Source organism: Mirounga angustirostris, unplaced genomic scaffold (genome assembly GCF_029215605.1).
Source record: "Mirounga angustirostris isolate CCGP_5_RB_7025 unplaced genomic scaffold, mMirAng1.0.hap1 SCAF_9, whole genome shotgun sequence".
NCBI classification, from domain to species: Eukaryota; Metazoa; Chordata; class Mammalia; order Carnivora; family Phocidae; genus Mirounga; species Mirounga angustirostris.
This window is the reverse complement of record NW_026991717.1, coordinates 102,981,931-103,443,579: the sequence shown is the minus strand read 5'-3', so window position 1 is coordinate 103,443,579 and position 461,649 is coordinate 102,981,931. Positions and strand designations below refer to the sequence as shown.

Genomic DNA, 461,649 nt, shown 5'->3' with positions numbered 1-461,649 from the left:
ACCCAGTTGTAATCATGAACAGAAGAGAGGACAGCATCAGCGTCCAGTGTTACTGTGATCTGGGAATGGTTTTTGGTTCAGAATCTTGATAATGAGTTTAGTCCAGCTCCAAAGGATCTTTTTCTAGGCTGGTTGGTCTTCTGATAAAAGCACGCTACCAGGGCGCCTGGGTGGCTCAGTTGGTTAAGCGACTGCCTTCGGCTCAGGTCATGATCCTGGAGTCCCGGGATCGAGTCCCGCATCGCGCTCCCTGCTCGGCAGGGAGTCTGCTTCTCCCTCTGACCCTCCCCCCTCTCATGTGCTCCCTCTCTCATTCTCTCTCTCTCAAATAAATAAATAAAATCTTAAAAAAAAAACAAAACACGCTACCAGCCCCTTCCCATCCTTCACTTCCACTGAACTCAGAGTTAATCCCTGAGGTACATGGAAAGGGTTGGGGCCAGGAAAACTGTGGAGACTAGCTGGGTGTTCAAGGACACAGTAAACAGCAACATAGAAAGGAAGGAGAATTATTACAGCAGTTAGAAATAAACAGATTACTGTAGTTGAAATTGTCACAGAGACCATGTTGGAAAATAATTGAAAAATTTTCAAGCAAATTTCTATGGTGAAGGTAGATATTTCTTAAATGTAGACACCATTCTTGCTAAATGGGGGATCAGAATTCCTACAATGCTTTGGTCATTTTCCACATTGAGATAGCATTAATAATTGTCCCAAAACCATGGTTCTATGCTGGATGTTAGCTCTCTCTTCCAGACAGCTTTATGGAGGTATAATTGGTATACAGTAAGTTGCATATATTTAAAGTGTAGCATTTGATACATTTTGACATGTATACATCCATAAAACCATCGCCAAAGTCAAGAGAGTAATAATATCCATCATCCCAAAAGTTTCCTCGGGTCATATGGTAGGAGTATGTTTAATTTTTTAAGAAACTGCCAAACATTTTTCCAAAATGGCTATACCATTTTGCATTCCCACCAATGGTATATGAGACTTCCAATTTCTTCATATAGTCACCCAACCACATTTGGTTGGCCAGCCTTGTTAATTTTAGCATTCTAGTAAGCAAGTAGTAGATTTTCGCTGTAGTTTTAATTGCATTTATTTCCCTAATGCCTAATGAAACCAAACACCTTTTAAAAAAACTGTTTTTTAGAGAAGTTTTAGATTCGCAGCAAAATTGAGTGGAAAGTACAGAGGGTTCCCATATACTCCCTGATCCAACAAATGCACACCCTACCCTAGCATCAACATCCCACACCAGAGTGTCACGTTTGTTATAATTGATGAACCTACATTCACACATCATTATCACCCAAAGTTTATAGTTTACATGAGGGTATGGCTTGATGTACAAATGCGTAATGTTTTGGCAGATGTGTAATATCGATCATTACAGTAACATGCAGAATAGTTTCACTGCCCTAAAAACCCTCTGTGTTCTCCCTATCCATCCTTCCCCTTCTCTCCCCAAACGGTGGCAACAAACTGTCTCTATAGTTTTACCTTTTCCAGAATGTCATATACATGGAATCATACAATATGCAGCCTTTGACAGTTTGATTTCTGTCACTTAGTAATATGCATTTAAAGTTCTTTCATGTCTTTTCATGGCTTGATAGCTAATTTCCATTAGTGCTAAATAATTGCCCACTGTCTGGATATACGACGTTTATCCACTCACCTGCTGAAGGGCATCTTGGTGGCTTCCAAGTTTTGGCAGTTATGAATAAAGCTATCAACGTACGTGTGCAGATTTCTGTGAGGACATAAGTTTTCAACTCATTTCAATTTATATACTAAGGAGCATGATTGACGGATTTTATGGTAAGACTATGTGTAGTAAACTAAAGGCAGCCAAATGGTCTTCCAATGTGGCTGTACCATTTTGGCATTCCCACCAGCAACAAATGAGAGTTCCTGTTGTTTCACATTCTTGCCAGCATTTGGTGGTGGTGGGGTTTTGATATTTGTATTCTAATAGAGATGTCTAATTGTTTTAATTTGCCTTTCCCTGATGATATATGATGTGGAGCATCTTTTCATATGCTTATTAGCCATCTGTACATCTTTTTTGAAGTGTCTGTTAAGGTCTTTGGCCCACTTAAATCTGGTTGGTTGTTTTCTTATTGTTGAATTTTGAGTTGTTTATTTTAGAAAAGAGTCTGCTTTGTTCTGAATGTTTGTGTACCCCCAAAATTCATATTGTTGAAATCCTAATCTCTATTGATGGTATTGGGAGGTGGGGGTTTGAGGAGGTGATTAAGTCATGAGACTGGAACCCTCACGATTGAGATTAGTGCAGCCTTTGACAGATGGATTTCTGTCACTTAGTAATATGCACTTAAATTTCCTTCATGTCTTTTCATGGCTTGATAGCTAATTTCCAGAAGCAGCCACACAGAGCTCCCTAGCTGTGCTAGCACCTTTCTTGGACTTCCCAGCCTCCAGAAATGTGAGAAATAAATGTTTGTTTATAAGCCACCGAATTTATGGTGCTTTTGTAATAGCCGCCTGAATTTTTTTTTTTTTTTAAGATTTTATTTATTTGACAGAGAGAGAGACAGCGAGAGCAGGAACACAAGCAGGGGGAGTGGGAGAGGGAGAAGCAGGCTTCCTGCTGAGCAAGGAGCCTGATGTGGGACTCGATCCCAGGACCCTGGGATCATGACCTGAGCCGAAGGCAGACGCTTAACGACTGAGCCACCCAGGCGCCGCTCGCCTGAATGTTCTAAAACAGTCCTTTATCAGATACGTCCTTTATAAATATTTTCTACTTTGTGGTTTGTCTCATTCTCTTGATGAACACCGTTTACGTCTGCTTATTGGCCATTCATGTTATCTTCTTTGATGAAGTGTATGTTCAAATCTTTAGTCTATTTCTTTTCCTTGCATTTTTTTCTAATTGTTGAGTTTGAGAGTTCTTTATATATGCTCTGGATACAAGTCCTTTATCTGACATATGCTTTGCAAATATTTTCTCCCAGGTTGTTTCTTGCCTTTATTCTTTTAATAATGTCTTTTAAAGAGCCAAAGTTTTTCATTTTGATGAAGTACAATTTATCAATTTGTTCCTTTATGGATTGTGCTTTTGATATGGTATCTAAGAAGTCTTTGCGGGGTCACCTGCATGGCTAAGTCGGTTAAGCATCTGCTTTCAGCTCAGGTCATGATCGAGGGTCCTGGGACCTGGGATCTTGGATACTGGGATCGAGCACCACATTGGGCTCACTGCTTTGCAAGGAGTCTGCTTTACCCTCACCCTTTGCCCCTCCCCTGCTTGTGCTCGCTCTCAAATAAATAAAATCTTAAAAAAAAAAAAAAAAATCTTTGCCTAACCCAATTAGGCATAAGGTGACAAACATCTCCTATTTTCTTTTAAAAGTTTATGGTTTTAAGTTTCGTGATCATTTTTAATTTTTGTATATGGTGTAAGGTATGGTTCCAAGTTTTTTGTTGTTGTTGTTTTACATTATGGTGGTCCAGTTGTTCCAGCATTTCTTTAGAAGGCTATCCTTTTGCATTATATTGTCTTTGTGCTTTTATCAAAAACCAATTATCCACATATGTGTGGGCTTATTTCTGGACTCTGTTCTCTTTTATTGCTCTATTTGTACAAAATGCTGTTCTCATTGCTGTTAGCCTCATAATAATTCTTGAAACCAGGTAGAGTTAGGCCTCCAATTTTGTTCTTATTCAGAGTTGTTTTGGCTATTCTGGGTCCTTTACCTATGAATTTTATAATTAGTTTCTCAATTTCTACAAAAAAAAACCTTGCTGGGATTTTATGATTGCATGAAATTTGAGAAGCAAAGAAAATCTTCACAATATTAAGTTTTATGATGCATGAACAAGGTGTATCTCCTTATTTGCTTAGACTGTCTTTATTTGGTCTTAGCAATATTTTGTAGTTTTCAGTGTTACAGGTCTTTCCCATCCTTTGTCAGATTTATCCCAACATATTTCATATATGTTTTTAAAGATTTTATTTATTTGACAGAGACACAGCGAGAGAGGGAACACAAGAAGGGGGAGTGGGAGAGGGAGAAGCAGGCTTCCTGCAGAGCAGGGAGCCCAATGCAGGGCTCGATCCCAGGACCCTGGGATCATGACCTGAGCCGAAGGCAGACGCTTAACGACTGAGCCACCCAGGCACCCCATATTTTATATTTTTGATGCAATTGTAAATGGCATTTTTAAAATTTCAATTTCTCATTATGTATGCTAGTACATAGAAATAGAATTGATTTTTGTATAATGATCTTGAATCCTGCATTCTTTTTTTAAGATTTTATTTTTAAGTAATCTCTATACCCAACATGGGACTTAAACTTACAACCCTGAGATCTAGAGTTGCCAGCTCTACAGACTGAGTCAGGCAGGTGCCCTTGAATCCTGCGTTCTTGCTAAACTCACCAGTATAGATGTCCATGATCTTTTCTTTCTTTTTTTTTTTTTTTTCCTTTTGCCTGAATGTTCTGGCTAGAACCTTCAATACAATGTTGAATAGAAGCAGTAAGAGTGGATATCCCTGTCTTAATCTTAGGGAATTCCGTCTTTCCTCTTTAAGTATGATGTTAACTGTAGGTATTTCCTGCATCAGATTGAGGAAATTTCCTTCTTTTTGCTGAGAGTGTTTTTTAGGAATGCATGTTGAATTTTGTCAGATGCTTTTTCTTTTTCAACTTGTTAATATGATGAATTACATTGATTTTTGAATATTAAACCAACCCTGCTTTCCTGGGATAAACTCCACTTGACCCATGATGTGTTTTCCCTTTAATATGTTGTTGGATTTCAGTTGCCGAAATTTTGAGAATTTTTGCATATATGTTCATGTATGATACTGGTTTGGTGTCAGAGTCCTACTGACTTCATTGCGTGGGTTGGAGGATTACCTTCTCTTCAATTTTTAGAGGAGTTTAAGTAGAATTAGTATTATTTCTTCCTTAAACATTTAGTAGTATTATGTCTTCTCTTAAACTTAAAAGTGAAGGTAGCTGGACCTGGAGTTTTCTTTGGGGGAAGGTTTATAACTTCAATTCCATTTCTTTAATAGATACAGGGTTATTCGAGTTATATATTTTTTCTTTAGTGAGTTTTGTTACTGTGTCTTTTAGTGCATTTTCCCATTTCATCTAAGCTGTTAAATTCACTGGCATAAAGATGTTCGTGATATTCCCTTTTTATCCCTTTAATAGGTATAGATGCAATCTGTAGTGTTGTCACCTCTCTCATTCCTGATATTGGTAATTTGTGTCTTTTCTAGATCTTAATCAGTCTGGCTAGAGGCTTGTCAATTTTATTGATCTTCTCCAAGAACCAGATAGTTCTTTATTTTTGAAGACTCTGTCAAATTGCATGTATTGTGCTACAGCCCTGCTCCAGTAGAACAGTACATCTACTGAAAGCACGCTGTTGATAATTGTTGAGTGAACCAATGCATGAAAAAAAGAAGAACCACTGATTTCTGCATGTAGTCATTTTAATATTACCACTCTTTTAGATAACAGCCATTTCCTTATCTCTTATGTCAGTACTTTAGTACTGATAATATATAATTGAGGAGAATCTCCAGTGGCCAGATTAAATGCTTGAGGATATGACCCCAGTGAAGGCTGGTAAAGGGAGGTGAGGCAGGCAGCTAGCATTGAGGAGGGAGGGAATCATGAGACGAGAAGGAAAATAGATAGAGGCCGAAGACATAGTGAGTCAAAGGAAGTGTAATAAAACTGTAAGTCAGGAATCATGGGATACTAAACTAGCGATTTGGGATGAAAGAATATAAATTCTGACAATAAGAAATGAAGGTCAAATAAAGTGTAATCCAAGAGTGATTATCCAAAGTCATTACAGTAAAAATTTCAACTTAATAGCTCAGTGTTTCAAAAGGGTATTTGAGAAATACTCAGATGTTAGAGGAAAAAGGGTACATAAATCGGCTTATGTAAATCATGAAAAAGTGTTTCTATTTATACTCCCCTCTTAAAAATAATAACATTGGGCTTATTATATCTACATTAGCAGGAAGATCTTAAGATTTCTGGTCAAAGGAGCCACAAAAAGGTCATGACATACCTTGGTGGGAAAAAGCAGCAATCTCATTGCTTTTACCAGGCTGAAAAAACAACACTGACCTCACTAAACTTGAGTTCTAGTCTCTGTACTAGCTGACCACAGTGACCTTGGGTTTGCATGTTCTATGCTTTTCTTGTTTTAGACATTTGGGTTTTTTTTAATGTTCAAACTGTGCACATTTAAAATGTACACTTTTGTGTTTATATTTAATACACACACACACAAAACCATCACTACAACCAAATTAATGAACACATCTAAAACCACCAAAAGTTTACTTGGGCTCCTTTGTAATCTCTCACTCCCACCCTATACCCTACATACCCTCACCAAGTTTCCAGGAAACCACTGATTTGCTGTCACTATACATTGTAACATTATTTTCTAGAATTTTATATAAATGGAATCATAACGTGTGGGTATTTTGTCTTGCTTCTTTCACTCAGCACAATTATTTTGAAATTCATCTGTTTTGTTGCCCGTATCATCAGTTTGTTCTTTTTATTGCTGGGCTGTATTCCATTCTGTGGCTGTGGAACAATTTATCCATTTACCAGTTGATGGACATTTGGGTTGTTGGAAGTTGTTGCTGCTGCTACGTGTGGAACATGTTTTCATTTCTCTTGGCTAAGAATCAATGGGTGGAATGACTGGGTCATGTAAGTTTAACTTTTTAAGAAATTGCCAAATTTTTCTAAAGTAGTTGTACCATTTTGTATTCTCACTAGTACAGTGTGAGAGTTCTAGTTCCTCCACACTCTCTCCAACACTTTCATGGAGGACAATTTGGCAATCTCACCTGTTGAGATTAAAAATGCCTGTGTACTTTGATCCAGTAATTCCATTTCTAGGAATTTATCCTACAGGTATCCTCACACATGTGTGAAAGGACATATGTATAAGGCTATTAGTTGCAGCATTGTTTGTAATAAAAATTAGAACTAACCAAAATGTCCATCATTATGGGACTAGATAAACAAATTGTGGTACATTGGTATAGTAGAATACTATGTAGCTGCAAAAATAATCAGGAAGCATAGATGTTTTGGGAAGGATCATCCTAACCCTAACATTGGTTTTCTCTGGGAAGGGGAAAGTAAGGCACAGAGGTGGGAAATTGTCATGTAGTCTTGTGTCCTTTCTGTTTTGAACCATATGGATGTATTACCCACTCAAAGGATAGATTTAAAACTTTTTAAAAAATGTCTCTGAAATCAAAACAATCATTAAAAGCAGAATTTTAGAATCTAAACCTTTCACTTTATAGGTAAAAAACCTAACACTTAGAAAAGTCAAGTGATTTGCCACATTCAAATGGTTAGCTGTTATAAATGAGTGCTTATAAGTTTTAAAAGGAGAATCCCAGACCCTAAGCTCTCCTTGTAGTTATTTAAAATGAGGTCTTTGTTAAAAATGCAACCATTATTCTCAGGGAACAGAAGCTTCTTAAGACAGCACTATGTAATGAAACAAATACTGGACTTGGAAGCCAGAGGAAATGGGCTGTCATCCTAATTCTAATTCTGCTACTTATTATTCCCTTGTTCATTTGGAACTGGTTTCCTTGTGTGTCAAAACAAAATAGCAATGCTTTTCTCATAGGGTTGAGATCACACTCATGGACCTTGACTCACTGGTAACGGTACTCAGTTCCATCAGTTATCTTCACCTTCCTGTGCAATAGTTCATTTGCTGTTTTTTCCCCAATTATAAAATATGTCAAATGGGGCACCTGGGTGGCTCAGTCACTAAGCGTCTGCCTTCAGCTCAGGTCATGATCTCAGGGTCCTGGGATCGAGCCCTGCATCGAGCCCTGCATCGAGCCCTGCATCGGGCTCCCTGCTCTGTGGGAAGCCTGCTTCTCCTCCTCTCACTCCCCCTGCTTGTGTTCCCTTTCTCGCTGTGTCTCTCTCTGTCAAATAAATAAAATCTTTTAAAAAAATAAAATACATCAAATATAGTAAAGGATTCAAAATAATATGATAAACACTCAGATTATCAAATCTTAGCATATTGTCATTTTTTGGGAGGAGGGAATAAATGCCCCCGTATACCCTCCTCTATTCCTTTCCCTCTTCTCCAGAGAAAACCATTCCTGAATTTGGGTATTCATCATTCACACTCAGGGTTTTATACTTATAGCTACATAAACAAAACTAATGTTTTGTATCCTTAAATTTTGTAGAGATATATGTATTGTTTGGCAACTTGCTTTTTTCACTCATTTGTTTTTGATATTCATGTTGATATATTTAGCTTTAGTCCATCTATTTTAACTGCTCTGTAGTACTGCAGTTAATTAGTTAGCCATAATTTATTTATCCATTGTTCTGTTCATGGGCATTTAAGATGTTTAGTCAACACAAACCATGCTGCAAAGAATAGTCTAATACAGATCTCCTCGAGCATATGCAGTAGATTTCTCTAGGATATATGGAACTGTTGGGTCAAAGGGAGTGTTCCCCTTCATCTTTATTAGATAATGTCAAATCCAAATAGACATATTAATTTACACTTGCACACAGTACATGAGAGTCCCCATTTCTTTACATACTTTCTGATGCATTAAGGAAATGCAAATTAAAAGCACAATGAAATACCACTACACACCTATTAGAATGGTTAAAAAAAAAACAACCCCGACTGAATATATCTAGTGCTGACAAGGATGTAGTGCAACTTAATTCTTGTGTATCACTGCTGGGAATGCAAAATCGTATGGCATATAATCCAGCAATCTTACTCCTATGTTAACCCAGGGGAAATGAAAACGTTATGTCTACACAAAAGCCTTTATGTTTATATTTATAGTGGCTTTATTCATAATAAATGCCTAGAAAGTTTTTAATTTCAAGGGAGTTAAATTTGGTTTAGGTTGTTTTTAAAGATTTTATTTATTTATTTGACAGAGAGAGAGTGCACAAGCAGAGGGAGAGGGAGAAGCAGGCTCCCCACTGAGCAGGGAGCCCAACGTGGGGCTCAGTCCCAGGACCCCAGGATCATGACCTGAGCCGAAGGCAGATGCTTAACCAACTGAGCCACCCAGGCACCCCAAGTTTAGGTTTTTGAGAACAGGTTTGGATAGGGATCCAAGAGAATTTCAGAGAGCAGTTACCACTTGATGGGGGAAAAGTGCCCCATCAAAGGAAAGCCACCAGTGAAGTCTGAGTGCATTCACAACTATTTTGTGAAAGCTTAGTTATTATAGGGCCAGTCTGGGAGATAATGACTACATCAAGGAAATGGTTAATTCTAAAAATCACTTACGGACTGCCAAGGCGCATTCATCCTTGGAAACCAGGAGAAACTTCAGCAGTTTCTTATCCTTCATAAAAAGGTTTGGGGACTGAGAAAAGCTTCTCTGGAGGATAATATTATCTCTTGGAATATAGTGGAAAAGAAATTAGTTGTAGGATTTGCAGGTAAAGTACAGGATGTCTAGTTAAATTTCAATTTCAGGTAAATAACATTTTTATATAGGACATACTTATACTAAAAAATTATGTCTGAAATTCAAATTTAGCTGGGTGTCCTCCATTTTTTTTTCTTTGCTAAATCTGGCAAATTGAAGTGGTGAGAATCTTGAATCAGACTGTCTTGTTTAATATAACAGTCTTGAGAAGAAATTCAATTGTGTAGAATAATCCTTTATTATATTTACATGGAAGTTTTAAGTTTTTCACAATAGAACTTTTCAAAATGAATTTTAGTGATACAAATTACAAAATGAAGATAGCTTCATAATTATGTTAACTGTAAATTCTAAAATTATAAACACTGCCCTTCTAATTATTTAAAAAGATATAATGGGTCTAGTATGAATATATGAAAAGGTTTTTTTGTGCTTAACAAGAAAAACATCATTTGGTTTTGTAATAAAATGTAAATAACTTAAAAAAAATTCTGTGTGAAAACACTAAGCATATATTAGAAATTCTCCATTAGCACAGACTCCATCTTAAGAGTCCTTCAACCTTCACTAATGATGAATGCCATCATATACTGTAGTCTTCCTGTAACAGGATAAAAAATCTGGGTGTAATCATGTGGAGTAATGGAAGAATGAAGAAGAAACGAGGAGGGGAAAAAAAGTCATCAGTTTAAGAATACTCTGAGTTGGGGATTAGATAGCTGAACAGGTCTACTTTACACTTTTTAAATGATATTTTATCATTATCACCTTGTGAAAAGAACCACAAAGACAACTTATAAATGACTGGCTTGTACATAAGAATCACAGGTAAAAAAACAAACAATAGCAATTCACAAGTAATTTTTCTCAACTTAGTTTTTCAAGCATAGTTTTTGACTATCTTTCTGTGTATTACTAGATGATGGATCAGGCACTTTGTGGGATGCAAGTATGACTAAGTACTTAAGAACTAACATCTAGTAGGGTAGAAAGACACATGCATAAGTAAACATAATACAAGGTAAGTTGTCAAGTAAAAGAATAGATTGAAAATGCCGTGACAGCATAAAAGGAGGTGGCAAAAGCTTCATGGAAAGTGGCTGCGGAGATGGCTGTGGACAAGTAGGGACAGAGTGATGGGAAAACAGAGGAATAAGAGGCAGAGGTGGACAGATGCAGTGTTTGGGTTTAAAGCAGCAAAACTGCTTTGAATACATGATTTGGTAAGAACTATTTCCAAATGAACGGCTCTGCATGACCTGGCTCCTACCTCCTACCGCAAGTCTATTCCTACCCTGGCTCAGTAGATCCAGGCTCCATGCGCCTGGAGCGCTTTATTCTCCTCTCCCATCTTTTTCCCATTTGCTTGTAGCTTATTCATTATCCTCACTGGGGCTCAGTTTTATTGCTTTCTCTGCAAAGCCGTCCTTGACCACCCTTGCCTTCCCAGCTCATAGCTGGGCTCCTATATTGTATCTCATGGCACCTGTGTATAGTCTACCTCATTAGATTATGCACTGCTTGAAGACAGGGACCTTTTTCTGTCTTGTTCACTGTTGTAACTTGTGGGCCTAGCATAGTACCTGGCACTTAACAGGTAACTGATAAATTGTTGATGAATGAATTCTGATAATATTTTTTATGTGTGGTTTAATATAGCTTCAAATGCTTTCACAGTGTTGACAGTTATGTCAAATTACAGGGTTTATAAGAAAAGTGTATTTTAGGGGCACCTGGGTGGCCCAGCCGTTAAGCGTCTGCCTTCGGCTCAGGTCATGATCCCCCTGGGTCCTGGGATCAAGCCCCGCATCGGGCTCCCTGCTCTGCAGGAAGCCTGCTTCTCCCTCTCCCACTCCCCCTGCTTGTGTTCCCTCTCTCGCTATATCCCTCTGTCAAATAAATAAATAAAATCTTTGAAAAAAAAAAAAGTGTATTTTAGGACTTATAAGAATGATATATAAACAAATTAATAGTTTAACCTATATGGATTTCCGTAATTTAAAGCAATTTCATAGAAGACATAGTATGTATGTGCTAAGTACAAACATGTTTCTTAGTGAAGGACAGGAAAACTAGAAACACAATAAACAATAAAAGCACACAAGTGAAACAAATCTCCATAATCTTCAAGGTCCCAATACTTCCTTACCAGATTTATACTGATTAGAAGGGATGATATTCAAGCTGATAACTAGTTCTCTCATTTATTGAATCGCTACTGAAGGAAGTCATTAAAATATTTAACATATGAATCTAAGGTTGCCTCCTAGTTTCAACTGGTTGTGAATGACAGTTTTCACTTTTATAATTAAGTACTAGAAATATTTTATTACAAAGACTGACAAATATATCGAATATGCTCTGTTTTGCAAAGTCTGATTTTCCAACTGTTAAGGGTACTGGCACTTGCGGAAAAAACAATCACTTAAATGAAAACTAAAAATATAAAGCCTATGTTTAAAACATGGCCTTTATTAATACTGCCCACTGAGCTCCATTTTTATTTTACATTGAAATACTTCTGCTTTGCAAAGAAAAGACAGAAAAGTGCATTTTACAAGAGTACTTTTTTCTTTTTAATTCTCTGCGAAAATGGAAGGAATCTGAATCACAAGTTCACAATGTGGTAAAATGAAATTAAGAAACAATAATTTCGGTAATGCTTTGCCATCACTAGTGTTTGGCTCTGACTTTGTTCTTGTCAATCAGATCCTGATACACAGTCTAGAGCATCTAGGTTATTACTCTACAGCATATTAAACACAGAAAAGGAGGTTTAAAAAAAACCCCTTTCAATGTACAAACATGAATTTAAAAACTGATTTTAAAAAATCACCTTTTTACATAATGTATATGGCAAAAATGCTTTAAATACATGATTTTGGAATTATTTACAAAATGTATCAGTCTGTGGAACAATTCACAGACAAAGCATACATAGTTGCTTTACTTAGTTGTTGCATCTCAACTTTGGGAGATAGAAATTTATTCGGCAGTATAGCAAACATAAAAACTATGACAAAGTATCTTAAGGGCAACCAAAAATTTGATCCTCAAAACAGTTTAAATACTAGGACTGCCAAAGTTTCTAAACGAGGACGTACTTTAATGATCCAGATGCCCATTTATAGTTCTATACTGTTTGAAGGACTGAGACAGACTCCCTTCAATACAGGCAAAGCTACTGGATGCAACCTCCTGTAAAAGGGACAGCTGAGAGCTATTGTCATCCAAAGAGTGAATTAACCTAGAATTTTCTTTTTTTCAATTTTATTAATATTTTAAAAAATACATAAAAATACAACATCCAATGTCTGAATAAATATATTTAACAAGTTGCAAGATAATACCTTATTTTACACAAAATTTTCAGCTTTAGAAATCTTGTTAAATAACTTCATTGTTGTTATATATTTCATTTTTGTCTTTTTGTAACAAAATAAAAACTCTGAAATTACATAGAAAAAAGACAAAATATTTTTGTCAAGGGATAAGATAGTCCACTGAAAACTTATTCACAATTCCACTGTAAACATTAATAAACATTAAAATATTTGCATAATTGTGTGCTCAAAAATCCTATAAAAAGTGGAAGACTTATTACAACTGTAGTTTTCAGTCAACTACACTTCCTTTCACAATTTATTTTGTCCCATTTACACCTTTAAACCTGGGCACACTGCTGAACATATACTTTGGCAGTTCTAAATAGCAAGTGCTTCCACAAAAATAAAAAAACAACAATAAAAAAAAACACAACATAAACCCCCTACTCACCAAGTGTTCAAATACATCTTAGTGAAAGTGCAGCAGTCACTATTCAGCTGGATAATATTTTGATGTTTATCGTGCACTTGCTTGTCTATGATTTCTATAACATTTGAAAGCTTTATTATACAAATTGAATTTGCTAAGTGCCCTTTTTCTATCTTCACAAAAAATGAAAAATTAAAGAGGAAAAATTATGACAAATATGGCAGGCTGCCTAACCTTCAGTTATTAATCAGCTTATTTTTGCAACAGAAAAAAAGAAAAGAGAGGGAATAGATACAATCCAGCCTGGAAAGGTATACAGGATATACTTAGCAATGTCAAACCAGTTGAGTGCTTTCTGTGGTTGTATTTCAGGATTTTGGGATTTATGTCCATGGCAGCAAACTGCTGGGAAGGCAAAGAAAATGTTTATCACCTGCATTCTACAGCAAGTACATTTTGTGGGGGAGATGAGGATGAGGGACTCATTCCAGTGTCTGACGAAGCAGATGACATGGAGGCTCCTGCATGAGACACTGTGGAATCAAAATAACTACATTAGACCCAAAAACTATCACAAAGATACCTAGCCTCTGGCAAACCAGAAATTAGTCCCCTAACTCTCTGCCACAGGCAGAACACTCCTCTTAATATAGGCAAGCCTATCACGTAATTTACCTTTTTTTTTTTTTAAAGAGACAGACCTCCTGGAGCCCTTCCCTCCTTGTCCATCCTATTCCTGGAATAGTTGGCTCTCTAGGCCTGCTATGCAGTGGTCACCCTATCGCTTTCATTCACCACCTTGACATTTTCTTTACTGTTTTCCTAAGTGGGATTCCTTGTTTGCTGGATCCTATGTTGTCTTCTTAGCTTTCTAGTTTCTAGTTTGGCTTCTAGTTTCCAGTGCACTGAGAAATCTGACATGAGAAACTTGATGCTCTTCTGAGACCCATTTTTTAGATATACCTTTATATGGTAAACCAAAGGGTTCTGAAATTTCACAATGGGCTTTGGTGTAATTTTTCTCTCCCATTCTTTATAGATGTTACAGTGAGTCCTTTAAACCTTCTAATTCATATCCTTTGTTTCTGGAAATTTTTCTTTTTTTTTTAAAGATTTTATTTATTTTTCTTATAATACTTCTTTGATGACAGCTTCCTCCTGCGTTTATTCAGTGCTCTTTTTCTAGAAATGCTGTGATTCAGAAGTTGTTATCTCTTGGCCAGATCCTATACTTCTCTTAGTTCTTTTCTCCTACTGTCTTTTTAACCACCTACTAGGATTTCTTTAGCTTTGCTATCTCTTCTATTACATTTTTTAAATTCCTGCTATCATATTTTTAATTTCTGAGAGAGCCGTCTTGGTCTCTGAATTGTATTAATACTATCATGTTTTGGGGATGCCTGGGTGGCTCAGTTGATTAAGTGTCTGCCTTTGGCTCAGGTCATGATCCTAGGATCCTGGGATCAAGCCCCGCATCGGGCTGCTTGGCAGGGAGCCTGCTTCTCCGTCTCCCCTGCCTCCTGCTCCACCTGCTTGTGCTCTCTCTCTCTCTGTCAAGTAAATAAATAAAATCTTAAAAAAAAAACAACATATTTTTGTTTCAAGACTACAATATCTTTCCTGTATCTCTGTATAGTGATTATAGTTTGGTGTTTTGTATGGTAACACTGTTTTTTACAAGTTCCTTTTTATTCTCATTTTCTACTTTGGTTTCTACCTTTATGTAGAAGCTTTCCTATCTGGTCTTGTGGCTCCCATATTTAAGAGGGGGCATTAGGAGCGCCTGGGTGGCTCAGTCGTTAAGCGTCTGCCTTCGGCTCAGGTCATGATCCGGGGGTCCTGGGATCGAGCCCCACATCAGGCTCCCTGCTCAGCGGGAAGCCTGCTTCTCCCACTACCCCTGCTTGTATTCTCTCTCTCGCTGTGCCTCTGTCAAATAAATAAATAAAAATCTTAAAAAAAAAAAAAAAAGGGAGGCATTAAAAAGCTAACTGGAAGCTGTGTGCGAGTATGCAGAGCTTTTCAATCATGGGCAGTGCATATGTAGTGACTGGCAAGGATCTTGCTTTTTGGTTCAGGAACCTCTAAATGTTGGTATCTGTGTTAGTTCCTTCCTCTTGGGTTGACCAGCTTCTCCAGAAGAATCCTTCAGTTTCCTCCCATGAGTGAGCATAAGCTTAGTTGCCAGCTTTCAGGAAGCCAAGAGGATAAGAGTTTCAGTTGGAAAAGGGATAGGGGTCTCATCATTCATTATTGTAAACTTTTGCTCAGGCTCATTATTTCTGATTTTGCACTTAACCCTCATCTTCAGCTATGGCTGGTGTCCCTGAGTCTACAGGGACTTCTTTTCCCTCTCCATACAGTACATTAATTTTCTGTTTTCTGCTACAGCTGCAGAAGAAGGTAGTTTGTATCACAGTATGGGACGAAAGAATCCAATTTCTTCCATTTTCAACCAATCTCCATTTTTAGCCTCACCTATATCCCTGCTTTCAGAGCTGGGGTGATGTGGTATGGGCTGGCTCGCTTCTTGTTTTGCCCCACTGGAAGGATAAACAAGCTTAGGTTTTAGCATTCTGCTAAAGCAGTCCATCTGCTTCTCAGCTTCCAAGAGAGAAGCTGTTGACATTTCTTGTCTACTGTGGTCTGCTATCCCATTATCTTTTTTTTTTTTTTTTTTGCTATCCCATTATCTTGTTCTTGTGGGTACAGGGCTTTTCATTTTCTTTACTGTTATTTTAGTGGGGCTTCAGGACGGGGTAGATGTGAACCTATCAATGTTTAACTGTAAGTCAGTCCTACACAGTTTTAAGGTCTGAATCAGACACTACTCTCTCTCCATGATTAATCCAAAGTAATTTCTCCTTCCACCAACTCCTGTACTTAGTAATACCACTCTTGGGGTCCTCATCGAACACACCCTTCCTGCTAGAAGTTAAGATCTTTAAGATCAAAGTCTGTATCTCATTCATCTCTGTACTTCTACCACCTGGAAGAGGGCCTGGCACATAGTGTGAACATATTAACGTTGAGCTGAACGATTTCAACAAATCATTTATGATCGCAAAAAAGATAATCTCTTTGAGGATAAGCCATATGCCCACTAATTTTGGTGAACCTCATAATAACAAATATAGTGCCTATTAATAGGTAACCAGTAAATATTTGTTGAGCAAAGTGAATTTCAGAGGGAGTAACTAATTCTTCCTGAGAACCCACCACATTTAATAAAATCACATTTTGTAAAACAGTTCATAGTCCTTTTTAAGAGTCTCCTCCTGATTAATCAATTCAGTTGTTGACCCACTCATTTCAATAATATCACAAAGAAGATAAAACTAGGAATCTAAAAACAACAATTAATAAATGTGTACTATATTCAAAGAATAATGTATATCTTCTAAAATGACACGATATATTTGAAAAACAAGGGAAGAAAAATTATAATCAAATTACCTTCTCTGTCTTTCTTTTTTAATCTTTTCCTCCTCCTGTCTATGGTTGCAACTTCAGACTTCAAAGACATGTAATATTTTCTGATTTCTTGTAATTTTTCTTGGAGAAAAGAGATTCGCTCTGTACTGTTCATATTCTCTAATTCATCTGAAAGGGGGAGAAAGGTTAATTTGGTTTTAAAAATAATTAAGAAAAGAAGGCAGTTCTATCAAAACTCAACTTCTAAATCAAAAGCTTTAGTTTATTAAGTTTCCATAATAATAGCTAAATAAGGCTCTACAAACAAGGATGACATTAATTAAATTCATGAATAAGATTTCTGTATATATCCCAAATTTTTTATACCAAATATGTATTACTTAAGTGATCAGATAAACACAAGAAAACATCAACACACAGCAACCCTAATCTATAATTGTAGTTATTCATCCAAATAGTTTCTTTGTATTGATGATTTTTCATTCATTGGATATTTCCAGTTATCAATTAGAAAGGGTATTTCAGTTTCACTGATACATACAAACACACATCTTATTTCATTACTGGAGATCTTTCTCTAGTTAATATTTATCAGGGTATTATTATGAAAAGGCATGGATTTGTATTTAAGATGATAAGTGGTGATTGGTAAGAGTATGTGGAAACCTACATAAATGAATATGGTAACCACTATTCTTATTTTGACATTTTAAGATAAATACCACTTATACAAAATACATTCAGGTTTTCTAAAGCTTCTTACTGAGTTGAAAGCTCCATTTATATGTTCTAGGGGATGAATTCGGATGTTTTTCCCTGTGTTTATCTTTTTCTCCATCTTTGATGTGAGGAGAAATTCTTGCAGGAGATCGTGCAAGCTTCTGTGGCTTAGACACACTAAGATGCTTTACTGGTGTACATTTACTTGAATTGTCCAGGACAGGAAGATCTTCACTATCACTGCTTTGTCCTATAATAAAAAATTGATTCAGAGATTATAAATGACAAAAATATCAAATTATCAAAATGCAGCAGACCCAGCAATTACACTTTTTGGTATCCTACAGAAATAAGTATACAAACGCACAAATTTCTTAACAGTAAAGAAATGGAAATCTAAATGCCCACCGATAGGAAAAAGGTTAAAAATTACATACAGTTGATTCTTGGACAATGTTGGGGTTAGGGGCACTGACCCCCATGCAGTCAAAAATCTGCATTTACTTTTGACTCCCCAAAAACTTAATTACTAATAGCCTACTGTTGACCAGAAGCCTTACTGATACATAAAGCTGATTAAAACATATTGTGTATGTTATCTACAACATTGCATAGTATATTCTTACAATAAAGTAAGCTACAGAAAAGAAAATGTTAGAAAATCATAAGAGAAAATACATTTGCAGAACTCTAAAAAATCTGTGTATAAATCGATCTGTACAATTTAAACCCATGTTGTTCAAGGGTCAAATATACTACTGAATAATTTGCTAAAATTGTTAAAAAGAATGAGCTAAAGTTTACAAGAACAAAAATGGCAAAATATCCAACATACACTGTTAAATAAAAAAGCAAAGTTATAAAACAATATGTATAGTATTGCCCCATTTATGTTTAAAAAACAAGACATAAAACCACCCAAACTGCACAAATGAAAAAGCACAAAAATACTTGATGTATACACATCCTTTAACATGTGTATAATAAAATGTGAGCAGAAAATTGTTTGCAACTCTGTCCCTCCTCACCAAATTTGTAATTAAACATGTTTTTGCTTTTCACTTCATAACAAATTAGAATTCTGTTTTGTTTTTTTTTTCCCAATCTCTTACACCCTTCCACCCTACTCTCAAACGCCAACATTGCCTTCTACTGAAAAAGCAAAGTTAGAATGTTACATACTCAATTTCCCAGCCCTTCTTCTACCTGTATCTGTCTTTATTAACTTTTGGGGGTGCTCAGAAAGAGAATGTTTTTGAAGACTAATCTCTTCAGCTATACGCTTAAAACCATCCACTCACAGCTCCTCTGGAATATCCCAACATCAATTATCCATCTTCTTTTATCTTCAACTTCTTTTCCTAGTCTACCAACATGCTTACATCTTTCCCACTCTGAGAGTGGGAGGGAAAAGAAGGAAAATTTCCCTTTTTAGCTGGCACCTCTTTCCTTCTCTTTAAAGTCAAATTTCTTTTTTTTAAGATTTATTTATTTGACAGAGAGAGACAGTGAGAGAGGGAACACAAGCAGGGGGAGTGGGAGAAGCAGGCTTCCTGCTGAGCAGGGAGCCCAACTCGATCCCAGGGCCCTGGGACCATGACCTGAGCCGAAGGCAGACACTTAACGACTGAGCCACCCAGGCGCCCCTAAAGTCAAATTTCTTGAAAGAAATTCTTTGTTATCCTGATTTCCACACCTTCTAATCACATTCTCATGCTCCTGTTAGGGTCCCAACATTTACAATTCACCAAATTCAATGAATGCATTTTAATCCTATTGCATATCCTATAGCATTCAAAACTTCTTTCTTATTCAAACCCACTAGTGTTTAGTGATTTGCATTTGTCTCTGATCAGTGCCCATATAAAGAGATAGCCCATTGAATTCTATTCTTGGTTCTTTTTATTTTCATTTTACAACTCTCCCATAGCAATCTCATCATCTTGCAATCCTTCACATATCCATCTTCTAAAAACAGACTATTCTAAGCTCTAGACCCCTACTCCCCTAATACTGGGTACCTCTAACTCACCTTTCCCGAAATTACTCTTCCAACAACCTGCTGCTACTCCTGTATTCCATGTTCATTAACCAGTCCCTCATATGTAACTACTAGTGAGTCCTAATGATTTCACGTCCCATCACTTTAATTCATTTTTCTCGCCAAATATTAAGTCCCCAAAGTAAAACTGATATCTCCTTTCTTCCTTTCTTTTTAATCTTTTTAACTTTTTAGATAGTCTTCAAACTTACAAAAAAATTGTTAAGAACAGTTACCAAAAAATGTTTTTCTGACCCATTTGAAGGTTAAGTTGCCCAGCCATACTTGAGTACTTCAGTGTTTGTTTCTTATAAACAAGAACATTCTCCTTGTGTTAGTTATCTACAAACTGGCCCCAAACTTAGCAGTTTAAAACTACAAATGGTTAATATCTCACAATGTCTGAGAACTGGGGTCTGGGAGCAGCTTGGCTGTGTGGTCTGACTCGGGAATCTTGTGATGTTGCAGTCAAGCTTTTAGCTGAAGCTGTGGTCTCTGAAGACTTGACTGGAGCTGAAGAATATATTTCCAAGATGGTTCACTCACGTAGCTTTTGGCAAGAGGCCTCAGTTCCTCGCTTGCTATTGGCAGGATGTGCTCAGTTTACCATGTGGACCTCCCCACAGACTGCTGTGTCCTCAGGACTTGGCAACTAACTTTCCCCAGACCAAGTGATCCAAGGGAGAGCAAGGAGGAATCTGCAGTGCCTTTTATGACCTATTCTCTGAAGTCATAGTCTATCACTTCATCCAGCCCACACTCAAGGGAAGGGAATTAGGCTTTGTCTCTTGCAGGGGAAGAGTATCAACAGATTTGTAGATATGTTTTTAAAACCACCACACACTTAGAGAACCATAATACAACAATCAAAATCAGGAAATAAACACAAACATATTATCACCTAATCCTCAGATCCCCTACAAGTTTCTCTACTTGATCCAATAATGTCTTTTGTTAGCAATAGGATCCAGGTGAGAATCATGCTGCTTTTGTCATGGCTCATAAGTCTCCTTTAAATCTGCAACAGTTCCTCTTTCTTTGACTTTTATGATCTTTGCAATTTCTTAAATTACAGACCAGTTATTTTATAGAAGATCCTTCAGTTGGAATTTGTTGATGGTTCCTCCTGATTATATTCAAGTTATGCATCTTTGACAGGAATGTTACAGATGTGCTGCTGTGTTCCTGTTGCATTCTGCCAGGTAGTACGTAATTCCCATCTGTCCCATTACCAGTCGTGTTCACTTTGATCGTTTGACAAACGTATCTGCCAGGCACCATGACGTTATTCAGTTGCCCTTTGTAATTCCTGCTGCCTCTCTATTCTCATTTCCCATCACTCCTCCTCTATACTCTACATCTGTACTGTCCAGCCACTAGCCACATGTGGCTCTGAGAACTTCAAATATGGTTCAAAAGTTTTCCTTTGAAATGCCTTTTATCTTGTATAAATTATATGCTCCCTCCATGGGATATGTATCTACTATAACCTAGAATTTTCCTTTCAGACTTGTATGAAGGCATGGTTTGGAGATAAAACTTTAATTTGTCAAAATCAACCATGTTTATTTCTACTATATTCTACAACTTAGTTTTATTCCATATTGTACAGAAGTCTTTCTCATGTATTTTATTCATACTGATTTACTAATTTCCTTGTTTCCATAAGAATCTTATCTTGTTCTAAAAATACCATGATACTATTTAGAAATCAGCTTTTCTAGATTAAAGTAAACCATTCCATTCAGAAATGTAAACTTAGGGCGCCTGGGTGGCTCAGTTGGTTGGGTGACTGCCTTCGGCTCAGGTCATGATCCTGGAGTCCCGGGATCGAGTTCCGCATTAGGCTCCCTGCTCGGCAGGGAGTCTGCTTCTCCCTCTGACCCTCCCCCCTCGCATGCTCTCTCATTCTCTCTCTCACATAAACAAAATCTTTAAAAAAAAAAAAATTAAAAAAAAAAAAGAAATGTAAACTTAATCTGCTTTTACCACTAAAGCAAATATTACTTTCCTATTATTCAAGATCCTCAAATACATTCCTCAATATTAAACCACTTTACATAAGAAATACAAATGAAATATGCATAAAAAATAAATCACAGCTATCCCAGCTCTAAATAAAATTGACAGGCCCCTTCAGATTAAAAATGAGAAAACTGTTATTCCCAGAACATAATAAACCAAACATTAAATTTTTTTTCCTTTTTATTAAGTAAATTCTACCCCCATCGTGGGGCTTGAACTCACAACTCTGAGATCAAGAGTCGCATGCTCTACCAAGTGAGCCAGCCAGGTACCCCTAAAGCAAATTTATTTTTAAACTGACACAAATGATCAAACCAACAAAATGCTGAAAATATTAACACTATGGTAAAGGCAGCATTGGAAAGCACCAACCTGTTCCATTCTTTTCACTTTTGGCTACAGCACTTGTTCGCTTTGGGGTACGCTTTTGCTTTTTTGCCAATAATCCACTATTTCCATCACTTGGCCTTTTCTGACCTGAAATAAGGGGAAAGAGACAATTGAAAAAAATATATACCTATTTTGGATACCATTCGTTTATTATAAAAGAGAGACATGGAAATTATTTACAGGATGAAAGATTTCACAATTTCAGTGGAATGGGCAGCTTCCCATGATGCCATTTCAATGATTTATTCAGTCTACATGCTTTCCGAGAATGTCACCATCTCTAAATAAAAAATAATTCTTGTCATCTAGAACGACTATGGTGCCTCCATATTCTGGGAGAAGAACTTTATCTCCAACTTTCACGCTAACTGGTTGAATCTCTCCACCCTTATCCTTTAGAGCCCGATCCAACAGCTACTTCTGTTGTTTGCAATACTTCTCCATGAGATTTCTCTGGAAGCATAATGCCTCCTTTGGTTACAGTTTCAGCTGCACTCCTTTCAGCTAAAACTCAGAGAGGGGAAGAAACTTTCTAAATGCCTGTGTTGCCAAAACTCCGGCCGCCGCAGTTCGTACCCCGCTCTCAAGCCAATGCCACAGCAAGAGCAGCTGTAATTACTCACTTGTCTACTCAACATAAATTTCTAGATATACTTCTTTTTTAAAGGCAGGGGAAAGGAGAGGGGGAAGTAGGAAGGAAAGAATGAACAGGAGGGAGGGAGGGAACTTTACTGCTCAAACATTCCTAAAACTCTGAACTTACTAATTTTGGGGTTGAAAAGAAAGGCTGATATTCTCCCTAGAAAGTCCTTACCCTTCTCTCTGTTTTCTCTTTCTTGAACAATTATACTACAGGTACCAGAGGCAACACTGGCTTCAAACCCATTTGCTGATTCCCTCTCACAGAGACCTTCTTGAGATTCTTCAGCAATGCTATCAACTTCAATGGTTATGTCACTCTCACTTTTTATACTTCGAGACTCATCTTGACTGAGAGTAAGTGGTGAAGCTACTGAAAAGTTATGCTGTACTACAGGAGGTAGGGCAGGTGGAATAGAAACAAGAGAGTTAGACTCAGAGCTTTCAACTACTACATCTTCAATACTGGTCTTATCCTTCTCATCCAAATCATCCAAATCGACTTCATGGCAAACCAAAGTCTCAGGCCCAATCAGAGGCATTGCATCCTCGTCTTCTTTCAGGGGAGTATTTACAGTTTCTTCAGCTGGACTGTCAGATTTTTCACTAGTCAGTTCTTGAATGCGTTGGTTTGACTCTGCAATTAATGACGGCATTCCTTCATTTTCTATTTCAAAATGTTGTTCAGAATTTAAGTTTTTCGTTCCCTCAGATGCAGCACAGTCACTGGTCTTTTCTTGAGATATGCTGTTTGTCATTTCCATTCCATTCTCAATTCTTATTTTTTTCTCTGGTGATGACTGTCCCAGTATTTTCCGTTTCAACTTTTTTTCTTTTGCACATTGGTCAGTTTCATCTTCGGTAGTAGAAGAAAAGGTTTTACTGTCTAATGAAGAAAATTCTAGACTCTGAGCTTCTATATGAGGTTCACTTCCTGCTTCATCCTGGCTAAATGATGAAATCTTTATAATTTCTAAAGAAAGATCTTTTGTCTTGCTTCGTCTTCCCTTTCCCTTAGGAGATTTTTCGGCCTCTTTCTTAACTTCTTCTGCGTGTTCTACTTTATTTCCAAAAATCTGTACTATTTGTTCATTCTCTCCAACTTCTAACTTCAGTGTTTCTAAAGGCTGCATTTGCGTCCTTTCGTTTTCTTTTAATATATGTGCAGCGATCTTTGGGTTTTCTTCATCTAGTTTATCATCATTTAAATTTTCATTTTTTTCTAGTTCTTTAATATCAGGAGAAAGTTCTTCATTCATCAAATTCTTTTCTAAAAGGTCTTCTGTTTCACTATCAGATGAGCAAGAGTCTGCAAAAGGAAATATATTACAAAGGTTTCTATGTTAATTACCAGTGTAACTTTAGAATAAAAATTCTACCAAACAAAACTCTTAACCATTTATCTCTGAATGCCTCCCTGTAGAAATTTCTGATAAATCATACATTTGTGCCAAAAATGGGGGTACTTCAAATTAAACTCCATGTAAAAATACAATACATTGAAAATATTACTATCTCAATTCTATAAAAGAACTATTTTGCATTTTTCACTAGTATCATGTTTAGGCTATGTTAATCCTTAGAAAAATCAAAGGACTAGGGGCACCTGAGTGGCTTAGTCGCTTGAGCATTCCACTCTTGGTTTTGGCTCGGATAATGATCTTGGGGTCGTGAGAGTGAGCCCCACGTCGGGCTCCACACTCAGCAGAAGTCCACTTGGGATTCTCTCTCCCTCTGCCCCTTACCCCTGCACGCATTCTCTAAAATAAATAAATAAATCTTAGAAGAAAAAAGAAAAATTAAAGGACTAGTACTGAGATTATATTAATGCATTAGGTGGTTTGATCAGAGATCTAATAGGTACTGATTAGTAAATGTGATGGCATTTTGTGTCCCTAGAAAGAACTATTTAAAATAATTCTGGAAAGAGATGTACAAAATGAGCAATCTGAATTCCCAAAACTTTAAATGTTCTTCTGATTAAAAGACATAAAAGTATAGGCAAGCTTTTTTTTTTTTTTTTAAGATTTTATTTATTTATTAGAGAGACAGAGACAAGCAGTGGGGAGCAGCAGGCAGAGGGAGAAATAGGCTCCCTGCTGAGTAGAAAGCACAACACAGGGCTGGATCCCAGGATCCTGGGATCATGACCTGAGCCGAAGGCAGACCCTTAACCAGCTGAGCCACCCAGGCACCCCTAGTCAAGCTACCTTCTTACAAAAGAAATCATTCTCATTAAGTTAAAGAATTTTTAAAATAATAAAGTTGGATCTATAAAATATAAAAATTCTGGGGGCGCCTGGGTGGTTCAGTCGTTAAGAGTCTGCCTTCGGCTCAGTCATGATCCCAGAGCCCTGGGATCAAGTCCCTTATCAGGCTCCCTGCTCTGCGGGAAGCCTGCTTCTCCCTCTCGTACTCCCCCCCTGCTTGTGTTCCCTCTCACTGTGTCTGTCAAATAAATAAAATCTTAAAAAAAAAAAAATTCTGCCCACATGGCGATCATATTGTAAGCAAGTTCAAAAAGGCAAACTTAAATGTATTTTAAGTGAAAAGGTATATGGCTTTGTGGTTTTATCATATTCAAAATTTAGAATCCATTTGTTCTTATGTTAAAAAAGAACTTTTATCTGGGAGGTGAGCAAGACTGAGACTACTGTACTGTGTAGTTTCATAGGTTGTACACTGCACAAGAGCATGCTATCTAAGGACACCTTTCACTTGGTGGACATCTTGCATTTATGTATTATGACAACTTTCCAGCAGATGGCAGTAATGAGGTAGGAGCAGGCCCTTTTCTAATTTACACACTGACACCATATGGACAAATGGCAATCTTGTAGTTCAGAAGAGCTTTTTTCTTGAAGAGAGGGAAAATTTTATTTAAGACCACTATGTGACATTTTAAATTACATGGGAAAGCACATGAAGGTAGAAAAGGGGAAAGAGTTAAAAGCAAAATAGAGTATGTTCACCTGTACTCATCACAAAATGCCTATACCACATTACTTTGTGCTTTTGGAGATTTTGGTCTCAGCTTTGTTGAAATATCCTATGTGAACAGCACTGAATTACAAGAAACACTGGTGCATGTTTTGAAAGACAGTGTAGCACAGAGTAGGATGCATGACTTGTCAACCCATCTTCTTTAAAATAGAATATTCCTACAATACTGACAAGAAATTCCCAAATTAAAGTAAAACATCACTAAATTTTAAGTAAACATGATCTAAAATATTTTCTTCAAACCCAATTTTGTAGTTTATAGGAGATTAAAAAGTTTAGATGACTTTCTATAAGTCTCTCCACAAGTGAAGTTTTATTATTTATATTATTGATTTTTAAAAAATCAATGATCCTCAAAATTGAGCACCTTCCATTCCATTTGACAGAGGTGAGCTGTCTGGCATATTGCTTCGAGCACTTCTGGTACCTGATTTTCCTTCACTGTTTGGAGTCTTAGACAAACCATATGGCATGTTTGATGAAAGTGTAGATTTTAAAGGAGGTCGTCCTCGTTTTGACTTCTGCCTCTCCTCATCCTTCTTTTCATCCTTTTCACTGTCGTCTTTATTCTGGGTAACAACAACAAAATGTATGAGAAGGGCCAGTGCCTTAGAAAAAATAAACGTTCTACTTCTCCAAGGAGAGCCGTAACTCAAAAAGGTTATGTATTTTATATGTCAACTCTTAATTTGTGCTTATAGAAACATTAAAAGTAAGTAGTTTTCCAACACAGTGTGTTTCTATGAATATGATAGTGTACAGTTTGCAACACTGCAATTACATTGTGAAAGCCAGAGTCCATGCATTAGAGAGATGTACAACTACTCTGTACTTTCCCCCTCGTTCCTTACTACTCCCTGAGCACCATTAAACAGGCAAAACACTAGGTGAATCTCTATAGCAAAGGCTGAAAATCAAGGGTGTGGCTGTGGGTACAACTAGCCAGCGGGTATGTGTATTAAAATCTAGTGTAAGCTTTAAAGACAGTTGACTTAAAAAAATCCTAAAATCTGGCAACCCTGAGTCTGCATCCCACAGGAGACTGGTGAGTTCCACCCCCGCTTGATGAGGCATGTGTCCTTTTTGTCACTATCAATCCTGCTTTACCTTTTTTCTCTAGAGCCGCTATAGACATTTGAGTTTGAAGCCTATATCCTAAGGGGTCCCTGGTTTTTATCTTTCCTGAAACAGTGTGATAATGTGTTTACATTTTTTATGTTTTTAGCTTCTGGGTTGTAAGAGAGAAAATCACAACTACCTTAAAAGAATCAAGATGATTATTACAATGAGAAAACAAAATTTATAAAAAACAGTACAATATAAATAATACCTATACTTATCATAAAGGATATGCCTCTATATACGTACTTTTGCTTTTTTCTTTTGTTTTTTCTTTGGTCCACCTTTGTCCAAAGGCCAGATTATCCTGTCAGCCTTCACCCATTCATCATACCTTAAAACAAAGAAAAAAATTAAAACTTCACAATACCTTATTTGAATGTACGCACCAAATAAAACAACAGTGACAAAACTAGAGTTTGGTTCTAGTGTTGGCAGAAACGTGATGAGCACAGGGGCCGGCTTGCTGGTGAGGTGCTTTGTAGACCTGCCACCAGCAGGAGGAGGCAAGAGAATTTCTTGGGGTAAACAAAGTTAGATAGAAGAAGAGCTAGGTGAGCAAACTCTATGCAGATTCACGACTGAACCACTTTTGGTTTCCACAACTGCACTTTTGTTTCCCATAGATCTGAGCTTACTGAAATACGCTTATGCTACACTGCCATTCGCTCTGTTGACCGAATAATGCAAAGAGAAGTCAGGTGAATTCATATTTGTAATAGGATCAGGTTCCAGGTTTATTTATAAAGTCCCTGTCAACTCTCTTTTCCTCCCAGAACTCTACAGCCTCCAGTATTTCTAATAAAATTTTATTCTGAACTATGTCATCTCTAAAACTCAGAAATTTTTTAGAGATATTTCATTTCCTTTATCCACGTTTATTCTGTTTACCTCAAATTGAAAATTCATTTCCCCTATACCTTCTTCCAAAATATTAACATCACTTTTAAATTGCAGCATAGTCCAAGTTACTAATCTGGGGCAAATAAACTTTCTAGAACTAAATACCAGTTCTTATGTAAACATATAGGTATTTATAGAGCTCAATCAAAATCTAAAATCTAACCATTTAAGCAAAAAACACTACAGGCAGTTCTTGTTTTGAACTGCACCATGTTAATGAAAAGCACCCTCACACTTTGTAACCCAGTTACCATGGTGCCATGCAAAGTAAAGACATAGTTCCAATATCCACATTTTGGTTGACACAGGACCATGACTATCTATACTACGGTTTGAAAACTCTTCCTGGACTAACCCAATACTTTCATTTTGCCAGGCTTTTAAGTATCTGTACATTCGTACCTCATTTAGAAATATTCATTCATTTGGACATTTACTGAGGGCTTACTAGCATGCCAGGCACTGTATGAGGAAATATGTAGAGAATAATAGAGAAGAAGAGGAAGATCCTTCCTCTCTGCACTTGCAGTGTGGTGTGAAAGACAGTTAAATAAGTACAGTCTGGTAAACGCAGTAAGAGGGTTATTTAGGGCTATTTATGTATCTGGTCCAGGGCTAACAAAGGAGTAACTGCCCAATTCCAAAATTCCACAGGACATACCAGACAACCAAGAAGCACAGGTCTAATCTAGAGTACACTCGGTCCAGGCCACACTGGCCTGGTCACCACAGTTATGTCATGTAGGTGGCTCCAGCATTAATACTGCCAACCGGGGGTGATCCCAGAATTTCTCAACTACAGACCAGAACTCCCCTCACAGTTGCACATGCTACCCTGTTGTAGAAATCCAACTGGATTCTCTAGGAACTAGTGATTCTGTTTCAATAAGCAGACCAGAATTATACTAGCTTTTAAGAGTATGGAAGGACAATGAAAAACCACAAACCATGTGAGTAACTTGTTGGGAAGATAACCAACTAGGAAGAACATGAGCATATAATAAAATGACTGTTGAGAGAAGTCAAATAGTAAAACACTAAAAAGATGAGCACAAAGGATGATAGGAAGGGGACATTCTAGAAAGCGGAACAGAAGAACAGCCTCACACAGAGATAAGTAAGAATGGACGGCAAGGAACTGAACAGAAGCAGAGGAAAAATGACGGTTATCGTGTGCTGTAACTGCAAAGGCAGTGACTCAGGGCTGACAAAATAGCCCCCATCCTGACCCAATTCAACAATACATGCATACAAAACAACAGACCTCAGAGATGGACTAAAGAATTTGCAGAGAATGGTCGAATCATGTTGTGTGCCTGAAACTAGTATGTCGTTGTATGTCAACTATAAACATTCAAGAAATATTTTTTTATATTACAGAAGTTCCGGGGCACCTGGGTGGCTCAGTCGGCTGAGTGTCCGACTCTTGATTTCGGCTCAGGTCATGATCTCAGGGTTGTGAGATCAAGGCCCACTCCCCACCCCCGACCAGGCTCCAGGCCTAGCAGGAGTCTGCTTGAGATTCTCTCTCCCTCTGTCCTCCCCTTGCTCGTGCTCTCGATCTCTCTCTAAAATAAGTAAATAAACTCTTTAAAAAAATTTAAAAGCTTCTAGTGTTGTCAGAACTTTGTGAAGGGCTTAGGGACTGGTTTGAGAAATTTTAAAGTTTTATATGCTATTCATTAAACCCATACTCTTAAAATGATGCAAAATGAAAGAAACCTAACTCTCCGTCACTAAAGAAAACAGTCAACAGGGGCGCCTAGGTGGCTCAGTCAGTTGAGCATCTGCCTTCGACTCAGGTCATGATCTCAAGGTCCTGAGATCAATCCCCACGTCGGGTTCCCTGCTCAGCGGGAGCCTGCTTCTCCCTCTCCCTCTGCTGCTCCCCCTGCTTGTGCTATCTCGCTCTTCCTCAGTCAAATAAATAGAATCTTAAAAAAAACAGTCAACATTTATTGAGCACATACTACATGCCAAGCACTATTCTAAACACTTTGTATATTAATACAGGTATTAAGCATTATTTCTCACAACATCTCTATAAAGCAGGTACTTTATCTTCCCCAATTTAGAGGTCAGGGAATTGACACATAACAAAGCATACTTCCAGTGCGTAGGGAAACCCTGAAGCACATTGGCTCCAAGCAAACACAGGGCAAGCAGAGAGATTAAACACACAAGACCTTCCAAAAGAAAGAGAAAAGTAGTCCCTGACATTCAGGAACTTGCCTAGTACTGTCAGCGACAGAGCTGATCCGGCACTCATAGCTAGGTCCTGTTGTTCTCCTGTTGGACATCAACAATTTCAGAGAACACGAGACAAGTCTGCTCCATGACCAGGATGGATCAAGACAAAAACAAGACCACTTCGTAATAGTGCCTAAATACAGGAAAAAAGGGGCACCTGGGTGGCTCAGTCAGTGAAGCGTCTGCCTTCAGCTCGGGTCATGATCCCAGGGTCCTGGGACCGAGCCCCGCTTTGGGCTCCCTGCTCAGTGGGAAGCCTGCTTCTCCCTTGGCCTCTGTCCCTCCCCCTGCTTCTGCTCTCTCTCTCTCTCTCTCAAATAAAATCTTAAAAAAAAAAAAAATAATACAGGAAAAAAAGAAACATTGTCCAAGCCACAAAAATGACCTACATCCTTTTTATCTTGAATGACTTGCTGCTTCTTTACCAATTACAACAGTAACCTTGGTCTAGTCTCTCCTTCTAGATAAGATTTATTAAGATAACCAATCATAGAATTATCACCACTTCATGACCATGTCCAATCCAGAGCAAAGCCCACTTCCTTAAACCCTCCCCCAAATCACCTAACAAGCTCAAATCTGAGTCTTTTCTAATCTTTTTAAATTAACCAATTTAGAATTATTACAATGCTTGATACAAGCTTGATTTTGAATAAATGTAATTAAACAAACCACTTGCACCACTGAGGGCTGCAGGCCTGCCTCCCTGCCCATGTCCTGCAGGATGTTCCCACAAAATCCTGGGCTATTGCTGTTCCCAGAGGCAATGCCCTGGACTTTCATTAATTCATCTAACACCCTCTGAGATGCCCCATGGTATCCCATACTCTGTGTTCTCCCTCACTGCAAATGAGTTATCCAACCTATTCAACTATAGATAGGATCTTGGTGGGGTGGGAGTACTGACATAGCTAGTAAAACAGTGGGGATGTTGAAAGTTTTGGAGGCTTCACATAAAAGGTGTGCTTTAAAAATACCTATATACCATTTGCTTTAGTCCACAACATTAAACTGATCTTTCTGAACCATGTTAAAGAAATTGTAATAGTAAGAAAATAGATTTCTTGCTTACCTGACATTCCATCCATAGTAATGTACCAAGTATAAAACTTCTCCATCATCAATTTCAGTGCTCTTAATACTAGCTTCATAGATTTTCTGCGTTTTCCCTCGACCATATTTTACTTTCACTTTGGTTCCTGTTAGGCAGGGTTCCATGTCTTCCTCATCTTCCTCCCCTTCAGAGTCACATTTGCTTTCAGTTTCTTCCCTGCGGCAAGTTATAACATTGATAATGCTACTAATTTAAATGGAGAACAAACTAATATATGCTAAAAGAATCCAACATGTAGAATAGTCAAAACCTAAGTATTACCTTAATAACGTGTCAGTGGAGGAGGAGAAGAAGGAGGAGAAGGAGAAGATTTTTATGGACTACCTACTAAGGAATTTATTTATTGTGTAAAGGTGCACTGTACCACAAGTAAATCTATTATTTCTTAAAGGCCAATCAATAATCACAGTTAATGATGATGTAGAGTCTGATTAATCACTTTTGATAAAACAAAGGTCCACATGCTTTGAAAAAGTCTTTAGGATTCATACTCCAGTGCCACCTTATTATGTGAAAATTATCTAGCTTGTAACTTCCTGCAACTAAATTGTCTTAAAGCTGCTACTACTCAATTTTGGAATGGTTCTTCAAAACTGTTCTAGTGGGCACAATAATGAACAGGGGCTATCTACCTTAGTAAATACCTTTTAAACTAGTTTATATTTTAAAGGTTACTCTACCCTAACAAAGAAACAATAGATATTTGAATATCAGGTTACTTGTTGAAACTGTGAGATAGCACCAGGGGAACAAAGCTTTGTGTATCTTGTATTGATTTCTTGTGTTTTTACTCCTCTCCCATCAACTTTTCTTTGTTTCAAATAATCAGGTATAAAAGAGATTGACATAGGGAGGTCCACAATATTTTTAATATTTTTACAAACAAAACATTCTGTATTAACCCTGGTAAGGATTCAGAAGAGATCTGCACCAAAGATCATTCTAGTGTCCTAAGAGTTTTAAATGCTTTAGAGGAGGCATTGTGCTTTAATAAACACAGGGCATTAATTTGGGGACCACTAGGGGAACCGACATGAAGAAGCTTTTTCAACCCCATCTGCCCTGGGAATGTTTTATCTTGAAGGACACCTTCCAACATCTCCTGTTTCCATGATTCCTGTTATAGAATGAGAATACAGACTATGTTTTTCTATACATTCAATCTTTCATAAAAGGGAATATTGTTCTTCATATTCAAGTCTGTGAAACTTTGTCTAAAATTAGTATGTTTCTTCTACTTATCAACTATAAAGGCTTTTTAAACCACACATTTTATATATATGTGTGTTATGTGTTTTATGTATTATGTACATATAACACGTATTTTGATACTTATTTTTAACAAAACTTCAAACTATAATTAAGCCCTACTTTTTTAAAGTGGTTCACCTTTGCTTAAATTTATTGTCCAAATTTTGAAATACTACACTCACATCATTATATTCAACTCCAATTATCTCCTCCCAGCTTTCCTAATACTAATCCTACTTCACTACAGAACTTTCTTTACTCACTAATCTAACTCACATGTAATTGTGATAGCTCTTATACCTATTTTTACTGATTCATAAAATTACCTCTTCCACTCACCAATCATTCCTAATTTTCCAAGTATTTTCTCAATGGTTAATTTTTGGATGGGTGTCAGCCACTAGTTGGATGCAGCAGGCAGTACTCTTCCCCAATTTTCCTTAACAACTCAAATTTCTAGAAAATTTATCATCATATAATGTAATAATTGAAAAGTAACTATGGAGAAGAGCTTATGTTACAAGAACATGTGTTATGCTGTTGTTGCTGAATTAAAATTCATTTTTTAGTAGCATATAAAAATTAGTAAATCCATCTGACAACACAGAAATGGCCAACTAAACACAGTCGGACATTACTTTGATCTAGCTGGACTGCCTCATCTTTGGTTATTTTTAAGTCAGTTCAGTCCATACATGTAGAATACATGGAAAAAAAATACCAACACTCAACAGCAAACAGGATGAACATTAAAAAAAACTGAAATTTATTGGTGTGATGTGGGGCAAGAATGTATTTTCCAAACTAGAATCAGGGGTGCATGCCACTTATTCCAATACAATAACTTGAAAAAGAAAAATGTCTCAGATCAAGCTAACACACAGAAACATCTGCTAGTACTGTGCACCCATGTGTTTGTTAGCTTTCCCACATTGTACCTTTTTTAAAATGGAATTTTTGCTGTCGCTGTTTCCTCTTGTCCACTTCCTCCATTTTTCTCCAGCTCCCTTCCCTGCTGTCAACTGCAGGACCTTTCTTTTGACTGGGTGGCGCAGCCTTCTTTGAGGCCACTGTTTAGGGCACAAGTGCTATTAAAATGGTGCGACCAGTATATTCTCCAATTCCGAAAGGCAATACACATCATCTTCACAATGTGTCTCACCTTCATCAGACAAGAGGAATGGAAGTCCCAATAAGAAAACATTCCCTCAAACCTGAATCTCTAAGCAGGAACAGAGCGCTGCTGTACCCCAGACAGGTGCTTCTGGAGAACAAATATAAGATAATGTACCTCTCTTGGCTTTTCTCTTCCTCTTCATCTGAGTCTTTATCAGAATCCTCCTGCTTTTTAATTTTCTTCTCCTTTTGCTTTGGTGTGTTTTTTCTCCCCAGTAGTAGCTCATTTTCTTTTTTCTCTGCGGTCTCATAATCATCAACTACATCCTTATTTTCTGTATCATCTTTTAATTTGTCTTCTGTTTTCTCTTCTTCAATTTCCTTTTTAATAGAATGTGCATCTCGAGCTATTCTCCTTCGTCCCTAGTAGAAGGGGTAAAAGCTTTAAAATAGCTATCACTACAAACACAGGGGGGAAAAAGGCAGAAGATGCTTCTTTTTCTTATACCTTCACAGCAATGAGTAGTCATCTCTCTGGCTTGAGACATGACAATGACAACCCATCAACCCTTGTGTACTTCTCCTTTCAACCCATGCAAATTACTTAATTATGTCCATGCCTACCATGATCCTTGGCTACATACTACAGAAAAAATAAAAATTTCCTCCTTTGTTCACTACATTATTTTATGTCACTTTTAATATTTCTTGACTACAATAAAGTTTTTTAATTGTAGTTGACATACAATGTTATATTAATTTCAGGTGTACAGCACAGTGATTTGACAATTATATACATTATGCAGTGCTCACCATGATAAGTGTAGTTACCATTTGTCACCAGACAGTCATCACAATATTATTGACTATATTCCCTATGCTGTACTCTTCATCCCTGTGATTTATTTTATAACTGTTAGTTTGTGCCTCTTAATCCCCTTTACTTATTTTGCCTATCTCCACACCCCTTTCCCTCTGGCAACCACCAGTTTGTTCTCTGTATTCATGAGTCTGTTTCTGTTTGTTCATTTGTTTTTAGATTCGACATATATGTGAAATCATACAGTATTTATCTTTGTAGACTTATTTCACTTGGCACTATTTTATCCCACTTTTAATATTTCATGAATATACTGAAAGTTCTAAAGTAATTAACTAAATATCAATGACACAAGTCAATAATAATTAAATAATAAATCAGCCCCCCTAAATTATGGACTCTTTAAAAGCTCTGTGATCTCTAATTCTCCCATTTTTAAGATAAAATTTACATTATCACTTCTACGTGACTACATTTTAAAAGGACTGAACTGGGGCACCTGGGTGGCTCAGTTGGTTGGGTGTCCGACTCTTGATTTTAGCTCAGGTCATGATCTCAGGGTTGTGAGACTAAACCTCCGCATCGGACTCTGCACTGGGTGTGGAGCCTGCCTAACATTCTCTCTCCCTTTCCCTCTGCCTACCCCCCCAAACCCTGCACTCTTGCTCTCTAAAGAAAATAAAAATAAGTTTAAAAAATAAAAAATGAAAGGAGTGAATTGCATCAATGGCCAACAAGTGAGCTGATTTCTTTGAGTATCTGGAGAGCTCACTGGGCCGGCAGTGAACTTGTTTTCCCCCAAGAAGCTTTAATCTAGGGGTGCCTGGGTGACTCAGTCGCTAAGTGTCTGCCTTCGGCGCAGGTCATGGTCCCAGGGTCCTGGGATCGAGCCCCACATTGGGCTCCCTGCTCCGCGGGAAGCCTGCTTCTCCCTCTCCCACTTCCCCTGCTTGTGTTCCCTCTCTCACGGTCTCTTCTCTGTCAAATAAATAGATAAAATCTTTAAAAAAAAAAAAAAAAAAAAAGAAGCTTTCATCTAGCCTCCTGCATGCTCAACTGACCATGAAACTGGTGAGCCATTTCATTCTCTCCTAAATTCTCCCTCAAGTCCACCTTCTCACACTGACAGAGTTCCCCTCTACTTGGAATAAAATGAGGATAGAAAAGGGGTCAACAACTTAGGGAGCACTAAAATACATTACAATTAATATCTCAATAAAACAGATGTTTTCCCTAGATCCTAACTATGTGCTATTTAAACTTCAGAATTGGAAAAAACGTGTATTTTTCTTATCACAAAGAACTAGAATGTAGGTCCCATGAGGGCAGAGACTGGGTCTTATTCATTTCTATATCCTATGCACAGAGCAGCTGTTCTTTAAATACTTGTAGGTAAATGAATGAAAACAACTGCTATCTATCAGACTTTAGGCTTATATACCTTTGTCCCAGAAACCCACTTTGATTTTATTTTTATTTTTTTAAGTTTGTTTATTCAAGTAATCTCAAAACAGGGGGATTGAACTCACAACCCCAAAATCAAGAGTCGCATTCTCTTCCAACTGAGACAGCCAGGCACTCTAGAAATCCCATTCGTAGAAGTCTGCCTTCTATATTCAGACAAATGAGGAATTTTTACAAGGATATTTATTGCAGCATTTTTTTCATCGTAAAAAATTGGAGAAAATCTTAAGGAAGGTAAATCTATGGTACATCCATACTATGCAGTACTCTGCAGATATTTTCCATAAGATGAGGAACATCTTTAATAATAAGAAAGTATGGGGGCGCCTGGGTGGCTCAGTCAGTTAAGCGTCTGCCTTCGGCTCAGGTCATGATCCCAGGGTCCTGGGATCGAGCCCCACATCGGGCTCCTGGCTCAGTGAGGAGCCTGCTTCTCCCTCTCCCTCTGCCTCTCTCCCTGCTCATGCTCTCTCTGTCTCTGTATCTCTGTGTCTCAAATGAATAAATAAAATCTTTAAAAAAATAAGAAGAAGAAGAAGAAAGGATGTCCAAAATACATATAATGGGGGATATTATTCAGTCTTGAAGGAAATTGTGACACATACAAGGACTGAACCTGGAAGACATTATACTGAGTGAAATAAGCCAGTCAAAAAGGACAAAACTATAAGATTCCACCTATATGAGATGAGGTCCCTAGAGTAGTCAAAATCCTAGAGACAGAAAGTAGAATGGTGGTTGCCACAAGCTAGGGAGGAGAGGAATGGGAAGTTACTGCTTAATGGCTAATTTCAGTTTTGCAAGATGAAAGAGGTAACTAGAGAGGGACAATGGTGATGAGCGCACAAAATGTGAATGAACTGTACATTTAAAAATGGTTAAGATGAGGGGCGCCTGGGTGGCTCAGTCATTAAGCGTCTGCCTTCGGCTCAGGTCTTGATCCCAAGGTCATGGGAGTGAGCCCCAATTGGGCTTCCTGCTCCGCAGGAAGTCTGCTTCTCCCTCTCCCATTCCCCCTGCTTGTGTTCCCTCTCTCACTGTGTCTCCCTCTGTCAAATAAATAAATAAAATCTTTAAAAAAAAGTGGTTAAGATGATACCTATTATGTGTATTTACCATAATATTTTGAATTAAAAATAAAAATTAAAAAAGAAATGAAACAAACCAATTTGAATGTTTCATGATGTTTCACTTACTGAATGGTGGTTAAAATGGAGTTTTAAAAAACGGTTTCTGAGCAACTAAAAGAGGTAATTTCATCTCCTCTTTCACTAAATATGATTTCACTCAAAAATAAGATCTAAGAGTAACTGAACTCCTTTGATAGTGTGATAAATTTTTTCCTCCTAAAATCTGATAAATCCTACCATGTAAACACCATTCACAATGATCAAAATAGTGGATAACAATCTCTACAAGGGACTTATATACCAGTGGAGCAGAGTTAGAAGATAAAAGCAGTGTGCACGTGGTAAGGCGAAGCATAAAAAACTGCCACAAGAAATGTATGTGCAGTGTGCTGTAGGGTAACAGAGAAAAAAGATCCCACCCAGTTGGAGGCACAAGTATTATGAAGAGGAGATTCATTCACTCAACAACTATTTAATAAGTCCTTACTTGTAGATCAAGCACTAATAGATCAAGCACTATTCTCAATGCCTGGGATCTGTCAATGAACAGAATAAAGACTAATCCCTGCCCTTCTGGAGTGTGATGTGATTCTAGTGCAGACTGGGGTAAAAGAAACAAATATAATTAAGAGAATATAAAGTAAATTACAGATAAAAAGAGCAACATTAGAGGGATTGCAAATACCAAAGAGAGGAGGTAGATTACAATTTTAGATAAGATGACCAGGATAAGCTTCAGTGAGGGGACTATTTAGCAAGACTTGAAGGAAGTAGGGGCGCTTGGGTGGCTCAGATCGTTAAGCGTCTGCCTTTGGCTCAGGTCATGCCCCACATCGGGCTCCTGGCTCAGCGGGGAGCCTGCTTCTCCCTCTCCCCCTGCCTCTCCCCCTGTTCATGCTCTCTCTTTCTCTGTATCTGTGTGTCTCAAATGAAAAAATAAAATCTTTTAAAAAAAACAAAAATTAAAAAAAAAGACTTGAAGAAGGTAAATATGTGAGACTGACCCCAGATGAGAATGACTTGAACAGACATAAATAGAAAACAACAGGAGGAATGGTTTTTCAGCTAGAAGAAATAATATTTACTATATTTAGAAAAAAACAGCCAGACTAGTCTACCTAAAGCACAGCTCAATACTGGAAAATAAACTAGGTTCACCGGACTATTTTTGTGTATATCTGAAAATGTCCATAATAAAAAATTATAAGTAATGTTTAAAATAAAGCAGATAAAACTAATATTAACTACTTACTCTTGGAGATTTTAATTCTATTTCTTCTCTTTCACTTTCACTGTTTGAATCAATATTTTCCTCAGGTTCACTCTTCACTTCTACTAAAGGCATTTCTTGATCTACTTTTAGAGCCTCTTCCATTGATTCTTCTAAGTCTTTTTTTTCCTCTTTTACTTTTGGTTCATGGTGGTGAACAGTTCTGAACTGAATATTTGCAGAGCGGCAGTATTCCTCAAAACCATAGAGATACCTAAACAAACAATATTTCATTTTAGGAAATCTTAGTCTTTACATTTAACTTGAATATTATTAAATAAACACAGATTTTTAAAAAGTAAAGACTTTTTTTAAAGTACTTTTTCTGTTACTAATTTCTCAGTGTTTTATACAGGATTATCAACAGAAATATTGATCATAAAATTTCTTCCTGAAAAATCTGCAACTGTGATAACTGAACATAGCTATCATAGTTTTGATATGAAGGCTATTCACCATAAGCGCTATAACTCTATAACATGTATCATCATTTCAGACTATTAACACTGCTGGATCCCCGACTTTGAAAAGGAAATCAGGACAACATGAAAAGGAGTAAAGCCGACCTGGTGCAATGAAATATCATTCAGTCACACGTCTCTATTAACCTAAACCTTTTTATACACTTTCTCTAACTTCAATGTTCTTTGATGTGTTGTTTGTTAAAAAATTAAATGGAAAATATTCCTGTAATATGTATTCTTTGATGAATGAACTATACTACTTACTTTCTATAAGCAGTTTTTACATTGTAGGAAGCAGCTGAATTCAAAATAGGAATGCCAAGGTCCATATAAATTTGCTTCCATACAGCACCACTATCAATCTGGAAAATTAAGTTTTTATTTGTTAACATTTACAAAGGGAAATAATCTTTACACTAATATTCTAGGTTCATTAAGAAAATGTGTTTATTACCTACAGTGCATATAACAGTGCAACATTAGATAATTTAACTTTTCATTACATCCTTACTTACATTGTCACATCCGCCTTGATGATAAACCAGTCTAAAGAGTTTGAAGAGATTGAGATCTTTATAGCCCAAAACAGGTGGTTTGTTGATTGGAGTACCTTTTTAACATGAAGGAATGGAAAATGCTGTTACAAGGCTATCAGTATAAACCTTTCCAATTTCTAATTTCCCAAGTTTTATTAATCAGAAGCATATATTTAAAGGCCTTTAAATTATGTAAGGCAACACAAAATATTCTCTATATTCTTTATACAGCATTGTGGTGGTCTCTAGATTTACCTCTATGACTAATAAAATCACCTGTCATTGAATAGGGTAGAACTAAAACCTACAACTGCAAGGCACAGCCAGCAATGTTGCTGGTTCAAGAAGCTTGGGCAAGAACATACACAATGGAAAGGGTACAATTTAGGGCATAGATCCATTTTCACTGCTTGAACACAAGTGTTAAGACTTAGCAGTAACCTGAAGGATGATTTCTCAAAGTCACAGAATTCCTAGGACCAATTTACTGGAGGATTTTCCAGGACTTATGTAAAGTCAAAAAGTAGAATAATTTATAAAGGCCATATTTCTTTTAACTCCATTAGAAATCCTATTCTAGGAGTGCCTGGGTGGCTCAGTTGGTTAAGCGTCTGCCTTTGCCTCAGGTCATGATCCCAGGGTCCTGGGATAGAGCCCTGAGTCAGGCTCCCTGCTCAGCGAGGAGTACGCTTCTCCCTCTCCCTCTGCCGCTCTTCCTGCTCATTCTCTCTCACTCTCTCCCTCTCTCTCAAATAAATAAAATCTTTAAAAAAAAAAAAAATCCTATTTCTATTTAGATAGGAATTGATATCCTACTTTGTTTCATTTGTTGAGACCAAGGATCAGGCTAGTTTACTCCCTGCAAAGATAGCATTAGTAACTAATGGGCATGTAGATTAATATGACAACCGTTCCCTTTCCATTACTGAAATATTATTATAACATTTTTTGGTTTTATAAGTCCCAAATAGACTAAGTATAATTATACCCATACAATTTTCCTATATATTTCTGCTCAAAATAAGTATTAATAGTTGTTTTTATTCCAAATACTTATTTTCAACTGTAACTGATTCTTAGGCTTTACTTAAAATCCAAATTTATATACCCATGATTCTAATAAAAATAATGCATAAACCTACAATGTAAAACTGTAAAAGAAATAACTACTTTTAAATAATGAGCATGAAATACCTCTGTCTTCCATAAACTTATAAAGCTGTTGGAGGAAGTTGTCCCTCTCTTCAGGATCAAGTTCCTCCTCAGGCTGTAAAGTATATAAATACATAGAACAATGAATAGGGTGAGATACAGTCTTCTTTTTAAATTTTTTGTCATTGTTGTTTTATGAACCCAACATAAATTTTAATAAAACTGGAAAATATGAATTTCCTCCAAACTCTACAATGCTAGACTTTGGGTCATATTTTTATGCAACTGTCAAAATACATAATCTCTACCCGTCATCCATCTATCAAGCCAACCCTACCCTTGATTATCAATATAGGGATTAAGACTAGCCATGAGGGGGGTGCCTGGGTGGCTCAGTCATTAAGTGTCTGCCTTCGGCTCAGGTCATGATCCCAGGGTCCTGGGATCAAGCCCCACATCGGGCTCCCTGCTCCGCGGGAAGCCTGCTTCTCCCTCTCCCATTCCCCCTGCTTGTGTTCCCTCTCTCGCTGTGTCTCTGTTAAATAAATAAAATCTTTAAAAAAAAAAAAAAAGACTAGCCATGAGGAAAAGGTTCAGGAATCAGGTAAGAGTGTTTTTACCTCATTTGGTTTAGTTTTTTAAAAAATCCATCAAAATAGCATGTGGTCCACACAAATGTATTTATCGATAGATAAGCACAATAATTACAAACATTATTTAAAAATAACCCACATACAAATGTTAAAATTTGTTATTGAATGAATATAAACTAGAGGTTGCAAAGTCACATGGCAAAGGTTTTTTTGTTTTATTTTGATAGCACAGCGGTTTAAAATAATTTATATATATTTAGGGGCGCCTGGGTGGCTCAGTCGTTAAGCATCTGCCTTCGGCTCAGGTCATGATCCCAGGGTCCTGGGATCGAGCCCCGCATCCGGCTCCCTGCTCAGTGGGAAGCCTGCTTCTCCCTCTCCCACTCCCCCTGCTTGTGTTCCCTCTTTCGCTGTCTCTCTCTCTGTGTCAAATAAATAAATAAAATCTTTATTAAAAAAATAAAGAAATTTATATATATTTAAATGATTCATAAAATTTCACTTTGTCTCAGGCCCCACCATCCCTTCTTGTATCACATTAGCCTGCTTTTCTCATTTGCCCTTCTTGCACAGTTTCTGTAAATAAGATTTTGCAACCCCTGAAAAGAAAATGAAAATTATTTAAGGAAAGGAACTAGATACCTAACCACAAATTAGTTCCTGGGGGATGGGGAATCAATGGAAACATCATGTAAAAAAAAAAAAAAAAAAAAAAAATCTCCTACACGTACCTATTTAAGTGTTAATTTTACTAATTATGTAAATCTAACGATTTCTTCTTACAATGTCAAAGTCTTGGCTCTAGTCAAACAGATTATGGGTTTTAATAAAATATTCCCTTTCCTGATAGACTACTTATAAACTAATACTTGGGAAAATTCTTATTTAAAATTTAACAATACTGTGGAGAAACAAACAAAACACTAATATCTTTCATCCACATAAATTATAATTTCAGAGTACTGCTTTTCTACGTTCTAAAAGAAGAATTTAGATTTTTGTCTTTCAAAGCCATAATCAAAGCAAAAGCAACTATCAGCCAATAGCGTATTCACTGTCCAGAGGGGAAGAGGTCTTTTAAAATTATGTAGTCTTGAAGAATTTTAATCGCTAAAATATAGCAGCCAGAATCAATGAACATGCAGTTGATTAAAATATATAATAATAATAAAAAAACCATGAGGCAATCAACAGAAAGAGAATAAAATCTTTCAGTACATTCACTCAGAATGATTTATAGCACTGGAGTACTTTGAGTTTTAACAAATACAAAGAAACTAAGTCGAAGTTCTAAGCCTCACAAATTAGCAATACTGAATTAACAATCAGTACAGAGTTAATAGGGGTCATTACTAAATGTTCCAATCAAAAGATAGCAGTTTTTTCCCCATGTGAATTTAAAAAGTTTTGCTTTTACAAGGTAATTAGAACAACTACCAATGAGTTAACTCAAAAAAGAAAAATAAAGTAATCCACTAGCCCAAGAACCATTTCAAATATTATTTTTAAAGACTTCTGGTATGGGGGGAGGAAAAAAACCTTATGCCAGATTGCCCCTATGCTTTGCTTCTGCCTCATAATTACAATATTTTCCCCTCAGACCAATACCTCATTTCCAGTAGTTTTGATCTGGCAGAATTCAAATAAGACCACTGTATCCAATATACATAAAAAGTATTTTTTTCAAAAGGCACTGACTTGAAATCAAAATTTTTTCCAAAAACAAGTAAAAAAAAAAGAACCCATCAACTGCAAATTAGGTATTTATTAAGGTTGTACCAAACATTTCATAAATTCTTACTAAGTTTTATAGATAAAAATTGGTGTTTTAAATACATTTGATTTAAAAGTTAGTGGATATCCAGGGCACCTGGGTGGCTCAGTTGACTAAGCATCCAACTCTTGATTTCGGCTCAGGTCATGACCTCAGGGTCCTGGGATCAAGCCCCATTTCAGGCTCTACACTCTGGGGAGTCTGCTGAAGATATCCCCTCCCCCCGGCCCACTCATGCACTCGCACGCTAGTAAATAAATACATCTTTAAAAATAAAATAAAAGTTAGTGGATGTCCAAGAGTGTATGAAGTTCCATGAGAAATTATGGCCATAAAATTCTAAGTTCAGGTGCAGTTAACAAGTGTAAAAACAAGACATAAATGAATAAAGAATTCTGTTCTAAATCCCTGCTTGAGAAGAAATTTATTTTCCACAAGAAAAAAAGATGAGGCTAGAAACACAGTTTAAAATTTACGTGATGGTCTCTGCAAAAATTAAAACTGCTTAATTTCTTAAAATAAGTAATTCTTCACAATCTTTTTTTTGCAAACAGCTATGTTATTAGTCACCTTGGACTAAAACTGCATATGCTAGAAAACGCCTCCAACTGGAAGAATCTGCCTTTACGGCCTTTGTATGGGGGCTCATATTTCCTCTCATGGTGTGCTTTCTCTGTTCGTATTTTTTAATGCAGTTTTTTTTTTTTTTTAAAGATTTATTTATTTAAGTAATCTCTGTGTCCAACGTGGGGCTCAAACTCCCAATCCCAAGATCAAGAGTTTCATGCTCTACTGACTGAGCCAGCCAGGTGCCCCTGTTCATGGTACCTTCATACCTGTAGTATCTCTCTCCTGGTCAATAACCAGAAGGTGTTGCATTCTTAAAGGGTTTTAGAGTAATATAAGCTTGTAATAATGGTACGTAAAGTCCACTACACTGCTGATACGCCTTCTTTCCTTCATTCAGTCAAGCATGTGAAGAGGAATTATGTACCCAGTAAAATGTCAGGATGGAGAACAGGGTTAAGGATATGGAAGAAGGATGAACGTGATCTAATTTCAAGAAATTTATAATTTTATTTAGCATCAATATATACTACCCAGTGTTATATATGTAGTTGTGCATCTATCTAGTAAAATGTGAGTTTTTCTGACTTTGGAAACTGTATCTTCAAATTCAGTTCAGACATTTATTGATGTCTACCATAAGTCAGGGAGGGATATGCAAAAGTACTGTGATTAAAATGAGAAGACATGGTACTTTCTACTTTTGACCCTCTGAGTCTAGCAGAGGGTGTAGCAATGAAAAACAAGCCAATGTAATACATTAAAACTGTTGCAAAATACATAAAAAAATACAGGAGGGGGTCAGTGGTTCTGCTGGGGATGGAGTAATAGTGGTTATATTAGGGAAAGCCTCAAAATGTGAAGATTGGAGAGCCCAGGAGCTAAAGCAAACAGCATAACCATGATCACGGCAGGCTGTGATTAAGAAAGCACTTTTTGGGGCGCCTGGGTGGCTCAGATGGTTAAGCGTCTGCCTTCGGCTCAGGTCATGATCCCGGGGTCCTGGGATCGAGCCCCACATCGGGCTCCTGGCTCGGCGGGAGCCTGCTTCTCCCTCTCCCTCTGCCTCTCTCTCTGCTCATGCTCTCTCTCTATCTCTCTCAAATGAATAAATAAAAAATCTTAAAAAAAAAAAAAGCACTTTTTAATGATATGCTAGAGAATCAGAACTGGAATCTGAGAGAGCTGGAGAGGAATTGTATCAGATTTGTGTTTTTAAAAGCTCTCTGCCAAGAATGAGTTTGATGGATTGGAAGTGAAAGGGCAGTTATTACAACAGTCCACAAGGAGGAGGACCAATGCTTGAATTAGTCTTGCTCTCCGATGATGGAAAGATGACCCCCTACTCCAGGAGAAAGAGAGAGGAATAAACGCTGAGACTCTTTTCAGTTTAAGTTATTCATGTTTATAATCCTAAAGGTTCCCACACATTGTAAGGGCTCGAAAGGTTAAAGACATGCCTATTTTACCCACAATTTTATCACCAGGGACTGGCATTTAGCTAAGACACTCTGTTATTATGTGAATGAAAACAATGTCTGTGAAAATAAACTGGGGAGATTTTCTTCGATTATTTCACATTCACTGAGTTTCAGAGCTAGCATTAATGATAATATAAATGCAACAGGAGTCAAATAAAAGAAAAAATAAGAATGGTTGAGAATGGGGGCACCTGACTGGTTCAGTCGGTTAAGTATCTGCATTGGGCTCAGGTCGTGATCCCAGGGTTCCGGGATAGAGCCCCGCATTGGGTTCCCTGCTCAGTGGGGAGCCTGCTTCTCCCTCTCCCTCTGCCCCTCCCCCACTCATACTCTCTGTCTCTCTCTCAAATAAGTAAATCTTTAAAAAAAAGAAAAAAAGAATGGCTGAGGATGTTCTAAAGTCACGGGTCGCTGTGGCACAATCACTTGTTAGCATTCACTTCATTCTTTTCCTAAATACATGGTTCAGAAAATGATTATTCATTCAGAAATGGTGTGAATTCTAGTGAAAGATGGGACTTTCTGCATTTTACTGGGATAAGAGATAAATAAAATACCTGTTTTTGCTGAGCTATTAACTTACCTAGCTAGCAAATCACCTCCCCAGAACACAAATTAGGACAATATACAGCAAGTGTCCAAATTGCGAAAATATGTCAGTAAAAGATGATGCACTTTACACAAAGCTCCTCACACCCATGTATCTTATACATGGTTCTAAGGAGTAGGTCAGAATAGTTTCTTAGCACAGAACAGATTAGAGCCACAAAAACCAACATTTTGAGAGTGCCAAAGGGTATAACTAAACTTGAAAACTAAACTAAACTTGATTTTTGTGCTTTCACTTCACTGTACTGTATTGTATGTGAAGTACACGTCTTTTGTTGATGGGTATCTCACTGCTCATGAGACCCTACAGGTATCCTTAATAAATTATTAATGATTATATGACACCTTCTTCCTTTCTTAAAAAAATACATTCCAGGATACTGTGTTTATTTTTCATGACCTGAGCCGAAGGCAGTCGCTTAACCAACTGAGCCACCCAGGCGCCCAAGAGAAAAATTTTTTAAAAGTCTGTGAAAACTTCTGTAATATCTCTACACCTCTGTTTCCTCACTCATAAAAAATTCTGTTGTGAGGATTCAATAAACAATCTTTAAAACTCACTAACTCTCCAAAACTAAGCTGAGAACATAACTCAGTTTTGGCATCTTTGCCTGTTTCTATCTCCTACAAAAGCTAAATGTTTTAACTCTAGTACAAGGAAAGCTACATCTTACTGATGATGTATGCTCTGGTATAATTGATATATTTTGTTGTCATAACACCTCAGTGAAATATAACAAATGAAAAGCTAAATTTAAAAAGAAAACTTAGGGTTGCCTGGGTGGCTCAGTCTGTTAACTGTCTGCCTTCAGCTCAGGTCATGGTCTCAGGGTCCTGAGATCGAGCCCCGCGTAGGGCTCCCTGCTCAGTGGGGAGCCTGCTTCTACCTCTCCCTCTTCCCTTAGTTGTGCTCACGCTCTCTCTCTGTCAAATAAATTTTAAAAATTAAAAAAAAAGAAAAAGAAAATGTAGTTAAAAAAAGAAAAAGGGGAGCCTGGGTGGCTCAGTTGGTTAAGTGACTGCCTTCGGCTCAGGTCATGATCCTGGAGTCCCGGGATCGAGTCCCGCGTCGGGCTCCCTACTCGGCGAGGAGTCTGCTTCTCCCTCTCCCGCTCCTCCCTCTTGTGCTCTCTCTCTCACTCTCTCTCTCAAATAAATAAATTAAATCTTAAAAAAAAAAAAAAAAAAAGAAAAAGAAAAAACCCAAAAACATTAAGTCTAGTAACTGGTGATCCATTAGTCAAAACGACTCCCCCTAGGCTACCAGTAAAGCCCATGCGCCACAAGTAGAATTCTAAACTGTCCAGAAAGTTATCATATGTAAAAACTATCAGTTGACAATATAGATTTTAGAAGAAAGGAAACAGAGAAAATTCACAACCTTAATAGGCACTAATCATTTAGGATAAGGGCTAAAAGCCATGACAGGACTGTATTAAAAGAATACAGGGATGCCTGGGTGGCTCAGTCGGCTAAACATCTGCCTTCAGCTCAGGTCATGATCCCAGGGTCCTGGGATTAAAACCCACATCAGGCTCCCTGCTGAGCAGGGAGCCTGCTTCTCCTTCTGCCTGCCACTCTCCCTGCTTGTGCTCACTGGCTCACTCTCTCTGACAAATAAATAAAATCTTAAAAAAAAAAAAAAAAAAAAAAAGAACACAATAATTAAATCTTGAGTAAATACGAAGGTAAGTAATGTCCAATATACTACTTTTAGGAAGAGGTGACATTATACAATATGTTTTAGAAGTATTTCAATATAAAAGAATAAATACAACTACTTCTGTGCCCTAAAATCAATTTTTTCCAAGAGGAATCACATTGAGATTTCTCATTTAAAAAAATCTGCTAGATTCAGTGCAGGGAATAGACTGGAGAAGGCCAGCAGGCAAGCAGGGACATAGGAAGGTTACTACTGCATTCGTGTAAGTAAAGGAGAATAGTGGCTTAGACTATGGTGGCAGAGAGTAGAAACGGGGAAGTAGGCAAACCTGAAAGCTATCAAGTAGGCAGAAGAAAGAAAATTTGGTGTCTCATTGGTTAGAAGGGCAAGAGTGGGAGGATTAAGGTGACTGCCATGTATCTGGTTTGGATAATTGGTGGATCATGCTTCTATTCAAATAAACTAGGGACAACCATGAAAAGGGCCAGTGTGGGGGAAAAAATGAAAACAGTTCTTGTACATATTGAGTTTGAGTACTTACAAAATAAGCCTCGTTGGCAGTTTACTATAAATGTCTGGGGCTAAGAAGAGACATCTTTGATGTACATATAGATTTGGAGTCATTATATCATTTAGTTAGGAAGTAAACTAGAAATAAAAAGTAATGTCATGGATGTCAGGTAACTGAAGAGGGTAGGCATGTCAAAAATGCTGAATACTGCTAAGGAGTCAAATGAGATCATGACAAATATTTTTTGGATTTAGTACAGAAAATTTGTTGAAGGTCACTGGTTGTTTTAGCTGTGGTGGGAGTACAAGACACACTACAGTGAATTAAGAGTGAACAGGAGGTCAGGAAATAGAACAGTGGATGTAACTGAGTAATCTAGTCATAAGGGTGAGGAAAGAGGACAGCAGGTGGAGGGGTTGTCAGAAGGTTAAGAGAGATGGAAGCATGTGTTTAAAAACTGATGAGAAAGAAACAATAGAACGGAATAGGTTAAAGATCCTGGAAAGAAGTAGTCATTCAAAATTTAAGATAAGAAAAAAGGGAATGAGATCCAGAGCATAAATTGAGAGATTCATCATATAGAAGAGAGCAACATATTATCAACTGTACTTAAGGGAAGGAGAGCAGGCAAGTGAAGTGTAGCACATGCTCCCAATCTGATATTCCTAGTTTCTTTCTCAAGTTGGAGTGGAGTGGGGCAGGGTTAGCGGACACAGTGATTTGACTATAGAAACTGGAAACTGACTAATGGTGTTGAAGGCCCAGCAAAAACTGGTGGTCATAAAATTTAGAATGGTATCATTCTTCCCTGTTGTATACACTGAAACAGAAACTTTCAGGGAACACATAAGATGTCATGATATATTATTCATTACGTGGTAAGGCACTTTCATAATTTCAGAAAACAGTTCGACAACAATCTGCCTAAATAACAAATTATTATATGACTCTTGTATTCTATCAGACTTGACGAGACTAATCATTTTCCCCCCTACTTGAAAAGGTACACACATTCTACTTTTCATCATCAAGCTGTGGTTTGCATACAATCACATCTAAGGCTTTATATTCAGTCAACCCTCTTTCATGCTCCCACAACTATGAAATAATTTGATCTGAGAAGTGACTTTTTGTAAATACATAAAAATGCAGCTATAATTGTGTGTACAAATATGCAATCCTCATTAATCTGATTAGGTGAACCTAATTTGGTTAGTCTTACACTAATTCTGTGAGGAAAGGTCTTGCTGAACACATTAGGACATTTTTGTTTGCTTGTTCAACAAGCTAAACTTCAAGACTTTTGCAAATAAGTTATTATATTTGAATGCAAGTTAAAGTCTCAATTATTCATTGAAAACTGACTTTATAGAATCTGCTTAGAAACACTTGACAGCTTGAGTTACTAGATATACCTAAAATGCTAATATTACCTTTAAATTTTTCTTTAAATTTTATTGACTTAGCATAATTTTCCTGAGTTATCAAGCATTTACTATAGGTTTATACCCAAAGTGATTCAAGATCACTAACGAATGCCTTTACAAGACAACATAAATACAAATAACACTTGATTTAACCATAAGAAAAAAATTCCAGTCTCCATAAATAAAAAAACACAAGCACTTTGATTTTTATAATAGTGGAATATAATCCTAGGCAATAGATACAACAGTGATCCCTAGGAAATTCAAAGATTGGAGAAATGGGTGTCAGTCCTTCTAAGCAAAAAAAGAGCATCTCTTGTAAAAACTCACTAAATTCTTATTTTCATTACTAAATATGAAATTAGAAGGGATTTTTGTAAGGGCCCAACACATAAGACTACATATAGCAAACTAAAAGGATATGCAACTAGTCAAATCCCCCTTAACGTCTTCACCTATTCACTTTATCCTTAGACAACTTTCCTACATTCATCCAAAGTGAATATAAGGAATAACTTATGAATAAACACCATTACGTATGTTTACATGGACTTTTCAATCAATTTCAAAGCTCAAAAGGAAATCAGTGTATCTTTTCTATTATAAAATTTTCTTAACAAAAGACATTTAAGTAATACCTACAAAAATATTCTCCAGGGCTCTTTTTCAATATAATTATCAACAAGTTAAAATTTACAGTCATCAATATAGATTGGACCTACTTCCTGTCAGACTCTCAAGTCTTTTCCTACCCAGTAACAGTATGAAACATATTTCTTGTATTCCAATCCTGAACTACAAATGCTTAGGAATTCGAAATAATAATTAGTAAAAAAAAGATGCTCCTCCGTGGTAAAGCCATGAATCTCAAATCTTATTTAGGCTATTTTAGGGTACTCAAAGCATCAAATATGAAAACAATGTCCACTCCTCTTAATACTGCAGAAGTATCTAACACTTGTATGATTCTACTGCATAAAATTTACATTAAATGACAAGCTAAAGTACTGTTATAGTGGCTTACAGAATGTTAAAGATCTTTTTTATCATTATAAAGCAACATTACATTTTCATGAGAAGCATAGCATTACTACGTTTCAGGAAGAATATGATCTACAATGTAATACAACAGCTTAGCCTCACCTATGTAGTAAAGGCCTATAATGACTAAGCCAGGTAGGCCCTGGCTTATCAGACTTTAATTAATTTTATACCATACCGACTTTTTTTTCCTTTGTTACATATAGACTAAACTGTTTTTCAGTTTATCAATACATTAAATTTTTAAAAATTACTGTTCAAGACAAATTAGAATGATTCAGCAACTAAATCTTAAATCCAAGAGCAAGAAATGCAGCTTTTTTTTTTTTCTAAAGCAACCAAAATCTCACTCAAGAAATCTACCTCTACGGCCAGAAAAAAAGAGGAATTAGTTCCTGTCAAGTAATTCAATAAAGTATATGCTATGAAACTGACCATCTGGAAAATAATTTAAATTAACAGACAACTCAGTGCCTAAATGTTGTAATTTTGCTTTTATTTTTCAGTAAATGAAAAGCATTCTTTTTCACTTAATTTTAACAGGTTCATAATTTAAGTAACACATTTTAAGAAGATACTATCCCTTACAAATGTCCTTACATTTTAAAATTTCTTTACCTACTACCTGCAAACAATAGGTAACAGAGCTTGCCTCTGCTCTTCATTCCTTTTTACTAACATTTACTAACAGCTTGAATAAAACGCTGTGATTTTTATGAAATTAGTAGCTGTAATAAGAACACTATTTACTATTTACTATTTTATAGCCATCTTTTCCAACCTTACTACAAAGCTCTTTTTTCTCTCTTTGTTTAAAATTTCAGGGTTTGCTTTTGGGGGGGGTGGGGAGTAAAGAAAATGCATTCTAAAAGGGACAGCAATTAAAAGTATTAGCAAAAATAAACTAATCTTTTTTCAATATTTGGCAATATCAGATCCTAACTAATGCTAATTCTTTAAAAAAAAAGGCAAAATCAGACTGCAACAGTTCACACCCTGAAAATGTGGCCTATTTACCCTGAAAACATATAATCTCTAAATAAATACAGATAAAATATAAAAATCACATTTAATAGACTTTAAATTCTGAATTCTGCCCAACTGTCTCATTATCATTTTCATTTCAAAATCTATCTTGTTTCAGAAAAATAGCCTTCATCCTCTGATAGTCTAAAAATAGACTCCTACTGTCTCTTTTACAAGAAACAATTACGCTTGGTTATGAGCCCTACCATTATTAGCCACATCATCAACACCTAAAATTCTCATTTAACCCCGTTTTTGGCAATCAAAATGGTAACTAAATATATTTTAGAAAAAAAATCTTACCTATATGCTGCATTTTCTTTCAAATGCAAAATGGTTAGATTCCCCTTCTACTTAATCAGTACAGTGTCTGAACATTTTTCAGTCTGACTTGCAAATATTTGCTTTCCCTCTTAGGGCATAGCATCCGCAGGGTTATCCAGCACTACTTACATTCTCTTCCACATGAAAATCAGACATTACATGAAAGGAAAAGAAAGACAGCCCATTTCAAAGCATCTGGCAAACCTCCATTGGCAACCTGCCAAGCCTCTGCTAAACCTTCCTGTCTTTCCGAGCATGCTCACTTAAAACCAACAGCACGTTACTATGGCAACTCTGTAGGCAGCCTGTAAGTATGAACCGCCATTCTGATTTCAGAGTGCAAAAAACCAAATACTGCAGGGGAAGTAAAAGGAAAGAAATATCACATACCCTTCATCACATACAAGTATACTCATTTTATTTCATAAATTCATATTTGTACATGTAAAACAGAAACAAGCATTCCACGTTTTCCAAGCAAATATTTTTCATGCTCAAATAGGTCTTCTTTTTGGTAAACTCATTCTCTTTGTCTGCCCCTAGGTCTCTTTACCTCATAACAACCAAAAATATACTACCAGTTTATCCCACTTGACAAAACATTGCTGAATAAATAGACAACAATATTCATATAAGCTATTATGTGGTAGCCCATGAATAATTTCCTACATTTATAGATATATATCCTAAATGACATATTACCCAAAAAACCATTAGCACTTATAAAAACAATCTCTTTTCTCTGATTTATAAAACTGCCAAATGAAATATTCTTTCAGTTCGGATAGGTTTTTTAATCCCCACCATTCTTGAGATACTGTAAAATAACTGAAAGAGGTAAAGTTTCTAAATTCAGACATATCAGATCAGGGTTCAAATCCCCATTCTCCACATTTGAGCTGTGCAACTTTGGGAAAGTTACTTAACCTTTGTGACCTTCACCTTCCCCACCTTTAAAGTAGGATAATACTAGTTATTCCACGTGGTAACAATTTAAATGAATTAACACATGTAATACACCTAAAAGTTACATTTCTTTTCTCCATGGTTGTTTGCAAAGTTTGTACTTGATTATTTAACCTGAAAAGTTCTTTGTATGCTAAAAAAATTAGTTCTGATTTACCCAATAAGTTAGAATCCAAAAAAATCACAAAATCAATTTGAGCTAGAAAAAGGCAGAAACAAATAATATAGCACATCTAAATGAGGGAAAATATACAAAGGCAGTAATTTTTACTTTAAAATATTAAAATGTCTTTATGTTACAAACATAAAATTTCACCTACCACCTCTTCTTCTTCCTTTTTGGCCTCCTTTTCCTTCTCTTCATCATTTTCTTCAGCTGGACCATCTTCATCATCACTACTGGATGATTCAAGGATTTCACTTATATCCATTTTCCAATTATCAGGAACAATTCTAGTTTTTAAGAAGATGCTTGCTTTCTGTAGCCCTAAGAATAAACAGTTGTTATGGAATTAGCAACATAGAATAATAGAATAACAGTCAGAGTCAGAAGATCTGGACTCAAATTCAGCTGTCCCTTGTAAATACAGTAAACTTCAATATATCTGAGTCATAATGTTATATTAATGTTCATTATTACTCTAGAAAATACTGTTAAAAGTATTAATGGTAAAACATGGAAAAGTTAAGCTTACTTAAAAATTACAAATAAAATATCTTATCTAGCCCTTAAAAAAATAGCCATCAAATAAAAGTAAATATTAACTCTAAACAATTAAAATGGCACCAGAGAATATTCAGTCTTGGTTTAGTCACTATTTACCATTTAGAGCCACATCATGAAATAATGGACTGATTCATTCCTATTTTACCTGGTTTAGCAGAGAGCTCTGATTCAGGTAGATTGAGAATATCTACTTCCTTGATATCCTTTCTTGCTATAGAATAACTAATTACAAAGAATAAAGGGAAGGGAAACCATTATTAGATAAAAATTATCACTTAAATAATATAAACACATAGAAAAATGTAAATCTCAAAATCAAAATTATTTTGCCTGTGTTTTAAAAAGACCATGTATGTCCTAATCCTTAATAAAGGGCAAGAGATAATATAGGCAAAGCTAGTATCTTAATTCTTAAGATTCACATACTCAAAATACACTAATCTGAAAGCCTCACATTTGTTAATAGTTTATGCAATCTTCCTATACACAGTATAGGGTAGTTTAGATCAGCATGATATTTTCCTTATAGAAGACACAATGTCTATTTTTCTTGATCTTTATTATTTCTTAAATTTACTACTCAACTTAGTAAAAAAAATTTAATATAAGGTAATATTAAAATATTTTTATCACTGTAAGATATATTAAAATTTCCAGAGAATTACATCTCTCTCTCTCCACACACATAAACACATATAATTTTTTCTTTTTTATATCCTTTTTGGGAAACAAAGCAAAGCTGAGATTAAAGTTTCTAAAAATGTGACTTAATCAGAAAAAAAGTCAAAATGATTATTTTAGTAATATTCTAATTCTGTGAAAAGTAACTTTCATAGTTCATAGTATGAAACAGTATACATAATAAAAATACCAAATTTTTACAACTGAAGAGAAAACCAATACCATGCTTTATAAAACTTTTTAAATATTATTCTCACATACTGTTGTTCAGTTTTTATATAAAATTTTTCAGAAAAAGTAACTTACAAAAAGTAAAGCATATTATGTAATGACTTCTCAGTTCATGAAATGATCAGACTTTTAAAAATAAAGCTTGGACTGTGGAAGAGTTTATCACTGTGATTTCATTTTCTTTCTCCCAATGTAACACTATTAAGTGACTCACAATTTAGAATCGAGAAATGATCGAACTAAACACTGGTCTTTTTTCACCATGATGTCATCATTACAGCTGGGAGATACTACCTGAAATATAAAATAAGAACAGATTGGTTCCTAATCTCCCTTGCTCAAAAAACGTGTAATTTTTTGAAAAGAATAATTCTGGATCCCCCTCACTTCTCAGGTGGATTATATTTTGTAAGAAATAGTTTCACTGTCAGTAATGAATTACTTAAAAAAGAAGGCTGTCTTGTGATTTTTATTTAGCACATTGGTTTTCTAGATACTAAATTTATTCAGTCATTAGATTATACAATGAATAGCTAATACAATATAAATTACAATGTGACCACCACTTTAAAAAGTTAGGATTTATTCTAAGCTACATATTTATTGTCCAAAAAGTAAAACATATGATCCATGATGAAAATTGGACATATTATAATTTTTTTTAAGATTTTATTTATTTAGAGAGAGAAGGAAAGAGAGAGAGAGAGAATGTGTGTGTGTGTGAGTGGGGGAGAGGATCACGGGGGGGGGGGGGAGAGAGAGAGAGAGAATCTCAGGCAGACTCCATGCTGAGTGCAAAGCCCAACTTGGGGCTCAATCTCAGGACCCTAAGATCATGACCTGAGCCAAAATCAAGAGTCTAACTGAGCCACCCAGGTACCCCGACATATTATAATGTGTTAAAAATACACTTCAATCAAGATCTATTTTGAAATCTGCTATTTGTTCAAAATAAACACGTAGGTTCTAAAACACCTAAGTTCCCTTTCTTACCAGAGCATTACAATTTTTAGTAATGAAAACAAATCAGGGTGCCTGGGTGGCTCAGTCGGTTAAGCGTCTGCCTTCGGCTCAGGTCATGATCCCAGGGTCCTGGGATCGAGTCCCGCATCGGGCTCCCTGCTCTGTGGGGAGCCTGCTTCTCCCTCTCCTCCCCACTTGTGCTCTCTATCTCACTATCTCTGTCTCTCTCAAATAAATAAAATCTAAAAAAAAAAAAAAAGAAAACAAATCAAAGAAAATCTGAGTAAGAACTTTTTATTTCTTAACTTTTAAAAATAACAAATGCCTTAACATTAGTAAATAGCTAATCTTTATATATTCTTTATAGCACTTAATATTTAAAAAAAAATTAAAGTCTACTAATAAACTGCTGAAATTTATCTGCTCATTATCATCCCTAACACCAGCCCCTCTGCTACAACCTAGCACCATCCACAGAACTTTATGCGATGATGGAAATGTTCTGCAGCTGCTAAGCACTTGAAATGTGGCTAGTGCAACTGAGAGACTGATTATTTAATTTCTATTTAATTTTAATTAAGTTACATTTATTTTTTTAATTTTATTTTATTATGTTATATAAGTCACCATACAATGCATCATTAGTTTTTGATGTAGTGATCCACGATTCACTGTTTTCCTATAATACCCAGTGCTCCATGCAGTACATGCCCTCCTTAATACCCATCACCCGGCTAATCCATCCCCCCACCCCCTCCCCTCTAAAACCCTGAGTTTGTTTCTCAGAGTCCATAGTCTCTCATGGTTCATCTCTCATATTTAAATGTAAACAGTCACTTAGGACTCATGGCTATCGTATTAAACAGTATATATCCAGATAATTAAAAATGCTTGGCAGTCATATCAGCTGTCTTAACATCAGATGGCAGTAAATGTTTGTCTGTTGGGTGCTGGTCATTATTAAACTAATAATAAAGTTGTGTCTGTCCTCAAGGAGCTAACAGCATAATGGAGAGGTAAACACAAAAAGAACACCATGGAGGGTAAGTACGGAGATATGAAAACATCTAGGAGGAAGACTTAACTCAACCCAGGGAAGGAAGAGGTATGGCAGCAAAGGCTTAAGTTAAGTTTTAAAGGATGAGTAGACACAGCCCAGGGCTTAATTACCTCACCTGTGAACCACTAAATTGGCCTCCAAATTGATTCGTGCCATTTCTAGTCTTTCCAACAATCTATTCAACATACTACTGTCTCATTAACATTCCAAAATATGCAGCTCAAATAATGTTACTCTTCCACAAAATTCTATGCAGAATTATGGCCGCCCTTCTGCCCTAGATCCAAATTATCTTCCCAGTCTTATTTCCTGTGATTCTCTCATTCGTGTCTAAAATTTAGCCAAAATGGATTCCCAGAGCAAACAGTTCCATGAACAAACACCTTGCTTCTCTGCTTTTACTTATCTTGTTTCGTCTAAGAAAGTCCTCTAGAGAAGCTTTAACTAACTTTAAATCCATCAAGGCTCGGTTCAAAAGCAATAGCTTCATGAAGGCTTTCTGGATCTCCTTTATACAAATGTAATCTCTCAGGGAAGAAGTCCTAATGTTGAACATATACTACTATATATATAGTTACTTGAATTATTGTCTGCATTAAATTATAAAATTATCAAACGTGCGATTGGTGTCTTATATTTTCTACATCACCTGGCAAACAATAAGTCTGTTGAGTAAATGAAGGAATTAAAAAAAAAAAATCTCTTGGCAAATTATGACCTAAATATTCTGAATCCAAACCTATTTACTTGTCTGCCTGTACAACTGAAAGGCTCAAAGGATTTTCAGACTTTTCTTATATAAAATAAATCTATTATAAATAGTAACTGAATAATGTATTTATATGCACATAAAAACCTTAAAAAAATGGCCTCAGTTCTTTAAAGGATCTAATTTGGGACATGTTTTGTGCCAACACTGTTGTTGGGAGATATATGTGATACCAAATTCAAAATTCAAAATATAAAATTCAGAGAAGGGGCATAGTTATGTTAGAGTGGTTAGGGGAGACTCTGTAGAAAAGGTAGGACTTGAGCTGAACCTTAAGACATTTCAGAAGAGAGGAGCAGGAAAAGGAGAAAATGGAGACAGGTATTACTAAGTATTATTGATTCCTCACATGAAATAATTCTCTTGCCCATCCTTTCTTCTCATTCCTTCCCTGAGTAAGCAAAGATTAGATTTCCCAACCAACCCATCAGACTTGCCATTTCCAAAGCCTAGGTGTACCCTTCCTTTCCCTAATACTCCGCTTTACTCCAGTGTCTGCACCAAGTTTTAAAAATCATGATAGAGGGGGACGCCTGGGTGGCTCAGTCAGTTAAGCATCTGCCTTCAGCTCAGGTCATGATCCCAGGGTCCTGGGATCGAGTCCCGCATCAGGCTCCTTGCTCAGCAGGGAGCCTGCCACTCCCCCTGCTTGTGCTCTCTCTCTCTCTGGCAAATAAATAAATAAAATCTTAAAAAAAAAAAAATGATGATGATAGAGGGGTGCCTGGGTGCTCAGTCTGTTAAGTGTCCAACTCTTAAGCCCAGCTAGGTCTTGATCTTAGGATCGTGAGTTCAAGCCCTGCGTTAGGCTTCATACTTCAAAAAAAAAAAGGACTATATAATCTTTAATTGCTATGTAATCTCTTAGATGTATATAATAAGATTCTTGAGAGCAAGGTGTTACAAGATTCATACTTCTCTCTCTTCTAAGGAATTTAGAGCTGAACTCACTGCATATCCTCAGTAAATACTAATTGATTTAAGGCAAGGGTAAAGGTTTAGAAGAGTGAAGTGTCTGACACGGGGAGCAGTTAAGAAAGAATGTGAGTACAGAGCTTACACTGGAAATGGGAAACGAACTAAGAGCTGGGATGGCCTCCAGACATCCATCTAAAGAACGCAGAATTCATCCATTAGGCAGTCAGTGAAAGTTTTGTGGGGTTTTTTGGAGAATGGGACAATCATGATTAAATCAGTATTTTAAAACTATTTCTCTGTAAAAATTAAAAATTGCTTCTAGAAAAACAGTCAATTTAGCAAAAAGCTCAGGGATCAAGTTAAGGGAACTTGGAGGTAATTACCATAAATCGAGGGTAAAGTGGCAAAAGGAATAAAAAGAGACCCTGGACACATTTTGAAGGAAGAGGTGAAAAATCCCAATAAATGATTGGTTATAGAAAATTAAAGAAAGAAAATAACGAGAAGACAGTGAAGTATGTGGGACCTGAGTAGGATTGCTCAACTCTGCAATAAAGTCCAAATTAAATTTATGTAATACTTTCAAAATATCCTAAATGCTTTTTAAAAATCCATGTTAAACATTCGCTTGTTTGTTTATTTATTTAAATTTTAACTAGGCTCCACACCCAATGTGGGGCTTGAACTCAACCCTGAGATCAAGAGGTGCATGCTCTACCGACTGAGACAGCCAGACACCCCCTTAAACAGATATTTTAAATGGTTGATTAATTATGCAAAGAAATCTGACTTACCAAGGCAGGATACCAATCAGTCTTCTCAGATGTAGATGCCACACTTACAACTTTTCCTAATAATTCATCATTGAGACGTCGCTTGTCTTCATCTTCCTCCTCACTACTTTCTTCTTCCTTTTCATCTTCATTACTAAAAGCCAGAATAACTTTATCAGGATCTTCACATAAGCCGTTGTTGAGACAGAGTGGTGTGAATTTAACATGTACAATTCAATTTCTAATGTGGATTACTCCAGAGTAGTAGTTTCTTCATTCTTACTGAAATTGAAGATAGATACTTCCCTAGTCCCAAAGTAGTCCTTAGCTATCCATGGTAACTCTGAGTCCACGTCACTAGATGAATGAGGATTTGGACTTAGCTCTTATGCCAACCACCAGCTGGGACAGAAAAGCCTAATTATGTCACCATGAAGTACTTGCTGTGCCAGTTACATTTTTTTAAAAAAGACCGTCCTTCTACTTTTTATGTATGCCAGATAATGTAACTCTAATTTCCTAACAGGTTATGAAAAGATCTCATTAAGAAACATGTGAGGGGAAAAAAAAAAAAAAAACATGTGAGGGTTTAAGTTCACTTACCTAGACAATAAAATAAGCAGACAAACCCATAGACAGGAAAAGCCTACAAAACTGGCCTGTACTCTTCAAAAATATCAAGGTCATGAAAAGACCAAAAAAAAAAAAAGCTGAAGAACTCTTCCAGATAAAAGGAGATTTAAGAACCATATAAACTAGGGATGCCTGGGGTGCCTGGGTGGCTCAGCTGGTTAAGCGACTGCCTTTGGCTCAGGTCATGATCCTGGAGTCTTGGGATCGAGTCCCGCATCGGGCTTCCTGCTCAGCAGGGAGTCTGCTTCTCCTTCTGACCCTCCCCCCTCTCATGTGCTCTCTCTTTCTCATTCTCTCTCTCAAATAAATAAATAAAATCTTTAAAAAAAAAAAAAAAAACTAGAGATGCCTGGGTGGCTCAGTTGGTTAAGCATCTGCCTTTGGCTCAGGTCATAATCTCAGTGTCCTGGAATTGAGCCCCACATCAGGCTCTGTGCCTGGTGAGGAGTCTGCTTCTCCCTCTCCCTCTGCCCCTCACTCCTGCTCGTGCTCACTCCCTCTTGCTCTCTCTCTCTCTCAAATAAATAAATAAATAAAATCTTAAAAAAAAAAAAAAAGAACCATATAAATTAAATGTAATGCATGGTCTTGGATTGGATCCTGGATTCAGGGGATGCTTATAAAGGCTATTATTGGGCCAAGTGGCAAAATTTGAAATACAAATTATATGTTATTAGACAATAGCATTCTATGAATATTAAATTTTCTGAATTTGATAATCATACTTTGACTATGTAAGAGAATTTCCTTATTCTTAAAATGTTTAAAGGTAGGTCTGATGCTTGCAATATCCTCTCAGATGGTGTGACCAATTAAAATTATCATTAAATAAAACATAATTATAAAGACTATACTTTCAGGGATCATTTCTAAACTGAGGGTTCTAGAGGGGAGGGGGGTGGGAGGATGGGTTAGCCTGGTGGTGGGTATTGAGGAGGGCACATTCTGCATGGAGCACTGGGTGTTGTGCACAAACAATGAAGCATGGAACACTTCATCTAAAACTAATGATGTAATGTATGGGGATTAACATAAGAATAAAATTAAAAAAAAAAAACATAATTATAATAGGTACCTATAGAGTGAATGATAAAGTAAATGTGCCAAAAAAATTTAACAGTTAGTGAATCTAGATGATGAGTACATGAAAGTTTATTATATAATTTTTTTAAAAGATTTATTTATTTTTAGACAGAGTGAAAGAGAGAGAGAGAGTACGTAAATGGAGGGAGGGGAGGGGAATAGGAAGAGAATCTCAAGGAGACACTCTGCTGAACGCAGAGGCCAAAAGGGGGCTCAATCTCACAACCTTGAGATCCTGACCTGAGCTGAAACCAAGAGTCAGACGCTCAACTGACTGAGCCACCCAGGAGCCCCGAAAGTTTACGTATCATTTTTAAATTCAAAATGTTTTTGAGATAAAAAGGCTAAAAAATATATATGCTCACTTAAAATAGAGAATACATTACATCAACTAAGGAATTTGACAAAGTAACTCAAGACAAAAATAGTCTTTTTGAAAAAGGCGTTGTGATAATTCTTGGACAAAGTAATGGGAATAATTAAGAACAAGATCTGCTCAAGGTAAAATATCTAACATAAGGATAAAAGATACTATGGAAAAGTTACCTAAACAATTTTAGCCATCCTAGAAAAATCATTTGTTTAATGTTATAATATTTACATTACTGGTTGTAATACTGTACTGTAATATTTACAACATTACGTTACTGTATATGAAAAAACACTCACACAGGAAGAGAGGACCTCCTTCCTCTGTTTGTCTTCTTTGCAATTACTGGAGTTCCAAAATGCTCTGGATTTGTTAAGGGAAGCTGGTCAAGTGTCTAGGTAAGAAACAACAGACAAATCACACTTTGCCTCGACGTTAGAAGTTATTCAACCCAAAAAGCCCATCCATGGCACCCTACCTCGCTCTCAGCAAAATGTCTCTCTCCTTTTAGGCAAAGTGAAGTGCGTCTCAGTGTCCTCTCATCACCATCATCAAACACTACAATAAGCAAGAGATACCAGAGAATTTATGCACACTAAGTAAAAATTTCACTGCAGAGAATGCTCTTATTCCTATTTATCTAGGGCTTAATATTTGTAAGAACCATTATTTGTTAGTTATTATTCAAAACCTTTTAAAATGTACATACTGCATTTTTCATTCTGTAGCTGCCAAACATACGCAAGTTAAATGGCTGCCCCCAACTGCTTAGGTATCTCCATTCACTTGTTCAATTTCTATCACTACAGAACCACCTTCTTGAAACCACTAGCAACCCAGTCAAAGCATGGATTATTAAATTATCTTTAATCCTAGAATGAGCAAAAACCTGGTTTATGGGGCGCCTGGGTGGCTCAGTCGTTAAGCGTCTGCCTTCGGCTCAGGTCATGATCCCAGGGTCCTGGGATCGAGCCTGCATCGGGCTCCCTGCTCGGCAGGAAGCCTGCTTCTCCCTCTCCCACTCCCCCTGCTTGTGTTCCCTCTCTCGCTGTCTCTCTCTGTCAAATAAATAAAATCTTTAAAAAAAAAAAACAAAACACCTGGTTTAAAAAAAAAAAAGGTATTGGGCACCTGGGTGGCTCAGTCGTTAAGCGTCTGCCTTCGGCTCAGGTCATGATCCCAGGGTCCTGGGATCGAGTCCCACATCGGGCTCCCTGCTCAGTAGGAAGCCTGCTTCTCGCTCTCCCACTCCCCCTGCTTGTGTTCCTGCTCTCGCTATCTCTCTCTCTGTCAAATAAATAAATAAAATCTTTAAAAAAAAAAGGTATTATGGGTTTGTTCCCAACAGTTACCAGAAGTATCTCTAACTTCCAGGAACTGTTTGCCTTCTGGTAATGCTTCTTGGATTATTTTTTTTTTTTTTAAAGATTTTATTTATTTATTTGACAGAGAGAGACACGAGAGAGGGAACACAAGCAGTGGGAGTGGGAGAGGGAGAAGCAGGCTTCCCACCGAGCAGGGAGCCCGATGCGGGGCTCGATCCCAGGACCCTGGGATCATGACCTGAGCCGAAGGCAGCCGCTTAACAACTGAGCCACCCAGGCGCCCCTGCTTCTTGGATTATTGGACTCTTCTACTTATTTGCATGATAACTTACTATAGGAGAAGTACTGGCTGCCAAATTCTAAAGTTGTAAGATTCAACTTTTTTCTTTTGCTAGAGGATGTAAGAAGTTTAGAAATAAGGCGCCCGGGTGGCTCAGACAGTTAAGTATCTGCCATCAGATCGGGTCATGACCCCAGAGTCCAGGGATCGAGCCGGGCATTGGGCTCCCTGCTTAGCGGGGGTCTGCCTCTCCCTCTTCCTCTGCTGCTTGCTCACTCACTCTCTCTCAAGTAAATAAAATCTTTAAAAAAAAAAAAGTTTAGAAATAAACACTGAAACAAGGAAACATCAGAAAGATGAAATTCTTTTTTAATTCAAAAAGTTAGTCATAATTGCACAGAAGCTTCCTCAAAAGCTTTTACTACATTTTTTAAAAATCATACTGTGTGGAAACTATGTTTAAATATTTCAGGGAAATGGGGGTAAGGAATTTAACATTTTATCACTTTTATTCTCCATATAACTAGCTGTATTATTTTTATAGGTTTAATTTTTCAGAAATGCACTCTTATTTACAAAGTTTATTAAAAAGAAAATGCGCTCTCAGAAGACATCTGATTGCCCAGCATTATGAAGAAATAAAAAAGATGGAATCCTTACCTCAGATACTTATAATGAAAACATCAATAAATGTTTGTATATCTTATGAAAGTAACATATACACAAAAATAATTACTTTAAGATTTAATCCTAATGTAATTCTAGAGGTTTTTCCGTTCTAACAGAATTAAGTTAGTGTTAATAAAGGGAAATTCTACATTACTTTGCTTTCATAATATTTAATCATAAACTTATTTTTTCATGCTAAGAACTTATGTAAGAACACTCAACTTCTTCAATATTTGTCTACCTCAGTCAGTTCTTCTCTTAGACTAAAGACATCTAGTTTAAATTCTCTTACATGCAAGAGACAATGCAGAGAAAATGAAAAGTTCCTGAAGCACATATTCAAAGAACCGTAATGTTTCCACAAAAGGAGCTGTGTTATACACTGTCAATGATGCAGAAATTAATGACCACCTACAGACACAATGACAGGATAAAACACAACATCCTCCAACAATTACATTACTAATCTGCAACTTGATTAGCAGTGCTCTAAACATTTGCAACAAAACTATGATTCATATGGTGTCAAGTCTAATAAATAAACCACTGTTCCTTTAAAAATTCAAGATCATGAATTTATTGTACCAAACTTAAAATAATTCATGTATTAATATCCCTAAGTATACTAAAGAATAAAACCTTAAAAGTTCCAATTTTCCTTAATGCCTAGAATATGAAAGATGGTGACAATGGACACACACATACATGCTCATATGCACACACATTTAAGTGGAGGTATGAGGAAGGAAAATGAGACTGTAAGACCAATCAATAATATCAAATTTATGCAACAAAATGTTTTCCACACTGTTTCATCATTAATCAAGGGCAGCCCCAAATCAAATGTTCTGATGAAAAATTCCCAAAATTTTTAAATATTTTATTTATTTGAGAGAGAGAGCATGCAGGAGCAGAGGAAGAGGGAGAAGCAGGCTCCTCACTGAGCAGGGAACCCAACATGGGGCTTGATCCCAGGGTCCTGGGATCATGACCTGAACCAAAGGCAGACACTTAACTGACTGAGTCACCCATGTACCCCTCTGATGAAAAATTTCAACAGTATCTGTAGTTCTTGCTTTTGAAAAATAATCACTTTGAAATAAATCAGGTTTTTTTTTTTTAAAGATTTTATTTATTTTTGTGAGAGAGTGAGTGTGCCTGAGCACAAGCAGCAGGGAGGGGCAGAGGGTGAAGCAGACTCCCCACTGGGCAGGGAGCCCGATGCAGGACTCCATCCCAGGACCCTGAGATCATGACCTGAGCCAAAGGCAGACACTTAACCAACTGAGCCATCCAGGCACCCTAAATCAGATTTTTGAAGGAAAAAATGCATTACACTTCAACATACTTTATCATGGGTAGAAATAATGTAAGAACAAAAAAAAACTTCTCTAAAGGGAATTGTGGTACCAATAACAATTTTACAGTTTTACACAGGAACACTTACAACTTCGAGTAAACAAAGAGAAAGAGTTTAAATTTATTTTGAACTCCTAAAACTATACAAAGGCATGTATTTAAGTACTTCATACAAGTTTGAAAATCTATATAACTATTCAAGATTTTCTAAAAGATAGAAAACCCAACAACACAGCGAACCTATTAGTCATGACATCCCTGATTATCCAGATCATGAGGAAGTTCCATCTATAAAAAGCTTCCTCTATAACTTTCACGTTAGAAGTATCATCTAAAGAACACCAAATTTGTAGGCATTGAAGAGTGACTCTGGCATTTTGGTAAGAGTGAAATAATTAAATAGTAATAGTAAATTTAGCTCTTTTTAGTTCAAGATGTATACTATAGTATGCCAAGAGGAAAAAGTCAGACTATAAGGATTTATAAATCTATGAAATGTTTTGTACTTGCCAAAACTGGCATCTCAATAGACCACTGAGTGCAGAAGAGTATAAAAGCAGTATCTCTGGGGGCACCTGGGTGGCTCAGTCAGTTAGGTGTCTGCCTTCGGCTCAGGTCATGACCTCGGGGTCCTGGGATCGCCCCAAGTGGGGCTCCCTGCTCAGCAGGGAGTCTGGCTCTCCCTCTCCGTCTGCCCCCCCCCACCGCTCGTGCTCTCTCAATTTTTTTTAAAAAAGTGATATCTCTATTACTATGTTACATATAAATACTAAAACATAATTTGACAAAAATGACAAAGCTAAGTCTCTTTCAGTAATGTTAATCATACTAGACAAAACAATGCCTATGTAAACAAATAGACAAAGCCTAACTCCAAACTGTTAAAATTAAAAGAAACAAAAGCAACAGGGATCTATCTACTAAATACAAAAGCTCTACCTGTGATCATAGCGCCGTTAGATGCTGGAGGATTGTAAGATAACAGTATATTAACTTTATCTCTCCAAAGATATAATTAGCTATCACTTATTAAGCTTCTATCATGTACTAATCCTCACAACAGCCTCTGTAAGGTAGGAATCACTATCCTCCTTTTATGATGAAATTGAGAATCAGAAAGCTACAGTTTTATTAAGGGGGATCAAAATGAGTAATAAATAGGCCTGAAGCACAGGCATAAAATGAACACAGGAGAGAAAGTCAAGAATTCTGACTTTACAAAAAGAAAATCTTATTATTGTATCTGTGTAGCCGTCACAATTAATAGTATATTTATATATACACATTTATATATTAAGAAAGTATTTCGCATAATGGAATTAAAAACTTTAAAATTACATACCTTGGGTATAACCAATAGTTCTGTTACATAAAATCATCTGTGATACAGAAGTCCCTCTGCAGCCAAGCTCAAAAACTTCAGAAACCAAGAAACTTAAGAAATTAGCACTCAAATGTATAATGAAATTGACAAACTATCATGGGAATGCTAATTCTTATGGAAGGCCATCTAAACAATAGGTTAAAGCGTATCACAGGAATGCATAGGTTTTCTTTTTTAGTACTTTTTTTCTTAATGATTTTCTAGTCAGTGGAATAACCATCTGGTTTTGAAAACATTTGTGGTCGATTCTGGTTATAAAAAAACTTGTCATAAGAGGTTCTAACTAAATTAAAAAGCCTTATAAGCCTGCAGCACATTCCACAACAGTCCATTCACCAGTTTAATCTAAACCTCCTCTACTCCATTAACTAGAACTTCCATGAGATCTGATCCAATTGATGTGCAAAACAGTTAATTACAAGGCCTGAAAAAATCCTGAGTCTTAAAAAGCATGTCACAAAAATATATAATCAAAGAGAGTTTGGGTTTTTTTTTTAAGTTTTTATTTATTTGAGAGAGAGAGAGCACACTGAAGCGCATGAAGGGGGAAGAAGAGAGAGAATCTCAAGCAGGCTCCGCGCTGAGTGCAGAGCCCAACATGGAACTCGATCTCAGGACCCTGAAATCATGACCTGAGCTGAAACCAAGAGTCAGATGCTTAACCAACTGACCCACCCAGGCGCCCACAATCAAATAGATTTTAGTGTAAAATCTGATAGATTACATATGTGTGTATATGCATTTTATATGTAAATTACTAAAATTAGTAACCATTATGTCCTTTACATTTTCCTATTTTTCAGGTACAATGTGTTATTCTTATATTCCAAAAAGGTGAAAGAAGAGTAGTTTTAGAGTGTCTTATTGACAGCTGTATTTACCAGGAGTTAATGGCAACATTCAAATGAAGATACAAATTCCAATCCTAATTTTGATACCTTTTGAATGACTAAAAGGATAATGATACATTTCCATATATTACACATTCCTTGTCTTTCATGAAAAAATAAGAACTGCCAAATAAATAAATTATGCTAGGAAGCCCTGTTTTATTATAAGAAGAGGAACCATTTCCAAGGCTCAAAGAAACAAACAAACAAAAAATCCATAAACTGGAGCTATTTATTATTCAACATTAGAGAGCAAGGTGTTACTAGATTTTTAGAAGTTAGGTTATATTAGATCTGTAATCTCTTTCAAAATTGGCTATTCAGCTATCACAGAAAAAATACTTACATTATGTAAGTCATTACCAGACTCATTAGATAATTTTTTTTAATTTTTTTTTTTTTTTTTAAGATTTTATTTATTTATTCATGAGAGACAGAGAGAAACAGAGGGAGAAGCAGGCTCCCAAGGAGCGGGAAGCCCGATGCGGGACTCGATCCCAGGACCCTGGGATCATGACCCGAGCCGAAGGCAGACGCTTAACCATCTGAGCCACCCAGGCGCCCTCATTAGATAATTTTTGATCACCAATGATCATAACTCTTATTTGATCCAAACCAGTGGTATGGTATCCTCTTTTATTTTTAATAGTCAAATTTTGAAATCATTTAAAGTAAAAAAAATGATATGGAGATCATTAATACTTTGTGTAACTTTCTGATTCTACTTATATAATACTTCACTAGGAATTAGAAATCAAGAAAAATTTCAGAAAAAAAGGAATTAAACCCAACAGGTAGTAGTCACTCAATTAAAGAAAAACATAAAACATTCATGACCTGTGAGAGATGACACATTTTATTTTGCCATCTTTTAGGCTCATTATACTCTAATCATTCTTTAAATGGGCTACATCCTTCAGTACCTAAATATTCTTTATAGCAGAGTGTTATATTAAATATACTTAAGTGAATAGTGCTTTTTAACATCTTAAATTTTTTAGGTCACTTGCTGTCATTATGCAGATGCAAAAAACTTAAATATTTGGAATTTTTCTCCTGAGTAAGTCTCTGTTTCTCCAAGTATTGACTATTTTACTAAATGTGTACTACCTGCATTAAGTTCACCCAATGTAATTATAAAAAGAAAGATTCTTGCGTTGCCATCCCCAGACCTAGTAAATTGAAGAGATTTGAAGTCCTCAAATCGTCATTTTTTAAAACAAGCGATTCTTATGTACACTAATGCTTGATACATGAATTACATGCAATTAAGATTCTAAGCTCTTTCAGAACAAGAATTATACAATTTCTTCTGTAATTACCCATCATAGAAAATCACCATAGAGAATGCTCAGTAGCAACTAGCTTTTAGAAATGCTAAAATGCCATTCATAGAGGATAAAGATCGGCTATTCTGGAGTGCAGAAGCCCAAAATGTGAAAACCTGAAAAGTATCGCTTCTGCAGAAGCATAAGCATTATATCAGTAAAACTTCACAAGTCCTGTCAATGCAACCTTGATATTAAGTACCAAATAGGAGGCAATATTAGTATTTGAATATGAATCACATAACCTTGCATGATTTTGCATATATGAATGCCTGTAATTTTTACCACTGGTTTAATATACTAAAATTATATTTACTTGATTTCTAAGAGTTAATATTAAACTTGGTTTCTAAATCTCTAACAACTATCAACAGCCACAACCAAGCTTCCTAAAAATATGTAGTTCAGAATAACAGCACTGTTGTGAACCAACACCAATTTCTAGGAGATCCAAGAAGAATAAAAACAGTTAGAAAATAGTAGTTACATAAAACAAATTGGTACTACTAATAGCAGCTGCGAAGTTAAGACACAGAAGTACAATTTTTAACCAAATGTTCACAGCTTTGAGCATCACCTGAAGATGAATGATTTTTACCCAAAGCAACAAACCAAGTAAACTAAAAGTAAACCTATGGGATCATTTCTTTTCCTTCTTTAAGGAAACCACACCATGATTACATCACTTATACCAAGACATAAATATAAAAACCAACAATGGTATAGATGTTCAGTGTAAAAAGATTGGATGTTATCCACAGGACTGTATAGTATGAATGTACTGAGAAGAGATTTGGAAATGTTAATCATTGCTATTTTCATCAACATAATGACAGCAACTCTATAACTACTACATTTAGGTTTTAGTTTACATATATTAAGACACTTGTTGCTACTCACGACAATAAAGTTTTTTAAAGCCAGTATAAGCTTATGCATAGAATGTTAAGTATGCATTCACATTAGTAGCACATATATCTTTCCTGAAAGGTGTTATGGAAACTTGACTGGGTCAAAAAATCAAAAATTAAGCTATGATCATCTAGACTGGAATCTACTCTAGTCAGAATTTTTTTAGTCTTTAAATTCTGTGGTAACATCTGTATTAGCCTTATGTAAGACAGGCAGCAATACAATAAAAGATTACAACTGTACAATCTTAATTGTCATTACAGGAAAAGTAAAAAAGTCTGATGACTTACAATACCAACTTGTATGAACTTTCTAATGGAAGAAAATAACCATATAATTTAACTTTCTTGAAAAGAAATAATCTAGGTATTCTAAAAAAGAAGTACATTCTTGGATGAAATAGCCACAAGGGACCAAAGAAGTAATTATTTTTGTTACCAGCAGGTGTCATTAAAATTTTAGCCAACTATATCAAGTAAATTGACAGTAAAGAATACATATTTCTCCGCCAACGTAATTCAGTGTATTTACAAAATAGAGGTATGCAATCCCAAATTAAATCCTATGTATTAAATTAACTACTTACCCACAGTATACCAACTAGCATCTGTCAACTTGCTGATAATAGCCTCCTGAAAGGATCCATCAGATGTCCTTGTTTCAACAATAGCTCCAACCTAAAACCCAGTATCAAAATTTCATTACCAAATTTAAACAAACCAAATCACTCCCACCAACTATGACCTGGGTTGAAAAGAAAAAAACACCTATGATTATTCTACTTTACCTTGACTTAGATCTTTATCATTTATAGTGCTCATATATTTATCATGCAATTTGAACTCCAAAACGCTTTGGCACAAGTAAGGTTATTACTACCCTTACTTTACACATTGAATACTGTGGCTCAGATGAGACGATGAGAACCCAGTCTCTTTAGTCTTACTTCAGAGCTTTTGTACTATATCACATTGCCTTCAAGGAAATTGTGGAAATATAAGAACCAGACACCATAAGATAGCAAAAGTAGCTTCAATTTTCTTTCACAGAAACATCGAATATTTGGATTCAGCATTCGTATTTAAGGGACCTTTTAGATAAAGGTTCACCTGAGAGAGGGATGGACCAGTTGACCTTCTTTCAGCTTCCAGACCTTTGTATATCAGATATTAACCGAAGTGGTATTCTGACATAACAAAGATTTATTACATAAACAAATGGCCATAAATGGATGGAAAACACAATATAGGTACCCACTAAATTGAATTATGAAGTCAACATACTTTACTTGTTAAGTTAGAACAACATAAGATTCAAATTTATGATACCAGTATATTCCTTAGCAGGCTTAATACCTCTGATGACAATGTAAAAAAAAAAAGAGGTATTTAATCCAAGAGTTCAAAACAAAAGGTGGCTGAAAACTCATGTTTATATGTACTAACTTACCCTCTGTAAGATGACTTATCTTTCTAAACTAAGGATACAGCCAGTGTAATATAGTTTATACTAACTCTGTAACACTTCATTTGTATTTTTGTTTTCTGATTAACATTCTTATAAATTTTAAAACTACCTACAAACGTAAAATTCAGTAATTTACCATATGTATTTGTGACTTATCATTACAGATTTTAAACTGCAAAACATACGTACTCTTAAAGGACCCTTTACTTGGTCATCTTGCACCAACTGTGTAGTATTATCCTGTTTCAGGAGCACCTGCAAAACATTTTTTGCACAATAATTTGCACATTACTTTAAAACAGCATGTTTATGAAGTCTTTAATCTATGTGTTCTTAGCATCCTGTGCTTACTTCTGTTTTAATACTTATTACACTGTCTTATATTTATGTTTACTCTCTCTCCCATTAACTGTGAGCTCCTTGAGGGCTAGAATCCTCCATCATTACACCAGCAGTCAGCAAATGTCAATGCATATTACAGGCACTTCATAAATGTTTGCTGAATTAATGAACTATACAAGATTTATAATTTGTAGTGATTATTGCAAAAGTTTAAAACTGCCTTCATTGTTTCTTATCAACAAGTTATAAAAGGTTCTGTCACAAAGTATATAAAAAAAACAGTATCAAACTTTTATTGCCCACATACAAGGTAAACAAATTAAAACCAGAACACTGTTGGTCCTTTATAAAGTGAACCTAAATAATCATGATATGTAGTTCAGTTACAAATAAGTACTCCTTTTTACTACAAATCTTCCCAAATACACAGTGTAATCATTCACATAGAGCAAGTACCCAAATATGAAAATTGAAATTCCATATAATGTATAAGACCTCCCCAATCACTGTACTGATTTTAAATAAATATATCAAGAGCCACAATATTAACAGAAAGTTTAAATTCTCAAAGAAATCCAAGTAAATATTTAGTAATCAAATCCCATATAGCTGACATAGTAAAAAGGCCAAATGAAACAAAGAAATGTCAAATGATACTGTAACAATACCTGAAGAAAAATTTCATCAGATCAAAATTTAAACAGAAATCTTATAATAATCACAGATAAATCTATTTATCTGCCACACAAATCATACTCTCCTAGTTCAATGGTTCTCATATTTCAACATGTAGCAGAAACACTTGAAGGGCTTGTTAAAATAAAATCACTGGACCCTACTCACAGATTTTCTGACTCAGTAAGTCTGGGGTCTGGGCCTGAGAATTTGCACTTCCAACAAGTTCCCAGATAAGGCTGATGCTGCTGGTCCAGGGCACACTTTGAGAATAACTGCTCCAGGTCACTTACTCATTCAACATATTCTGAGTGCCTACTATGTATTGAGCACTACTCTAGGTGTTGGGGATAGAACAAGTCTAACATTTCCTCCTTTTATGGTGCTTAATTCTTGTAGGAAAAGATCAGATAATGGAAGTGAAAAGCAAATTGCAAAACTGAAAGTACAACACGATCCAATAACAACAACAACAATACTGTTATGGTAGGCACTGCATAGTATCTGACAGACCATATCGAATCTTTCTGGAGTGGTATCACAAAGAGGACATTCATGAACTTTATTATACAGCTCTGTAATGTTAAAGATGTTTATAATAAAATACGGATTACACTTGTAATTTTAGTAAGATTACTAAAAATATTTATATAGGAAAACTACTGGACGGAAACACAAAAATGTTAATAGTAGTTTCTGAGAGGTAAGCTATGGGTATTAATCCTTTGGTACTTTTCTGTATTTCCAAATATTGTACAGGAATAATGTGGTGACCTTTTTTCTGGTCATAAAAGCATCTTAAAAATAAAATTCTTGGGTGCCTAGGTGGCTCAGTCGGTAAGCGTCTGCCTTCAGTTCAGGTCATGATCTCAGGGTCATGGGAGCAAGCCCTGCATCGGGCTCCCTCCTCCGCGGGAAGCCTGCTTCTCCCTCTCCCACTCCCCCTGCTTGTGTTCCCTCTCTCGCTGTGTCTCTTTCTGTCAAATAAATAAAATCTTTAAATAAATAAATAAAATTCTTAAATCATTTTTTAACACGGTCTTAAAAACAATTTCCACTATATTATTTTTAATAATCACTTGAAATCATCTCTACCTGAACATTATGAAAGGGAAGAAAATAGATCATAGCCTAAGTAAGCATGCCACAACAGCAGAGAGCCAAATAAAAGGAAGTCTCATAAACATGGTGTTTTCAGAGAAGCATTTGGAATAACTTCTCATTTTGAGTTCTTTATTTCTTAATTCTTAATGTGCTTTTCCAACAGTTTTGTACAAAACAGTGCTTTCACATAATAATGATTCAATAAAATGTTGATTTGCAGTGTTCCCCTCCCCAATTCTCTTCAATCCAGGTTGCATTAAAAAAAAAAAATTACCTTTACTTTTACCAGCCTTTTCACAGTCTTAATTTTTGCCTCACAGAAGGCACCTCGGTACTTGGCACTGACATCAGTTCCCACTGTCAGATAGGCAGGCTCATCCGCCGCCTGATGAAAAAACATAAAATGCGAATGTCACTACTATTCTCCAACCTCAAGCCTCATTAAAAGTTTCTGTATTTAAAGTAGTAAGAACATTAATATTATTTTTTACTAATGTCATTAATAATTTGGAAAATACCCCTAAAGCAAGCAATTACATTCCTTTACTACATAAACTATATCCTGACAACAGAAAACATTTTAAGTTTTAACTGAGAAGTATCAGTAAGGACATATGATAATGTTTTTTCCTCCAGATACAAAATGTTTCAACAATTCTATAATTTATTTAAGAAATGAACACATTTAAAAACAAAACAAAACAGGGGCACCTGGCTGGCTCAGTCGGTAGAACATGCGACTCTTGATTTCTGGGTGGTGAGTTCAAGCCCCATGGTGGGCATAGAGCTTACTTTAAAAATAATAATAAATTACAAAAAAAAAAAACAAAAAAAAAAAACAAAACCTCCAAAATCAGAAAAGGTATATTCATAGTAAGTGTCTCATAAGACTTTAAGTTATTTAATTATGGTCTGAAAATTTTGTCTTCAAATTAGAAGAAATATTGCTATTAAGATTAATGCTAATAATACATAGTTAAATGTTTAATATAGCTACATTAAAGCAATATCTTTTTGGATACAGAATAACTGCATAGATAAGAAATGAAGCCAATCATTGAAGCTTTCCATAAGGAAAGTATTATTTGGGGGAACCAATGGCTAAAAGCTACATTTAAAAAAAATCTAAGTCTTAGGGCGCCTGGGTGGCTCAGTTGGTTAAGCGGCTGCCTTCAGCTGAGGTCATGATCCCAGGGTCCAGGAATCGAGCCCCACATCAGGCTCCCTACTCAATGGAGAGCCTGCCGCTCCCCCTGCTTGTGCTCTCTGTCAGATAAATAAATAAAATCTTTAATAAGAAAGAATAAAAAATTAAAAAATCTAAGTCTAGGGACGCCTGGGTGGCTCAGTTGGTTGAGCGACTGCCTTCGGCTCGGGTCATGATCCTGGAGTCCCGGGATCGAGTCCCGCGTCGGGCTCCCTGCTCAGCGGGGAGTCTGCTTCTCCCTCTGACCCTCCTCCCTCTCATGCTCTATCTCATTCTCTCTCTCAAATAAATAAATAAAAAGAAAAAAAAAAATCTAAGTCTAAATTCAGCTGATAAATGCAGAGATACGAACTCTGGCTCAAATGGCTCAAAACTTGGTGCTGTACCTAGTTTATCACACTAATCTTCCTGGTATATTAAAAAAATAAGCTTTACTAAAAAACATCTACTTTTAACAAATGGCCATAATCAGAATGATACATTGAAAGATGTGGGAAATTTCATTCTACCATTCATTTTAACCTTGAAGTAACAGAATGATTGTTATTCTGTCATTTTACCTACTTCTTTTCTAAAGTTAAATGTATTCATATAGGCTTGATTCAATATTGCTAAGTGCAAAGGTAACAGTGTACACTTCAGAAATAACACTTTTAAGTAGAAAATGATTTTTCCTTTTCCAGTAAGTTGTCCCAAGTAACATTAAAGAAGGCAATGTGTCATTTCCAGGAGAAAGAAAGAGAAAGTTTGGGGAAATGCTATATTTCAGAGTTTAATACACCCAAACAGTAAATGAGTAAGGAATCAAGTACCTTTTAAAGTTAGTGCATTTACAATAATGCAAATTGAAGATACATATCTGACTTGAAATATTCAATACCACTGCAGTACACAATGCTATAACTTCCTTTCCCTTTAAGTATCACATACGATGTGTGCACTATTAGCTATCTTCAGAAGAATATATCTTTTTAGGTTATATGTAGGTTTTAAAATATTTACTGTAATGACAACTAAAACAAAACATTAGTATCAGTTCACCTTCAAATATTTTAGCTACAGAATTTTTCGCAAAAGAAATGATCTCTCCCTTACACAATGCACATAGTCCTTCCTTAGAAAATCATACCGGCACTGAGGAAGAAAAAAAATTTCAAAAAATCCCCCAAAGAACCAAAACAGGACAAAAGCTTTACTTCTGCAAAGGTTGCTGCCAACACAGGAAGTGTTAAAAATACTAGCCTAAAGGACAACAATGGAAAGGCTGCACCAGCCTTTCCAAAGTGCTAACTGCTTCAGAGAGGGGCCGGACTGACTGCATTAGACACAATGATCATTTCTCACCGTTTCAACACGTCCTCATTTTCAGAAAGCGCTGCTTAGTAGAGGAATCAATTTTGAGTAGAAAAAAAATATGACATTCCACAGCACCAGCCTCACGACAAGCAGTGTCCAGGGCACGAGGTTCAGAGCAGCGCTGACTCCACTTACCTTCATTTTTATTGGTGATCTGTGGGGTTCCAGCTCAACGAGCTATCTTCTCCGTCGCTAGAACCATGGGGAGGGGAAAGACAGGCACAGAATCAGTCAACAGAGGGGAGCGACCCAAGGAAAGAAAGTAAACAAACGCCAGAGGGGAGAGGCTAAACCCTCACCAGCGAAGGGATAAGATCCCCCGGAGGGCAGCCAGGACGCAGGAGCTGCGGAAGCAGCGAGAACCCCTCGGGCGCCAAAGGGCAGCCCGTTCCTCCCCGGAGTTCGCCAGCGGCCCACCGCGCCCCCGCCTTGCTCGCCACTTTGACCCGAAATGCTCAACTCGGGAGCCCCAGGACCGAGCGCTCTGGAAAAGGGCACGGCGCCGTTTGGGCTTCCCCAGGTCCCCCGCAGGCGGGGTCGCCGAGCTTTCGCTCAGCCGCCCCCCAGATACCCCGACTTCGGCCCGCGCCCCGCCTCCGCCGCTCGGCCCCCTCGGCCCGCCCCGGGCCCGCGGTGGCGGCAGCGGAGTGTCACGGCGCCATTGCTCTCCTTCCTCCGCTCTGCACCATGTCAGAAAGGAGAAGCGCTTCTTCACCGATGGGGCAGGGGCCGCGGCCTTCAGCCGGGAGGCGCGAGAGTGAGGGGAGACCCGCGCGAGGGAGGGGGCTGGGGGGGGCGGAGAGGAGGAGGGGAGGTGGCCCGGAGAGGGTGTGGGAGGGGAGGGGAGCCGCACAGCGGCAGCCGCCGCCTCCTCCCCGCGCCCGCCTCAACTTTTTGTACAGCCCAGAGAGGTACCTGCCCCCGGACCCTCGGGTCCTGCCACGGACTCCACAGGGAAGGACGCGCCGCGGAGTTGGGGACCGGCTCCCCCAAGCAGCCCGCTCCTCACCGCGCGGAAGCAAACTTAGCGGCGCGGCCAGCACCACAGCCATTTTCCCGGGGAAGCCGCCGAGGAGGCGGCTGCGGCGGCGGTTCCTGCAGTTGCTGCCGCTGCTCCACGACTTGCCCCTTTGCCTGCGCTCGCCGCACCGCTTGCCCAGCACCCCCTCCCCACCTCCGAAGCTTCCAACTGCACCGGGACCCCGGGCAGCAGCACGAGCTGCTACTGCCGCTTCGTCCACTCAGTATCCCCCACTTCCCTTCTCCCCACCTACCAACTGCGGGTGAAGTGCGCGCTGTCAGCCTCCGAGTCCTCCGCCCCACTGACCCCCGTGGGCCCCCGTCCGGGCAGCACCACTCCCGGCCGCGGCGGCAGTTCCTGCGCCCGGTTCCCCACTCGCCCGATTTACTGCCACAATCCACCAAATAACAAGCTGTTGAGCAGACTCGCTTCTACACGAACTCCTATTGGCTGCTCATGACGCCGAGGAGCTTCGGATTGGAGCTCGCTACCTGCCGTCCTCATTGGATGTAGCGATGAAACTTCACGGATTGGTGCGAAAAACAGCAGGTAGGACATCTTCCACTTATGATTGGCTGTCTCCGAAGGCTAACGTTACTGGAGAATCGGGTATTGAGTAATCAGGTCCTGAAAAATGATTGGTTGAGGCGACTCCGGATGTGCTTGACTGAACACTGATTGGTAAATTGAGGGGTCAGGAAGAGCAGTTCGGCACGAGGATTGGCGGCGAAGTGTCCCATGGAAACCGAACCCGGAGCTGCAGCCAGGATTTGCACGGGGGCGGGGCAGGGTCTTTCCAAGGCGCCTGCGCTAAACCGGCTTCTCGGCGCCATTTTGTCTGAGCGGTGGTGGTCGCAGCTCTATCGCATTTTTATGTTTCTGGCGAGAGGAGAGCCGAGGCTTCATCCCATAGATTCATTTTAGTGCGGCACCTATCCGCCGTTCACTCCAGGACAGCACCTAGTGAAGGTCGGAGGAGTCGCGGACTTGTCAAAAAGGTCGGTTGGAAGCTGTGGTTGTCCGAGTGACTGGGGGATGGCGCAGCTTTAGCGGCACCGGCACCGGAAGTGGACGGGCCGCGCGGCGGCCATGGCAAAGTAAGGTCTCCCTGCGGCGGGGTGGGGAGTGGGGGGGGGCGGGATGAAAGGGGCGAGGCTTCCTCTCCCGCCGCGAGAGAGAAAGGGGCGGAGATGTGCAGGTCTCTTTCTCCGGGCGGGTCCTTTGCATGCCTCTCCAGAGATTTTCTGGAGTCTCCTCTCCGATCAGTTCTTCCTCCCTTTGGAAGTGCGTTTCGGGAACTTGTCATATCGTCCAGCCAAGTGCCACCCGCTGTGGGCGCCTCCTTAATTAACGCGGGGAAAGGCAAGGTGCTTAGACCCATCTGCGTGGGGAGAGAGATTTCCGCGTGCTCCTCAACACGATTAAGCGTTGAGGAACCTGCAGAAAGCTGCAGGGTGGGGAGTTCGCTGGCTAGCCCAGACTCTGCTGCTCTAACCTTAGATAGGCGGCACGGGGCTGATGCTACTCTGAAAGGAAATAGTAGTGGTTTTGTAGGGACTGAAAACACCTTAAATAAGAGGACCTCCCCGATAGGAGCTTTGCTCGGGGCAGCCATTGATTTTGTACCTTTAGCAGAATCTTTGTGTTCTGTTTTAAAAAACACATTTGAAATGGTGGGAATGGAGTTTGAATTGGCAAGTTGTTTTAAAGAATGAAATAAAAAAATGTGAAATATCGTCGAAAATCCACGTTGATTAAATTTACTCAAAAAGAATAACTACCTAAAATTTTCATTCATAGCAGTGATTTTTTTCAAAATTACTTAAGAAAGTGGACTGTAGGTATTTTTGAGTGACCTAGGCACACTGGTCTGGATAGCTGCTTAAAATTATGCTCCTAATGCCTCTCTTTTGAACCCTATTGCTGTATTGATGGGTATCCAGACTAGAAACGATTGTGTGATTTAATAACTTCTTGGGGTTTTTTTGGCAGTTGGTCTGAAGAAAACAAGACTTTCAGTGACATATCCTAAGTATCACTGAGGTGAGTTATAATTTCTGTAAAAATCTTTAGAATTGGGTAGACTGGAAAAGTTTTTATGGACCAGTGCTGTGTACCAGTAGAGCCATAAATAGCGAAAATGGAAGAACAGTCATTGAAAGAAGCTTGGTTTGGTCAGGGGTTCAAATGAATCTGTATAATTAGCTTCCTGATGTGATCTTGTAGAATGAAATCTCAAATTTAGCACATACTTACGAATTTATCCATTCAGGTAGTTCCCATTTCTAAATTTTTAAATATTTAATATTTTTATCACAGAATAATATGAACATTTTCAGGATTTCTTTTTTCCTTACTGAAAAATTTTAGTGTGTAGAAAAGATAGGTCATTAAAAGTTTAAAAGAGAAGTGATTTATTTTTTCTTAGTAAAATAGTAAAACAATACAATACTGCTGAACTGTCCAGGGGGTAATCACCTATAATTCCACTACCCAACTTAAAAGTACTATCTGATCCAAATAATGCATGTCAGTGAGCACTGGGAAATTACTAAAAAGCCAAAAGAAGAAAACAAAAATCTCTTGTATTCCTTCCACCAAAAGGTAATTACAGTTTATACTGTAGTTACATATAATGCAGAGGGGTTTCTCATTTTCATCAGCTTTGCTTTATAAAATAAAGGTCATTCTAGCTGTGCTCATTTTGTCACTCATGTTTTCTTCTTTATGGAAAATACTTGGAACATGGGAAACATTTTGTCCATAAAGCATTTTTCATGGTTGCATAGTGCTCTATAGGATAGATGTACCATACTTTATATAATCTGATACCTTAATTTTTCTATAATAGCAATGTAATGTTTGGTATCCTTGTGCGTGTTTTACAAGAGATTTTGCCTGAGAACTGTCGTCTGTGGCTAAAATACCTAGGCATTCTGTACATTCCTGATTATTTGGAATAAAGTCCTAGAAATGGAAATAAAAGGCCAAAAGGATTATACATTTAAGGCTTTAGTCTTTGTACAATTGTCCATCAGAAAGCGTTGTTCTTACTGCACTTATATTTTTTGCTGTCCTTTTTCCTTTTCCCCCCTATTTTTTTTTTTTTTCTTTATTTTTTAGTTTTCTCTCCTGGGTCTCTTTATTCAAGTAGAATTATAATTTTTAAGTCACACATAGAGTAAAATAATTCTGAGAATTTTTATTGGACCTTACAAGTGATTTCTTAAATTTAATATATTTTTGACTCTAGTTAGGTATTTGTATAGTGGAATATTTTGCTACACAGAAGTGACATTTAGAGGATACTAAAAACAAACACTGTTTTTATGATATAGTTAGTGAGTTTATTTTATGTTTCCTCGTAGCTTTCCTTAAAGTTTTCCATCTTTATGTGCATTCTCATGGTGCTTTTGTACCCTCATAGTACCCTTTATATTGTCTCTCATCACGTTTGTTTTGCAGTTGCTAGGCTCTTTATTTGAGACTCCACTCCCAGAGGGCAGCAACTGAAATTTTTATCACTGTTATGTTTCCCTACCTGATTACATGATAGGTGCTTTGTCAGTGTTTGTTATGAACCTGTATGCACTCTTGTAAAATATGTGAAATAAACCAACTTAATGTTTTCTTTAACCGTAATACTTTTCTAAGAACTTGTAATGTTCCACAGATGGTGCTATCTTAGCCTTCAAAATTCTTATAATGATCCAAATACTTGTTTTAATATTGATTTGTAATTGTTAATGTAATACAGATTTAGAGAGCCCATTGAGAATTCTTGAGGATTTTAGATATATTAATGGAAGGTGACTATAGATGAATATTAACAGTCACTAGACCATCTTTTAGGTATTAATGAGAGAAAATTCATTATGATAGATTTGTTTTTCGTAACCTATTTCAATGAGCCCAAACTAATAGAATAATGTTCCCTACAAAATCAAAATCATCAAAATTTTTAATGGTGTGTCAATGATGAAAAGCTATTTTGAAAGCAGAATGCTTTATTTGGTCAGGGCTTCAAATGAAGCTATGTAATTAGCTTCTTAAGGTAGTATTTTACACTGAAATCTCAAAATTAGAACATTCCTATGGATTAGTTTATCCATTCATGTGGTTCCCATTTCTGGATTTTTAATCACGGAACATTGAACATTTTCCTGATTTTTTTTGAGCCCATGTTAAAATAGTTGACATACAGGGATCTCATCAGTAAAAGTGTTTAGAACGGAAGTATTTGTTTCTTTGTTTTTTAAGGAGATTATAAAATAGTCTATGTTCTGAGGATTCAAACTCAAACTCATACTCAAAACTAAAGGAAGTCTTTGTCTTTTAGAATAAACCTCATTTTGTGGGAAAATGAAGGAATATGTTCCAGTTTTAGAAGACCTGGATCTGCTATTGAAAATTGTATTTCTGGTATGTAGTTTTACTTTACCTTTTATTTAGTAATTAAGATCGGCTGTTGCTATTTTATGTATGTATGTCACGTATACCTGTATCTTGAAAAATGATCAAATTTGTTCCGCCGTACAGTTTCTGTAAATGTCTATGTTGAGAAATAGAACAGATTGCTGTGTTGAATGTACCTGCTCTCCTAATGGTTTCGTTATTTTTTGGAAAGTTACATAATTTGCTTATTTGTTAACAAAGCAATCTTTGCAATCCCTGTATAGTCTTTTTGCCCTATTAGGTGTCACTGCTGATTTTTATGGCCACCTGGAGGCATAGATGCCTGGGGTTTTTCCACATATAATTCAAACTAGAGTGACGTATTGTAGGATTTGGATTCAAGCTGATCTAGGTATCTGGTGGTGTTTCTACATGGCAAGGATCTATGTTCAAGGAGCTTATTGTTAAACAGAAAACATAATTAAACACGGAAAGTTAATATAGTTATTTCAAAAGATTCAATTTAGGTAGGTTTTTAAAGATTTAAATCATGGCTTACGAGAATAATAGATTTGTCGAAGTTCAGTATACAATCAGATCTAATTGTTTTTTAAAAGCCAAATTGTAGTTTTGGTTTTTTTTCTTATTTGTTTGGGTTCTTTTTGAGGAAGGATTAGAGGCAGAGGAAGAGAGAGAATCTTAAGCAGGCAAGCAAGCTCCATGCCCAGCACAGAGCCGGATATAGGGCTCTATCTCACAACCCTGAGATCATGACCTGAACCAAAATATGAGTCAGACGCTTAACTGACTGAGCCACCCAGGCGCCCCAAGCCACATTGTTTTATAATGCAGAACAAGAAGAAATTTACTTAGTGATCATTGAAGGATTTTCAAGGTTAGTGAGATATAATTTGTAAAATTAGAAGAAGGGACAATCTTAGACTTTCTTAGTGGATGGAAAGTTGTGATCAAGAATTCATTTATATGAAGAAAGCTTTGTTTGGGGTAGTAAATAAACCAGTTTGGAGAAGATGGGTGACTAAAGATTACAAGGGGAAAATTGTGTGAGGCCAGTTTATCAACATTTCTAGAATTAGCTGCACATCAGGAATTATATGGGGTGCTTGTCCTCTATACAGGTTTGGGAACCTTGAGAGGGCCTTGAAAGCTGGGATTGAGCAGGAAATGAAAATTATTTTTGTTCTATTCTCAAATTTTACAAACCAAAATGGAACTAAAAAAAAAATCACTTTTAATCCCACTCTAACTTCAGATTTTTAAAATTTCCGTCTTCCTTGTTCGTATGCATATTTTTCCTTTATAATTAGATGAACTTTTATTTTTCGTTGTTCCTTTAACATTGTAATAAGCATTCAATGTGACCAACAGTCCCTGTTATAATTTTAATGTCTGAAGATACTTAATCAGACTGTTTCAACTTCATTCTTCTGTTGCTTGACCTTTTGGGTTTCTGGTTTCTCAGTATTGTGTTATAATTATCATCTGTGTGCATACAGTATCTTCTGTCTTTTGGACCGTTCTTTTAGGATTAATTGTCACTCCCTAAGTTTAGCTGTAAGCATTGGGTAGCCTATAATTATAATCATTTTTGCTAATTTAATAGGTGCATAATATGTTGAGCTCTCCTTTTCTTTGTAGTATTTTTGTTGTTAACTAGTGAAGTGGGACCTTTTTCTGTAATTTCACTTACTGATTCATAGTAATAGACAAGTTCTGTCTTCAAGATCTCTATCCATTTATGTAGCAGTCTTGATATTTTATTTCTTAATTCTTTGAGTTTGTTATATATTTAGTAGTAATTTGCTGCAGATATGTTTCCATACAGTCTTCCTTTTTAATTTTAGTTATTTTTCTTGAGGGTTTTTGAATAGACACAGAGAGGTACAGTGTACCCAAGATGTATTATTGGAAAATCATTTGGAAACAGTGTCCAGTGTGACTGAAGAAATGACACAGGAATTAGAGGTAGAGAGACAGTTAGGATACTGTTGCAGTGGGGGCACTGCAGTTGATTAAGTATTCCGTTAAGTGTTCTGAGCCCTGCTGAGTGTTCTGAGCCCTGCGGTGGGCTCTGTGTGGAGTCTGCTTGGGTTTCTCTCCCCCCCCCCCTCCTGCTCTAGTGCCCTCTCTCTAAATCTTAAAAAGATAAATAAATAAAGATACTGTTGCAGTGCATCAGCATGCTTGAAACTAAAGTAGGACCTGGAGAAAGAGGAAGGAATAGGTGAGCAAGAGATTGTGGGGATGGGGGGGAGGGAGAAAAAGAGTTGGCAGCATGTGATCTCTACTTGATTACAGAGGTAAAGAAGAAAACAAAACACTCTAGATTTTAAAGAGGGGGGAATAGTTCATACCTTTAACAAATTTGGAAGGTCAGGAAAGGCCACTGATTAGTAAGGAAAATGAAATCAGTTTTAAACATGCTAGTTAGAGCTTGAAATGTCTGGTAAGCATTTATTCTTTATCAAAGTGCCTTTGAGGTCCCTAACTGGGACAAGGCAAATGCTCTACCTTACATTGTTTTCTGTATTTTGAATTCTTTTTTTTTTTTAAGATTTTATTTATTCATTTATTTGAGAGAGTGAGAGAGAGAGAGAGAGCACATGAGAGGGGGGAAGGTCACAGGGAGAAGCAGACTCCCTGCCGAGCAGGGAGCCCGATGCAGGACTCGATCCCGGGACTTCAGGATCATGACCTGAGCCGAAGGCAGTTGCTTAACCAACTGAGCCACCCAGGCGCCCTTGTATTTTGAATTCTAATTCCATCCTTCCATTAGATTTTAGTGTTTTTATCAAGGCTTTCTTATTTCTGATCTTTAGAGTACAACCTGGCTGCCTCAGTCAGAAGAGCATGCGACTCTTGATCTCAGGATGGTGAGTTTGAGCCCCACGTTGGGTTTAGAGATTACTTAATAAATAAACAAAAAAATAAATAAATAAAGTACAACTTAAATTGAAAAGTTAAAGTGGATTAGTAAGTAAAATAAGTGCAGGGAAGCCAGATGATTCTCAGACTAAAGGGGAGAGGTCAGTTCTTCGTTATTTAAAAAAATACAGTTTTAAGATAACATCTTACAAAATATATGTATGCTTTTAAAGTGTTCAGATATGTGGGGTGAAATATCTTCCCCTCTTTTTCCCAGTGGACTAAATTTTGTGTGTTTTCTTTTAATTTTAACAAAATACAGAGAGGTAACAGATGTGTGTGGAACATGAATGTTTAGCTAAGAGTCTTTAAATATCTAAAATCTAAGTAAAAATGTTAATTGTCTTGTTTTTGGAAACCACTTTTATTTTATCACTTATACTGATAAGGAAGGGCTTGAACAATTAGAAATATTAAAAAAAAAAACCAATTAGAAATAAAACATGGATGGGGCGCCTGGGTGGCTCAGTCGTTAAGCGTCTGCCTTCGGCTCAGGTCATGATCCCAGGGTCTTGGGATCGAGCCCCACATCAGGCTCCCTGCTTTGCGGGGAAGCCTGCTTCTCCCTCTCCCACTCCCCCTGCTTGTGTTCCCTCTCTCGCTGTCTCTCTCTCTGTTAAATAAATAAATAAATAAATAAATAAAATCTTAAAAAAGAAAACATGGATTAGGCTAATTTTTGAGTATTCTTCAAGAAGAAGAGCTTACTTTTACTAGTTAACTCTCTCGGTCCCTTTTTTCTTAGGGCTTTAGAAAATCTTATGTTTTCTGCTCTTTAGCAAGGGAAGAGTTATGATTTTGTTTTAGAAAAAACAAGCTTTTTAAATATCAGTTTATCAATCAATATTAATTTTTTTCCCTTTTTCTTTTTGGTTTGCCTTTTTAATCCATTTTTATAAAACTTAACCCATTTGGGATATGAGCTTATGAAATTTGAGCCACTTTGTTACATATATCAAAATTGTCTTTGATCTCATTTAAATAAGCATTTAAAAATTTTTCCCATCATAGTGCTGGCTTTGAGTTACAAAACAATCTGTTTACAGATTGAGGAAAAAGTAATTAATACATTCAGAAACATTTATGCATTATAACATTTTCAGCATTTTTTGTTTGCAGTGAGAATGTGGTTATTTGTATGTTTCCATTGCTTTCCTTTTATTAATCCCTTAACTTTGATACCTTTTACTTTTCAAAGATTGAGTAAGATTGGAGCTACTTACAGGATTTAGGTCTTCTCTGGGCCCCAATTAGAATGATAGCTTTTAGGGGCGCCTGGGTGGCTCAGTCATTAAGTGTCTGCCTTCGGCTCAGGTCATGATCCCAGAGTCCTGGGATCGAGCCCCGCATCGGGCTCTCTGCTCAGCGGGAAGCCTGCTTCTCCCTCTCCCACTCCCCCTACTTGTGTTCCCTCTCTCACTGTGTGTCTCTCTGTCAAATAAATAAATAAAATCTTAAAAAAAAAAAAAAAGAATGATAGCTTTTAAAAATAGTTCAGGGATAGCAAAGAAGATACTTCCAGCTTTAGAATGTGTAGGTGTGGCCAGGCTTTTTGTGAGAAGGGTGGTTTACAACAAATTTCTTAACTTCTCTGCCGTATCTGTAAAATGGGGATGATATATGTAGAACTGCCCTGACAATGTTGGAATTACTATTAAATGAGTTAATACATGTAAAGTGCTTAGAATGATGCCAAGTGTTTAGGAAGCAATCAGATATTAGGTGGTGTTAGTGTGTCTGATGCTGTTACGTACTGTCACTCTGGCAGCTTTTAAAAGAATATGTTATATACAGAAATAAAGCTTCTAGACTCTGCCTCCCATTCTAGACCTCCCAGTCTAGACCTAGCATTCTAGACCTCTCTCTCCAAACTAATTTGCAGTCACACTAAAACTATCATGGCTCCCCTGTACAAACTCTGTGTTTTCCCTGGTCTTTGTTTTTATTTACACTTTTCCCACAATCTAGGATGTTCCTGTATCACCACACAGTCAAAACTTTTTTTTTTTTTAAGATTTTTATTTATTTATTCATGAGAGACAGACAGAGAGAGGCAGAGGGAGAAGCAGGCTCCCAAGGAGCAGGGAGCCCGATGTGGGGCTCGATCCCAGGACCCTGGGATCATGACCTGAGCCGAAGGCAGACGCTTAACCATCTGAGCCATCAGGTGCCCCAAAGACTGCTTTTTAAGTGAAACTTTTGTTGATAACCTCTATAGCTATAGGTCATCTGTCCATATGAATTTCATATATTCTTAACATGATTCCTGTCACTTTCTGTCTTACATTGTAGCTTTTTATTCACTTAGATATCCCTTCACTAAATTCAGACATCCTTATAGACAGAGAACTGTACCTTATACACCTTTGTAAGTTTAGAACCTGTCGCAAACCTTGGCACTTAGGCACTCACTTGTGGAGTGAAAGCTTACAAGATGTATAGTAATCTAAAAGGTGATATTTAATAGATAAATGCATGTTAGTAAAAATATGCTTTGTCAGTGTTTGTACACTAGGAACATCTTGCCTGTTCAGTTACTTAAAATGACTCACTTGAGGTTTTAGAATTAAGTCAGATTCAGGAACATAATAGGGAGTAGAGCACTAGGGGGACTGTCCACAGGTCAAGGGTTTCCATTAGAATGTTTTTGTGCTGTTTTTTAAAAGGTGGTATATCTAATTAACGACCAGAGGTATTGGAGGTTTGGTTTTGTTTTGTTTTTTTAAGTAACTGATTTTTCACAGATCCACCCGCCCACCAATCTTCCTTATCAACAGTAGTCCAAATTTGTGAAAAGTTTGGCCAGGGCTTAGAATACATCTGCTGCCAATGACAGAACATATAAGCCACCTGGCTCAATCAGTAATCTCACTTTACAAGTAACAGTTTTCTTACCACCATAATGCCTCTAGGCATGGAAAGTAGAGGTAATCAGAAGAGGAACTGGGTGAGATATTTCATGAGGACACTTACTTGATCCTCAGTTACTGAAATGTTGAGAGGGTCTTGACCTCTAGATTTAGATGAAATGGGAATGGTGGGAAATGGGATAAGTTAAAATATCAGGCTCACGTTAGGCATTCATAAAGCTAAAGTGGCAAGTATGTACTCTTAGCTCAAAAATTCTCCGAATTTCTACAATAGTTCAGTGGGATGTTGGATTGAATAAGCATCTTAACATAGGAACACTGGATTCGAAAACCATATGTTCTGTGTTCTAATCATAAGCCTGTTCTCCTTGGTTGTGACCTGGGATACATTACTCTGCTTGAGTATCTGCTTTTAGAGATAAAGGGCACGGGGCTAGATACTTACAACTCTTAATATACTTGAGAGTTCCAGTCCAGCACCATATTTTTCAAATAAGAATTACCAAGCATGCTTCTAATACCTTTATGTCCCTGAAAGGTTAACTGATTTTTAACAGCCTGTGAGAATCTGAATCAGATGTATCAGGTATTGACCCAATAATTTTATCACTTAAGGAAGTTGCTGCTATTCCTGTCCCATGGGATTCCTATCACATAGAATCAAATTCTGACAGAAGCTTTAATGTCCTACCTACCTCACTGTTTTAGTTAATAGGCATTCTAATTGCTTTCATTGTTTGGTAAGACAGGTAGCTGAAATAATAGCTAAGGAAAATCACTAATTTCATTACAGTGAAGTTTCTATTTTGTGTATGTGTGTGTACTGACCACATACAACAAATGAAAGTACAGTGTTCTCCAGTATTTTCTCTGGTAGTTCACTTTTTTTTTTTTAAGCCTATTATGACTGACAGAATTGATTTCATGACTTAACTGTGGCCTGCTTTTTGGGTGGGAAAAATGGACTAGATAATAATGCCTTACATCATTTGTTAGTCTAACATTTACGAGGCACTTTGATATACTGCTATACTCATAAGTGTGATAGCTTAAAAGTTAAGATAGAACAAGATAGAAATTGTTACCTGGAAATACTTCTAGTTTCAACAGCAATGGAATTGGGCTGGGGGGGTTGGGGGAGGATGGAGGGAGCAGCTGAAAGAAGGCATGGAGGGGGGGTTCATTTTCTTTTTTTCTTTTCAGTGGCTTATGGTATGTTTCATGGTGTGTTATTGAGTCTGTTCATCCTAATGGCCCACTTACGGATTTATATTTATTTGTGTTTGGGGCTACCCAATCCTGTTGAAGCATAAACAAAATCTTTTCTCCCAAGTTGATTCCCTCAAACCAAACCAAAAATCTTATTTTTTTTTCCTTTTAATATTTGTTTCTTAGTTTTATGTGTAGTCCTAAAATTGCTTCCAGGGTTTGTATAATTTTGGTGGCTTAGATCTTGGTCAGACAGGATTGGGGGGGTGGATTTGAAAGAATATAACAGAAATAAAAGCCATCTTCCCGTTTCTTATTCCTCAGTGAACTGTGTGATAATTGTCCTTAAGACCTTTAAATTGCCAAGGGAACCTTGGTAATCAAGGCAAATTTTTTGTTTTCCTCTTACATGTGAAGTTCTGCATTTTATTACACAGTCACGAAAAAATAGTTTGTTAACCAGTAAATACGTAAGCTACAGAACTTGCTCCTATATGCTGCCAAGTACTTCCTGTTTTGTCAGATTTCCATTTAGGGGAAAGAATGGATTTAGAGTAGACGAGCCTGAGTTTCATGTTTAAAGCATCTCTCCTGAATTTCAGTTTGGAAGATGTCCAGATATCTAGATGGGGTGGGGATGAGAAGATGGCACATCGTGTTTACAAGTGATTTGTCAGAAAGCTTCATTTGGCTTTATATCCTGGAAGAGAGGATTGCCAGGAAGGAAAAGAAACTTTTTGTTGTCAGAAATAATTAGTGCATGACTTGCCAACTTTGTGGCTTGCCTTTAGGCTTTCCATGTCAAATGTATTTCAGTTAGTGAATGAATCATTATATTGCCTGCAAAGGAAGGATCTGTGTTCATTTCTAGTAGACTTTTTCTCTAGAAATATCAAAAAAACTTCCATTCAACCACACATTTACTCCTTTTTCAGTAGGGACAGGTAAAAGGTCAATGGTGATTCAAATAGAAATTGGCTACATTGTGAATATTGAATATCTTTGGAGGAAGAGTTTGCAGTAAAATGATTTTAAGAATTCTTTTGCAACTGAAATAGTAAATAGAACATTTAGTTATATGGGACTAATTATCTGTTACTTTTTTTTTTTTTTTAATTTATTTAAGTAATCTACACCCAACCTGGGGCTGGAACTCAGGACCCTGAGATCAAAAGTTACATGCTCTTCCAACTGAGCCAGCCAGGCACCTCTGTCTGTTACTTTTTTCTCCTGTGAAATGAACTTCTAATTAGGTGTTAATAGAATGTGTTAGTGGAACATATTTTCTTTTTCTTTTTTTTTTTTTCTTTCTTAAAGCCTTTACTTTTGAGACATAATGGAAAAATACGACAGATACACATGGAAAAGACATGATCACATGGAACATATTTTCAATGTAAACCGGAATCCCCTCATATTGCTGGTAAGGGAATCTTGTATTAAGGTTCTTTTGCCGTGTGGAACCAAGTTCTATAAAATTTTCTTTGACCAAATTGACCTGATCTTCCTTAAGTCAGAGCTTTGTTTCTCTTTCTTGACCTGTCAGTAAAATAAGAAAATGCTGTTTAATCCCTGTGCATTTATGCTTTTTGTCCACCCTCATGTTGGAAATGTTCAGGAAACTGATACCAAATCATGAGATATTTGAAACCATCTACTATAAAGTTTCTACCAGAAACTTTCCTTTTCATCGTCTAGGTATGTGTTCCTATTTCTAAGACCTGTGTTTCTCTAAAATCCAGGGAAAAAAAGTTTTCATCAATAACCATCATGCCCTACAGCTTCATTCTCCATTTTGCTTTATAACAGAAATCTCATCTCTTGAAACCCTTTAACTGTCTCTGTTATGTTCTCTTTTACTAAATCCAAATAAGTGATTCTCAAATTTTAGTGTATTCACAAGCATCACACCAGATACTTGTTCAAAATCCAAATCCTGGGCCTCACGTCAGACCTTGTAAATTCAGATCTGTGGAGAATTCTTAGTTCTTTGAATCGGATGGAAAAACCGTTAGGCATTCCCACTGTCATCTAGATTCTCTTCCTCATAGTCTTATATAGATTAGCCTTTTTACTTTGTTTCAATTATTAGCATCTCAGAAGTTTTTTTCTGCTAATTATTGACATCTATAGTTTTTCTCCTAAATTCACTGATTGGAGATCTTATCCACCAGATCTCTAGGAAACTGTCCTAGATTCCCTTCCTTGTTTATCAGAATTTATCTTCCTCCCCCTTCCCAAAGTACACATTTGAAGTTCAGGGTGTGTGTGTGTGTATTACACACAGTATATGTATTCATATTAAAGCATGCACACATGGGGCACCTGCCTGTCTCAGTTGGTAGAGCATACATCTCTTGATCTCACGGTTGTAAGTTCGAGCCCCCCATTGGGTGTAGAGATTACTTAAAAATAAAATCTTTTTTTTTTTTGTTAAAGATTTTATTTATTTGACAGAGAGAGACACAGCAGGAGAGGGAACACAAGCAGGGGGAGTGGGAGAGGGAGAAGCAGGCTCTCTGCTGAGCAGGAAACCCGATGTGGGGCTCGATTCCAGGACATGACCTGAGCCGAAGGCAGACACTTAACGACTGAGCCACCCAGGCACCCCCAAAAATAAAATCTTTAAAAAACAAACCCCACTTGGGGCGCCTGGGTGGCTCAGTTGGTTAAGCGACTGCCTTCAGCTCAGGTCATGATCCCAGGGTCCTGGGATCGAGTCCCGCGTCGGGCTCTCTGCTCCGTGGGGAGCCTGCTTCTCCCTCTCCCACTCCCCCTGCTTGTGTTCCCTCTCGCTGTGTCTCTCTGTCAAATAAATAAATAAAATCTTTAAAAAAAAAAAAAAACCCACAAAAGTTCATTATGCTACTTCTTTTTTTTTAAGATTTTATTGAGCCTGAGCTGGGGGGCTGGGAGAGGAAGAATCAGGCTCCCTGCTAAGCAGTCTCAGCCAGTCTGTCTCAGGACCAGCCAGTCTCAGGACCAGCCAGTCTCAGGACCCCGGTATCATGACCTGAGCCAAGGGCAGACCCTTAACCAGTTGAGCCGCCCAGGCACCCCGTACTTCTTTTTTACCAAAAGACCTACATTGGTACCTGTTAATGCTACCAAAGAAGCCTGAAGAAGATTTTCACTTTTACCAAAAAAGGGCAAAAAGCAAAAATTGTTCAGTGTGTTTTGCAGCAAGCTGTTAGCATGTACCCTGACAGGGAGAGTGGCAGTGCAAGGCTCCTTCCCTGAGAACTACACTCTGCATCAAGCCGCCATACCTTTGAATGTGTCTGTGAGCTTCTGCCTTTTATCTCCATATATTTTGTGCATCTGTTAGCAAGATGCATGCTAAAGTATCAGAAAGGATTAAGAAAGGTTATTTTTGGGGCTTGGGAATGGTCAAAAATTTTTCAATATAAATTGTAATTTCTTCACTTTATGCCATTTTGGCTTATGAAAGGTTTCATAGGAACCTTCTACTTCTACTTTTCTAGATGGCAGGGGAAAGCTGTACCTTGCTAATGATTTTTAAATGTTTTCCCCACTGGGTAAAGAATGTATCTTATTTAACTTGTTTATATATATATATATTTTTTTAAAGATTTTATTTATTTGAGAGAGAGAGAATGAGAGAGAGAGAGCACATGTGAGTGGGGAGGGTCAGAGGGAGAAGCAGACTCCCTGCCGAGCAGGGAGCCCGATGCGGGACTCCATGCAGGGACTCCAGGATCATGACCTGAGCCGAAGGCAGTCGCTTAACCAACTGAGCCACCCAGGCGCCCTAACTTGTTTATATTTAATCTTTCCTGGCAATATGATACGTTATAGGCATCCAGATGTTTGTATTCAATCTTGTTATCACTTGGTTGCTACTGACTCAAACCAGCCAGTCTACTAAAGGTGATAGGTTATTGTCTTTATGCCTCCAGTTCTTGTATACCATTTCACTTTCTCTAAATTATTAGTATTTCCTTGATGCTTTTTTTTTTTTTAAAGATCTTATTTGTTGGAGAGGGAGGAAGAGGGAGAAAGAATCTGAAGCAGACTCTGTGCCCTGAGCACAGAACCCTGGGGCTCCACTCCACGACCACGAGATCATGACCTGAGCTGTGACCAAGAGTGGGACACTTAGCCGACTGAGCCATCCAAGAGCCTGTTCTTGGTGGTGTCTTAAGAATAATCCTCTCAGCATACATGGGTCTTGAAGCCTTGTTGGCTTTTCCTGGTTAAAAGTTTTTAATAATTCCCTTTCCCATATGGATTATTAGTTGAACTCCCTACTTAAATGAATCTTCCTAAAATTCTGTTTCCACATAATGAAAATCAAAGTTCAAATCATACACTTCATACACTTCAAAAACTCAAGATGTGTAAGGACCCTTGCTATTCAACAACTTTTATGTATTAACCACAGTACACCGGCTTTTACTTTTTAAAAGAGTTGGGTGTTTGGGGCGCCTGGGTGGCTCAGATGGTTAAGCATCTGCCTTCGGCTCAGGTCATGATCCCAGGGTCCTGGGAATGAGCCCTGCATCAGGAGCCTGCTTCTCCCTCTCCTTCTACTGCTCCCCCTGCTTGTGCTCTCATTCTCTCTGTAAAATAAATACAATCTATAAAAAGTTAAAAAAATAAGAGAGTTGGGTGTTTATGGAGTGGAAGGATACATAGAAATATGGTGGTTACCTCTTGAAAGGGGTGGTATAGTTTAAGAAGATACTTAGTTTTGTTTATTTGAATTGTCTGTTCAAATATTTGCCCATTTTTGTTTTGTTTTTAGAGGGAGAGGGAGAATCTTAAGTGCTGGAGCCCACAGGGGGCTCAGTCTCACAATCCCAAGATCATGACCTGAGTGGAAATCAAGAGTGGGACACTTTGAGCCACCCAGTTGCCCCCAATATTTGCCCATTTTTGGATTGTTTTCTTATTGTTGGAATTTTGAGAGTTCTTTATACATTCTGGACACATGTCCTGTGTCAGGTGATTTGCAAATATTTTCCCCTTATAGTTTGTCTTTGTTTTTTTTCATTGTTTTGAGGAGAGCAGCAGCTTTCAATTGTGGTGAAATTGAGTATTTATGTATCATGTTTTTGGTATGGTATCTGAGAACCCTTTTTTAAAACAGTCTCAGAGATCTTGTTTTCTTCCTAGAAAGTTCTAGTTGAGGTACGTTTTGGTGTATGATCACTTTGACTTATGTATTTGGTACAACTTATGATTTGGTTTTTGGTGTTTATTTTTGCATGTGGATGTCTAGTTGTCCTGGCACCATTTGTGAAAAAGCACTATCCTTCTCCACTGATTTACCTTTTCACTTTTGTTAATTGACCATTATTGTGAGTCTCTTTTTAGACTTCCTCTGTTCCATTAATATCTATTACATGAACTTTATAGTAAGTGTTCAGACCAGGTGGTGTGGGCCTTGTCTTCTTACTCAAAATTGTTTGGGCTATTCTAATTCCTTTTCCCGTATAAATTTTAGAAAGAGCTTGTTGATTTCCTATCTCCCCCCCCCCCCCAAAAAAAAAGAGCCTCTTGTAAACTGGGTTTTACATCATATCTAGAGATCAGGTTAGGGAAAATTGACAGTACTGAGACTTCTAATAAGTTTATGTAGTTCATTGTTGGTATCACCTGTATTTTATAATTTTCCACATTGAGTCTTACACAAATTTAAATTTCTACCTAAGTATTCCTGTTTTTGATGCCATTTTAAATGGTACATAATCCTTACTTTATAGATGAGGAAATTAATTTACCAAAGGTGACACTATTATATGACAAAGCTCATTTGAAACTGACATGGGCTTTAAACTGCTATCCTGGTTTTAATTAGGATGTTAATTTTCTTATTCTGAAGCTGTTGTGATTAGTGGTAGCAGAGAAGCCCTTCTTTTATTAAGAAAACTATTACAATAGTGCTTCTGTTAAAAAAAATTAGTCCCCCAGAGTTTATATATTTTCGGAGTTTGGGATTTCCAGAGCTGTCCCAAATCATAAACCATGTTCATCATTAGAAGCCCACAATGAATACAGTTGTGATCCAGTGTTTGAGAGAGAGGGTCAGAGGGAGAAAGAGGATCTTAAACAAGCTCCACCCTCAGCAGGGGGCCCAGTGCAGAACTTGATCTCAAGACCCAGAGGATCATGACCTGAGCCAAAATCAAGAGTTGGTGTTTAACTGACTGAGCCACCTAAGCTCCCCTCAGTGTTTTTAAATAGTATGCCTTATCTTCCAGTTAACTAGGATTATTTTAATTTCAATTATTTATTATAAATTCATTTTTTAAAAATTTGTACCTTTAAGCGTTTGAATGCCTACTGTGTGGCTGCTCACACCCAGTGGAGATACCAAGATGATTTCTCAAACAACTTCCACGGGCAGGGAAGGGGGAGTACTCTTAATTTATTACAGTGAGCACCATAATAGATGCATACACATGACAGTGGTAGAACAAAGGCTTTACTTGGTTGGGATAAGAATAGCTGCACTCATACACACTTCATGTTTTGGAGTTCCCTTTTTAAAAAGAAAATAGTTTGGGGCGCCTGGGTGGCTCAGTCGTTAAGCGTCTGCCTTCGGCTCGGGTCATGATCCCAGGGTTCTGGGATCGAGCCCCGCATTGGGCTCCCTGCTCCGCGGGAAGCCTGCTTCTCCCTCTCCTGCTCCCCCTACTTGTGTTCCCTCTCTCGCTGTGTCTCTCTCTGTCAAATAAATAAATAAAATCTTAAAAAAAAAAAAAAGTTTGACAACTTTTATGGGAAACACATAAAGGACTGAGGGAGAAATGTGACAATCATTTTAGAAAGCTTTCTTTGGCAGGTGGTACAAGTTCTTAAGAAAAACCACATAATAATCTAGGCATTGCAAATACAATATGGGTAATGGTAGAGTGCGAAAGTAAAAAGATCAAGTCTGGGTTCCATTTCCAAAGGTCAGGAATTCAGTAGAGAAATACCTGATTGAGTGTTCTACATTAAGATTTGATTTTCATTTGTGGATTTTCTCTAGTTTCTTAATAGCATCTGGATAAGTGAGTTTTTACAAAATAAGAAAATATTAATTCTTAATCTTAATTTGAAGTGCAAAACATATTGATGACCTACACAGCTTGATTTTTGTCATTTATTTTTCAGGTCCCTTTATGAATGATGGAAATAGAAGCAAATGGATAGGCTTATCAGATAAGTGCTTTAATAGTCTAAATATATTTTATTATTTGTAATCTCTGAACCAAAACTTTGTTCTTTAAAACATTTTTTATTTCTCTTTTTAGGTAATACCAAGAAGGTTTACAGTAATAAGGTACTGGATTTTTTTTTTTTTTTTTTTTTTTTTAAGATTTTTATGTACTTACTTGAGAGAGGATAGCAAGAGAGAGCACAAGCAGGGAGAAAAGGGAGGAGCAGGGTCCCTGTTCACAGCTAGATGGAGGGCTTGATCCCGGGACCCTGAGATCATGACCTGAGCTGAAAGCAGACGCTTAACCAACTGAGCCACCCAGGCACTCTGGTTCTGTTACCTTTTCTGAAAATAAATTTGTAGTCTTTTTTTTTGTAAGATTTTATTTCTGAGAGAGAGAGCACAAGCAGGCAGAGCGACAGGCAGAGGGAGAAGCAGGCTCCCCGCTGAGCAAGGAGCCATATGTGGGACTTGATTCATGACCTGAGCCTAAGGCAGATGTTTGACTGAGCCACCCAGGTGTCCTTGTAGTCTTATCAAAGTAAAATGTACCAGCTTTCCCCCTCACCCCCCAAGGCTAATTGTATTTCTGCAGTGCAGTTACAGTGCCCCCACTGTTGAGCCTAGATATCAGTCCTGTATAGAATATGTATAAAAGTCAACTGCCTCATAATAGCTGAAGAACCAGGTGTATCTGGTTATACAGTTTTAGATTTATCTGATGTTAGGGCATCTATAGTTTTAGGTGGCTTTAGCTGTTCAAATTTAGGTTTCTTTAGAGCCAGTGTCTATTCTTTTAAAGGGCTATTAGCTATATATACTATTGTGATTTTTTTTTTTTAAGTAAGCTATGCCCAGCTTGGGGTTTGAACTCACAACCCTGAGATCAAGAGTCACATGCTCTACCACCTGAGCCAGCCAGGTGCCCCTATACTGATGTGAATTTAAAAAACAAAAAAAAAATAAAAACACACAGTAGAATATTTATGTGCCGTTCATACTTTGGAAATGTATAGAATGGCCATTAGATTGGCTTAGGGAGCTTAGGGATAGTCAGCTTATTGATTGTATAGATAGACCCAATTTAATATTGTTTAGGTGTTTGTCATTCTTAAATATGTAAGTTGTAAAATGTAGTACGTAATTTTACGTAAAAGCCGTGAAAATGACATAATAGTTTTGAGTTGTTTGTATAGTAGTTAGCTATTCATGTATAATGATTTGCTATTTGAACTTCACAGATGTTCAAAGTCCAGCAGTATCCTGCTGCCAAACTCAATGAGTAAATTACATTCTTAGGAAAGTGACAGTTGGAGTGATAGTGGCGTGAGCCCAGTAAAGGGTGTGTATACCTGGCATACTTGGCCTGAGTTACAAATGGTTTCTTCTCTGAGTACTACTGTTCAGGTTATGACAGTTCTTGTAGGCCTCAATACTGACTATATTCTAACTTCTTGTTTAGCATAAATTGTGGGTATTTTAATTGAATGGGTATTTTAATTGAACTTTTTACAGATCAAGAAATTTTTTAAGTGACAGGATAGGTCCTTAAATCCACTCCTCACCACAATGAAAGGGGGAAAAAATTCTTCACTCTCCAACCTAAAAACATCTTTCTTGTGTGTCACACTTAAAAGTGGCTGATGACCAACAATAATTTCACTAAATACAAAACTGGGTAATGGCATCAAGTAATACCTACTGAGTTGGCAGGGACTTACTGCACAAAACCCAGTGATAAATGATCTTTAGATTCTAGTTGAGTGATGAATGGAGCTTTGAATTAATGATTCCAAAGCTTCTTTTTGCAGTATCTTAAGGAATTTTTCAGTAAGCGTAAACCTTCATTTTAATACCAAGGAAATATATACTCAATTATTCCCCAACTTCAATTGTTACAAGACAAAAATTTAATAATGCAAATTGGTCAGTGGGTAGATAATAATCCACAGGGATAAAGAGTTACACGGGACTGTATTAGAAATTTAAAATTGATGCTGAAGTAAATGTTACATATTATCATCATCTGATTCATCTTCTTCCTTCAGTGATTCCTGTTAAGAGAAAGATAGTATTTAAAATCAATTTTTAAAATTTTTAATTTTATTATGTTAATTTTAATACTGAATCTAATTAAACACACTGAAAATTCTTTATAACTGAAGATGAACTGACTTAGAATAACATACCCAAGCAAAGAAAAGGATAATTAAGTGTATCTTTTTTTTTTTTTTTTTAAAGATTTTATTTGACAGCAAGAGAGGAAACACAAGTGGGGGGGTGGGAGAGGGAGAAGCAGGCTTCCGGCAGAGCAGGGAACCTGATGTGGGGCTCAATCCCAGGACCCTGAGATCACAACCTGAGCCGAAGGCAGATGCTCAACCGACTGAGCCACCCAGGCACCCCTAATTAAGTGTATCTTGTTCTAACAACCAACTGACTATATATATATATATTTTTAAAGATTTTATTTATTTATTTGACAGAGAGAGAGCACATGAGGGGGGGGAGGGTCAGAGGGAGAAGCAGACTCCCTGCTGAGCAGGGACCCCCCCTGATGCAGGACTCGATCCCGGGACTCCAGGATCATGACCTGGGCCGAAGGCAGTCGCTTAACCAACTGAGCCACCCAGGCACCCTCGACTGACTATATTGATAGAACACACAGTATGAAAGCATTAAATGTCCTGGAAAACCCTTACCATTTTCACATACAAAGTGTTTAGAACCAGGGCAACCCTATCCCCACGGAGTATAACCTAGAAAATTTCTAACCTTAGTTCAGTTCAACTCTTAAGTGTTATTTTATAGAAATCAACCGAGTTCCTTTATTATTCAACTTACTTTCATACCTTTAGCTAGAGTTTTCACACACTGCAGCTTACCTTAGCATATTTCTCTGCCTCTTCCCTTATATCTTTTGGAACAATTTCATGTCTTCCTTTTGTTACTGCAAATTAAGCCATATATTTAAATGAATTAGAAATGAGGACAACGTTGTGATTTCCAATACAATAAAATCTACCCAATCCATACATATAATCTACCTAACGTTAAAAGTTATACTATGAGTAATACCAGATGCTCCGAACTTGTGTTGTTTTCTCCACGTAAGATTAAATCTGTCCAAATTTAGCTCTTATGAAAACAAATTATACAATGATTTATCCTGATGCTATGATAAATTCTGAGCATTTATTAATGTGCAGCATGATTAATTTTTAAAAAGCTAGCCTTGAAATCCCATCCATGGTTACCATTGTAAGGAAAAAAAAATGGTCATTTTTCAGTAAATGAATGCTTCAAAAAAGTAAACCATTCATAACATTAGTCAATTAGGCAGAACTTCCCCCCTTCAAAAATATTACCTTGTAAGTTTGTTCTGGCTTTCTTTGTATTAGAAAGGCACTGAATGGTAGGACACACTTTGGCACTACCCATTGCACTTGAACTTACGCATATTTCCATTACTCAGCAATTCTACTCTTGGAACAGAAATGCTACATACATATACTAAAATTGTTACACAGGACATCTACAGCTGCACTATTCATTATAGTTAAAAAAAAAAGCCCACTGGAAAGAGCCCAACTAACCAGCAGCAAAAGAGGAAATGAGTAAATTGTGCGATATTTGGACAATAGAATACTATACAGCAAGGCAAACGAACAAATACTGTATACAACACAAACACAATGCTAAGGTAAAATCAGGGATAAAAGGATATACACTGTAATTCACTTACATAAAACTGAACAACAGGCAAAACTACCTATGAGTTAGAATTCAAGGTAGTGGTTACCTTTGGGGAGAAGGTAGAGAACTATAAATTCAAAGAGGCCCAAGGGGTGATCTGGGGAACTGGCCTATTTGTTGACCAGAGAGAGGACAGTGGTTATGAGTATACCCATGTTATGATAATTCATCAATTCATCTGTTATTTGTGTACTTTTTTCTGTATGTATGTCATTACCAAATTAAGATTTTAAAAAGGGAAAAACAGGCCCCAATTTTAAATTCGGTTTGGTACAGATGACTCAAGAGCAAATAAATGCACAAAAATAACTTACTTTCACCAACCCAGCTGAGCTCTAATTCAAAAGCTTTATCCTTAACTTCATCATGTACTATGTAAATTCTAGAATGCAAAAGGGAAAATTAACATTTACTTGGTCATTTACAAACATGCACCCAGTCAACACAAATTAGAACACCCATCCCTAATACAAGTATTTATAAAATTATAGACACATTGTAGTCTATATTTATGAACACTTCTAGAAAAGATAATAGGCTGGGTGGCTTAGTCAGTTCAGCATCAGACTCTTGATTTTGGCTCAGGTCATAATCCTCAGGGCCGGGACCCTCCTTGAGAGTCTCTCCCTCTACCCCTGCTCTCCCTCTCTGTTTCTAAAATAAAATTTTTAAAAAGAAAAGACAATCACACAAGGATGGATATATAAAATTAAATACTACAAAGGAATGTTTACAACCCAAGTTGTTTGATACTGTTTAATTATAGACACACAACTCAAAAAGATACCTCAAAAGGAACACAGATTCAAATGGGGAAAGGCCATTATTACAACTGTACCTTTTCAGGATATTTGTTTATTCCTTTCATTAAATGATTATTTTTAAAACAAACGTATTAGTTTGCAATTATTACTGGTCTCTTCAATCTGAAGTTTCTTGGCAGGTATCTTTTTAAACCCCTTATCCATTTTATAAGAACTATATGCCCCTTAACCTAGCCTTCCAACTGTAATATATTGCCAGACTGCAATAAACAAGGAGGCCGTGTCACACCACATAAAAGTATCAGAGCAAAGCTTTCTTATTCTACCTTTTCTACCATCTTCACACACTTTTGGAGGATATTTTTAAAGCCTTGCTATAGTACAAGGAAGCATCTTAATTTCTAGACTAAGTAAAAGATACATAGTGCTCCATTTTATTAAATGATAAGGGGATGGCTTTCCTACATGGAACTAATTAGTGTCTACTGTTACACCTAAACATAAAAAGGTGTGGTAAGGGCTAATTTCCAGAAGCACTTCTCAGTGAAGGAAATGGAATTTATCACATTTAAACTGTTGTACAGGGGCACCTGGGTAGCTCAGTTGGTTGAGCGTCTGACTTGATTTCCAGAGGTCATGATCTCAGGGTTGTGAGACTGAGCCCCAAGTTGGGCTCTGCACTGGACATGGAGCCTTGCACAGGATTCTCTCTGTACCCCCCCCAATAAAAAAATAATAGTAATAAGCTGTTGTACAATTCAGTGAGGATTATCTTCCAAGTGGTTCTACTGTAAGGTAATTCCCAGAGTTGCTCATGTTATTAACTGACAATCATAGAGTGGGTTCTGCTGCTTCACAACTGGAAAGGAGAGGGGTCTCTTGGTAAAAGTGGGGGAGGGAAGATAATGTGGCAGTAGCAAGGGTGATGACAAGACAGAATCATAAAACACTTCAGTATTTTATTACAACTATCAGTTTAGAAGAGATTAAGGGTACCATTTAAATATATATAAATATATAATGGAGCCTCTAAGACTTTATTTTCCTTGCATGTAAAACCTGAGACATTTGCACAAACTGCTGGCTAGACCATGTTGATGTAATTCTAATGTGAAATAGTATGTTTATTACTTTTAAATCTGAAAAGCTGGCTGCAAAACTTGCATTTTATTGGATTTTTTTGAGATAATACATGCCTACATTCTTTGATCCGGAAGAATCATGAATTTTTTTGAAGCATTCCACTCAGGTTTATGGACTTAGTTGTTACTTATTGTAGTCACATAAGCATTCTACTCTATGTACCTGTAATATGAACCACTTCAGGCTTTTTTATTAAATGTGTTGAAATACCGCTCTTCTCATCTTCTTAGAAAAGCTTTTATGACTGACATATCTTGCCCCCAAAAAGACAAGATTGTATAAAGGAGCCAGGTTCATGGTTCATGTGTAGAAATAACTAGCTATAAACCTAAAATAAGTTTGTAAACCACATTCCTATTACTGGGATTTCTGAGATCTGAGAGAGTAGGAGTTATCAAATGAAGCTCCTAGAGGTCCAAATGTATCCTCCTACTCTTGAATTCTTTCACCTAAATAGTTTTATTTTGTCAAAAGCTATTTTTTCACACCCATTCACTATCACTTGAAATATGGATATTCTCCTTAGTGAGACTTTTTAGAATGTTAAATTCACCTTCTAAAAATTAGGCACAAAGTTATTTTAAAACACAAAACAGACCTTTAGAATTAATGTATTAGGTAAGGTCAAATGAAATATTTGTCAATGATGATAAAAGTTTCAACTTACATTTTTGCAACTTCTTTAACAACATCACGGCAGGTCATTTCTTTCATCTGTAGAAAATAAAATATTGAGTCATGAGTCAAAAGAGGTACTTTCCACTTACATAACTATTTTCAGATTCTTTTCACAACTTTGTCAATAACCCATATAAAATCAAAACCATGATACTGAATTTAAGAATACCAGTCTTGTTAGGAAATACACAAATCTAGTATGAAGGACTAACTACAAAAGCAATTGGCATGGGCTTCAAAAAATTACTACTGGAGGGTGCCTGGTGGCTCAGGTCTGACTCTTGATTTCAGCTCAGGTTGTGATCTCAAGCCCTGCATCGGGCTCTGCACTCAGTGTGGAGCATGCTTTGAGATTCTCGGTCTCCCTCTGTCCCTCCCTCCCCCTAAAAAAACAAATTGGTACTGGGAGAAGGGTAAGACGTACTTATTTGTGAGAATGGGAGGGAGAGCACAAGTCAGGGGGAGGGGCAAAGGGAGAAGCAGACGACCCGCTGAGCAAGGGAGCCCTATGCAGGACTCACTCAATCCCAGGACCCTGGGATCATGACCTGAGCCAAGGGCAGAAGCTTAACCAACTGAGCCACCTAGGCACCCCCCCTTTTGGGGGGGGAGGGGAAGACTTAAAATAGTTGAATTTCAAAGTGTGAGCCTTAATTAAAATAGTTGAAATTCAAAGTGTGAGCCTTAATTATATCATGGTTTGAAAAAGCTACAAAATGACACTTGAGAATAGAGGCAGTTTGATTAGACTCTTTGATAATACAATATTCTACACAGATGAATGCTGAAGCATTTAGGGATACAGTGTCACTGTAATTGTTTAAAATAGTTCAAGAAAAAACAAATGGATAAAACACTGGAAAATAACTTCAATCTAGATGGAGATAGTTTTGCTATTTTCTGACATTTAAATGTTTTCGTGTTAATTTGGGGGTGAAGTGGAAAAAAAGAATACCTATCTCTCCATATTTTTCCCCTTACAGGTTAAGTTCTATGAGTAAATTAATTTTATCATAATAAAGGCAAATTTAAGCAAACTTGAAAAAGCACATTTTTTCTTTAGATTTATTTTTTTGAGAGCACAGGAGTGGGGGGAAGGGCAGAGAAAGAGAATCTTCAAGTAGACTTGAGTGTGGAGCCCAACTCGGGGCTCGTTCTCACTACCCATGAGATCATGACCTGAGCCAAAACCAAGAGTTGAACACTTAACCAACTGAGCCACCCAGGCACCCTAAAAAAGCACATTTTAAATGACAATTATATTTTTATATATGTTCATGAAATTTTTATTTCATAACATAACATTCTTGGTAAGCAACATCAGAAGAAAAACAAGCCAGAGCAATGATGTAGAGCATGGGTTGGCAAACTCCTTTCTATAAAGAGCCATATGGTCCATATGGTCTTTGGTCTCTGTTCAAACTACTAAACTCTACTTTTGTAGTGTGAAAGCAGCCAGAGACTGAATGTGACTGTGTTCCAATAAAACTTTAGAAAGAAGACAGTGTGCCATAGTTTGCTGACCGCTGATTTAGAGCATGTATTTGTCATTAAGTATACATACATGCTCCTCAAAGTGAGGTTTCTCCATTCTTAGCTAGGATATGTTGGTAGTCCTATATCTTGTTAGGATTTAACCTCAGAAAGGATAGAAGACTGCTCTAAATACTGTATTTTTCGTGTGTGTGTGTGTGTGTGCACGCGCATGCCTGCCTGCCTGCCTTTAGGGGAAGTTTCTGATAAAGAGTGAGCAAATACTGTTTCAACACTGAGTTGATCAATTTGGCTGAAATGAAAACAAGCACGTTAAAAACTTTTACACTAATAATTTATGGCTCTTGGGGGAACAAAAAGTGAGGAGTTGTAACAGGTTTTATGCCTTATCTAGCTAGGAACAAAGAAAATAGAAGCAGAAGGACACAGACTGTTCATGGTAAGACTTCACAGACAAAAGCTGTGCTCCAGAGAAGAAACGAAGTAGTAAAACACCAGAGCTCTCAAACCTAAGGCTACAGAGCTCCCTCCAGATTTCTTAATCAGTCTCTCATATTCAGAAAGCTCTGCTCAAAACCGCAAACTATACTCTATGTATCCTTAAATGAAAAGGTTTCATCTGTGGTGATAAAACTTCACTACATGAGGATAATGTTACAGGAAAATTCAAGCATTAAGTATATTACCTGAAGTTTTTCTATTTCTGTCTTTGCAGCTTGCCTGGCTTTACCAATGGCACAACCCCAATAACCCTATTTAAAAAAACACAAAAAATACAGATATTAAGTAAATTGATATACTATCCTAAAATCATTATTGGCTATGACTGTCTATTTAAAGGTTAACAAAAGGATGTTAAATGACTTTCAAAAGTAAGTATGGAGTATTAAATACAAACACATGTCTAATGAACACTAGGGGGCTCAAAAAAATTAAACAATTCTAGAATAATGTGGATTATTTTTAATAGAGGTGCTATACAAGAAAAATTAACATCATTATATACACTTCATGAACTAGAGATGTTTTTGAGATTAGGAATGGAAAAATTTTTAGCAGTATGACAAAAACAGATAATTGCTCAATTCAATACTCTAAACCATTTTTTATTATACTGAAAAAGTTTTTTAAATGCAAGGATTCCCATTTATATTTGCATATAATGACAAAATATAAAATCTTTTTTGTAATTATTGAAAACCATAAATATGTCAGAAGAGAGGTAAGGTAAGTAAAAATGCAAGAAATCCCACTTAAAATCCTTTTTCTTAAGGGAAGGTTTAGTTTTAAGACATTGTTAGTATCTATCACAATAAAGGAAATACCACATACTGAAATTTTTATGTTCACTATGTAGTTCCTGTAAATAGCATACTGAAGGCGATAAATCTTTCCTCTGCCTCATAACCACAGGTGGTTATGGTAAACAAGAAATTGTTACTTTCTTTGAATTAATTTTAAAGAAACTTCATGTAATCCAAATACATGCTAATGAGATACCATTAAACTAGAAATAGAAACTCATGATTCAAAATTACTCACATATGAAACTCCTGACGGGTCAATCATGTAGAGCTGTGCACCATCATTCACACTGTAAGACCCTAACATGAAACTACATGAAAGTAAATAGTTTAAACCATGGTTTTAATACCATAAAAATATTAAAAATTCAGTAAATAGAAGATTATACTTTCTAAGATAAATGAATACACATAACTCATAATAAACACTTTGATGAAGTAATTTCAAAAAACTACTATATACTTGAAATTGTTCAAAATTTATATGGCTTTGTTTAGTACTAAACTTGCTGATGAAACTTTCCTGGGAGGACAGCAGTGTAGACAAAGGAGTAATGACAGAGAAAAAACTAATGAGAATGCCCAAGAGGTAAAGGCATACACATGAAAAAGCCAAGATAACAAAACTAACAAATACATTCAATCTGCCTCAAACTCTTGTTACATCCCTCATTCTTTCTGGGCTATTCCCCAATATTCCTCCAGTTATTTTTCTACAGTAATCCAAACTCATTTAAAATATTTTAATATGCTCAACAAATTAAAATTAGGCTGTTAAACAATCATATGAATTAGTGATTTTCTGAAACTGGGATTTAGTTTACCCTCGTAGAAAAGAAACCAGCTTTTATCTTATGTATCAGTTCATGTACAGACTACTGTAACAGTAGCTGTCCAGTTCCCACCCCTACAATCATTTCCTTCCATACTCATGAAACTTACCTTGCAGAATATATAACTGGTTAATTTTAAATCCCTTCCACGTTTCCTTAGTATGGAACACAGACTTCTGTATTATCTTGCCCCTTCCTACATCTTCAGTATCCCTCCTACACACCAAGAATACTAACTAGCTCTGCATTACCTGAAATGCCCATGTTGTTTCATACCAGTCCCTTTGCATGAAATACTCTTACCATTCCACCTACATCTCACATTCTTTTCCTTGCCATCTCTCCCAAGAAAGCAACCATTCCCTTATTGGTGCTGGGTCCACTATAGTCAGTGTGTATCCTATCATCTATAAAACTGTACCAATGAAAACTTATTCATGTTTGTGTCCCGCCCTCTCACACATATCTATGACTATCTCATAGTTTATGCTCAATATTTACTGAAAAAGTTCTCCATTATTCCTATTCCCTTAGAAATAGAGAAATGATTAATTCAGAGCATTGAAAGGTTAAAAAAAATGGAAAGGTATTCTATGAAGTCTAAAAGCAAAGTTTTTCAATGTAATTTAAGTGAAAACCTTAAGAACTAATATAAAAAATGTCCACAGGCCTAACTTACTGGTAGTAGAATAAAACTCAGGTTTTCACTAAAACTCTGTCCTCAGTAATTTAAATATGACTGATAATAAACAATGGAAAGGCAGGACTGTAGCTAATAAACTTTCTACAGCCTTTTCAGAGTGGCAAGCAATCAGATGTTAGTAAATGTTTGACTTTGATCAAACAAGGACTGTTTATTTCTTTAAAGTTACAAACTAAACATGTCTTTTTAGGAAAATCTAGAGTGATGACAGGTCTGAGCCCTATTTAAATATTTACATGTATTTCAAGTCTTGATGCAACTGAATCTCAGCTTCCCTCCCCCCAAAATAAAAATACCAGCATTTCATCTTAACAACAGAAATAGGAAACTGACTAATGAGAACTATGAAATGCAAATTTGTCTGGATTCACTATGGACTGCTAAACTCCCAATTAAGAGCACTGCACCTAACTGCTTAAAGTAAGAGTAGCCAATGGAAATTAATGAGAAAACTGAAGTGTCCCTTTAGTTGGCTACCTAATAATGTCAAGAGAGAATATATTTAAAGTCAGTTTGTTTCCTGAAAATGCTGGGATCTGACACCAGAGAATTTTTTTCTGGTTTTATTGAGAAATAATTGAATGCATCACTATACAGTGTACAGCATGATGGTTTGATTCAAATGTATTGTGAAATGCTTACAGTAGGTTTAGTAAAATCCATCATCTCATAAAGATACAATAAAAAGAGAAAAAAACTTTTTTCCTTGTGAAGAAAATTCTTAGGATGTATTTAACAACCTTCCCCTATGTCACACAGCAGTGGTAACTACAGTCATCATACTGTACATTACATCTCTAGCACTTATCTTAGAACCTTTATACCTTTGACCACCCTCCTCCAGAGAATGTATTATAATCAGATTAAAGTTATTACTAGGAGTTCTGTGTTTTATTATCACTCCAAATTTGTAGGGTCTTTTTCATTATTCAAAGTTTTCGTTTTGATGTACAGAGTTTCATTTAATCATTGCCCTAATACTTCTTGGGTCATAGCTCATACTTCTAAGGATATAAAAGGCTAAGATACTGGGGAAAACAGTACACATCTAACTGAATATCTCACAAAATTTCATACCTGCAGCCAAAAGGTCGAACAGCACTGTAGAGTGTATATGCATGTACATACATGGCCACTCTGTCTGCAAGATGCTAGGAGGGGGAGAAACAGAAGAGCATATCAGCAAATTTCTATTACTGTTCAAAAGGCTCCTCAACATATTATCAACTTACTTTTAATGGAATGTTATAGCCAAAATTAGATCTAAAGTTGGAAGCTTCTTCTCTTGCAATGTCTGCTAAAGAACGAGCATCTGCCAACAAACCCGCTACTGCCTGAAAGAAAGGAAGTACCAATTTAGTAGATAAATACATTCCTAACACAAATCAAGAAGAGTGTGTAATTACTGTAGGCTTACTTTATAACAAGCATCACCATTAGAAATAATTTGGCTTAAAGGTCTTTATAAGGCATTCTGGCATTCTGATTGGGTGGGATCAAAATAAAAGTATGGAATTATAATTCAGAAATTTACCAGGTGTGACTTGTTTGTTGAATGATGACATTCACAAGGAATATTTCTACATTTAATCTTCCCATGTCTCCCCAATTTACCAGTTCACTATAAATAAGCAACAACCAGAATAAAACTACTGGTCTTGATGAGGACTGATCTCTATTTAAAGTAGTTCTGTGTTCAAATTACTAAAGGTTTTGGTCTAAAAGGCACAACCTCAAATCTTTTTCAGCTTACTATTAAACTGCAATGACAAACTAAAACATGACAAACCACACATCTTCCAAGACTGGTAGCTTACAACTACAGTTACCAAACCATGTGCTGAGAGATGCTAGGGCACCGTACTGAACTCAGTTATGCAACACCTGGAATTTGGGGGATAGTTGTTGAAGTAGTTCAGTTTCAGCATTAGATCATTCAGTATTCCTTTTAATGCCATCATATTGTTAAGCACCTGGGTTGCTGCGATAAAAAATAAGTACCAAACAAAAATCCATGTGGAACAAGAAATGGGGAGGGGGGGCCCACACATAATCTGATTCCAAAGTTTAGGAAGTTGTGCAGTGCACATTAGTAACTGTGATTGTTTAAAAATAAAAAGATTTTTCTTTAATCATTATGTGTATTTTTTTCTCTTATAAGCTACTAAGTTTTTAAGACATAAACACTAAGTCATTTGGACCTAAATTCATAATAAGAACTACTGGGTACTTATTTTCGCATAGGGAAGCCATGAAAAAAAGACTCACTGAAATACTTAGTACCAGGAACCAAGAAAGTCCAGGAACCACCAGCTTAGGAGATTTACAGAATTTAAAAGTAAGTGATATCAGAACAACAGGCTTTTTTCTACTGCTACCTATTAATAGTAGTAGTGATGAAAATTTCTAAAACATAGTGAGCACTTATTACATGCTAAGCATTTTATGTAATTTTTAACCTTGTAACAACTGTTATGAAGTAGGTCCTATTACTACCCTACTTTTGCAGGTGAGGCAGTTGTGTTTAGAATAACTTCCCCAAAGTCACCCAGCCAGTAAGTTTCACCATTTAAAAAATCTTCTATTGTTTTGGAGAAAGCTTACTGTGAAGTCCAATAATTCCCAAACCACTTGAAGATGACAACTGTGGAGACAATATTAACCCTTCATTATCTCCAACCCTCTTCAACATGTGATGTTTTGCCATTCCAGCTATTAGGAATGCCATCAGTTTCCTGGCTTTAAATAACAAATGGAACAAATTTTAAAGTTCTAAGACAAAGTTTTGCCATCACTAAAGTACCTTTAAGCATACATGATTTTTTTCAAAATATACCGGCCCAAAGTTTGTTTTGTTTTGTTTTTACTAAGTGAAAGAATGCATAATTCACTAGTTCCCTCCTATCAGCTGGGTTACAATCTGGCAAGTTTCATCAAAACATACCACTTTCATATTGTGTGTCAACTATACTCAAATTTTAAAAAATAAATAAATGTAGAGGTCCAAATGACAGAAAAAAAGTCGTATCAGTTTCACTGGCAGTAATTTGTTCAGGAGAGAAAATATGTTCAGAAAAAATAATCACTGAAGAAGCCAAAAAAAAAATTATCTGTAGCTTTATAGTTTATTGCTTATTATTTTATTGGTCCTTTTTGTGTTTGTAACACATCTCATTTAGAAATATCAAAGATAACAGCAGAATGAGAGGTCCTACAAGATCTCACCCTGCACAATGGACTCTGAAATAACTCGCAGACCATGCAGACCCCAGTCTGAATCCCATTTTATTTCTTTACCAGCTGTGAGTCTTGTTTTCTTATCTGTAAAAATGGGATTAATACTTTCACTGCAATGTCAGACTTAAATGACATAATTTATGTAAAGTGGTTCTAGCACACACGTCTTTTCTTCCTTGCCTTTTCAGTAAACAGAGTTAGAATCACTCCTTTACTTGTTTTGCTTATTGTCTGACTGAACAAAGTCTGACATCTATACAGAATGACTTCAGTATATACCAGTAATGTATTTATGGTTTCACTTGCAATTATGCAAATCAGTCACTCAAGACACCAGCTGCATAAAATAAATACAGTGATGTCTATGAAGCTAGTAAAAAGGATGTGTTCACTTTTCCTTTCATTAAACATCCTTTCTTGGTGCTCCACCTTACTAAAAAGGTATTCTCTGATAACATCTTCAATATGACAGTGATCCCCACAAAAGATATGAAAAGCTAAAGATTCTATGCCTCTCAAGCATTCTACCTTATCTACACTGCCAAGATCTCTTTCCTGCACATACTTCCCAACCCTCACTCCCCTCGTCCCTTAAGGCAATTTGGTTTTTCATATACGTCTCCAATCAGGTTATAAGAACACTACCTTTCTTAGTGAACTGTAACTCTCTCAGATTACTTCTATGGCTGCCCTCTAATCTGTTTCTGCCTCAATGCTGAAGTAATAAATGGGTTCTTACAATCACATTTTAATATATTCTAAACAGTTACTTCACAAGAAATTGGACAAGGCAAAAAGGAACATTTTTTAAATATGACCTACCATTCCAACATGCCGATCAACATTAAAAAGTCGTTTGTTGGAACCTTCTTCATAAAGTTTAGAAAGGACTAACTTTTCTACCCCAAAGACAACGCCATCTTTACATCTGATTCCAATAGCTGTACTGGAACAAGTAGAAGAAAATCAATTTTTTTAACAAAAGAAATTTCATAAATTAAACCCATAAAAATAGGTAACATTTAGTTTTTTAAAGCATGCTAGTACTTTAAAACAAACACATTTGAAAACTAGAAAGAGGACAACCTAAAGTGTGATAAATTAGTAGGTCCATAGAGATGAACACCAGGTGACCAAAAAAAAATCTAGCATACCATGACATAAAAAGATGTTAATACGTAAGCGAGAAAAGATGCCAACAAAATATGTACAAAATGGCGGAGTGTCTGGCATATGATATCCATATTATAATAAATGTTGATTTAGTTCATGTCCATTAAAAATCGTACATAAAATGCATAGCAAAGACAGGTTATATACAAACTTAAAAAGTTAACAGTGACTAATCTAGGTGGAAAGCTTAGAATTCTTTTGCTAATTTGCCTTTTCTGCGACCACTGCTTATATTAAGTATGTAGAAGAATATAATACACATTTTATACAACTGCTTAAAACAAAATGGATCTTAATCTCTGAAATGTGGAGAAATTATATTCTACCGTTTCAAGATAAAAATACATCATTAACTTTTTTTTTTTAAGATTTTATTTATTTATTTGACAGAGACACAGCGAGAGAGGGAACACAAGCAGGGGGAGTGGGAGAGGGAGAAGCAGGCTTCCCGCTAAGCAGGGAGCCTGATGTGGGACTCGATCCCAGGACCCTGGGATCATGACCTGAGCCGAAGGCAGACACCTAACGACTGAGCCACCCAGGCACCCCTCTTCTGAAATCCTTTTAATAAAAAGGGAATTCTGATGAGAAACCAGAAAAATGAACAGAGCCACACACATATTCCACAAAAAATTTCAGGCTTCCCTCATATTTCAGGTATTTTCAATGGCTCCCTTTCCAGTTTAAACTCCTTGGTCCAGCTTTCAAAATTCCTGAGAATCTACAAATTAAATTTGTAGCTTATTAAACTTCCTATTAAATTTGTAGCTTATTAAACTTCCTATTAGTGTCATAGACATCACACTACTGAATTCAACCTCACTAACATGCCCCAAACACCTATATTCATTTTTGCTTTTATGTCTTTGTGTTGAGGTTTTCCTGGGTTCTAGAACACACTTCCTCCTCACCACTGTATATTTAAATAATTCTCCACAAACTTTTGCAAACTCACTTGAACTTAAACTCTACAACCTCAGGTAGCCTTTCCTAATTATTCCAAGTCATCGTCATTCTCACTATTTAAATCTAAAACATTGCTTATTCCAAACTACAAGTTCTCAGAGTATGGTCTGTGAACCCCCTGAGCATCCCTGAAAACCCCTTCGAGGGGGTATGGGAGGTCAAAATTATTTTTGTAAGAATACAAAGACACCATTTAGTTTTTCCCACTACGTGGACATTTGCACTGCTGGTCCAGCGCAGAAGCATTCGTGGGTCAAACTGCCGGCACTTTAACACAAACCAAGGCAGTGAAACAAATGGTAGCAGTGAACTACTAATCACTGTATTTTTCATTTCTATGCTCTCACATTCAAAAAAAAAAAGCTCACACAGTTAAAAAATTTTGTTGGGGCGCCTGGGTGGCTCAGTCATTAAGCATCTGCCTTCGGCTCAGGTCATGATCCCAGGGTCCTGGGTTCAAGCCCCACATCGGGCTCCCTGCTCCGCGGGAAGCCTGCTTCTCCCTCTGCCTCGCTCCCCCTGCTTGTGTTCCTGCTCTCGCTATCTCTCTGTCAAATAAATAAATAAAATCTTTAAAAAAAAAAAAAAATTTGCTAAGAATGTCCTTAAGAAGGGACGGTTGAATGGCTCAGTTAAGCGTCCGCCTTTGGCCCGGGTCATGATCCCGGGGTCCTGGGATCGAGCCCCGTGTCAGGGCTCCCTGCTCGGCAGGGAGCCTGCTCCTCCTTCTGCCTACCGTTCCCCATTTGTTCTCTCTCTCTGATAAATAAATAAAATCTTAAAAAAAAAAAAAGAATGTCCTTAAGAAAGCAGTAATTTTTAAAAGCTGTTTTAATATTAAAAAAAAGAAAGCAATAATTCTAGATGACAACCCTTGAGTACCTGTCTTTTTATTATTATTAAGGAAATGGAAGGTACTCAAACATAAAATATGGTTGCCTAAAGGAAAAAGTACTGGTAAAACTGTTAAGTTCTGAACTTTTTCTTTTTTTTTAAAGATTTTATTTATTTATTTGACAGAGAGATAAAGAGCACAAGTAGGCAGAGTGGCAGGAAGAGAGAGAGGGAGAAGCAGGCTTCCCGCTGAGCAGGGAGCCGGACGTGGGGCTCGATCCCAGGACCCCCAGATCATGACCTGAGCCAAAGGCAGCCGCTCAACCGAATGAGCCACCAGGTGCCCCAAGTTGTGAACTTTTTCATGGAATACCTGTTTTTACCATCAAGCAATGTCAGACAAACTAGTTATTTACACTTACATATGTATATGGCAGACTTTTTTTTTCCCCCTAAAATGAACAAAATAAGCCTGTCAACTTCAAGGAAAAATGGACAGTATTTTGTTGCCTGTGATAAGACTCAAGTTTTCAAGCATAAATTGGAATTTTAGGAAACATATTCATCACCGTGAGTTCGTCTGTTTCACAAAACTTACAAATTTTTATAATCAGATCAGTGGTGATATTAACAAGTGTGATGTTTCCAATTGTTCTAATAGATAGATGAAAAATACCAAATTTGGAAAATCTGTTATAGCACAGTGAACCAGTATTTTCCAAATGACTACCTTACATGCACGGGTAAAACATCTGAAGCGCAAGACAGTCCAACAGATTTTAATGTAAAACTACAAAAAGTTCATCATTAAGTTTTCAGAGGCCACACTGCAACTAACCTTTAAAAAGCTACCATTTGTCCAGTTTTGGTATAGCATCAAAAACAACATCCATAATTATCTGAAAAGGCTATTAAAATATGCCTCACTTTTCCACCTACTTATCTGTAAAAGCCTTGATTTGCTCCACAGGCTTCAACAAAAGTAACAACATATTGAAGCAGATATGAGGATGTCTTACATTAAGCTTCAATTAACAACTGAGATTTACAAAAATGTAAAATACCAGTCTTCTCACTACACTTGTTTATTATTGTGAAAAAGTTACTTTTCATTAAAAATGTTAGTATTAAATAGTTTACTTAATGTTAATTTAAATTACTACTTACATTAACATGCAACTGTCATTATTTTAAATGAATTAAATATTTTTTCTCAGTTTTAATTTCTAATATGATAAATATTGACAGATCCAATAACATGCATAAATAAAAGTTCACTGGTCATGGTAGATATTGTGGAACTAAAGCCTAATAAATAAATGCTCTTTGAAGTCCTCAATGTTTTGGGTTTTGGTGTTTTTGTTTTTTTACAAGTAAAAGGGGGTCCTGAGATCAAAATTCTGTATAATTTTTGTTCCAAACAATCTAGCCTTCATTGTTACATTGCACAATCCTCCTTTAATACCTGGGCTCCTCAATGCAGCTAATGGGGAAAATTATAATTTATAATTTAATCTTTCCATGTTTTTCTTGTGTATATTACCTTCTAGGGGAATACTTTGATAAAATAGGATCATTGTATATATACTTTAATAAAGTGCTTTTAAGTATTCACTTATATGTCATTGATTATTTGTTTTAGTAGTTCCTTCCTATGCTTAACACAATAGGTAGTCAGGGGCACCCAGGTGGCTCAGTAGGTTGAACATCCCATTCTTGGTTTCGGCTTGGGTCATGATCTCAGGGTCCTGGATCTAGCCCTGTGTCGGGCTCCACACTCAGCGGGGAGTCTGCCTGCCCCTCTCCTTCTGCTCCCTGCTGCCCCCACTCATGCTTGCTCATGCTCGCTCCCTAAAATAAATAAAATCTTAAAAAAAACCACAACATGTAGTCAAAAATATTTGACTTTTAAACTCCCAAGATTAAATTTCTTTTCTTTAAAAGAACTGATCCGCCCCCACCTTTTTTAAAGATTTTAAGTAATCTCTACACCCAACACAGGGCTTCAACCCACAACCCCAAGATCAAGAGTCACATGCTCTTCCAACTAAACCAGCCAGGCACCCCAAGAATTGATCTCCTTTTGATGCCAGAATATAATCCTAATATTTGACTAAACATTTTCTAACTATTAGCTTGTATGTCACACTATTATGAAAATTAATATACAACCTAATTTTTCCATTTTCCATTCTGTGCCCAAACAGCACTTAAAAATCGTCCAAATGTTTTTACATATATTTCATTCTTACGGTAAAGTATGTTAAGTAGTTAGGGTAGAGGTCTACATCCCAATTTTATAAACAAAAATAACATTCAGAGTACCGAACAGAGGCATCCTATATAATATTTCCATTAAGCAGCAGCTAGAAGGAAAATCTACATTTTCTGATCCTCATTCAATATTCTATTATACCCCTTTAAAAGAGGAACTTCTGTGGTATTTTTTCTTTATGCAGAAAAAAAATTCATTTTTAATGTATTAATTTTTAATTAATTTGCTATAAACTATTTTAAGCCATATTTAGAAATAACTTTACAGAAAACAAATTCCGAAGACACACAGATCCTCATAGCCTAGTCTCAATTTTCTGTATTACATATGGTTTCCAAATGTATTTCCAGTTTTTCTCAATCAAGACTTCCTTTTCCAGCTTTTTAAACCAGTGAAAATCCAACACTCAAAGGAGGAAGAGAAAAACAGTAACTTGGTTTCCAAGTCTTTCTCCAGCTCCCTGGTCTAAGGGCCTATCTTCTGTTTACTAGGTCAAAAAAAAAAAAAAATCCTTGAAGAGATGTGAATGAGATATTATGAAATATATATATATATATATTTTCTTTTAAAGATTTTATTTATTTATTTGACACAGAGAGACACAGCGAAAGAGGGAACACAAGCAGGGGGTGTGGGAGAGAGAGAAGCAGGCTTCCCGCCGAGCAGGGAGCCCGATGCGGGGCTCTGATCCTAGGACCCTGGGATCATGACCTGAGCTGAAGGCAGACGCTTAACGACTGAGCCACCCAGGCGCCCGTGAAATATATTATTTTTTAAAAGTCTCTTAATTCATCCCAAAGATTCTAAGATACAAGGTCATGTAAGTATAACTGACTCGAAAATTTCTTCAATAAAGGACTTAACAATTTGTCAACAAGCTAGTAATTTAACCAAGATGTTACAGGGGTACCAAGTAATCATTTTGGCACATTACTCTAAGCAATGAAAGAGTGAGGGAAGTGAGTCCAACGGAAGATATCTTAGTGCTCCTACACATTTTGTAGTACGGCAGCAGAACAGAAAAAAAAAATCCTACTGGGACAAACCTGACTAACTGCATAGGACATTTAAAACACAAGTAAAGGGGCGCCTGGATGGCTCAGTTGTTAAGTGTCTGCCTTCGGCTCAGGTCATGATCCCAGAGTCCTAGGATCGAGCCCCGCATCAGGCTCCCTGCTCAGCGGAAAGCCTGCTTCTCCCTCTCCCACTCCCCCTGCTTGTGTTCCCTCTCTCGCTGTGTCTCTCTCTGTCAAATAAATAAATAAAATTTAAAAAAATAAATAAATAAAACACAAGTAAATAAAAGATAAAATGACAAAGCAACAAACCTAATGGCCAAGGAAACAAGGCTATAAATCAAGAATTTCAAAAATGAAAATGGGCTAGCAAAGATGATAATGAATTTGGTTTTATACACTACATTTGAGACACAGGAGAACAGCTAAGTGGATTATCTCGGAACCAACCGCAAATATGGTAACTAAGGTTCATGGAAAGATCTGACCTAAAAAGAGATCTGGAAATGACTAATAAATTGAGATTATTTTAGGGCAACTATTATTTTGTGCCAAAGTAACATAACAAAGCCTAATTACCAAAAATATAGAAAAGGAGATATTTAATACCTGGTTAAAAAACACGCTAAATTCCAAGTAAAACAATGTTTCTTACCTACTATTTTCCACAGCCTTCATAGCATATTCAACTTGAAAAACTCTTCCATCAGGAGAGAATGTAGAGGCTGACAGGTCATACTAGGAAGAAAAAGGCAACAATAAGCTTAAATAATGTATCTTTGGCAGTAATAACCTCACCATCTTTCTTTCTAAATGGATTACACATCAGAAATATGTGTTAAGGGGCGCCTGGCTGGCTCAGTTGGTAGAGCAGGCGGCTCTTGATCTTAGGGACGTGAGTTCGAGCCCCACCTGGGGTGTAGAGATTACAACAGGCAGGCAGGCAGGCAGGCAGGGGAAAGCAGAAACCGGTGTGTGTTAAATCTCAAAGGTTTTGCTTTGAAGAGGAAAAGGAAGCATGTCAGAGCAGCAACAGCTGCTAAGAAGAAAGCTACTTTAGATGTCTGCTATTGAAACACAAAAGACAAGTGCCCAGCTGGCTTGGTCAGTAGAGCATACAACTCTTGATCTGGGGGTTGTGAGTTCGAGCCCCACATTGTGTGCAGAGACAACTTAAAAAGAAAAGCAACAGATACAAATCCTAGTTTAAGTCAGAATTTTTTTCACACAGAACACAAAGTTCATTTTTGTACAAAATGGAGATACTCTGGATTCCAGACCACCACAGTAAGGTGAATAAAATGAGTTTTCTGGATTCCCAGTGCATATTAAAGTTATATTTGGGGGGTTTTTGTTTGTTTTTTGAGAGAGAGAGAGAGAAAGCGTGAGTGAGAGAATCTCAAGCAGGCTCCACGCTCAATACATAGCCTGACAAGGGACTCAATCTCAGGACCCTGAGATCATGACCTGAGACAAAATCAGGAGGTGGATGCTTAAGGGGCACCTGGGTGGCTCAGTCGGTTAAGCATCTGCCTTCGGCTCGGGTCATGATCCCAGGGTCCTGGGATGGAGCCCCGCCATCGGGCTCCCTGCTCCGCGGGAAGCCTGCTTCTCCCTCTGCCTGCCGCTCCCCTGGTTTGTGCTCTCTTTGATAAATAAAATCTTGAAAAAAAGAGTTGGACGCTTAACCAACTGAGCCACCCAGGCACCCCTAAAGTTATGTTTACACTAGACTGTAATCTAAAAAAGAAAACAAAAAACAATGTACATACATTAAAAAATACTTCTTTGCTAAAAAATGCTAACCATCATCTAAGCTTTCAGCGAGTGGTAATTAATGATCACAAATCACCATAACAAACTTAATAATGAAAAAGTTTGAAATATTCTGAGAATTACCAAAATGTGACACAGACACAAGGTGAACAAATGCTGTTGGAAAAATGGCACCAACAGACTCGCTTGATGCACAGTTGCTACAAACCTTCAGTTTGTAAAAAAAAAAAAAAAAAAAAAGGAAAGAAAAACAATGCAGTATCTGTGAAGTACAATAAAACAAGGTATGCCTGTAGTATGGTATAGTAGAAATAGAACTAAAGTCAGAACATGTTAATTCATTGCTGTCGCACTAACAAACTGAAGGACCTTAAAGAAAAAATATAGCATTCAAACATTTGATAAGCATCCATTACATGTAGTCACTATAAGGAAATATAAAGAATACTCATTCTTGAAGTCTTTCATTTTCAAAGGAGACCAGGCACCAATCTAGGAGCTGGAAACCAGATAAAGGATTATGATGAAAATTCAGACAGGGTGAAGTGACAGTCTGAGAGCCTAGTACAGACAACCTGATCAGGGAAGGCCTTGCTAGAGCAGTTATGTTTAATTACTTAGGCTTAGCCAGACCTAAATAACAAGTAGCACTTTAGGATATGGAGGGTAGAAATAAGCCTAGCACAATGAGGGACAAGAAATAGGCCTCTGTGTCTTGAGCACTAAGTGGTAGAGAGAAGAGTAAATCATATCAGAGGCATGTAAAGACCAAACTATTTTGAGTCTCCTAGGCTGAAGCAGGAAGTTTGTATCTTATTCTAAATGCAACTGGAAGTCATTGGAGTTTAAGCAGGATGGGGGGGAGGGGGGCCCGGGGGGTGATATGATCTATTTTTTTTTCAAACTTCATCTAGAAAACGAATTGTAGAGGGAACAAGGATGGAAGCAGAAATCAAGTATTCCAAAGGTAGTGGTTTAGACCAGGAAAAGAGAAAAAGACAATATTTTTGAGGATAGAGTTAAAAAAACAAAACAAACAAACCACCTTGTTATTGGATTGGCTCTAGGAGTAAAGAAATTAAACGTGAATCATGGACCTTTTTCACTTGAGCAATTAGAATTGGACCATTCACTGAGCTGAAAATTGTAGGAAATGCAAAATGGCAAGGGGACGGGAAAAGCCGAGGTCTCTTTTGGACATATAGTTTGAAATGCCTATTAAACAATCAAGTGGAGGGGCGTCTGGGTGGCTCAGTCCCTTAAGCCTCTGCCTTCAGCTCAAGTCTCAACCTGGGGGTCCTGGGATAGAGCCCCACGTCCGACTCCCTGCTCAGCAGGGAGTCTGCTTCTTCTCTGCCTCTGCCCCTGCTCATGCTCTCTCTCTTGCTCACTCTCTCAAAAAAATAAATTAATTAATTAAAAAAAAAACCCACTAAAAAACAACAATCAAATGGAGAGAAATGTCAAGTAGGCAGGTCTTCTTCATACCTGGAGTTCTTGGGAGAAGTGAAGACCAAAGATATGCCTTCAACAATGGTGCTTCCTGAGTCTCAATTTCCTGATCTATTAAATGAAGATTAACTCTACTATTGTAATACCAAAATACCTCCCATGTTTATATTTATCAAGTATTTTTAAAGAGTTTTCAGGGGGCACCTGGGTGGCTCAGTCGTTAAGCGTCTGCCTCGGGCTCAGGTCATGATCCCAGCGTCCTCGGATCGAGCCCCGCATCGGGCTCCCTGCTCGGCGGGAAGCCTGTTTCTCCCTCTCCCGCTCCCCCTGCTTGTGTTCCTTCTCTCGCTGTGTGTGTGTGTCTCTCTCTGTCAAAAGGGTTTTCAGAACAAAACACTATTAATTGAAGGTAATATTAATGTAGTTGCAAAATCAATTTGCTACAATATGCTTAAATGAGCATCTACTAATTTAAAAATGTTATGACATAAACTTAGCATCTCATAACCGAATGAATTAAACCATTCGAAACATAAATCGCCTATTATCAAACTCGGAAAACCAGTATCTGGCCTTAATGCTGAGTATCAAAATCTTTTTTAAAGTGGAACTGATGAATTTAGAAACCCACTATTCAATGCCTCTAGTGCACACAACCAATAAATACTTCTAAAGAAAAACTAGATTTTCTATATGGAAAATACATAAAAGGAATAAGCAAAAGACTGCATACGTACAGTACGTTTAACACAGGAAAGTAGTAAACTGAATAAGTTAACAAGTCCAACTCCAAAACCCTCGAGTCCACTAACAGACGCGGTTAAGTCCCTAGCTAATGATTTAAATGTTTACGGTACTGATATCTCCAAGTGATGTTAAGTAATTTGTACAGGAAAAGCTGGGACAAAAGAAAAATGTAAAGGATCTTCAGATCTCACTTTTCAGACAATTTTCCTACTAGCTCTGCCCCGACAGGGGTTCCAGGGACCCCTACTGAGCGGACGGTCAGTAACACTCCCAAGGCAAGATGGGGAAGGCCCAGTGAGTCAGCAGCATCCCGGGACCTGCAAAGACGGTCCATAGAAAGCTCCGTCTCAGACCCTGGAATCTCAAGCCGCCCTGCCTCAGTGGTTCTCAAGAAGCTCACTGTTGCCCAAACCCTGCACACGCTATTTCAGGCTCCACGAGTTTCTACTTTCGGTTTCCCTAAGCGGCTAAAGAAAGTGACTCAGCGATCCAAAGCGGCTCCCAATCTTACTGCTGCGCCGCCAAGCCCGCTACACCTGAGCTGAAAAGCTTCAGCTCACGATCACCGCAAACGAGGGCCTACAAATTAGCGTAGGAAAGACTGCCGGTGACCGGACAACTGGAAGCGGCCCAGTTGGCCGAAGGCAGTCCCGCCGCACCCCGAGGCGGCGCACCCCAGGCGGTCTGTCCGAGTTCCCTTCAACGCTGATCCGTCAGCTAGTCCGTTGCGCCAAGACACAGCAAACTCACCCCAGTCCCGATGGAGCTCATCGCGATGAAACCTCCGGGACACCAAGGGCTTCCAGGCCTAACGCGCTCCCCCAACACCGCAGCCCGCAGACTAGTAACAGGCTCTCTCATTGGCTGCTCTTTCAACCAATAGCCTTCCCCTCCGAGGCTCTTTCCTCCAAGTCGGCCCGAGGAACAGAGGATTGTGGGAAAAGGGGGGGAATTGAGCGTGGTGGGCGGTGCGCGTGTACAGCAGCGAAGGAGGTGGGGTAAGGGGAGGGTAGCCGGGCTTCCTTCCTTTTCAGTTTCTGTCAATCTCTGTGTCGCTGAGCCACTCACAGGTAATCGACTTGTTTGAGGAGGGGCTCCATTCCATTTCCTAGAAGTTATTATTTACCTTTTATATTATTCCCTTCTTTCGCTACTTTATTCTTTCTTAAAGCAGAACGGAGAGATGTTCTTACACTCCTACAAAGACCAGAGAAAGTGATAGGGGAGAGGTCTCCCTTTACCCTGGGAGTCCTGGTTCCGACCCAGTATCTTGAGGGCATCCCCTTCCCTTTCTCACAAGAAGGAAGGAAGTTTCACTCTAAAGTGCACGTGTGCGCTCAGGTCGGAATTTTACAGAAGCATTAGTACCTTTTCTATGAGTATAACTCTATTTAGTAGAATTAAGGATAAGACTGATTATTTACTGAGTTCTAATATGTCCCAAGTACTGTGTTGAACACTACTGATAAAAACGGTGAAGGAGATAATCCTATCCCTCATGGAGTTTACATTCAATGAGAGGAAATGAACCAAAAAAAAAAAAGTAAATAGGCAAAATAGTTGCACCTTGTAGTTAAAAGGGAGAAGAGACAACAGAGGTTTGAACTTTAGGCCTGGTACTTAGGGAATGACTTTCTGATTGGCTAATATTTAAACTGATTGTTATAGGAATATAAGCTTGTTATAGGAACTGTCAGGTCAGTCTGACCTGTCACGGTGATTAAGGGGTTGAGGTGACAGGAGGTGAAATCAGAGAAGACATGAGACCGGATCTAGTGGTTTGGATTTTAATCTGGTTGTAAATGGAAGGCCATCAGCATCTTTTTTTACCTGTTAAATACTTCAGTGTATATTTCCCCCCAAACAAGAACATTCTACATATTCACAATACAATTATGAAAATTAGAAAATTAACAATACTATTTTCTAATCTACACACTTTATTTAGATTTTGGCAATTCTCTCAGTTCCTTTCATAGCAAAAGAAAATCCAAGATCACCCGTTGCATTCAGTTGTCATGACTCTAGCCTCCTTTAAGCTGGAAAATAGTTGCTTAATATTAGGTTTCATGGCATTAACATTTTTGAAGACTACAAACCATTTATTTTATGGGATATCCCTCAATTTAGGTTTGTACGATATTTTCTCATGATAGGATCCAGGTGATACATTTTTGGCAGGAATGCCACAAAAGTAACCTTGCATTCATATTAGAGCATTAATATTAGGAGGCACATGATGCCAATTTGTTCCATTACTGATGATGTTAACTTTGATCACTTGCTTAAGATTTATCCACCATAAAGTTTCTATTTTGCCCTTTGTAATTAATAAATATCTTGTGAGGAAATACTTTTGACACTATCCTTGTAAATATCCTGCTTCTCCTCAATCTTTCACCCACTGATTATAGTATCTGATGATTCATATTTGAATGGATTATTGTTATGATGCTTGCTAAATGGCGATTTTCTAATTCCATCATTCCTTCCACATATATTATTGCCTTTCTACTGTCAGGTCATCAGCAGTCTTTTAAGCAGGGCAATTATATGATCTAATTTATGTTATTAAGTGATCTCTCTTGCTTCAGTGTGAAGACTGATAGATAAGGGAAAGTAGAAGCATGGAGACTAGTTGGAAAGCTATCGTAGTCCTGTGGGCAAGAAATAACAAGAATGATTTGGACTAGACAGTGGCGGTGGAAGTGGAAATGTGCAGATGGATTTTAGATATGTAGGGCTTGCTGAAATATTGGATGTAGAAGAAAAGGGAGAATGAGGAATTTCAGTTGCTTCTCCCGCTAATGAAGCATTATAATGAATGGTTAGTTTTTATACTTGACCAAATGGATAAAAGATTTGAATTTATTTGGAAGGCAAGCCATTGAATTTACCTAACCCTCATTGAAATATTCTAGCTGCAATTTTTTCATGAGGAGTTTTAACGAGAGTATTTTGACCAGGGTAGGCCAATAAAGTGCTGAAGAAAGCTTGAAGGTAAAATAAATACTCCAGACTTGGTTAGGGGTTCAGTTAAACTTTTAACTAACTTCACTATTTGTGTTTGATAAATGTGATTTGAGTGCCCAGTGACTACTATATATTCATTAATTAAGAATCTGGAGCTCTGTGGCGCCTGAGTGGCTTAGTCAGTTAAGCCCATGGCTTTGGCTCAGGTCATGATCCCAGGGTCCTGGGATGGAGCCCCAGGATGTCGGGCTCCCTCCTCAGCAGAGGAATTTACTTCTCCCCCTCCCCCTGCTCATGTGCTCTCACTCACTCTCTCTCTTTCAAATAAATAAATAAAATCTTTAAAAAAAAAAAAAGAATTTGGAGCTCTTTCTGAACTTATCAGATGAATTGCCTATTTGGGAGGTGGACTCTTGATGTATCTTGTATCTTGGAAGAATGCATTGAATTGTGGTCTCAGGTTTTTGATTTGCCTGATTCACTGGGAAACTTAAAAGGTGTGGGTATGGATTTGTTTGTTTTAATTAAGTTACTCCAAATTACTTTTGGAAGTAGTGCATATAAAATTGGTATGTAATTTGCACGTATCTTTCTTATAGGATGGTAAGCTTTTTAAGGTTTTCAGAATCTGTTTTATATTTCTATCTATCAGAATACATACCGCAGTGCTTTGTATATGGTAAGTACTTAATAAATGTGTTGAAAATATAAATTAATATCCCAGGTACATTCTGCCAACTTATAAAAATAAACCAGAGTTTGCAATTGCAAGAAAAAAACTGTTAATGAATAATTGTATTTTAATACTTTATAAATCTTGAATTTTTAAATATTCTACTTAAATCCTAGGCATACCTTAAGTAATTTAAATGTATAATATTATTTTATGCCATACCTTAATATTTTTTTCAATTAAGTAGCTTCGAAAATGTGATGATCAGTGTGTTTAATTTCTAAATGCTGAACTTCAAGTATTCTTGTTATTCTTTGTTATATACAATTAGGCTTTAGATTGCCCCCATCACAGAGATTTGCAGAGTTTGAGATTTGAGACTAGTATCTCAGAATATGAATATCAGATTTGCAGATTTGAGACTAGTATCTCAGAATATGTATATTTCCATAGGAGATTATTCCATTGTCTCAGCTTGTCAAAATTTGATCAGAATCAGTTCTTCTCTCTTTTCCTCTTAGAATTAATATTCTTTACCATAGGATTCAGTGATTCTATAATCCTTTCATCCCCGCTTCTGTCATTTGAAGTGGGTGGTACTAACAACCTCGGAGAGTCCTGTCTCCATTGTCAGGCAGTTACTGGAAAGAGATCTTATTTTAATTGAACCAGAATCCGCTTCCTCAATTTAACTCTCCTTGGCTAGATCTTATTAAAGGAAAAATAGCTCAGCGCTACTGTTCTTCAGTGAAACTAACATCACAGAGGTTGGACTTTGTTTTCTAATGTTGCCCCCCAAATTGTAGGAATCCAATTTGCCTTTTGGTAGAAAGTCGCCAGCCTTAATAAGTGTTCCTGCAAAGAATATAACACATTTGGCAGTAAATATTTTAAAACACAAGAAAAAAGATTCATTCACTCTGTAATAATATAGACTTGCATAAGTTTTAAGTGATCTTGGGATACACACGCCATAAAAATTATTAAATCTAAAAAAAAATTTTAAATATTAAATCTAAGAACAATTAAAGAAATGTTTTAAAAGATTCTTAAAAATAGTTCGGAAGTGCTTATCTATTATATGTTACAAAATTCTTTTATGAATAAAAATAATGGTGGAGGAAAAAAAAAAAAAAGCAAATGTAGTTGAATACTCATCAAGAGAGAGAAAAACGCGGTCGCTCTCCGAGCGCCCGGCTAGCTCAGTCGGTAGAGCATGGGACTCTTAATCCCAGGGTCGTGGGTTCGAGCCCCACGTTGGGCGAGTGTTTTGGGATTTGATACTTTCTATTTTCACCTAAACATTTTAGGGTTTCTCCAAAGTATTATAACTAAGGAGAGTTCTTTAAACCAAATTAATGCAAATACTTTCAACATTAACCAAATCTATGGAAAAAAAGACTTCATTTTGCAAACAAAACAGGTCTCACGCTTGCGCACTTGAAAGTAAACGTTTCTCTTCCGCGATGCCTCCCCCAACCACCACGTTAAGGCACAGAGGACACTGAAAGGTTTAAAGTCGAGACTGGTTTTCTGTGTTACTGTGCAGACTTGCATAGTTGTTGGTAGAGGGCGATTTTTCCTTTTGTCAGAACAAAATGATGAGCGCCAATCCGGGCAGCTTTCCAAGAACTAAGAGATCCTGTGTAAAAGCTGTCTTCCTTTCACGTCTATTTTACGTTTTCGTCCTCTCAATATAGGGCGTGTCCTGAGGAAAGGGGCGGGAGGCGGGCGAGGAATCCCCCCTGCAGGAATGAAGAAAGAACACCGTGAGAAACGCTTCTTTCCGTGGTCGGCCCTACACGGACCGTGCATACACCCAGTTTTCTTCCATTGTTCCTGGGACCATACTTGGGATCCATCCGTCCAACTGGGTGGAAATCGGGAGGTTAGTATTCTGTTAAGGGTGAGGCTCTTTGACACAGGGCACAAGAGAGCGGAGATGTGAACATTCGGAGAGGCGATTAGGTATTTGGGGGAGGCAGGACTTCGCCTTCTTCCCCGCTCTCTGAGAAGTTTGAAGTGATCAGCAAGAGAAAGCTCGCCGCCCGAAGGCCCGTCCCAGGAGCTCACTGACCCCGCCAGGAGGGGCACGATCCAGGCTCCCAGCCCAAGCCAACCGCACCTAAAGCACCAGTGTCTATACCTCCGCAGGTCATCCAGCGGCTTTCCTCCTACCAAACGACCATTTTTTCCTCTCCCTTCCTTCAACAAACAAACATGCTGTTATTTATCTTAAAACAGAACAAAAACTTTGACCTAATTTTCCCGCAGGCGGTTACCATTCGATTTCTCTGCAGTCGTCTAAGCTCACCATTCGTCTCCCAGCCCCTTCAAAAAAGACCAAAAACCACACGTGTAGTTGAACCAGGTTGGTTTATTATACATCGCATAGGGGGATGTGGGGTGTCTGTTATGAGGGTGTTAGAAAGAACCTATTATAGGATCTGGGCTTTCCTTGGGTAATTTTGCGGGGGTGGGGACCCCTAACAAGTGAGGGCCCCTTCTGGTTTGGGTGTTCTCAAAAGCAAGGGCAATTCTGCCATCTCCATAAAACTTATTAATAGGAAGAGTAGACTAAAGGAGGGATAAAGCTGAGATTGGTAAAGTCACTCATTTAGCAAGAGGATGTGTGCTGTTTCCAGTTGGACAGTGACCAATTTGTCTCAAGTGGATTTTCTGTGAGTCTGCAATGCAATCCCAGGCCTCCTGCACTTCTGACCAATTGGCTATAAATCAGGGATTCCCATAATCCTCTCCTCCATGTTGATAATTTCCTAGAATGGCTCACAAAACTCAGAAAAAGTTTACTTATTCCGGGTTTATTATGGATACAACTCAGAACCCCCCTATGGAAGAGGTGCATAAGGCAAGGCTTCCATGCTGTCTTCTGGCACATCCTCCTCCCAGTGCCTGGGATGTGTTCACCATCCTGGGAGCTCTCTGAACCCCACAGGTTAGGGATTTTTAATGGAGGCTTCAACAGGTAGGCATGATTATTAACTCAATTTCCCATCCCTCTCCTCTCCCTAGAAGACAGGGTGTGTATGCACGTGCAAAAGTTCTAAGCTTCTGTGGCTTGGGTCTTTCTGGTGAACAGCCCCTCATCCTGAAGTGATCCAGGAACCCATCAAGAATTATCTCATTAGAAAAAAAGACACTCTTATTACCCAAGAAATTCCAAGGGAGTTAGGATTTCTGTATAAGATGCTCCTAACACCCCCATCACACAGGAAATTACAAAGATTTTAGGGAGCTCTGTGTCAGGAACCAGAGACAGAGACCAAATATGTATTTACATCACACTTGCCTAACTTCTCTTTGTTCAAGTCATAAAGGAGCCCAACCCTAACCACTGTTTTAATCAGCAACTACCCCACCATCTACTTTACCCTACACTGTTTTTCCCGTAAGTTATTTTCTAAGTCACTGTTACTCTGTTTCTTCACTTTCTCCACCCCTTAGAATGGAAGATTTTTGTATCTGGCAGATGTTCAATAAATACATGCTGAACTGGTGAATTAAGTAGGGTGTATTAGTTCCCCTGGGCTGCTCTAACAAAGTACCACAAACTGGGTGGCTTAAAACAATGGAAATTTATTGTCTCACACACAGTTCTGGAGGCTAGAAGCTTGAAATCGAGGTGTACACTGAGTCATGCTCTGACAGGCTCTCTTGAACATTTTATGCTTGTTTCTGGTGTCACCAGCAATCCTTGGTGTTCCCAGGCTTGCAGCTGCCGAACTCCCATTTCTGCCTTGGTTATTACCTGTTTTCTCCCTATGTACCTGTCTCACATGGCATTCCCCTCACATTATAAGGATACTGGTCATATTGGGTTAGGGTCTACCATAATGACCTCATGTTAATTTGATTATATCTGCAAAGACTCTATTTCCAAATAAGGCCATATTCACAGGTACTGGAGGTTAGGACTTCAACGTATCTTTCTGCAGCACACAATTCAACCCCTAACAGAGGGCTCGATTCCTTAACCTCAGCCAATAGGTGTCTGTCACTTTATAGCTACCTACCTATAAATCTCTATTTTAGTCAGAGATCTTTTTCATACTATTCAGTGATGAAAAATCTCATAAATAATTCAACGGAATTTTAAAAATCACGTTTACTACAAAAAATGATGTTACTAGTGAATCCATACTATTGATAACTAATGGTACACCTACTCCTGGCAATCCCACTGAGAGCTTTCAAAGTTAAGAAATAAAGGGGCAGGGCCCCTGGGTGGCTCAGTTGGTTAAGCGACTGCCTTCGGCTCAGGTCATGATCCTGGAGTCCCGGGATCGAGTCCCGCATTGGGCTCCCTGCTCGGCAGGGAGTCTGCTTCTCCCTCTGACCCTCCCCCCTCTCGTGTGCTTGCTCTCTCTCATTCTCTCTCTCTCAAATAAATAAATAAAATCTTAAAAAAAAAAAAATAAAGGGGCTTTGTTCTTATGGAGCTTACATTCCAGAAAAGATAAAACCTGTATAGAAACAATTACAAGGTGAAAATTGTAAGTGCATCAGTTATAGATATGTGCTTATGGGAAAAATGACTACTTTGGGGGAAGGGTGCTATAGAAGAGTGGCAAGTCAAAGGATAAAAGAACCTCACTTTTCAGAATGAATATATTAGGAAACTGGATGGCAAAAATGATCTTTCATAGCTTTAGTCACGGCTTTTAATATAGTTTTCAAGTTCTTCATGACCCAATCCTAAATTATAATTAGCAATGCTTCATCCCAATGCCAAATGTTTTAAGATTTTGTATAGAGAATTCAGTTCATATAGACTGGAATAACTCCAATTCTTAAAATTCTACTCATCCTTCAGGAACAAGGGTAAAAGTATATAGTTTTCTTCAACTCCCTGCTCAGAATTAACTACATCAGATGGGTTGAGGGATGGGGTAACCGGGTGATGGACATTAAGGAGGGCACGTGATGTGATCAGTACTGGGTGTTATATACAACTCATGAATTATTGAACTCTACATCTGAAACTGATGATGTACTATATGTTGGCTTATTGAATTAAAAAAAAACCCAAATATTATTTACATGAAAAAAAAGTTAACTACATCACTAACAAGCAATTGATATCCTTAAGGCTGCTACCACATTCTGTCTGTATCATCAGTTGTGTACCCGCCACTTCTGTTAATCTGAAAACCTCCTAAGGGTAAAGGTCCATGTCTCACTGTTGTAGCATTTAACACACAGCAGACAGTCAATAAATCCTGAGTCTTAGTCTTGTGCTACTATAGTAGTAGTAGTACATGGTGACAAAGTACAGCTAGTATTTTTTAAATGCACACACACACATACACACCAGTTCTTTCCTTTTTTTTTTTTCCCTTAAATTCTTTCCTATTCTTTTTTTTTTTTTTTTTTTTTTTTAAGATTTTATTTATTTGCAAGAGAGAGAATGAGAGACAGAGAGCATGAGAGGGAGGAGGGTCAGAGGGAGAAGCAGACTCCCTGCTGAGCAGGGAGCCCGATGCGGGACTTGATCCCGGGACTCCAGGATCATGACCTGAGCCGAAGGCAGTTGCTTAACCAACTGAGCCACCCAGGCGCCCAAATTCTTTCCTATTCTTAATGCCAGGAACCAGCTCTTTCAAGGGTTGGTTGGTGCTGGTATCTTCACACGTAAAGTATATGGCAAAACTAGGAAGGACCCAAAAAGGACAATCAAAAATGACTAAACTATAAGAAAGAATGGACATGGGTTATACAGTCCAGAAAATATATCAATTCCTACTCTGTCTTCAGGAATATGAGTACATTCTTCAGGAATAGGTGTATGTACTTTCACAGGCACCTGGAAAGAATAAAACCAGCAAAATTTCAGTAAGAGGTAGTTTGTTAAAAACAAATCAAAACAAATAAAAATTAAAATTAAATGGTGACTGAGTACACATTTCCAAGAACCCCTATCCTGAGAAGATAAAAAGTACAAAAGAGATTAAAAACATTATGAATACATGTTTATAAAGCAGTTTCATAAAAATACGTAAAATATCTTTGCATAAAAATGAAGTGTCTTTCTTCTTAGAAATGTAGAATTATTCATAAAGAAACTGTAAAGTTAAAAAGGAAACATTTCCATACTTTGCTTAACAAATGTTTACCTAATCTACTAAGCATTCTCAGTCCAAAGGGTCAAATATATTCCTGGAAAAGTAGCATTCTAACATGGACAGATAAATACCAAAACAAAAGGATTTGAAGGAAGAGACCCATGTTAATATTTGAAATACCTGGTAATGGTTAACATTATTTCTTCTTTAAATGAAACAACTGCTAAAAATAATGAAACTGATGGATTCTCCAATGCTCAGGGCAGATTATGTGAATTGTGGAGGGACAATGTTATTATTCTTTCTGTAAACTAAACTATGTAACAAACTTCCAAAATTAAACTGCTTTACTATATTTTATTGATATAAATACAACAGATTTCATAAGCATCAGCTACTATTTTACTGTTACACAAGAGGAACAAGTCAAAAGAATTAAATATTAATGCAAAAAGTAACAAAGAAATGCTTTCACTTCCATAAAATCATCTCTAACAGCATCCTATATACTTTGTACAATTTGCTTGTAATTGATTAGATACTTGATACAAAGCAAAGTTGAATTTCAATCAAATTTTATTTCTCAGTGGAAAAGGCTCTCTTCATCAGCGGTGGCTGAGCTTTCCCGACATCAAACATCATTTCCAAAGGTGGGTTATTAAGAGAACACCAATCAGGTATACGGCCTGTCTGATTATAATACTCCTTTGAGACTGAACGGCTCCCAAGTATGTCCTGCAGTGCCCCAAAAATAGCTCCTGTGTGGTAAAAAATATTTTTATAGTTAAGATAAAAACTTTTACCAGAAAATTTTATGTACACATACAACCACTTCATTATATGACAAGAGAGAACAGGTGAAATTCAGTAATGCATATTCACACTCTTCAAAGTAATTGCAGTTCTTTTATATCCTGTATTTTGAATAACAGGGTAAGCCACAACTCCTATGTTGAAAGTAACTTAAATGGTCTATAGCAGATTACAGTGAAAATGCTAACAAGCATTACTGTGTCTAAAAGCAGGTGAGGTAGAGAGGGGTGGAAACTATTTTCAATTCTGTATAAATACAGTAAATAATACCGTTAGTTTTCTTTGCCACAACTCTTAAGATTGTATGTCAATAAATAAAACAGCACTGTAAAACCCAGTAAGCATCATTATAATGCCACCCAAGTCTATGCTGAAGACTTTATAAAGACCCACACGGCAGTCTTTAAAAAATAATTTGGTAACTAAATCCATTTGTCCTAGATCAAAATTATATTTTTACCAAATTCTATAAGAAATATAATATTCATTTAAAATCTCAATACTTTTTCTAATGCTCAAGATACATATTAGCTGCAGATGCATTTTAAAACACGTATCAGAACATATATAAATATACATATCCATGATTGTTTTTCTCTTCAAAGTAGTGTCTCTCTCTCCCTATATGTATCTTCAAAGTAGTCTCTCTCTCTCTCTCTAGTCTCTTTTTCTCTATATAGTCTCTTTACATGTATATAGGCTATTTCCTTATTTCAATGAAACTATCATTTCTTATGAACTATCATTCAATGAACTCAGTCACAAAATAAAGTATAATTATAAAATAAAGAGATCAATTCTCACATATGGCTCACAAATTGGCTTTAGGAGGAATTAAAACAAATGTTATGAGCAACGGTAGTACCACTGGAATAAATGCACAGCTATCCATCACTAATATGAGAAATGACTTTAACTGGATGAAGTTTACTTAAAAAATTAAAGTGCAGGGGCGCCTGAGTGGCTCAGTCGTTAAGCATCTGCCTTCAGCTCAGGTCATGATCCCAGCGTCCTGGGATCGAGCCCCGCATCGGGCTCCCTGCTCCGCGGGAAGCCTGCTTCTCCCTCTCCCCCTCCCTCTGCTTGTGTTCCCTCTCTCACTGTGTCTCTGTCAAATAAATAAAATCGTTAAAAAAAAAAAAAAATTAAAGTGCAAATGCCAAGAGAAATAGATATATGATTCTGACAATAACTTAAGGAAAAGTCAGTGTTCAAGAAAATTATTTAATAGTTCTATTAGTTTGTTAAGTGAGCAATTTTTAAGACTGAATCATCTATTCTAATATATCCATTAATAATACCATTCAGGAACCAATTACTATATAATCATTATATCTTAAAAACTAAATTCTTACCTCCCAACCAGGCCACACAATTAGCCTTTGCAGGTGGAGTATGAATTCGGAATGTCTTGGTGCCAAGTGCTTTTTTATATTTTGGTTTTTCTACCAAATACCTTATTTCTGCAAGCAATCTGTGGAGAAATCCTGGCAACATAGATGTACCACCTATGACTACCAAATTCTCTGCTAGTTGCTTTCTGGTGTCTATTGGGCACTGTTATTGAAAAGAAAGAAAAAAAAATTTATTCTTAACTGTATAAATAATGCTTGATTGGATTCAAGAAAATATACAGATTATATATTACAAATTAAATAGGTGAGCATTACTATTACAAAAAAAAAAAGGCACAGCAAGGTTTCTTTAACAAGGGAGTTTTTCATGTAGCAAATATAACCATGATTAATACTGCCATATACTTAATATAGAACTTTAAAGATTTCAAAATCTAACAGTATAGAATTTAAAATTCCACAGAGTATATGGTAGTTATATGTGAGTATTCTCATTTTCAAGATAGAATGACTCAGTTGAGCAAAGAACATGAGAAGAAATAAAATAACTTTCTTTTTTAGTAAGTAAGTATGTGGAAACTTAATTTTTCTAAGGTGGTAACTTCACAGTTATTATATCCAGAGCCAGTTGTCAAGTGGGAAGATAACATTCTTGGAAAAATTGTTTCTACATCAGTTCTAAAAATTAGAATGTTAAAGTCTTTCACTGATGCTATGTTTTTCGTAAGAGTCTCTGAGTAGAACTGCCAGAGGTAGACAGTATCTTCCAAAGCGCTGGCATTTCACATGGATTCTGTGATGCCATAGTCATTAAACAAAAGAAACATACTATCATACACCCTGTGGAATTTAAAATTCAATACTACACAAACCTGCATTTAAAGAAACTACAAGCTGTACTAGGTACAAAATAAAAATCTGATACTATTGCTACAGAAATGATACATGATAGCACTACTTATCCCTGACTCTGACATGTTGTAAATACCCTATCTCAGTGCCAAAGTAAAACTCGGTAACTGTAAAATTTAACATAAAAGCTAAAAATTGTAACCAGTGGCTAAAATATAAATACAGGGGCACCTGGGTGGCTCAGTCAGTTAAGCATCTGCCTTCAGCTCAGGTCATGGTCCCAGGGTCCTGGGATCGAGCCCCACATCGGGCTCCCTGCTCAGTGGGAACCTGCTTCTCCCTCTCCCTCTGCCTGCCGCTCCCCCTGCTTGTGCTCTCTCAGTCAAATAAATAAATAAAATCTTTAAAAAAATAAAATAAAATATAAATACAGAATAACATTTAAAAATTTTCTTAGGTCGCCTGGCTGGCTCAGTCAGTAGAGCATAAGACTCTTGATTATGGGGTTGTGAATTCAAGCCCCATATGGGATGTAGAGATTACTTAAAAAATTTTTTTCTCAGGGCACCTGGGTGGGACAGTCAGTTAAGCATCCAACTCTTCGTTTGAGCTCAGGTTATGATATCAGGGTTGTTAGACTGGGCCTGGCATCAGGCTCCCCACTCAGCGTGGAGTCTGCTTATAACTCTTTCCCTCTCACTCTGCCCCTCCCCCATGCTCGCTTGCTCTCTCTCTCTCAAATAAATAAATCTTTAAAAAAAATTTTTTTCTCTAAAGGGCTGTAGTCGTAAATTGAAACTTTTTATGAAATCAAAATACCTGTATAAGGGAATCCAGTATTAAAGTGGCAACTGATTTCTCTTCATTATCTTGTTCAAAAAGAATCTCCACAACTGAATCTCTAATGAGATCAAAAACAGAGTGCTTTGTCGGCATCATATAGTATGATACAGAATATACCATTAGTTCTATTTTTTTAAGTAACAGTACTATGTTAACATAGAATAATTATTAAACACAAGGTGTTTGCATTTGTGAATGAGAGGAATAGAAGCACCTGCCTCACAGGTATTGAGGTGAGGATCCAGTGAGTCAAGAGAACACTGCCTGGTACAAAGGAGGCGCTCCCCAAGTATTAGCTACAACTATTATTATGTACAGATTAACATACAGTTTGTCCAGTTATACTTCCTTAAGCCTAATAACAGGAAAGGAGTGAAATTCTATAAAAATAAGATTCAAGAAGCAGATCCACAGTGATACAAAAGATTTAAAAAACAATCCTCTCCCCAAGCATTTCTGTTTTTAAAAATAACATATGGCAAAGATTGTTAGTTGCCTAATAAAATATCCATTTTCCATTTTCCTGTTCATTCTCAAATTAAAAGAACCCTATTTTGGGGTAGCACAAGGAAGATCTTTGTAGTGATGGAATAGTTCTATATCTTGATGGTGGTGGTGATTACAAAAATCTGTGTGTGATAAAATTACACAGTACTATACATACACACGTTACACCGACGCCAATTTACTGGTTTTACTATTGTACTACAGTTAAGTAAGATGTAACCACTGGGAGAAACTGGGTGAAGAGTACACGAGCATCCCTATATTATCTTTGCAATTTCCTGTGAATCTGTAATTATTTGGAAGGAAAAAAAAAGATAGAACTCCATTTTTAAGGTGGATACAATGCCTCTCCCGAGTTAAACACTGTATTTACCTGCCTCCCTTGTAGCTAGATGTGTAGCTAAGTGACAATGAGATGGAGGTAGAAGTGGTATGTGGGACTTCTAGAAAGTCTCCTTAAAAAGGAGTGGAAGCAGGGGCTGCTGGGTGGCACAGCTGGTTAAGTGGCCAACTCTTGGTTTCAGCTCAGGTTGTGACCTCAGAGTCATGGGATCAAGCCCCGAGTGGGGCTCTGCACTCAGCACAGAGTCTGCTTGAGACTCTCTCTCTCTCTCCTTCTGCCCCTTCCCCCTACATAGATTCAATCTCTCTCTCTCAAAATAAATAAATTAAACAAAACAAAACAGAGAGGAAGCACTTTTTTCTTTTCCTTCCTAGGGGTCCTTACTTTAAACACAGATATAGTAGCTCCAGCAACCACCCTGGTCCCTAAGGACAAGGCTACTCCCCAAAGGATGAGAGAGATGGAAGGATATTTACATCCCTGATGGGAGTTGTCATACCATCCCTGGACTATCTACCTGTGAATTTCTTTTAAAAGAGAGACAAACTTCTTTTTTTTTTTTTTTTTAGGATTATTTATTTATTTGAGAGAGAGCATGAACAGGGGGAGGGATAGAGGGAGAGGGAGAAGCAGACTCCCTGCTGAGAGGGGCGCCTGATACGGGGCTCGATCCCAGGACCCTAGGATCATGACCTGAGCCAAAGACAGACGTTTAACTGACTGAGCCACCCAGGAGCCCCGAGAGAGAAAAAATTCTTTCTTGGTGAAGCCACTACTGTCAGGTTTGTGTAATTGGTGGCCAAACTGAATCCTAAGTGATGCAATATAAAACTATCTATACATATGCATATATAAACTCTATTTCTTAAAAATAAAATTTAGATCATACAATGCATAGAATTTTGAAGCTTTCTTGAATCTTTTTCAAAACATAAAATTCTCAACCAGGAAAGTATACTGAGGCCTGCAGAACACTCAACACTCACAGTTGGCCACTTGCTGCTACGCCTGCATACCTCCATTCCTACCAGTTGAGATGAATGCTTACAGAGCATCAATTTTCTTTTTCCAAGTCTTTTATTGTCAATAGATTTGATATTGAAATTATATAATTTTACAATTATTACTTAACCAACAAATACTAGTGTAGAAAATAAGTTGTTTTTCTATGTGAGCTATGCTGAATGCTTTGAAAAGACAATTACTTTTTAAATCTTTTTTTTTTTTCCCCAAGATTTTATTTACTCATTAGAGAGACAGAAAGCATACAGGAAGGGGTAGAGGAAGAGGGAGAGAGAATCTCAAGCAGACTCCACACTGAGCACGGAGCCCAACACAGGGCTCGATCCCAGGACCCCAAGATCATGACCTGAGCCAAAATCAAAAGTCAGATGCTCAACCAAATGAGCCACCCAGGTGCCCCTAAAATCTTTTTAATATGGGTAATACAACTGTAAAAGTCTAGAAGAAAATGTCTATAAGAATTCTGTACCAAGACTGATTCACAAATAACTAAGTTTTCACTGCACTTAAAACAAAAATGAAAACAGAAACAAAATACTTGGAAATAATAAACCATGAATTTCCTGGTTTCTGTACACTTAACTCCAAACTCTAGAAGCAGACTTACCCTCAAAGAAAAGGTTCTAGAAAAAAGTTTGGCAAATAATTACATATTTATATACTTTAATATGTTTAATGTTTAATATATGGTTTTTTAAAATGGCCTTTTACTTTAAATGACCCTTCTGATTTACCAACAAACTACTGGTCTGAACTATGTCTATTAGGTTTCAAATGAACTAGATTTTCGGTAGGAAAAACATGTTAGCAAACAATCGTAAATTAATTGGGTTTAAAAGGTGAGACACGGGGCGCCTGGGTGGCTCAGTCGGTTGAGTGTCTGACTTAGATTTTGGCTCAGGTCATGATTTCCTGAGATCAGCTCCCCATCAGGCTCTGAGCTCAGCATGGAGTCTGCTTGAGATTCTTTCTCTCTTTCCCTCTGTCCCTCCCCCCAGCTCACGCATGTATGCTCTCTCTAAATAAATAAAATCTTAAAAAAATGTATTATACTTTATTCTCTACCATAGTTCTACTAGTAAATTAATTCTGAATGACTTAAATTTTTTAAAATTAAAAAGTTGAATAAAATTAATCATAAATGAGGAGGCCTTATGAAAAACACATAATTGTTAAATCAGCAATATTAAAGGCTTAGATATTTTTAAAGGCCAAAAATTCATTCTAGTTCATTATTTTGCTCATAACAATTAAGGTCTACCTGATTGATCCAAGAACATGTAAAATCTTCTCTCCATCTAATGGATAGTCAACATTTGGAGGTGGTGAGGGACGCTGAAATATAAGTATCATAAGCATAAATATATAGGTTATAACCTCTGGAAAAAGAATATATATTTATTTTTAACTTACCTCAGTATTCCCATCAATATTAAATTTTGCTGCTTGGATTTTTAATCCACGTTTCAGATCACTTACAAAGCAAGTGCGCACTTATGAGAAAGAAAAGGAGACTGTGTTATAGTTTGTGATTGAATCAATCTATGTCCAGTTAAAACAATTCTATTCAAGTGAACATGCTAGTTATCCATTCTTTTGGATTTTATAAACTATCCCTGGCTTTAGTTTGGTTATGACAATTTATTCACAAATAAAGAACTTTTTCATTCACTGCAGAATCATAAGACATGTTGCATATTCATCCTTCACAAAATCATATTAAAAAAAACACCTCTGAGGAAACTTTTTTTTTTTTAAGATTTAATTTATTTTAGAGAGAGAGAGAGCACACGCAAGAGCAGGGGGAGGGAGAAGCAGACTCCCTGCTGAGCAGGGAGCCCAATATGGGGCTCGATCCCAGGACCCTGGGATCATGACCTGAGCTGAAGGCAGATGCTTAACCAACTGAGCCACCCAGGCGCCCAGAGGAAACTATTTTTTGATATTCCCTGTATAAGAGTACCATAATAAAAATAAATTTTAGCATCATGAAAATGTAGCATGTTTCTTTGAACCAGACTGATTTCTGTCTCTGTATCTAATCTTATGTATCTACCTATCTGATTCTTTTTAAAAATCTTGGTTGGTCAGAACACAAAGCTAAATTTTGCTCTTAGCCATAGTAACACTCCTTAGTTTAGTGTTTATTGACATGATTATTTTCTCCTTCTTGGCATAGCCCAACACTTCCATTTTCCTTCTACTAGATCACCTTTTTTTTGCACTTTGAACATTTATTCTTTCAAAGATTCTTTTTTTTTGAAGATTTTATTTATTTGAGAGAGAGACAGAAAGAGAGAGTGAGAGAGCATGAGCAGGGGGGAGGAGCAAGGGGAGAGGGAGAAGCAGGCTCCCTGCTGAGCAGGGCGCCCGATATGGGGCTCGATCCCAGGACCCTGGGATCATGACCTGAGCCGAAGGCAGACGCTTGACCAACTGAGCCACCCAGGTGCCATCAAAGATTATTTCTATTGCAAAGTACCTTTTATAATAAGTTCCTTCAAATTATTTTCACAAATATGGTGCCTGGGTGGCTCAGTCGTTAAGCGCCTGCCTTCAGCTCAGGTCATGATCCCAGGGTCCTGGGATCGAGTCCCACATCGGGCTCCCTGCTCAGCGGAAAGCCTGCTTCTCCCTCTCCCACTCCCCCTGCTTGTGTTCCCTCTCTCACTCTCTCTCTCTCTCTGTTGAAAAATAAATAAAACCTTTAAAATAAAAAAAAAATTATTTTCACAAATAGATAAGGAATAAAAAAGTTTTAAGTAGAAACAAAACTGACGTTGAATGCAATCTAATGAGTTAATTCCTTGTAAAACATGTTAAATATTTATATTTTATATAAAATTCTTCTCATTCACTAATTCAAAATATATTAAGAATCTCCAACATGTTAATATGCTAGATAGTAAGCTACGTGTTCAATACGCTAGATGGTAAGCTAGGTGTTCAAGCTACTTACATATTTTTTATTTTATTTAAGTCCTCATAGCTATCTTTGTCATATAAGATAAATACCTAGCCCTTAAGATCTTAGATACTTGGCAGAAGAAGCCACTGCAATAAGCATGTACAAATGACTCAGGTTTTACAATAACTGAAAAAATTTTAGGTAATTATACCATGTAAGTAAATAATAAAATGAAGAACAAGATCCATTTTGCAGCCCTAGCTCTAACTCTACCTTTGGTGTGACACTGAACAAATCACTTAATATTGTAACAGATTATCTCCAGGTCTCATTTAATTCTCTTATTAATTTTACATTAACATTCTCAGTACTGAATAATATTAAATTATATTTTAAATGCCTTTTCTTTCAGTGATTCAAAATACCAGAAAACTGGGGCACCTGGGTGGCTCAGTCAGTTAAGCGTCTGCCTTTGGCTCCGGTCATGATCTCAGGGTCCTCATCAGTGGCGAGTCTGCTTCTCCCTCTCCCTCTGTCCCTTCCCCCCCTGCTTGTGCTCTCTCGTTCTCTCTCAAATCAATCAATCAATCTTACCAAAAAAAAAAATCCAGAAAACTCCATTTAAAAATTATAAAAATGCACTCTAGCAAGGGAGAGGTAATATATTCTAGTAAAGTGAATCCAATATACTTTGGACCCAAATTGGAACTTCCAAAGTCAGTAAAATGACCTTACAAATATGTATTTAAAAACTAGAGTAAAAAAAAACCTCGGGGGGCGCCTGGGTGGCTCAGATGGTTAAGCGTCTGCCTTCGGCTCAGGTCGTGATCCCAGGGTCCTGGGATCGAGTCCCGCATCAGGCTTCCCACTCCTTGGGAGCCTGCTTCTCCCTCTGTTTCTCTCTGTCTCTCATGAATAAATAAATAAAATCTTAAAAAAAAAAAAAAACCTCGGGGCACCTGGGTGGCTCAGTCATTAAGCATCTGCCTTTGGCTCAGGTCATGATCCCAGGGTCCTGGGATCGAGTCCCACATCGGGCTCCCTGCTCCGCGGGAAGCCTGCTTCTCCCTCTCTCACTCCCCCTGCTTGTGTTCCTGTTCTCACTATGTCTCTGTCAAATAAATAAATAAAATCTTAAAAAAAAAACAAAACCTCTATACAACATAAAACCAGTATCTTTCTGAAGCAATTTATCTGTTAATTCATACTGTGCAAACTGTTAATTCCCTAGTAATCCTGTATACTCTATAATTGAGAAGTTTCTTCAATAAGACATCATAAATAATGCCAAAAGCTTCCATAAATCTAAAGAAAAATAAAAATTTTATTTATATTATTCCATAGCCTATCCTGTATATTAAATATTTTTAGGATATTATATTATGTACTTAATATTATTTTGTACCTCTGTAAATATTTCTAGAAACACATGCTTTCCAAACTAATACTTAAGGAAATGGGGCGCCTGGGTGGCGTAGTCGTTAAGCGTCTGCCTTTGGCTCAGGTCATGATCCCAAGGTCCTGGGATGGAGCCCGCATCGGGCTCCCAGCTCCGCGGGAAGCCCGCTTCTTCCTCTCCCACTCCCCCTGCTTGTGTTCCCTCTCTTGCTGTGTCTCTCTCTGTCACATAAATAAATAAAATCTTTATAAAAAAATAAACTAATACTTAAGGATAAAAAGGACAAAAATGCGAATTTAGTTTACCTTTAATGTCCTCTAAGACACCTTCTGGAATTGAACCTGAAACAGAAATTTTATTTAGAACTACAGAAGTTCAATAATAAGCAGAAACAGTCTGCTAAATTGCACAACATTACCACTTTCCATTTCAGAAAAATTTTTAAAAATATAAGTACTATAACTTTTTAAAAGCCAAACAAAAAAGTTACCTTTGTTTCTAGGGAAGAAACTTCATCATTCAAAGTCAATCCACACACACACACACACACACACACACACACACACACACAGGAATATTACCCAGCCATCAAAAAGAATGAAATCTTGCCATTTGCAACAACATGGATGGAGCTAGTGTATTATGATAAGTGAAATAAGTCAGTCAGAGAAAGACAAATACCATATGATTTCACTCATACGTGGAATTTAGGAAACAAAACATATGAACATAGGAGAAGAACAGAAAAAGAAAAAAAGAGAGGAAGCAAACCATAAGAGACTCTTAACAATAGAAAACAAACTGGTGGGCGGGGAGATGGGTTAAATGGGTGATGGGTATTAAGAAGGGCACTTGTTCTGATGAGCCCTGGATGTTATATGTAAGTGATGAACGACTAAATTCTACGGATGAATCACTAAATTCTACTCCTGAAACCAGTATTATACTATATGTTAATTAACTAGAATTTAAATAAAAATTTGGAGAAAAAAAGGAGAATGTATCTATTCAAAGAAATCTATACAATATAGAGAGCCTTTAGAAAGTGGACATTTGGATATATTACCATTGTGATGTGATTCTGTTGCTAAAAATCTAGTTATCCAAGTCAGACTCAGAAACATTTTCTAACCTAAATTTAAAATCTTCTAAACTCAGACTTAACTCATTATTAAATATGTAAAAATATTCTGATTTATAAAAACATTATTTACATCAAGGAAGACAGAAATTTAGAGCTGAAAATGGAATCATGATTTCATAAGGGTACTCATATGCACTTCTTCCATCAGAACCTACATATCTTGTTAGCTATTTCTTTTAAGGTATGACAGCCACTGAAACAAAGCATTACTATAAATTAAACTTAGAAGCCACACCTTCAAAATGTTAAGCCATAACCTTTAAAAAAAATAATAAATAATATTAATCGCATTGCTTTTTTGAGGAGCAAAAAACATTTAGCATTAGTAAGTACAGCTTTAGAATTATTATTTATCATTATCTCATCCTTTCCAAATTCCTACTTTTGTGTTTCATAATATAGCAATAATAGTATGCATATAATTTAAAATAAACATACATACACGTATTGAAGGTACATGCTCCAAAGTTTTTTACTGATGGGGCTAGTGTGTGATCAAAAAGTTTGAAGACTTCTATCCTTATGTGTTGAAATTCACCTCACAAAAGGATAGAGATTTCCAAAAAAATTTTAATTTGGCGATAAAGAGATGAGAGAAATGTAACTAGATTATAGGAACCTATAAATTAAGAATAAGTGCTAAAAACTGTAGCATTTCACAACTGCTATATACTCTTTAGGGATATTCAGATGAATTCCAACATACAACAAATTTGGTAATATGAAAAAGTTTTCTTTAGGCAACATGTAAAGCAGGCTTGAAAATAAAGGGCTTATTTTAGCTGGGGGTAGATGCTGCTTTGGGAAGGGCTTCCTTAATCTTAGTGAATAATAACAACTATTTAAACTTCTCAAATAAGAGGGGCGCCTGGGTGGCTCAGTCGTTAAGCGTCTGCCTTCGGCTCAGGTCATGATCCCAGGGTCCTGGGATCGAGTCCCAAGACGGGCTCCCTGTTCCTTTGGAGCCTGCTTCTCCCTCTGCCTCTCTCTCTCTCTCTGTCTCTCATGAATTAATAAATAAAATCTTTAAATTAATTAATTAATTAATTGACATTCCAGCTGAGTCATGTAGAGGGATCAAAAACCCAACATCCCAGGTAAAGAAAGAGAATAAATAAACGCTCACGGTTGTGGGAGGACTAGTGGAGCCTAGAAGACTATATGAAATTTACTGTAGCTAAAATAAGTCACACAGGGTTAAGTTGAGTAGTTTAGGGCTAAGAGGTAGAAAAAAAGTCAGATTGGAAAGAAACATGTATATCAAGCAAATAATTTGGATTTTAAGCTGTGGAGCCAGCAAAAATCCTTAAGCCGTGTAATCAGACTTGTATTGTGTAAGTTATTTCTGGCAACAGTATGAAATACTAAACCGGTCCAGAGAGTCTCCTACAATAATCCAAGCAAGAAATAATGAGGGTCTAGTTTACAACGTCTTTGCTTTCAGATGTTCAGTAGTATAGATGATAGAGAAAAAGATATGAAATTTAAGAGAGATTTCTGAGGGACAACTGAAAGGACTTTTAACTCCAGTTTTCTAAAATGAGAGATAAGGAAGATATCATCTTTATCTGAGAATGACTTGTTGAAATGAATTTGGAAGAAGAGATAATATATTCACTTTTTGAAGGTCTTAAGTACGAGGTACCTAAACATGCCTAGTTTACACCTAAAAATCAGCTGAAGATATGAATATCAAGAAGGGTCAGGCCCAATGATACATTTGAGAATCAACTGCATATTGACGTAGCTGAAGTTATAAAAATAGATGAGATCACTTTTAAAAAGCCAGGAGGAAGAAAAAATGAAAACCAGATGCCTAGGAGAATATCAGTAGAGAAAGCAAGAGCAGAGGAAACCAAGGAACATCACATAGTAATAGAACATCATAAAAGGAACAGAGTCCTGAAAGCAAAGAGAAGAGATGATATCAAAAGTATATGATAATCCACAATGTCAAAAGTTCTAGAAAGGATGACCAAAATTAAACTACTGGATTTGGTAATTAAGAGGTCAATAATGACCTTATAATTGGAGCAATGACATCAGTGATGTGAGGGAAAAGAGAGTAACTATACAATGAGGTAGAAAACAAATGAGTCGAAGAACGACAAGGGAATGTAAACCACTCTTAAGTAGTTTAAAATAGTTTTACCCATCACAGAGGGAAAGCTCTGTTCTTTAGCAGCACCTGTGTCAACAGTACATTGCTCCAGTAGCTGAGTTTCCAACTCCCTGAAATTAAAAAAAAGTAGTTACTGGAACTAAAATATTGTACTTGATACCCTTCTCTTAATACTTTTACTACATAATAGGTTATAATGCTTTAAACTAAAGTGGTTTTATCCTGGGGCGCCTGGGCGGCTCAGTCGTTAAGCGTCTGCCTTCGGCTCAGGTCATGATCCCAGGGTCCTGGGATCGAGCCCCGCATCGGACTTCCTGCTCAGCGGGAAGCCTGCTTCTCCCTCTCTCACTCCCCCTGCTTGTGTTCCCTCTCTCGCTGTGTCTCTCTGTCAAAAAAAATAAATAAAATCTTAAAAAAAAAAAAAGGTGGTTTTATCCTTAAAGGATGAATACATTCAAGGGTAATAGAAAATGGACTAAATAACATTAAATGTCCATCTTACCCTTTATTGATCACTGTCAAAAAATTAATATGTTTTTGTGGTACAGGTGGAGCAAATGTGCTAAATCCCAAGACACTTACTTGTGAAGAGCTTTTCCTCCTAGGGGGAGCGCTCCCCAACAATTTAGTACTGGGATTCCTTCATATATCTATAGGGTAGTTAAGGATACAACTATTTTAGGAGATAAAACATGGCTTCCTTGATACTTTCCTCACCTTCTGCAGTATTAAGTCAACTTTGGTAACAAATTCTTCATATTTTTAAAAGAGGTACAGAAAAATCAGTCTTTTTTCATATTCTTCTTCAAAGAAAAAGGTTAAACACACACATACACACACACACACAAACACACACACAGAATTCGTTAGTTACAACCAGGGTGTCTAATAAAGTAGCTACTTGAAATGTGGCCAGTCTGAATTGAGATGTGCTATAAGAACAAACTTGATACCAAATTTAGAGGACTTGATACACAGATACAAAAAACCCTATAAAATATCTCATAATTTTTATATAGTTTCTATGTTGAAATAATATTTTGAATATATTGGGTTAAATAAAATATAGTAACTTCATCTTTCACTTGTACTTTTAAAAATGTAGCTCTTAGAAAAATTTTAAATTACATATATGTCTCACATTGTATTCCTATTAGACAGAGCTGAGAGGAGTGGACTATACTATACTGTGGATTTGTTACCTTATTTTCCATATTGTTTTTGCTGATGTATATAAGTACAACATTTATAAAAAAAAAAAGGAAAGAGTATATTGGTAAGAACATTGGCTTTAGAAACAAACATGAGTTATACATCTTGGCTATATGCTTATATGACCTTGGGTCACCATCTACCCCAACTTTCAATCTTCTGATTTATATAACAAGGAGAATAATACCTATGTTGTAGGACTGTTATGAGGTTTTTGGGTTTTTTTTAAGATTTACTTATTTATTTGAAGGGGGGAAGGGAAGAGGGAAAAAGAGTCTTAAGTGGACTCTGAGCACAGAGCCCAAGGCGGGGCTCAATCTCACAACCCTGAGATCACAACCTGAGCTGAAACTAAGAGTCAGATGCTCAGCTGACTGCGCCACCCAGGCACCCCACTGTTAGGAGATTTAAACCCAAAATACTTCATATATATTTTTAGAAGATTGTATTTATTTATTTAGTGCAGGGGGGAGCGCACAAGCAGGGGGAGTGGGAGAGGGAGAAGCAGGCTCTCTGCCAAGCAGGGAGCCCGACGTGGGGTCTGATCACAGGACCCTGGGAGACCCAAGCCGAAGGCAGACACCCAACCGACTGAGCCACCCAGGCGCCCCAAAAAATACTTTATATTTTAAAAACTATTACCTAATTTAGTTCTTTAGGAGCTAATGATTCTTGATTTCACTCCCCCAAGTATTTCTTCTAATAAATACATATGTAGATCTCAAAACTTCCTAAGAGTCATGCACTTACATACTTCAACGTCCTTTTCAATGGAACAATATCCACTGTTAACAATTCTTTTTTTTTTTTTAAGATTTTATTTATTTATTTATTTGACAGAGAGAGAGAGAGAGAGCATAAGCCGGGGGAGCAGGAGAGAAGGAGGCTCCCCACTGAGCAGGGAGCCCGATGCGAGACTCCATGACTGAGCTGAAGGCAGACACTTAACCATCTGAGCCACCCAGGCGCCCTCACTATTAACATTTCTAAGAGCCTTTACCTATACTCAGCTTACATGCTTCTAATGACAAGGAATGCACCAGTGTATAATCACTAATTCCATTTTGGGATAGCTTGAATTACTAGGAAGTTCTTCCCAGTGGTGAATGATATAAAACTAGAGCACTGTTTAGCAAGTTATTACATGCCAGGCCATATGCTAAATACTTAACATACATTGTCTCACTCAAGTCACACAATATCCCCTCCATGAGGTGGAATTATTATAATTCCCATTTCACAGATGAGAGAACTGAGGCCCAAAGAGATTACTTGACTAACATCATACAACTAGTAAGAAGCATTGCCAAGAATTACCACTTATGTGTGTATTTGATTCCAAAACCAAAATCATAAACCCTATACCCTACTGTGCCTCCAATGACAGCCTCTGGAAATAGAGAGAAAAAGAAAAAAATGTACTTACTTTTCTACAGCAAGCCCTTCAGCTATTTGAAAGCAGATTTTGTGTTTTAATTTTTCTTGATTTAACTTTCTCATTTCAGTTTCTCCAATCACTCTTTGTATGATCTTTTCTTAGAACTTGACTAAGGTAGTCAAGTACTATGACACATCCTAATTAGCTAATGTTCCTCTTAAAAATTGAACATAATATTCATGAGGTCTGACCTCTGAAGTACATACCAGGACCAAGTCACAATGGTAGTTTCTACAAAATTTAAGTCTTACAATCCTGTGAATTTTTTCCACATGGGAATTTATACTTGTATATGGTAACCCCAAATAGTTTCATTCCATGAAAACCACTTCTAATAAGCCTAATTATGTTAAAGTAGAGTAAAAACTGAAAAATTAGCTGCTTGACAAAAAAAGATACAGGTAACACCAGGCTCTCCCTATATCCGCAATCCAGGACCATAGCAGAGTTTATCCCAAGTGTCAGAAGAGCCATTAGATGACTTGGAGCAAGCAGGACAGATGGAACCTAGAAAAGAATAAAACCAAAATAACAATAACAACAACAAAACCAGGAGTAGTTGAAGGTGTTTCCCATATATTTCAAATATACTTGAAAAAATTCACAGTAACATTATATTTATGATACCTTTCAACCATTTTATGGTGCCAAGAACTAGTTTGTTGATTTATTTGAATTTACACAATCATGGAAATATACCATAATAAATAAAAACACTCTTTAAACTCTCTAAGTTATTTTATTCCAAAATGGCAATTATGAAACTCTTTTTTTAATTTTTGTTCTCTCTTTTTTAAAAGATTTTATTTATTTGAAAGAGAAAGAGAGAGCACAAGTGGAGCAGCAGGCCGAAGGAGACAGAGAAGCAGGCTTCCAGCGGAGCAGGGAGCCTGATGCAGGGCTTGACCCCAGGACCCTGGGACCATGACCCGAGCCGAAGACAGACGCTTAACCGACTGAGCCACCCAGGCGCCCCTGTTCTCTCTCTTTTGGAGGGAAAAATGAAAGGGATAAAAGAAGAGGTACAGAAACATAAATTCAAAAAAAGATGCTTAAATTTAAAAAAATAGATGTCTTTGCCATCAAAATGAAAATTAAGAAAAAGATTCTTGATTGTCTTTATTTGCAAAGTTTGTAATATGAACTCTATTTTTAAAACATAATATAGCAGTTAAAATTAAATTGAAGAGCTATAAAAATCCTTAACTCTGTGTGACATTTTCAGCGAGAATTTGCCAGATCTGGTGATACCCCAAATATCAGATAAATATTCAATCAAAATATGAAAGTCCTTATAAACAAATGCTAAAATATAATGGCCATATTTCCCTTACCTAAAGGTTGTGTCAGAGGGCAGGGCGGGGGATAGTTCTAAGTAAAGACATTGAAAAAGGCATGGAGGTGGCACCTGGGTGGCTCAGTCAGTTAAATGTCTGACTTCAGCTCAGGTTATGATCTCAGAGTCCTGGGATCAAGCCCCACAATGGGACTCCCCACTCGACGGGGAGTCTTCTTGTCCCTCTGCCCCTCCCCTTGCTCATGCTCGCTCGCTCTTTCAAATAAATAAATAAAATCTTAAAAATAAATAAATAAATAAATAAAGCCTAAAATGAAGGAACTGAAGAATTTAGAACAGTCAGCATAACTAAACAACAGAAACTAGAAAGACCTGGGGAAAAAAACACATTATAAACACCACAGCAAAGAATATTCCTTTTAATTCTAAAAAAGTCATCAAACAACAAAAAAAAACCCTATGTTAAAATAAATAAATAACAGAAATATCAGTAAGAAATTGTCAGTTACCTAAGTATTGGATGAAAGGCTGATTACACATGAAATAATCATACAAAGAAAAGAAAATAAATGGTCAATTTAAAATGGCTTGAGTTTAATCTCACCTGGTTTCTCAAATGCACTGTGTAAAATATATATAATGAAGGAAATTAAATGAGGACCTTTTAGTTTAAGTTTTAGAACCTACAAAAAACAACATAAAAAACAGGTACCTCAAAATATTTGAAAAGAACCCGAGTGAGTGTCTCTCTGAAGTGGGAAGGACATAGTACCGACTCGATAACCACAACTCGGCGGTCTCTAGGATTCACCAACAGATGCCTGGAAAGTGATAGTTTTTACTTATGAAAGTAAATAAAAGTTGGTATTTATTTTGGCACATAATGCAATTTTGTTAAGAAAAGAGAAACTATACTACCTTAGCACAAGATGTTTTATGACAAAAAGACGTATTTATTTTATTACCCTGGGAACGTAACATTCCTGAACTCTAATTATTAAGTGCTAGTTACTGTGTCAGTATCTTTACATCTGTTACTTCATTTATCTCAGTAAACAAAAGCCACAGCCTAGTATGAATACACACTTGAGTCATTAAAAAGATTTTTTCTTTTTTTAGGTTACAAAAGTAATATACGCTCATAAAATTCCAAATATAACAGAAGTTTATAACTTGGAAAGTACAAATACCTTACACTTCTACTAGCCAGAAACCACCATTTATAGCAGTTTGTATATTGTCATTATGGTCCATGCATATGAATGTATTTTAATAGAGGTGTTTATTCCACAGATGTTCTGAAACTTGCTTTTTTCAATTATCAATATATCTAAGATACCTTTTGTATGACTACATATAGATACAGAACTCTTTTTTTAATGGCTGTAAAGTGTTTCACTATATGGATATATAATAATTTAATTATCCAACCCCCTTTATTAATGAACATTTAATTTGTTTTCAGCATTTCCTTATGCTTGCCAGTTATCTAGTCTTCAAATACATTTTGGAAAAGGTTGCAAATAAGCAAGTAAAAATGCAGTGGAGGTCAACTTTTTTTTTTTGCATCAGATGTTAACACAACCAAATATTACTATGACTGGCATTAGGAAAATCTAATTAATCACAAAAGCTGGAGGGAAAAAACAAACACAACTGCATCTTACCTGAAATACAGTATGTGGATGAATTCCTTTAGGTAGGAATACAATTCTTCTGTATTGATATTATATTGAACAACTTTGATAGGCTATAAAAAAATTAAAATTATTTATTAATTTATAACAAAATAATCTCAAATTAAAACATGCTTATTTACTGTACTAATGCATTTTCTGATAATAAATCACAACTAATTTTTATTGGGAATAAATGCAAACATTAAACATAAATAAATCACTTAAATTAGGAATCTTTAAGAATGGGCCTAAGATAACAGAACTTTTTGCTTTGTGGGGATAAAAGTATGTGTCCACAAGTAGAAAGCTATGCTCATTTGCATTTTTCCTCCATCTGGACTTACCATTTTTTTTTTTTTTAAAGATTTTATTTATTTATTTGACAGAGAGAGACAGCAAGAGAGGGAACACAAGCAGGGGGAGTGGGAGAGGGAGAAGCAGGCTCCCTGCAGAGCAGGGAGCCTGATGCGGGACTCGATCCCAGGACCCTGGGATCATGACCTGAGCTGAAGGCAGTCGCTTAACCAACTGAGCCACCCAGGCGCCCTGGACTTACCATTTTGGCAGGACTGATCAAAATTACTGATTAAAAAGTATCAAAAGCTTCCTCAAACACTCCAGAGTTGATCCAGTCCCTGTAAGTCACACCCAAAGCAATAACACTTTCCCTTTTGTAAGATCACCCCACTTAATTACTTGTGAAATGTCTACCTTCCCATTAGACTACATACTCTAAGGTGCAAGAACTGTTCCTAGTTTGCTTACCAGGCACCAAGTACATGGCTCACAAACGTGTGGTGAAAAACAGCACTAAACAGTATATGCAAACGCTACCAACCCATGAGTGCTAAGTCAACACCAATGGAGAACAAGGGCTTTACTTATGATCCTCAGAAAGCTGTAAGTACTCTGATGCATCACTGGCAGACCTCTCTTCATTTACTTTTAATGGAAAGACCATTAGCTCAGCTAATTTCATGATTTTATGTAGCTTAAAGAAGGTTCCAAACCATGTATGGCTGATTATAGATTAATCTTCAAATACATATTTGTCTTTTCAAGATGAATATAAAAGCTACAAGCACTAAGAAAATATCAATGAGAATGTTAAAGTTCTAAGTCCAGTCAGGAATCTATCTAGAAATTTATCAAGTATCACATTAACCTCAATTATTATAAAGCAAAAGAACATGAAAAGTGAATAGACAGGAACTTCCATCACATTTTGAATACACACCACAAGTACCTACTATATTTCTAGCTTATCCAAGAATTTGCGGGGAAAAAAAATTGTATATACCTATCTTTTGTTCGTTCATTCATTCATTCATTCATATAGGCTCCCTGACCAGCACTGAGCCCAACATGGGGCTTGAACTCATGACCCTAAAATCAAGACCTGAGTTGAGATCAAGAGTCAGCCACTCAACCAACTGAGCCACCCAGGTGCCCCCCCAAAATTTTTATTTTTTTAAGTTTTTATTTAAGTAATCTCTAAACCCAACGTGGGGCTCGAACTCACAACCCTGAGATCAAAAGTTGCAATGTTCTTCTGACTGTGCCAGCCAGGCACCCCTGGAAAATTTTGAAATCAATAAAGTGATTCCCTAATCAAGCATAAATTAAAAAGATTTGTGAATCAATGTATTTCTTGTAGATCTTAAAGATGCATCCCATTACCAAATATAAGCTGATGTACTAATCTATTTTGTTACAATATGTACTTTTATAAAACCAAATACCATACTTCCATTGCTAAATAAGGGAATAGTATCTACATAATGTGAAATTTGTATTAGTTCATGTTAGACAAGAGGAGCTGAAATGATAGCAGAGTTATAACTTTCATCAAGAAAAATAAAGTCGGGGCGCCTGGGTGGCTCAGTCAGTTAAGCGGCTACCTTCGGCTGAAGTCATGATCCCAGCGTCCTGGGATGGAGCCCCGCATCGGGCATCGTGCTCAGCAGGGGAGCCTGCTTCTCCCTCTCCCTCTGCCTGCCTGTCTGCCTACTTGTGATCTCTCTCTCTGTCTCTGTCAAATAAATAAATAAAATCTTTGGGGGAAAAAAAAAAGTCATCAGCTCAGTGGCCACACACATAGGCATCCTTTAAGATCTATTTTTCAAAAGCTTAAATGAGGGGCCCTGGATGGATCAGTCCATTAAGGGTCTGCTTTGGCTCAGGTCATGATCCCAGGGTCCTGGGATAGAGCCCTGTGCAGGGCTCCCTGCTCAGCGGGGAGGCTACCCCTCCCCCTGCTTATGCACAGGAGCGCAAGCATGCGCCCTCTCTCTCTCTCTCTCTCTCTCTCTCACACACACACACACACACACACACACACACACACTCTTTCTCAAATAAATAAAATCTTCAAAAGCTTAAATGATCTTCTGTAGCAGGGGCTCCCTTCCCAAAGCAGACCCTTTCATGACTCTTCATTGGGCTGCATTTCCTCTTGGTTCCACCTTAACAATAGCCCCACTGGCTCAGAACTGACTTCCATATGCACTGGCTCAGCACCCACTGACCAACATTTTCAATCCATTATTCCATTTTATTTTGAATATCCCCAAGAGAGCCTCCAGGCACTCTCAGTTGCAAGCCAAAGCTATTCTAATTTTTTTCCTGAGGAATCAGTTATTACTTTTGCTAGTGCTGTAATTACAAAATTATGTGGGTTTTATAAGGTCTGCCCCACCATAAGCCTACTTTTATTTGTGATGGAAAGGAGGTTTTTCAGGAATGCAAATATTAAGTTATGGCAGAAGCATCTGTATTTGATTTTAACATGTGAATTTTATGGCATGCAAAATTATTCTTCCTATTGCTCTACAATTCCTGGTTGGTCAAATTAGCTTTGGTAGGAAACTTCAAATGAAATAAAGATTTAAATTTTTTTTCTTGGAATACAGTCATAAGTTACATAGTTAGCATTGTTCTAATCAATCTTACTTGAAGTCACATTAAAAAATATTTTATAGTACAGCATTTGTTTTACTAAATTGTTAAAAAAAAGTCAATACCTTAGGCAGACCAGCTTTTTTAATCACACTAGGAATTATGCATCTTGGACCAGTTTCTCCAGCAAATCCACACCTGAAAATAAACAGAAAATTGAAACATTCAGCTTACTGTAACATTCTATGTATTTGTCACAGAAACAACTTTTTCTGCATTTGTTTCAAAGCAGTGGTCACAAAAACATATGGAAACATCTCTGATGTATTAAAAGGGACAAAGAAACTAAGAAAAAATTAATGCCATCTATATTCATAATTGTGTATTACAGGTAAAAAATTGTTTCAAATTAGTGATATCGAAATAAACCAGTATATTATTTCAGACCAGTATGTACTTTTTAGTTTTTTTTTTTTTAAAGATTTTATGTATTTATTCATGAGTGAGAGAGAGAGAGCACACAAGCAGGGGGAGCAGCAGGCAGAGGGAGAAGGCTCCCTGTTGAGCAAGGAGCCCAATGCGGGACTCGATCTCAGGACCCTGGGATCATGACGAGCTGAAGGTAGATGCTTACCTGACTGAGCCACCCAGGTGTTTCTCAGTTTTAAATTATAGCTAAATTTTAGGCAACACATCTCTACAACCCTGGATTATCTGACTACGTTATAGGACTTCACTTATATAATTCATGAGTTACTCATAATTTCATCACTCTAATATTAATTTCCGTATTTATGTGTTTCCTTTTGGTCTTTTTTTTACACTATGTGTATTTGACATAATCAGGATGTTCAAAGGTCATGAACTTCATACAGTAAGCTTCTGCCCAAAATGGTCTTCATTGTTATTTTTAAAACCTCATAATATTTCATCCTTAAAAAAATGGTTCTCCTGGGGTGCCTGGGTGGCTCGGTCGTTAAGCGTCTGCCTTCGGCTCAGGTCATGATCCCAGGGTCCTGGGATTGAGCCCCGCATCTGGCTCCCTGCTCTGCAGGAAGCCTGCTTCTCCCTCTCCCACTCCCTCTGCTTGTGTTCCCTCTCTCACTGTGTCTCTCTGTCAAATAAATAAAATCTTAAAAAAAAAAAATTCTCCCAAGTATTTAGGTATTTGCATGTATGTTTCATGTTAGTAAAACAAAACCTTTCTGAAAACTCTGCTAAAAATGATCACCATGTAAGTTTAGTCTTAACATGATGATCTCTTCTTATCCCGCCTAGTTTCCAGTACTGCTCTCCTATTCCCAAATAGCTCTTTCCATCTTCTACTAGTTACATCTCCATGTTTATTTGCACCAATGCTCCTCAAATACTCCAGGATGCAGCCCACTGGTTGACTTCAATTCCTTTCTTTTACTTCATAAATTCATCTTATTACCCTCCTCTTTACTTGTCAATAATCATCTTCCTGTATAGTAACTTTCTGCTTCTCATTTCCTCATAGCCAGACTAATTATCTTTGGGTGTCAGCCTCAAGGTATTTATTATGCTATTAAAATAAACATTTAAAATAAGAAAACATAAATAAGGGAGGATCTTGCATAGAACAGTAAGAGAATGTCATGGACCAAGAATGTCATGGACCAAACACATAAACCTGTGTTTAATCCAATTCTGGAGCACCTGAGGTCCAATACTTAAATAGGCGGTTTTGACAACATATGCAACAAATAATTATTAAATACCTACTATATACTAGGCAGTGTTCAGATATATATAAAGATTTTCAGATATTTCTATTTCAAATATCTATACAAGAGGCAATTCTGTTATTGTCCTCTTGAGCCCAGTACAAGGGCTCACAACCTCAAGTCCAAGGACCACTGTGATCGTCCGCTAACCTCTGAAACCGTGGGCAAATATTTTAAGGTTTGTGTATCTGTGGCTTGCTTTCGGTCGTCAAACGGATCTATGCCATCCAAAAGACTGAAAGCCACTAGTGTTTACAAGCTGCCTTTTAAAACATCTCAAATTTCCTAATTTAAGAGTTCGGGGCCGGGCACAACAAAGGATCTCGTCTTACCTACAGGGCTTCACCTCTTTGTTTATGTGTTCCGTCTCCCTAATTGGACTTCCTACTCTTGCGGAGCAATGGCCCTGTCTTATATTTGAATCTCCGGTACCAACAGACGCTCCATTCAATAAATGTTTACGTTACAGTTCGGTTGCTACCCTCCTAAGCAGATAAGCCCAGGATAAGGTCTAAGCCATCGCTGTCATCCCCTGCATGGATCACACCAAAGGGTCCGTTCAATCTGGGGTGACAACCCGGGGCGCCGGCGAAAACCATTCTCCCGAAGCCTCCTGGGCCTCTCCAGGAGTCAGAACCGGATCCTCGGGAGTCGTACAGCCCATGTTGAAAATAAATAATAAGGGCCGTAATTTGCGGAGGTGCTGGAGGGAAAAATGGAGATACGGCAAACTGCCCCGTGAGCCTGGGAAGAGGACCGGGGCCGGGCCTCGACCACCCGCCCTCCCCTCAGGACGACCGCAGTCAGCGCCGTCGCCACTCACTTGGTAAAAGCCTCTCCTAGGTCTATCACGACTGCCGTTTTCTCCCCGCCACTCCCTAGGCCTTCATACAGCGGCATGATAGCAAAGACCACCGCAAGAAGGAGGGTTCCGAGGCAGGCCCCACAAGTTTCTGCTCTCAGCGGGGCGGAGCCGGGGCGACGGCGCGTGGGCGGGGCGACGGCAGGGGCTTCGAGTGGCCGCGGCGCGCCGGGCCCAGGCTGCTCCAGGCTGTGCCTCACTCCCTGTCGGATTCAAATCCTTGCAGGCGTCTCCGTCTCCGGTACTAAGGAAGAAGAGACACGGGCGGCCGCGGATCAGGGTGCGGGGGGATAAAGGGCAGAAGCGATCAGGCGCGCCGGGCGCCCCGAGTGGGGCGGAGACAACCGGGTCCTTCCCGCTGGCCACGCCCTCACATAGCGCCGGGGGCGGGGGCTTCCACTGCAGGGTTGCTGATAGTTTCTGGTCGTCAGGTGGAGGCCAGTGAACACAGATAAAAGCCACAAAACGGCTTTGTGTAGTCTTGGGGCGAACTTTGTTGTGCCAGGTGTTTTGCCTATCGTTTATGCTTCACAGGAAATACTGACAATAAGTGTTATTTTCTTACCTGTGCGAACTGAAACTCGGAGAGTTTAAATAACTTTTTTTGGCGGTCATTCCAGTGAAAGTTTTCATTTTAATCCAAAGAAAGCAGTGAAAGTGGCATCTGCGAATCTATGGAGGAACGGATGGGGTGGGTTAAGGAAGGAACAGTGATCCGGGGGTTTCTGTTTACTCTAAAACTGAGAACCTGTGTAATCCGAGAAAAGTGAGTAAATCTTTCTGTGCCAGTATGGACACACAATCGGGATTATATAACATGGACGGTTTACCAGTGTATCATTTCACTGCTCTACTTTTCTTCTGCTGAAGTTGCCCTTGGAAACGGGAGTTTGTGGGATAAGTTGCTGCCTTGTCTCTATAACTATAGGAAGAGGAATGACCTGTTCATCCCCAGTGTGTCTTCCTTACTTGTGTGGATAAGGTCTTTCCGTAATAAGAGTTAAGGCTGCACAATGCAAGAGGTTAGAGAATGTAATTCACTGTAGAATTTATTGATCAGTGATCTTCCTGAAAGCAAATTGCCAGAAGTAAGAGGATGAAGTTGGAATTGTGATAAGGAACGAAGCTTTAAAAAGAGTGGAAAAGGATGAAGCATTTTGCTTCACAGGGTTAGAGTGAATAGGACCCTTCACTCAGGTTCCAGTTCTGTTTCTTCTGCCACCTTCTGTCAAGTTTCTAATACTTCTGCTTATCCATTTTCTGTAAACTTCACTGCTACTTCACAAGGTATTTGTGAGGATCAATTGAAATTATATTTATGAAACAATTTTGAAACTAGGAACTTTTATCATCCATCCTGTGTTTTCCATGAGTGTTCACCAACTGTCTTAATTTCCTAGAGATGCCATAACAGAGTACTATAAACTGGGTGGCTTAAAACAGGAGAAATTTATTCTCACAGTTCTGGAAGCTGGAAGTCCTGGATTAAGACCATGGCAAAGTCATGCTCTCTCTGAAAGTTCTTGGAGAGGATGCTTCCTTGCCTCTTGCTAGCTTCTGGTGGTTGCCAACAGTCCTTGGTGTTCCTTGGTTCCTAGGTGTATCACAGCAATCTCTGTCTCTGTGGCCATCTGGCCTTCTTCCCTGCATTTCTGTGTCTTCATGTAACGGGCTCTTCCCCGTGTTTTCATATCATTTTCCTTCTGTGCATCTCTCTGTGTCCAAATTTCCCTCTTATAGGAATACCAGTCATTGGATTAAGGCCCTAATCCTAACCCAATTTAATTTGGTTATATCTGCAAAGACCCTAATTCCAAATAAGGTTTCCAGTTGACAAGAATTTGGGGGGGGATACTATTCAGCCTAGCACACCAGCTAAATGTTAGTGTTCTCCATGGTTCTGCCCTTACACCTCTTCTTACTGTATACCGTTTTCCTTTGACAATCTTCTCCACTCCCATACAGACAGCTAGACTCATGTTTGTTGAGTTCTATTTGCTAGCTCTTTGCCCTCACAATAACCTTACGTGTTAAGTATTATTATCTCCATTTTACAAATGAGGATACTAAAGACAAGAGAGGTTAAATAATGTGCCCAAGGCTTCTCAGCTGGAGTGACAGAGCAGGAATTCAAACTCAGTCTGACTCCAGAGCCAAAACTACACTGCATAATTATAAAGTAGTTATACCTTAATTCAAATAATTATAATTTATCATAGAATTTTGAAATCTTAGTATATGAAGTAACCTAAGAAGTTTTCAAATCTAAAGTCCAACCTAATACATGACTTTCCTGTCCATCTGTGATGAGAGTTTTCTCCCCAGATGTTTCCGTTGATGAACAGAGGGCTCATAACTAGTTGGGATTTACAAGGTACTGAACATGCATTTGGAAATACAACTAGGGGTTTAAAAAAGAGCAAAATGCTATTAGGATAATCATTTTAAAGAAACCAACTCGGGGTGCCTGGGTGGAGCAGTCGGTTAAGCTTTCGACTCTTGGTTTCATCTCAGGTCCTGATCTCAGGATCTTGAGATCAAGCCCTGCCTCGGGCTCCATGCTCAGCATGGAGTCTGCTTAAGACTTCCTCTCCCTCTGCCCCGCCTCTAAAATAAAAATAAATGAATAAATCTTTAAAAATAAAGAAAGAAGCTGAACTTTTCCAGCAGCTTGGTATAATGGACCAGAGTCAAGTCCTAGCTCTGTTAGCTGACTGACCTCGGGAAACTCCATTAACCTCTGGTCCTCAGTTTCCTCATTTGTAAAATGAGGAAGATGTACAAGCAATAATAATCAAAACTAGGTTGAACTGGGATCTGTATCCCTTGAGCCCACACTCCATAGTCTCCCCTGCTCTCCCAGCTTCTTTTTCCTAAGCCCAGCATTCCTATTCTTCTGACCGTTCCTCATTTTTGTAGTTTTCAGGCCACTTATGAGCCCATTTACCCACTTCTGGAATTTTCCTATTTTGTTAATGTGCCCATAAATTATACAACACCCAAGATATGTCTGAAGAGTTCATAGCATAACAGAGCTCAACTGTCTTTCTCCAACTGCTGTGCTTTATTAATTTGTAACAGTGGGTTTCTGTGTTTTATTTCCAGTCATGCCATACTGTTGATTCAGTTGTCTCTCACCTTGGAAATAAAAACCTAATGTGTACTGAAATTTGGAGCTTTATACCTCTTTATGTTAAATTTGATTTGGCTAGTTTTGGTCCATCTTTCCAGTCTTTCCATATGATTAAAAAACAAAAATCCAGGTCTTTTTGAATCAAGAGTCTGGCATTAAACATATTAAATAGAGTGTCACCCCCAAGTTTGAGAAGCATGCTTTCAAGTTTTTCACTCCTTTATTTATTGAGGGCATATTATATGCTAGATCCAGAAACTACAAGAATAGGAAACAATGGTCTCTATTCACAGACTATACAGGGGAGATGGATATATAAAGTAGTAAGTACTAGTCTGGAAATATATAGAAAGTATTAAAGGAGAACAGAGGAAGGGAACCAATCAATTGCCTATGGAATGGTTGGAACTGCTGCAGGGAGGTATCCATTCATCCATTCTTGAATTCAAGCTGATGCTCTGTTAGGCACTGGAAGTACAAACATAAAACAAAATTCCTAGCTTCAGGAGCTTATAGTCACACTTACAGACAAACTTTTAAAACTTGGTAAAAGCTAATGCTTGGATGAGCATGGTGCTTTAAAGGCAGAGACCAAGGAACAACTTGAAATTTTTCAGGGAAGGTGGGACACACTACATGAACTCTCTAGAAGCCTAGAGGCAGTTTTCGGGTTGAGCTACAGAAAGGGCATTTCAGGTTGAGACAACTGCATGTGGCAAGAGTTTATAAGAAATTTGGTAAGGCTAGAGGGGTAGCTGTCAATTGGCAAGAAGTGGCGGGTCCAAATCATTAAGCCCCTTACGGATATGCAGGAGAGTTTGGACCTTATGCCATAATTATTAGTCACCATTCGAAATATGTTAAGCAAGGGAAAGACAATATATTTGTGTTCAGTTTGATCAATTTGTGTTCACTTCTTACCCCACCCCACCCCCGCCCTGAGGGGAGGGGGAGGGGCAGATGGAGAGAGAGAATCCTCAAGCTGACTCCCTGCTGAGCAGGGAGCCTGATGATGCAGGGCTAGATCCCAGGACCCCGAGATCATGACCTGAGCCCAAATCATGAATTGGACGCTCAACCAATTCAGCCCCCAGGTGACCCTGTGTTCACTTCTTTTAAACTGGCATAGACCAGCGTGAAATGGAGCGGATTGAAATTGGTGGTGAGAAACCAATTTGCAAGCTATTGCGAGTCCATGAGAGAAATGATGACCATTAATTAGCAAATAATATATATATGCAACAAATTACCTTTAAAATGTTCCCCATATGGGAGAAGACAGAATTTGTATTTAATAACAATAAAATTGCAATAAGGCACTGATTACAATTTAGAACTGTTTTTTCAGACACTGTGTTTGAAAACATGGTCAGAATGGCTTTATAGTTCCAATTGTATTAGTGCCTCCAAATAAATTAGTTTTTTCTAATGTACAAGACTTAATAGAATTGCAACTGTCATAAGGCAGCTTTATTTTTCAATTCTTTCTGCAGGTTATGTCACCAAAATGAAGATAATAACTAGCTCTTGAACTCATATTGGTAAACTGTTCACTCTTAGTCATAAAAGTCCTCTTCAAAGCTAACAATTACTTAGTTCAGGAATAATTTTGGGTCCAGAGTGGCTGGGAAGGTGACTCTAATCTTAGGTTTCTGAATGCACTGAAAAAGTTCTTCAGTGTTTGATCGATGAAGAAGTTTTCATCAGAACCAATGACTCAAGTAGTTGCCTTTGTAGCTAGCAATCTGGAAGTCTCCTAGCCCCTTCTCATTCAATCTTTTCCTATCCTAATCAGTTGCAAAGTTCTATAGTATAGTATAAACCTTATCTTTTCCATTCCTACTTTGTGATCAGGATTATAACAATACCTGCTTAATTGGTCTGTCTGCCCTCTCCACAGTCCATTGTCTGTACTGCAGGAGGAGCACTCTGAAGTACAAATACAGGCAGGTGCTTGAATGGCTCAGTTGGTTAAGGGTCTGCCTTCAGCTCAGGTCATGATCCCAGGGTCCTGGGAATGAGCCCTGCATCAGGAGCCTGCTTCTCCCTCTCCTTCTGGCCCTCCTCCCACTCTTTCTCCCCCACACTTTCTCTCTCTCTCTCTCAAATAAATAAATAAAATCTTTACAGAAATAAAATGCAGGGGCGCCTGAGTGGCTCAGTCGTTAAGTGTCTGCCTTCGGCTCAGGTCATGATCCCAGGGTCCTGGAATCGAGCCCCGCATCGGGCTCCCTGCTCTGCGGGAAGCCTGCCTCTCCCTCTCCCACTCCCCTGCTTGTGTTCCCTCTCTTGCTGTGTCTCTCTCTGTCAAATAAATAAAATCTTCAAAAAAAAAAGAAATAAAATGCAAATACAATCATAACACTCTGCTTCAAATCTTTCAATGACATTCTGCAGTTTTCAGATAAAGCAGTAGCTATATCAACCTACCAGTAGTTTCCCAAATATATCCTGCTGATTCACACTTCCCATGTTGTGCCTAGAAGGCCTTCCTTATCTAGCATCTTCGTTCTTCGTCTTTCCAAAACTTTGCTGAAGTATCACCTCCTCTGAAAAGCTTTTCCTGACCCCTGGTCTCTCAGTCTATTTAGATCTTCTTTATCTGGGCCTCCATGGCTTTCTGTGCACATTGCAGCGCGTGAAAATATTTTTGTGTTTAGCTTACAGTTGTATCCCTAGTGCCTAACAGAGCATCTGGCATATAGTAGGTTCTGGATAAATAATTAATAAGTAACTAACACTTATTACTGTAATCTCTTATTTACTGCGCCTTTACCCTGAGAGCAGGGATTTTGTAGACCAGCACCTAGTTAGAACTGAGTATGGAGTAGGCTCTGGCAGTTTGGGGGGTTTTGTTTGTTTGTTTGTTTGTTCAGAGAGGGAGAGAAAGACAGGGTGGAGGGAGGGGCAGAGGGAGAGAGAGAATCTGGAGCAGACTCGGTGCTGAGTGCAGAGCCCGACCCAGGGCTCGATTCCAGGACCCTGAGATCATGACCTGAGCCAAAATCAAGAGTCGGACACTTAACTGACTGAGCCACCCAGGCATCCCAACTTTGGTAGTTTTTTGAATGGATGACAATGGTATGGAAAGATGGCCAGCTAAACTGCTCCCAGCTCACATTGTAGCCAGTTGGCAAGGCACATATGAAATTGCTCTAGACTTTGTATGTAGCTATCCATCTGTGTGATTAACCACATACTCCTTTTGAAGCTGACCTCTCAACGAATATTTCCTGCCACGTTTCATGAATGCTCATGACACATTGTAATAAAACTTCAAAAAATGAACCAGAGCTCACAATGAGCTGGAATTATGGTATGTGTCCTCTTTTGGGAAAGAGAAGTAGTTCACTAGAGAATAGTTATCAGGAACCGTGTTAAGGTCAGAACATTTTTGGGCTGATTTATCACACTCTTCATTTTTGCAGAGCTACATAATGAAAATTTATTGCTAACTATAAGGTATGGCAAGATCTTGAGCTATCAATCACAGAATCCATTACTCACAAATATTTAAACTTATAAAGGCAGAGAAAATGGACTAAAATATTTAATAAAGATTTTAATAAACCATACATTGAGCATAAATCTATGTGTTTGTTGAACTAGCATCCTATTTCATTAATATTCTACTATAAATTATTTCATGCTGAGCCTACACATGGTAGAACAAAAATGGAAGTTTTCTCGTTTCCTCACATTCTTACCTCAAGCCAGGGTCAGTGTTGGAATAGAGCCTAATTTGGAGTTTTTTGTATTGTGTTAAAATGAGAGAATGAAGCTTTTTTTTTTTAAGTATTTTTTTCTGTTAGTTTCAAACAGAAAAGTTTAAGATTTTATTCTGAGAAGATAGAATACATAGGAATGGCTGGATATAGACCTGATTAAAAAAAAAAAAAGGTTTACAATACAATGACTTAAGAGTGTCTATTTGTGGGGCGCCTGGGTGGCTCAGTCCGTTAAGCATCTGCCTTCGGTTCAGGTCATGATCCCAGAGTCCTGGGATTGAGCCCCACGTGCGGGCTCCCTGCTCAGCGGGGAGTCTGCTTCTCCCTCTCCCACTCCCCCTGTTTGTGTTCCCTCTCTCGCTGTGTCTCTCTCTGTCAAATAAATAAAATCTTTAAAAAAAAAAAAGTGTATTTGTTACAGTTATACTACTCTAAGTATTTGTTTACATTCAAGGCAGTGATGGAAGGAACATTATTCCTTAGGTAACTGATCTATGCATAATAGCTTTATGGTTTTGTTGAGGCATCAGTAAGAAATAATCTGATGAAAAAAGCTATTTGGGGGGGAAACTTTTGATAAGTTATACATATTTATTATAGAAAATTCCTCTTTTATTAACAATAGCTATGATTTTTTGATTATCCACTCCATGCAGGCACAGTGCTAAATCCATTATCTCATTTTATCCTCACAAATCCTCATTAGTCAACAAATGAAAAATAATTCTTGCTCAGAGAGGTGAAGTAACTTGTATACGTTCATACCACTTGTATGTGATAAGACCTGGAATTGCTTTTTCTATTGCCCCCACTGCATTTTGAGAAAGATGACAGCCAAATTATAAATGTGGACATCAGGCATGCCTGAAGGGAAAAAAATCCAGAGCCAAAACATTTAAATAAATGTGACAAGATGCCTCTAAAATTAAACAGTGCATTGAAGGGTGTGATTTGTTCAGCTACAGAGAAACTATTCCCAGACAGTCTAGATGATGTCTCTAATCAATATGCTTGGCGAGCGAAAGATATTCCATTTTTTGAAAAAGCTCCCACACATTTTAGCTGAAAATAGTTAGTCATTTCATAACCAAAGAGGGAGAGTAATCCTTTAACGTCCATATGGCATACGTTTTGTGAGCTTATTTTTGCATTCCCTTCAGTTTGTTAAGCCCCAGCCCGACAGGATCCCTTGGCAATGAGAAGAAACACTACCATGTGTGTTCCACGAGGACACACGCAAAGCGCCTCTTCTCCAGGTCCTTATCTGACAGAGCTTGTTTTGCCATCTGGGCTTATTGTTTGAAGTTATAAATTCAAATACCAGGAACAATGACTGGAAATTTTATATGCAGCATGTATTGTTAAAATATTCGAGATGCCATTGTGGTATGGTGGTTATGTTATTAACAAAAGAATTCTCTTGTAGAGTTGCAGGATAAAATATTTACAGATAAAATTATATGATGCCTGAGATTTGCTACAAAATAATATGAGGAGGTGCAGATTTAATTTATGGATGGGGCAGATAGGCCATGGGTTGATGGCTTTGGGGCCTGTGTAATGGCTATTTGGGTTTCTTTTTCACACTACTTTATCTACTTTTGCATATTAAAACATAAAAGTTTTTGTAGGGCGCCTGGGTGGCTCAGCTGGTTAAGTGACTGTCATCGGCTCAGGTCATGATCCCAGAGTCATGGGATCGAGCCCCGCATCGGACTCCCTGCTCCTTAGGGACCCTGCTTTTCCCTCTCCCTCTGCCTGTCGCTCCCCCTGCTGTGTGCTCTCTCTCTGTCAAATAAATAAATAAAATCTTTAAAAAAAAAAAACCATAAAAGTTTTTGTAAAAAACCTAAACAATACAAGATTAAATCACCTCTTGGGACATGTATTCATTTTATGATAGTTCTTACCTTCAAGGACGCCATTTAGGCTGTACATACAGTTCTCCAGGTATGTTCTGAAAGGGTCGCTGATTGTCCATGGGCATCAGTGCATATGGACAATATTTAAATCAGGATCACATTTTTATTCTCATTTTGGTGCTTGATACTTTGATGTAATTTTTCTCATTGGGTGTCCCCCAAAATAGCATCATTCTTCTCACTATTTCCTGGGAGGTTTATTGTGGTGGTCATCATTGTCATTGTCATTATTTTGTGGTACTGTGGTTTTGTAGTGGCAACAATTTGGGAGTGTATGAGTACATTTTTTGTGGCGTGTGGCAGGCATATGTCTTGTCAAGGTTGTCTATGGTTTGGAAATATTTATGATGCACTGGTCTAGTGATTGGTCTAATTATAATGTCTTTGTCCTCACTAACCACCAAGAAATCACTTTATACTTTACCAAAAAAATTGGCAAAGCCTAGCTTCATACTCCTAGAGAAAATGATATGCCAGACTGTCTAAAGTTGTCAGTAGGCATATTGATAACACAGAGAGAAAATTGTCTGTCTACACTCTGTCATTCAAGGGCAAAGGTAGAAGCAAAAGCAAAGTGGCATGTCAACTATTCTTAAATTAAAAAAAAGTCAAACCAAACCAAAACAAACAAACGAAAGCAAAAGTGACATATATCCATCAACTGGTGAGTAGATAAAAAAGTGTGGTATAGTGATATAGTGGAGTATATTCAGCAATAAAAAGGAATAAACCACTGATACATGCTACAACATGGATGAACCTAATAGTCAGGACACTGAGTGAAAGAAGCCGGCCAAAAAACCCCCACATATTGTATGATTTATTTTATATGAAATATCCGGAAAAGATGAAAATATAAAAAAATAGATTAGTTATTTCCCAGGGCTGAGGTGGGACCAGGGATTAATTGTAAATAGGCATTAGGGATTTTATTGGGGTGATGAAGATATTCTAAAACTGGACTCTGGTGATGATTGCATAATTTGATAAACTTAATAAATTTACTAAAAATCATGTAAGTATATACTTAAAACTGATGAATTTTAGGTTATGTAAATTATACCTCTACTGAGGACTTGGTTTTCACTGTACATTTGACATTGCTGAACATGAGAGATGTGGTAAGTTATCAAAGCTGTTGAATGGGATGGCCTCTGGAGAAGGCTTGCTTGTCACCTCTTACAACATTACAAATGTCTGTTCTCCATCTGATTTGAAACTCCAGCACCAAGAAGTTTTGTACCAGAGATTGTGAGTGGATGGTGAATGTCTCTTAGAAATAACATCTGCGCCTGGGTGGCTCAGTCGGTTAAGCGTCTGCCTTCAGCTCAGGTCATGATCTCAGGGTCCTGGGATCGAGCTCCGCTTGGGGCTCCCTGCTCAGCCGGGATTCTGCTTCTCCTTCTCCCTCTCCACCCCTACCACCCCTCTTGTTCACTCTCTCTCTTCTCTCAAATAAATAAAGTCTTTAAAAAAAAAAAAAGGAAAAGAAATACATCTGCATGGCTTTCTTCTTATCACAGGGGAAAAGGCTTCCCCTTTTTGATCCAAAGCTAATCCCTCCGGTTGGACTCTGGACTTCATTCCCTACTCCTCCTGGGGGGTCTTGTTTCCTCAATTACCTGCCTCATTTTCTTTCCCATCACCATCTTTCCAAAAAGGTTAGCTAAGTCTTCCTTTAACCTATCTTTTCCTCTAGCAACTACCCTATCTCTTTCCTTTCCTTTCCTTCTCAACTAACTTTATAGAAAGACTCGTCTATTTTTGTTTAATCTTCCTTACTTTCTATCATTCCATAACCCACTATAGTCTAGATTTTGCCACCTGACCAAAATTGCTCTTGCCTGACACATCAGTAATTTTGTTGGTTCCTGAATCCAATGGACACATCTCAGTTTTAAACTATATGACCTCTCTGTACGTTTTCAAACTCTTTGACTCCTCTCACTTGAAACTTCCTTTTCCTTTAGCTTCTACAATGATACCCTGTTTTGGTTTATAATATTTTATGAATATTTCTCTGGAGTCTTCTACTAGTCTGTCTACCCCTTAATATATATTATCCATCAGTTTGTCCTTGGCTCACTTCTCTTCTCACCTCTATACACTTCTCCTTGAGTTATCTCATCCTCTTCCGTGGCTTCATTGACCATGTTATATTCATGGCCACCCACCCACTCCCTAACAATCTATACCTCCAGCTTGGATCTATTCCCTGAGTTTAAAACCTACATTATCCAACTACCTACTGACTGATTCTTTGTAGTGGTTTCACAACTGTCTTAAATTCAACATGTCCAAATCTTAACTATTTACAGTTCACTGAAAAGTGGCCCTATGGCCTACATTTCTTATCATTCTGAAAGACCTCCTTCCGGGAGCCCAAACCAGAAACCTAAATAGTCCTTCTCAACTCCTCATTCCCTTTTACTTCCCATATTGAACCAGTCGTGAATCCTGTGATTTCTTTTCTTGTATATCTCAGGTCTGTTACCTCCTCTCTATCCTTGCTACTACATTAGGTCACACCTTCATCACCTTTCTCGTTCACTGTCTAATTTTGCTTGTATTATAACACAACATGGTAGCCACAGAAGGATTCCGTGGGTTCTGTGCACTGCCACTTGGGACTTTATGATCAGTAAAGCCCTGAGAGGGAAATTTAGTGAATTCTGTCTCTGCAGAGTTCAGGGGTCAGATAGATGCAGGACTTGGAGAAAGCATCAAAGATGGCTTTAGCTAAGTTGCCCCATTGGCAGTGTAGCTCCTAGCAGAAGTATAGTGGTTATCCACATGAGTCATCAGCAGCAGTGTCTTAGGCACAAGAACAGGGAGTTCATTTAGGGACAAGAGTAAGATGCACCCTAATGAGACCCAGCACCCTATCACCTTGCAAAGAGAGTTCACCTGGCAAGAATGAAGTGCTTATTGATCTTGTTCTTCTGATAGTAGCCTCATCTCACAGAAATTAAAGTAGCTTGGTCAGAATCATGGCACCATGGATGGTAGTTGAATTTCTTGGGGCATTTGGACTGCCACATCAACCCAGTGGCCATATACAACTTCAGCCTGGGTCCTTGACTGCTCTGGGTCTCTTTCAGAATGGACAAGATCTTCAGGGCTTAGAGGGATTGCCCTGGAAAGGAGTAAAAAAAAAAATCTCAGACTCCTTGGTGGACAAGGCAAAGAGATCTCCTCCAGGGAAGTGACCTCTGTCCCTTGAGCAGCTTGAATACCAGTACCACTCCTGTCTTAGGCCTCCAGCATCCTGGTCATCACTGCCAAAGGCTTCTGTAAACTGCCCCAGCCCCCAGAGTCCTTCCCAGAGCCTCAGGGCCCAACCAGAGGCCCAGTGTCCTCATCTGCCATTTGGTGTGTTCTCTAAAAACCTAAATCACTCATCATTTCTTTCCTATGTTATTGGAACTGCTTCTTTACTAATTTTTCTGCCTTAAATATTGTCCTGTCCCTTCACATTTCTCACTTCTTTTTATTTCTTCGCACTGCTGCCCAAGAGATCTTTCTAAACCACAACCTTGATCATATCTTCTTCCTGCTTAAAACCCATAACCATTAGGATGAATTCCAGATTAGTTAGTATAGCAGACAAAATCCCTGAGGACCTGATCCCTGTTTGTCTCTCCCTGGCTTTGTCTTCCCACCATTCCAGTCTTAGAACTATGCCAACCATGCTGAACAATGAGCAACTATGCTGTGTTTTTTCAGTTCGCTACTATGACTTTGTACACTGCTCCCTCTCCCTATCTCGACTGCCTTCAGCCTTCAGGATTTAGTCCAGACATTCCCTTCGCTGGGAAGTCTTCCCTGGCCTTTCAGGTTATACTAGGTACCCTTTCTTTGGGTTCCTTTAATCTTCGGTACTAACCTTTTATTACATTGTCTTGTAATTTTCCTTTTTCTTGTTTATCTACCTTTAGATTGCAAAATCTTTGGGTCTGAGGATAGTGTTTTAACTTTGTATTCCCAGAGTTGAACATACAAAGTATTCACTAAATGGATTTTTAAAAAATGCATCAATGATGCATAGAATAATGAAGGAAGGAAGGATATGATGAATGAATAAAATAGAGCCTGTAATTTTTTCCCCTGATTTTTAACAGAGCATAAAGACAAGCCAACCTCCTTTCAGAGGAGAGGTCCAGACTTGTTGCTCTAAATGACTACTGCATAGTACATAAAATGTCTACAGAGAAGGAAATTACGTGAAGGTTTAACCTAGTAAACTCAAAGAGAGCAAGTTCCCTTGATCGTTTATTTGTTCTGACCTTTAATGTGACTTTATTGTTTATAAAAACAATCAGCATCTAGTTTCAGACTTCCCAGACATAAATACTTTGATTTGGGGATTATTACTTCCTCTTGCATATGAGAAAAGGAAATCAATAAGAAAACAAACAAGAACTGGGTCATTTCAGGGGCGCCTGGCTACCTTAGTCGGTGGAGCATGTAACTCTTGATCTCTAGGGTCATAAGTTTGAGCCCAACGTTGGACGTAGAGATTACTTAAAGATAAATTAATCAATTTTTTAAAAAAGTGGATTATTTCAATGGGTATCGTGTTGAATTCAACACCTTTCTTTCTTTCTTTCTTTCTTTCTTTCTTTCTTTCTTTCTTTCTTTCTTCCTTTCTTCCTTCCTTCCTTCCTTCCTTCCTTCCTTCCTTCCTTCCTTCCTTCCTTCCTTCCTTCCTTTCTTTCTTTCTTTCTTTCTTTCTTTCTTTCTTTCTTTCTTTCTTTCTTTCTTTCTTTCTTTCATGCTACCCACTTCTTCCTGGCTGCAGTCTTTTGCATTTACCCATCAATGTACACCACTGTGCAAATATATCATTGAGCATACCATCCTGGGGTAGCACTTCTTTCCAATTACATCAGTTAATTATGATTCAGTGTTTGTTTCTAGTTTGGTAAACAGGACATGAAAAAATGTCAAACTAAAGTTGGCAGATGTTTTGCTTTTGACATAAAAAACAACTCCCCCCGCCCAAGTATAATTTGATTTTTCTGGAAAACTTCAAACATGTTTTGTAGTTTTAAACAATATTCAAGCATTTTAAGTACATACATCTTATTAAGTTTTTTTCTTGGCAAAACATTCATATTGTATAGAGGTATTTAAATTAAAATGTGCCCTTTCTCCATACACACACACACACACACACACACACACGTTATTTTACACAAATGTGATCATTGGTCCTAAAAGTTTTTTTTACTTAATATACTTTTGATGTTAAACTTGTACATATATTCTCACCTCTCTTTAATAGCTATAGTTTTAACAGTTTTCCATGGATGTATTTTTTTTTTAAGAAGAGTCCTTTTGGTGACCTTTAGGTTATTTTTAGTTTTCCACTATTATCCAAAGCTACAGTGAACATCCTTGAAAAAATATATATAATCTTTGGTACTTGAGCAAGTGTATCTGTAAGATCAATTCTTAGAAGTGGAATTGCTAGGTCAAAGAATATAAATATATGTATATATCCTTCATATATATTTTTTGTTTTTTTTTTTAAAGATTTTATTTATTTAACAGAGAGAGACACAGCGAGAGAGGGAACACAAGCAGGGGGAGTGGGAGAGGGAGAAGCAGGTTTCCTGCGGAGCAGGGAGCCTGATGCGGGGTTCCATCCCAGGACTCTGGGATCATGACCTGAGCCAAAGGCAGATGCTTAACAACTGAGCCACCCAGGCTTTCCTGCATTACTATTTTAATGTAACTTTCTGTAACGGTAAGTGGGGCTAAATACCTTTTCATGTGGTTATTTTAGACTGCCTACTTATGTTCTTCATCCATTATTCCATAGAGTTGATTGCCTTCTTATTAGTGGCAACACCAGAATTCCTGCACAGGAAAAGCTTAAGATAAGAAACCTTGCTGGAAAGGTTAAAGCTAAGGACCTTGCCTTGAAATTGTGATTGCACAGTACTTTACCTAAGGTTTCGAAAAAGTCAATTGTCCTTATCAAAGAATGGAGGGCAAGTAATGGAAATAGCCTCCCCATCTCCCAGTCCCTCCTTGATTTCATCACTGCTTTTATTTTTATAAGAGCTCTTTGTTTATTAAATAAATAAGTCTTTTATATTATGTTTGTTGGGAATATTTTTCCTGGTTCTTTCAACTCTATTTAGAGTAATGTTTACCCTTTAGAATTTAAATTTTTTATATGAAATATTTTATCATTTATTTATGGCTTCTGAAATAACTGTCATATTTAGAAAATACTTCCAAGATGCAAGACTATAAAATAAAAAAGTTTACCCATTTTTTTCTGGTACATTTATGTTGTCATATATTTATGTTTAAATTTCTGATCTACCTGGGGTATATTTTTGGCAAGAAAGAATACAGAGATCCAGTTTTAAAAAAGTAATTTGCTGGGGCGCCTGGGTGGCTTAGTCTTTAAGCGCTTGCCTTGGCTCAGGTCATGATGCCGGGGTCCTGGGATCGAGCCCCGCATGGAGCCCCACATCGGGCTCCCTGCTCGGTCGGAGGCCTGCTTCTCCCTCTCCCACTCCCCCTGCTTGTGTTCCCTCTCTCGCTGTCTCTCTCTCTCTGTCAAATAAATAAATAAAATCTTTAAAAAAAAAGTGATTTGCTGTTTGTCTCATATAGTTATGATTTTAAAAAATGTTACTTCTAAAACTCAGTCACGATCTAACTAGAGGAAAATAAACACATGGACTTCCTTTTCTTGTAATTCTTAGAACTTGTTCTTATTGCTTTGCAGTATTTCAATGAAGACACTCGTTTCCCAGTGTTTATTCTGGTTCAGAATACATCTTAATACAAATTAGATGCTGTTAAAATAAAGTGATCTCAGGAGAGAACAAAACATAAATGGCTAGATAAATACATATAATTTATTTGACATAAAGTTGACTTTATTGTCATCAATACAAGACAATTCTTTGAGAGTAATTTCTATTATTTTTTGTGTGCCACTCAGCAAACTTGCTCCAAAAAATATATTATCTAACTGTTAAGGTTATATCCTATATTTAGGTGATTTCTTATTGTTCTCTGTTTAAAAATTTAAAAGAATGTTTATTAAAGCATACTATTTTTTTTTAAGATTTTATTTATTTATTTGACAGAGAGATAGGGAGACAAGAACACAAGCAGGGGGGATGGGAGAGGGAGAAGCAAGCTTCCTGCTGAGCAGGGAGCCCAACACGGGGCTCCATCCCAGGACCCTGGGATCATGACCTGAGCCAAAGGCAGATGCTTAACAACTGAGCCACCCAGGTGCCCCAAAAGCATACTATTCTTAAAGGCAGAGAATATGTTTTATTCAAATTCATACTGGTACAGAATAAATAATTTTTGAATAAGCAGATGCATGTCAAACTGTGGAGTGTATATCTTAAAAGGTATATTGGTGATCATTAAAATTTGAGATTAAGACTTTTTAAAAAGGGAAGTAGATTTCATCCTGTGAATGGGGATTTTCTTCTATAGGTTTTTTTCTTCTTGTATTAAGGAAGAAAAAAAAAAACCTAAGTCATATTCATGTCCAGAGTTTATATACTGAGCATATTTTAATTCCAAATATATCAGTAGTCAAAATATAATATTGTATTTTGATACAAAAGAACTCAGCTGGAAGAATGTTCTCATTTATTAAAAGGATCACAAGTAAAATAGATTAGCCAAGCCAGCCCCCCTCTGCTAAGTCTTGGGAGTTAACAACCCAGGACATTAACACATAGGGCTTTGCTTCTGTCCCTATGTCCTTGAGGCAGAGGGACTGTGACAAGGGTGTGGGGGACTGGGAGGAAGGAGTTGGAGGACAACAGTATTAAACAATATAAAGTTCTGAGACCCGATCACTTGAAGCTTCTTTTTATTTATTTATTTTTTAAAGATTTTGTTTATTTGTTTGACAGTGAGAGAGGGAACACAAGCAGGGGGAATAGGAGAGAGAGCAGACTCCCCGCGGAGCAGGGAGCCCGACGAGGGGCTTGATCCCAGGACCCTGGGATCATGACCTGAGCGGAAAGCAAACGTTTAATGACTGAGCCATCCAGGCGCCACCTCACCTGAAGCTTCTGAGTGTGACATTAGATATTCCCCCACAGAATAAGGCCCTACAATTTTACCTAACTCCACTGGCCCCCCTCTCCAGCTGGAAAGATGGGGCAAATCCATGACTAGGTTTAGGATGCTTTATTCATACCATTTGCATTTTAAGCCACATCCAGCCCTGGGGAAAGCATGACTTGGTGATCTTCTATTCTGGGACTTGGGGCAGGAAGTTGGTTGATGGATGTCATTTTTATATTTCCTTTATCATCCCCTCACACCATAAATGGAATTTCTTTTTTCTCTTTTTTTAAGTACATGAATTTAATAAGGGCTTGATTTAGTTTGATCGTGCCGGTGGGCTTGGGAAACTACAGCAGGCTGTAATTTTTTTGTGTGTCAGCCTACAGAAGTCATTCTGAACAAAAACAACCTTAGCTTCGGCAAAATGTAGGCAGTAACTAAGGTGAAGATGGGAGCTTTTTTCTTAAATGATTAAAAGAGTTTCTGTGATTTTCCTTACCAATGCAGCACTGGACTGGGAGAACAATGTGGTGAGATTTTCAAGCTCTGAGTTCCTGGAAAGAAAAAAACAAAAGCTTCTCAAGGACATTAAAAAAAATCATTCTCATTAAGTGCCAACAATTATTTATATATTGACATATATTTGTTGATTGTTATATACATATGTAAAATATGTATTTTTCTTTATTTAAAAAATGTTTTTTCTTGCCATTCCCTCTCCATTATCATACAATAAAAAGTTGTTCTTCTGTTGGTAATTATCACCCCATATATATTATATATATACTATATATAATATAATACCATTATATTTTTATTTTCAATTACAAAATTAATACATGCTTCCTTTTATTTTATTTTTAAGGTTTTATTTATTTATTTGAGAGAGTGAGAGAGAGAGAACATGAGTGGGGAGGAGGGGCGGAGGGAGAAGGAGAAGCAGACTCCCCACTGAGCAGGGAGCCCAATGTGGGGCTCAAACCCAGGACCCTGAGAGCATGACCTGAGCCAAAGGCAGATGCTTAACCGCCTGAGCTACCTAGGTGCCCCAATACATGCTTTCAATAAAATATTCAAGCAATACAGAAATGCACAAAGTAAAATTTTAAATTCTTCTTTTCTCCACCCAGTCTATTCCTTAGAAGTAGTCACTGATAAGTAATATGGTGTCTTTCAGGTAGTTTTCTGCCTGTAAAACATTTTTTTCAGGATCCAGTTTGTATTGTAGAGAAGCAACAACATTACTTTTTGGGGAGATAGTTTTTATTTTGAATTCCAAACTTGTAAGAAAGTTGCAAGAATAGTACAAAACCTTTTCATCACTCAGATTCTCCAATTATTAGCATTTTACCACTTTCATTATTTCCTTTTTGATTTTCTGTGTGTATACATACATATTATTTTTTCTGAACCATTTGTAAGTAAGTTGACTCATGCTCCCTTTCCCCTAAATACTTCAGTGTGTATTTCATAAGGACATTCTCTTTCATAACCATAGTGCAAATATCAAAATCAGGAAATTAACATTGATAAAATATACTATCATGTACTCCATAGCCTTTTTAAAAAATTTAAAAAAATTTTTAAAGGTTTTATTTATTTATTTGACAGAGAGAGATACAGTGAGAGAGGGAACACAAGCAGGGGGAGTGGGAGAAGGAGAAGCAGGCTTCCCACTGAGCAGGGAGCCCCATGTGGGGCTCGATCCCAGGACCCTGGGATCATGTTCTGAGCCGAAGGCAGACGCTCAACCGACTAAGCCACCCAGGCGCCCCCACTCCAGCTTTTTTTTTTTTAATGGTTTTATTTATTTATTTGAGATAGAGAGAGAGAAGGAACAGTGGGGGGGGGGGCGGGGGGGGAGAGAGAGAGAGAGAAGGAGACTCCCCACTGAGCAGGAAGCCTGAGGGGGGCTCAATCCCAGGACCAGGAAATCATGACCTGAGCCGAAGGCAGACGCTCAACCGACTGAGCCACCCAGGCACCCCCACTCCATAGCCTTTATTCTATTTCTCCCATTGTCCCACGAGTATTACTTTTTAAATGTATCATATTTTTCAAAAGGAATATATCAACAGATATGTGCCTTGAAATTTTTGTACAAATGTTCAAATGAATGAACTGGTTGACTAACCAGAGATGATTAAGGCACTTCTACCTTATCTCCACACTCCCCTCCACCACCACAAACACACACATGTCCTTCTCCTCCTTCCCCTTTTCCGACTGGCAAAATCCCACTCTATTGTCATATCGTCAAAGCCATCTATTTGACGTTTTTACCAACCCAAACGCCATTATGTGCCCTTAGTTTTGCTTCATTTGTGTGCCCTTAGCCTTTCTGCACAAGGCTGCTTTGTAGCATTTCCCATTATACCATTACTGTTCAGATTTCTACCTGGTAGCTATACTGTTTTAAGCTCATGGAAATCAGGGGCCCTCCAGCACCAGTCTAGAACTCAGAACAGAAAACATCTTCAACAAATGCTGGTTTAATTCTATATCATCTATAAGTCTTTTCTTCTCTTTTGTGGGCGGGTGCCAACAAAATGAATGAGATACTAATTGCCTTCTTGTAAGTTGCATTCTTTTTTTATTTTATCTGAAGTGTGTCATATTGAAGAAAGGGAAAAAAACATTATAACATAAGCATCTACCTGAATTGAAAGCTACAAAACATTGCTGACAGAAAGAGCACCTAAATAAATGCAAAGGCATTCTGTATTCATGTATTGGAAGACTTAATATTAAGATTAAGACTTAATACTACCCAAAGCTAGGGCGTCTGGGTGGCTTAGTCGTTAAGCGTCTGCCTTCGGCTCAGGTCATGATACCGGGGTCCTGGGATCGAGCCCCGCATCGGGCTCCCTGCTCGGCGGGAAGCCTGCTTCTCCCTCTCCCACTCCCCCTGCTTGTATTCCCTCTCTCACTGTCTCTCTCTCTGTCAAATAAATAAATAAAATCTTTTTAAAAAAAAATACTACCCAAAGCTAACTACAGATTCAACACACTCTCATCCACATTTCAACAGTGTTGTTTGTTTGTTTTGTTTTTTTGCAGAAATGGAAAAGATAGTCCTGAAATCCATATAGAATTGCAAGGGGCTCTGAATAAACAAAACAATTCTGAAAAAGAACAAGGTTGGAGTATTCCTGATTTCAAAACTTATTACAAAGCTACAATAATCAGAACAGTGTTATATTGGCATAAGGACAGACATACAGACCAGTGGGATAGAAATGACTGGTTGGAAATAAACCCACTCATGGGGGTGCCTGGGCAGCTCAGTCAGTTAAGCGGCTGCCTTCAGCTCGGGTCGTGATCTCCGGGTCCTGGGATCAAGCCATGAATCCAGCTCTCCACTCAGCAGCGAGCCTGCTTCTCCCTCTCCCTCTGTATTCTCTCTCGCTTTTGCTTTCTCTCAAATAAATAAAAATCTTAAAAAAAAAAAAAAAACCCATTCATGTATGGCCAATTAATTTTTTTTTTTAAAGATTTTATTTATTTATTTGAGAGAGAGAGAATGAGAGACAGCGAGCATGAGAGGGAGGAGGGTCAGAGGGAGAAGCAGACTCCCTGCCGAGCAGGGAGCCTGATGCGGGACTCGATCCCGGGACTCCAGGATCACGACCTGAGCCGAAGGCAGTCGCTTAACCAACTGAGCCACCCAGGCGCCCCTGGCCAATTAATTTTTAAAAATTGTTGTAAAATACACATCACATAAAATGTACCATGTTAGCCATTTTTAAGTGTACAGTTCAGTGACATTAAGTCATTCACATTGTGCAACTGTCACCATATCTTCAGAACTCTTTTCACCTCACAAATTTGAAACTCTGTACCCATTAAACAGTAATATGCCAATTGATTTTTGACAAAGGCGCCAAGTCTGTTCAATGGGGAAAGAAGAGACTCTTTAATAAATGGTTCTGGGATAAGTGGATTTCTACATGGGAAAGAATGAGGTTAGGCCATCCTACCTCACACCATATACAAAAATTAACTCAACATGGATCACCAACCTAAATATAAATATAAAGGCAAAACCCATAAAACTGTTAGAAGACTACATAGAGGTAAATCTTCATAATCTTGGATTTGGCAATGGATTCTTAATATGACACAAAAGCACAAGCAACAACAAAAAAATCAGATTAATTGGACTTCATCAAAATTATAAACTTCCATGCATCAAAAGACATTATCAAGAAAATGAAAAGACAACCTCAGAATGTGAAAAAATATTTGCAAATCACCTATCTAATGAGAGTTCAATATCTAGAAAATATACAGAACTCCTAAAACTTAACAAAATGATGAACAACCTAAGTTAAAATTGGACAAAGGGGGTCTCTGGATTGCTCAGTCAGTGGAGCATGCGACTCTTGATCTCAGGGTTGTGAATTCAAGCCCCATGTTGGGTGAAGAGATTACTTAAAAATTTTTTTTTAAATTAAAAAAAAATTAAATTGGGCAAAGGAATTGAATAGACATTTCTCCAAAGAAGGTTTACAAATGACAAGTAAACACATGGAAAGTTGTCAACAGCATCAGTCATTAGGAAAATGCAAATCAAAACTATAAGGAGATGCCACTCCACACCTACTACAATGGTTATAGTTTTAAAAACTGGAAAATAAAAAGTATTGTTGAGGATTTGGAAAAATTGGAACTATCATGCATTGCTAGTGGGAATATAAAATGTTACAGCCTCTGCGAAAAACAGTTTGGCAGTTCCTTGAAAAGTTAGACCCAGAAATTTCACTCCTAGGTATATACTCAAAAGAATTGAAAAGTGTGACTCAAACAAATACTTGTATGCCAGTGTTTATTGCAGCATTATTCACTGTAGCCAAAAGGTGAAATTACCCACGTGTCTATCAAGAGATGAATGGGTAGGGCGCCTGGGTGGCTCAGTTGGTTAAGCGACTGCCTTCAGCGCAGGTCATGATTTTGGAGTCCTGGGATTGAGTCCCGCATCAGGCTCCCTGCTCGGCAGGGAGTCTGCTTCTCCCTCTGACCCTCCCCCCCTCTCATGTGCTCTCTCTCAAATAAATAAATAAAATCTTAAAAAAAAAAAACAACAGAGAGATGAATGGGTAAACAAAATGTGATATGTACATACAATGGAAATTTATTCAGCCATAAAAAGAAATTAAGTTCTGATACATGCTGCAACATGGATGAACCTTGAGAACATGCTTAGTGAAGGAAGCCAGTCACAAAAGGACAAACACTGTATGAATCCACTTACAGGAAATACCTAGAATAGGCAAATTCATAGAGACAGAAAGTACCTTAGAGGTCATGTGGGAGAAATGAGGAGTTACTGCTTATAATGGTTATAGAGTTTCTGTTGGGGGTGATAAAAAAGAAAAAACAAAACAGTAGTGGTGGTTGCACAACAATTAATACCATTGATTTTTATGGTTAAAATGGCATATTTTATGTTATATATATTTTATCACAGCAAGAAACTATTTGAACCCTCCTCAGTCTGAGCCCCATATGGTTATTAGAGGCTAGTTACTTCCTAGAGAGAGTGAGGGGGGAGACATAAATACATAAATTCAGAACCAAGATGAGGAAGAATGTCTTTATATCAAGTTTGGAATCTCAACCTCTGGGTTTTCAATTCTAGTTTGCATCGGATTTACCGGAACTCGATGCTTTGTCCTTACCCATAGAGATTCTCATTCCTTAAGTCTGAGATGGGCTGGAACACTGATATTATTTATAAGCTCCCCCGAGGTTGAGTAGGAGGCAAAAACTGCAAAGAATTTGGCTCCGGCTACTGCCTGGAGAGACCCTGACTGCAAGAGTCCAGCAGATCTTTGCCCTTTTAATGCCAAGGTTAGGTTCCTGCTCTCAGTCTCTTCTGGCTCACAGTGAGCGCTCCAGACTTCCGTCTGCACCCCAGCCTGGGGACCAATCAGAGGGTCAGTGTTCCACCGACTCAGCATCAGCTCACAGTGACTCAGCACCGGGTCTCAGCTGTTCCTCCAGATCTGATCTTGTCTTCCCGGCTCCAACCTTGCTCCCATTTTCTATCCCAGTTTTGATAATTGGGTCTTTGTTTTGTCCCCAAACTCCTGTCCTTTTCTCACTAGTTTTGTCAGGGGAGATGGTCCCTGAATCTTGGTCTCAGGACAAAGGTTTTCCTGTCTTGGCTCAGTTTTGTTTTGTTTTAAATATTTGAAAGCACTCACTTTCAAACTCTTTGTAAGCCCCCGTCTATTCCCGAATCTCTCCCCATTCCCAATCCCTCCAATATGCATGCTTCCCATTTAAATTCCTTTTCTTCTTTCCACTTGATCTCCAGGGGTTTAGTGCCATCCTTAAGGTCCCCACTTCCCACCCCATGTACCTCTCCATGAATATTCTATCCCAGCAAGCTGCAGTCCAGCTGTGGAGGCGTGTCTGCAAATGCAGTGGCACCTGGCCCTAGCCTTCTTCTCCGTGACTTCTCGGGATTCCCTGGTCCTGGGCCCTGCTCAGATGCCTGTTGGAATACGTCATTCCCTCTGCTGTTTCCCGCTGCCCACTGCGGAGAAGGGAAAGGGAACAGTTTACGGGCCTCTTCAATGTTTTGGGTGCTGCACTAGCTACTTGGTAGATGGCATTGAATGTAATAGATCCTTTTAACTTCTTTGGGGGCGGGGATGAGAGTATATATGGCACAGAGAGGTAAGGTAACTTGGCGAAGGTGGACGCAGCCGGCTGACGGCATGACTAGGAGGTGAAGCGTGCTGGGTTCATCATGCGGGGCTGGACCACCGTGAGGGTGGGGTACAGGTGGGAGGGGCGCGGCAGGCTTCAGGCCTTCCGGTCTCCACTGCTCCCTTTCTCTCTCAGCTCACCCTCCCATGCCAGGCAGTGATGGACGGCACCAGGCACTTCTCCTGGTTTGTTGGGTATTTGCAGTAAGTCCCAGTGCCAGCATGAAAGATTTTTCCTCTTCTTTTTATGGTCTTGTTTATTGCTAATTCCCTTCGTGGATGATAAAATTAAAAGTATGCCTTTTAGGTGGCATATTTATAGTAACTAAATTCCTAAAAACAGTTTTTAGATACTGAAGTATCTAAAAAATGCGGGAGTATATAGTGATAACTTGCAATCTATAACTATTGACCAGCACATTTTTTTTTTAGACCTTCAGCAAATTACACCTGCTTTGATCTCATTGTCAACAGAAACCCACTTCTCACCTGCTCGATATCTGTATAGAGCAAGAAAGGAACCCCAAGGGGCTCCTGGGTGGCTCAGGCATTAATGGGCTGCCTTTGGCTCAGGTCGTGATCCCAGGGTCCTGGGATGGAGCCCCACATCGGGCTCTCTGCTCAGCAGGAAGCCTGTTTCTCCCTCTCCCACTCCCCCTGCTTGTGTTCCCTCTCTCACTGTCTCTCTCTCTCTGTCGAATAAATAAATAAAATCTTAAAAAAAGAAAGGAACCCCAAAATTGACTTCCTCAGTTGTCCTATTAAGGGGGTATACACCCCAGAAGGTGTACCCTGAAGGTAGCTGGCTCATTGCCAAAATGCCCAAGGCATAGCTGAACTTTTTGAAATTTTCTGTAGGGAAAGGAGCCTCTCTAGAATTCTGATGATCCTTTTAACTATTCACATTTGTCTAGCCCTATACAAATTTTTCCTGGATTGCTTTACGGAGAGGGCCAATGCAATTTCCATTCCAGCAGAATTTAAAGACCTACATATAACTATTTAAGGAAGTACATTTCAGGTTCAAACATAATTTAGTCAATTTCTATTATTAAAATTCAAATCATTCTAGATACCTGGGAATGATTTTTAATTTCTTCTTTTGCTCTCCCAAGTCCAGGCAGTTACCATATTCAGCTGCCCCTTCCCTTCCTCCAACCACTTGGTCAGAATGCTTCCCTCTTGCCTTGTAAGTAAGGCCAACTTCCTTGGTTTGGCATTCACAGCAGCTACAATCTGGTCTCCACTTACTGCTCCAGCCTTATTTCCCATGACCCTCTTCTACAAATTACAAGCATGTTCTCACTCCTATGTCTAGTTCATTCCAATCCCCCAACCTGAATGCCCCACCCTTGTAACTCTGAGTCCTAATTTTCCTGTCGAGCTAGCTTAAGTCCCACTCTGTGGAAAATTTCCTGATCAGGTTAGCACACAGTTCTCTCTGCTTTCTCTCTTTCTCTTTTATCACATAAATCACATAATACTCTACTTAGCACAGTGATCCTGAAACCTAATAAGTGTTCAGCGGAGCGGATAAGAGGATGGGCTCTGGAACCAGACCGCCTGGTATCCCAGGTATCCCAGCTGGTATCCCAGCTCCGCTGCTTGCTTGCTTTGTGCCCTTTGACAACTTACTCAACTTCTTTGAACTTCAATTTCCTCATCTGTGAAATAAGGGCAATAACTGCACCTCATAGGGTTGTTATATATAAAGTTATTTATCCTTCTATGCATGTATTCTATCTTTTTTACCTAATGTTTGCTTTTTGAAGGTAAGTATTGGCTACCTATGCCGTTCATCCCAACTACCTAGGAGTGTTCTGGTTCAGGTACAAAGACATACTATGGAGGAATACCTGAGTGAGAAAAGCACCATCTTGCAATGTAAGTTGTAGGATATCACAGGTGGAAAAAAGCCCAGAAGGAGAGAAAACAATGCTTGGCCCTGGAATAAAGGTGGGAAATGGGGGGCAGGGGGGAATGTCAGCAACACTTCTGGAGGAAAGAAATTTTTCAGATCCTTAGAGAGGGGAGACGAGAGGATTTTGGCCAGTGGATTGGAGGCCCAGTTCATTTCCTTTGGAAAAGGAGTGTCTTTGGCCACCTGGGGGGTTCCTCTGATTCTAGAGTGCTGAAGAAGCTAGTGCAGCACTGAGCCTAGGAAGTAGGACTGACGGGTTGCTCACCAGTTGGCTTGAGGCTCAAGGGAGCAAAGGAGAGGAGACTACTGTTTTCTTTTTGGGATGCCCAGTCCTGCTCACCAGTTTTGGAAAGGAGACAAAATTTCCATCTGGTAGTGCAGACTGTGAATTTGACTGGTGTGTTCCTTGGGCTGAATCACTTAGGCTGCTGTACGGTGCAGCATAGTGATGGTGTTAGTGGTGTTAGCAGTGTGTGTGTGTGTGCGTGTGTGTGACTGGCTTGATGGGGGGTTGTATGTGACAGGCTGTGTGTTTGTGGAGGGCATTCAGGCTGGGGAATGGTATGAGTGGGGAGGAATACAGGTCGGAATGTTCACGCTGGGGTAGGTGAATGACTCAGGCTACGGAATGGTTCCAGCTGGGAAGATGCATCCTGGGGAGATTCAGCCAGGGGAAGATAGACTGAAGGTTACAAATTGGGAAGGTACAGGCTGGGTGAGGTTGTGTTAGTTTTCTAGGGCTGTGTAACAAATTACCACAAATTTACATCCGTTCATTTGTTCTCAGTTCTGTAGGTCAGAAGTCCAGGCTCAGGTGGCTGAGTTCTCCACTCAGGCTATCAGAAAGCTAAAATCAAGATGTCAGCTGGGCTGTGTTCCTTTTTGGAGCTCATATTCTCTTTCAGGCTCCATAATTGTTGGGAGGATTCAGTTCCTTTTGGTTGTAGAACTGAGACCCCCAGAGCGTGAGAGAGAGAGAGAGAGAGAGCACGAGCAGGGGGGTTGGGTAGGGGGAGAGGGAGAAGCAGACTCCTTGCCGAGGAGGGAGCCTGATGCGGGACTCGATCCCAAGACCCTGGGATCATGACCCGAGCCGAAGGCAGACACCCAACCAACTGAGCCACCCAGGCACCCCAAGACCCCTGTTTTCTTGCTGACTGTTGGCAGGGGCCACTCTCAGCATCCAGAGGGCACCTTAGTTCCTTGCCACATGGCCCCTCCATCTGTCCTGTCATGCTGACTTCCCCGACTTAACTTCTTGACCCAGATTTAAAGGGCTTATGTGATTAGATGGGGCCCACCTGATTTTAAAGTCATCTGATTTGGGGTCTTAATTGTATTTGCAAAATCACTTTATAGGAACACCCAGGTTAGAGTTTGATTGAATATCTGGGAGAAAGTATGTGCATATCAGGGGCCAAGAATCTTTGGGGCTGTCTTAGAATTCTTCCTTTCACAGAGGGATATATGCAGGAAGATATAGTCTGGTGGGAAGAGATGCAAGCTAGGGTGCATTCAGGCTGGGGTGACTACAGCTGGGTAGTGATATAGTTTGGTGGGGGGAAATATGTTGGGGGTATGTAGGTTGGGGAGGATACAGCCTGGGCAGTAATTGAGGCAGAATGGGATGCAGGAGGCAGGCTTAACACCAATGCAGAGACTGGGCACCTGAGACATGGCTATTCTGAACCTGAGTGCCATGACAGAGGCATGCCGAGGTGTAATGAAGAAGGGCACTCGGCTCAGCCTAGGCCACCAGGACAGTTTCCTTGAGGTGATGCTCAAGGTGAGTCCTGAAGATGAATAAGCATCTTTAGCCAAAGAAAGGTGAGACAAATGTTCAAGTCAGATAAAAGAACATGAGCCCAGGCACAGAGGCATCTATATAAATTATGATGCTTGACTGTAAAGCCAAATCTTTGATGAAGTCATTCCTTCATATCCTTTGAAATAGGATAAATATCCTTTGAAATAGGATAATGCCACCGAAGACAGCCCTGTGCAGAAGGGGAAGAGCCCTGGACTACAAATCCAGAGGCATGGGTTCCTGCGTGGGCTTTGCAATCTCTTGCAGTTTCAGTGTCTCATTTGATGAATAAGGAAATTGGGGCAGAGATACACCTCCATGACTATAAAGTGTTTCAGGATCCCCAAATAAGATAAATATATTCAATCTTTGTAATAGGCCAGACACCATTACAGTTTGAACCTATTTTCAGCTATGTAAGTGATATAATTGGTTCTAGGTAAGTGAATTTTCATAAAATGTTAGATCAGTTAAATAATAGCACAATTTCAGCAAATTAAAACATGTTTCCTGCCTATTTAAGAATATTTCTGGTTGTGGGAAAAAGCTGGTGTTAATGGGAATCCGCTGGTGGATATCATCCAAATTACTCAGTTAAACTTGAGAGCCTTCTTGATTAAATTTCTTCAGTGAGATTCTAAGAAAATTCTACAGAATTATGCCAAAACTCCCACTCTAAAATCTAGCCCTGGAAAATGATTCTTTCCATCATAAACTTGAAATTTAAATAGGGGGATATCAATAGGTCTGCTTCTGCTCTCAGAAAGTTCCTCAAGGGGGAAAAAAAGTCCATTAGCCATCAACCCAGGAAATACCAGCTTTTATACGTGAAAATCAATACCTCATCAACTGAGTCTGCACTGTGTTTCATATAATAGTATTTATTGACCGTGTAATGGGTGTTAAGGACACTGTGCTAAGTATTTTCCATATTAGCTCATCTAATCCTCCCAACAAGCCTAAGATATCACAACTATCACTGTCTTGTGAAGCTAAAGGCATGCTCCTAAGCACTTAGATTCTAGAACACTTGTTTTCTCTCTTACCCTAGAAGGGCCAAGAATCTTTAGGCCACCTGTGCAGCAAGTTCTCTTTCCTTCTGCAAGACACAGGTTCAAAGACACAGACAGAGTCTACGATCAGGGAGAGTCACTTTGTGAAAAAGTACCACCTGTGGACTCTTTGGCCTGAAATGGGCTTTTTTGGGGAGAAGGTCTATCTCATATTCACCCCCTAAATATGTCACTGTTCTGCTTCAACCAGGGATGCTATTAAAAATACTTAGAATGGGGGCGCCTGGCTGCTCAGTCAGTAGAACATGCAACTCTTGGTCTCGGGGTTGTGTGTTGGAGCCCCACACTGGGTGTAGAGATTACTTAAAAATAAAATCTTGGGCGCCTGGGTGGCTCAGATGGTTAAGCGTCTGCCTACGGCTCAGGTCATGATCTCAGGGTCCTGGGATCGAGTCCCGCGACTCCCTGCTCCTCCCTCTGCCTCTCTCTCTCTCTCTCTCTGTCATGAATAAATAAATAAAATCTTTAAAAAAAAATAAATAAAATCTTAAAAAAAATCATACTTAGAATGGCATGAGTACTACACTAGCCAATCACAAGAGACATCTGACTGTGCCAGACATTAGTGGACCCCCCTTTCCTTGGGATGATGGGGAGCTGGTGAGGGAGTTGAGGCTGGGAAGAAGAGGGCATTGGGAGGACTTAGAGTAACAGCTTGCGGTAATGGATTTACACCAACTGATATGGAAATGCTTCATTATTTTAACAACCAGTGTGTGTATGAAGTAAAGCTCCACCCTGGCCCAATCCCACTGAGCTTTCCAGAAGGAAGGGCTCCTCTCAGACATATCACCCCCAGTCCTCAAAGTTTCTACCTTCAAGGCTGTTCCTGAAAAAGCTGGAAGAGGGAAAGGAGGAATCTGAGTCTCCTCTTTATCCCTTAACTCAAGTGCTTTGTCCCTCATTTCTCCAGTCAAAAGTCCACCTCTGGGCCCGGAAACCAAAGTGGACAAAGAGCAAGAGGGCGGAGGTAACCATGTTTGTCTCTGTCTCTTTCCCTGTGACGAGAAAATGTTTCTAGCTTCTAGTATTTTTATGTCTTCCATATCTTTATCACCTGCTTACAATGCCCTTCATGTCTGCCACATTTCCTCCTCCCAGGTAGGGGGAGAGGGAGAAGAGGTGAAGCTAATTGCTTATATTTGTGCCTTGGGCAAAAGAATGGGCCTGTAAAAGTGCTCATGAATGAATAATGCATTGCACCACGTGGGATTGGGTTATAGTCCTCAAGGCTGCCTCAAACACAGCAACACGCTGGAATTCAAGACTCTGCAATCAAAAAGGATTGGGCCAAAGTGCTCAGGCTTGCATCTTTGAAACAGGGAACAATGTACACGATGGAGAAGACATTAAATTTCAAAAGCAGCGGTACAGAATCTGGGAAGCCCGAAGTATGAGGAAAGAAAACCATTGAATTGGAGAATTGGAGTCTGACAGAGGAAAACAAGTTTTGTGTTTTTTGTTTTTTTTCTAAGTTTTGTGTTTTTGATGAACCAAGCAGAATCTGATCTGAGTGAAAAGTGCTCATCCACGTAAGATGACTGCTGAGAACAATGTCATAAAATGAACATCAGCTGGCCATGGTAAGTACCTTAAAATGGCCTTTACAAAGAGAGAAATGGAAAGAAAACAAAACATGTCACTGTGTCTGAAAGCCACTTATAGAAAGCTCCTCAGAGCAAAAAGAGAAAAGAAAGAACATTACGTGATCATCCCATTTATCTTTACCGGGAACTTTTTGGAGACAAAGTCGTTTCTTCTTTTGTGGTGATGCCTCACACTTTGGACCAGTCCAAAAGTAAATAATTTTCTCTGTATGAGACATATCTTCAATCATTCTGATTCTGAAGGAATTTTTTTTGCCTTTGGCTATTTTTGTAAACGAGTTACGAATGAATTGCTTTGAACCGATTCTGCAAAATGCGTCTTTTATGTCTACTGTATATTGCAGGTCTTGACAAAGAATAAATAAAACAAAACACATTGCTCTGGCTATTTCAGAGGATCTGAACCTGGATGAAATATGAGTACTGGATTCAGCTTGAAGCAGTTTTTTTTTTTTCTTTTTTAAAATCTTACACGCAGGGTATTTCTTGTTCATGAGCAACTCCTTTTTAAATAAATGTGAACTTTACCAGTTACAAAGATCACAGACTTGTGGTTAGAAGGGGACTTGAAATATCAATTGGCTCAGTTCTCTGGCTTCAGACAGGACATTTATATACACGGGGTAAACCCTTCACATAGGATGAAGAAAATAATTAAATCTTGAGTCTCAAAGCCACTTACATTGGACTTTATCTTCCCAATTTGTATGAGATTAATATACAAGTTCTGAAGGTCATCAAACTTCCTTCTTATGTTAGTAGTATTCAGTTTATGCCTTCCCGTTGTAAAATGGTGAGCAATACTATGTTTATTTTGGTAATAAGCTTATGGCCATAATTAAATAGTTAACAAATACTTTCTCGAACAGCTGCTATGTCAGGGCACTGCCATAGTTGTTGTGGGAGATGTGACGCTATATAAAACACACTGTCTCAACTCAGAGAGCTTATAGTTTTGGGGGAGAGGAAAATGGTTACATAACACATGTACTAACTATATTAAGATGCATACTTTCCACATAGGCTTTATCAGATAGTTCCTCGCCATAGTAGTACAATGAAAAGAGGTGATGAAAAATGAGTACTACGTTTAGATCATTGAAGAAACATATGAGGAAATTTTATATTATATATTATTGGTAATATTAATGTGTGTATAGCCTTTCCTCTCAACTAAATTCAAAGTGTGTGAAGAGAGTTGAGTTCAATTGTATATCTCCACCCATACCACATACTTTCCACAAAACAAAAACACTTGTTGATTGATGAACCATGGAACTAAAGCCAATACCAAAATAAATGCATAGCCCACATTAAATGATCCACTGCTCATTGCTTCCTGTCTATGAAACACAAGTAATTCTGCTGTCCTCTAAGACAGTTTGGCCAGAAGAATCAGACAAAATGTACAGAGGCAGGGAATTCAGCAGGAGGTTGAGTGCTATAGTGAAGGAAAATCTTTTTAAATTTTTTTTGGCAATGATGTCCAGGCCACATTTATTTTATTTTATTTTTTTTAAGATTTTATTTATTTATTTGACAGACAGAGAGATAGCGAGAGAGGGAACACAAGCAGGGGGAGTGGGAGAGGGAGAAGCAGGCTTCCCACTGAGCGGGGAGCCCGATGCGGGGCTCGATCCCAGGACCCCGGGATCATGACCTGAGCCGAAGGCAGACGCTTAATGACTGAGCCACCCAGGTGCTCGTACTCTTGTGTATTTTGAATATGATGTTAATACCTGCATCATATTTTTAGAAAGTAAAATGAGCAACATTTGTTGGAAGGCAGACAATTAACAATAACGCAGTTAGCCTCAGTAAATATATTTGGTAGTTTCCCCACATTTACAACTATTCCCATAATGTCCTTGTTGAGGGAGCTAACGGTGTTTCATTAGGAATCCCAGCCAGAATGAAACGAATCCTTTTTTAGAAACCTAGAACAAAAGAGACTATATAACCTCTTTCATTAGTCTATTCCAGTTTCTAAGAACTTTCTCTGATAAGAGTGCTTCCTTGGGCCTGAGCTTTGCCCTCCCTGGTAAAGCCATTCTCTTTAATTCTACCCTTAGTAGAGGCAGAGAAGAGTAAACCATCGTTCTTTGCAACATAGGCTGTAGATACTGTATACCGTTAAGTCAGGAATAAATATTTCATGCTCATTATTTAAGATAAGGAATCTATTAAAATCACCGATTTATTTACCATTAGGCACATAAAAAAAGAGACAAGGATGGAGATGACTCTTTTGTCTGACAGAGAGCAAGGCAATTCATAGCTTTTCTAGAGCTATAAATATCATTTTGAATGTAGTTATTCACAATGACAAATTCATTTAGGATTAAAGCATATATTAGACCTTTGATGTTCAAATCTCTTAAAAAGAATTTTTACAGGGCACCTGGGTGGCTCAGCTGGTTAAGCGTCTGCCTTTGGCTCAGGTCATGATCCTAGGATCCTGGGATCAAGCCCCACGTCGGGCTCCCTGCTCAGCCAGGAGCCTGCTTCTCCCTCTGCCTGCCTCTCTCCCTGCTTGTGCTCTCTCTCTCTCTGTCAAATAAATAAATAAAAACTTTTTTTAAAAAAAGAATTTTTACAGTCTCACAAGGACATTATTTATGGCTGAAAAAAAAAAAGGGATGAGATTTCTTTCTTGTAAATGGTTTAATCCTTGACTTTATCTAAAAAATTTCTGTTTAATTGGCCTGTACTGTCAGAACTTTTGTTTTCGTACCCGCATTAGTACTCCTTTTCTCTCTTATCATGCTTTTTCAAGGCAACAGACAAAATTCGATTTGTTAGAATTGAATCAGAAAGTTCAGGGCCTGAAGAAATCTAGCACTTAATAAGAGAATATAGAAAATAACAGATTTTATTTTATTTATTATTTTTTTGAAAATAACAGATTTTAAAAAGAAGGGAATGTAAAGCGTATATTATTCTACTTCTATAATGATAAGGCTTCTTGGGGAGAGTAGAGAAGCAAGAGGATTCATTTGGGTGTTTGCATAAAAAGAGTTAAAGACAGATAAATATAGTGGGCTGTTAACAGTTAAAAGCAACTACAGCGTATATAAACTTGCTGTTCCAAAGCTTTCTTTAAGGAAAACTGTTTTCTTATTGGCTTTATTCTACTTACCCGTTTTTCCAATAAAGGGCATACTAAAGGCATAATTTAGTATGAGGTAAAAATCTAAGCTTATCAGCACCCAAGTAGGTCATGTCAAGTAGTCTGAGGATTTTGGCTGCAATGAAAACATCTATCAGAATTGATAAAACAGATTCTACCATCGTTACCATTATTTACATCATCATCACCATAAGCATCAAATATTTATTGAATACCCAGAGTGAGTGGAGTATTCTTAGCAAGACTATTTCACACTGAAGTCTACTCCTGGGAATTTCACTTTAAAAATTAAAAGCAACTGGGAATTGGGAATCCAATACAATTAGGTTCAGAGAGTAGCTGGGCAGGGAACATTGGGAGATGCTGAAAAGCTTGTGTTCATAAACCTTTAGGAAGGTCAGAAAAGAAAGACTATCTTTTGTAGTGAAGACTTAAATATGCAATTGGCAAATGACTCCTACTCTATATAGCAGCAGCTCCTGTCCTCCTTCCATGGGCGGACGTCTTTGCTGGGTGCCTTGGGAAACTGTAAGAACAACACATCCAAGGAAGGAGTTTTACAGTGTTCAGAAATAAAGGGAGGGAAAACCACGGGGAAAGAGCGAAACAGTTGTGAGGAGATTTCCAGGTAAACTCAGCCTTCCAGAAAGATTTTTCCTCAGATGCTTCTTTCATTTCTTTTGTTCTATTGCCTCAAGTGCTTGTTGCTGGTGGAATTTCAAATGAAAATAAGACAAAACAAATAAAACTAAAAACATCCTCAGGAAACAGTGGTGCAGTCTAAGGAAGTCCTACCAGCTGGTTTTCAAGTGCCCTTCTGTGAGACTTTAAGTGGTACTTATCTTGGTGACGTCAGCCCTACTCAGGGTCTCCTTTTCGCTTTTGCAAGAGATACCCAATTTTTGTGGCCATTGAAAGTAGATTTGTTATAAACAGACACACATAATCCAGCTCACATATTTATTTCAGCAGTGTCTTAAGGGCATTATACATGGGAAATCAAGCTGTCAGATAGTTACTTGGTACATGGGAATCAGAATAAAGAGAATTAGTTGGTACACTATGAAGCATTTCTACCCAATTTAAGGCTAGCCTTATCAAGGACACCATAATGCTCAAGTCTGCATTGCCAAGACTCTCCTTTCCGGATGGTATTTGAATGGACATTGTCCACTCCTGGCTCTTGGGGTTGGTTATCCGGTTGTTTGTTACATGTGACCAGTTTCTTTCTGACACAAAGGCTTTTACCAGCTAGGATGAAATAATCATCGAATACTGCAAAGTTTATCAGGTAAAATACAGGATGCTCAGTGAAACCCGAATTTCAGATAAATAGTATTTTTAGCATAAATATGTCCCAAATACTGCACGGACATTCTCCATTTTTATTTACTAAATCTGGGAACCCCAAAACTTCATTCCTGAGCTTCTTTTCTTATTACTTTAATTGGAATTTTGGGTGTTCCCAAATTTTCTTTCTTTCTTTTTTTTTTTTTAAAGATTTTATTTATTTATTTAACAGAGAGATAGCGAGAGCAGCAACACAAGCAGGGGGAGTGGGAGAGGGAGAAGCAGGCTTCCTGCCAAGCAGGGAGCCCAATGCGGGACTCGATCCCAGGACCCTGGGATCATGACCTGAGCCGAAGGCAGACGCTTAACGACTGAGCCACCCAGGCGCCCTCCCAAATGTTCTTAACACACACATACAATTTCTTGCTTCACCCATAAAAGACTAAAAAACATTCATTGTGAGTGGATTTATTGATTTGACTTTTAGATACAGCTTTCCCTGATTTACAATTTGTGTGTGTGCTGGGGTGGAAGAGTGGGTCTTATTATCCCTGCCACGTACCAATAGCACCTGTTGAGATAAATTGCATGAATCAGAGTTGTTTAAAGCAATACAAACCATTTGGGAAAGGAAAAAGGATTAGTATAAATGAGTTCCAATAAGATCACTTTCACTGTATAGCTGTATGACTGTATGGAGGAAAAGGAAAGTAAGAATTCTACTATGGGAGAAAGGTAATTTTTGAGAATGGAAAACTTTGAGTGTAAGGCAAATCTGGGGAGTGGAGCTTTGTTGTTGGGACTTAGAGTATTATGGGTTTCAAGGACAACACTAGGATGTTAGAAAGGGATGCAGAGTGGGAGGCAGATAGATTTCAAAGAAACTTTGGACATTTCAAATATGTATATAAGACTAGCCTTAGGGCGCCTGGGTGGCTCAGTTGGTTGGGTGGCTGCCTTCGGCTCAGGTCATGATCCTGGAGTCCCTGGATCGAGTCCCGCATCAGGCTCCCTCCTTGGCAGGGAGTCTGCTTCTCCCTTTGACCCTCCCAACCCTCCCCCCTCTCATGTGCTCTCTCTCTCAGTCTCTCTCTCTCAAATAAATAAATAAAATCTTAAAAAAAAAAAAAAAGACTAGCCTTAGATGCCTGGGGAGCTGGAATCCCTTTCTCCTCTTGTCTTCTCCTATTCTGTTTGGTCCTCTGGTTCAACCTGATTGGTCAGGTTGTTATTTAGTAGTAGTAGTATTATTTTACATGCATTTGGGTCAAGTAGACCCAGTTTTGTGGTCTAGCTGGGAATCTTACCATACTATATAACATTGTTTTTATGAGATATGGTGTAAATTTCAAACACCTGACATAAAAATAAGATGTTGAAACACAACTTGCTCAGGCTGAGTACGGCTTATCCACCTGGTGGGTACTGAATTCAGGTAGAAGGCATGGTCACAGTATAATGTATTATATTGTATTACATTGAATATACATAAGAAAACAGATCTTATATATTCAAATCAATTCAATCACATTCCATTCAACAACTCTTTGTTGACAGCCTTCCTGGAAATACAAAGATAATCTCTTCTAAAGAGAGGTGGAATGGGTAAGGATAAGGTGAATATCTGAGATTGTGTTACGTGTGTGGGGTCAAAGGTAAACAAGACCTTCCTGGGTCTTGAAGGTGTTTACAAATTACTACAAAACAGGACTAAGACAGCTGTTATAAAGAAGGGAATTAATAAGTACAAGAGATAACGTATGTGAAAAGTGCTTTGCAAGTGTCAGGTTCTGTGGGGGTTTTCTAGAAAGGGCCTTTAGGTTCCTGACATCTCTTTTTACCCACAATGAGAGTTAATGGAAAAAGTAAACTGAATCATTGACAAACTCAAGGATGGAGGTCATGAATTCCTGGTGGCTACAGTAGCCATAAGATCTTGGGCAACTTACACAGCCTTCAGCCTCAACTTCGTTCCCTGTTAAATGGGGATTACCATTATTTCTTTCAGGGTTATTGAGTAGATTGAGTAGACACTGAATGAAGAACCTAGCATTGTTCTTGGAAGGAGTAAGGGCTCAATAAACCATACGTACTAGCTAGCACTTATTTTTAACTTCTCTGAGAAGGGAATACTTTGTTTAGGGCTACTTTACACGATCCTACTTAGGGGCGCGCCTAAACCGAACAGTTTCCACAAGGAATATCCTGCAGCTTCCGACGTGCATCCTTTGCCTTAATCGGACCAGAGAAATTCGGGCTCTTCCAGCGAAAACAGTGCCCTGGCCGTAGGCACTGAGGGAGGGCTGCCTCAGAAGCCCAGGCTTCGAAGAGGGACAGCAGGGCAGGGGGTCTCCGGCGGGGTCCCAGGAGCCGGGATCGGAGCGGGACGACCCCCCAACCCCCCGCCCCAACCCCGACTCTGCCCCGGCGCCGGAGCGGAGGCGGGGAAGTGGGCGCCGAGGGGCGTGAGGCGACGGCATCGGGTGTCAGCGCCAGCGGAGGCGGGGCGGGCACATCTTCCCGCCGCCCAATCCCCAGCTCTCGTCGTGGCCTCATGAATAAGCAACAAAGCGAAGCGCCCTCCTCCTGGCGTCCCAAACGGCTGAGGGAGCCGCCGCCGCTGCAGGGGCCGCGCCGGGGATGCCCAGCGCCGGCGCCGCCGCTCTCCTCCGCGCGCTGCTCGGCTGAAGGCGCCCAGGTGAGCACGGGCCCGGCTCCTGCCGCTCGGGCGGCCGCGCCTGCACACGGGGCTCCGGGCAGAGACGCGGCCGGGGCCCCGGGCGGCGCGGGGTCGCCCCGGGAGCGCTGCGGTCCGGGGAGCGCGGCAGCCCGGGGCTCGCCAGGCGTGCGCCCCGAGCCCCCACCGGAACGCTGCGCTCCCGCGCCGGGGGCGCGGCGGGCAGCTCGGGGCGCGCTGGGCGCGGCGCGCAGGCCTCGTAGGACTCGCCGCACTCCTCGCTCCAGCCCAGCCTCCCGGCTCCGCACCAGCGCGCGGGCCTTTGTGCTGGCGGGGCTTGCAGGGCTGGCTGCTTTTGTGTGGGCTTTTCTTTCTTCTCTCCCTCCACTCCCAATCTCACGGCTGTGGTGAAGTTCCCGAAGACTCCGCTTTGCTCCGTTCAGAGCATCGATCTTAATGTCCCCGATGCCAGTCAGTGTCCGGCCGCCGAGGAGCGAATGGGGGCTGCGGTGGCCACCGAAATGTGTTCTGCTACTTTGCAGAAAACCAACAGTTGTGTGTTTAGCGCAGAGATGGCACGGAACCTCCTTGCTCAGACCCTGACCGGTCCCCCAGGACGCGGCAGGAGGCTGCTGCTTGGAAAGGTCGCTTAATTGGAAAGAGGGCCTGAGGGCTAGACACGGAGGAGGTGACTGCAGAAGGGTTGGTAGGTGTCGCCTGGAGGTGCCCAGATATCGCACGTGCGTCCCGGTCACTGACAGACCCCGACCTTTGAGGTAACAAACATGGAAGCCCTGGCTGGTGAGCTGGCTGAAGGTAGCCGGGGTGAACACAATCTAGGACTCTCAAGAGTTCGGAGTTCTCAAAGATGAGAAATCTTTGCCTTCGCAAGCCGAGCTCGAGGATCTGCCAGGATCTTGGCACCTAATTTCAGGGCAGAGCTGATGTGGAGGAGAGGAGAGAGGATGCTTTAAAGTGTCTGCATTCTTTCTTTGGAAGTTTTAGTTAGAAACTTAAGGGGGAGCGGGAGTGGTTCACAAAACCATGCATAGAGCTCGGAAGGACTTCTATAGGAAGGAAAATGTGTGGTCAGAATTTGCATGCCTCCCTTTCTTTTTGTGTCTGTCCTTGCTCACCCTGTTGGACTCCAAGGAGTATTGTTGAAGCCACGCTAGTTTAAAGTCATTGACTGGGGGCGCCTGAGTGGCTCAGTTGGTTAGGCGACTGCCTTCGGCTCAGGTCATGATCCTGGAGTCCCGGGATCGAGTCCCGGGATCGAGTCCCGGGATCGAGTCCCGGGATCGAGTCCCGCATCGGGCTCCCTGCTCGGCAGGGAGTCTGCTTCTCCCTCTGACCCTCCCGACCCTCGCCCCTCTCATGCTCTCTCTCTGTCTCTCTCTCTCAAATAAAAAAAAAAAAAAAAAAAAACTTAAAATAAATAAATAAATAAAGTCATTGACTGATTTCTGCTCACTTGCAGGCAGAAGCCCTCTGTAGCATCTATTGAAAGAAACTCAAAACCGAGGTGAGATTTCAGAGTATCAGAGCATTGTTGCTTTTACACACAATACAGATTTAAGAGTGGTCTGACTTACTCTTATGACTAAGGTAGAGCTGTTACATTTGTCTTAATAATGAGACAAACACTTATGCAGCAGACTTGATATTGATTGTGTTTATTTGCAAAACTCCCAAGACTCACTAAGTCTAAGGTAGCTACAGCAACAGAGCCAATTAGGGAGATGTGGATTTGTCTTTGTTTTCATAGGAGGCTTCTTACCATTATATCCTGGTGTTTCTTGCTAGACTTTTCAATATCATAATTTGTTATTGCAGAAATGGTTTAAGGCAAGGATAGAATCAAAATGAGGAAGACGGGCTTACCTGCTGTAGAAAATTTCCACTCTCTCAACTAAAGGTGTACTTCAGTCTTTATATTTAGCAGATGTTTGCCTGAAAAGTTGTGTATGGAATTGCATTTTTGCTCATTGAATTTTGTTTTGTTTTGTTTTTCTCATGTAGGGAAGCTGGGTTTAATCTCTGTAGAATGAAAACTCATTAAGATGTGTGGTCAATTCTGTTTTTCCATATTGTGTTTACTGGGTGATTATAAGAAAAGTATCTGAATCAAGTTTCAGCTTGAAATGTTAGCTATTATGTTTATTCCTTGAAATGTCTACCTGGTGATTACTTTCTCTTTAAATGCCAGCTAGTACTTAGAGATCTTGTCAAGCAAATGAGGTTTGTGAACCACAAAGGACAGAAATGAAATGTCAATTTGGGTCATTGAAAAGAACTGTGTGATGGATGGAGAAGAGCTTGTTGACCAAGATGGATTAGGACAGGATTCTGCAAACATCAGGCAATTCCTCGGTCATTTTGTCCACAGGAGAAGCTGAAAAAGGAAGCTCTATGGGAATATCTAGGGGGAAAAAAAGGATGTTATGGATGGCTTAAATTGCTCACATTTCTGTAGTTTGAGGGAAATGTATGTCAGTTTCACACTAATATGTCTTAAATTGAATGATACTTAAAACTTTTTCTTCAAACTGTTTTCATGTCTATTATCACATTTTGTCTCTTTCCCACCCTTTGAAGAAAACAGAATGAGCATTGTTACCTCCACTTTACACCAAGGCAACCGAGTTTCAGTGATTTGCCCAAGGCGGAGCTGGAACTTGAAGCCAATGCTTAAATCTTCAGTTCAGCTTCTTTTCCCGGGGATAGGATGATGCACTAGGGGCTATAAGCGCAGGTATCTTCATTTGTCTACACTGCTAACTTGTGGAGAACAAAGCTCTTGGGCTCAGAGTATGTAGAACTTAGTTGTGGTCTGCAGGGATGGTAGAGCACTTTGCGGGTAGTTGCCCGTGTAACCTTCTTGACCCCAGCCTACTTACCCTCTTCCCTGTCAGCACTGATGCTGCTTTCCTCCTGGGGAATGATGCTTTTCTTTGTGGTTACTCCGTTCTCCCTCCTTCCACTGTGGCCAAACATGCTGCTAAAAGGATCATCTGTCACTCCAGTACTTAATTTATAGTGAAGAATGACGGGGGCCAGATGATCTTAGAGCCAATATATTAGGCCAGTGACAGCTGTGAGGAGCATAGTGAGTCAGACACAGGGTAGAGTAACGCTGCGAGCCACAGTTGGCTTGATAGGGTCAGAGTCTTGAGAAACTCAGCTTTAGACAAATGAAACAGCATTGGCAAGAGAACCTTAAGGATTAAAAAAAAGGAAAGGTAAGACAATGACTTGAGGATCAGGAAAAGTACAAAATGGAAAGACTATTAAGATATAAACAAAGAAGGGAAAGAGTTTCCTTTTTCCCTCATCAAGCAAAGAATCACTAATTGGTTTTTAAAATGTATGATGGTCATTGGAAGGCAAGTTGACCTGAAGCTCTGAGACTTGTCACTTGTAACTGTTGATCAATTTTTTTAAGGAAATAAACTCTGAAAACCTAAAATAGAACAGAAATGAGAATACAGGTAGTTATTACTCTTATTAAAACGGTACATTGAACGAGTAGCCAAAATTGGCCAGGTGATGAACAAAACATACAGTTAGAGATGGATAGGACATGGCATGTCATTGAAAATCTGCATATAATGGAGACTCTGAACATCCTTTTTCACGTTTGTAAATGGTTATTTATATTTGCTTCACTCCAGCAAATACGTATTGAACACCTCCTCTGTGTGCCTACCATTATTAGTAATTACATGGCAAACGAAGCTAAAACACCAATGTTTGCATGCAAAGAACATACTCTTATTTGAGATGGCAAGACTTACAGATCTGATGATTTGTGCTGTGTTGGTAGAAGGGTGGGAAGAGATTGGACCAGGTTTTTTTTGTGACAGCAGTTAGTAAACAGGATGTGACCTGAGGGCCAGGGTTTGGATACCCAGGGTAGGGAAGGAGGGAGTGTTCTGGTTACTGCAGTCTTTTTATTTATTTATTTATTTATTTATTTATTTATTTATTTATTTATTTGAGACAGAATGAGAGAGAGAGAGAGAGAGCGAGCACATGAGAGGGAGGAGGGTCAGAGGGAGAAGCAGACTCCCTGCCGAGCAGGGAGCCCAATGTGGGACTCGATGCAGGGACTCCAGGATCATGACCTGAGCCGAAGGCAGTCGCTTAACCAACTAAGCCACCCAGGCGCCCCTGGCTACTGCAGTCTTAAGAGTGAAACTTGGGAGCCTGAAATGAGTATGTCACGTAAGGGCAATCTACTCAGCTGGTGATGGTCTGTACAGGGCACTAGTGGAGCGGGGTTACATTATAGATACGGACCTCGGCAGTTGGAAATTTGGTGACATTCAGTGATGTGTTTGGCAAAGGGAGGGAACTTGAAGTCTGACAGAATTCACAAGTTCAAAAACAGACATGATCACATAGGCAAGTTAATTGTTCTCTATAAACTTATAGCTTTCTCTAAAAAAAAAATAATGGAGATTATGGAAGTGCCTATCTCATTAGGTGGTTGTTAGGATTCAATAAGGTAGTTTACATAAGACACTCCACACCTGGCCCATGGCGTCCTCCAAATGGTAGCCATTTTTGATTGGTTATTGTCATTTTTATTCTTGAGAATAAACTGTCTGGATTGTATAAAACGGACTGGAGAGGAGAGAGTCTGAACAGGATCATCATTTGGGAGGCCATTAAAATAATAACCATCAGTAAAGTGATGAATATCAAGAGATATTATGAGGTGAGGGATCCACAGAGGTTGTGAATCTAGAATGTAGAGAAGAGTTCAGGCTGATACCAAAGTTTAGGTGAAGAAGATGGTGTGTCTGAGGTGGCACCCAAGTATCTTCCAGGAGACAGTGAAAACCTAAGATTAGGCAGCTTTCTTCCCCAAACCCTATGCCTGCTATTTATGGTATTTGTGTTTATCCTAAGAAGAGGAAAATATCAGGCAGTTTGTCCCTAGCTTTTTGGCATACTCTATAGGCCTCCTGTGTCTTTAGGGCAATGCTCATGTTCCTTCTATATTATAAATGGAATTAATTTCCTTTGAAAAAAGTAGCTTTGTCACTGATGAGAATGTTTTCCCAGCTGGTTCCCCTTGTGTCTACATTTTGGTAACACATTGAGCAATAGTGTACATTTTAGTTGGAAAAAATGTTGACCAAGTGTTTAAAAAACCCTGATTATTAAATCTAACAAGATGACTAAGTCTGTATTTTTTTATGTTTTATGTTGTCTTTCATTTGTCTTTGTAACTTGAATATGCCTAGACTTGACAAGGAAACAGATTCTGGACTGTATCTATTTAAGATTGTCAAAGATAATGGGTGACTGGACAGCTTATCTGCCCACTGGTGGCAGAAATGCAGTACATTGTTCAGAGGCCCTCGGAGCCTGGGATACCTTGATAGCAAGTGATAGACGAAGTGCTGCTGACTTGCTCTAAAAGGGATGCTTTTTAAGTTAGTGTAGCAATTTGGTTAGAGTTTATTTACCTGAATTAATTTGCACTGATGGATAATAGTGGAAAGAAAGCAGCACTGCCATGGTGTGAAAGAAAAGTTAGAGAAACATTCTTTCGTTTGTTCAATATTCTTATGATTGAGTTAATTTAAGATAATTAAGACACACAGTACTAATTAGCAATGAAATTTCCCCACCTCCCCTTCCCCTACAAAGCAGGCTATAGACACTCCTCTGTTTGTTCAGCCAATATTTACTGGGCATTTCCTTTGTGCCAGGCTCTTTGCCAGGGAGGGGATACAATGTTGAGGGGAAAAAAAGAAAAAGGCGTATAGCCTTCAGAATATGCTTGCAGATGATTCTTTAGTTTTAGACATATGGCTGTTAAATTGACGACGGTCAGCCTTTTCTTATTTATTCTCTAATGTCATGTAGCTCTCACTGGGGACCACCAAACTCATGGGAGTGGCTGTGTGAACTTGTGCTGTGCTTTGAAAGATGGAGAAAGAACTAGAACTTGAAGGTCATTTGCCAGTTTATCTGAGTTGCAGACATGCTACTTGCTGTCTCTTATAGGCTGTCTTTTCTGCTTCTTTTAAAGTGCAGGCATAGCTTGCAATAGTGGGGAGAAGGAACATATGGCCGCAATACACAGACATAGAATAGGCTCGCAGTTCACCCCCATTTTTTCTGTAGTTGGATTTAGGAAGCAGGTGGCTGACACTTAATTACAGAAGGAAAGTCTTTTAGAGCAATGGCAGAATTCCCTTCACACAAAAATTCTAAAACTCAAGATCTAGCTGAAAATAAAACCTGGAAGGAAAATTCTGTTTGGGAAAAGCAGTTGAGGTTATATTAAATCTGTATGGTTTGCTTCCCCCACTCTGATTTGTTTATAAGATTCTCCTCTCAGTCCACATGACTCCAGAACATGTAAAGAAGATGTGAAACATCCATTCATTTGAGTGCTTTGCCTACTTGATGGCGCCATTGTTGGAATACGAAAACGTTTGTATTTTAATTTTATGACCTGTAGATAAAATATGAAAATGGAATCATGGAGGTAGAAAGGATTTACAATGCTTTTTTGTTTAACTCCTCATTTTGTCGAAGGAAAGACTGAGGCCAGTTGCACAGTATCCCATAGCAAGTTTTTTTTTTTTTTTTTTTTTTTTTAAGATTTTATTTATTTGAGAGAGAGAGAATGAGAGACAGAGAGCATGAGAGAAAGGAGGGTCAGAGGGAGAAGCAGACTCCTCGCTGAGCAGGGAGCCCGATGTGGGACTCGATCCCGGGACTCCAGGATCATGACCTGAGCCGAAGGCAGTCGCTTAACCAACTGAGCCACCCAGGCACCCCTCCCATAGCAAGTTTTAACAACAATAAAGCTAGGATTCAGGAATTGTTTTTCTGATTCCAGTCCATGTCCCTCTAAATTCTATTGTTATTCACGATGGCCTGTTTTTTTCAGGTTTTTATCCAGAAGCATGGGATCATGTAGACCAAGGTTTTAGGCCACACCCTACATTGTCTGGGATGTTTAGTAAGATTTCACTGAATGGGAAAAATATTTATTCAGGAAAGAATAGATCAAAGGGTTCTATAGCTTTTACATATGTTTGACTATATACACTGTCATAGTTCAACTTGTCCGTACAACGATGTGGTTTCATCAGCCGTGAACGTTTACAGCCCTTCCGTGTTTTTGTTCTGAGGAGTGCAATTAGAAGCAGCAAGCCAAATACTCTTACCAAACCTGTTACCTGGCTATGAAGTGGGATTCTTTATGGATCATTTAAAGTATGGTGATAACTAATGTTCAGAATGTGGACATACCTTGGCACATGCTATTCCCTCTTCTTCAAATATCTTTCCCATATTCTCTCCTTTTAAAACAATGCTAGCTGCTGGTATGTAATTTAATATTTAAATAAAATTGTTACAGACTCTCCTCCCACATGTGGGAAAACTTATCATCCCTCTCACTATCTCTGAGGAATCTTAGTGGGGTGTGGTGGCTTTTTTCTAGTCACCTCTGGCTTCAGTTTTCTTCTGCTGCTAAATTTATGATCCCTGATATGTGCTGTTCCTTTTCTGCACATTGTCTTATTCCTATATTCTCCCAAAGTACTGTGGATTCAAAATTTCTGTGTAACAAATCATCCCTAACTTGGTGGCAATAAATGCTTATTATTTCATACCATTTCTGTGCATTAGGAATTTGGGAGCAGCCAGCTTACTAGGTGGTTCTGGCTCAAGGTCTCTCAAGAAGTTGCAGTCATGATGTCAGCTGAAGGAAGCTACAGTCATCTGAAGGTTTGACTGGGGCTGGAGGATGCCTTCCAAGATGACTCATTCATGTGGTGCTGGTAGTTTGGCAGGAGGCCTCAGCTCCAAAACCAGGGGATTCCTCTTTCCTTGTGTAGAAAAATTCAGCCTTCTTTTTCTCTTCAGCTGCCTAGATCATGCTCTAAGGACTTGACCTTTTCTTGGTCACGAAAAGACCTAGAAATGAAACAGGGAAGCTTTGAACTTCTTAAGGGGAGAAGGCCCTATGAAAACATAAACTTTTATATTTTATGTGTGCACATTACATGCTTAACCCAAGTAGCTTAATGATCAGACATGAAAGAAGGAAAAAATAATAACTTTTATAAAGCTTAAGTTTTTATTTTAGAATTTTCACTCCTAGGTTTAACTTTCTAGAACATCTATAGCATCTGAGAAATTTCTGATGATGGGAGAAGAAAGCGCCCAAACAGCAAAGTAGATAAAACAAGAACTAAAACTCCTAAGTTTGGGGGGAAAATTAGTAGTTTTGATATAGTTTTAGTTTTAACAAGAGTTTTTTTTTTTTAAATGCAATAAATCTCAATTTTATAATAGTATGTATTCAGTAAAGATTGCTAATTTAAAATGTGTTTTGGTTCTCTTAAATAGTTTTTTTTCCCCCTAAAAACACATTTACTTGCCCTCTTTTACCTTTTCTACTCCTTAAATTTTGAAACATCAAAGGTTTGCCTATAATTTTTATAGTTGTCGCAGAGAAAAAAAATAATTTAAGTGTTTTAAAAAAATTTTTTAAAAATACTTTATTTTTTTAAATAGGGCATAATTTTTAAATATGCCCATAAAAAAAGGGCATAACGACAGGCAGGGCCGGCAAGCCAGAGGGCCGGTTTGGCTGCGTGGCTACACGGGAGTGTGCGGTAGCCGAGGGCCGTGTCCCCGTAAAGCTGAGAGCTTTTTTTTTTTTTTTTTTTTGTGCAATACACTTTTATTTTCCTTTTACCTTTGCAGTCATCTTTGAGTAATCGTAGTGTAAACAATAGAATGGAATGAAATTACATTAAATTGTATGCAAATGGCTCTAGAACACCTTAACAATTCTGACAAGGCAATTATAAATAACTTTTTCTTTCCTTAGTAATATGTATTTGCTTTTTAAAGTACATTAAAGAGTTGTCATATCTAGGGTTAGCTAGGAAAGATAAATGGTACCATCCTGGGAGCCCACCTCCCTGAAAGTTTAGACTCCAGTTTTGAAAATCCTAAGGTTTACTATTGCGTAATATATAGTCAGAGGGCTACTTGGGTTGAAAGTATTTATTCTTGAAATTTAGCAGCATTTTACCTTTTTAGCCATTGCACAAAACCCTATTTTTCACTCCATCTGGGTGAATTTCAAGTAAAACTCAGATTCTGGTAGCTTCAAGTTTATCAACTTCGGAACAACAAATCCTATCACTTAAGGAGAAGTCAAATCAGAGAGGAGTACATAATGAGCAGTCTAATAGAATGGCAACATTTTATATAGCATTCTATACGTTCCAATGAAGCAACATAGGCTCCACATCCAACATGGGGCTCAAACTCACAACCCCAAGATCAAGAGTCACATGCTCTACTGACTGAGCCAGCCAGGTGCCCCTAAAGATAAATTTTAATTGAAAATCATTTATATACCTAAAGAAACCTCTTGAATATAACTGGTATTCAGTATTTTATGATGATATTTAATAAGTTTTAAACCATACTTGAAACTTTCTCTGAATGTAGTATAAGTAAATGTGAGATTTACTTTCTATGTCTTGGATACGTAGCTCTTTCTGTAGTCATTTGACTACATGATTAATAGCAGAATTGGGGGAGAATATTGCAAATGTGACTTCAAGGGTAATTTTTTCAAATAGGTATTTAAGAAACAATGAACTTAGTCCTTGAACTATGTGTACCTCTTCTAGAGAGCTTCAAGTTAAATCAGCTGCAAAATTCAGCAGGGAAAAATGAACTGGGTTATCCATGTCCCAAAGGTGCCAAAGAAATAGAACAGCCGTCTCTTCCATACCGTCTCTGAGTGTGAAGTCAAGACTATTTTACTTAGGGTTTAATTTAAAGGGGCTTATTTACAAAATATACAGTTATATGACAGCTTGATATGCTTTATTTTTCTGCAGGACTCAATTACTGGAATTGTCAACTTTGCTGATTTATGTGCACATTTCTCTTCCACTATGAGCAGACCAATTGCACTGCACATTTGTCTGGCATTCTGTAGCCTTGTACTTGTCAACTTTGCCACACAATGTGTGGCCTTCCCCAAAATGGAAAGAAGGGAGATAGCACATGTTCATGCAGAAACAGGGCAGCCTGAGAGGATGAACACAGATGACCTAGAAAATAACTCTATGACTTCAAAGTGCACTCCCCAGTTGGTGGTCTCTGAAGATCCAGTGATGGTGTTAGCAGGACCATCAGCAACGTCATTAAATAAAGTATTTCCTACTAGCAAAGAAGCCCATCCAGTAGGAGCTGGACTCATGCAGCCTAACAGCCCCAGCATTTACACAGCTACTGAGACAGTGGTCCCTGCCGAGGAGGAAATGTTTGTTTCCAGCCAGCCAGAGAGGGTGTCTCCTGAAAGCCGACTTTCCAAGGCCATGCTAACCAATCCTATCCCTGCAACTGCATCTCTGAGTGTCGATGAGAAGGAGGAACGCTTGGGTAGTACCATCATTCAGCCCATCGTAGAAGGGACCACAGAGGCAACACAGGGTTTTCTGAGCTATGTGGATGATCAGTTGTTTGCAACTGAAAGTCAGGAAAGAATTAGTCTGGGACATTTACCTTCATCTGATATGAATACTAAAGGAATGCTAACCACCAATCCCAGGACTGAGAAATTTGAAGCAGACACAGAACACAGGGCAGCTTTTTTCCCCGGTGCTGAGCCCGTAGTGGGCACGGAGCCTGGAAGCCCCATGCCCGAGAGGGAGAAGCCTTCGCAGATGACAGCTGATCATACCCAGACTGCTGACATCAAGCACTGGCTCACAACCTCTGAGTACACCCTGAGTGTTGAGCCAGAAACTGACAGGCTGCTGGGAGCCCCAGGAGTCCCAGTGAGTGTCAGCACAGCTGTTCCAGCTGCCTCTGTCGGCAGTGATGAGTGGGATGGCACCAAGTTAGAGAGTGTAAGCCAGATAAAGACCCCAAAGCTTGGAGACAACAGAGAGACTCAGGTGGGAACGGAAATGTCTCAGACAGCCCAAGAAACCGGTAATGACCCTATGGAAGGTATGGAAGAGGGCAAACCTATGACTGAGGCTGCAGAGGTGGTTCTGGGGCTCCTGGAAGGGGAAACACCCATGCAGACAGCCCTGCTAATGGCACATGGGGAGGCGCCTTCATCTGCCTTCGCCGATCAAAGTTCCTTTACTCCCACAAGTCCTATGGAAGATAGGAAAGTCTCTGTTGTAAGCCTCTTCCAAGATACCCCAGACTTCATGGAATCCACTAGGGAAAATGATGCAATGGTTTTCTTAGAGACCACTGTTTCCATCTCAGAATATGAATCTGAGGCTCATCAACCATTGGGAAATACATTGAAAGGTAAAAGAAAGAAAAACAAGCTTTGTTTAATTTGGAATGTTTCAATCTGATTTTATTATTATTTTTTTAAATTGAGATGTAATTGACATAGAGCATGGTATTAGTTTTAGGTCTTGTTTTATGTTTTTTTTTTTAAGTGATAATTTAGAAATAAGTTATCTAAGTTTTAATGAAAAGCAAAAGTAAACAAAGAAAAATATATTTTGTATAAAAATTACACCCAAATATAACCTCTGCATACAGGCCATGGTATTCAACTGGGAACAGTTTGTCCCCACCCCCATCATTTGGCAGTATTGGAGACATTTTTGGTTGTTATAACAGAGGGGTGCCCCTGGCATCTAGTGGGTAGGGGCCAAAGAGGCTGCTAAATATCCTAAAATCCCCATCCACAAAGATTTTTCTGAGCCAAATGTCAATAGTGCTGAGAAAACCTGATACAGACTGATAGCTTTCAAGCATGTTATTATGAAAATGTATAACTATTCAGGAAAATGTTAAAGAATTAGCTATATATTTAAGTGGTATAATAAACAGTATAGGATACTTATTTACACATTGTTGTAAAAAATACTTACATCCCTGATATTTCTTACCAAAAAGCTTTACGTAAATATTTATCTTATAGCATTAGCCATATGAGTTCTTTGACTTTGTTTTCCCAAAAAGGTATTCATCTAGAAATTAGAAAAAACCCCAGTACTGATAAATCCTCTCTGCTGGCTTGATTTAACACTACTTCCTCTTGGTCTTTATATCTGTGAATTTTATGAGCTGACGAGCCTAGTATTTGTTGCTGATGGATAATGTTTTTCTTTTGGTATGTGTAGTTGGTCAGATAACAGCGTGAGGGAAGGATAGACTTAGTGTAATGTGCATATGCTTACTCCAAATTGTTTTGGAATATGTACATCTTGTTACTTCAGCTAAGTAGCCTAATTAATGGAAATATCAAATTAGTAATGTGTTTTATAAAGTGTTGAGATTGAATTAAAATGATAAGATTGAATTTACATGTCCTATTCATTTTTTAAATTTTTTTTATTTTTTAAAGATTTTATTTATTTATTTGACAGAGAGAGACACAGTGAGAGAGGGAACACAAGCAGGGGGAGTGGGAGAGGGAGAAGCAGGCTTCCCGCAGAGCAGGGAGCCCGATGTGGGGCTCGATCCCAGGACCCTGGGATCATGACCTGAGCCGAAGGCAGACGCCCAACGACTGAGCCACCCAGACGCCCCTCCTATTCATTTTTCAAAGACTGAAAGACCTAGCATGCTATAAATTTTCATAGAAGTTTGAGAAATTGGGATGCCTGGGGGGCTCAGTCGATTAAGCGTCTGCCTTCAGCTCAGGTCTGGGATCGAGTCCTGCATCGGGCTCCTTGCTCGGCAGGGAGCCTGCTTCTCCCTCTGCCTGCTGTTCGTCCTGCTTGTGCTCTCTTTCTGTCTCTCTGACAAATAAGTAAATAAAGTCTTAAAAAAAAAAGAAGAAGCTTCAAGAAATTGTTTTGTATGTTGGTTTTTAAAATTTCATTAAGAGAGTTGGGTCTCCATGACCATGAAGATATTGGGTATGACTGTACAAGAAGTTTACTTTGATTTTCCATAGCATTTTAAGATATTCCTGGAGCATTAAGTCATATAGTTCCAGATTATTCATCGTGTAATTGAATCTGTGATTCTTATGTATTAGAATTGCATTAGCTTATATTAATACAGCCTGAAAGGTAAAATGAATTTGGTGATTGTCTGATTATTATTTTGATTATTGAATATACTCCTTACTTAGTCATAATTGCTTCACTTAACTATAGTCTCTCTTTTTTTAAGTTTATTTTTTTAGTAATCTCTACACCCAATGTGGGGCTTGAACTCACGAACCATAAGATCAAGAGTCACATGCTCTTCTGACTGAGCCAGCCAGGTGCCCCTCCACTACAGTCTCTTAATAGGCAACTTCTTTTTATTCCCAGCACATAGCACAATATCTGGCACATAGTAGGTGCTCCATAAATACCAAGTCAGTGGATGCGTAAATGAAGATAGAGAACCATTCAGACTGAAATTATCCAATTTGACTGCCTGCAATGTTCAAATTAATCAAAAAGTTTCTAAATGTTCTTTGTAGAGAGAGGAACAGTTAAATAATTCCTTTCACTTTAATTTTTTTGTTGTTCAAGCTAAAAAGAATATGAAAAACTGAGATTATTGACAACAGTAGCTAGAGAATAACCAAAAAGCTTTTTACCTGTTTTCTGGCGATTGTAAGTCTTTTTCAGAAATAAACAACTGGGGCTCCTGGGTGGCTCAGTCATTAAGTGTCTGCCTTCGGCTCAGGTCGTGGTCCCAGGGTCCTGGGATCGAGTCCCACATTGGGCTCCCTGCTCGACGGGAAGCCTGCTTCTCCCTCTCCCACTCCCCCTGCTTGTGTTCCCTCTCTCGCTGTGTCTCTCTGTGTCAAATAAATAAAATCTTTAAAAAATTAAAAAAAAAAAAGAAGTAAACACTCAAATGCCAATCATTTAAGGGCCTAGGAACTACTTAGGACATTATCTTCTTTAGGATATGCAATGATTTCTTTGTGTTTTTGGTTATTATGAACAGATGAGTAACCTGAGATTATCATCAGTTCTCAGATTCAGCTTATTCTTTCACAGGTTCAGTTGAAGGTCAGGTTTTAAAAGTTATCTATAATAATTATCATATTATTATTTTTTCTTTACAGGAAGTAGGGAGAATGAGAAATGGGAAGAAATTTTGAATGATAATTTTAAAATTTCCAGCACTGTTTCTAGTTCTTAGTCTTTTTTTCTCTGATAGCAGTCACCACTCAAAGTTGATATTTGTTGAATACTTATATAATACCGGGGTATGTGCTAAGTGTTTTACATGTGTTGTCTATTTTATTTATTTATTTATTTATTTATTTATTTATTTATTTATTTATTTATTTATTTGAGAGAGAGAGAGTGCACACGCGAGAGCTCGCGCTGGGGTGGAGGGGCAGAGGGAGAGGGAGAGAATCTCAAGCAGATTCTGAGCTGACTGCTGATCACAGAGCCCGGGGAGCAGGGAGGGGCTCTATCTCAGGACCCTGAGATCATGACCTGAGCTGAAACCAAGGGTCTGAAGCTCAACCGACTGAACCACCCAAGGGCCCCTAAAGTCTGCATTCTTGACACTGATATATGGCTTCCGTGGAATGATATTAATACCTACCTCCCCTTAGTACACATTGGAAGATAAAATAATGTCCACCATATACTTAGTAGTGGGTGTATATAGCATATAATAGAATTATATGTGTGTATAGCATATAATAGAAGTTCAGAAACATTAGTTACTGTAATAATTACTCCTTTATTCAAAATGCTGGCTTTCCTTTCCCCTTTAGAAATGCAAATGTGAAAATTAATATATATAAATGCTGAGAATTTTTGAATGTAACTTAGAACTGTATAATTTGTTTCTTAACAAACTGGTTATGTTAATATTTATAAGAGGGAGCTCAACTGTTGATCTTTCTATTTTGTTTTAGATTTTATGTTTTACATATTAACTTCTTTATCTTGGTCTTAGATTGATTCATCGCTCCTGAAAGCAGCAACACTGAAAACATTTATTTGCTGGCATTTTGTGTCTGAGCGATGCGTTCGCTTTCCCATACTCTGAAATAGCTGTCTTCTTTTTTTTTCCAATTTATTAATTATAGAGTGACATTTTAAGGCATAGGGAATTTGTCTATTTTAAAATGTTGTATCCCCCCTTTTAAGACATCATCACTCAAGAGATGACAACAGCTGTTCAAGAAGCAGAAGCCACTTTATCATTGGTGACACAAGAGCAGCAGGTTTCTAGCCTCGAGGTTACTGGAGAAAATTGTAAGACTGAGGAAGGAAAAGAGCCCCCCTCCACCACATCTGGTGTTCCTGCTGTTACTCAGCTGTCCAGGAGGTGGGAGCCTCTGCCCACTACAGTTTCAACTACAGCCGTGCCTCTCTCTTTTGAAGTTACTTCTGCTCTGGAAGGTTTGTAAAGCAGGGGGGTGGGGGGCGAAGGGAGGGAACTTGGACTCAGAATTTTGGGGGTGGATCTTTTCTGAGTTATAAGCAATAGAATGAGTGTGGAACCTGGCTCTGTCCCCAGGGTATACACACACATCTCACCTGGAGAGTGAACCAGAAAGGTGGGTGAACTCTGTTGTTTGGAGGGATGTGACAAAGCCTAACAGGATGAGGGGTTAGTTCCCAAGTAAAACCTGGTGGCTCATCGCTGGGGCCTGGGAAGGCCAGACCTCCTGAGAACTCTCTCCTTGTTTGACAGCTCTGGCTGCTAGGAGCCAGGGGGTGAAGTGAAAACAGTGAGGACCTCGGTTCAGATCCCAGCTTTGGCCCTCACTAGTATTGTGGCCTCAAGCAAGTCTCCTCACGTGTCCACGCTTGGTTTGTGCATCTCTAAATAATGCCTACCTGTCTTACAGGTTATTTTAAGGATTCGAAAGAATGGCTACCAAGTGCTTTCTATATAGGAGGCCCTCAAATGCTCTGATACCTTAAGGAGAGCAAAGTTTTTAAAAATCTTGGTGATCATCAGAATCACCTGGAAATTACAAAAATTATTATTATTTAATTATTGTTTTTGGACCTCATGTCTCTATAGCATTATTGGTCTAAGTAAAGACTTTTACTTATTAACTGAGTTATTTTTAACAAAGTAATAAGTATCTCCTAATCCTGCCCCTCCAAAAGGGCCTGGTCAGTAACCTACATGGAACCCCATCACCCTCCCCACTTCACCCTCGTCCTCTTCTGATGTTAACTGTCATCTTGATTCTTGTGTTCCTCATTTCCTTCGTTTCCTGCTATCTTAGTTTTATAGTGTCTGTATTTATGCCTAAAATTATGCATTTAAAATATATTTTAGTAGTTTTTAACTTTATAAAAACAGTATTGTGCTGCAGATAGTCTTTTTGGGACTTGTTTGTTTTACTTAATAGTCTATGGCTAAGATTCGCTTACTGTGAATCTTTTGTTTTGACTGTTTATAATATTCCAGTCTGAAAATAGATCACAGTTTATGCATCTCATCTTCATCCAGTCTCTCCTAGCAGTTTGCATTTGGGTCATTTCCAGGTTTGGCTATTGTGAACATTGCTTGCTGCCATGCATACTCTTGTATATTTTCCATTGGACACGTGCAGGAGTTTCTCTTGGTTAATACACCTAGAGCTGGGTTCTAGGTATGAATGTTTGACTGTAAGGGGCAATGCCTCACTATTTTCCAAAGTGGTTGCACCAATGTATATTCCTAGCAGCAATGTATGTGAGAGTCTGTGGATCCATATCCTAGGAGCTTTAAAAAATAGTTTTTCCAGCTTCACCACAAAGGAGATTCTGATTCAGTAAGTTGGGATAGGTGGAAGGAGATGGACTTCTAAAAAATTACCTCAGAGATTCTGATGATCTACCAGACGTGAAAAATAATACTATTCTAGAGTTTTTTATATTTGGGAAAACCTGGGGCTAAATCTGGCTGCGTTGAAATTGAGCATATTCTAGACACAGATACCCTTGCCCTTTGACTTGATTTTTAGAAGTAGTCTTTGGCATATATTTTAATACTTTTTTGTTACATTTTCTGTCTTTGGCAGTAAATCATATAAAATTGTGCAAAATCCGTAATATTGTCAGTAGAATAAATGGGAAATCAAAATTTAAAAAGAAAGTTCTGATTTGAGACAATACATCTTCCCAGATGATAAAGTGCCTTGCATAACTGGATTGATGCACTGTGGGGAGGGGGGAGCTGGTCTAAAGTGCCAAACTTAGTGTATATAAGATACTGGTTTCATTGATCATTTCTTGCTTAAAAAGCAGAAAGATATGTATACATTTCCCCTAATGATCATCTTTGGGTCAAGTGCTATTTCTTGTGTTTGACAGACCTAATAGACACTGTCACGGGGCCAAACGAGGAATTGTTCACACCAGTTTGGGGCTCTCCAGTGACTCCCCCTGGAATAATGGAGGAAGCAGCCAGCCTTTTCCCAGAGCTTCCTGATTCTGAGGCGTCCTCGGAGAGAAGAACCGTTGTCCCATCCATTAGCCATGTTAATACAGCTGCCTCATATGGCCTGGACCAACTTGAATCTGAAGGTACCCATGCTTTGAAGGGGTCTTTTCTAGGACTGATTGACAGAGTCACTGAGCAAATGTTTTTGAGAAAAGACTAAGGAGAAATGTATTCCATCTGCAGTGTAGATCAGGGGTCAGTAAACTATGGCCTGGCCAAATCTGGTCTGCCATCTATTTTGTATGACCTGCAAGTTAAGAAATGATCTTTACATTTTCAAATGATTGAAAAAAAAAATTAGAAGAAGCATAATATTTTGTGACATGTAAAAGTTAAATAAAATTCAAATTTCAGTGTTCCTAAGTAAAGCTGTCTTGGGACCCAGCTGCACGTGCTCATTTACATCTTGTCTGTGGCTACTTTTGTGCCAGATCAGCAGAGTTGAGTAGTTGTGACAGAGACTGCACACAAAGCCTAAAACATTTACGATATGGCCCTTTACTGAAAGCCTAAAACATTTACGATATGGCCTGTTGACCTCTGGTCTAGATCAGTAGTTCTTATCTACAGGTGAACATTAGGATCACTTTGGGGAGCTTTCAAAAAATTCTGATGCCTGATTCCCCCTGGATTTTCTTAGGTGGAAGTTTTAATGTGGATTGTGTTTTCACAGCACTGCTCTGGTTGTTAGTGCTGGGTTTTTTTTGTTTTTTGGGTTTTTTTTCTTTATGAACATTTCCAGGTTAGAATGTTGGACTGTTTTGAGAGGAGCAGTCTCTTCACCTGCTACAACTGAGAAATGCATGCCAAATTATACTTTCCAAGACATTGGCTGTGAGCATGAAAAAGATGCCTGGAGCCCAGCCGCACATCCACAAACGAGAAGACTGGAAATGTGATGAAAGGTCATTTAATTAATCAGCATTTTGGCAGGTGAACGGCTTCTGGCCGGAGGTGCAGAATGTCCAGAGATTTGTAATGCCGAGTTTCTAAAACTAATCTAGAGGGCAGGTAAGCTTTTGGGCACTAAATTAGTCATGGGCTTGATGCAGTAAAGACACAGGATGTGGTATTATTTGATATTTCGTCTCCTGTAGAGCAGGGAAGGTGGTTCAGCCAGGTTTGCCACAGACTCTATCCCAGGCTCTCCGGGTAACACTGGCAGTTTTCTGGCAGAGAAACATGACATTTTAGGAGTATTCTGGAGAACGCCATAGTAGGATGCTGGTTTAAGACATGGATCAAAGCAAGCTCTGAGGCTAACAGCTCTCGCACTCCACATTGAGATAAAAATCGTACGACTTGGAGGTTAATCTCATATTAGCTGTCTGCTCTCCTTGACGCCATCTGGAAAAAGCAGGTTCCCTCAAATTAACCTGAGTTAGAGATGACAGCTTTACCCGGCAGGGCTCATTAAATCAGAGAAAAAAAAAATATTTGTGAGTAATCCATACTTGTGAAACTGCAATAATTTTCTAAATTTAGTAGATGATGGCAGTTGCATTGAAATATGTGAGAATTTTCTTGACTTGCCTAAGATGTCCTGGAGTTTTAATGCTTTTCTTCTACACAATTCGATTCTAGCTTCTTTTTGAGAATATATTTTATCAGTTTTTGATCGAAATTATGATCCTCATCAAGGCTTATGAAAGACATTATTGGTTTAAAAATATACTTTCTGCTACATTATTGGGCTGAAGACAAGATTTTGAATGAACACACCTTTTCTTCTAGATCCTGGGAAGTATCATTTATGTTTAATTAGTGTACATTAATAATGTCACAGTTAATTTTATGCTGGTGCATCTACTCCTCTGGACTATGCTTATTTAAACAGATAAGCCTACTAAACTCTTATATGTGTTGGAGGCCTCCAGTTTCAGTGCATGTTTTTCCACCTTGTCCAGGAATGTAAGCTTTGGGGGAAGGGTTTTAATTCTATATAGGCTTATACTTAGAGGCAGATCATTTATTCTTACCCAGAACAGTGGGTTGTACTATGTCAAGTTACCTACCTTTCAAGTTTTAATCTCTGTGATGAGTTGACAAATGACATACAGTTCTCCAGCTTGTGTTTATTTAATTATATTATTAAACTCCTTATATATTATTTTAGTATCTTCTTTCCCCCTAGGGGACAGAAGCACTTCTCCAGAGAATGGAGTATTTTTCTCAATGGGATATGGGCAAGACCTGCCCTTATTAGACAGCAGACAACCAAGAAGCCAAGAACCTTTGTGGAAATTTCTGAATGTTTATCTTTTAAGGGATAATTAAGGGCTCAAATGAACCTCAAATTTGTACCGAATTGGCACCCTGTCATCTTTGTCTCCTTCTTTACGTCTCTAAAACATCATCACTGAGTGTCTTAGTTTTCTAGGGCTACCATAACAAAATACCGCAAACTGGATGGCTTAAAACAACAGAAATTTATTCTCTTGTGGTTTTAGAGCCTGGAAGTCTGAAATCAAAGTGTAGACAGGGCCATGCTCCTTCCAGTGCCCCAAGAGGAGGGATCATTCTTGCTTCTTCCGGCTTCTGGTGACCTCACGAGTTCCTTCGCTTGTGGCAACATAATTGCAACCCCCGCCTCCATGTTCCCGTGGCTGTGATCCCTCAGTGTGTCTCTCTGCCCATATTTCCCTGGTCTTACAAGAACACTAGCCATTGAATTAGGACTCACCCTGATAACTTCATCTTCACTTGATTATATCTGCCAGTACCCTATTTTTGAAGAAGGTCACATTTACAAGTGTGGCAGGTTATATATATATATTTTTTCGGGGCTTGCAATTCAGTGCATAACAAGGATCTGCTTCTGAGAAGTTTGCCAGCCGGTCTAAAGGCAGACGTGCTCCGGCTCTGTAACGCCCACCTGAGAGACGTGCATCGGTAGAGCCGGAGAAGTTTCAGTGTGTTTTCCAATTCTCCATTGCTGAAGAAAGCCTGCCTCGATAAGTGCGTACTGCCCTGTGCCTATTTTGGTAGGTCTTTTACCTTGTCAGCAAAAATGTGGTGTGATTTTTGAAGGGATGATGGTTTCTCTGTCACCTTGCCTGATATATTTCACTTCTCTGTACTTTTCTTTTTTTAAGGGAATAAATGTTTTCAGGGTGATAAAAAATGCATTATACTTATCTCAGGCGTAACTCTACTAGGGCTGCATTCATCATCTTTGACATATAAACATGGCGAAATGTTCTAATTTTTTTATTCAAAGTAGGATAATGGCAAGTTAGTTGCATGTATATAACTACATAAATGAATTTTTGAACATGATCTCTGTATAGGTTGATATCCATTTTTTGGTGAATATTAATGTCTTTCTCTGCTCCAGAATGGGAACTTAACAATTTCTGATTACTTATGATAATTTGCTTGGATTTTTTTTATCTGGGTTAACTGCCCTTATATTTTAATCCTAATAGCAAATGGACTAGGTCTTTCAATATGTCTTACTGAAAGAAGTTCTGCTTTTTTTTTTTTTTAATTTAAAGATCCATTTATTTGAGAGAGAGTGCACATGCGTGTGCACAGGTCAGGGGAGGGGCAGAAGGTGAGAATCTTCAGTCAGACTCCCTGCTGAGCATGGAGCTCCTGGTGGGTTCCATCCCACAACCCATGAGATCACGACCTGAGTTGAAACCAAGAGTCAGTTGCTCAACTGACTGAGCCACTCAGGAGCCCCCCTGCTTTCTGTATTTTGGAAATCCAACTGAGGGTATCTATTTACTCTAAGTAAATCAAACTTATTTTAGCTTTTCCTGTATTCCCACAGAAGATGGGCATTTATCTGTGCTGAAAAATTGTAACAATAATTCCATAGGGTGGAAGGTTATTGCTTTAACAATTCAATATTCAGAAAAAAATCAATTGTGGGTTTATTTGTCCCAAGTACTAGGCTTCTAAGTACTTGTGAGAGGTCAGAGTACAAAAAAAAGATTTCTTGTGATTAGGTTTTGGCAATCCTTCCTCACACCGCCAGCCTTCCTCCCTTAATGTTTGGAAGGCAATATCTGGGCCTTCCAGAGAGTGAGAAATGGGAAACTACTTGGTGCTTGTCATGGTGCTGACCAGACAGACTTGGGAACATGGTGAATTTGCTTGGATTGTCTCAAGATTGCCCTGGGTTAGCTTATTGCTTGTCTGTAAGAGAAGAAGAAATACCAGTGTCCCTGGGCTGGAGAAAGTGAATTCTTGATCTGACTGATCCTATTTAATGTCTTTCTCTAGGCATAATAGGGTGAGTGTTGGGGCTGCTAATCCAGTGCCATTAGCCCAGACAGTTCCCATTTCCTCATGTTCCACAGGCCCATTTATTACGGGCTTTCTTGAACAAACTCAAAGTAATTGATTCGCTGGAGAATTATCTTTTTTTTTTTTTTTAACTTACAATGTATGTTATATGTAAACCTTTTTTTAACATATAAAGAGATTTTTTAATTCTTAGTATCCAACAGGAAAGTCATGTTTAACCTTTCTTTAGCATCTTGGTTTCTAAAAAATAAGATGAGATATATCATTTAATTTTAGCTTTTTCTTTCCTGATGGTTTTTTCCCCTTGTTTTTTGAAGACCATTTTGGTAGTCCTTATATTTAGGTTTTCAAAAATTGCATTTTTGGCAGCACATGTAAGGCAGAATGCTGTCATTGTGTCATTTGTCGTTTATTCTGGTGACATCCATTTTCCTGCCTTTGTGAGTGTGTGTGTATGTATTTAATTTCATGGATGTTTTCTACAGTCCTCTGAGAGCATTTCCATTCTATATTTGCAGCACCTTTTCCTTTCTTCTGCTGAAGAAATAGTGGTGTTCTCTCTCCTTTCTCGGAATTCTCAGTTCTCTCTGTCCTCGTTCTCTCTGCTGATAACATAGGAATTTCAGAAGAAAGCCCTGTTGGAAAAGTATGCCTTCATTCGGATGACTGAACGAGACTTCTGGCAGTGTGGCGGCCTCATAGTTGCTACTGAAGTCAGGATGCTTTATTTTCTTATTGGTCAATCAGAAATGAATTGGGAAATGCATTAAGTGGCATTGTGGAAGAGTTTCAGAGATGGTTTTCTTTGACAGCTCCATTGAGGATACTTAAAATCATGCGTAGAGTTTATGAAGCGTTTGCTCTTTACTTGCACTTTATTCACAAAATCAGTGTTTTTGGTCTTCCGGTATGCACTCCTTTTCAGAGAGTATTTTCCTATTATTTTCTCAATTCTCATGTAACTTTTCAACTCAGAAGGCAGCTAGGATGGATGAATGAGACAGAGTATTCAAAATCTTATCTTGAGGCCATGTTTATGAACCCCAGTTTATGTGATTTACCTTTGGGTACTGCTCAGTGGAATATAATAGGAAAGATCAAGTAAGGAGTAAATTCGAACTGTTGCCCACCATTACTTGTAATACTGCAGTATGAGGTTAAGGATGTTCACTCTATTTTTTTTTTACATTTTTATTTATTTATTTTATTTGATTATGTTATGTTAGTCACCATACAGTACATCATTAATTTTTGATGTAGTGTTCCATGATTCATTGTTTGCGTATAACACCCAGTGCTCCATGCAATACGTGCCATCCTTAATACCCATCACCGGGCTAACCCATCCCCCTACCCCCTTCCCCTCTGAAACCCTCAGTTTGTTTCCCAGAGTCCATAGTCTCTCATGGTTCCTCTCCCCTACTCTGATTCCCCCCTTCATTTTTCCCCTTCCTTCTCCTAATGTCCTCCATGCTATTCCTTATGTTCCACAAATAAGTGAAACCATATGATAATTAACTTTCTTTGCTTGACTTATTTCACTTAGCATAATTCCCTCCAGTTCCATCCATGTCGATGCAAATAGTGGGTATTCATCCTTTCTGATTGCTGAGTAATATCATTGTATACATGGACCACATCTTCTTTATCCATTTGTCTGTTGAAGGGCATCTCAGCTCCTTCCACAGTTTGGCTTGTGGACATTGCTGCTATGAACATTGGGGTGCATGTGCCCCTTCTTTTCACTACATCTGTATCTTTGGGGTAAATACCCAGTAGTGCAATTGCTGGGTTGTAGGGTAGCTCTATTTTTAACTTTTTGAGGAACCTCCATACTGTTTTCCCAAGTGGCTGCACCAGCTTGCATTCCCACCAACAGTGTAAGAGGGTTCCCCTTTCTCCACAACCTCTCCAACATTTGTTGTTTCCTGCCTTGTCAATTTTTGCCATTCTGACTGGTGTAAGGTGATATCTCAATGTGGTTTTGATTTAAATTTCCCTGATGGCTAATGATGGTGAACATTGTTCACTCTAAGTGTGTTAAGAAGGAATACAAGTTTTGGCCTTTGTTCTTGGAAATGCTTTGGGTTTCATTTCGCCTCAGTAACAGAGCCACTTAAATGATATACAAATGGGGAAGATGAGTAAAAGAGTATTTGATGGAATATGACCTTTGTTTGACTTTTAGTGATGAATTGATTTGCTGAATTAGATGCTGAATTCTCCCCTCCATGCTTGTTTTGGCAAAAGCAATGGAAATTTAATAAAAATTAATAATTTTATAACTATTAACATGAACACAGGAAACATCTAATACCATTGCCAAGTACATTAGGGAAGGATGATCTTTTTTTTTTTTTTTTTTTACTTGTTTTTATCTTTGCATCTTCACATATATTACATGACACAGAATTGCTGGTGATTTCAGTTATCGATTGCCTTTTATAGTAAGTCATTTTGTTGTCTTGTCCTGAAGTCATCATACTTTCTCTGGCATTTATGATAGATCTCTGTTTTTAAGTACCAATATGTTAGTCCAGTAAATTACTTAGCACTCAGAATGGTCATCCCACGTTTGCTACTCATGTTCACAAAGCCAGTGGTATTTCAGATATATTTAAGCAATATTATGATGTATTACCCTAAAGCTTTGCTTATAAATTCTGCTGTTGAAGAAAGATAACTGACATGACTAAGTTTTCTAGTATGCTTTCTTATCATAAGGAATTCATTTATTGGTATGATCTCAATTAAGCAAAAATTATCCTGGAGCTGACTTTTTCCTTTTTTTTTTTTTGGAGAATTTGTTGTCCCCCACTAGAAAGTAGAAAATTAGTACTGCTTACTAAAACTCACCGTTAGACACACATGAAATTTTACATGATGGCTCAGGATGACAAAAGGACTTTGCCTTATGTATATCCAGAGGTTTTGTTCATTCATTAATGTGCACATTTAGCAAGTATTTGTTTGGTGATTCAGATAATAAAAAAGAAGAGATGGGAATGGATCTTGCATAAATGTTAGTAGAAGAGTTAAGACAGATACATAAATAACAGAAATACAAGGTAGAAGGTGGGAAAGTATCACATAACATATATATACTCATTGTTCTATTGATATTTATACAAAGATAAGTGATGACAGACCCAAAAATATGGAAAACATTCTAAAGGGTGGTGAATAGATACCACACATACCACACTAGCAGTCGGTTTACAGACATGTAATCAAGCATATTTTTCTAATTTAGCTTATTGGTTAGATGAATTATTTCTTTAAAAAATTTTTTTAAAAGATTTTATTTATTTATTTGACACAGAGAGAGGGAGAGCACAAGCAGGGGGAGTGTCAAGCAGAGGCAAAGGGAGAAGCAGGCTCCCTGCTGAACAGGGAGCCCGATGCGGGACTCAATCCCAGGACCCCGGATCATGACCTGAGCTGAAGGCAGTTGCTTCACTGACTGAGCCACCCATAGATGAATTATTTCTTAAGAATAGGATTTTTTATAACTTTTTAAAAAGATTTTTTATTTATTTGAGAGAGAGAGAGACAGAGAGTGCACAAGCAGGGGGAGGGGCAGAAGGAGAGGGAGAGAAGCAGACTCCCCACTGAGCTTGACAACCCTGAGGTCATGACCTGAGCTGAAATCAAGAGTCTGACGCTTAACCGACTGAGCCACCCTGGTGGCCCAAGAATAGTTTTTAATAACAGAAGCAACTGCCTTTCAATGTAGAGGAGGCACCCAGGGGCTCCATCTCAGGCTAGCAAATATTTGATTTATAGGAAACTGCAGCATGTCTCTCTCAAGGAGGATGTTCAGAACACAGGCAAAAGGATTGGTTGTGAGTGATTCATCTGGGCTCGTACGCCAGTGTTGTGAATCCTTGTGAGGACTGGTCCAAACGGGGCTTTCCACGTGTGGTGGTTTTGTGCAGTTGTGAAAGCAAACGTGTAGCTTATAACCACATAACAGGTTGTGGAGATTTCAAAGGCGTTTTAGATATTTGCAGAAAATTAAGGCATTTTTAAAAGGCATGCTTTTTCAGTATGAAGCTAGACATAACTATCCTTTACTGGTGTAAACAGGGTAATTTTATTGCATTGGAGTACAAACAATCACAAACCTTAACAATGTATAAAATAACATAAGGATATTATCAGCTGCACTTTATCAGGCTGTATTCATAACCATGAAGTTGTTTTGGCATCAGACTACCTCTTATCACTTCAGTGTATATACAACCCCAAAGGGAAAGAGTAGAATAAAAACATAATGCATCAATTTGAATGGCCTTAGAAGATTTTAAGAATGTTCACACTTGGAAACATTGCATTTGTCTTGAAAGATTAATATTGATTCTGCCTAAATTTACCAGTGCCTTTTCTTCTTCAGCCGTACTACCTCCTTCTACATTGTTCTCCAAACAAAATATTCTATGGAAATTTCTTCTGTTAAAAATGTGGAAAGAATCTCCAATGTTTTATTATGAGAAGGAGATTCTCCAGGTGGGCAGAGGGCCCGACACTGCTCCCTCAATTTTCTCAGGGTATCTGCTACATGTGTTCTCTGAGGGGTCTTATATCCTATTAAAACTCTAGCCCAGGGACGCCTGGGTGGCTCAGATGGTTAGGCCATCCAGGCGCTCCAGAGGTAAAAAATTTAAAAACCAAGTTTGCAATTTTTGTTTTAATAGTCTCAGTATTTGTAACATCTTCACCTCTAAGTCTAACTGAACTATTACATGAAAGCTTTTAAACAAAGTGAATAAGAATAGGGGCATCGGGGCGCCTGGGTGGCTCAGTCGTTAAGTGTCTGCCTTTGGCTCAGGTCATGATCTCAGGGTCCTGGAATCGAGCCCTGCATCGGTCTCCCTGCTCAGCGGGGGGCCTGCTTCTCCCCCTTCCTCTGCTTCTCCCCCTGCTCATATTCTCTCTCTCTCTCTCAGTATCTCTGTGTCTCGAATGAATAAATTAAAAAAATCTTAAAAAAAAATCCAAAAAACTCTAGCCCGAGCAAAAGTGAAAACCCTCTCTCTTGTGTAGAAATTCAAAAAAATACTTGGCTTGAACCTAAGGGAACACAAAGCAAATAAAACAAGAAAATAAAAGAAGCACAAAGTGAATTAGGCTCACAACATACTGATTTCTCTGATCTTACCTTAGCTAATAAGCTCTCAGGTCTCCCAGACCCTGACCCATTCCACTCTCTGAGAAGGTTTTTTTTATGTTCTATACCCAAAGTGTTAGAATAGTTTTCAAGCACCTTGCCAGGGTTTCTGGCTACTCAGCTCTTGCCTTGTTTCCTATACAGAGTGTAACTTCTTTTTTTGTCTTCCTCCTCCCTGCCCCCACATGGAAGAGCCAAGACCAAGACATAAATTTCCTCTAGGGCCCTCCACCAAGTAGGGAATCCCCAATCCCACATACATATTATCAGCCCTGTTTTGCAGGTTGAAGGACATACCTTCAATCCCTAGGCAACTGACTGCCAGACAACCATCATGATTGACACCATCCCACCCTTAAGAGAAAATCCCATCTGATTCATGTCTAGGCAGTATAACACTGTTCTCACTATACAAGAAATATACCTGTATGATAATAGGCTCACTATTGCATTTTGTAATATATAATAGTGCTATGCTATTCTATAAACAGAAGGCTATGAAGTTAAAGTTAAAAGAGGACAGGAAGGAGAAATAGAAACAGTTCAGCTCAAACTCATCCTCCTTTATGAAGCCTCTCAGACCACGCAGCCCACACTGAGAAGCAGTATAGACCTGAAAGTAGCTCTGGTTCTGGACTTAAATGGACATAACTCTAAGTTTTAGCTTCGTCATGAATCAGCATTATGATCTTGACCAAATTGTTTAATTTCTTTCGACTTCAGTTTTCCTATCTGTGTAAAGCAGGGCTATTGATGTTCTTATCTTTTCTTGTAAGAATAAAATGGGATCTTTCATATAGTAAATGCTTGCATGACCTGGAGTAAATGCATAATAAATATGAATATTTTATGTCATTTATCAATTAAAATTAGGTATCATCATTTACTACTATGTATGAATTGTTATAATGAAATAGTCCCATCTTCTCCATGCAACCATGGGTCAGGGGCCAGGTGGACAACGTAAGTAAGCAAAAAGGAAGGCGCCTAAGACAGGGAGTGGTGAGTGTGGTGCAGTAGAGAGCACATACTCCCTCTGATCCGGACAGATCTTGTTCATATTGTTGCCAGGAGGAGTATGTGAGCTCAGTGGTGTCAGATCTTGGAAGTTTTTCAGGATAAGCTGAAAGTTTGGATTTTTTTGTGGAATACTCTGACATTTTAAGTGTTGGCATTCAATCCACAAGTTTACCTAATCCCATTTCATTTTTATTAGTATGTGCACCCAAAAAGAGTCTTATCTTCCCAACAATAGATCGTCAGGTTCTGCTCTTAAATTAGCTCTCCAGACCTCCTTAAAGGCAGGTGGGCAGGGTCCGATCTTTCTTGTATCCACATTGGCCTGTGGTTACCAAGCATTGTGTAAGTGATGAATAATGGAGTGTATGGTTTTAGGACCATTATCTTGTTTATGAGACTGACACACTGCCCACTGCACCAAGAGGGCTGCTCATTATCTTGTTTAATTGATGTGCTTGCTACTTGACTTGTCCTGCTTATTGTTGTTATCATTTTATTTTATTTTTTTATTTTTTATTTTTTTTTAAAGATTTTATTTATTTATTTGAGACAGAGAGAATGAGAGACAGAGAGCATGAGAGGGAGGAGGGTCAGAGGGAGAAGCAGACTCCCTGCCGAGCAGGGAGCCCGATGCGGGACTCGATCCCGGAACTCCAGGATCATGACCTGAGCCGAAGGCAGTCGCTTAACCAACTGAGCCACCCAGGCGCCCTGTTGTTATCATTTTAAATCCAGTGCTTGTTTTGGGCCTGAGGTTAAACACTTTTTATGTGAACAAAGAAGTGGTTGCCAGTTACATTCTGCTAGAAATCCAGTGGGAATGTGCTTAGATTTCTTGCATCCCATTGTGGGGTTGAACACTATTTCATTCCTTTCTTTGGAATGCATATCAACATCTGCACTCAGGCAGGTAACAGGGAGCTCAGTAAACTTAAGTGATTCTTTAAATTCATTTTGGGAAGCCAGAGCTGGAATATTCAATTCTCTGGGATTCAATTCATTGTTAAGACTAATAACATAAATATTACATATGTATTCTATTGTATATATCCAGTATTACATGATAAAATGTGAAAGCATTTCGTTGGCAGGAAGAGTTAAGACTTTAGAAATGTAAGAGAATTCTATAAATTTTGAGTCAGCTTAACTTTGTGAGCTGCTGAATTTGGTGGAAATTATTTCAGAAGCTTCTGGGGTTCCCAACCCCTTATGATACCAGAGAGCCATCTGCTGGAGAATTGTTTCATATCCTCAAAACAGATTTAATTTTTTTCTTTTCTGGCTTTTCAGTTTTGTACCCAATTTGGTGCCCAAGTTAAAAAAAGTCTGGAAAATAAAAGCAGTGCCATCCCCAATGCTTCAGCCTCTTTAAGTGTGGAAACCATTTGGCTACAGTGGCTTTTGATTATATTTGTATAGTGATTGCCAGGTAAACACATGCCAACAAATGTTTCCTCTTGATTTTATTTTTTCTTTTTAAAGATTTTATTTATTTATTTGAGAGAGAGCCAGCGGTGGGGGGAGGGTGGGGTGGGAGGAGAGGTGGAGAGAATCCGAAACAGACTCCTTGCTGAGCTCAGAGCGCCGAAACCAAGAGTCCAACACCCAACCGATTGAGCCATCCAGGTGCCCCCAAATGTTTCTTCTTTTAGAAATCTGTCACTGGGATGTGTCCGAGCTACTCCATGTAAGGGGGAAGTGGGAGAAAGACTAATACATACTCAGCATCTGCCCAGCCAAGCCACCCTGTTTTTTTTTTTTTATGGTATTCTTTCTCTTTTTCATGTGCCCTAATGTGTTCACTTTAGATTTAATTTTAAACTTCGCAAAGGAAAGAAAAGGGCCACTAAAAAGAGAAGTTTGACACTTAAAACAAAAGATGACGATTCAGATTGATGATTGCTATTCCAAAGAGATAGAATATACAGGTGAGATCCTCTTCTTCCTGTAAATCAAAGAGAGACAGCTTGCTGAGGCACCTGGGTGGCTCAGTTGGTTAAGTGTCTGTCTTCGGCTACATCATGATCCCGGGGTCCTGGGACTGAGTCCCACATCAGGCCCGTGCTCAGAAGGGAGTCTGCTTCTCCCTCTCCCTCTGCTGCTCTCTCTCTGTCAAATAAATAAAATCTTTAAGAAAAAAAAAAACAACAACAAAGAGAGACAGGTTATGTTGGGTATGAGTATTACTATTGGAATTCTTCCTACCGCCGTTATTGGGATGATGTATTCTCAACCAAGGTTCCCCTCATTAGTAATACTCTGGGAGTGCTAGCTATGTCTCTAGCTTCTGGAAATCTAAAAATGTCTAAACTGTGATAAAAATGGGATGAGAGAAACTGGGGATCTTGGGTGGGAGCTGCTTATTAAATTAATGGCAACTGGACTTTGTAGCGGAGTCAGGTTACTCAGGCCACGGCCATGGGGTAAATTTTCTCCCATACGTCCTATTTGATTTCTTTGGGAGTTAACCCATGGTTCTGGTCCTGAACAAAATTCAAACTCTTGGTTTTGGTAACCTTAGGCAGAAATGTTTGCAACAAATAAAACAGGCCTGACCTAGAGAGCCAAAAATTCTGGGTTATTAAACCTGTTTGAGGCTCTGCTATGATATTTAAGCACTCAAGGCAGTTCTATCACTAGCTATGCAGGCCGTAGGCAAAACAAAGTTTATCAAACTTGCTTTCTGTTTCGCTGACAATGTAAGCTTGGAGGATAATGCCTGCAAAGTATTTTGAGTCCCTCAGAAGAAAAGCCCCATGTAAGTTCCAAGTATTGTTATGGGTTATAAAACAGCTTTTGAGGGATTCTGTCAGAGAGTGGTCAGACAGGTAAAACTGGCTTAGAGAAGATACTGTCTAGACAGATCTTTTCTTTTCCCTGCCACCTGCAACAGGACATTCTCTGTGGAAGCTCTGGACACACTACTTGGTATCACCAAGCATCTCTTTACCATGTGGCACTTACCCTGACATCTCTGTTTAATGCTTTACAGTTTTCATGGTACAGTTTCAGTTCCCCTCAAGCCCAGCAATGAGACATTGAACCATGTCTGCATCCCCATTGGACGCTGAGCTATCTACTCTCCAAACACCTGTGTTCGGTTTTTTGGCTGACACCTGTCAAGTTTTCACTGTTGTTAGGTGTCACAATTCTTGACAGTGGACATGCCAGCAAGTGACTCGATCTTAGTAAGGATACCATGAAACAATCCTGTTAGGTCCATGGCAAGGAGCCTCAGTCAATGCCAGACCGTGCATCCTGAATTCCGTGGGACACCCTGAGCTGATGCTGGTTCAGCAAGAGTGAAAGGGAGTTTATGCAATGGGTGTCACGTGCTTGGGAGTGGGAACAGTGTGAAGTGGGGGGAGGATTTTGTCTGTCACTAGAGGTGGTTACTCAGAAACCATCATGACTGCCCCCTTGATTGCTGTTAGCGTCCTTGCGAATGGTTGGCATCATGAAGTAATCAGTGTCAAGTACCCTGGGAAGAAGGAAGAGTCAGTTGGGAGGATGCACTTTCCATACCAGGTGACAAAACTAGAAGCAATTTTCAGGCTGAACTCTATGAATCTTCCTTACCTGGACTGCAGTGTTTTGTCAGGGATTCTCAGGACAAATAGAACTTTAAGTCTTTGATCACTATTACTTGATATCTGTTATATCCGATAAACCAAGAGCAATTGCTTCTTTTTAGAGGTTCATTTTTTTGCCCTTTTCTGTGTCATTTTAATATGGGATAATGTGTGTGTGTGTGTGTGTGTTTGTGTTTTACATTGATCCACATGCTTATTTAGGATTCAAATAAATGAAAATAAAATTGGGGTTTAACAGAGTTATCAAATTCAGAAAGCATTGCCCTATAACCTTTAAATACAACCTGGTAGAGTTATAGAGTGAGTTCTTTCTTTTTAGTTCTTTGGATCAGGGATCCTGTTACTGTTTTTGGCACGGTTTTATTTGTCGAACGTTTATTTCATGTCATTGCCCTTTGTGTTCAGAGCTGTTCATGACATCATTGTTGCTCTTGGGTGTGACTGGTTGAAAGACTGGCAGAAATAGAGGTGACTTTCTCTTTAGTTTTTATGAATGGAAAATCAAGGCATACAACTCTGGTTTGTTTTGCACCTGTTGTTCTTTTTTTTAAATTTTATGTGAATTCAATTTAGTTAACATATAGTGTATTATTAGTTTCAGGGGTAGAATTTAGTGATTCATTGGTTGCATATAACACCCAGTGCTCATTCCATCAAGCGCCTTCTGTACCTGTTGTTCTTATATGTTGCCCTTGTGCTTGCTACAAGATTATTTAGAGGAATGTGTTTGTTACTAATTGTTTATCAATTGTTACTCTGTGTTTTTTTAGACCTAGGCAATTGTTAAAAACCTGGATCTAGCTCATTGTTTGTGCACTCATTCACCTGTCCATCCACTCAACAAATACTTCTTGAACACTGCTGATGGCCAAGCCCTGTGCTCGTCATTGGTTATACAACATAGGACATCCTTCCTTTATCCAGTAGTTTTCCGCCTTTTTGGGTCAAACTGCAATCACGTACATTATTTTGGTAATATTTGGAAAGGTGATCATACCTTTTTTTGTTACTGATCTGTAAGAGCAGTCACAGTTCCACAGAAAATTGCAGCAGAGTACCGCCGACATTCTACTAAAGATGTTTAACAGCTAGAAATGATTGTAGGCTCCTACAAAATAAGAACATTCACTGGTTGACAAAGATAATGAGGAAACAAGGCTATAAAAGAGAAATCTCACTCCAGAAAGGCTTGTTTTCCTCCTGTCTTCTCTGCACAGTTCCTGAAACTTCCTTTTTCTAGAGCTATCTTCTCAGGCTTGCGATGTAATTCCTCAAGTACTAAAAGTGACAAAATAGTAAACCTTTTAAGTTCCTTTGTGCTGAAGGGCAGGGTTGATGGTACAAGGGGAAGGCTTTCCTCTCTTATCCCCTACGGCTGTCAGGGCCCTTCTTTCCTTTCCAGTATAAATTGTATACTACTCCATAGGGCGTTTCTGGAGAGAGTATTCTGCCAAGAGAGATACCATGGCATGACCTGGCATCTCATGTTGGGCATTTCAGGACAGGGAGGAAGAGAAAGAAGGCTCCATTAGGTTGGTTGAGTGTGGGAAGGATTATGAGACATGTTGACCTGAGCAATGTCACTCAAATCACATCATGAAGGTAGTGACCATTTTGTTGGTCCAGGCTTGCTTACATGCAGCCTGACTTTGTCCTTTTCATTATTTTTATGGCTCTGACTTTATTGAGGTATAATTGACAAATAAAATTATAAGATATTTAGAGTGGTACATTATGGTGATTTGATATACACGTAACATTGTAAAAGGATTCCCACCACTGGATTAATTAACAGAGCTATCACCTCACATAGTTACTTTTTTTGTGTGAGGACATTTAAGTTTTACTCTCTTAGCAAATTTCAGTGATACAATACAGTGTTATCAACTATAGTCACCATGTTATAAATTAGATCTTTAGACCTTATTCATCTTAGAGCTGACAGTTTGTACCCTTTTACCAATCTTTCCCTGTTTTCCCTACCCTATAGCCCAGGGCAACCACTTTTCTACTTTTTGTTTTTATGAGTTAGACTTTTTGTTTATTTTATGAGTTAGACTTTTTTTTTTTAATTTAGATTCCGCCTGTAAGTAATATACCATGTAGTATTTGTCTATTTCTAAGTTCTTTCACTCAGCATAATGTCCTTCTGTTTCATCCATGTGGCAAATGATAGGATTTCCTTCTTTTTAGAGGTCAGATAATATTCTATTATATGTATGTCACATCATCTTTATCCATTCATCTGTCAGTGGACATGTAGGTTGTTTCCATACCTTGGCTCTCGTGAATTATGGGACTATGAACCCCAGAGTACAGATATCTCTTTGAGGTATGATATTGTTTCCTTTGGATATATACCCAGAAGTGGGATTGCTGGGTCATATAGCTCTATACTTCAAGGAGAAGGAATTAACTGAGCTTTTTGAGGGTCATGTAGAAGTTGTCCTTGGTGGGTGGTAGTGGTCAGTGGTCAACAGTTCAGTGATGAGAGCTGAAAACGCAGGGCTTTGCCTTCGTGTTCCTAGGGGATCAGTATCATACTGTCACAATTATTCCATCAAGTGCAACCCTTTTTGGTTTGTGGAAAGAAAAGGCAGCTAAAAGTGATTTTATAATGCTTTCAAAATAAAGAAATGTTCTTTTTTAGCCTATGGCCAATTTTTGTCTACAGGAAGGTCAGCAAAGCCATCAAATAGTTGTGATGATTCCTGATAGTTTTCTCCAAATTCCAGTGACCCCATACTTTTTCTCTGTCCAGCTTCTTCCTCAGCTTCTCTTTATAATTAAGAGTCCCTGGTCCATCTTTATTTCCCCTGAGATTTGTTGAGATATTGTTTTACTTCACTGAGATATTGTTGACATATAACATATGTAAGTTTAAGGTGTACAATGTGATGGTTTGATACTCTTATATATTGCAAAATGGTTACCCCAGTAAGGTTAGTTAACATTTCTATACCCTCGCATAAATACTATTCTTTTTGTGTTGGTAATATTTAAGATCTACTCTCATAATAACTTTCAAGTATACAATACAGTGTTGTTAATTATAGTCACCATACTGCACATTAGATCCCCAGGACTTACTTGTGTTACTGTTGGGAGTTTGTACTCTTTGCCTTGTCCATCTTTAATTACTTCCTTCACACACAGTCAACCACCTCCCGCCTCCACCCCTCCATCACTGAACCCTTCTAGCAAAATTTGCTGCTGGTTCAATCTCTCTGCCTCCTCTACCCCTCCCACCCATGCCTGCACCCAAGCAGCTGAAGGTGGCTGGAGAAAAACACAACCCCCTTAACATGTCTCACTTTAAATGTATGATGTCACATCTCAAGTGGGCCCACCGGGCTGCCTGCCAGTCCTCCCACATTTTCCTGGGGAATTCACTTGTCCATTCTCCAAGATGACTGTTTCACACTTTCTCCTCTCGCCTCAGACCGCCAACATTTCTTTTTTCCTTCTTAGTTTCTTATTTGACTGAGAAAATAAAAGAAATATGAAGACAACTTTCACATATTCCCACCACCAGATCTGTCCTCCTGCCTGCCCCTGTGCCCACTGCAGTGGAGGATGGGTCTGAGCCAGCCTGTGCCTTGGGTCCCATCCCTTCTCTGCCATAGCAAAGAAACCAACCTCACAGAGTGGCCATGGTGAGCCAGGCTTAGTCCTAAGTACCTTACATACTAACTGATGTAATCCTACAGCAGCCCTGTGAGGTAGGAACCACCCCAGTTTTACTGATGAGGAAGCCGAGGCACTGTAAATTGTCCACAGTCACACAGCCATACTACATTTGTGTGGCTCAGGTCCACATGTACAACTGTGGCCAAACCTCATCTCCAGACATTCCTCCAGCAGCCCTGTCCCCTGTCTCCTGACCATCAATTTCCCCCTCTCTACCAGATTTCACCCATAACTTCCAAGCAAATTCTAGTATCTCCTATTTTCAGAAGGTACCCTGGGCCCTACATCTCCTTCCAGCTACCCTCTTCTGTCCCTGTTTTTTTTTTTTAAATTTAAATTCAATTAATTAACATTTAATGTATTATTGATTTCAGAGGTACAGGTCTGTGATTCATCAGTCTTATATAACACCCAATGCTCATTACATCATGTGTCCTCCTTAATGTCCATCCCCCACCCCCCTCCCCTCCAGCAACCCTGAGTTTGTTTCCTATAATTAAGAGTCTCTTATGGTTTGTCTCCCTCTCTGATTTCATCTTGTTTCATTTTTCTCTCCCTTCCCCTATGATCCTTTATTATGTTTCTTATATTCCATATATGAGTAAGATCATATGATAATTGTCTTTCTCTGATTGACTTATTTCACTTAGCATAATACCCTCTAGTTCCATCCACATCATTGCAAATGGCAAGGTTTCATTTTTTGATGGCTATGTAATATTCCATTATACACACACACACACATATACCACATCTTCTTTATCCATTCATCTGTCGATGGACATCTGGGCTCTTTTCATAATATGGCTATTGTTGTCACTGTTCTTTTTTTCAAAAAGTTTTGTAAGGTTTTTTTTTTTTTAAATATTTGCTGTATCTACTTTCTTTTTTTCTAATTTTCTTTTCAACCACTCTAGTCTTCCTCCCATTCCACAAAACAACTTAGGTTAAGTCACTAATCACTTCCAAAGTGTCAAAGCCAGAGGTAATGTCAATGCTGGAGGGACAGTCTCAGTTTTCTTACTCAGGCCCTCAGAAGTGTTTTATTCCTTTGACGCTGTCCACACCTCACTCGTTTGGTTTTTCTCACACCTCAGTGGTCACTTTTCCATCTCCTTTGCTGGATCTCCCTCTGCTGGCCAACTTCTAAATGTTCGATTGCCCAGGGCTTAGACTGGACCACTTCTTCTATCTTCACTCATTCTTTTGGTGATCTCAGCCAGTCTCAAGGCTGTAAATATTATTTCTAAATCAATGAGTCCTACATTTTTATCTCTAGCTTTGATCTTCCCTGGGCTTCCAGCGTTTCCACTTGGAAGTTATAGGCATAGCAACCACATGATTAATGTGTCTCAAATAAAATTCTTGATTTTGCTCTTTACCCTTTAGTTTCCATCTTTAATAAAGTGAGATCTTCCTTCCACATCCCACATCGTAATTATCAGTAGGGCTCTGCCTTCAAATTACCTTCACATTACTCCCAGATCTGACCACCTCTTCCTGCTTCCAGATCTACAACCTCATTCAAAGCACCATCATCTTATTCCCTGGCTTGTAAAATAGCCTCCCAATGGGTCTCTTTGCTTTGTCTCTTGCTCTGATATAGCCTGTTTTTCACCCTGAAGCCCGTCATTCCTTATAAGTATATATTAGATCTGACCCCTTCCTACCCCTCCCACCTCATTTCCTGTCCCTTCTTGCTCCCAGGCCAGTCTTTGCCATTCTTTGAACACAGCACACGTGTCTTGCCTCAAGACTTTTGTTTTTGCTGTTCTTCTGTTCTCTGCTGCTGGGAATGTTCCTCCTGTAGATATTGACCTAAATTAAACAAGAGCATTCATTATTTTGGTATAATCTCTGTTCAAACTTCACCTTACCAGAAAAGCTTTCCTTGATTTCCCCATCCAAAAAAGCAGAACCTGCCATTTTCCATCTTCTTCCCGGTTTTAATCAGAGTGTCATGTTGTATTATATCTCTTTGTGTGTGCTGTGTGTCTCCTTGAGTGGCCTGTCAGCTCCATGAAGGCAGAGACAGTGCTGTTTTGTTCCTAGTGCCCGGAACTAGGTGCTTGATAAATAGTCATTGAATTTTTGGAATAGCGAGAGGTATTAAGTCGTACAAAATTAGAGGATATATAAGAATGAAAGGTTAGATGTAATATTTTTTAAAAGTTAAAAAAAACCCTGTAAACAAGAGGTGCAAAGGAATGTGTGTGGACAACATTGTCTAGAAGCAGAAAAAGAGAGTCTCAGAATTCCTGGGTGGCTCTAATCCTCCCTCTTTCCTTCTCCACCATCCCAGGAGAGTTCCTTTTTGCAAACTGCCTTGTGGAGAGCCAAGACAAGAGGCCAAGGGCAAGGCCTTCAGTGAGCTTTGTGAGCTCTCATCAGGGGCTTCAGGGTGCATCCATGGTGAGGGGGGAGCCTCGAAGTATTCCTAGAAAATTAAAATTGGTGAAACAAAGTAAAATTGGGGATCTTACGTTTCCTACAGCTACTCCACTTAAAGCATTGAATGTGACAAATTGTGAATTGAACTCTTATGGTGATGGTAATGATAATGGTTTTTTTCAAGTGTGCTTTTCTGACTGTCTTTGATCAATATCCTATTTCCTAACCTCGTTTAGAGTGGAATTAAGAATGTTGATGTAATCATTTCCACTTTCTTGGGTCAGTCTTCCAACAGGAGCCAGGAGTGCATATATGTACCTCTCACTTAACATGTTGTGACTTCTACTCACTGATATGGAAGAAGAATAAAAGGAAAATTCTGCCCAAATGATGAATTTTCTTGTTTAGTATTATAAGATACAAAAGGGTTGGGACACTCTTTAAGTTCTGTTAGTATTTTGGTGCTTTCAAATGGGCAAATCTTTTTTTTTATCAAAGTATAGTTGACACACAATGTTACATTAGTTTCAGGTGTACAACATAGTCTATACGTTATGCTTGTTCATCACAAGTGTAGCTACCACCTGTCACCATACAATGCTATTCCAATACCATTGACTATATTCCCTGTCCTGTACCTTTTATCTCTGTGACTTATTCATTCCATAACTGGAAGCCTGTATCTCCCACTCCCCTTCACCCACTTTGCCCATCCCCCATCCTTTCTTTCCTCTGGCAACCATCAGTTTGTTGTCTGTATTTATGGGTCTGTGTCTGCCTTTTGTTTGTTTGTTTATTGATTTGTTTTGGTTTTTAGATCCCACATGTAAGTGAAATCATATGGTATTTGTTTTTCTCTGTCTGACTTATTTCATTTAACATAATACCCTCTAGGTCCATTCATGTATTGCAAATGGCAAGATCTCACTCCTTTTATGGCTGAGTAACATTCCAAGGTATTTGTATATACCACTTCTTTATCCATTCATCTATCCTTGGATACTTGGATTGCTTCCATATTTTGGCTATTGTAAATAATGCTGCAATAAACGTGGGGGTGCATATATCTTTTTGAATTAATGTTTTCATTTTCCTTGGGTGGAATTACTGGATCATATAGGATTTCTATTTTTAATTTTTTGAGGACTCTCCGTACCCATCTTCTACAGTGGCTGCACCATTTTGCATTCCCACCAACAATGCATGAGTGTTCCTTTTTCTCTACATCTTCACCAACACTTGCTTGTCTTTTTGTTTCTAGCCATTCTCACAGGTGTAAGGGGATATCTCATTGTGGTTTTGATTTGTATTTCCTTGATGATTAGTGATGTTGAGCATCTTTTTATGTTTGTTGGCAATTTGTATATCTTCTTTGGAAAACTGTTTATTCAGGTCTTCTGCCCATTTTTTAACTGGATTATTTGTTTTTCTGGTATTGAGTTGTATAAATTCTTTATATATTTTGTATATTAACCTAGTGGGTCCACCTTTAATGGCCTCCAGAAAACAGGGATGGGATGTTTTCTACTTTTGTAAATATAAATTTGACTACTAAAAATTTATATTACCTGAACTTTGACTCCAAATAAACATGCTGCATACTAATGATCTGACATAATTGTGATTTTGAAAGTTTAAAACAGGTATATGGTGAGCACATAATCCTGCAAGGCCCACATCGCCCAACTTCGGCTATAAAATTTGTTTCCAAAGGTCAAGCACAATTATTTTGTAGTGTTTGGGTCATTTCAAAAGATTCGTATGTAGGCACTTACTGTATTCCTTTGTGTTTCTTGTTGATTTCTTTTTTTCCTAGAGGGAGAAGAAGATGAGGATGAAGAAGATGAGGAGGAGGAAGATGAAGAAGAGGAAGATGAGGAGGAAGATGAAGAAGATAAAGACACAGAGTCCCTGGATGAGAGCTTGGATGGTGATGCTGAACTGCCTGGGTTTACTCTCCCTGGCATCGCGTCCCAAGAACCTGGCTCAGAGCAGGGAAACCTGGGCCCTTTGGATGGAGCTACCTACCAGGTGCCAGACGCCATCAAGTGGGAACAGCAGAATCAGGGCCTGGGTAAGAGTCATGCGTGTTTCCTTCCTCCTCCCTCTCCTCCTTTTATTTTTCTAAGGTGGCAGCTTTCTTTCTTGGCATCGATTATGGAGCAAAATGGATTTCCTGGTGATGTTTATGGATGGTTCATTTCAGAAAAAGTCATCAGTTTTTTCTTATATGTTTATATTTAGTGCTCTTAAATAGCCAGGCTCCAAACAGTCCCCAGCTGCCCACTAAGAGCACAGTTACCTAGTTTTTGGAAGGAATTCCATCTTTCCTTCCCAGCTGGAAGACAACTCTAGGTTTATGGGAGGACTTCCAAATGGGGAGAAGACGTGAGTAACCAGTGTGCTGAACAAGCAGCGTGAATGGTCTGAAGTCACTAAACAAATATATGGTGTTACCTTCTGTCGCTGTGGAATTTGCTCCCTAGGAGAAATTCTTCCCCCTACCCGTGAGCACATGCTCGGCAGTCTTGTTGCTTTTCTGTTTCCTCTTAAGGCTGCATTTGGTTGTCAGATACAGGCTCAGTTCAGCAGTCAGTGTCCAGACACCCACGTGCTTGCTCTCTCTCGGGCATGGCCCGAATTATCCTGGGGAGGCTCCATGGATGCAGGCTGACCTAACCTCAGACACTCTCTTCCTGGTCAGCAGGGACGCTCCCCCATCTGTCTCCTCTTGGCTTTTTCTGGAGAGATGCTATAAGCTCTGGGTGATTCCTTGAGGCCTTCCACTTCTCCAAAGAAATACCCCCTCTGAAATTCTCTGAGTCTTTAACAGCTAGCCCCATTTATAACCTTCAGTGCAGCAGAGGTTAGGTTTAAAAGTCATATAATCAGTGTTGGGCGATTTCATTAAAAATTTGGATGTTGGTCTGAAACTTTGCTCTGGAATATCATACTCTTGTATCGTGGTGCCTCGGTTGAAATGTCCAATTTTAAATCCTATTGCATATGATTTCTTAAAGATCATTCTTCTCTCTCATGAAAACTCTCTTTTAGATCTGTGGTGAGAAAGGGTGAGTGCATTAATACGAGTGCAGAGCTGGAAAATCGCTGTGTCAGGTTATTGCATGATTGTGTAGTTTAAAATAAGCTCTTTTTTTTAAAAAAAGATTTTATCTATCATCTATCTATCTATGTATCTATCTGAGGGAGAGAGAGCACATATGCTTGCATATGAGTGATGGGGGCTGAACGGGGCAGAGGGAGAGGGAGAAGTAGGCTCCCGGCTGAGGAGGGAGCCCCATGTGGGGCTTGATCCCAGGACCCCAAGATCATGACCTGAGCTGAAGGCAGGCACTTAACCGACTGAGCCATGCAGGCACCTCAGCTCTTTTTTTTTTTTTAAAGCTGAAATTGGACTTGGTAAAACTTTTAAAGGTTTACGGTCTAAGGAGGAATGCTTTTCTTTGATGAACTGTCCTTTCTATTTGGTTAATTAATTCATCCAACAAACCTAACTGAGCACCTACTCTGTTCCTGGAACTTTGCATGGCCCCAGAGACAGAGAGAAAAGCAAGAGTGGTGCCTTTCTTTGATTAGAGCAGAACCCACTTCATAAAGGTTTCAACGTGGGAAGGGTGAGCTTTATAATAAAAGTAGGTTATAAGAGGGCGAAGCAGAAATATGGAAGCCAGCCTTATTTTCTTCCTATGCTGCTTCCTGATTCCAGCCTCCATGCACAGCTAAGTATTCTTAAATTAGAGATACCAATTTAGTGACTTGTTATGCTTTTAAAGGTGATTCCCACAAGTCCTGAGATTTTTTTTTAATAATCCGAGTTTCTCTTACTATAATAATTTACCATTTCCCCAGAAGTCCCTTACCTTTTACTGTTACATCCTTTCCTGGTAAACTCATTTTATCAACATGTTTTTAGCACTGAGTTTCCTGGGAACCAAAACAAGGAACAAATCTTCCAAGCTGGTTTTTTTTTTTTTTTTTTTTTTTCCCTCCCACTGTGGGAAGACTGTGTTTGAGTAATGTCTGGGACTAGAATTTTATTTGCTCATCAACATTTTCTTAGAGTGTCAGGAGTATCTCTCCTAGTCACTTACAACCAGTAATAACTTCTGGATCAATATTAATTGGTACGGTTTTCTAAATACTCTGAGGTCAGATGAGACAGGAAAACCTCTCCTACTTGTGATGGATTTTGTGATAAGTAGAATAGTGTCTGTGTCCTAATCTCTGGAACTTTTACCTGGCAAAAAGGACTTTAGCGAGGTGATTAAGTTAAGGATCTTGAGATGGGGAGGTTATTCTGGATCATCTGGGTGGGCCCAATATAATCACAGGTGTCCTTGTAAGGGGGAGGTAGGAGAGTCAGAGTCAGAGAAAGAGATGTGATGAGAGAGGCAGAGGTCAGAGTGATGTGGCCACAAGCCATGGAATGCTAGCAGCCTCCAGAAGCTTAAAAAGGCAAGGAAATGGATTTTCCCCTTGAACCTTGAACCTCTAGAATGCAACCCTGCTGACACCTTGATTTTAGCCCCTCAAGACCCATTTCAGACTTTTGACCTGCAGAACTGTAAGATGATAGATTTGTGTTGTTTTGAGCCATTAAGTTTGTGGTAATTTGTTACAGCAGAAATAGGAAACTAATACAGATTTCAGTAAGTATTTCATGGGAAGCATCATTTTAGGAGTAGAGCTACATGGCGGCTGTAGTCAGAGTGTGAACATTGTAAACTTAAGTGTAGTTTTTTCTTTTTCAAAGATTTAAGTATTTATTTTAGAGCGAGTGAGAGAGAATGAGTGTGAGAGTGGGGGGAGGGGCAGAGGGAGAGGGAGAGAGTATCTTCAAGCAGACTCCCTGCTGAGCACAGAGCCCAAGGCAGGGCTCAATCCTAGGACCCTGAGATCATGACCTGAGTCAAAATCAAGAGCCGGCCACCCAACCTACTGAGCCACCCAGGTGCCCCAATTGTAGTTCTTCATGAATCATTAAACGTGCAAAAATTGAGACCTTTTAAAAAGTAATTCTATTTAATATAATACCACTCTAATTAACCTTCTTCATTCTTGTTTTCAGTTGGGTTATGTTACTTATAAATTATCACATCCTATTTTATAATTTGAGTGATATTCCAAAGCAAATGCTAAAACCCATATAAACCTTTAAAAATGAACAGATTGAAGTGGGTAGCTGGGATTGGCTAAAAATAACACAAACTCTTTGAATAGATTATAGTTTCATTTCCTGTGAAGTAACATGAGCAGACAACTTAGATGACTTTCTAAGCAAAGCAGTAGATTCATGGCCTCAAATTCTCTGAACTTCTGTTTTCTGCTTGTTACATACACTTTGCCTCTAAAGCTTTGGAGGGAGAGATCTCAGCTTCTTGATCTTGCTGTTGAGAGGTGTGAGTGGAATGAACTGTGTGTCGTTGGGATAGAGAGAATTAACAGTGAAAGTCCCTTGTTATGGTCAAGGTGGATCGATTGATTGGTGAAATGCTAGTAACATATAGGAAGTTCTTTATTCAAATATGCAGAATCAATTTCTTCTCTTATCTAACAAGTTCATTTTCAAATTTATTGGCCAGGACCTGTCCAGAGAGCAGACGTGGTGACTCACCCCACTTCTAATCCTGTTTTATACTGTAATAAATCGCACAACTATGCTTTTTAATGTATAAAATCAATATGACCAAAGTTGAGTCAACATATCCATTTTAATGCCAAAGCATTTCCAATGTAATTAATACCTGGGGGTTCTTTCCTTTTTGTATTCTTTTTTTTTTTTTTTTTTTTAAGATTTTATTTATTTATTTGAGAGAGAGAATGAGATAGAGCATGGGAGGGGGGAGGGTTAGAGGGAGAAGCAGACTCCCTGCCGAGCAGGGAGCCCGATGCGGGACTCAATCCCGGGACTCCAGGATCACGACCTGAGCCGAAGGCAGTCGCTTAACCAACTGAGCCACCCAGGCGCCCCTCCTTTTTGTATTCTATCTCTGTCAGGATGCCTCTAGCTATAGGTAGCAGGAACCTTAACTTAAATTTGTTTGAAGAGTAAAGAAATCTATTTCTTTGAAAACAAGAAGTCCAGAGACAGAGCTCTTGGGTCAGTTGACTCAGTAGCTCCGCAGTCATCAGTGACCGAAGTTTCCCCATCTTGCTGCACTGTCCCCCTTGGTGTGTGACTTTGTCCCTGGACTGGCCTCCTTATGGTTGCAATGGCTGCAGTTACTTCCAGCGTCCCACCCAGAGAAGACATTGTCCAGAGAAAGGAGGCTGTCTTTTCACCATGTTTGTTTCTTAAGAGAGAGCCTTTCCTAGAATCCCCCAGTAGAATTCTTCCTGCCTCTAATCAGCTGGGGTTAGGCCACATGCCCATTTCTAAACAGTCATTGCAAGCGGTCTGTGATCACATGGCTGGTGGGATGGTTGGGGGTGGGTGTCAATCACCAGGTGATCACCCGTGATTCCTGTGTGTTTCTGTTCACTTCCTTGTATCTGATACTATCCATGTCTCTTCTATCCTCTAAGAATCCCATGGTCAATCCTGTTAAATTAATGACCTTATTTTCAATATGTCTTGAGTTCATAAGTTCTGGATGAGAGCCCGAGGGAAGCATTGTTCCATTTTCTTCCTCAGGAGACCATTTTGACTACTTTTGCATTTGGTTGATGTTCTGGATGGACAGCGCTTCCAAAGCCATCAAGTAGTTAAGTGCAGAATTATTACAGCTATCTTCACTTTTTTTTCAAAGCCTACATCTAACATTAGAATGGGCTTTTGATTTAGGAATAGTATATTTTTCTCTGGAGGTCTTTAAAAAGCACGGTAAGTATTTAATTAACAGACTAGGGTTGTTTAGCAGAAGAATGAAGAGCTCTGTGTATCTATCTTTTCATCAGACATTCAGTGAGCACCTACTACGTGTGTGCTGTATGCTGTGGAAATACTGACAGGCTGACATATGTAGAGATAAATTACCATGGGGCAGAGAGTGGTCCCATAGATGTGAGGTCAGTGGATGAGCAATTCCACCGCGAGGACCTGAGTCATCACTTACAACCAGAGGTTGATTTGAGTGGCAGCCATCTGTGAGGTGTGACTTCAAGGGGGTTTTGCCTGGTCCCCTAATTTATATCACCCTTTCTGCCTTAACATGATGCCTACTTTTCAATATTAGAGCCTTCCTTTGGATTGAGATTGAAGGCCTTGAGAAGGCATTCAAAAAATGCAGATCTGCTATCTGGGCAGGATAACTCATTAAGATATTATCATTTATTTATTACTATTGTTATTAATTTGCCAGGCTCATTAGCTCATGATTTTGGATGATGTTAAGACAAAAGAGAAAGGAACACAAGACAAATGTGTTTTGAATTGGTAGGGAGGTAGAATGAACTGTAGGCAAAGCGTATGGAGGTTGGACCCTATAGAAACCGAGCACTTGACTGTGGGAAAGTCAGGCCTTTAGCCCTAAAATATGCCAGCTCTTCTCCTTCTTCCCCTTGTGCTCCTTCTTATTCTTTGAAAACACTTAACATGTAGCTGAGACTGAACACTTAAATATACTCCAACTTGGGCTGTGGCAGCAAGGAGAAGATGCTCCGCAAAAGACAGTGGGAAGTGTGACATTTCAAACAACTCTCCACTGCAACAAAAGTCAGTGTATTTTGATGTATAACATGTTAAGCTATGGATTAAAAGGTTGCTCAGGAAGCTTCCTGGGCTAATGTAGGTAAATATATGTATGAAAGGAGAGGGAGGAGTGGAACCTTAATCCAACATAACCAGCACAAAGTGAGTGGCAGATTGGCTAAAGCCTCCAGACCAGTGGTTCTCAATCTTGGCTACCCATTGAAATCACCTAGAAAGTGACACAATATACCGAAGCCTGGGTCTTACCCTAGAGGACAACTGTCCTAGATTGATCTCCTGGTTGTTCCCTTGGGGTAAGGCAACTTCTGTTTATGCAGGGGGATGGAAAAAGAGGATTTTAAGAAGTGTTTGTATATTCTATGAATGGAATCCCCATTAATAGAGATTTACATGGCTTTTAGTGATCTTCCGTATATTGTGTTAGTGTGCCTTAAGAAAACCCTCCCCAGCTTTATACAGTCACATTGAGATCAAACTTAAAGTCAATATCTATGCTTTAGTTTCCCCAGAAAGCCAATGGTTGCATTATGGACTCCTGAATCTGGATGGGGGCAGGTTTGTCCCCAGACTTCTGCATCTGGGAAGACTGAGCATCTTCTGGTGTGAGTGTCCTCGGTGGGCATCTCCCAATTGCCTGGGGTTTCTTCCTGTCCCAAGTTGGTACCCAGGGTTTCTAGATTTGAGAGTAATGCCATTTGCCCTTTCTTTGGAAAGGACTGAATTATTTTTTCTGGTCAGAAGGAGCAGAAGATTTAGGTGCAGACCTCCTTTTTCACATAGGCAAGGCACCCTGACGCCAGACTTTAAAATAGAGATTGTGATCCCTGCCTCTCTCTGCCTCATGAAGATGAGCCCATAAGAGAAAAGAGGTCAGTCTGCAGAGGAGGATGCCTTCCAAGGCCAAAATTTTATTTCTTCATAGATCTTTCCATTTGAGCTGTTGGATTACTTGCAGGTTAGTACTAGTTGGAGATTCCAGGGGAGAAAAATCTGTCCATATGCCTGTGCTGAAACTCAGGATTTCCGTAGGCTTTAAAAGCACTTATTTCCTGAATTTTCCATTTACTTATTTTTATCCTGTTGTATTGTAGGTATTTTTGTCAGGAGCCTTAAATCCTCTTTTTAGCACAAGTTAGGTTATAAATAGGGTAAATTCATAAAAATGAATAGACTTCCTTCCCGCTGACCGTTTCCAGCTGTGCTCACAAACGTCTGCCGAGGACCACAAAACAGAAATTCATATGAACCAAAAGTCAACAGGGGAGCTGGCCAAGCCTACAGAGAATCAGGTGCTGGCCTAAAAACAATTTAATGTACTTTGTTCCTTCCTGTCATTTTGATGTTCATGACCCATCTGATGAGCAGTTATGTGTATTGGCTACAAACTTTCGTGTTCCTTTAACATAGGAAACGTTAAGCTGTTTGGAAAGAGGAAAAGATTGATGGCATGGAAAAGTCTGTGGATTGTGCTAAATTTTTTTTTAAGACTGACACCTAATGACTTTTCAGAGCTGTCTGTAAGACTTTTGCACCAACAATCTCAGGCTGAACCGAGGCTTCAGGAATTCATTAATTCTAAGAGTCATAGGCAGAACTCAGATCATTAACACACACACACACACACACCGTTCACTTTGCCCAAGTTCGCTGTGGGACACTGAAAGTCCCCTTCTCCTCCTAAGTTTCTTTTGAGAAAACGAGTGAGGAAAACCCACAAAATGGACTCAGTGGAGAGTGTCTCTACAGCATGGCGACAGCCACAACTACCCATGTGTACGATTTTGTATGTTCAGAGCAGCTAACTCCCTCAGACATAAAGCCTCTCTGGGGATAGTCCTGTGTTGAGGAAGGGAAATCAGTGTTAGTTGTTAAAATAAAAATCTTTGCACCAGCCGTGTCTCTCCAGTACTGAGGTAGTAGGTTCTGCATGATCTAAAAGAACTGCCAACCTCTCAAGCTGGCCTCAGGAAGCCAAAGCTATTTTCGAAATTCAAAGGACTTAATGGTGCAAAGCAAAAATACAACACAGCAAAAGGGAAAGAGGGATTAACTGTTAAACCAAGGAATCAGACATTTAGATCAGGTCACTTGGAGATTCAACAGTTCATGGATAGGAAGCATTTTTGTCTCTTTTATATATCACTGGTATATTCCAGCACCTCCACGATCCATCTGGGGTCTGCTTTCCCACTTTACTTTTCCTGGCTTCTCTGGTCCAGACTTCTGCCTTCATCAGGCTGTTGTCTCTGTCATCAGAGCATGCATTTCTGCAGACATGCGTCTGTCCATGTGCCGCTCTTGCCGAAGCCTTTCCTGGAACCCCTAACTCACACTGAGCCCTCGTTTGTGAAACTCGCCCAGCAGTTATTGTCAGGATTGCTCAATTTCCATTCACCCACTATCTCATTTTGCTTATTATTTTTTGGGAGCCTCACAACACTTAGCACTCAGCATTGAGTACTGTGGATTGCTTAAAAGGGAGTTCTCTTCCAGCTCGTGACCATTCTGCACCTGAAACTTTCCATCACCATTGGCAGGACGGATGGGTATGCTTTATTGCTCTCTGCCAGTTAAACAGTAGTCCCTTATGTAACTATCCTGAGTTGCAATATGGGGCCGAGGTGAGGTTTTTAAATGCAATTCAGCTCGATTAATGGAAAGAGCATTAGCTTGATTCATGGACAAAAATGGTAACTGATCAGGTATTGAAGGTTTCCCGTAATGCTTATAACTGACACTAAGTTAAATATCATGTGACAGGTAGAACTTCATCTGATAATAACTTTCTCTGGTTCTCTGTACTTACCCCATAGTAGTTTTTACATCTACAAAGCCTTTAGTAATGAACTAATTATAGCATGCCTTTGGGTCATAAACCATAGATAGCATGTTGAAGGCTAGGTTTTTGGGAACATAATCTAGCATTTTATTTTATTTTTCCAACTTTATTGAGATATCATTGACATACAACATTGTGTAAGTTCAAGCTGTACAATGTGTTGATTTGATATACTTATATATTGCAAAATGATTATCAATGTAGCATTAGCTAACACCTCCATTCCATCACATAACCACCATTTTTTTTGGGGGGGGGGTGAGTAATCTAACATTTTAGAATATTTTTTTTTCAGTATGAACTTTAAGTGATTCCATATTGAAGAACTGATTAGACCTTGGAAATGTTGGGCCAATTACCTTCATTGTCTTAGCATCTGAATCACATAGAATCAGATGATTGCATTCCCACAGTGATCTATCACTCAAAAATTTTCCAAATAGTGAATTTGGTGGCATAGTGGAGATAAGGCCTTTGTAGCTTCTACTAAAGAATATAAACAGCCATAGTATCAGCTAGGTGGAAGTGAGAAATTTATTGAGCCTGATTCTCTTTGCTACTGGATTAGAGCTTCCCCTAGTCAGAGAATCCAATTGTCTTTTTATATCTTACTTCTGGGTGCAGGAAAACTATAATTATAATAATAGTATTTTAAATGCTTTAGGGTCCCGCTTTGAAAAAAAAATTCTCTTTTCGTGTCTTTAATGCCATATAGGAGGTCCTAGATATTTAGTTCTTGTGTCAAAATTTCACTAAAAATAAATTTGGACTATTGATTACGGAAATCCTTCTGGAAACCTACACTCAAATATCTTGGCTCCAAGTTATTCATCTTTATTTCTACAATGATCTGTATGAGATAATAGACTTAATGTTTTACAGAAGCTGAAGCCCTTATCTGTATTTTCATAATTAAATTTCATTGAATTAAAAAAATTTTCATTGAATTAGAGAATTAGGGGGAAAAATCACATTTCTTTCATTAGGAATGGCTTTCTTATGTGAAAATTCAGCAGTCACTTTTCCTTTGGAGAACTAGAGAAGGAGTACTGGAACTAAGCCAGAAAATAATCTTTTCATCAGCTACAGTTAATAAAAACATTAATAAGGCACATTACATCTGAGGAGAATGCTGTGAACTAATTCCTTCGTAATCAGAATGCACTTGTAGGCTCAGTTGGGGAATTATGGTGATATAATTTAGTAGGCTCTTCTGAGAATTAAACAAGAAGAAATACTGAGAGAATTGGGAAAATTTTCAGAAAGGAAGAAATGAAATATAAATCACCCTCGTTGTAAAATACAGAGGGAAGTAAACAAAGGTGATGTTAAAAAGCGTCCAATTATGTTAAAACAAAATTGAGAAAGTAGTGGAAACAGCGTCCTTATCTCTTGATTTGAAGTTAGATGGTGTAAATTAAGGTGAATTATTTAATCAAATGTTATTCGTACACCATACTAAGAATCTGGAATATTTGGAGTCTCTCAGACATTATTTGATCACCAAAGAATGCACTTGACTTTTGGATTTCAGAAATTAGAACAATTCAGCAGTTTTTCCCTGTCTCCAACTGAGACCATTAAAGAAGGATGCTAAAGCCTCAAAGCCAAGCTTAGTGATTAGGGGTGGTTGAAGTCAGCCCATGAACTTGTTCATTTCATTTCAGCATTTGAGAATTGATAACTGCAGGGTTCTGCTTTTCCAACTCAGAACTGTTCTGCTTTTCTGTTGGACAAAAAGATTCTTTCACAGAACCTGGCACAAAATATAGATATATGGTCAACAACAGGTCCCAGTTTCAATTCATGTGGAGCATCTTTAAAATAAACTTCACAAACATACAGATTATCGAGACCCAGGGAAGGAATTTAAAGTGAAGAAGTGCTCACAGCTGAGGGAATTTTGATTACATCTTCCATCTCTAAGTTTTCCTGCAGGGCTGAAATATTTCTGGAATAATGGGATTTGAATTTTAAGCTGCTCCTTTTGAAAGAGGACAGCAACTGTTTGAAACAGGATGGATTTGATGAATCCTTGGGATAAATACTCAAAGTAATGTTGGCTACTTCCAACTGCTTAAGGTCTGATATGAAATCAGCCATAGGCAGCAGGTGAATGACTACCTGGGTTAGTTTATCACAGGCCTGATAAAGTGTTGCACATCCTGCAGGACCAAGTCCTTGGGCTTCTGAGCCCTGCCACATGGGAAGTGGATGGGTCAGGGAGGCCATGCACAGAGAGATAAGGTGAAGAGTTGTTGCCACATAGCCCTTACTATTCAGGGCTGAGCCACTGAAACCACAGAGACAACTCATTGACTTAACCCACTAATAAAAACAGGGTTGGGGCAAACCGTGGGAAAAACTATGATGCCAGGAAGTTTGTTTTCAGAGGAATCTTGCAGCCTTTTCTTCCTCCTTCTCCCTGGTCACCATCTTCCTCATCCTCACCTTTGCATTCTTCCTTTGAGCTCAGGTGGCACCCCCGCAGGACCTCCCTGGCATCCAGAGGGACCTCGGTGTTCTCTTAATTCCTTTCTCTGTATTGAAACACTCTTTCTCAAAGACCTTGGTTTGGAGACTTTTGAGGGACATCAACAATTCATAGTTGTTAAAAGATACATTTTAAAATTAGAATTAATCATGATTCTCATTCAGCTATAAAATGAAAATGTGTCAGAGATTTTGAAAAACTCATTAATTAATAAAGGAACCAGGCAGATGCTACAACCAGTTCAAAGCAGAGATCAAAGAATCATAAATTTACATAGACTCAAGGACCATTAAAATGCATTTAGAAATGGACGCTGGGTGACTTTTTCCGATTTTTTTCATCTAGAGAAGAATTATTTGTATTGCTCTGAGTTATCTACAATTTAAAGAGTTGTAAAATAGTCCAAAGGCAGTGCAGAGCCCTAATGGAATCATGTAATTTTCAGAGGCTTCAGCATGCCATTGCAAGGGTATTCAATAGTCTCTTCCTTATTCTGAAGTTTATATTTTTTTCTAACACCCTAAAGTAAGAATACCTTGTAGCCCTAATTTGTTTGGAAACATTTCTATTGTGAAAGAATACTTGTTAACTCAGAGAAGACATTGGATAAGTGGGAATGTATCTGTTAGGGAAGGCCAGCTACTGTAACAAACAACTCCCAGCTCAGTGGCTAAACATAATGGATTTCTTACTTGCCCTTTCACAGTTCCCAGTCACTCACTCAGTTATACTTCCATCCAGGGTCTCCACATCTTTTTGGGCCTAGGCAGCCTCACTGGATCCACTGCATCCAGCCAGAAGGGAGGAGAGAGAAATTAGGAAAGCCTGCTGGGAACTCTTCAGCTTGGAATGGACTATTCCATTCAGATTATGTTGGCGAGAACTAGTCACATGCCCCCACCTGCCAGGTGATCACGATGGTAGTAAATGCGCCGTAGCTGAAGCAAAAGCAGCTTGGTGGACGCTTTGCATTTTCAGGAGTCTGCGTCTAGGAGCAAGTCCCTTACAAGGCAAACTCCAGAACACTATTTGCCGTTTATAAATTATTGCTCGGTCATTAGTGATGAGCAGAACATAGTGTCTCCTCTCCAGGAGCATGTGAGTCACAGGGAAGAAAAATCTGTACTGTGAGGCAGGATATGACATATGCTGTGGACAAAAAAAAAAAAAAAAAAAGTGCTCTGAAGGTACCAAAGGATGGAAGAGTAATTTCAACCAGGAGGAACCATGCGAAGCATTAGAAACAACATACAGGTTGGCAGTTGAGAGCCTAGAATTTGGAGTCAGGAAATCCTGGATTCAAGGCTTCACTTTACCACCATTGACCCTGGATGAGTTTTCAAATTTTCTGAGCCTTGGTTTTCCTAACTCTAAAAAGGGCTTAATAACTCTCAGTGCATAGGCTTTTTGTAACATTACATGAAGAAATATACATGTGCAAAGTGAAGCAAAAGCTCATTTATATGAAACCTTAAAGGTTAGGTTGCCTTTAACAGGCAGTGAAAGGCAAGGGGTCTGCTACAAAAAGGCCTTTGGGTTCCATTCCTTTCCTGCCTCTCTCCTCAGGGAGCTTTTATATATGGGTGTTCCTAATCAGACTGTATTTGAGAAAAGGGAGTCCACTTACCAACCATACATTTGAAAACCTAGATATTTTTGAAGAGTATAATAGTTGAACTGTTTAAAAACCTGACAAGGATTTCTAGCAGCCTTTGCTGATTTATTCCTTCTTTCCCAACAGTGGTTGTCTGCACAACACCCAATTAACTATTTAGTTTAACCACTGTATTGTGAAGCAATTGCCTGCCTTAGAGACAACATAAATAATTGATTGGTTTTTCACTTTTCAGATATTATTTCTTTAAGCTATAGATAAGGTTTCTGTTTCTTATTCTACATTTTTGCCTATAAGGTTTTTTTTTCCAGGTTCATTTATATATTTTAATTTTGGCAACATGTAGGATAATTACAAGAATGCTGTTAGGAGAGAAAAAAAATCACAACATGACTACCTTCAGAACATTTAGCATGAAAGCAGTAGCATTAAGATATGAACTTGAAGGAACGCCTGGGTGGCTCAGTCAGTAAAGCGTCTGCCTTCGGCTCATAGACAATAATACAGACACAGTGTACCTAAACTTGAGCAAAGTATAGCATAGCTTACAGGTATCCCTAGAGACAAAATGGAAAAATACACTCTGCATAACAGTGAAGTCAGCTGGGTTTGGTGATGGTAGCCCAGATAACAAATGAAATAATGTCACTTGGAGAAAGCCATGAGCCTCACTGTTAGAACTTGACCCATTCAGACCTTTTATTCATATCTTGGATGAAAATACAGAAGGCATGATAAAATGTTAGAAGGAATACATTGGATGACAAGGGTCAAGACTAACAAATAACTCAGAAAACTGGCTAAATCTAATAAGACGAAAGTTAAGGGAAACAAATATGAAGTCCCATACTTAGATTCAAATAGTTGACTACTCAAGCTCTGAGTAGAGGAGGCTTCATTTAATAAGAAGTATTTCAAGTGGAAAAAAAAATCGTGTTAGAGTTGACAGCGATCTCATACGCATTAACAATGTGAGTTGCCTTCAAAGAGGATGCATCATTTACTAAGTCTAACATTTGGAAAAAAGAAAGTAGTGCTCTAACTTCATAGTGCCCTTCATTGCCAGTCTTCATGTGTCAGACTCTGTTGGGGTTGGAGTGTCACGAAAGGCTGTCAGTTTGTGGGAGTTTTTTCTCTCAGTTCTGAAAACGGTACAAATTGGAGTTTCAGATTGAAATAAAAGACACCCAGTCCTTTCCTGTCACTGAGCAACTTATGAAGGGAGGAAAAGTTGCTTAGATTTCTTTCTTTCTTTCTTTCCTTTGTTCTTTTCTTTCTTTCTTCTCTCCCCCCCTCCCGCCCCCACAGGATTCCTTTAAATAACACTGGATAGCAGTGATTCTTAGGAAAAGGAAGGATAAGTGACTCGAATATCTAAGGGGTCATTCATCCTTGGCTCCATTCCCAAGTGCTTTCCATGCATATGGGCATCTCTTCCGTTTCCATAAACTTTGAGACCTGGAAACTCATTATACTGCTTAATGATGAGGGAACTCTTCAACAACAAAATGATAGCATACACTCTTCTTGCGTGTTTTGTATGTACCACATATTGGCTATGATGGAAACATAGAAAACCTGATTTAATCCTCACAGTAACCCTAAGAGATAGATAGTAACTTTTCCTTCATTTTACATATGAAGAAATTGAAGATCAAGACCATATATCCATCCAGTAAGTGGCAGAGCTAAGAATTAAATGCACATCCATTTGGTGGTCAAAATGCTGCTCTTAGTAAACAAATCCAAAGTCCCCTCACGGTTTTGTGAGCCCTTTCCAGTACCATGCTGGAGCTAGCCCATACTGAATTGCAAGAGTCGATTGTTAAAGTTTCAGGAATTTTGTAAGCCAATTGTTAAACCCAACCATTATTAAAAATAGAATTATATAAACTTAAATAAATTGTATTAAAACATAGGTAAACACACTCAAAACTCTTCACTTCCTAATTATTTTACTACGTTTTACTTCCATCTGTATGCTATCTTGAGGTTATTTACATCTGTATGGTGGAAATACTATATAGTGGTGTGCTACTGTGGATTTTTTCCCAACTCTACATTCAGTGATGTCCTATTGGTAGCTTGAAATTGGTTATGGTGAGAATATTTATACCACAGAAATGGGCAAGTGTTACAAATTGGGGCTTGATTTACTGTTTTGTTGATTGCCTAGAATTAAAGTGATGGAGAAAATGTTAATAATGCAGATTAAACTTTAAAAAACATGTTGGATCTAGTGCCAAAGCTGAGGGCGGCTTCAGTTTAATGAATATAATTTGTATCAGGGTGAAGAATAGTTGAACAGTGGATCACTCATCAGATTTAATAGCAGTAAATTTATTGGGAAAAGAGTTAGTGGAAGGGGATGTCAAACCAAAGATGAGTTGCAACCATAGGCTAGTTACAGGTAGAACAATTTGGTGAAAAGCAATGAAAGGGTTCTGTGAGAATCAGTTGGCTGTATAGCATTTACACTAAGGAATTGTATATCTGTTTTTATTTGTACATTGTGTACTGTGCGTTCTTTATATCAGTAAAATTTGTAATAAACACACACATGCTTTTTCTCAGGAGTGCTGGTTGTAAGTAAGCATTTACCAGGATATCACCGCTGTCTCCGCATGTTTGGTCTTCAGTGGAAATGAAGAACTTTTACAACCATGCTACTCTGGCGTTCTTCCATAATTTTCTCTTCTCTAGGCAGAATAATCTGTGATTCATTGATCTTTTCCTGTGGTTTTATTTTCCATGTTTTCTCTCAGCAGCCTGCATTTGGGCAGAAATCTCTTTACCTGAGGTGTGCAGAACGAGGCACACACAGTATTCCAGAAAGGAGATTACCCATGCTGGGTGGGAGACCTGCCTCACTGGGGACCCAGGATGGTGCCTGGAATAAGCATGACCTGGCAATCTGGAGAGAGACATGACTTCCTGCCCTGCAGGAGGCTGTCCCCATGAGTTATCTTAAGCAAAAGTTATTTTATTCTTTTTTTTAAATAAGATTTATTTATCTATTTTAGAGAGAGAGTGCAAGAGCGAGTGTGAGTGGGATGTGGGGCAGAGGGAGAGGGAGAAGGAGAAATGCAAACTCCCCACTGAGCGTGGAGCCCCACCTGGGGCTTGAACTCATCACCCTGAGATCATGATGAGCCTAAATCAAGAGTTGGACGCTTAACTGAATGACACATCCAAGTGTGCCTGAAGTTATTTCATCCTTTTTTTTTTAAAGATTTATTTACTTATTTAATATATATATGTAGAGAAGAGTGGGGGGGAGGGGCAGAGGGAGAGGGAGAGGGAGTCTTTCTGCCTTCGGCTCAGGTCATGATCCCAGGGTCCTGGGATCGAGTCCCACATCGGGCTCCCGGCTCAGCGGGGAGCCTGCTTCTCCCTCTGACCCTCCCCCTCTCATGTACTCTCTCTCATTCTCGCTCTCTCAAATAAATAAATAAATAAATAAATCTTTAAAAAAAAATAATAATTTTTATTTTTTAAAGGTTTTATTTATTTATTTGACAGAGACACAGCAAGAGAGGGAATACAAGCAGGGGGAGTGGGAGAGGGAGAAGCAGGCTTCCCGCGGAGCAGGGAGCCCGACGCGGGGCCCGATCCCAGGACCCCGGGATCATGACCTGAGCCGAAGGCAGACGCCCAACGACTGAGCCACCCAGGCGCCCCGGGAGAGGGAGTCTTAAGTAGACTCCGTGCTGAGCTTGGGGCCTGACATGGGACTCGATCTCATGACCTTGAGATCATGACCTGAGCCAAAGCCAAGAGTTGGATGCTTAACCAACTGTGCCACCCAGGCACCCCAAGTTATTTCATTCTTTTTTAAAAAATTTTTATTAACATATAATGTATTATTTGTTTCAGGGGTACAGGTCTGTGATTCATCAGTCTTACACAATTCACAGAGCTCACCAAGTTATTTCATTCTTAAGCAAAAGTTTGAATTAAGGTGAAGTCGAGAGTTCTCTGTAAGCATAAACTGCATTTCAGTGGCTGCTTCTTGAATTAGGCTACTAAGTATTGGACTTCTTGGTTTATCAAGAGAAATGTAAATATAATAGAATCTCTTCAATGATTCTGTTTGGAGATTTAAGAAGTAATACTTCCATAAATTTGTATGATCCTCTTACACTTTACTAAGTATTTAACACGTATGACCTTGCTTGTCCAAACAGTGAGATAAACAGGGAGCTATTAATATCCCCATTTTACTGTTGGGAAAACGGGCTCAGGGGAGTTCATAACTTGTTCCAAGTGCAGAGCTGGTTGGCAGAGAAGCTAGGTCTGGGGCTGCCAGTTTGTTTTCTCCGTCTCCAATGTCCTTTCCCTTCAATCTGCTTAAACAGAAAATCCCATTGAACTTGTCATCATCTATCTTCTAAGCACAAGTTGAAAAAAAAAGTCTGTCTAAAGGTAAATTATAGCTTTAATTTTTTTTTCTGAAGAAGTAAATAAATCCATTCTTTCTGAGATCAAGTGAGGAGGTGAAGAGGAGGTAGCAGTGGATTGCCTGCCAGGTTAATTGCTTTAGAGCTCAAAGGCACTGAGCATGCCTGTGCACACACCAGAGTGGGCGTCAGTTGACAGAATGACCTGATGAGGGGACAGCAGCTCAGGGTGGGTGGTTTGACTTTTTACTTTACTTCAGGCAATAAACGTAGTCCTCTCTAAAATCTGGGATTCTGTAAACATTTGAGTGTATGACTTGGGATATGTTTGTCTATAATCACAGGCAATATAGTACTTTATTTGTTTTTACACTTTTTGTGGCAGATTGGCTTTAGTGACAAGGCTAACACAGAGTGACTTCTTTTTTTTTTAAAAGATTTTATTTATTTATTTCACAGAGAGAGACACAGCGAGAGAGGGAACACAAGCAGGGGGAGTGGGAGAGGGAGAAGCAGGCTTCCCGCGGAGCAGGGAGCCCGACGCAGGGCTCGATCCCAGGACCCTGGGATCATGACCTGAGCCGAAGGCAGACGCTTAATGACTGAGCCACCCAGGCGCCCCACAGAATGATTTCTTAAGTGAACAAGGGGCCCTAGAAAAATAACAGGGTTACATTACTTTTGCAAAACGACGTAAGGATGTTTTCTTAAACTCTTCTAGGTTTCCTGATTTTTTTTCCCCCACCACTCATTTAGTTTGGAGTTGCCATATTTTAATGGTCCAAATTCCCAAAGAAGTGGCAACTTCCCAAAGCCAAATGTAGACATAGAGGGGGTATTTAGATAAAGAGGAGCTTATATTAGCAATACATTTCCTCTAGTGAGGCTTGCTTTCTTTTTCTTTCTTTCTTTCTTTCTTTCTTTCTTTCTTTCTTTCTTTCTTTCTTTCTTTCTTTCTTTCTTTCTTCTTTCTCTCTTCCTTTCCTTCCTTCCTTCCTTTCTTTTCTTTTTCTTTCTTTCTTTCTTTTCTTTTCTTTTTTTCTTTCTGAATCTTAAGCAGACTCCATGGCCATCCTGATGTGGGGCTCGTTCTCACAACCCTGAGATCATGACTTGAACTGAAATCCAGAGTTGGACGCCTACCCAACTGAGCCACTCAGGTGTCCCTAGCGAGGCATTTCTGCCATAATCATCCCCCCTCCTCATTCAGCAAGGTTCTAGTGAGAGGCACTGTAGCCAGGAGGTGGTATTGAGGGCTCTGTCGCTCATTTGCTGTGGGATAGGTTAATGAATATACACTCCAGTTTCCTATTGTAAAGTGGAAATAACAGTCTGTAAGACTCATTATGTAGGATGATAGGGTGACACCTGAATGCCCTGAAGTCTTGTCTCAGGCACCACCTGCAATCTGCAAGGGGAAGGTGACTCTTCCTCCATCTCAGCAGTAGATGTCGCTGCAGTCAACTAAAATTACAGTAAAGCTCTGGCCAAAGGGATTCTAGTACAGGAAAAAGGAAAAGAGCACTAATAGCTATTAAAATGAACAGAGCATCTAGCATTCTTCCCCACCCCAAACTCAAATCCTTTACAATATACTACTGTTTATTATTTTTAGTAACATATGTCTGATAATGGACAAGTCTCTTCAGAAAAAAAAGTTGATTCAGAAAACCATTTCATTCCATCTTTCACTTATTTACCAATTCATTCATTCAAGAAATACTTACTAGGCACCTGCAATGTGTGAGGCGCTTGCCAAGCTCTGGGCTTACAATGATGAATAGTACAGACAGCCTGACTTTATGGAGCTTCCTGCCTGGTGGGAAAGACAGGCAATTAAAGAGGTAATACCAAAAAAAAAAAAAAAAAAAAAAAAAAAAGAAAGAATTACAGTATAGAGAGATTAGCATAATCATAGGGCATGTGCTAGATGAAAAGCAGATGACAAGGGGACCTGGCTGAGTGGAGGGGTCAGGGATGGTCTCTGGGCTAAAACAGTGTTTCAGAAGATGCCCATATCATGCATCCAGGCACAAATTAGAAAGCCAGCATCTGGATTCCTTCACTCCATTTAAAATTCCCATGGGTTCTTGTTGTGGTTCCATTTACCTCCTTTGTCACCAGCACCATCTGAGATGCATAAAAATCGCCTTCCATCCTAATGTTACTGAGGTAATTTGAAAGGTCTAAAAAATTAACCATGATTTGTATTACTGACATGACCTCTCCACTGAGATATTAAAAACTGCTTAGTGTCTTTTATATGTCAGACACTTTGACAGATAGTCTTGATTATTTTATTAGTGTATGATATATGGAAGTTAAAATTGAATGTTGAAGCAATCTGTCTTCCCTTGTTTCTATATTAATTCTTCACTGGGGTGTTTGGATTAAACAAAACTTTCATGTTCCATCAGGATGTTGAAGTTAGCCTGAAACATAGTGGGAGCCACTTGGGTGACACTTACGTGACCTGGCTGGAGGGAAGGACTGGTCATGCATTAGAACTTGGACATTTTAAGCAGATAGTAAAGAAAGAAATATCAATAAGAAACATGAAGTTACTCTGATCAATATTTGCTGTATCTCCAGCAACTCCCAAATTATATCTCGAAACCTTGAATTCAATCTATTGCATCCCAAACATTGATTTTTGGATGAATAAAGACAAGTTAGTAAATCTGAATCCCTTATTTTTAGGAGATTCAGTGTAAAGACAGCAGAAATATATTCTGATGCATCAGTAACACCTTTTCTTGCCTCCTTTTCAATTAGGGTATGCAAAACTAAGTTTGCTTTTTTGAAAACTTAACTCTGAGGTCTGCACTCACCTGCATTTAATTCATTCAAAAAACCTTTATTTGTCACATTACAAAAACCATGGCCTCAGGGTTAGTATGACTGTATCTGTTGATCTTTCCAACTATTCTCCTTAGAATAAAGAAATGTTCCAATGTGCCGGGTTACAAAATGAATCGCCAAGAGCTAGACATTCAGAAGAGCAGGAGGCATAGCTGTTTACAGTGTCTCTTAATTTACAAACATGTTATGTCTTCTCTTCTATTTCCATGCTCAGGAAGCTAAAGTGTTTGGTGTTGTCTTAATTTATAAAAGGAAACATTGTAATATCATGGGAGGAGCCCTGGGGAAACTTCTTGAATTGCTCTGGCTATGCTTCTACTGTATTGTGTGGTCTTTGGTAGCCCCCTTCATTGCTCCGAGCTGTAGTTTTTTTCATATATTAAAGGGCTTTGGATGGACCTGAGGTCACTATGTGGAAGCTCCTTTATTTTCCTTTGTGCTTCCTTCTTTTTGACTCAAAAAAGAAAAAGAGGCAGCCTACCCCCTGTCCAAGTCTACCCCTTCCAGCTGTGATCTGGATCCTATCAACTTCTGCCTCCCCTTTGAGCTGCTAGGGGGACCGAGCCATTTGGGAACACTCATTGTTAAGTTAGAAATCTGAGTGTCATCTCAAATTCCTGTCTGTTTCCCTCAGTTCCCACAGCCAGTCAGGAGCAGAGTCCCATTCATTCTTTCTCCCGAGTGCCTGGTCAACTTACCCTTGCCATAGCACCGTCCTTAGGCCAGCATTGAGGTGGTTTTGGAATATAGGGGAGGTTCGGTGGGGTGAAGTCTGGGGCCCACGACCAAGAAAGAATTCTTGAGGTGTCTTTGGCGCAGAATGGTGGTTTATTAAAGCATGGGGACAGGACCCATGGGCAGAAAGAGCTGCTGCACTGGGATTGTGAGGGATGGCTGATTATACTATGGGGTTGAGGAAGGTAAGGAAAAAGGGAGGTTTCGAGAAAGTACTTTCGTATGTTAAAGAAGACTCACAGGACTCACAGGATACCGGAGGCCTTGCCATGGTCAGGTTAAGGCATTAACTTACTAGATAGATAGTTGGGAGCTTCCTGGAGGAATGTTACATTCTTCTTATCACATGTCCTTATCAATGGGCTGCAGGTTTAAAAGAAATTCAATTTTGTTTACATTTCCTTCTGCCTCAGCCTCCCTCAATTTTATGAAGGGGAGGATGATGTTAGGGCTTCAGGAAACTGAGTTATGGGTCTCTGGAAGTTAGGCTATTGATAAGAAAGCTTATTCCTAGTAAATCACTAGGACATTCGTAAACTGAGGGAGACTCAGGTCTTACAGGATTGTGATCTCTACAAGTTAACTATTTGTTTTTCCTTTAGGGCAGCCAGGAGTGCCTGAGGCATGTCACATATATCCCATGGCGGGGGCGTGTTGTGGGGTGTCAGCTTCTGCTTTGTCCTCGGCTTGCCTTCTGTTCCCTCATCAGCATTAGCTCCTACCCAAATTATTGCAGGAGCCTCTTTACGCGTCTCTGTTGCAGTGTCTCCCACCTTCCAGTTCATTCTCTGCACTGTTCTCAGTGATATCTTTTTGAAACACAAATCTGATGGTCTGCTGAGCAGCGACTAACCTCCTGCACAAACGTTTATATTGTGAGAGAGGCTGTTATGCCAGGTTCTGAGAGACAATCAATTTGAATAAGACAACACAGTGCATTTAAATTAAAACCTTGTGTTGGCTCCTTCATTTACCTATGGGATAAATTGAGTTTCCTTTGCATGGCCTTTGAGGCTGCGCACATTTTGGCTTTAAATCTGCCTTCCTATCAACTTCCTTCTGCCGCCTTGCTTCTTGATCTGTGTGTACTTCCCATCCCTGCTCATCCTGAGCATGCATGTTTCTAAGATTTTGCCTACCAAGGTCTCTGTCTGGACTTCCTTTTCCTGCTTCTCCTATGTCTGTCTGTGGAATGCCTACTCAGTTTGTAATACCTGATGCAAATGTCATCTTACTCAGGGAGAATTCTCATGAATTGATTACTTCCTTATTTCTACTTCTACAGGCCTTTGCTGACAGTATTATATTGTATTTGTTAATGCCTGTCTTTATAAGATTCTGAGCTACTTGAAGGCAGGGAATCATGCTTTATTCACCTTTATGTTCCCTGTGACCTATCTTAGTATACAGCACGTTTCGGCGGCTCCATAAGCAGTTATTGGTTGACTAAAAGAATTGAGAGCAAGGGGATGGGGGGATGAGGTAACAGGGTGATGGACATTAAGGAGGGCATGTGATGTAATGAGCACTGGGTGTTACATGCAACTGATGAATCACTGAACTCTACCTCTGAAACTAATAATACTTTATATGGTAATTAATTGAATTTAAATTAAAAAAAAAGAATTGAGTGCATGCCTGTGCATACACGCATGGGTAGGAGTGGTTGTCGTAAGCATTTCTTATCTGAGTGGAAATGTCAGGGACTGTGGAAAGAAGAAACTTGGAGGTTGCAACTAGCTTGTTGATCTTCTAGGTAAGGTTCAGGTATCTGCAGGTAGATCCTGATGGCCAAGGAATCTTTGGACTAGATCTTTAGAGTTCTCTTTAAGCTGTAAGAGTTGATAACTTCATTTTTGGCTATATCACTTCAAATCCAAGAGTTGGAACACTTTCCTTGTAACACTTTTGCCTGCTGGCGAAGAAACAAAAGTAGTTTGCTTAACATAACTTGTCACTGTCTCTTTTCTTAGATCTCTGAAAGCTACTTTGTGTCCTTCAGTGACAAAACATTAGGCTCATTCCCAAATGAATTGGTTGTCAGGTAGGCATCATTAAGGCTAGTGAAATGTCTCCATTTCAGCTGAGCAAGGCAAATGTGATACTGTCTAATCATGACAGGCATGATGATGTGATGTTCCAAGAAGTGAAGAACATCTTTCAAGGCTACAAGATACTTCATGTGTAGGCAATTACTCTAGTCAGTGAGTAGTAATCAATATGTAAAGATTAAGGTGGGAACATTAATACTTCAATGCAAAAACAGCATCATCTAGAGGTATTTTGGGGGGTTAGGGGGAGGAATGAACTGATACTCTACTACATCATTTCCAAATGTGGAAAGTTGATTTTTATAATAAATTTGCAGACATATCCATTCAGGGATGTGAATAATAAAAAGAACTAAAAGCTTTTTACGAGGTCTCTTTTCAGTATCTGCTTGCCTCATATTCTTGCTTCCTATTCATCCTTTAGCACCTGTGTCACATCCATTATCCTCCTGAAAAGAAGAATCATTCAGGCCACTTAAATGTTTCAATGACATACAGTCCATTAGAATTCAGAAAAAGCCAGCACTTTCCAAAGAGAAATGTGACACTGTCTTTCACTTATTCTTTTTTCTTTACTTGAAGTGAAATTTCAGCTTCTCTTGGGATTTCTTATTTTATATATTCCTAAGGTGATGATTTTAGCAGAAAATGACCTGTCACCTCCTAAAAACCACCTGCTTGGTTGACTAAAGGGAGTAAGGCAGGGGTTAATATTAGTCCATTTCCCCATTTTTGTTTGTTTATTCTGACTATGAAGCAGTATATGCTCAAAGCAAAAATTTTGGATAAAATGTATAACCCTGGCTTTATGCCCAGAAACAGCTGGGTAGGCTTCTGGCTCTGTCTACCACCCGAAAGAACCTTTATTTACAGTGGACCACAAAATCACTCGGAGGCCAGGGAATGGTGCAAGTGTTCTGCTACCATTTCCTTTGGGTGTCCTTTCAGGCTGTGCTGACTCTCCGTGCATGAGTGGTCAGAAGTCCCTCTTTCTTGGGCTCCTCCGATTCTTCTTTATCACTCTCCTGCTGGGGCTCCATCCTCTTCCTACCAGCAGAAGATGGGAAGGCACGAAGATGAAAGGCGAGGGAAGCCTCTCATGCCACTTTTCAAAAGCATCTAAAGAAGATGGGAAAACTCATCCATGATTCCTCTATTCAGAGGAAACAAATGACCTGTTATCTTCCAGTCTATGCATTTTTTCCATAGTTGACATTGGAGTTTTTCCACTTTGTATCAGTGCATTCTAAGTTACATTGTAGATGCGTTAAGTAAAACATATCTGCTTAAATTAGTAGTAACCATGTTTATTTTATCTGTGATAGTATTTACCTTTGAGTGTAATGATTCTTACATTTTAGTGCTTCTACAATCATAGATAAGTCTTACAGTCAATGTGTATCTTTAATGTCAATGGTAAGTCTTATCGTCATCGACCTTTTAGGATCCATGAATATAGCATCTGGAAGTAGAATGTGTAGTAAGCTGCTTTTGATTTTTTCCTCTTGGAAAAGTGACCAGACTGACCTTCCTTTATGATTCAAAAATTATTTCTCTGAAACCTTCAAAGCCTTCTTGGTCCCTGCTTATCTCTAGTTACTCTTTTTTTCTTTGTGTTTGATTGTGGTAAAATTCACATAACATAAAATAACCATTAACCATTTTAAAGTGTACAATTCAGTGGCATTTAATACATTCACAGTGTGACACAGCCATCACCTCTTTCTAGTTCCGAGACATTTTCATCATCCCAGAAGGAAGCCCTGTACCCATTAAGCACCTCCTTCCTCATTCTTCTCTTCTTCTAGCCCTGGCAATCACTAGGTTGCTTTCTATCTCTATGGATTTGCCTATTTTGGTTTCCCTGTTTACTCCAGAAGGTAACTATGAAGAACAGGACTGGCTTTCTCCCCTGGCACAGGATGCACAGGCATGGCTGTGGCACATTCCAGCATGTTGATACACACCGAGATACCAGTAATCCGGACTGACCATGAAACATGCCGGCTGTTGATAGTTGTAGAATTATCCTGGAGTTTTTGACAATTAGTGGGCACTTTATGTGAAGTGAATAACCAAGCAAAGCTACTAACAAGCAAGGCTGTGGAGATGAAATGCTAGGAGCAAGGCACAGCTCAGAAGGTCCTCTGCTATAGGATCTCGGCTTTAAGGTGTCAGCTGAGACTGTGGTCTTCTCTCAGGGTTTGAACGGGGAAGGATCTGCCTCCAAGCTCACACGGTTGTTGGCAGAATTCAATTTCTTGTGGGTGGTAGGACTGAGGACTTCAGGTTTTGGTTGGCTGGAGGCTACCCTCAGTTCTTTGCCATGTGGGCCTCCCTGTAGGGCAGCTCAAGACATGGTGATTTGCTTTAAGAAAGCTCACAAGAAAGAAAGCCTGCTAGTGAGCCAGACATTACAGTCTTATGTAACATAATCATAGAAGTGACATCCCATCACCTTTACCATATTCTGTTAGTTAGAAGCAAATCATAGTTTCTGCCCACACTCAAATGGAATATGAGGACACTCAAGGACATGAGTATTAGGAAATGCAGATAACACATTGTCATACTGCTGTATAAATGGGTCAACCAGTTACTCATGTCTATCTGCAGTGTTGGCTTACACTTACCCTCCCTTGAAGAGCAAATTAGGGAGAGAAATGGGCTCATTCTAAAGGACAGTGTAGGCACGAGTGGAAGCTCTGTGAGAGTGTGCTTTATATTTGCAGTGGTGCATAGAAATCACAATGACTCACCATTTGTTTAGATCTTTCAAGGGAAACTGGAAAAAGGATGACCGTCTCTGGAGAAGATACTAGATGATGGTGATGCCTGGTGGGCTCAGCCTGAATGTGTGATTTGAGTCTTGAGGCTTGAGGGGACAGAGTGTCTGCAATCACACAATAAGGCAATGCGGATAGATTCTCTGAAATCAGTGGCATTGTTTGCTAAAAATTGATCCTCCAAAGTCCGGTGTCAGCCAGACTTATTCTGAAGAAATTCTGAAACCATCTCAAGGGCTCTATTTTGATGCAGAAAGAGTGAACTATACTTTGCCTGGCAGCATACTTTCTGTGAAACATTTTTTTGATCTAAATGGCGTTACTCTAGGGGCACCTTGGTGGTGCAGCTGGTTGAGCATCTGACTCTTGGTTTCGGCTCAGGTTGCGATCTCAGGGTCATGGGACTGAGCCCTGTGTTGGACTCCATGCTCAACAGGGAGTCTGCTTGAGATTCTCTCCCTTTCCCTCTGCCCCTCCCCTGCTCTCTGTCTCTCAAATAAATAAATCTTAAAAAAAAATGGCATTACCCTGCTTGATTAACAATACCATGTGTCTGATTTTGCTCTGAATTACTCTTGAATCTTTTAAAAAATCAATGACACCTAGCACAATGTCACATACATGGCAGGCACTAAATAAGAATTTGCTAAATTAATGAAAGAATTAAAAAGAATATTTTATACACTCTGGTGGTAATTATAGGAAAGGAGTCTTTCAAAAGTTTTGGGTAATAATTGACATTATTGGAATAAAATATTGTATTTGTTTTAAGAGCACTCTTGTCCCTTGATAATGTTGATGTCTTCTGCCCTGGCTGGGAGGTGTCATTTTTTTCTTTCAGTACTGTGAATACAGTGGTTATGAATTTCAAGAGCAAAGACAGTGTGAATCACAAATGTCTCACAGCATTAGATACTCTTTGACAGCTACTACCTGCTCATTCTTTATTGGTGTTTTTTAATTAAAGTTTTTGCTAAATTTCCATGCTTATGATACTATGTCAAACTAATCAGGAAGAAGCAGATAATAATTAAACATTTTGGGAGAAAGTAATGAATACCTAAGTGTTGTAAGTGGCAGTTTCTTTAATATAACTAATACTACCCTGGAATTATTTAAAGTAAAATTTTGATGCCAATGTCTTAGGTGTTGGATCAACCTATTATTAATATTATAAGTGTAGCTAATTCTTACTTAGAAGTGTGTGGATTATCTGCACTGATCATTTACTCCCAGATTCGATTTTGTTGCTAACCCAGCTATTTCTAGGCTACTTACTTGAATTGCTTCTTCCATTTGATATAAACTGAGGAATTACTGGTGCACCTGGGTGGCTCAGTTGGTTAAGCAGCTGCCTTCGGCTCAGGTCATGATCCCAGGGTCCCGGGATCGAGTCCGGCATTGGGCTCCCTGCTCAGCGGGAGTCTGCTTCTCCCTCTGCCCATCCCCACCACTCATGCTCTCTTTCTCGCTCTCTCAAAAATAAATAAATACAGTATTTTAAAAAATAAACCGAGGGATTACAAACGATTCTTAAAAATTGTCTAAGAAAACATCAATAGAAAGACCAACCAAATTCTAGCCAGTTGAAAAGTTTTTGTTCATTTTAGTGTTTACACAACTTCTTGCCTCTGTCAGCCTGTGTGATTGAGAGTTAACCGTGCTGCTTGACATGGGCCTCGGTTCTGCTTTCTTATTGCTCAGGGGAGACATGAGCTGGGGAGGTTGTGATAGATGGATAGTACCAGAATGTTCCTGGCAAACGCTCTGAGACTCTGTCCTTCTCAGACTCATTAAATCAAAGCAGAATACTGAAAATGATATGCCAGGCATGGCAAGCCTTTCTTAGGATGCAGATAATCACATTTTCTGCCCATTTGGAAAGAACCATGACTTGACTACTGATCTTTAATAAAATGTTATTTTAAAAGAGCTTGTAGAGGGACGCCTGGGTGGCTCAGTTGGTTAAGCGGCTGCCTTTGGCTCAGGTCATGATCCCAGGGTCCTGGGATCGAGTCCCACATCGGGCTCCTTGCTCAGTAGGGAGCCTGCTTCTGCCTCTGCCTGCCTCTCCCCCTGCTTGTGTTCTGTCTCTCTCTCTGACAAATAAATAAATAAAATCTTAAAAAAAAAAAAAAAAAAAAAGAGCTTGTAGAGCATCCTTCCCATTTTTATCTTAAAAACCCTCCTTTGGACCATGGCTCCTGTCAGGGGTTGAATTGTATCCTCCTCCCCCAAAAAGATATGTTGAAGTCCTAACCCCTAGGACCTATGAATGCAACATTTGGAAATAGGGTCTTTGCAGATTTCATCAAGATGAGGTCATTAGGAAGGACCTTAGTCCAATGTGACTGATGTCCTATTAGAAGAGGGAAATTTGGACACAGACACACAAAGAGAATGCCATGTGGAGACACAGAGACACAGACACACGGGGAAGGAGCCATGTGAAGACTGAGGCAGAGATTGCAGTGATGTTGCCACAAGCTAAGGAACACATGCATCTACCAGGGACTGGAAGAGGCAAGGAAGGATCCTCCCTTAGAGTCTCTGGAGGGAGCATGGCCCTTTCAACATCTTTTGTTTGTTTATATATGTATGTATGTATTTAAATTCCAGTTAATTAACATACAGTGTTATATTAGTTTCAGGTGTATGATATAGTGATTCAGCAGTTCCATATATTACTCAGTGTTCATCAAGATTAATTGTACTTTTTTTTTTGCTGTGAGGATTCCGTCCTTCTTTTTTATTTTTATTTATTTATTTATTTATTTATTTATTTATTTATTTATTTATTTATTTATTTGATGTAGTGTTCTATGATTCATTGCTTGCGTATAACACCCAGTGCTCCATGCAGTACATGCCCTCCTTAATACCCATCACCAGGCTAACCCATCCCCCCACCCTAATTGTACTTTCTTTAAAAAAAAGATTTTATTTATTTATTTGAGAGAGAGAGAGAAGGAGGGAGAGGGAGCATGAGCAGGGGGAGCAGCAGAGGGAGAAGCAGACTCCCCACTGAACAAGGAGCCTGATGGGAGGCTCGATCCCAGGACTTTGGGATCATGACTTGAGCCGGAGGCAGATGCTTAACCAACTGAGCCACCCAGGCACCTCAAGATTAAGTGTACTTTTAATCCTCATCAACTATTTCACCCATCCTCCACCCTCTTCCCTTCTGGTAACCATCTGTTTGTTCTCTACAGTTAAGAGTTAAGGCTCTCTTTTTTTCCCTTTGTTTATTTTTTGTTTCTTAAATTCCACATATGAGTGAAATAATTTGGTATTTGTCTTTCTCTGACTGACTTATTTCCTGTAGCATTATACTCTCTAGATCTGTACATGTTGTTGCAAATGGCAAGATTTCATTCTTTTTATGGCTGAGTAATATTCCATCTTCTTTAGGTTGCTATGACCAATGTCAGAGAAATTACTGCCTCTGCTCTCTTCTAGGATTTTTATGTTTTCAGGTCTCACATTTAGGTCATTAATCCATTTTGAGTTTATTTTTGGGTATGGTATAAGACAGTGGTCCAGTTTCATTCTTCTGCATGTAGCTCTCCAGTTTTCCCAACACCATTTGTTGAAGAGACTATCTTTTTTCCATTGCATAGTCTTTCCTCATTTGTTGAAGATTAATTGACCATATAGTTGTGGGTTTATTTCTGGGCTTTCTGTTCTCTTCCATTGATTTATATACCTATTTTTGTGCCAGTACCATACTGTTTGATTACTACATTTTTGTAATATAACTTGAAGTCTGGAATTATGATACTTCCAGTTTTGTTTTTCTTTTTCAAGATTGCTTTGGCTGTTTGAGGTCTTCTGTGGTTCCATACAAATTTTAGGATTATTTATTATAGTTTTGTGAAAAATACTGTTGGTATGTTGATAGGGATTGCATTAAATCTATAAATTCTATAGATTGCTTTGGGCAGTATAGACATTTTAATAATATGTATTCTTCCACTCCATGAGTATGGGACGTCTCTCCATTTCTTTGTGTCTTCTTTAATTTCTTTCATCAATGTTTTACAATTTTTAGAGTACACGTCTTTCACTTCTTTGGTTAAGTTTATTCCTAGGTATTTTATTATCTTTGGTGCAATTGTAAATGGGATTCTCTTCTTAATTTCTCTTTCTGCTGCTGCACTATTAGTGTGTAGAAATGCAATGGATTTCTGTGTATTAATTTTGTATCCTGAAACTTACTAAAGTCATTTATCAATTCTCGTAGTTTTTTGGTAGAGTTTAGGGTTTTCTATATAGAGTATCCAGGTCCTGTGCAAATAATGAAAGTTTTACTTCTTCCTTACTATTCGAATGCCTTTCATTTCTTTTTTCCTGTCTGATTGTTGTGGCTAGGGCTTTCAGTACTATGTTGAATAAAAGGGGTGAGAGTGGACATCCTTTTCTTATTCCTGACCTTAGGGGAAAAGCTCTCAGTTTTTCCCCATTGAGTATGATGTCAGCTGTGGGTTTTTCATATATGGCCTTTATTATTTTGAGGTATGTTCCTTCTAAACCTACTTTATTGAGGATTTTTATCATGAATGGATGTTGTACTTTGTCAAATGCTTTTTCTGCATCTATTGAAATGATCATATGGTTTTTATCCTTTCTCTTATTGATGTGATATATCACATTGATTGATTTGAGAATATTGAACCACCCTTGCAGCCTGGGAATAAATCCCACTTGGTTGTGGTGAATGATTTTTTTAATGTATTCCTGGATTCAGTTTGTTAATATTTTGTTGAGGATTTTTACATCTATGTTCACCAAAGATAATGGCGTATAGTTCTCTTTTTTTTTTTGTGGTGTCTTTATCTGATTTTGGTATCAGGGTAATGTTGGCCTCATAGAATGAATTTAGAAGTTTTCCTCCTTCTTCTATTTTTGGGAATAGTTTAAGAAGAATAGGTATTAACTCTTGTTCTTCTTTTTTTTTTTAATAACAATTTTATTTATTTCTCTGACAGAGAGATCACAAGTAGGCAGAGCAACAGGCAGAGGGAGAGAGAGAAGCAGGCTCCCCGCTGAGCAGGGAGCCCGATGTGGTGTTTGATCCCAGGACTCTGGGATCATGACCTGAGCCGAAGGCAGCCGCTTAACCAACTGAGCCACCCAGGTGTCCCGGTATTAACTCTTCTTTAGATGTTTGGTAGAATTCAGCTGTGAAGCTCTCTGGCCTTGGAATTTTGTTTGTTGGGAGTTTTTTGATTACTGATTCAATTTCATTGCAGGTAATCAGTCTGTTCAAATTTTCTATTTCTTCCTGCTTCAGTTTTGGTAGGTTATATGATTCTAGGAATTTATCCTTTTCTTCTAGGTTGTCCAATTTGTTGGCATATAACTTTTCATAATATCCTCTTTAATCATTTGTATTTCTGTGTTGTTGGTTGTTATTTCTCCTCTTTCATTTATGATTTTGTTTGAGTTCTCTCTCTCTCTCTCTTTGATGATTCTGGCTTGGTTTATCAATTTTGTTGATCTTTTCAAAGAACCAACTCCACCTGGTTTCATTGATGTGTTCTATTTTTTTTTTTTTTTTAGTTTCTATATCATTTATTTTTGCTCTAATCTTTATTATTTCCTTCCTTCTGCTGGTTTTAGGTTTTGTTTGTTTTTCTTTTTCTAGCTCCTTAGGTGTGAGGTTAGATTGTGTATATGAGATTTTTTTTTCTTGCTTTTTGAAGTAGGCCTGTATTGCTATAAACTTCTCTCTTACAAATGCTTTTGCTGCAACCTAAAGATTTTGGACTGTTTGTTGTATTTTTATTTTCATTTCTATGTAATTTTTGATTTCTTCTCTGATTTCTTGGTTGACCCATTCATTGTTTAGTAACATGTTATTTAACCTCGTATATCTGTGCTCTTTCCAGGTTTTTTCTTGTGGTTGATTTCTACCTTTCAACATCTTGATTTTGGATTTGTAACCTCTAGAACTGAGAGAATACATTTCTGTTGTTTTAAGCCATTTAGTTGGTGGTACTTTGTTATGACAGTCCTAGGAAACTAAGACATCCCCTCCCCCTTCCCTAACCTCTTGAACTCCTGCTTTCTTCTTCTCCTTCCCTTCATAGCCAAGCTGCAAGTTGGCTGGATTGCATCACCCCACCAAAACTGTTCTTGCTGAGAGACCTCCCAGGAGGACTAAGCCTGCAGAGCCTGGAGCCCACTTGCCAGGATTCAAATCCAGACTCCACTCCCTGCTAGCTGTATGAACTTAAGCAAATTATTTAACCTTCCTGTGTCTTATTTTGTGTTTATCAATACAATGAGCCTATCCCTGGGGACCATTTTAAGGTTTAAAAGAATTAATACAGCTAAAGCATTTAGCATGGTTCCTGGCACATAACTAACAATGGGCACTTATTTCTATAAATATAATTTGCCACATACGTTGTCCCTTTCAGTTCTTACATTACCTGACTCTCTGCAGCACTGGACCCTACTGGCCACTTTCTCCTCCATGGCTCCTTTGATCCATTGCCTTCTGGTTGTCTTCCCTGCCTCTGGTTGCTGCTTTTCTAAGTTTCTCATAGGAAGGCATTGTAGCTTATGGTTAGAGTTCTAGTGTTAGAATCTGACATATCGAGGCTCAATTCTCAGCTTCACAATTATGAAAGTGAGTGATTTTGAGCAAGTTAAACTTTATGAGCCCCAGTGTTTTCTGGATAAGATGGGGATAATCTTACCTGCTTGGGTTTGTGTGAGGAGTAAGTGGGATAATATAAACAGAGGGCTGTTGTAAGCTGGATTCTGACTTTCACCTTCACCTCTGGCTCATCTTCTGACCCCCTTGTTGAAAGCTGTGGTGTAAGGCTCTGCACTTGGTATCATCTACAGCTCCAAGGGGAGTCATTCACTTAAAGTGAAATGTGATACAGCAGTCTTCCTCCTCTCCCAGATTTGTTGTACAGATAGATCTCTGGAATATACTTAAGGCACTGAGAAAAGTCCTAGCAAATTGAAACTTCAGTCATATTTTATGTTTTAATCTCATAGCCTCTACATTCAGTGGTTACCAGGTCCCGTGGTTTTGATTTCTCCTACAGCTCTTAGAAATATCTTCTTTTTGGTCCTTTCCGCGCTACCCAGGGAAGGGTCCATACGGCATTGTTTTGTGTTCCCATCGTAACTTAAAGGGAAACTTTCACATGTCTGGCTCTTGATGTCCTGCAAATGAAGGAGGAGGATGTCCTCAAATTCCTTGCAGCAGGAACCCATTTAGGTGGCACCAACCTTGACTTTCAAATGGAACAGTACATCTACAAAAGGAAAAGTGATGGTATCTACATCATAAATCTGAAGAGAACCTGGGAGAAGCTTCTGCTGGCAGCTCGTGCTATTGTTGCCATTGAAAACCCAGCTGATGTCAGTATCAGATAAAGGGCTAGTATCCAAAATTTATAAAGAACTTATCAAACTCAATACCCAAAGAACAAAGAATCCAATCAAGAAATGGGCAGAAGACATGAACAGACATTTTTCCAAAGAAGACATCCAAATGGCCAACAGACACATGAAAAAGTGCTCAACATCACTCGGCATCAGGGAAATCCAAATCAAAACCTCAGTGAGATACCACCTCACACCAGTCAGAATGGCTAAAATTAACAAGTCAGGAAATGACAGATGTTGGCTTGGATGCGGAGAAAGGGGAACCCTCCTACACTGCTGGTGGGAACGCAAGCTGGTGCAACCACTCTAGAAAACAGGATGGAGGTTCCTCAAAAAGTTGAAAATAGAGCTACCATACGATCCAGCAATTGCACTACTAGGTATTTACCCCAAAGATACAAATGTAGGGATCCGAAGGGGTATGTGCACCCCGATGTTTATAGCAGCAATGTCCACAATAGCCAAACTGTGGAAAGAGCCAAGATGTCCATCGACAGATGAATGGATAAAGAAGAGGTGGTATATATATACAATGGAATATTATGCAGCCATCAAAAGGAATGAGATCTTGCCATTTGCAACGACGTGGATGGAACTGGAGGGTGTTATGCTGAGCGAAATAAGTCAATCGGAGAAAGACATGTATCATAGGACCTCACTGATATGAGGAATTCTTAATCTCAGGAAACAAACTGAGGGTTGCTGGAGTGGGGGGTGGGGTGGGAGGGATGGGGTGGCTGGGTGATAGACACTGGGGAGGGTATGTGCTATGGTGAGCACTGTGAATTGTGCAAGACTGTTGAATCCACAGATCTGTACCTCTGAAACAAATAATGCAATATATGTTAAGAAAAAAAAAAGAAGACGATAGCAGGAGGGGAAGAATGAAGGGGTGAAATTGGAGGGGGAGACAAACCATGAGAGACGATGGACTCTGAGAAAGAAACTGAGGGTTCTAGAGGGGAGGGGCGTGGGAGGATGGGTTAGCCTGGTGATGGGTATTAAAGAGGGCACGTTCTGCATGGAAAAAAAAAAAGAAAGAAAAGAAAACCCAGCTGATGTCAGTGTCATATCGTCCAGGAATACTGGCCAGCGAGCTGTGCTGAAATTTCCTGCTGCTACCGGAGCCACTCCTATTGCTGGCCGCTTCACTCCTGGAACCTTCACTAACCAGATCCCAGCAGCCTTCCGGGAGCCAAGACTTCTGGTGGTTACTGATCCCAGGGCTGACCACCAGCCTCTTACAGAGGCGTCCTGTGTTAACCTGCCTACCATTGCTCTGTGTAACACCGACTCTCCTCTGCGCCATGTGGACATTGCCATCACTTGCAACGACAAGGGAGCTCACTCAGTGGGTCTGATGTGGTGGATGCTGGCCAGGGAAGTTCTGCGCATGTGTGGCACCATTTCCCGTGAACACCCATGGGGGGTCATGCCTGATCTCTACTTCTACAGAGATCCTGAAGAGATTGAAAAGGAAGAGCAGGCCACTGCTGCAAAGGCTGTGACCCAGGAGGAATTTCAGGGTGAATGGACGGCTCCAGCTCCTGAGTTCACTGCTACTCAGTCTGAAGTCGCAGACTGGTCTGAAGGCATGCAGGTGCCCTCAGTGCCTATTCAGCAGCTCTCTACTGAAGACTGGAGTGCCCAGCCGGCCACGGAAGACTGGTCTGCAGCTCCCACTGCTCAGGCCACTGAATAGGTAGGAACAACCACTGAGTGGTCTTAAGCTGCTCTTCCACAAAGGCAAACAAAATGGAAATAGAAATGGAAAAGGTTGACGGAAAATAAACAGTTTGTAAAAAAAAAAAAAAAAATCGTCTTTTTGAAGAAACCAAACTGTAGCTTTGGAAGGGATAACAGGGGAACCAGGCATGATGTCTGATGGAAATCAACAGTTTCAGTCCCGATTTCAGAAAAGATGGATTCTAAGACAGCCAGTGAGTTTGGCTGAGCAGAGCAGAAATCCAGAAGTGGTTCATGTGTGGTGTTAGACAGGGAAGGTTGTCACCAGTAGGAGGTGGGCTAGAAGTATAAGAATTGGATTCTGGCAGGTAAGGTGCCAGGGTCAACCCTTAGAGGAAGGACTGGTGTAAACCAGGCAGGATTTCAGGGACTCCTTGCCAGTGAGCTGGAACTCAGGGAAGGTCTCTGGTCTTAGACTGAGCAACTGATCAGAATTAGGAGTTTGGGTCTTTGGACTGAGTCTGTTCAGGGCTGAGGAGTAGGGCTGCAAGGGACTGTGGGCCAAGATACTCATGGAGGAACCTCACCAGGTTGGGGTGCAACATGGCATCTGGAATGCAAATTAATTCTAAGCCTTACCAGTGCAGCCAAGGGGCTCAAGCAGGGCCTGTTGGTGCAGGCTTCTTCTGTCATCATTACCTTGGAAACCAAGGAAGGCCAAGGCTGTGTCAGTGGTCCCAGCTGGGAAGACCTGGAGAGGAAGAGAGACAGAGAAAATCAAGATAATAGATACATAGTTCATCATTGTGACCATTAGGAAAACACATAGAGGAAGTTTGGGAGTCCAGGAACTCTGAAAATATCTTCCCTTTGTGCATTTGCTGTACATATTCTATGCAAACCCCATGGCAGCCCACACACCTTAGAGATAACTTTCTCCCTGGTATTGATTGCTCTGAAGAAGCAGTGGCCTCTTGCAGCTAAAGAAGCATTTGTAAATAGTATTCTGACTTGGAAATGCTCCATGTGGTTGCCTTATTGTACATCTCTTAATACAGAATCTCTGGGCACAGGTCTATAGGGATGATCTACAAGATCAATGTCATAGTTGTCCAGTTATTCCTTGCTAGCAATATCTGGATCTAAGACTCACACACGCTGCAGCCCCAGTGATCAAACCATGGTTTTGGAGGAACATCAGCTATGAAGGGGTAAAGATAGTTTCAAAATCTTTATATCCCTACCAGGCCTTCACTGGTGTTTGCTGATGGTGGTCGATTTATCTGTTTGAATTAGGACCAAATTGCCTTCCACAAGCTCTATGGAGTTAGAATAAAGAGGCAGATTGGTGTAGTGAGAGTACAAAGCCAAGAACAAGCTATTCCCTGTTAGTGACAGTTATGAGGAGACAACAGCAAAGCTGACTCATTAATGCTGCTTTTACTACCCTGTTTAGGAGACTCTAGAGATGAATTACTCAGTCTTTTCAGTGTAGGCACACAAAGTGAAAGAGTGAACAAACTATAGCTCAGGAAAAGTCCATATAAAGTTGAAATTGTGATCATATTAAATAAGATTCAAAAACTAATCCAGTATTGATTAAGATGGTAAGATGGACAATAGTCCAATGGACTTAATACAAAGACATTGAAAGCATTTTTCCTTTTTGCAGATTCTAGGACAGTTTTATGTTTTAGTTTGTCTGAATCTCACTTTGTTTTCTGTGTATTGACGACATGGCTTAAAACCATAAACAGCCTCTTGACAGGTCCTGTTACTTACCTTTTCAATTGCTTGAAATCTGTAGCCGTGGTCACAAGGGAGTCAACCGGGCTCTTCAGATATACCAGGGAACTCACACATAATGCAGCATCCAGGGTTTTATATTCTGCGCACATGGAAGGATGCTGCCTTTGGAAAAACGAACCAGAGTATAAAATTTTTCCTATGCATTAATAACTGCTGGCTCTGGTCAAAGCCCATAGCCTGTAGCTGGTCATCATTTCCCCATAAACGCCATAGGCAGGGGGAGTTATTGCTTCAGAGGGTTTTGTGGCATATTTTTGGTGAGTGATGTGGTGTGAATTGGTATTTACAGGGTACTTTTGAGATGATTAGTGTCCAAAACATTAGTTGAGTCATTTCCAGTAGTCCCATTTGGAACCTTCTCTGTAGGTGGCAGCCGAAGAGACATGTTGAATTGACATTCCCTAGACCTGGGCAATGCATACTTAATGGAAGAGGTTGGCCATAAATATTGCCTTTAAAATTAGAGCCCACTCTGTGATGAGATTTAGCATCCTTGCCAGGGCTCTTCTGAAACCTTGCCCCGCTGTCTAGGGTCTGGCAAAGGGTTTGGCAGAGTGGCCTGGCATCTGGCATTTGGCGGGGGCACCTCCAGCATGACCTCCCAGATGGATATGTACCCTGAGAGACATAAAACACCAGAAAGGCCATTAAGGTATTTTATGCAGCTTTCTCCTGTTCCTGAAGACTCTCAGCCTTACACTGTGCTTATGCAGCTCTCTTCTGATAATCATTTGTATCCTGCAGACCCTTCTCTTTGTGTCTCTAGGATGGGTTACATGCCCATTTCAAACTGTGTGCTCTTTCTGCCCCTCTCCCCGACATTACTCAGCATTTAAAGACTTCTGCTATAGGAATCGGTCCCCTCCTTCATGTGTCCTTAGGGCTTGTCCCGAAGACTCTCCCCAGGTCTCTTTCCATATGGCCAAGGATATAGTATTCTGGTGCTTGCTTCTTTGATTTACTCTAATTTAATTTGTGAGCAAGGCTGCAATGAAAAACAATAGTGGAAAAGAACTGACTTTCCTATCTTTCCCTTCTGGGTCTATTATTAGTACTGTCTCACTTTGCTGAAGAAGAATGAAGAAGCAGATTTGAACAGGAGAAAGGATGATGACCTTTGGCACTCTAAAGCTCCGCGTGTTTGAGTTTGTGGGTGTACTGTGGCTATTGTATGTTGCTTGTTTAAACTTGCACATGATGCTGTTCCTTCAGAGCAATACAACCTGGATTTCTCCAGCAAACTCTTCTGTTGGGGTCACATAGGTGGCAACTGGGTTTTTGTGCATTTGCTGCAGATTGTTAGAGCCGTTTCTTTAAAGATCATCTAGTTCAGGTAACATATTTTACCCCAGAGGATACTTAGGCCCTGAGAAGCTAAATAGCTTGGCCAGAGTTATAACCTGTGAAAATCCCAGATCTCTTGTCACTCAGTCCCGTGTTTCCGGTCATCACATCTAACTGCCATGCTTATTTCATTCCCTTGATCCCTGTCCATCAACACACACACTCATGTGCACACACACATGCACACACAGGATATGGCATTAAAAAAAATAAAAAAGATTTATTCATTTATTTTAGAAAGAGAGAGTGTGGGGGGAGGGGTAGAGGGAGAGGGAGAGAGAATCCTCAAGCAGATTCTCCCCTGAATATGGAGCCTGATATGGGGCTTGATCCCACTGCCCTGAGACCATGACCCGAGCCAAAATCAAGAGTCCAGTGCTTAACCAACTGAGCCATGGATATAGCATTTTAGAAAAGACCACTGGCTTTAGAATCACTCATACTTAGGCTTGCATTCTACTCAACAATAACTACTTATAGACTTGGTTAATTTGTTCTTCTAAGCGTCATTTTTTTCTCATGTGTCAATCAAGGATAATAAGATTTCCAAGCTCCTAGGGTTGTTGTGAGGATTAATTAATTTAATGTGTATGTAAGTTGTTTAACAAATTGGCACCTGATAAGTGCCCAATAACATGTCTGTCTGTCTGCTCAATAAAATCTTTAGCTATAGCTCCCTCCGTGTATACCAGGAACTGAGCTGAGTCAAGGAATTAATGCAAAATGATACTTATTAAAGTAGGAAAGCATCAGACTTCTTATTATAGCTCTTTTATAATTTCATTTAACCTCATTTTGGTTACATTTTATTGGTTATATACCAAGATTAGCTAGGGTGAGGCTGGGTTATGATAACAAAGAGACCCAAAAATAATTCAGTGGTTTAACAAAGAGAGGTTTTTTTTTTTTCTTATGTTAATCCCCATACATTACATCATTAGTTTTAGATGTAGTGTTCCATGATTCATTGTTTGTGCATAACACCCAGTGCTCCATGCAGAATGTGCCCTCCTCAATACCCACCACCAGGCTAACCCATCCTCCCAGCCCCCTCCCCTCTAGAACCCTCAGTTTGTTTTTCAGAGTCCATTGTCTCTCATGGTTCGTCTACCCCTCCGATTTCCCCCCCTTCATTCTTCCCCTCCCGCTACCTTCTTCTTCTTCTTCTTCTTTTTTTTTCTTAACATATATTGCATTATTTGTTTCAGAGGTACAGATCTGAGATTCAACAGTCTGATGCAGGTTATTTCTTAAGTTGGGGCTCTGCATCCACCAGGGTGTGGTTCATGTTGGGGTTGCATTTGTGGGGGATGGGGAAGGGGAGTGTGAAGGAGGCTTGTCTGAACCCCAAAGTCACATGTCACTTCCACTGACATTTCATTGGCAACAACATAGTCCCGAGGCCACCCATAACAGCAAAAAGATAGAAAACTAGGGCAGTGGGGCAGGGTATACCCAGCTATGGTTCCGTTGCTATAGAAGGAGGGGAGAATGGACTTTGGTGGGCAATTAGCAGACTTTGCCTTAGAGCCCAATTCCAGAAAGCCAGTACTGGTGAGGGGGATGTGGCATGGTAGAAGGAGTTAGCAGGTTTCTCTAGTTCTTCCAGGGATTTGCATTGTGACCTTGGCCAAGGGACCTATATCCTTGCACATCTGTTTCCTGGGACCAATGAGCTCCAAGATTCCCTCTAGCCATGTGACACCCGCTCTGACCACCCTGCCTCAAGGGTTCTCTTTCTCTTCCTAAGACTTCTCTCTCCATTGTGTATCTCATGGCCCACAACTCATACAACTTCATTTGTTATAATAAAGCCCTTCACAGGGGCACCTGGGTGGGTGGTACAGTCGGATAAGCGTCCAACTCTTGATTTCGGCTCAGGTCATGATCTCAGGATGGTGAGATTGAGCTCTGTGTCAGGCTCCACGCTCAGCGCAGAGTCTGCTTGAGACCCTCTCTCCCTCTCTGGCCCCTCTCCTTGCATGCTCTCTCTCTCTCTCTCTCAAATAAATAAACAGGGGTGCCTGAGTGGCTCAGTCGTTAAGCGTCTGCCTTCGGCTCAGGTCATGATCCCAGGGTCCTGGGATCGAGCCCCACAACAGGCTCTCTGCTCAGTGGGAGGCCTTCTTCTCCCTCTCCCAATCCCCCTGCTTGTGTTCCCTCTCTCGCTGTATCTCTCTCTGTCAAATAAATAAATAAAAAATCTTTAGAAAAAAATTAAAAAAAATAAACAAATAAACAAATCTTTAAAAAAAAAAAAAGCCCTCACAGCACTTTGCAGGTATCAGAAGATCAAAAAAATCTATGGGTTGGTTGATTGGTTGGTTGATAAATATGAATCATTTGGAGCTCATTGGAAAAAGAAACTATGGATATGAAGGTACTGCAGAATGATTTTCTTTGGGAATGAAGCAGAGCTGAGAGAATAACCTCTAAGGTCTTTTCTGGGCTCACATTTTGTGATTCTGTGACTCAGCAGCTCTTAAGTTGGGAGGAATCCCTTCTTAGTTCCCTCTAGTGACATTCCCTATAAAAGATTTTTATCATCAAGTTGAACTTGATGAGAGTTTCAATATCCTCCAGTGGCTTCTGCAAGGTCAATTTAATACATATTAAGTGTTAGAAGAAAATACGCTTACCTGTATGAATAGAGCTATATTTTAAAATCCTTTAGCAGTCTTGGTAAGGGTCTGAGTACTCACAAGATGCATGGACATAGAGTTTGCTGAGGTTTTGAATCACATTTTGTACATTTAAATCCTAAAACAAATCCCTCAGAGGTTCACTTTAAAAACAATGTATTAAGCATTTATTCTATAAAAATCTGAGTCTCTGCTATGAGGACATCTTCCATCAACTTTGTCACTGGTGGGCAGTGACTGAGTGCGAAATAATGTAAAGCAGTACTTCTCTAAAGTTCATTGAGCATTTGAGTCATCTGGGGATCTGATCAAAATGCAGATTCTGAATCAGTAGTTGTGTGATTGCACCTGAGATTGTACATTTCTAACAAGCTCCCAGGTGATGCCCTGATGCTGCTGGTCCTTGGGCCAAGCTTTGAGCAAGGAAGTAAGGAATATTACCTGTTAACATGGCACTTTAAAGATGCTCTGCTACTGGTTAAGTATGAGGTAATTATGTTGCCCTACATTAAAGTTATTTGCATATATGGTCCTTTAAGACTATAAGATTCTGGGGGCACCTGGGTGACTTAGGCATCAAACTCTTGATTTTGGCTCAGGTCATGGTCTCAGGTCTGTGGTCTCATGGTCTCATGGTCTCTGTGCTCAGCATGGAGTCTGCTTGTCCTTCTCCCTCTGCTCCTCCCCCACTTAGTTGCTCTCTCTCTCTTTCTCAAATAAATAAATAAATAAAATCGTTTAAAAAAAAAAGACTGTAAGATTTTGAAACCCAGAAAAGAGCCCTGTTTATTTCACCTCACTTTCTCCTATGAATTTAGCACACTTTCATGTACTTCATAAGCCTTTACAACTATTTGGGTTTTTTGTTTGTTTGTTTTTTAAAGATTTTATTCATTTATTTGAGAGAGATAGTGAGCATGAACAGGGAGGGGAGAGGCAGAGGGAGAAGCAGACTCCCTGCTGAGCAGGGAGCCTGACATGAGACTCAATCCCAGGACCCATGAGATCATGACCTGAGCCGAAGGCAGACGCTTAACTGACTGAGCCACCCAGGTGCCTCTACAACTATTTGTTTAAGGAATGATTGAAAAATTTAACTGAATGCTTATTTTGTTCCAAGTAGCGAGTAAAGGATACATATACCTCCTTGACCTGGGACATATTTTGTTGCCTTATCTTTTAGAATTAATAAATGAGAGGAAGCGTGGCCCCATGGAGGGTCAAACTGGAAATATTTTTTCTTATGCTTTATTTCCTCTCTGCAGTGCAGACCGCTGATACATGCATTAGCCCGTGGCTTGGGCGGTCCTAAGGACTCCCGGAAGCCACAGCAGCCATTCAGGTAGAAGACACGCAGCCTTGCATTGCTTTTTCCATTTTGCCATGGCAGCTCCATCAGTGTCTTTCTTGAAATCCAGGTCCAAGGGAAAGGGGCCTCCACGGTGTGACCCAGGATGGGTGGGAAATAATGAGTGTTTTTGGTTGTCCCAGACCAAACCAGATGAAATGAAAGGACTTAAATTGTGAGGCATGAAAATTATATTTTAATCTAAATTTTCAATGTGATATTTTTGTGCTCAAACCATCACAAAAATTTCTATGTAACACTGTAGGCCGCTGTAGTCTTACTGGCCAATGAAGTTCCCACAGAATTGTTTTATGAAAAAAACAAAAAAAAGAATGTCTTTGCATTTTATGTAGGCAGGAAGCCATATAAGTATAACCTTGTAGGTAGCTGACTCTTCATTGCACATTTCAAGATGGTTTCAAAGCTTTTCATATCACTCAGTTGGTCAACACAGAAATGGAGAGAAGTGGAAAGTGACCTTGATAATGGCACAGTATCTGTGTGTCACTCACCTCCCTATGAGAAGTGAAATGGCTTGTGTGACCGTGACCATGCCAAACTTACTTAGCTCCACCTTCCACCTCACAGGTAGAGTCACAGCTTGGAGTCATCATCACTCACATGCTCTCCCAGACCACGAGCCCTGGGCCAACAGATTCTGTGTCTCGCTTTTCTTACCTGTAAAATGAGGATAGTAGAATAAACACTCCTCGAGAGGCACTAAGTTGCAGTCTTAATTTCTTAGCATCCCAACTCTAAGAAGCCAAATCTTTGTGGCTCTTTAGAGCTTACGGTCTACCATATGATAACATAGGCTCAATTGATAAATCCTGAATGGTATAGGAAAGTGAAAGACATGACATAAAGACACATGCATGATTGTCACAAGAGGATGATGATGTGACTGATGTGACTTGCGGCACTTGTAGACAGTCTTTCCCAGCCAAAGTAATAGAAACTTAGGTGAGAATCCCGCAGTGCTAGAGACAACCCAGCATGCTCCCAGACACTGTGACTGTCCTCATGACACCTACATTTTAGTAGGGGGAAGGAGACAGACTTTAATCAAGCAATCACCAGCCTTTAAATTACAATTATGATAAGTACCATGAAGGAGAAGAGTAGGTGGCCAGAGATCTTACAGTAGGGGCAATGACCTGAGGGGGTCAGAGAAGGCTTTCCCAGGCAATGTGTTTGTGAACCTAGAATGTAGGCAAAGATGGAATACTACTCAGCCATCAAAAACCCCAAAATCTCGCCATTTGCAATGACGTGGATGGAACTGGAGGGTATTATGCTAAGCAAAATAAGTCAATCAGAGAAAGACAATTATCATATGATCTCACTGATATGTGGAATTTAAGGAACAAAACAGAGGATCATAGGGGAAGAGAGGAAAAAATAAAACAAGATGAAACCAGAGAGGGAGACAAACCATAAGAGACCCTTAATCATAGGAAACAAACTGAGGGTTGCTGGAGGGGAGGGGAGTAGGGGGATGGGGTAACTGGGTAATGGACATTAAGGAGGGCCCACAATGTAATGAGCACTGGGTGTTATATAAGACTGATGAATCACTAACCTCTACCTCTGAAACCAATAATACATTAAATGTTAATTAATTGAATTTAAATAAAAAATGAAAAAAAAAGATTGTAGGCAAAGAGGAGTAGAGGCTGAGATAGAAGGATTTCAGGCAAAGGAAATGGGTTCGTGAAGGCTGGAGGCAAGAAGTATTTGAGGACTAGAATGAAGGCCAGTGTGCCTGGGGTTAAGAGGAAGCATGTGGTGGCTGGTGAATCAAACAGGGACCAAGTCCTGCCAAGACCTTGCTGCCAGGACAAGGATTCAGGATTTCATGACATGGGTCCTAGGAAGCCATAGAAGGGTTTGAATGTGCTATCTGAATTTTAAAGGCATCACTCTGGCTATAAGATGTCTTGTAAGGAAAGCTACACAAGGAGAGGAAATGGAGTAGAGGAGAAGCAAGAACAGGTGCAAGGACACCAGGGAGGAGCTTGTCACCATAGATTGGGTGGGAGGAACAGTGGCTCTTAGTGGAATAGGGAGGAAGTGGATGGACTCAAGATTAACTGAAGAGGTAGAGTCAAAAGGTCTTGGTGATTGGATCTTGGGATAGAGGCAGGGGAAGTGTTAGAGGGGACTCATTAGTTTTTGGCTGATGCAGTTGGGTGGGTAGTGGTGTCATTACCGAGACAGGAAGACCAGGGGAGGGCTTAAGTTAGGGGTACAGTAGGGGTGGGAAGGGGAAGAGATCATGAGTTAAATTTTGGGTGCATGAGAGACACTAGAAGGAGAGAGAATGTTTGGAGCTTAGAGGAGAGGCTGAATCTGAGCTACATATTTTATAGTCTTCCACATTGGATAGCAACTGATGCCATACGAGTAGATGCTAATGCCTAGGGAGCAAGTTTAGAGGGAGAAGGGTAATGGCCTGGAACAGAGAAACTTTAATAATTCAAAGGTGAGGTAGAGTAGGTCAAACCCCCAAAGGAGGCTGAAGAGGAGTAAAGAGATAGGTGAGAAGTGTGGTGTCACAGAAGGTAAGGAAAGGACTGTTTCAAGATGGAGGGAGTGGCCGACTGAGGGAATACGGCAGCATAGTAGACAAACAAGCCCACAAACAACAACCTGAAAACATTTTGCTAAAAAGCCCTGAAGTCAAGAGGCAGTTCAAATCAAGAACTTATAGAGTACCCCCACGAACCTGGCTTTTTTCTGTCTTCCTCCTTCATAAAATGGGGATGGCACTGGAGTTGTTCTGAAAACTGCACGAGATGTTTGCAAAATATTTAACACAGACCTGGCACCCTGTCGGTGTACAGTAGACGTTAGCCGAAGTGATAATGAGCAAAGGAATATGGTCTTCCTTGGATTGAACCCAATTTGAGTAAAGCGGCCAAGAGCTCTACACCAGTCTCTGCAGACCTTGGAGAAGGGTCTGTTTGCTCCTTCCCCTTTCCACATGGCTGCATCTGCAGGGTTAGATAGTGTCGTACTAACAGCATTTGCCTTGCCAGTTGGAAAATCGAAGCACAGAGGTTAAGGCCATCTGGAAAGTGCTCCACTTGAAGCCAACGAGTTAGTAGGTGAATGCCATGCTGTGGGACCTGGGATGTGCACTGTAGACAAATTCCTGAGAAATCCGGGTTTGAGTCTGTTGTTTTTGTTTATCTATATGAGAATAGAGATGGATACAAAAGTTTTTATCAAAAATACTTCTGGGTAGAATCATTCACCCCCTGAACCAGAGGGGAACATCTGCATCATAAGGGGAACATTAACTCAGATTCAGGGTCAGGATTCAATAGCTGAGACTTAAAAAAGCAAATGTTGCTTCTATTCTGAGCTCGAGTGGAGGTGCCTGAGCTATTAGAAGGGTGAGCTTGCTATGTGGCACCTCAGGTCTCTGAGCCATTCACTTCGACAATCCTCAGAGGGAAGGGAGACCCCCCTCCCACCAACCCCGAGTTTCTGCAGTAGTAAAAATACTCCTTAAGGGATACCTTCATTCAGTATTTGTGACCGTCTTTGCCACCATGGGGACTTCACCGCTTGTCATATTAATTCTCACTAAGAATTAAGTCTTCCCTGTGAGATTGTAAGCTCCTTGAAGGCAGGAACTGGGTCCTGATCATCTCTGTACCCGCCGTCCAGCAAGCACCTGGCCACAGAGGAAGCCCAATAATTGTTGAAATGAATCAACACAGAGACTTTGTGTAGGTTTATCAGGTTCAAAACATTTGGTTCTTCTGGGCCTACATCTTTCCTTCTACTTGTAAAATAGATGCTTTTGGTGCAGAAACCATCAAATATAAAACTCAGTGCTGACACAGACGGAGAGAGAAGCTCTTTGGAAAAAAATGTGAAATATGAGTGTCTATGATTATGACATTTTTTTATAGCTCAGAAACAAGTATATCTTGCAGCCAGGAAAGATCATCTATTCTCTACGGCATGGTCTTTGATTTTGTGTAAGTTTCTTTCTCTCTCATCAGCAAGGCTTAATGCTATTTTGATCCTAAGTCCAGTAGGTTGGTTTTCTTATTTATGAAGTAAAAGTTTTAATTATGGGCACAAAGCATTTCAAGTTGCATTTGAATGGCTTTCTCTCTTCTTACTCCATGTCAGTCACTTAAAAAGATTATTTTCCTCTGCACTCCCTTCTCAAGCTTCCGAATGTCATAGGTCTCCTGCATCTTTCTCCTCTTGCTTATGTGCTTATGTTCTTTTAATTTGCCTTTAGTTCTTCTCATTCCCAACATTTTCTTTCTGATTTGTTCTTGTTCCCTTCAAAAAAAAATTGCCCCTCACATTAGAAAAAGTGCCAAGATCTCTCCAGAAGCTGACAGGCATAAAGTGCTGACCGCCACGGTGAACGGATATTCAGATACTTTGAAGGGCAGAAGAAGACCATATTGGTCAGTATAGAGGGATATCGTTTATCATTATGACACAAACCCAGTTTTAGACAGCCTCCTATTCTTTATGTCCAAATAAGGTTTTTGAAAAGCAGACCATTCACCGGAGTAGGGCAATCCTTTAATCCTCATGTTTCACCTCTGACGGAGTCTATGGCAACTTGATGTAGCTTGATGTCTTTGTATTTTTAGAATGAGAGAAGTATCTATTAGTTAGCAAAATTCATTTAAATACCTGGCAGATGACAAGATAAAGATGCAGGTGTGTTTGAGGACAAAGCCTTGGGTTTTCCCTGTTGTGAGCTTTTGTGACTTTAACTTTCCAGAGAGTGTCACTTTGACCTCTCTTGTGAGGAGTCCTCTTGGGCAACGTGGATAAGTTTGTACTCAGCTGACTGGCGCTCCTTTTTACAGGATTCTCCTGGAGCTAAAAAGGTGACTGTTACAGCTTCCTCCCGATCACACCCAAGGCTGCAGATGTTTTCCTTTTCGGCTTAGAGAATATGTCTAAGTTCCGCCTGCCTCTGCTTCAGACCTGCTCACTCATCCGGTTTCCTTGGTTTCTGTTCTGTTGGTAGCCGCCCAGATTTTTCTACTTTACCTCGCTTTTCTGGATGGATGCCTATTCAGGTGGTTTGCCTGGCTTTTTGACTTGGTGAGTCCCTAAGGCCCCCTTTCCCTGTGCAGCTTCCCACCCCTCAGTCAAGCTCCTAATGACTGCAACTCTTGCCAGCCTGGATCCATTGATTCGGATTCCTACTTACTCGTTGGGAATAGAGAGAAATCTTGGAGTGCAAATACCTCCCTTGAAAAGTATATATAGTTAGTGGGGAAGAACATAGGCTCTGGGGGCGCCTGGGTGGCTCAGTCGTTAAGCGTCTGCCTTCGGCTCAGGTCAGGATCCCAGGGTCCTGGGATCAAGCCCCGCATCGGGCTCCCTGCTCGGTGGGAAGCCTGCTTCTCCCTCTCCCACTCCCCCTGCTTGTGTTCCCTCTCTCGCTGTGTCTCTCTCTGTCAAATAAATAAATAATATCTTAAAAAAAAAAAAAAAAGAAATAGGCTCTGGATCCAGACTTTCTGGGTTCAACTCCTGGGTCTGCCCCTTATGAGCTGTGTGATCTTGGGCAAATTGCTTACCATCTCTTGCCCAGTTCTGTTGTCTGCACAATGGAAATAATGGTTGTATCTACCATACCCGGTTACTATGAAGAGTAAACAAGCTAGTCTTTATTGTGAACTTAGAACAGTGTGTCTGTTATGTAGTAAGCACAGTATAGTATTAACTATTACCAAGAGTTTGAAGTCAACATTCACTGAATTCTGACCCTGCCAGGAAGAAGGCAAATGGATTAGACCAGTGTTTATCAAAGAAAGGTCCACAAGTTTACTATGAGAAATTTTAAATCTTGTGCTTACATTTGGATAAGAATGTGAACACCTCAGGATAAAGATATTTTAGGTTTTTTTTTTTTTTAAGATTTTATTTATTCGAGACACAGCGATACAGATAGAGAGAGAGAGAGAGAGCATGAGCAGGGGGAAAGGGAGAGGGAGAGGGAGAAGCAGGCTTCCCGCTGAGCCAGGAGCCTGATGTGGGGCTCGATCCCAGGACCCTGGGACCATAACCCAAGCCGAAGGCAGACGCTTAACCATCTGAGTCACCCAGGCGCCCTCATATTTTAGGTTATTTAGATGACTCCTTATAGCTGAGGATGTGTGTGATTGGAAAGCCTGCATTTGCATTGTGTTTATGATCACATCCTCATGCGGTGAAGGCCGTGACATTGAGGCAGGCTGCAGGAAGGCAGGGTCCTGGGATCGAGCCCCGCGTCGGGCTCCCTGCTCTGCGGGAAGCCTGCTTCTCCCTCTCCTGCTTCTCCCTCTCCCACTCCCCCTGCTTGTGTTCCCTCTCTCACTGTGTCTCTCTCTGTCAAATAAATAAAAATCTTTAAACAAGCTAGTCTGGGGGCTAGAAATCAAAATCAAGGTGTTGGCAGGGTTGGTCTGTTCTTGAGGCTCTGAGGGAGAGTCGGTTCCATGCTCCCCTCCTAGTTTCTGGCGTTATGGGGAATCCTTGGTGTTCCTTGACCTGTAGATGCATCATTCCAATCTCTGCCTGTCATCACATGGCCATCTGCTTCTTCCTGCATGTCTGTGTTTTCACGTGGCCCTCTCCTCTCTGTGTGCCTCTCTCTCTTATGAGGACACAACTGGGATCATGACCTGAGCCGAAGGCAGACGCTCAACGACTGAGCCACCCAGGCGCCCCGACCTCATTTTAATTTAACTAATTAATCTGCAAGCACCCTTTTTCCAATTAGGTCACATTCTGAGGTACTGGCTGTTAGGGCACCAACATATCTGACATCTTTTGGGAGGACACAATTCAATCCATACCACCATGTTTCTGTTTGCATAAGGAAGCGCAAAATGTTTTACATTTCGGAGTGAATTCTTTTCCCAAAAGTGATTTTTTTTTTTTAAAGGTTTTATTTATTTATTTGACAGAGAGAGACACAGTGAGAGAGGGAACACAAGCAGGGGGAGTGGGAGAGGGAGAAGCAGGCCTCCCACGGAGCAGGGAGCCCGATGCGGGACTCGATCCCAGGACCCTGGGATCATGACCCGAGCCGAAGGAAGACGCTTAACGACTGAGCCACCCAGGCGCCCCCCAAAAGTGATTTGAAACACAGAGGGCATTAGTCCTAAGAAACCATGCTATATGTCATGGGGGAGGGGGTTCCCCAGGGCAACCCATAACAACTGATTTAGCTCACAATGTACCGGAAGTAGGGTTTCTTTTAACCAACACCCCAGAAGAGGTCCCAGTCGGAAAATGTGTTCCAAATTTCAACTTGGGGTGCTGGGAGCCCATTTCTTTCCATCAGCTCACAGAAGCTTCATCCTTGTGTTTATTTTTCCCATTTCAAGTCTTCTGTGCTTATTTATACTTCTCTCTCTCTCTCTTTTTTTTGGTGTGTTCCTGTTCCCTATTTTGGTTCTCATATTACCTTTTATGTTGTTAATATACCTGAAATCTCTTGCGAAAGGTGTGGAGCATGGCAATGGGAAATGCTCTGTGCTGTACGGGGTCTTTTTCCCTCTTCCCCATTAAGGTTTACTTGTCACAATCGTGTTTCCGCAGCATCTTCCCTGCAGTTCTAAGATATGTAGCTACCCCGTGTGTTAGCTTCTCTATTGTGAGTGTGGAGTTCCTGTGTATTCACTTCATATCCCATAGTATTTTGTCAGAGGGGATCTCAGGAATGACAGTAGGTTATTCTAATGGGTTGACACTGTATAATCCTCAAATCATACTATTGAAATAAAGTTTTCGTGTTGGCTGTAGGTTTCAGTTCTCTTCTTCCCATTCCAGGTTCCTTAATGGGCCACTGTCACCTGTTCAGGGAGTCTTTGGCCTTAACCCTATATGAGTCTTCCTTTGGATGACGAAGAGTTTATGGGAAAGATTTTTTAAAAAATTCTCTGGAAAGCCCTTTTATGCAATCAGGTGTTAGATATTAGTAAGGTGTTGTAAATGTGTGTCCAGGTATCTTCAGAATAATCAGGTGTGAACAAACTCAGTTGAATAGGCTTTTCTTTTTTCTTTGATTAAAAGGTATTATGTTCGTTCATGTCCTCTGGGAAGCAGAGTCAAGTTGGGATTGTGTGTGCAGGAGATTTAGCGTGAGGACACCTGGGAAGGATGAAGGGAAGGGCATAGGAGGAGGCTGGGAGAACTTTCAGATGAACTTTTCGGCTCAGATCTGACTTCTGTGAAAGGACAAGTGGAAAGAGGGAGGACTGTGAAGGAAAGGACTCAGCTGACAGCTCAGTTCTGAGAATGTTTTGGCCAGGCTGATGGTGAGTTCTTGAGGCAGAGTTGCCTACCAGGGGGCCCCTCTGTCCCACAGGAATGGGCCTGCACTGGTACCCCACCATGCTCAGCCAATGTCTGGGAGCTGTCCAGGGGAAACGTGGACACTAAGCAAATGTGGTTGTGGAGCCAAGTGTGGGGGGCGGGTAACCCATACTCCCCCACAGCGGGAGAGCCAATCAGTGCAATTCTGTGGTTTTTGCTGGGATCTCCTGAGGGGCCCATGAATTTGGATGGTAAAAATTACATTCTTATTTTCACTGACTTCTGACTGAATTGTAGTGTTCTCTCTAATTATGAGTGGAGCCAGTGGTCATACTAGTATTAACAGTAAGTGTGTCTTTCTCACCAATAAATACTACAGATATTTTTATATCAACATTATGATTGCCACAGATAATCTCAATATGTCATTTATGCTTGTCATTACTTTGAAGTTATGGTAGCTGTTAGACCTGCTGCTAGTTCTCCTTATATAATGACAGTAAAAGGCATATTTATTATTATATCACACATTTAAAAAATAATTTGATAATGAGATTTAAATGTAATTGTTTCTTTAGAGTTCTATATATCTTCTTTTATGCATTTATAAACATTATTCCAAGAGGGGTCCACAGTCTTCATCTGACAGAAGGGTCCATTGCTCAAACATGGTTAAGAACCCCTTGTGCAGATAGTACTCAGTAGGTATCATATTAATTATATTAGCTCAGTTATCTTTTATCTGGCTCCAAATGTATGAGAACAATAGCCTCAGTCCTTAAGAGAATATATTATTGTAGAAGATGATTCATTAATTCAACAAAGAGGGTCTCCCACATGGCAGGTGCTGTGCGGTATTCCAGCAATGAGCAAGACAGACACAATCCCTATCTCAGAGAGTTTCATCGACTAACAGGAAAGGCCATCGTCTAACAAGAACTATTATGATTGTATTACCATGCTAACAATACGGGAATGACAGGATGCTCTGGGTGTCCGAGGAGAGGGACCTCGTGTAGAGGCTGGAACAGACCTCCCTGAAAATCACTCTTTGAGCCGAGCCTGAAGTGAGTAGAGGTGGCTTGGGAGGGAGAAGAGGAGGTGAAGACCGAGGTTAGAGCAAGTGTGAAGATTTGGAGGTGAGGCACACTTAACTCCTAAGAACTGAAATCACGCAGACCTTGTAAGCCACGTGAAGTTTAGACTTCTTCCCAAAGGCGTAGGAAGCTTTGAGGGGGTTTTAAGCAGGGAGTGATGTGATCAGATTGCCTTTCAAAAAGATTGCTTGGAAAAAAACCAGGGAAGGTTCTCGTGGTGCTAAGGTGAAAATGAAGGCAGCCTTCTGTGAATGTGTGGTGGGAGAAAACAGCATCAAGGAAGACTATTCCCGTTACTCTTGTTTGACTTCTTTTTGGCCCTGTGTGAATGACTGGGTCTTGAATTTCAATTTGTTAGTCTATCGTAAAACACATTAAAATCTTCCTGGAAGCATTTTTCTTAGAGTTAAGATGTTCATAGTAGCTGCAGTTCTCTCTGAAGTCTATTGCAGATGCCCCTGTGTGAACAAGAAACCTCACACAAATCTCAGAAAAATATTTCTGGATCATGCCAGGCCACGGAGAAAGTGGATGTTGTTTGGTTATGTTCTTAGTGTACATTTGTTACTTGCTACACCATTGATGGCCTCTCAACTTCTACATTAAGAGGAAAGTAAACTTATCGTTAATAATGTAGGTGGTTATATTGCCAGTTAAATGAAAGGTCTCTGGCTGCTTCTTCATAAGAAACTCATAATGGGTTCAAGGTTTGTTTGTTACTAGGTAAAAACAGGTCCATTTTGGTCGATGGCTAATTCAGGACCATGCACAGTTAGGCAACTCATAAAAGTGTTTGTATGGAAATGAGTCTCTGGGATAATCAGATTTTATTTCTAGTGTCTAATCAATGCCCAGAGCTTTGGGGTTTAATTATGTCTGCTGAAAAAATATAATTCAATTTCTCTTCCTCCCTTTTAAACATAACTGCAGCCTTTATTTTAATTCATAAATATGCAAGGCTTTATAGATATTTTCTGACACAGTACCTGATATTATTTAGATACTTAATAAATGTTGCATTCTTTTTCAAATGAATTAAAAACATATCCAATAAGAAACCTACGTAAGAGTTTCTTCCTGGCTTCTCTGCTTATGGTCTGGCAGTTGACTTGTACATTTTATGGTTACTCCAGAGAAATAAATAGTTTAAGTGGGAAATTGTTTTGATAAGAGGAGATTCCTGTTTTCTAGTCATCTGGCAGGCTGACTTGAATGTAATGCTGGGTGTTTGTTTGAGTAGGGAGTGTGGCAGGTGGGTATTGGGCGGGACCTGAGGCAGGATGAGCTGAATATGTGTGGCTGGAATATGAATTCTACCCTTTTGCTTCTCTATAGTTTCCACCCAGCTTCCAGGAGGGCCCACAAAGCTTCTTTACCTCTTTGATCATCACTTAGTGTGCCCATCTTTTGTCACTTAGCATAATGTTTTCAAGGTTCATCCATGTTGTAGCATGAATCACTACTTCATTCCTTTGTACGGTTAAGTAATCCTCCATTGTATGGATATACCACATTTTGTTTACCCATTCATCAGTTGATGGACACTTGGATTGTTTCCACCTTTTGGCTATTGTGAATAGGGCTGTTATGAACATTCATGGAGAAGTATTTGTTTGTTTGTTTTTAAGTCTTTGGGGCATATACCTAAGAGTGGAATTGCTGAGTCATATGACAATTTTATGTTTAATTTTTTGAGGAACTGCCACATTATTTTCCACAGTGGCTGCACATTTTACATTTCTACCGGTAATGGATGAGGGTTCTGATTTCTCCACATCCTTGTCAACACTGTTATTCCCCATTTTTTTTTTAAAGATTTTATTTATTTATTTGACAGATAGAGACACAGCGCGAGAGGGAACACAAGCAGGAGGAGTGGGAAAGGGAGAGCAGGCTTCCCTGCGGAGCAGGGAGCCCGATGTGGGGCTTGATCCCAGGACCCTGGGATCATGACCCGAGCCGAAGGCAGACGCTTAACAACTGAGCCACCCAGGCGCCCCTCCCCATTTTTTTTTTTATTATGGCTTTCCTAGTGGGTATGAAGTGGTGTCCCACTGTGGTTTTGATTTGCATTTCCCTAATGACTAATGATGTTCAGCATCTTTTCATGTGTTTGTTAGCCATGTGTATACATGCTCCAATATGGGTGAACCTCAAGAACATTATGCTAAGTGAAAGAAGCTGGACCCAAAAGGTCGCCTATTACATGATTCCATTTATATGAGATATCCAGAATAGGTAAATCCAAAGACACAGAAAGCAGATTAGTCATGGGCTAGCAGGAGAGGAGAATGGAGAGTGGCTGCTCAATGGGTACGGGGTTTCCTTTTGGGATGATACAAAACATTTTGGAATGAAGTAGAGGTGATGTTTATAAGACATTGTGAATGTGCTAAATGCACTGAAGTGTAACGCTTTAAAATGGTCAATTTTAGGTTATGTGAATTTTCCCTCGATAAATAAAAAACCGAAAACACCTGGTTAGAAGTTGGTCTGCATTTCCAGTTCCAGCAGCGTGAGGCAGAGAAATTCTGCATAAATTAAAACAAAAATTTAAAATATGCATCTGAGTTCAAAAGGAAAGCCATTGTTGCCATAGGCAGCACCCTGAAGTTCGAGCAGTAGCCTCCTGAACTAAAGCTATGGGACCTTAGAGGAACTGGGGACCACATATAGAAGCTGAGATGGAGGGGTGGAGTTCAACACCAATGCGGGGCCAATAGACACAGCCTTGGGCTGGTGTAGGGGAGGAAGCAGGAATTCAAACCCTTGCATAATAAAGCATGCTAGATATATGCAACTAATGAATCATTGAACACTACATCAAAAACTAATGATGTACTATACAGTGGCTAACTGAACATAATTAAAAAAAAAAAAAGAAAGCATTCTGGAAAAAATGCCTCCCTGTGAAAAGGGGTCTAGAAAAATACCCTACACGGGCCAGAGGAACAGCAAGGGAATAGCTCTCTTCCCGGGGCTCTGAGGGGGAGAGAAAAATGACGCCGAAGCCCTAGGGTTGCCTTCATCATGTAAGAACTTATAACTGAGAAATCAGCGTGCACCCCTGTTTTAGGCGGATGGGTGAAACTGCTGGTGTCCTTGGCACAAGCAAACAAGAAACTGCTTCTCTGTAGTGACATTTCCACGATGCAGGGTGGACAAGCTTCCTAGGGAAAAACAACCCCTGGTGAAAAATAAGTCCACGTGAAAAACCACAGATCACCCGAGGAAGTATTCCAGCATGAGGGAGAGGAAGCACAGGTGATGGGCAGGAGGGTTCAAATCTCAAGAACCTGGCAAAGCAGAAGTATGACTGAAATGATTAAAGAATAAGGACTTGGAGATTGGCTCTACTGCCTTAATAAAAAGTTTCCGCGATTGAACAGCTGCTCCAGGGAGCATGTGCAAAATTTGCTTAGGGGATTTAGAAGGAGGAAAGGTAGAGGCTGAGGTTGTTCACCTGCTGTCCGTCCTATAGTGGTTCTGGCGAGACCTTTAGGTTTTTTCCTAAGGATCAAGAGCTCAGGGAAACTTTCTAAGTAATCCATTTAGATGGAAGAAAAGCTCTGCCTTTCAGGGTATTAACTGTGGTGCTCAGGTGCTCTTAACCAAAGGTTTGCCTTCATTTCTCTCGAGAGCGCAGCTTGGTATTTGCCTATTATTGTGAGGAGTGACATGTTATGAGCTGCTAAGTGAAACTTTCGGAAACAAACGTTGAAGCTGCCTTGAAAACCACTTTAGTACTTACTCAGCTGCCCACGTCTAATCGACTCCATCGGGAGGCGGAAGCTTCTTGCTGACTAGGCAGAACCATGCCCGCAAGTTTAGGTAAGGGTTGTCGGCAGTATGGGACTTCGGGTTTCTGTGGTCCCTGGCTGGTCTTCTCTTTGCCTCTCTGTACGATCAAGCCATGGCTTTCATCAGTGGAAGTCCCAAAATTTATGTAAAGGAGAGGGGTGTGTGGGGACCTTGTCAAGACGCTGACGTGGGCTGTTACATTCCGTGAAATTTAGAATAGGGGACTGCAGGAAGGGCTGATGGGACCCTATGGTGACCAATGCCTCACATCTACCTTGAGATGGGAAATTTTAGATTCAGTGGATCCGGCAAGCAGCACACACACAAACTTGACTTTGCCCTGGGGGCCTGATGAGACTTCACTTCAGGAAACAGTAAACTTTCTATTGGAAGTTACGTATGAAGACCAAACAATTTTTTTCACCAGTGGTATGAAAATCAGACAGTACAAATGTGAAGAGAGAAGTGTAAGAGTGAGTTGGGGAGAATTTCAGGTGCCCTGAGCATGGACTCAGTGCTGTGGAGTGGTAGAAACACAGGTCAGAAGCCTCCGTGCTCAGCAGAACTTTCAAGGGAGTCTTGAGTAAAGCGCAGTGATTTTCTCGTTCCCCCTTAATCAGGTATAGAGGAGAAGCATAGACAAGTTGTTTTTTCCCTCATGAGCAATTTGTATATCATGCTTCTCTTTTTAGTAAAAAAAAAAAAAAAAAGCACACGTGGAGGGAGGCTTTCTTCTTCATTTATGCATCACGTATTTCCATATGTATTTCCATATGGATTAAGTTCATAACAGCCTTCTCCTCGCTGGAGCTGGTAACCATACGGTTTAGAGTTTCTCAGTATGGTTAGTATTCCTAAATGACCCCAGCAAGACATGTAGATGATTACAAGACATTCTCTTTGCATCCTCCCACTAGGTATCTAGTATCGTTCCTTAGCTTGCAGTTAACTAAAGGCATGCTTAATGTTACTTGAAAGTAGAGATTAGAGTCTTTGGGCTCTTTGTACCCTTCTCTCTAAATCTCAGTGTATAGCCTGGAGAATTAATAGCTTCTTAGCTGCACGACTGCTGCTCACTTAGCCCTATGCAAGCAAAGAAGTACGTCGTTCTATTCATTGGAATCTTGCTGTTCTGTAATTATGTGAAGAGCAAATGATTATAGATAGAGTTTCTCTGTGATGTTTAAAACAGGTAAATTTAGCATCATTAGAGAATAATTTGGTGCTAAAAAAACTGAAGATTTTTAGAAAAACATGCAAACAACATTGAAAGCTTAGTAAGTTTTATTATTCTTAATGGTGTTATGTAAGTTGGGAAGAAAAAAGCTTTGCTGTTTCTTAGGCTAGAAGAGGCACTTAATGGTTGAATAACAAGGAAGAAAGAGAGCTGCTCTCCATTTATTTCTTGACACTGTAGAAAGACTATAATTGAAATTAGTTTACATGTGTTTTGAGCAAAGCACGGTGTGCTGACATTGCACTTCTTATTCAGGTGGAACATACATTTCTCTTTTCATTGATTAGCATAAAAATAAAGTTTCCCACATTATTGAAAGATACAAATGATATTGAAATTTTCACTATTAAAGAGACTGTACAACCCTTTCAAAGTCAAATGTGAACTAAGTGGAATTAGCTATGAAGTACATCTCACACAATGCTTTAGGGAGTGGGTATGTCTTATAAATCCAGGTAGCCTGAAGCCCTTCATTTAGAATTAGTTTAGATCAGTGGAGATGGCGTCTGCCCTGAATGTGGGCAGCTTGTCTTTCTTCCTTACGCCTTACTTCTGTTCATTCTAAGAGTTTGTTTTCGTGTGCAAAATAAATAAAGTTGATGTGGCATAGGGCAGGACTACTTATGTGGTGGCAGAACTAGACTAGTGTCTTAGTTTGAGTTCTCCATGAAGGCAGACCCTGAGTCTGGATTGGGGTGCAAGGAGTTTCTTTGGGAAGGAATCCCAGGAAGCATGGCGAGGGAGTGAGGAAGTGAGACAGGGTAGGTGGAGAGCCAACAAAGGGGGTGTTGAATGAGGGGACTATTGCTGGGGCTCCTTGCTCTTGGGGAATCTCTGAGAAGCTGTGTGGAGCACACCTCAGGGGTGAGGAAATCTGGGGAATTTACCGAATGTGGGAGACAGAATAATGCTCCCTCCCAAGATGTCCACATCCTAAAACCCAGAAGCTGCAAATATGTTGCCTTACAAGGGGTACTTTGCAGATGTGATTGAGTTAAGGACCTAGAGATGGGGAGATTATCACAAGAGTCCTTGTAAGAGCGAAGTAGGAGGGTCAGAGTCAGAGAAGAAAATATGACAAAGGAAGCAGAGTTTAGAGAGAGGAGATTTGAAGTGTGCTGTTGGCTTTGAAGATGGAGGGAGAGGCCATGAGCCGAGGACTGCAGACAGGCTCTAGAGGCTGGAAAAAGCAAGGAAACATATCAGCCCTGCTGACACCTTGACTTTAGCCATTGAAACTGATTTGGATTTCTGACCTCCAGAAATATAACAAATTTATGTTGTTTTAAGCCATTGAATTTGTGATAGCTACAGTTGGGGACGAATATACCCACCAGCTCATGGCCCTCATTGATTGAGGATGGCTTCTAGAGCAATATTTCCTCAGTGCTTCTGCCTAGCCCCACATGGGCTCTTATAACTGGAGGATACCCTCAGGCAGAGAGACCCTCAGGCCTGCATAGGAAGGAAGTGGGCTGAGGGCATCTCTGCATGGGCCAGGGCACCAGTGGGCTTGGCTTTACCTGGACAAAAGATTTGATCAATGGAATATGAAGTGTCCTCATAAACACTTGAAACTTTCAGCACAGCTAAAAAGTAGCTGAGCTGGAATTTGAACCCAGGCGCTTATGGCTAAAAAATATGCCTCAATCAATGAAAGCCAACATAGTGATTTAACAAGTCTATACTTTATGCTATGTTCACCACAAGTGTAGAGATCATCTGTCACCATACAACAAATGCAATTTTGCCCATCCCGTCACCCCTTTCCTCTCTGGCAACCATCAGAACCAGTTTGTTCTGTGTGTTTACAGGTCTGTTTTTACTCATTGTTCTGTTTTTAGATTCCACAGATAGGTGAGTTGATACAGTATTTATCTGTCTGACTTATTTCACTTAGCAGACTATCCTTTAGATCCATCCATGTTGTTGCAAATAGCAAAACTCATCCTTTTTTATGGTGGAGTAGTGTTCCATTATATATATATATGAGGAGATCTATATCTATATCTATATCTATTTATATATCTATATCTATATCTATATCTATCTATCTATATCTATATCTATCTATCTATATCTATATCTATATCTATATCTATATCTATATCTATATCTATATCTATATCTATCTCACATCTTCCTGATCCATTCATCAGTCAGTGGACACTTGGGTTGCTTCCATATCTTAGCTATTGTAAATAATGCTGCAATAAACATAGGGGTGCATGTATCTTTTCAAGTTAGTGTTTTAGTTTGGGTAAATAACCAGTAGTGGAATTACTGGAGCATATGGGATTTCTATTTTTAATTTTTCAAGGAGCCTCTATACTGTTTTCCATAGTTGTTATGCCACTTTACATTCCCACCAACAGTGCACGGGGTTTAAAAAAGGGGTTCCTTTCTCTCCACATCCTTGCCAACACTTGTTATTTCTGTTTTTGATTCTAGCCATTCTGACAGGTGAGAGGTGATCTCTCATTGTGGTTTTGATTTGCATTTCTCTGATGATGAGTGATGTTGAGCATCTTGTCTTGTGTCTGTTTGCCACTTGTATGTCTTTTTTGGAAAAATGTCTATTGAGGTCTTCTGCTCCCTTTTCATTGGATTATTTGGGTTTTATTGTGGTGTTGAGTTGTATAAGTTCTTTATACATTTGGATATTAATCCCTTGTTGGATATATCATTTCCAAATATCTTCAGGGAGAACCTGCTTTTAACAATTCATGTTCTCTTGTTTTCTTTGTACCTTTCTGCTTGCTAGAAGGAGACCAGAGGCATCATTATATTCCTGTGCTTTCAGACTTGCATTAAATAAAATTTCAAGAAATGAAACAAACCAGAATCAGTGGGATTAGAATGAATCGATAGCTGTGGGCTAAGGAATTATCCAAGTGGAAGGGACCCAACTCCTTGTGTTTCTCACTGTCAGCAATCCACCATTAATCTCCGTTTGCAAAGGTCTATAGAATTTTCTGGGGTTCTTTTATTTTAAAAGTAGTAAGGAATTATAAATAATTTGGAAAATTCTAAGAATACAGGGAATAAAAGAAAATCACCCATAATTTTACAACCTACTGATGAATTCAGTTGACACTTAGATGTATGTTATCCCAATTATATACATAATATTTTTATCCACAAAACTTGAGCTCATGTTTTATATACCCTATTTTTTCATTTGTAAAATACCAAGTATTTTTCTTGAAATTATTTATTTATTTATTTAAGATTTTATTTATTTATTTGAGAGAGAGAGAGAGCGCACACAAGCAGGGGGAGCGGCGGACAGAGGGAGAGAGACAAGCAGGCTCCCCACTAAGCAGGGAGCCCGATGCGGGGCTCGGTCCCAGGACCCTGGGATCATGACCTGAGCCGAAAGCAGATGCTTAACCGACTAAGCCACTTAGGCACCTCTTTCTTGAAATAATTTAAATTTTTGTATAATATACCACCCTGTAGATATAACCTAAGATATTGTTTTCCTTTGAGTGTTTAAACCAATCCACTATGGTTGGATATTGATGTTGTTTACGTGTTCTATTCCATTTTATTTTTATTTTTTTTAAAGATTTTATTTATTTATTTGACAGAGAGAGACACAGTGAGAGAGGGAACACAAGCAGGGGGAGTGGGAGACAGAGAAGCAGGCTTCCCGCCGAGCAGGGAGCCCCATGTGGGGCTCGATCCCAACACCCCAGGATCATGACCTGAGCCAAAGGCAGAGGCCTATGCCTGAGCCACCCAGGTGCCCCTGTTCTTTTCCATTTTAAATAACTTTACAGTAAGCAGCATTTAACAAAACCTTTTGTGCATATCCATGATTAATTGTTTAAAATACATTTCTCTCACAATTGGAACTTCGGATTAAAAAAAATTAAACCTGTAAAAAACTTTTAAGATAGATTGCAAATCCCTCCTCACATCTCTGAAAAGTTATATCAGCTCATACTCCTCTTGTCAGTGTGATGTTTCTCTATTTTTAAAAAATTACAGTGCTGATTCTCCTCTTTACGATCTTTTCTCTTTTTTTCTTGTCTTGCTTTTGCCTGCCTTTATCAGTTTTTATTCCTTAAGTTTAAAAATGATCATTGTGTAAAATTTATTTTGACACTGCCTCGTACATTTTGTTGAAACAGTTTATAGGATCCTCATGAGAAAAGAATCATACTTACTCAAAAATTATGAACTCACTTAAAATTAATATATATTCACTGAAAGAAGGAAGAAATATTTATTAAGCACCGGAGTGTCTGATACCAGGTGAAGGACTCTGGCAGATGCCTGAGAAGCACAAGGTGTAGTAACCCTCAGGGGTCTCATGATCTTAGTTGGAGAAATACAACCAAGCTTGCCTATTTTAAAGAACAGTGCTTTCTCAATCTTTCTAGACCCTTGCTCCCCAAATACTATCTCATTATCTTCTGTGTATCACTGATCTCACTCACTGAGAAGATTTTGCCCAGCTTTTTTTTGTAGTTTGTGTTGTCAACTAAGGAATCAGACCCATTGAATGTGCTCTTTCAAACTCCCTATACATAGACACGCATCCTATTCTGATGTGCATTGCCTCCCCCAGTGGAGAAGTACTGCCTTAGAGAATCATCCAAAGCAGGATTCTATGAAATTTACTCTAGGAACCTAAGATAAAGACAATTAACCAGTGACACCTGGCTTGATAAGTCCTAAGTTAAACTGTTTCTCTTTTTTTGTTTTTAAAAGATTTATTTATTCATTTGAGAGAGAGAGAGAATGTGTGAGTGTGCGCACACGTGAGCTGGGGGAGGGGCAGATGGAGAGGGAGAAGGAGGAAGCAGACTCCCTGCTGGGCATGGAACCCCATGCAGGACTCTATCCCATGACTCTGAGTTCATGACCTGAGCCAAAATCAAGAGTCTGAAACCCAACCCACTGAGCCACCTAGGCGCCACTAAACCATTTCTTTCTCTCTCTCTTTTTAAAGATTTTATTTACACAAACAATGAATCATGGAACACTACATCAAAAACTAATGACAGGGCGCCTGGGTAGCTCAGTCGTTAAGCGTCTGCCTTCGGCTCAGGTCATGATCCCAGGGTCCTGGGATCGAGTCCCACATCGGGTTCCCTCCTTGGCGGGAAGCCTGCTCTCCCTCTCCCACTCCCACTGCTTGTGTTCCTGTTCTCGCTATCTCTGTCTCTGTCAAATAAATAAATAAAATCTTAAAAAAAAAAAAACTAATGACATACTGTATGGTGACTAACATAACACAATAAAAATATATATATAAAAAAATAAATATTTTATTTATTTATTTGAGAGAGAGAGAGAGAGAGAACGAGAAGGGGGAGGGGCAGAGGGAGAGGGTGAAGCAGACTCCCTGCTGAGCAGGAGCCTGATGTAGGACTCAATCCCAGGATCCCAGGATCATGACCTGAGCCGAAGGCAGACGCTCAACCAACTGAGCCACCCAGGTGCCCCTAAATCGTTTCTCTTGACAGTGAACTTCCTGTAGTTCAAGAGCCTGTTGGTGCCTCAGACCCTGGCTGGATCTCTGCCTCCTTTCCCTATTCTTGGAGCTGCCCTCACCCTGCCATCCACAGGCAGTCATCTGGCCCTTTTCACCCCTTCCACAAAGTGCTCACATTTTCCCATTTCTACCTTGGTTTTGTTTTACTTATTATATGATATACATCCTATTTCCTGATTCCGAGCATCTTGCTTCACAGGTTGGCATTCTGCCTTGGGCCCAGTAATTGGCTTTCTTGCTCTGTCCTTCACTCTCTGTCCCTGCACTGCTGCTTGTTATTCACTTCTCATAGACCCTATGGCCTCTTCCTTTCCTCACTGGAATTAGGCCCCATACCTTCTGCTGACTCCAGTGTAGAGCACAGTGCCTGGCCAACACAATGTGCGTAATAAGTATTTGTTGAATGAATCAATGAATTGGAAGCATTCTCTTGCCTGAATTTCAGTTTATGTCTTGGGCTTAGTTCAGACATGTTGAAATATTCATGACTCACTTGTCTTTGTTTGTCTCCTTCTGTCCCAGGTTTCTTGTTTTTGTTTTATTATTTCTCTACACCAAGTACTGTCCTAAACACATGGCCCATGTTATTTTTAGTCCTCACAACATCTTGCAAGACAGGTGTTACCACAGTCATTTTACATATAAGGAAACTGAGGGTCCCAGAGGTTCAATAATTTCTCCAGAGTTGCTCAGCGAAGAAGTGAAGTGATTTCACTTCTCCATGGAGCCACTAACCCCTAGGCTCATTTCTAAGGTTCCTGTGCTTTCTTCCTTTGACCTTCCCATGACTGGTCATATCTTGATTGTACACCACTATCTTTATCTGAATCCCAGTGGAGACAGAAGGATTAATGAAAGAAGGACAAAGCTGAGAGGCCTTGCCAAGATCTTGACATAAGAGATTGAAGCCAGGGACTGAAGGAGATAGAAGAGCCCAAGGAATGAAAATGAAAACACAACTGTTCAAAATCTTTGGGATGCAGCAAAGGCAGTCCTAAGAGGAAAGTATATAGCAATACAAGCCTTCCTCAAGAAACATGAATGGTCTCAAGTACACAACCTAACCCTACACCTAAAGGAGCTGGAGAAAGAATAGCAAATAAAGCCTAAACCCAGCAGGAGAAGAGAAATCATAAAGATCAGAGCAGAAATCAATGAAATAGAAACCAAAAGAACAGTAGAACAGATCAACGAAACTAGGAGCTGGTTCTTTGAAAGAATTAACAAGATTGATAAACCCCTGGCCAGACTTATCAAAAAGAAAAGAGAAATGACCCAAATCAACAAAATCATGACTGAAAGAGGAGAGATCAAAACCAACACCAAAGAAATACAAACAATGATAAGAACGTATTATGAGCAACTCTACACCAGCAAATTAGATAATCTGGAAGAAATGGGTGCATTCCTAGAGATGTATCAACTACCAAAACTGAACCAGGAAGAAATAGAAAACCTGAACAGACCTATAACCACTAAGGGAATTGAAGCAGTCATCAAAAATCTCCCAAAAAAAAAAAAGCCCAGGGCCAGATGGCTTCCCAGGGGAATTCTACTAAACATTTCAAGAAGAATTAATACCTATTCTTCTGAAACTGTTCCAAAAAATAGAAATGGAAGGAAAACTTCCAAACTCGTTTTATGAGGCCACCATTACCTTGATCCCCAAACCAGACAAAGACCCCATCAAAAAGGAGAATTACAGACCAATATCCTTGATGAACATGGATGCAAAAATTCTCACCAAAATACTAGCCAATAGGATCCAACAGTACATTAAAAGGATTATTCACCATGACCAAGTGGGATTTATCCCTGGGCTGCAAGTTTGGTTCAACATCCGCAAATCAGTCAATGTGATACAATACATTAACAAAAGAAAGAACAAGAATCATATGATCCTCTCAATAGATGCAGAAAAAGCATTTGACAAAGTACAGCATCCTTTCTTGATCAAAACTCTTCAGAGTATAGGGATAGAGGGTACATACCTCAATATCATAAAAACCATCTATGAAAAACCCACAGCGAATATCATTCTCAATGGGGAAAAACTGAGAGCTTTCCCCCTAAGGTCAGGAACGCAGCAGGGAAGTCCACTATCACCACTGCTATTCAGTATAGTATTAGAAGTCCTAGCCACAGCAATCAGACAACAAAAAGAAATCAAAGACATCCAAATCAGCAAATAAGAAGTCAAACTCTCACTCTTTGCAGATGATATGATACTTTATGTGGAAAACCCCAAAGACTCCACCCCAAAACTGCTAGAACTCATACAGGAATTCAGTAAAGTAGCAGGATATAAAATCAATGCACAGAAATCAGTGGCATTCCTATACACCAACAACAAGACAGAAGAAAGAGAAATGAAGGAGTCGATCCCATTTACAACTGCACCCAAAACCATAAGATACCTAGAAATAAATCTAACCAAAGAGGCAAAGAATCTGTACTCAGAAAACTATAAAATACTCATGAAGCAAATTGAGGAAGACACAAAGAAATGGAAAAACGTTCCATGCTCATGGATTGGAAGAACAAATATTGTGAAGATGTCAGTGCTACCCAGAGCAATCTACACATTCAATGCAATCCCCATCAAAATACCATTCACTTTTTTCAAAGAAATGGAACAAATAATCCTAAAATTTGTATGGAACCAGAGAAGACCCCGAATAGCCAGAGGAATGTTGAAAAAGCAAAGCAAAGCTGGCGGCATCACAATTCCGGACTTCCAGCTCTATTGCAAAGCTGTCATCATCAAGACAGTATGGTACTGGCACAAAAACAGACACATAGATCAGTGGAACAGAATAGAGAGCCCAGAAATGGACCCTCAACTCTCTGGTCAACTAATCTTCGACAAAACAGGAAAGAATGTTCAATGGAAAAAAGACAGTCTTGGGGCACCTGGGTGGCTCAGTTGGTTAAGCGGCTGCCTTCGGCTCAGGTCATGATCCCAGGGTCCTGGGATCGAGCCCCGCATCGGGCTCCCTGCTCGGCGGGGAGCCTGCTTCTCCCTCTCCCTCTGCCTGCCTCTCTGCCTACTTGTTCTCTCTCTCTGTGTCAAATAAATAAATAAAATCTTTAAAAAAAAAAAAAAGGAAAAAAGTCTCTTCAACAAATGGTGTTGGGAAAATTGGACAGCCACATGCAGAAGAATGAAACTGGACAATTTCCTTACACCACACACAAAAATAGACTCAAAATGTTGAAAGACCTAAATGTGAGACAGGAGTCCATCAAAATCCTAAAGGAGAACACAGGCAGCAACCTCTTTGACCTCAGCCGCAGCAACTTCTTCCTAGAAACATCGCCAAAGGCAAGGGAAGCAAGGGCAAAAATGAACTATTGGGACTTCATCAAGATAAAAAGCTTCTGCACAGCAAAAGAAACAGTCAACAAAACCAAAAGACAACCGACAGAATGGAAGAAGATATTTGCAAATGACATATCAGATAAAGGGCTAGTATCCAAAATCTATAAAGAACTTACCAAACTCAACACCCAAAGAACAAAAAATCCAATCAAGAATGGGCAGAAGACATGAACAGACATTTTTCCAAAGAAGACATCCAAATGGCCAACAGACACATGAAAAAGTACTCAACATCGCTTGGCATCAGGGAAATCCAAATCAAAACCTCAATGAGATACCACCTCACACCAGTCAGAATGTGTAAAATTAACAAGTCAGGAAACGACAGATGTTGGCGGGGATGCGGAGAAAGGGGAACCCTCCTACACTGTTGGTGGGACCGCGAGCTGGTGCAACCACTCTGGAAAACAGGATGGAGGTTCCTCAAAAAGTTGAAAATAGAGCTACTGTACAATCCAGCAATTGCACTACTAGGTATTTACCCCAAAGATACAAATGTAGGGATCCGAAGGGGTACGTGCACCCCGATGTTTATAGCAGCAATGTCCACAATAGCCAAACTGTGGAAAGAGCCAAGATGTCCATCGACAGATGAATGGATAAAGAAGAGGTGGTATATATATACAATGGAATATTATGCAGCCATCAAAAGGAATGAGATCTTGCCATTTGCAACGACGTGGATGGAACTGAAAGGTATTATGCTGAGTGAAATAAGTCAAACAGAGAAAGACATGTATCATAGGACCTCACTGATATGAGGAATTCTTAATCTCAGGAAACAAACTGAGGGTTGCTGGAGTGGGGGCAGGTGGGAGGGATGGGGTGGCTGGGTGATAGACATTGGGGAGGGTATGTGCTATGGTGAGTACTGTGAATTGTGCAAGACTGTTGAATCACAGATCTGTACCTCTGAAACAAATAATGCAATATATGTTAAGAAAAAAAAAAAAGAAGAAGATAGCAGGAAGGGAAGAATGAAGGGGGGAAATCGGAGGGGGACGAACCATGAGAGATGATGGACTCTGAAAAACAAACTGAGGGTTCTAGAGGGGAGGGGGGTGGGAGGATGGGTTAGCCTGGTGATGGATATTAAAGAGGGCACGTTCTGCATGGAGCACTAATGAATCATGGAACACTACATCAAAAACTAATGATGTAATGTATGGTGATTAACATAACAATAAAAAAATTAAAAAAAGAAGAGCCCAAGGAGGGTAGCTCCACATTTTCAACCTGAGAGAGCAGGAGAGTGGGGGTATCACCAAAAGAAATGGGTAGTTAAGAAGTATTATTCCTGTAGGTTGTTAAATCAGATAGTGGTTGGAAATCCAGTGACTCTTTACTCCCTGGTTAACCATGGGCAAGTCTCTTAGCTTCTCTGAGTCTCAGTTTCCCCATCTTTTCCTGGAGCATAATCTTCCCTCACTCTCATGTTTGTTTTTGGTTTGCTGATCAAGTGATGCAGTAGATTCAAACCTGCTCTGTCAGGGGTCAAGCCATGTGCACCTGTGGGCTGGCATCACTCCTGTCAATATGTTATTACTAGAGTCAGACTGTAAATGGAGACCCAACTGTCTGTGTCAGGGGTCATCCCACTGTGACCCGTGGACCCACCCATCTGGCCTGCTACCCATTTTTGTATGGCCCATGAACAAAGAATGTCTTTTACATTTTAATATGGTTGAAAAAAATCAAAAGAAAGATATTTGTGACCTATGAAAATTACATGAAATTCAAAGGTCAATGTCCATAACTAACATTTATTGGAATATAGCCAAAACCCATTAATTTATGCACTATGAGTGCTTTCACACTGCAATAGCAGAGTTGAGTAGTTGTGACAGAGATTGTATGGCCTGCAAAGCTTAAAATGTTTACTATTTGGCTCTTTACAAGAAAAGTTTGCCAATCCCTTGTCTACACTTTTTGGGAGGTGTTTCTAGTCTGCCACTCTGTGTCCTTTCTTCCTATCTGTTGAAGCTCCTGGACAGGAAAGGAAATTTAAGGAAATCTTGAAGGGTTTTTGTTGGCTTACTAATTTCTTTGATAATATTTGTCTTCTTTTTTCCTTTTCCATGCTTTTCAAAATAGAATTTTTATTCAACGCTGAATCATTATTATAACTTTAAAAGGCAATTAAGGATGAAGAACCCCATTACTAACTTCAAACTATCCTTAATATGACCCTACAAACCATAAGAGACTCTTTTTTTTTTTTAGAGTGAGAGAGAGTGGGAGAGGCAGAGGGAGAATCTTAAGCAGACTTCATGCTCAGCGCAGAGCCAACTCAGGGCTTGATCTCACGACCATGAGACCATGGCCTGAGCCAAAATCAAGAGTTGGACACTTAACTGACTGAGCCACCCAAGTGCCCCAAACCATAAGAGACTCTTAATGATACAGAACAAACTGAGGGTTGATGGAGGGAGATGGGTGGGGGATGGGCTAGATGGCTGATGGGTATTGAAGAGGGCACTTGTGATGAGCCCAGGGTGATGTATGTAAGCGATGAATCACTGAATTCTACTCCTAAAACCAATATTGCCTTATATGTTAACTAACTAAAATTTAAATAAGAAAAAAAAGAAGAAAAGAAAAAAACCCATGGCCATTCTAACACATGTTTTCATTTTGAATGATACTTGTTCTGTTCTCAGCATATGTACTTCCAAATGGTTGTAATAATGGTCTACTTAACACTTCAGGGTTGATGTAGGCCTTTTCGGTGGCTTTTTAAACTGTTACTTGATTATTACCTTTATTTTTTAATAGTGGTTGTATTGTGATGGAATGGTACAGTTTATAAGCTATATGTATTTCAGAAATACTTCCTCTTTTTGCCTTTGGTCAAAATTTTTTCTTCAACTGTGGATGCAAATGCTTCTCTTTGGAGCCAGTGCCCATTGTCCCTTCCTACCTTACTTTGCTGGGATATTGATGCAAGTGCAGAATACCCACTGAGCTTAAAAACTGAGAAAGATGAGTAACGTTAAGGAGAAAATGTCAGATAAGAAATGAACTTGGTAATTAATTAATAAATTAATTGATTAGTTTATTTATTTATTTGATGGTACATGGGTTGGGAATGAACTTGATTCTTTAAAGGTGATTTCCTATCTCCTTACCCAGACCTCCCCCAAAGCATTAAATAGTAATACAAATACGTTTAACAAATAAAAAATATTCTCTGTTCACCTAATGATGATGTGAGGGATATGTTTGTGCTTTCTGTTACATTTTTAAACAAATGAGAATAAAAACAAGACTCATGCTGTCATTATTACTGTTAATACTGTTGACCCTTTCACTACATTTCATACAATAAAACCAGTGTATCAAATTAACTTAATACCATGAAATGTAGGTTATCGAATTAACTCAATGAAATATAAGTAAGAAGATGGATATTTACATTTTATTCTCTTATTTTCCCTAGTGAGAAGCTGGATGGAAAAACTAAAAGACAAGGTAAGAGAAGTATTTTCTTCCTTTGGATTTATCTTAAAGGGCATGGCTTTGTCAAATAAAAGATCTTCAGAGTAATGGAGCCTTAATTCATCATTCTGATTCTGGTTATCTGTGCAAAGATGCAAGGCCACTTCCGGGTGCCCAACAAGAAGGAAGACCTTCCCTTTAAGTTCCTTCTTGATTAACACAGGGAACCTTGTTCTTTGAAGCGCCATTCCTTCTTATGAAGGCATTATCTACTATGCTCAGCGGGAAAATATCCTTGACATATCAAGGTGGAGTTTCTTCTAGGGATCAGCAGTGTAATCACAATTTATTGGCTATTTCTTGTCCCAGTGCCAAAAACCCAATGCCAAGTTCTTGTAAGCCTGACCCTCTGTATGAGGAAGAAATACCTTGGATTTTGGAAAGCATTGATTCTTCTGACCCACCGGCAAAAATTGATGGACTTGAGTTAAGAATAAAAGTTTGGGATGGAAAGAGCATCCTTAGGGGCACCTGGGTGGCTCAGTTGGTTAAGCGACTGCCTTCGGCTCAGGTCATGATCCTGGAGTCCCGGGATCGAGTCCCGCATCGGGCTCACTGCTCGGCGGGGAGTCTGCTTCTCTCTCTGACCCTCCTCCCTCTCATGCTCTCTGTCTCTCATTCTCTCTCTCTCAAATAAATAAATAAAAATCTTTAAAAAAAAAAAAAAGAAAGAGCATCCTTAAACCACAGTGGGGGTGGTTTGGAGTAAAAACACCTGGACACCTGAGCACTCTCCTTAGATCAACTTTTATGTAGTCTCTCATAGTGCTACTACATACTGGGTGACAAAGGGCTGACTTGCCTGGAATGGCCAACAATAGAAAAATATTTCTCTCTTGTGTTAATTCTGCCATCTATGTCTATGATTGACAATATTAACTTCCTTCCAGGTTCCTGTTTTTCATTTTCTTTTGATTTTCAACTCTCTCCAAGTTTACATTTTTTGGTTACCTTAGAATTTTAAACTGGAATTACTCATAAAAATATGGAATTCTGAATTCCTTGCTGTAGCCTGTCAGATCTCATTACTATAACCCAGCTCAGATTTAACTGGGGGTTTAGTGAATGGAAATCTTTTCAATTGCCACATATTGAGTTACCTTTAAATCACCAGTCCCAACATATACTTCTGTTGATGGCATTCCATATCTTTTTTATTATTTGGAGTCAGTTCTCCCCGTATTTGGATGATTAATGTTTATTTTGCTGCAGCTTATTGTTAAAGAATAAATTACAATGAAAATTGTAAGATTATATTCTCATCACTATCTTTGTGCTTCTCAGTAAAATTTAGCATAGATGGTTTTAAAATGAGACTGTTTTGTGGTCATACTTATTAAAAGTGATGTCGAAAAATTTTAAGCATGTTGAGGTTAGTGGAGGCCATTTTGGTATCTGTAACAGGTCCAGTTGTCTAAGGGAGGTATGATCGGATGGACTGAGCAGGATTTGGGGGAAATAAAGCTCAAAAGTTAAGAACTGAACACACTTACATTAGTAGTGCTTCTTGTTATTTTTCAGAAGAAAATAGGATGCAATGAAAAGGAAATAGGCTTTGGTAGATTAATTTAGGAACCCATATATCATTGTTTCTATAGAAAATATCCTCTGAGTAAAATTGTGTACCAGAAAACCCTTAAGAGAATAAATTTTTACATGTCACCAGTTTTGAAGTTGGATATTGCAAAATTTCTTACCTGTATCTATAGATAGCTTTGCCACAATTAAAAAAAAAATCTATGCAGCTTAGAAAGTTTGTATTTTCTATTTCTGTAGACCCTTCTTATCTTGTCTCAAAGGCCTGGCACCTTCTTGCTATCATTTTCACCAAGAGAAATAATTTTATGTGTGACCTTAGTTTTCTGGATTATTTTGAGTTTTTCCAGCCTTCTCTCTATTTTCTTCTGGAGTATTTTTTCAGCATGTCTTAATTAAAAAAAAAATAGAAGAAAAATAGTTGAGATTCTGTGTTTGGCTTATTTGATGCCTTATTTCTTCATATTTTGACTTTCTTGGAGGGACTCACTATAATCTTTCCCATATCCCCACTTCCCCTGTTGTGTAAAATATTCTACACTTACCTGCGACATGCCTTCTTATGTGCACCCACACATACGTGTGTACATATATGTATCTTCCACTCTTGCTTCCCTCCTTCATGTGTCTAGCTAGCTAGCTAGTTGGCTCTCATCTATAAAAGTCTTGTTAGTCATTATCTTCAGAAACTATTTGAGAGCGAAACTATTGCCTCTTTGATGAAAGTCACAGAATCCCTTAGAACTGGAAACTAAATATTTATTTAACTGGCTCTTTGGCCAACCAGGACATCTCAGTTTAGCATTATTCAATTGTACCTGATATTGGTATTTCTGTTAGTTAATTTCGCTCTAGAAAGAATAATGTTCTAAAAAGTTCTGGGGGTGCCTGGGTGGCTCAGTTGGTTAAGCATCTGCCTTTGGCTCAGATCATGATCCCAGGGTCCTGGGATCAAGTCCCACATCGGGCTCCCTGCTCAGTGGGGAGTCTGTTTCTCCCTCTGCCTCTGCCCCTCCCCCTGCTTGTGCACGCATGCTCTTTCTCTCAAATAAATAAATAAAATCTTAAAAAACTTAAAAAGTTCTGAATTATTCCTTTTACAGTTGTTTAGTCTTTCTATATTAGCTAGGATTAAGATCAGCTATGAATGACAGAGAACCCCAATGACAATGGCTTAACCAAGATAGAAGTTTTTCTCTCATTTATGAATCTGGAGGTAGCAGTCAAGGGTTAATGGGGAGCAACCCTCTGACAGGGACTCAGGCTCCTTGTATTTGATGTTCCACCATTTGTGACCTTCATTGCCAAGGTCACCTCAAGGTCCTGGATGGCAGTTCCAGCTTAGCTAGGTCCATGTTCTAGCCAGGGGAAGGAGGATAAGGGAAGGTGAAGACACCTCTTCCCCCTTAAAAGGAAGATAAAGGCACTCTTATTCTCAAAACGTGGGGGATAAAGGCTGTGCTCCCCTGTTGAAGAGCAAGTCGGGAAGCTGCACCTGCCACTAATGTTTTCTCTTCTGAGTGAGATTTATCACATGGTCACAGCCAGCTGCAGAGAAGGCAGGGAGCAGTGATCGTTACTGTGCGCCCTGCTGAAATGGGAGGTTCTCTTGCTCTGAAAGAAGAGGTGAATGGCCATTGAGGGACAGTCCCTATACTCATTCCATCATTACTCTTCTTTCTGGCTTAATGTCCAAGTTAGTGATGCTCGTTAGGCAAATCCTAACTTGGCTACCTATTGATATGTCTTTTCAACATCTAAAATGTTTCTCAAAATTGAAGAGGCATAGCAGCTTTAGTTGTGTAGTAAACACCAACCCTGTTGTTATGTCGCCAAGATCATTCTGTTTCTTCTGGCTTTAGGAAATAACCCAGAAAATGGATGATCCAGACTATATTGCATAGCACTGATTCTCAAGTGTGGTCCGGACCAGCAGCGTCAGCATCACCTGGGAGCTTGCTAGAAATGCAATTCTTGGGCCCCACGCTATACCTACTGAGTCAGAAACTCTGGGAACGGGGCCCAGCAATCTGTTTCAACAAGTCTTGCAGGCGATTTTGATAGATGCTCAAGTCTGAGAGCCACTGTTACAAAGCAATATAAGGGCACTGTCTTAACTCAGCAGACTTGAGACAGTACAGCATATCATTTGGTTTTCTTATACCTTTCTTGAAAACAGATGTTTCTGAATGAATACGTTATTCTAAGAAGGAAGAATACCTTTCTCATGAATGTAATACAAAGCCAACAAAAACCCAACACAAACACAAACTAAAAACAACTATATCTAGTCGTATTTTGACTTACAATCAATTTTAAAAGTGCAAAACTTTTTATTTGGAACTATTTTCAGGTTTACAAAAAAGAGATACCAGAATAAGTACAAAGAATGCCCCCATACCTTTTACCCAGGTGCACTTGTTTTTAACATTTTACCCCATTTGGTTTATCATTTGCTGGTCTGTCTGTCCATCTCTGCCTCTTTTTTTTTTTTTTTTACCATTTGAGGAAAAGTTGCATATACCATATGGTGCTTTTACTCCAAAAACTTTATTTCCCATGAATGGGAATATTCCATTAGCAGACATGCTGCAGCTATCAGCTTGAGTACATTTAACGATACAGTACTTTTTATCAGATCTGGTATCCATATTTCAGTTTTTTCAACAGACTCAGAATAATCTTTCTAAAAGCACTTTTCTTCTCCAGTGTAGGATCTAGTCTAGGGTCATGTAACACATTTAGTTGTCATGGTTCATGAGTTTCCTATACTCTGGAACGTTTTTATAGCCATCTTTTGTCTTTCCCGACACTGACTTTTAAAAGAATATAGTCCTTTAAAAAAATAGAATAGTCTTCATTTTAGGTTAATTGGGTGTTTCCTCATGATGAGATTCAAGTTACCCATTCTCACTTGGAATATACCCAGGTGCAGCTATGTCCTTCTCAGAGTATTATCTGTGGAGATACATGTACGTCTGATGATTCTGAACAGAGAAGAGGTACTAGGCAGGGTTTATAACTTAGAAAATATGTTCATGAGTCTTATTTGTTTTCATTTGTGTAGGAAACAAGTCATGGGAAATTCTTTTTTTTTTTTTAAGATTTTATTTATTTATGAGAGAGGGAGCATGAGCATTAGTGGTGGGGGAGGGGCAGAGGAACAAGGAGACTCCCCACTGAGCAGGGAGCAAATGTGACGCAGGGCTGGATCCCAGGACCCTGGGATCATGACTTGAGCCGAAGGCAGATGCTTAACTGACTGAGCCACCCAGGCACTCCAAGTCATGACCAATTCTAGAAGAAGAGCCTATTCTCCATTAGTGTTGAAAGAGGAATGGTTAAAATATATTGGAAGAGGAGAGATTATTTGGATCCCATTTTTTAAGTGTAATTTCAAAGCACAGGCAGATCACACACACACACACACACACACACAAAAGAGGGGACAAAAGAGAGGAGAAAGAGATATTAATTGAATTTTGGTGAAATCTGCATGATTTAAAGCTCTAGAAACTAGAGATCTAAATGTGTAAATAAGAAGTATGAGAAAGAGTGACACATTTTGGAATAGTCATGCTATTGGGTGTGTGTGAAGTTACACAGCACGAGGAGACCCACACAGAGATTGACCAAGCTGAACTTCCAACAGCTCAAGTATCATCCTTTGAATGTATACCTCTTTAGAGTCTAATCTACGGGGCTTAAAATTGATCATATTTCAATATGTACATTCATTTCCATGTACTGGGAGTGATGGTTTAAAGAAATATATTCACAGCTCTTATGAGAGTTCCAAAACTTTGCTCTTGACCAGTATTTTCCCATATGGAAAATTACAGTTTTATAAGTCTTAAGTAGATCTGGAAGGACTTTAGAAAAAGTTTGGGTTTCTGCAAAGCATATTAATTTGTTGAAAAGTGACTGGGCTTTGTTTCTTGGAGAAAAACACTTAGTATGCTGATGAACAATGCTATTGTTCTCAAATTAATGGAAAAATTTCCATATTCTGCTCTTAATACAAGACTCCGGAAAACAGAACCAGTTAGTGAGCTGTCTGTGTGCAAGAGGGAGCTGCAGTTTTATAAAGGGCTCGTGTATTCCTTTGATTTACTTTTGGAAACATTGGGAAAGCATCACAGTCTGCATACTTCAGCACTTTTTAGAAAACATTATTCTCTGTCCTTCTCTGATTTTGGCTCATTCTGAAAGGTACTAGAAATAGTTTGTGCTGTATTAGAAATTTTAGAAATAGTCAAATAAATGAACAAACTGACTCATGGGTTCCCCCCCACCCCCGAATAATGCCTATCTAAAGTCTAAAAAAATTTTTTTTTTTTTAAAGATTTTATTTGACAGAGAGAGACACAGCGAGAGAGGGAACACAAGCAGGGGGAGCGGGAGAGGGAGAAGCAGGCTTCCCGCTGAGCAGGGAGCCCGATGCGGGGCTCGACCCCAGGACCCTGGGACAATGACCTGAGCCGAAGGCAGACGCCCAACGACTGAGCCAGCCAGGCGCCCCTAAAGTCTAAAAATTTAATGTTTTATGTATTTTGTCTGGGTAGGCTTCTAGCAGGGGCCTTCTTCAAAGGCAAACCAGTCTCATGTTCCTCTGTGAAAGGGCTCCAGGTAAGTACATAATGCTCTAGGCCCTGAGGTGTCATACTGGCCAAGATGCAGAGAGCACCTTTAGTATGACGGCCTTACCCTGAGCTTGGGAAGATCCGGAGCTACTTACCCAAGCCCGGGGATGTGTGGACATCATGCTGCTCACTTAGAACCAGCGTATCCATAGTGACACCTTGGGGACGTTGGAGACACACCAGATATCAGCTACCTCCAGGTTCTTTTGCAGGCGCTACTGTTATGACAGTGATCTTTGCACCCTGCTCTGCCACTTCTCTGGGGATGCGCAGAATTCCCTCCCAAGCCCCAACTTTGGTCTTGTCCACTGGGCAGATGTTTCCTTTCATATAAATCCCATGTTATGTGCATACCCTCTCCCCTCCTTGTCTTTTCTGTCTATGCCCCAACATCTAGCATCCTTCCTTTTCCCTTTCTTACTGTAATGCAGCTGAGATTGTGAGACAGCAGACCACCAATGTCAAGGCCCTCCCCTCAGCCCCCTTGGAGCTTGTCTCAGGCTGATATTTCCGACTTATAGCATTTTAATAGTCTTGGCATTCTCAGAAGCTTACCTGACCCATCTTTAATACAAATTATATTTCTGCCACCAAACCCTGATGTTGACAAATGTGCATTAGCAAGTAGCTGGAGGTGCCATGAGGGCTGGGTGATTTATTTCAGTACTTCTTCTAAATACTTGAACTTTCCAAAAATAGTCATACCTTTCTCTCTCTTGCCTTCTCCCTAAAACGTGCCTTTATGCTAGGTGCTATTTTATGACAAAGCAAGTAGGAGGATTCCAGGTGTTTAAAAACCCGCTGCCATCGAGCAAAAATGAGAAACCCAGGGCCGTGGTCTATTTAGCATCCTACTGGGCGTCTCCTTTTCTGTGCAGGCTGGCTACATGTCTGGGATGCTGGTTCCTGTAGGGGTCGGGATAGCCGGAGCCTTGTTCATCTTGGGAGCGCTCTACAGCATTAAGGTTATGAATCGCCGAAGGAGAAACGGCTTCAAAAGGCATAAAAGAAAGGTATGGAGCCCACAACAGCAAAACCTCATCCGCTTCAGAACATGCCTCGCTTTTCCAATTTGCTTAATAAAGCACACAGGGCTTAATGAGGCAGGCATGGTATTGACACGCCCAGTGGTTTGGATTAGCTGCTGGGCTTTGGCTGCGTGTGTTGGGGTGCCTTTTAAAGGGGCCTGTTTTTCAGTTTTGCTCTGCAGTGGAAAGGGTTTAACGCTCTTCTGTTTTTCTTTCTCCAGCAGAGAGAATTCAACAGCATGCAAGACCGAGTCATGCTCTTAGCCGACAGCTCTGAAGACGAGTTTTGAATCTGACGGGAGTTTCACTGGATATTCACCTGTGTTATTATTTTACTTTTTATTTGGGGGGCAAAAGAAGAACTGCAGCCTGCCACATCACTGCTCTTAGGCCGTCGGGCTCATTATCTGCCAGGCAGTAGATTTCTCTTGTACTGAGCAGGAAAGGCATGTTGTAGACTCACTGTAATATGCCGTGCTTGTTTTTCTTTGGTAGTGAATTTTCCACAACCATAGGCTATCACTCATCAATATGCAGCGCACATGTTGCTCACTAGAAGTTGCTAGGTAAATATTTTGTATTTTTCCAAAGGGCCTTTCCCTTGGTTTACCTGCACTGAGCATAACGATTATTGCTGCCAAGGCGTATGTTGACTCTGAAATCGAAATCTTAACAGAGAATAGCTCACAATGACTGCGTTCGGCCCACTTGAGGCTGTAGGCTTCTGGGCCATGGTACATCCTACGTTTGCATCAAAACGAGCAGCAAGTTGGAATGAAATCTTCTTTGTCAAGAAGATCTCTCGGCACATTAGGATTATGTGTAGATTTGTATCTATCTTGCATTCTATACTCCAGTCTCCCAGTTTTATTATTTTGCATCTTCTGTCTTATTCTCATTCTTGGCAGGAAAAAGAAATGCACCAGAAATAACGCATTAAATGGACTCTCAGTCTTAATGTAAACTTGCTTTCTTAAATAGTGTAATTGAATCTGACAGACGTATCCATAGATGCTTACATGTTTATCAATAAGAGGTGTTCTTTTTATGTATCATTTGACTTTGCAAGAAGAAATGAGGAAGAAATCAAGAAGAAAGTGAGGCAGGTAAGCTCTCAGAGCATTTCTATCTGCCATTCACTATTGTGAATTATTCAGAGCATTGCTTTGCTACTTCTGGGGGCTTGGCCATGGAATGATGGGGCCACCGTTGGTTCTTATTTGGCTTTATTAGAAAATGGACATCCTGTGGTAGATGCAGCCTCAGTGGCCAGAGTCCCAGCCTCTCTCAGGGCATTCCCTTTTGGGGATGTTGGCCTACGCTAGATCATTTCTCATTTCTTTTGGAGTGTAATTCCTTGCCCTATCTTTTGAATCTGAGTATTTGAGTTGAATTTTTAGGTAAAGACATGGCTCATTTGCATGGAAGACTAAAGGTTCCTGGTAACACTGTCCTTACTGCTTGACACATAGAAAACTTGTTCACAACTATGGGAGCCTGCTCTGCTGTATTCGAGGCAAGCTGCACAGTTATTCCTCAGAGCTACTGTATGGGGTAGGACAGATGTTTTTGTTCTCTCATTTGACTGGAGACAGAACTGAAGCAGAGAAGGGGAATGATTATCCAAAATTATCTCCAGGAACAATCAGGACAAGAACCCACTTGGACTCAAAACCGTGTATCCCGATCATCATTCAATGCCCTTCCACATACTTTGCAGGAAGCAGTGACATTTCAGAGTCCTTCTTTAAAACCAAGATTCTAAGGAAATACAGGAGACCCTTGAACAACATGGGACTGTGCTGCATGGGTCCACTTCTACGTGGATTTTTTTCAAGACAGTACAGTACTGTAAACATGTTTTCTCTTCCTTAGGATTTTCTTAACATTTTCTCTTCTCTTGCTGACTGATTGTAAGAATACAGTATATAAAACATTTTATATGTGAAATATATGTTCATTGGCTGTTTATTTTACCAGTAAGGCTTCTGGTCAATAGTAGGCTATTAGTAGAGGTTTTGGAGAGTCAGAAGTTATACATGGATTTTCAGCTGTGCAGCGGGGTTTGCACCCTGAACCCCTGTGTTGTTCAAGAGTCAGCTGTAGTTGGTTGGCCAAGGACCATTTCACATGAATTCCTGTCTTTGTTAAATGAACAATGCCTTACAAACTTCCCTCGTACACAAGTTCTTTTCCTCTCCCACCTCACGATTTCCTTCACAACCACATAAATTTAAGTATCCCTCTAGAGAACTAATAGAGAAACCTTTCTAGAATCCATTCTTGAATGATAGCTAGCTTACAAGAATGTTTTCATCAAATAATTTTTTTTTTTTTTTGCCAAGAGATGTAAGCAAATGTGTGAAATTGGTCAGGAGAAAATGAGAAGCTATATACAATCAAATAGAAGTTAACAATTGATAAGTAAGCTCACGGTTAGGTTTTAAAAATAAAATTCAGAACCATGACGCTCAGAAGTAATTTGTAATTTCACGAGCAGAGACATCCTGCTATTGCATAGGGTATGTTTGCCTTTTTTTAGAGCAGCCCCTTGCTGTGAGTGTTCCTAAGGTTAGGGGGAGGTGGGCATGATGTGGTTTCTGTATTCTTGACAAGCTATTTATAGCAAACACACAATAGGCCATTTCATTCAGCAACACATGGGCGAAGCTGATGGCTATTAATGCCTTGGGCTACTCGTAGTCTGTAGTTTGAACTAGATCATGCCTAAGAGGTTGATCTTTCAAACTATAGAGTGATAAGGTCACAAATAATGGACACGTATTTTAATTTATTCCAGAAGGCTATGGGGATGACGTGTGTGCATTTAGGCCTCAGCAGAAATGGCTCTGTAGTCCTTTTTGGGACAGGTGACTGTTACAAGAAAAAGAGATGACTTAGATCACAGTGGAGTTCTATACAAACCCATTTCAACACTGGGTTGGTGGAAGGTTCTGGGATGTGTTTATTTTGGCCATTTTCCTCCCTGCCAGTGATTGTGGAACACGGATTTTCAGTGGTTGGCTGAAGTTATTCAGAGGAAAGGAAAAGGTTGTCATGTTCTAAACAGAACCCGAGATTAGGGGTGCTGCCACCAGAGGAGGGCGCTGAGCTAGTGGTTATACCGTAGTCCGATTAAAAGTAGTAAGTCAGGCACCAGGTTTACCTAAAATAAGTCATTTGTCTGCTTATATTTGCACATTAAAAATAAAAAGGCAACTCTTGATTCTAACAACTAAGCTTAAACCATTCAGCAGCACAACAAGGAAAGCTGTCTGGCAAGGGGTGCTGTTAGCTGCAAGGTTCAGTTGCTAACACCTTCCTTTCTGAACCATATTTACCCCCTCAGACCTGCATGTGTCCCAGTGCAGGGGCAGGAGAGGTGGAGGCAGAGTTCCCCAGACTCTGGCTCCTAAGAATCATACTCGTGCAACACACAGATTCCAAGGCCCTGCCCCAGACCCAATGAGTCAGAATCTCCAGGGGAGGACTTTGGGATTCTTGCGCCCAGGAGTTAGAGAACAGAGCTGGGAGGGCATCTATCTAGAGAACAGCTTCCTTATTAAAGACAAGGGAGAACAGGTCCCTTGTGGAAGAAACCCTTTCCCTAGTCAGCTATCCAATAAATCACACCTGCATTGGTGGAGAAAGGAAAACAAAAGAGTAAAGGGTAGAAGTTTCTAGAAAGAAAATGGAATGCTGGGTCAGAGAGAAAAGCGTTCCTCCCATGTCCCTGATGCCTTTTTCTCTAATCAGAAGATAGTACTTTTCTTTAAACCTCTTCAGATTTTCCTCTCCCGTAAGTTGCTTCTTTCAGTAGCTGCTGGCTTAATTTATATGCAGTATTTGGAGTTAATTAGTATCCCAGGGAAACAGATTCCCTTAGCAATGCTTTAGCCTTGGCTTCAGCTCATAAATTGCCTCAGATACAGTCTTCCAGAAACATTTCTTAAAGTACCTGCATCTCACATAGGTCAGTAGTGTTGTGGGGAAAATTTTAGAGCACCGTTTTGGAACATATTTAAAGTAGCTTTAGCATGGTCAGTCAAAGCTTACTCTTTATTTTGTTATTTTTTTTAAAGGCTAAGACTTAAAAGTCAAACGTTACAGAGATATCAGAAAATGATGTAGAGCAACAAAGAACATTCTGAATGCCTGGTGCTTCTCTCCATGCTCCTCCAGATATCTCCTTCATGTGGAAATCCAGATGAAACCCCTTATTTGGAATCATATCCACATCTTGGGGAGAGAAGCCTCAAATCATCCACGGGCATCATGATTTCTGTGGATATGAATAATCAGTGTTTCTATCAGCTGCCAAAAAGCAGCTTTCGGGAGTAAGGTATATTGTCTGGCACAAGTTTTTAGCTGCGTGGCCTTTTGGCAAGATAGGCTTTGTTATGACTACAGGGAAATCTGTTGAAAAAGAAGTCTCTACTTTTTAGGGTATGTGAAGGTATGGTTGCAAGGGAAGAAGTGTGGGCAGAAGAAGGAAGAAAAATCTTGATGCAATGCAGATGTAAACATGGCACAAAACGCTGGAATGTGCTGAAGGAGGCCAACGTTCTGAGTGGACTGATGCTTGGAAAAATGATAAAGAGAAGCAAGGAGAAAAAGGCATATGAGGTAGACCATTGGCGGGGGAAGGGGCCCTAAATCTAAATTTGTTTTCATCCTCTCCCTCACAGAAAATTCTACACCAGGTAGAATGGACATGAGTGGGAGGGGATTGAAGCCTGAGACTGAGGAGACCAAAGGAGCTTCATTGCTTTAAGTAAGCTTAAGCTCAGTTAAATATCTTTCTTAATTACACAGTTCAAATAAGTGAATATAAATCTCTAGAAATAGGAAATCATTTGAAAACAAAATAATAGTGCTGACCTAATAAAAGCCCCTTATTTGTACGTTTAGCACCCCCCATAAGACACAGACCTTTCTGGGGTCTGTTTGCTCTGCTAATGATCAATTTTGGTAGCCAACATAGCTGGAAACATAATTCTGTTGCTTAAGTTCTACATGCGACAAAAATAATCAGCATTTATTTTGTAAACCACTGTTAGCCATACAAATGCTTTGGGATTACCCTATATTGGGTAATCGATGCATCTAATTCCCTATTAATTAGCTTAAATTTCTACTATGTGTATATAGGATAAAGGAGAGGAAAGAAGAGAGGAAGGAAGGAAGGAAGGAAGAAAGGAAGGAAGGAAGGAAGAAATTTCCTCCAGGAAACAGCAGTAAAATTGCTGGGTCTACTAGGGAGGTGAGGGTTGGGGTTGGGGGGATACATGCAGTGCAAAATATGAGGCTGATCCTAAAGAGTCTGCTTGCTTATATCAAGGAATTAGGACTTTATTTTGAGGGCGTTTAGAGGCATGCAAAGATCTTATGCTGGGAAGTGGTGCAGTCAGGGCTGAGTTCATGGGAAGACTGGATTGGCAAGGTTAAAGTAGAGTCGGGGAAACCAGTCATGGGCTGGTGCTGCAGTGTTGGTGAGAGGTGACTGGGACCTGGACCAAGGCTGCAGGAGTGAATGGAGGGGGAGGATGGCTCCCAGAGGCGTTCAGGGCAGGGAAGCAGAAGGACTCGGGGGTTAATTAGATGTTGAAATGAGGGAAAAGACAGTGGTTAAAGCTGACCGTGGTCATGGCACTTTTGAGGCTCTCCAGAAATCATGGAGTCTCGTGTCCTGGCTTCTGGGGGACTGACCCTATGTTATCCCAGCATAGCCAGCCTGAGAGAAACTAACTTACATGCTGCCAAAAATGTGTAGGCAACTTTCACTTTCTACATAGTGTATGTAAGTACATGGTCATTCTCTGTAACTTTTAATAGAGGTTCCAAAGTAATAACTTTAATAAAACTTAAATGAAACATCTGGGAAAACCCTCCAAATACCTTTAAGTGATTATATTACTTTGGTTAAGCCCTAAGTATGAATTACTATCTAGTATCTGATTGTCTCTCTTGCTTTGAAAACACTAGTAAGAGTTTCTCATTTGTTGACATGAGAACCAAAGCTCTGGATCTTTTTTTTTTTTTCCTTTTTCTTTTTTATTCATAAGAACCAACTTATGCATTTTATGCCTATGGAATGACTTTCTAATTATTTTTCAGTTTTATTGAGATAGAGTTGACATGCAGCCCTGTGTAAGTTTAAGATATATACGGAATAATACAGGTGTTGGAAAGTGATTACCACAGTAAGCTCAGTTAACAGCTGTCTCCTCACATAGTTACAAAAAATGTGTTTTCCTTGTGATGAGAACTTTTAGGATCTTTTCTTAGCAACTTCCAAGTACACCACACAACGGTGGTAACTATAGTCATCATGTGGTATAGTACATCTCTAGTACTTATTTATCTTATAACTGGAAGTTTGTACCCTTTGACCACCTTCCTCCAGTTTTCCCACCCACCCCACCCCATTCCCCAGGATCTTGTTTTTCTTGAGAACAAACTTAAGAGGCTTTTTTCAAGGCTGGTCTGTGTGAGGCTACGTCAGGGTCTGAGTGCAGCCATAGAGCAAAGCAGGCTCCGTCTCCCGGTGCCGAGCGGCTTCTGTGAACTTTTGACAGTTGTCACGGGTGATCATCAAGTGGTTAATCTTCCTTAGCAGATGAAAAATAAAGCAAGTTTTCCATGGTTGCCATGTCAACCCAAGGCCAGATTCTGGAGGGCTCAGGGCAACAATGTAGGATTGAGGAAATGCAGAAAAGCACGAGAAGAAAATAATGATCACTTTAGTCCCACTCCCCAGAGACAACCATGAACATTTTGGGCTCTATATTTCTCATCTTTTCCTCTGTGTATTTATGATATGTTCTGTATACCTACTTTTATTTGTACACAAAAGCAGGATTATAATTTACATGCTATCTTGTTACCTCCCTTTAGCTACAATTTTTCATAGCTGTTTCAAAGAAATAAAGAGGAGGGGCACCTGGGTGGCTCAGTCAGTTAAGTGTCCGACTCTTGATCTCAGGTCTTGATTGCAGGGTTGTGAGTTCAAGCCCCGAGTGTAGCCTACATAAAAAAAAAAAAAAAAAAAAAAAAAAGGAATAAAGGTAAAGAAAAGAGCTTGTGAAAATTCCAAGGTTGTATTTGAATGAATAAGCTGTTTGCTGTTTTTTTCTCATTCAGATTTATCTGGCGTTTGATTGTCTGTGACTGCCCAGTTACCTCAAGACACTTATGTATGATGTAAATGAAATGAGAGTTGAAAGGGGAAAAGTCTCTGTAAACACAATGCACATAGGCTAATGTTACATCCCTGCACTCTGAGGGGTTGGAGAAGATCTTCCTCTCTTTGCCTTTGCTGCCAAAGCAAAAGTTGTGAGCTTTTATAATTAGACAGTAAGACTGAATTACTGTGAATACTAGGTGGTAGTATGAGAAATAATGGGAAAGAATACACTTGCTGTAATGACCTAAATTGATTAAAGTGACCTGGATTGTTCAGTTCAATTCTCTTGAATTTAATTAGTATTTTTGTGTCATTCATTATAGCGCACACATATTTTCTATATTTAATTTCACTTGACTAAGGTTAAATGGCCAAATGTTCACTGTTATGTCCATTGTTTTCTTCTCTCTGTCATTGTTATAAAGAGAAATCACAGCTTTTCACATCCCCCCTCCACATCTTCCTAAAATTTTAGATATCTATAAAAACAGTTAATGGAGCCTGGTGGTCCATTTGACCAAGACCTTTCTAAATGTCTCCACTAGCCCGTATCCTCCAAATTTCTTGCACAGAGTAGGATATGAAATTAAGTAAGGCACACATTAAGGCCCCATGAGCTTTATTCTAATAATATTTTCTTTGGTTATGAAAGTGGATTCTTGTTCATTAGGTATTACTAGATTAAAATAGAATGGTGTCAGCACTTGGCAAACTTTGAATCTTTACCGGGAGGATGATGCTCCTCAGGACACATTTCTGTTCATACTCAAGGCCAGGAGTTGATCAAAAGTAGCTGAGAAAAATTTTTGCAAATAAATGAATTAAGGTCTTACTTACTTTCTATTCTAAACAACGAGGGTCTTTTTAAAGTTCAGTTATGGGGACTCATTGAATAGGTGAGTTTATGCTGTATAAATAAAATGTGAACTAAAAAAGTTAGTGCAATTCACATTTATTTCTATTTAGTGCTAATAAAATCATGACCATTTATTGAACTGTTGCTGTGGGATGAATGCTGTGCTCAATGCTTTACCAGGGAAAGCTCACTGAATTCATGCCAAATCTTAATGAGGGAGGCACCCTAGGTCACCAGTGACTCTGCTGTTGGCAGATAATTATCCTTGACAACAGAAACATAAAACAAGAACTCCAATAACAATTGTGTTTATTATTTTTTCATGCTGTGGAAACTGTATAGCACTTTGGCCATAATTTTTTCTCAATTTTTAAAGTATTTAATTTTTACTGTATCATCCCATGGTGAACATTGGCTTTGGGGTTCTGTCTGTCAGCTTGGGCTGCTGTAACAAAAACCCTAGACTGGTGGCTTAAACAGCAACATTTATTTCTCACAATTCTGGAGGCTGTAAAGTCCATGATGTGGATACCAGCATGGTGGGTTCTGGTGAGAACCCTCTTTCTGGCTCGCAAATGGCAGCCTTCTTGCTGTATCCTCTCATGGTAAAGAGAGAGAGCTAAAGTGTCTCTCTGTCTCCTTATAGGGGCACTAATCCCATAATGGGCACTCCACCCTTAGGGCCTAATTAAAACCTAATTACTTCCTTAAGGCCCCACTTCCTAATACCATCACACTGAGAGTAAGAGATTCAACATACGCATTTTGGGGAGGACATACAAACATTCAGTCCATACAAGGCAGACAATCCATCTCCCAAGGGCTCCAAGGTGAGGAGCCCAGAGAGAAGATGACTACATATTGAATTATATCCGGAAATCGTTGAATGAATACCTGTGGCCATATAAACACCTTGCTTCAATAGGTAGTGTTCAACAGACAATCCAGTTATTCAAAATTGTTTGGAGTTAGCATCTATCATTTACTGGAGAAATAGTTTGCAATTCTTAAGTAGTAAATTCAAATTTATCACAGTGATCTAAGATAATTTTATAGCTTAAAATACTTACGTTTGGTTCTGAAATAAAAACAAAAAGAATATTTGTGATGTGAAGTTTGCGTAATGTCATGAGAAAATCTATCCCATTATAGCCAGCTGCCACATTTTAAAAGTTGAGAGTGCACTCACACATGGACGGCCTGGAAACACGGGGGAGCTAATCCAGTGGGCCTTAGCCAACGGGGATGGAGACTGATGGGTAAAGTCTCCCACCATTCATTGCTCATATGGCTGGTTCTCTGATACATTCACGAGGGCTCCTCAGAATGTCTCTTAGAATGGAGTACTGGGCTGTCAGTTGCAGTGTGCCTTGAGAACCCATCCTTGTATTCTCTTTCTTCTTTTCCTGTTTTGCTGCAACCTGCATGCAAGACTTTGTCTCAGGCTCTGCTTTCAGGGAACCCAGGCTGTAATAGTTGGGACTGAAATTTTGAAGAGTGATCCCTCACTGGACAGAGATAATAAGGACCCTCTTATTGGTGGTAGGTGGAGTGGTGATACCTGGCCAGCAGCATCACAGTGACTAAGACTCTTACCTGGAAGCAGAAGGCAAAGTATTGGGTTGTGTGGTAGCTATGGTCCTTAAGCACTATTGGAGCTACGGTGATTGTAAGGATTGAATTGGCCGGTGTTTTTAGACTGCATTGGAAGCTTTGAACAAAGAAAATGAGGAAAATGACTGGGTCAGGTCAGTCAATCATCAACACAAGGAATCTTGTGAAAGCCAGAAATGTCTCTATGATAGTGTTTTAGGAGATTCATCTGTGGATTGTGCTGAAATTCTCATACTCAAGGTCACCCTCCACGCAAGCAACCTAGACCAGCCAGAATGCTGGCCAAGGGTGAGAGGAATCTAGATGGGAAATGGAGGAGGAAGATGTAACAGCAGCAATCGTTTTTGCAGAGATTATGGCTGACTGCCAGCTTGAAGGGGACTATGGTAGAGTGAATTTAAAGAGAGGCACAGACAAGTGTGAGAAATGGATTGTATCCGAAGACACCATCTGTGCAACACTCCAGATCTTCCTGCTCATGCCTCTTCTGTGGTCACCGGGCCTGTGCACTTTAATCAGCTTTGCATGGATACAACTTGACGGGGATGACCCTTATGCTCGGCCTCTCATTTATCGGATGCTGGAGTGTCCTGGCATCACACCTTGGGAGTCAGATCCATGCTCGGGTATGTGCGACTCACACATATGAGGGGGTTGGCATCTGTAGGGCTACCTTTGGCCAGTGGGGATGAGGGTTGATAAGTGCTTTCCTCTTTTGGAGTTGCAATTTTCAGGGCTCCTTGGAGATCTGGTGGGAGAGGCTTCTAGTCACCTGCATCAATGGCCAACCTGTTAACACATCCTTGATAATCCTGTCCCCCTTTCACTTTTCACTCCTCTGCCTTATACTTCTATCCCTGAGATCATGTTTTCAAACAAACTGCTTCATTTAAGGCTTTGTCTCAGGTTCTGTTTTGGGGACAGCCCAGATGAAGACAGTGAGAGGGAATGTAAGGTTGTGGGTACAAAGCAAAGGAAGAGACTGTGATCTACTCTTAAACTGCAGGAGTGTTTCAGGATATCAGAGCCCATTTAGTACTATGATATCTCTAATAATGAAGATGATGCATTTAGGCCACATGCTTCCTTGTGAGAATCTCTGTAGCCAGAGGATATAGCAATTTTAGAGCTGAAAGCATCCTTGGATCTCATTTTTAGCCTAACCCCTTTATTTTCAAGAAAAGGAAGTTTGGCTGTGGATATATTCCAGGACATCTGATAAAGGGGATTTTATAGTATTCCTAGCCACCCAGTACTAACCAAAATAATGATGAATATTCCCCAAAATGTAAAATTATATACACCTGAGTCTTACAGACAAAGAAACATGCAAAACAGGGTTAGGGTAAGGTTGGTTGAAGGCTGACTATGTCCAAAAAGTACGGAGGGTGGGAGTATTTCAGAGAGAGAAAACCACCTTTCCAGCAGATAGATTTCTCTTGGGACTTGTTACATTTTTGGCCACGAAAGAAGAGAACTAAGGCATTCTGCGCACCAAGAATGTGACATAGTTAGCTATTTGAGGGGGGCACTATTATCTCCATTTTATAGAGCAGGAAGTGGAGGCTCCAGAGAGGTTAAGGGACTTTCTAAGATGTGTTGTAATCCAAGTACTTTTGATTGTATTCTTTCCATTCCACCTTCCGTATTTCCTCTGCCAAAGGGGAGACCCCGTTTCCTCTATCCGCAGCTGTGCTAGAGTTGATATGCAGCCTTGCTAGGGTTGTAAGCAAGAGTCCATCAAAGGTAGAAGGAGATCACTGATCATTCCTTCTGGTCCCTCACCCCAAAGCTCTTAGGAAAGGAATTACTCAATTTTACCTTTAAGACCAATTTAACATGCCTAGTTTCTACCTTTTTATTCCCACTCCCACCCAAAAGTTTCTACCAGATTGCTTGTGTTAGCTAGAAAATAATTTCATTGAAATGAAGAAGACAGTTTCTACCTAAAATAGTATGGAACACTAATTTTTAGCAGGTAAGGTAGTTGTATGAATCAAAGTCCATGAAAGTATTTTTACAAATCAATGATAAGATATTTAATAACATTCTTAGTGCTTTTGATAAGAGATTCATTCATCTATTTGATGCACTTTTATTTTTTGAGTGCTTGGAGCTGTTCACTGTGGTAGGAAGAAGAAATTTAAATGAATTAAAATGAAATTAAAAATTAAAATTCAGTTTCTCAGGCATACTAGCCTTATTCAAGTGCTTAAGTAGCCTCCTGTGTCTAGGTGCTACCATATTGGACAGAGTGGATATAGAACATTTCCATCATCACAGAAATTTCTGTTGGACAGTTCTGGCCATGCGGGCACACTGTTAAGTTCTGGGGATGCAGCAAATAAGATAGATACGGTCCCTGCTTCATGAGCTCACATTTTAGTGGGGAGAGAGACCAAAACTATGCAAATGAAATGATAATAGAAGATAATTGATATTATAAAGGAAATCCATAGTGTGCTGGGATAAAGACTATTAGAAGGCCCTTACTCTATATAGTGAGGTCACCTGAGAGAGGGGAAGAAGCCACTGGGAAGGGCAGTCGAGGCAGAGGGCAGAACAGGTGTAAATGTCTTAAGAACATGCCATGTTTCCGGGAAGGGGTATAAAGAGAGTCTGAGGGCTCTGGACTATCTGGGGGCGGGGGTAGGGGTGGGGTGGGGGGAGAAATGGCCACCAAAGGGCACCATACAAGGAGGCTAGTGAGAGAACAGCTTGAGAACAATATTTGAGAACAACAATTCCTAAGCTTTAGTGTGCACTAGAATCGCCTGGAGAGCTGCTTAGACCACAGATGACTGAGTCTTACCCTCTGACTGTTTGGTCCAGTAGGTCTGGGTGGGGCCTGGGAACTTGCATTTCTAACAAATTCCCAGGTGGTGCTGATGCTGCTGGTCTTAGGACCACACTTTGAGAACCACTGATTTAGTAGATGCCTCTCAATTTTGGTAGGAATGAAATCTTAGAAAGAGGATGTAGCTGACCTGATTCCACAGCTAGTTAGTGGAAGACACGGGCCCCAACAAGGTCCCTGGGCTGAATCCTGGGCTCTTTGCTTTCTACCAGCCTCTCTGGTGTTTTGCACCTTCGGATGCCTTCACAATTCATGCTCTTTGCTCACAGTGAAATCGTGTACACCTTTCTGCAGACTTCTAGTCTGCGCAGTGCAGGGGAAGCGGCTCCTGATTGCACCATAGACGTGGCTCTCTACCGTGATGCATGACATAGAGACTACTGACTTAGCAGCTGCTCCCAGAATTTTTCTTATGGAGGGAGTTTTGTTAAAGTGAGTGCATTGAAAAACTGCTATGTGTTGAAGAAGGTGCAGGAGCCAAAGCAAGAAAGAAGACAGGGGCACCCGGCTGGCTCAGTTGGTAGAGCGTGCAACTCTTCATCTCAGGGTCATGAGTTCGAGCCCCACAATGAGCCTAGAGGTTAGTTAAAAAATAACTAAATAAATTGTTTAAAAAAAAAAAGAAAGAAGACAGTTAAACTGCCAACTTTGCTTTTTATTCTTGAGAAGAGGACAGGCAGAGAAAGGGAAGAGAGAAGACGGCAAGGCAGGGGCAAGCCGGGCTGTGTGTGGGGAGAAGCCAGTGACAGATCCATGGTGCCAGAGTGTCTGAAGTTGCTTTAAAGAGAAGGATGTTTAAGGTTTGATTGAAGTTGTTTGCATTGCTTCAATGAAAAGTCTACCAAATATACACAGGTCCTGTGAAAAAGTGTGAAATCAGCATAAGACTAAGTTCCACGTTGGGGTCAATGTGACCCAGAACACATTCTGGGATATGGGTGGAGAGTGGGGGCAGAAAGTGAGTCCTTTCAGCTGAAGTGGGAGCTCAAAGACAGGGAGAGAAGGGGAACCCACCAAGGCGCTGCTGGTGATCTGGACTTTCCCAGGGCGTGGAAGGGGAGGACAGCAGAGGGGCTGGCAGAGCACAGGAGCCTCACCTCCATCCCACGGGGCCATAAATTGGGCTTCCTGTTGGTGACACAAGAGAATGGGCTTGGCCTGGCTCAGAGAAAGGCTTCCCCTGCCAAGCTCCGGCCAGGTCATTCTCACAGTGGCCCTGAACATTCGGGGGAATGCGGGGGTGACTCTGACAGTCTGGGGAGAAAGCGGGGTCCAGGACATAGCCCTGACTATGAACCATGTTTGCCTAAGGGACAGCATCTGGGAAAGGACCGAGGATTTGAAATCAGAAGCTGGACTCCCTTCCCTGTCACTGGTGGCCTTATCTGGTGTTTAACCAGAGGAGAGAGTGGTTTAAAGTGTGAGTTCTGGAGTCAGACTGCCAAGATTCCTAATCCCAGCTTTACCATATTTAGTTGTGCTAACTTGAGCAAGAAATTCAGTTTCTGCCTCAGCCAGGGTCCTGGCAGGAACGTGATGGTACACTCAAGGAATTTAAGTGAAGAGTTTAACAAGGATTATTTTTAGGGGTGTAGGAAGTTTAAGGTAACCTGTGAGGGATGATAAAGCCCCCAGCGACTAACCACAGGGGAAACCATTATCACCTTTCTGCCTGAAGGGACAAGAGGAAGGAACAGGGTTCCCTGAACCCTGGGAAGGGCTGCAGTGCTGCTGGGGGGCGGTGCGGGGGGGTCCACTGGACCAGAGGTGTGGCCCTGGGAGAGGAAAGCAACCACTGCCCAAACAGACCAGGCAGGGAAGGAGGAGGTGGGGCAGGGGTGGGGGGAGAAATGCCCATCCTTTTCTTATCCTGGCTTCCCATCTCAGGCCACTGCCTCCCACTGGCCCAACTCAGCTGGAACCATGGCAAAAAGCCCCGTGGATACAGTCACAGAGGCCAGTGTCCCAGGGACACATAGCGGTGCAGGGAAGGGAACAGAACAGATATGGAGAGCCAAACCCAGGGTCACCAGCCCAGCTTCAATAAGCCTTCATGTTCTCATCTGTAGAATGGGGATGCCAACAGTAATGGCAGTTACCTCACAGGGTCATTGTAAATTTTAAATAAGACGGCGCATGCAAAGCTTGGAGCTCAGTGTCTGGCCCGCGGTACATGCTCAGTGTTGTTAGCTATCATTATTATGACATTAAAGGTAACCACCCGGGCTGTGGGAGAGACTCTTCTTTTGTGGACTGTAATCCTGATTCCATGAGGCTCCACCCTCTAGGTCCTTGCTGCAGAATAACCCAGGTAGGATGTGGTGTTCGGCGGCCCATGTAGATGCCTAGTCACGGCTGATGAGTAACACGCTGAATCAGAGGATTGGCAGGAGCTTTCCTCGTGCTTCTTTTTTAGCCTTGTTGATATTTAATATGTCAAGCTAGATGAAGGCTTGGCTCTCTGATGGAGGTGACCAGCTTTATTTATAGACTCAGATTCTGCGGGGTGAGCAGTCCTAGGCATGCAGATAGATAATCACTTTCCTTCCCCCAAGAAATAATGAATGTGTATATTCATGGAGATTCTGGAACTGGCCTAAACCATAGATGCAAGCAGCCATGCCTTGGAGACGCCCAGCACAGCTGTCTCACATTTCCTTTGTGTCAACGAGGGACTCCCCCTCTCCCCATCACTGTCCCCAGGCTGAGCCTAGCGGCTGACCTGGTGAATCATAATACCTATTCTTTTAGACCTGAATTGATCCAAGGGTTCAAAGGTGACAGTTTCTTCTTTAAAGAAAGGAGACAAACAAAAATCAGCTCTTGGTCCCTTCCAGATCTAGAGCTTCTGGAGGTTAAAATAAACAACTAAAAGAGAAAACCTTAGTTTAAACACTCCAATGATTGACCACATGTCTTTTATTTTACTCGAGGCGATAGAAGCATATTGCTGATGAGTGCAGGCTTTGGAATCCACAGGCCTCGGGCCCAATCCTGCATGTGACCTGGGCAAGTTTCTTCATCCAAGCTCCTCCTTCTTCCTCTGCGAAGTGGGGATATTTATTGTACTTCTTCCCCCCGAGCTCAGCATTTGGTGGTAGCGCAGGAGTTGGAGTAGGTGGAGGATGGAGGGCATGGTGTCCTGGGGGAAGAGTAAACAAGATCATGTATGGAATTGCTTCCTTAGTGACTGGTACAGCTACCATTTCTTATTGATACTTTTAAAGAACCTCAAAGCATAGATGTCTCTGGAAGTACAGGGAGCCTCTCCCAGCCCACAGAGTTCTAGGTAGGTTTACACGGAAAAGGTCAGAGAGGCTTCAGCTGTTCATCTTCACCCCCAAATAAAGTCAAGGCCAGCGTTCAAAGAGTGACTACAGTTTGACCCAAGACGTGGCATGAATCAAGAATTACACTTGTCAAGCTCAGTGGGATTCAGCCAGAGAAGGTTTTGACTGATTCAATGTTTCTCCCAATGTAAGACACAGTAATGGCTCTGCCTGATCCTACAAGGAAATAGAGCAACGAGGGTTCAGTCCTTCCTTCTGGTGTGACGGCCTTGAGAGAGAGAGGAGACGCTGGTCTGGCTCTGGTGGGCAGCGGTGGGCTGGGGTCTGCCTCGGATCACACACCGGGGAGGCTCTGGTAGTGTTACGATCACACTGTCACATGGGAAAGATGCTCGGCCCCCGGCTGAGCCATGGCCCAGGAGGAGCCATGAGCCCCTGCTGCCCGGCCCACCCTTGCTGCATAAATGGACTTCTTTTCTTTTTGAAGTGCCTAGTGTTAGAGAATGCTCCATTCCACTGAATTATTCGCAAGGTTATAGCTGCTGTAATGGGAGAAAAGGAAATAGAGAAAGCCATTTTTGCCCCCCGGCCACACCTATAATCTGAATATTTCATTTTTTTCTGTTCCCTTCTGTCCTCGGTCATATAACTACATGGGTTTTTGACAGCTGAAACCATAGCAGAAATTCTGTTTTGAGTTTTTACTTCGTTAAGCTCTGGAAACAATGCTTGTAGACTCCGTATTCTCCTTGTTAAAAAAACATCTACAAGTCCACCACTAGTCCCTGCACCCCCCCACCACATGCCCTCGCCTCAATTATGAAGAAATTTTCAAAGACACCCGTATAGTTTCAGGGGCAGGTGTTTTGCTGATAGGCATGTGCATCATTTTAGAAATTGCTATTTGGTTTCACGTATAGAATTTGATTATACTCTCTTCTGTTCAGTCTTCTTGTTCTTTGCCTTTCCGGAAAGGGGACCTGGAGACTTCTGACCTAAGTATCAGATCCCGTTGCCTCTGCAAGCATCAAACTCACCCAGAAACGTGGGCGTCCACAGTGTATGTCCTAGCCCAAGTCTCCCACTGAGAAGAGACAAACCTTTTAGATGCATTCTGGATTCAGAAGTCAGGGCCACCCTGCCACTGGGGCAGTGGTTCCAGAGAGCTCCTGAGAAAGGACAGGGGACTGTGGGGGTGACAGTCCCCCAGACAGAGATCGACTCTTTGACAAGAAGAGGACAGTGAAGGCCTCTATTCGCTGGAAGAGAGGGAGCTCTCGGAAGGTAGGGAACCCACCTGTCATCTGGCTGAACCAGGCTAGGCTTCTGGACTCACAATGAAGCTTGACAAAATGGGTACCCCAAGAAGGTACCCCTTAAATTGCCTCCATTAGCTGATGAGACACTTGATTCCCCAGAGATGGTTATAAACCTCAAAGCTTAGAGTGGCTGGTTTTTGAGAGAATGAACATATATTCAGTCCATCGGAGTTTATGCCTATTGCCTTGGCCTGCTAATAATAGTGCCCCTTCATTCTCAAAGATGATATGGTCAGCCTAGTTTTTGAGGACCCCGATATAATTCTAGGACATCTAAGATTGAGAGTATTGTCACATTTGCTGGGAAAAATTTTGTTTGGGGTAGAAATAACTGTGAGTCTGAAGTTCAGAGGCAGTGACAGAGAGGCGGTAGCCCCTGGGATGCCAAGGCAGGAAGACGGGTCGGCCCTCCCCTCCTGCCCCGGGGAGAAGGGCCTGAAGCAGCAGGAAGACCTGGTGTTTGGAGGTGCAGTCACAGCAATGCAAGAAACTGAGTTGTTGAGTGGGGCCGGCTGCAGCAGATATGAGGGTTGGCCTCCACCTATCTCCCATAAATGAAGAGAGAAATGGGGCCAGTTGAGTCAGGGTTCCAAAAAGACTTGATGGGGCCCGGACCACACACTTCTAGGGTGGCATTTGATGCTTTGACTTTTTCAGTAGCCGGTGTGACCTCCAGAAACCAGGGTGTCATTCCAGTAAGAAAGCAGGCTACCTCTCCTAGGTCCTAGCACCATGTTCTTCCTACACAAACCATTCTCTCCCTATCCGGCTAGCCCCACCTGCCCTTTGCTTCTTTCTGCTCACATCCCTCCCCTTGGATCCCACTGTCTTTTCTGAATCAGAGGCAACGTGGAACAATCCTTGCCCAAAAGAAGAATGCTGGTTCATCAGGGAAGTTGGGAGGCTGAGCAGCTGTGGACACAGCTGGTGCTTGGAAGCCCTTTCAGCAGGGTCCGGTGCTGTCTTTGCTGAGTATTGCTTTTCAGGAGGCAACACCTATAAGTTTTCAGCCACACAAAATCATCAGAACAACATTTAGCTGCTGTTGGCCGGAGTGGGGCTCTGGACACCATTGTGTCAGCACAGCAAGCTTCTACCACCCTGCTTCCGATGACTCAGCATTCCTGAAGCTCACTCCATTCCCCCTACCCGCACTTTAAAAACCTGCCCTTTAAAATATCTCCCCAAGAAAGAGCAAGTGCCTCTTTTGACCGTGTCTGCTGACATGGTTTTTTTTTTTTTTTTTTTAAAGATTATATTTATTTATTTGAGAGAGAGAATGAGATAGAGCATGAGAGGGGGGAGGGTCAGAGGGAGAAGCAGACTCCCCGCCAAGCAGGGAGCCCGATGCGGGACTCGATCCCAGGACTCCAGGATCATGACCTGAGCCGAAGGCAGTCACTTAACCAACTGAGCCACCCAGGCGCCCTGACATGGTTTTTAATTTGGGAAAGAGGACGAGAAGCCGTGTGGAAGCATTACTCTCTGGGATGTCAGAGTCTCCTTGGAAGAGCCCTAATTAAGGACTCAGAATGATTGACAGGTGGTGGAAGCCCACAAAAAGCACACTTGACATGCAGCAGAAGTCAATATCTGAGTTGTAAAAAAAATTAAAAAAAAAATGGCAATGGGAGACCTTGAAAAACCTTTGCAAGTAATACTATAATTTTGTTCCTGAGTTATACATGTATAAAAAGTCTCTGAAATGGCTGACAAATGAACCCAGCATGGACATGCTTTGACTTTCTTAAGCGGAGTGTAATATGTTAGTAGCAAGTTTATTATTTCAAATTTAATGGAATCTATTTTCTAAACTGTGCAGTCTTGCTGAAGAATGGTCTTTGAATGTATTCATTTGGGGTTAGGGATCTGTGAACAGGGAGGTGTGATTTACTGCTGTGAATAACAAAAGTGTGATGAGAAGGCAGCCCCATAAGAGATGAAAGGGTGGACACAGAAAATTAACACCTGCAACATTCCTCCTGTGCTCTGTGTTTGTATATGCTCTATAGTATCCAGCTGCACCATTTTGGAGCAGGAAGGAGGTCACGTTTCTTTGAATACTCAAATTACATGACTATGAAACCTGATTTATTAGCACTGGAACAGGCTTCTTCCCAGCCTCCCTATTCATGAGCCTCAGTGGTCCCGAACCTCTGTTCGCTCATCTCTGAAACAGGGATAATACCAATAGCATCCACCCCATAAGGTTGTTGTTCTGATTAGGTGAGAAAACACATTGGAAAAACTTAGCACAGCCCCTGCTGCATGGGAATTTGATAATGTTGTAATCTCCCTTAAGCACAGTGGGTGGGTTCTGGTTACATGTGCTCAGAGGACAGAAGATCAGAAATGCAGCTCAGCTCTCCAAGGAGAGGGGATGTTTAACTGCGGTTGCTTTGGCTACCACAAGGTGTCGCTGGTGGCCCCAAGGGTCAGCGCAGTTCCTCCTGGCGTCTTTCAAAAGGGAGCTCAGAGGTTCCTCAACGGCATTCCAGGTGTAGGGAACAGAGGAGCGCCCCTCTCTCCATAGATACATTCAGCCATGGGTGTTCCACGACATCCTGGGCCTGCGGATCCAAATGCTATAGCTCTTTCACAGCACTGTCTATGAAATGATGCAAGATTTTTATATCTGTGTGATTCAATATGGTAGCCACTAGTCACAGGTGGTTATTGAGCAATTGATTACTTCCTTTCCACCCTCAGCTTGATAGAGAATTAACTGACATATAACATTGTGTAAGTTTAAGGTGTGCAATGTGATGATTTGATACATGTATACATTACAAAATAATTGCTACAGTAAAGTTTGTTAACATATCCATCACCTCACATAATTGTAATTTGTGTGTGGTTAGGAATTTTTAAGATCCACTCTTTAGCAACTTACAAGTATGTTAACTGTAGTCACCATTCTGTGTATTAGATCCCTAGAACTTGTCTTATACCTGAAAGTTTGTACCTTTGACCAATATCTCCCCCTCCAGCCCCTGGTAACCACCATTTTACTTTCTGTTTTTGAGTTTGGCTTTTTTTTTTTTTTTTTATTTTTTTTTTAGCTTTCACAGACAAGTGAGTTCATATTTTGCTTTCTCTGTCTGACTTACCTCACCGAGCATAATGCCTTCAGGGTTCATCCATGTTGTTACAAACAGCAGAGCTTCCTTCTTTTCTATGGCTGAATAATATTCCTTACATATAATTTTCTTTATCCATTCTTCCATCAACCGACACTTACTTGTTCCCATATCTTGACTATTGTGAATAATGCTGCAATGAACATGGGGCTATAGTTACCTTTTCAAGATAATGATTTCATTTCCTTCAGATATATACCCAGAAGCGGAACTGCTGGATCAGATGGTAGTTCTATTTTTAATTTTTTAAGGCACCTCCCTATTGTTTTCCATAGTGACCGCATCAATTTACCTTCCTACCAACAGTGTACGAGGGTCATATTTATAATGCATAATTGGGATAGATATTATTAATAGTTGGCAGGACTTTCACATGGATACCCTGACCTGTGGATTAAAAGCCAGAATAATAGGAAGTGTTCTTTGGATGTCCTGAAACTATTCCTACACCTCGCCAAGGTAATAAACCAGAAGGGCATGCCTGATGTCAAACCTTCTCTCTTCCAGTAAGCTGGAGGAATTTTCTGCTTTTAGGAAGTGAAATTTCTGGGTTCCATCATTAGGTTTTAAGGCCCCACAAACTCCCAAGTGCCTTGGTATCAGTATTTATTTCTATAAAGAAAGACCACTGGTGTGAAAATCTTGTACAACACTTTCATGTAACTCAGGGTACGCCCGTCTGGCAGGACACCTAAAGCTGATTCTAATACTCTCCTGGGCTGGTTCTTTGAAGCTGTGACATCAGGCTAGCCCCAGCTTTTGATGACTGGTGGAGAGGACGTTACTTGTTCCTGTGTGGTCAGCTTGTAACAAGTCTCTCTCTCTGGAACTCTCTGGATTGTAAGAAGAGTGGTCACTGGCACAAAATGGTCACTTTGATCACCAACTCTTCGTGGAATATGATCATTCCTGCAATGCATGTAGGGACAGACAACCCGAGAGCTTTACAATGGCACTATTATTTTCATTAACACATTGAAATGAAACTTATTTACTTTGAGAATCCCGAATGAATTCAGCCTGGTAATTGGCATATAGACAAAGTGGTTGTAAACTGCGTTTCTTCCTTCCTTTGCTTTCCAGTATAGTCCTGAAAAATCAGCCACTGAGGAGTTAATTTTTGATGCCTAGTTAAGGTTAGGAAGTGTTTTCGTGTGGTCTATCAAGGATGATGATGATGATGAATACTAACAGGGCACTTACTACGTGCCACAGGCTGTTCTAAGCGCTTTGCATCTATAAAATCGATTCAGTCTTCGCAACCTTAAGAGGTAGGTTTGATATTCTCCTCCGCTTTGCGGATCATCCTTTCTTCATCATTTCTTGAAGCTACTGCCCATTGGTGAAAGGAGAGGACTGACGGGGGCCGGTCTCCACCTGAGCCACCTAGACAAATCCCATCATGGCCCATCACGACGCCTCCCGGTCCCCTAAACCATTTGATCCGATGTTTGTTTCCATTTCTCATTTACCTTTCCCTTGGATCTAAGCGAGTAGGAAATACTTAGGTACTGTCTAGCAACCTGTCTGTAGGAGGTTAAGAGGGCCACAAATTAATTAGTACTCCTAGGAGAAGGAGAGTCTAATTCACCTGCCTTTGCATCTGAGCTGGCTTCGGTGACTTGTTTCATGTGGCAGAAGCATTGTTTTGAGGTCCCTGAGGCGAGATCACAAGAAGGCTTACAGCTTCCACCCGGGTTCCTGGGGAACCTCAAGCTGCAGTGGAAGAAACTTAACGACGCCAAGGCTGCCATGCTGAGAGGCCACGGGTGGGTGTCCCGCTGAGCCCCACCCTCCAGCCAATGCCACCAAGGCACCAGACCTGTGAGTGAAACGGTCTTGAGCCTCTACACGAGCCCGCCTCCCAGCTGGCTACCACCAGGTGACCTCCGCTGAAACCCTACAGAAAAGAAGAACTCCTGACCCAGGAAATCATGAAATTTAATAAAATGATTGATGTTTTAAGCTGCTAACTTTTGGGGTAGTTGTTACGTAGTATCGGACAACCCGAGCACTGTCCGGTTTTGGAGAGCGGTGGTGTTGGAAGCAGGGGGTGGTGAGGGAGAGGATGTGGTGGAGCAGTGCGGGTTTTGGGGAGTGTTATGCACATAGGTTAGGGAATTGCTATTATCACTGTAACTGATACAGTTACACTGAACTTATGACAATCAAGGGAGAGAATGCTGATAACTTTCAGTTCTAGGCAGGAGTCTGGCTTGAGGCTTGCTTGAACTTCTTTTCTTGAGGCCAGGAATACCCTGATCCCCTTTTGTAAGTCAGGTGGTTTGAAGTGGGCACCCGTTATATGCCACCTGAAGAGCCTGAATTAAGACTCCATAAGGTCCCTCTTGGCCCCCACGTCCCAGGACTCAGAGGGCTGTGATTAGGCCATGACATTGATTCCGCAGGAAACAGCATCTGCCTTCCACTCCTGATGAGAAGCTTCCAGCAGGGAAAAAGAACCCCAGGATGCTGCCCCTTCCTCCTTCATCTTTCCCTAGAAATTCGCTATAGAAGCTAAGGTATGTAGACCCAATTGAAGTGGTGATTTGTGGCTGAAATCCATAACTACTCCTGGAGACAATGAAACCTTGTGATTACGAGCAGCCTCCTGGGTTCTCTGGCTGCCTGCAAGTTATGTCTTTCATATCCTGCAAGGCAGCGCTTACATAAAGACTAATTATTCCCATATAATCACCCACAGGAAATTTCCTGGCATGTAGCTAAAAAGGAAAATATCACCAGCACCCAACAGGTAATGGGAGACGAGCAGAGCAGATGCTGTGGGGACCCAAGGAGCCTGACCTCTCCCAGCGCCAAGCGGATGTGGCAGCTGGAGAGTGCGTGGAGGCAGTATGTGGTTTGCTTGGGGCTTGCGAAATGGCTCGTTTAGCTTTTTTGTGCCTTATTTTACTGGTCTGTGGAATGAGTTTAAAAACAGTACCCATCTCACAAGGTGGTTGTGAGGATTAAATGAACTATTTGTGCAAACATTAGGATCAGTATCCAGCACCTAGTAACGGAGCTCGCCATCATCGTATTCTCCTCCCCTGTCAAAGGCTCAGGGACACGGTTTTGTCTGCTGGGCTGGGCAGGGAGTGACTAGGCTTCCACGCGCATGGAACATCCCAAGGTCTCCTGCTTGGGGTCGTGACGGTGGAAGTGGGACGGCTAGGCTGAAGGCTGGGATCCTGGCTTTGGATCCTGGCTCTGCCGGGAGTCAGCCAAGTATCTTGGAACCAATCATTCCAACCCTTTGGGCCTCTGTTCCCTTTCTATAAAATGAGATGTTAAGGCTCCTTCCTACTTTAGTACAATGTACTGAGATGGTCCTTTCTTTCTTTGCCCTGTTTTTAAAGCTTTTTACTATTTAATTACAGCAATTGCAGCATGTTTTTGTAGTTTGTCACCAAATTCCAGCTTGAACCCGTGTACTTCTTTCCAGCTCTGCTGTCACATCCTTGTCCAGGCCATCCTCATCTCCCACCTGGACCACTGCTCTAGGCTCCTAACTGATCCCCTGCTTCTGCTCCCTTCCAGACTCTTTCCAGATAGCCCCAGAGCAGTCTGCTTAAAAATGCCACTCTCTGGCTTAAAACCGTCAGTATGTTTTCTTTATATTTAGAATAAAATAAAATAAAATAAAATAACATTTTACAATAAAACACAAATGCCTTTTATGATCTACAAGGTGCTACGTGATCTGGCTTCTGCCAACATCTCTTCATCTGATGCCACTTATCTCATCTTTTCCACGATCATCCAACCTGGGCCTTCCACCAGTGTCTGGAACAAACCGAGCTCTTTTCCACCACATGCTGTTCCCTTTGCCTGCTGCATGCTGTTCCCTGTGCCTGGAATGTTCTTCGCTACTGTCCACAGAGCTGTCCCCTTGTAACCACCCGTTCTCAGCTTAACTTCCGTTGTTCAGCCAGACCTGTTCTACCCATTGTAGCTAAAGTAGGTTCTCCCACTGCTTTTCCATCTTAGCTTCTTGTTTGTTTTCTTCTTAGCTCCTAATCACAATTTCATTTCCTTAATTTGTTTACTGATTTTTTTATTTGTTTCCTTCACTAGAATACAGGCTCCATGAACACAGAGACTGTTTTTCTGTCTTGTTCACCATTTTACTAGTAGCATCTAATGCAGGGTCTGATTCATAGAAGATGCATGATAAATATTTGTCAAATAAATGAATGGTTGCCCCTCACCCTGCAGATAAATTGCATATGTCCTTTAGCCTTTGTGAATGTGAACCTGAACCCAGGCCCTCCCTCGTTCTGGAAGATTGTATCTGAAGGAGGCCTGAACTCAGTCTAGGTCAACATTTCAATTTGCATCACTTGTTGGCTATTTGAAGAACTAGCTCTTGATCACCAGCTGGTCACTCTCATTCCCTGAGCCTGTGAGAACAGTCAGAGGGGTGGGGTCATCTTATATAATCATGGTTTCCAGGAGCCCTCCCCCACAAATGGGAAGAGGGAGACTAAAGACCGTCATTATGGCCTGGAAAGATGTTACTGTAGTCCCGTATCAAAGACTCACTTGGCCAAGGTAAGCCCCCAGAGAGACACCAAGGTGATCTGAGCCTTCAGAAACACAACTGCCCACTGCCTTTCTGTCCCCACCTCTGTGGCTTTGCTTGTGTTCCTTCCCTCCCTAAAACGTGTGCCTGTCCCTCCTTCAGCCTCAGCACGTCCCTTGGTCAGGAAGACTTCTCCCATTGCACAATGACCTCAAGACCCTTAAGATTTTTCCTTTCTCTTAGCCCTTGTTTAAATTCTTATTTATGTTTAGAGAATTGTGAATTGGTCCAGAGCTGGAAAGGACCCCATGACCTCGTCTGATCAGGCTCCTGGTCTTCTGTTGGGAAGAATACAGTGATTTATATGCAGTGGGGGTACTGTACCCTGGGGTGGTTGAGAAAAGGGTGTGAGCCTACACAGTTAGTTGGTGTGAAAGCTTGAGTTAGAACCCAGGCCTTCTGCTTGCAAATTCTGTGCATCTGTCTTTAGTTGGAATTTAAGTGCTATTAGGTCTTATATACTGTGATAGTAATAGCTTACATTTCAAAAATTCCTTCGTGTTAACAACTCTGTGAGATAGGTGTACAGACTTAGAGTCTCTCTTTGGTTAAGAGAAATGTTTGAGGCCATAGGACTAGGATGCTAGGAGAGGTTCCTCAGTGGGATGATGGGAAAACAAAAGTATATATGTGATTTCTCCTTCCTGCCCCTTCCAGAAGAAGAGGAGTGCAGGCCTGGGGAGGATAGAAGCTATTGCCAGGGAGGAGACAAGCCTTACTCCCCAGAAGACTGTGTGCACAGGCGAGAAGCAGGGGTCTCAAGCGTGCTGTGCATGAGGGTACAGTGCTGGGAAGGGGGGAGGAGCCGTGTTGGGGGAGGGTAAGATTTTTCCAGAATGATTGGGAGGAAGGGCATGGGAGTAGCTGTGGGGGCTTTTAGGAGTAGGAGCGATTCTTCAAGTCTAGTTTGTCTAGTGTATGAGAGCCCCAGAGAGGTTGAGGAGAAAGAAGGTTGAAAAGTCACCACTACTGAGAGGAATGAGGAAGGAAAGGGAGAATGGGTGGTGAGGAGCTACCTCTGTAGGTTTCTTTCCATTTCTTTTTTGGGGAGAGGGGTGCTAACTTGAGGGAATAGCAGGGTCAAATTAGAGAGCCTTAAGGATTGTGTCCAAATTCTGATGCCACTGAGGGGAGTTGGGTTGGGCCTGGGAGGTCAGGAACTCGGTTCAGGTCCTGGGGTGGGGCAGGCAGTGCTAGTACAGAGAGTCAGTCCCACAAGAGGCAGCCTGGGGCAATGCCTGAGCGTAGAGTGGGCTAGAGAGCACTGAGGGCCAGTCAGGGCAGCCAAGCCCTCTGGCTATTCTAAGAGCAGGACCAGGGCCAAGAACCAAGACCAGACTGTGGTCCGGAGCAATGGGAACCAGCCAGGAGTGAAGTGAGGAGGGTCCTGGGGGAATCCTGGGGTACGGCATTGAAGGAAGTGTTTATTATACAGCTTCCCTAAAGTTACCAACAAGAAAAAAGTGCACCAGATTTTTAAAAATTATGCCTTCAAGGAATTTGTTTACTTTTTGTAAAAACCATTTTTTTTGATTCCAAGTTTCTTCGAACTCTAGACTTTTGCACAATCATTAATTCAACAATTTGTTGAGAATATACTATGAGGCAGGGGTGCCTGGGTGGCTCAGTCACCCAGTGTCTGCCTTCAGCTCAGGTCATGATCCTGGGGTCCTGGGATTGAGCCCCAGTTGGGCTCCCTGCTCAGCGGGAAGTTTGCTTCTCCCTCTCCCTCTGCCCCTCCCCCATTGTGTGTGCGCTCTCTCTCTTAAATAAATAAATAAAATCTTAAAAGAGTATACTATGAGACAGATGTTGTAAAGATACGATCTTCTCTTTGCAAGTTTGGAGAAAACAGACCTGCGAACAGATAATCCAAAGTTTAAAAAATATTTTTCTATATATTTAAATTTCCTACATGTATTGCTTTTCAGATCTAAGGGTAAAAATAAGGTGGATTTTTTTTTAAAGAATTCTATTGTTTTCTTGTTAACTCTTTCATATGAGAACAGCATTCATGAGAGTTTTAAGTTTTGTGCAGAAATTTTGTTTAGTGGACATCCACTGAATGTGCTGAGTTTCTATTTTTGATTGAATTCATGGAGACCTTGATAAATATTCATTGGTCCTGGAATCTAAGTCTCTAGTTTTTTAAAGCTGAGTAATGTATTCTAGAAATACTAGTTTGAACACCTCTCATTCCATAGTTTTTTAGTTACAACAGCTCATGTCAAACAAATTGGATTTAAAATGATTAAACACTGGGGAGGGTATGTGCTCTGGTAAGCGCTGTGAATTGTGTAAGACTGTTGAATCTCAGATCTGTACCTCTGAAACAAATAATGCAATATATGTTAGGGAAAAAAAAAGAAGAAGAAGATAGCAGGAGGGGAAGAATGAAGGGGGGAAATCGGAGGGGTAGACGAACTATGAGAGATGATGGACTCTGAAAAACAAACTGAGGGTTCTAGAGGGGAGGGGGGTGGGAGGATAGGTTAGCCTGGTGATGGGTATTGAGGAGGGCACGTTCTGCATGGAGCACTGGGTGTTATGCACAAACAATGAATCATGGAACACTACATCTAAAACTAATGATGTAATGTATGGGGATTAACATAACAAAAAAAAATCTTCAAAAAAATAAATAAACGCATGGTGTCAGCCACAAAAAAAAAAAAGTAAATGGTATTTTTTTCAAATTTTTATTTAAATTCCAGTTAGTTAACATATAGTGCAATATTGGTTTCAGGAGTAGAATTCAGTGATTCATCACTTAACGTACAACACCCAGCGCTCATCACAACAAGTGCCCTCCTTAATACCCATCACTCATCTAGCCCATCCCTGCCCACCTCCCCTCCATCAACCCTCAGTTTGTTCTCTATCATTAAGAGTCTCTTATGGTTTGATTAAATTCCCTCAAAGTTGAAGAATTCATATTAATGGAGAACTTTTGAGTGCAGAGTTGGTAGGGAAACTCAAGGATGGGAGGGGGATAGTGGCCAGGAGCACCTGCAGAGCTGATTACCACTTGGCTTGTTCAAGCTCTTTCTGACTAGAGGAGAGTGGGGTTGCATATGATGACCCTTTCTTTGAATATGCAAAGTGAATCAGATGGCATAGATCTACACTCAACTTCAGTGAATAGATTGCATAAGTAGAGAGCCCCTTGAATTAGGGAAACTATACCTGTGCTTACAGGTCTTTAAGAGTATCACTTCATACCTCTTCATACCTGTCAGAATGGCTAAAATCAACAACATGAGAAATAACGGGTGTTGGTGAGGATATGGAGAAAGGGGAGCCCTCTTGCACGATTGGTGATGCAAACTGGTGCAGCTACTGTGGAAAACAGTGTGGAGGTTCCCCCAGAAAGTTAGAAATAGGACTCCCCTACCATCTAGCAATCACACCATGAGGTATTTACCCAAATAATACAAAAATACTAATTCAAAGGGATACATGCACCTTGATGATTATAGCAGCATTATCTACAATAGCCAAATTATGAAAACAGTCCAAGTGTCCATCAATTGATGAATGGATAAAGAAGATGTAGCATGCATCTACATTTATATACATATATAAAATGGAATATTACCCAGCCATAAAAAAGAATGAAATCTTCCCATTTACAACAACATGGAGCTAAACAGTATTATGCTAAGTGAAGTAAGTTAATCAGAGAAAGACAAATACCATATAATTTCACTCATGCGGAATTTAAAAAACAAAAGAAATGCGCAAAGGGTAAAAAGAGAAAGAGAGAGAGGCTAACCAAGAAACAGACTCTTAACTCCAGAGAACAAACTGATGGTTAGCGGAAAAGAGGGGGTGGGGGAGGGGTTAAATAGGTGATGGAGATTAAGGAGTGCACCTGTTTTGACGAGCACTGGGTGATGTATGTAAATGATGAATCACTATATCGTATACCTGAAACTAATATTACACTGTATGTTAACTAACTGGAATTTAAATAAAAACTTAAAAAAAAGTATTGAGGTCAGACACTGGGGAAGGTGGCATGCTCTGAACTCAAAAACCCTGAGAGGCTCCCCACCCCCACACTTGCCTGCTCACTTTTTGTGGTATACCACAGAGCTATCTGTGTGGCCAACTGTCCTTATATGACACCTGGGAGGAAGAAGACACTCTTGGCCCCAGATTCTCTTGCATGCAGTTGGCTTTTCCACCTTAATGTCTAGAAAGCCAACACACTTGTAACTGCTTACAGAAACCTAGGCTAAATTAACTGTAAGTCTTATATTGCTTGAAGCCAAACGTTACCCCCCCACCCCCATACCACCACCTCTGCCAACACATTTCTGAGATCTTTATGTAAATGAGCAGAGGGAAGGTGATTCACTTTACACAAATTCAACTTACAGAATACATTTTCAGAAATCTACTGTCTATTTCTTATTCATGTCTAGAGGATTGTTTTCCTCTGGAAGGATGGGCACCTTCCAGTGTTATAGGGATGAGTGGATTGTTCTGATGACCACCATAAGTTCTTGTCTTGAGCTGAGCCATCAAAGCCTTAATATAATATATAATCTTGCCAATTGGAGAACAGATTTGCTATTTTCTCATGATTTTCTTTTTTTTTTAAAGATTTTATTTATTTATTTGAGAGAGAGAGAATGAGAGACAGAGAGCATGAGAGGGAGGAGGATCAGAGGGAGAAGCAGACTCCCCGCCGAGCAGGGAGCCCGATGCGGGACTCGATCCCGGGACTCAAGGATCATGACCTGAGCCGAAGGCAGTAGCTTAACCAACTGAGACACCCAGGCGCCCCTTTCTCAGGATTTTCTAAGGGCTTAGGCAGCCTGATTGCTGTCACTCACCAGCTCCTCAGCAGACAAGAGAAGGATTCCAATCTCCTACTGTGAATTTGGTTTCAACTTCATTCAATGCCTAAAATCTCTTTCAAATTAAGACTGTTTGAACAATTCCCTTTCTTTATGCCTCTTGTAATTTTTGCCCATGGGCAATGAATAATGCCTGAATACAGTATTCTAAGAAGACCCATGTTGCTCTGAAATAATTTTTTTTTAATTGAGAGAGTTCACATACCATAAAATGTATCCTTTTAAATTGAGTTTTAACCACAGTTCACGGTCTTTAGTATATTTTCCCAAGGTTGTGCAACTACTACCACTATTTTCAGAATATTTTCATTGCCTCCAAAAGAAGCCTTGTTCCCATTAGCAGTCACTCTCCATTCTCCCCTCCCCCTAAGCCCTGTCAACCACGAATGTACCTTTTGTCTCTATGAAATTCTAGGTTAATTTTATATCTATAATTCTGAGCAAAAAATAGCTGATAGATAGCTGAAGTCAGCTTTGGGTTAAGTTCCTATGCATAGCAACATTTTAGATAAAGAACTAAGGTTAGTAGCAAGTGCTAAAAGTAAAAGAAAAAAAGGTGAGAATTTGATTATCAAACTTTACCAAGTGGAGGCACAGCAGAGTGGTGTGTTTATGGCAGAGAAGAAGAATCCAAATTTTACATATAATTCTTGCTATTTTTTTTTCAGTTCAGGGAATCACTAGAAGTTCATCAGTTTGGATCCATTTAATTCAAAACCTTTTATAATTTAACAGGATTGAGTTGAGCTAAAAATTACTTACAAACTTGGAAGACAAGGTTTGCCAAGTAATTTTATAGTTTAAACAAGATTGCAGGAATATAGGTTATCTTATTAAAGAGAACAAACTGGGCACCTGGGTGGCTCAGTTGGTTAGGCGACTGCCTTCGGCTCAGGTCATGATCCCGGAGTCCCGGGATCAAGTCCCGCATTGGGCTCCCTGCTCGGCAGGGAGTCTGCTTCTCCCTCTGACCCTCCTCCCTCTCATGCTCTCTGTCTCTCATTCTCTCTCTCTCAAATAAATAAATAAAAAATCTTAAAAAAAAAATAAAGAGAACAAACTATTTTGGCATTTTTAGAAGAATCTATATACTTTCTAGTAACGACTGAGCTCATGTCAAATGTCCTATCTCTTTTTTTTTTCCATTGAGGTATAATTGACATACATTATATTAGTTTTAGGTGTACAACATAATGATTTGATATTTGTATATATTGTGAAATGATCACCACAGTAAATCTAGTTAACATCTATCACTAGACCTAGTTACAGCATTTTTTTTTTCTTGTGATGAGAACTTTTAAAATTTACTCTCTTAGAAACCTTCAGGTATTAATATAGTATTATTAACTATGGTCACCATGCTGTACATGACATCCACATGACTTATATATTTTATAACTGGAAGTTTGTGCCTCTTAATTCCCTTCACCCATTTTGCCGATCCCCAACCCCCTGCCTCTGGCAATCACCAATCTGTTCTCTGTATCTATGAGCTTGGTTTCCTTTTTTTTGTTTTGTTTTGTTTTTTAGATTTCATATAGAAGAGGTCATATGGCATTCATCGTTCTCTGTCTGACATTTCGCATAGCATAATGTACTCCAAGTCCATCCATGTTGTTGCAAATGACAAGATTTTTTTTTACGGTTGAATGCTATCCCATTGTCTATATATAATAGCGCATTTTCTTTATTCATTCATCTGCTGATGGACACTTAGGTTGCTTCCGTATCCTGGCTGTTATAAATAATGCTGCAATGAACATGGGGGTCCATATATCTTTCCAAGTTATTGTTTTCATTTTCTTTGGATAAATACCCACAAGTGGAATTGCTGGATCATATGGCAGGTCTATTTTTAATTTTATTAAGAGCCTCCATACTGTTTTCCAGAGTGGCTGCACCAGTTTGCATTCCCACCAACAGTGCACGAGGATTCCCTTTTCTCCACATCCTCGCCCACATTTGTTATTTCTTGTCTTTTTGATACTAGCCATTCTGACAGTTGTGAGGTGATATCTCACTGTGGTTTTGATCTGCATTTCCCTGATGATGAGTGATGTTGAGTCGAATGTCCTATCTCTTAATTCAAGAAGTCCCTAGTCTGGCAAGGTTTGGCTTGACAACAAGCTGTGAGTTGTTAATTTTTGTACCGTTGTAACAATTCAGGTAATCCATTAATTTGGCAACCCATTAGCCTGAGCATGAACCATCAATCAACGCAAAAGAGATAAGGGTAGAGGCAGGCGAAGTCCTCTCTAATGAGATGGAATTGTTGCCAGATCAACAAAATCTGACTGGAGCTTGATTTAAGCTGTTAACATATCAGAAGGGAAAACCGTCCTTCAGAAGACGGGATAGTTGGCCATGGAAGAAGGAAAAGGGAAATTCTCAGAGGCCATGGTTGGCAGTGTCATTCGAGCCCTGTCTAGAAGTTGCCCAAGTCCAAGGACACAGCCTGTCCTGTCTCGGTCGAGGTGGGTGCCGCAGAGCCTGAAGCCATCCAGCACCTGAGTCATGAGCCAACTCCCCAGGCTTACTTCCACGCTTACCAAGCAGACTTCTTCCTAATTATAATTTGGATTTCTTTGCAGATTTTACCTACAGGGGGAGAAAGCCTGGCCGATCATTCCAGTATCTTGGCAGATATATTTCTTGTTATAAATAATTGGTTTATAAACTATTTCATATTGGGATAAATGTTAACTTACACCTCTCTGTTGGGGTCCCCCACACTCCCAAGGTCCCTGGAGCTCTAGGCCCTGACGGTCCACATGGACTTCCTGAGCCAACAGGACAGAGGGCCAGTCCCTGGACGCTGAGCATCATCTTGTCGCTGACAGCGACTCCATGGCTCCCCTTTAGACTTAAATGGTTCTTAAAAGGGAGCAGGCCGCATTTTTCAAAAGTAAAAGTATTTACTCACCCATCTTATCTCATTTTTATGTACATTTCCTCTCCAAGTTCGGCAAATACGTTTACTCCCATTTGGCAGGTGGAAGAGTTGAGAAATGAAGGTTTTCCAGGGCCAATTAATTAAATGTTGTGCTAATTTAAAGCTCTTGAAGTCCATTTTGTATTTAAATTTTCTCAAATTACTGTGAAGGATTCTTGGTATTGAGCTCAATAAAACGTAAATAATTGAGAGTGTGAATTCAGGTTAGTGTTTTGGGTTAATTTTCCTTATTTGAAGCCTGGTTTATTTTAGAATTGATTTAATTTTGGCCTTGTTTTCTTTCCACCTGGAATGAGTACTTAGTGTGAAACTTTTGTTGGAGTTCCAGTGAAAATTCTGCTAGAACATTGAGAAGTGGGTTTGGTATTTCGGATCAAGGACCATAAATAGATGCTTGCTTAGTGTCTCCATAGCCTGCTTGTTGGAATTTAACCAAAGGAAATAATTCAAAGGAGGAAAGAAAAAAATATAAAAGGTTCATTGTAGCATTGTTGATGATATAAAACTAATCTTAGATCATTTAGAGGTCCAGTAACATGGCCAAATAAATTATGGCAGATCCCACAGGTTATTGAAGAGCTATAAGTCAGCTATGAACATTGTATAGTGACATGGAAATATGGAAGAATGCTTACCAAACATTTTAAGATAAAAAATGCAGAACACTTGTGTGCCTTATGTCACAACTGGGCAAAAATAAATATAAATGTATAGGGAATGGACAGATTGTACAGAAATATACAGACAAGTATATTAGGGATGTAGGTACATTGAAAAAATTTCCTTTCATGCTATATTATACATAAAAGTCATTTAATTTTGCAAAAAAATGTCAAAATTATAAGGGAATGAGGGTGTCACTGAGGCGTTTCATGATGATCTCTTTCTGGATACTTTTGGGTAACATTTTCTTTATATTGGAATTCTTTGGTTTTGGCAACTTTCTTCTAGAATAAACACCCAGTTCTTATTCCTCTCAAAATTATTTTCAGGATAATCTATGCATTAAAATTTTCTAAGATTGTGGTAAAAACTTTCTTTTTTCTTTTTTTAAGGACTTTGTTTATTTATTTGACAGAGAGAGACAGCGAGAGAAGGAACGCAAGCAGGGGGAGTGGGAGAGGGAGAAGCAGGCTTCCCACGGAGCAGGAAGTCCGATGCGGGGCTCGATCCCAGGACCCTGGGATCATGACCTGAGCCGAAGGCAGACGCTTAACGACTGAGCCATCCAGGCACCATTGTGGTAAAAAAATTCTTAAGGGCTATCTTTGATTACAGCATAATACTGTGTGGTGTAATGTCTGGCACCCTGATCTAAACCCAGGGTCCAAGGTCCCTGTCATCACTCTGCCAACTAATCAGCCCAGGGAGCTTGGAAAAGATACTTAACATCTGTGGGCTTTGTACCTTCCTGTGCCTGCCCTTCTCAGACTACGATCTCTCAACCCCTCTTTCACATTATAGTAAGTAATCTTTGAATATAAATTTTAAGTTCAAATTTGTATTTCCAAATTCTATGCTTAGTCAGATTACATACTTGAGTTCTGAAACTAGTCTTGATTTTTCTTGACAAGTTTAATGGAGTCCTAACTCTGAAGACTTTCCTAAAAAAGTCAGGCTAAAACCCTAACCTTTCTGACATTTCGCCTTCACTCCTGATCCTTGGGGAGGTTTCATTTCGGCGTTCCAAGCAAGGGTTTCCCATGTTCTGGCTCTTGTACCACTCTGATCTCCAATGAGATCTGATCTCCAGCGAGATGGTTTTCAAGTTTAAGTGGACCTCAACATCCCCTGGACGGCTTCTTAAAATACAGCTTGTCAGGCTCCTGATTCAATGTATGATTCAGAAAGTCTGGGGTCAGACCTGAGATCCTGCATTTCTAGTAAGTTCCAGGTGATGGTCATTACACCAGACCAGGGAGCACACTCGGAGAGCCACGTCTCTGGAGAAATACGTGTGTAGCAACACGAGGAAGCGTGTAGAAGAAGGGGCATGCTGTCCTTGCAGCACTGTGAGGAACCGCAAAGTATTAGGGCCCATGTAAAGAGCTATCAGTGGGTGAACGGCCCCAACTATTCATCCTAGAGAATATTATACAGCAGGAAAAAGAGGGAGGTAGATATGGTTGTGCCATCAGAGACTGGCTAAGAGTATTAGCTCTGGCATCAGATGCTGTTTGAAAACAGGGCTTCGACTGTGAGGAAAATGGAGAATCTGCATTATGATTTCAATTTAATATGTTTGAATCATTTTATTTACTGGTAACATCACTTTTTTTTTTTAAGATTTTATTTATTTATTTGACAGAGAGAGACACAGCAAGAGAGGGAACACAAGCAGGGGGAGTGGGAGAGGGAGAAGCAGGCTCCCCGCAGAGCAGGGAGCCCGATGCGGGGCTCGATCCCAGGACCCTGGGATCATGACCTGAGCCGAAGGCAGACGCTTAACGACTGAGCCACCCAGGCGCCCCTGGTAACATCACTTTTTGAAGGGAAGAATGCCTTTGGCTATGCTCCTGATTTAAAGTGGTCCCGCACTCGTTGAGTTCGTTGGAACCAGATCAACGAAGTCAGAGTCAGTGGGCAAATCATCAGGAGGCCAGGGGTGACCGCTTGTACAACAAATACTCTGACAAATGTGTATTTTGTTTTTTAAACAAGCATTCATGATCTCAAGGTTATAAGTCAAAATCCTTGGCTTTATTAAAGTTCTTTGCCTTTCATAACAAACACACTAATAATTTAAAATGCATGCTGTCAAGATGCAAAGTAATTACAGATTTATTTGATTTTTATGATAACTGGTATCTAAATATTAACTTCTCTCTTACCTATCAAAACAAAGGCTAATTCTTAATTCACTGCATTTTATTCAGAAAGGACTTTCATCTGAAGTCTCCTGGTATAGAAGCTGATGACTTCTTGTCTCAACTTAATTTTGGTCAAGGGTAATCTAAAATATTTGGGGCTATAAATATTTTTAAAAGATTTTGTTTATTTGAGAGAGAGAGCATAAGTGGGGTGGGGGCAGAGGGGCAGAGGGAGAGGGAGAAGCAGACTCCCTGCTGAGCAGGGAGCCCAGCTGGGGCTCGATCCCAGGACCCTAAGATCATGGCGAGCAGACGCATAACCCACTGAGCCCACTCTGCCCTGGGGCTATAATTTTTAACTCCACATGGACCACAAGCTGTATGATTGTGGAAGGATTTTTTCCCCCTTCTCTGTGCTTCAGTTTCCCTCTCTGAAATAACAATAAGAATACCCACTTCAAAAGGATGCCGAAGATTAAATTAGATAATAAGTGTCAGTATTTGAAATAATATTCGGCACACAGCCTCTAAGGCATAGTGGGTGAAAAAAAATCAAATTGTAGAAGATTGTATACAGTATGACACCATATATATGAACAATGCTCCAAACAATTCTGAATGCTTTTCACAGGTACATATACATGCAAGTAGATGCAGAGAGCAAGATCTAGAATATAGTGCAAACTGATATCAGTGCTTACCTCTCGAGACAGGAGGAAGGGATTGGATTAATTTTGGACATGGTCAAAGAGGATTTTAGCTTTATCATTAGTGTTATTTTTTAAAATTTTTATTTATTTATTGATTTGAGAGAGCCAGCGAGCATGAGAGAGAGCAAGCACAAATGGGGGCGGGGCAGAGGGAGAGGGAGAAGCAGGCTCCTCACTGAGCTGGGAGCCCAATGCAGGGTCAATCCCAGGACCCTGAGATCACGACCTGAGCCAAAGGCAGATGCTTAACTACTGAGCCACCCAGGTGCCCCGTGTTACTTTTATTTTTACATGATGGATTTATTTAGTAATACTTATGCTTATTTACTGTACTGTATTTACTAAGACAACCTATTTTTCTCTCAGAAAAATTCACCTTGTGGGTTGATTAAAGATTCAACGATAAAGAACATTTTGAAGTCAAAAGTGGAAAAAGTGAAGAATTGTTACATATGAATATATTCTTACCTTAATAAAACTGAAATTTTGTTCTTTTTTATTCTGCGTAATATTTCAGACTGTCATTAACATTTAATTTTTTAATTTTTTTTAAAGATTTTATTTATTTGACAGAGAGAGACACAGCAAGAGAGGGAACACAAGCAGGGGGAGTGGGAGAGGGAGAAGCAGGCTTCCCACCGAGCAGGGAGCCCGATGCGGGGCTCGATTCCAGGACCCTGGGATCATGACCTGAGCCGAAGGCAGACGCTTAACGACCGAGCCACCCAGGCGCCCCTTAATTTTTTAATTTTAATTGTTAATGAGAAACACCAATCTGATCTTAAATTTGTTTTGACTTCTGCCTTTTTTTCTCCTTTAAAACTGTTTTTAATTTTTTTAATTTCTAAAAAGTGTGTTTTCCACTTCCCAGGTAAGTTGTTTGTTATGAATAGTTTGGCAGAAGTGACACCATATTGTTTTCCTTTGGTACCGTATTTATTCCTAGGCGGGATCAATCTGCATAAATCAACACTGTCTCTTTTACAACTTTTTAATAGTTTATGTCAATTTGTTAAATTATGAAAGGCACTTTTGGTCTACTATCTCCACTAATGAATTATGCATCAATCAGTTTTTATCTTGTTGGTTAATATTTAAGGATATATTAGAGAATTCTCAGTTATAAACCATAGGCCTGCAATGGAAATACTGTGCTCTCTCTTCTTCTCTATCCAGGCGGGAGAACAAACTTTACACTGATGAAAAATAGTGTATATCTGAGAATCACAGTAGCGATAGAACATTGATTAGGCAAAGAGCTTATGGGGAGCAGCTAAGAGGTGGGAGAGGATACACACAGATTGGGGAACTTTAAAATAGTGGCCCCCCAGCTTTAATCTGTCTCAGAATCACCAAAAAACTCTTAGAATGCAGATTCTTGGATGCCACTCCCAGACAAAATGGGTCAGGGGCTCCGAGGCAGGGAGACTGTGGGCCATACGCTGAGAAGCATTCCTCACGGCTAGTTCCTTGCTGCTGGGAAATGTTGCCAAGAGCTGCCCTTGTCCTAAGTGTATCCTTTTTCTTCATCTGCCCAGAGATTAGGCAACAAAAGCATACAGTGCCTGGGGAAGGACATCTGGCTGACCAAGTACTAGGAGTCTGTGGAATGGGTAGTTAAAATATCTCTGTGTTAAGAATCTTTGTGCATCCTTGAAAAATGAAATAACAGGGCAAGTTGGTCGATAGACCGACTCTTTGTTTTCTTACATCCTCACACTAAGCATGGGGTCCCCATTAGGACCTGCAGCCTTTTATGTACTCAGCGAAGTGACCTTTTTTAGACCCTCCTTTGCAGCAAAATGTACCTGACCTGATTCTCAGGAGCTCACGTTTATGCATTCTTCCTGGTGATAGCTCATTTATTTTATAATTTAATTTACGATGATCTGTGCTGGGTAACAAATCTGTGTGTTAGGTGCACTTGTCATTTTTCTGGCTTATCCATGTGGGTCCACATAATCAGGAGGGTTCTTGAAAGTTGAGATCAGAGTAATGCAATGTGAGGACTCAACTCACTGTTGCTGGCTTTGAAGACAGACAAAAGGGAGGACTAGCCAAGGTGTGTGGGCAGCTTCTAGAAGCTGAAAAAGGCAAGGAAATGGGATGCTCCCCTAGAGCCTCTGCACAGGAATGCAGCCCTACTGACATCTTGATTTTAACCCTGAGACCCTTCTCAGACTCCTGAGCTATGAAACTGCAGGATATTCAATTTGTGTTGGTTTAAGCCATTAGGTTTGTGGGAATTTGTTACAGCACAATAGAGTACTAATATACTAGGTGAGGCCACTTGGGATCATAGCACCTTAATCTAAAACAATGTTTGTTTGTTTGTTTTCCCATGGGAATATTAGTCATTACAGAAGACAAGTTCAAAAGATTCCTGGAGGCACCTGGAAGCCTCGCAATATCCCTCAAATCCCAACATATATGCTAGGAGTGTCTATACAAAGAACCCTCTCCAAGATGGTTGCCCTGACCTGTTCCCTGGGCTGTAATTTTCCTCCCCCCTGCCAAGCTCTCGCCAAGGCATCTTGCCCTTCACTTCTGTGGTCGCCTGTGATTCTGATCCCTATGTACTTCCACCACCCAGTAGCCTTCTGCATGCACCCAGTGTAATGTTTCTGCGCCAACATGAGGAATTCTGCACAACTCCTTCCTCCCACAGAGAATAAAGAAGACTCCTTTCCCCTAGGAACAATGGTAGGTTAGGTCTGGTGTTTGCTTGATGAAGTTACTGAGAAAAGTAGGTTTCACACTGATAGAAGTATTGGTTCTAGTTTTTCTGCAAGAGCTTTGATTTTTAAAAAATTCTAGAATCCCTTTTCCTGGGGGAAAGATTCAAGCCATAATCAGGGCATACCTTTTGTCCCTCTCTGCCCGCTTTGCTCTCTTCCTCCTTACTTCTGCAGAGAAGTTGGACACACTGGTGCGTGTGAGAGGTGAGTGGATTGCAGCAAGTGGGTGACCCTTTCCCCCCGAACCCTCAACTTGCCAGCCACGTGAGCTTCCTCTGTTTCCTCCCCATGGCTGTGTCTCCTGAGATTGTTGAGATCAGATTCACATTCACCAAGGGGGTGATTTATCTCTCTGGGATGAGAACACCATCTCCCTCAAAGTCTGCCTGTCCCAGTAAATGCACAAGTACAATGGCTCTTGAACAGTATTTCTGCAAAAATGAAAATTCTGGGAGTTGGACAGGCGGGCAGCCGACTATCCTCGAAGAGAGGCCATGCGTTGCCTGTCTTCTTCCCAGTGCCCAGGCAGTTGTGTGCCCGCTGTGAGCCCCTGTACGGGCTGACTCCTTCCACAGGGATCAGATGGCTCATATCTATTTGGTGACAGCTTGGTCGGGTGTTTTTTTGTTTGTTTTTTGCCTTCTGGGGACCTGCTACTGAGCCCGAGTCCCTTCCTTTTCTCCAGTGAGTCTCCAACCCCAGGGGCTGCTCAGTGAGCAAGGTGCCTCTGGGCCACGCGGCTGAGGAGCTGAGAGCAAGGACCTCAGAGGAGGGCACGGCTCTGCCCTGCAGGGTGCTCAGGGCTCCTTCCCTGCCCCCTCTGTGCAGGCCTGTCTCGCCCCGGGGGAATCTGCTTCAGCGACCAGCAAGCCACATGCCAAGAGCATGAGAAAAGCTGAGCACCTGACCAGGTGTAGCCTGGGCTGCCTCCCTTGTCTAGCAGCCACCGTCCCCACGGAGGAGTTGGAAGGATCCATGTGGCCTGAAGCAAACAAGGTTAGTTTATCCTGATTTTTAGCCTGGGAAGAGATCAGAGCTTCTGTGGAACAGAACCGGCCCAGATGAAGGGATGGCCTTTGGGCAACTGCTTCCGGCTCTCCTTCCGGGATCCTTGCCGCCTGGACCAGCCTGCCAGCTTGCAGCAGCCCGCACAGCTCTGCCAAGCAGCAGGTTTGTCTTTCCCCGTGTCTCCTACCTGGTGGCGCGAAAGCCCGCCCTGCGCATTTCTGTCCCCTCGGCCTCCAGCGTGCAGCCCGGCGCGGGATTGGTGCCCAGCGGACATTTAAGGAACGGAAGAACAAACAGACCTGAGGTTTTGTGCTGTGAGCTGCCAGGGGCGCAGCAGCGTTGGGGTTGGGGGGGCAGTGGTGGTGGGGGTGGGGGATGCATCCAAAAGAGGTAGGAGGAGCTCTTCATCAAGTTTCTTCTGGGACACTCACTAGCACAGCGTTTCTTGTCACAAAGAAGCACTGCAAGGCAAGTCTCGAGTTTCCTCATGGTTTTAATTAATAACAGACTAAACGAGTCTCTAGTCCCCTAGGGCCGCTGCATATAACGGTGAGCACCTTGCTTTGCAAGACTCCGGGGACGCCCTACACATGAGAGGCACCTTGGTGTCGTGTAGGATTAGTTTTCAGCAGGTAGCAGGGATGTCTTGAAGAAGGGAGTCCTTTTCCTACTTTAGACAGGGACTGGGCTGAGCGTCTGGGACCAGGACACTCCAGTCTTGACCAGAGCCACCCATGGCCTCTTGCTGGACCGACCTGGGTTTAGATTCTTGCCCCCAGAGCATCAGTCAGGGTCAGGCCACATCCTCCACAAGTGATGCCTATTGGCTTCTTGTCCCTTCTCTGTCATTTCAAGAGGTCACCCAGACCTCTAGCCTTTTGTAACCCTGGACTCCTGGCCACTAGACACTTTCTACTAACCATATACATATAATTTTTTTCTTCTCTTTGAAGAATCTTGAAATGTGAGGACATAAATTCAGACTTTTTATTTTTGGGGAAATTTTTAAATTTAAATTCAATTAACATATAACGTATTATTGGTTTCAGAGGTAGAGTGCAGTGATTCATCAGTCTTACATAACACCCAGTGCTCATTACATCATGTGCCCCCCTTAATGTCCATCACCCAGTTACCCCATCCCCCTACCCCCTCCCCTCCAGCAACCCTCACTTTGTTTCCTATGAATAAGAGTCTCTTATGGTTTATCTCCATCTCTGATTTCGTCTTCTTTTATTTTTTCCTCTCTTCCCCTATGATCCTCTGTTTTGTTTCTTGAATTCCACATATGAGTGAGCTCATATGATAATTGTCTTCCTCTGATTGACTTATTTCACTCAGCATAATACCCTCTAGTTCCATCCATGTCATTGCAAATGGCAAGATTTCATTTTTTATGGCTGAGTAGTATATATATATAAATACACACACACCCCATCTTCTTTATCCATTCATCTGTTGATGGACATCTAGGCTCTTCCCATAGTTTGGCTATTGTGGACATTGCTGCTATAAACATCGGGGTGCACGTGTCCCTTCAGATCACTACATTTGTATCTTTGGTGTAAATCCCTAGTAGTGCAATTGCTGGGTCGTAGGATAGCTCTACTTTCAACTTTTTGAGGAACCTCTATACTGTTTTCCAGAGTGGCTTGCATTCCCACCAACAGTGTAGGAGGGTTCCCCTTTCTCCGCATCCTTGTCAACATCTGTCATTTCCTGACTTGTTCATTTTAGCCATTCTGCCTGGTGTGAGGTGGTATCTCGCTGTGGTTTTGATTTGTATTTCCCTGAAGATGAGTGACGTTGAGCATTTTTTTCTTATGTCTTTTGGCCATTTGTAAGTCTTCTTTGGAGAAATGTCTGTTCAGTGTTCTGCCCATTTCTTGATTGGGTTTTTGTTCTTTGGGTGTTGAGTTTAAGTTCTTTATAGATTTTAGATACTAGCCCTTTATCTGATAAAACATTTGCAAATATCTTCTCCCATTCTGTCAGTTCTTTTGGTTTTGTTGACTGTTTCCTTTGCTGGGCAAAAGCTTTTTATCATTTTTTTAAAAAAATTTATTTGAGAGGGCGAGAGAGAGAGAGAGCACAAGCAGGGGGAGGGGCAGAGGGAGAGGGAGAAGCAGACTCTCTGCTGAGCAGGCAGCCCCATGTGGGGCTTGATCCCAGTACCCTGGGATCATGACCTGAGCTAAAGGCAGACACTTAATAACTGACTGAGCCCCCCAGGTGCCCCAAAAGTTTTTTATCTTGATGAAGTCCCGATAGTTCATTTTGGCCTTCTAAAGGCTTTTTAAACTGTAAGTAAAAATTTGGTTGTTTAGAGCATGAGCTTTGACTGAGATAGGCTTGAGTTTGAATTCTAGCTGTACAACCTTAAGCAAGTCCTGCTATCACTTTGGATGGATTGACCAATCCATTCATTCCTTTAACTGGTTATTTCCTCAAAAATATTTATTGAGTACTTATCTTGTGCTAGGCCTTAGGTAGTTCTGGTCTCTGCCCTCATGGAACTTGCAAGTCCCTGGAGGAAGATCGATATTAAACAGAGACCGACACTGATGACTATGCACAGCACTGGTCAGGGCTGTGAAGGGAGCCTACAGGGAACCACGGGGATGAATAGCAGAAGGGCTTGATGAGTCTGGCGAAGAAAGGAGGGCTGAGACTTGGAGAATGAAAAGGAATGAACCTGGCCAATATGAGGAAGTCCGCCAGCTGGAGAGGGCAGCATGGGCAAAGATCCTGGGGCAGGACATTCTGTGACAGAAAACCAGTGTGGTTGGATATGAAGTCCTGGGCATGAGGGGCATGTTGGAGACAAGGCTGACCATCAGGCCTGGCTTTACAGGCATAATGAGAACTTTGCACTTGGACCCAAGGGTATAGAAAGATTTGAAGCAGGTAAGGGACACATCCAATCTAGTTTTAATGTTTAATAAAGCCACGGCTCCATCTAACGTGAAGAAGCTAAACTAGGATGGGGACAAGAATCAGCGGAGAGGGGAAAAGACCCAAGGGGTATTAGGTTGCCCTGTAGTTTCACAGAACAACCAGTTAATTTGAGAACTCAATTCTCTCTCCTTGGGACGTGTTTACTCTGTAGCTCCTCTCTGTTCTCTGCAGCGCAGCTTGCCAGACTTCTCTCTCTCTCCTCTGGATGGCCTCGGTGTTCTACAGGGACTCTACATACCACCATTAAGCCAATGAATTATTAAAAGCAATTTGTTTTCCAAGAGATGGTTTTTGGTCTCAATGCAGGTTTTTGTTGGTATGATGAAGCCAGACCGGTGCCCACAGCTCACTAACTATGGGTCCTGGGGCCCAGGCCAAGTGACAGCAGTCTGAAAAGTCATGGCTCTGTGCCTCTGAATGGGAGGCAGAGACAGCTGACTCACCTGCCCAGGGCCTCGTCATGCTTCCAGACGCTGCGTCAGGGCCCTCTGCTGGCCCTGTGCTGCCACCCCTGCCCCCTGACAGCTGCCAGGGAAGCCCCACTCTTCACACCTGCCCGGGGTGGTGCAGAACGGACATTAGTGTTTTCCCCGGGGACCCGAGATCATTTATGCACTTGTTTGAGGTGGGGGACTGGGAGTGCCCCAGAGACACTGAGCTCACCTCAGAAGCCGTGGGGGCCCTCAGCCACGTCCTTGGTGGGCAGGCTAAATCTCCCACTGCCCTCAGTCCCCACCCCAGTGGCTCCTTGATTTCTTCTGCTGTCACTTCTCTGCCTACCAACTAGGAGAACTGCTCATGACATTTAGAAAAGATAAATCTCCCAGTTCTCTCTAGGGATCAAGGCTACCCTAAATAAAGTTACTTGTCCTGCTAGTGTCTTTGATCCCTTTTTAACTTCCTGTTTAGGGTTGCTAGACTACGCAAGGTCTATTGATTTTCTTTGTGTTCACTGTTCCTCATAATTGAGCATTCTTAAGTATCTCTGGATGGAGATCAGCTGAATAGAAAAAGAGAGAGAGAGAGGCTTGGAGGTATTAAGAAATATTTGGGGTCAAATGTTTTTTTAAAAATATGGGTCTCCTGAAAAAGGAAGGGAAGCAAAGAGGATGTTAGAAATGTCCCACTGGACATGATGCTGGGTGCAGAGCCCTTTGTCATGTGGCCTCTGAGTGAGCTCCGAGCTTGCTGGTCCTTCTCAGGGCAGTGTGCTTATGGCGGACCAGGGTCCGCTATACCCACAGCAGATACCGTGGGGGTCTTGGGGCAGCACCAGGGGCTTCTGAGCAGACATCACTGCCACGAGGGCCAGCTGCCTTCGAGAGAAAAGGGGAGCTGGTAAAAATAGCTAACAGTTACAGAACTCTCACCATGTGCCATCTACGAACTTCGAGTTAAGATATGTAACCTTACGAGGTAACTATTGTTAATCCTTCCACTTCACAGATGAGGAGACTGAGGCACAGAGAAGTCACTTGTATCAGGCAGACCGGCTCTAGAGCCCCGGCCACACAGGCCTGCCTCTGGGTAGCGAGCGCCTCACATTCTCCTGGTCAGATCCTGCCTTTCTCGTCTGCTCCCAGCCCGAGTCCCTGAGGCCCTCCGCCATGCTGGAGCCTCAGCCCAGCTCTTTCCCAAGCCTGGCCTGACAACAGCCTCGGTCTGAAAGCCTGGGAGAGTCTTATTCATATTAGTAACAATAGCAATGGTAAGTCACGTTTATGGAGCACTTTGTATGCCCAGGCATTCTACTTTGCTCTTAACAACAAATCCTCATCACCGACCTACAAGACAGGTTTTGTTAGTATCCCCATTTTCAGAGCAGGAAAGTGAGGTGGGGGAGAGAAGTGACTTGTCCTTGGCCATGGGCCTGGCGGGCGGTGGAGCCTGACTGTGTGTGGGGGGCATCTTTGTGCAGTGCTGCTCGGGGCTCTCTCCTGCAGAGGCGGTCACCTATGTCAGGGCGGGAGGAGCTCCTGGGCGGCAGGGTGTCCTGAACAGGGCCAGACAGACTGGAGATTAAATTCCTACCGTATCGGTACTTGCATGACATGGAACCACTACTTAACCTCTTGGAAAATCAGTTTCTTCTTCTGTAACCTGGCTCTAATTCCACCTTCATCCTGCTGGGTCATTTTGAGATCAAAAGAGATAAGACTGGATTTCCGAAATTTGAGGCATTCATGTGCCGCCTTTATGATTTTTGCCATTATTTAAGATTTTTCCATAAGTTGACTGAAAAGAAAAATAAGTATTAAAAAGCTGTGTTACTACTTTAAGTGAAAAGCCACACGTAGGGGAAAACTAAAAATCTATAATTCCTAAAGTAAAGAAAAATTTTGTGTGTGTACTTTAAAAGCGATCGGTGTAATCAGCGGTACCCACGCCGTGGAAAACACCAATACCACAATATTGTTTATAAAGTGCATGGGTCAGGGCACCGCGCACAGGAAGTGGTCACTAGAAGGCAGCCCCTCTCCTCCTGCCCCTCTCCTTTCTCCCCAACCATCCTCTCAGAGCCCCTTCTTGTTCCTGTCCCTGCCACGTGGCCCCAGGCTGCGTGGGCCTGTCTTGTTCCTGTCCCTCCCACCTGTCCTTGCTGCTGGACCTTGCCCTGCACGTTGCTAGGCTAAAGCCCCATGTAGTGAGGCTATTGGAAGAAGAGCTTTGATGAGAAAAGAACCAAGAACTAATGTAACTGTGCTCTTGGAAGCCACTGCTTATACTTGTCCTTGAGAACGTGGCATCCAGGTCAACCGAGGTTGTATTGTACTATTCACTATGGGTGAGGAAGAAAGAAAGCCAGCAGCTTGAAAAATCACAGATATCAAAGCCTCTCCACTTTTGGAAAGGGTACAAACTTGTGTGCGGGAGAAACGTACTTAATGAAAAGAGATTGGGGGACTAGCAGGAAATTAAAAATCACATCAAGAATAGGATAAGAATCCCACTGCTCTTTGCCAAAGCCTCCAGTAAACAGCAGCTGCATAGAAGAAAGGTGGGTAATTTGAAAAAGGAACTTAGTTTCTACCCCTGGTGTCTTTAATATTGCCAATTGTATGCAAAGCCTGTTGGGGGCTACAGTGGGAACCAAGAGCAGAATAACTCTTCCTGCAAGGCAAAAAGAAGCAATAGAAGCTAGATTGCTTCAGCAAAGATCCTCCAATTATTTTGGTGGCTTACTGATGTTTTGGGGGACGGGATTAGAAGCATTTGCACAGAAGCGACAGGATGAAGTTCTGGCTTTTAATAAACCGGATTCAAGCCTGGTCTATGTTTTTGCTAAGTATGTGATCTTAAACCAATTCCTAAAACTTAAATCTCAGTTTTTGCATTTTTTTTTAAAGATTTTGTTTATTTATTTGACAGAGAGAGAGACAGCGAGAGAGGGAACACAAGCAGGGGGAGTGGGAGAGGGAGAAGCAGGCTTCCCGCTGAGCAGGGAGCCCGATGCGGGGCTCGATCCCAGGACCCTGGGATCATGTCCTGAGCCGAAGGCAGACGCTTAACGACTGAGCCACCCAGGCACCCCTCAGTTTTTGCATTTTTGAAATAGAGGTAGCAGTAACTGTCCCACTCATCTCATTGTATTTGGAAAGGTCAAATTAGATAAGGTATGTGAGATTTCTTGATACACTGAAAAAAATCCCATCTGCATTTTTATTTTAAGAGCTACAACCTCAGTTGACCTGGATGCCACGTTTTCAAGGACAAGTATAAGCAGTGGCTTCCAAGAGCACAGTTACATTAGTTCTTGGTTCTTTTCTCATCAAAGCTCTTCTTCCAATAGCATATCTGACTCTGGGAAACTGAGTCGCATGAGTTGTTATTGGTAAACTTGTATTGAAATTTTGAACATGGCACATCATGAAACAAAAGGAAAAATCTCCTTTGGAACATTTCAGCCTGTATTTGGCTCGAGGGAGATGGTCACAGTTAGGATAAAGGACATAAAACTCAAAAGATGTCTTAACGTCATCTCACCTCTAGTCAGTTGGGCAGTAAAGAAAGTGCCAGTGTCATGCATGAGCCTTTAGGGCTTGGGATACTGAATGAGGGACACAGTAGATTCAGTATAGAATCAGGGCCTGGAAATAAGATGCAACTTATTTCAGGAAATTCAACTCTGTTTCGTGGTTTGTATGGGCTAGCCCCCCGTGTTACGACAGAGTTACTACTCTCTTGTAATTAGTTACAACCCTGCATTTTAAGGGGCTTACCATTAAACTGGAACATTCTTTGGAAGAACATGAAAGCTTTGCAGGGAGAAAAATTCTGATAATGAGATGCTGACATCACCCACTCTTGAGGCAAGATATTTCAGTCAGTGGCATCTTTCTAATCAGGATAGCAAAATGTACAGTTTTAAGTTGGGAAAAAGAATGGCACAGATTCCTTACCAAGTCTCAAAGTATGGGGTTACAGGAAAGGAGTTTCTGGCCCATAGATACTTATAGATGCTTTGCAACTCCTAGAAGGAATCATCCGCAGGTGAGATGCAGGACTGGCGGCTGGCCTTGGGGATGGGGGCAGGGCTGATCTAATGAAGTATAAAATAGTAATATAATACTTTATACAGTGCTGGAATGGCATTCGTACATTCAGTTATTCTATAGGTACTCCAGTGTCTATATACCCGGCACTTGGCTGGCCCCTTTAGGGATTTACATTTTCATGAGATACTACCTCTGTTCTCGAGAAGTTAGAGGCCATGTATTCTCACTCTGGGTTGCTTTTTTTTTTTTTTTTAAGATTTTATTTATTTATTTGACAGAGAGATAGAGTGCACAGATAGTCAGAGTGGCAGGCAGAGGGAGAAGCAGGCTCTCCACTGAGCAGGGAGCCTGATGTGGGGCTCGATCCCAGGACCCTGGGATCACGACCTGAGCCGAAGGCAGACGCCCAACTGACTGAGCCACCCAAGCGCCCCACTCTGGGTTGCTTTTTAATGGTCTTAGGCAGACCCAAGCATTTTTTTTAAAAAAATTTTAAAAAAGATTTTGTTTATTTGAGAGAGGGAGAACAAGAGAGAGAGAGAACAAGCAGGGGGAGCAGCAGAGGGAGAGGGAGAAGCAGACTCTCCCCTGAGCAGGGTTCCTGATGAGGGACTCGATCCCGAGACCCTGGGATCATGACCTGAGCTGAAGGCAGATGCTTAACCGACTGAGCCATCGAGGCGTCCACATACATTTTAAAGTGAAAAATCCAGTGACATTTAATATATATACAATATTGTGCAACCACTACCTCTATAAAATCCCCAAACATTTTCATGCTTCCGACATAAAACCACACACCCATTAACCATCTCTTTCCAGTTCCTCCTTGCCCCAGCCCTGGGCGACCTCCAAGCCTCTTTCTGTCTCTGTGGATTTACCTGTTCCAAGTATTCATATCAATGAAATCATACACTATGTGACCTTTTGTGTCTGGCTTCTTCGGCTTAGCACAATGTTTTCAAGGTTCATCCATGTTGTTGTAGCCTGGATCAGTACTTCATTCCTTTTTATGGCTGAGAAATATTCCATTGTGTGTATATAACAATTTGTTTGTCCATCCATCTGTCCGTGAATATTGAGGACAGATGGGCTATTGTGAATAGAGCTGCTATAAATATTCTTGTACACGTATTTGTTTGAGCATTTGTTTTCAATCCTTTTGGGCATATACCTAGGAGTGGAATTGCTGGGTCATGTTGTAACTCTGTTCAGCTTGTTGAGGAGCTGCCAGACTGCTGCCCACAGCAGCTGTGCCATGTTACTTTCCCAGCAGCAATGTACTAGGCTTCCCTTTTCTCCACATCCTCACCAGCACTTGTTATTCTTGTTGTTTTCCACATTTTTGATAATTGCTCTCTTAGTAGATGGGAGGTGGTATCTTATTGTGGTTTTGATTTGCATTTCCTTAATGACTAATGATGTTGTGCGTCTTTTCATGGGCCATGAAGTATTTTTACAAGGTAACGATGATAGATATCAGATCATCTGAAAGGCATTATCACCTTTGTCCCTTGGAGGGAGTGGGGCCTGAGATCATGGAACAAAGAACTACCAAATGTTGATAGGAGGTGGAGGACGAGGAACAGGAGGGAGTGAAGGGCAGGCCTGAGGCACAGCCTAAGTTTGGGGAAGGGGAGCAGTTGTGGAAGAGCGTTTGGGAGAACAGACATCTGGGCAACCAGGAGATGGACCAAGGATTCTGTGTATTGGTGAGGCGGGAAAGATGGCAAAATTAGCTTGTGTGATCCCAGAGAGAACAGTGGGGATGGTCAGGACCAGCCTCCCTCTTTCACAATTTCTCTAAGAGCAACTACTCCACTGATGAATGAATGATCTCACTGCTCAGGGAGAAGCAGCAGAGCTATGCACTGGTCATTAGGAAAATTCTGCACCTGGGAGCAGAAGAGAATAGCAGCAACCCTCAGATAAGAGAAGTGAAGTGCTTTAAGAAAATCAAGAGTCCTCTCCAGACTATGAGGTGGTGCAAGCCTCGTCTTTAAAAACCACAATTTGGAGGTGTGTAGAGTGAACTAATTTGTTCAGGATTGTTTTTAAATGAAGGATTCTTGGCTACAGCTTTGGACTGTTTTTTCATATTCAACTGCCATCTCACACTTAACAAAAAACCCAGTCTCATCAAAAGAATTGTTTTGGAGACAATTTCCAGAAATAAAATTTAAACTTTCCTAAGGGATACTTCCACTCCATGGAAGGTAACACTGAGCCTTGACCTGGGAGGGTTGGACTTCAACTCTACCCTCTCACACCCCTCCCTGACTCTGTGCTGAGTGTTGTGGAATCTCGTTTGGGTGATGGCTGTCACAGTTGGGATGCATAACTTCCATGGTCAGTTTCTATCCCCATCACTCTTCTGAAACTGCCCTCCCAGAAGGGAACAATGTTCTCTTAATTGCCAGATCCAGTGGCTTTTTCGTAGTCCTTACTTAACCTGTTTAACCTAGTTACTGTTTATCGATCACTTTCTACATAGCCAGCATGTTGCTAAGCGCTTTATATACTTGTCGTGTGGTTGTAAATTTAACTCACTGTATAAACTTGGATGTGTAGAGAAAAATGTAGTATCTTTATTTTGTCTCTAAGAACTTTGGCCTTCTTCTCAAGCCCTAGCCCACGGGGGAAAATTATTTAACTGTTCAATCCAATCCCAAATTTAGACCAATCCCATAAATTAAATTGTTCCCTTAGGTAGCATTGAATCTATATTGCATAAAAGCACTCAGTTTCTCAGAAAGTCTCCCTCCCTCACTGCTTTTATTTTTTTCTAAAATGTTTAGGGATATGCAGGGAGGGGGTGGCTTTCCATAACCCTAGGGCAACATGGAAGAACCAGGGTCCTTAGTGATGACATCCTTTTTCTGGTCTCTAGACCAGTGTCCCTTGTCCTGGGTGCTCCTTGCTCTGCTGACAAAGATGCCTGAAGTTGTGGCTGTTCTCTCTTGCCCTGGGCAGGCTGTGGTCCTATTCTCTGGCCGACTTAGCTTCCCTTCCACTATAGCTGATGGAAGAACTCCTTTGAGATCTAGCTGTCACCCTCATTTGGCCCCAGATCAGGAGGTCCACTTTGGAGTCCTCCACCACTTTCATGGTGGTATATAGCCGTCTGAAAGCTTCCAGGTCAGAATCTCAGCTCTAATGGAAGCCTACCAAACCAACATGGAAATCCAGGGCAGCTGGGGAAAGCTAAATCTTTCCCTCAGGATTACCTTCATTTATCTGATGTATCTCCCCACTCTCAGGGGAGAGGAGTGGTGTAGATGCATCTCCACACTTGCTCTGCTACTTCCTGCTAGCTTCCTCTTCCCATAACCCTCTGCAGCTGGACCGGAGTTGACTTTCTCCCCTTCTTCTTCTAATGTAAACATCATTTACATAAAATGTGGAGGTCTAACCCTAAACCTGCTCACATGTCTACTGTCTTATTGAAGAATCCTACTTCTGAACATCAGAAGTTGAATATTATCTCAGTCTTTCTTTTGCCTTCTCTCACAAATCCTCATCTGTAACAAATCCCAATCAGTTGAATGCCTTGGGCACACTAGGGTCTTGCCACTAAAAGCGTGGTCTACACATCAGCAACAGCAGCTCCAGGAGAACTTGTCAGGAGTGTAGACTCTAGCCTAGGCTAGGCTAGGCTCCACACAGTTCTACTGAACCAGAACTTGCATTTTAACAGAATCAATTGGTAAGTGTGAACTTAAAAGAAGCAGCGGACTAAGACAAAGGTCATGTAATCAAAGACAAAAGAGAAAAACATCTTCATAAATTCCAAACATCTTTCCTGTTGCAAATATATCATTTAATCACAACAGTTCTGTGAGGTGGACATCATTCTCTCTGTTTATGACTCAGCAAACAGGCTCAGGAAAGTTAAGTGAAGTGCTGATCATCTCCTAGCAGGTGGGCCAGAGAGCTGGATTTGAGCCTGGCCCATCTGACTCTGAAGCTCCTGTTCTTCAACAGAGCAAGCTCTCAACTGGATTTTTGTCCATACTCTTCTTCAAGTTTTTTCCTTCCTTGTGAACCTCATATCTTACCCCTGTGCTTTTTCTTCTCTCTGCTTGAGAATTTCCTGGCTATTTGTCTTTGGTGCCTAGGTTTTTTTGTAACTGAACCATTTGCCTGGATTTCTGACCCAGACCTGCCTATGTTCTAGGCTGTATCCCTAAGCTGTAAATATTCATGTCTCCTTAGGTTCATGTCTATTTGTACCATTCCAGATGGAATATTGGACAATCTTCTGTATTCTTGCTCTGCAACGGCAGGGAGAGTATCAATAAGGAAGAGGTGTCTCTTGCGGGGCTTCAAAGGTGGGTCTTTGTTGTAAAGTGGGAGAATGTATTACAGAGAAACATTGTCCCCTCAAGATTTCAAGCACATGGGCCTGCTTTTGGACCCCCCTTCGAATTCCATTGGAATTCTCTCCTGGAATGCCCTCCATTTATCCAAATCATACCCATCTTTTTAAAGCTCAATAGAAGCCTTACTTCTCCTAGTCATTCCATGGCACAGACCTGGAAGATTGCTCAATACTAAGAGGCTAGTGCAGAGTTTCCCAGTCATGGCAATACTGATGTGTTGGATAAATAATTCTTTGTTGTACGGGACTGTCCTGTGCATTGTGGGAGGCTCAGCAGCACCCCTGACCTACTCAGTAGATTCCAGTAGCATGTCCTCCCTGTATTGTGACAACCAAAAATGTCCCAGGCTGTGCCAAAAGTCCCCTGGGGAAGGAGAGACCAAATATCGCCCCCGTCGAGAAACACTGATCTAATGTCATGAAAGATCTGAACCAATGGGGCTGTCGATATTTGCGGAAAGTTTAGAGATGGAAGTTATTTTCTGGGACACAGAAATCATGTCACAGGATGTCTTCCATCCTATTTAGAATATTGACTTGGAGGACACCATTTCATGACTATGTTCTGTATGAGCTTCAAAATTTATCTCTGTAGCCTTATCCCCTTTGTCTGGCTGTAACAGCCTTTAGAAAGAAAAATACATTTGGTCCATGCGTATGTCTAGTTGGTAGTTTCATTATCATGTTTTTTTAAGCTTAAAAATGGTCCTTCTTTTTGCTTATGAAATTACCTAAAAGAAAAGTTAAAATGAATATGCTCGGTATTCCTTGGAGAATATCTGTTTAGCATGGAATTTTAAAATAAGAAAAATTAGAAGGCTTAAATTAAGGTCTGTGTTCAGTATGCCTGTGGTTCATAGATTCAGTAAGGAATAAAATTGAAACTTAACATATAGATCTTTGTAGAGATGCTTTCATAGTTCCCAACATTTATTCCAAGTACACATACTGCTGACCTAATCCAAATTTATTTCTAAGTCTATTTTTGATATTAAGAATTGACTTTAATACCATTACTTTCAAAATTTAAATCCTTATTTTAAATTGGAATTTTTTTCTTTCTCCAGCTAGTGCAAAGCATTTGGAATATAGGAATGAATTAGCCATTATTTGGATTGTACAAAAACTTGTCCAGTTGGTTTATGTCTCTGAAAGAAACAGGATATATGGATATGGCAAAGTATTAGCAATAACAATAAATAAGGCACCATGTGAACTGTAGGGGATCCAGACCCTACAGCTGATGGATAGATATACTGCTCTGCTAACACCTATTCTTAGTCTTTGTTGTCTGGACTCTGAGAAGGATAAGACTAGTAGGCATCATTTTGTAAATGAGAAACCTAGGGTCCAGGGGATTTATTAACTCACTACCTTTTGCCTAATCCTAAACTAGAACCCAGTGTAATGACTTGGGGTCCAATGAGCCACTCCCCATAGTCTCTCCAAGACCCCTCAGTTTCTTGGATGTTTTGACTACCCTGTTAAGCTATTAAGGCACCCTTCAACAAGGGCTAGACAGTGCTGCTCTTTTATATCTAGTACTTTCAATTGAGCCAATGAACAGCTAGTTGAGTTGAAGAAATAATTTCAAACAACTTCTTATTGTTAGGGAAAATCCCATTCTCCAGTTCTCATGTTTCTATTCAATCATTCTTCAGGGGATATTTATTGAGAGCTAGGGAGTCAGATTCATCAGTGAACAAAATAGAGAAATCCTCAGGGATTTCAAGAAGGAACATCGACTCCAAGGGGAAAAAATAATGGGAAGGAAACTTTTACCCTTCCCTCTACCACCTTTACTGACTCCTCCCCAAGGGAGGCTATCTGATGGTTGAGACTGAGGAATGGGAGTGAACTGAAGGCCTCGGCTCCCTTCTCTCTTTCCAAAGCACCTCTTATTGCTCCTTCCTGTAGAGTGCTCACTTGGGAGGTCGTGATTCTGTGGTTTAGGGTTGGTAATTTATTGCACAGGAGAAAGTGTTCAAAACCCAACTGTGACTGCAGATCCAAGCCCTCTTCTCTGTATTGGTTATCAAGCTGATCAATGATAAAGCTGACATGTTGATCCTCCAACATTTTTCTGCATCATTTTCTTAGTTCAAAAGTCAGAGAAGAAAAAGGGGTGATTAATTATCAGTCTCAAACTTTAGCCAACTCTCTGCCAATATTACAAATACCATCAAGTAAGAGGAACAGCTCTGCTACTCGTTACCCATAGGGCAGCCTTTAGGGAGAACCTGGCTCCATTAGAGAACAAAACCCTTTTACTTCTGTGTATAAGCAGGTGATAAGTGCTAAGAATTTTTCTTCCCATGCTGTCCTTCTGGCCAGGAGTTGTTGTCATGTACTTGCTTGTAACAATGTCAGCCTGAATGACTAAATGTTCAAATCCAGGGGCCTCAGGTGGCTCAGTCGGTTAAGCATCTGCCTTCAGCTCAGGTCATGATCCTGGGGTCCTGGGATCGAGCCCCACATCGGGCTCCCTGCTCAGTAGGGAGTCTGCTTCTCCCCCTGCTTGTGTTCTCTCACTCTCGCTCTCTCAAATAAATAAATAAATAAATAAATAAATAAATAAATAAATACCTTAAAAAAATAAATGTTCAAATCCAGACAGCCAGTAATCCCTCTGTGCAGGGAGAATGAACCATGGGTACCTTTTGTTATGTGCTTATTCTGGTGTGCAGGACGTAGCGTGAACTGTTTGCTCTTTTATACAGTGTGTATCTTCATCCTCTGGAGGGATTTTTGGTGACATCTGGGTTTTGCAGATGAGGAAGCTGAGCCCAGAGAGATTGATGTGTCAAAGTTTACTAAGCGCTGTCCACCCTCCCCATTACCCCTTCCCCGGCAGCCCAGTTAACAGGGAACAGAGGCTGGACTTGAGCCTGTCTCATGCTCTTTCCACAGCTTTGCAGACTGTTCTCATAAGAACAAACAGTGTTAGAATTGTCCTTGGAGATTATTTTGGCATTGTAAAGAAAGTAATTTAAAAAATACCTTCCTCCCCTTACAAAAGTAATCTAGTTTACGAAATCTAGTTTAAATACGGTAGTTTAAACTGCAGTCTAGTTTAAAAAATACCTTTCTCCCCTTACAAAAGTAATCCACACTTCACTTTGAAAAGTTTAGAAAACGCAGATAAAATAAAAGGAGGAAGTAAAAAATAAAAACCCATAGTCTCTCCACCCTGAGGTAAGCACTATAAATATTTTCATGTGTGTCCTTTCAGGTTTTTTCTTTTAAATGTATACAGATACAAACAGACACACCCATTAAATACATTAAAATGGAGTGGTAGTGCACGTACTGCTCTGGTTTTTCATGTAACCGTGTACTTGAGAACTCTTTTTATGTCATTAAGTAATATTTTCACAACATTATTTCTACTGTTTCTATGGCATTCCATTGTGTGAGTATGATTAATTTCCCAGGGTTGAACGTTTATGTTCTTTCCAACGATTAGCTGTAATGAATAACAGTGTGACAAACATCCTTAGAGATAAGTCTCTACACACTTGTCTTTACTACACAGATGAGAAAACAGAGGTCAAGGAGGCAGAGTGACTTTACTTGCCTGAGATCCCAGGACTATGAAAGTCAAGTTTACCGATGCCAGATCCTGCGTTCATTTCACTCGGTCATAGTTGTCCTCTGCCTTCCAGGACAGAGTCCGAGGGCTAGCCCCTCTGCTGGATCCTAGCGTATGAGCCTGGTTCATTCATTTACTGAAACATTTTTATTGAGCAGCCTCTGTGTGCCAAGTACTGGTTCTGCCACTGGTCGTGGGCAGTGAACAAGACCGTTGGATCTGTGCTGTTATGTAGATATTCTGGTTGGGAAGATGGGCAAGAAGTGAACACGTTTATAAACAAGACAGTCTCAGGACTGGTCAGTGCGTTCAAGCAAATAGAACAAGAATGTATCTTTGAGAATGATGGGCTGGAATGTGAGTGTGTGCGGTGGGTGCATTTACCGGCTCTGTGGGCTTCATCCCCTGCTTCTGAGGGCTTATGACCTCACACAGCCCGCACCTGTGACTCTCTCCAAAAGTCTGCCTTCCGGTTGCTGGGGCCACTGCACGGGCAGGTACAAGAGCTGGGCGTGCCTGGGAGTTTACGTCCACGTTCCCTCCCCAGCCTTACCAAGGACTGCCTAGTGCAGGAGTGTGAAAGCCCAGTGCCCTTTCAAGGAAGCCAGACAGACTCTCGGGCCTAATTTACACCAAATCTCCTGTGGCATCAGGACAAGCCTGGGTCTTTCCTTCAATTCACACCCTTTTATGGCGTCTTCTAATGTCTTTTTCTCTGTCCCCGTACCCCGCCACTCCCTACTGGTTTCCCCAGGCAGTGTGCCCTTAACAAATCACCTGCACATGAGTCCTCATCCCTTCTGGGAAACTTAAGGCAAGAAGTGGAGATTGCTCACCCAGATTGGTGAGCAGGGAAGGCCTCCCCAAGAAGACACCATGTGTGCTGAAGACCCACATGACCAGGAGATGCCGGTCATGACGAGACCTGGGGCCACATGACAAGACCTGGGGGCAGGCGTTCCAAAGGCTGTGAGGTGGGAATGAGCTTTGGGTGTTGGAGGAACAGGAAGGAGGACAATGTCACTTCAGAGTGACTAAGGGGGGAGACTGTCGGGAGAAGCACTCCCATCCATTGGATTCAGAGCTGGGAGCTGGGCCTGCAGTTGCACCAATCTTTCCCAGTGCCATTTGACAGAGGCAGGAGTTCGGGGAGGTTCTGCAGCCTTTCCTCCCCCAACACTCCAGCACAATCTATGGAATGAGGCCTGAAGCTGAGAAAAGCCTATCTGAAAGATTGTTGACCCTAAAGAACATTGAAGGCAACTTGTGCTTTCCTGCTGCAGGGCTTGTAAAGCATCTTTGTTGCCAAAGAGTGGTTATAGGGATCAAATATATCCAACAATTAGAGGGCAACAGAGATCCTGGGAGAAGCTGGCTCACTTTCCGTGCATATTCGGTGCTTTAATCAGGGAAAGGCCTCGCTGCAGTGCCTGGTAACAGGTTGATGTAATAGTAATTTCCCTATCTCAGGAATCTGCTCATTTTCAGTGTGATTGTGAGCCAAGATGCTTCACGGAATATGTGAATGCGAGTCTGGCCCGGCCAGTGAAAGAAAGCAGATGAAAGTCTGGATGCCCCTGTTAGGAAAGCATTGCTGGGGTGTATATTTGCATTCTTCATGGATCCACCTGTAAAGTTGGGATCACGATAACTCCTACTGTGTGTCTTGGGTGGGGAAGAGAAAATGCCTTTCTAAGTGAAAATTAGGAAAGAAGTAAGCTCTTTTCTCCCAGTTCACTGGGAATTGGTTAATAAGGACACCGAAAGCCTTACTGCAGGGAGCCCAGCTCACTTGGGACTTGGCCATGAAGGTTCCCACCCATTAAATTGATCTTCTTTGTTGATTTTTTAGGGGTCAGAATGACTCAGTGACCCTTCCTTGTTCATGCAATTGGACTTTGATTTGAATTTTTAGATATAAAAATGATATAAATGGAGACAGAGGGCAAACTCTAGTGATGACAAAATATCATGTTCTTTAAACAAATCTATCCTGCTCAAGGTGTTAAGGTGTTTTAATTATATTTTCACGTCAAGATTTTATTTTTGCTCCAGGTGCACTCAATGAGAGATAATTGGTAAGATCTTCTGATTCATGTTATGCTTTGTACTTAATACAATTTTAAAAGGAAGGTTTTAATTGATTATCGAAGCCTAAAATCCCCTAAAGTTTTTTTTTCCCCCCATTTGGTTCTATTTCATTTTGTCAATATTTGTGTTAAGCAATCTGCATTGATTTCAACGAGGAGATGCCATCCAGTGACCTTTCACAAATAAATGGCGATGTGCCAGAGCAGAAAGGAATCTTCTGCCAAACCCTCTTGGCTGACTTAGCCACTCAACAGACTGGCATCAGTGTTGTTCTCTTATTTTGAAAAGGAGAAAAAACAGCATAAAAGAGGGACAGGGGCCTCACTGATTAAGCAAAGAGACCAAGTAACTTGCGTTAGCCACTCTATAGCTTAGGGGCTCTCTGTTGTAGGTAATGTGCGACCCAACAATTTGTGGGATACCAAATGTACTACACTCAACCCCAAAAGCAAATAGGAGAGACCTTAGCTTTATTGACCTTCTGAGGTTGACAGTGACAGGAAGATGGGGACCGCCAATTTCCCATGGTAGAGAGGATGCAAGAAACACTACTGGGTCACAGGCTCAGAGCCTCCCTTCAATTGATGACCATGATTTTCCAGTCAGTTGTGAGTTCTACGAATTTTATTATGGGCTGTCTATAACTGTAGCCAGAAAAAAAAAAAAATCAAGCTGCATGTGTGTCTTGAGGGGAGAAATAGACAAGAAGAGAGAGGGAAGTGAAAGCTGGTCATGGGGGCTACCTAGTGCAGGACCCACCCCAGAAACCAAGCTACTGTTTGCCACCCAGAAACCTGGTTCAAGCTCTAGACCCATGGCATCATTCTCTAGATTTACCAGTGAACTGTATTTGTCTTCCTTTATTGCCTTTATTTTTTCTCTCTTACTCATGTAAGAGGAAAGAAATTGAACAGAAGATGGGGGTTCTGAATCATACCTTTCATGGCACTGGTTGTTGCTGCATCGTTTTCGGTTGTCACCATTTTGGGCAGGTGAATAAGTTGATAAAATAATCCCTGTGGCAGAGAAACCTTGGCAGCCCCTTTGCATCATGGGAATTCTAAACCTTCAGTCCTAAAGATCATTTTTTGATTATTATTGAAAAAATTCATGCTAACGGGAAACATATCAAATAGAAAGACAAAAAGTGAAAAAAAAAAATCCCTCTCACCACCCCCAACCCACGATTCTCATTTCCTCCAAGTAATCACAGCCAAGTTTCTTTCCTAAAAAAACTAAGAACTAAGAACTTTCCTACATACATATTTTCAGGCACACATATTTGAATTTTTTAGACTAGAGAGACTGTACTTTACACACTACTTAGTGACTTGATTTTTCACAATTGTAGTTCTGAGATCTTTCCATATCCATGCATACAAATAAATAGGTAGGAGGGCCATATACTTTGTTCTAACAAATACATTTGTTGAGTGACAGGGGGTGCTGTTAATTTGACAGGACAATGGGCATGAACTGGAAGTGTCCTGGGCGAATTAGAACATCTGGTGACACTACCTAGAAATCATGGTTTGAAGCGGATCTCTCTGTTAGTTTGTCAAGAAATTGCAATGGTTTGACAAGAGGTGAAGGAGGAACCCAACAGAGAATAAGAACTAGAGATATTCCCATAAAAACCATGGAAAGATTTGGCTAAGCCAACAGCTGGCACTGCCTAACTCTAGTAAGTTGACATTACAACTTTTGTCTTTTGAGTTACATGAATGGGAAACTGGGGTAGGGTGTCATAAGGAGGACACATTCCCCATAAAAGATACGAATGACTTAATGATGTCAGCAAGGCAGTGAGATGGACCAGGGAATGAACAAGATCTACTTCAAGAACACAGGAGACTTACAAGAGTAAATGAGTAGATTCAGGGCTTTTGCTGATCCGACTCCTATACAACTTGAAGTCTGTTCTGCAGATGATAGTTTACTTCTCATACCTCATTAAAATCTTTTGCACACATTGACGGGGTCGGGAGGGGTGATCGGGAAGATTAACACTGGCTGTGTTATTCTAAGCTTGAACAATTTTCTTAGGGGTTTTTTGGTCCTCTATTGAGTTATGCTTTGTGCTTCATTTAAACTACTGAGTTGTGCTTTGTGCTTGGGGTGTTTTCTCTGATGGAGAAACAGCTGTGAGATAATTGGTGACAGAGATCAGAGGAGCCACAGATCTCCAGCAACTGGAGCTCTTGTGGGCAGGATGGCACGGGACCTAATGTTCAAAGGGAAGAATTTGGTGTCACCAATCTCTGTTTGATGCAGCGAGTTGCTTTTCCCCACCCCAGTCACATAGAGAAGACTAATTTCATTTTTATGTGGCTTGCACTTATAGTTTCTCTGTGCTAATGGGTTATTTTCCAAACTCATGTCACCAAGCCAGCTGGCTGTCACATCTGCATGTGCTTTGTAGAGAATCTACCTAGCTTTGCATCCTCCCTTCCAGTTTGATCTTTGTCGGACAATAATTTTGTTGACCTTGGTTAGAAATCCTCCTTTAACTCGATAAATAGAAGGGGATGAATTGAAATATAACAAATTCAAAATTCATGTATGATAATGTAAGAGGTATGGATTAAAAACTTTGAAGTTATTTTTCTCATCTCTGGGCATCCAACCAGATACAGATGTCAAGTTACTATCCATGAAATTGGGCACTACCAACACGATGTACTAGAAGAACTGGACTGGGAATCAAGTGGACCCAAGTTCTGCTTCTGGTTCTGGCTCCAATTCCCTGGATTCTTGAGTCTCTTGGCTTCAGTGCCCTCCATTGTAAAATGAGAGCAGTGGAAATGCTTGGTTTCTAGGGTTCCCTTCCTAACATTATCAGTGATTTTGTTCCTTTTTTTCTTACAAAGTGAAAAATCACAAAAATATTTTTCTTGACTTCATACTCATTTTTTCCCTATTTTCCCCCCTAATTTACCACTTCAGAGTTTTCCTAAAGGAGGCACTCTTTTGGGTCCATTACTCTTCCTTTCTCCATGGTCTTGACAGGTAATGCTAGTCTTGAGGCATGAGCAGATCAGGAGAATGCCTTTTAAATGGCACTTGAGGGCTCTGTCCAAGTATTTCCTACCTTGGCCTGCCCCCGAAATCTGAAGTTCTATCCTCAGGAGTTTGTTTCCTGCAGATAAGACACCTGCACTCTATTAATACACATATGCCCTGGGAGAGGCAATGCATTAAGCTTGTCTCAGCTTAATTAGAATGTATTTATCTGGGGTTTCCCAATGAGCTGGCTAACTGACCACAGTACTTTGGAGCGAGAGCGAGAGAGAGAGAGACAACAGGAACATTTTTTAGGGCAGAGGAGTGAGTGACACATCAAAAATTGGGACAGTGCCTGGGGTGGCTACCTGGTGGGAGTCAGAGACAAGGAGAAGCCAGGGACGGAGGTGGATGGGAGGTTAATGGAACACTGGAATGAGGAAAGTCGTGGGCGGCTGGGAACAAGGAAGTCAGCAGACATCAAGGGCCCCTAAGAACAAATTAGCTTCACAGTTTTCCTCAGCCAGGGTCTGTCCACATGAATCTGTATAAAACTAGTACCAGTTCCTCCTTGCTCAATGAACACTTGAGAGCAAAAAGACAACGGGTGGAGGGGAGGTTGTGGGGGGAGGGGAGAGAAATCACATTGTATTAACTTGTGACACTTTCTTGAGGCTCCTCCAGGATCTCTTTGTTTTCATTTTGCCTGAATTTCAGATCTATAATTAGAGTTGAGAAGAAAATGTTCTGCACAGGGAGTTTTGCTAACACCACTGCTTTTGGAGAGGAAGTTTTTTTAGAGGTGAAGAATATGGGAAAGTTTCCCCCATCCCTTTAGAAAACACGCTCTCTCTTGAGAATCTAAGAATGATAGGTTGCCACAGTTACTTTCTAAAAGAACTCGTGTCTGGTAAGAGGAAGAAAAAGAAATCCCACTTAGACTCCCTGTCACTGTTGCTAGTGCCCACCCTGAAGCTTCTGTGACCTTCTGCGACAGCGCAGGTTTGGGAGTGCAGGTGGCCAGGAGACGAGCTGTGCTGGCTGAGGGGAGGCTTCGTTTATTTGATCTGTGTCTTTGTTTCATGCTCTTCTGACATCTTATAACATGTGGATTTCTTCTGGAAAATGTCAATTATTATACAATGTCTCTTCTCTCTTTAAGAATTCATGTTCTTGGGGCGCCTGGGTGGCTCAGTCGTTAAACGTCTGCCTTCGGCTCAGGTCATGATCCCAGGGTCCTGGGATCGAGCCCCACGTCGGGCTCCCTGCTGGGTGGGAAAGCTGCTTTTCCCTCTCCCACTCCCCCTGCTTGTGTTCTCTCTCTCGCTGTGTCTCTCTCTGTCAAATAAATGGATAAACTCTTTAAAAAAAAAAAGAATTCATGTTCTTAACACAAGCAACTCTGGATGTCATGGCGGTGGGGTGGTTAAGGGAGTTTGGTAAGAGTGGTGTACATCAAATCTGTGTGTTTCCTCAGTGGGAACTGTGAGAGGCTTTTGAAAAGGTTGGATGCAAAAGTGAGGAACACTCCTCAACATTAACAGAACTTAGAGACAAGATCTCCTGAATGCCATTTTCCTTCTTGGTGAACTTGATCCCACCAAACTTAGATGCCATCTTAAAGCTGAAAAACTCTATTTTCTCTCTATTTTGCTTTGTTTACTCTCTTCACTAGTTCTTTTACCTTGTCCACTGGACAAAGAGAGGCCAAGGGACTAAACCAAATTGTTTGGCCAACCTGTGAGGAGAACATAGCAGATGAGGAAATAGAATTGTATGCCCACAGCCTTTACAGTACCTCTTACGCCTTGACACTATGCATATTTCAGTACTTTTTCCCCTGTAGGTTTGGATCTGTTGATTTTTTTTTTTTCAGTCTATTTCCTCCCTATTGTTTGGGTTTGTTCATTTCTATTGTTCTATCTTCCAGTTCACGGATTCTTTCCTTTGTCTCTTCCATTCTGCTTTTGAACCCATCCACTGAGCATTTTATTTCGGTTACTTATATTAAGTTATTCAAGAATCGAAATAATGGAGGAGAGTGCAGGAAACAGAGGAAAGGATCAGCGAACTGGAAGAAAGAACAATAGAAATTTTCAGTTCTGAATCTCCATTTCGTTCTTCTATTTCTTTGCTAAGGTTTTTAATGTTTTTTCATTTGTTTCAAGGATATTCATAATTACTTGTTGGAGCATTTTACCACGGAAGCTTCAAAATCTTTGTCAAATAATTCTAATATTTCTGTTGTCTTGGTGTTGGCATGTTTTATTTTATTTTTTCGTTTAGTTTGAGATCTTCCTGGTTCTTAATATGACAAGTGATTTTCTACTGAAACCAGACATTTTAGATTATGTTATGGCATCCTGGATCTTGCTTAAACCTTCTATTTTAACTGGCTTTATCTGACACCACTCTGGCAAGGAAGGGAGGGCCCTACCTTACTGCCAAGTGGACACAGAGGTCCAGGTCTCCCACTCAGCCTCAGCTGACACCTGAGGGAGGGGGCTGTCATTACTGTTGGATGGGAGTCCCAGGGGCCCTACATGGTCTCCAGTGACACTGTAGTAGGGGTGACCTTATTACCAGTGGATGATGGTGAAAGTCCTGACTCTCCACTAGACCAACTCTGATGTCACATCACTCCAGGGGGGAGGACGACAGATTTCTTCTTCCTGGCTGGTGGAGGTAAAACTACAGGCTCCCCACTTGGTCTCTACTAGCACACTGGGGGTTGGTAGAGGAGGAGAGAGGAAACTCATAACTGGCAAAGATAATAATCTTGGCTTCCTACTTGGCCTTCTCTGATATGTGGAGAGGGTATTGGGGTACCTCATTAGATCCTGGTGTGAATGGAAGTCTGAGCTCCCCACTTAGCTTTTGTTGCTATGGGTGAGGATGAGTCCATAGTTTTTCTATGGTGTTATGGTGGAGTAGACCGGTTGTTGTCTAAAAGTTTTCTTAGATCATGGATTAAATGTAAAACCTAAAATTTAGAAAGATTTTATAAAAAAAAATTGGAAAACATAGTAGGCATCTAGGGGCAGGCAAGCAGTTCTTAGACTTGATGCAGAAAGCATAATAAATTAGACTTCATTAAATTTAAAAAACTTTAGTTCTGTGATTCTGTTAAGAGGATGCAAAGACAAGTTATAACTAGGAGAATATATTTCACATCACATATTCACCAAAGGAATAGTATCTAAGATACATTAAAAGAAAAAAAAAAAAACAACTCCCAAAATTCAACAACGAAAAGCCAAACAATTAGAAAATGGGCAAAAGACATGAAAAGACTCTCACCAAAGAGGATATACAGATGGCTGATACACATATGCAAAGATGTTCAAAATCATTAGCCATCAAGGAAATGCAAATTAAAACTTCAATGAGATATCATTATATATCTACCAGAATTGCTAAAATGAAAAATATCAGCTGAATGCTAGTGAGGCTTTGGAGAAACTGGATCATTCATAAATTGCTGGTAGGAATGTAAAACGGTGCAGCTACTCTGGAAAACAGTTTGATAGTTTCCTGGAAAACTAAACATGGGACAAGCATGCAACCCAGCAATGGCACCCATGGGCATTTATCCCAGATAACTGAAGAGTTCTCTTCACACTGACACCACACAAAAGTTTATAGCAGCTTTATTTATAATAGCTTCAAACTGGAAACAACCCCCTCCTTTAGTGGGTGAATGACTAAAGAAACTGGTCCATCCATACCATGGAATGCTACTCTGCCAAATAACAATGATGACAACAACAAAAAACACCCCCAAACCCAAACTATTGCTGTATACTACAATCTGGATAAATCTCCAGAAAATCATGCTAAGTGAAGAAAGCCAATCTCAAAAGTTTATATACTACATGGTTCCATTTATATAACATTTTCGAAATGACAAAATTGCAGAGAGGAACAGATTAGTGATCGTCAGGGGTTAAGGAGGGCATGAAGGCAGGAAGGAAGCAGATGTGGTTATAAAAGGACAGCAGTGAGAGACACTTGGTGACAGAATTGTTCCTCATCTTGTCTGTATCAATGTCGATATCGTGGTTGTGATCTTACACTACAGATTTGCTGGATGTTTCCCTCACGGGAAAACTGAGTAAAGGATACAGGAGATCTTTCAGTTTTATTTTTTACAACTGCATGTGAATCTATAATTTTTTTCAAAATAAAAACTTCAATTAAAAACCAAAAACGCCTAATAAGTCAGACGAAGAGGGCAAAGGTTTTCCAGACAAAGGAGAAATTCAGGTGGTGAGATTGCATGGTTCCAAACTTTGGGTCCTTCTGAACCACTAGGAGGAGCCTCTGGTTATGGTCCAGATCCTTCGAGAAGAAAGGAATTGTATATGACAGTCTTCAAAACTGCAGGCTTCCACCCAAAGCAGACATGATTCTGATCAAGTGTTAATGGCCACTACTCTTCTAGGGGGTTCATGTATTCCAACAGAAACTGGACGGCTTGCAGAATGGCAAAGTCCTGAACCACAGAAAGGGTTCGCCTAGCCAGACCTTCAGTTGTAACGTTGGTGGGCTGGTGCTTGGAGGGGCTGTCTCTGGGGCAGGTTATACCTGCTGCTCCTTTAAGGAAAGTCGGAACTCATGGTTGAGAATGCTGCCTTCATTCCCAAGGCTGGCCACTTGGTGGTGTTTCTTTTTATTCACCCAGCATGTGGCTCATTTCAGCAATGCTTCTCTACTCAGCAGGACTAGAGAGAGGCCAGGGGCAGCTGGGGGATTCACAGGGTTTAACCAGTCTCTGGGGAGGTGAGAGGAGGACTTGGCTTGAGCATATCTTTTGGAAACATTGTTAATCTCAAACTAGGCTGAGTCACCTTCTTACCCCTCTCTGAGGCATCACTGTGCCTTCTGCTATGTTTGTCCATCCCCCCTAGCCCACTCCATCATTATGTTCCCTTTTTAAAAAAGAGAAGTGATTAAAGATATCTTCCCAACAGAAAGAAGTCATATTAGTCATTTGTTAGGGGTTTTCCCATCCCTCACTTTTGGTTTGCAAGACCAGTGTGCAACAGGGGCAGATGTATATCCACAGAGGTATTTTCCCACGTAGATTTTTTCTCTAACTTGCTTTCTGGCATCAGGATGTTTTTCATCACTGCCTTAATCTTTGGAAAGTTGTTTCTCCCCTTATTCAATGTACCTAAGTCTCACTAGCAGCAGTTGGAAGTACAAGATTGTGTGAATGTGGTTTTGTGGCTGTGTAAATGATGGGAAAAAGAAGTTGCATGGGGTATCTGCTTGTAAATTTCCTTAGCGAAAGCATCAAAACTCCTGTCTAGGGGCACCTGGGTGGCTCCGTCATTCAGCGTCTGCCTTCGGCTCAGGTCATGATCCCGGGGTCCTGGGATCGAGCCCCGCATCGGGCTCCCTGCTCGGCGGGAAGCCTGCTTCTCCCTCTCCTGCTTCTCCCTCTCCCACTCCCCCTGCCTGTGTTCCCTCTCTCGCTGTGTCTCTCTCTGTCAAATAAATAAATAAAATCTTAAAAACAAACAAACAAACAAAACTCCTGTCTAAAGAAACAATGGAAACATCCTAACAGTTGGCAGCCAGAGCATCGTAACCGCAAACATTTATACGTCATGTGCCAAACACTGGGAGAAGGGCCAAGGGTATAAAAAGGTTAGCAACACAGGCCCTGCCATAAGGGCTTTATGGTTTGTCAGCAAAAATGGTAGCTGGCCTGTTTGAGTATCTGCTGGGCATCGGTAACACTAGCAAATGCCCTCACTCATTCTGCAAGGTAGTGAGAACCATTCCCACTTTCCACATGTGGGAGCTGACACTCGAAGAGATTAAAGAACTTGCTCATGTTCACAGAACTAGTAAACGGGATGTTCAGATATGAACCTGATCTGCATATGCCCTATTATCTCTAAAGAGAAAAGAGAGAGGGAAAAAAAAATCAGTAAATGGGCAGTGCTTAATCAATATCTGGGAAGTGGCTGATGATAAAGGCCATGCGATACCTAAGGAGGGAGAGATGGTTATGCCAAGGGAGCCTTTCATGAATATCAATTGTGCACTCTGTTTAATGTCTAAGCTAGAGGGTATTTTCGGTATTGTTTTAATTGGATGTGAGCGCTGTAACAGCAGGCCAACTCGAGCATGTCTATATACTTTGCAATGTGACAGAAATTATCCTGTTGACAAAACGTGAATAAATGGTATCCTTCTATTTATATTAAAAGGAAAATGTACTTTCAAACTTGGCTCAGAACTTTCCACTTAAAAGAAGTGTTTCTTTATTCTATTTTACTCCAGGACACCCCTGCCTGTCTTCTTCCTTCCTTCCCATTTCCTAGGAGAATCTGTTCTTGCCAGATCTTGGTCTTGGAAGTCAACCAGTCCTCCAAGATGTAGAAAATACAGAGTGAGTACTAAAATAAACTACTGACAAAAAGTCATTATTAAAAGAAATTCAAAGAAACTCTTCATTCTTTGGGACTCCACATAGGCTCCATAGGAGAATGTATGAAAAAAACAAACAACAAACCAACTTGAGATCCGTGTTATAGGGCAGAAGTTACTAGCATGGGATTGTTCAAACAACCCACCTCCTTTCAGCTCTCTAACAAGACTTTATTTTTTAAAAAAGATTTTTACTTATTTATTTGAGAAAGAGAGAGAGAGAGATCTTGAGCAGGGGGAGGGGTAGAGGGAGAAGCAGACTCCCCACTGAGCAAGGAACCCAATGCAGGACTTAATCCCAAGACCGGGATCATGACCTGCGCTGAAGGCAGACGCTTAACTGACTGAGCCACCCTGGCGCCCCTCTAACAAGACTTTAATCACCAGTTCAAGTCCTCTCCTCTTCTTCCAACTGAAGAGGGAAGATCCTTTCTTGCCTCCACAGAAGCTAAGTTGATGCACCAAATGAAAGGTCGGGGAGCAGGGGAGAGGGGAGGGAAGATAAAAGTGTCCAGAGGGAGGCTTTAGAGTGGATATGGAAAGGGAATGCAGTGTGCTTAGGTGGGACCAGGTATTTGAATCTCCTACACAGATTTCAAGTACATTGAGACAGGCGTTTGAGCAATTTTGTGGTTGCTCTAGGTTGTTGGTGGATAATTTCTGCATTTCCAGTAGGCACAGCCACTTCTGCCCTGCCAAGCTTCCCACATTCCAGGATTTAGACACCAGCAGGGATGAGTTTACCTGGCCATCTGGCTGGTGGGAGTGATGTGGTTGAGCAAAGTAAATCAACTTGAGAACAGTCAGTGTGCAAGTTTAACCTGTGAGGTTAAACTTGTGAAACTGTCATCTTTAGAGGACAAAAAAAGTTGAATATTGGCAATTCTGTATGACTCAATTTCATACATTCTCCTAATTTTAAATCCATTTCTGCAATGTCTTAAAAGGATCTTGAAACTAAATATGTTGGAAAGAACAGAGTTTGGTGTCAAAAGACATTTGAGTTCTAGAGCTATTTTTTTAAAAATTAGATATATGATCTTGGGCCCAGCTTTCTCATCTGAAAAATTGATATAACAATACTTACATACCTTATAGGGACAGAGTAAGAGATGATAAGACACACAGAGCTTTTAGCTCCATTGTAGGCACTCAAATGCTAATTTTTCCACCAAACCCACTTCACTGAGGTCTCCAGCTTTTATGTGCTTGAGATGTTGGCCAATATAGTTGATCTCTCTGGATTTTCACTGACTCCAGCATTCAGAATCAGTTGTGTTAAGGAAAGAAAGGACACGATAGCTCATTGAGACTGATGCCACATTTTACAAATGTGGAAATCAAAGCCCAGAGACATTTCCTTAGGCCACAAAACTAGCCAGTGTCAAGATCCCTGCTGCCCAGGTCCAAGTTGCTGGTTCCAGACGGTTGACTAAGTGGCCCAAAATAGTTGGTCTGGCCTTATATTTCAGTATTGTCTGATCCATCCAGTGGAAACCCAGGGCAGGGAGGAGAGGGAGAAAGAGAAACCTGAATGTGCCCCAAGGTCAGCTTTTCTTTCAGACACAGATAGTATAGACTCTTGTGTAGACCGTATGCTCCTCCATCCCAGGAGACCCAGAGCGCTCTAAGGTTTAGGCAGGAATAGCAGATTGAGTTCATCTCACTGTCAGTTATTGTTAGGTGCCTGCGGATCTGTGTTGAGAAGGATTCTGTGACCATTTCCAGGTTCAACAAGGCAGAGTTCTCTAATTGATGAATGATACCTGCCTGGGGTGTGGAGGCGTGGAAGCAGAAAGTGGTAGCGTGAATTCCTGGGCCTTAGTTCAGGTGGATTTGGCTGAGTCACAGTCTCCTGGGTGTAGATCAGGCCTCTGCAGTTCTAATAAGCTCCCTGAGTGTATGAAGTTTGAGAATCGTTGACTTAGAAAGCAAAATAAAAATTCCTTCAAGCATGCCGTTAAGTCCCCTGGGTCCTGGCCCGGAGGGTTCCACTGTGCAGTGGGACCAGTTAACTAGACACATGTGAGTCAGGAGAAACCATCTCATACAGCAGTGGGGCATAGGTGATGCCAATTTGGCAGAGCCCTCCCCAGTCAGCCACCACTGTAGCCGGAGCTGTCCTGGAGGCTGGTACCCAAAGGCACTGGGTCAAAACAGCAGTTACCTTTATTTATTTATTTGTTTGCTTTTTTGTTTGTTTGTTTATTTTTGCAAACTGGTTGTTATGGTTGAATTGTCTCACTCCCAAAATTCATATGTGGAAGTTCTAACCCCCAGGACCCCAGAGTGTGATCTTCTTTGGAAAACAGGGTTGTTGCAGATGTAATTAGTTAAGATGAGGTCATACTAGAGTAAGATGGGCCCCTAATCCAAGATGACCGATGTCCTTGTAAAAAGGGGAAATTTGACGCAGAGACAGAAATGTGCAGAGGGAAGATGAGGTGAAGACGGCCATCTGCAAGCCGAGGAGAGAGGCCTGGGACACAGCCGTCACTCACAGCTCTCGGAAGAAACTAACTCTGCCAACACTTGGACTTCAGACTTCTTACTTTCTAACAGTTTCAGAACTGTGAGACAATAGGTATCCCATTGTTGAAGCTCCCTGTGTGTGGTTCTCTCTTACGGTGGCTTTAGCAAATGAATACACTGAGTAGTCTAAGAACCTTAGGTACTACCATCACCCCAACTTTAGGGGTGGGAAGGTTTTAGGTAACTGTCCAAGGTCATACAGCTACCAGGGTAAAACCAGGGATAAGCTTCTCCGATCCTGGGGTTGCCTGAACCAATTGCCTCTCATGGAACGGCTTCCAGCCTCTTGATACTGCTCCTGCCTTGCCCTTTCCTGCCTCCTTGTCCCCCTGTGTGGGATGCTATGCTGACCTGGGTTCCAACGGCCAATAGTGAGCCCAACTCCGGGTTTTGTCTCCTTTCTGTGCTGTCACTGCCATGGGTGCTAATGAGCTACCTCTGCCTGAGCTCCCGCATGTTGATGTATGTCTGGTTCAAAGAGATGAGTAATCTCCTGAAACAAACATTATAGTAATTGAAGACATGAATAAAGTACAAAGTTATTATGAGGATGGTCTGTGCCTATAATATGACAACATGTAAAAATGACATCCCTTTTAATTTTTCTTTCTTTAAGTTAGGAGGTTTACATCTGTGATATCATTTATATTGCTATATAAAAAAAGAGCTTTGTAATCTATTCTTTGACTATAAAAGTGTTTCCAGAGGCTTCAGCCATGTTTTTTTTCCTTCTCAATCTTCTTGATACTGATGAGATCCTTTGTAGGCTCAAGCAGCTTCGTCTAGAAGGTATCCTAAAAGGGGTTAATAGCTCTGATTATAATACTTTGCTATATTCATTTCTATCGACCCAGAAATTGTACAGTTGTTATGTGACCTAAGAGCCAAGGCTGCTCCTTGGAGAGGGGAAATGGTGACTAGAGTAATCGAACAGAGTTTTCCAAAGGCTCCCAATCCCATGAGAAATAATTGGCTTGTTTTTTTAAAAATATATGTGTTCATTAATATTTGATATCTGATCCAAGAAATGTAAAATCAGAAGAATTTATAGCCAAAGGCAAATATAGAGCGAGCCTGTTGGTGATTCAATTGAGCTAGCATGGTTGATAAATGAAACTGAGTTTTGAAGACATACACTTTCTGCAGTAAGGAATGTGAGTTTTTAATCAAGAGATAAAGACACAATGTGCAAGCATCATGTCTCTATCTCAGATTTTATGTGGCAGTTCGAGCAGGGAGGCTCGCCTCCCAGGGTTGTAAGCAAACACGAGAAGAGGTAAGGCTTGTGAAAGTGATCTGGAAGTTGGTGGAGTGGTTTGTAGAGAATGATCTGTAAGAATCATCAAAGAATAACCATCTCCCGAAGAATCACTATTTTGTTACTGGGCCTTTTTGTCCATGAGAGCTTTTGTTAAGATCGTGCCCCTCCTTGGAATGAACCCTCTGATGCCCTCTATCCTTTCCTCAGCCTTCCACGTCCGACAGGGGGCTGTGGTGTCTTCCCCCTGGGAAGACATCTAGGCAGGCACCTCACTCTGCCTGGCGTTGTAGTTATGTGGGAATGTTCTCTATCCACTCTTCCTTTGTATTTCCACCCCCAGATTCTAGAATTGAAAATTCCTCAATCCAGTGGCTTTACTTACTGGCCCACTTGGAGGATGTAAGGTCCCCCATCCTCTGATTAGCCTGCAGAAGGATCTAGCTTTCTCCTCCCTGCTTCTGGACCCCTCCCTGCCTGCAGAAGTCAAGTAGGATTGGAAACCAGGGAAACTGAGAGCAGACTGTTTCCCGGAGACATTGAACTTGTTTCATGTTCACGCTGATGTGTGTTAACTATGTGTTCAAACTTTTCCCCCAACTACTGTTTCCTTCTCAGTGTTATGAATCAGAAAACTTCCAAATGCTTTTTTCCCTATAGACAGAGTATAGGGAGTAGGTGCTTGACCCTTATTCCATAAGTTAATTCTGTCCCTCTATGAGATAGGGTAAAATGAACTGCTATCATAAATAAACCTCAAACTTTCAGTGGCTTAACACAAGAAAAGTTTATTTCTCCATCACGTCACAGTCTGATGTGTAGAATTCTGCTCAGCAGGGGGCTTTCTTTTTTTTATTTTTTATTGTTATGTTAATCACCATACATTACATCATTAGTTTTAGATGTAGTGTTCCATGATTCATTGTTTGTGCATAACAACCAGTGCTCCATGCAGAATGTGCCCTCTTTAATACCCATCACCAGGCTAACCTATCCTCCCACACCCCTCCCCTCTAGAACCCTCAGTTTGTTTTTCAGAGTTCATCGTCTCTCATAGTTTGTCTCCCCCTCCGATTTCCCCCCTTCATTCTTCCCCTCCTGCTACCTTCTTCTTTTTTTTTTCTTAACATATATTGCATTATTTGTTTCAGAGGTACAGATCTGAGATTCAACAGTCTTGCACAATTCACAGCGCTTACCAGAGCATATACCCTCCCCAGTGTCTATCACGCAGTCACCCCATCCCTCCCACCCCACCCTCCACTCCAGCAACCCTCAGTTTGTTTCCTGAGATTAAGAATTCCTCATATCAGTGAGGTCATATGATACATGTCTTTCTCTGTTTGACTTATTTCGCTCAGCATAATACCCTCCAGTTCCATCCACGTTGTTGCAAATGGCAAGATCTCATTCCTTTTGATGGCTGCATAATATTCTATTGTATATATCTACCACATCTTCTTCATCCATTCATCTGTCGATGGACATCTTGGCTCTTTCCACAGTTTGGCTATTGTGGACATTGCTGTTATAAACATCGGGGTGCACGTACCCCTTCAGATCCCTACATTTGTATCTTTGGGGTAAATACCCAGTAGTGCAATTGCTGGATCATATGGTAGCTCTATTTTTAACTTTTTGAGGAACCTCCATCCTGTTTTCCAGAGTGGCTGCACCAGCTTGCATTCCCACCAACAGCGTAGGAGGATTCCTCTTTCTCCGCATCCCCGCCAACATCTGTCATTTCCTGACTTGTTAATTTTACACATTCTGACTGGTGTGAGGTGGTATCTCATTGAGGTTTTGATTTGGATTTCATCAGGGGGCTTTCTTATTACAGTAATTCACACACCCAGCTTCCTTCCATCTTGTGGATCTTTGATCTTCTGCTTCCAGGTAATGGAAAATCCTGAAAATGGCACCTATCATTCTACTCACATTCCACTGGTGAAACCTAGTCAGAAGGTCACACCTGGTTGCAGAGGGTACTGGGAAATCAATCTGTGGTTGGACAGTCACGTGCTAGCAACAAGTTCCCACTACAGAAGGAGCATAAATTTCGGGAGGTTAGCTAGCGGTCTCTGTCACACTATGCTCACTTTGTGTGGAGTAGGAACAGCGTGTTAACATACCCAATCTCCCACCTCCTCATCTCACTCCAGTCCAGCAAGCAGAATTTTCAAAGCTGTCCTTGAGTTGTGCTGGACTCCAGTATTTTTTATCTCCACCATAAGAGCCCTGCCAAGCCTCTCACAGCTTTGGCAAAGCATGGCCTGGGCCTTTGTAGAAGGATCAGCTGCAAGCTGTGGGTCAGGGTCTGCCTCCACGGTCTGCAGCTCCACTACCCTCCCTTATTTGCCATCGTGACTCTAGATAATTACAAGTTTGGAAAAGGATATGCTTATTTCTTCCGCTGTTGGCTTTGCTGAAGTAAATGGACACCAAATGGATACCAAATAGGTGTTTTGATGCCTAGGTTGAATTCAGTTAATGAAATTTATGACCAGAGAGAGAAATGGGTAAGAAAGAAATACAAATGTATTCATGAGAAGAAAACAATATTGTGAAAAGCATTCCCATTATCCTGAAGATTGGCCTAAATGAAATTCTAACCTATTCACAGTCCTCAGGTCTTAGTGAAATGGAGCTGCTTTTCATTTCCTTCCAGCCTTGAAGGCATCTGGGAGGTGATTTGTAGTCAAGTCCCGAGGGAGATTGCTTGCACTTAGAAGGTGGTCTTTTTGGGGGGATTCAGGAAGGGGGTCGGGTCTCTTTTAGCTGTACTCTTCCGTCTCTTGTGATTCTTGGCAAATGAGGTGGATGAAGGGGGAGGTTATCGTTAGTGACTTTCATCTCCCCTTCTATTTGTTTAAATCCCCTTTAACACTTTAATCAGAAATAATACCATTAAAAATTAATTTCTCTGCACTCAGTTCTAAAATGCAAATACTCCTGAAAAGGGTCACAGATAAAGCCAACACACATGAAAATGAGCCTGGCTATTAGATGCTTTTTCTAGATAGAAGGAATTCCTGAAGAATGTGGGGAGTTGGAAAGTAGAGGGAAAATCAAGGAGACACTGTGGCTTCTGGATTGGAGCCATATAGTAGCTGAAAGCCTTTAATATATCCCTCGAATCTGTGGAAATGCATGCATAATTACTTGGGTAAGTATAATGTTTTGTTCATCTGACATATTTTACCCTATAATATAACGATTCTTTCCAAGTGCTTGGAGTTTTCACCATAACACACGAGGCTCAGAACGATTTGACAAAAACTTGTTTAAATTATGAATACGCTTATAGTTGAGTTTCCTTGAAAGTTAAGTTAATCATACACATCAAATGTAAAATACATGCATGCAAATTGGTACAACCTTTGGGGAAGGCAATATCTATTAAAAATTTGAATGTGCGTACTCTTTGATCCAGCAATCTTACTTCTGGGAATTTTTCCACAGAAAAGCTCCCCACAATTATGCAAGGATATTACATAGGATGTTTCCTTAAGCATTGTTTATAGCAGTGAGTAATGAGAAATAATTCAAATGTCCTTTCTTAGGGGATTGATTAAATAAGTCATGCAACAATTATAAAACAGAATATCAAGAAACTTAAAAAGAATGAGGCATTCCTGTTACTAACACAGAAAGGTATCAAAGGTCTGTTCTTCTGTGAAAAAGCAATTACAGTAGAATACACACAGGGTAATCTCATATCTTTATATGGCTGTAGAGTCTCAGAAAAGGCACAAAGACTTACACCAAATTGTAAATGGTAGTCATCTTTAGGGGCTGGGGGACTTCTACTTTCTGTTTTTATTATTTCTGCACTGTTTGAGTTTTCAGCAACATATATTACTTTTGCAATAATTTTTTTTTTTTTTTTTTTACTATACCCTGTTGAGGTGTGGGCCTCGTTTTGGTCACAAGTCGTCCTCACTAGGGGAATGCTCTTTCTGCTCATGCCTGTGGTGTTGGGTGTGTCCCGTGCGGTTTCTCCGCCATTTTGCTGATCTCCTGTCCTCATGCTGGGTGGGATGCTCAGGGTCCAAGGTCTCCTTCTTACAGACTCACTGTCAGTGCCTCAGTCTTTGGGGATTTGATGCCTTTATTTTAAATCCTTTTACACTTGCTTTCCCTTCCTTACACACCCTTTCCCTGTTCCTCTGTTTTCACTGTGCTCCTTCCCCTCCTGTAGTTTCCATGTTCTCTATGCTCCACCCTCCACTCTCTTTTTCACATTGACTTTCTCTCTGAAGATCCCATCTTCTGGAAGCCATCTTTTCCTTACTGCTGCTGTTTAGTACCACCCACTCTGAACAGGGTAGAAAGTGCTCCCTCACCTGCTGTAGCTGAAAATCTGAGCTCACCCTCTTTCAGCTTCTGGCATTCATACCACCAGCTAAGGATACTCTGAGATTCAGTAGTTTTGTGGTAATTTTGTGACTTTCTAACTGTGATGGCCAGAGAGGCAATTGAAGCATGGTCATAGGCAGAAAGTAATCTGCTAATTGCCACAGGAATAGCAAGAGGACTGAGGTGACAGGCCTTCAACATGGCTGCCAGGGATCTTTGACTCCTGGTATTCACACATTTCTGTAGTCCCCTCTTCCATGGAGTCAGAGCTGACTTGTGTGACCAGTAGAATACCGTGGAAGTCACAGTGTATGTATGACTTCTGAGGCTACTTGGTTTCATGGATTGCTAGTTCTGGGTAAAGGCAGCCATCATGCTGTGAGGACACTCAAGCAGCCCAGTGGAAAGGCCCACATGTAGGGGAGTGGAGGCCTCCCACCAAAAGCCAGCACCAACTTGACAGCCATCTGAGTAAGGTACCTTGGAAGCAGATCCTCCAACTCCACTTATGGATTCAGATGGCTGAAGTCCCAGCAGACATCTAGCCTTACAAGAGAACTGAGCCAGAACCCTCCAGCCAAGACACTGCCAAATTCTTGACCCACATAGATGAATTTATGAGAAAATACATGATTCTTGTTGTTATAAACCACTGAGTTTTGGGATGATTTGTCTCACAGCATTAGATGAATAATATAAGAACCATGTCCCAAAGACATGAAATAGCCCTTCTCTCCGTGGTTTTTTTCTGTTTACTTTTCATAAAGTTAAGGCTGTAGAGAGAAGTAACTAAGAACATAGACTTTGGCAATAGACCTGGCTCAGATCCCAGCACCATAAAATCCTAGTTTTGGACTTTGGAATAAGTTGTTTAACTTCTTTGAGCCTTATTTTTCATATTTTTTTAAGTGGGGGAGCCTGAAACCATAAAACTCCTAGAAGAAAATATAGAGGGTAAGCTCCTTGATGTTAGTCTTGGCAATGATTTTTTGGATTTGACACCAAAATCGAAGGCAACAAAAGCAAAAATAAGTGGGACTACATAAAATTAAAAAGTTTCTGCATAAGAAAGAAAACTATTAACAAAATGAAAAGGCAACTTAAGGAATGGGAGCAAATATTTGCAAATCATAAATTTGATAAGAGGTTAATAACCAAAATATACAAAGAATTCATAAAACTCAAAAGCAAAGCCCCGAACAACCTAATTAGAAATGGACAGAGAAACTGTATAGACATTTTCCCAAAGAAGACATACAGATGGCCAGCACATACATGAAAAGTTGCTCAGCATCACTAGTCATCAGGAAAATGCAAATCGAACCCACAATGAGATATCACCTCACACCTGTTAAAATGTCTATCATGAAGAAGACAAGAAATAACAAGCATTGGTGATGAGGATGTGGCAAAAAGGGAACCCTTGTTCACTCTTGGTGGGAATGTAAATTGGTGCAGCCACTATGGAAAATAGTATGGAAGTTCCTCAAAAAATTAAAAATAGAACTCTTGTATGATTTTCAAGAATTCCACTTGGATATCCTTGGGTATATATTCAAAGAAAACAAAATCGCTATCTCAAAGAGATACCTACACTTCCATGTTCATTGTTCATTGGAGTGTTATTTACAGTAGCCAAGACATGGAAACAATCTAAGTGTCAGTTGACATGTGAATGGTTAAAGAAAATTTGATCTACAATGGAGTATGATTCAGCTATAAAAAAGGAGGAAGGCCTGTCATTGTGAGAATACGATGGACTTTTGGACATTATGCTAAGTGAAATAAATCAAACAGACAGACAAATACTGTATGATCTCACTTACATGTAGAATCTAAAAAAACCCAAGCTCATAGACATGGAGAGCAGATTAGTAGACACTAGAGGCAGGGGTTGGGGGCTGGGGGAAGTGAGTGAAGGTGGTCAAAAGGTACAAACTTCCAGTTATAAAATAAAAAAGTTTTTGGAACTGTAATGTACAACATGGTGATTATAATTAGCAATACTGTATTGTATATCTGAAAGTTGCTAAAAGAGTAAATCTTAAAAGTTCTTATCACAAGAAAAAAATCTGTAACTATGTGAAATGATGGATGTTAAATAGACTTATTGTGTAATCACTTCACCATATATTCATATATTAAGTCATGATATTGCACACCTTAAACTAATTTAAGGTTATGTATCAATTATATCTCAGTAAAATTTGAACAAAATGAAGTGGGGGAGAATGATAGTACCCACTCAGCAGAGCTAAATTGAAGATGATATATGTAAACAAAATTATTCCAGATCCTGACACGGAGTAAATATTTAGTAAGTCCTATCTTAAAAAAGACAAAAAGATCCAATAGCGAAGGCAGAAAACTCCCCTCAATGTTTCTTCCATTAATTATTTTCTGGTCAGATGTATAGAAAGTTAACAATTTGAATTCAGTTTCACTTTGCTCTGCTCTTAAATTCATTCCTCACTCAGTGTCTTGTTTTTGTGTGAATGAAAGTGTCCTAACCTGACAATGGAACAGAGGAGTCCATGAGAATGTTTTGACCAGTGCATTAAATCAGGAGAAATTTGAGAATGGTGTCTGCCTTCTCGAATGGATATAGCAACAGAGGTCAGATTTTCATTATGAAAATGGGATCTTTCTCAGTAGACCTAGCATTTTCTCTGGTTTAGAGCATGAGAGACACGGCTGCCATTGTTTCTCCTATTACTATAAATGCACATTAGTGAAACTTTACCACCAACAGATATACCTTCCAGAGAGGCTGTACAGTTTTACGATGGAGTAAATAATTCATAGTGTGTTTAGACCCAAACTCCAGGCTTAAATTGTTAATGAATTTATCAGTGTGACGGACTGATGCAGAGTTGCATCAGAATATAGAACTACTAAATATTTATAGTGATTCTTTATTCAATTACTGAGTGATTCGCTTTCCAAAGCTAATAACTTGAGCTGTTTTGTAAAGGCAGCACATTTTTTTTTCTTTGCAAGAATATTCTTCAATCTCCCAACCAATTAATTAAGTTGTTTAGGAATAGAACTTGTAAAATTCATGTTTAATGGCAGAATGAAAAGATTTGTTGAAATTGATGACATGCTTAGGAAAATCTATTGCTGGGTCAAAAGAAAGTTTGTGAAAATTAGTTTTAAACAACCCATTAGGATAGATCTCCACCATTACTGATAAGAATTAATTTTTTTAAAGATTTATTTATTAATTTGACAGAGAGAGAGAGTGAGAGAGGGAACACAAGCAGGGGGAGTGGGAGAAGAAGAAGCAGGCCTCCCACCGAGCAGGGAGCCTGATGCGGGGCTCGATCCCAGGATCCTGGGATCATGACCTGAGCCAAAGGCAGACGCTTAACGACTGAGCCACCCAGGTGCCCCAAGAATTAATTTTATTCAGAGTAAATAATTTAAAGTTTTTACATAATTATTTTTCTTGTCAGGGATTTCCTGTAACTGCACTTTAGACTGTTGTGTATAAACTTTGTCTTAGGGGAGTAGACTAATACCTAAAGTAGACATTAATTAAATTATATTGGGTTGTCATAATATTCAGGTTTTTAATGTTTTTTGAGACAAAAATCATGAACTTTGGCAAACAAGGTCAGTCCTCCACCCACATCCACTTTGTATCAGTCAGGGTTCAAGGAGAGAAATAGAACCACTAGGAGATAGATATAAATATATATGTATATATCCATGATTTGTGTGTATATATGATTTTTTAAAATAGGGATTTCACCTGATACAGTTGTGGGAGCTTGTTGAACAGTCTCTGTAAGGCTGTCGTCTCATATCTGATGGGATCCTGAAGTCTGCAGGGCAAGCAGATGGGAAAAGAAGATGGATAGAAAGAACGTGAGGAGATCAAGGACCAGTTGGAATCCATGAGCATGAGTTGGATGTCAATGCTTACTGTCTCCTACCTTGACATCATAGGTGTTGTGCAGGAGAAGGTGATATCCTTTTGTTTCTTTTTAAAGACTTATCTATTTATTTGAGAGAGAGAGAGAACTTTCGTGTGTGCATGTTTGAATGGGGGGAGAAGCAGAGGGAGAGAATCTCAAGCAGACTCCCCGCTGAGCTCAGAGCCCCACATGGGGCTCAGTATCAGGACCCATGAGATCACCACCCAAGCTGAAACCAAGAGTCAGTCGCTTAACCCACTGAGCCACCCAGGCGCCCCAGAAGTTGACATCCTTTGTTGTGGAGCTAAACACACCTGACCCAGGAGTGGTAGAAGATGCAGCAGGATCCAGGGCAAGGTGGAGTTACCTTATCCAAGGGTAAGTTATAGGCCTGGTCACTGCTTCATATCAACAAGGTGAGCCAGCAGATAAGCAGCATGTGTGAGTTACCAAAAACGCCTGCCTCCACCTTCTGAGCACAAGAATAAAAATGGCCGTTCCTCCATTTTCTCATTCCAGTTATTGCACAAAGTATATTTTCTGGTCCTCCCTAACTGGAAACTTAGTTGGATGGGAATTCTGAGAAATGTAGTTCAGCCTAGCTACCTCACCATATTATAAAACCACCACATCCTTGGATCCTTTATGCCATTTGCTTTCTCTGCCCACTCTCTGTGCCGGGTTTTAGTGTGCCTTGGCCTCTCAGCCAGCACCTGTAGCTCTTCTTTTGGATGGATGAGCTTTGGCTACTGGGGTTGCTTCCCCTGGAAGTGCCTAGGAATTTCCTTCCCTCCGGGGCAGCTGTTGGCCTATGCCTGACCAGTGTGTTGGTCCTCAGTGTATCCCAGTAACCAGGACCTCTGTTTTGGATCTAAGTTTCTCAATAATAACATTCTTCTCTGGCATCTCATATGGCCCAGCAGCTAAAATTTTTTTCCCAGAATCTTATTTTTCCTATGACAGGATCCCTTAGGGACGGGCGGTGTTTCTCTGAGATTGATTGGCCATCTTTATTGATGGCCTGGCCTATACCAGCTTTGATAGACTCTATGTCCTAGATCCCCCCATCCTTTTCTTGTGAGCTGATTATCTAGGTCAGGACTCACCATAAGACTTTCCTCTCACATGCCCTTACTATGAATATCAAGTCCAGCCTGTGCTTGTATGTTCAGATCTTGGCCCTTTGGCCATCCACTAGCTCTCCTGGATCTGCATGTCAGAGTCTTCCCCAGGCTGATCCATCTCTGCCTGCACCATACTTCTGACAAAAAAAGAAAGAGTTGGCAAAATAAAAATTTTTGATACATGAAGAAATATGGAAGCCAAGGGTTTAAGAATAAAGACAGAAATAATATTAATTCAACAGTGTTCCAGATATTCTTCTAGATCTTGGACATATTGTGATGGGCTAACCAAAGTCCCTGCCCTCATGGAGCTTACCTTCTCATGGGGGAGAAAAAAGACAACAACAAAAACCAAATAAATATATCATGTAGGAGGCAGAAATAAGTGCTAAAGAAGACAAAGCACAGCCAGAAGATGGAAAAGGGCAATGAGCAAAGAAGGGATAGAGGATAGATTGTTTAGAGGGGTGGCTTGGAAAGTCCTCTTTGGTGGGGTCACATGTGGACAGAGACCCAAATAAAAGGAAGGAGTTAGTCAAATGTATATGGGAGAAGAAACTTCCATGCAGATGGGATGCAAATGTAAAGTCCTGTTAGCATTTGAGGATAAGCAGGGAATTACTGTAGCCTACATTAATCGGTTGTGAAACATCCTGTTAAACACTTTACATATATTCTCTTTGAATTCAAAAATGTTAATGTTGTGATTAATGTTGCTATGAATGTTTTATATACATGAATTTTTCTTCACTTATTTCAATCATTTTCACAGGATAAATTTCCAGGAGTAGAATTTTAAGTCAAAGAATATGGACATTTTTTTAGCTCTTGGTATTTTTTTACCAAATTGCCTTCCCAAAGGACTGGACATTAAATTTACATTGCCACCAGGAATGTCCAATATAGTAAAGAAGTATTAGAATGGCATGTTTTGTTGCAAGTGTCCACACTCGGAGGGACAGTTGATTATTTCCTCAAAGAATAGGGTGGAAAGATGTTATCTGAACTTTGGTGTTTTGTGATCCTTTCTTTAAGGGAATTTTGCCTCCAGGGCACATTTAATCAAAATCCACAGTATTAAACCTACACCACCTCCTCAGATTACTGAATTGGGGTCAGAAGATGTTCAAGTTCTGGCTTTACCCCTTATCAGCTGTGTGGCTTTGGGTAAATCTCTAAACTATGCTGAGATACACTTTGCTCATCTGTAAAATGGTGATCTGTACTTGGTAAAGATATAATGAGAATAGAATGATAAAGTGTATGTAGAAGCACTTTCTAACTTTGGAGAATTCTACATATATTAGGTAGCTAATAGTATTTGCTAGACATTCTCTGTCATTGTCCTCCAAACAAATATGAAGCACAGTATTTATTATTGTTATTATTATTATTTTTATTCAAGTATAATTAAAGTACTGTGTTATATTAGTTTCAGGTGTACATTATGATTCAACAATTGTATATATTTCTCAGTGCTCTTCAAGATAAGTGTACACAGTGTTTATTATTAACATACTTTAGTGGGTGTTTTCCTGTGTGGCTTCCTCTTCTATTAAGAGAGCTCTAGTTTCCCCGGGGCACCCACATCCTTGCCCCCCCCCCCACCATCCCCAATCCAGGTGGTATGTGGGAAGTTGACTTTGCACTAGGATCTTGAGGTAGGCAAATGACCTAGACTGAAACCAATCAGTACATCACTCCACCCCCTGATCCCAGTGATTAGTTCAGGGATGGGCGTGTGACATAATGAGTTGTAATCCTGGAATATTAGCTATGGCACCCAAGAGAGCATCCTCCTTTCCCAGCTGTGAGAATAGGTTGAGTATCTTGTCACCATGAGGAACTGCCTGCATGGTGATGCAACCAAAGCAGGAGAAAGGGGAGCCAAGAGATGCAAAAAGAAAACCCTGACAGGATTATCTGAGCCATCCCCCACCCCTGAGTCCAGCTCTGCTTGCCTTGGACTTGCCAGTTACATGAACCAATACATTCTTTTTGCTTAATCCAGTTTCAGATGGATGTTCTGTAATTTGAAGCCCAAAGATTTCAGGATTATACAAACACTGTACATTTGCATAGCACTTTTTAGTTTCCAAAGTGTTTCACATATTATGTGTTTACCGTTGGTTTCTCCAATCCTTTCCCAAAGTGGTATTAAATCAGGAATTCTGATTTACAGAAATATTGAAGGATATTCCTAGAAAACCTATTAAGAAAACATAACGAAGATGAACCGAATCCATAAGGCAACATGGGGGAAATGTATCAAATAACTAGATATTTATTTGCATATTGAATAAGCTGGTAAAAAGCCACAGGGCTCTTACCGAATTTGCTGACTTCATTTCTCTTTCCTTTAATATAATAGAAATGTTGACATGCAAATTGAGCGGTGGGGCAACTGCCAGATATTTTAAGTGCTGTTGCCTCACTTGAAATGGATGAATAATTGCATCCTATGCCTATATATTAGCAGAGACAGGAGTCTGTTTCCTGTGTCTCTGTTTTCTTCTGGTTTTTGCCCAGAGACTCATTAAGGTTTGTGTTTAATGATCTGGTTGAAGCACCCACGTATCTAACTGGTTAACATCGTTCTTAACTTTCCATTTCCAAGGCAATAAAATACCCCAATCCCACATGTCTTAAGCCCAGAAGGAAAATCATTATATGTCCTAAACCCAAGGCACGCAATGAATAGTGTTCAACTTGCTGCATTCGAGCATTTCCGTGTGGTGACTGACACAGCATATACCCAGAAAATGCAGAAGATGCAACGTTATTATGAACCTGATATGCCTAGTTTTGTTATTGAGATAATTGACTTTTTACTCTGCCACCACTAATCTTGTTTTACTAGTTTTGGTTAAAGTGTCAGAAAAACCCAAGATGACATAAGTGCTGATTATCATTCAGTGTTTATAAAGTTTCTCTTTAGAAAAATCAGTCTCCGAGATGCTTCTGGAAACATTAGATGCATGGAGATTATTCATGATTTTGCTGCCCCTAGTTCCTTTGTTACCTGGAGAAGCTCTATTCAAAGTCTTTTTAGTCTCTTAGCATCTCAGTAGTCATCTATTAGCATCCCATTGAGTCAATATTGCTTTTACTATAGGCATTATTACCTGGCGACTCTAAATGAGACTCATTGGAACTCATTCTCAAACCCAAATATCCAGAAATCTGATTACCTATGCTCTGTTTACAGAAGATGTCATCGGTGGGGACTAAATTTAGAAGCAGGGCAGCGATGCACTGGGTGACTGTTCTCTTGAGATAATTTGTAGTTGAAGAGCAGTAACTAAATTATGTTCCATTGCAGAGTTGTTTATTTATTTTTGTAAGCAAAAGGGAAGCTCCAAGTAACCAGCTACCTAAATACCAGCTCCTCACACACAGTGGACAAGGTGTGCTTTCAGTGAGCCCGAGGAGACCTGCTTGGCAGCAGAGATGGAAATGCTGGAGCGTGCATCATTGATGTGTGACCACACACCAGGGCTGAGCGCTGACTGACTGTCTTACTGTCTTCTGCTTGGACCCGGGAGTTATCGTTCAGTCTCTCTGTTCCCGCCTTGCAAGTGAAAATTTTATTATAAAGGATGGTTTGTGTACTTGCCCTAAATCCATTTTGGTTCTTCTTGTTTTAGGGCCACAGTGCTTCACTGTAGATTTCCTCCTGTTCCAATGTCTTGTCTTTGTCATTTATCATGCTGACAGTTTAATAGAATTGCAGGCCTGGCAGATGGTGCTGGGATGTCCTCTCCCACATGATGCTAAGGAGCTTTAACCCTAGCAGGGAGTCTTTTGATACACTGTTGCAAGCAATCGTGCTAACAATACTGATATTAAAGCAGCAACCAGAGGGAGAGTAAAAGTGGACACACATTGATTTCGTGTGATTTTTCAGTGCTTCCGGGGAAGCCTCTGACGAGGGTCTCCTGCAGATACGTTGGGGGCCAGTATATAGGCAGCTATGGTGGTGCACTTAGTTAAGTTAATAAAACTCCTAGGAGGAGATAGAATAAATTTTCTGGACATACAGAAAATGTAGGTTGTAGGTTATCTTCCAGATAAAGGTAAGAAGAGTGGGTCTCCCAAAGCAGAATAAATGTGAAAAGAGATTACAGCCTAATCAATTAAAAAAAAAAAGATACCACTCATTGAGAATTCACCATGTTCCAGACAAAGATCTAAATATTTTACGTACATTATTTAATTTAACTTGCTCGCCAAACTTTCCAGGCAATGATCATAACCAACATTTGCTGAGCTGTACTATATGCCAGGCACTGTGCTAAACAGTTTACAGGCATTAGTACATTTTTCTTCTCAATGACTTTACCTCTCAAATATCTCATCTATTCACTCTTGCCAGTCTCTACTGCCACCACCCAACCCAGGTCACCAACAATATTTTAAAACTTTGTAAAACAAAATAAAAATCACCGTATAATAAGGCACCCACATTCTAAGTGTGCATACATACACATCTCCACAGGACCATGCTGATCAAGATAGGAAACATTTCTAGCCATCTGCAGGGCTCCTTCCTGCCCTCTCCCAGTTGGCACTCTCTCTGCAGGAAACCACTATTCTGATCCCTATCACCATATTGGTCTTGCCCGTTCTTGAACTTCATACAAAAGATTCACCCTCTATATATCTTGGGTCTGGCTTCTTCTGTGTAACATTGTGTTTATGAACTTCATTCATGTTGTTGCATAGATCAATTTTTTGTTCTCTTTCTCTATTGTGCAGTTGTCCATCATATGAATATACAACAGTTATTTGTCCACCTCCAATTGTTTTTTGCCGAAATTACCAATTAGCTCCTAATTGGTCTACTGGCATTTCTACTTGCCTTCTAAATCTTTTCTGCACTGCATAGCCAGAATGGTTTACTTTGTCCTTACTAAGGGAGATATGCACATTGAATCTGGCAAACACTAGTATTCTGACAAGTCTGGGTTGCATTTTGGGGTAAAGAGAGTCCAGTTTAATAATTTCATTGCAACATACATTTATTGTGCAGCTAAGCCATGGTTTCTGCTCTTTAAGAGTACATAGAAAGGTCATAGAAAGACAGTTATATAAATTAATACATTCAATTCAGTGTGATTGATTGTACCATAGTTGTAGAATAGCAGGTACAAGGGGATCATAAAGAGGAAGAAATTCTCCTTAAGATTCCTGTCCTTGGCTTTGTGCCTGACGTGGGGCTCAATCCCAGGACCCTGGGATCATGACCCGAGCCGAAGGCAGATGCTTAACTGACTGAGACACCCAGGCGTCCCAGATATGAGTGCTTGTGAAAAATACCAATCTTGGGTACGACCTCTAATACCAAGGCGCTAATGCAAGTCATTATGAGCCACAGATACAAAACAAAACATTGTGATCCATGCTGAATCCCTCACTAGAGGCAGAGTATTGGGCATCGATACTCATAATCAGCTTTGAAACTTCAAACAAGTCGTGTCTGTAACATCTGCCAGGCAGGTTTCTCCCCTGCCAAGGGGTTCTGAGAGCTATGGCTCGAAGAACGGAATTATTTTCGGCACACCTGTTAGCCACCTGTAATGTAATAATGGACGTGGCAGGTAGGCTGCCACACCTGTGCCGACTGCCCGCAGCCGTGCAGCCCGAGGGCCGCGCGGAGACCTCTGGGAGACGGTATGGCAAGGGTGCGAGGAAGCTTTTCTCTCGTGAGACCAAAAGTGTCACCTAATGTGTCTAGACACAGTTCTTCACAAAACGGGAGGCCCAGTGTCCATGCTTAATCTCAGATCCTCTCTGCAATACGGCAGGGTGGAATTGCTGTTCAGGCCACATTTTCCTGATCTCTTTCTCCATTGACGAGAAGTGAAAAGATAAAGGAAAATGCACTTAGACAAGGACAGGAGGAACACCCCCAAAACTCACTTTATCTTAAAAATTGAGAATGTCATGAATAATAAACAAACACATGAATTTGGTGAAAAGGATCCCCATAATCATATTCTTGTTTTTTACAAAACTCTGAGGGTTCTTTGTCTTTATTATATTATATATAAGAACCCATAAATTCAGAGAACTTCTCTACAATTATCTAAGAACGATAGAACCAGAAACAGTCTTAAGCAGTCAGTCCATTTTACTGTATTGATACCATTTCTACTCGAAGTTTCCATACTTGTGATAGAAGGTAAACTCCATGAGGGCAGGCGATCTGCCTAGTTTACGGCAATATTAAAACTGCAAAAAACAGTGCCAGGCACACACTAGATGCCTAGTGAAATTTTGTTGAATGAATGAATGAATATCTGTTTTTAAATAAAAGATATCATCTTGGTGGGCATCTCAATGGAAACTTCAGTTTTCTCATTAGGGCCACTGAGTTTCTTTAAAAACTGTTTTTGGGGGTGCCTGTGTGCCTCAGTCTGTTAAGCATCTGACTCCTGGTTTTAGCTCAGGTCATGATCTCATGGTTGTGAGATCAAGTCCCATGTTGGGCTCCACGCTCAGTAGGGAGTTTACTTGAGATTCTCTCCCTCTGCCCCTCCCCTCCACCCCAGGCCATGCTCTCTCTCTCTCAAATAAATAAATCTTTAAAAACAAAAAACCTGTTTTGGGGGCACCCGTGTGGGCTCAGTCAGTTAAGCAGCCGACTCTTGATTTTGGCTCAGGTCATGATCTCAGGATCCTGGGATTGAGCCCTGCGTTGGGCTCCCCACCCAGTGCAGAGTCTGCTTGGACTTCTCTCTCTCTCCTTCTCCCTCTGCCCCTCCCCTTGCTCCCAGACACACACTCTTGCGAGTGCACTCCCTCTCTCTAAAATAAATAAATAAATAAATATTTAAAAAACCCAACAACTCTTTTTGATGCTTATGGGACTCACTGGGAATATGGTCTGTGAGGTTTTCACTGCATCAAAGAGATCCACAATCTGGAATTACCAGGAAACAGAGATGTGACACATTCCTCTGACTCTGATCAGCCCCCAACATCCCTGGCTTTTGCCCATGTTAAGTGAGTTTATGAGGAGACGTCCAGCTTTCCCTAGAAACATGTTTCAATTGATAGACTTTTCTCTTGCATCTAACCTAAAACTATCCTGCTATAAAGGGCTTGCTTAGTTTTGTTTGCTCCTTCGTGCAGAGGAAGGAAGAATTTGTCAATATCTTTTACATGCATATTTTTGGGAAAACTGTTATCTCACTCCTCCAATTCTTTTCCTTGAACATCAATCAACAATATTTACAGAGTCTCTATTACGAGCGTAGCACTGTGCTTTCCCATACCTTCATGCCTTATTTACAAGAACTTTGATAACATTCTCATTCTTTTCTAAATTTTCTCCAATTTGTTCACAACTGGCTTCAAATATGAATCCACAAAATTAGGCATACAATGGTGAGGGCATTAGAAAAAAACAGCATGTGCGTAGTTTTTTCAGGGACACCTAGTCTCCCTTTATTCATATCCAGAAAAAGGGACCTTGATCAATGAAGCCCCTTTGCAGACGTGGCACAGAGAGAGAGGGTTACAACCACTGACACAGGCTAAGGAACTTGATGTTTCTGAAATGTCTCTGCGGGGCTGTAATTTTTCTTTCATAGAAAATAAGTAGCACGTTTTAATCAAACTTTCAAAATGTTGGAGATTTTCTTGCTTTGTTTGGCTCTGTATTCGAGTTATTACCACAATTACACTGTGAAACAAACCATTTCCAAACTCAGAAGCTTACAAAAACAAGCATTTACTCTGATGCTAGTGGGTCTGCAGGTCTACTGCGGTTCAGTGGATTCCGTCCATTGCTCTGGGCTGGCATTGGCTGGGCAGCTTTGTTTGAGGCTGTTGGTCACCCGGGCTTGTCTCCTGGATGTGGGTGGGTTCATGTCTGCCCCACATGTCCTCTCCGCCTCTTCGGATTAGTGGCCACACTGAGTTCTTATGAAGAAGGGCAGGAGTGCAAGAGGCAAACATGTCAAAGGCCTCTGTTCCCATGTGGTCTGCTAACATTCTTTGGGTGAAAGCAAGTCATATATCCAAATCCAGTATCAATGGGGGCAGAGGAGGATGAACACCCACTGTGGGAGAAGTAACATCTGTTCCTCAAACAGTGGGCGTGTATATTTGCTGAACAGTAATCTCAATGATCACCTAGCCCACTTGACCTTAAACTTACAAAGGCAAAACTTTGGTCTGTTTTGCTTGGCCCTGTGTTCCTGGGGCCCTGCACAGGTGGTGAGTGGCTCAAAGGACATTTGTCAAATGAATGAATGAATGCATGCATGAGAAAGCCAATAATATAGGCCCAGCAATAACAGACTAAGAATAGTGTTAATGGCAACAGAGTAGGATATTTTCTTTATAAGAAAGACATTCACTTTAATCAGATCTTTCTAAATGTATGACACAATTTGTGCTAAGATAACTGTAAGGGGCGTGCTAATATAATCATGTGTCTATATTTTGCTGTCCTTTGTATTCGTCCTCCCGTGAGCATAGTTCAAGAGGTGCTCTTCTAGCCAGGAGGCCCTTCCACACCAGGTGAACACGAGGGCATCCTGGGACTTGCAGTGACTATAGAGCCTGCCTCCCCATGAGCTGTTCTGCTCTGAGCCTCCCTGCAGGACCAGGGCGGCTGAACCTGAGTCCCCTGGCGGAGATCGCTGCCCGGTGGAGATCGTTGCCCGGCGGCTTCTCCCGTTACTGTGGCCTGACCAGCTGAATCCTGTGGCTTGAAGCTCTGCTGCAGGGAGGACTCCGAGTGTCTCTGCTGTCCACTCCACTTAGAGTCAGCTGAGACAGCTCACACTTCCCTATCGCCGTGCTACCGCTGATCCTGATGCCCGGACCAGACGCTGGGCCCGACCTGCTGCTGCAGCACCCGGCAGTGCTGGTGATCCTGCCCAGCTACCCATGTTGACCACAGTGTCCAGGAATCACTGATGAATTGCCTGGGGGAGCCAGATAGTTTATCTAGGGCAGATCCAAGTCTGGCTGCTAAATAAATGGTTGAACTCTGTTAAACTTGGTCTACACTGAAACTTCATGCAGAAAAAAAGGGGGGCAATTGATCATTTCAAGCATCTTGACAGACTGTAAATTTGAGGCAGGCAATTTATCTGTCTCGTTCCACATTATCATCCCAGGGACTAGCACCAGGCCTGGCTTTTGGCACATCTTCCATTAGTGTTCTTTGTGTGAAAGAAAAGCATATGCATTCTCCAAATTATTTATATTTGGCTTTACAATAATTTTTTTTCAATATGCTATAATATGATGTTATCAAATTGTGATCCTTCAAAATTAAATGAAATCTGATTCAATAAGTTCTCTGTTTAGAGCCGTAACAGGCACATAGTAAGCACTATATAGTATTTGACAAAGTTAAATAAGTTCCAAACCAGAATGAAATGACTTTCCTGTTTTTGTTTTCCAATTTAGAACAAAGTACAAATGGTCTAACTTCTCTATCACGGCTCTCTGTTCTCCCAGTGCCTCCCGTCTGATAATATCACTTAGAATGGTGACAGGGATGAAGAGAATGACGTCACAATGACATCTAGTACTTCCTGAGCATCGGGCATTGTGTGAAGTGTTTCCTGTACATTATTTCACTTAGTTCTTAACACGAACGTATGAGGTGGAGCATATCATCCTTACTTTTTTGCCAAGGAACTCACAGCTCTCTAGGACAGTAAAGGGGGAAGCCAGTCTTTGTGATTCGAGTCTGTGTCTTTTCCAGCTATGTTTCCGACATGGAAGGGGCTGCTGGTGGCAGTCTTCTTCACTTCCCTGTCGAAGACACGTGGATATCAAATGCTAACTGAAAGAGGTGCCCGGTTTTTACAAAGTGCCTCTGAAAACTCATCTTTTCTGTCTTGAGAGAAAGTCATTGAGAACTGCGGCTTTTAACATGTGTCTGAGTAGTTCGGACTGAGCTCCAGGAACAACTCAAATCTCCTTCCCCTGAGCTCTTTCTTGGCTCACACTCTGTTCTGAACGGATGTAAAAGGAGATGATAATAAAGATAACAGATCAAAGTGATAAACGCAGATGATAAGCGATGTCAGGGAAGCAGAGCGGGTCTTCTCTGATCAAAAATTCCATGGAGGTCTTTTCAGAGCCAGAGGCGACTGTGTCTCTTGGGTCGAGGAACCGCACCATTGGCCGCTCCGTGGGCCAGAGAAGATGCTTGCCCCGCTTTACTGCAGGGAAGTTACCTTGAGCAGGTCAGTGTGTGGCGCTGTCAGTGGACATCCATGGAGCAGCCCATTACAAACTTTGCTGAGTTGGCCACGACTCTGTGTCCCGCTAGAGATGGTGCTGTGTTGAGTCCCCCTCTTGAGAATAATGCCCAGATGAGGCTGTGCCCAGGCTGACAGTAGCTCTGCCCATCCCTACCTTGGCTCTGACACTTTCCTGGATGGATTTTATTGCTGGGGCTCTGTAAGCAGCAGTTCCCTTGCCAGCAAGAGAGTAAAGAGACCCGAGCTTGCATCTTGCTGATCACCCTGTAACTCCTCCTGGGGATGATGGGATGCTCATCCTTCAAAGTGATGCCCATGAAAGGCACGTTTGTCACTCACAGCGAGGCCGCCCATTCAGAGGGCTGTGAGGGATTCCATTGTTCAGTTTTCAGTTTTAGCGGGTGGCACAGTTCCCAGGGTGATGTAATAGCGTTCTGCTTATCAGGTTCAGGGGGACAGTTTCAGGGAACAGTCCGATTCCCTGTAGGACAATGGGCCTGGCATGACGCTACCATATCAGATGCAGGGAAAACATGCTGGGCCCAACAGCCTCCCTCCCTCCCTTGGAGGTTCCCCTTCCTCTATTGTGCTTCCTGAAAGGGGTGGTCAGTTCCACTGGCTTGCTACCTGGCCCTTAACCATCTTTCTCAACACTGCCCTGATCTCTGCTCAAAATGACAGGGCTGTGGGCCTCCTTCCATGTAAACCTGCTCAGCGGTGCTGGTCCACAGGGAAATGATCATTTCCTTTACTTCTTCGTCCCTAAAGTACCCAGAGTCCCTGACCCAAGGCTGCTGTGTGTACAGACTCTTAGCAATGTGTTTTGGGTAACAGAGGGAAGGTGGAGAACAGTATGGAACAAGGTAACATTAAAAATGGAAAACCAGGCAACTATTTAAGAACAATATTATTCTTAAGTGTCTTGTCCATTTGCCACAGGACATTTTTTTCTGGCTTCCCCACCTTGTTAGGAGTCCTCTCTCTTTCCCTTTCTGCACTTCCTACATGACCCTGCAACACTCAATAAACTTTTCCTTTATTATACCTAGTGAGTTAGCTTTCATACCTCCCTTCTCCACCCAGACCAGTTCCTTGACCTGCTTTTGTGTGGCCAAAAGCTCTTAAGAAGGAACTTTGCTCATGGACAAGGCTTTCTGCACAGGCTTTACCTTGAGCTGTACAAAGAACCAGTGGGAACTTTGGAATTACATTTTTTTCCCCTTAATATGGAAAGGGTCAAGTTATCAGGGGGGAATCTTACCAGTTTGGGTGGGGGACAGGAGAATGATGGAAAAATACATTAATTTTCTTTTTCTTCCTATATCCAGCCTGCTATCTGGAAGAAGGCCCTAGGAATAAACTTATCCCGTGACTCTGTGTTACATGATGAGGTTGACTTTTGAAAATTCCTACTTAAGCTCAGGGCAGAGACAGGCCTTATTGAGAATGTTACCCACTCTAACCAATTCTGGAAATAAATTCTGCCCACACCCCCAGTGAACTTGGAAACAGGCTGCCCAAACTGAGCCTCTCAATGAGAACCCAGCCCAGGCGCCACTTGATGGCAGGCCACAAAGACTGTGGAGATAAGAAATGCGTGTTGTTTTAAGCCACTATGTTTGTGGTATTTTGTTATGCAGCAATACGTGACTAATACAAGCCACTACCTCATGGAGTTGTTAGAATTAAATGAATTAAAGCAGGTAAAGTCTTCAGAATACTGCCTGGCACCCAGTAAGCAGATGTTAGCTATTCAAATACTAAGGAGTTTTATAAATTTCCTTTCATAGTTCCTTAGTCAGCAACTTGGGTGCTACTATGTGCCCACATAATCTCCTTTTTTTAAACTCCTTACAGCCTAGTGGGAAAATAATTCATTAAAAATATTTATAACTATAAGGAGTATTCTGAAGGAAAAATCCAGAATGCTATGGGAGGATATAAAAGGACCTTGGACTCAGGCAGGGATTAATTGAGAAATGATGTTTAAGCAGCAAAATGAAGGCTGAGTAGCAGAAGGGATAAAGAGTGGGAGGAAGATGAGTCTAGATCAGCACTGGGGTTCAGAACTTTCTAGATGATGGAAGGGTCCTCTGTCAGTTCTGTCCAACCCAGTAGCCACTAGCCATATATAGTGATTGATGGCTTTCAATGTAGCCAGTGCAGCTGATAAATTGACTTGTAAATTTCATTTACTTTTAATTCAACTGCATTTAAATAGGTCCACATGTGGCTAGTGGCTACCATGTTGGAAGTGTAGGGAAAAGGGAAGAACATGTAAAAGGATTCCAAGGCTTGAAAAAAAAAATGTTTTATTTAAACAATTGGAAGAAGTCCTAAGCTGACCAGTACAGGTTTATAGTTCTGTAATTCAGTCAAACATCAATACTAGCGAATACTTGCACAGTGTTTATTCTGTGCCAGCACTGTTAGAAGCCTACGCAAACTTGTTTATACTGCATACGGCTCTCATTACCTGCATTACAAAGGTACCATGTGGTTCAGCTAACTTGCTTCTAGTGGAGTAGCTAGTGATTAACTGAGCGGGGCAGCCTGGGTCCAAAAGCTATAGCTTACAGCACAATACTGACTTTCATACACACTGAAAAGGATTGTAAGCTGTGTTTGGGAGCAGGGGATCCTTTTGTTCTCTGCTTAGGCCATTGTGCCTGTATATACTGTAGAAATGAAATACCTTCTGATGGAAAAGAAATGTGGTAAAGTAATAAAAAGCAATGTGAGTCTCTAATGAGCTCTTTTTGAGAACACATGTTGTTATGTGCAATTGTATTCTTTGGAAAATCTTTGGTATTCCTACTGTGTATGATGTCCTTACCAAAGCCTAGAGGGAGGACAGTTTTCCAACATGGAAGTTTACACCTCCTGTGTTTTGCTGTAACTTGATCGATCATTTAATAATTGTTTTCCACAAACCCGGGGAGTCAATGGCATAGGGCACAGTAATAATTTTTTGTTTTATACTACTCATAACAACAAAACTATCTCTGTGTAAAATCTTAAAACTTGAAGAACTGCATTTCTACTTGTAAAGGTAAACAACGGTTGCTTAGACCTGTTTAGGAGAAGTTTTCTCTGTATACATTGGTATGATGTACGTAAGACATCAGGGAGTATGAAAAGAATGGCTGTTTCTTTGTCATGCATTCTTATGAAACTCATAGCACTAAAATATCCCCTCTGGAGGGATGGTCTAGTGTCAGCATCGCTCGGGTGAAAAGGAGACAGGAGAAAAAAGGGCTCCCAAGCTGTTCTGAACATTTTAACCACATTGTGAACCCGGTGGATGTTTGGAGACTACACCACCAGAGGGAGTGGGATTACATTTTTAAACGTTTAATCCCATCACTAAACATACTCTACCGGTTGATTTAGGGCTACAGTTCAAGGTGATTTCAAACATGATTAAAAGCCAAAATTTGTTGAGGAAGAACAGATGCTCCAATTACCTTTGGCTTCATTTAATTGGATTCCTGAAAATAAGAAGTGCCTAGAAGAATTACTGTCAGGGTTTTAATATAAAAGGATTCAGCATTTGTCAATATTATCAAAATGCCAAGGAAGCGCTATAGCGGCTGGATATTTAGAGAAGCAGCTCAAATAGTAAAGGAACTTGTGGTTATAATTTGGCAATTACTTTTACCCACTACTGTTACGAACTCTATCACCTGACTTGTTAGTTGAAGTTTCCTTTCTCCTTGAATTTGTGATTTTAAACTTTGAAATTAATCGGAGCTTGTAAATGACAAAGACATATTGGTTCCAACCTCCTCAGGAGCTTCTTTAATCTCAGGCCGCCCCCATACCTGGAGGGAAGGGAGAGACCGAAAGGTGAGGCAAACCACTCCAGTTTAAAAGCAAGGGGATTTACTAAGGAGGCTTGTTTCCGTGGCTGCAAGATGGGTGGATCGCCACACCTGCCTGCCAAATCCTACAAGTCTATATAGAGGCCTTAACTGTGATCTCAACACCCCCTCACTATCTCAAGTCTAGGTGTTTGGAGCTGCTTCTAGGAGTGGGAAAGGCACGTGTGAGCCTTCCAGGCAAAAGGAGCACCAGGTCTCAAGGTGAGAAACAACCGGGAGTATCTGGTCAGCTTGGCTAAAGTGTAGGGTTGCAGGAAAATCTCAGCAAAAGCCAAGTTTGGAGAGTAAAGAGGGATGGTCTGATGTGTTTTGGAAATGTCCAGAGATGTGGAAGGCCAGTTGGAAGGGGATGAGACTAGAGGTGAGGAGCCGCATTCATCTGGATCAGAGATGGAGAGGCTTGGATCGTAGCAGTTAGCAGTGGGGGTCTGAGGAGAGGGGCTCTCGTCACTTATCACTTCTGCAGCCTGCCCACCATCCCAGAGGACACTGAGCACCGTCCATCTCTTGGAGCTCTGCCCTGAGGCCCGGGAGGACTTGGTTCTGGTCCAAGCTCGGTCCTCACACAGCCGCGTACCACTGGACACATCACTGAAATTCTGGACCTCAACGGCCTCCTTTGCAAAATGTCGAACACACTAGATGATCTCCGAAGCTTCTTTCAGGTCCTATCTTTGGTCTTCCCAGAGAATGGCATGGTTTCTTTATATCCATTTCAAACTGGATACAGTGATATATCCAGAATAAATTAATACCTCTGGGGTGGAGTAGATAATTGAGTAGAAACGAAACTTAAAAATCACGTAATCCGTGAGTTTTCATATTTCTTATTAGCTGTAGAGTATTTCGTTCAAATGAAATATTATGCAAAAACTCAATAAACAAAACAGATGGAAGCTGACAACCTTAGGCTGATGTGAAAGTAAGAGAAGGGAAGCCCACCTTGCTAGGTTGGTAGCTCTGGGGGCAGGAGGGGTGCGCCCAGGGATTAAGCTCGATTGTTCAGTCCCCGGGCAGAGTCAGGCTCAGAGTGGAGCGTTGAGTTGTCCAGCTCCAGTCAAGGAATGAGCCTGATCATGACCCCCATGATCACAGAGTTAGTGACAAAGATAGGATCTAAGTCTCTTGGCTTTTTTTTTTTTTTTTACTGTTGCATGATGAGGTAAGATCCTCAAACAGATACTTTCTTGAAAAGTGCAATGTCAAATATCTTGTAAAACTTTTTGCAATGTAAGATTTGGCAACAGCACTTTAACGTTTTTCTCATACTAAAGTCATGATAATGTTAGAAAGGCATGAGACGTTGGGGCTTCAGTTATGCATATATCCTTGTTTAGGAGTGAATTATGACTTGTTTTCTGAAGAAAACTTTGAGCTTGCCTGGATGGAGGTGGCAGAGATGGTATGTTCTTTAATGTAGGCATGTGTGCTGTTAATATTCATTACACATCCTCAAAAATATCTTTAAATTTGTTGCTTTTTTTTTTTTTAAGATTTTTATTTATTTACCTGAGAGAGAGTGAGAGAGAGCACAGAGGGAAAGGGAGAAGCAGACTCCCTGCTGGGTGCAGGGCTCCGAAGGGGCTCCACACGGGGCTTGATCCCCTGAAATCATGACCTGAGCTGAAGGCAGATGCTTTAACTGACTGAGCCACCCAGGTGCTCCTAAACTTGTTGCTTCTTGAAGAAGGTAAATGGATCTTCCTTTAAGTAGTAACACAGAATAATTGGCTCCGAGGACTTGCCTGTGATAATCAATATTAATTAATCAATCAACTAACTCTGCGAACATCAGTGAAACAGCCAGTCTGCACCTGACACTGTGCTAGGCGTTGGGAATGCAACGGTGAGCAAAGACAGAGCCAGGAGCTGCCCTTGTGGAGCTTCCGGTCCAGTGAGTGAGCTAGACAGGTAAAGATGGCTGTCTGGAAGGTGCATCTTCTAGCTTGAGACATGGAGGAGAAGCCCCAGACATGGAGGAGAAGCCCCAGACAAAGGCAAGGAGCAAAGGGTTGCAGGCGAGAGCTTTCCAGATAGAGGGAAGAGCACAGATCCAGAGGCGAGAGAGAGCATGACCTTTTCAGCAATGTCAAAGAGCTGGGACGAAGGGAACAGTCAGAGTTGAGGCTGGAGATGTGGAGGTGGAAGTCTGTATTCAGTGATGAGGGGTGTGGAATTCATGCGGAGTCCTTTGGGAGCCTTTGAGGTGTTTGAAAACAGAGCCTTGTTTCAGGGAAAGCAGCCTGGCTGTGGTTTGGAGAATGGATTAGAAGAGGACAGACTACCTACAGGATTTGGTGATATTAACCAGTTCCTCATTCGAGAGATTCAGGATTTACAGACACCTCCTGGAAGGACAGAGAGCCTGTGAGTCTCTCAACTTTAGTTTGGGGTTAGATGAAAGTTATAAGAGGGCACAGTGTTTGATGTGTATTATCAATTTGATTTTACTCCATAGTGCTTTCACACTGTGCCATTAGGCTGTATGTTCTTACATCTTCCTGTGGATGTTCTTCAGGCTCTTGTTTAGAACATTACATGGGATCCTTCTTAGGAACATCCTGGAGAACTTACTCTCAGGGTGCACACCAGTAATGATTTCCACTTTTCCTGACTTTGTTTTGAGCTCTGACCATGAGAAGTAGTTTTAGGGACCACAGGTTCCACTTAGATTGGTGTCTAGGAAGCTCCAAGCCAAATTACCGCTGCTTCTACCAAAATGCATTAGCCCTGGTGGCATTTATTAACCTCATTCTGGCTTCATTTTCGGGTTTCTATTTTTAATTTTACTTTCTTCCCAGTTCCTTACGTGCTTGTTATTATTGTATTAAATCTCAAAATGTAGTATCTTTACAAGCCACTTCAATTCCTTTTTGGAACGAGACTGACTATAAATAATTATAATAACATGAAGAAAACTTCTTACATCTTTGCGCCACAGAACAGTTAGAAAGTTAATATTGCGGGGCGCCGGGTGGCTCAGTAGGTTAAGCGTCCGTCTCTTGATTTTGGCTCAGGCCATGATCTCTGGGTCATGAGATGAAGCCCCACCTGAGGCTCCTTGGTCAGTGGGGAGTCTGCTTGAGATTCTCTCTCCCCTCCCTCTGCCCCTCCCGCTGTGTGCACGCATTCTCTCTCTCTCTCAAATAAATAAATAAATAAATAAATATTTTTTTAAAAAAGAAAGTTAATATTATATATATACTTTTTTTTTTAAAAAATATTTTTTATTTATTTGACAGAGAGAGACACAGCGAGATAGGGAACACAAGCAGGGGGAATGGGAAAGGGAGAAGCAGGCTTCCCTCAGAGCAGGGAGCCCAATGCGGGTCTCGATCACAGGACCCTGGGACCATGACCTGAGCTGAAGGCAGACGCTTAACGACTGAGTCACCCAGGCGCCCCTATACTTTTTTTAAAAGGAGGCTCCATGCCCAGTGTGGAGCCCAACTTGAGGCTTGAACTCATGACCCTGAGATCAAGATCTGAACTGAGACCAAGAGTTGGATGCTCAACCGATTGAGCCACCCAGGTGCCCTGCATATATACTTTTAAGTATTTAATTGTGAGTTGAAAATTTAGATTCAAGTTTTTGAAAGTCTAAGGGTTTCTCTTGACTTATAAAGCAAAAACATGCATTTCTCCATCTTCTTTCCTCTGGATTATAATTTGAATATCACCAACTTCTTCCTTCTGATTTAAGCTGAATAGTAGCATTTCTGTTTTTGTAAGGAGTCACTTATCTTCACCAGTACTTCTATAATTTTTCATATGGGAGAATTTCTGAGTATTTGCAAAGATTCATTTAAAAATATAAATGTGGTTATATCGGGTTAGTCTTTTTCTGAGTACAGAAATAACTCTCTCTCTCCTTTCCTTCAACAGTCAGGCTCTGTATTACATGCAGAAATATGGATTTAAAAGATTTATTCATGTCCCAAAGAAACCAGGAATCTAGTGGGGGAGGGAAGTTAATCCGATCTTTGCTATATAGTGGGATAAAGGCCTCTACAGGGGTAAGCACAGTGAATGCTTTAACTTTTCAGGTCCCCACTTTCTGCCTTGGTTGTAGGAAGAGCGCTGCTGTGTCAAACTCCCTGTGTTTCTCTGTCCTGTGTCTGACTGTACCACCATTATGCCGACCCAGCCTATGTGGGTGTCCGACTTCTGGCTCCCCATTTTTAGGTCAGAAGGCTTGGCGTTACATGCCATGCAGAAGGCTGCAGTTCCTATTCAGACAAAATCTTATCATCGCAGGTAAACTTTAATTCCAGATTTTGCTTAATGAAGTCAATTCCGCATTGCTTTGTTAACGATGAGTGGAAGATTGCTTTGCTGATCTGATCTGGAATCAAGGAATTCTATTAAAGGACACATTCTGCAGAAAGGACATTCTCATCAAGTCTCTGATCAATATGCTTTGCAACACTGGCATTGATTTACATTGGTGGATGTAGTAGAATCCAAAAATGGCCACACTTGTTTTTTGCCGCAATCCCATCCAGAGGCAAAATCAGTTTCTCCACCTCTTGAATCTGGGCTAGCCTTATAACTTGCTTTGGCCCACAGAATATGGCAGAAGCAATATTGTGCAAGTTCTCAGTCGGGGCCTCTAGAGGCCGTGCAAACTTGACTCTTGCTCCTGGGACTTTACTGCTATCTTGAGCAAGCCTGGATTAGCCTGTTGGATGATGAGATACGTGGCCCGCTCATGCCTGTCTCCCCATTGACTAGACATGTGCGAGAGGCCATCCTACGCTATTCAGTCTGTGGCTGACCCACCTGCTGACCACAGATGCATAAGTGAGCCCAGCTGAGATCAGAGAAGCCTGGACAGATCAGTAGAAATACCCAGCTGACCAATGGGTGGTGAGAAGTAATAAGTTGTTGTTATTTTAAGCCACTAAGGTTTGGGGTTATTTGGTGGGCAGTAAAAGCTAAATAGTAGGAGTGCAATTTTGGCATTACTGCGGTGGCATGCATGTGCGAGTGGTCTGTAGAAGCAGAGTAGAAGGAAGGAAGGGTGTTAAAGGGAAAGGAAGACGAGTAACCTGCCCTCAACACCTTCTGTATGCTCAGCTGATGACTTTTTTTAACCTAAATCAATGAAGAAACAAGTAAACAAGCCTTCTGAACATTGTAGTAGATTACACATAAAGGAGATTCAAACCTCCTAATTAATTATGATCCCCAAAAGGTTTGTCAAAATGAACCCATGTTATTTATGGCAGTGAATTTTAAAAATATCAACTCCCTAATAAGATAATATATAATCCTATTCATATCTAAAGACAACACAAACCATTTATCTAACCCCACCCCTAGGACCCCAAAGAGAAGGGGTAATATTCTAATTTGACTGGACGGCAAATTGTGTAAGAAACCAGGTACTGATCATACCAGAAACATAATTCACAGAAGACTCTGGAAAATAGACATCTTAGGTTTCAGTTTCATTTAATAGCCCTTGATGGGCATTCCTCTGTCTGCTGAGTCCAGGGTTTAACTAGGGGAAGATAGAAGGAAGAGGAGGACGAGTGTATGATCTGATTGGAAGGGTGAGGTGAGGGCGGGGACGGTGGGCACTGTCATAAAGTCATACAGGAGAAGGTGGCATTGTGCCGTGTCAAGGAAAGATGATGCACTGAGAATGAGGGCTGTCGCCAACTCACTGGGAGGCTTTGGACCATTGGCCTAGGCTCTCTAGCTTTAGTTTCCTCATTTATAAACTTGGCACTGGTTAAGTTGTTCCATTTCTGGTCTTGAAACAAGTCAACCTTTCCTGAGGGAGTGTGTGGGCCTTGCCCTTTCTTCCAGAAAGATCCTAACGAAAGATTTTCTTGATTACAATATATTTTTCAGTTCTGAACATGTTTTGATTGTCTGGTGTGTGCCAGGCACTCTGAGAAGCTCTGGCCACACTGTGATGAACAAAATGGCATCCTTGCCTTTGAGGAACTGAAGTGTGGAGTGTGGGAAAGACCACACGGTGTGGGAAAAGCTCTGGTGGGGCAAATGCCTGGGCCCTCCAGGAAGGGAAGTGCTCAGAGCAGGCTTCCCAGAGGAGAAACATCTTTGGAAACAGCTGAAGGAGGAGCAGCACTGGTCAGATGAGGAAGCATTTGTAAGTACCATCCAAGCATAGATGGTCTTACTCCATGGAACCAAGTGATTGTAACGCGTCACTTAAGCCCAGATAACTGTGTGCCCACAGTACTTTGTTAGCTTAAAAATCTGAAGAGTTTAGGACTGCTTTGAGGTGGTACAAACTTTTCATGTACTCGTTGTCATGGAGCCCTGTTTTATTATTTATGAGAACATGAAGAGCCAGAAGAATTAGAGACCTTTAGTCGGACTTCATCACATTCACCAGAAAGGAGATAATTGTGATTACTGAGGAGATTAATGTGGAGGCAGGTGGCACTCTCCTGCACAGTGCATGTAGCAAACACTGCAGAATAGAGCTAGAGCGGGTTTTAGGGTTGGTTGTGTGTGTGTGGGGGGGGGGGTGTGGGTGTGGGTGTGTGTATGTGTATTTATTTTAAGAGCAGGAAAGCCATCTATTAGAAAGTTAGGAAATGAGAAAATACTCTTTTTTTTTTTTTAAAGATTTTATTTATTCTTTTGACAGAGAGAGAGAGAGCGCACAAGCAGGGGGAACGGCAGGCGGAGGGAGAAGCAGACTCCCTGCCGAGCAGGGAGCCCGACGCAGAACTCGATCCCAGGACCCTGGGATCATGACCTGAGCCAAAGGCAGACACTTAACTGACTGAGCCACCAGGCGTCCTGAGAAAATACTCTTAGTTCTATTACTCTAACAGTCATTTTTTGAATTTTGAATATCTTAATATTTTTCCTAACAGTATATAAGCATGTTACTGAGCTGACCATCCTTTGGCATCAAGACTGACTGACCTGACTGCTCTATCTTGTGGGCGCGAGGCTGCAGAAGTCCCCACCTCTCTGTGCAGCCCATATGGAGCAGAATGGAGAATCCCGTCACCCAGCTCGTGCTCCCTCTATCACACGTCTGCCCCGCGTTGCATATGTTCCCTGCACTTGCAGGAGGCACGTGGATTTGCTCCAGGTGGATGCACTTTCATGTCTCAGCATCAACAGGGAAGCCCTGGGGCAGGAGGTGGGGAGCTGCCGGGCTGCGTCCGTGTGAAGTTGATGGGAATCCACAGAGAGCTGGCCACTGCAAAGGTGAAGCAAGAGCAGATGAATTAAAGCATGAAAGGTATTTGCTACAACCTTTTAGTTTTTCTCTTGAGAGGTGTACTCTTTCTGGTAATCGAGGGGCTCCTCTGACATCAGCCTGGTAGCCGGAAAAATAAAAGGCAAATGTCCACTTCAGGACTGATGGTCTGCCTTATCTTGGTGTATTCGAGGAGCAAGTTTATTGTTGGCTATCACTGCCACTGAAAATACGGATGAAATAAAACCTTGTGAACATATTGCTTGCAAACGAATAGTTTGGAAGCCAAAGGCAAAGTCATTCCTGAGATTGCTTTCGGCAATAGTTACTCAAGATAGGGATGTATTGAATATATAGATATTCTGGACTCTCTTTGCCTTGTTGATAACATTCTAATGAGTTTTAAATGTTCTGTTCTCTGATTTCCCATACCATTCATACTGCTTCTTTCCTACTCTTTTGTCTTCACTATTGTTTATTGATAATTGTTTCAGAAACTGGTGAACATATAAACATGCACAGTATGCCCTTGGAAAACAAAGGATGAAGAAAAGATTTGAAAATGAAGTACAGTGTTTTGAGAAGGAACTCAAACTTTTTTTATTTTAATTTTTTAGTAACTTGACTTTTATGGGTCAAAGTCATCTTGAATGTTTATGGTCACCATGCCAGAGGAAAGAGAGAGCTGGGTGATTTGTACCAGCTCGCTCCATTCACTAGAATCAGCCACGGGGCCCCCGTACAACCACAAGGGGGCAGAAAGCCAATGCTGTGGTAGGCCTAAAATAAAGGCGAACCAGGGATATTTGACAAATAGTGCCAACGACTCCCACAGCAGGTCTGACATTTTTAGCAGGTAATGTTACAGAAAGCCTTGTGAGATAAATAATATGCAGTATGTTTGAGGCAGTGGCATGCCTGGCGTTTTTAGATGTTGAAATTAAAGTCTTATTTGTAAAATGACTGTGTAGCAGGTTTGAACGTATAACCAGCAACGCATCTATTTAAAAAGGTTAAGTAAATCTTTGGGTGCCTGGGTGGCTCAGTCGGTTAAACGTCTGCTTTCAGCTCAGGTCATGATCCCGGAGTCCTAGGATCGAGTCCCGTGGGGAGCCTGCTTCTCCCTCTGACCCTGTGTCCCCTCTCATTCTCTCTCTCAAATAAATAATTTTTTTTTTAAAAAGGTTAAGTAAATCTTTATTAGCCAATAAGAATAGTGGAAGATGCAGTCTCCGTGTTATTGGGGCTTCCCTGCTGCAGGGTTATGCAGTCGGGGCGATCTTTGGCTAAGCTCAAGCATCAGGGAGACACGCTTGTCTTCAGTCCTCTCGTCTCTGCTGAGATGTACACTGGCCAAGCCCACATTCCACAGCTCTGGGGCTGGCAGCTCTGCTGCCCTTGGTCTAAGCTTGGAGGCACCAGAATCTCTACAGAGGCTGGGAAGACCAGGGCTAAAGGCCCAGCCTTCTCTCAGGGCACCACCCTGTGATCTCTCTGGGGCCATTCCGCTTCCCTGGGGCACGACCATCAAGCAGAACCAGAGTCCCTCCCATGCCTGGGACCACCAACCTTTGTGCCATTATCAGCCCTAAGCATATATTCTCTGGGTCCTCCTGCCTTCTCAAAGGACAGGAAGAACTGCTGACCCAGAGCATCTACATTTTCTGCAAAGCACTCAAATTATGCAGCCCACCTATTCCATTGGTCTGCCAATGTGATGCCAAGATCTGCCTCACGTGATAGTTGTCATGGTTGAAGGGATTCAAGGAGACTCCTAACAGCAACTGATACAGATACTCCTAATAATGTGAATGAAATGTTCAAGTGAATTAACTTTAGTAATAGATAATGGACAGGGCAAGGTAGGGTTAGGAGAAGGACATTGATATTTATTTTGCACCTACTATGTACCATACCTTGGTAAGATTTTTTTTTTTTTAAGTTTTTCTTTCTTCTCTCTTTCTTTCTTCCTTTCCTTCTTTCTTTCTCTTCCTTCCTTCCTTCCTCTCTCTCTTTCCTTACTTACTCATTTATTTAGAGAGAGTATGAGCAGGGAGGAGCAGAGGGAGAGGGAGAGAATCTTAAGCAGGTTCCACACCCAGTGGGGAGCTAGACTCGGGGCTCAAGACAATGATCCTGAGATCATGACCTGAGCTGAAATCAAGAGTCGGAAGCTTAACCGACTGAGTCACCCGTGCGCCCCCTTGGTAAGATATTTTCATATGTTATCTCACTTACCCTTTACAGCAACACTATTAAGTAGAGAGTTTGGGCCCATTTTATGGATGAGAAAACTGAAGCTCAAAGTGTTCTACGTGTCCATAAAACAAAATAATAATGGTAGCTATCATTTATGATGCTTTTCTATGCCAACCACTGTTATAAGGTCTTTATGAATATAAAATCATTTAATCTTCACAATAAGTCCACGAGGTAGATACGATTAAAAAACAAAATTCAACCAAGTAAATTTTAAAGACCTAATTGGTTCTATTAAGCAGCATCTAGCATGTAGAAGGGAGCTCCCAAGAGTTCTACAAAATGGGAAGGTTTTTATAGGAAGGAGAGTAAGGCACGAAGTTATTAGCAAAGGAAAAGAAAGCATTGTTTCAGGCAAGGTCACCTTCCCTTGGGGTAAGGGCAGGGAGTCTCATTAGGTGGCTTACCTCATCTTCCTTTCGGGGATGGAGGGGACCCATGTGACAGAATCCTCATTGATGTTGATCAGAAAATTCCTGACTGAAGAAGAGTTAAGACTACATTTCTGGGAGAAGTTGAAACTGCAGTTCGGTTAGGTATTAAGTCCAGATCTGGTGACTTAGCTTAAGTGACACCATTTTGGGCCTGTCGTTTTCTTTTTAACAGCACGATAGTCCTATTTTGCAGATGAGAAAATTGAGTCATAGAGTTTAAGAGACTCGCTCAAAGTCACACAGCTAGAAAATGGTGAGACCAGATTTGACGCCTGGCAGTCTGGATTCAAAGTCCATGCTCTAAACCGCTGTACTATACGGCTGAGGGATGAGGTAAGAAAAAAGAGGGAGTGATACACACACGTCATATATTCTAAAATTTGAGTGTATTTGTTGAAATTACTTCAAACTATCTCCAAAGGATTTCAGTGCATTTCCAAGGAATTAAGCTTCAGAAATAGTCCTGTGATGGAACCTAGTACCAGAGGTCAATGAAGAGTGGACTCTGCCCTGATTTCTTAGACAGATACTGAGTGGTTAAATGCTCAAAACAGCTATCCTGAAAATGGAATATGAAGACTACATTTTTTTCTTTCCAGATGCTAGTGCTTATCACCTGGTTGGCTAGATGCCAGATGCTTTTAAACACAAACACTGTGCAAACTACCTGGGGTCAAATCTGTAAATAGTGCTGATGATTATACAAGGCAACATTGGCCCTTGGGTATTAAAACTTAAACCATTCTTGGCTCTCCAAACAGCTAAGTTACTCTTAGCTCAAGGAGGTGGGTACACTATAGTAGATTCCCTTCTTTCAGCATCCTTTATTGGTAATTCCGAATAGGTGGTCAAAAGATGAAGTGACTTGTTCCTGCCATGGGAAGAGGACTAAAACCCAGATTTTCTGGCCTCCAGCTTCTAATCATAGTAAAGAAGACTAGATTCCATGGATTTTATTTTACTAACTCTTCCAAAGTTTAAAGGATGATGTAGTATTTTAAAATGATTTTATGACAGAATATATCTTAGAATAGAATTTATGTTCAGTGATCATAGTTTTTAATGTTATTACTTGGTATACTTATTTTAGCATTAGACACAAAGTTATAAGTGACTATCACATAAACTATTTTACAAATGATATGGCTTTTTTTTTTTTTTTTTTTTACAACACAAATGGTCAAGTTTTATATACTCAATTAGTATAAATACCTAATGTGACTCGGTCAGATGATCAAAATAAATATGGTCCAGATATTAAAACTCACTTGGAATCACAGACAGATGCCCTGTGCTACTGCATTAAAAATATTCCTGCACACAAACCAAATTTTTCTAAATTGAGTTATGGTCTACCCGGAAAACTGATTTACTACTTAATTTAATAGGGAAATTGGCTATGTAAACTGGCTACTATGAGGAACCATTTTTTGAATCAAACAATTACCTTTAGTCTTTGGCTTAATTGTACCTTTCCGATTTTTTTCAGAATAGATTTGGGGCACACTGATATTTCACATTTTGTAAATTTGAATTTTTGTATTGGGGTTTATGAAAACTGGTAGGCTGAGCAGGCAAACATATAAAAATGTTTTTAAGAATTCTCTTCCCTTCAAAATAATCTCTATAAAATTTTAACGATCTGCAAAGTGGCATTTGAAAGGCTAAAAAACTGTTATCATGTGCAACAAAGAGTGCTTATCAGTAGCAGAAATTTACTTTTCATTGTTGATCAATCTATAATTGTAAAATTTCAGCTCCATTAAAAAAAAAAAGTGTGTCCAAGTTGGTGGCATGTGTTTGCATTTACTGTTTTAGTTACCCTATTACAGATGATTACAGAGGCATTTGTAAATGTTCTGCTATTTAAAAAATTAATTTCCAGGTCAGTCTGAGATTTTAAAAATAATTTCTTTTAGGAAACAGACTCTTGTGGGTATAATGTTTACATTATTTAAATTTATGCTGAATTTGCTGTTTGTACGAATGATGAGATTCAGTTAAGTATAATTCTAACCACTACTCTGGAAATTTCTGGAAACAAAGCAAAACTAGGAAGAAGGCACCAACTTAAATGATAAGTGTAATTTAGAACTTAAATACATTATGGTAAAATAAGTTATAAGCATTAATAGGACAAAAACACTTGTTCTTAAAGTCTGTGCATATTCATATTACATTAAAAGGCTTTTGCTTGAGTAGTTTCTTTGAATCATTTATATATTAATATGCTATGGACTGATGTTATTAAACACATATGATATAATACAGGCAAATTCATTTTATAGAAACTTTAAAGGAATGTCTTAAAGTAATGTGATCAACCCATTTTACCATGTACAATGCATGCATTTTAATGTTTGCCACAGAAAGAAAAAGAAAAAGAATAAAAGTAACAAAAGTGTGCTGAAGATCACTTTCCAGGTGGGGGTGGGCAGCAGAGTGTAAGGCATAGTCCTTCCATTTTTGCTTTAAATGTTTGGCTCCTCACCACTGCACCAGAGTTGCTTTTTCCTTTAAGTTCATTTTGACCTTTTAGTTCCTTCCATCCTTCCATGTTTCCATGCCCAGAAAGCAGGTGTGGGAGGAAATTGGTTTCTTTATGAACCCTCCTCCCAGCCATAATCACTTCAGATACACTCCACTCGCAGGATTCTGTGCTAGGCTTTGTGTCTGGATGAAAACCCTTAACACATTGTGAAATTTAATACTGCATTTTCATATGCTTAAATCTCATTCATCTTTTAAAAAGTTTGCAACATTTCTTCCCTCTTAAAGACGCAAGTACAATGTGGAAAATGCTTGAAGGCAGAATGCTGTGTGATAGGTTCTTTGGAGGTTTCTGAGGGGGCTCTGAAGTCAATTTGCCAACGCCCCCCCCCCCCACCTAAGTTTTAGAAATGTGAAATCTGGCAGGGACATCTTCAACTGGGTCTGGGGTTAAGGTGGACCTATTGACCTCTAAGCTGATGAACTGACCCCCGACCCCCATCCTCCCATCCCCCCACACTCTAGTTTCTGAGATGAAATTTTGAAAATTATTTTTCAGGAGGCTGTGACTACAAACTACGAATGGAAGAATCATCCCCGAGGCTCACTGATTGTAACCCGGTGAGTATCTTGGCAAAACAGAAGAGTCACACCTGAGGGGAGGGTGTTCACTCTGAACACAGAGCTTCAGGGACTTTCTAGACTCAGGTGGAAAGTCTCTAGACTGTAGCTAAAACTTTCATCCGTCCAGATATTGACAGTTTGAAGGGCTTCCCCCCTGATGTTTTTGGCAATAAAGGAGAAAATCATTTCTCCTAAGGGCATTTGAAATTGGCAAAACAAACATGCTGTGCTGCAGCTGAGTCTCCCAAACCTTTGATGTTTTCGCAGGGGGCTGAGGGTCGGGACCCGGGCCTGTCAGACTCCAGAGCTTCATCTTTTAAAGTCTTTGTGTCCACAATACCTCGATACTCACTGCACGTACCACCTGCTGAGGCCTCATTTTTTTTTTTTTTTTTTCTTTTCATTTCTTAAGAAAAGACTCCCTGTCGTCTAGGCAAGTTTCGGGAACTGATTAACTCCTAGGAACGCTTGCATGTCTGCTGGCCCCAGGTGGTGTAAACGCCAAGCGTGGACCAAGACCCCGCGGCGCCCCCGATGTATCATCTCCCCGAGTGACAGTGTGCACCTCTCACATTAACACTTGGTTCCGCTTGGGTCTCTTCCATCTCCACCCCTCCTCCCCGAGCCCCTGCCACCATCTCACCTCGTCTCCTCCCACGCCCCTGGACCGAGCATCCCTTCTGGCAGGTGGGGCTGGGGGGGAATGTCAAGTCCTCTGGGAAGGGGCGCAGAAGGGTTGACAAGGAGAGTCTGCGGCCAGGTGGGGCGCCCACACCCGCCCCGGCCGCGGTGGGCGTCGGAGGTGAGGGGGCGCTGTTCGGGCAGCGGCGCGCCGGGCGGCGGGCGGGAGAGCTGCCAGGCTGACGGAGAGGCGGCCCGAGTGGGGGCCGCTCCGCCGCCGCCGCCGCCGCCGCCGCTGTGATGCGGAGCCGGTGCTGCGCCGGGCGGTGGAGTCAGAGCCCGGGCGCGGGAGCACGAGCTGCAGCATCAGCACTGGCGGCGGCGGCGGCAACACCTGCACCAGCTCCCGGGCCCCGCGCTGCGCTCTCCGCCCCGCCGCGCCCGGGGCCGCCGCCCCGCGCTCTCTATGGATGTCAAGGCGGCCCCCAACGGGGTGGCTACCATCGAGGACCGCATCCTGCGGATCACTGGCTACTATGGCTATTATCCGGGTTACTCCAGCCAGAAAAGTAAGACGCCGCGGGGCTGCCTTGCTCCTGGGCGCCGGAGCGGGTGGGAGGCGGGAGGGCGCGCCGTCCGGACACCTGCAGCCCTGCCTGTGCCGCTAACGCTACCCTCCCGGCGGTGGGGCCGCTGGGGCGAAAAGTATGTCCGTTGTCCTCGGTGCTGAACCACGAAACAGAACGGGGGCCGAGCCATTTGCGCCCAGGAGTTTGTTAACAGGCGCAGCCTCGGGGTGGGCAGCGCGGGGCGGGGGACCCGGTGAGCGTTCCGACCGCCGTCGGCCGGCTCACCTCTGGCTTATCTACGACCGGGGGAGGCTGCCGGGGCTGTTTACTTAGCGGAAAGTCAGCCCTAGGTGCTGCACTCCACCCTCCAGCCCCCACCCCCACCCCAAGCCCCTGCGGGGTGCCCGGCCGCGGGCCGGGGGCGCGGGGGTGGGGCCGGCCCGGGGGCGGCCGAGCCAGACGTGGGTCCCGGCGCAGGCCGCCTGGGCTTGTTCACTCGGGCTGTCGAGACGTTGCCAGCGCGGGAATTACTCCTGCTAAAATAAAATGTCTTTGCGAGGTCCTCCGCCCTGGGCCGAGAAAGAACTGCTCAGGTCCTCAGAGACCCGTGCCTACGACTGGGGTTGGGGCAGGTGGAAGGGGGAGACGCGACAGGGCCAGGCGCCCGCGCTGCCAGCCGCACGTCGCGTCTACTTCTGAGCCCGAGGAGGCTTCTCCGTTCCGCACCGGCTTTCTCCCGGCCAAGCGAGGGCGGGTGGCGCGGATGCTTTCACGTTTCTGGAGCAGTTTCGGGGGGAGGGCGGTGAGGCGCGCTCTACTCTGTCCCCCTCCCCCAACACACAAACCCACTGGCTCTCTTTGCTGGAATTAGTTCAGCCAGCGACCGGAGCGAAGCTCGTTTTTCTCCGTATTGGGGGACGAGTTGCGGCTTAATTCCCAGGCAGGTGGGATTTCGCTTTTCCTGTATCAGTGCATTTCTGTCGCAATAGATGGAGCTTAATTGATATTTTTTGCTGTTATTTTTAACCGGAAACCTTGCAAGAGCCTAGATGCGTTTCTTGATTGGTATTTTTCTGTGACATTTTGGGGTCCGAGCAATGTTACAGTTTCTCTGAAGCAGACAAACCCTGACACGTAGACGAGAAAACACTTTTTTTTTTTCCCATGGAACTTTCTCCCCCACTATGCTCCATCTCTATTTAATAATAATCTAAGAGCTTTGTTCTCATAGAGATATTTTCTCATTTAATATTTCATTTGGTTTCAGGAAAGGCCTGTCTGATTTGGATGGTTTCTGTCTAGCTGTTTTTAGAAGCTTACATTATTCATTTTCCATACAAAAGTAATTATATAGTGTTAGAATTTTCTGGAAAGAAAATAACACACTGTGGAATGCAGTTTGAAGTCTTTGTACTACAGACTCAGAAACTTCTTTTTTTCCCCAATTGGCAAAGGGTTTCTTTTTTAACCCTAGAAACCTCTGTGGAAGCACTAGTATTCCATGTGGAGATTACTTGGATTTCACCTTTGAATATTTTAATTAGGAACGATGGGATTTTTGGTTGCTTAGAGAATGGAGAAGCTGTGAAATTACAAGACTCAGAGTAGTTTATTATTGTAATTTTTATAGCAACGGAACTTCGGTTAATAAAGAACAAACCAAATGGAATCCTGGAAAAGTGACATTTTAGATAAAATCGTGTTCATATTATCTTTTCGGACTCATTCAAATAACTGCTCATGTATCATTTGCAGAATAATAGGACAAAAAGAGGGAAGGGCATTGGCTGAGACAGTAACTGAAGCTGAAAGGGATGGAGATACAGTTGGCATAGTTATTTGTGATGGGCACTTACCTGACTTCAGGCCACAGAGCTCGGTGAAGACAGCATCTCACAAGCACAGAGAATTACATGATCGTCAAAGAACTTTCAGGATGTTCGTGCTTTCAGAGGTGGAAAGAGCTTGCCATTTTGCACAAAGAGAGACTAGGAGAGGAGAGAGCCGGAAGAGAGCCAGGCAGCCGAGCACCATGAAATAATCCTGCCCTTAATGCAGGCTTCAACTAGTAAACACACACATTGAAGCAAACCAGTACAATATGGTCAATTGATTTAGCTGTTACCAGGAATGAGCAACAGCTTGGGGAAAGTCTGGAGGGATATATTTAGGAAAAGGCTATGGGGAGGAATGTATACTAATGTGAAGACAAGATGACTTTCCCATTTTCTGACTGGTCATGTGTGAAACCTGAAGGATGATCTCTGTATACCTATGCCATTTACCTTTTTAGAGGTAGGTGGGGACTCACCTCTGAGAAAATGCATCAGCGATCAGCCTCCTGTTAATGTATAGGGCTGCCATCCCTGGCAATCAGGAAGAGGAGTACCTTGCCCGGAAGAAATTCTATTAGCCTGATACAAAAAAAGAAATGTGTGTATATGTGTATTACACATATAATATATAATTTATACTATATATGATATTATCAGGATAATTATCAAGGTACAGAAATGATTGAAGCATTTGTCTAGCTTCGAGTTACTTACTGCCTGGTAGGGGAAATAGATTCATCCATTCAACAAGTGTTAAGTGAGCACCTCCTATGTGCCAGGAATACATCCGTGAACAAAATAGACAAAAATGTTTTCCTTTTTAGAGCTGAAGTTTCAGTGGGTGGAGACAGGCAATAATATGAACAAACAAACAAATAAGTAATGTAGTTTATTTCAAGGTGATTGGTGCTTTTAAAAAATATCACAACAGGGTAAAAAGAATGACAGATTCTGAGGTGGGGGTAGAGATTGTGGCAATTTTAAATCGTGGCAATTGGGTAGAAATTGTGGCAATTTTTAAGTCAGCTGAGGCTTCACTGAGGAGGTCACAAGTAGGCAAAGCCTTGAGGTATGTGAAGAAGTTAGACATGTGGACATCTGGAAGATGTTCCAGGCAGAGGAAACAGCCAATGCAAGGCTCTGAGGTGGAACGTGTCTGGCATGCTAGAGAAAAAGCATTGAGGTCTGTGTGGCTGAAGGGGGGTGAACAGCTGGGAGAGTGGTTGGAGGTGAGGTCACTGTGGGTGCAGGGCTCAGGTAAAGTAGGGCCTTATAGGCCATCATAAGTCCTTTGGCTGGGGAGCCTTTGTGGCGTGTTGACAAAGGAGTGATGTGACTTGACTTTCAAAAGGATCAGTTTGGCTGCTCTATTCAGGCAGGGGTGGAAGCAGAGAGACTAGTTAGTATGTTATTGCTATAACCTGGGTGAGAGCATGGTGCTGGGCATCAGAGTGGTTAACAGTGCAGGTGGGAAGAGGTGGTCAGATTCTACAGATACCTGAAATTAGAGCCATGTGGGATTCCTGATGGATTGGATATGGCACCTACGAGAGAGGGGGGGCGGGGGAGAGGAGCAAAAAATGATCCTGTCCTTTCTGGTTTGACTGACTTTGAGTTGCCAATAGCTGAAGTGTGGAAGGCTTCAAGGTAGAGAGGCTTTAGGGGGGCAGGGGATAAGGATAATATTTTGGAAATGTTGAATGTAATTGGAGATGAAGGGTAAGCCTGGAATTCAGAGGAAATACCTGATTGGAGATATAAATTAGGGATTTTTCAGCATTTGGATGGTATTTGAAGCCCAAGACTGATGAAATCTCCAAGGAATGAATTTATGTAGAGAAGAAAAGAGGAACAAGGACTGAACCCTGGGGCTCTCAGACATTAAGAGGCTGAGGAGAAGAGAAACCACTATGGGAGACCAAGAAGGAGGTCAGGGAGGTGGGAGGAAAACCAGGAGCATGTGATACCCTGGAAGCCAGTGAAGAGTTTCAAGGGGAAGGGATCAGCTGAGTCCCATGCGGCTGAAAAGTTAAGTAAAATAAAGACTGGTGACTGACCACTGAATTTGGCAACTGGGGATCTTTGGTGACCTTGATTAGAACCTTGGCAAGAGCAGGTAAGGTAGGATAAAAGTACTCAAATGTGTATAAGAGAAAATTAGAGAGAGGACTTGGAACTGTGAGTAGAGATAGTTCTTCAAGGGTTTTTTTTTTTTTTTTTTTGTGCAAAGGGGAGCAGAGGAAATGGGGATAGTAGGGTTAAGAAGTTTTTTTTTTAATTGGAAGAAATAACAGCATGTTTGCATGCACTTGAGAATGATTCAATAGAGAAAGAATAATCAGTGATGTTGGAGAGATAAGGTATGGAATCTACTGTACAACAGAAAGGACATTTCATGGATGTAGGGCAGAAGATGTGGGTGCAGGTTCTGGAAGGTGGGTAACCAAGATGGTGGGGGTCAGTTGAGGTTCTCTTTTGTTGCTTTAGTTTTCTCCAAAGAGGAAGCAAGCAATCAACTGAGAGTGAGGGTGGGGGAGGGGTGGTAGTGGTTGGAGGAGAGAGAAGGTGTGAATAGTTAAATGGGGAGAGTGAACAGACTGGGGAAGTGCAGTAAGGTTGTCTGGCTGCCTTACGGGGCCCACTTCAAGTTTCTGGCCACAAATATAAAGTGAGACCAGTCAGTAGGTTGTTGTATTCACTGATACAATGAAGACATGGAGCAAGTGAAGAGAAGGATTTAACCAGAGTTGCACATTATCCAATGGGTATAATAAAATAATAGGGGCAAGAGGGTAGTGAAGGCATGCAAGGCAGGTATTACCGTAATGACTGACCATAGCATTTAAAACTGGTAAGGAGAGGAGAGGAAATCAAGGTTAAAGGCAGCGAATAAAGAGGTGGTAAGGATCAGTGGATTGCAATCTCGGTGGGATCAAAGGGTAGCGGAAGTTAGCTGGAAGACAAGATGTGGTGGTCAGAGAGAGAGAGCTATATGCTGTAAGATGTTATTTCCATTAAGTCAAGTCAATTTATGTTTTACTGATATTTGATATTTTTGGGGTGAGCCTTCTTTTTTGTGTTTGCATAAGGAGGCAGTATGTTGATATGTAGTGAATTAAGCCCTCGTGGTTTGGAGATTGATTCTAGTCTTAAACCTGCCAGGAACTGGCTCCACGACCTTCCCTGTGTACATCTTTCCTCCAGCCTCAAACCCTTCTAATCCAGTATGCACACCTTAACAACCTCTAGTTCCCTAAAATGCAAATCGGTTCATCTCCCATCCCTAATCAAATGCCTGGAATAAATCTTCCTTTTCTGTGGCATAAAGTCCAGACTCCTTAGCATGCCACAATCTGAGCCCAGCTTACATTGTTCTATTTTAGCACACATTTTCCCCACTAATTGCCAAAGTAAAGCATGCTTAATGCAGAAAATCTGGAAGGCAGAGAAGCAAAGAGAGATTAAAACAAAATTACTCATAATTCCATCACCCAGAGGTGATTAGTATTAACATTTTGGTTAACACTATCCTTTCAGTCTTTTTTTATATCCATAGACATGTGCAAATTCTTTTTATTTCATACTGAACATTTCTCTCATTGGTCTCTCTATTTTTAATAAATGTAATGTATTCACAGTCTTCCATATATTCAAGCACCTTAATCTACTTAAGTTGTTGGATCTTTAGCCCAGTTTGTTGTTTGTTTGTTTTTTAATTTCATAGCTGACATGTCCTTCACAAACCCTGGGCATAGTCTCATCAAGGAGCTCATTGTATTTGATAACATTATTGTCTCCATGCTCTTCTTCTCCTCAGTGCCTTTTTACACTCTGGCCAGATGGCTTCCTCTCCCTATGTTTCCTTCATCACTCTTTGGAAAGCTCCTATTTATCTTTAAAGGCTGAGTTTAAACGTGCTGTCCTCTGTAAAGCTTCCTGATTGCTCCAGGCTGGGTTAATCCTCCCTCTGTGCGCCCATCATACTGTGTATTCACCTCTGCTCCAGCATTTAGCACACTATTTTCGGCTGTTTACTTTACACAAGGCTGTCTCACCCACAGAGCTTGGGGAGGGTAGGGACTGACTTTATTTATTTATTTTCCTCTTAGGTAAAGTGTCTGGTACATTCTGGATGTTCAATAAGGTTTATTGCACTAATGCATGAATGATTATAGAATGATTATAGTTTCCTTTGAAGAAATGGGAGAGTTAATTATTTTCACACAGAAAAAGAAAGTACCTGATAGTAGCAATTGGAGGGACCGAAAAAATACACCAGCTATGAATAGATGTGCCTGTTCAGAGAATGAAAATACCCCAAATGGTATTTTGTGATCGCTTTACCTTTGTGGTTATAACTTCTGCATTTTCGTCCTTCTTCTTTACTTCAGCTCGTTTTCTGTGCTTGAATGGAGGGAAAGGCTTTTTTTTTTTTCTTTTTTAATACACAGTAGTACAAGTTACTAGAATGATAAGAGATACAATGTGGTCCTTCCCCCACCCTCTTTTGAAATGGTTGCCATTGGTCTTCATGGCATAATATATAACATTTACGCACTCTAACTGATGTAATGTTATAAAATTGTAATGTTACTCCACTCTAATGGAGTAAGTTATAAAATTGTCTCTTATTAGTGACATGAATGCAATAAATATTTCTCCCAGTTCACATTCTGTTTTAGCCTGATAATAAGCTTTATGCTTCTTTGTATGTGATAGGTAGTGTTTTGTAAACAGTCATAAATAATTACCATTGATACGTAGTATTGAGAAGTCTTTGTAACATAGTTTTTAACTGTAATGTATAAGGGCTATGTTGATACTGAATATCATTATGTATGTTTATTAATGTTGGATAACGTGGTCATTTCTGCAGTGCTTCTTTTGGCATGTATTTTTCATTCAAAATATAAATTTACATGTAAATTGGGTATTTGAATTATAAAATACTACGACTACTAATAGCTAACACGTGGGTTTAACATTATAAAGTATAAAGTAATTCACAGATTTACTTTCTTTGTAAAGTCTATCTAAGGCCTGTTTGGGGCCTTGAGGTCTAATGCAAAGACCACAGGATCCTGCTGTGCTACTTCTTAGCCTTTAAACTTGTGCAAACAATGGGGCGCCTGGGTGTGTCAGTAGGTTGAGAGTTGGACTCTTGGTTTTGGCTTGGGTCATGATCTCAGGGGTCTTGGGATGGGGCTCCACACTCCGTGGAGAGTCTGTTTGAAAATTCTCTCCCTCTGCTCCTCCCCCTGCTCTCTCTGTCTCTTTTTTTTTTTTTTTAAGATTTTATTTATTTGAGAGAGAGAGAATGAGAGAGAGAGAGAACATATGAGAGGGGATAGGGTCAGAGGACGAAGCAGACTCCCTGCCGAGAAGGGAGCCCGATGCGGGACTCGATCCCGGGACTCCAGGATCATGACCTGAGCTGAAGGCAGTCGCCTAACCAACTGAGTCACCCAGGCGCCCCTCTCTGTCTCTTTCTAATAAATAAATAAGTATTTAAAAAAAAATAAACTTGCACAAGTAACTCTTCAGGTCAACAATTTTATTCTTGTAAAATGGGAATAATTGTAGTTGTTTCACAGGTCATTGGAGAATTATGTAAGATAATGTATCCTGAATGTCTAGCACAATGCCTAGTTCAATGTGTGGAAGCTGTTAGTGATTATGGAGGAAACCAGTAGAATTGGTTTCACCATCAGAAAGCCTTGCTCAGTTTTTCCTGGTGAATAAGTGACTTACCACTTTTTTTTTCTTCCATACCCAGTGTTGTATTTTGAATTGTTACTGGAAGTTGTGTTACAGCAAGTTTAAAGATAATTTACAGATTATTCAAGTTCGTAGTATATTTTTATTATTGGACATTGCCTTCCATTCCTTATCCATTTCTGGCTTGTTTGATGCTGTGATTGAAAGGGGAAGTATGTAACACTTACCTGGATTGCCCCTAAGGAGAGTTTAAAATGGGCTGGAGGGGGGCGCCTGGGTGGCTCAGATGGTTAAGTGTCTGCCTTAGGCTCAGGTCATGATCCCAGCGTCCTGGGATCGAGTCCCGCATCGGGCTCCCTGCTCCTTGGGAGCCTGCTTCTCCCCCTCCTCTCTCTCTCTCTTTGTCTCTCATGAATAAAAAAATAAATAAAATAAAAATAAAATAAATAAAATAAAATAAAATAAAACGGGCTGGAGGTCATTTGTGATGAGGTTATTCCCAGTGGGTTGATCTAAAAGAGAGGAGACAAATCTAGGGCCTATGAGTGACAGGATGGGTCTGCGTGTCTGGAGATACAGATAGGCAGACCTCAAAGTAGAAGGGAGTGCAGAGGGGTGCCAGGGGTGTGGGAGAATAGGGACCAGGGAATGGGGGAGGGGAAGCGTGGAATCCCATTTGAAGATGGGTAGCATGGGATGGGGGTGAGTAGGGTTAGACAGGATTGGGAGCGCCACCAGGTGAAGAGGAAGTGAAGGCTGAGGATTAATTTGGAACTAGTCTGTTGGAAGTTGCAGTGTTTCTTTAATTTGTGGAGTCTTAAAGGGACAGTTCCTTTTTGGGCTATTTATGTAGCAGTAAACATAACAGAGTATTTTATGTTCTACTTTAAAAAATGCATCATTATGTTATAAACACATTATATATTTCTACATAATCTTTGGAGTTAATTTTTTTAAGTTATAAAGTGTTTAATTACTTACAGACCCAGAGGATATAGAGAAAACAGAAAATAATCTCGTCACCCTAACCCAACTGCTGTTATTTTGGCTAATTTCCTTTCCTCCTAATGTGTATAGGGCTTCACTTCTTGAATTTTGACAAATATAAACTATAGTGTAGTCATAATTCTGATACACACACAATTTTGTGCCCTGCTTCTCTTCTGCTTAACATTTTAGGATAAGCATTTTGTAATTTTGTTGCATTTATCTGCTCTGAGAGGCTGGAATTAGATTCTCCTTTCAGAGAGCTTGCCTTAAAAATTTTGTGCAAGCTGGCTCTCAGTTATTTGAGACTAAATAAAATGGAGAGACCTGGAGTGTTCATGAGGGCTTGTTTGGTTTCTAGTTACAGAATTCCATTTGAGCTGGCTCTAGCAAAAACGGAAGTGATTGAAAGGAGGTTGGGAGTGTCCCACGGATTTGAGGGGCAGGGATAAGGTGGGATAAGCTAGCAGCAGGTCCTGGAGTGTGATAGGGAAAACAGGAAGCCCTCTTTCTCTGCCTTTCATCTCTTTTTCTGGCACACGTTCTCCATTCTTGTCTCTTCCTGCAGGCTGGCTTTCTCAATTTCCTTGTCCAAATGGTTGAAAATAGCCTCTACCAGCCGTCCCGGTGTTTATGTGTCCTCTATTCAAAAGAGCAGACAGACTGAGCAAGAATCTCTTACTTCTAAATCCAGATTCCCGAAGAGAGGGACGCGTTGGCCCAGTCTGTGTCAAGTGCACACTCTTGATTCTATTGACTGTTGTCGTTTGGGGCAGGGTCAAGTGACACAATCATGCTGCCAGAAACTCTCTCGTGTAAGTAACCCTTTTGACCGCAGGGGAAAATGTTGTTTCCAGAGAAGAGGGGCAATTGACTGGACAGTCAACTTAATATTATTTACTTCACAGAGTTTTGCATAAGAAAGGTTTTTTTTTATATCAAATTGTAGGCTTCAATCAAGAGCCAGTCTTTTCTTTCTTCTGGTTCTGATTGTTTTTAGAGTATATCTCGATAATATTTATTTATTTATTTATTTATTAAGATTTTATTTATTTATTTGACAGAGAGAGACACAGCGAGAGAGGGAACACAAGCAGGGGGAGTGGGAGAGGGAGAAGCAGGCTTCCCGCCGAGCAGGGAGCCCCACGCGGGGCTCGATCCCAGGACCCTGGGATCATGAGCTGAGCTGAAGGCAGACGCTTAATGACTGAGCCACCCAGGCGCCCCATCTCGATAATATTTAGTGAGGTTATAGATACTATATTCCTACAAACTAAGGAAGTCCAAGTGTCTGTTGAGAGTATAAGCCCCTAGGGACTTCTGTTTTAAAGTACCCAGCCAGTACTGCACACTACTTATTGAGTTTTATTGAAGTGCAACTGCTTACATCAAGTTTGGAAAACATATTTTCTAGGTCAGATAGGGCAACACACCAGTTCCTTCAGGCTCAAGGTATAGTAACTGAAGATGACGCTTAACATTGTATATTTTAAACAGGCATTGAAAATTACACTTTTCTGCAGTCTGGAATCTTATATATTTAGTCCTGGGCTAATGCCAAAATGGCACTAGTGAGGTGTCAATAATGGTTTTGTGGTCTTAAAAACCAGACAGACTAAGAATTCTTTATCTCTTGTGAAAGCTAAGAGTCCTAAGGAGGTAAGAGCTGCAGATTTTTGCTGCTGATACCTTGCTAAGCTCTAAGTCATATGACTTTGGTATCTATCTTGTGTTTTTGTTCATATCTATGTTGAATCATAGTCCTTCTGGAGGAACGATCCAGATCGAGTGATTTGGGACCCCTTTGGAACACCATCTTCCCTGCAAGACTTATGGTGGCAGGTTCTAAAGAAGCAATATATACATCTAAGATGACATTATTATTTACCAGGGACTTTTTAGAACAAATATATTTGAAGCTGAGAACTTTTTATTTCTCCTTAATTTTTTTTTTTTTTTTATTGTGAGTACTTGAACAGGAGCTTCTTGTCATGCTCCTTTTTAGTCCACAGCCATCATGATCTTTCAAAAGCATTAACTGGATCATTCCTCTGGTTAAAGTTTTTGGTGGCTTTCCATATCTCTTTGGAACTCAGCCTACAAGGAAGTTCCTACGGGGTCCATTTCTTCAGATAGCAGCACTCTTCCCTGATAGAATGCCCTGATCGTGCTTTGGGCGCAGTGGCAAGTACTCCTGGCTCTTCCTTTCCTCCTGGCTGATGAACATGCTCTTCCCCACTCCTAGTGCTCCTACCTGACTGGCTCCTAGCCAACCCTCCTGTCTTACCTTAACTGTCACTGCATCAGAGAGACCTTTCTAGCTTTGCACCTCTCTCCTCTGTACTTTTCCTTTACAGCACTTACTACAAACTACAGTTACAGTTTATGTTGATTGCTGTGACTGTTTAATGGTCTTCCTGCCCGCTAGTCTCTTAGCTCCCTAAGGAAAGGGATGGATACATTTTGTTCAGCACCATGTACCCAGCACACAGGACAGTGCCTGTGCACTCCATAAATATTTGTTGAATGTGTGATCGAGGCTTGTTAACAATTTCAAGTAGAGTTTTTGCAAAAAAAAAAAAAATCAACTTTTTATTTGAAATATTGTTCAGTTTACAGAAAAGTTGCTAAGATAATACAAAGAATTCCTGTATGTCCCTCACCCACTTACCCCATTGTTATCACTTTATATGACCAGTGTAAATTTGTCCAAACTAAGAAACCAATATTGGTACATTATTGTTAATTAAACTCCAGGCTTTATTTGGATTTCACCAGTTTTTCCATTAAGGTTCTCTTTCTGGTCCAGGATCTGGTCTGGCCCATTGCATTCAGTTGTCATGTTTCTTAAGTAGGCTTCTAATGCATCAAACTTGGAAAGATAGTTTCAATTTTATAGGAATTTCCTGGTCAGTTTTTTAGGGCTTGGGTCAGATCACATTTGAAAACTTAACAACTAGTTTACAAGGTGATATTGGATTAAATTCATGTTAGAAATGACCTCTAACCTGACATGGTAATTACATAGTATCTTAAAGGACTACTCCATAGCATAGAATGGTAGTTGTTAGTGTTTCTACTTTTTAACATTTTGGGGGACGCAGAAATCTTTGAAAATCTAGATAAAGCTATAAATTACCGCCTCTCCCTCCAAATATACGTATACACAAAACATTTTAATGCAGCTTATTTGAACACACTGGAAATTTATTACTTCACCGGAATGGGCTATAAAGATGATGATTCCAATGAGTTGTATCTGTTTTTCTGTTTTATGAGAATGTGTACAAAATGTAATGGTAGTGTCTCGAAAAATTGAAATAGTTCAAATTTGTTAACTAAAGTAGGAATGAGCTTCAGTTTTATTCAAAAGTGAATTTTAGTGAGAAAGCTCTTGTCACCTGGACTGAATAAGAAGCGGAAATGTTGGAGTGGTTTTAGGCATGGGAATCCTCATGTAATTTGCACTCAAGTCAATGAGGTCATTTTTGAGGCGAGATCTGCATCATCCATGCTGTCTTTGATAGCAAAGAAAGGATGATGAATTTGTGTTTCAATTTTAAGGTTGTCTAAGCATAATTAGCTTTCAAATACATCCTGCGGTGGATCTAGATGCTCCCAGATCATTTCTCTGCACTGAAATTTTATGACCTGTTGTCAGTCTGGATCCTTTACTTTCCCGAGGAGCTGTGTTTCCAAAAGAACTTGTGGTTTTCAGCTGCATTCTAATAGTGACTTTAAAGCTTTCGATGAAAAAGTGTATCATGTTTATATCTATAAAGTAAGCAAAGTGAAAAATGGACTTCTCCTTACTAAAGTGACTATTCTAAGGATGGACTTTCCTTTTCTCTCAAAGGGGATACAAATGTCTCGCCAAATGTCATTCAAAGATTTCAAGTCACAGTTTCTGGAAAGACATTAGCTTCCAGGTAGTCAAGAAGAATTCCACATTCTCTTTACTGGTTTTGATGCAATTGCCTTTTAAGGCACTAGTCAAGGTTTCCTGTGGGATCCTTGACAGTATTTTGGATACTACTCTATGCTGATGTGTAAGGCAGCAAGTTATACTAGTAAGCAAACTTCTTTTATCACCAAAGCAGCACAACCTACTTTTCTCCCCAGGTATAGTTTGTTTGACATTGCAACCTTTCACGTTTCCTAAAAAGCTTGCAGGATAGGCATTCTCCTTAGATGATATTCATATTCATGTAACAGGAAAATCAGGAGTGGGAAGCATTGTGAGACAAATAGTTATTTGCTAAAGGGAAATAGCATAGCTGCTGCTATCTCCAATGTTTGCAGCAAAATTGTGGCAAATAAACAGCTTGGGGAGAAGACTTTATTTGATAAGGGCACCGCTTCCATTTTTATCCTCTGCTACAGACCACAAACCAGTTTATCCTTTTCCAAAGCACACTGGTTCCCAAGGTCTTCCCAGGATGCATCTGGCTGCAAGAAAACTCAACTTAGATTGGCTTAAGCAGTAAGGAACTTTATTCTCTTTGAGAGCAGGAAGTTGGGAGGTGGGGCGGCTGACTTAATGGCTTCTGTTGTAATGCGGTACCCAGAGTCTACTGTATTCCATCTCTTGCTGTGTTGTACTTTGCAGGACATTTTCTTGACTTCATTTTAAAACTCTTTTATTAACTTTTTTTTTTTTTTACTTAAAGTTTCATTTAAAGTTGTAATAACTTTCTTTCATTTTCCTAATATTTCTTTTAAAAATATGGCATCTTGTTCTTATTTCACAAATATGATAGCTTCTCTTATTGCCTGAGGATATTACTAATGTGTTTTTTCTTTGTTTTCTTCTTTTCAATGGGCTGCTTTTTCCAGGTTACTTTTTAATAAGTTTTTATTATTGTTAGCCAATATACTTGAAATTTTGTGATTTTGCTTTATCTGCTTATGTTCTGCAATGGAGGGTTCCAAAGTTATTTGGAATCTGTGGGGGTGGTTGAGGAGGGCAAGAACCATGAAGGGTCTTATGCCACTTGCAAGCTAACAAGTCAGTCTGCGGCAATTTTGTGGATGCTAGCAGAAGACAGGAGATTCCTGGGTCAGAGACAAAGGACTTTATTACTCATAGTCCAGCAAGCAGCGTGAGCTTCATGCTCGCCATGGTTCCCCTTGCTCCCCAAGTTCCACAGGGACGAGGTGGAGCAAAGCAAGGTGGATCCTCACTTTTGCAGTAGGTTTGTGTCACAGCTGAGGACTCCTCAGCTTAGGAAATCCCAATGATTTATAATGGCCTGTAAGTGAACCTACCCAAGCTTTGCTTCAGAGGGAGATGTTTGCAAACAAGCCTGCTTTCTGTTCTAGAGGGAGACATTATCTCTACCTTCCAAACTCTTCACTATACAGGGGCTTGAAAAAGTAGTCCAGAAAAAAAAGCTGTCAGGTTCTGCCCAAGATCTTCAGAAATGAAAGAAAGACCTATGGAGACTTGTCTCCGGACTGGGGCTTGTCTTTTATGATTTTATTTCAAATAGCTGTGCTGTTTCCTTGGGAACATTCAAAATCATTTTCTTAAGATCTGTTCCTTTGGATCATAGAAGGCTTTTCTCATCTCTTGACTGGCTGCTAATATTTTGGGAATCAAGTAGGAAAGAAGCTTGGGCATCTCAGTGAGCAGTGTGCATACATTCCACTTAATTCCTCCATGATTTTGATATGGTACCCCAGTATTCAGCCATGCTTGGTGTCCTCTTAGACTCCTGTTTGGGCCTCTCCAGAGAATAAAGCTCTGGCCTTTGGTGGAGTTAAGGGAGGTAGAGTCAAATGCTGTACAGAGTGAGGGGTGGGAATTAAGAAGCCATCAGGCTTAAACAGATTTAACCAAGGCTACTGATTTTAGCCTCACTAGTATCCCTCTAATAGGGGTAGCTCGTAACTTAGGACAGTTCTGTGTTGTAAATGGACTAATATCCACTTTCCTCTACCCTCAGTTTAGGTTTTAGTTTCCTCAGGCCTGAAAAGTCATTTACTACTTTCTAGCTTCTAAAACATCGTTCTTATCTTTGCTCTTGATTCTGCAGATTTACACCTTTAAGAAATTCACTTATTGTCATTTCAGTGGAATTTCCTGAGGGAACAAATAAAGATGTGTGTATTCAACCTGCCATCCTTACCAGGAGTACCATTGTCCTTATTTCTATTCTTTGAAATCTACAAACTTAAACTAGATCTACTGTAAGCTAAGATAAATGTCATATTCATAGCAGAGTACATTATCTTGATTTCCCCCCAGTGGGAAGCTATTTTAGATGTCATAACATGGGGGCAAACAACATTGTGCATGATCAGCTTCTTGATCTGAATTTTGGTTTCACAGACGTGTTTACCTTAGGAAAATATCATCAAGCAGTGCACTTCAAGTCTGTGTAATTTTCTATATGGCTGTTATATTACAATAAAAAGTTTACGTTAAAAATTGTATATAACATGACTAGATATCATAGCATTCCAGTCCGTTTTACTCTTATTTTTAATAAACATTGAATTGTAACTTAAAAATATTTTCTAAATTTTCAAAATAACATAAATAAGGTAAATAATTACTTTTGTGTGTTCCTAGCTCATTAACCCCTAATATATCCCCTAGTCCCTTACCAGTATGAGGAAAGTGGTTCCCAAATACTTTGCCGCATACTAGAAACAACTGGGAGTTCTAAGGACTATCCCAATGCCAAGGCTGCATTACATTCCAATTAAAGCAGATTCTCTGGGATTAAGACCCAGGCATCAATACTTTCTAATGCTCACCAGGAGAATCCAGTGGACAAGGCTATGAACACAGGTTTAGAACATGACTTCTCAAATTATCTGCGGTAAAGAACTGGTTTGTATTTTTAAATTTCCAACTCACTATAGATGGGAACTCTTGCAAAATCAATAAAAATGAACTAATAGAAGAAATAATCATGCTGAAAGATCACAGCAATGTCAACTTGCTATAAGGTTTTCTCAGTGTTTACTCTCCGTTTCCGTATTTGTCTGGCCCCAGGCTGGTAACAGCTCACGGTCAGGACCGTCTGCCGAGCGGGCACACATGAAGTAGCACTGACTACTCAGACCCTGGAATTCTCTCTCTCTCTCTCTCTCTCTCAGCACAGGCTGAGTATCCGTATCCTCTCCTCTCCGTGGAGTCATTTTGGCGACTGAAGAGGATGTGGATTGAGGCCTATAGTGTGTGCCCCGGCTAACTCTCCATAAGCCCCCTGCCACATCGCATCTACTCTGATGCATTTCTGGGCTCGGAAAGCGTGGGGTGAAAACCATTGTTAAGAACTCATGGTTTGGTTTGAGATTTTTCAAATATTCTTTTCCTTCAGCTGTGTAAATTGAGGAAAAACTCCTGACTACTAAAATCTTAGCACGTGATCTCCTGTATATTTGTAGTGGATCTAATCTGTAAGTTGTACGGACAAATGAATTTCAGGGAAAAATCCACCGAAGACTCTTCAGGAACTTTGTTCTCAGTGGCTTTGCACCTTAGGCTAGAATGCAGTGAAAACTCTCCTGTTACTCGGGCTGGAATCTTCGAAGGACGGGTGGGCTTTCGCTCGGAGGCCTGTGGGGGCCCCCTGCCTATAGTGTTTGTAGGACTGAATGAGAGGAAGTGGGCGCTGTAACTTGCTACAGCTCCATACAGAGTATGGAAATTTACCCATGTGGAAGGAAGCCCATTAGGTTTATGAAGCATGGGATGGAGAGCAAGGTTTGGAATCTGTGGGGCCTTCATCCTGGGGAGGAGTTCAGAATGAGTCAGATGAATCTTCTTATGAGGACATCTAACTCCCTTCCCTTTGGCAGAGTATTTTGATGGTGATGCAGCTGAATTCGAATTGAAGCAGATCTTCTGATTAACATGCTCCCAGATAGCTCTTATCTTTTTTTCCTTTCTAAATACTGGCTCACCTGTTTCAGAGAAGATGACACAATTACGCTTATTAGGCAACCAAAGGCCACACCAGATGTTGTTAATTGCACTCTCAGTCCCTTGTGTCGCTTTTAATAAAGCTGTCTTCAGTGGCCTTATTACTCATCTTGACTTGTGTTACATTCTTATTATACTTGCTGGGAGTGTAGAATTTCATGGTAGCTCTCCTGAACTTAAGTCTGACTCTCAGAAAGGAAGCAGAAAGGAGGGAGAGGATATGCTTGACTTTGGACTTGGGTACCCTTTGCAATTCAGGTTTGGTAACTTGATAAGGGATGGAAAATGGAGGCAGTGTGTCTAACCTACTTGCTTATGGATTCTATCTTCTTTAAAGCTCATGCAGATAAAACACCAAGCACACCTAACCTCTGACCCATGAAAGCTTGTTAGGGACAAAAAGCAGGAATGGGAATCTCAGCATATGCTATAACTTAAGAAGTTAGTTATCCTGTGACTTTTAATGGAAAATTATACCCACATATGTACTCTGCACAGCCCTGGTGAATTGTAACAGATGTAAGGCTGAACTTTGTGCAGCGTAATCTTTGAAGACGGAGTAGAGATGAAATGTTTATGAGACTTAAAATGAGCACTTTGAAAGAAATTGCAGGGGCTTTAACTTATCCTAGCACACAAAGGATTCAGGCTGTGAATTCTGAATAGTGCTACTACCACTATCTTGACAGTCGTGTGGCATTTTAACACTTTACAAGGCAACAGAATTTAAGATTTGGTGAAAACTCCCAGCCTTTCTGTGAAGGGGGTGTTGTTATCACTATGTTACAGATGAGGAAGTGGAGGCTGAGGGGTTACCTCGCTCCAGGGTACAGCTACCAGAAATCAGGGCTAGAGTTTGAGCCCAGACCTGTCTGCTTCCCAAAGCCATACTCTCTACTAGAGAGAGTAACAAGAAGTCAAAATGGTAAAATTCATACCTTCTTATGACTCAGCTCTTCCATCTCCTCCTGAAGTCATGGAAGAAGATAATACACTTCTACTTCGTTTTTAGCAGTGCTTGTAACTTGCAATGCACAGCCTTGGTCAAGGGCTTGCTTGCTCTTAGGGCTGAAGCAGGGCCTATCCCTCTCCTCCAGGTTTGAATTTTACCTCAAATGGATGCTGCACCTGAAGGCTCTTTTTGAAAAGAGGAGAGATCTATCAAGATGGCCTTAAGAATCAGGCCGTGTGTGTGTGTGTGTGTGTGTGTGTGTGTGTGTGTGTGAGAGAGAGAGAGAGAGAGAGAGAGGCGGGGGGGAGGGAGGGAGAGAGGAAGAGAAAGGGAGACCGAGATACTTCTACCAAGGCCCAACTGGTATCTGGAATCTCCTTTTCTAGAGAAAGAGAGAAGAAAGGCAGTGGAGGGACAGGAAGAGACTGACACCCCCCCGCCCCGAGCCCCACCTGACTCCCTCAAGATTTTACCTGGATATTTGAAAGCCTATGTTTATGGTCACACTGAGGAAAACTTGCTCTCAGAAGGCAGATTTTCCTCTTGAAGATTCTCTATTTCTCGCATCCACAAGTTAAAAAAAAAAAAAAAAAAAAAAAAAGAAAGCCTTATTAAGGGGATGGAAGGAGAAGACATTGTCCATTCCTGTGGCGAAGTATAGATGTCTGTAGTTTTGAGTCACTCGTGCATGGCAGAGTACCGGAGAACAGTATTTGTGGAATTTTGACCATACATCTTAGCTGTCAACGCTTGTTCTAGTATCTAATGAAATTTCTCTAGTTATAGCTTAAATCACTGGAATGTTGATACTTGTGTTGCTGTTGTCCTTTTCAGAAAAAGAGTCCCATACTACTTTGATATTGACTCTATTGGTCTGCAGTCTCACCCTTTGTTATTTACGTTACTGAGTCTTCTGCAAGATTCGATGCAGATCTTTATCAATGGCCTTGGAAATTCAAGAGTGGTGGGATTTAAGCATCATTAGATTCAGCTCCATTGTAGGTAAACCATACTTGTTTCCAACATTTCTAGATGAGTATCTTTAGACAGGCCGTGCCAAGGTTCTCAGCTGTGCATTAGTAAGGTCAGTGGGTTTTTTAAAATGTTAAATCAATGCTATTTATGCTTAATGGGTAACCTATTCTTATCTTCAGTAAGAATTGAACATAAAGTGTCTGACTACTTGATGGAAACCAAACAAAACAAAAAACTGAATTTATGAGAAGCTACCAGGAGGTTTTAATATCCTGCAGAGCTATTGAAATTGTTTTGTAGTTTTGAGTATGTTGTAAGAATATCATATTCTAAGTCTTTTGAGAATCTGGCAAGTGAAGAATACAAATTCAGTTTTTTTTTTAAAGATTTTATTTATTTATTTGAGAGAGAGAGAATGAGAGACAGAGAGCATGAGAGGGAGGAGGGTCAGAGGGAGAAGCAGACTCCCTGCCAAGCAGGGAGCCCGATGCGGGACTCGATCCTGAGACTCCAGGATCATGACTTGAGCCAAAGGCAGTTGCTTAACCAACTGAGCCACCCAGGCACCCTACAAATTCAGTTTTTAACTTTTTTAAAACAATTGAGAGAAATGTTCTAAGTACATTAGGAAAAAGCTCAAGTGGGGAGAAACTGAGCTTCAAACCCTTTCTACTCCAACCTTTTAGATCTTTCTCTTGGTAGCTCTGTTTTGGGGAATTACTGCTGGCTTAGGTGAGTTGATTATTTGTTCTTCATGATACCCAGAAACCGAAATCTCTCAACTCATTGACCTGATTCAGGGGGAGGGTGAAATTTGGCTCTGCCCTCAGGATGCTTGGTGAAGTAGAAATAACAGACCTCTTTCCCTTGCACCCAGGACTGGAACTTTTTAACACTAACTCAATAGTATTGCCAGCAGGAGTCACATAACCTCAGCCACCACCACCACCCCCCGCCCCTGCCACCCCCCAGCCCCTGCCCCCAACCCCAGGTCCACTGGAGGGGTGGCTGTGTAATGGTGATATTCAGTTGGAAATTTAAAAATTCAGTCCTGGCAGGAAACTGATACACACTCATTTTGGACAATTAGAGGAGGAATGGGCAGGGTGTAGGGAAACTGAAAGCATTAGGAGCCTCAGGGTTGGGGGAGTGGGTTGTGACAGTGCAAGGGCAGGGAGCAGGTCCTGGAACATGGGAAGAGGGGGAGTGGCTATGTGGAGAAGGCCACCTGACAGCACCAGTGTTGAATGGAAGGACTCTACAACCTGTAATGACCTTAAGGGAGGGAGCTGGGGTACACACATCTTGAAGTCCTTCTCCTCCCTCCCATCTCCTGCTGGTGGGTGCTCTCCACTGCCTGAACATCATGGGAGCCAAGGAGCACCAGATCCTGCAGTGGTAGAGCACATAGCTCAGTGTCCAGGCCACATAACAGGGTGAAGAGGCAAATAGAGTATGTCCAGCACTCCAGCAAGGACTGCTCCTTTCAGGTCCTTTCATCTTGCCCCTTTCAGGTTTAGCTGGCTTGACTCTCTGCCCTGTTTCAGAATGCCCTGCTGTGAACCCATATATGTAAAAAGTGAAGGAAACAAATGTTTTGTGATTTTTATTAATGGTCTAGACAAGCCATCAGCCATGTTGGTTGTTCATCATTTTTAGCTTGGTTATTTTTCTATCTTTCCCCACACTCTCCGAATAAGCAGAATATAGTCCAGCATTGCAGAGAGAAGAATGAGAGAACCACTACAGTACATAGAATTACCTACTGTGAAGAATTTGCATTAACCAGAAAATAGATCATTATTATTGCCAACATCCGATTAGAGCACAACAATAACTTGGTATTCCAAATATCTGCTTTATGTAATTTCTAAATACCAAGATGCTTGACATTCAGTAGACAGACATTTTCAAGTATTTAACCAAATTTATATTCTAGCTTTCCAACTTTTTTGTTTCAGTAGAATCACATCTAAGAATTCCAAGATAGTGGGAGCTATCTTGTGAAACACAGTTATTACTTGTAATGATGTTTTGGCTTCTAGTCTCTATAGATTTATAATCTCCACAGCTGGATTTAGCTATTTGACCCTCACCTATAGATTTGCCCTTTGCCATGGGCCCTGGCACCAGTCCTCTGCCTTTGGGAGACTGGGGACTGGATGGAACTGAGAAGCAGTAGGCTGGTGGCTCCCAGGTTCAGTGCCCTATGAGTCTCATTCTGATCTTGGGCCTATTCTAAGTATGGAGTCTTGACTGTTTCCTTTTGACCAAGTCGCTTCCATATCCCAGTGTCAGTGAATGGGTCTGGGTTTCTAAGACCCCACTGCCTCAATCCTTGTTTTGTTTTCTGCCTTGTATCTAGAGACTGATGCTTTGCCTTAAACCTTGACCCATGTCTTCTCCAGGACTGGAGATCTGCCTGTGAACCTAGTACACTCCTATTCTGTTCTCCACTACCTAGTGCCAGATTTTCCAGACTACACAAACTTCTCACTTTCTTGAGAAGTTTCCCATCAGCTGGGGGTTAAGCTTCCCTTGATCTCCTGCTTTGCCCTGCATTCCAACTGTTGTCCAGGTATTAGCCATACTTGTACAGCTAGTCATTCATGCTTTATGCACTTTTGTTAATTGATAATATGGTTTATTATATATTTTCTTTTTCAAAACTTAGTAATAAGTAAGACTGCTAGATTGTAGATGAGCTCCATTGGGATGAGGAGCATTTCTCTCTTGCTTATCAAATACCCCCAGTGCCAGAAATAGCATTTAATTTTTAGAAAATTGAATAGAAAAAGAACAAATGGAAGAGTTGCTTAGATGAGAGATTCTTAATTTAAAGATATGTGCAGGGACTATGTCTGCTTCTGAAAGTCTTCATAAGGTTCTCTAGATTCTCAGTGGCACTCATGGTCCTCAAAAGATTAACATAACCACGGGAAAGAATGGGGGGTACAGGAAGGAAAGGAATACATGACTTGAATTTTTGAAAACATTCATTCATTGAGGGTGTTTGGATATTCCGTAGCAGCATATTGAAAAATAATACCAAGTGATGCTCAGGTGGTCTTAATGTGAATAGGGTTTCTCTTTGGGGGTTCCTAATGAGGTGATCAGATGGTTAACCTTTAGTTCCTGGAAATGAATGAGGATGAGCAGGACTCAGATTTTGAAAGCCTAAACCTGTGGGAGTCGGAGTCAAAGTCCATTTTTTAAAGCCTCATTTATGCTAACCATAGCTTATACTTTTTTTTTTTTTCTTCCCCAGGAAAACCCAATTTCCTGATAGTGAAATCTTTATCTTGTTAAGTTACTGGGTAACAAAGCTTGCTGTTCATTCTATTTTCAGCTTATTTGGTATAGTCCTGGTGACAAATTTTATCCATTGGAGCTTTGAGTAAATATACTGTTACCTTGGAGTGAGGGAGTATTGAGTTATGCTGTACGTGATTGAGGACACATATAGCTGGCATATAGATGGCGCTTGATCAGATATTCAGTGGATAGATAAATACCATTAGTTTTGGAAAGCAGTGTAGTGAAGTAGCTAAAAGAGCATTTATTTTGGATCAATACTCTTGGGTGTGAATTCCAGCTCTTCTGTCTAGCTTTATGATTTTGGAAATAAGAATATTAAAAGTTTTCTCCTCTTTGGATTTTGTGAGAATTAAGTCAGATAATATGTATAAAAAAATACCATAGTGCCTAGAGGCAGAGTAGGCACTCAATAAAAGGTAGCTATTAATGTTATTATCATTAGCACCATTATTAGATCATTCATCTGGATTGTTTGTAAGAGAGTGGAATAAAGTGGGCATGTGTGGATTTCATTTATTTATTATTTATCTTTAGTTTAAATTCAAGTTAGTTAACAGATAGTGTATTATTAGTTTCAGGGGTAGAATTTAGTGATTCATCAGTTGCATATAATACCCAGTGCTCATTATACCAAGTGCCTTCTTTAATGCCCATCACCCAATTACCCCATCCCCTGACCCACCTCCCCTCCAGCAACCCTGTTTGTTCCCCAAAGTCAAGAGTCTCTTATGCTTTGCCTCTCTCTCTGTTTTTATATTATTTTATTTTTCCTTCCCCTTCTTCTATGTTCATCAGTTTTGTTTCTTAAATTCCACATCTGAGTGAAATCATATGGTATTTGTCTTTCTCTGACTGACTTACTTGTTTGGCATAATACACTCTAGTTCCATTCATGTCATATTTATCCAAAGGATACAAAAATAGTGATTCAAAGGGGCACATGCACTCCAATGTTAATAGCAGCCATGTTCACAATAGCCAAAATATGGAAAGATCCCAGATGTCCATTGATGGATAAATGGATAAAGAAGATGTGGTATATATTTATACAATGGACTATTACTCAGCCACCAAAAAGAATGAAACCTTCCCATTTGCAACAATGGGGATTTCACTTAGATCTTAGGTAATAAGTTTTGAGGCATATTTTGAACTCTTCAGTATCTATGAACTTCTTAACTCTGGTTGTGATGAGGATCCCCAGTTCAGGTCTTTGGGACTGGGTTCAGGGCATGTGTATTTTTAAAAAGCCCAACAGGTGATTGTGATGTGCAGGCTGGGTCAAGAACCCCCGCCATCTATCCTACACAAAAACTGAAACTGAGGTTTTCTAATATTTAACCTAGTTGGGAGCTGGACAGGAACAGAGAAGTACCCGAAAGTGATGAATCTGGTCTTGGGAGTTGGGATATAAATTCAGCCCATCCAAATATGAGCTCTGATGATGCTAGACTGTAAGCCCTGGAGGTAAGGAGCCACATCTGTCTTTTGCATCTGGATATTTCTGGACTGACCTTGAACAAAATACTTAAGCTAAGCCCCCTGTGTTCTTATCTGGGTATTAATTTAGAGAGCTTATAATTTATGGGTAATAGGGGCTCAACAAGTAGTTACTGTTCTTTGTGCATGAGCATGTGTGTGTGTGTATTATGCATCCTCAAAGTGACCCCTTGTTGGAGGAAGTCATTGAGAGGATGTGATTGCTGATTGACCCTTGAGCTCAATCTAGGCTCTTGGAGGGTCCTTACCCCCTCTCCTGTCTCTGGAATGTAAGTTTTGCCCACCATTCCCATATGTGGAATTTAAGAAACAAAACAAAAGGGCACAGCCTTGAGATAGTAATGTGTTGTGGAGACCCTCTGTAGAGTATAAGTGACTGAACCCAGTTAAGACCTCTCTATAAACTACTAAGATTCTGGCAGGCAGGTGCAGACATCTACTCATCTTGTGCCACCCATGACAAGCCTTGGAAATAAGTTCACTTCGTTATTAAATCTGCCACCTACCAGTCTGGAGTGGCCCGCCTCTTTCTTTAGTCTCTCCTTGCCCTCTGTGTATGAGGCCCAGTTTCAGATTTCACCCGGGAGCCACCTGGGGTTGTTAATCAGTTTTTTTAGTTTTCTTTTTCTAGTTCTTTTATTCATGCTCTTCTCCCACTCAAATTCTCTATTTCAGCCAAACTGATTTATTTACTAATCCCTGAACTTATCCTGTGTGTTTCCACCTCTCACTTAGCACTTCTCTATATACATCTATATCTCTACAAAGTTTCCCCTGACTCACGCAGTGTGAAGTGATCACTCTTTAAAAAAAATTCTCATGGTTGCATTAATTGCAACCATGAGAATTTTTTTACTTAAATTTTTTAACTTACATGTGCTACTTATGTCTTTTTTTTCTATTATTAGACTGAACTGTCAAGGCTTTTATTGTTGTATAAATCTCCTTGCTTTTACAAATATAGCTCCTCAGCTAGACTGCATTTAAACAAGCAGTGGACCTTGAAGGCAGGGGCAGTATTAAGTTATATCTCATACAGCAAGTGTTCGATGAAGATGAGTTGATTTGGAAAAATTTTGTTTGACTCCATTTTCTCTGATTCCTTCATTTTCTTTTAACTGGTTTTTGATCAAGGCTTCTTGTTGAAACGCTTAGACATAATGCATCGCTGGCCTCAGACTAGAAGAGAATTTGAGCACATAGAATGTTTAGGGAACAAATTAAGTTTGGGGGATCCCAGGAGTCTAAGAAGTAGGAGACATTCCCCTCTTCTTTGTTTGCCTATCTGGTGAATTCCCACTTTCTCATGAAGCCTCACTTCCATCCTCCCTACCTTCCTGGAACCTACCCAAGGATAGTGAGTTTTTCCTCCAGCTGAACTCATAGGACTTCTATTATGGAACATTGCTTTGTATCCTTTTGTTTCTTAACCTACTTCTCCCATGGGCCTGTGAGGTTCCAAGGACTTAAATTTTGGCTTAGTCCTCTTGGTATCATTGGCAGTAAGCACAACACTTTACCCATAGAAAGAACTTGTTAACTATTGAATCTGTAATAACACAGGGACTCATATTCAAGTTGTAGAAACAGGATATGGCAAAAGACTATAGCTATAAAATGGAAAAGCATGTATTAACTTTCCAGTGAGTGATACAAACAATGAGCTGCCTGGATTTGGAAAGAATGTTTGAGGAAACTTAAGGAAGATACCTTGGACAAGATAGAATGTGAAAGAGGGGTTAGTCTTGGCTCTGTGTAGAAGACCGAGGAGCTCATCTTCAGCACAGGAAATGGGCTAAGCTAAGGAACATGGGCAGTGCATCAGTAAGGGTCTTGGGGTGTACACAGCAGAACCAACGCTAGCTAATTTCAGTCAAAAGATAATTTACAAAAGGATTCTGAGAGCTCACGTAATCTCTGCACCAGAGAGCAATACTGAAGTGTATTGCCGAAATGCATACCCCAATATTAAGGAGTCTGGAAATGTGACTTTTCTGGCCTTTACCTTGGAAAGGTGGGACAAAATAATGAGTGAAGTGATCAGGACGTTGGGTGGTATTAAACTGTGTTAGGTTGACATAAATGATTTTTGTGCCTGGGCATGTTTGGGTGACAGAGACTAAATCAGGCAACCTAAAGCAAAGGCCTCTAGAAGAGTAAAGTTGGAAAGATGAGTGACAGCCAGATCTGGGAGATCCTTGAATAGTGCAGCAAAGATGTGAACTTTTCTGTGTGAAAGGGGAACCATGGACGATATTTGAGTGTATGTGTGTGGGGGCGGGGGGTGAGAAAAATTCTGGAAAATGTCACATTTTGGCATTTCTTGAAGGCTTGGTGATTTAGTCACAGGAGAGCATGCACATGAAGAAAGAGGATCTGGGGCCTGGCACTAAAGCCCCTTCTGGGGAAGATTGGCTTTGGAGAGATGGGGGTTAGCTCGGACGACAGTGAAGGTTCAGGACATGATGGGGTGGGATGTGAGGGCCATCTAGCTGTGACAGCAGTCACCTCACTGACTGCCACGTTTGATCTGGCTGATCTGGTTGGCTAGATAGTGTTTCTTTCCTCCCCCTTCCTGCATATTCATGTACATCCCCTTCCCCTGAAGCTGTGAGATCAGTCAGAGAAAACCTTCCCCGATACAGAAGGTATATTCTTTGGTCAAGGGCATGTGAGTGAGTTTGTGTGTTCCTGTACTAGGGTACTAAGAGACTCCTCTACTCTCCAGCTCTCAAGAAGTATTGGGGTGACTCAATGAGTTGTAGGACACAGTAAGAGGCTGTCCCTTCCTCCTTTGTAACTCCCTCCTGTTCTTGGTGCTGCTAGAACAGTTTCCCCAAATCATAAATTCCATCAAGCCCAGAATTCTTAGGTGGTTCCTTATTCTCTGTAGCAATGTCTCCCAAAGTATGGGGGCAAAAATTCCTGGTGAAATGCAAGATGATTTAGGTGGTAGGTAAGCATGACATTAAATAATCTTACATTACATAGTGAGAAATGCATTCCTTTTTTTTTTTTTTTAAGATTTTATTTATTTATTTGACAGAGAGATACACAGCAAGAGAGGGAACACAAGCAGGGGTACCGGTAGAGGGAGAAGCAGGTTTCCCGCCAAGCGGGGAGCCCGATGTGGGGCTCGATCCCAGGACCCTGGGATCATGATCTGAGCCGAAGGCAGACGCTTAACGACTGAGCCACCCAGGCGCCCCAAATGTATTCCTTTTAAAATTCCCTTTCAGTCCTTCTACTTTTGACAATGAGGAAGTATAAGACTGGTGTATCCAATATTTCCTAATCCATTTTTGATAAGGAGAACAGGCCTCAAGTCAAGGTTCCAAATGCAAGCATATGATGCCGCAATTTTAATATTATTTTCTTCTAAAAATTGATGGCAGATGATTTCAGTTTTTTCCCTAGGGCAGTGGGGTCAAATTTTAATGTCCTACACATCAGATGATAGTGAGGATATTTAACTTCCTTGGGTGTGATGATGTTATTGCAGTTATGTTTTACAAAGTCGGATATACATGAAATGATACCGTACCTGTGATCCGCTTATCACAGACGAGGTAATTCAGCGATGTGTGGCTGGCGGAGGTGGTGTGGTAGGGGGCGTATAGAGGAAACAAAATTCGACATCGCTTGATATTTGCTGTGCTAGGTACAAGTAGGTTTATTTTACTATTGTCTCCACTTTTGTGTACATTTGAAAATTTCCATGATAAAATTGTAAAAGTGAAAAGAAAATTTTAATGTTAAATAAGTAGATTAATACAGAAAAATTAATTTACAGAAAAAGCAAACAATATGGGTGGTATGTAGATAAGGCATTAGTCAAATTACTGAAGTCTACAAAATGCTGGCCTCCTGGGAAAAGTTCAGGCCTCTCCTTGGGGGATGGAAGGTTCTTCCCGTCAGAGCCCTTTCTTACCTCCTGTTCTCGCCAATCAGGATGCAGCCATGTCAGATCACCAGGAGTTTCCGCCGCTGTGCTGTGCTCTCACGCATCTATGTCTTGGTGCAGACTGTTCCATTTCTCAGAACGCCTTCCAAACAAGTTTGCTTGGATAATTCCTGCTCATGGTTTAACTCTCAGCCCGAACAATGGAAATGAAAAGAAAGGACCGTTCCCAAGAGGCCCTGGAAGGGGAGTTGAAGTCACTTGGGGAGAGCTGTGACCTGATACCAGGATAAGAAGGAGCCACAGCTAACTCCAAGGTTTCAATGGTGGGATGATTCAATGGTGGAATGATTCAGTCATGGCGGCAGTGGCTAGGGAGGCTGTCAGGGTGATGGGGTAGTTCTCGGATGGTCATTGGGAAATGAGGTGTTAGGCATGTTTGAATTTAGGGGGTCCTCCTTGACTCCAGGATGTCAAGAGCAACAGAAACTGGGCAGGGGCCATTTCTCTCCAACCAGCTCTTGGGTATTCCAGAGCTAATTACACGGCCGAAGTATTGTAGTCTTTGTGCTCCCCTCCTGCTTTCCTGTCATAGTTGGACTATTATTCTGTAAGAAGGGAGAGGGTGTGAAATGCAAATCAGTCATTTGCTGCTTTTTAGGGGTGTTGAGAAAGACGTGGAAGAAACTATTGGTTTGTGTAAACATTTCCATTATTACTGAATTTTCATGCTATTCCCCATCCATTTCGTTATCTGCCTCTAGACTGATGAGAGGTAGCTGGCTTGTGAACTGCAGGGGCTGACTGGAGACAGCCGACGAGACTTACCTGGACTTTGTGGCTGTTTAAATGACTGGATCTTTGACGAGGAACAACCACCTGATGGCAGATTCTGAGGGAGACGGGGCGGGTCACCCCACGGGCGTGGTGAATAACACTGCTTCTGTTTTCAAGTTGCTGCAGCGAAGAGCGGCTTTTGAATGGGTCTGTGAACGCTTCAGCCGTTCTGTTCTGGTGTTTGAAGGGCAGCTCACTGTACTGACATGCTGGACAAGAAGGATTTGATCTAATTTTAGTTGCAGTAAATATGATGTTGCTCTTCCATTGTACTTGGACTTTCCTTTAACAGCACGATGGCTTAATTATGCCACTCTCTGTTCCAGCACCCCTCCCCAGCCGCCCCTTCATCAGTAGCAGAGACCAGGGATCAGCCCTACTGAGACGTTTTTTGCAATTGTCCTCATTTTACTTTGTAGGCAAGAAGCATGTTTTTCTGTCTATTTAAACTGAGAAATACACGATTACCACTTCGGGCCTCCTTGTGAGCTCAGGGTTTGACACAATTTGCACTCTATAATTTCTGACGTTTTTGTGGCTCACTGTTAGGGCTGACACAAAGCAGAGGGAATGAGTCTGTAGAGGAAAAGAGAGAGAGAAAACGTGGGTACACCAATGTGCTGCCATTACTCAGCGAAGTGCACGATTCTCGCACTAGTTCATTTTGTTTGAAACAGGATTTTACTTTTCAGGAGCCACTTACTCTTAATTTTTACCCACTCAGTCCTTTTGGTGTTGTCCTTCTGTACTCTGAAGTTGGAAGATATCATGGCCGGTGACTTGCACTCTGGTAAAATGTTTCCTACGATGCCTGCTTGCTCTTGTCTTAGATGAATTTTGGAGTCTGCTTCTGATGTTATTTTAACGTATAAACTTTTAACGACGTGTGTTCTTTCTTTTATGTTTCACTTAAGTCAGCACATGATTTTGTAAATGGATTCAGGTTTAACATATGAAAATAACAAAAAGATTTTTAGAGTAAAATTAAACACGTTTTCAAATTGATGCTGTTGCTTGGTCTGTGTTCTTGTTTAATGTGCATTTTTATTGTTCGATGTGAAGCCAGTGTTCATAAAGGTGATTTGTGAATATATGAAAAAATAATAAGAGATGCCTCAGAGTTCTGCCTACAATCTCCATGGTATACTTAAATACACTCAACAGCCACCCCAAGGAGCAAATTTAGCATTTATCCAAGTTGGAAAGCCAACGAGAGGTTAGCTGTGGGCATGGCTGGAGTCTGTCTGTATTTAAATATTCATTTAACATGGGTTGTTGCCCCATTATATCCCCCTGGTGGTGTGGCCAGATTTGTGCCTGTCAGTTGAAGAGAACATTTGTCAGTTTTTGGTGTGTATGAGAATCGACTTAGGGGAGCTTTTTCACAGTATAGATCTCCCAGGTCTTAAACCCCAGCGCTACCGAGTCCGTTCTTCTGGGACGCAGCGCAGGCATCTGTGTTTTGATTCATCAGAGTCACCTGGGGAGGTTTCACCACACACAGATGCCTGGGCTCCGTCCCAGAACACTGACTCAGCTCCTCCGGAGGCGCAAGGCCTGGGAAATCTGGACTAATGTGCACAAAAGAATGAGAAAGCCAGGCTTGCTTAGCAGGGATGGTCCCCGACAAACACCATTTAATATCCCAGAACATGCAGAGCTAGGGGTAGGGTTGAGGTAAACTCATGAAAGATCATGAGAGAGGATGAGAATTCTGTCTGTCCCCAGTCGTGTGGCCCTGAGATTGACTGCTGCCGCCGCTGGGGACCAGGTGGCTCTGAGCTTTTATGGCTATTATTTCTTTTTTTAAATTTTTTTTTATTTTTTATTTTTTTAAATATTTTTTTTTTAAAGATTTTATTTATTTGACAGAGAGAGACACAGCGAAAGAGGGAACACAAGCAGGGGGAGTGGGAGAGAGAAAGCAGGCTTCCCAAGGAGCGGGGAGCCCGATGCGGGGCTCGATCCTAGGACCCTGGGATCATGACCTGAGCCGAAGGCAGACGCTTAACGACTGAGCCACCCAGGTGCCCCGATGGCTATTATTTCTTCCATGAGCTCTAAGTAAGGAAATGTCCTGTTTATACTTCTTTACGCATCTGTGTTTTTTTCCTGCATAATTAAAATCGTTCAATGGATGCTTTTCTCATGTTCTCAAAATGTTTATCATTAACTAAATGAACAAATCCTCCAACAATGATGAGGACTTACAATCAAAATACACTAGGTGTGTCTTGGTGCTGCTGACAGAAGCCAGCATCTGGTATATTTCATGATATTTTCTGAAGGGCAAATTTGCTATGAAATGTGAAATTTCCTTATTAGTGCAACTTTATAGATTAATTTCAGTTTCAGTATGCTACTTTCAATGGCCATAACAGTTTGTTTATTGCTCTCAGAGATGCAGGTAGAATTCGAGTTCCCTTTTCCCTCATTCCATGTAAAGAACCGGACCATGTAGAAATTAGAGTTGGTAAAAGCTTTGGGATAGAATCAGGACTTGAGGTCTAGTATCTTCTCTTTCCGTGTATTAGTTTTGTGACCTTGGACAAGCCCCTCGAAGTCTCTGGGTCTCCTTTTCCTCATGTATAAAATGATAACAATTTGTCTGCAAGCAGAAGACGAGACGGGTTAAACTCCTAAGCCCATTCCAGCTACAAGTTCCTGTACCAGGTCTGCAGGGGAGGGAGGAGTGATGAAGGCAAGGTCAAGTCAAGCAGGGTGGGCTGGGAGGGAGTGGGCTTCAGAGCTCAGGAAGGCTGCACGTCCCTCCTAGTGCTATCCTTCAAAACACTGGCCACCTCTCCAGTCTTGTCCCTGGTTGCTATGGTTTTCCACATCTCCTGGTTTATAAGGTTCATGGATTTACTAAATAATGTGTGATAAAGCCTCAGTGGGACTCCAGAGTCATTTGTGAGGGATTAAAGACAATTTTACCGAGTTGTTTGCTGGCTTGGAGAGTTGCAGTGCTAAAAAACATGTACTTGTTAGGACACGGATATACATCTATGATGAGGAAGAGTTTTAATGAAACATTCATGACTATTTCCTGCATTTCTCTGGAAAAATAAATTCAATCACAGTAGGGTTTTTTGTTTTCCCCCACTCGATTGCTTATTAGAATGCATTCTTTGCCTGGTTGGTATAAAGGTAATCTTCTATTTTGCAAAGATGCTTTTGGACCCACAAATATACTCTGGTCTCTTGAGAAGAAAAAAGCTTCCAAATTTTCACTCTGTAAATTACTGAAGTAAAGGGAAATGATACATTGTAATAGACCCACTTGCTGCTTGAGAATTCCACAGAAAACAGTCAGGCTAGATGAATTATTTACCGTGGTGGTTTGTGAAGCAGAGACTGCGTGTCTCCTACTAGCTGTCTGCACTAGATGGTTTCAGTTTGCCCGCCCCCTGCCCCCCCAGCTCCACGGTCTGACCTTTGGCCTTCCTCTGCGACCTGGGAGGCTGAGCTCTATGACTGTATCTACCAGTATCTTCGCCTGCTTGGGCTGCTGTCACACAATACCATAGATCTTTATTTCTCACAGTTCTGGAGGGTGGGAAGCCCCAGATCAGGGTGCTAGCTGATTCTGTGTCTGGCGAGGGTTCTTCCTGGCTTGCAGAAGGCTGCTTTCTTGCTATCTCTTCACATGGTAGAGAGACAGTGTGGGTTCTGGTCTCTTCCTCTTCCTATAAGGACACTAATATCAGCATGGGGGTTCCATCCTCATGACTTCATATAAACCAGTACCTCCTGATACCATCTCACTGAAGTTAGGGCTTCAACATGTAGATTTGGGGGGAAGGGGCACATTCAGTCCATAGTAACCCGGGTCCCTAGTCCTGCTCTCTGGAAGTGAGCTGTGCTCATGTAATGGAAGATACTGGTAGGAAGGCTGGAGAGACTTGGCTCCCACCTGTGAGCCTGCATCTACCCTTGGGCATCCCCTACTCTCTCTAGCAATGGTCCTGTTCCCTCCCCCTCTCCTGTAGGCCTCAGGTGGTGGCAGCTCCTTCAGGCTGTCCTCCTGCCCTCCGGCCAGTCTTGACTCCATCCCACTCTTTTTACACAACTACTTATTAAATGCTGGTCAACTCCCTATTCTAGACCACAGTCCAGTTCCTGCTGGGATTCTGACTGATCCCCTGTCTCAAGAGTTCATTACAGAAGGTCACTTAAGAACCTCCTTGCAACATCAGGACTCTGTTCATTGCACTCAGTGCTATTATAATATTCATTTCTGGATTTACTCAGGGGAAACAGCTCCTGGAGTGATTTGGCAGAGAGGCCACAAATTTCCTTGACTCCAAAATACATCTTCTTTAATTTTCGCGTTTTAAAAATAATAGTCATTGCATGGTGGGGGGCGGTGGTGACAAGATGCACATTTTGTATTTTCTGGTGGGATGATAAATTGCTATAAGCTTGATGGAAAGAAATTTGGCAGTTTCTAGTAAGAGCCTTCAAAATATTTAACTTGTTGACCCAATAATGCTACTGCTAGCAATCCATCCAAAGGAAGTAATTGGAACTGGAATGATATGTGCGTAAATAACCCCCTGGTATTTTTATTTATATTAATTCATGAAAATACAAATAACTAAGCGTTGAACAGTGTGGAAATGATTTCACAAATTAAAGTACCTTTATATAGAATACCACACAGTCATTAAGTTTATAAAGAATGTTATATAATGTGATAAAAAAAATCACATTACAGAATTTTATACACAAGATGAACTCAACTGTTTCATTCTGTTTATATGTATGTGTATATATACATATATATGTCTATATCTATGTATATCTATAGAGAAGAAGTCAGAAAGAAAAACTGCACACTGAAAAAATTCTTCAGTAATTATCCTTTGGCAGAGAGATTATGGATGACTTTGATTTTTCTTCTTGTTATTTTCTATATTCTACAAATATACATTCCTTTAAATTAAATATTAGTTTTCTATATTAGTTTTCTACATTACTATAAATGAGAAAGCTTTTTTTTTTTTTTTAACCTGACACCATCAGAAAACCAATGGATATTTTTAAAGAGTGGCACAATCACGATGCTATCAGTACCCTTCTTTGGTAACAAAACTAAGGAGCTGAGAGATGGAGTCCCATCTCAGGAGCAGTGGCAGGGCTCTAAGTCTGCTGATGTTGTATTCACATTCTGGAAGGGTACATCTTGGGTGGCTGCCTTTCCTAACCTTCTTTCTCTTCTTGCCAGATGGACCTGGTTATATATTGCATTTTCCTGCTTATTTTTAAAGAGGGAAATTTGGTCTGTCCTCACATCTACCTAATGTGTTGGTTTTATTTCTGCATCTCTTTTAGAAATCTTTTTTTTCTCCATCTTTTTTTTTCTTGCAAGCATGAGTTTTTAAAATACTCTTTGAGACCAGGCTATGGGAAATTGATTTCACTGCTCATTTTTCCTCCAACTTAGGTAAAACCTGATCCGATCTTTTAGTTGTCTGTGTCCTTTAGGCTTTCAAACATGGAGTTACAGAGATGGATTTATAGGACGCAGGGCCATCCGTATAGTTTACACACAGCTTGTGTGTCTAGGGGTCTCCTGGTAGGTTGAAGATATCTCAGGTGGGGTGGGGAGGGTAATGCATTGGGCAGTTTTAGCAGTCAGTCCCTTAGTAGATTAGTCTGTCAGGTAATTAGCTGTTACTTTGGAAAGTAGAATACAGGGTCCAGAAGGAATGAGACACAGTTGAAGCTGAAATGGAAAAGGACAGGATGCTTGGGATAGTACCCCAAGCCTTACTTGAACATGAGGTTCCAGCCCAGGAAGGGAGATCTGGAGAAGAAGCACTTGGAAAGGGGAGGGGTAAGATGTTGAAGACAGATTCTGTCTATTTTTGATACTGCTTGGAACCAGAAATCGTGACCAGTGAGCTACTAGAATTGAGTGCTGGCTGGTTCAGTGAAAATGGTATGAAATGGTAACAATCATCACCATAACTTCCATTTATTGAGTGTTTGCTATGTACCAAGCTGTGCTTGAGCATTTATACACATTATATCTTTGAATCCTCTCAACAATGGTGTGAAGTACATTTCATAACTCCTATTTTATGGATGAGGAAACTGCAGCTCAGAGAAATTAAGGAACTTGTCCAAGCTATAGTTAGTAAGTGATCAAGCTGAACTTTGAACCTGGACCCTGTGTTCTGGCTAACTGAAATGGGCGTCTCTAGAAGTAGGGGTCCTGACTTGGAGACCCAGCTCTGCTAGGCACAGTGTGACCTTTCACAAGCACTGAACATCTCCAGTTATCGGCTTCCTGTACTAGAATTCATAATTTTCATATAATTTACATTGTGTTAGGTGTATTAGAGTTTGCCAAGCGTTTTCTAATAAATCCTCTAATTTTATCCTTACAGCAATTCTGAGCAATAGCAAACATAATACCTGTTCTACAAACCTTTATTATTAGACCCATAAAATCATCTGAGTAGGAGACCTCAGTAATCTCTCTACACACAGAGAAATTGATTAGATGACAAGGCCTTTAGCTTGCCCTGTTCAGCCTGCTCACAAACCTGGACCGAGAGGAAAAAATACGAGAGATTCTCTTAACTGTAACCAGAGAAAGACACCCCATGAAGCTGGAGCTTCAGGCCCCTTCACTTGCATGGACCCCCTCCAAGGCCGTGGGAGTAGCCCTAGAAATGAGTTTGTCCCCTCTCTCACACTTTCTCCCATTCAAGTGGTGTTAGAGTGATTGTTGGAAGTTTGGGGATCCAGGTAAGGAAAAGTTGAGTCGGGGATAAATTTGGTTTGAATTTCAGTACTTATTTTCTCTCTATATGTTCTGGCTTCCTTGCTTTGCTTAAATTGCTTTTCCCCTGATCATGCCCTTCCCCGAACCCTTTATGTCAAAATTGTCCCTGATAATCAAGGTTTGTGTCAATTGCACTTCTGTTAAGAAGCCTTCCCTTACTATCCTGCATGGGTCATCCTTCCTCCTCTTCATTCCCACAGGGCTTTATCGACATCTCTCCTTTGACTTACTCCACTCATTTGCTACCTACTCATGTGTTTTTTTCTCATGGCCCCAATAGACTGCAAATACCCTCAGCATCCTCTCACTTCTCCTTTTTAAAAATAATTTTTTAAAAGATTTTATTTATTTGTTTGAGACAGAGAGTGTGTGTGTGTGTGTGTGTGAGAGAGAGAGAGAGAGAGAGCATGAGAGCAGGGTGAGGGGCAGAGGGAGAAGCAGACTCCCCACTGAGCAGGGAGCCTGATGTGGGACTCGGTCCCAGGACCCTGGGATCATGACCTGAGCCGAAAGCAGATGCTTAACCGACTGAGCCACCCAGGCGCCCCTCATTTCCCCTTTATAAATCTCTTTACTCAGTGGTTACATATTCTAATATACCTTTTCTATTCACACTATAAATGCATTGAGAGCAAGCGTCCAGTCTTTTTCAGCTTTTTATCTTCCTCTAGTACCTTGTTGAATGCCCTGCACATAGGACTCTTTCAGCAAATCTTTGTCATATGAATGAATATTCTTTTTAGCTTTAGCTTTCAAAGAGAAATTAGAAATGGGGAGAAATGTTATTATAACATCAATTTTTTTTCAAAAACATTATGTGCTCAGCACAGGTGGCCATATTATTTATATATGGCTATGTAATAAATTATCCCAAAACTTAAGATCTTAAGAAAACAACATTTATTATCTCATAGTTTCTGTGGGTCAGAAACACAGGTGAGACTTAGCTGGATTTTCTTGCCGTGGGTCTCCTGCAAGGCTACAGTCACCTCAGGACTCACCTGACAAAGATTTCCTTCCTAGGTCATCCATATGGTTGTTGGCAGGATCATTGGCTATTGGACTGAGGCTTCGGGTCCTCACGAGTTGTTGGCCAGAGGCTTCCTTTGGTCCCTTGCTGCATGGACTTCTTCATAGAGCATCTTGCAACATGGCTGCTTGCTTCATCAGACCAAGCAAGAGAGAAGGCCAAAGAAAGAGAAAGTTGAAAGTCACAGTCTTTTATAACCCAATATTGAAAGTGATCCATAGATTTTCTGTATTCTATCTATCAGAGGCAAGTTACTAGGTCCAGCCCTACTCAGAGGGGAGGGGACAACACAAGGGTGTGACTACCAGGAGGCTGGGATCATTGGGGCCATTTTGGAAGGCTGCATATTGAGTAAATAATTGTATTTTGTATGTTGCAACACTTTTAGATATATGATTAGGTTGTTGTTAGCTGTCCTATCAGGAATGGCTCCCAGAAGTGGGAATACAGCCAAACAATGGAAGAAAAGGTAGACAGAATAGTTTGAGGATGGATCATCTGGATTTTGAATGTCAAGCTAAGGAATTCATATTTTACTATAAAGGTAATAGGAGTCACAAAGATATTTGAGCACAGGGATGGTCCAGTTAGAGATGTGCTTGTAAAAGCTCAAATGCATTGGAGGGAAGGGAGACTGGGGATAGGGATACTCATTTTCCTGCAATTGCAGTCATTTGGATGAGAGGAAATGAACAGGGTTGTTAAATAGAGTAAATGAAAGGAGGAAAAGATACTAGAGATACTGTGGAAGAAGAGTAGCAGAACTTGGTATCTATAAGTACAGAGATCAGAATTGGTATTTTGAAAAAATAAATACAATCAATAAACTCTTAACTAGACTAAGAAAAAAGGAGAAGACTCAAGTAAAAGCAGAAATGAAAGAGGAGCCATTACAACGGATGTCTCAGAAACAAAAAGGATCCTAAGGGACTGTTATGAACAGTTACATGTGAACAAACTGGATAACCTAGCAGAAATGGATAAATTCTTGAGACATACAATCTACTAAGACTGAATCAAGAATAGATAGAAAGCCTGAACAGACCAATAACAAATAAGGAGATTGAAGTGGTAAAAAACCTTCCCCTACCAACAAAGAAAAGCTCAGGACCAAATGGCTTCATGGCTGAATTCCACCAAATATTCAAAAAAGAACTGATACCAATTCTTCTTAATCACTTCCAAAAAATAGAAGTAGAAGGAATACTTTCAAATTCATTTTATGGGTCCAGTATCACCCTGATACCAAAGCCAAAGACACCACAAGAAAACTATAGGCTAATATCTCTGATGAACATGGATGCAGAAATACTCAACAAAAGACTAGCAGACCAAATCCAACAATGCATAAAAAAGATTATATATCATGATTAAGTGGGATTTATCCCTGGAATACAAGTTTAATTTAATATACTAAATCAATCAATGTGATACACCACATTAAGAGGACAAAAGATGGAAAGCACATGATCATCTCAATGGATGCACAAAAAAAACTTTGACAAAGTTCAATATCCATTCAAGATAAAAACTCTCAACAAAATAGGTATAAAAAGAAATTTTCTCAACACAATCAAGGTCATTTATGAAAACCCCACAGATAACATCATAATCAATGGGAAAAACTAAAAACACTTTCTCTAAGTTCTGGTGTGGAAAAGATGCCCACTCTTACCACTTCTATTCAACAAAGTGATGAAAGTACTAGCAAGATCAATTAGACAAGAAAAACAAATAAAAGGAATCTAAATTGGAAAGGAAGAACTAAAATTATTTCCGTTTGCATAGGACATGATTCTATATGTAGAAACCCTGAAGACTCCACAAAAAAATTGTTGGAACAAATGAACAAATTCAGTAAAGGATATAAAATAATCATACAAAAATTGGGGCACCTGGGTGGCTCAGTTGGTCAAGAGCCTGCCTTCAGCTCAGGTCATGGTCCCAGTGCCCTGGCATTGAGCCCCCCATCGAGCCCCATGTTGAGCCTCAGGTCAGGCTCTCTACTCAGCGGGGAGTCTGCTTCTTCCTCTCCCTCTGCTCCCCCCCACCAACTCATGTTCTCTTTCTCAAATAAATAAATAAAATCTTCAAAAATCAGTTGCACTTCTTTACACCAACCATGCTCTATCTGAAAAGGAAATCAAGAGAATAATTCCATTTATGATAGCATCAAAAAGAATAAAATATTTAGAAATAAATTTAACCAAGGAGGAGAGAGATCTATACACTGAAAACTGTAAAACACTGATGAAAGAAATGAAGATGACACAAATAAAGGGAAAGAATCTTGTGTTTGTGGATCAGAATTGGTATTGTCCATACTACCCCAAGTGATATACAAATTCAATGCAATCCCTATCAAAGTTCCAATGGCATTTTTTACAGAAATAGAAAAAGCAATTCTAAAATTTGTGTGGAACCACAAAAGCCTACAAATAGCCAAAGCAATCTTGAAAAAGTAGAACAGAGTTGGAGGCATCACACTTCCTGATTCTGAATCACATAGCTTTGTAGCTATATTGATCAAAATAATATGGTACTGGCATAAAAGCAGACACATAGAGCAATGGAACAGAATAGAGAGCCCAGAAATAAACCAAAACATATACAATCAATTATTTTCAAGAAGGATGCCAAAAATATGCAATGGGGGAAGGACAGTCCCTTCAATAAATGATGTCAGGGAAACTAGATAACCCCCTGCAAAAGAATGAAATTGAATCCTTACTTACATCATACACAAAAATCAATTTAAAAATGGGTTAAAGAGTTAAGCATAAGATTTGAAACATTAAAACTCCTAGAAGAAAATATAGAGAAACATTTCCTTTACATTGGCCTTGGCAGTGACTTTTTGGATATGACATCAGAAGCTCAGGCAACAAAAGCAAAAAGTAAACAAGTGGGACTACAGCAAATTAATAAGCTTCTGCTAAGCAAAGGAAACAGTCAACAGAATGAAATTGCAACCTATGGACTGGAAGAAAATATTTGCAAATTATACATCTACTAAGGGCTTACTATCCAAAATATACAAGGAATTCATGTAGCTCAATAGCAAAAAACAATCTGATAAAACAGAGAAGGACCCGATTAGATATTTTTCCAAAGAAGACTTTCAAATGGCCAACAGGTATATGAAAAGGTGCTCAACTTCACTAATTATCAGGGAAATGCGAACCAAAACAAAAATGAGATCACCTCACATCTGTTAGGATGGTTATTATCAAAAAATAGGTTGCCGAGGATGTGAAGAAAAATCATCCCTGTACACTGTTGGTGGGAACATAAATTGGTACACCCGTTATGGAAAACAGTTTGCACGTTCCTCAAAAAATTAAAATAAAACTACCATCAGGTCCAGCAATCCCTCTTCTGGGTAAGTACCCAAAGGAAATGAAATCAGTACCTTGAAGAGATAGCTGCACTTTCACATTCATTGCAGCATTATTCACAGTAGACAAGATATGAAAACAACCTGAGTGTCTGTTGTTGGATGAATGGATTAAGAAATTGTGGTATCTATATGCAATAGAATATTACTTAGCCTTAAAAAGAACGAGATCCCGCCGTTTGCTACAACATGGATGAACAGGGAGGACATTATATTAAGTGAAATAAGCCAAACACAGAAAGAAAACAACTTCACAATCTCACTAATACGTGGAATCTAAGAAAAAGTTAAAAACAGAAATCAGAGAGTAGAATGGGGGTGTCCAGGGGCAGGAAGTTGGGGGAATGTGGAGATGTTGGTCAAAAGGTACAAAGTTGCAGTTCTATTGGATGACTATGTCTAGAGACTTAATGTACAACATGATGACTACAGTTAAAATATTGTATTGAATACTGGAAATTTGCCGAGAGTACAATTCAAGTGCTCTCATCACACACAGAAAAGGTAAGTATGTGAGGAGATGATATGTCAAATACCTGACTGAGGTAATCGTTTCACTATGTGTATATATATTAAATCATTATGTTGTACCTCTTAAACACATACAATTTTTTTTTTAAAGATTTTATTTATTTATTTGACAGAGAGAGACACAGCGAGAGAGGGAACACAAGCAGGGGGAGTGGGAGAGGGAGAAGCAGGCTTCCCACCGAGCAGGGAGCCCGATGTGGGGCTCGATCCCAGGACCCTGAGATCATGACCTGAGCTGAACGCAGACGCTTAAGGGCTGAGCCACCCAGGCACCCCAAACACATACAATTTTTAATTAAAAGAAGTAAGGACAGGAATGGGAGAAATTGAAACTGTCCCAGCTGTAGCCTGAGTGACTGGTTTGTGGTAATGGTGTACTAACTGAAACTGGAATCCAGTGGGGGGAAGAGAAATTCGGACGGAATGAGTATGCCATTTCCCAGCAACAATGAGAGAGCAGGGATGTGTTTTGTGCCCCCGGCGCCTAGAGTAAGTGGCTAATCCTCTCTACACCAATACCTTCTGGGTCGTTTGTGCACAAATGAGCACCGTCTTCAGTGTGGGGTGAATCTCTGACAAAGCAGCCCTGGGTTTTCAGTTTCAGAGTTACATGGGAGGGCTAGAAGGAGTGCGTGATTCTCTGTCCTGCGACACCACCGGCCACTGTCTGCTTTGGGAACCTGTGTTCTGATGGCCCCTCTCCTCATGGGTACTGTTGCTGTTTTACAAAGCGTGGTTGGGAGGTGCCATTTTCCCATTGAAGAAGGTGGTGAGCGAGGTCTGAGCAGAGCCAACAAGCGCTCCTTCAATATGAGGTTTGAATTTGTTGGCTTCTTAAATGAGTTTTGAGTCTGGGCGCCTGGGTGGCTCAGTTGGTTAAGCTACTGCCTTCAGCTCAGGTCATGATCCCAGGGTCCTTGGATCGAGTCCCACATCGGGCTCCCTGCTCTGCAGGGAGCCTGCTTCTCCCTCTGACCCTCTCCTCTCTCATGCTGTTTCTCTCTCGCTCACTCTCCAATAAATAAATAAAATCTTAAAAAAAAAAATGAGTTTTGAGTCACTCAACTCAAGCTTTCAATCTTTCTCATGCTAGACTGCAGGTTTTCCTAGAGATATCTTTTAGGATTTCCATGGCATACTAACATGAAACTGGATTGTAACCCTCATATTTGGGGCATGCTGGAAGTCCTGTAAGAAGGCCTGTAAGAAATGTGTTTCTTGCCCAGAGCTAAAGAGGTCCAAACAAAAAGCTGCTATATATATATAAGGAAGAGGAGGTTTGCATACCTTCTTTCATGCAATCCTCACAAAGACCCCATGGGGTGGCAGATAGCCATATTGTCTCCATTTCCCAGATCAGGAAACCAAGGTTTACAGAGATTGAGCAATGTGACCAAAACCACATGGCTGAAATGTGATGAAGTTGGAATAAATGGAAAATATGTAAAGGGGAAATATGACTATGTTAGCACTTTCTTTGGGGGCAATATTTACTGTTTTTCCTTCTATCACTTTTTATTTCCTAGGTAGAAGACAAGAAATTTTGTTGAAAAGTAGAAAGTTACATATTCTTTTCCTACTTTTGAAAATTAATACGTTAGGGGAATTGAAATCACTTTGCCTCTGTTTGTATACTCTCTCCACCTTCCATTCTAATTTACATTGAATGGCAAGATGATTCTTCCCGCCACATCCTTTCCATAAAGTCACTCTCCTGGGACCAACCATCGGTGAGTCCCCAGTGCATACAGGATACGGTCCAACTTGCTTAGTCTGGAGATTCTCGACTTTTTCTTCTTGTTTTATATTCACAGTATTCTCTGAAATATTTGAATCATTTACTGCACACTTGAAGGGATGAAAAGACTCAAAATCACAGAAAACTTGTCAGCAATCACTGCAACACCAGCCCCATCACAGTAGCAAGTTGTCTCGTGACACCCACAAAGGCGGCGACAGGAAGCATGGCGTCCCGTTCTCTTGGCCACTCTTTGGTGCTGCGTTGTAGGTTGAGCCCAGTGCCAGGGCCACGCTTTCCTACCTTAGAAGAAATGTTCCCTCGGCCTCCATGGTCACGCCGTCCTCCTTGCTTGAGGACTCGGTCTGCCCTCTTCGTGGCAGCAAGCCTTAGCGCTGCTCTCCACTGCTTTGCACAACTCTCCCGGCTTGTAATCTGTCATAGAGACACGTGGCTCTAACCGTGGCGGTCCTCAGTGGTCGCACAAATATATTATTCGCATGATGGCAACACACCTGTTGAGAGTCCCCTGTGGGGGTGTGTCTGCTGAGAGTCCCCTGTGGGGGGGTGTCTGCCTCCCATAGGCGCTCTGTGCTCCTGCCACAGCGCTTTCCTCAGGAGCATCCCCACCTTGTTCTCTTCCCCTTCCCCTTCCCCTTCCCCTTCTCCATCACCTTCTCCTCCTCCTCCTTCTTTTTAAAATTTTATCTGTTTATTTGAGAGAGGGCACACAAGCAAGGAGAGAGGCAGAGAGAGAGAGGGAGAAGCAGGCTCTCCACTGAGCAGGGAGCCCGATGCGGGGCTCGATCCCGGGACCCTGGGATCATGACCTGAGCCGAAGGCAGACGCTTAACGGACTGAGCCACCCAGGCGCCCCTCTTCTCCTTCTTCTGAAAGCCTAACTACACTTCATGCTCTGGTCTAATTTTCATTTCTACCCTGGCGCTTTCCTAATGACTCCAGCCCCTGGTGGTCTCCTCCTCTGAACTCCGCCGCCGACTTTTCTCTGAGCAGCTCATTCGGTGCTGCACGTCAGCTCCTGTGTGTGCGTGTCCCTGCTTCAACAACACTGTGATTGCCTTCAGGGCCGGGCCCATGTGTCACCCACTGCAGCTGACATACTGATTTTGTGCATACTAGGTGCCCAGACGTCTAAGTCCGAGGGCAGTTTAAACCCATTTAAGGGGGCGTCTGGGTGGCTCAGTTGGTTGTCTGCCTTCAGCAGCTCATGATCCCGGCATCCTGGGATCGAGCCTGTAGTCAGGCTCTCCCTGCCCAGTGGGGAGTCTGATTCTCCCTCTCCCTCTGCCCTCTCCCCCTGCTTGTGCACTCTCTCTCTCTCAAATAAATAAATACAATCTTTTAAAAAAAAATAAACCCATTTGAGTGTGTTTCCCTATATGAGGCATTTCCAGGATGGCTGTTTAAAAACAACCAGCTATGTTATCCAGCTAAAAAGTGCTTGGGCTGTGGGGAAATTGTTACTGTTGCTGTTGTGTAATCTTATATTTTTTTCAAGATGCCCTTGTGGAGCTCTGTTCACCTTTTCCTAAGATGGAGTTGCTGAATTCCCATCTTGTGGCACACTTCATGCTACCTTGAGAACTTCTGCTGTTTTATCATTCCTTCCAACTCGTCCCCAGTTTTCTGGATTTGCTAGTGACATGGGGACGAAGCGGGCTGCCCGGTCGAGGGGTGGATCTGGGCAACATTCTGTGACACAATGGATTCCTTGTACATATTTAAGAATTTGGCAGGGAGCACAGTCTGCTTGTATGGGCTTTAAAAGAAAATTGGGTTAAAAGGACGGTGGGGGGATGTGTGGGAAGTGTATTGATGACTGCTATGGAAAGGTAATCTTTTTAGAATTTAAGCATGCCCATTACCTGCATTTTCTAACCACCCCCCACTCCACCCCTGCCACCTGAATTTTATCACTTTCTCATGTGTGTCTCAAAATTTGGCCCTGTGTGTCTATGGGATTACCAAGTATTATTATTTAAAATATACTCTTTCTGTTGGTGTTGAAATTCCTTACAGAACAGTCTGTGTTCACAGCTTTTTCTAGTGTGGTGGTTTCGGTCCTGGGTGTGCATTATAATCATGGGAGGAACTTTAAAAAAAATCCGCACCGCTTCCCAGACCAATTAAATCAAAATCTCCAGCATTGGGGCTGGGGCTGGGTACTTTTTCAAAAGGCTCTCACAAGAGTCAAATGTACCTCTCAGGCTGAGAACCTCTGATGTAGCGGGCTCCCTGTGATCTCAGCTGGGGCTGGTTGGAAAGGCCTGCTTGGTGGTGAGTGGCAGTATTGACTTTTGCCTGGCTCGGTAATTACTTCTGTGTTTCCTTTTTATAGAAATTATATGAGAAGAAACTTGGGAGAAGAGATAATCAGAGGGGCTTGAGATTCATCATAGAGCTCCTTCCTGACCAAAGCAAATGTAGATGCAGATTATTAGTCAAAAGCCTTCTAATGTCTTACACTGAAGTTCATGCTTTGTAAAAATTGTCCATACATTTAAGAATGATAGTTAGTAGGTCCAAATGTCTGTTAAGCAAGTTGTTTATTTGCTATTTTCTCAAAAAAGTAAGGAGTGGGCAGAGGGACTAACTTATAGCTTTATATTAGACAAGGTAGTTAACAAAAATTGCTAGGGTGGCTCAGTCGGTTGGGTTAAGCATCTGCCTTCAGCTTAGGTCATGATCCCAGGGTCCTGGGATGGAGTCCCATCAGGGTCCCTGCTCAGTGGGGAAACTGCTTCTCCCTCTGCCCCTTCCCCACTTGTTTTTTCTCTCTCTTTCTCTCTCAAATAGATAAATAAAATCTTAAAAAAATTGTCAGCCTATGGGCTTCTGCTGAGCCTCATTTAGGGGATCTCACATAAGACTGAACTTTTCCCTCAACCATTGGCAGAGGACAACTGGACACCACTTGCTGCAGAATTCTGTGTCCTGCCGTTCATTTTTATAGACATCTGGAGAAACATTTGATGAACATAGAAAATAACTCCCTCGGGAGAAAAATCAGTGATTATTTTCTTGTTACTGAACATGCTGTTAAGCTTGTAGAATTTTATTTTATTGCTTGGCGAATTGATCCTTTCTAAGAAGCGATTCTACAGGGATACATGGGGAATGTCAAGTCCCTCTGATACCTGCTGAGAGACCTTTTTTTTTTTGACTCTTTTAAAGAACCACATCTAGTATCGGAACAGACCCAAATTCACCTATTTATTAATTGTACCAGCACTTAAACTCCCCACTTATTTTCATTTATTATTCACTCTGCTCCCTGCTTTCTCCTTTTAAATATATCCAATTATTTCCTACACTTTGTTAAATTTTTTTTTTTTTTTTTTGCTTTGGTGGTCCTAGTATTCCCCTGAAACCTTCTACTCCAATGGTCTTAAACTTCTTTGTAAATGGCGACTCCATCCCTCTGATTGCTCAGGCCTAAGACTTTGGGGATAACCTTGATCATCTCACCTGCAAGTCCTCCTCAAGGATTGTCAGCTCTACCTTCAGAGTATATCTCGAATTTTGCCACCTGCACTGATGCACCCCGGTCCAGGTCATCCTTCTCTTGATATTGCTCACCCTCCTGACTCTTCCTCCTTCTGCCCTTCACCCCCAATCTGTTCCTAGCATAGCAGACAGGGATCCTTTTAAGTATTAAGTAAGATGGCATCATTCTTAAGTCCAAGTCCTCCAATAGCTTTCTGCTCCACTTAGTGTAAAAGCCATAATCCTTACAGGGCCCGAGGCTCTGAATAATCTGGCATTGCTGTGGCCATATCTTCTATGGCTTTCTCCCTTGGCCACTCAACTCCAGCCACACTGACTTTGTACTCTTTCTCGAACCAACCAGACTCTCTCCTACCTTTGGACATTTACAATGGGTGTCTCCTCCACCTGGAACACTCCTCCTCCAGATATCCCTATGCCTGGCACCTTCACCTCTTTCAAGTCTCAGACCTTTTCTTTCTTTCTTTTTTTTCTTGTAATTTTTATTTAAATTTTAGTTAACATACAGTACAATATTGGTTTCAGGAGTAGAATTCAGGGATTCAGCACTGAAATACAACTCCTAGCGTTCAGCAGAACAAGTGCCCTCTGTAATCCCCATCACCCATCTAACCCATCCCCCATCCACTTTCCTCTATCAAACCTTAGTTTGTTCTCTTTCATTAAGTCTCTTACGATTTATTTCCCTCTCTCCTTCCCCCACCATATGTTCATATATTTAGTTTCTTAAATTCTACATCTGAGTGAAATCATACAGTATTTGTCTTTCTCTGACTGATTTATTTCGCTTAGCACAATACACTCTAGCTCCATCCATGTCATTGCAAATGGCAAGATTACATTTTTTTGATGGCCGAGTAATATTCCATTTATGTATATACCCCATCTTCTTTTTTTTTTAAATTTTTTATTATGTTAATCACCATACATTACATCATTAGTTTTTATGTAGTGTTCCATGATTCATTGTTTGTGCATAACACCCAGTGCTCCATGCAGAGCGTGCCCTCTTTAATACCCATCACCAGGCTAACCCATCCTCCCACACCCCTCCCCACTAGAACGCTCAGTTTGTTTTTCAGAGTCCATCGTCTCTCATGGTTCGTCTCCCCTCCGATTTCCCCCCCTTCATTCTTCCCCTCCTGCTATCTTCTTCTTCTTTTTTTTTTTCTTAACATATATTGCATTATTTGTTTCAGAGGTACAGATCTGTGGATTCAACAGTCTTGCACAATTCACAGCGCTCACCATAGCACATACCCTCCCCAGTGTCTATCACCCAGCCACCCTATCCCTCCCACCCCACCCCCCACTCCAGCAACCCTCAGTTTGTTTCCTGAGATTAAGAATTCCTCATATCGTGAGGTCATATGATACATGTCTTTCTCTGATTGACTTATTTCACTCAGCATAATACCCTCCAGTTCCATCCACATCGTTGTAAATGGCAAGATCTCATTCCTTTTGATGGCTGCATAATATTCCATTGTATATACATACCACCTCTTCTTTATCCATTCATCTGTCGATGGACGTCTTGGCTCTTTCCATAGTTTGGCTATTGTGGACATTGCTGCTATAAACATCGGGGTGCACGTACCCCTTCGGATCCCTACATTTGTATCTTTGGGGTAAGTACCCAATAGTGCAATTGCTGGATCATATGGTAGCTCTATTTTCAACCTCCATACTGTTTTCCAGAGTGGTTGCACCAGCTTGCATTCCCACCAACAGTGTAGGAGGGTTCCCCTTTCTCCACATCCCCGCCAACATCTGTCGTTTCCTGACTTGTTAATTTTAGCCATTCTGACTGGTGTGAGGTGGTATCTCATTGAGCTTTTGATTTGGATTTCCCTGTTTGCTGAGCGATGTTGAGCACTTTTTCATGTGTCTGTTGGCCATTTGGATGTCTTCTTTGGAAAAATGTTCATGTCCTCTGCCCATTTCTTGATTGGATTCTTTGTTCTTTGGGTGTTGAGTTTGATAAGTTCTTTATAGATTTTGGATACTAGCCCTTTATCTGATATGTCATTTGCAAATATCTTCTCCCATTCTGTTGGTTGTCTTTTGGTTTTGTTGACTGTTTCTTTTGCCGTGCAAAAGCTTTTTATCTTGATGAAGTCCCAATAGTTCATTTTTGCCCTTGCTTCCTTTGCCTTTGGTGATGTTTCTAGGAAGAAGTTACTGTGGCTGAGGTCGAAGAGGTTGCTGCCTGTGTTCTTCTTTAGGATTTTGATGGACTCCTGTCTCACACTGAGGTCTTTCAACCATTTGGAGTCTATTTTTGTGTGTGGTGTAAGGAAATGGTCCAGTTTCATTCTTCTGCATGTGGCTGTCCAATTTTCCCAACACCATTTGTTGAAGAGACTATCTTTTTTCCATTGGATATTCTTTCCTGCTTTGTTGAAGATTAGTTGACCATAGAGTTGAGGGTCCATTTCTGGGCTCTCTATTCTGATCTATGTGTCTGTTTTTGTGCCAGTACCATGCTGTCTTGATGATGACAGCTTTGTAATAGAGCTGGAAGTCCGGGATTGTGATGCTGCCAGCTTTGCTTTTTTTTTTTTCAACATTCCTCTGGCTATTCGGGGTCTTTTCTGGTTCCATACAAATTTTAGGATTATTTGTTCCATTTCTTTGAAAAAAATGGATGGTATTTTGATGGGGATTGCACTGAATGTGTAGATTGCTCTAGGTAGCATTGACATCATCACAATATTTGTTCTTCCAATCCATGAGCATGGAACGTTTTTCCATTTCTTTGTGTCTTCCTCAATTTGCTTCATGAGTCTTTTATAGTTTTCTGAGTACAGATCCTTTGCCTCTTTGGTTAGATTTATTCCTAGGTATCTTATGGTTTTGGGTGCAATTGTAAATGGGATCGACTCCTTAATTTCTCTTTCTTCTGTCTTGTTGTTGGTGTATAGGAATGCCACTGATTTCTGTGCATTGATTTTATATCCTGCCACTTTACTGAATTCCTGTATGAGTTCTAGCAGTTTTGGGGTGGAGTCTTTGGGGTTTTCCACATGAAGTATCATATCATCAGCAAACAGTGAGAGTTTGACTACTTCTTTGCCGATTTGGATGCCTTTGATTTCTTTTTGTTGTCTGATTGCTGTGGCTAGGACTTCTAGTACTATGTTGAATAGCAGTGGTGATAGTGGACATCCCTGCCGTGTTCCTGACCTCAGGGGGAAAGCTCTCAGTTTTTCCCCCATTGAGAATGATATTCGCTGTGGGTTTTTTATAGATGGCTTTTATGATATTGAGGTATGTACCCTCTATCCCTATACTCTGAAGAGTTTTGATCAAGAAAGGATGCTGTACTTTGTCAAATGCTTTTTCTGCATCTATTGAGAGGATCATATGATTCTGTTCTTTCTTT

The 461,649-nt window shown here is 40.3% G+C and overlaps 4 protein-coding genes, 1 long non-coding RNA gene, 1 other non-coding gene and 1 pseudogene across 20 annotated transcripts; 4 read left to right on the top strand and 3 right to left on the bottom strand.

Annotated features, from left to right (window-relative positions):
* Positions 1 to 12,051: 12,051 nt before the first annotated feature.
* On the bottom strand, positions 12,052 to 76,028 carry ARID4A (AT-rich interaction domain 4A). Of its 4 annotated transcripts, none has more exons than XM_045900945.3 (24): positions 75,860 to 76,028; positions 74,721 to 74,777; positions 72,297 to 72,407; positions 70,091 to 70,156; positions 69,021 to 69,111; positions 60,766 to 60,845; positions 60,587 to 60,681; positions 58,223 to 58,355; positions 53,933 to 54,012; positions 52,952 to 53,028; positions 52,400 to 52,566; positions 40,140 to 40,212; positions 38,925 to 39,019; positions 38,674 to 38,771; positions 37,928 to 38,159; positions 33,437 to 33,684; positions 30,853 to 31,050; positions 26,877 to 26,961; positions 25,876 to 26,077; positions 22,681 to 23,814; positions 21,849 to 21,953; positions 17,454 to 17,660; positions 16,712 to 16,858; positions 12,052 to 13,788 (listed from the first exon to the last, which is right to left on the bottom strand). In XM_045900945.3, exons 2-24 carry the CDS (start codon positions 74,724 to 74,726, stop codon positions 13,685 to 13,687), a joined length of 3,834 nt encoding a protein of 1,277 aa, XP_045756901.1. In that variant the 5' UTR covers positions 74,727 to 74,777; positions 75,860 to 76,028; the 3' UTR covers positions 12,052 to 13,684. The 4 variants fall into 4 exon arrangements, with proteins under 4 accessions (XP_045756901.1, XP_045756903.1, XP_045756902.1 ...); XM_045900947.3 differs by having other exon boundaries at positions 25,936 to 26,077; positions 75,860 to 76,027; XM_045900946.3 differs by lacking the exon at positions 75,860 to 76,028 and adding an exon at positions 75,501 to 75,538.
* Positions 76,029 to 76,251: 223 nt separating this feature from the next.
* On the top strand, positions 76,252 to 306,811 carry ARMH4 (armadillo like helical domain containing 4). Of its 10 annotated transcripts, XR_010405202.1 has the most exons (11): positions 76,256 to 76,703; positions 77,599 to 77,649; positions 79,946 to 80,028; positions 199,503 to 200,937; positions 204,711 to 204,965; positions 206,880 to 207,092; positions 228,947 to 229,204; positions 275,683 to 275,703; positions 275,847 to 275,923; positions 297,596 to 297,627; positions 304,712 to 304,817. XR_010405202.1 is itself a non-coding variant. In XM_064571103.1 (10 exons), the coding sequence occupies exons 3-10, from the start codon at positions 79,969 to 79,971 to the stop codon at positions 305,149 to 305,151; spliced, it is 2,457 nt and encodes an 818-aa protein (XP_064427173.1). In that variant the 5' UTR covers positions 76,397 to 76,604; positions 77,599 to 77,649; positions 79,946 to 79,968; the 3' UTR covers positions 305,152 to 306,811. The 10 variants fall into 10 exon arrangements, 7 of the variants coding, with proteins under 7 accessions (XP_064427173.1, XP_064427171.1, XP_064427174.1 ...); XR_010405200.1 differs by lacking the exons at positions 275,683 to 275,703; positions 275,847 to 275,923; positions 304,712 to 304,817 and adding exons at positions 303,536 to 303,819; positions 304,583 to 304,711 and having other exon boundaries at positions 76,252 to 76,703; XR_010405201.1 differs by having other exon boundaries at positions 275,683 to 275,923.
* On the bottom strand, positions 96,085 to 119,258 carry PSMA3 (proteasome 20S subunit alpha 3). 3 transcript variants are annotated; one of them, XM_045900943.3, is made up of 11 exons: positions 119,099 to 119,258; positions 115,029 to 115,111; positions 108,932 to 109,055; positions 106,105 to 106,206; positions 105,950 to 106,023; positions 103,575 to 103,647; positions 102,719 to 102,784; positions 100,528 to 100,574; positions 98,268 to 98,335; positions 97,083 to 97,147; positions 96,085 to 96,251 (listed from the first exon to the last, which is right to left on the bottom strand). In XM_045900943.3, the coding sequence occupies exons 1-11, from the start codon at positions 119,207 to 119,209 to the stop codon at positions 96,207 to 96,209; spliced, it is 858 nt and encodes a 285-aa protein (XP_045756899.1). In that variant the 5' UTR covers positions 119,210 to 119,258; the 3' UTR covers positions 96,085 to 96,206. The 3 variants fall into 3 exon arrangements, with proteins under 3 accessions (XP_045756899.1, XP_064427179.1, XP_064427180.1); XM_064571109.1 differs by lacking the exon at positions 98,268 to 98,335; XM_064571110.1 differs by lacking the exons at positions 97,083 to 97,147; positions 98,268 to 98,335.
* On the top strand, positions 123,186 to 123,258 carry TRNAK-CUU (transfer RNA lysine (anticodon CUU)). Its single transcript has one exon. It is a non-coding gene; the product is annotated as a tRNA-Lys (tRNA).
* Positions 128,415 to 152,656, bottom strand: ACTR10 (actin related protein 10). The gene is made up of 13 exons (XM_045900942.3): positions 152,482 to 152,656; positions 150,036 to 150,108; positions 147,001 to 147,083; positions 146,046 to 146,154; positions 144,436 to 144,543; positions 141,969 to 142,036; positions 141,417 to 141,496; positions 138,426 to 138,461; positions 135,227 to 135,306; positions 135,075 to 135,148; positions 131,917 to 131,998; positions 130,246 to 130,447; positions 128,415 to 128,835 (listed from the first exon to the last, which is right to left on the bottom strand). Exons 1-13 carry the CDS (start codon positions 152,556 to 152,558, stop codon positions 128,654 to 128,656), a joined length of 1,254 nt encoding a protein of 417 aa, XP_045756898.1. The 5' UTR covers positions 152,559 to 152,656; the 3' UTR covers positions 128,415 to 128,653.
* Positions 261,767 to 263,726, top strand: LOC123840921 (small ribosomal subunit protein uS2-like; annotated as a pseudogene).
* Positions 306,812 to 404,934: 98,123 nt separating the features above from the next.
* Positions 404,935 to 442,176, top strand: LOC135361622 (uncharacterized). Its single transcript, XR_010405199.1, has 8 exons — positions 404,935 to 405,205; positions 405,713 to 406,321; positions 406,897 to 407,135; positions 409,145 to 409,305; positions 412,022 to 412,083; positions 412,499 to 412,773; positions 440,452 to 440,718; positions 441,166 to 442,176. It is a non-coding gene; the product is annotated as an uncharacterized LOC135361622 (long non-coding RNA).
* Positions 442,177 to 461,649: the final 19,473 nt, after the last annotated feature.

Excerpts from the sequence above, each read along its gene's own strand:
- ARID4A (XM_045900945.3), bottom strand. Across the intron at positions 69,112-70,090 it reads AAGTAAAGGGTCCTTTAAGA|GTTGGAGCTATTGTTGAAAC; the intron begins GTACGTATGTTT and ends ACTGGGTTTTAG. Across the intron at positions 26,078-26,876 it reads AACAAAAGAAAAAAGCAAAA|AATAAAGACGACAGTGAAAA; the intron begins GTACGTATATAG and ends GTTGTTACCCAG.
- ARMH4 (XM_064571104.1), top strand. The coding sequence starts at position 79,969 with ATGAAGGAATATGTTCCAGTTTTAGAAGACCTGGATCTGCTATTGAAA. Across the intron at positions 204,966-206,879 it reads AGTTACTTCTGCTCTGGAAG|ACCTAATAGACACTGTCACG; the intron begins GTTTGTAAAGCA and ends TGTGTTTGACAG. Across the intron at positions 229,205-297,595 it reads ACAGCAGAATCAGGGCCTGG|TGAGAAGCTGGATGGAAAAA; the intron begins GTAAGAGTCATG and ends TATTTTCCCTAG.
- PSMA3 (XM_045900943.3), bottom strand. The coding sequence starts at position 119,209 with ATGAGAGAGCCTGTTACTAGTCTGCGGGCTGCGGTGTTGGGGGAGCGC. Across the intron at positions 103,648-105,949 it reads GTTCGACCTTTTGGCTGCAG|TTTCATGTTAGGGTCTTACA; the intron begins GTATGAAATTTT and ends ACTTTCATGTAG. Across the intron at positions 100,575-102,718 it reads CAGAAATAGAAAAACTTCAG|ATGAAAGAAATGACCTGCCG; the intron begins GTAATATACTTA and ends TATTTTCTACAG.
- ACTR10 (XM_045900942.3), bottom strand. The coding sequence starts at position 152,558 with ATGCCGCTGTATGAAGGCCTAGGGAGTGGCGGGGAGAAAACGGCAGTC. Across the intron at positions 141,497-141,968 it reads GGAGGAAAAGCTCTTCACAA|GGAGTTGGAAACTCAGCTAC; the intron begins GTAAGTGTCTTG and ends TTTTAATTTCAG. Across the intron at positions 138,462-141,416 it reads GAGCTTTCCCTCTGTGATGG|GTTCAATTCCAGAAGGTGTC; the intron begins GTAAAACTATTT and ends TTTCTGTTTCAG.